The 569536-nt window shown below is 52.9% G+C and overlaps 1 protein-coding gene across 6 annotated transcripts; it reads left to right on the top strand.

The window, feature by feature from the left end:
* Positions 1-109796: 109796 nt before the first annotated feature.
* Positions 109797-358563, top strand: NTRK3 (neurotrophic receptor tyrosine kinase 3; the record flags this gene model as incomplete). Of its 6 annotated transcripts, none has more annotated exons than XM_084254003.1 (18): positions 109797-110044; positions 152323-152397; positions 152965-153036; positions 175433-175501; positions 180038-180195; positions 180748-180890; positions 181301-181442; positions 181819-182115; positions 187499-187522; positions 188823-188884; positions 189704-189806; positions 245774-245962; positions 310835-310965; positions 316543-316715; positions 319586-319829; positions 352708-352749; positions 357020-357178; positions 358056-358563. In XM_084254003.1, 18 exons carry the CDS (start codon positions 109797-109799, stop codon positions 358239-358241), a joined length of 2517 nt encoding a protein of 838 aa, XP_084110129.1. The 6 variants fall into 6 exon arrangements, with proteins under 6 accessions (XP_084110129.1, XP_084110128.1, XP_084110130.1 ...); XM_084254002.1 differs by lacking the exon at positions 352708-352749 and adding an exon at positions 336547-336621; XM_084254004.1 differs by lacking the exon at positions 187499-187522.
* Positions 358564-569536: the final 210973 nt, after the last annotated feature.

Below are 569536 nucleotides of genomic sequence, written 5' to 3'. Positions count from 1 at the left end.
ATTTGAAATGTTGTATTGCCAGCGTGCTGTGTTTTTACTTGTTTATGGAAGCTGAAGTTTATATTATGGATGAGTTCTCTAAAAGACAAGAACAGACTAAGGGAGGATTGATCAGGGAAGGTCTATGTGAGGAGGTGACATTGCCACTGATGTTGACAGGACCTCTCTGGTGGAAGGAACAGCATTTGCGAGGGCTCTGAGGCAGGAAATTACTTGGGGCATTGAAGGAACCAAAGGAGAGAAGCCTGGTGAGGCTGAGCCCCAAACCAGGGAACAAGTGGTATGAGATGAGGCTGGAGAGGTGGGCAGGAGCCTGGTCAGACTCATGGGCCATGTGAACTCTGGTATTTATCCCATGAAATCAGGACCCCCCTGAAGGGCTTTCATGGGTATTTTAAAGTGTCTTTTTAAAAAAGTGCTTAAGATGCTAGTTGAATGCATGAAGACACAGGTATGAGTTTCATTCTGCAGGGGTGCAGAAATCCCTTTCTTTCTTTCACTTCGGGGGTGTCCAGCACAGCCCCCAGGCCCTTCTCCCTCCACTTCAATGCACTGAGAGTTGGGAGACCAGCCTAATAGCCAGTAATTAGCTTTTAATTAGAAAATCATGGCTTTGCCTCCATGAAGGGACAAATGCCCTTAAAAATTGAATCACTTTAATTGAATGCCTCTTTTACCAGATAGTTCTGAAAATTCTAGACCTTTCATTAGGAGCCCCATCGAGCAAAACCATTTGAAAATGCTCTTTTAATACAGACGCCACGGGAGCATGTTTTGAATATAGTTTTATCCCGAATGTGGTCCGGTTCTTGTTCAGGGGGGCTCCTCGAGGTTCCACGGAGCAGCATGACTCCAGGCAGGGCTGGCCCAATGGTGTCAGCATCGCCTGGGAGCTGATGGGAATGCAGAGCCCCAGGCCCCAGACCTCCTGAGTCCAGCTTGTGGACTGGGTGGGAAATCTATGTTTTAGGGGGCTCTCCAGCTGCTTCCCAGGCACTCTCAGGTTGATATTCAGAACCCTCAAGGCAACTAGGAAGCTTTGTGCACCCCTACAGGCGCCTTGGCAGGCCGCCTCATGGAGATCTGCTAATGAAATGTCTGCGGACAATCATAGCAACAAGGCTGCACCAGGCACCCACTAGGGAGCATGATCCAGCTTCCCTTGGGGAGTCTGCCTTAGAGTCCTGCTTGCTTTCCAGTGTCGTGGACTTGATCAGGTCACAAGGCCGGGCGCTGCAGGAGTACATGGGCGCACCTGAGGCGGGTGGCTGTCGTCCTGTTCCCAGCACCAGCTCTCCCTTTCTGGGGGCAGTTTTTTATGCTTTGGGGGAACCACCTCCTTCTCACCCCCCACTTTTATGTTTCAGGCAAAGCAGAGCCCCCCCAGGCTCCAGTGGTTGATGCTCACGAGACAGGGGTTCATAGAGCTTGCTGGAGCCAGGACCAGCCCCGTCAGAGCCGGCAAAGGCAGGTGTGTGTGTGTGTGGGGGCGGCTTTCTGGGTGGGACTTCTCCCTGCTGCTACGCTGTGGCGGGTAGGAGGCCCAGAGCTTGCTGAATCAGTGGTGGAAGAGCATGGTACTGGAGGTTTAGTGCAAACAGCTTCCAGAAGGGACTGTAAGCAGTGGCAAGATACATGTTGACTGCTGTGTCATTCCTGTTCCTGGATGGGAACACAGTTTCTCAGAATTTCCCCTTCAGGTCTTTTACTGGCTGACTGGGAGAGGCTGAGAAAGGGCTGAGCCTTTAGGTCAGCATGGCCTGTCCCTTCTGGCCCCCTCTCCCTGTGAGCATCGAGGCTGGTGCTCCCTGGGCCATGGCCCAGGGCTTGCCAGTCCCTCATGTTCTGAGCTACCCTCTACCATCCATCTGGCACCGCCGCAAATGGGCCTGCACCATTTTCCATGCCACACCCCATGCCTGCCTGCTCTGCTCTGTTCCTCCTTTCTTCCCTCAATGTCATCTTGGACTCTCCCTCACCCTCCCAGCTCCCAGCGCCCAGGACCTCTACCTCGATGCAGCCTCCATGGCATTTACTCCACAGGCTCAGTTTGGCTCAGTGGGCAGGATGTGGAGGGAGCTGAGACTTTCTGTAGCATGACAGGCCTGGAATTTACCCAGGGCCTGGGCATGTGGAGGGACTGGGCATGTCCCCAGCCTAATCTGGGAAAGTCGATGTGCACTTTGGATAACAGAGTTGCTTCTGGAAGAGTTCTAGAGTGGACTCTGAGGACCCCAGGGATTCGTTCCAATGCACCCCTTTCCCAGATGGGAAAACTGAGGCTGAGTGTCTGCAAATTATTTTGTAAATGCATACAACTTGTTCCAAGAAAAACTGGAGTGAGGGTTCAAACAGAGTCCCCTTTTCTGTATTATTTTTTAATTGACACAGCATTGGTTTACAGCTGTGCATGATTCAGGGGTACAGGTTTCTGGGGGTTTCAGATGAACTAGATTCCCATTTTGAGTCTCAGTGCCTCATACTGCACGGGCGATTGAGTGTTGCTTGGAAATTAGCACTTTTGTTCTCTGGGGGAGTCATTTCCTAGAAATCAGTCCCAAGCAGAGGGACTGATGGAGAAAAGCATCAAATACGGCAAAGACAGGACGGCAAGGTCTTTCTGGGTGCTTTTACCACCACTTCCCGCAGGTCCTGCTGCTGACGTAGGAGGCGGGCCTGCACTTTCTAGAACTGCTTTAAAGGTGAAAAACCGAGGTTGAGAGGAGATGAGGGAGTCTCTGTGTGACCAGTCCCCAGGGACATTTCCAAGGTGTCTCATTTGCCTCTGAAGTCCAGGGTCTTCTGCTGACGCCACACTGTCCTTTACAGTGTGTGTGTGTGTGTGTGTGTGTGTGTGTGTGTGTAGGCTACACTTTCCCAGACACAGGCAAACATGTGGAACCCTTGCATGGAGCGGTGATGGCTGATAGCCCAGGGTTGCTACATGGAGGAGGAAGAAGAGGATGCTTGAAGTCCTGGAATGGTCGACTTCGTGATTCTCCCTATTGGAGGTGGTCCAGGCTGCTGTGCCAGGCACGAGCTGAAAGAACTGAGGCTGGCAGAGTGGCCACCCGCCCAGGGTGACAGGGGAAGCTGGGCCCTGGGAGGACTGACCCAAGTGTCAGGGAGGGTGCCTCCTGCCCCGAGGCGTTCCCATGACCGTCCAGGGTGACCGAGGCGACTAGAGAGCTCCGGGACCCTGGCTTTCTCCTGGCAGGGCCAGGTGGGTACTGTGGGTGGGAGTGTGTGTGTGTGTTTGCATGGGAGTTGACAGGAGCCATTTGACTGGCCCTCCCTCCCAGAGGGCCTCCGGTAGGAGCTCTAGATCTGGCCCTGAATAGGGTGCGCTCGCTGCGCGGAGACACTGACAAGATGGAGAGGAGCAGGCATCCATCCCAGGCCTTGTGCACGTGGCCGTGCTGGCGTGCACTGCCCTCAGAATTAATAGTTCATACATCCTATAATGATTTTGTGGATAACTCAATTATATTGCATTTAAAACACATGGCGCTAATTTGTTAAATGTAAACATTCAGAGCAGCTACAAATTTGGGGATTCGGTCGTAGTCATTCCTCATTCTTTACTATTCTGGAAGCCTCAAAACTGCAAGTGGCCTGGGCCTCTCGTGGCCCCGGAGTGTGTTGATGGCACTGTGATCTAGGATTGTGCATACATGCGTGCACGTGTGTGTGTGTGTGTGTGTGTGTGTGTGTGTGTGTGTGTGTGGGAGCGTGTTGTGGGCCTGGGAGGGTATACGAGCTCTGTATGAACATGGTGGTGGGGGGGGGCTGTCTCTGTAAGACTGTGTGTTTACAGGTTGCTGGGGACCAGGGCAGGGCCGTCCTTGCTTTGGGGACAGGGAGGGGGCTGTCAGAGCACTGCCAACCTACAACGTCAAGGGCATAACTAGATTTGATGATTTGGCCCGAGTTGCCCTCTCGAAATAGAAAAGCCACGGGCCCCGAGTGGAGGCAGCCTGTCTGGGCTTGGCTGGTAATGAGCGCTAACGAGGGTTGATGGAGGCCGGGAGCGATGGGCTGAGATGGCCCCGAGCTGCCTGGCACCCTGGGCCCTGCAGCCATCCAGGGCTGTCCAGCCTGGCCTAATGCTATCACCACAACGATCCTTGGTGATAAGGGCTGAGAGGGGCCCAAAGCAGCTTCGTGAGCCACCCAGGCAGCTGTCCAGGCCGGCAGGAAGCCACCCTGCTGGCTGGCAAAGCGGAGGCCCCCACATGGAGCTTCCTGCCGGCAGTCGGTCACTTCTCTTGGGATGGGGGGTCTTGCCCATCCTTTAAACACCTGTTACATGAATATGTGTTCATTTTAGGGAACTTGGAGGGGGAGAGGATCATAAGGAAAAAAAAAAAGGACTTCTCCCAGGGGTCACTGCTGTCCACAGTTTGTTGGGTCAGAGCTGACCACAGGGCTGGAGTCTGCAGTCACTCAGAAGGAGAAAAATCACCCTGGACGATGGCTCAGGAAGGTCAACAGTGGGCCGACAGCCTGTAGGACATCCACATTCTGGAAGACACAGGGGGATGGATATTCTAGCGGCCTGTGTCCCCCGCCATGAGCTGGGGAGGGCAGGCCAGAGCCCCTGATGGTTGAGCTCTCCTTTCTGTCTCTGACCCCTGAGCCCCCACCTCTGGGGTACACAGGGTTGATCTCAGAGAAGTTAAGGGCATAGGTGATATGGCTCCCCTTCTACCTTCCCCCCTTTGTCTCTGCCTGTGGACACACCTAGGTGATGGTTGATGACCGCGGGATCAGACTGTAGATGTGCTTTGCGTGTGAGTGCCTTCCGCTCTCCTCGCGTCACAGCGTTGCCCTGTGTCCTGACCAGCCGCCCAAGCGATGACATGACATCATCTGTGGAATTACGTCACTGGGCCCTATTCAGGGTGCTTATCTCAAACTTGTGTTATCTTAACAGTTGCTGCGCTAAGTTTCCACCCGTGGGACCTTTGCTTTTCTATCCAATTATTTTCCTAGAAGAAATGCTTCAGTGAGGAATTCCGGGGGCACAGCTGACTTGCTGGGGCCACTCGTGTCCAGGGGAAGGGAGGAGCCCAGACAGGCCTTACAGCAGCCTGAAGAGCTGGGTGGGTCCATCTGTGTGAAGGGCAGGGGCACTGACCCGGCTCCCCTGTTTGTCTTTCATCCCCTCGTGTCCCTGTTGATTGCCAGAGGGCTGAGCGGGGCTCCCCTTGCAGAGGAAAGGTGGGGTGCCCCACAGGTGTCCAAGCGGCTTTATGACAAGGCATAAAGCCTTTGTCTGGCTCCCCTTGGCGAAGAAGGGGATGGAGGCCCCGAAATGCCAGGGGAGAGTCCCAAGTTCACAGACATGAGTGCTAGTGCCAGCAGGAGAGACCAGCTGGGGGTCTTAGCAGGCAGGCGGAGCCTGTCCGCCCCTCCTAGGTGTGACTGAAGGGCAGAGCCGTGCTTCCTGTACCTGGGCATCTGCGGTCTCGCCTGCCCAGCATCCGCCCTTTCTAGGTGGTGGCACCTGGTTTGGGGGGCACCATCCTTCAGGGGGAGCTTGCAGGCTCAAGCGCACATCACCTTTTGGAGGCGACACCTGGGTGGTGGTTCCTGTGGCGCGTCCACTTTTGGGCCGTCCCTCTGCTCTGCAAGGCCAGTTGCTGGCTGGGTGGGGGTGGGGAGAAGTGCCTGCAGCAGGTGCACAGGAGAAGGCCCCCCCCCCCACTTCCTCTGTCCTGGCTCAGGGCGCCGCCTCCCCATGGCCGCTCATCCTGCAGCAATTGCTTGTGGGCCACTGGTTCAGCATCAAGCAGGGGCCTAGTCTGAGTCCATAAGATTCATTAATTTCAGGGATTTTAAAAATAATTATTGGAACAAGAAACTCTCTTCCCACTGGAGTGGAGCTGATGGGAGCCCTGGAGACGGGGAGAGCCTGCCCCAAGAACAAGTTCAACACAGAGTAGGACACAGCCATCCCCAGAGATGGACGTGAGCTAAGCAGTGCCTGGTGACCTCCCTTTATCATCTGGAAAGCCTGCAGATGTAATGGCCTGCTGCTCAACCCCCGCAGAGCATGCATGGCAGCCCCACTGCACCAGAACTTCTTCTTCTTTTTTTTTTTTAAAGATTTATTTTTATTTATTTATACAAGCACTGGGCACAGTCAGAATCGCGGGAGGGTGAGAGAATTTACCAGAGCCAGAGCGGGGAGCAGAGCAGGCAGAAGGACCCAAGCACACTGCTGAGGGGAGCAGCGGGCGGCAGGAGAGGTCTGTGCGCCATGTGGGACCCTCCTCTGGTGGCCGGGGAGCAGCCGGGGATCGAACCGGCGCTGCAGAAGCCGTGGGCAGCTTCTCAACCCAGCGCTCAACCGCTGCGCCACCGGGGAAGCCCTGCACCAGAACTTCTGTTGCAGCTCCTGCAAAACCTCCTATGAACTTGTACTTGCCTGGAACTTCACGGTTCTCATGATTAGCCTGTTCTCCTGCTTTTAAGGCCTTGTGGCAAGACATTTTAAAAGGGAGGCTTACTTAAAAGGGAGGCTGGGAAATGTAGTTTTGGGATGGCATCTTGGAAATGCGCCATTTACAAGGTGGAAGAGTTCAAATGTTACAGATGCCACCACAGTGCACCCCTTTGCTGCCTAGTATGAGTATGAGTGTCGTATGACACTAGTATGAGTGCCTGGTGTCGTACTTACATTTCAACTGTAATAGTAGCTGTAACCTGTGGCTGTTTCATACAACACAGCCACCACTGTGCCGTGGAAAATGCAGGTCCCCGAAGGAACAACCCAAGCCCATTCATGGCTGCATCAGACCTGAGTTCATGTTTCCTGGGTGATATCCATGTCTCCTCTTCATTATTGCCCCATATTAATGTTCCATGGCCAGTGGGCTAAGTGGTAAGGTCAGCTGCCACCCACACAGATTATGTAAGATGGTAGAGAAAGGGGGACGGAAGAAAAAGAAAATTCATTGAACACACAGAGATATGTACATGGCACAGCAAGCCAAGGCGATGTGGGCAGCTGCTGTAGAACTGATTTATGCAACAGGGCACACAGCTGTGCTGGGTATTCATAATGCCCTCTCGCCACTATCCATTCATGTGCCCTGGGCCTCAGCAAGAGTTAGCTGGCAGCCATTCTTTAGCTGGTGTGGTGACCCCACTTTGATTCCTGGGGAATCTGAACACCTCTGGCTCAGTCTGTAGGGGGTGAGAAGTTACCTTCTGTTTACTTTTGTTCCTGGGATTTCATAGGCGCCCCAGGGAATCCCTCGGTTTACAGAAATAGTCCTTTCTGCCCACCTGTGTGCTGGGGCTGCCTTTGATGGTCTGGACCAGCCCTTTGTACAGCACTGCACAGTGGGTCTCCACTTCAGTGATCCAGTACTGTGACCCCTGGTAGAAGCACCCTCCCTTCGGTTCAAAGACCTTTCAAACAGCAGAGCCCCGAGTCACAGAAACAAAATGCAGCCAGTGGTTTATTAGTAGCAGAGGGCAGCTTCTCCCACATGTCCCCGACTCGGGTGCGGTACGACCCACGTGTCCCCGACTCGGGAGCAGTACGGCCACGCCTCATGTGCTGTGTGTTCAACAAATTTGTTGAACTTCATAGACATTGCTTTTCCCCCCCAAGTTTGAGTTTTGTTTGATTGATCTGCATAGAGCAAGTCTATAGGCACCATTTCCCAACACCCTATATTCGCCTTTTGTCTCCGCGTCATGTTTTCAAAATTCTCCCCTAACCAGACTTTTTCATTATTCCTATATTTGTGATCAATAATCTTTGATGTTATTATTGTAATTGTCTTGGGGTGCCATGAGCCATGTCCGTGGAAGATGGTGACCTTAATTGGTGCAGTGGGCTTCCCTGCTCCACCCGCTGACTGTCCATGTCGCCCTCTCCTCCCTGCAACACAGGCCGGTTCCTCACCCTCCCAGGGCCTCAATGCATTTGGGTGAAAGGAAGTGTCGTGCGTCTCTCTGTTAAATCACAAGATGCCTCTCTTTTTGGTCTTTGAGCTAGAAAACTGAGGCCATTGACACCCCTGTGAGGAAGGCAAGCAGGCAGGGCAGGCAGGCAGGGAAGGACATAAAACAGGAGACAAAGAAAGAAAAACAGAGGACTCCCCAGCTTTCTGTGAGTCTCAGGGGCTCTTCTCATTCCTCGGGTGAGAACGAGGGATTCCTCATTGTGCTTCTTCTCTGCGCTTTCTGTGTCCAGGCAGGGTGAGCAGGAGGAAAAGCAGACACTGACCAGCACTTCAGTGGCACTTCTTGCTCTGTTCCAGTCCCCGTCTTCTACTTCATACTTCTCAGAGCCCTCAACTCCCTGCACTCTGATAGGTTTTCTAGGTGCGCTCCCTGGGAGACACACGTGTGCCTGCTCTGTCTCACCTGGAGCCAGAATTCTGTTCCGTATCTTTGATAAAAAAATGGCACCTGCCTTTCCTTCGGTGTGCTGTTTGTCTCCGCCGCCTGGTCTCCTGGGGACACTGCACTTGACACAGATCTGGAGGTGATGAGAGGGTCCTTGAGGTCACAGGAGGCCCCTCACAGCCTAACTCTCCTTGGTGAGCGCACAACAGGGTCTCTTACATGGATGAAGCACCTCACTATGTGGGGAACGAGGATGCTCAGCGAGTGTCAGGATTTAGAGCTCTTGGCGCCATCTGGATCTTCTAAAATGCCACTATTCCAGCTCAGGGCACCTTGTTCTACCTTAACCACTGCCCTTTCAAAAGACACGCTTGTACTTTGAGTTCAAGCTCCAGTGGAATTAAGCAAACTTCAGTTGACCTCGAGTCTGAGTTGTGTTACACTGGGCAAGGGAAGAACCAGAGACATGCTTCTGCTGGCCTAGAGGAGTGGCCTGGTGGCATGGCCCCGGGACTGGGATCCAAGCAGTCTCTGGACCTGGGAGTGGCCCCCGTTGCAAGTTAAGATAATAGGACCTTAATCACACAGCCATGAGGAAATCAGTTCTGTCAATAATTGAAAAGAACTCAGGGGTGAGTCTTTCCTCCTGAATTCCCTGGGGTCCTGAGCAGAGGACTTAGCTAGAATGTGCTGGGTTTTGGACTCTTGGATGCCGTGAGTTAATAAGTGTGCCACTAACTGGTACATTTTAGGTCACCAAATTTGTGGCAATGTGTTACACAGCAATAGAAACTGAATCTGGGATGCTTGCAAACTTACAGAATTTCTAGAAGGTTAAGGGCCCATGTCTGAAAGTCACAAAGCCAGATGGACACAGCCAGGAGACACATCCTTTCACGCCCTGAGACTGTGATGCTTCGACCCAGCCGCTTCTTCCATCCCAGGTGGGTGCAGCAGCTGGAAACACCATGAACAAGCCGTCCCCTGCCCAGGCTTCCACGCTGCTTGCTCATCTGTGAAATAGGAATAGGAATAGTACTTGCTCAATAAGGAGTTATAAGGATCAAGTGAAATGAACTTCGAAAGAATCTGAATCATGCAGGGCTCTGAGGGATCTACATGTCAGCTGTTATTAATTAGAATTGACTCACCCAAGGCCACAAAACTGGTAAGAAGCAGAGTGGAGACTTAACTCTGGGCCAGTCTCCTGCCAAAACCCTTTCTTCTGCTCTTCGTCCCTTCTTGACTTTAGCAGGAAGAGCGATCTGGGAACCCAGTTTTAAAAAGGCTTTGCCCGTTCCCATTCTTAGTCTCTCCTGGGAGAGAAAGATTCACTTCAAAGAGACAGAGGAAATCCTGCATAATGGAGCATGAATGTTTTATGAATTGGTCTTCACTGAGTAAATTAAAGAGTCATTAACATGCTCATTAACAAGTGCAGCACTTTATATGGAATTCTGGAAATGATCGGACAGTGCACAACCAAATGAGCTCAGGAGGATTTCTTGAAATTCCCCAGATCAGCTTTCTTGCTTTCACAAGATTCTGTCCTTCCAACTTCTGGCACTGGTGGAATGCACCATGTTCCAAAGATACTTCTCTTTTTCCTCCTTTACTTACTGTCTGGAATTCGTCTCTGCCTGTCACGGGGAGGAAAGGATATGGAAGTTTGGAACATTTGTCTTTACTGGCTATGGAAATTGTGTGTGTGGAGGGGCTACAACCAACGAAAGGAGGGGAAACACCTAAGGTGAGATCCTTGTGTGTCTTTTTTTCCCTGAAGGCGCTCCTCAGACTGCTCCATGCATGGGAAGAGAGTTCACACAACATTCCTAATGGACTGAGGAGACAGAAGGTGAGTTCACGATGGCCAGAATGGCAGAAAATTGAGGAAGGGAATATTCAGGAAAAAAAGGAGTCTTGTGAAAGGGAGCCCCCAAATCTGCACAGATCTCTCCTCCAGTCTGTATCCGACTCTTGTGCTATGAAGAGGCCAAGGTTCCAAGGAATCTCAGAAAAAATCTCTAGGGATCTTACTAAGCAGATATGACAGCAACTCCTCAGCACTGTGGACACACAATTTAGAATTCACATTCTGCCAAATTAAAGAAGTTTGGCATACACTTCAGGCTTTCTGTTCAAATGCCACAGTGTAGGGTCAAGGGGCAAGGACCAGGTACAGGGACTTGGGACTAAGAATATTTACCCTAACAAAGCTTAAGACAAAGCCTCTATAAGATCAAGTTTATCTGTTAGTAATTTAAATGCTTGTAGAGCCAAAACAAATACTTGTCTAAAGAAGATAACAGTATCCAGAAGGTGTATAAGATATCACTCACAATGTCTAGCTATATTCAAGATATTACTGGACTTAAGAAGAAACAGGGAATTAGGACCTACAGTCAAGAGAAAAACCAGTCAACAGAAAAAGACCTAGAGTTGATTCAGATGTTGGTTTTAGTAGACAAGGACTTTAAAATAATCGCAAGGAATAGGTTAGAATCTACAGGAAAAATTGTTGAGGCAACAAAGGATTCAGACTCCTTCAGGGCGAAAGTCTACATCATCCCACCAGAGTAGCAATCCAGACCAGTGAAAATGGATGCCAAGCGAGAGCAAAGATGCAGATCAGTCGTAGCAACTCCAGGTCGAGCTGCACTGGTAGAGAGGCAGCAAATTTGCTAACCTTTGATTCATGCAGGAGATTGCAACTTGCCATTACCTTGAAGAACTTTATTTTCATCTTGCCTTTTAGGGAAGAATTGAAGTTATTTTGTTCTGATATGAGACCCATATATTACAAGTGGGTCTGAGAAGATCAGAAAGGTGCAAGGGGTGGACTGTACTGGACTCCACTTTTATATCACCCCAAGTGCATGTGCCATCTCTTTCCTCTGCCTACAGCTTGTTCTCCAGATGAGCAACTTTAGCAAAGGCCAAACTTATTGCTCCCATAGCAGTAAAACCAGATCTCCAGCTTTGCCATCCCCACCTCTACAGATGGAGGAGGCTTGATGAGAATGCACTTGGCCCCAAGAAGCTCTGGCCTCTTTAGTGGCTGTTTGGGAGAGACCAGTTTAAGCATCTCAAAAGAGCAAGTAATGGAGTAAATGCCCCATTTACCCTTGGAGTAAATGGTCCCTAGGGTTGGCTTTGACCTATGGGAGATGCAGCCAGGAGAGAGGCAACAGATAAATTCTTTTCCCTGCTTCCCCACAAATGAATGATAGCGAGGTAAGGCAGGTGAACCACTAACATCCGAAGATGGTTGTAAGACTGAACAATCAGTTGCTTTTGTTATGAAACTGTGGCACGTCTCTTAAATATCTGATTGTACTTGCTCTTCCTATCTCCTCCCCTCAGCCTCCTTTTCCTGGTATTGCACTGTCTGTTAAAATGTTAGCTATAAGCTTCTCTCTAGACAGGCCTTCCTCTCCAGAGAGCATGAAGTTTAGACAGGTAAAAATAATGATGTTGTGTTGTTGAAGGGGAAGTTGATACGGTTGTGAAGACTGGCTGGAGGTGATGGAGATGGGGCTATGTGGGTGACGAGCTGGGGTTAGTGTGGTTGGCAATGACACATCCATTGTACAGATGATGGACCCCTGCGGAGCTCTGACTTATGGAGGATTGTAAGCTGTTCCTGTCAGGTGTGGCATCCTTCTCGTTAGCACTCTTCTCCAGATGATTATATGTCCCTGCCTTTTAATCTAAGCACGGTCATGTGACTTAGTAACAAAGCTATGAAAGCCAGCCCATGCTCCTGCAAGCTCAAGTTCCTTCTGCCATGATGACTGGCCATCTCCAGCAGAGGCTGCTCCTTCACATGGATTTTCGAGCAAAGCCATCGCTGACTTGTGAGGGACAAGCACCAGGAATGGGAAATAACCTTTGGTAATTGAGAGTCAATGAGATTTTAGGGAGTTTCTTGCCACAGCATAATTACTACCCTCTGACTTATAGGAGGGAAAGGAATTCTGTCTAAGAAATGTGCCTCTAGAATACAAGTGGTAAATAGGAAATACTATCACCTTAAAACATTATATTGTCTCTTGGGAAAACCTTCTGGCTAGATGTTTGGGGAGAATCATAATCCATTTTAATTTGACCAGAAGAGACATGAGAAAAGTGGTCTCCATGGGCTGAGCACCTGCTGGGTCAGCCCACACCCGCATGCCCTGTTTGGGGGGCTTCTTCGCTTGAAGCAGTGGATTCGGGGCTCACAGGCTTCCCTGGCCCTGGGGTGGGGAAGGTGGGGCTGTCAGGCTGGGAGTGTGTCAGGGAGTCTTCCGATGTCCTTGAATCCTCCGTGGCTAATGCAATCAGTTATGTGAGGCAGGAGCATCCGTGCTACTTCCGCCCCCAGCCCGTAGGGGGTTCCTGCTGATGATTAGTGCGGACTGACTCTCATTAATGCTCTTTATTTACAGGCAAATGAATCAATTATGGGGAGCACAGCTTTCTCTTCTCTGTCAGTTTTGTGCTCCACTTTCTATCTGTCGGTGTTCCAGGCCAGGAGTGTCGAACCCTGTCCTTCTCATGGTGGGTCTCATTGCGAGAGCACAGGAGGGCCTCAGTATACAGGCGGGAGTAGAAGGGGGTGGAGGGAGGGAAGCTGGGCTCCTTGGGAACTGTTAGAGGGTGGAGACTTGGTAATTGAGTTTGCATCCTCCTCCTTGTCCCCGCCTCACCCAGAAAATGCAAATCTTGATTGAAACCAAGAGCTGGGGGAACCGCGTTCTCTCCTCTAGAGGACTGTGTGCTCGCTTGCTACCAGGAATAAGCACAAGTCACGCTGGCTTCCAGAATGTGGGGCTGCCTAAAGGCATGTGCTCTGTGCTCCTTGACCTAATTTTCTTTGAGAAGGAGGCGTGTGTGTGTATGTGTGTGTGTGTGTGTGTGTGTGTGTGTGTGTGTGTGTGTGTTGGGGTGAGAGTGTAAATGAAAAGTGGCAAGTGTTGGGATATTTATGCAGTTAACATCCACTTCTGAGCATACTATGTTGTACACTATTAGCTAATGGAAACACCTAGAAAAAAGGCAGTTATGACCCTACTCCCTCTCGGGGCTCATACTCTGGCAAGAGAGAGCTTCCACAACCAAGAAGCACGGGCTCATCTAAGGCAGCTTTAACGGGGGAGCCAACCAGGCTTGGTTGGCAAGGGGGAAGTGATGTTTAAGAGGGGCCCGGAGAATGCGCAGCAGTCAGCGCTGGGAAAGGCCTGGATAAAGAGTGTGCCTTTGTGGGTACGTGTGGATGTCTGTGCACACGGGCACACGCATTCAAGAGCACACAGTAAGTAAAGCCCTGTGTAATGAGGTAAATGAATGAGTCCACAGAGGAAAATTTTCCAGATTGCCAAATTAATAATCCATTGAATACTCAGATGATTTTATTGCCAACAAAGTAGTTGTAGTTTTTTTTTTTTTTTTTTTTTTTTACGAAATTAATTTTCTATCTCTCTGCCCTCTTAAGCAGCCTTCGTATCACTTTCTCCTCATCTCAGGGACTTTGTATCTTTGTATCAAGTCTCTCCAGCTTGGAGACAATGCTGCCTCAGGATTTATTTAGGGGAATATAGTAAATTTATCCACTGCGATGGCTTCAGAATGCTCTGCTTTTTGAGTTCCCATGTCTGCTTTTTATAGTTTGCTGTCTCTTTCTTTGCTATCGGGCTGTCAACTGTCACTTCCTGCAGCTGTCAGAGCTGCTCCGGCAGGCCAGGATCTGCGGTCCCCAAGCCCACACAACCTGGATTCACATCAGGTAGTGCTCGAGAGTCACGTGACTCGGTTGGCCTGCGCTGTGAGGCAGTGCCCGGACCCTGGATCAGCAACATCAGGGGACCCGGTTCGAAATGCAAATTCTTGGGTCCCGCCCACCCCTGTCTGGCTAATCAGAACTCTGGGGGCGGGGCTAGTGATCGAGACTTAAGGCGCTTCCCCCCCATTGTCCCTGACATTTGATGGCCAGCGCTGTGAGAAATGGGTGTGCGCAAGGGCAGAAATGCTCTCTGCTGCACAAGGCACGCATTTTAGAGCACCCGCCACCATCTTCGCTGTGGTCAGACAGGGCGCTTGTATTTCTCCCTGGCTCTCTGCTAGTGCTCAGAGAGTGGCTTGTAAGAGGATGGCTGAGTCCTGGGATGGCGTGTGTGAGTGTGTGCATGGGCAGGCATGTGCACGCATGCACACACAAGCACGCCTGCCTGCAGACACACAGGGAAGGGCGGAATGGTGGGAACCACCACGGCCCAGAGAGGGAGGTCTCCCAAGTGCTCCCCTGCTCCCAGCTGCTCTAGTCCCCACATGTCCTGCTCACAGCTCTCCAGCCTGGGGTCCCAGGCTCCCTGGGGAGCAGAAGGGCTTCCTGGTCCTCCCTCTCTCCTACCAGGCGGAGTGTCGGGAACACTCGGAGGCACCAGCTGGCGGTGACTCTGCCAGAGACTCTCCACGCGGAGTTCTGGGGAAGGACAGCTGGGGTGTGAGTGGGAGCCTCTGAGATGCATGGATTCGGGTTTGTAAACACAGGCCTGTGAAACCCGGGGTGGGCCGTGGGCCTGGGAGCGCTCGTAGCATCTCTTGGCAGCTGCTGAGCATTTTGAGTGGTTTTGAAACATCACTCATACCTGATATAGTAGGAGGCTCCTTTTAGCACAGCTCGTCGTCAGGGGGAGGAGAAGGTGGGATTGGCCCTGGCTGCACGCCCACCACCCTCTGTGTGCCAGGCACCCTGTGGGAACTGTCTCGTTCTGCCCACACCGTCGCTGAAGGCCTAGGGCTTATTAGCTCTGCTTTCCAGCCTTCATTGTGGACTGAGAGTAACCCTTAGGGCTCACAGGTCCAGTGGTCCATCCACCTGCTGCAGAGACAAGGTCTTGCCAGAGGTCAGACCGACCAGTGTCTGTAGAGTGGCAAGGACACTGCCCACTGGGCGCACGGCCACCCTCCACTGCCGTTGGGAGCTAACCCCCCTCTGCCAGAGAGAGACGATGTGCTCCTGGTGTCCAGGCCCTTCTGGCCAATGCTGCTGGAAGTTGCCATGAAACTGCAGTTGACCTTGAGCAACACAGGACTGAACAGTGTGGATCTGCTTCTATGTGGGTTTCCCCAAGGACAGTTGCTCCCTCAACTGTGGGCTTGGCATTCACGGATCCGCCCAGCGACAGATGGCAGGCGTGGGTTGACTCTATGGACGTGGACCTGTGGATGCAGAACCCACAGATGGGGCTGGCTGCAGGGCTTGAACATCTGCAGATTCCCGAGTCTGAAGCAGGGAAGGGAGGTCCCTGTGGGTGCCAAGGGGTGACTAGAGTTCAGTTTCTGGGGAGTCAAAAGCTTTATGTGGGTTTTTGACTGCGTGGGGTGGATGCCCCAGCTCCTGTGTTGATGCCCCAGCCCCCCCCCCCCCCCCGTTCTCTGGGAGACCAGGAATCATGACAGATTTATCAGGTGGAGATCACCCAGAGAAGCTGAACCAGCAGGACAGATGATTGATTGCTAGACAGACAGACATTTATTGTAACGGACTGGTCTGGATTTTGGGGATGGCCAGGCAACCTGAAGCTTGAGGGGCAGGCCTGAGGAAGGCAGGCCGGGGCCACGGGTACAAGGTAAGTCCAAGGAGTTTCTTCTACAGGAAGCCTTAGCTCCACTCTGAAGGCCTTCGGACTGGTCCAGTCAGGTCCACCCAGAGGCTCCGGGATCCCCTCTCTGACTTAGAGGCAGCTGATAATGAATTTTAATGCCATCTATAAGAAGCCCACGCCGTAGCACCTCCTGGGCTTGGCTGGGTGATGGAGCACTTTGTTTAGACAAGTGGGCAGAGAAAGACTGGCCACGCGTGGACAGGCCTGCGTGCAGACGCTTCGGGTTCGTTGGGCTCCAAGCCGGTGAACAAGAGCCCCTTGCCCCTGTGCCCCACATTACACCATCAGAGCCATTTTGGAAAGCACTGCCCAAGCTCCTTGGCCACCTGGGGTGCCCGGTCAGGGGGTGTAGTTGGCTTCTTGGCGTGGCGCTCTGCGTGTGGGGCTGGACAGTCTTCCGGGGGCAGGCTGGATGTGGGCCCTGCCTCAGTCTGTTATTTTCAGCTCCTTCCATTGTGTCTTACTTGCGCCACAGCATCTGTCCTTCCAGAGTCTGGGTTCTGGGGAGGGTGCTTTACTGTCGTGAGTCTCGGCTTGCTCCTCTGCAAAATGGGACTCACGATGGCCCTTGCTCTGCCAGGTTATTAAGGGGATTCATTGGCATGGAGCCTGCAGGTGCCTGCATCTTGGCTGGAATTCCAGAAATGCTATTTCCTTATGCTCCCAAGAGTTTGGAAACTGAGTCTCTGAATCAACCTTCCTTTGGCATCCTAGAATAGTGGAGTTGGAAGGCTCTTAGCTGTCACCAGGGTCATTTCTAGGTTAAAGGATTAGTCTCGAACCTCCTGAGGACCCTGAAGTCCAGGCCAGGGATGGTCTTCAACAGGAGGTGTTCAGCTCTCTGGCCCTCCGGATAGAAAGGCTGGTGTCCTGCCCCACTCCTTCCTCATCTGTAGAGAGGCCCTTCAGGCGCGGGGGCCCTATGGACCCAGGAGGCTCAGGACACGCCCAGCTGCTTCCCCTCCTCTGTAGCTGCCCCAGCTGTCCTGTCCTGCGGGTCCTGGTGCAGGAGCCAGAGCCGCAGCCGCAGCCGCAGCCACAGCTACAGCCAAGTTTCAGGAGAGGCGCACCCTGGTGGCCGGGCCAGCCTCGTCAGAGGGTTATTGATGGACTTTCATCCTGCGCTATGGGTTTGCAGGCTCTGACTGTTCTGGTTCGCGGCCAGCTGTGGGGAGGCACAACCCTCGCAAAACCTCCCTCTGCACTGGGTGGCTGGAGCTCGGCGGGGCCACCTCTCCACTGCACCCTTTAGGGTCCCCCGTGGCAGAACCCCAGAGCCCCTCTCCTGTAGCACTGTCTCTGTCCATTGGGCTGTTTGCCTTGGAGGGAAGCATCTACTTTGTTGCCTTCATCCTCAGGGTGGGGGGGGGGGTATGGGGGCTCTGCCTCGGGCCTAGGGGTGGGCAGCTGAGTATCAGCCCTGGGTCAGCAGCTGCAGGCTCTGGGTGTTGCCGCTGACTGGATGATAATGGAGTGAGTGGTGATGCGCCTCTCAGACCCCCAGCTTCCTCACCTGTGGAGTGGCGGCAGTCATAGGGTGGCAGTGGGCTTCCACTGAGGCCAGCCAGAGGGGCCGGTGGGGCGTCCTGTTCCTGCCCCTGCCAGCACAGGCCTCCTGTTGGATGAGACCTCCTTGCATTGTGGGCTGGGAATCACACTGGGGCGCAGCCCCCAAGAGGGAGTTGGGACACAATCACCCCGTGAGCAGTGGCGTCAGAGGGGTCCTGCCTCCAACCCCCCTCGATCCTCGGGAGCCAGTCACCCCGGCACTGGGAAGGGCGGAGGAAGCAAGTTCCAGGTTGGTCAGTAAAGGACTGACTTGGAGCCCCCTCTTTCCCAAATGGGCAGGAAGGGCTGCTGGGCATCTCTGGAGGTGCTTGTCAGACCTGCAGGCTCTGGGGCCTCCAGACCTGTGAGGCACACTGGTCCCTGCGAAGGAGGAGAAACTGAGGGGTGCTGAGTCTTTGTGCAGGGCTTGGGGTCGGGGCTCCCTCTGCTCTCAGCATCCTGGGCTCCTGGGAGCCAGCACACAGGCCCCTGGGCATCTGCTTCCTGCAGCTTTGACTTAGGAGGCCCTCCTCGAGGCAGGCCCTGCTCTGCAGCCACTGTCTACTTCCCTCCTGACAACAATCGTGGCAGTGGGCCCGTCTTTCTTCACCATCCTCAGGACCCTGAGGTCACCCACGGGCCTCGTTCTGCAAAGAACCCCAACTCCCTGCTTGAGGGACCAAGCTCCCTGCTGGGTAGGCCCTCACCGCCCCCTGAGCTCTCCATCTTTCTGAATTTCCCCAGTCTCCTTCCTGCGTTCCCCGCAGCAGGCGCACCCCCTTCCTGCTCAGACTAAGCCCTGCTCAGCTTTGATCTCATCCCTCCCTGGCTCGGCGGGCTCGGTCTGTGGATGATATATCTCTCTTGCCTTCCCAGGCTTGTGTCCACTGGCGCTTTCCCCTTCCTCTTCTTGGTAGGAAGGTGGCTAATATTTAATGAGCTCCTATTATGTGCCAGCCGCTCGCTAGGTGATTGTGTATGCTGTTTCATTTGATTCCCACAAAAGCCCCGGGGGTGGGGGGTGGGGTAGTCAGGACTTTGGGTGGCTGATGAGAGAATCCAACTCAGACTCGCTTACATGAAATTTGTCAGCTCATCTCTTTGGGGAGTTCAAGGATGAGCGTCAGACATAGCTACGTCCAGAGCCTTAAGTAATGTCCTGAAGAATCTCTTCCTGTATTTCTCCGCTGTGTTTTTTTCCATGTGGGGTTATTCTCAGAGGGTAGACCCCATGGGGTATCAAAGGTGGTTATCTGCCCTGGGGAGCAATTCCCACGAGGCAGTGGCTGAGTGAGAATCCTGGGGCTGCCTGTCACTGGCCTGGCCTGGGTCACGTGGCCTTTCCTGAACCAATCATGGCGGCCAGGCCATTGCGGCTCTCCCACCGGCTAATCCCAGGCTGCCTGCCCGCTGTGGTGATGGGACCTAGGCCCCATCTACACCACGTGGACCAGGAGTGAGAAGGTTTCCTCAAAGGGAAGTCCTGGTGTTGACACCGGAAGAGGGGAGTATGGCTGCTGGGTAGGCAGAAATGGCAGTGGTCCCCCGGAGGCTTGGGAACGGGCCTGAGGAGGGTTGAGTGACCTGTGCTGTCCTGCACAGTTAAGACTCAGTGAGAGGTGATTCCAACCCCCTGGGACTCATTGCCCATTCTGCTCTGACCGCGAGACCTGCCAAAGGGCCGCAGGAAGCATCGACTTGCCAGAGGGCACAGGTAAGAGGGGAGGGCTGTAGGGCAGTGAGATGGTCTTCTGGAATGATCCATCAGAGGAGAGCAAGTGACTGGTAACCCTTGGGTGGACCTGGTGACTGGGACCTGGGGTCCTGAGGCAGACACGCACCCCTGAGAGACCAGCACCTTGCTCTTCCCAAGTGCCTAATGGTCTGTCCATCCAAAGCCTTTTCCGGTCCGGCTTGGTGACGCCGTTGTGTTTTACCTGTGGGCTGGCCCAGAGGGCCACACAGCGCTGGTGTTTCATAGGATCACCTCGGAGAGCAGGCCAGGCCTGTGGCCACTAGAGTGAACCCCCAAGTTGAGATAAGCTGGCAAATACCTCTCAGCCTGTAATTTCAGTTCTGTGTCCCCCTGGAACCTGACCAGGAAGAGGCCCGCTGTCCCCACCATGAGAGAGATGAACGTTGGCCTGGAGGACAATGTTTTCTGCTGGTCTTGAAGACACTGGGGTGGGCTGCTTTCTGGAAAGATTGGGGTAGCTTTGTTGGTGCCCAAATGTGGAAGGTGGGGAGACTTGCGTGTATGGGTGCACACACGTTGTTGGGGCACTTCTTGGGACTTCCAGACCATGATGTGGGGAAATGAAGGCTGCAGTCCGGACTCGAGTAGGGGGTGCTGGGAGTTAGGGGGTGGTGGAGAGCACAGGGGCTAAGGGGGATGGGAGTGTGCCACGCAAAGGAGGGAGCCGGGATCACTCTTCGTGGTCCTGCCACTGGTCCCTCCAAGAGGCAAAGATGATGCTAGAAGCGGCCGTGGGGAAGCCTGGGCAGAGCTGGAGGCCACTATAGAAAAGCGGATTGAGCACCTGGCCTTCCCGCATCCTGCGTCCGCTCAACTCTTCCAGCTTCCCGGCAGAGCGCCGTAGGCCGGGAGCAGTGGCTGAACGTTTCTCAGCACCTATGGGTGCCTCAGACATGGACTATCCTCCCCTTGTGAGAGGTGGCTCCATTGGGGGTCATCAGGGGCTCCATAATTAGAAAGGTCTCTTGTTCTATGTCACCCCACACCTGCCTGCCACAGAGCTCTCCATGAGGGCTGCGCTCCTGGCAGATCCACACCCCTTTCTGAGCTCTGGGTGGCCCAGGAAGTGTGGGTGGTACAGGCACCGCTCCCACGTGGGCAGGGCGCCTGGGCTGAGCCATGTGGGAGTGCTCCCACATGGGCGGGGCGCCTGAGCTGAGCAATGTGGGGGTGCTCCCATGTGGGTGGAGCACTCCAGCTGAGCGATGCGGGGGTGCCCCTACATGGGTGGGGCACCCGGGCTGAGCATTATGTGGTGCTCCCATGTGGGTGGGGTGCCCTGGCTGAGTGATGTGGGGGCTGCTCCCTCGTGGGGCACCTGGGCTCGGCGTGTGTGGGGCGCGAGGTGTATTGTGCGTTCAGGCAACCCAACTGGTGAGTAAACGGGCTATATTTATCTCTGCCTCCCAGGCCCAGGAGCTCCCGCGCTGTGCCAGCGATGGGAAAAACAAGCGCGCGGGGAGATCCTCACATTATTGTGACAAGTAATTAGGGGATGTGAGATGTTCAGAAATTACTTTATTAGACAAATGCTGCTTATAAACCCCACGCAACAAACACTCCCGGGGAGTGGCTTCTGGTCCTGGGACTCTGCTGCGGAAGGAAGCCCAGGCCCCAGCCTGAGGGGCTCCCTAGCCTCGGGGTGACCGTTGATCAGGAGACTTGGGGTGCTTGCTCATGTGTGCAGGGAAAGGTCCCCAGCTGAACTGCCCCAGCCTGAGGGGCTCCCTAGCCTCGGGGTGACCGTTGATCAGGAGACTTGGGGTGCTTGCTCATGTGTGCTGGGAAAGGTCCCTAGCTGAACTGCCCCAGCTACCCCCACCCCAGACCTGGCCACAGGACAATTTCTGGTCTGAGGGAGAAGGGATGCTGCTTTGCCCTCTGCTTCTAGAAGGTCTTCAGCAGACCCCACCCCTGCCAGGGCTGCAGGGTCAAAGGGAAGATGGAGTCATGCCAGCCCCCAGACATCAGGGCCTGCAGCGCTGAGTGTCCACGATGGCCATTGGGGACTAGCCCTCGGAAGAAGACAGGTGGCCCTGGAGCCGGGACTGAGTGTTTGGGCCAAGCTGCAGCCATGCAGAGGGGTCAGCTCTTCTGTCAGGCGAGGAGAGGAGAGGAGAGGAGAGGAAATGTTTTAGACCTAACAGCCGGCGGTCACTGGCCCCTGGTCAGCTCTGCCCTTGAACGCAGGCCTCCGGAGCCCGTGGGCCACCACGGGCTGCATGGCTGTGTTCTGGCGAGACTGTCTACGGACTTTGAAATGTGAGGTCACAGTCCGACACTGTTCTTTGACTTTTTCCCAACACTGAAGGATGCAGAGATCGTTCTCAGCTCAGTGCAGAGACGAGCAGAGAGCTGAGTGTTGTCGGCCAGCCACAGGGTTCTGGGGGCCGGGGCGGGATTGGGGGTGTAGGATTCCGAAGTGCAGGTCCTCAAGGGTCCGGCTACTCCCTTCCATGGGGCTCCCACAGGCTCTGCTGGGCACACACCCGCTACTGCTGGATGAGGCCAAGCTCCCGGGAGCACTGGGGGGCTCTGCTTGCAGGGCAGGGCCTGGAGCAGGTGAAGCCATTAGGAGCTGGGTCAACTTTGAAACGTCTGCTTCCAGTGTTAGTGGAGTGTCCCCAGGACGGTCCTAACCTGGAGGACGTGGGCTCTTCCCCAACACTGGTCATACTGGGCGCCACAGGGGTTTTCATGTGCTTGTAGCACCCCATTCTCAGAACAGCCCCACTCCATGGCCATCTTCACTCCACTTTACAGCTGAGGATGCTGAGCCTGAGTGTGGACTGTGCCTCGCTAGGCTCCTCCCCTGGCCTGTGGCTCACCGGGTGTCCAAGCGTGATAGATAAGCTTCAGTCAGAAGCTGGCTCTCACAGAGAATTTTATTCCTATATTGCTCACACACACACTTAAGCTCATAGAGGCAAGCCAACCCCAAGTTCCCAAAGTACCTTTGACTGAAGACAGTAGCCGCCATGTGTCTGAGCCGGGCCTTCCACCTAGGTGGAAGTCCTCAGGCCATGGAAGTCTCTAGGCTTGAGGGCCTGCAGTGCGGATGGTCGGGTTGTGCAGGTCGGTTCCTGATGGGCTGAACCCGGGTGTGGGGAGCGAAGAGCAGGGCGAGGAGAGGTTTCGGCTGGAGAGCCAGTCTGAGTCCAAAGGGAGGCAGCGAGCTGGACTCCGGAAGAGTAGCCTCCGGCAAGTCCTTTGCTCCGAGCCAGTTTTTAGGACTGCTCTGGGTCTGCTTCAGGTGTCCGCTCCTTTTATACCTTCTTAATCGGGCTTAGGCTGAGGCAACATCTGCTTTTCCAGTCTTTAACACTCAGTATGTGGCCTCAGCTACTTTCACTCACGGTGCTCGCAGGCCCCTTCATATTTTTCGTTTTACTTGTAAGCTTTGTGTGTTCGTTACCCTGGGGAAGCCCCCTTTGTGTTCCCTCTCCGAGTGGGCGGGTGCTGTGTTGACACATGTCAGGCAGGGCATTTGAACTCACTTTCTCTGAGGCGTCTCACAGCCAGCAAACTGCGTTCCACGCTCCTCCTCACACCTTGTGTTGTCCCTGTGCTGTGAGCGTGTGCGCCCGTGACCTGGGGAGAGACACATCCCTGAGGGCAGAGCCCCTTTGTGCCAGGGACTGGCACAGACAAGCCCTCAGTGGGCATTTGGTGGTCATCTCTCCCCGCCCACCCCAGGTCCCCCTGCTCTGCCTGTGTCCTCAGGAAGGAGGGCAGGACACAGTCCGTTTCTCTGCAATCCCCTTCCCACTGGAGTTTTTGGGGGGTTCCCATAGTTGACCTTGGCAACAGAGATCCAGTTCTTTCCAGCTGGAGCACTTACGCCCCCCGGCACTCACCCCACACCGTCTCCTTGTAGCAGTCTTGGGCGCTCGGGGGCTTAGCCTGTGGGACGATGGGGAGACAAGCCTCTGAATCCCTGGGGGCCACAGGGTCTTGGATGCTGCTTTCTCATCCTGGGTCCCCTCTCACTGCCCAAGGGGGACATTTGCTTTGGGGTTCATGCTCTCATCCCACTTGGGGCGCAGGAGGAGCTGGTCCTGCTCCCCATCCCCACACCCTCGCTCTGCTTTCTCTTTCTCCCGTCTAATGACCGGGCCTTGGCAGGCAGGGTGCTGCTGGGAGCTGGGGAGAACCCCCTTCCAAGTTCGCTCTCCTAGCAGGAGGCCTCTGTTTGCTAATAGGTGTTAAATGGTGGCATCAAATTTTAATCAGCTCCTTAATGGAGTCTGGGGCCTGGGGGAGTTCCGAGTCCCGCATTACTCCGCTTTCGGGAGCCAAGCTGGACGAGGTGAGGGGAGGGTGGGCCCGGCAGCTGCTGCCACAGCCTGAGTTACTGGGGACCGAGGTGGAGCTGGCCCAGGGCAGCACAGCTCTTGTGGTGGCATCACCCCGGTGGTGACCCTTGGGGCCCCAGCTGCACTGGCTTCCTCTGGGTGGGAGGAAGGCCCCACGGCCAAGGTGTCGAGGAGAGCAGACCGCATCAGCAGAGCCTGGTTCTCATCCGGGGCTTTCCAAACTGAGTGGCAACTGTGGACACATTCCTGGGGTGCTTGCTCCTGACAGTGACGCCCCGGGGATCATCCAGGTGAGACAGCACTGAGGTGGGACGACACCTGAAACCTGTGGAATGTCAACTAAACTTACGTCACTCAAAAATATTTTGTTCATTTGGGGCCATAACTGAACAATGGTTAATCATAAAAAATCGCATAGTGATGGCCAGCGGAGTGTCTCCGCTCCCCCTTTAAGACCAGCTGTGCCCGGTCCCGCCGTGTGGGCTGCTGGCTGGGCCAGGCTGGGCCTCAGCCCTGACTTCTCTCCTTCCCACCCTGGGAACACTGTCCTGAGTATCCTCAGAGGGAAGTGGACATTGAGGACAGGGTCAGGAGAAGTGAGCTGTCCGCTCTGTGCTGCACCATGGCTGGGCAGTTGAGCAAGGCCATGCCCACCTCCTGGCCCCAGAGAGCTGTCAGGGCAGCAGCTGGCGCTGGGCATGTGTGCATGGTGAGGCCACTGGTGGGCATGAGTTTGATCCTCCCCACCCCCCCCACTGTCTTCACCTCCATCCATTCTGTGCGGCCCAGTTGTCTGCCCAGACCTTGGATGGACATTAGCCCCGAGCCCACGCGCAGTGCTCGTGCCCCCAGCCCGTGCCCCCAGCCCATGCCCTGAACAACAGCCTGTATGTGTATGGATGGAAGTGATGAGGTGGCTCCGGCACGCCCCTTTTGCTAACCTCTCCTGCCTCCTCCAGGGTCTGCTGCTGGGACATCCTGTGATAATCATCCAAACCTACTCTTTGAGTTTTGGGTTGACCAATCCACCTTAGCCCAGGGGCCCCATAGGCCCTGGTATAGGCCAGTGCCCCTGGTCCTGCCTTGCTCTCTGTCTACGCCCTGCCTGACTTTCCCTTGTGGGGACCTTGGGGCATTCGGGTACCCCAGTGTAGACTCCTCTCACTCTCCAGGTCTGTTGTTAACCCTCTGCTCAGCGAATGCCCTGGGATTAAACAAAGTCACTGCACCTGCAGAAGGACTGCCCAGGCTGTAAGCCAGAGGGTGAGGAATGAGTTCCATTTCGGGGTGCTGAGTTTTAGGTCCGTATCAATAGCTGACTGAATTGCTTGGCTTTCTGAGCCTTGGATTCGCAGATGGACACAGGACGTCAGGGACATCAGGACAGGTCCCAGGACCTGTGAGCCTGCCTGGGACAGAGGGCCAGCTGGGGCTTGGGGTCAGAGTGGAGGTGTCTGCGCAGGTCGGGGTGGGAGCAGGCTCACCTCTGGTGGAGGTGGGATGGGGCTTGAGGAAGATATGCAAGACTTTGGGAGACAAACAGCAGGCTTGATGAATGACTGGGAGGAGCAGGAGGGTGAGTCAGACACCTGCAGGTTGCCAGGCTGGCAAGCGAGGAAACAGCGCTGCCCGAGGCGGGGGAGGAGCAGGTCTCCTTGAAGACATGCACGTTCAGCTGTGCCAGCTGGGAGTGAGGGTCCGAGCTCAGGAGTAGGCCTGGGCCAGAGTTGAATAGCAGGACTCTTTGGGGCTCAGGGATCCCCTCATGACCTCATCAGCCCACCCCCAGGATCTCACTTGCAAATACCTTTACCTTGGGGTGATGAATTTAGGGGTCACCCAAAAGGACACACTAGGGACATGGGCCATGACGGTCCAGATTGCCCTGGGGCTAAGTGGCTGTGCAGTGCCATCTGCATGGTCTTCTGGGGCCTTCAGCTCAGCAGATCCTCCACCGGGGAGGACGGTGAACCATCTGAGGGCTCGTGGATGCCCCAAGTGTGTAGCATTGTGCATGCACCGAGCTCCCCATCTCAATCTTGACTTGATTTCATCTTAAGAAGCCCACTCGGCCCGGAGATGCTCACGGTTGTGGCCTCAGGGGTGAGGTTCACAGCGAGTCCCCCTCCCTTCCACCTTAGCGCACATCCCACATGTTCTATGGCAAGTGTTCAGTGCTTTTTCTTGGCTGCCATAGTTTGAAAAGGAGCAAAAACCATTAAAGAACCAAAACAGGAAAGTTTAAGCCTGGAGGTTAAGTCTCATTCCTAGGTAATGGGGTGTGCGGGTGGTTCTCAAATGCTAGGGCCTCACAGATGAGTGAAACTTGGGGGAGCTATAGGGGGCTCTGGCACTCTCCCTGGAGCTAGAGACTGGCCTGACCTCACTGGTCTCCGGAGGAGGGATGGCGGCCACTAGCAGGGACAGCAACATGTTCAGCCCTGGGCCTTGGGGAGGTGGCGTGTTAGGAAGCTCTTGGGCCGGGCCATGGGGTTTGGGTCTCCAACCAAGGACTGTGTGACAGTCCAAGTGATGGGGTTCTCCAGGGACCACATCTGGGGGGAGAGTGCTTGGGGCAGTGGGAGTCCAGTGCTTTGCTCAGGGAGTCCTGAGATGCGGGCAGATGCGGAAGCTGACCTGTCCTGGTAGGGCAGCGGGGAGAAGGGTGCAGTGAGGAGGAATCCCCGCTAGCTGACCTGGAGCAGGCTGGGCGTGGTGACCTGGCTGTGGACACGGAGCTGAAGCTTTGCATCCCTTCTTGAGGGTCCTCGCTCACCTGAGTCCCGGCCTTCAGCCAGCGTGGGCAGCTGCTGTCATCTCTACCTGCTACTGAGTGATGGGGTCCCGATATCTCCCAGCCACGGTTCTCCCCACGCCAGGGAGGCTGGAGCCGAGCCAGCCCTCAGCCACTAGACCTGGACAGATGGACTGGCCAGGGAACCCAACCAGGAGGAAGGAGACTTGGAATAGACTTTGTCCAGAGGGGCTGCAATTCCTGCTTCCCTCGGTAGATGAGTTACCTCTAATAGGACTATCTGCTCAGCTCATTGTTCACAAGGGTCCTTTTTATTGCAGGGAGGGGAGCAATAGGATGAATGGGGGGTGGTAAGGTGAGATACAGGAGGTGAAACAACTTGCTGTAAGACAAATGGTTGTTGGGTATTCATGTGCCACCCCAAAAGGGCGGGGAGCCTGGACCTGCCACGCCCACTGTCCCGCCGGACCATCGCACGTCATGGTCATGGCTGTGGTGACAGCCGAGTTCTGTTGGCTGCTTCAGTGATGTCAAGCCCCTAAGCACGTTAGAGATACCACCTGCCTCAACTTCCCAACTGTCCCCACCTTACAGAGGAGCGGTCAGAGGTACAGGAGTTGACTGGCTCATAGTGCACACACATCTGGATGTTCCAGCGGCTGAGGCAGGTGGTCTGGTGGTCAGCGCCCACGCCCTTCTCCAGCCCCCATGCTGCACACAGTAGGCACTAATGAAATATCTGCTGCATTGAGTTCAAGCGAATCAGATTGCTATTTGCAAGAAAGCCAAAGATCATAAATTCTTTGGAACCCAGTTCTCTTGAAACACTACTTTTAGAATCTCAGTTACTAGGAAGACAAGGAAACGAGGGAGGGGGGAGTGGGGAGATCTTCAAGAGGGATCTTTGCTCCTCCTCCGCAGCAGCGGGCTTGGTGTCCAGGCCTTGCTCCCTGTCTTGCCCTCTAGGGGAGGGAGAGAGAATGGCGGCCCTCCCTGCAGGGCAGATGGGCTGGGGCAGAGCAGAGATCTCGCTCTCCTGCTGCTGGAGCCAGCGGGGTGGAGGCCAGCGGAGCTCAAACTGAATGTGATTTTTGTCAGAGTTCTCTTCCCGTCTGTGAATGCAAATCCTGAATTCCGAGCCATCCGGATGACAAGCTGACATTTTAGCTCCAAACACTCTCCTATAATTAGTAGAATCTAATGCAATACAGGGAATGGCTCCATTTTACACACACATTATCGTAATGCCTTTAAATAAGATAATTGATTATGCCTCTGCATAAGAAAGTGAAATATTCAGTGTAATTAAAACCAGCAGCCCAGCCCAGGCTCCTTGCAGGTGATCCACGTGCCACTTTGTAAACCTCTAAAGCAAGCTCATGCCCACATTCCAGTTTTCAAAGTTTGTCGGAAAAAACTTTGGAGACATTTTTTTCCCCCCTCGGCTTCCATTTTTGGGTCTGGAAACCTAAGTGGGGCAGCTACTGGCTTTTAGGGCGCTCCAGATCCCTCCTCAGCACCCCAGCGCTGTCTCACACTCCCTACTCGCTCATTCTTTCACAGATGGGGACATCGAGGCACGGGGAAATGGCAGTGATTCTGCGGCTGAGCCAGGCTGAGGGCACCGTAGTCTGTCTCCCAGCCCCTGCCATTACATTTGAATTTGAGTTCTTTTGCGGAAAGTCGAAAGAAACGTGGTTGGGGAGCAGAGTGTGGAGCCGCAATCAGAAAATCTGGGCCCTGGCCTTGACTTCGGCATCAGTTAACTTCTCTACATTTTAGTTTCTCTGCTTACTTCATTGATGAGCAAGGACAAAATCAGATCAGAGCAGTCAAGAGGGAATTCCTGATGTGGCTTCGGGGGCCCTGGGTGGGTGGGGAGATGGCATATTTGAGTCAGATGTGACTGAGGGAATCTCAGTGGCCTTGAGACCCAGGGGCTCCCCATACTGTCCTATTGTTCTTGACCCAATTCCAGCTTCAGGAAGTTGAAGGGTGGGTGGGAAGGAGATGGGAGTGGATGATTCTAGCAGGAGGGAGATGGGCATGGATGATTCTAGCAGGAAGACTAGTTGAGAACTGTGTGGCAGCTCTGCCTTGTTGGCCCTGGAGGCGATGCTTCAGACTTCTCCATGGCATTGATGCTGTCCTGCCTTAGCCACACCCGTTCAGTAACTTTCCAAAGTGGTCAGCCTGGGGTGAGCTTTTGTGGGGCTGCTAGTGAATGTTGGGTGAGAGCTCTGGGGTGCACAGTTCTGGTTTGGAAGCCATTCCAATTGGTTTTTCCTAACACGGCAAACTAGTTACTTCATCCTTGTTCTCATGAACCCCACAGCTCCATCCCCAAAGCTTTCCTAGGAAAAGCCTTTGGAGATGTCAAAGCTATTATGTTTTTCCAGGAAAAACTCCTTCTAGTAATTTCCTGGTCATGTTTGTGTTCACTGCCTATTGCTACAGCAACAAATTACTATAAATGTAGGGTCTTAAAACAATACAAATTTATTATCTTACAGAGCAAAGGTCAGAAGTCTGGAACGGCTCTCAATGGGCTAAAATCGGGTGTTGGTAAGGTCCTAGTCCTGGAGGTGCTAGGGGAGAATGTTTCCTTGCATTCTCCTACCTCTGGACGTTGCCTGCGTTCCTTGGCTCTGGGTCTCACCCCCCCACCTCTGAGTGAGTGGCGATCCCCAACCTTTTCACTATGCTGAATCTCGATTTTTGACTCTTCTGTTCTTCTCTTCCCCAAGCAAAAGCCTCTGTGATTGCGCCGATCTTACCAGGACAATTCAGAGTCATCTCCCCCCTAAACTCCTTACCACAGTCACATCTGCAGAGTTCATTTTGCTACTTAAAGTGACATAGTCATAGGTTCCTGGACTGGGATGTGGACATCTTTGGGGTTGTTATTCTGCTTGCCACTGTGCTCTAGCCCTGAGGATAATAGTATCAGTTAGCAACTCTTTTTAACAGCCCCAAATTTCATGGCTTAGACAGTGAACATTTACTGCTTCACAGCCTCTGCTTGTGAGGGGTCCAGGTTGTCCTGGCCGAGGGCTCCTGCAGGCTGTGTCTGTCACTGGGGTCATCATCATCTCCAGGGTCCATGGGGGAGGATCCACTTCCAGGCCCTGCCGCACAGCTGCTGGCAGCCCTCTGGTTGCTGGAAAGTGGCATGACTTCCTTGTCACAGGGCAGCTCACAACATGGCAGCTGAGTTTCTTCAGAGCGAGTGAGTGTGAGCATGAGAGAAGACCCCCAAGGTGGAAGCCACCGTCTTTGTACAGCCAGTATCGGGAGTGACACCCATCATTTCTGCTATCTTGTATTTGTTAGACACAGGTTGATGCTCCCGGTATGCACACGAAGGGAGGGATTAGCATAAGGGTGTGCGTCTCAGGAAGGGGGTGTCAAATGTGGAGCCACTTTAGAAGCTCCACCAATCACACACACCACTTCCTTTCAGAGGGCTGGCCCCGATGATCAGAGCTTCTCAGGCTTCCAAGATAGAAGGCAGGAACATCAGACTCCCGATGTGTAGGCGAGTGAGATGTTGGGCGTGTGGGTGGGTGACTGCAAAGCTTTCTTCCATCTAAGCCAGTGGCTCTCTAACTTGGGGGTATATTGGGATTATCTGGAAAGCAAGATTAAACTCCAAAGCCTGGGCCCCAAAGTTTAGTTGGACTGAGGCAGATCCCTGCAAAGACTTTTTTAAAATGAAAACTCCTGTAGTCATTCTGATTTGTATCAAAGCTTGAGAAGCTTTGATCGACAGAGTTCACTGGTGAGTAAAAGAAGAGATTTGGGACTCTGAAGTCAGTATCTTCCAAACGATGATCCTGATGGTGATAGAAGAGGAAAACAATAATTATGGGTTATTTGAGACTTGATATTTGGCAGGCGCTCTGCTCACTTCTGAGCCTCAGTCTCCTCATCTACAAAATGAAGACAGTAGCATCAATCCATCTGATCGAATGTAGAGTTTAGATAACAGGTGTAAAGCATCCAGGGCAATGCCTGGCCCTTGGTAAAGGCCCCCTTTACAACAGCGCCTTCCTATCCCAGCTGTCCCCTTGCTCCTTTTGGGTTGCAGAGTTTCCATCAGGAGCCCACACCCATCCCGATGCAGGAGTGCATTGGAACTGCCAGACAAGAATGGGTGAACTGAGAGGCTCCAACAAAGGACATGTGCAGTGACCACAGGCCTGCCGGCTGCCCAGGAGGTGATTACGCAGGCCTAGGCTGGGAGGAGGCTGGCTGTGTGGCACACTCAGGCCTGCTGTTTAGAGGCTTGGACCAGTAGCCTAAGCCAAGAGCAGTGACTCTGGGCTATTTTTACTTCCAAGTGCTGGAGCTGAATCTATTCCACTTCTTAGAGGATCTGTCTTTGCTGGTCACAGCTGTACCTCTAAATCCCAGGCTAATTCTTCTCACTGGTGACTGAGCTCTGGTGACATCCCCAGCCTTGTTGTCTCAGAAAAAGCCTTGCTTTTCCAGTGCTACCTGCTAGTACCACCTGGGACTAAGGCTGATGAGATCTTTGTGGATGGGACTCTGGGCCTCCCTTGCTTAGGCTTGCTCAGTTCTTTTGGAATGCTTGTACATGTCTCTCCCGTAGGTGTAAATAGGAAAGTAAAAAGAGCTGAGGATCTCTCATCTACTCTTTTCTTCTGATAGTAGGGAAACTGAGGTAGAGTATCAGGTTTCACCTGTTGATCGAAGTCATGAGCTTTTGACTATAATTGGGAAGTTCCAAGTCTCCTGGGAACATCTACTCAGTGGAGATACTCAAGACTTGACTCTTCATGTATTCTTTTCTGCTATGAGTTGAGATCCTGTGGACAAGGATAAAAGAAGTCCTGGAGTACTAGCTCAAAACAGCTGAAGTTCGAGATTCCAAATAGTTTTGCAATATTGAACTTGGGGTTAGAACATCCTTTAAATCTGGTTTGAATGTGACCTTGCTGTGTTGCTTAAGGCAAGTATGTTCACTTAAGCTATCTCAGCCTTGGTCTTGCAATCCGTGGCATGGTGTCTCCATCAGCGTAGACTCATGCAGCAGGAACAAATGCAAAGCAGAGCTGTCTTAGCACAGCAAAGCAAAGATGTCTTTCTGATTCACTTTCATGTCCATGTTGGGTCTCCCGAGGGATGTGTTACGTGTTGTCTTCATTCTAGGGCAGAGATTGACACAAGTAGTTACCATCAGAAATGGCCAATTTCTGTGGCAATGGGGATGGGAAGAGTGTGGGCAAATGCTGGTAGAGTGGCTCCTACTGCTTCTTCCTAGAAGGTTCACATTTCATTGGTGAGAGCAAGTCACATGGCCTCCTCCACTGCCCAGGGGACTGTCTTACCATGTGCCCAGCCAGGGGGAGATCAGAAATGCTTGGTGAGTGGCACTATGGTCCCATGGAGGGTTGCTCTATCACCTCCCCCATGGAGCTAATATACGCGTGAGGGGAGAAGATGGGCGAGTCCCCTTGCACAGAGCTGTGCAGCTCACATTTGGGAGACAGCCGTTGGGTGCCCTGCACTGTGCTAGATACTTGGTGACAGCAGTGCTCCCCAAATAGGATTCTGGAAGGGAGCAGCTTGCTTGGTTCCCTCCCTCTTGGCAATGCCTGTAGCATCATGGTTGGGAGGGTCTGCCTGCCTAGGTATGCCTGTGGAATGAGAGTTTTTCTTCAAATGGAGACTTCTGGAGCGGTCCAAAGTGTTTCTTGGGAAGGGCTCACGCCTAGGACCTGTGACCTTCAGCAGGGCCAGCACAGATTGTCCTGTTGCTGGTCTGCACATCCTCTCCAGGAAGGCTTGGAGAGCCCTTGAGCTCAGTGGGATGCGTCTGGCTGTGGTCTGGTCTGGATTCAGGTCTCAGTGTCCATCTGTCTTCCTGTCCCCATGGTCTGCTCTGTGCCGAGACGCCTGCTTCTTGCTTTGAGGCCCTAGGGGTGGGTGGTCTGTGGTGTCTGGGGAGGGTCCTGGGGTGTTGCTACTCTCCTAGGGGAATAAGGAAGCCCTTTGTGCTCTGCGGTGTTATGCTGTGGCTGTCCTCCCGGGCTCTCTGGCCATTGGGGCTTTAAGTCTCCCCTTCTTTTGGTGGGAAGAGTCCCTGCTTGAGACTCAAGAAGGAAAGAGACTCCCTAGGAGGTCCTCGGCCTTCTGAGCTGGCCAGCAGACAGGCTCCTGACAAGGGCAGCTCAGTGTGGCCACTCCCCGCTCAGTCATCACTTGCAAATGCCTTCTCATCACCATGAGGCTCACATACCCTCTCTGCACTGCCTGGGGTCCCGCAAGTACCGGTGGCCTGGATGTGAGCATAGTGCCCATCCCTTCTGCTCTTCATTCATCTACTCTCCTCCTGGGGCCAGCCCTCCACCTGCTTTGATGATGGGAGAACCTGACTAGCAGAATGTTAGAGCTGGAGCGGGTTTTAGAGGTGATCTGCCCCATCTCTCACTTGACAGCAGGAGCTGAACCCCCATGTGGCTGCCCTATGGCTTCAGAGAGTGTCCCTCTCACTCCTTTGCTTTTCCTACCACGTTCTAACCAGAATGAGAGGGGCTTTGCTTTATTTCTGTCAAGTCCCTGCCCCCTTTCTACAATATCTCATGCACATTTTGTGACACCACCTCCTAGAAGCCTCCCGGGATCATCTTTCCTCCCAGGTTAGGTTGGATGTCCACTCAGTGCACATAAAGCGCTAGAGCCTTCCAGACAGTAGGACACACAGATGATATTGTCAAAGCCAGTTTACTGGTGGTAGCAAGCACCCTCTCCTGGCCTCCACTATCCCTACAGTAACCCTCCCCTACTCACCGCATGCTCCCACGCATCCAGGGCTGGGGGCACATTTGTTTTGCTTGCTGCTCTGTTCTTGGGGTTGGCATTTTAAGCTGGTGCTCAGAAGATGTTCCCTGATGGAAGGAAAAGGGAAGGGCGGGAGGGGGGCGGGGGGGGGAGGGGGTACCCCTGGGTCAGGGAGCAAACTCACCTCCCTGCTGCTTTCTGGGGCCTGCTCCCGCCCTCAGAACTGCTCTGGCCCTCGCCAGCAGTCCCCGGAAGAGGGAGCTGAGCAAAGGGGAGGGGAGGAGATTGAGGGGGAGAGGGGAGAGGGGGCGCAATGCTCCAAGACAGGGGAAGAGCACTTAAAAATGTCACTTAGACTCCCTGAAAGAATAAGCTGTAAAAACAACCACACACTCGCTGCTGGGTGACGCAGTCAATGAGGAATTAGTCACTGGCTGAGGGGAGGAGGCGGAGGGGGCCGGGGCGCAGAGGGAGAAGGGCTGGCGAAGGGCTGGGGGCGGCCGCCGCCCTCACAGAGCTGCACCATCTGCTCGCAGACAGCCCCTGGCTGCCCGGGAGACGGGACTCCTTTCCTCTCGGCCCCTGGGCTGCCCGGAGCCCCTCCTGGCTTCTCTTTCTCTCCCACGAGGTGGCACCTTCCCCTTGCCAGCGAGGTCTTCTGCCAGAAAGGGGACGAGGAGCCCAGAGTCTCTAAGGGAGGAGGGGGCTGGGAGTCCAGGGCCCTGTTGGCATAAAGGGGAACTTGACCTGGGCCCGCCCGCTGGCCCCAGCTCCCCACTTCCCTGCCCGCTTTGGTCCAGAGAGAATGTTTCCTGTGTCCAGGACGTGGGGTGACGGGTGAGGGGGTGGTAACCCACACCCCCTCCCCCTCACCAAACACAGCGCCTCCCTGGGGCTCTCCTAGGCCGGGGCCAGCCCCCCTCCAACCCCCCCCCGCCCCCCCCGTGTTGGGGAGTGGGGTCCTGTGCCCTGGCAGCATCGGGGTCTCCATGAGTAGACAGTAGGGCCACCTTTCCTGACCCCCTTTGGAGGCCCAGAAAGGGAAAGTGCCTCAGAACTGGGGAGTGCTGACCCGGGGCCCTGTTTTCACACCCTTCCCAGCATCCTGAGGCCACAGAGCCACCCCACTGTGATCTTACCCCCAACTCCTCCCTCGTGCTCCCCCCTCCTCTTCCTGCTCCCTTCCTCTCCCGCCCTGTCTCTCCCCTCCCCTGCCTCCCCCTGGGGGGGGGGGGCTCTGGAGGCATCCTAGGCAGGTTGGGGTATAATAACACTTATCTCAGGGCTCTTTTGTGAGCAGACTTCTCGCCCAGCTCGGGATCCAGAGCCAGGGCCAGGCCGGAGGAGCCCATGCAGTGGACACATCTGTGACCAAAAAGAAGGCCCGGCTGAAGGCCGGGGCTCAGCACAGAGGGAAGCAGGGAGGACCCAGGTCCTTCGTGGATGGGGTCCCAGTGGCTGGGGTCTCCTGGGACCCCATCGGGAAGTGGGGAGCTGGACCCCCAGGAGGCTCTATAAGCTAGTTCCCCTGGGTGGGGAGGGAGCCGGGGCAGAGACCAGAGCCAGGAATTTGAGCCAGAGGCCCTGTCTGCCCAGGAGTTCTTGGGGACCCGATTGCAGCTTGTTCCAGGCAGAGGAACGGGCCCCTCTGGACAAAGTCCGCGCCAGAGAATGGCTTCTCCCTTGTCCGGCCTCCCACTTCTCCACAGAAACCCATCCCTTCCAGGCCCCCTAGTTTTTTTTATTTTATACATTTCTTTCTTTTAAATACTATTTCTTATGAGGCAACGTTGGTTTACAGCAATGTATGTGACTTGGGGCGCAGGCCACACCTTTTCAGATGCATGTGGCCGCAGCACCCCATCACCAAGGCCCCCCGCTGGTCCCCACACTCCCCCCCCTCCAGGCCTGCACCCTGCCCTGCCTCTCAGTTGTACAGTCAGACTCCTCGGGTCCTTTATCCAGCAGCAACATGGGGAGATCGTGCCGTTTGCAGCAACCTGGAGAGAACAGGAGGGGATGGTGCAACGGGATCTAAGGACAACTGCCAGGTGGGTTCCTCCTCGAGGAAGATAAAGAGACAAAACAAAGGGCCAGGCAAAGAAACCCATTCCTTTGGGAATAAATGTACCTCTGCCCTTCCCCCTTCCTCCCCCTCTGCTTTCTGTTTGCCTTCAGGCTCAGGTCAGCCCCTCTCTTGAGTGAGGCTCCTGTTGAATCCAGGACCCCCAAACGCTGCTTTGGCTGGGAGGGGGCATCAGCGGTGGGTGGGGAGGGGCTGGTGGGGTGCAGACAGAGACTCAGCAGAGGCCCACCCCTTGGGGGCATGGGGTGTGCGCCCTCTCTGGTCACAGGTGCCCCATGTTCCGTGGCTTGGGGTCTGCCAGGCACTGTGCCCACAGCTGGAGGGCCCCTGCTGCGGCGGGCCGGGTGGGCAGCCCCTTGCTGCTCTAAGATGAGGTGGCCCAGGCCCTGGTGGGCGGTCAGGGTCAGTCTGGCACCACATTGGCCCAGAAACCTCCCCGTGGAAAACACCTGACGTCTCTGGTATAAAAGCAAAGACATGCCCGAGGTCAAGTGCTGAGGCCCTTCCTGCCACAGATGCAAAGAAGAGGGCAGAGAGGTCTGTACCTCAAGAAACTCAACCCCCGCGGAAGAGGAAGAGGCAGGAAACAAGTGTCATCGTGGAAGGGGCCTGCAGAGCGCCTCAGCTGCCCTGCCCGCCTTAGTCTCTTTAACCTGCGTCCTATCTGAGTGTTAATTTTCACCAGTTGCAGTTGCCGCCAACCTCAAAGACACCTGCCAGGGATGATCAAAGCTCTGGGATTCGAGCCAAACAGTCTCTTGTATTTCTGGAGTCTACGGTGGTGCTCTCCCCTTCGGGCACCCCCCTGCAGCTCCGGGCCTTCAAGGAACACCCCTGACACCATGCCCAGGGAGGGGTGGGGATGGGGTCACCTGCGCGCAACCTTCGGGGAGCAGCTTCCAGATCAAGGCATCGCAGACCCATCTCCGTTTTGTTCCTTTTCCTTTTTTCTTTCTTTTGAAAAATTGAGCATCAGCTGCCACTCCCCGAGGGAGGAGGACCTCATGCTCGGGGCTGACCCTGGAGCCCTGGGGGCCATGGCCGTGCCCGTGCCCCTCCCACAGGGAGCGCTTCTCCTGTGGAGAGCACCGGACACACCTGCCCTGTTGCTACCAGTCTCCCCTGTCCTGCTAAGAGCTTTGGGGCTCAGCTTTATTACTAAGCTGGATCCTGTCGGTTCCTCGCTCTGTGATCTTGGGTAACTTATTTCACTTTTCTGAGCGTCTGTGACCCCCTGGAAGGAAGGCAGTTGAGCCTGGAAGCAGTCTTGGGGTTCGCATGCAGGCTCTCCACTGCCTGGCCTCAGGCAAGTAGCTCAGCCTGGGGACCGTGGTTGCTATATCCAAAAAATGGAAATAAATATACTTCATGACAGCGCTGTTCTAAAGATATGAAAAAACACATTTTCCAGCACAAAATGTCAGGTGGCCCAAATGTAATTTTCTTTAACCTTTCCTTTCATGTGAAATAAGACCAGCAGTAACTCCACCCCATCTCACAAGCGACTCTACCATCTCCCCAAAGGCTCTGGCCCAAATCTTCAGAGTCCCCCCAATTCATGTTTTGCATCACCCTCTTTCACACACAATTCAAGAGCCACCTCATTGGCTTGACGCCTGCGCCTGTCTCCTCCCACCGTCTGCTGCAGCCACGTTCGCCGCAGCCGCATCCTCTGCCTTAAGCAGTTTTAAAACACGGCCCCCAAATTCTCTGACACTTTGTCAAGAGGAGGACTGATGCTTGGTGGCTTCCCAGGACGGCTGTAAAGACCTCTCTCTGGCCCTCTTGGAGCACTCTCTCTGGCTGCCTCCTCTTGTCACCGAGAGCACACATGGCGTTGGTCCAGCTGACCATTCCCAGCGAGCCTAGCATTTGGGGTTCCGGCCAGTTGAGACCTCCCAGCTGAGGGTCAGGACACCTCGGGGCAGAGTTCAGCCGTCTCCACTGGGTGACCGCATGAATTCTTGACCCACAGAGTCCGGAGCCTCACAAAATGGTGATTGCTTTAATGCTGCTAAATTTGGATGTGCCAGGTATGCAGCAGTGATATGGACACCCCCCCCTTTGATGATGGCAGTGGCCCCCCAGCCTCCCCCAGCCTCTTTCCCTGCTTCCACTTGACCCACCTCTCCACAGGCAGGCCCAGGAATCTCTTGGAAACATACATCAGCTAATATCATACAGCCAAGGAAGCCCCTCCAAAGTCCCACTGTGACCCACTGGGCCCCTCCTGGCCCGAGCACAGCTCTCCTGGGGATGCGAGAGAGGGACACATCATTTTGCTACACGGAACCAGAGGCTCATGGCATGGGGTGCAAACACCTTGGCCACACACTTTCAGTTTCCCCACCTCAAGAATCAAGGCATCATCTCCTTACCCCTGGGCCTCTAGACCCCAGACCTTGATTCCTGGCCCTCTGTGCTTCCAGAACTCAGGCTTCCTGGATTCCTGGCGCTCTGACGTTCCCCGTTGTTTCTTTCAAGTGCAGCCACATCTTAAAAATAATATCAAGTGTTTATAGCTGGAAGGAGAAAGCTGCATCAACTCAATAGACCAAGTTGCAAGAACTCTTAAAACTCTCATTATTTGTGTATAATGTGATCGCCTACTTAACTCAAGAAATGAACTGAAAAATAGTTGGAAATTGGAGCATTTGGCAAAGTGGTCAGATGTAAGATCTGCAGACCCAGTTGATTTTTTGGTAAACTGGTGGCTGAAGCACACTCCTCTAAATTCACACTGCCCTGAAAGGCCACGAAAACTACCAGTAAAATATTCCCTCTGCATAAATCTATGGGGAGAATGAGCGTGGAGACAATGTCATCCAGCAGAGAGAAAGCAAATGGGCTCCTCCCAGGAGCCCCTCAAGCCCTTCATCAGCCACAGTGTAAGGGGGAGATTTTGACCAAGAAGTCACTCGCCCTCTTACCTTCGGGAATGAGGGCTTTTGCATCAGTGTTGGCGTGATGGCCCGTGTGTGTGTGTGTGTGTGTGTGTGTGTGTGTGTGTGTGTGACCTTGAGCTCCAGAGGGAAGCAGATGGCCTGGGTGCCTTGTGGCTGGCAGGGCTCAGCGCTGCTGGGGGCAGTGCTGCACGGAGAGAGGTGGAGTGGGAGGGGCGGAGTGCGTCTCATGTCAATGCCAAAACAAACCAAAGGGCATCAGTGGCAAAGCTCTATAGTGCCAGCCAGGTATGAACTCTGTGGCCTTGTGTCCATGGCCCTGGCAGTTCTCTCCTGGCTGGCTTTCTCAGCAACTGGCCAGCTTGCCTTGGCCTGTTTCTCTCTCTCCACCCACTTGCCCCCTCCAGTCTCCAGCCCTGCTGAGCCTCCTGTGGTTCTCCGACTTGGTCTGGTCTCAGGGGCTTTCCCTTGTTTGTCTTGTTTCTAGAATGTTCTTTCCTCAGTTCTTCACCTGACTGGGTTCTCCTCATTCTTAACTTGTAAGAGGATCTTATCATGTAGTGTTAACAGAAGAAACTCTGGAACCAGCCTGCCTGGGTTCAAATCCTAGCGTGGCCACCTGGGGCAAGACAACGGCTGTGTGCACGAGGGGATGGAAATGAGCCCTTGTCTGCAAAGCCTCAGGATACTGTCTGTCACATGAAGATTTGATTAAAAGTTAGGCATGATTATTAGTCAATAATACATGTCACCTCCTGCTAGAATAGTCCTCATTCTTTCAGAGATGTAGCTCACATCTGAGACCACACTATTACTTTCCTTGCTTGTGTGTTGCTGCTGTTTATACCCCTAGAACATAAGCTTCATGAGCACAGGACCATGGTCTTGTTCATGGCTGTGGGCTCAGTGTCTACATAGTGTCCAGCACGTAGTAGGTGTCTTATTTACGGCTGTGGGCTCAGTGTGTATGTGGTGTGCAGCACATAGTAGGTGCTCCAGAGATAAGAACTGAATGAAGTAATACAGTCCTTAATGAAGTTCTCAAAATCAAGAATTGTTGCTGGGGGGGCCACAAGTGGGTACAGTGCTTTGTAGCATAACGTAATGTGACTTCTTTTTTTTTTTTTTAAGATTTATTTATTTATACAAGAACTGGGGTATAGGCCAGAGGTGCAGGAGGGTGAGAGAATTCACCAGAGACAGAGTGGGGAGCAGAACAGGCAGAACGACTGAAAACACTGCTGAGGGGAGCAGCGGGAGAGACAGGAGAGGTCTGCTGCACCATGCAGGTATCTCCCTGGCCGGCCGGGAATTGAACCCACGCTTCAGAGGCTGCGGACAGCTTCACAGCGCTGCGCTCAACCCCCTGCGCCACCAGGGAGGCCCAATGTGACTTCTTGGTGACAGTTAATCCCATCCTGACATTTCCCTCTCCTCTCCTCAACTGTCACGGATGGCGCGTGTGTGGCAGGCGGCATGCCTGATCATTTTGTCTATTTGGACCCTGCCTTGTAGGGAATGAATCACAGCATATTTGTGCAACAATCGCTCTTTTTTCTGAGCATTTTCAATCTTTTATGATCTTTCAATTCCATCATAGTCCCACAGCTTTTATTTCAGGTACTTTAAAACTTCTGCTGCTTTTGCACTTGCTGGGGTGAGCCATGGCTTAATCATGCTTGCAGATCTCAGAAGTGAGTAGAACCCCCAGCAAGATTCTACTTATTAACAAAGAACTCTGTGGCCCAGGCAGGTGGGACCCTGCATAACTGAGATCGCCATCTGCTGGTGGGAGGCCCAGTGGCTGTGATCTTGTTTTGCACCTTTGTCTTGAGGAGTGTTTATAACTTGAAAATTCATAAGTAGACTTTTTTTTTAATCTGTGTTTGGTTGAATTTAATTATACTTAAGTTTAATCCAGACTATAATCTTTTAATCTCTTTCCATAGTGAGTTCAAACAGTCTCATTATTCTTTTGCGTTGAATCCCCAGTGTCTGGGGATAAAGAATTCTATTGAATATTGTTACAGTTCAGGTCGTTACAGATTAAGCTCTGGGGGGTAGCCATAGGTGTTCCCACCTAAAAAATGTGGTAACATTAATCTGGGACCCTTGTCTTACACTGGTAATATTCATTATCGTTTAAAAGTCTCTGCTTCACTGATGTGCTGTCACCCAAATGTCATCGTGCCCTGAAAGTCTTTTTTAGAAAACTCAGTGTTTCTCAAATGTGCTTGACCAAGACTTTCTCCTCATGTAACATCGTGTGTGCCAGCCCTTTCAGCACTTGTTGAGAGATGTGTTTGTCTGGTAGGTCATTAATGTTTCTCAGACTCGAGATTCTGGTGCAAAAAAGGTGCTAAAACCCATTTTCCTAGCAATCCTGCAGAATACTGCCCTGGATGGCTCATTTCAGGTACGGAGTGCACCCAGCGCAGTTAGAAAAGACAGAACCTGCGTGGCATTCTGGAAAAGGCCCTCCTACTGTCTAGTTCAGGGTGTGTATACTTTTTCCCGGCTGGTAATACAGCATCTCAGTGATCATTGCGTTTTGGGGAAGAGATACATGAGAAAATTCCAGTAGCTACTGGAAGGCTTGAAGCGCTTGCTTTGTTTTTTTCTGAGTGGGCTCCTCTTGGCTTGCCCACGTCTTCATCTGAGTGAGGCGAATATTATTCACTGTGTGGGTGTGGCAGCCCAGGAGGACACTGATAGAAGTTCTAGTTTCATATTTTTCTTTATTTGGTCTTACATCCTATGCATGAAAATGACATAAGATGTTCCAGTGTGTTTGTAGGAGTTCAAGTTGGGAAGACCCCAGGAATGGGGGGCATCCTGTAGGTACTACTCACCCCAGTGATTCCGCTGGAATGAGAAAGAGAGAGAGGGAAGAAGGGAGAGAGAGAGGGAGAGAGAGGAGCGAGAGAAGTGTGGGGGTGGCTATAAAACATGACACCATTCCTGGGCATTAGGGCTTTAAAATAGAAGAACCCAGATGCAGAAAACTTCCTGGGAATGCAGAGGTTAATGATATTTCTCCTCTCACCCTTGACCACTGTTGTCAGTAACCTTGGGCAAGGTCAGAGTCCTGCACTCAGTAAGCGCTGAGGGGAGCCCGCCTGCTGGCTGTGGACGCTCTTTCCTGCCTTATTCCCAATGCCCTCGAGCCGAGCCTCCCTTCCATCCACAGGTGCGCCAGGCATCAGTCCTGGGAATATCACTACCGCTGCTGGCTACAGATGACCGACCTAATGATTGGTTTGACTTGATGATGAGCCTTTATGCCTTTCTAGACTCATTTCTAAGGTTTGATTTCTGACTTTCAAGGGGACAGATGCAGTGGAGGCGTCCGGAGGAATGACCCTGGGCTGTGTGGAACTCCACAGAGAATACTCTCGTTCTGTCTGTTGACAACTTGGTCTTAGAGTGGTCCCACCGGCATGAACATCCTAGACTTGAATCCCCAGGGGTGCCATCCAGGTCCTTCCCCAGAGGCTCTGTGCTGCTGTTATAATAATCATTATCGGCGTCATTACCAGTCCTTACGATTGTAAAGCTGTTTTCATCAAGACACTTTGTGGCAACTGATAGCAACGACAACGCTACTCATGCTGGCTTGCACAGCCAGGCCCAGTGCGCATAATTGACTCAGGCAGCTCAAAAGACGGGGAGGGGGTGGGGGGGGGACTGAATGGAGTCTTTCTCCGTAAATAACACCTCCCCTCTGGCTTCATCCTCTCACCTGGCTTCAATTCCTCTTCACAGCCCTGCCCGCTACTTGGCACCGTTGGGTGTATCCACTCGGGTATTATTTCTTACATGAATTCCCCACTGGAATGCAAACTCTGGAGGGCAGGGTCTTCCTTTTGGTCATCAAATGACAAGCATCCAGAAATGGACTTGGGACTAGAGCCTCCATTCAAGCACTAGCTGAGGGCCTAACTCTTGTCTTGCCTGACTGATAAATTCATTACTGGTGGGCATGGAGGAACAATTGGAGTCTTGCCTCACCCATCCTTGACCTGATAAGGAGAAGGCGGTGGGTGAAGAAGAAATGGAAATGGGTAGTTTCTGGGGAGCCTCCAGGCTTTGTCAGAGTAGATGAAGATGGGCAAAAACAGATCCCCTAAACTCAGGGAGGCCGGAACCACTGGCCGGCTGGTCAGCCCAAGGCACAAGACTTAGACCATAAGATGGCTCAGGGGAGTTGGAAGATTGTCAAAAATAGCAATCTTTTGCATATTTTTCCCTGTTACAACAGCAATCCAAACTAATTGCAGAAAATGTAGAAAATAGAAATGAGCCAGAAGAAGAATAGCCGCTTGAAATTGTACTCCTCAGATAGAGCCACTAACAGCTTTTTGTTTATCCTATCAGTCTCTTTCCTATGCTTGTAGATACATTTAGGGCACATTTATACATTCGCAAGCCGGGCTCATGTGTAGAGACTGTTTTCTAATCTGTGTTTCTGTCTTAACAAGATTCCACAAACATTTCCCATGTAATTGGCTATTCCCCTTCCTTGTTATTTTAGGGTTGCATGCTAACCCATTACAGATGCCATTATAATTTATTTAATCAATTCCTATTTGGGGATTTACATGGCTTCTTCTTCTTTTTTTTTTTTTAAAGATTTATTTATTTATACAAGAGCTAGGGTACAGGCCAGAGGTGCGGAAGGGTGAGAGGATTCACCAGAGACAGAGTAAGTGTAGAATAGGCAGACGGACTGAAAGCAGTGCTGAGGGGAGCAGTGGGCGAGAAAGGAGAGGTCTGCTGCGCCATGTGGGAATCTCCCTGGCCATCCGGGAATCGAACCCGCTCTGCAGAGGCTGCGACAGCTTCACAGCGCTGCACTCAACCTGCTGCGCCACCGGGGAGGCCCCCCCGCTTTTTTTTTTTGTAATAAATAGTGTTTGATGAACAATCTTTGATTTTCTCTCAGCCACCAGGGCTGGGAATCAGGACTGAGCCCAACCTGCTCCGTGGTTGGAAAGGAGCATGATGGCCCTGTCTGTTCCCACCAGCAGTGGATGACAAGGGGGGTGTCCGAATGCCCTCCCCTGTGAGCCCTCGCCCGCTACCTGCCATAGCCTGGCTAATTAGCTGGAGCCTGATGGATTAAAATGTGTCTCCCCTCCTGCCTCCTGATGCTCAGAGGCCGACCATGGATGCCCATGGTCTTACTTGAATCTTCCTCAGCAACTTTAAGCTCAGGAAGATCATCCTGAAGCCACCCGTTCATCCCTTTCTCTTGCCTGCTCCTCATGAGCACTGTGCGCTGCCAAGGGGACGGTGCTTCGAACATGCCCCTCGCTCTCCACCTTCTGGGACCTGCTCAGACTCTCTCCTTTATCAGGAGAGATACAGGAGATGTACACATCTCCATGTACACATGTCCTCCCTGTTTTTTAGAGCCACCCAGATGTCCCTTCTCCAGGATGCCTTTTCTGGTTTCTTCATGTATCACTAGCACCTCCCTACTTATTTGTGGCAGCCAAAAAGTCTCCAGACATTGCCCAAAGCCCACTGTGGGAAGGAGAACCAGTTGCGCCAGGTTGAGAACCACTGCTTTGGAATAATGTTTGTGCGACACTCCCTTCTTCATGTCAGGATCTTCCAAGCCTCTGAGCTTTCGTTTATACTGTTCCCTCTCCATTCTGCTTTTCTCTGCACTCCTTACTCTGCTGATTTCCTCCTTAGCCTTCCAGGTCTGCATTGCAGGCCACTTCCTCTTGTGACTCTTCCCACCTGCCTGCTCTTGCCCAGACAGAGTGGCTGACTCTGATCCCTGAGTTTCCTGACACTTTGCACAAATCTCCATTACTGATCTCACCCGACCACATGCTGTGCTAGAAGGAAAATGATGTATTTGTCTCTCCAAGTAGAATGTGAGCTGTGGCAGGGACCCTGGCCTGCTGAGCCCTCCCCAGGTGTGCCAGGGCCCTCACAGACAGATCAGCAGCTTGTGGTGTTGCATGAGAGGGTGCATTTCTAGATGTTTGGGAACCATGGTGCCTGAGTCCAAGTCCCAGCGTAAGCAGTGAGTAGTTGCGTGATTATGGAGATTCACAAAATGTTTCTGGAATCTAAATTTCTCTCTCTGTAAGGCCGTCTTAATTAAAGTGTCTCTCTTACGGGGTTGTTTCAAGGATTTAGCAAATTAATAGACGGGAGATGCTTACTGATAGTAAGTGCTCAGTAAATCTTGTGGTGACTGATGAGTGAATGAATGATTGTGTGTTGATCTGCACTGTGCAGGGGAGGTGGGTCCCACAGGCTGGTAGACCCTCAGTGGCACCACTGCTGAGCCCTAGGAGCTGAGTCTGTGCTCTTCCCCTACCCCCCACCCCCAAGTACAGCTGTTCTTAACCCATGCACCCCAGCCTGGGCAGCAAATCTGGCTGCTGGGGAGAGAGGGCTGTGGGCTCATTCACGCTGAGGTGGCTAGGCTGGGCGGAACAAGGACAGACATTAAAAACCTATTTTCTCACTGGGCATAAGTAATTGGCAAAAAAGCTCTGAATCCATAGCTGTCAGGTGAAGTCATTTCCGAGAGAAAAGGATGGAGGGAGAGAGCTGGAGGGGAAGCTGGGGTGGGAGCCAGAGGGAGGGATGAAATGCAAAACAGGGCACTGGGGAGGCCTGGACAGAAACTGCCTTCCCTCTCCTGGGCCGGACCCACTCCCTTTAGTGAGCCACCTTCGGGTTTTTTTTTTTTTTTTTTTTTCCTTTTCTGGAAAAGAGATTTCTAAGGTGGTAAAAGAAGGAAAGTCCGCCCTGGAATTATTTAATGAGCCAGAATGAATTGCATTTGAAATCATTTCACTGGGATCTGGGAGCATTTAGCTGCAGCTTGGAATCTTAACTGGAGTGGGAAAGGATCTTTGTGCTAATTGCTGGCAAAGCTATTCCTATGGACAAGCAGAGATAGCAGGAGCAATTAGCAGACAAGGGGTAATTTGAGCCTGGGCTTCTCCTGCAGGGTGAGCACCTTGGCACTGCTACCTGGGGAGCCCACGTCCCTGAGCAGGGCAGGCAGCCAAGGCTCCTGTGGGGAGCGAGCGGAGGAGGCAGGGGGCGAAGAGTGTCTGGGAGAGCTGGGGCTTCCGGCCCGGAGGCAGGGTCAGAATCTGGCCGAAGGATGGGCAAGGGAACGGGGTCTGAAGAAGGGAGATAACAGATGGTGTTCTAGCCCCACCTTCCAGAACTCTAGCTCTGGGAAGGCAGCGGACTTTGCCCAGATGCCAGGTGAGATCCAGTGACCATTCATTTCAGTTCTTTCAGCTCCATCCCATGCACCTGACTAGAGCTTGCACCTGATTTTGTCATGGAGCTTCGGCTCCTGGTCCTTAGCTTTGGGATGGACAGATAACCCTGGGAAGGCATGGTGAGTCCCGTTCACAGATGAGGAAACGGCTGTTGATCGTGACCGAGCTGTGTGGGCAGCTGATGGGTGTCCGAGGGTAGCCGTGGCCCAGAGGTGAATGTCCCGAACATCCATCACCTGTCGGTCACTGTCACGTGTTTAGACCAATGTGAATGCTGTCGGCCTGTCCTCCGGGATGAGCTGACCGGGGTTTGCTGGGCTGATGAGCTTGAACCTCATGGAGCAGGCAGCAGGGAGCTATAGACGGTTTCTGATCTGGGGAGTGGCCGCGGTAGATCATTCTGGCAGTGGTGTGGGGGGAAGGCTCCCGGTGGAAAGAGGATGCCTGTCAGCCAAGAGAAGAGGTGGCGTGGAGAGCACACCTCTGCCCACCCATTGCTCTGCCCTCAGCTCCAGGCACTGCCCTGGCTGTGCTCTGAGTGCTTGGCCTGGACTGGAAACACAGGTGTGGACAATGCGTGATAAGAGGTAGGTGTGAGGTTGGTGCGGCCAGGTCATCTGGGCCTGCCCTTGCCCCGGCAGATGACAACAGGCCACCCAGCTCACCTCCCCTTGGGGGCTGGCACTTCATCATCCTGACAAAGCTGCGCAACTTGGGGCAGGAGGACTTTCTAACCCTGAGGTGTTGGCAGTGAGAAGTGTGGCCTCCTGGGGGTGTATCCACTCGGGCTGGAATTGGGCAAATAGCACCGACCCCGCCTTTTACTTAAGTGTGGGAGCAGGGGATTGGGCCTCTCCCCACCTCATCCCAAAATGTCCCTCTTGGTGCCGCACGCTCCTTTCATCCTATGCCCTGAGTTGTCTCCTCCAGGAAGACTTCCTTAACTCTCCAAGGCCTCTGGGGAGACTGGTCCGCAGATAGACTGTGCCTGCTTCGAGGGCAGGGCCTGTACTTGTACATTTTTCCTGCAAGACCAGCAGGAGGCATGCCAGAGAGAAATGTGTTATTAATAATGTATCTAGCTATTATTAACAATGCCAATAATAATGGTTGTTAAAGCTTCACGGCACTGACCATGTGCTGAGCATCTCAATCTGTTATTTCTAATTCTCAGACAACCCTGGGAGGGAGGTCGTTACCATCATTTTCAAATGAGGGACGGAGACCCAGAGGGGCCCGGTTTCCCGACCTCTGTTCTCCAGTTAGCGCAGGGAAGCACCAGGATCTGCTCCCAGGCTGGCGAGTGATGACCTGATCTCTCTCCCCTCGCGCCTTTGGTGGAATTGAATTAGCAGGATCATTCTATCCGTGGTTGGATAGACAGATAACAGCTAACCACGCTGAGTGTGCTGAGTTGGGTTCCTGTCCATCTGAAGGCCTGCTAAGGGCTTAGCCCACATGGGGAGGTTTGCTCTGTGCAGTGACTCCACAGCTCCAGGCACCAGGCAGGGGGTTAGGGGGCTGGAGCCCCATGCTTGGGTTCCAGTCCCAGCAGAGGCGGCTGGTGCTGTTGCTCTGGGGTCTTCCGGCCCATAGGTGGCGCTGTTGGACCCTGGGAGAGCCCAGGTTGGACCCTGTGGGTCAGTCCCAGCTCTGCGCCCTAGAAGGGCAGGCACACACTTTGTAGGACTGGACCCTGGAAACAACCTAAAGGACCCCCAAGATGGGCCAGAGTCAATAAATTATGACACACCCAATAAGGGACTGCCATGTAGCCATTAAAAATTAGGACACAGATTTATGCTGATTGATAGAGACAGCTCACAATGCATTTTGTTGAGCTCAAAGCCTGCCTCGGGACACGGGCTATATATAGCCCGTCCCTGGGAGCCGGGGAGGAGTTGGAGAGCGAGCAGGGCCCTCCCCAAGACTACAAATGGTGGACATCTTTTTAGTAGTAGATTTTAAATGTTTTTGCTTTATTTTTTTTTCCTACTCTAACCTCATCTGTCACGTGTGGCCACCCCTGAGGTCTTGCCCCCTGCGACTGCGTCCCTCACAGAGAGGGGACACATTTTGTCACTTTTTGTCAGTAACAGAGATGGCCTTTTCTGGGGTACTTGGACCCAGAGTGCAGTCTGGGGGCTCCCACCCCTGCGCCCTGACTCACCAGCCCCCCACTCCTCTCCCACGTCTTCATCTTCCTCCCTGAATATCAGTAGCTTTCATCTCCACAGATTCTATTCCGCAGCCAGTCCCTGAACTTTCTAATTGAGATCAGAGATAAATATAGTGGGGAAAGAAGGAGGGAGAGGGAGGAGGCCTAGTTTTAATTTGCAGCCTTTCCCATTAATAACAACTTCTAATTAAAAAGTCTCCATCTCCCAGCCCAAGTCCAAGGGAAAACTCTCCCCCGTCTGTCCAGCGGGGCCTTGAGTTCGAGCGCCTGTTGCTGCACCTGCAGAGTCCTCGGCCAGAAGCCATAATTAAGCTGGAAAAAAAAAAATTAGATGTTATCTTTCTAGAGGTTTCCTTCACAGCGGGCCTTGAAGGAGGCCAGACGCCTTCCCTGGACAGTGGAGGCTGCTGGGCCATCTCTCTGGGGGGCCAGGCCAGGGTGTGAGAGGCAGACGTGGGCAGATGGGGTGGGAGACATTTTTGGAGCTGGGGAGGGTACCTTCTCTGCCTGGATTTCCTTCTCTTCTCCCCGAATCTCCTCCACAGAGCCCCCTGCCTTGTGTGGTTGTGTGAGTGTGTGAGTGTGAGTGTGTGAGAGTGTGCAAGTGTGTACACATGCCGGTAGAGTTGCTGAGGCTGTTAATGGTCTGAGATGATACTCGTGCCATTTAGAACCCATCTAAATGCAAGAGCTAGTTTAGTTTTTCTCCAGAAACACTGAGGCTTGTGCAACTTGGCAAGCTGCAGTGGGCCCTCAGGAGACCACTGTGACTGTGTAAGGGCTGAACCCTGGTTGACCCCAGTCTCCACTTCCAGCTGGTCCCTCAGCACCCCCTTTGAGCCATCTAGGGGCATCCCAGAGATGTGTCTGAGCTTTGCTCGTGCTCCTCCTGCCGCGCCAGCCCCAGCACATCTCCTCCAGTCTCAGCTGAAGGCAGCACCACCCTTCCTGCAGCTCAGGCCAGAATCGCCGTGGCTCCTGGCCTTTCACGGTCACATTCTCTATCCTTGAGGAATTCCTGTTGTCTCGACCTTCAGGTCATACCCGGTTGCTCCCCTTTGTCTACTGTGTGGGCCCAGGCCTGAGCCACCCCCACCGTGGTGCCTGGGCTGCCCTGCCTGCCTCTACTCTGGCCCTGGGAGTCCAGTGTCATCCCAGCAGCTGGAGGTGTGGGGGGACTCCGAAAGCCCATCAGGTGACGTCCCTTCTCTGCTCAGCTCCCTCCCTGGCTTCTCTTCTCATTCAGAGTGAACCACAAAATCCTTACTGGAGCCTCCAGTCCTACGGCGTCTGGCCCTTCGCTGCCTCTCTCACTGTTGTAATCTGTGGGCTGCTGTAACAAATGCCATGGGCTGCGTGACTTAGGAGCTGCAGGCATTTATTCCTCACACTTCTGGAGCTGGAAGTCCAAGGTCAAGGCTGGAAGCTGCAGACTTGGTGGGCTTCCTGGCTCTGGGAGGCTGTCTTCTTGCCGTGTAGTCACACAATGGAGAGGGCAAGAGGCTCTCTGGGGCCTCTTTTATAAGGACACTAATCCCACTCACGAGGGCACCCCTTCCATGACCTAATCGCCTCCTAGGCGCTCCACCCCCCTTATACCAGCACACTGGTGAAGCCCCACTTTCTGGAAATATGGATATTCTGGTGGCCAGGGAACTTGAACTTGGCCCCAAGTGGTGCCTCAGTGACATACTCCTTGTTTTGCAACTTGGTGCGGATGGACATGATGACTTGGTCAGTGTGGACTCTAGCCACTGCCATGGGGCTCCCCAGAGGCACTCACACAAGATAGCATTGGAGTTGGTGTGGGGCCACACTTGGCTGTGGCACAGCTTTTGCCTGTGCTCCTTGGCACAGATGTGGGCAGCCCCCAGGGCATGGAGGACAGGTGATCATACGCATAGGGCACCTGTGGCCACAGAGTGGGAGCGCATCCACTTTTGCCTTCCGCCGCAGGTCAGAGATACAAATCTTGACATCAGGGACCAGTCAGCAGAAGTGAACTTTGGGTATAGCTTGTTCTTAGAACCCCAGTTACCCGGGTGAGGCAGCCGCCCGTGGCGGCACCAGGGTGTGTGCTGAAGGCAAAGACAGGGTAGAGATGTTGTTAAGAGAAGTTTGAGTGCAATGGAACCTGAGTCTGAAATTTAGCCTTCTCAATGGTGAATCAGTCCTTTTTTTGAGTCCCCAACTTCTTCATTTGTGAAATAGGAGGAATGACAGGATCCCCTTGGAAGGTGGTTGGTAGAAATGATCAAAACAATGATATAAAATAAATGCAAAGCCCTGGCCTGGTTTACGGCAAGTACTCGATAGACGTTAGCTGGGAATCATGGCGCCACTTTGTTGCCCACAGGGAAGGTCTTGTAAATCAGCAGCAAACACTGACCGTGGAGCCACACATACATTTTAGAAAGAGGAGCTCGCTATTGAGAAGAAACAAGAAGGAGGGTATTGCCCGGGCCCTGTGGGAGCACAGCTCTGGGATTGCTCTTTAAAAAGCAAAAGTTACTGTGTTAACGGGGGCTATCAAGGGGATCGTGATCAGCATCCCCTAGGCGGCCACCATACAGCACACTCATTCCCAATAAAGCCCCTCACTCCGTGTGTTGTCAACGTTTGCGTGCTTGACCCCCGTGACTCTAGATCACTCTACGGCAAGATACACTTTCACCTCTGCACTCAGAGGCTGGCACGGTGCTTGGCACATTCAAGTTGCTCATTAAGTGTCTTCCGAGTGCACAAGTGAGTGAATGAATGAATGAAGTAGTGGTTTCCAGATTGTTTCCTGGACCTCCAGTGCCACAAATGGACCAGCGTCTCCTGAATTGACACGGAGAAGATAATCAGAGCTGGAAATGATGAGTCTTCTCTCTCCTCTGGAAAAACATAAGTCAGCCTAGGACTGAGGTTCCTGAGTCACCGAAATGAACCCAAGGTGGGGCCAAGGGGCTGAGCTGGGGTTTGGGACCAGGCCAGGGAGGCCCAGTGGGCAGGACTCACAACCCAAGAGCCAAGCCCAGGCACCCCCAGCCCTCGGCGTGGTCCCCAGCAAACGCGCTGACACGGAGGGCCTGCTTGCCACTGGCTTCCCCACTGCGGCCTCTGTCCTAGCCCAGCAGCTGGAAGCACATCACCAGTTAATGGAACTCTGGAAGCGGGGCCCAGCCGGGGCCATCAGCACAGCTCCCCACCCACAGGCCTCCTGAACCAGCGATTTCAATTAAAGGACCATTACCATGAAACCCTATCCAGCCCGGCTCCCACCGGCCAGCAGGACGCCTTTCTTCTCCCCGGCCCAGGCCCTGCTCTGTGGTCACCGAGCAGCCCTCTTACCGGGGCCCACCGCCTTTGCTAGAACACAGCAGCTGCTGCTAATAAACAAACATATTGATCATACAGATATGGGATGTCAGGGACTTAATTCATGAATGAAGTGAGCTTTAAGAGTGCCCGGGGGGAGCTGGCTGCATTTAAAGGCCAGCAGCTGCCTGGGCGCCTCTGAGCTGGGCTCAGGCCAGGCTGGGGAGGGAGCCACTCTCTGCCCTGCTTTCCGTGGGACACGTCGACACGACATAGTCTCCTCCAGCGTGGGTACCACCTCGCCTGGTCCCCACCTCTGCCTCTGGAACCTTCTTCGCAACCTAGAGAGAGTTGGATGAGGCTGGAATGCCGTCACATGATCAGGACATGGGCCAGGGCCAGCATGCAGAGGATAAGGGGGGTGCCTGTCTGGGCTCCCTGCTTGGGCTCCAGGGCTCTTGCCCTGGTGCTGGTGATAATGGCCTCAGTCCTGGCACCTGGCCTCTGCTGGGCCTGCCATCTTGTTGGAACAGATGGTATAAGATCCCTGGGAACCTCAGTGAATGAAGGTTGGGCGGCCAGAAGTCCTAGACATTCTTTCATGCAATCATTTCCAGACCAGACAGAGCCCCCAGCCCCTTGTCAATTGTAGCAGAGAGTCGATGGTGAAGGCGAGACTTCCCGGCTTTGAATCCCAGCTCTGCCACCTGCAAGCTGTGTGTCCGCAGGCAAGCTCCCCCACTCATGCCTCTGCGCAAATGGAGGATGTGGGTACGGACATTCAGATTACCCAAGCCATGCCATGCCTGCAACAGCGTCTGGCCAGGGCAGTGTCCTGGGCAGCACTGCTTGGGCCTGTGGCTCCACTGTGCCTATCTCTGCTATCCTGTCCCCTCCTGCAGGGAAGTATAACATGCTACGGGACTCCCCCCATCCCCCCTGGGCCCAGGTGGGCTGCCCAGCCCTGGCCCAGCTGCTGGCTGGACACTCAGGGCAGCTCCCGCACCTGGACTTACTCCTGTCAGGCTGGAGCTTCTGGTGCCTTCCACCCATGGACTGCTGGCCGGACCGGCTGCTCCTTGCGCCTGTCCCCCTCTGCTTTGTCTGCAGTTGCACAGACCTAGTGTGGAAGCCACTGCTAGCCACACGTGGCTATTTAAATTGAAATGAACTGAGGTAAAATGAGACCTGACTTCTCCATTCCAGCCACGCAGCTCCACGAGGCTGTCACGCTGGACAGCACAGACAAAGATCATCTCCTCCTCTGCAGAAGGTTCTGGCAGTGCTGCCCTGAGGCTGGATGACTGGAGGGCACCCCTTCCTTGTCCTTGAAGCTTTGATCATCCATGCAAGTTTGGCCATGGCTTGACGGCGCCTGGAGGTTGGGGTCTGCCTCTAAGCCAGGTTCCCGGGGGCTGGTGTGCAGACTCGGGTGTGACCTGCCTGCTCGAAGCTGAATTTCTTTTGCTGTGGAAAATGGGGGGTGAGACGAGGAAGCCCCACAGATGCAGCTCCCGTCAACCTGAACAGGTGTCCAGGGGGACTGGGAATAGAGGCTGGACCTGGACCTGCCCGTCCCAGGATGAACGGGAGCAGGACCTGGCCAGCCTCACTTCCCCAGTACGGGGGCCTCCCTTTTGGAGTGCCCTGGGGCTGGATGCTTCATGGAGGCTTGGGGCCACCTGGTGTGCCCCACTGCTAGTAGGCAGGGCCGGGCGCTGGAAGGGCTGCAGCACACATGTGTCTGTTTCGGGACCAGAACTCCTTCCGGGCCAACAGCTCAGATACTCTCAGATGTTGTGGCTTAGATGCTCAGGGGGTCAAACTGAGCCCGGAGCAATGAGTAGGCCCTCAGGTCAAAGAAGACATTGTCACTCACCCACAGTCATGTGACGGATAAACAGGCACGTTCCTGTAGTGCACTGTGGCGGGCGGTGGGAGTGCTGCGCAGGCCGGGGAGCTGAGAGGTGCTTCGCCAGGAGGCAGAGAAGGGGCCAGGGAGGCCTCCTGAAGCCAGCTGCTCTGAGGGCCAGGGAAGGGGGAGCAGGGGCACAGGGGACGGCCTGCAGAGCAAAGGGACGGGGCTTAGCACTGAGCTGGGGGTGCCGGGGAGTTCGCACTGGCTGTGCTGGAGGATGAAGGAGAGGGCTGGTGGAGTGGAGGGGGTCGAGGCTGGAGATGGGGTTCAGACGCAGGGTCGTAGCTCTCATGCTAGGAACCAGCCAGCAGTGAAAGGGTTTTAGACAGGAATGACCAGACATACTGGTGAATTAAGAAGGTCACAGACACTGTGACATGGAGAGGAGCTGAAGCAGGGAGGTCTTCAGGGTTAGTTTAAGGAGAGAGGGTGCAGGCCGGGACACAGCTAAGAGGGGAGCGAGAAGGGAGAAAGCTTTAAGGACAGGGGGCCAAGCAGCGCCCTGGCACTATGGTCTTGCTCATTTTGAATTTGAAATCATTTTTTTTTAAAGGCCCGAGCTTAAGTTCAGAAATCTTTCTTTATAGAGGGTGTCAGCCCCCAAACCTGCCAGACACAGGGAAAGCTGTTTTCAGAGGAAAATTTATAGCCCAACTGCCTTTATTATTAGTGAAAAAAGAATCCCAGCTTCCAAAACATGAGGTGGAGTAGGTTATCCTCTGAAGAAAGTCAGAACAGGAACAATAGAAAAGGAACACTAGAATAAGTCCAGGGAATGGACATTAATAAAGATGAAAGCAGAAATTAATGGATAAAAACCAGAGTCTATTAGGGGGAATAAATAAAATCAGAAATGTATTCTTCAAAGAGACCAGTAAAACAGATGAATCTGTTTTGAGAGCCCATTGAAGGGGAGGAAGAGATTTAGTGAGAGAGAAAACAGAGATTATAGAAATTAATTACCTTGGCAAGATGGTTGGGAGGAGATTATAAATAGAGCATTGGAGATTCTGGAGCCCCAGCCGCTGCCCACACCTCTCAGCAGCGCCCATCCATGCCTCAGCTCCGTCCCGAAAGCCCGAGGCAATCGGGGTATTTCATCCTTATCATTCTCCTTCTGTCAGGAGGAATACGAGTGACTCACGTTACTGGGCCTCCCCATCTGCCAGACGCTGTGCTGCCTTCTCCCCCGGATTGCACTTTAACCCTTTACAGCAACTGACAGGGTGAACCAGGGCCCCAGGGGCTCCCATTTTACAGATAAGAAAATCATCTTAGCACAAGGGGTGGTTGCTGCCAGCTCCCCCATCTTGCAGGGGGTGCAGCTGCCTTTGTGTTGGGCAGCCTGGCTTCCGGCTGGCATCCTGCCCAGGCTTAACTCACACCCTGCCCCGCTACACACAGGGCGAGCAAGCTGGGAGCTGTTAGGCCTGCAGGAGTCCCTGGTGCCCAGCCAGCGATGCCCTGGTGTCTGGTCACGGTGTTGTTGCTTAGATGCTCAGCCTTGGGGAGTTGCTCGGCCTTTTGGGGGCTCAGCTGTTTTGTAATGTAAGGGAGTTGGATTGGTCACCCATGATTTTAAAATTCTTTTGTCTTTCTTTCGAAGCACAGCATTTACCCAGGGGTTGCGTGAGGGATTCGTGTGTTCTCATCCACTTCCAGGATGAGGGCCCAGGTGGGCCCCTAAATAAAGTGACCGGAACACACACCACTGTAGGGAGTGCCCAGGAGGCAGTAGAGACCTGACAACAGGCCACCCAGGCTCCGGCTCAACCTCACTAGGCCCCAAGGTCAAGGATGACACATGGACGGAAGCCACTCTCCTGATGAACTGACTTCCAGGGTTCATGCAGGCCTCTGCCCAGGTCTGGACCCACTGGTATGTACCCCCAGCTCCATGGGTACCCCGATGTGTTTTGGGACCCTGCTGGTCTTGAACTCCACAGACCCCTTGTGGGGCGAGAATGAGAAGGGGGAGGCCAGCGCAGGGGGCCTCCCCCCATCCCCGTGGTTAGGAAAGGAAGATTTAGTTGTATATTAAGAGTTCAGGCCCCACAAAAGACACACATGAATGTGGATGACAGGCGGCCAATGTGAGTGGCCTCAGGTCAAGTTCAGAGGGACACCAAGAGGCTGGACCTGTCTTAGCTTTCTGCTTGCTCTCTGGACCCTGACCCCAAGATGGCACAGCCATTCTGATGAGGACGTGGGGCGCCACAGAGGCAGGCCAGGGCCCACTTCTGCCACCGAACATCCATCAGCAAGTACTCATGGAACCCTTCCCCTGTGGGGTCACAACCCGGATGTCATCTAAAGCTGCCCCTGTATCTGGAGGTTGAGGAGACACCCAAGAAAAAGGCAGACCCCCCTCCCCCATCCGCAGGTGGCTGAATAACGAGGGGAACTTACTTAGAGGTTGTACCTTGTGCCAAAGACACATAGTTTTCTGCCACCACTCCCCCCTCCTTAAAAGTCTGTACGGAGCTGGCCACACGCCTGTGTCTGGCTCCCTCCTGGGGCACGGGGGGTAGGGGGTGCATGTGAAATGCACAAGGGGAGATGCCACTCGGCAACTGCATAGCTCCCAGGTGAAGGGGCAGTTCCGTCTTTTTGCCTGCCTATTGGCACCAGGACAGCGGGGTAGAGGCCCAGTCCCTGCTGGAGGAGTCTCCGCCTGGCGACATGGGGACCTGGACGGGAGAATGGCGCAGAAAAATATAGCTGCGGCCCTGAACCACCGAGGGAGCTGGGCCCCTGTCCTGCCTGGAAGTGTCCTGAGGAGGGGACAGCGGGCCGGCAGTCTCCAGGCAGGCAGAGGTCAGTCTGGCCGGAGGTGTCACGTGAGGAGGAGAGACAATGCTGGGAGGTGAGCGGGGCACCAAAAGTTGGGTTTTGGACCCGTTGACACTGAAATACCTAAAGCATAATGTATTTTAAACAATTTCAAACTGCAATAAGATTTGCAAGAAGATTACTAAGAACTCCTGCACCCCCTTCTTCCAGGCTCCCCAGTCTGCCAATTCTACTGCCCCTAAATATCCTCCCGACAAAGATGCTCCCCTTCATTCCCACCATAGAGCCCCAAAGCAGGAAAAAAACCACCCTGCAAATTGAACCCACCGTCTCAATGAGCTCTTTTGGCATTTTTGACTGCAACCCCTCCCTGGACGCTTTGTTTGGAGTTGCTGTCCTTTCCTGCCTCTCCAGTCTGGAACATTCTCTTTGTGCTTCCTTGACATGCATGGCAGATTGGAGAGCACGGGTCTTTCCTCTGCAGGATGAACCTTGATATCTGTGCCAGCTTCCTCTTGACAAGAGTCGGGCTTTTCCTGCCAGGTTTATTAGGGTTAAATTTACATTCACAATGCTCAGCTTCTAGTGCTTGATTCTGGGGTTGTGACAAATGCAGAGCCCTGTGTAACTGCCGCCTCCATAAGTAAGTAGAACATTCCCATCCTGGCCTGACGTCATGGCTGTGTGACCCGCGTCACCGCACAGGCCCCGGCTTCGAAGGACCCTGTGGTTTAATGCTGTCTGCGCATGCCATGACGTTCTTAATTCTTAACAGTTGTTACACTAGGGCCCTGCGTTTTCTTCTTGCACAGGTTTCTGCTGATTGTGTGGCTGGTCTTGTCACCCCAAAGAGTTTCCTCCTGTCCCTTTCCCAGGGGCTTGGTGACAACTGATCTGCTTTCTGTTCCGGTAGTTTCTTCTTTTCAAAACGGCCATCGAAGGGAATCCTAACGTGGCCTGTGAGCCTGCTTCTTTCACTTCGCACACTGCATCTGAAATCCACCCCCGTTTTTCCCTGTATGGATAGTTTGCTCCTTTTAATCGCTAAGTACTACTCTGTGAGCTGGATGTGCTGCCGTTGGCTTATTCATTCACCAGTTGGAGGACATTTGGGTGGTTTCCAGTATTTGGCAATAATAATTAAAACCGCAGTAAATACTCACAGGTTTCTGGGTAAACATATATTTTTGTATCTCTTGAATAAATAGTGAGTAGAGTGGTTTGCTGCGTTGAATAGTAGGTGCGTGTTCACTTTATGAGAAGCTGCCGAGCCATGTTGCGAAGTGGCTGTACCTTTCCGCAGTCCCACTAGCGACATGTGGGAACCTCCACCGCCCCACATCCTGGCCAGCCTGGGGTGTTGGCAATTTTTATTTTAGCCATTTCAGTAGGTGCATTTAGTATTGATTTTATTTTGCATTTCTTGAATGACTCATGAAGTTGAGCATCTTGTCATGTGCTTATTTGCCATCTGGGTATCTTCTTCAAGTGTCTGTTCAAATCTTTTGCCCATTTAAAAATTGGGTTTGTTTTCTTATCAACTTTTGAGAGTTTTAAAATCTATATTCTAAATACAAGTCCTGATCAGATGTGTGTTTCATCAATATTTTGTTCAGAAGGACATTTGAAACACTCAAGTGTGTCGACAGTGACACTGATTTCCGGGCTAGTTACAGCAGCTGGGTTACAGCTGGAGTGTTAGAGCAAACACATTTGGGGCTTTAGGACGGCAGTCTGGGGGATACAGACTCACAAGCACCTGCCAAGGTGCTCTGTGGGGAGCTGCTTATACAGGCAGGGGGCAGGGCAAGGTCTGCCTTATGCAAATGAGGTTTTCAGTCAGTGCAGTTCTGATTGGTGGAAAGTTTGTCAAATGGTGATTAGTCAAATTTTAATCCTTGGCGTTGCTTGCCTTATGGTTTCATTTCTTCTCATCTGTGGACGTGCCTGTACGTGCCTGTACTCGTGCCGATACTTCTGGGCACCTGCATGTGCCTGGGCCCCTCAACGTCTGGGGAGATGGTGTTACCCATATGGGTCCTTGCTGGTTTTTCTTACATATTTTTTTTAAAGATTTGTTTATTTATACAAGCACTGGGTACAGTCAGTAGCGCGGGAGGGTGAGAGAATTCACCAGAGTCAGAGCAGAGAGCACAGCAGGCAGATTGACAAAGTACACTGCTGAGGGGAGCAGTGGGCATGGCAAGAGAGGTCTGCGTGCCATGTGGGACCCTCACCCAGCGGCCAGGGATCGAACCGACACTGCAGAGGCTGCGGGCAGCTTCGCAACCCAGTGCTCAAGAACCAACAGCTTTTGCTGAGAGGAGAGTTCTAGATGGGTGATATAAAATGGAATGTCACTGGTGTGTAAATTGAGACTGAAGACATGGGCAGTGGGACAGTTACCAAGGGAGACAGGATAAAGTTGAAAGAGGAGATGACTTAAGACTGAGCTGTGAGGATTTACAAAATTTAATGGCCAGGTGGAATGGAACGTGCTAGAACAGGAGATTGCGAAAGAACTGCCCAGACTGTAGGAGAAACCCAGGAAGGGTGAGGCCAGGGAAGACGAGACAAAGGAGCTTTGATGAAGGGAATGGTGAGGAGTGTTAGACACCATCAAGAGACCAAGCTCAAGGAAGGACTGAAAAATATCCCCAGGGGGTTGAGCCATGTGGAAGTCACTCTTCACCATTGTGAGAGCTGTTCTGTGAAGTGATGGAGCAACGCTGGAGTCACAGCCTCCCTGAGGAGACACAGGCTGGTGGTTGAAACATCGAGTTACCTAAGATTGCTCCTCGGCTACCACCCCTGCCCACTGGCTCCTTCCCTGGCTCACCTGTGGACCTCCCCACGGTCCAGTAACTCCCAGCCAGCCTGGGGTCTCGAGGACCAGCCAAAACCCCATGGTTGGCGATGCGTTTCCAGGCCATATGGGTAACGAGGCATCTTGAGCACTACAGCTGGGTAGAAGCCGTGTTAAGAGGGATTGAGAAGTGAGTGGGACGTGACAAAGGTGGATAATGACAGTGAAGGCTTCCTTACAGATCTTTGCTTCTGAAGCGGGGGAAAGAGGAGATTGGCAGAAGCTGGAGGAAGATGTGAGGCCGGGGCGGTGGGACTGTTTTCTGTTCTTCTGCAGGTGAGGGAGTTGAGCATGTTTAAAGGTTGATGGGCAGGGTCTTAACCAGGGGAGAGGGGTCCAGACAGACCAGACTTGAGTCTGCACGACCTTTATGTTTACTTGTGTGTCAACAGGAACAAACAAGTGGGACTCCAGTGTGGAGAGCCAGCTGAGGAACTCAGCTGGTGTCAGTTGTCCACAGATGACACATCTGCTCCGAGTATATTAACCATCAACTTTCTGAGCCTCTCAGTTTGAACTCTGCTCAATTTTCTTGTGCAAAAGCTACTATGGGAGACCCGCTGACCCCCAGTTAAGGCATCATCCCAACCTACTGCTAGAGATCTGTTCCATCTCTGTAACCCGCCACCCGCCAAGTCTAGGCCAAGTAGGATCACTGCCCAATTTCCAGGGCAAACTGTAGTTGTTTCTGTGCGCCCTGGGGATGGCTGTGTGGAGGGCAGCATCGATCGGCTATTGAACCCAGCTCCCAGGGAGTTCACCTTGCAGAGGGAGAGGTGGGACAGTGTCAGCCACCTGGAGCTGATACAGCAAGGCCTCCAGGGTGGGGAGACAGGCTCCACTAGGGGCATCAGTGCTGGCACCCTAACTGGGCGTCCACCTCCCCACCCTGCAGCTCCTCTCCCAGGGTTCCCGCACCCTCATCCACACCCCAGGCCCAAGAAAAGTGTGTCCAGGGGGGACAGCCAGACTGTCCTTCCAACCTCACAGCTGCACAGATTCAGGCATGGGCCAGACTGGGTTCTAGGGCCAAGTCCCTTCCCTTTGACTCTCTTGAGACCCTCCAAACACAGAGTCTCCCCAGCAACTTCCCTCCAGAGCAAATGCTGCACCCACTGGACCACTGGGGTTTGCAGGTCTCCTAGGGCTGAACTGCCAGCCCCCCCCCACCTCCCCCAGCAGGTGTTCCCCACATTATTCACTAGAAAGAACAACAAACTCAGCTGAGTTCCCTCTGATACAGGGAATTTCTGCTTCCTTCAGGTGGGAGCCGCCTGGTTTTTTTTTTGAGTGAATTTTCTCCAGGTTTCCACGTCGCTCTTGTCTCACCCGGAGTCACACGTTCCAGAGACCTCCTCCCCCCGCAGATGAGCTGCCCTCGCTCTCCCCTGGCAAGGGCGGCATGGTGCTGGAGAGCACCCAAGGCCACGGCTGCTCTGCTGACTTTTACAAGCCCGTGTCCTTTGTGGTGGGCATCCGCCCTGAGCCAAGGACACCCAGGCACCATTGTGTACGCTGCCCGCCTGCAGGGGCTGCCTCCACAGGCCGCCACTGGGGGAGGCCATTCCGGCCTTGCGGTGTTTCACTTGCAAGGTTACAAAGTCAGGATAATGGGAAATAATGCCTCCTCATCATTTCTAACCTTTCTGAATAATGCCTCTGTGCATAAGCCAGAGGTTTTTATTTTAAAATCAATTGTGCTTATTGTGCTCTTTGGAAAAATAAATGAGAAGCTGGGAAGAAAGATGTGGGATCCAGGGTTTATTAACACACAGAGGGTGGAGTGGGGTGTGGGGATGCCGTCCTGCCTAGCCTGGCCTGCTATTGTCCTGGAGTGTGGGGTGAGCAGCTAAACCCCAATGGTTGCTAAGGGAGAAGGGAGCTTCTCACGCTACAAAAATGTACCAGACATATGTGGGCAAAGCAGCTGTCTTTTATTACCCTCGGGCGGCTGAGAGCCTCCGTCCCGGCCCAGGGAGCTTGGGGCCTGCAGCCTATGAAGAGCTTGTATGTCCCAAAGATCAGCTATCAGGGTGAAGTGCAGCCCGAGAGCTGTGTGGCAGGTGGCCCACTTGATGCCTCCTCTGTGGCGCAGAGGCAGCGCCACCTCCTTTGTGCAGTAGAGAGGACCACGGCGGACCCTGCGCCAGGGTGACTGGTGGCCTGTGTAGGGCGCGTGGTAGTGGGATTGCTTTGGTTGAGGGCTGGGAGCCCAAGAGAAAGCTTAGGAGATATATGACAACCAGCAGTTGCCTTGGCGTCATGGTGAATGCCGCCCTGCAGGCCTGGAGGTGTTTGTGCTTGGTTCTCTGTTGAGTGACACACACACGCCACATGCACACCATGCCGCTTGCCCTCAGGCCGCAGCACCGCACTCAGAACCTCACACTGCTTTCCCGCTCCATTCTACTTCAGGAGAAAGGCAGGGAGCTCAGTCTTCTGCAGGTGGGCATGGAGAGGTGGTCCGGGCTGGATTCTGTCTTGGGCTTGTTCTTTTTTCGAGTGCCACCACCAGACGCAGGGTGACGCAGGGCTGAGCGCTGGCCCAAGCAGGTGCTCCCAGGTCCGGCCAGCTCTCTGTGTCAAGCCCTTGGCCTCTTTTTATGGTTCCTACAGACTTTGCTAAGAGTAGGGAGGCTTTGCCAATCTGGGCCTCTGAGATGGCAAAGAGCTCTTACTGGAGAGGCCGCGCCCTCAGCTTCACCCCAAAGATGGGCATTTATCTGTCCCTGCTTATTTCTAGGGCTCTCTTATGTGACCTGTGTCCTAATGGGATCAAAGGCAGAGGGTGGAGTGAAGAAAGGATGTAAAAAAATAATAACTGTTTCTTCTTGCTGGCAGAGAGAAGTCATGAGGCTGAGCCGTTGGGCCCCAGTCATTTTCACTGGCTGCCTTATAGGGCTTGGGAGGTGGGGGCAGTTACTGGTGGCGAGCATTTGCTGGGAGAACTCAGGGGCTGGGCAGTGTTGGGGCTTCTGCTTGTTCTGGGACCAAGCCCTTCTCCTGAGGCTCATTGCCAGCTGGGGCATCTTCCCAGAACACTATAGCCATATGCTTTTTGGATGGCACCTCCGGAGCTGGGCAGCCTGGCAGCCTGACACTCGTCACCTACAAAGCTTCTACAAAGCTCCAGCTGCAGGGGCACCCCTCTGGGCTTGCCATCTCTAGGCTGGCTAGTTATAGCTGATGCCAGGAATGGCCTCCTTTGCCCCATATCAAAGCTTGCTCTCTAAAGTTATACAACCCTAGAACTCCAGACTCATCCAGACGCAATTTCACATGCCTAAAAACATGACTCCACTTACCCAGGTAAATGGCTACCTTCCTGTCTGGGGACAGACACTGCCAGTTGCCTTGCTAACTGACCTCTCTGCACCTTCCTGGATGGCAGAGCCAGGTGCCTACTAGAAGTGTTACTGTCATAGGCCCTCTTCTCTGGGCTCACTTGCATCAAGAATAGGGAGCATGGAAGTCATCATTCCAATGGGACCTAAGGGAGGATGTGCAGGATGTTTCTGATAAAAAGAGCCACAAGGGGAGAAAATGACCCCCTTTTTTTTTTTACATGAATGTAGTTGTATGAGGATCTGATGCCTGGAGCTATTGCAGTCATTCTGGGAGCTAGAGGAGCCAAGTCTGAAAAAATTGAGTAGAAGCAGAGAAAGCTGGTACTTCATGACATTGTTTAACTTTCATGTTTTTGTGGCTTGTTAGGGTGGAAACTAAATGCTTCTCTTAGTGATCTTTGTTCACTGTTCTCTTATATGCAGCCCAAAGTGCCTCAGCTGGTAAATACTCACCTCCCTCTACTGCCACGAGTATTGGGAGCTGAGTGGTGGTGTGTGGGGCAAGGACTGAGTTAGGTCTCCTGGTATTAGTCTCAGCTATTTTGCCACCTTCTCGCGGTGTGGCTGGAATTGGTGGGAAATAGCTTAGCAGGTCAGCCTGGACCGCAGTTTTTAAAAATTTGCTATTGAAGTAACTTTGGTTTGAAACACTATGTTGGCTCAGGTGCATGGCGTTATAACTTGACATCTGCATCTACCACATAAGGATTGCTACCAAAAGGACCCCAAGAGCTGGGGTTGGCTTGGGAATCAGCTACCAGGATACCAGGTACCCCCAGGGACCAGCTGTAAGTGTCCTTCCCCCAGAAGTGAAGCAGGGATCTGAGCAAGCTGGGGGCCTGCTCTGGGCTTAGGGTCTGGCCAGGAAAAGCCTGCAGATGGCAGGGTTCGGAGCCCCCCCAAGATGCGGTGGAGTCTGGAAAGGCTTAGTGGGGCTCAGACCATCGACTAAATTCTGCTCTTAACTCTGAATCTTTCATGCTGTCCCTGCCTTCCATCAAGCTGCCTAGGAAAAAGCTGCCCGTGTCATACTTTGTCCACTCAGATTCGAACGGCCCCGCTGCAAGGGAGAACCCTTCATGCCCCTCTGCTGATCGTGTCTTTGGCAGCCCCAGAACCCAAGAACTGAGGATGCCGAGGCACAAGCAGGGGTCAGCCATTCTCTGAGGTTATGGCCAGTGCGTGGAAAGCCTGGGGGGAGCCGTGTCCTGGGCCCAGGCATCGCCCACCCTGCCGGCAGGCCCTGCCTCATCCACGGGCTGTCCATGGGGCGAGATGGCAGCTCAGGGAAGCATGTCCATGAGAGCTGGGCCATGAGCCTCTTCCCCCTCAGCTCTCCATTACCTGCCAAGCCTGGGCTCACGTCACTGGGAGAAAGACCCTCTCAGAGCTTGGGGGTGCTTAGATGACCACACGAGGAGCCTTTGGGTTTTGGTAGATGTGTCTCTTCCAGAATTAATTTTCACAAGATGACAATGGTTCCAAGTTGGGATGGTTGGGGGACTAGTGGCCTTTGGTATTTTTGGAAAACTGGCCACCCCTCTTTGGCTTACCAGCGAAAGAAGCGTCTGTCTTGACCTTTGTTCTGGCAAGTTCCTGCTGCAGGAGTGACACGCCTGGAGCGGTCCCTGCTGAAGTGGTTTGCAGGTTTCTAGGTCAGGCAAAGCCAACCTAAGGACCAAGGAAGTGGGAGAGAGAGAGAGAAAAAGTGTGTGTGTGTGTGTGTGTGTGTGTGTGTGTGTGTGTGAGAAGAAGGCGTCAGGGGGACAGGCTGATGGAGGCGGGAACTCACTGTGCTTTGGACAGGGTTGCTGTGTCCAAACACCTGCAGTCCAGAGTTCCAGGACTCTGGGGCCCCGACCACAAGCCCCTAATGGCATCTGCACTGGCCCCCAACCCTGGACCCAGGTCCAGGTGATGGCCCGGAGCTCACCTCGTTCCTCTTCTGGGTCTCAGTGTCGCTGTCTGAGGAACAGGGATAACTCAGTCCCTCCAGCTTTCAGTGAAGAGAAAATGCAATCACTTGCAGAAAAAGCATCGCATACAGGAGGGGCTTTGGCAAATACCAATTTTCCATCTTCTTGCCTTTCTCCCATCTACCAGCTGCTGGGGGTGGGGGGGTATGGTTCTGCTCCTGGACAGTCAGCTATCACCAACCTCCCCGTTGTGTGTACAGGCCAGTGTGGGGACCTGGAGAAGGGAGGCTCTCCGGGCCTCTCTGTCCCTCAAGCAGATGCATCTGTTTCTGGCAAACAGCAACCAGATCGCTCTTTTCCCCAGAGGGAACCAGACTTCTGAGACCTTTTAGGCGTTGGGCATCAGGGCAATAGCGGTAACAGCTTCCGGCTCTGGTTCTGGCACAGGCAGGCATCGCGTTAAGTGCCTGGCTCTTTCTCATTGCGAGCCCAGCAAGGAGACAGGAAGGGGGCGGCCACCCAGGCCTGCCCAGGCCACGAGCTTGCCCAGCGTTAAGCAGCTACGAACTGAAGCCTGGAGGCAAGAGCCAAGCGCCCTTCCCTGAGTCGAGGGTCCCAGTACTGGCTTTGTGTCTGGTTGCCGCCTCCTGGCCAGGGCGCACACACAATTGCCGTTGCTGTCAGTCATGGTCGCCTCGTTGCTTATAATGCACTTTTAAATATTTCAGACTGTAGCTTAACTCAGATAGGCATTCGAGCGTGTTTGCCCGCCGCTGCTTGTTACAACGCATGTTTATAGAGTTGATAAGGCACTCAGAGGGTGGTCCTCACTTCACTGGGGTACCTTCTGTTAATGCTAATTCCCAGGCCCTGCCTCATATCTGCAGAATGCCACTGGCGGGGGGGTTGGGGGGACCAGGACCAGGTGTCTGCATTGTAACAAGTCCAGGTGGTCAGGTGTGGGAGAGGAAGAAGCGCTGGCAGGAGGTTTCTCTCAGCCCTGCAGGAAAATGGAGAATTCAAATCCCTCTTCCCCAAATGGCTGGTCCTCTGGTGGGGAGGCTCCTGCACGGGCTGCAGACCTCGCAGGGCCCCTGTGTGTGACCCCCGCAACAGCCTGCTGTTTGCCGAGGGCTGCCAATGGGCAGACCTGCTGCTGTCTTTGACCCCGACGCTCTGCACACCCCTTGCATCCTGCGACAATGGCTTCGAGCACGAGAGATTTAAATACTCAATTAATCAATGGAATATTCCATTAGTGGGATAATCAGTTGCCATTGCCCTGATCTATAGTTACATCTCAGCTGGGCCTCGCAAATTGATTCCTGATGAAGTTCTAATTGACTGGCCCATCTGATAAAGGGCCAGTGGAGTCTATTGAAAGACCTGGGGAGCAGTCCCTGGGGCCAGGACCTTCCTCCAGGGCGGCTAGGGGTGGGAGAGGGGCAGAGGAGCGTGATTTATGCCTGATTCTCCCTCCATCTTTTCTCCACACCGTGTTTATGGCTCCCGGTGAGGGAGGAGCACTCCCAGTGGGAGCACGAGGATGACAGCTCTCCCCACCCTGGCAGCAGGTGGCCAGAACGGGCTTTACCCACAAACCCTCAAGGGCAATGGTTCTCCAACTTGCAAGTACTTAAGAATGATCCGTACCGCGTCTTAGAAACATGGTCCTGGCCTCAGGTTTTCAGACTACAGGTCTGCAGTAGGAACGGGGAGTTTGCATTTTGTCAGACTTCTTGTTGCTTCTGCCACTTTGGTCTCCAGACCTCCTTTAAGAACTACTCCCTATGAGCTGGGGGCTCAGGGTCTGCTTCACTGGGGAGATTTGGGTGTCTTGGGCTTTGTTGGAGGCAAACGTGTGTTGTCATAGCCTCCCAACCTCTTTGTAGCCTAGCACCCTTTCATTTTTTTTTACTTGTTTTGGGTGATTTTCCTTCCAAATAACCCACATCTACTGCTAATAGGTTGCCTCCCGTTTGATTACTGAACGACACCATTATCTCAAGATGAAGGCTGCAGTGAAAAGCGTCCAGTCTCACACCTGCCTCGTTCATTCATTCTCTCCTTCCCCACCAGGCATCCTTTGGGGGTGCTTACGTGGCTGACCTTGAGGTTAGCCTTTTTTTATTTATTTAAAAATTTTGACGATATTTGCTTCCCCCCACCCCCTCAGATTGAGTCCCCATAGAATTTCCTTCCCCAAGGCACCCGTGCACCATCAACCTCAGTCCCCTGTGCGCCTCCCTCCCTCCCTCTGATCCCTCTCCCTCCTCCTCCCCTGCAGGATGTCTCTGGTTTATAATTGTCTGTTTTTGCTTTGTTGTGTTTTGTACTGTTATTATTATTTTTTTATACTGATGTCTTATTTGGTTCCCCTATATTCCTGTGATATTGAAACCATCAGATATTTTTCTTTTTCCTTCTGGCTTATTTCACTGAGCATCATTCCTTCTAGCTCCATCCACATTGCTGTGAATGGCATGAGTTTATATTTTTTGATTGCTACTAATCTTTGACAAAGGAGCAAAGAATATGCAGTGAAACACAGACAGTTTGTTCAATAAATGGTGCTGGGAAAACTGGATTTCCACATGCAAAAAAATGAAACTAGACCACTACCTCTCACCATGCGCAAAAATCAACTCAAAATGGATAAAAGAACTGGACATAAGACCTGGAACTATAAAATGTATAGAAGAAAATGTAGGTAAAACACTATAAGACATACATCTCAGAAACATCTTTAAAGACTCATCACCCAAAGGAGTGGTAGTGAAGGCAAAGATTAACACCTGGGATTATATCAAACTGAGGTTAGCCTTTTTAAAATGTGAAATCAGGCAAACACCTAGCTCCTGGGTACAAGGAGCTCTGGCCCCTTTGGAGACAGCCAAGGAAAGGAAATGTAGGGGTGAGGGCAGAAGCCCTCGGGGCCCGGGAGGCCCAGGCGGCTGCATTGCAGGATACAATAGCCATTGGGAGGTTCTTGAAATTTGAAAATAGTTCCCAGTCCCCCGTATCTTTGAGAATCCCTTCAGCCCCATGATGGCCTGGGTGAAATGAAGACCCACTCAGCTAAGGATGCCCCTGGCTCGGCCATGAGTGTGTGTGGCTGGTGGTCCTGGGGGCCTGGGCTTAGACAGAAAGTTCCAAAGCTTTGTGCCTCTAAAAAGGAGCTTGGACTTGGCCCTATTAGGAAGGGACACATCACCCCCTAGTTTCATGCCGGAGAGAGCCGCGATCAGATTTCAAGCTGTTTTTCTGTTTTCTTCTCATTGCTTATTCATTTCCTCTGTTCCATCTCTTCTTTCCCTCTCTCCTCATCCTCTTTCTCCCCCCCTTCTCTCTTAATACACTGTGTTTTTGTGTATATGCAGTTTTAATTTGTGTTTACATATAAATGTTCAATGTTCTTTCTCTGAAAATACATTCTGGTGTTTGGGATGACGTGGGATGGAGTGGAGAGCCTCAGAATGTCTTCAGCTGGCCCCCGGGGCGATGGACTGTTTTAATTCCTGTAGACGCGGCTCTGCAGGTCTCCGCAGGCGGGACCTTTAGTGTGGTTTCCCACGCTCATCCCAGTGCCTCTGTCATGGTGTTCTGCTCCTCGCAGAAACCACCAAGTAGGTCAGAGAATGTTCCGGGCCCTGCCTTCGCTCATTTGTCATTTATTAAGTGGCTTCTGTGTGTGAGACGCCATGGGAGATGCACCTGGCCCGTGGTCTAGGACAGTGGACCCTGTGTGGACGTGGACCTCACTGGTGGTCACTGGGTGGCTGGATATGGGTTTGAACACACAACGAAGAGCTGAATCATGCAGTGGGAAAGGTGTTCCCTTTTGAATCCTTTTACAATCCTGATGATTATTTTAAGGTGAAAGTCTCAGCAAAGCATCACTTCATTTTAACACCTCCCCAATACTTGCTAATCTCCCTCTTAAAGAGAGAAAAAATAGCAAGCCTCAGGCCCAGAGCCTAAGTCCGCCTCCAGATTCGAGCTGGACTTAAATAATCCTGCTGCTCTCCATTGTATTTCTAGTCTATTCGTGGCACGTGTGATGGCTAATTTTAGTTGTCAACTGGGCCGTGGGTGCGTGGACATTTGGTCAAATATTCTGTGTGTGTCTGTAAAACTCTTTCTGGATGAGATTTGAATTGACCAACTGGACGTCCTGTTGTCCACTATAGGTGGGTGTTTTCTAATCAGTTGAAGATCTGAATACAACAAAAAATCTGACCCTTCCTTCAGGAAATACGAATTTCCTCCTACCTGACTGCTTGAGCTGGAAGGTCAGTTTCTTTCCTGCTTTCAGACTCACTGAAACATTGGCCCTTAAGCCTGCGGGCCTTTGGAGAACTATCCCGTCAGCTGGCCCTTGGAGACCTGGGGATTGTCAGTCTCCCTGTCGTGGGAGTCGATTTCCTTCTCTCATGTCTCTCTCTCTCGTCTCTATCTCTGTGCACACACATATATGCATATACTCATGGGCACACGGATGCATGCACACGTGCACATGTTCTGTTTCTTGGAGAACCCTGATTAATATAGCAATGACACTAGTATTCCACGTAAGAAGTCATGTAAAGTATCATTATTCAATCTATTTATTTAAAGAAAGAAGGAAGCTGCGTAAGGACAGACAATACATCCATGAGATCACATGGACTTGACAAAAAGGCTGAATGGATTTGGGAAATGAGGGGAGAGGGGAAAGATGCAGAGCCCCGCCCCGGGCTGGGGTGAGGAGCGGTGGAGAAGAGAGACAGGGTTCCTGGCTGCTGCCCTCCTGAAGGGGCGCGGTATAGGGAGGCTGGGGAAGTGTCCACAGCATTTGGACAATTGGGGGGCTGGTGTGAGGGCCTAATTGCTGTCACAAACAATGTCACATCTCAGCAGCTTGAAGGTCATGTCTTGTTTATCAACATTAGTTCTTCCAGTGTGCAGCTGTAGAGGGGAGATTAAGGGGCAATGGATGCTTTGAGCCATTATTGGGGGGCAGACTTGGCTTACTGTGGGCACCATGGAGCAGCGCCATCTGAGACACACAGCTGAGGCCAAGGGGAGGATGGGCAGGGGCGGTCTGCAGGGCGGGGCAGGGGCGTGGAGCTTCAGGGTGTTGGCTGGTTTTTTTGGAGTGAGCTGAGGGGAAGTGTACCCATTCATTCACCTGTTCAGTCACTGATCCAATAGGCATGTTGCACGGAACAGATTTTGAAGCAGTCATTTCGACAGAGAAACATTTTGAGGCCCTGAAAAACCAAACCTTTAAATTGCCAGCTGTTTTATCACTAAGAAACGCAGACAGCAGACATCTCCAGTCCCTGCCCCCTCCCGCCAGGATAGGAGGCTCAGCAGGCATTCAGGGACTTTAAACTTGGATATGGCTCAGCCTTATCAGTTGCTTTGCAAAGCCTGAATCAAGCTGGCCCCATGGAAATGTCCTGCTTTTGCCAGGTGCCGGCCACGTGTGAGCAGTCTTGTGAAGGAGGGCCCCCTTGGCTCAGCTTGGAAGACCAAGTGGGGTTTGGAAGAGGTGCAGGGAAGGGTCTGGGCAGAGGATGCAGAAGGAGCAGACTCACAGGGACGGGGGACCAGTGGGCCAGAGGGGTGTGGTGGCCATAAGGCATGCAGGGGTGGAGCGGGTCGGCCTTGCACGCCAGGCTGACGGCATGCCCTTGATCCCAGGGTGACGGAGGGCCATTGAAGGTTTTTATCCAGGTGCTGGCATCACCATCCTCTGCAAAGTGTGCAGAGCTGGATGGGAGAGGCAAATGGTGTGAGATAGGAGGCTCCTGCAGTAGTGTGGAGGGGGGCCTCGTCCTGTGTGTGTGTGTGTGTGTGTGTGTGTGTGTGTGTGCGGGCGCGCATGCACCCATGTGTATGTCTGGGGAGGATGGGGGGTGGTTAGACATAAAAGACCCTAATGCGAGTGACTCTGTGTCAGTTCCAAGCTCGCCTGGACAAGCCCAGCCCTTGCTCTGAGGACGGGTCAGGAGGGCCCCATCACCCCGCGCCCCTGCTGTCCTTAGTATTGCCTGTGGCAGGAATGTGCTGCCTGCCTCGGGGCTGAGGGGTTCGTGTTGGTTTCTGCCAAGGGAGCTGCCACAGTCGGAGCGAGGGGGAAGATGGGGCCGGGGCTGCTACTGGCAGGGACAGCCACGACTCTGTCTTAGGGGATCAAGACAGGATGGGGATGAGGAGTTCTCTTGGCTCGGGGTGCCCGGGGAGGCACCCCTCCTCCTGAAATGGACACATAAACATCACGGAATTGGTTTTGCATCCTACTGCAGGGGCTGTGCTTTAAGAAGGGGGAAGTTGGTGCTCGCTCCCAAGTCTCCGACGGCAGCCAGTTCTCTTCACCAAGGCCGGCTGGGGACTGGGGAGAGAGATTTCTCCAGCACCAAAGGCTTTCAGTGTGGACGCCCAGGACAGCTTCTGCAGGCCCAGCAGGCGATGCCTGGAGGATGCAGGAGGCCGCCGTCCCTCAGTGTGTGTGCTCCTGCGGGCCGGGAAGCCCCCCACCCCCCAGGTAGTTCCCCCATCGAGGGCGTTCACAGCCGAAAGTCTTCAAGGTACTTGGTTTTCGCGGCTTTTGGATCCACTTCTTGTTTTCATTCTGGTTTTAATCTCAAATGGAACTGGCAAGCGAAGGTGGTGGGTTCTCTAGGCAAACTTTATCTCCTGCGCACTATGGCACAGAGAGAAAGCTGGGGAGGCCCTTGGCATGCCTGCTCCTCCCACGTGAGGGGCAGGTAAATGTGTGGGTTGGGCTGGAGCCGCCCAGGCACCCGCTCCTGGGTTTGCAAAGGACTCTGCCCGATGGTCCGAAGTGCTGGCAGCTCCGTCTGCCCCCAAGCCCGCGGGGACTGGCCCGGGCCTGGCGAGCTTTTCGAATACCCTGGACACCCACTTCTCAAGTACTGACCAGTCAGAAAGGCATGAAGCCTCATCAGCCACAGACACTGCCGTGAACCCCAGCTCTGTTCTGTCTGGTGCGCCGGGACCCTGTCTGTGCGAGCCCTTGACGGAACGGGGTGGGCACGGAGGGTTTGAGTCTTGGTTCTGGCCCCGATGCGCTGTGGGACTTGGAACGTGTTATTTCAGCTGTAGGAACTTAGTTTTTTTCCTCTAAATCATGGGAGTAATAATAGTACCCGCAGCATCGGGAGGTGGGAGGACTGAATTGATGTGCAAGAACAGGAGCAAACGCAGGGCGTGTGGTACGTGCAGGGGCCATTCTTAGAACTTGTGGCCAGTGGCTGGATGACCATCCAGCATCACTGTGACCTGCGTCCGGTCCCACCCAGACAGTTGGGACTGGGTGGGGAACACAGAGGAGGGTCTGACAATCCGGTGGGGAGCAGCATGGTAGTGGTGCCTGGGGGCTGTAGGACCACATGAAGGGGACTCACTGTCTCTGGACTCTGAGGTTAGAGAGGAGGGGTCTTTCCGGAACTGAGAGTTGCTGCCATCTGCCCAGAAGGTCTGGGGTCCGGGGCTGGGGACTGGTCAGCAGGGCTGATAGGAGGCTGCTCTGTAAGTGAGGTGTGAGTTAAGCAGCCAGAGCTTCTGAAAAGCTCACATCTGCCCCCGGGAGCATGCTTAGAGGCCTCAGTTCTCTTGGCCTGGCTCCCCACACAGGGACTTTCATAAGGAGAGGCCTGCCCAGGCCCTGCGGGTGTCCGGGTGAGGGAGCCAGGCACGATGGATAGAAGCCCACACCCGCTGCCCTGGGAAAGGTGGTTTGTAGCAGGCGTCTCTCCTCTGTAAGCTCCCCTAGACCTGCATCCCTGGCATCTCAGCATATGGATGGAGTCTGCAGGAGGCGGAGGGAGCGGGAGGGGTGTCCAGCCCCAAGCGTGTCACAGATGCCCACGGAGAGCTGGGGAGGATTAGAGCAAATCATTAATTGTCATTAATATGCTGGGGCTTGACAGCCGGGTTTATTTTTACACCAAAGCCCAGACGTGCCTTGCACGTGTCCCTGGCTCCAGGCTTTGGGAGAGAAGGGAGCACAGGCTGCACTTACCCTCTGCTAGCACTCTGGGAGTGGCCAGGGACCTGCCACCGGGCCCTGGTCTGGCAGAAGCCCTGGCCTCCAAGGGCCGGCCCTCCCCCACCTTCTGCAAGCTTCTCCCCTCGGTGCGTGCAGCAGGTCCTGGTTGTTCGATCTCACTGACCTGGCTTCCAGGCCCTGGGCGGAGGTGGTCACATCACCAGGAACCCTGCCTAGGGCATGGGGGTGAAGCTCCACCCAGAAGCAGCGAGTATATCAGGAGATGCCGGATGGAGGGCTTCCCTAGATGTGCGTTTATCTATAGCAGATGGAGCTCTTTCCTTCCAGATCATTCTAGAAACTGCAGGTTTGACTCAGATTGACCACATGGACTTTCTGACAGTGGGGTGCTTTGGCCCAAGGAGATGGTAGGTCTCTATGGAGACCTCACAGCCCCCCTCAGCACTCAGGCCTGGTTCCATGAGGAACCCAGTGGAGCCTTCCTTTTGGGGCAGCCCACGAGCTAAGCACCCTTGGCAATGAGTCCTGGAGGACATACTCCTTCAGGGGGCATGGGGCTGCTCCCCAGGGGGAGGGCCCCATTGGCCTCCCTCCTCCAGGCTGCCAGCTCTCCTTCAGGCCTCTGCCTCTCCCAGCTGTCCTCTGTCTCTATGTGTGCTATAGAGAAGAACCTGGTGACTAATCCCGACAACACAAACCCTCCATGTGGCAGCTGTGTTGCCCCTTGGGGTCTCTCCTGCTGTCACAACCCTGACTTCTTGTCTGCCTCCTTCTTCCCCACTGCGGAACTCTGTACCCCCATTTAAGGACCTCTATGACCCTCCACTTAAAGACTTCTGTGACCCTCGTGTGGGCCTCTGTGACACCTCCCCATTGAAGGGCCTCTGTGATTGTCTCCCCACTTTCAGGCCAGCTGATCAGCCAACTTAACGCCATCTGCAGTCTTAATTCCCCCTGCTTGGAACTTACTGTACTCCTAAGCTTCGGAGTTTAGGATGTGGGGAGCTTTGGGGGGCTGCTGTCTTGCAGACCATGGTGCAGAGCAGACCCAAAGCCATGGTGGGCAGCCTGGGCAGCCCCTCTCCACACATCTATGTCTGTGAGGTACAGAGTTCTGGCCAGGCAGAGGCAGCAGGAGCACGCTCAGCTTCTGTAGCAGGACCTGTGGGCTGGGCCAGGGCCTGGTGCCCTCGGCGACCCTGCCACTCTCAGGGCTGTGACATGAGACCCTGTGCTGGGGATTGCATGGTCCAAATTCTTATGTTGAAGTCCCTACCCCCACTGCAGTGGGGCCTTTAAAGAGGTAATTCAGGTTAAATGAGGCATTGAGGCTGGGGCCCTCACCTAGTCAGATGTGGTATCTGCAGAGAGAGGCACCAGGGAAGTGCAGGCACAGAGGAAGCCATGTGGGGACACAGAGGAGGTCATGCGGGGACACAGAAGGTGGCATCTGCTAGCAAGGGGAGTGGTCTTTCAGAAGCCCACCCTCCCAACCCCTGGATCTTGGCCTCCAGCCTCCAGCAGTCTCTGCTGCTTGAGCTGCCCAGTCTGCAGCATTTATAAGGCAGCCCCAGCACTGAGGCACCCGACGGGTCAGTCTTTGTCCTGGTGGATGCCACATCTTGCCTGGCTCAGTACCATGGAGAACATTTATTCCTGGAATGCCTCCTCCCCCAAACCCTAGTTTGCCTCTTGCTTTGTCCAAAGAGACCCTTCAGAAGCAGCCGCACTTTCCCGTCTGCATGCCTGCTGATGGTTTTTCTGGATTCTGGAAGGCTTATTATGATTCACTTGAGGTGGCCGTGATGAGGCCTTCTAGAATACTGGACATCTCTTGGACGTGGTGTATAGTGGAAAGAGTCGAGATACCTTTGTGAAGGTCACTTGAAATACTTGACCCAGTAGGGGGTTTTCTTGGATCTCACTTTTCTTACCTTGAAGCAAAGAGGCAAGATTACATCAGGGAGGGCAAAGATCGGGAGTGACCCGTTCCAGCCAGTTCCGAGGGGCTGCCAGGGAGCAGTAGGAAGGAAAGCTGGGACCAATCAGCTGTGTGCACCCAGGGCAGCTGGAGGGGACAGTAGCCTAGAGCAGGTGTCCATCTGCCCGCCAGCAGATCGGTTTGAAGGTCTCGTCTAGCCTCGTCTCTAAGACCCTCGCTCACAGCTTCGCGTGGGCCCCGCAGGCAGCTGTCCCAACAGTGTGGCCAGAGTCACGTCCCTGGCCCGCTGTCTGCCACCCACCCTTCGCCCTCCGCTTCCTCGTGGCGGCTTCACTGACCCCAGCGGCGCTGGTTACCAGCGCTCCTCTCCCTGCGAATGGAGGTGGATCTTTAAGTGCAGCGACTCCTTTTGCTCTTCGCCCCAGATTCCCACTGGGGCCTAGGCCCGGTTTAGGAAGACCTGATCGCGGCCAGCCTCCAGCCGAAGCCAACACCTGCCACGGAGGCCCCCTTGAGCCCCTTGCAAGTTCGTCTTCACCACGATCCGACTGGATGAACGGGAGGGGGTCGTTGGATTTTCTTTGTTTTTCCGGGAAACGTGGTGTATGCATGTGTACGTGTGGTTTTTTTTTCCAAAGAAAACATTTCAAATGCTCATTAGGCAGAAGTATCTCTTTTACATGCACTTTAATTGTTCTCCCTAAGATGAAATATATTATTTTTCTTGGGTAAAGCAGCAGGCAGTTTATTAGCAGAGCTCATTAACCCACAATCAGCAACGGGCTCACCTCTCCTCACAACCTGCCCGCGTTCTTCGCAGGCACCGAGGTGGTGGTGCCACAGCACCCTTATTTATAAATACGTGCAATGCAATATGAACTCTATTTGTGCGGACAACATCCATTTTTTTAGCCACCAAGTCTGACCTACCTAAGGCAGGCCCGCGAGCAGTGGGCAGAGCTGGCCGAGGCCCCTCTCTCCTGGCCAGTCTTTCCCTCCCAGCCTGCGAGGTGCTTTTTCTCCCATGCGCGCCCCTGGGGAGGGCTGGCTTGTGCTCTGGGCATCTCCTTGTGGCTGAGGCTCAGCCCCCTCCACACACCCCAGCAAGGAATGGGTGGCCTCGGTCAGGGTGGACTCGGCAGTGTCCTGGCCAGAGGCTGCATGAGGAAGGGGGGCAGGCCTCATGGACCTTGAGCAAAGGTCCAAGCTGAAGGGATTTGCTCAGCCAGGCAGAGGCTGCCCCCTTGGTGCAGGGGGCACATGGTGGGTTGGAATTTGGTGGTATCTGCCAGAGACCCAGGAAGCCTCTTACAGCGTCTCAAGGTGTAGAGAGGACTCTGTGTGGGCTCTACTGTAGTCACAGCAGGATGGGGAGACGGACGGCGAGGAACAGGAGTCTTTGCTGTTGGCTACCTGGGCTGAGCAGAGGGAGGCACTGCAGAGGGCAGCGGGTCCTGAGAGGGTTCCCTGCATGCACCGGAGGGACGGGAGCCCCAAATGTGGACACACAGCTTTTAAACACAGCGACTAGTTCCTGAGGCCAGTTACTGCTCTATGCCTAGACCGGCGGGTGTCCGGCTCTCCCTGGGATGTGGGGTGGGGGGGTGGCACTGAGGTGGGGGGTGCTGGGGGCTCTAATCAGGAACGATGAACTGCTTGAGGGAAGGGGGGGGTCCTGCTTGTCTGTCGGGCACTGGGCGGCCTCTCCCAGCCCTGTCACTGCCCCCTCAGCCCTCTGAGCAGGATGGGCCATCGGCAAATGGAGGGGGTTATGGCAAAGCACCCCTGAGAAAGCTGCCTTCTCCCGGGGTGGCCTTGTACCTGGCCTTTGTCGGGTATTCCCGTCGGTGGGACATGTCTGCTTCTCGGGTAATGAAACGCTTGATGTCTGCACCGACTATCTCCGCGTCCAGGGCAGCGCGCCTGTCACCTTGGCCGGGGTGCGTGTCCCCACAGATCTTCTTATGGCAAGCCTGGTCCCCCAGCTTCCACCCAGGGAGCGCTGGGCACTGTGTTAACTCCCTCACTGACAGGTGTCCCTGCCAGCTGGGCCTTAACTCCCTGGCAGGCCAAGGGCATTCTGTTGGGCGGGCTCTTACCTCGACTTGTGTGTGTCGGGGAGAAGAATAGGGGTGTCTGGCAGGAGGGTTGTGCCAGGATTTCCTGCTGGTCCCTGTGGACTGGGGTGCACTGGGGGACAATCAGCAATGCTGATTGGGGGACAATCAAGCTGATTGGGGGACAATCAGCAACGCTCCCCGATACCTGCGTGTGAGGCGGAACTGGGAGCAGCTGTGGTCCGAGGGTGGGTGGGGAGTGCTTGGGGTGGGAGGGCGGGTCCCTGCGAGCTATGCAGGGGGCCCTGAGTTCCGACTTGGGGAGCGTCTACAAAGCTCTGGGGCCTGAGACCTAGCGGAATCCACAGTAGTCCCAGCGCACTGAGAAGCCAGCAGTAGCCGGAGCAAGAGGAATGGTCCCCTGGGGGCCTCTCCCCAAGTTTGTGTGAATGTGAACGGGGCACACAAGGCTCATCATGGCCTGAAATGAACTTTGTGCCAACTAGCTCTTAAATTTGCAGAACAGTAATGGAAGTTTTTCCTCTAAACACACAACAAAGCAAAACTGTCTCATGATCCAGTTATGTGAAACCCCAGAGAGCTCGAAGGCTCCCTGTTGGGGTGACCTGTACCCAGCAGGGTGGGGTCAGCATCCCCCATGCAGCCAGCGGCAGCCCTTACAGGAAACTACTGTCCAACCAGTGGCCCCTTGGCAGCCCTGAGGGCACCTGGGGTGGGGGGCATCAGTGGTGCATCTGCCAGACGTGACACCCTCTTTGGGCCTCCTGAGTGCACCTGGAGTGTCTGGACAATGAAGATCCCTTGGTTGAAAGTGGGAGAAGCCAAACCTGGAGTGGCTGAAACCCTCACTGGAGTCTGAGCTTGTACAACTGACTGACCCGTCTGGCAGTGCTGGCCCCTGGGGCTGGAGTAGCAGCATCACCGTTCTCGTGTCTCCCTCCTGCCCACCTCCCCACGATGTCTCCACTGGCCTCCTTCCTCGGGCGGGTGCTCCCCACAGTGGCCCTTGCTGGCTGAGGCTGGCGCCTTGCTTTGGGTTAGTGGTCAGTTCAAGTTCCTTTTTCTTGACAAGGCTTCCTCTCAAGCCTATCCATGAGCCACTGATGTGGCCAAGGCCATGGGACGCCCTGGTTGGCCAGGCCAGGGCCACTTGCCTGCCTCTGAAGCCAGGGGCAGGGCCGGCACCCAAATGTGAGTGGAGCAGGAGGGAGACATCAGTCCCCATGGGAGAAGTGGACACCGTGACCGGGCAGGCGTGGAGATGGGTCAGGCAGTGGCCACAGCCGCACCTTTCAAAGCCCATCCTGACATGGGTGAGCGGACACACGCTGCCAGCCGGGTGCAGACTTTCTCCAAGCTCCCGGTCCCTCCTGCCCCTCGGCCGTCAGGTCTGCACACCCCCCCCCCCCTTTGGCTTTTCCCTTGGCCCCTGCTTTCTCTCTACTCTCTAGCCTGGAGTCCGTGACCCGTTTGGGACCATCCGGTCTGGTCTGTAAGGGCTTCCCTTGGCCTGAGCTTCCAGGCCGGGCCCCTGACCTGGGAGGGCTGCGGGGCGAGGCCTCCTTGGGGGAGCGCCCCACGGCAACTTCTTTCTCACCTCCCTTGCGCTGCCAAGGCTCCAGCCTTAAACGTGTTCTCCCTCCTTCCCAGTTATTTTCTCCTTTGTCAGGTCCCTGTTGTGCCCGGCGCTGGTTGCTGGGGGGTGTTGGTTTGTTATTTTCACTCTGCTACGGGCGCTGACACTTCCCGAAGGTGTGGGCACATTCTAAAATAATGATCTCCCCATGGTCGAGAGGGCCTGACCCCTTGTCCTCCCTGGTCTGGGGGAGAGGCCAGGCATCACTTGGGTGAATGGAAGGGCCCCTGGGAGGGGTGGGCAGGAGCCGGGGGACAGAAGACTGTCTGGTGGGGGTGAGAGAGCCGGCAGACTGGTGAGGGGAGGAGGGCAGAACGGACCGGGTCTAGGTGACTGGGCCACCCCATGGTGGTCACGGTCTCCAGCGCCCCTCAGGTATCACCTGGACACTGGACCCTGGATGACTAAATGCCCCAGGCTTGTCACCAGCATAGCGATGACTAAAAGGAAGGGCAGCCGCCCCAGAGCCAGGTGCCCGCAGGTGAGCCCCAGATCTGGGTGCCCACAGGTGAGCCTTGGATCTGGGTGCCCACAGGTGAGCCCTCCTGAGCGTCAGGCGCCTCCCTGTCTGTCATGGTGATTTGTCCTCCACTGATGGCAGTTCTCATTGTAAGTCCTCGTGTCCTTACACCAGGCGTTTCCATGGCTACTTCTGAAGGGCCTTCTCCGTGGGGAACCGCGCGTCTATCAGCCCGGACAGAGAAGGCCTTGGGGCTCTTTGAAGAGCCCGGGTTCTTCCTCCGCTCGGCAACTCTCCACAAGTCCTCCCTCCTCCGGCTGGTTCTGCCCACGGCATTCTCTCCATGTGCGGCTCCTCGGTGTCTCGCTGGTCACCTCCACTCCCCAGCAGAGTGGCTCCCCAGGGTGCTGCGCCCACTGTTCCCACAGACTCGTGGCCTGTGGCTGAAAGTCTCGCTTCTGGGACTTGAGCACAGGCTATGTGGCATCAGGGCCCTGCAGTGTGTACAGATGGGACACAGGCCTGGCCCTGCCCTCGAGCTGAGTGGCCTGCGCGGGTCCAGCTCCTGTCAGCTCCGGCTCCCCCATCGGCGAGCGGGGAGGCAGTGCCGCTGGTGGTCACCGGCCCGGCGGGCATTGCTGCTGCTTATGGTGGTGCCTGGGAATGGGTTCTGGTGGACATGAGGCGGGCCAGGGGTCCTCCAGGGGCAGCTCCTCCATGCAGGGCAGGGCCCTGTGGCATGAAGCTTGCCAGCCTGGCCATCAGAAGGGTTTCCACAGTTGTGAAAGTGGTTGGATTACAGGGCACCCCAGGGCCCCCAAACCTGCTTCCTCTACATGGGTTCTGCCATCTGCTGCATGAAGACAAACATACTCTGGTGCATAGACCTTCAGTGAGAAGAATCTTTAACACAGCCAGTGTGCAATAGCCAGTATGCCACAGAGAGGAGAGAAAGAATAGTGTTTCTAAATCAAGCACACAAAGCTACCCATCTCCTCGTGGGCAAATGCCAGCCAAACGTGGTTGGTCCAAAGCAGGGCAGCTGAGGCCCACAGGCTGGCCATAAGCCTAAGGTGCTTTCTGGTGGGGACCCACAGGAAAGGGGTGGAAGGGGCCAGGCGAGTCTGGAAGCAAAGGAACAAATCGAGATCAAGATAAAGGCTGCTACTGTCAGCCTCCCCAGGCGTCTCTTGTCCTTGGCTGTGTCAAGTGTCTCTGTCCACGTCCCCCAAGCCCCCAGTACAAGCCCAAGGCCGAGAAGCGAGTGCGGCCTCCTCCAGCTGTCTTCCTCCTCTTCGTCTCCCCACCTCTCCTGCTGCACCCCTCGGCCCCTTTCCCAGTCTTCCCAGCTTCCCCTCCCCGCGCTGCTCCTCCCTTCCCCAGGGTGGGGCTGGGAACTCACACTGCTACAGCTGGAGGCCCTGACGCCTGGCCACCCCGGGGGCTGGCCAGGACAGGGCCTGCGCTCGGGCCCACTCTCCAGCATGGCCAGCCAGAGGGCTGGTGTCCAGGACCCCCCAAGTCCGAGTCCTCAGCCTCTTCCTACAAGCTTTTGAGGTCCTGTACTTCAAACCAAAGCCAGACGTGCGATGCTGGGTGGTCCATCTGCCCGTGCTGGCAGCCCTTTTCCTCCCAGGATGCCAGTTAAGGTGGGCTCCCACTCGGTACTCTGGGGGTGTGCACTTGGGCACCCCCCACCTACACCCTGGCCCACACCGCCCAGGTCCTCTGTGGCCGTAGCACTGACCACGACCTCTTAGCTCAGCTGCGTGTGGCCCACTCTGGTGCTTTCCGTGTGGGGACGTGGAGCAGAGGCCTAGAGAGTGAAGCCTCCTTTGGGGTCCAGAGCAATGGGCAGGGTCTGGGTGGGATCCCCTCCTTGGGGCCTCTACAGGTGGCCAGGCAAGGCTGAGTTGGCATTACAACTCCCCCTCACCTGGGTGGCCCCACCTGGCAGGCCTCACTGGACTCTGGGCCACCCCCTCCTACCAGGAGGGGAACAGAGATCCTAAGGGGAGCGGAAGACATGGAGGAGATGGGCTTGGGGGGCAGCGGGCAGGGAGGGCCCTGCTGGCTTGGGAGAGGGTTTCCTGTTCTTCCAGGTGCCTCCCCAGGAGGCCACGGGCTACCCTCTGGCCCCAGTGCCTGGATCTTCCCTGGGATATAGGCTCCCCCCCCTGCCCTGCCTGTCTCGCTGCTGCTGCCAAGGCCAGAGATTCAATTTGCAAAGATTTTCCCTGGCCTGGGCCGTGACTCCCTTGCCTGCCTCTCCTTTCCCTCCCCTCCCCTGTCTCCTTTCAGATTTCTTGGATGAAATTGATTCTCTTTAAGCCTCTCACCCTGATGTGACTCAGAGCAGTGGGGCCAGGGAACCTTCTCTTCAGCAAACTGTTTTCCTGGTCTGATGAGCTGTGCCCATGAAACTCTCAGATTTGGGGCGTGTGTGTGTGTGTTTGTGTGTGTGTGTGTGTGTGAGAGAGAGAGAGAGAGAGATGTACATGGGGTGCGTCCCTCAAGGCTGCCACCAGAGCTTCGGGCAGGGCGGGGCCTGCGGTGCGTGACCTGTGAGAAGCAAGCCAGTTTGCTTGGCGTTAGCTTTTCTGAGCCTCAGCTTTCTCCTCGGGAAAATGGAAATCAAAGCACCTGCAGTACAGGATTAGCGAAAGGAAAACAGGAAACAAGATAAACGAAGGACAGAGGACAAGACTGGGCCACAGCAGAGGCCTGTGGGGCTCCTCCCCCGGGGAAATGCTGTCATTTCCCCACTGACAGCAGTACCCAGGCCCATTAGAGCTCGGGGTCCCCCATGCATAGTGCAGCACTTAATGTGAACTCCCACGTTGAGACGCTAACCCCCATGGATGATGTTCAGAGGCGGGGCTTGAGGAGGAGATCAGGGTGTGTCGGGGAGCCCCCACGGCAGGATTAGCATCAATATAAACACAGCTGAGAGCCCCCCTGTGAGGACACACGGGGAGACGTGGGCTGCACTCCCGGCCTCCATGGCGACCAGACAAAAGCCCCAGCCTATGGCGACTTGTCACAGACAGAGCCCGCATGGAGGAGGCGGCGGGTGCTGAATTCACATGGTTCGCAGCCCTGAGCAGCTCCCGCCTGCCTCCCGCGATGCCCTCCGCTGCTTCCTCTCTCTCCGCACCAGCCAGCCCAACTCTCGATGCCGCGAGCAGATTTCTCCATCCGGTACCATTGACAGGGGCAGGTGCAAGCACTTTGCTTGGGGCGAGGTGCCGTCCGAAGTAATGAAAGATGTTCAGTGGCATCCCTGGCCTCTCCCCACTGGATGCCAGGGATGTCTCCACGTTGTGATGGTCATGCGCGTCTGGCCACGGCCTGCTGACCCCTTGAGAGCAGAACCGTGCGAGTTGAGAACAAATGCTCAGAGCTTTGCTTCCTCTCGTGTCTTCATGCCTCTCATTGTGTAGCACGACTCCCCCAAGCACTCCCCAGCTCCTAATCACCCTTTGAAATGCAAGTCCGTTGTGAGATCCTGGGAGAAGCTCCCCAATCCATGCTGAACCCCACAGGAGCTGCAGCCCCCACGCTCCCCCATGCCATGCCGTGCACACCACCCTCATGGCACCTATTTTTGTGTCACTCTTATTTGTTGTACTTTGACTTCTCCAGAGCAGAATCTATGATTTGTTTACATTTTTATCTTCAGCACATGATACTGGGTGTGGAATATCGTAGACCGTCAAAACATACTGAGCGAAGGGATGGGAGAATTGATGAGAGGCTTGATGGACGGATGGGTGAATTGAGAGAGAAATTGTGGATAGATAGAGGGGACAGTGGCTGCATGGAAAGGTTAATTGGTATGTTACAGGATGATGGGGTTTCTAAATGAACGAACAAAGAGATGAATAAACAGGTGTGTGGCTTGATGAATGAATGGCAGGGTAGGAAGGTGAGCGGGTGAATGGAGAGATCGCCGGGTGGGGAGGTAAATGGGGGTGGGTAGAGGGATGAATGCATAAGGGGATGAATGGATGGATGAGTGAGTGGGTAGCAGTTGGGGGGAGGGGTGTGTAGGTGCGTGGATCTCCAGGTGGGCGGATGGATGAAATTTATGACGGAGTCAATGAATGGATGAGGGAGGGTGTGTGGTTTGACAAGTGGGTGGGGGTTTGGTAGAGAAATGAGTGAATGGATAGATGGATGAGCAGATAAATAGGTTTTTGGGCAGCTGGAGGGGCACACTGGTGAATGGAGGGGTGGGTAGGTGAGTTTTCAAGTGAATTAAAGGACAAAGGGCCGGAGGGTTGAGTGGATGGATGGACGCAGACAGGTGGAGGGGCGCAGGAATGGTTTGATGTGAAGAAGAGGGCATGCCCGCCTGTGACCGCCCCCTCAGGGCAACCTGGAAGGAGACACTTGGTCAGTGGGGACACCCTGAGGAACCAGAATTGTGAGGGACCCCAAAGTCCTTACATTCACAGACAGTCTTTCCAGGTAGAATCTCCTTTTCAGTGTCCACTCTTTAAAACCCCTTTTACGTTGGCTTGAGACAGACTTCGTTAAGAAGGGAAGATGGACCTTGAGCCACAAAGCAGGTCAAAGCCATCGGGTGTGGAGTCCACACATCCCAGGTACAATACCTGGGATCTTGTATTCCTCGGAAGAATCTGTCCTGCCTTGTGCCATTTGGGGTTTAGGATGGTTCAGCCAAGGGCTGGGAAAGCCTTTTATGTAGCATAGCAGAGAAGGGCCTAGAATAGCGGTAAGAGTACAGCTCTTGGTCAGGAGTCTGGTGTGACCACAGTGCACGATCCGCAGATGTATGAACCTGGTAGGAGCCTCAGTTTCCTTCTCTGTGAGCCCGGGGCAGTGCCGGTCCTCGGGGTGGACCCAGGGAGAATGACACCCAGCATGGTGCCCTAGACAACCTGCTCTCTGGGAAAGCGCGACCTTAGTGCTCACGTGACTAGCATCCTGGACGTGAGCATGTTGAATATCATCTGCTTGTGTAAAGGATTTGTGTCCCGACAGGGAATGATGGAACCTCGGGTACCATGGGGGGTCATCTGGACTAGCCCTTCCCATAATACAGACCCAGAGGGCTGGGGCCAAATGACCCCTAAGTCCATGCTGCCAGTTGGAGCCAAGAGTCGATGCTCGATCCCCTGCCCTTCTTTTCCCGCGCCCTACACTGCCTGTCCTGGGATTGGGGGGGGGGTCACTGGGTGGGAGTGAGGGGCTGCCCAGGCTCGGGGGCTGGACCAGTCTCCCCTCCTGGGGGCTTCTGCGGAGGTGTGGGTGGGGCCCCGCCTTGCTATCTCCAGATGCCCTCAGGTCTCCCCAGGCCCTCTTTCTTCCTGAGTGGAACGAGGGAGCAAAGGTGACTTCGGAGCCATGAGCTCCGCATCCTCACCTGTAAAGGGCGCAGCGGCGCTTCCTGCAAGCTGACGCCCGGCACACAAGCCCTGTCGCGCGCAGCTGGAGCCCTTCGATCTTCTGGGAGGCTGGGTCTGGGGGCTGCAACGGGAGCCCCACCCCAACCTCAGCCTGGGTCCAAAGGAAACGATAGCTTCAGGGCTCAAGACTGAGCCCGGACAGGGTGGGGTGGAGAGAGATCCTGGAGAAGTCAGCGGGGGCAAAGAGTTCAGCCCAGCGCCAGGAGCTGCGGGCGCGGGGGCCGTGGTGGCTGCAGGCAGGGAGGTGTTAATCTGCTCAAGTCAGCGGCTCAGGTCCATCCGCCAACTCGATGCTCCCAGGAACCAGGTGAGGAGGAGGCTTCCTAAATTAGAACCAGAGTGCAAAGCTGGGGTCACACCTCAGAGCAAGGGTCAAGCGGGAGGTGGCTTCAGTCCCCTCAGACAGGCAGCCGCCTTGGCCTCTATTTACAGAAAACAGAGGGAGACCTGTGGGCGGGGAGGGCAGCAAGGGCCTTCACTCAGCCTGGGGCCTCACCCCTGGCCTCTTGGCTTCTTGCAGAGCAGAGGGAAGGGGAGAAGCAGAGAGGGATGGTCTGGGGGACAGGCAATTAAGGCTGCCTGAATCCACGCTCTCCTCCCTGGCAGAGCGGCCCTTCATTAGCTGCCACGCTGTCTGTCTCCTGCACCTTTGGCAACCTCGGGAGGCGGGGATGCATGCCAGCCTCAGGTGGCATGGGAGCTGATTAGTAGAATCCCACAGACAAAGGCTGTGCCCGCTCTGTGTAGCTGGCTCTTCCAGACACCAGGGTCCCCCAGTGCTGTCCCTAAAGTCTCTGCATGCTCAGGCTGGGGAATGCGCTGGGCCCACCTGTGAGGGTCCTCTTCCCCCGTCCTTGGTGAGTCTCTAGGAGGACTCTGGACCCCTGTGAGTGGTTCAGGAATTTGAAAAAAGAAATGGGGTCCTCAAAGCTCTGGTTTTAACCCCGTGACAAAGGATGTCTGAGGGGTAGGGTTTGTTTGGGAATTGAAGATAATTTTGATTTATAGTCCTTCTCTCTATATGTATATTTTATGATTTATCTATTTATGCATACAAGAGCTGGGGTACAGGCCAGAGGTGCAGAGGGTGAGAGGATTCATCAGAGACAGAGCGGGGAGCAGAACAAGCAGACTGACCAAAGTATAATGCTGAGGGGAGCAGCGGGCGAGACAGGAGAGGTCTGCTGCACCACGTGGATAGCTCCCTGATAGGGGATCGAACTATTGCTGCAGTGGCTGCTGATAGCTTCATAGTGCTGTGACTTAACCCCTTGTGCCACCAGGGAGGCCCTTGTAGTCTGTACTTTTAAGAGCTGTTCAGGTTCCTCTTTGTGCACATGTATGCATATACACTTGACCTTTGAACAATGTGGGGTTTAGGGGCTCTGACCCCCACATGCCAACCCAAAGCAGCCAACAGGGCGCTTTACTCATAACCTAGTCGATGAGCACAGATTCTTTCTTCTGGTTGTTGTAGGCTGAACTCTATGGTCAAGTCAGCTATAGAAAAGGAAACATTAGTACAGAAATCACAGGACAAGCAGACACATTCACGGCACAGGCCGAGTCTGTGGAGTCCATCAGTCACGTCTTTAAGGATGGGTAGTCGGTCTCTCAGACCGACATTGACCTTGTCTTAGGTGGTGGGAAATGCTCTAGAGGTTGGACGTGCTGTATTTTTGGGGGGATGTCTGCGTCTACTTGGGCCCCTGCAGTTCAAGCCCTTATGGTTGTTCAAGGGGCAGCTGCGTTCTTATTTTGCAGACAAGCTCACAGGCTGTGAGCAGGGCCTTCTGCGGTGTCTCTGTTGCTGGTCCCAGAAGGTGGGCCGCCACCTTCCTCATTGCCCAAACGCTGAACCCAACACAGCGACGCTGGCTGACTCTGCCAGTGGTCACTTGAAGGGATAAAGAAAAACCTGGTGTGATCTGAGGGAGCAGGAATGTTCCAGCACAGGGCAGTGTTCTAGGGTGGGGGGGAGCTTGGACTGCAGTTTACAGGGCGGCATCACAGCTGTGAGGACAGTGGACCTGCAGAGGGCTCTGAAGATGGACGTGTGTCCCTCAGCTGCCCGGGCAGGGGTGTGAAAGGTGCTGTTTCGCTGCACTGGGCAGCGCATGAGGAACAGAACTTGGATTCTGCTTGGGGTGCAGAGAACCCCACCCCCGTCCTCTCTGTACTCTGGGGAAATGGACGCCTGGCGCAGAAGGACTAGTGACAACCTTGCGAGAGCCACGCGGACTGATCCTGGCACCTCTGGAGGAGCTGGGGACCCTGAAAACAGTGCAAACAGGAGCAAAGTGCACGTTTTCCAGGATGGTGCTGGGAGTCCTCTGAGCACTGGCCAAGCACTGGCTGCTAGAACTGGTCAGAAGCACCCACCTAATGGGGACGGCACAGTGGGGTTTTGTGAGCTCAGGCCCAGGGTGGGGTGGGAGGTGGCCGCAGAGAAGGGACAGGCCTCAGAAGGCAGTCCCATCTGCTGGGTGCCCCCCTTGACACCCCATCCTCTGCTCCCCCTACCCTCACCCTCCTGAAGAAATGCCGGGTGGGCTGAGCTGCCTTTGTGGCCAGACCAGAGCCCTTTTGTTAAGCAAACACGGCGGCCCTCCATTTAGCAGAAATAGCTCAGGAGCAGAGAGAGGGAGTGTGTCCACAAACCCATTTGCCGCTTAGGTGTCAGGAATAAATTTTACCACTGGAGTCGGTAGCATCTGATCAGTGAATTATTCAGTTGGGATATTGCGTTCCCTCTGACCTCATTAGTAACCTCGAGGTGAGAGGGATGCATTAGAGTAACCGCTAGACTGTCACGCAGGAGCAGAGCGGGGGCATTAGAGTGGATTAAAGTGCTTTACCAAGAACTACAGCACAACTCATAAAAACAGCGCATTGTTAAACCGGGCTCAGCAAATAAACAGGCAGACGCCACTGGGGTGGGGGGTGTGGGGGGGGGGCCCGCAGGGCGGTGGGGGCGGGGCGAGCTTAGTAGCACCTCACAGCATCCTTGGCCATCTGCCTGCCTCGTCGGTGGCGGTGGGGACGAATCTGGGAAATCAGCTGACTCCGTTGATTTTTGTGCTGGAAGGTGGGCAAAGTCCCGATAAACAGGACCTGTTCAGCGTCTGCCCTGTTCGGCTTCTAGGCGTTTCCCATTTCAGTGCAGCCTCCTGCCCGCCCTGGCTGATAAGCAGGGGCTGGGCGGCTGCTTATCCCCTCACTGCAGTGCAAGGCTCCCTATTACCCCAATACAGAAAGACCCAGGCCCGGCTTGTGGGTCAAAGGGGGAGCCCCATATGGGGGGTGGTGGGTGAGCCTAATCTTTTGTTCTTCCAGAGCAGTTTGCTCCCCCTTTATGGGCTCCGTGGGGCTGTGTGGGTTCCAAACCCCACGCTTAGCCCTCAACTCACATCAAGTGAGTCCAGTCGGCCAGCCCTTGGGGTCCAGACCTGCAGGAACATCGCAAGGACAGTCCCTCTCTTCTCTTCCACACCGAGGGCTCCCCACCCGCCGGGGGGTGGCACCTGTTGCACGGCCCTGAACCCGGGCTCTGCCTGCTCCGGCCAGGGAGGCCGCAGTGGGAGGGTGAGCTAGGAGGGTTTGATTCTGAGCCCGATCCCTAAAGAGCAGTTCTGAGGATGGCAGAGCCCAGCGCCTCCGCCGTGCTCATCCCGAGCATCGCCCTCCGGCCTGCAGAGCTGGGCTCTCCTCCTTGCCAAGCGCCGGATGCCCGCGAAGATGAGCTCGGGCCCTGCAAGGTGCCAGGGCTGAGGGGCTCCCGAGACTTCGGGGGGCTGCCGAGAGTGCCTCCTCTCTCCTTTGTTTGGGCATGGGGCTCCGGGCTGGAGTTCAGGGCCGTCCCAGGAGGCCCAGCCCCAGTTAGCGAGCCGGTGTGTTTGCAATTGTTTGTTCAGCGGCCGTCGCAAATGGATGCTAAAAGGCTTTGTGGTTCTTTGCTGGTCATGCTCCACTCCAGCCCATTCTTCATCCATTTCTTGGGTGAGCCACAAGCCCTTTCCTTGGCGCTGGGTCCTAAGCCCTGCCTGCTCACAGCCTATGCCAGCATCCTGAGCCGTGGGGCCCGGCCCTGGGTTTTGAAGACGTGGCCGAGGCCAGGGGTCTTGCTGACGTGCCCCTCAGCTCCTTGCCTTCGGTCTGGGCTCAGGGTGGGCGGACACACGGGGCCTCTGGTGGTCCGGAGAGGATTTAGTTTACAAGGCACTTAGTCACAGGGAAAGAGGACCGAGGAAGGGGGCTGGTGGACATTTGCCCCCAAAGTTGGGTCCAGGTGCCAATCCCACTGCCAGTCACAGGAGAAATTACTGTAGGTGAAAACGGGGTCTCGTGTTTTATCTTCTCCACCCTTCAGAACGAAGGTTGGGGAAGCTGGAAGGACGCCTCTGACTTGATGGTGACCGGTGATGTCAATCGGGGCGACTGTCACAATGGGGAGGAGCCCTGAAGACCTTGGACTAAGTGAAAGCAGCCGGTCACAGCAGACCACGTGGTGTCCGATTCCGTTTCTGTGAAGTGTCCAGAATGGGCACATCTGCGGAGGCAGAAGGATTAGTGGTTGCCAGGCGCCGGCGGGGCTGGGGTGACAGCTCAGGGACGCGGGGTTTCTTTCTGGAGTGAAAATATGTTCTAAAATTGACGGGGGGTGGGGGCTGCTTGGCTCTGCGGCAACACTCGAGTCACTGAATTGTACGCTTGGAGTGGGCCTCGTCGTTCTCTCCCATGGTGGCAAACAAGACAAGCCCGTGTGGCTTTTGTGCTCCAAAGACCTGAACTGCTTGGCAAAGAGATGAGTTGTGGAGGGGGTGGAGGGAAGGAGGCGGCTTGGGTGGACCCAAAGTGTGGGCAGAAGCGAGAGAGATGGTGGGGTGTGCTCTGGGGCTGGGAGTAGGCAGGCAGGAGCTTAGTAGGAAGGGTGCAAGGTTCAAGGCAGTGGACACGTGCCCTGCCCCCTGGCAGTGCCCCCGGGAGGAGGCAGATCCCAATAGGTGTTGGTGCCCACCCCACCCCGACAATGCACAGCAGGTCACTCTGGGCTTTGTGATGTGATCTTGTCACTGAACCCCAGACACTGGCCAGGAATGCAGAGGGAACGCCGGGCGCAAAGGAGGGCTCAGGTCTGCTCCGTCGTGTCCGGAAATGTGAAGGCCGGGCAGACCTGCTGGGCGGGGCTGGGAGCGGAAGTCTTGCCCGTCTGCCTGGAAGCTCACTGGCTGCGGGCGGGGTCTTGGCCAGAGGTGGGCCTCTGCCACGGGGGTCTCTGTGGCTGGTTGGGCTTCCTTAGAGCAGGAGGGTGAGGGGCCAAGGGCAAGCGTCCCCCAACCAGGCTGGGCTTCTCTGGAGGGTCCCATGTTGTCACTGTGCCACAACAGCAGACCCCGCGCGCTCGAGGTGGCCTTTTCAAGTCATATTGGAAAAACCGTGGGGTAGAAGGTGCTGCTGGGACTTCTCTGGGAAGCCACAGGCATCCAGGTGGGTCACGAGACAGCATCCTGTCTCCTGCACTCTGCAGGACCTGGAGGCCCCGTGGGAGTGTCATGGGCATTTCCTGGACTCTGCGAGGACAGAGGGGCACACCCTCCTACTGTCTCTTCTGTCGTCTTCTGGCCCTGGCAGAAGGCCCATAACTCTGACCTGATGCCCAGGGGGTCAGTGGGCTGAGAAGGCTCAGGAAGGACTAAGATCCCATCTCTCCCCACCAGGAAGGAGGGGCTCAAGGCTGCAACAAGGTGGAGTTGGCAATGAGTATTTGCCAACGTCCTGCTCGCTCCAGGTTTGCAGCGTGAGCTTCGTGGTCCCTTGGATTCACTCCTCATCCCCCGGTCTCCGTGCCCTCCTTGGGGTAGTGTCAAGGTCGTGCCCCAGCCTGGGAAGCTGCCCCACTTGCGTCTGTGTGGAGGGAGTCACCTTCTGGTCGCCAGAGCCTCAGAGCTTGTCATTGGAACAAGCCGTGGTCAGGACAGTGGTCCCCAGGGGGGTGATTTTGCCCCCAGGGGACACTTGTCAACATCTGGAAACCCTCCTGGCATCTCGCCGAGAGGGTGGTTCCAGGAGGCTGGAATGACCCTGAAATATACCGTTAGTTCCCACAACATGGATACGGCCGAAAGGTCGAGAGACCCCGTTCGAGGTTCTCAGCCAGAAACAGATCCTGCCCGAGCATCGCCCTTGCTCCTCCCCACAAGGTGGTGGCAGTTTTCTCTATTCCTGAGGAAGAGCAGCAAGGCCAGCTCCTGCGAGCACAGCTTTGAGTCAGTGGCTGGCTGATCTCTTTTTGTCTTTTGCGGTCCTTCTTAGGCTAAATATAATTTTTAATTGTGAAGCCGTCATGAAATATGTCTCTTTATAAACAAAGAGACTATCCAATCTACACTGAGTTTTATAGCAGGGAGAAGAGATGGGGGTCTGGGGTCCACCTTCCTACCTTAGGGCGGTGGGGGAATGAGTTTGGAGAAACCGAAGTGGCGGGAGCACCTGGGATTCCACGGCAGAGATCACCAGAGAGATCACGGCGAAGCGTGCGGCGGACACGGGTCCAGGAGGGCTGGAGGTGTTGTCTGTGCCCAAAGTCGAGATGGTCCCGGAGCTGCTGGGACCCCAGGTGGGGGGTAGGGTGGGGTGGGGGTGGGGCTCTGAGCAGCTCAGTCTAGATCTAGGACTTGAGAGTAGACTTGGCCTCAGGGACCAGGGGCATCAGGGAAGGGAGAAGAAAGCAAGCCGGAGGAGCAGGAGGCTGAGAGGGGAGAGAAGCAGAGAAGCAGAGAAGGAGGAGGTGCCAGCTCTGCCCGGCAGTGGAGAGGAAGCCCAGGGACCTGTGTGGGCTGTGAATGACCAGTCCCCTTCCTGCTGGCCAAGTCCTTTGTCCCAGACTGGCTGGCAGTGGTTGACCTGCTTGGCAGGGCCCTACAGCAGGAAGCAAAGGTCCAGGGTCAGGGGGAGAACATTTGGACAAGGGGTCCTAGCCCCCCGAAGTTGAGCGCAGCTAAGGATACAGCCTGGGGCCTCCTATGCCCCTCACCCCAGCCCCCGAGCTGGCTCCTTGGAGTCCCAGGGAGGAGCCCACTTCTCTCTGTGTGGCAAAGACACAGCGGCTGAACCCCTCAGGGGGAGCACCCTCACTCTCTGGGGGCCTCTGTCAGAGCCCCTGCCATCTCTGGAGAAGACTGGCAGCGGCGGGGGCGGCCGTGGGGCCGGGGCTTGCTCTCCTCCCTGGCACTTGCTATTTCGGACCCACCAAAAGTCTGTTCCTCCTGGTCCCCGCTGAAATGCGAGTGACAAGGCTCCTCGCAGTGATCTTGCTCCCGAGCCCCTGTGCTGGGCCATCTGTTCCCGCCAGGATGCATGCTTTTCCTCCGGGCCACGTCACGTTCCCGGGCTCCCCGCCTGGCGCCCGCCCCCATGAAGCTCGGCCCCGCGCGCCTGCCCAGTGGCAGGGACATGGGTGCGCACATCACAGTGGGGCAGGAGCTCCTGCGTCTCTCTCCAGACTCAGCGCCGCCCTCCACCCCGCTGCCTCCGCGCCGCACGGCCCCAGAGCGGCTGGGGCACCTTGACTGTTCACGTAATACCTGGATCCTTCTGGAGTCTTGGGAGGCTGCCTCCCCGCTCCCTCGGGGTTCTTTAGGCTCCCTGAAAGCCTCAACGTCCCCCCACGGGACACCCACCACCTCCCTCCTAGCCCTGGTCTCCCTGCCTGTTCCCGTCTTTCAGACACTGTCCATTACAGCGATAGCTAATGTGGGCTCCCGAGCCCCAAAATGTGGCCAGTGGGTCCGAGCAAAGGTATTTCTGATTTAATTTTATTTTAATGGACTTCACTGTAAACAGTTGGACATGCAGCGTCTCAGGCCCCCAGCCGCCTGGGGGCAGCAATCTGTGCTAACTGGCCCTGCAGGTGGGGCTTGTGCACCTGCAGTGGAGGAGCACCGGCTTAAGGCAGCTCCTTGGGGCACCCGAGATCATCTCTGGGCACCTGCCGCCCTCATCACCCAGCCCTTTGGAGAATAGGGTTCTGGCGGCAGCTCCGACTGCCCCTGGGGCCTCTGCCCTGGGATTGCTGCCCACACCTTAGCCAGCTGGTAGCCTCGGCTGTGGCTTCTCGCAGCCCCCGCGTGGCAGGAGCCCCTGCCTCCTGGAGCTGCTGCTGGCTCCGGGAAGCTCTGAGCACTGAGTGCAGCCCAGAGGGCCCTGGCTGGTTCCCGCCTCACCGCGCGTCTTCCCTCTGGGTGCAATGTCCTCTTGTCAGCACCCGGGAGCAGTCTTCCAGGGGGGGAAAGGCTCGCCCCCACCTTGCCTCCTGTGAGCGGCGGGGAGCCTGCAAGCTGGGCAGGGATGCACTCTGGGGCAGGTGCCCAGGCCTGATGTCTCCATTTCCAGCTGCTACGTATCGTACTTCTCTCCTGGTGCTGGCCAAACGGCCCTGCTCCGCGTGCTCCGCGGCGGCGTTGCTGTTCCTAGGGGGGACGCCCAGGGCCCAGAGCGGGTAAGTGAGGACTCGCCCAGGGCCAAGGTCTAGGGTCTCACCCGAGGCCCGTTGGCTCCTCCAGGGCCGGCAGGTCAGGGTGACCCTTTTGGAGTGGCCGGTGGTGGGGGTGGACCAGCAGGGGTGTCAGCGGCTCTCACCCGGATGCTCTCTTTAAGCAGAGATTCCTGAGCACGAGATTTTAAACCCAAGGAGGTTCAATCGCAATTTAAGCATACTCAGGGAACTTTCTATGTGATTCCCTTAACATCAGGTCCTGGTGAACCCCACCCCGCTCCTTCTCCCCTGGTTTCTTTCCAAGCTCCCTTATTCTCTCCCAACTCGAAGGAGTCAGGATGGCAGAACATCCAGAGGGGGGCTCCCCGACTTCGGCTGGGCCTGTGGGGCAGATTGGCGAAGCACAGACCCCCTGAGATGAGAGGCTGGAAGGATGATGGGGAGGTGTGGTTTCCAGAGCAGTGGCTTGTCTAAATGAGGGCTCCTCTTGGTCCCTGGCCCGCTGTGGCTGGAATGTGACCCCCTCCTGGGACCTCAGAATCCCCAGGCAGCTTAGTCCTTGGTTCTCCAGAAAGAGTCTAAATAACCCTCTTGCATGCTCCAGGCCTCCAGTGCTTGGCTCTGACCCTCTCTCTTGCCGGCCTGCTGCCCCTCTGCGTCCCCTTTGCCTGCTCTGCCATTGTTGTCACCCCCATGCTCTGGGCACAGGCTGCCCCTAGGTCTGACTGCTCGGACATGGCCTCCTGCCTCCTTCAGGGTGTCCCTGTCACCTCTGAGCGCTGCCTTTCAGCCTGGGGTGGAGGTCTGGGGTCAATGGGTGATGGGGTGGGCCAGCCGGGCCAGCCGGGCCTGCCAGAACCCCGGGGAGAGGTGGCAGCTCGGCCCCGCGCTTCCTCCTGTGGCCGGTAGGTGGCGCCCGATGCCAGCCGGGGCCGGCGGCCTCCGCAGCGCGCCGGGAAGCGGCTGTGGGCGCGGGTTCTGGACGCCCGGAGCCCGGCGGTCTCCCTCGAGGAGCGGGGCGCCTTGAAAGAGACGCTGCCTCCGAAACCCGGGCTGGGAATTGGCCTCCACCTCAGGCAAACAGCACCTCCCTCCTCGGGGGGCCTCGGGCTTTCCTTCACCCGGCGGGGCGCTGCCACGTGGCGTCGGCCGGTCCCCAGGACGGTCCCCCCTCCCGGGCTCAGGGGCCTCCCCTCCAGCCCCAGGGCCTCCCCTCCAGCCCCAGGGGCCTCCCCTCCAGCCCCAGGGGCCTCCCCTCCAGCCCCAGGGGCCTCCCCTCCAGCCCCAGGGGCCTCCCCTCCAGCCCCAGGGGCCTCCCCTCCAGCCCCGGGGCCTCCCCTCCAGCCCCAGGGGCCTCCCCTCCAGCCCCGGGGCCTCCCCTCCAGCCCCAGGGGCCTCCCCTCCAGCCCCAGGGGCCTCCCCTCCAGCCCCAGGGGCCTCCCCTCCAGCCCCAGGGCCTCCCCTCCAGCCCCAGGGGCCTCCCCTCCAGCCCCAGGGGCCTCCCCTCCAGCCCCAGGAGCCTCCCCTCCAGCCCCAGGGCCTCCCCTCCAGCCCCAGGGCCTCTCCTCCAGCCCCAGGGGCCTCCCCTCCAGCCCCAGGGGCCTCCCCTCCAGCCCCAGGGGCCTCCCCTCCAGCCCCAGGGGCCTCCCCTCCAGCCCCAGGAGCCTCCCCTCCAGCCCCAGGGCCTCCCCTCCAGCCCCAGGGCCTCCCCTCCAGCCCCAGGGGCCTCCCCTCCAGTCCCAGGGGCCTCCCCTCCACCCCTGGTGCACGCAGGAGGGAGAGTCCTGGAGAGTCGGACCCGGGCGCTCGCTCGCAAGGGGCCGGGGGCGGCCCCCTAAGCGGGGAAGGAGACCTCTGAGGGCCTGGCAGTCAGGGGCGGCCCCCTGCACCCCAGACGCCCCCCCCAGATGCCCCCCCACCCCTGCGCGCCTCTTCCCTTCATCTGAGGAACACTTAAGCCTGCCGTGCGCCAGGCACATCTCTGTCAGCAAAGGATCCTCCTCAAGCCTCCGAGGTCACCTCCCACTCCCAGACACAGGCTCTGGGGCCTTAGTCTGGTTTCAGCTCCCGGGTGCCGGCGCTTGGGGGGTGCCGCATTCCGGGGCGGCCAGTCAGCATATGGTTAGGGCCGCCCCGGCTGTGGACCCTCCTTGCATCGCCAGCGGCGCTGGTGGGAGGCTGGGAGTACCTCAGACTCCCCAGAATAGGCGCATTTCTTGAGGGCCTGGATGAAGCAAGCCAGACTTGCAGCTGCCATGCGGTGGTCAGGTGGGTAACCTGGATCCCAAAGATCTGGACAGACCAGCTGGAGGGATGGAGGGCCAGGTAGGCGGGACAGGGATTGAAGCAGCATCTGCCTCAGGAGCCAGTGCATGAAGCGCGAGGACCTCTGGGCTTCTCACGGATGGAGTTGGCAGGGACCAGGGACGGGAGAGCCGAGGTGAATTTGTGTTGGGGAAGGTTTGGGGTGGCCCCAGGCTCTGCGTGCTCTGCTGACCTCTCTCGGAATGTTCCAGCGAGTGCTAAGAACTTGGGATGTGACTCACGAGTGCCGGCTCCTGGGGAAGCCCTCAACCTGTTCCTTCTCCCTTTGTGACTTCTTAAATCTTTGCTGCTATCGCTCAACGAGCAGAGCCAGGCTGTCGCTGAGAAGACAAGATGTGCTGACTCAGAGACTAGGGGCGCGGAACCAGGGGCTCACAGCACCACGTGGGTCTCCCTGGAGGCACCCAGCCCTCCGCCGCGGAGATGGCCAGTTGGGGCAGGGGTTCAAAGAGCGGCCTGCTTGCATTGGGCCTGAGCAGGGGTGAGTTCCCGGGTTGAGGGTGAGGGCCCTGCCTTTCATTCTGGCCCTCTCCCTCCCTCTGTGCCCGGGGGCGTCCTCTGGGTCACTTAGTCACAGCTGGAGCAGCTGCAGGGTCAGTGGCCTCACATCCCGCCTCTCCCGCTGGCCCAAGGCTGGGCCTGGTATTTGCTGAGTCGGGAACGCTAATTGCAAGGAATTCCCCGGGGTCTCTGGGTGAGGACAAGGGCAGGCGCAGAGCCCCCGTGCTCTCGGGACTGAGGCAGGACGACGACTTGGAAAGCGAGGCGGCTGCTGCCCTTGCCTGCCCGGAGCCGAGGCTTAAATGCTAGCTCTGTGGGCTCGGGCCAGGGAGGCAGGGCCTCCTGAGCCTCGGGCGGGCACTTGCTGGGGGATGGCAGGCGCCCTGTGTGCTGGCCACCCTGAGGAGCCCCTCACCCCTCCAACTGTAGGGGCATCTGCTGGGCTGGAATTAGGCTGACCTGCCGCTGGTTTGGATGGGGGTCCTGGGAGGCAGGACTTTGAGTGCTAAACCCAGATGGTCCTGGGCAAGGCAAGACATGCCGTGGCCTTAGCGGGCATCCATCCACCTCCCTCTTCCCCTGGCACCTGGCCAGTCCTGCTGTCCCTACAACAGGGGGACAGCAGTTGGGGGGGGGTGTTGTGAACTGATGCTCAGGAGTCAAGGGCAGCATCTCACGGGTAGCCATTCACCCTCGCCCCCACGGCCCACCCTGGCAATGGGCAATGCCTGCGAGTGTCCACTGCTGACCACGGGTGCCCCATACCAGGAGGGCTTGCAGGAGACACCATGTTTGCCTCTTGTCACCACTGTAGATACTGGTGGCCATGGCCTCTGGGTACTGAGTCCTTCCTGTTCTTGCCAACACCCTCTTCTTTTTTAAAAAAGATTTATTTTATTTATTTAAAGGTACAAGATCTGGTGTGTGGGCCAGAGGTGAGGGGCTGTGAGAGGACTCCCCAGAGACAGAGTGGGGAGCAGAACAGGCGGATCCACTGAAACATACAGCTGAGGGGAGCAGCGGGGAGGCAGTAGAGGTCTGCTGTGCCACGTGGTAACTCCCTGGCTGGGGATGGAACTCGTGCTGCAGAGGCTGCGGACAGCTTCACAGTGCTGAGACTTAACCCCTTGCGCCTCCAGGGAGGTCCCTTGCCAACACCCTGTTCTTCCCGGAGGGGCAACGTTGGCATTGAGCTCAGCTCATGACTTTCCTTGAAGCTATTCGAGGTTGAGTTCTCAGTGACCGTGTGATTACGTCCTCCTTTCAAGCTGTCCAGTGGCCTGTGGGAACGTGAGGTCCCCGCATTGCGTGCAGCCCCCTTTTCTGGACGCAGAGCCTCTAGTCCATGGAGATGGACAGTGGAGCCAGCCCTACCCGCCTCCAGGGAACACTGTCCAAAAGGGCGCCCCGCTTGGCCTGCAGGGTTTGTCCCTGGGGCCCAGAGAGATTCTGCTGGATGGCGGGTGCTGGAAGGGGAGGTCAGGGAACACCGTGTCCTGGCATAGTTCAGCGTCTGCTGGATGGACGCAGGCCCTGAGCTCTGTAAATACAGCAGCAAGATCAGAACCTGCAGGCATGGAGCCGGGTCCTGTCCATGCGAGCATGGATGCGGAGCTGGCCCCTCTCGTCAGATGGGGACACCGAGGCTGGCGGGGGAGCTGGTGGCCGGCCGGAGGCAGGATGTCCAGGGCTTTGAGACTCGGTGGGCTTCGACAGGGGGAGGGCCTGTGAGGAGCAGGGAAACGAGACTGGAAGCAGCTAGAGCCTGGGCGGCTGGGGGCCAGGGCAGCCTGCTGGCTCTGGGACTGAGGGGCAATGAGGCCAGGCCCTGAGAGTGCTGGAAGCTGGGCGGTGGGGCCTGGCATGTGTCCTGCGGGCAGTGGGGATCCACGGGAGGTTTCAAAGCAGAAGAGAGTCAGAACCCAGCCCTCTTGGCCCGAAATGTCAGCCGCTGCTGTGACCTGCACGCCTTGCTGTCTTGCCCTTGTAATTCTTTGCGGAGGCCTGGGCCTCCCCTCCCCCTGCAGTGGAGCGCCCTTGACCTTTCTCCCTGTGCCTGGGCAGGGAGGCCTGGGCCACCCCTGGGGGACTCTGGCCATGTGCCTTGACCTTTCTCCCTGTGCCTGGGCAGGGAGGCCTGGGCCACCCCTGGGGGACTCTGGCCATGTGCCTTGACCTTTCTCCCCATGCCTGGGGAGTGAGGGCTTGGCCACCCCTGGGGGACTCTGGCCGTGGGCTCCACTCACTCTGAGAAAGGATGGGGGAGGGGGGCCGGTGCCTGCCACCTGGAGCAGGCAGGTCTCTCCTCCTGGTCACCTTGCTGTGCCTTTCTTCCTCCCCTCTCCCTCCTCACCCCTTTCTACGTCCCCAGATCCTGAGAGCACAGTCCTCCTCCCTCTCGCACCCCTCCTCCCTGGGGCCCCACGGCTCCCCAGCTGCCCAGGGCCTTTGAGGTCAGAGGGACCCCAGTTTGCCCTCAGTCTCCTCTCTGCGCCACCCCCTCTGTGCTGGTCTTCTGCGAGGGTTGGATAGTGAATGAGAGACCCCCATGCCCCGGCAGTCAGGAGTGCCCCCTCTCCTTCCTGCCCCCTTCAGGCTGAGCTGGGCCCTTTGGGAGGCAGGTCGCTTTGGCGGGGAACCAGCGGCAGCTCCAGGTGCTGTGGGGCTCCACACTGGGCATCCGGGGCAGCTCTGGCCCTCCAAGTTGCCGCCCTGTCTCCCCCACGGCTAACAAGGGCGTACGTCAGGGGCTGTCTGCGCCTGCTCCTGTCTTTCGGTGGACATTGCGTTGTTGGTGAGGCTCCAGGCCTGTCTGAGGAGGGCTGACTCCTCAAAGCTGGGGGGCCATGGGCAGGGGGCTGAGGGGTCCCACCAGCTCAGAGTCAGGCCCAGGGGCCACGGGGCAGGGAGAAAGAGCCTGTCTGGACTGGGCTCCCACACGTTGGTCCCAAGGCCCACATCAGCTCTGGGTCAGACCAGGGGCTGTCAGACAGGTGGAGACTTGAGCCTTCTCCCCAGAATGCCAGGCTGTGAGGGTGAGACCTAGGCTCAGAGGGGCAGGAAACTGACGAGCAGTGTGTGGGGGGGTCTCAGTGGGGGGAATCTCTGCTAGAGGCAGAGACCCCCGCTAGGGCAGCTGCCAGTCCCCACCTTCCAGGGGCCAAGAGGGGCAGTAGCAGGCCAGTCCTGAGGGTCGGCTCCTTAACAGTGGCACCTCCAGCACCCCAAAACCTGGGCAAGAGAGCCCTTGACTTAGGCCAGGACCCAGCCAGTGTGGGTGTTCTGTGGGATGAGTTTGTAAAATCTCCCAATTTCAGCCTCCCATTGGGGAGAGACCCCCGGATGGTCCTGCTGCTCCTTTTGTATTGTCACTGGGTCCATCTGAGGTGAGGAGGGCTGGGAGCAAGGGCTATTCCCATCCTGCTCCACAGCAGCCCAGGCATCAGCTGCAGAGAAGCAAGAGGCCTGTCTGCCCACTGGACCCCTGCACCGAGTCAGCAGACTGGCCATCCTTAGGAAAGGTCAGCTGAATCGGGCCCCCTGCAAGAAACATGCTTGTATTTTTAGAAGCTTTTCAAGCCTGTGCTCCTGAGCTCAGTGGGAGACATGAGAGCCTTTGCCCATCCAAGCCAGCTCAGCCCGGCTCGGCCCAGCTTGGCCCAGCCCTGTCCAGCCCAGACCCTCTCAGCCCAGCTCTGCCCAACGCTGCCCAGTCCCACCTGGCCCGGCCCTTCCAGTTACTGCACCCCCAGGTTCTCAACTGGGGCTGGCACTGGCGCACTCTGAGCAGAGCCTGATGTGATGCGCAGGGGCTGGTGGGGCCGTCTGCCCTCTGGGGCCTGGATGGTGGAGCCGGGGACCTGCCGCTTCACCGCCCCCATCCGTCATGTGACCTTGAGGACGTGGTGCCCCACGTCAGTCCCGTCTGCACAATGGCGAGGTCATCACTTTTACCTCCAGATCCATTTGGAAGAGAGGCAGGAGAAATAGGGATCCAAAAATCACCCCAAACTGCTGTGCTGTGCAGAGTTCTGGGAGCCGGCCGGGAGCCCTGAGTGAGGCGGTGTTGGGGAATTTTGTGTTCCTTGGAGGAAGCTGCTCAGGGAGACAGACGAGGCCATAAAGATCTGTCATAAAATGCTGAGAAGGTGGCTCCCCGCGTGGGGCCTGGAGGACGCCGTCCAAGGGTGTCCAGGGGCTCTGAGAGCCACCACCAGGCCTGGGGGGACTGTCTTGCTCTTTGGTCGGCAGGACAGATGCCAGGACTGAGGCACCGACTGTGGCCCTAGCTGGCCGCGTGGCTGTGGGGACATCAGTCATCTGGGCCTAAGTTTTGCACCGACGACACGGCAGGGAGAGAAGAGGGCTGTCGGGAGTGTGTGTCCCAGTGTGGGTACCCCCCGCACCAAGGTGGCTGGGGCTGGGGGGTTTGGGGCCGTGGACCTGCAGGCAGCTTCCCCTGGCCTCGTGGAGAGATTTTAAAGCCTCAGTTTATAGCAACACACCGGCCATATTGTGCAGTAGATGAGACACGTGTGAATTTTAAAATAAAAGGGGAACCGGAGGAGGGTCCCGCACGGCGCGCAGACCTCTCCTGCCGCCCGCTGCTCCCCTCAGCAGTGTCCTTCGGTCCTTCTGCCTGCTCTGCTCCCCGCTCTGGCTCTGGTGAATTCTCACCCTCCCGCGCTTCTGACTGTACCCAGTGCTTGTGTAAATAAATAAATAAATCTTTATAAAAAATAAATAAATAAAATAAAAGGGGAGACTTTGAAGTTTCTTACCTGCCCCTGTCCTTTCCCCTTCCCTCCCTCCCAACCCTGCTCCCACTTGGGGGGTTCATTCTCTGTGCTTGGGGGCTCCAGTTGGGCCAGTGTGAGAACCGCTGGCCCATTGCTGTGCAGGGCTCTACAGGATCGCACCCGCCGAGCTGGTGCCGGCATGACCTCGGGCGAGTGGGGGCGGGAGGTCAGGGTCACTGTAGACTGGCCTTGGGCAAGGCGACTGACCAAGGTCTTTCTTCTCCAAGAGCCCCAGGACTGTAAACTTCCAGTGGACTTGGAGGTTAAAGAGAAAATGGCCAGCAGGAAGTGAAGGGGGAAAAAAGTGGGAGGCAGGAAGTGGGGGTGATATTTAAAATGTTCTCTCTGGTAATCTTGCTATCAGAGTGCTCACAGTTAAAGCACGGGCTTCTCACTCAATCTGGCACTGGGGTGGGGGGAAGATCCTCCCAACACCCCTGAATCAGCAGCCTCATTTTCCCCTGGCCCCCAGCAGTGGCCTTCGGAGCACACAAAGACCCCCTTCCTCCCCGGCCCCCCAGGAAGCTCCCCCCCACCCGCCCCCCCATGCTCAGCTGCACACCCGGCCCCCCTAGGGGCTGCAGGCTCCTGCCACAGGTAGCACGTCCGCCTCACCCACCCCCGGGCTCCCCTCTCCACTGCCCACAGCCCCCAGTCCCCCATCGCATTGTTCACCTCGTGGTGTAGGATCAAAAATAAACCCTCCCTGGAAGCTGCTCAAAGGCTAATGTGCATCCTCTCTTAATTATCGATCTGGGTGTTACAGACTCCTAGCCCTCTCCCCGGGGCTGTGGGGCGGGGCCTGGCGAATCCCGCCCCAGGCAGGAGAAAGCAATGGGTGATCTCCCTGCAGGGGTTAGGTGGGGCCCGCCCTCAGGGCAGGTTGCAGGTTAACCAACCCCCCCCCCCCAGACCCCCCAGAGACCTCAGCCCTAGCCCCATCCACCAACCGCCACCCAGGCTTCCCTCCTGACTTCTCTGGCCAGGCCTGAGGAGAGGACCCTGGAAAAGGGCCCCTGGGCTGCCGAGGGGAGGCCGGCCCCCTCCCTGCCTCCGGCCTCGCGAGGCCACTTTGGTGTGACAGGTGGCTCTGTGCGGCCGGTGGGCTTGGGCTGAAGACCCGGCTCCTGCCAGGCCGGCTGGGGGACCTTGGGCGAGAGACCGGACCTCTCTGATTTGTCTCCTCACCTGGGAGGCGGTGTTGGTGGGGCCGGTGAAGCATGTAGGGAGTGGCCGAAGCCGGCGCCTGGGGCTGCCTGTCAAGGGCCAGCGCTGCGGCCACGCGACTCTTCATCCCGTCACCCCAGGGTGCTGGCCCGTGCTGCGGCCCAGGCTGAAGCTGCTCCTTAACTGGGGCTGTGGCCTCAGGGTGGCCCCTGCTCCACCTGCTACCCCTGGGTGCTGAGCCTGGGGCCCGCCAGCTCCCTGCAGGAGGACGCTCAGCCCCGGAGAGGCTCAGCCGGCACACCTGGGGGGGCGGGGGCGCGGGCTCGTCCCTGCATGGTAGAAAGGGCTGCTCTGGCCCCCTGAGCCCTGTGCGGGGGGCCGCTGGGAGAGTGTCGGCCAGCCGAAGCTCTTCTTGTTGTCCTGAGGATGCTTCTGGAACTGGATACCGTGAAGGGGCGCCCACGGGGAAGAACAGGCATCTCTCTCTTTGGAGGTTGTCTGGCTCCCGGCGGCAGCTGAACCGCATGTGTTCTAGGGAACCTCCGGGCCAGGTCTCCCTGCTCCACACCCTCACCCCATAGCTCTGGGGGTCTGCCTGGAGTCCAGCCGGGGGCCACCAGAGCTGGTTGCAACCTCCCCCGCGGCCACCTTCCTCCTGTCCCCCCGCATCCCGGAACTCCCTGGGCTGGGCTTTTGTTCCCTCGCTTCCCAGGCAGTGCAGCTGGTGCCGTGGGCTGGGGAGGGGGCGGAGGACGTGGCAGAAAGCCCGTGGGAGGGAGCTGTCTCTTAGTTCCAAAGGCGAGCAAGGCTCCTGGTGCCCCCTCCCCCCAGCAGAACACGTCCCCCAAATTCCCACACTGGTGTCTCAGCAAAGAAGACCTTTTTTTTATAAAATTTTCTACTCGCTCCTGATGCCTCCTTTGATGTGTGTGTGCCCGTGTGCGGCTCTGGCATCGCCAGGGTCACACCGAAGTGCATTCGACTTGGCTGTTGCTTGCTGGGGTTCCGGGTGTGGGGCCACCTCTTCCCCTCTCAGCCTGAGGACCTTAGGGTATCCACTCCCCAACCCTCTGCGTTGTTGGAGGTCTGTCCTGTCCAAGGAAATAGAAGCCCCGCAAGGTGGCAGGCAGAGCTGGCGAGTTCCCGAATAGGGAGGGCTGACCCATCAAGTAAGGGTGAGCCCCTGGGGACGAGTAGAAAGCATGACAAAGAAGACAAGGGATGGCTCCACTCGGCCCAGCGCTGGGTAGGCACACTGGGCACATTTGTGACTGCTCTCCCCAAACCACCTTGCTGGGGTAACATCCAAGAGCAGTTTCCGGGTGGTGGGGTATAGTGGGGGAGGCTCAGCCAGGTGATGTGATATGCAGAGGCTGGGACCCCAGCCTGACTTACCTGGGGCTGCACCTCTGAAGCCAGAAAGGCCTGCGTGCTGTGGGGGAGATGCCTCGGCCCAGTCCCCCCACTCTCAGGTCGCCCGGCCATCGGGTGTGTGTCAAGTGCAGAGACTGGTTGGCACAGTGGTGCCTTCATCTGTGATCCTTGGTCCCCTGTAGAGGAGCGAGCGGGGATGCAGGAAGCTTGTCCAGGGATACACTGCTTGGGGCATTTTTTTTCTGTTAAAAATTAAGGTAATGTGGCCTTCCTGGTAGAGCAGCGGGTTGAGCACAGTGCTATGAAGCTGTCCGCAGCATCTGCAGCACAGGTTTGATCCCCAGCCGGCCAGGGAGATCCCTACATGGCGCAGCAGACCTCTCCTGCCTTGCCCGCTGCTCCCTTCAGCAGTGTATTTCAGTCAGTCTGCCTGTTCTGCTCCCCGCTCTGTCTCTGGTGAATCCTCTCTCCCTCCCGCGCCTCTGGCCAGTATCCCAGTTCTTGTATAAATAAATAAATCTTAAAAAAATTAAGGTAATGATGATTTGCAACACTATATAATTCGGGGTATATAGGTTCATCCCCTCTGCAGGTATATGCACCACATCACACCCACTATCTAAGCACCCACATTCCTTTGCCACAGTCCATTGGGCCCCCCTCTTTGTTCAACTCCCCACATCCCCCTTCGTAGCCTCAATTCTGCAGTCAGATTTCTAAGTGTTTTTTTTGTTTAGTTTTGTCTATTTTGGGTTTGCTTTTGTCCTTGTTTCTCTGTATTCCCCCTTGAGTGAAATCACGTGGCATCTTTCTCTTTCTGACTTACTCTTCATATCATCTCCTCGAGTTCCATATATGATGTCGCAAATAGCGATGTCATCTTTTTCATAGCTAAGTAGTATTCCGTTGTGTACACACACTGCATCTTCTTATTCCACTCATCTGTTGTTGGACACTTAGGTTGTTTTCATAACTTGGCTATTGTAAATAGTGCTGTAAAGAGCACGGGACTGCATAAATTCCTTTGAATTAGTGTTTTTGCATTCTCCGGGTAGATAGGAGTGGAATTGCTAGGTCATATGGTAGATCTATTTTCAATATTTTGAGGACCCTCTATTCTGTTTTTCATAGGGTTGGCTCAGTCTACATCCCCACCAGCAGTGTACAGGGTTCCTTTTGCTCCACATCCTTGCCAACGCCTGTGTCTGGTCTCTTTGATGTGCCATTTAGCAAATGGGTGGGAAGCTGGGTCTGAAAGCCAAGGTTGTATGGGCAAGGGCAGGGGACAGTGTGATATGGGGTGCCTTGGTGGAAGCAGGAGAGAGAGAGGTTGGGCTAGGTGTGGAAGGCAGAACAGGAGGCTGGGAGCTGTGCAGGAGAGAGCTGGAGGGGGCAAGGACAGCAGGTTTGGTGGAGCCACAGGGTCAAGGGGCACCTGACCCAGAGAGGGTGTGGCTTTCTGCAGGATGGAAGCTGCAGTAAAATATAACTGGGCCTGGGTTCAGCCCCTGGCACCTTGGGCCCAGGTGGTCTGGCATTGTCCTGGGGGCTAAGACCAGGAGTTGCTGATTTCCCTGTTTCTGGAAGTCCCTTGATATCTGCCCTGCTGGGGACAAGTTTGTAGCAACAAATGTAAGTCCAGGGTGTGAAGAGGCAGTCAGCTCAAAGCACCCTGCTTCCGTCCCAAAGTCTCTGGAGGACACCCACGGGGTTTCAGGCATTAAAATGAGTCTCTAGGGCCTCCCTGGTGGCACAAGGGGTTAAGCACCACACTATGAAGCAATCCACAGCCTCTGCAGCACGAGTTGGATCCCTGACTGGCCAGGGAGCAACCCACATGGTGAGGCAGACCTCTCCTGTCTCACCCGCTGCTCCCCTCAGCAGTGTATTTCAGTCAGTCTGCCTGTTCTGTTCCCCACTCTGTCTCTGGTGGATCCTCTCACCCCCACATCTCTGGCCTGTACCCCAGCTCTTGTATGCATAAATAGATAAATCTTTAAAAAAAATAAAATGAGTCTCTAAATCACCTGCCCAATGTGTGATGTCCCCTCTGGGGCTGGCACTGAGGTGGCTCTTGGGAAATCCTAGTGACCAGCAGGTGTCCTAGGTCTGCGGTGATGGCTCATCCTCCCTGCGCCCCCAGCCCCTATTGGTGCTGATGCTTGAAGCGTTTGGGTTTTCACCACTCTGCCTCCCAGAAACCTGCTGATTTCACACTCTGATTTTATTCCCTGGCCCCGCCTGTCTGCCTTGGACCCTGCTCTGCTGCCGCCCCAGAGCCCCCATGTGTCACAGCCTTGGCTTCCTGGCCCAGCCCAGCTGCTCCAGCCAGTGCTGACTCAGCTGGGGCTGCCCCCCATGTTCCCCCTTGCAGGCGGCCCAGCCAGCCCCAGCAAGGAGGGAGAAGCTGGCAAGGGAACCGGGGAGGGCCTCGGGGTAGCTTCTAAGCTGAGACACAGGCCCTGCCTGCCCCTGTACCTGCTTCCCCTGGTACCCCAGACTCACCTATCCTCCTTGGCTGCTGGAATCTTCAGGTCTAAGAGGAGCAGAGTATCCTGGGATGGAGGAAGCTGTGTCCCACAGCCCCGAGGTCTGGCTGGGTGCTTGAGCTTGCCAGGGGCCCTGCCTTGTCTGAGTACTGTGAGCTTCATGGGGACAGCCCCTCTGGCTGCTGGCGGGCACTGTGGGGCTCTCCAAGGTGGATGGAGAGTTGTCTCTGGCAGTCTCAAAGCAGCACAGTGACGTTAACATGGTGGCTTCCTGGTGTCGGCACTGTTCAGAGTGCCCACAGCATCGTCTCAGAGCCACCTGGTGAGAGAGATGGGGAAACCGAGGCACAGGGTGACAAGTGCCTGCACAGACTCGGACTCTTAGGTCATGAATTCAGCTCCATGGGCCTGTTACACCACGCCCTCCAAGGTCAGCACTCCTGCAAGTTTGGAGGTGAATTTTGAAGGGGCGTTGGCAAACCCGGATGCCTGGCAGCTGCCCTGAGTGGGGAGAGAGGAGGAAGCTGTGCTTGGGAGGTGCGGGGAGGAAACGGAGGCTGTGCCCCTCGGAGAGGGGGTGGGAGCAGGCAGCCTCTGGACTGGCTGTGGGGAAGGGCCTAGACTTTCCCTGGGCACTGGGTGGCAGCATGGGTGCCAAGGGTGGGGCTTCATCATTTCAGGCTGAAGGCCATTCAAGAAATGAAGCCGTCTGATGACAGAGTGGGGCGCCCCTGGTGGGTTGAGCTCCCCATCCCTGAGGGTATTCAAGCAGGGCCCGACTGGACATCCAGGGATGCTGCTGAGGGGACTTCAGCCTCAAACAGGGGTGGTTGTGGGTCTTTGACCTTGGGAGTCCTTTCCAGCTCAGTCTATGAGTCTGTAGAAAAAGTGGGTTAATAGAAAAAAGTGGAGGCAGCATCACGAGATCAGTACCATGCGTGAGGACCCTGCAGCCCTGCCGTATGCCCCCGGGGCAGGACGCAGAAGCCGGGAATCTTCTTTAGCAGACGGACGGAAGCGAGGGGCCAGGCGCTGTTCCCAGGGCGGGCAGCTCCCACCTTCTGGGGACTTGAGTCAGGGTCCTGGGGTGGCTCTGCCCACTTGGTAGAGAGCTTGGTGCCTGCAGTCCCTCTCGCATCCTCCATGTGTGGCCACATTCCCTCCTTGGTGCCTTCTGAGGCCATCACAGCTCCTCCTGGCATCTTGAGCGCGCGCCCCAGGAAACAGACCTCTCTGTCGGACTCAAGCCCAGCTCGGCAGCTCTGGGGAGCTCTTCCAAATGGCAAGCTTTTCAGGGCCCAATTTCCCTCCATCCCCTCCTGCGGTCCCCCAGTGCCCAGCCGGTTTCCTGGCTCAGAGCATGGCTGCGGGGTTCCATTTTGGCTCAAACTAGAAAGCCCCACTTCCCCGCTCCTGGATTTGGGCCCACAGTGTCAGAGCAGGGTGCGGTGGGTGAACCCAAAGTGTCTGGGGTCTGGCCTGCACCCCAGTGATGTTGTACCTGGCTCTGCTGTGGCTTCCCTGGAAAAGGGTTTGGGAGGCGGCCATGTGAGCGGCAGTCAGCCGGGCCCTGCAGTGGGGTTGGGGGCCGGGAGGCCATGATGCCCAGGCTCCCTGGAGCCTCCGCCCCCTTGCTCCTGCCCTGGTGTCATGGAATTCGGGTTTTGGGGAGTCCTCATGGACCACAGTGAAAGGGGGATCTCAGGCGCCCACACGGTGGAACTGGCACCCTTGGTGTCGGGGTGGCCCACTGGGCCCACAGGCACCCCCGCTCGTGCCTGTCCAGTGGGAGACCTCACCCAAGCCTTGGGAACATCCCTGTTTTCTCCAGAGCCCTGGTGCGAGAGGCGTTTGCTCAGCTGTAAGGGTTTCTAGAGCTTCAGCTTCTGTTCACAACCATCACTCCCGCCTCTCCCAGATCAGCGAGGAGGCACTGGTGTTTCCTCCTTTCTGGGAGCAGAGGAGATGGGGTGGAGGGTGATCCCCACTGGCTGCTGGGCTGGGTCAAGGTCCCTCTGGGTTCTGGTGGTGGTGCCAGAGGGGGACAGTGATGCGGGGACGAGCGTGTCTCCCAGAACATTCTTACCATGAACACAAGCCGCCGTGCCGGACCCTGCTGGCCGAAAGGCAGGGTCTACACTGAGCCCACCCCTGCAGGGAGAGCGCTGGGCGCTGCAGTGGTTTCCCAGGGTCCCCCTAACCCAATCCCGAGGGTCCACAGCCCTGATCCCTCCTACTGACAGTCTCTCCAGGTCCCCATAGGAGGGGGTATTCCAGCTGGCAGGGCCTCCGGGGCCATCTGAGTACCCCCATATAGTAATGGGCCTCGAATCCCCTGGGGGCTGGGGAGGATGGACCTTCTGGCTCCGTGGGCTGGGTGGGGGTACGCAGCTGGCTTTAAGAGCAGGTGAGGTGGAGGCTCTGGGCCAGGGGACAATGAGGTCCTTCTGAGCTGTTTTACAGACGGGAAGGCTGAGGCCCAGAGGCGCTGGGCGGCTGGCCCCAGGTCCGAAGCAGCACTGCAGTTTTCTTCACTCCTGTTCAGCCTTGGCCTCAAAACCGGCCTTCCCTCCTGTAGGCTGCCGGGGCCTGCCCCGCGCGAAGCTCAGCGTAGGCCGGAAGCCCCGACTTCTTTCCCTTTTCCCGTTAGAATGAAAGACTCGTCCCCTCACGGCCCTTGGCCTCCCGGCCTGCATTTCACCACTGCCCTGTGGTTTGTAAAGTATTTTTATTGGTCCTCACTTAGGATGCTGCCCCTTCTCTGCTGGAAATGCTAAAAACACTTTCTCTTTCTATAAAAAAAAAAGGCGTGGGGTGTGTTGGAGACAGAGCCACAGGCCCAGTGGCCGCTGAGTCCTCTCGCTAGGCCCAGCCTGTCGGACTCTCCCGGGAGTCACCAGAAGGGCTCCCCGGGTTTCTCTGCCGCCACCTGCCACCTCCCCAGACAGGCCCCGCTGGCGCTTGGCCTGTGCCCGCTTCCCGCTCCCGGCCTCTCCAGCGCCAGGCCAGTCCCGGCATCGCGCTCCAAGTGGCAGGGAGATTCCCAGTGGACGGCGACAGCAGGGGCTGGCCTGGGGCCAGCAGAAACCGGTTTGGGAATCTAAGGCCAGTCCACTCTCTGTCCCCTCCTGTTGGTGGGAGGGCAAAATGCCAGTCTGGGGACAGGCCACGATGGCAACAGGGGGTCCGAGTGTCCCAGGCCAGGGGCAGCGGGCGGGCGTATGCGGGAGAGCGGAGACGGCCTTTTATAGACATGCGCCTTTGTTCTTTTTTTTCCTCCCAAGTTTACTCAGGGAGACGGTGCCACTCGCAGGCGCCCGGCCTGTCTGTGGCCGCGCCGGGGGCGGCCGTGGCACGGCAGCCCCCTGCCCCCATCTCGCCTGCGAGCCGAGCCGCGCGGCCTGCATCGGAATCCACAGGGGGCGGGGAGCCTCCATTCAGCTGCTGGCTGCAGTTGGAGCCGCGGATCTGCTTCCCCGCCTGCCCTCGGCCAAGCCCGGAGGCAGCCCGGCTTTCTTCTGCGTGTGAATGCCGTAGTGTGTCCCGGCTCCCGGCCCTAACCCTTTCTTCTCCTCCCGGCCGCGAGCGCGCGGCGTTCTCCGCACACCGCTCGCACTTGGCTTCTTGACGTTTTATTAAAAAAAAAAAATAAAATTCATACTGAGGCAAAAAGCGGGGACCCCCTCCTCTCCCGACGGGATCTGAGCTCGCGTCGAGGGCTGCACCTGCTTTGCGCCCCTACCAGGAAGGGGTGCTTGCGTGGGACGGAAGGAGGGAGGTGCTGCGCCCCCGGATCGGGAGAGAGCAGCCCGCCCGCCCCCTCCGCCGGCACCCAGCGCCTCGCACCCGCGAGCCGAGCCCGGGAAGCCGGCCCTGTGGGCGCTGGCCTGGCGCTTACCCCGGACGCCCCTTGCATCTCAATTTCCTCGCGCCGCTCGCGCGCCCGGCTCTCCTGCGCCGCGCCCGGGGCGCCGGGTCCTTCCTCCCCCGCCGGCCCCCGGCCCCGCTCGGACCCCGGCCCGCCAGGCGCGGGGCGCGGGGACCGCATCCCGGCCGTGCCCCGCGGGCCCCTCGCGGCCGAGCCCGGCGCGCGGACTCTCGCGCACGCCGAGCAGAGCCCTCCCGACCGGGGGCCCGCGGCCGCGGCCGCGATCCGGCTGGGGCGCCTCCGCGGGGTGCTCCCGTGCGCTCCCGCGCGCCGGCCCCGCGCGAGCCGGAGCCCCGCCGGGCTCCGAGCGCTCCCGGTCACCTCGGCCCGTTCGTCCCCCGCCTCCCGCGGTCCGGGTGGCAGCAGAACCGGGCAGCGCGAGGGCCAAAAAGTGGAGGGGCGCGCGCCGGCCGGCGCCCCCCGCCCAGCCCGACCCTCGCCATCCCGACCCAACTTTTCCCCTCGGCGGCGGCGCCCCGGGCTGCGGCGGGCGCGGGGCCGCGGGGCGGGGAGCGCGCGGCGGGGCTGCGGGTGGCGGCGCGGGCGGCGAGAGCGCAGCGGCGAGTGGGTGGGTGAGCGGGGCGGGCGGCGGGGGGGTGTGGGGAGGGGGGGCGCGCGCGGGCGGGCGGGCGGGGGAGATTCCGCTCTCCTGCCGCTCCCAGCCCGGGCGGGGGGCGGGGGGCGGGCGCGGGGGCGGAGGCGCCGGGCGGGGGCGCGGGGGAGGGAGCGGGAGCCGCTCCGGTGCCCCGTGCGTTCCGCGCGCCGGGCGCCTGTGCATTTCCGCGGGCGCGCGGCGAGCCGAGCCGTTCGCGCCGCTGCTGCAGCTCCGGCCGCGTCTCCTCCTCCTCCTCCCCCCGGGCCGGGCGTGTGTGTCTGCGTGAGTGTGTGCGCGTGTGAGTGCGCGTGTGCGTGTGCGCGCGCGCGCGTGTGTGTGTGTGTGTGTGTGTTTTGCAGGTGTGTCCGTTTTAATTCTGCCCAGTAGGTGGGACTTGGTGACTTTCGCACCATCCCCGCCCCCCCCCCCCCTATTTTGGCTGCTTCTCCTGCCTCCCCGCGCCCGCGGCAGCCCTGCAAAGTCTCGGAGTCGGGGAGCGCCGCTCGCTCGCTCCCGAGCCCGCCGCGGCCCGCGGGAGCCGAGCCGCCACCATGCCCGGCCGCCCGCGCCGCTAGGCGCGCCCCGCGGCTCCCACCGGCGGCCGCGATGGTTCCCGACGCCGAAGGATCTCGCGTCTGATCGCCCGGCGCTTCAAAGGCAGAGGCCCCCTCCCCCTCCCGGCGTCTTTGTCTCCTTCCCCCCCGCTCGCCCCGCTCCCCCCACCCCACCCCGCCTCTCCTCCTCCTCTCTTGTAGAAGCCGCGGTCGGAGATGGATGTCTCGCTCTGCCCGGCCAAGTGTAGTTTCTGGCGGATTTTCTTGCTGGGCAGCGTCTGGCTGGACTATGCGGGCTCGGCGCTGGCGTGCCCCGCCAACTGCGTCTGCAGCAAGACCGAGATCAGCTGCCGGCGGCCGGACGATGGGAACCTCTTCCCGCTCCTGGAAGGGCAGGATTCGGGGACCAGCAACGGGAACGCCAGCGTCAACATCACGGACATCTCGAGGAACATCACTTCCATGTAAGTCGGGCGGCCGCCCCCGGCCGCTGCCTCCCGCCGCGCCCGCGCCGCGCTCCCGCCGCCCGCGGCTCCCTCCGGCCCTCGGTGCCCGGCTCGCCGCTGCCCGCCCGCTGCCCGCCCGCCGCCCGCCCGCCGCCCGCCCGCTGCCCGCCGCCCGCGCGCGCCAGGCTCGCTCTGGCTCGGGAGATGCTCGCGGGCTGCACCTTCCAGGTGACTCCGGCCTGGCGAGGGGCGATCCGGGCGTGCCCGCGGGTGCCGCTCCCCGGGAGGACCCGGGCGGCCCAGGGCGCGCGGGGCCCTGCGCCCACCCCCGCCCCCACCGGCTGGGGCGCGTTCCCAGGGTGTGAATCGGGTTCTTTGACCCCCCGCTAAATAGCAACAGTTTGGCCACGCTCAAGTGGAATAAAGTAGACGAGGTTCGATTCCCTGGCAGCGCGGCCAGCGGCGGACGGTGACCACGGTGGCCGCGGCCGAGCTGAGCCGGGAGGGAAGGTGACAGGGTCGGCTCCCACCCGGCCGAGATGTTTAACTATTTCCTTTTGGAAACAGCGAAACACACGCTGACAAGTAAACAAGTTGGGAGCTGGCGCCTCCCGGGGAGACTTTGGACACCTCCAGGCCGCCATGGAAGACGGCCTCTCCCGGCTGCCTCCACCCCACCCTCTCCAACCCCATTTTGGGCATTTCTGAGACACCCCCTTTTCCCACCCCATCTGCATCTGGGTGCCCACAGATTCCTTCCCCTTTCGGGCTTTGAGAACTGCTCCGGCAATTCCCAGCCAGGGTGGCGAGAGCAGGCGAGGGGGCTGGAGTGTTGGGGGACCTGTTCTGTGATCCTGCGGACCCGTCTGTTTGGAAAATTGAACTCTGTGACTGGCGTTGGCTTGGCTCTGCCCGGTCGGAGCCCGACGAGGGCCTCCGCTTTTCTTCCTATTTCCCTGTGGTGGGGAGGGGGGGAGGGCAGGGACTTGGGGTCGGGAGGAGAAAGGAGAGCTCCGGGGCCAGGGCCGCTGTCCATCTCTTCTTCCACGGACCCAGGCCCGTGGGCACCGCTCCCCAGTCCTGCCCTCCGGGGAAGGGTGTGGATGGCACTGGATTGTTCAGGGGCGCTCTCCCTGCCTCTCTCCGTGGTGACCCCTGAAACGTGTAGGACGCCGAGAAGGGCTTGTGTGGACATCCTGCCTGGGGCTAAGGAAGGCATTTGGGGTGGCTCTTGGTCCTTTGGGTGGGCGTCCTCAGCAGGGGCCGAGGCTGCCATTGGTGTATCTCTCTGGGCCGTGGGGCTGCTGCACGACCGGGAGGAATTGCGGTCCTGCTTTCTCGAAAGCCCGCCAGCCCTCTTGGCTGATGGAGGTTCTGCTCCGGGTGCTTGCAGCTAACAATTGGAGGGGAATGTGTCGCCCAGGAGATGTCCCTGATTCCTGGCCCAGGGCATGAGATTGACCCATATATTGGCACCGACGTTTGCCCCCTTATCACCTTCACCCCGACGGGGCTGACTGGAGAGATGACGAGATAAATGGGGGGCTGGCGGTGGTGCAGGAACAGGATGGGCCTGACTCTGCCTCTCCCCCCCTGCAGGCCGTGCTTGCCAGCATCCCCTTGGATGCCGGGAGGAAGGTCCCAAGTGGGGTTGTCAGGGAAACTCTGCCCTGGCCGAACACTGCCGGGCTGGTGTGGGGGGCAGTACCTGGGCCCGGGCTCCCAGGAGGTGGGGCGGGCAGGGAAGGTGCCCAGTCGGAGCCGGGTCCGGGCTGTCTCCACTCCCTCCAAGGATGTGTGCGGCCGTAGCTGCTGGTGGCAGGCAGGGCCGGTCACAGCCACACCGGCTCTGAGCAGCCACAGGGAGGTGTTGCTCTCTGGAAAGGCTGCTCGGGACGGCAGTTTGATAGGGAAGAGCTGAGTGGGTCTTCCCAGGCAGAGGGTTGAAGATGGGGCTGCTGGAAAAGTCAGTGATGGGGGGGGCGCGTGGGGCAGCCTCTGCCCCTGCCACTGGAGACCCCAGAAGGGCACCTGGGGCGCAGGGAGCTGGGCATGGGCCGGAGCCCCTTAGTGCATGCCCATCCTTTCCTTAAATGCACCCCCACATCTGAGAGCCAGGGCTTTGGATGTCTATAGGACCTGAGCGGGGTGGCAGGAGGGGAGGTCAGAGGTCATGGTTGGCTGACCCTTCCTCACCCCATCTTCTCCCTAGTGCCCTGTTATGTCTAAGACGGGTATTGACTGACTCAGCGAAGGGCTGCCTTCCAGCCCGGGGGCAGAGGACCATGGAGGGGGGGTATTGTGTTCCCCCAGGAGGGAGAGGGCAGCTCCCCTGGGTCCCTAGGGGATGGAGGCTCAGGGTAGCCCAGTGACTTTCCCGGGGCACACAGCCCAGGTCGGCCAGGCTGAGACCTTTCTCTCCAATGGCAGGCTCCCCGTTTGCTCTGGGGGCTGCCCCTGGGGCAGGCTGGAGGGAGCAATTTGAGGGCCGAGAGGAGCCCTCCATCTGGGGGAGTAGCGTGGCCTGGGAAGGGGGTTCAGCCAGAGCCTGGGCTTTGCAGGAGCCGTGAGTGTTCTTCTGCCGTCTCGTGCTACCAGAGTCATGGGGGCCTTCATTCCTCCGTGCATCTGAAGCGCTTGGTGCTGGTGTCAGCTGAGGGGGGCAGCTTGGATGGACTCTGGGAGGTGGCAGTGGGGCGCAGACGCTGGATCCATCCGGCTGAGCTAAGGGAAGCTGGGGTGGTTCCCTCTGGGTTGCACTCCTGTTCTTGGGGCTGTGGAGTCTCAAGGTCTCTCCTCAGGTGCTGAACGAATTTATCTGAGTTTTCGGAGGGACACGCGGTTCCCTGGGGTTCTTTGAGTGGTGTGTGGAGAGGCTCCCGTGGACTCAAGGAGGCGCCTCTGACGGTGGGGGGGGGGGCTCCCTATCAGTGTCATGAGGAAATCAGGTGCAAGGCCTCAGGGCTGACATGTGGGTCTCACCTCCACCCCCCAGAGTCAAAGCGCCTCCAAAGGGCCCCCCCTTCTGGCCTCTTTCTGTTCAGGAGGCCAGTCCCTTTGCACCGACTTGCAGTGACCTTACCTGGAAGGGCCCGGCCGCGCCCAGCAGCCGCTGACGTCACAAAGGCGGCGGTGGGTGGGCAGGGCGCATCCTCGGCCTGCCAGGCCTTCAGAAGGGGGCCGGTGGCCTCGCTGGGCCGGGTGCTCCCGGGCTTGGCCACCCGAGCTTGGGACGCCCCAGCTGGGTCCCCAGTGTGTGTGTCTCTCTGGTCGCTGATTCCCCTGCCCTTCCTGCAGGCTGCCCCCTGGCAGGGATGGGGGGCTCTGGGGCTTTGCCTGCTGCTCCTGCTCCTTCCTGAGCATGCAGAGGTGAGGAGCTGCCCCGGGCAGTTCCCAGTGGGAGTTGGGATGCAGGCCGGGGCACCAGCCAGGCCCCAGCGCCTCGTGGGGCTTGACCAGGCGCCCCAGCAGGGGGGCCGAGGCTGGCGGAGGGAGGAAGGAGTGTCCGGACCTTTGCGGTCAGATTTGGAAGGGGGCGGTCAGCTGTTGGGGAAGAGGTCCTTCCGGGGTGGGAGGCGAGTGCTACCGAGGCCCTGGGTGGGCGCTGGTGGGTGGGCTTCCCGGAGGGCCCGTCCTGGGCCGGGGACCTCAGCCCGCACCCTAGGAGCAGCCCAGGGCCCAACTCTGCACTTCGGGGGCTGAGCACGGACCCTGGGGCCGTCCGACCTTAGCTCGAGCGTGCTTGCCTGCTGGCGCCTGGAGGCCGAGCCTGGAGCCCGAGAGGCGGCCCGGCCACCACCCTCCTGCCTGGCGTGTGCTGGGTGGGGAAGGAGCCCCCCGTGTGTCCACCCCTGACCTCTCCGTGCCGTCTCTGGAGAGGTGGGCCCGCCGCAGCGCAGCTGCTCGTGGGTGGGAGAAAGGGTAGCCTGTGGCCTCCCTGGGGATGTCCCGAGCCAGGGCCGGGGTACCCCGGCAGCCTCCTGGGCTCCCCATCACAAGTGCTTCATCGAGCGGCTGGTGCTGGGGTGGAGACATTGTCCCCAGCCTCCCCGGGGACCACCAGGAAGCCAGTGCAGGGTGGGGTTCTGGGAATGGGACAAGGGAGAGGACACTGAGCCCCACCCTGCTCTGCCCTTGGGCTGCTGGGAGCGAGGGAGGACTTTAAGTTCCACAGTGAAAGGAGGCCCCGGGCGGCGGTGTCCCTTCTGGCTCGGGCACGTGTCGCCCCGGGGCTGAGGACTGAGCTTGGAGGTTTCGAGGCGCCTCTGGGGGCCTCTCCTGTGCGGTTGCTGCTGGCCTGGGATGCCCCAGGAGGCGACTCCTCCAGGAGTAGGCCAGGGGGAGCTCCCTCACCCCCACTTTCCCTTCCTGTCTCTACAAAACTCTGGGCCACAGAAACTGCTACACAATTTAGAACCAACCGCCCAGGCCAGATGCCATCCTTAGCAAGGACTGGTGGGGACCGCGCATTCTCCTTAGAGTGAGGAGACCCCTAGCCTCCGGGCCCCCCACCTCCACCAGAGCTCTGGGCAGGAGAGGGCTCCCTCTTCCACCTCACTGGGTGAGAGAAGAAACTGCTAGAACTTCTGTTCCAAATTATTCTTGTCTAGAAAAGGGAATACTTAATGTATGAGTTGAGGATATATAAGCATAGAGTTTAATAATATGAGTGTTTGGGGGTTACCGGCTACATTTTTTATTGCTTCAGCCATACAGAACCAACAAAGCTCGGTGCCCACTCTTGTGGTAGGAAAGGTCGGGGTCTGAGCTTGAGGGCAAGGTGGGTGCCATTGGAGAGGCGTAGGTCTGTTCCAAGGAGGGGTAGTTGTTCGGGAGGGGGCATGTGACAGGGATCAGGCTCAGGAAAGGGGTCTCAGCTCTGGACCAGGATTCCCTAGCCTCCCTCATCTTCCTGGACCAGGCCAATTCTCAAAAGAAGGTCTCCTGGACCATCGGGATTCGACCTTGACAAGCCCCCTCATCTCCTTCTGTCCATGCTTCTGGTTTACACTTGCCCAATTAATTTTTGACTCAGCTGCTTGAAGAACATAACCAGGATTATTAGTCCCATTTCACTGATTAACCAACCACACAAAATAAACAGAACCTGAGTCCCTGATGGTGGAGTTGTCTGACTCACAAAATGAAAGATCTAGAATGTTCTTGTGGGTCCCCTGCGCCTTCGCCCACTCCCTCCTGTCTCCTGCCCTGACCCTTTGGCTGCACACCCTCTGGCTCTGGGAGAAGGCAGATGCCAACTCTGTTCATTCAGAATGTTCTTTTTTCTATTAGAGGCAGCGTTATGGTGCATCTCTGAGGGGCTTGTGGCGGGCAGCTGGGTGTGCTGACCACTGGGTCTAAGTGTGGCTCAAGTAGAGGCTGGGCTTGGCTGTGGCCAAGGAAGCATCAGCTCCAGCCATCTGTCACCCTGGAGTCTCGCTGCCTTCATTCTGGGGAACAAGGGTGGTCCTGGGGACCCAGTGGGTCAGCAGCCCCTCCTGATGGGTGGGGTCATCAAGACAGGACTCTGCTGAAGCCATAATGGAAGCCGGGTGCGAGGGGAATCCTTTGAGGATCCTCAAATTTCTGCCTCCTCTGAGTGCAAGACTCACCTGAATTCAGAGCTGGAAGGGGAGCTCAGGTTACCCATGGGGGTCTGCTGAGAGGCCAGTCAGGGGCAGGGGCTTCCCTGGGCTCCCCGTGGCTGGAAGGCCTGGCTTCTTGGGGGCAGGTGCCAGGCTGCCTGGACTCCGCCCCGGCCCCCCTTCTGGGCACTTTGTCAAAGCCAGAGCCTCGCCCACGACTGTGTCTCCTTCTGGGACGATGTTTCCAAATTCAGGGTCCCCAGAGGCAGCAACTGTGTGAGGCTGGAAGCCCCGGGGCTCCTGGCAGCCTGCAGCCCACGCCAATTAGCATCAGCTGGAGAAGGGCGGCTGCTGAGCTCTATTTACGGCGGGGCTGGGGAATCCGCAGGCTCCGCGGGCCGGGAGCCGTCCCTTCTCACGACTGGCCCCAGGCGCCCATCTGACTTTCCCACTACGGTGTCCCAGGTCTAGCTGGTGGGAGACTCAGGTCCCTCCCCAGATAGTAACACCCAGCCAGGAGCGGAAGCGGGCCTGTGGCTTTGCTCGGCTCCCGGTGGAGCTGAGCCTGGGCCCGGCCTCTCCCAAGTTTGCCCACCTCTGGGCCTCAACTTCTTACCTTAAGCTGAGGACAACAAAAACCACCTTTCTGCAGCCCTCTGCGGTCAGGGCCCTGAGTCATGTCCGGCGGTGTGGAAGCTGTCAATACAGGATAAGTCATAACTGCTAACTTTTATTGAGCACTTACTATATCCAGACACTGGTGCAAGTACTTTCTAGGTCATTCCTCGTTGTGACCTCATACCAACCGTCTGGGATAAATACTATTATTTGTCCCACCTTACACATGGGGAAACTGAGTCTGGAGGCAGACTCTGACCTGCTTACCTTCATGCATCCGGCAGGTGACACAGCAGCATGTCTCTCACATAGTGTGAACGTCACACTATGTTGCCTGTGCCGTCTGGCGTGCTGACGTGCACTGGTGTGTACACACATGGACATGTGACCTCATGAGAAATCAGTAATAAAAAAAGGGTAAATGTGAAGGCCCAGGGAGCCTTTCACCCCACTCCTGGCGAGAGCGGGTGGGGCGAGGGGAAGGCAGTGAGCCAGCGATGGTACGGAGCTGGCGGGCAGTGCTGGCCAGGCGGAGTGGACAGGTCGCTTCTCTGGTGAGGCCTTGGGCTCCTCCTGACCTGTTCCCGACAGCAGCCTCCCCGTGGGGCCGAGTGTCAGCCCGGCCTCTTCCCAGGCCTCCTTGACTGCCCCACATTGTCCTGGCCTCGGAGATCAGGTCAGCCCTCCCAGGAGGGCAGGTGCCAGCTGGGCTGGCAGGGGTTCAGGAATCTGGCGGCTGGGGCCAGGCCAGCTCCTCTCGGGGCTGAGGCCTGGTCAGCAGGACTGTGTTCCTGGCTGCCCAGGGCCAGAGAGAGCCTGGCTGGGGCAGCATGGGGCTGGGGGGCTTCTCCTAGGTTGAACTTTGGGGGTCCTGAGGCTGCTCTGTCTGAGTGGTGGAGGCTGACACCCACTTCTCCAACCCTCCCCCTGCACTGTCCCAAACCAGCAGTCTCATTCCCACCACGCTTCCTCTTGCCCCATCTCCCCCCACCTCCCCGATTCTGGACGCTCTGTCTTTTCAGAGAGTTGACCCTGAGGTTGGGGGTGTCTTTGGGCCCCCTTGGAGCCGGAGTCAGGCTAAGATTGGGGGGGGCAAGCCTTTGTGGCAGCCCCCGTTTTGCTGGTGCTTGGTGGACTATGGGACCTCTCTGGCCTCTGCATCCCCTCTGGGAGTTGGGGTTCTGGGGGACGGAGCCAGTGCGGCTCCCCAGGTCAGTGTCAGGCCAGTGTGATGTCATCCTAGGTGGGCTGGAAACAGTCAGCCCCTGGGTTATTTCACTTGTAGACTGGGGTGTTGTGTGGGGAAGACTTTGGCTAAACCAGCCCATCTGGAAAGGGGTTCGCAAATGGTGGGGCCAATCCCAGTTTGAGGAGCTCACCCGGCTGAGGCGGAAGGCCGAGGCCTGGAGCGGGTCACCTGTGAGTGGAGCCTCAGGGCCCCTGCAGGCGCCAGGCTCTCCACCGGTGCGGGTCTGGGGTCTCCGCCTGCTCCCTGGGGCGCAGGAGGCTGCTCCTCCAGAGGCTGGGAAAGGAGCCTTCGCTTCCTGCAAAGAGGGAGGGAATGACGGGGGAGCAGCCTGAGATTCGCAGTCCTAATCTGGGCTGCCTCCCACGGGAACCGGGGCTGCGTGCGCGCATCTGGGGGCGTCTGTGCACACGCACACGTGCTCGCTTCTGTGCTGGGTGCACAGCCTCCCGGGCTCCGTAAACAAGCCCCGAGCCTTGGCTTCCTGCCGGCCGCTCGGCTGCGCGAGGCCCCGGCGGCCGCCAGAGGGCGACGCTGCGCACGAGACGGGCTGCGGCCGGCCGGGCGCGGGAGCCGGGCAGGTGGCACATGCCCGGTGACATGTGCAGCCCAGTGGCTGCAGGAGGCTTTCCTGGGCCTGCGGTCCTTCTCCCGGGGCGGGGCCGCCCTCAGCGGAGCGAAGCCGGCCTCCATCAGGTCCTGCAGGCCAGGGCGGTGAGCCTCCCGCACCCGAGCTCGCAGGAGGCTGCTGGAGAGGCCCTGGCGGCGAGGTCTCCCCCAGCCCGCTGGTCTCAGCAGCAGCAGCTGCAGGAGGGCTCAGGGGATAGGGAGGAGAGGGAGGGGCCCCGCATCAGTCTGGGTGGGGTTTCAGGGAAGTGTGGGGTCAGGCTGTTTGTTAGGCTGCCTCGCTCCCTGCCCCACCCCATGCCTGGCGTGGGAACCGAGGGGCTGTGTGGTCAGCACCCGGCCCAGACAGGCACCAGACCCCAGAGCTGATGTCACGCCTGGTCTCAGTTCCCAGAGATCCCGCGCAGGTGACGGGTGGGGGGTGCCTGGCCCCACCCACACCAGCAGCCCCCTCCTGCCAGGCCCCTCTGTCCCGGGCACATTGACTGGGCCAAGACTCTGTCCTGGGGTCACCCCATGGGTGCCAGAGCCAGGGTGGCAGTGGGACCGTCTCTCTGGGCATTAGCCTATGCCCTGAAGAGCAGAGGTGGGGCTGGCACTCCCGGCTGGCTGGAGCCCGTCCGCATGTACCCCGTGCTAATGGGTGGTGCCTACTCTTGGGGTCAAGGTCACAGCACCTCCCGGCAGTGTGACCCTATGAGGACCCTCAGTTTCCTCATCTGAGGGCTGGAGATAAAGTGAATGCAGGCTGTTGGGGCTTCAGGGAGAACACACGTGTGTGTGAAACAGATGCCTTCCCTCTGGTCCTCCCCCGCGTCCCCTCACATGGCGGTGCTCTCTGCCCCTCATCCTGCTTCCAGGCGCTCCCCCACCACCAGCTCAGCCTTTCCGGCCAGGGCCTGTATGAGCAGCAACTGGGCCCAGTTTTGCGTGGCCTTTGCTTCTCAGCTTCAGCCTCAGTTACGTCCTGGCTCAGCCCTGTGTGAGCTCAGGCGCGTTGCTTCTCTGAGCCTCAGTTCTTTGTCTGAAGGCGGAGATCTGGACATCTCTCCAGAGTGGCTGTGAGGTGAGGCTGGTGCCGCACAGGTGGGTGCACAGCGCCCCGAGGGGGCATCTCACAGGCGCTGGGCTCTGGTGTCTGGGCCCTTGAGGAGCAGGGCTAGGGGAAGTTCTGTGAGCGGAGCTAGCAACCGGGCCAGAGCTCGGGGAGGCGGCACAAGGGCCAAGATGGTGTATGTTTGGACACGGTGACCAAGTGGCCGAGGCACCTGTCTGCCAAAGAACGGGGGACTGTGTGGTTCCCACGGGTGGACTCAGTTGAGAACCCCAGGAGCCAGAGTGTCCCAGGCAGAGGTTGCCCCCTGGGGGCCCCCAGAGGTGAGGTGCCAGGCATCTCCATGCAGGGTAACCCAGCAGCACCTAGCCCTTGTAGGTGCTGTCCCCCCGTCTTTTCTCCCAGGGAGCCCACTGTAGCTCCCTATCTCTCGCTGAACCCCTTCTGGCAACTGTATTGACTAAGCCCATCAGCGACTGGTGGGGATCCAGGAGCATCGCTGGGGCTAAGAACCTAGGAATCCAGGGGGAAAGGGGTGAGCTCTGGGCCCCCCTCTAGCCCACCCTCCAGTCTCTCTCAAGCATGTTCATCCCAGTTCCTTGTCCAGCCACAAGAGGGCACTAGACCGCGAGCTCAGCAGGAAGGAGGCGCCTTTCACCTGCCCCACTGGGGTTGCATCTTTGCTCAGAGTCCAGGCTCCCCGTGGTCCCCTGGCAGACGCAGGCCTGAGACCACAGCAAACCCGCTGGACTTAACCCGCGCCCACAGCCTGGAGTTTCATATTTCATGGGAGACCAGACTGGGTCATGGAAAGGTCATGACTTTGGCAGCATGTGGGGGGTCCAGCCTTGCCCCCTTCCTGGCTTGGGGTGTCACGTGATGAGGAAATCCCTGGGCTTTTCTGGGTCTCATTTCCTTCAGCTGCCAGGCCGGGTGTTAGTGGGAGGGGCTGCTGTGAGGACTCAGTTATCTCATGTACAGAAAGTGTCTGGAACGTGTGGCTACTCAGTGGCTGAACACCTGCCCCTTCCACATGAAGGACGGAGACAGGACGCACCCCAGGAGATGTTTGGGGGACCCCATATGACTTGGGAGGGGGTCACTCGCCAATGAAGGCTCCGTGGTTCCCATTCATGGGGGCAGCAGTGACCCCCAGTGGCTGGAATGCAGAACATCGGTGCCTTCCATGCTGAGGGCCGGGGCTGGGCAGTCGGTGGCCAGAGCTGGGGCAGGGGAACTTGGCGCCCTGTGTGTGTCTTAGGTGCTGATGACAGGACATGATTCTCTGAGGCGCTGGCGCGATGGTGACCACTGGGCCAGAGGTGAGAGGGCAACCCCAGAGCACACCCGTGCCACGTACGGACGCGCCGTGGCCAGCCTGCCTGGCGCCTGACCGCCGCTGCTCTCAGTGGTTCCTGGGGTGCCGCGCTCCATGGGGTGCTTTCATTCAGCCATGAGGCTCCAGCCTCTGAGACACACTTTGTTTATCTGAAAAAGGCAGGGGGTTGGGGGCTCTTCCGCTTGGATTTGAGCGTCAGACACGGGTGTGCGATGTGTGTGTGAGGGCGTGCGGGCTCACGTGGCAGGAGGGGGTGGTGAGCGCGGTCGAGCGTCAGGCTTGACTGGCGCAGAAGCTCCAGCTACGGGGAGGTGTCTCCCCCTCGGCGCGGGGGCCTCGAGGCTGGCATGGGGGGTCTCTGGCTCCTCAGCCCGTGTGGCTCCTTCTACCCACCTGAGCTGCAGGCGGGGGTCTTGGCAGACGTGCGGGCTCAGGGAGATAGTGAATATCAGCTTTGCTCCAGATTGTGTTTCTGACGCCTTGCCACCTCCTAAGTGGCAGTCATTTTAACAAATGTGGCGATAAGACAGCAAGTGGGAACTGACATGAGAAATGGGAGGGGGCGGGGCCTGGGGGAGGGGTGTCCTTTGATTCCCTCCTCAGAAACTGTGTTTTTGAAGCTCTGGGAGGAAGCGGAGGGAGCAGCTGGGCCCCCTAAGCCTGGCAGTGAGGGGCGGCCCAGGGTGGGGGGGGGCGGGAGTGCCCACTTCTGGGGCTCGTGGCCTTGGTTGGTGGCAGCTTCCCTCGTTCACGGGAGGGCTGCATGTCCCATGGGGGCCCCTGCTCCTGTCCCCGGGGCCACCTGGAATTGCGCCCTTGAAGGACTGTCTTTCGCATGTGGACACAGGCAGTGGCGCCTGGCAGTGGTGCCTCATGCCAGGGCCGAGGGGCTCCAGGTGTCTGCCCTGGAGCCAAGGCTCAGCCAATGTCCGGGCTTCTGGGGAAGGATGGTCAGCAGCCGTGGCTGGACCCGGACTGGAGGGCTGGCCCTGAGCCCTCCGTGCCGAGTCCCCCACTCAGTGCCCAGCTCCTGGGCGCGATGCTGTGCGGTCAGAGGCCTCGCTTGGAACTCAGCGCGGGGGCAGATCGTCAGCAGGGGCTCCGAGCCACAGGGGTGCCTCTGGAGGAACAGGCACAACATTTTAGAAAACGTGTCTCCCCAGAGTTTCAGGAGACACGTGTGCACAGGACGAGGTGGCTTCCCTGGGTGGAGGGGCTTGGAGGCCCCACACTCGCCCTCTTCGGGGCCACTAGCTTCGGTAGCCCAGTCTCATGGTCGTAGCCTTGGCTGTGAGCCGGGCCTTTGGCCTTGCCAGCATTCGCAAGGGCCTGTGCTATTTCAGGGGAGCCACTGAGTCACTTCCTGACAGTGCAAGGCAGAGGCCTGGGGGGAATAGTTTATTTGGAAGGTGACCCAGGCAGCAGGGAAGAGGCCAGCGCCGTCGCTGGCCAGTGAATGGCCCGTGTCCCTGTGTTCCTCTCACTCTGATTTGTCCTGATCCCTGGGGCCGGCCCCTTTGGTGAGAGCTGGGGATGCCCCCGGGACCCTGACACGCGAGGTCTCCATGCTCTGTAGAACGTCCATGTGTCGGCCGTGGATGGTCCGCCAGGGCCCTTCTGCCTCTCCTGCCACCTGACCCCGCTCTGGGAAGGTGTCTCGGGAGGAGGGAGGGGGCAGCCAGGTTCTCTCTGCCCCAGAACAGGTTTCTGGGAGAAGGTCCTTCCAGAGGTGATTTGGGGGCCACCTCCCCTCCCTGTGGGAGCGTGGGCCAGCTGGATACCTGGTTGGCCCTACGTGCTGGCTGCTGTCTGGACATTGCCATCTCCTGGCTCCCTGCGACCCTGCCTGCAGGCTGCTAGGCCTGTGCCATGCTGGCCAGGAAGCTGCCCGGCCTCCTCTCTCTCTGCTCGGCTCAGAGCGGGGCCCTGGGCCCCGGGGGCCGGCATGGCGGTGGGGGACTGGCCTGTGCTCCCTCACTGTCGTCCAGCCTCATTTCCAGGGTCATCTCCTGTCTCCACAGGACTCACTGGCCACTCAACCCTGCCTCCCCAGTCCTGTGCCCCACCCGGGTGGCTGGCCTGTCTACCTGGCCTGCCTAGACCGTGCGGACCTTGGGGCTGCACCCTGCAACCATCCCTGCGCCTGCCCACGCAGCCCAGCTGAGCCTCGGCGTCTGCCTCCAGTGCTGTGGGTGTGGAGGGCAGGGCATGGGTCCTGCGTGGCCCTCTGTCCTGGACGGGCACCAGTGGGTGCTGTGTGCCACCTAACAGGAGAGCTGGTGCGTCTATCCAGAAGGTCTCAGACTGGCAGCCGCCGACATGGTGTCAGGGCTCTGTGGGGGCGGGCACCTCATTCTCTGGTCCCCATGCTTGGGGTGCCTGGGCTTCCTGCTCAGCCAGCGGCCTGTTTGGGGGGTGGGCGGGTTGGGGGAGTCTCCCCTCGAGAAGTGTGTCAGAGGGAGGAGCCTGTCCATGGTCACTGGCTAGTGGGGTGCAGAGTTGGCATTTGAACTTGCAGGTGTGGCTGGAGCGTGGGCTCCAGGGCCCCGCACCACTTGTGCATACCCATCACTCAGGGGTCTGCCCCTCTGTCCCCCTGAGTTTGGAGTTTCTGATTCCCTTCTGTGGGAGGGCTGAGGACTTCTGGGCGGTACCTTTGCTGCTGCCCAGGGACCAAGCTCTGAGGCCAGCTGCTGGGCACCTGGCTTCAAGCAGGACTCCGGAGCCCACTCAGGGGAGTCCAGCATAAGATCCTTGTGAAGCTTCCCTGCTGCGAAATCACTGCCCCCCATTCTAGGAGGACACTAACCCACTCCCAGCTCATCCGAGGGGCCCTGGCTTTTCTCTCTGTTTCCCTTCTCTCTGCACCCCAAATACGGTACCTGGCCCTGGTCTGCCCTTGGCCCCACCCTCACCTCCCCGTGGGGCCGGACTTGGCCCGCATGTGCTGAGTCGGATCGGATGCCCAGTTGAGAAGTGAGGGCATGGTTACTTTTCTCAGATTGCCCTCCAGACCCCAGGGCACGTGTTGGGGGGACGCCGTGCTCCCGGGTGCGGTTCGTGTTCTGACCTTCCACTGCCCGCCAGGAGAGCCCGTGGCCTGGCCAGTCTCACCTGCTCTGTGTCCCTCCCCCAGACCTCCCACTCTTGGACTTGGGCTCCTGCCCGCGGGTTCTGGCCTTTGACCTGCTCACCGGGGCCCCTGTCAGCTTGTTCCCCTCCGGGGGGTGCTTTGGACTCCAGACCTGCATGTGTTGTCTGCTCCAGCTCGCCGGTCTTTGGAGCGCATAGAGACAGCAGCTGCTGCTTTTGTGCCCTTTCTGGGCGCCAGGCGGGTTATCGGGCACCGCGTTTAGCCTCCATGAGCATGAGCAGGCTGCTGTCACCCCGCAGAGGGAGAAATTGAGGCCGAAAGAGGGGAGCACGTGTCTCAGGCCACTGTGTGACTGGCTCGGTCTCCACCAGGCCCAGCGCCTGCACTCGCCTTCGCTGTGGCCGAGTGCGCAGAGGGGTCAGTGGGCAGCCGGCTCCAGGCTCCGGGAAGGCAGGGCTCCGCAGCCGGCGGGCAGGAGGGTCTTGGGAGTGGCCAGGAAGACCGGGTTCCGAGCGTGACTTGGCTATATTCGCGAGTGCGATGCCGACGGAAGACAGGAAAGGTGCGGCCGGTCGAACGTGCTGGACACAGAAACGAGAAGGACAAGACCATGGAGACCCGGTGGCCATTGGCTCTTGGACGGGGCCCCGGGGTTTTCTTCTCTCTTTCGGAATCCTAGCGCAGGACGCCGTGGTCGGATCTGTCAGCTGCAGGTGATGGGGAAACGGGCTGTTCTGTGCGGGATCCCTTGTTTTTTTCTCTGTTAAGACAAGACTTGAGAAGCTTGGAGACAATAAAAACACGGTCGTGCCTCCGGGTTGTGCCTGGAGGTGAAGACAGAGTGGTCGTCCCTGCCATTCGAGGCACCGCAGCCCCGCCGTTCTGGGCCCGGGAAGGCCAAGGCCCCGGGGTCGGCAGGCTGGGCCCCGAGACCTCGCTCCTCGGCTGCCTGGAGCCTGCCTGCACCCTGACCGCGGCGTCTCCCTCTCTGGGCGTGTCCTGACGTCTTCATTTCAGAAGGACGCCGGCCGTGATGGGTTCAGATCCCCCCAGTGGCTCCACTTTAAATGAATTACCTCTTTAAAGACCTCGTCTCCAAATACAGTAACACTTGGAGGCCCTGGGGGTTAGGACTTCCACCCGGGAGATGGTGGGGGCAGCGGGCTACAGTTGTAAGACAAAAAAGGGCACAGCCGCTGAAAGTCAGGCCTTTCTTAGCCTTCCCTGAGTGCAGAAACCTGCAGGAGTTATGCGAGCTGAGAGTTCTCCTGTTTGGGGTCCCTCTGCAGGTGCCCTAAGCAGATCTGCCAGGTCGGCCTTGCGAGCACAGGACACCATGGGAAAGGTTGCATGCTTGAAGGAGAAGCAGAGGTGGAAAGGGGGGGCTCCAGGAGTAAGGGTGAGGTGCCAAGGGCCCACCAAGACAGTTCTCTGGCCCTCTGTGTCCAGGGAATTGCAGGTGGGGTAACAGAACAACTCCAGATCAAATGCACGCTCTCTCCCATTAACCGACGAGCTGATTTATCAATGATTTCAGCAGCTACCAGCCCCCGCCTGCTCGCGTCAGCCACCACGTCAGGCAGCTATTGCCCCTCAAGTAACAGCGACTGGGGACACAGCAGTGCAGCTTTGGTTAGCACGAGGAAAGCTTGCCAAGTAGAATGGCCACCAAACAAGGCTATGGAAAGGCTTTCCTGGGGACGTGAACATAAATAGGACCCCTCCACCCCATCATTTTATTATGAAAACCTTCCAGCATGTGCCAGCTTGAGCACCGGACAGCAAAAGTCTGGTGGCTGCTGCCCGGAACCTGCAGGTCATATTTTATTCTACTTGCACTATCACGAAGTCGACCCACTGCTCTGTCCTGCTTCCCATCTCATCACTCCCATTTTTCTGATGCAGCTACGTAAGTTGTAGATGTGTGTACATGCTCCCCGAAATCTTAGTATGTCTAGTATTAAACCCGAAGGCCGAGGAGGCATTTGCCATCTGGCAGGGGTCAGGGGCTGCAATGGGGGGTTATTTCAGGTACAGGGGATGGAAAGCTCTGGAAGCAAGGGAGTTTATTCTGCCTGTCGAACTGGGAAGAGAATGACCATCCAGGCTGAGGTCCTTGAGAATTGGGGTTCAGTCTTGTTTGTCTTTGTCTTTCCAGTGCTTAGCATCTGTTTGGCAAAATAAACATATGGATGGATGGAAGGATGGATGGATGGGTAGATGGGTGGATGAATGGAGGATGGATGGAAGGATGGACGTATGAATGGATGGATGGACGGATGGATGGGTGGATGGGTGGATGGAAGGTGGACGTATGGATGGATGTATGGATGGATGAATGGGTGGATGGATGGATGGATGGAAATATAGATGGATGGATGGATGGATGGATGGATGGATGGATGGAAGGGTGGATGGCTGGACAAAGTGGTCGATGGATGGGAGAATGAATGAATGAATGATAGAGCTCATGCTGGGGACCTGAAGGTTGGGGGCCAGTTTGACAGTCAGGGAGACTGAGAGGGAGCCTCGGGTTCTCAGAGGGACAGATGTAGTTATGTGGGCCGGGCCCATGACTCGTTGACTGGAGTCTGGCTGCCCTAGTGGACAGCCTGGGGGTGGGGGTCAGCGATCCTGGGCCTCGTGCTGCCACGGCAGCGGCCCGGAGGGAGACCTGGTCCCCGCTGAAAGGCCCCAAGGTGCTTGGTGGCAGAGAGGAGCTGTGACTCAGGAATGCCACTTGCTAAAATATATTTGTTTATTCAGAGATTTAATTAACATGTTTAAATATTAAAGAGTAAACAACCTGTGTCTAGTGGGACTCAACATTTACCAACAGGAGTTCTGACTTATTTAATGATTTGTGCTTCCTGATCTTAGAGCCAGATTTCCGGCTGGATTCTAGGGAGACTCGTTCTTGCTGGAGGAGGAAGGAAGTGGGCCAAGGAGACAGGGAAGCCAGGAGGAGGAGCAGAGGCTGGGGAGGGAGGAGGAGGAGGAGCTGGAGAGAGAGAAGCAGGTGGAAAGGAGGAGGAGGAAGGAGTTTCCAAGGAGGTGGTCGGAAAAACCAAGCGGTTGTATTTGGTTTGCGTGGCGGGAAGAGGAGAGGAAAGGGGCTCTAGTGTGGGGGCAGCAGGAACGGGCTGCAGGTGAAGGCTGGTGACAACTAGCAAGTCTCTCTGGGAATTTCTACAGCGGGATCGGAGGGCTCAGGGTTTGCTTTTAGGGGATGCCTGTTTGACTTTGTGGGTGCAGGTTCTCACGGCCACGCCTGAAGCATCCCACATGGGCACAGCCACCGCGTGGCCTCGCGGGGGGCCAGGCCGGGAGGCCGGGCCACCGCTGGCTGGAACGCGGGGTCCTGAGGCGGGTTCTGAGCGACCTGCATTATAACATCTCTGCAGATGAAGCCGGGGACGCTGAGAGATTACACTGGGGTTATTTATTGGCCGTGCGCTCTATGGTTTTAATTTTTTCTTTTTGCTTATTCAGGCTTTAGCTCCAGAGGAAAATAGCCTGGGGTGGCTCTGAAATAGATTCTCTCTGCCCCATTAACTTATTCAGTGAGTTTAATGGCCCTTTTTCCCCTCAGCCTTGAAGCCATCATTAAAAGGCAGAGATTTATAAAAGCAAAGACACTGAGCTTTAGTCAAACTTTGGCTGTGGGCTGGGGGAGGGCAGGGCGGGGCCCCTGGCGCCCCCTTCGGCTGTGGCCCAGAGCAGGCCCGTCCTTAGGGTGGAAGCCCTGGCTGGACCGACTATGTCCTGGGAGCTTGGGGTGGTGGCAGCGCCCCATGGAAGCCTGTTAGGGGAACGCATTTTCCTAACTCTCCCAGGGCTGGGGGTTCTGGAGGTGTCCCCAAGTCCCCAACGGGCTCAGGTTGAGATCCCCTGGTGAGTGGGTCTCTGGACGTTTCTGGGTGTCTCCCCGCCCCTCCTGCTACTCCCCACCACTCTGGGTCAGTTTCTGGAAATGCAGAAGTCACTGCACGGAGGGGCCAGAGGGTCAGAGCCAGTTGCCTGAAAGCCCAAGTGACCTCGAGCCAAGGCTGATTTGCCCGCAGGCACCTCGGGTTTGCCAAAGGCTGAGTTTACCCAGTTTACCAGAACCAAGATGTAATTTCTTATGGGACCAGCCAAGATGTCTTTGTTCCGTTTGACCCCCTTCTGCACCTGCCAGGTGAGATCCTCACAGGGCTCCACACCACAGGCTGCGGGGGAGAGGGCAGTGGCCTCTGGCTTTGAAGGGATGGCACAGGGGACTGGCACATCGGCCCGGGAGCAACCCACATGGCGCAGCAGACCTCTCCTGTCTCGCCTGCTGCTCCCCTCAGCAGTGTGTTTCAGTCACTCTGCTCCCCATGCTGTCAGTTCTGCTCCCCACTCTGTCTCTGGTGAATCCTCTCACCCCCTGCACCTCTGGCTTATACCCCACTTCTTGTATGCATAAGCTGCTGGCAGGGTAGAGTTTTAAGTAAAGAATGTTCAAGTGTAACAAGTTGAAGTATGTTTGCTGGTGGAAACTTAGAAGTCGAGAGAAATAAAAGAGGAAGAAACCGTCTGCCCCAGCAGCGTGAGAGACACCCAGAGGCGCTGGTCCCGTCAAGTCTTAGTGGGGGAGTCGGGGTGCGGGCAGGCGGTGGCCTGAGACCTGCATCCACCCCCAGGGGCATGCGGGAGCTGCGACCAGGCCGGGAGCGGGTTCCTCTCCATCTTACTTGGGGGAGGTCCCCTCTGGAGTGAGGTGGGGGCAGCAGCACCAGCATTTTAAAAACAGTTGTCGTTTTTGTTCCTAGTCTTTCTGGGAGCACAGAGCTCACTTGGCACATGTAGTTCAAGTTACGAGTGAAATCACACCTTGTGTGTATGCGCGTGTGCGTGTGTGTATGTGTATTTACATGTCTCGGAGCAAGTGATTTTGATTTGTGTTTTAAGAAGCCTCATCTCAAGAGCCCCAGGGCCCAGGGGGAAGCAGGTCAGCTCTGAGAGAAGGCAGGAAGGATGGCGGGGCCGGTGGGTGATGTGGGCGGGAGGCCAGGGCTTGGGGAGCAAACATGTCAGAGACTGCAGGGATTTCAGCCTAGTCTGACGACCCTGGGGCGTGGGAGACGGGGAGAGACGGGGAGAGGCGTGGAAGGGCGGGGTCTCCAGAGCCCGGTGGGCGGGACCACGGCGCCTGGAGCAGCAGGTGGGAGGTGGGCTGGCGGCGTCCGTGTGGACCCCCGAGTGGGTGGTGCGGGGAAGGCTGGTGCGCAGGTGGGCGCAGCGGCGCCATGCGGAGGGGCCCTTCTCCAGAGTCTCTCCAGCCGAGGCGGCAGGGGGGCCTGTTGGAGCAGGGAGTGCCGGCCTTATTCCAGAGCCCTCGCTGCCACGGCCGTGCGCCCTTCCCTGGGAGTCCAGCCACGGGCACCCCTGTAGGGGCCGGCCTCTGGGTCCTGAGCTCTTTGCTGCATGTGGTAGCTCAAAACCAGCTTCGCGAGAGGCTCTCTCCGCCCGTCCCCTCCCCACCTCTGTGGGTGGGGTCGTTCAGCTCACCCCGGAGCAGCTGCTGCCAGGTCACGGCCGCAGTGGGCAGTTCTGGGCGGGCAGCAAGGAGATGGGCTGTTACGTGATCCTGGGTAATGGCCGCGGGGAGGCGAGAATGGTGATTATGCACCTGCACTCTCGGGGATCCGGAGGATAACTCCACATGCTCGGTGAGGAAGGCCGCCAGGTCTTCCTGTGCCCCCTTACAGAGCAGGCAGGCGATGCATGTACCCAAGGTGCATGTCAGTTGAGAAGGACCCTTCCTGATGCCAAGTATCATTGCATCGTATCCTCTGGCTCCAGATGACTCATGGGGTGTCCTCATGGGGCGCCAGGCCCCCACATGCGCTTCGTTTTCTAGATTTCCCAAGAAAGTCTTGCCTCCTCCTGGCTGAAGAAGTCCTCGCAGATGTTGGTGGTGCTGGTGACAGTAGCAGTAACAGCGCCGCCCAGCACTGAGCACTTCATTCAGCGCCTTTACCCTGCACAGCTGCCTGGGCTAGCGTTTCTTCCTGTCTTCGAGGTGTGTAAGCCGAGGCAATGACTCAGGCCCCTCTCCACTGTCACCTGACCCACAAGCAGCCCAGTGGGTTGGCGCTCAGGCCGACTTAGTCCGGGCTGCTCCTGCACCCGTGGGAAACAGTCTGGCCTCCCCACACCCAGAGTCGGCGGGGCCAGCCTGCTCCCCGCTCAGTACATCAGCTGCGTTATACCTCGGTCGGGACCTGTGCTGGAACAAGGCTCCGCGAGTCAGTTTAATGAGAAATGCAGCTCTGGGGCTCCGTGGATCCGTGGCCTGGACCCCCCTGTGCGGGGAACGGGGTAAAATACCTGCGCAGTCAACTGCTCCATTGTGAGCAGGAGGTGGGGGGAGCAGGTGCTGGTGGACAGGTGAGAGGCCGCTGCGTGGGGAGCGCCTGGGAGAGCTTGGGGCGCTGGTGTCGCCGGGGGGTGTGGCTTGGTCCTCAGCGGGTCCTTCCAGTAGACATTGACCAGGGCACCTCCTTTGGGAGCGAATGACCAGGGAACACAGCCTGGGTAGAAACTTCCGCATGTCTCCACCGGGCCCCCAGGAGAGGGTTTGGTAAGCGGGTAGCTTTTTCACTCGCTGCGTCCCTCAACAAGCCCAAAGCATGGCGAGGCAGGCTGGAAAGCCTGGCTCAGTGTACCCCGTAGGCCCCGGGGTGCTGAACAAATCAGCACCCTGAGCTCCATTCTCGTGTGAATCCCCACCCCACGGGGCGGCTGCCGGAGTCCAGGGGGATCGTGCATGTGACTTTGCGTTTTGGCTGGAGGTCACTGGGAATGGCTTTGTTTAAACAAAAGGGCTTAATTTCTCTGACATCAAGTTAGGCCACGGGAGGGCCTGGTCGTCCAGGAGCACAGTTATGTCAACGGCTGCCGCTCTGCGGTTCTCGCAGTTTCTCATGTGCCCGTTAGGTGTCTGTGGCCTCTGGGTGCTGTGGAAGGCAAGGTGAGGGGTGTGTCCCTCAGGAAGCGAGAGCGCCCCCCACCCAGGCTGGCACGTGCTCCAGGTGTGACTGCCCGTGGCCGCCAGTGGAGCTTCAGCCTCCATGGGGGGAGAGGAGAAGGGCAAGGTTCTGGGGAGCTCTGTGGACCATAGCTGGACACCCCAGTGACTTTGGGCTTTTAGCAGCCCCCACAGATCACTGTAAGCCCAACATCATGCGCTGTGGTTCCCCTGGGGACGGGCCGGCCCTCCGCGGGGAGCATGGATGGAGTGGACAGTGGGCACAGTGGGCACAGGGGGAGAGCAAGGGGTGGCGCAGGGACACACATTGGCAAAGCCCTCAGAGTCCCATGTAGGGGGTGCTTCTCCGGATGTGCTGGCGGCGGGGGTGGTGGGGAGACAGGATGGCATCTGTGTTTCTGGAAGTTGGGAGGCGGATTGGAAGCGGCAGGCCCCGGGCCGGGCAGCTCCATGGAGGTGAGGATGGATGGATGGACTCGAGGCGGGGGAGGACAGGGAGGTGAGCTGGAGGGGCCAGGGGAGATGGCTGTCAGGCCCAGGATCCGGGCAGCGATCGCCAGCAGATACAGGCAGATGGGGCTGGGCGGTGGAAGGAGATGGATGTGTCTGGGTTCTCGCATCTGCTTTGGGCCTGGCTTGGAAATCCAGAGGCATATGTCTGGCTGGCGGCTAAAGCTCAGGGCTGGTCTTGGGCAGGGAAGCCAGTCTGGAAATTTGTGAATTATGTGCCTCGAGGTAACTCCTGAAGCCAAGGGTGAGCCATGGGAAGGGTGAGGGCCTGAGCCCTGCCTTCAGGAGGGGGCAGGCGCGGGCCAGAGAGGGCGGAGCTATCACTGCCTCGGTGTCCCCTCCGGACCAGGCAGCCTCATCAAGTCGTGACCAAGTGGCGGTGGGGAGGTGGGGAGGCAGGGAGGTGGGCCGTGCCTGCTGGTTCCGACCACTGCTTCATGAATCAGGACTGTGGGTGACTTAAAGCAGAGGGCCCGGGGGTGGGAGACCCTGTGGGTGGAGGGGTGCAATCTGCTGTGGCTTCCTGCTGGTCCCCTAGTTCCATCTTGAGGTCCCCTCCCTCTGACTCTTCCTGGCTTCAGCTTCTGCCTCAGGAGTGTGCTCCCCTGAATACTCCCCCCGCCAACCCATCTTTCTTGCATCATCTTGGCACGGGTTGGTATTTAGATGAAAATGAGGGGAGATAATTATAGGAAAAAGCCAGCAATGTCAGGGGAGCTGCTGCCTAGGCAGGGGCTGCTCCCGGGCTGGTTTCTTCCTGGCAGGGGCGGGTACCTGGAGCGTGGGCTGGGCACCCCTGCCCACCCCCTGGACCAGGGTCACTGTATTGCGGGTCCCCAGGTGGGAACCGGCCCTGCCCCAGGGACAGCAGCGCATTCCTGTGGAGAAGAGTCTCATGGCCCCCGACCCAGGGGTCGTGAGGCCCTGGTGCCCTGGCTGCTGCTGGGTGGAAGAGCCACTTTTGCCCCTGGCCCCACAGGCCGGATGAGTACACTGAGGTCCAGAGGCTTGTGGGGATGTGCCCTGAGCCCCCAGGCTGGGAGGCAGAGGAGAGTGTTTGGGCCTGGTTCATGCAGGCAGTGCCGGCGAGGGGGCTGCTCTGTGACCCGCCCAGTGGGCTCTTTGTTTCTTGAAGGTTCCCAACTGGTTCTCAGATGCCCACTTTCCAGCCTGCCCGATGCCTCCCCCTCGGTTCTAGGGGCCTGGGGCAGGGGTGCCTACCATGCCGTAACCTCTAACCTGAACCTGGGGTCTCATTCCCCAGGATGCTCACATGGGACCATCCCCTCTGACCTGTCTTGGGGTACAGGCTGCTGAGGGCTGGAGCGTGACTTTCTGAGCCCATTTCTACATTAGTAGCGACAGTGACCACTTTTGTCAAGCACGCGTTTGCTCAGCACTCCGAGGGCAGTGTCCCGCCTGTCCTCCACGCAGTGGGAGGTCCTGTGTGTGTGATTTACATGTGAAGGGACCAGCAGTGACCGGAATGGTGGGACCTGGTCCGAGCGTGACCTCCTGGGACCTGCTTCTGGGCTTCGGGCACAGCCTTCCCTCACTGCCCCGGCCTTTGTTCTGTCGTCCTTGGGGCGACCCTCTGCCTGCAAGCTGCTCCTCTTGGGGAGCCCTTGGGCAGAGAGAGGATCAGGGAGGAAGGGACAGCCGGGCAGCTGGGAATAGCTGTGCCCAGATACCACCCCCATGCCTGCACTCATGCCTGGTGACACAGGCCCTGCAGTGCCCCGGGTGGCTCAGTGTGACACCGTGCCCTGGCCAGCTGGTCACGGACGTCCACTCGGCTAATTCCAGGGAAGGTCACTGCTGTCCTGGGGCCTGTGTGCAGGGGTGGGGGATCTGCCCTCTGCCTCTATCCCTGCTGGGCCTGCTGCTCTGACTGTAGGTGGAAGGGATGCCAATTGGTCTTACCCTGCACCCCACATCCTCCTGCCAGCTCCACAGCTTGGTGAGCCTGGTGAGCCAGGGGCCAGGGATCAGGCAGCCCTGTCTCCCCAGAGGATCCTGCTGGCCCCACGGTGACCCTCTAGTCTCCTGGACCTCAGTTTCCCTTTCTGTTAGGCATAGTGGCACTTACCCCTAGGACGGTTGTGAGCACTGCCAGGCTTGCAGCCTGCCCTTCCTGGTGACTGGTCACAGTTGCCCCCTCCCGGGGCACTAGGGTCTGCAGTGGCAACGATTTTGTGCAGCTTAGCCTACCCACCAGACAGTCTCAGAACAGGGGCCAATCCTGGGTCTCCATGTGCCTGCCTCAGTTTCCCCAGCACATGGAAGAAGTCACAGGGCAGCTCCTGGGGGACACTGGGAGGTCCGTGAATGTGTTCAGGAGTGAGGCAAGGGCACAGCTCTGTCATCGCTGCTGCATGATGCAAGGCGGTGTGGGGGGAAGGGCTGAGGGCCGGAGCCTGCCTGGGTTTGATCCCCGGGGCTGCCTGGCCTGTGGTGTACCCTTGGCCAGTCACTCCCCTCCAGCTGCCTGCATGTCCTGATCTGTGAAATGGGGGTAAAAGTGGTGCCAGCCCCGTGAGCCCGTGTCTCGTGCTGGCTGGGCGCAGGCGGGGGAGGGGGGAGGGCTGCGGAATCAAGCGCGGGCTCGAGCGTGGTCTGGGAGTGTTGCCGTTGCCTCCGTGCGGCAGAGAGCCTCTGCGCCCACACCCCTGCTCCCACCGGCCGGGGGCAGCCCCCCATGCTGCCCGCCCGGGGGGCACAGAGGAGCTCCCTGGCTCCGGCTTGGAGCCTGGCAGCCTCTGGGCCCGGGAGACTCCACCTGCACGCCAGGTGTGCGGGGAACTCCGCATCGCGCAGCGCCACCTGAGCTGTGTTGATAGATTAATCTAAACGCAGTGGGGACATGACAGGCCTGTGATTTCCATTGTGCGGCCAGATCAGACTCAACAACGGTGCCCTTAGTTTCTGTTTGTTTGTAGTCTCACGCCCTGGGCTGGCAGGCAGCCCCCTGCCTCCTGCACCCTCCCCTGGCGTCTGGCCTCAGCGCCTTCCCACTGGACACCCTGCAAGAGGTGGGTGTTTGGGCAGCCCCCCGGACTCCTGGGTCAGTCCCGGCCCTGCCCTTGGCATTCACTGGCTGTTTACCTGGGCGATTCGCCCTGTTGAAAACCTGTGTTTTTATCTTCACTGATATTTTCCTAATGAATTTGCAGCAATATTATAAAACACAGGAGAGCATCAGTGCAGGGAGGCTAGGATGCAGGCCCAGCCCCCTCCCCCGCCCCAGAAGGAGACAGCAGCACCCCAGGTCGAGGGCGCTTTTCCCTGGCGGACGCTATGCTCCCTGATACTCATTTTCTTGATTTTCTCCCTTTTTCTCCTTTCCACCGTGAGCCTGTTACTTTACAACCAGGAAATGAGTCACTGAGATGAATCAGCCTCGAGCCCACTGGTTGCGCATCCTCGCTGGTCAAGTGAAGGTGCTGGGGGAGATTCCCAGCCCTGGCAGGGACCCTGAGTCCCCGAGAGGGCGTCTGAAATGTCAGAGGGCCGTGTCCAGCCTGCAGGGTTGGGCCCAGGAACCAGCATTCTGCGAGGATTCCCTGCCCCAGGAGTTTCCGACGGGCATCGGGGCTAGATCTCCGGACAGCCGCCCTCGGACCCCTGCCACCACGGCCCTGCCCTCCTGGCGTGTTGGATTTAGACTCTGGGGTGGGAACGGGCATCCTGTGGCCACCAGTGTCTGGCGTGAGGACGGGCCCTGCGGGACGTTCCTGTTCCTACTGGGAAGAAGCCGCCGCCGTGGGTGGCTGTGCGCTAGAAATGGGTGGTCCAGAGGAGGCGTGGGCCCCGGGACCGCCCAGAGCGGGGCCTCGGGCCAGCTGGCCTTTCCTAGGAGCTCTGGGGGGTCGGACCTTCTCCTCCTGCTCAGCACACTTCGTCCTCAATGGTCCGGGCTGGGCCTTGTGTTCCCATTTCTCAGATCTGAGCTGAGGGCCAGCTCAGCATCACACAGCAACGCGGCAGGGCCTGGAAGGAACTGGCCGCCACCTGCACCCACACAGCCGCGGCATTGTCCCTTCCGGTGGGTGCCACGGGTGGGGGCGACTCCCAGGTCTCCACCTTGGCGGTCTCGGGGCTCCCTGTTGCCCCTCTGGGTGGGAAAGCTGGGCCTGTATGCGTCTCCCCTCTCCACCTCCAGCAGGAGCCCCATCAGGGGGTCCCCTGGAATGCTTGAGGAGCATTGCAGTGTCTGTGTGTGGCCACGTCACTGTCCCTGCTGCCGATTTTCTCATTTCTTTGCAATTTGGTCTTCTGGTGACATCTCATGCCTGGGCCTGTTCGGTAGGGGGTGGATTTACTTGGGGGCCTCTGATGGCCTTTGGAGACCCCTCTCGCGCTGGTGTACGGGGGGATGTCTTGGGCGGGTTGGCACACAGGGAGCTGTGACCCGGGCACGTCGCCTGTGGGCCTTGGCTTCCCCGTGGGGCGGTGGGGGCTTGGGCTTGTTGCTTGCGGCTGCCATCAGTGGCCCTGAGTCCAGACTTTAACTCAGCTCTCTCCTGGAAGCCGGGACAAGTCACCCTCCAGGAACTTGAGATTTCCAGGATCCTCCAGGAACTTGAGATTTCCCCCCCAGAACCAATGGCTTTGCAGTGGGTGTCCCCGAAGCTGGGCTGAAAGTCCTGGCCTCGGTCACCCTTGTCCTGCAGAATGACAGCTCGCTGCTCCAGGGCGTGGTTCCGTGTGAGGGAGGCAGGGCTGCCTTTAACTTCTAGGCTGCTGCTGGGCTCCGTAGTCACTGGTTGAAGCCAGGACCTCTGCCTTCCATCCAGGGAGTCCAGCTCTGAGTGATGGGGTGCTGGGGTTCCTGCACAAGTGCACTGGTCCAGCACCAGTCCAGGCTTCTCCTCCTGGACTCACCTCTGGGTGTCCGCGCTGCTGGCCAGAGAGGAGGAAACCTAATTTGCTGCAGGTCAAATGGGCCCCCCCAGTCCCTTTCCCGGTGAGGCGGAAAGGGGAAGTTGGACTCAGAGGACCGGCTTCCCTTGGTGCCCAGGCAGGTGCCTCCCGCCCGCTGTGTGTGGCTGGCCTCAGCAGCCTGGCTCCACACGTGGCTGCTGTTTGCATATTTCCTGTCGCCCTGTGTCTGAGAGCTTGTCTCCTGTCACCGTTGCTAGGGCTGTTGCCAAGGCATCTGTCATTGGGCAGTGTCAGAAGAAGCCCGGCGGGTGATCTCATGCCCTCTTCCGTGTGGACGCGGCTGTGGGCTGGGAAGGGCCTCCATGGGGACGCAGGCAGGGCTTGCGGACAGGCGGATCTGCACAAGAAGGAAGAATTTTGAGGCTGAGGGAGTCCGGGCACCTCCTGCTCCTCCTTTCCTGCAGAGGCTAATGTGAAATCGAAGCCCCTGTGAGGGGCACAGTCTTTGCCCGAGGGTCCAGATAGGGGCCCGGGAGCCCCACACTCACATGTGGTCTGGGGGCAACACCTTGTAGGCTCCCCAGACACTGTGGTGGGCTCTGAACCAGAGAGCAGGCGTGTGGGGCCCCAGATCACACACTAGTCAAAACTCAGGGCGACCATCCCGGTCACACACTGATTGAGTGTGCCGGGACCATCTCTAATCCTCAGGACCGGCTGTGGATGAGGCTCTTACCCCGTGTTACTGAGGAGATCTGAGTTCGGAGAGGTCCAGCGAGTCACCCAGGATCCAAGGCAGGGCTGGGAGCCAATCCAGGTCTCTTGGCTGCATAGTTGAGTTTCCACCAGAGACCACGGCTTTGCTTGTTCCCCTGGGACAGTTTTCTATGACGCCTTCTAGAAACATCCAAGAGAGGCCTAAGTTGGGGCACTGCTCCCACTGAAGGCAGATGCTTCGCCTCTGGTTTTCCGGCTGGGGTGTCATGTGACTTGCCTGGTGATGTGTGATGGGTCAGGATAGATTAGAAATAGTTCATTATAGCACAACTGTGTTCAGCTCAGGGGACCAGAGATGTTAGGGGGCTCTCTGTGGCCTTTGGAGAAGAGCTGAACTTCCTTCAGGGAGTCTTCCAAGATGGCAGTTGCTAGGCAGCCTGCAGAGTGGGTTCCAGAGTCCTGTTCGGTTTTCCTTTCCAGGTGTGGTAAGAAGCACATAACATTAAGTTTACTGTGGTCACCGTTCTTGAGTGGACAGCTCAGTGTGTTAAATATGTTCCCACTGATGTGCCACCAGCCTCCAGAACGCTGTCTTGCAGCACTGAAACTCTACCCTTTAAACACTGATTCCCCATTTCTGTCTCCCCTCAGCCTTGGTGACCAGCCTCTGCTTTCTGCCTCTATGCCCCTCTCAAGTGGCCCCTACCTTTTTGTTACCAGTTTATTTCACTTAGTATAATGTCTCCAGGTTTCATCCATCTTGTAGAATGTGTCAGCATGTCTTTCTTTTTCAAGGCTATATAATATTCCCTTTCATGCACTCCACACATTTTATTTATCCCTTGACAGACCCTTGGACTGGGTCTTTGACCTTTGGGCTCTCATAAATAATGGTGCAGTGAACGTGCTGGACAAACCTTTCCCAGCCCTGCTTTCAATTTTGTTTAGAGGTACTTGCTGGAGACTGGCTGGACTATGTGGTAATTGTATTTTTCACTTTTTGAAGATCTACCATGTGGTTTTCCGTGAGGCTACACCATTCTACATCCCCACTGACAGCGCCCAGGGCTCCGGTTTCTCCACAGCCTCGCCCACGTTTGCCATTTGCTGTAACACGTTTGCCTCATTTGCAGTGAGGCGGGACCTCTCTGAGGTGTTGATTTGCATTTCCTGACTGGTGAGTGACGAGGAGCATCTTTATGCGCTGCCGACCACAGGAGTCATTTTTCGAAGACTTGTTAGCCTTGAACTCCAAACTACTGAGCTTGCTTCATACCCTGGTACTTTGGGGTCATCACCGAATAGATTTCTTGCTCTGAAGGTATTTGTCGATAGAGGCAGGTGGTGCCTGAGGCGTGGCCGACAACTGTGGTAAGGCAGGGTGAGGTCGCACTCACCAGAGAGGCAGACTGTAGATCCGGAGGACTTGCAGGGGGAGGAGGACACACGTCTGAGATGAACCCCAGGGTTCATCTAAGGGTCCCCATCACCAGGGCCGGCCCAGGGAGACATGGTGTCCTGTTTTAGGGAAGGGGCGAGCTGTGGGGCCCATGTGGCCCCTGCTCTGGGGCTCGTGGCCAGCCCGAGGCTGTGCAGAGCTGCCTGCTCAGTAGGGCCGGGCGCTCAGGCTGGCTGGGTGACCCCGGGGAGAGCAGTTGGGGCGCATTTGATTCTGCAGTGAGCACACCAGGATGGCTTTTCTCTGTGCCAGAGACAAGGGCCCAGGGCCCCCAGGCCTGCTTCTCAATATGCAGCCCCGTGTGGTGTCATGCGATTCCAGGACGCAGTCCCCGTGCAAGCCAAACTTGGCAAACCAAACACCCCAAATACCCAGCAGTCAGTCCCTTGGCTGGGGGAATCCACACTCCATTCCTCCCTGTCCTAAGTCAGCCACCGCCCCGCGCCAGCCCTCCCCGGACCCTGGGTCAAGCTGGGGTTCTGTGGGCGGGGCCGTCAGCAACCTGGAGCTCTGGGCCAGCTTTGCCTGCACCATCTCCTCTTAGTCTCGAAGGAACCGAGTGAGGGTAGACTGGCTTCCTGCATTTCAGGGTGCACAGCTCAGATTGGGGGTGATGAGCCGGGGTCCTTTGCATGATGTCTGCATCCCCCCATTTTATTCCTTGCACGTGTCACTCACTGTGGTTCATATCCACAAACTACCATGCAGACTTGTCCCCAGCCCCTGAGCCCCTCCACCGAGGCCCCCTCAAGGAGCAGCCTGCCCTGCTTTCAGCTTGCGTGTTGCCTCAGTATTCCTGCTGTGGTCTGTTGCCGCACTGGAGCCTAAGTTCCCTGCGGTGGCTTGGCCTCACTGCTGAGAGCTGCCTTTGACCTGGATCTCTTTCCTGGCAGCTCCGACACCAGCATGGGAGGGGCACCGAGCCCCGAACAGCGGGGAGAGGCTGGGCCGGAAGCCGGCCTCATGCAGGGATGAAGGCGTGCACGCTGCGGGAGTCACTGCGTGAGGGAGGGGTGAGGAGGACCGGGCCAGGCCGCGTGGCCGGCTGCTGGGCCACCTCTGGGGACAGATGCTCTCCTGCGCCGACCCCAGGGTCACGCGCCGTTTGCATTTGGATTTGTCACGGAAGCTGTGAACAAACCGGGATGTTTTCCTTCTGATGAACCGCCGTCGCCGACCTCAGCGCAGCTTCCTGAGCCAAACGCTGGATGTGGAGGAACCGGGCAGCAGGGGGAACGAGAGGAGCCCCGGCAAGCTGTTTGCTCCCGCCCCGTGCCGGGCACCTGTTACCCCAGTGCTGCAGGCCCGGCCCACCCTGTGCCCATCCTTAGGGAGCCCCCTTCCCAGCGGGGGACACGCGATGGCTGGCACGCAGGCGGCCGCCCCGGTCAAGATGCAGAGTCCCCCGCGGGCCAAGTTTCTGCCCCGCGTCTCTGGTTTCATGTTCTCCCTTGTTTTCGTGGCTTAAGCGGGGCTGTCCTCGCGTTTTCCTCCTTCCGGACAGCGTGGCCTCGTGGCTGTGCTGGGCTGCACATGCCCCCTGAAGTCCACCTCCACCTGGACACTCAGAATGCGCCCTGATGTGGAGGGTCAGTGTCTCTATGAAGTCATGGGTTAAGACGGGGTCCTCCCAGATTTGGGGGGGGGGCAACACCCAGTGACTGTGTGAGACTCAGACATGTCCAGGTGGGGAGGTGGGGATTGGGGTGACGCGCCAGCACTCTGATTACAGCCACCGGAGCTGGAGAAGCACGGAAAGCGTCTCCCCCAAGCTGTCAGGGTCAAGCCCCGCCGACTCCTTCACGCGGGACTTCCAGCCCTGAACCCACCGTGAGCAGGAGACGGGGCTGCGGGGCTGCTCTGTGCATGGCACTGTGGCGGTCTTTGCGATGGCTGTGGGTGGCTGTGGCCCCCCACCTGGCCCTTGCACACTGGACAGGGCCCAAGAGACTGCAGGCCAGGCCGCATTGCCTCCCTTTACATGCTGGTTCCGCTGCGACCTGAGGCTGGTGACTTGGCCTCTCTGTGCCTCAGTCTCTTTCTTCTCTGTTAAGTGGGGTGCGGAGGCACTCCCCCAGGGCTGTGTGAGGTTAGTGGGCACAGTGTCTACACAGAACCTGGCACGGAGGCCCTGGGTGCGCTGTCCTCACCAGAGCCCCACACCTGTCTCTGAACCACACCCCAGAGGGGCCAGGCTGCCCATCTGTCTCTCTGTCTGTCTGGACTTTGCAGTCAACAGACTCTGCAGGGAAAGGTGGACATGGCCTTGTCCGGCCTGTGCATCCCACCCCTAGGATGGAGAGGAGGGGCTGCCTGAGCAGGCAGCTCCATCCTCTGGACCCCACTTAATGACAGTTGACTTCATGTTATGCAGATTTTATTTTACTGAGAGAAAATCTTGCATTAAAAAAATGAGTGGAGTAGAAAACCCCAAGTTTTGGGGATCTGTGGGGGGTGGCAGGAAGGGCACCCCCCTCATGCTCCTCGGGCTCCGTGCAGGGAAGATGGCGCCCGTCCCGGGCGCTGGGCGGTCACAGCACAGGCGTGGCTGTGTTCTTTGGCCATGATCTCAGGACGAGCTTCATGGTCCATTTGCAAATAAATAAATCAGAGAACTCGGTGCTGTTGGCTGCGGCGAGGGCAGGCGTGGGCTTTCTGCATGGACTTGATAGAGAAGAGTGTTGGGGGGTTTCCAAACCCCCCTCAGAACTCGTGGATCTGGTCTTTGGGCCTCCTGGGCTCGAGCAGGGCCCTGCAGCCACTGTCGGGGTTTCTGCTGCATCTGCCGTTTGTCGGGTCCCAGCCAGCACCGTGCAAAGCGTGGAGAGGAGCTTGGGTCTGCAGACAGCACGTGCCTGAGACGCAGAACATTCTGTGGCGTCCCCATTTCTGTTGAGACTGGAGGCTGGGCAGGGCTGGCCTGCACTGCAGAGTCCCCCCACCTGAGGAGTCCCCAAAGAAGACAGATTAGGTCATTCTCTGGTCTGGAACCAGCCGCCTCTCTGAGTTGCTTCTCTCTGCACTCCCGGGGGTCTGCTCCCCTAGCCGGGTCATTCCTGCTCAGGGGAGCAGGACCCTCTCGTCCAGGGCGTGGCCTCCCCTTGGCCCCTCTTCCTTAGCTTTTCCTAGAGCAGTGCTTCCCAAATCCTGGCACCACATCACCAGAGAAACTGGTGCTATTTGTGCAGTGCGTGTGGAGAGATGGGGCAGGGCAGGGCTGGGGGGGTTCTCTGCAGGGAGCTGCCCTCCCAGCACCCCCATTGGCCCACCAACCCCCGTGCTCCTGAACCCTGTGGTTTAGCACTTCTACCTTGGCTTCATTATCCAGGCACCGCTGCTGAAATCATTGGTCAGTGGTGATTACACTTGACCCTGCAGCCATGTGGGTGAGGAGCCTTGACCCCCGTGTCGTCAAGAATCCGATGATGGCTTTTGACTCCCCCCAAACTTAATTGTTAATTGTCTGCTATTGACCAGAAACTTGATGATAACATAAGCAGTTGGAGAAGGGGCATTTCGCATGTTCTATGTATTCTGGCCTGTATGCTTACAATAAATTAAACAAGAGAAAGGAAGTGTTACTACGGAGAAAGAGAAAACGCATTTGCGGTACTGGACCATAAGTTTATGTCGCCCGGTTACCAGAAAATGTGGGTCGAGCTGAACCTGGCAGCTCAGAGCCACGTGTTCCAGAGCCCTTTGCGATTCAGACTCTGCTCAGGTGGGGCTCAACATTCTGACCTTCTAGCCCTAAGGTCAGTGCCCCTGGGTCCCTGGCCCCCACCCCAGGCTTTCCAGAACCCAGCCCCTGTCATCTCGCTAACATACAAAAAGGCAGCTCCCTTTGTAGATTCCCAGGGGCAGAGGCCAGATAGATTTATCTCAATTTCCTTTTGAAGGGGGACAGCATATTCTGGAGTGGGTCTCTTACAAACTCTGGATTCATCTTTGCATGCCTCCATGAGGCTGGCATCAGCTCCCTATCTATTTTATAGATGAAGAAATTGGGGCGATTACCCAGAGGCAGGCTCAAGAATCAAGTCCAGTGCTGACTCCAAAGCCATTATTTTTTTTCTGCATCTCACTGTTTTCTGAAGTCTGTGGAAGGAAGGCTTGAGGAAGCTTGCCAGATGGCCTCTCTGTTGACATGAGCTCCCTGCCTTGAAGAGCTTGACTTCTTATTCTCTATGATGAAGGATGCATGGTGGCTGGGGTGACAGACATGATATTCCCAAGCACCACTCCCTTCAGCCCCTTCCCCTCAGCTTTGCTCTCCAATGACCCCAGGGAAGCACTTAGCAGTGGGGTGTGCTGGCCACAGGAATAGAAGAACTTGCTTCTCCAACTGGGTTGAGATCTCCCTGCAGGCTGATGGCTTCCTCACACAAGTTTTAGTTTGGTGTGAGAGCGTTTGCTAACCACTGGGGGGCTCGACCGGTGAGGGACATGTTCACGGTCGTCATCGAGAAAGTAGAGCCTGGAACAGGTCAGGATGCAGAGCCTGGAAGCTGACAGGTCTGCTAAGATAAGACATCATTTTATCTTTCTGGGTGAGTCTCTCTTAGATAAGGACTGTGGAAATAAAGAGATGAGGGAAGTTACTAGAAATATCAGGTCCTACCAGTCTTGAAATTAAGAGAGAATAAAAGGGTGTGTGTGTGTGTGTGTGTGTGTGTGTGTCAGAGAGAGAGAGAGAGAGAGAGAGAGAGAGAGAGAGAGGTCAAAAGCTTCCTGGATAGATGTGTAGCAGAGGGTACTTACATTGTGTCTTTATAGATCTTGTGCCCTTGCAGACATCACTAATCGACCACAGTTCTTTTTCCTGCCCAGCCACAGACTCTCTCTAAACACCGCAATCTGTGGGAACTCTTGCCAACCCACTATGTTGCACAAGGTTGAAATCTACTCACCATCTCTCCCCTAGTGTTTGAAGCCAGCTGAAGTAGTTGGGAGAGCTCAGATTGAGCTGTCCTGTCCATATTTGCTCCTGGGAGCCCAGAGGGTTGCATGGATGGGGGCAGGAACTGCAGGGCAGGGGAGGGGATAGGCACCAAAGGTGGAGCTGCAGAGCAGGATTCATCCCTAATTAGACTATAATTGAAGTCATGTGAATAGAGAGACTCCTTCCAAGAGAGCGAGTATTTGGGGATAAGAGCAGATGGTTTATTGCTGGAGGACGGGAAAGTGCTTACCACGCTGAAGCAAGAAGAGAAAAGTTAACAAGAGAAAGACCACACTTCCTCCACTGTGAGAGGAGGACCCCTCTCTCCAGGGCTCTGCATGGAATTCTTTGGAAACGTCTGGAATTCCAGGGCTGCTTTCCTTACAGATCACCAGGGCTACTATGATGAATGCCTTCCTCTTAGGCTTCAGTAACCCGGCAATTCCCCCAGAGCTGTGCCTGTGAGGGAGCCTCCCTCCCTGGGCCTCTGCTCCGCATCCTCTCGCGCCCCAGCCCAGCCCTTCCTCCTCTGTCCCGTGGATTCTCTCTTTTTCTCCATGGCTCCGTCGCAGTCCGCTTGCTGTGCAGAGCGCGTGCGGACACCACAAACGTGACCCGTCCCTGTGGTGCTTACCTTGACTCATCACATCCCCCCCGCCCCAAGCTCCAGGCCCTTTTATGCCCACCAGGTCAAGCACGCCTCTCCTCCCAGTGACCTGGAATTACCCTCCACCACTGCAAATGCCCTGAGCCTCCAGTAGCTTTTCCGCATCAGGTCTGAGGCCAGGGCAGTGCGGAAATGTACCCTTTTAATAGGGGAAAATATTACCCTCATAAGTCTTCATGCACTTGGGCTTAATGCTCACTTACCGATTCGCCTTTATAACTTCCATATTGAGTGAATTAAGTCCTCCATGCGGGTAGCTATTAAAGAGGTGATAAGTGCTGTATAATTCAGTAAAGGGAGGCTGGTCATTTCACATTTTCTTAGGGAAATCGGCCACCTGGAGGGCAGCACTCTGGGGACCCCTGGGGCCGGCTGGGCTGGGGCCCGGAGTTCCCATTCTTGGATTACTTTTGAGCCGGCTCCCCAGGCTGTACGAGGCCCTGCCAGCTTAGACTGGCCCCGCCAAGGACCCCAGGAGAAAGGGTCAAAGGCAGAGTGTCCCGGCCTCTGGCTCCTTTTGCTCTTCATCGAACCCGACTCCCTTCCCGTTCAGGGCTGAGAGGTCTCCAGGGACTGGAGATTGTGTGATCAAGGCGGTTTGACTCTCATCCGCGGATAAGAAAGGCTGCCTCCCACAGCCAGGCCTCTGATCCCCACCCAGCCCTGCAGCTCAGCCTGCTTCCTATCTCCCGTCTTTCCTAAGGGTTGGAGGCGCTGGCCCTGTTTGGATTCGGGAACTGTGGCCTTTCCTGCGAGGCCCAGGGTGGTGAGGAAGGACGGTTCCCTGTAATTGGCTCATCGGTGTTTCCTGCTGATACCGGACCTGGGCTGGGTGCAGTAGTGACGAAGGCGACAGCTTGCCTGCCCGCATGGAGCGTCCCTCTGTGAGGACTCGGGGACCGAGTGGCCATCCGCCATCATGTGGAACTCAGCACCAGGCACGGTCGATCCAGATTACAAAGGATGACTAAAGCCAGGAGGGCTTCTCTGAGGAGGTGACATGGAGAGGGAACCCAAGGGCTTTTAACAGTAAACTCAAATGCAAAACCCTTGCGAGGAGGGTGGGAGGGGCTGAGCGTGGTGTTTGGAGACCAGACAGGGACCAGTGAGACTACAGCCAAGCGAGCTGAGGACGGACATGTGGCCAGAGCGGAGTCGCTGTTGCAATCCCAGTGCAGGGGAAAGCACGGAGGCCTTCTCTGGGGGGAGGGGGGGACACCCTGGCTCTGTCACAGGTGCTTGCGGCTTCCCGGTGGAGGGCAGGTTTTAGTCGGGCCACGTGGAAGCACTGCCTGGTTTTGGACCCAGGAGTCTTTGTGGGGTGCTGGCCTTGGGCCAAGTTATGTGTGTGGAGGTGGGGAGTAAGAGGGGAGCCGTGGAGGTGGACTTGGATGGTGGAGATGCTGTGGGGTGGACCCCTGCTTTGGGCCGTCCAGAGGACCCGGCGGTGGGGGGGAACCGTGCAAGGCACATATGGGAATCCTCTGGCACGAGGTGGGGCCTCTAAGTGCCTCTTCGGCCCCAACCTGAGTGGCTCCCCAAGGCTGCCTGAGTCTGGGGTGACATCCCCATCTGATGCTCTGGAGGCGGATGGGACAGGCCATCCCTGGGCAGGGATGTGGAAACACTGGCCACAACCATGCCACCAAACCACAGCACTACACACAGTCATCAAGGTCCGCGAAGGGCACCGGGGAGCCGCGAGGGGCAGCTGGAGGGCAGGGGGCTGCTCGCAGAGGAGTCAGGATGGCTTCCCTGAGCAGGTGACCTTCGGGGGGACCTGTGGGGTCAGAGAAGCCAGGACGAGTGTTTTAATGGAAGTTCTGGCTGCACGTCAGCCTGGTGTGTCTCAGGCACGGAGGCCAGGCAGAAGTGGTGGGGGCCCAGAGAATTGGGGGGCGGTGCTGGGAGGACCCAGGGAAGCAGTTGGAAGATTTGGGGCCAGAGGATGGGATCGCTGTGGTGCGGAGACTGTTAAAGAAGAGTGAAAGCAGGGAGGCCAGTTAGGAGGTGGTGACTGTTGTGCCACAGTGAGCTGTGTGGGCTCACTGTGATGGCAGCCTGCACCCACCCAGGGGTGAGGGTGAAGACGGAGAGGAAAAAATCAGATTGGTGAGGTGTGGGTGATCTGGTCCAGCACAGCCTAGGCTCCCTGTGCACTGGCTGAGTCCCGGATGAAGTGGCACCTTTGATTGGCGGGGAGCAGAGGTGGGGTGCCCTTGACGCTCTCTCTGGGGAGACGCAGCAGCTCTGCACCTGAAGAGCACAGGTGTGCACACAAACCCGGCCCGCTCCTGGCGCAGCTCGGCAGCGCTCGGGAGGCCCACGCAGAGGCTGTTGTCGCCCATCTGTTCGCCGCCTGATCTGAATGTTCCTTTCTGCCATCCCCGGGGGTCCCAGAGGCAGGCTGGCTCACCGTGGTCCTTGGCGTGCAGCAGCTGGAGGGCGTGCCAGAGAGCTGGGTGCTGGGTGCCGGGGGGCGGGGATGTCCAAACAGGTTCCCCTGGCATTCGGGTCCAGCTCCCCAGAAATCTAGTCCCCCCACCTTGACAGCCATCACAGGGGAGCATGGGCGGCGGGGCAGGTGTGATCCACAGTGACTCCCCCTTAGCCCCCCGGTGCCCCAGCTCACGGAGCTGTTAGTCCAGATGGTTTGCTTATAACACTCAACATATCAGATAATTGAAAGCTAATGCTCCCGTCTGGGTCACCAGACATAATATGCCTGGATAACAAATCAATTTCCTCATTGCCCTACAAGGCTTCCAAGCAAAGGCATGGCACGTGCTTGTGTGCACGTGTGTGTGCATGTGTGTGTGCATGCGTGGGGCCTCTGTCTTAGCACAGGATGCAGGTGAGGAGATGATGGAGTCTAAGGTGGGGGAACATTCAGGAAAGAAGGACCCTCCATACTACCTTTGCCCTGAGGCATGTCCAGGGGTGGGCCTGATGCCAGTGGCCTCCGGAAGGAGCCTCAAAACTGAAAAAGAAAACAAGGCCTCTGATCCCCTACACGTGTGTGCGCTTTTCATATTTTCTTAGGTCCCTGTTCAGGTTCCGTCCGTGACTGCGCTCCCACTGTAGTCACCACCAGCCTCATGACACTGGGACTGGGCAGTGACACCAAATTGAGGATGGAGCCAGCTCCTGGATCTCCTCTGAGGAAGCGGGATGAGGGGCTGGAGTAACTGGCCAGGGGCATCCAGGCCTGATACCTGGGCTGGCCATCAAGTTCAGGGGGCTGCATAGTGGATGGGGGCAGGAAGGGCGTGGGACGGTGCCCCAGGCGAGATCCTCAGCCCCACAGCAAAGGGAGAGCCAGACCACATGGAGCAGGAGCGTGGTCTGGATCTCAGAGTCACATCCAGGGAGGCTGTTAGGAGGGGTGTGTCAACTTGGGGGCTGCAGCGGGGTGCTTGTGTCACTGCCGCCTCAGCAGACCAGTGGAGTTGGTTGGCATGATCCAGGCCCATCAAGAAGATGCAAGTCCTGTCCTGTCTAATCTGCTGCAAATGTCAAGGAGGCGTGGGGTGACTCTTAGGGGGAGAAAGAAACATCCAGTGAGGAGGTTGAACCTGCAGTGGTTTTGCACTTAAATTTAGTTGTCTGGAAACTTTGGTTATGAAGAACAGCTCATTAATAGCGGTGAGAAGTCACACTGAAAATAACAGCCATCTGACAGCAGGGAGGGGCGAGGAAAGGTAAGAAAGGGGCCACACTGGCCCAGAGTGCCTGAAGGGGGTGCGCAGCAATGCCTCCCCACCCCCACCCCGTCCCCTGTCTTCTTGAGACCCCAGGTGGAGGGACATCCTGGGGTGAGGGTGCCTTGCCTCTTCATGGGCTTCCCCAAGAACCTAGTCCCTGGTGTTAGATGGGGAAGGGCATCTCCATGTTCTGGAATGTTCCATGGATAGGACTTAAATATTGGAGGCATAAACAACTCTTAAATATATCCACATGACATGTTTTTAATTAAAATATGGGCCACACAGGCTGCACCATCCCGGCTTTGCATGCTTGGGATTGCCAATTCATTTCCATGTTGGCCCAAGCCAAGCAGAAGGAGGAAGAGCGTTCGGGCACAAAAGCACAATTGATTTATTCTAGCACGGCAGAGTTTTGTGTTCTCAATGGATGTGTTAATCCTCAACGGTGCCTTCCCTCACCCCCAAAGGGAGAGGCCGCTCTCGGTGGCTTGGGTGTCTCTGGCCAGGACTTGGTGCTGCGCATCCAAGGTGTTGTCACTTCTCAACGCTTTGCCCACACTCTGGCCCTCACGTCCCTGGCAGCTTGTTCTCTGACTGCACGAATGGCGGGACCTCGCGGAGGTGTGGGGGGGTCAAGCCCCATTCGTTCCCCTCTCTGGAAACACACTGCTCTTGGGCAGTGTGATTGGTGGCCAAGCGGGGCCGTGGGTGCAGGGGAGGGACTGGGCGCTGACCTGACTCTGGGGGTGGCTTTGTTCATCTGATGCAACGAAGAGTGAGGCCTTAGAGACGCGAGAGGGAGGGCCCTTGGCTGGGGACTCCAGCCGGGACTGCGTGAGGAGGCTCATTCCTGCTTGTGTGGTCGGTGGAGCCACGGACCAGGGGACCACGGAGGCCCTCATCTCCCGCAGCTGCGCCCTTGAACAGAGGGGCCCGGGGCCTGGCCGTGGGTGGTCTCCTCTCAGCTGGACCCAGCCGCCTGGACCGACGTTCGGGTTAGGGTCCGCGACGGAGCCCTAGCTTTCAGATCTGTTGTTCGAAGCTGGGAACTCTGTAACGGTGACCTTCGGGGGGCCCCCGAGCGGTACAACAAGGCTCCTGAGTGGTATTGGGGCAGTTCTTGGTCGCTGGGGACCGGGGGCGGCCTGTGCATTAGTGTAACCTTTAGGGGTATCCCTGGTCTCCACCTGTAGGTGCCAGGGCAACGTCCTTTCCCCCAGTTGCAAACGCCCAGAGTTCTCCAGGCATGGCAGTGTCCTCCGGGAGCCAGGTTGCCTCCTGCTGAGACTCACTGTCCTAAGGACCCCGGACCGGAAGTCACTCTTAAGGAGAAACGGGAGCTGGAGGCCCCCGACTTTGCCTCCCTCCGCCTCTGTCCCCGCCCCCACCTGATGCAAGAAGCTGCAGCCTCTGGACATGGCCTCCGTGCAGAGGGCCACTGTCCGCTGACCCGGTGCTGGCGTGGCTCTGAGTCCTCCCTCCCCCGAGGCAGGTCTGGTCCATGAGATGGCTCTGCAGGACCCTGGTCCTGGACAGGGTGACTCAGAACTGCCCTGCATGGGGTCAGGCACCCAGCTTCCCTTCAACAATGACTATTACTGATTTTTTTTTCAATTGACAAAATAAGCGCTGCATGAAGACCACTGGGCAGCCAGAAAAGCACAGAAGGGGGAGCCACGTGTCATCCCCTTGGCCCGGGACCTGCCATTTACCACCAACCAAGGCAAACCGACTGCCCGCGTCTTTACCTGCGTCATTCCCAGCACTCTGAGGGCCGCCTTCCCCCCTTGGCGCCGGCCCCGTGGCACGAAGCAGCTGGCAGCGCTGACCCTGCCCTGGGCTGGCCCCAAGCGTGGTCATGGGTAAGCCGGGCAGGTGCCCTGGCTTTGCGCCCCCTCGCCTGCTCCCCGGGGACCTGCCCCAGCTGCCGCCAAGCGCCCCGGCACCTGCATGCCCCCGCTTTGCCTGGAGGTCCTGAATGATGGGCTCGCCACCCCCTCCCTCTGCCACATGGAGTCTTTATCAATGATGGCTGAGAAATGACAACTTCCAGCAGCACCATTTTTAGCTTGAAAACTGAGAAAAACAACCTGCTCAGCCTCTGTAAGGCACAGGATGAAAATAACCCTCACGGCTGGCGCTTCCTGGGACGGACTGCAAACCCCGAGCTGCCCTCCGTCCTCGGAGGCACCTGCACCGCGGGGTCTGCCATGCCCACCGGCCGGGGCGGGGCGACCCTGGGGCACAGCAGGCCGGACCCGGCTGCTCACGTGTGGTATCGTCCAGGGCTGGCATCCTGGCGCACGGCTGGTCGGCGCCCGTAAACCCCCAGAAAGTCAGTTGCGGGGACTTCTCAGGCCCTGGGGTCCCTGACGGCACCCCGTATTTTGGCAGCTGCTGAGATGATAGTAAATTAACGCGCACGAACACGAAGACTTGAATCTCATAGCACTTTCGTCTCACGAAGTAGGATTCTACTTTCTATATTTTAAAAACTGTAGAAAATGATTCTTAGCTCCCAGGCTGCGTGGAGGCAGGGGGAAGCTGGATCTGGCCCGTGCTGTGGCTGTTGACAGTGCCTGGAACCCCAACCCAAGCTCCCTGCTGCTCTGTGCTTGTGACAACGCCACCCCCACCTAGGAGTCCCCCAAGGGGCCAGGTACCCTGACCAGAAAGTTCAGTCCTGGCCCTGCTGACCTCCGCCTCCCCTGCGTGCATCTGGACGGAGTCCGTCTGGGACATCAGGGCTTCAGGGTGGGAAGGGCAAAGTTTAAGAACACAGCAGTGATTGACAGCTCAACCATAATGCAGACATATTTGTGGAATTCTAATTTGGACGAAGAGGAATGATTTCATTTCTTTAAACACTTGGCTGACAGCTGCTGCTGGGAGCAGACCCCTGCCTGACGTGGGCCAGCGGGTGAACGGTGGTCTCTGGGAATCCACCGCCCCATGAATACTCTCCCGGGGTGGGGTGGGGCACGGGCACATGTCCCCTGCCCCTTCTGGCCTCTTCCTTTCCACCTGAAATGCAGCCAAGGTCCCTGCCCTGAGACAGACCCAGCCACCCGCCAGGGCTACGGGGTTGGAGGGAGAGGACTTTGGAGCTGGAATCCAGGACCGATCTGGCGTTTGGCTCATGTCCCCAGCAGATGCCGGCGTGTCTGGCTGCAGAGGCCCCGAGAGGATGTGATGCAGAAGGGGCTCTTGGCACACTTGTCACCATGGGCTCTGAAATGCTTCCAGGGGTCTGGCCACCCCGCCCCATGGCCTTCCTGGCTGTGGCCCCCCCACGGTACAGACAGCAGAGTCCTGTGTAGGGGTGCCAGGGAGGAGGTGTCTGGGGAAAGGGGCTGCCAGCTTTGTTTTGGGTAAGCTGCCACCTCTTTGGCTCCCTTGGGTGGGTGGGTGGTGGGGTGACGGGAGCTGGAGTGAGACGCCAAGGGTGGGGGCAATGGCAGAAGTCCCTGTCCTGACCCCTGACTCCCCGGAGCTCCTGGGGTGCACAATGCCCCACATGGCTAGAGCTGGAAGAGGATCTGGTGACCCAGCCTGGGCGGGGGGGGGGTGTTTGTCCCTGGCATTTAGTTAACATAAAAAAATGAACAGGGCCTCTCCTGGTGGCGCAGTGGTTGAGTGATGGGCTGCTAAGCTGCCTATAGCCTCTGTAGCGCTGGTTCGATCCCCGGCCACTGGCGAGGGCCCCACATGGTGTGACTCTCCTGCCGTGTCCGCTGCTCCCCTCAGCAGTGTACTTCATCAGTCTGCCTGTTCTGTTCCCTGCTCTGGCTCTGGTGAATTCTCTCACCCTCCCACGCTTCTGACTGTACCCAGTGCTTGTATAAATAAATAAATAAACAAACAAACAAACAAATAAATAAATAAATAAATAAGAAAAAATGAACAGAAATCAAAATACATGTGCGCCAAGCCCTCCCTTGCGAACAGAACTTTGAGTTCCTTTGCTCTGGGCTGGATTTATCCTCTGGTTTATGTTGTTGATAAAGGGTTCTGGTTAGCGATGATTTATATCTTTGATTACTGTTTCCAAGAAGATGAATTAATTGCTACTTAATACATGCAGGGTGCTTGCTCCATGCAGGCTTCCCTAAGCGTGAGTCGCTTGGGAGAAGCTTCTACAAGGAGATCCTGGTGATGGGGGGTGCTGCTGGCTGTGCACCCTTCTCCTTCCCAGAGAAGCCACCATTCTTGTTCAAGACCACTGGTCAATCAGAGCCGCAGGGCGAGCTGGGCCGGGCGCCTGGCCCTGCGGTCACTCCTCTCCATGGCATGTACTCCTTCAGCCGCCTCTTCCTGTGTGGAGTCGGTTCTGTCAGCTCAGGCCTTGGTTTCTGAGCTCCAGGGGGGTTGGGCTGTGGCCGCCGAGGCAGGGAGCGGTGGCGGGGCCCTGGGACCCCTGGACGGATGGATGTGCCGTCCTCCTGGGCTTTTCCCCTTGAGGACCGTGCCCACTGGCTGGCACCCAGCCCCTTTTGCAACCATAGTATTGTGCATCTTTATGGGCAGGGACTAAGCAAACAAGCTGGCTTTAGGAGATTCTAAAAGGGGAAGGGGAAAGGGAGAGAAAGCAGGTGGGGGCCACGCAGGGAGCCGGGTCTCTGGGGAGTGATCTTTCTGGAGGGGGGCGTTGATGCCGCCTGTGGGTCAGGCGTATTGGGGTGCACTGTGCCCCTGTGTGGCTGGGGGCACCACGCGGAGGACCCTGAGGCCTGGAGAAATTGGGTGGCTTAGTGGGGGGCTGGGCTGGCTTGTGGCCTGGTGGGCCGGGGCCCAGGCCACTCTGACTGACCAACCTCCTTCCTCTGCAGACACATCGAGAACTGGCGCGGCCTGCACACGCTCAATGCCGTGGACATGGAGCTCTACACCGGTCTCCAGAAGCTGTGAGTGCCTGGGTGGGTGGGCTGGGGCGGCCGAGGCCCGGGGGGCTGGTGCTGGCTGCCCCAGGCAGGTGTGGAAGAGTCGGCACGCTGCTGAGGCAGTCGGTCCTTCTCTGGCCTCACCTGCATTCTGAGAGGCAAGGGGTGGCGGGAAGTCTCTCCCTGTAGTTAGGGTATCAAGGGGGTACCTGGGCCCAGGTCATCCTGGCTGTTGTTCTGTCCCCGGCCACCCCCTCCTCTGACTCCACTGCTTGGCTGTAGGCCTTTGGGGGGTTAGAGGGGGATTTGGGGACTGTAGTTGCCCGAGCAGATCCTGGAGCAGGACGCACGGCTCACCCACTGGCCAGGGGTCAGCCTCAGCAGCGCCCACTCCTACCCCACACTCTGGTTCCGAGGGTGTGCTGCACCCACAGGGCCCCCCCTGGGCCCCTGTGATGGTTGGTGAGGAGGGGGCTTTCTGTTCAGCGGACGCTGTGGCAGGTCCAGCCTTGGCTGTCTCCCTGGAGCCCCCCAGGGCCGAGGTCCCGCCCTGTCCACCCTGCGGACGGACCCTCCCTTTCTCTTCCCCAGGACCATCAAGAACTCAGGACTTCGGAGCATCCAGCCCAGAGCCTTTGCCAAGAACCCTCACCTGCGCTATATGTGAGTGGGGCTGGGGTCGGGGCCGGGGTGGGAGGGGGCAGCCGGCAGGCCTGGCAGCGGTGCCGGAGGCCAGTGAGCAGGGTGGCCTTTGGGGCTCTGCGCCCCGGGACCAGTCCCTAAACTTCCCCTGCCTCACATTTGGCTTCTAAAATGAGGATTTGGGGTTTGATGGTGTCTGAGGGGCCTGTCAGAGGATAAAGCCTGAGCGCCGGGCCCAGAGGGAAAGTCCGGGCCTCCCAGGCCCTTCTCTCCCCCTTTAATGGTGACATTTGTGGTTTTGTGGGAATGCGAGTGACCAGAAGTGCCACTCAAGGGCTGTGGGCGCTGAGCGGCTGGACCATCCTCGGACCCACGGCCGTGGTGTGGGGTGGGGGCCTCGGCAGAGGTTCTGCTGGGGAGCCGCAGAGACGGGAAAGCGGGGCCTTTGTGCGCAGGGCCTCGCGGCTGTGTTGGGACAGGCTGGGCCCCGGCTCGGGCGGGACTCCTCCTCTGTGCCTGCCCTGGTGATGGCAGAGTCCCTCCCCGGGGATGGCTCCGGGACCCATGGGGGCAGAGTCGCCCAGCGTGGCGCATCCTCCCCCAGCCTCTCTCTGGGCTGAAGGCGCTGGGGCGCATGGGAGGAGCGCCATGTCCTGGGAAAGCTGGGCGGAGACCACTAGGGTGAGCGGTGTGGGTGCCCACCCCTCCCGTCCCCCAGGCATGCCCACGAGCACCTTCCCTAAGAGTGGGGATGCCCCAGGAGCCAGGTGATGGGAGTCTTTTGTATTTGGGGAGACAAGAGAGAAGGGAGGTGCTGATGAGTCTTTCTTTTGGTCCCTTTCTTTTGGTCCCTTTTTGGTACCCTGGAGGGTGCTCTTCACATTTGATAAGGGGGGGCCCCCTATGATGCAGCAGAGCAGTGGGAGGGGCGGTAGGGAAGAGAGGAACCTGGGGAATTCTGCAGGGGGCTGTACCCCATAGACATTCTTTTTCATCAGTTGCAGCCACCCCTGCTGGGTGCTGAACGCTCCTTCCTCCATCTGGGGAAAGCCCCTTGGGCGGCCGTTGCCAGGTCCTTGTCCCGGCTGTGGGGGGTGAGACCTCCTAGTCAACTGTCTGGTTGAGCCGGTGCCCTCGCCCTGTTGCCTCGGTGGGCGGGTTCCTCTGATGTGTGCTCTTTGCAGCTGGAGGCCAAGGCAGGGCCAGAGGGAGCCCCAGCCAGATGTTCCAGGTGTTTATTTTATTGGTAGTTTGCGTTTCCATGTTAGATGCCCGGGAGGAGAAGCTTTTGACCTCTGAGCGGTTTCCCTTTTCCTGCTGACTCACGCAGGGTCAGGAAGCTAAGTGCCTGGGGTGGCGGTGGGCAGGGGGCCAGTGGAGGCGGCCCCCTGGGGAGGGGCAGCCAGTAAGCAGTTCCATGTGGCCGTGGGGGCCCGTGCTGCTTTCTCAAGAACAGCTGGAAACAGCTCAGGTTTTGCATGCAGCCAACTGAAAGCAAGACCCGTCCCCCCACAAGCCAAACAGACCTGGCCCGTGGGTGGAGGGTGCCCACGGCCATGGTCACACCTGGGGAGGGCCCAGCTGCAAAAACCCCTGTCCCTGGGGAGGACGGTGGCCAGGGGCCTGGAGCTACAGGGCCTGTTTCCCCAAAGCTCTTGGGGACATCTGGAGGTCTTTGGGACCCATTACTTATCTAAGGGCCTCTGTAGGAGTTGGCAGAGGTGCCTCTGGGGTTACTCTGGAGGGGGGGCTCTAACCAGGGTGCTCCTGGGACATGTTTTTGCTTTGCCCTTGAGATCTCAGAAGGGGCTGTGACCCACTGTCTCTTGAGGGGTGATCTGGGTGGTGGCAGGGACAGGCTGGGGGTCTTTGAAGAATCCCGTCTCTGGGCGCAGGAGGCTCGGATGACGCCAAGGCTGCCCTTGAGCCGGGCCCTGACTTCTCCTGGCTGCTTGCCCGGCTCTCGCTGTCGGCTGCAGGAGGATGGACTCGCCGTCCGTCTGGGGCCTGCTGAGTCTGGGGGCACGGTGGGATCTCAGCTGGAGTGAGCAGTTTCAGGGCCTGGCCGAGGGGCTCCAGACACAGAGGAGGCGCCTGGGGGCAGGGGTCGCAGAGACAAGAGTCAAGAAGTCAGGACTGTTGCACTGGCCTCATCAACGGGCTTATTTAATAACTATGTCCACTTCTGAGGGCGCACCCCACACCCGACAGAGTGAATTTCCCGGCAGCTTCGGGACATTTTCTCCCGGCAAATGGGCCAGGTTTCTCTGCTCTCTCACATCTTCTATTTCTGTCCTCCAAATGCATTTACAAGTCTTCAGGCCCCAGCTGAGCAATCACAAGATGATCACTTACTCCAGCACTAATCGCCGAGTCTGGCTGGGCGGCTTCTGCTTTCTTTTTTTTTTTAGAGTGGTGGCTGAGAAGTCTTCTCTGTACAGAATAAGAAGCAGGAAGTGAAATCACTGTCCCGTGTACTGATGTCAAGTTTTCCAAATGGTTCTGATTGGCTCGGCTGCCCCCACCCCTGGGTGGCCTCCGTCATTGGAAGGTCAAGCTCCTGGCCACGAAGAAGACTGGGGATTAGGACAGTGGTGTCCTGCTCCGAGGTTCATGAGTGACTGACCGTCTCCCCTGGACGGTCTCTGTGTGTTATCAAAGTTCATAAAGGAAGCTTTGATTTGTATACATCAAGGGACTAGAATATTCTTGATCTTTATTTCCCACCCCGATCTTAAGAAAGAGTCCAGTGGTCTACACTGACCATTGGAATAGCTATTTGCTGATCTGTAAAAAGGGTTAGCTAATAGCATCCTCTTTGGGGTGGGGTGTGGGAAAGATTCATAGGGGGTGCCCCTGCCCAGTACACAGAGCTCAGGTAGGCAGTTGCAGAAAGAGTAATTGTTGCTGTTATGGGGGGTGGTCACAGTAGCCCCAGAGGTAGTATTAGGTGGCCTTGGTGGCGATTCTGATCAAGACTTCGCTCAGGAAAAGCTGCTTCCTGTCCTCCCACGCTGTCCTCTCTGAGATGCCTGCCCCCTTGCATGCTGACAGTCAGCCTGGAGGGCGCCTCTCTCCTTCCCACTTAGTCCCCCCATCTGATGGCCCCCCTCAATGCTGGGAGTCCCAGAGAGGCCCAGCAGCTGCACTTAACGGGCTCACACTTTCTTTATGTCCACCTGCCCTGAGACACTTTGGCCATTGCCGTGGAACTTGGATTGTTTGTGGGGTCTCCTTCCACCTCTACAGCTGGCTCATCTCTTCTTGGGGTTCAGACCTGACCGATCACAGAGGGATGGCGATGTCTCTCTCGGAACCACACCATGGGATGCTGCCTTCCTCCCCTCCAGAGCACTGTGTGGCTCCCAAGTGCTTCCTCCTGCATCTTCCACAGTATTCTCGTTGCCACCGTGGGGGCGAGTGGGAAGCAGTCTTGTTATGTGCCGCCCGGGAGCCAGGCCCAGACAGGGTCTGATTTCTAAGTCCAGAAGTAGGTTAGCTCCAAAGTCCTCTGATTCTCTTTCTAAGAATGTTTGCACTGGAGACCTCAGGCCAGAAGGGACATTGTTGTTCACTGGAGCAATAAAAAAAAAATCGACTGAGATGTTTAGAAAATTGCATTAAAAATGCTGGTTTTAGAAGAAAAGGGGGAAAGGCTGCTGTGATCGCGGACTTACTGCACGCCCTGGACTGTGCCTGGTGCTTTCGCAAATGCAGGCTCATGTTCACAGCTGCTGGAGTTAGACCCCACTCTTCCCAGTCATTGCTGGGAGTCTGAGGCTCAGAAGTCACAACCAAGGGCCCCAAGGTCGCCCAGAGGTCAGAGTTTGCTCTCTGGCCCCATGACTCTGCAGTCCACGTTCATTGGCCACCCGGGGCATGCTTGTCTCTCTCTAGTTTCCGCAGCAAGAATTCCTTCTGGGGGGCAGTGGGTGGTCTTCAAAGTTTTATTAGAGAGCTGCTCCCTGCCCTGGGGGATTTAGCACCATTGTCCTCAAACAGCTCTGTCGAGAAAACTCTGCTTAACAGCTGCTTCTCCTATTCAGGTCAAAGCATGTAACAACAGTTGCATCATAACCTGAATCTCTTTCTTATAAAAGATTTCTTAGCATTAGCCTCTGGCCCACTTATCGCCGAGAATACGTAACGTGAGATTCCAGCAACCCAGAGAATAGATCAGTTCCCTCTGAGTCATTGGGGGGATCTCACTTGGATTAAGGTGCTTTTCCCCCAAAGCTCTGGATGCTACCTGTGAGCTGCTCTTGGGGCCTGAGCATCAGCTGAGAGCTGACCCTGAGCTGACATGCGGGGCGTGACACTGGGCCAGGAAGAGCATCCCGGCTGGGGCACGGTCGTGCCAACTGTGCTGAGCCTGCAGGGAGAGGGAGCTGTGACACTGTGTGGGCAGGAGGAGAGGAGGCCAGGGTCGTGGACCTTTTAGGGGATGGTTGGGAAGGCCGTACGTTTCTCCTGAGATTACCGGGGTGCAAAAATGGTGAGACTGACTTGTTCTGTGTTGAGCTCCATGTTCTTTCTCCTTGAAATGCCCCAGGGCTGTCATAAAACAGTAGCTAGACAGTCCCTCAGTGTGCTTTGCCCTTGATGTTCCCGGGGTCTCCCTCATCCAGGGCCCCTCCAGTGAATGTGCACAGCAGGACAACAGTGCGGTCTCATTGACAGGGAGGGAAACAGTGGCCACTGCACAGGCAAAGGCGCGCTGTGATCACGCTGGCTCAGGACTTGGGGAAGCAGCGTAGAACCCGGCATCACAACAGAGACCCTGGGGGGAATGTCCCGGCAAGCGGCTCCTGCCTTTGCACCACTCTCCCGGCCCTCCCGCTCGCAGCCGCCATCCCACCGGGGCTGGAGTGAGGCGGCCGACCAAATGCCCCCAGCGCTTTGGGTATTTTGATGAGTAGTTAGGAACACGTGTTCTTGAGCCGCGCCGGCGAGCCTACATCCCGGCTCTATCGTGTTTATCTGTATGTCTTGGACAAGCGACTGCATATCTGTGCCTTAATCGCGTGCGGAAAAATGGGGATGATGTGGTTGTTAGCAAGATTAAATGGGCTGATGCCTGAGAAGCGCCGAGAAGAACGACCTGTGATCAGAGCAATCTTATCAGCTGCGGCTGCTGCTGCTGTTCGCCTTCAGGTAACAGCCAGGCAGGCAGGTCCGGTGCCCGCTGAGCAAACATGGGGCATGTTAGACCCTTGCCTGCCTCCCCCAGGTGCTGCAGGTCTGTGAGACGGACAAGTCAGACACAGGTACCCTCAGCGTCACGTGAGGGGTGCCTGTCCCCAAGCTTTGTCTGCTCGTCTAAAAGCCTCTTTGTGGTTCTGATACCACAACTGTGGCTCCTGATCTATTTTATTTTATTAAGAATGTGATTAAGACAGTGGGACCCCCACAAAGGCCCCTCTGTCTCTCTCACATTTGCGGGGATCTCAGACGCCCCTGGAGCTGGGCTCCAGCCCTGGCCACGGCATCCTGGCGTGTGGTCTGTCTGGGTGGAGCCATTAAAAATCTGCCATCCTAGACATGACTGAGGAGATGTGTGTCCCGGCCTGTCCACCCCAGGACTCCGACCTCACTGTGAGGAGGACAGTTGGGTTGCTCTGGGCACCGGCTTCTCTGGGTGGGGGGGTGGTGAACAGAATGTCCTGGACCTCATGGCGGGGCAGCTCAGCAAGTCCACCAAAAGCCACTGAACTGTGCATGTTCAGTGGGAGGGAGGGGTTGTAGGGGCTGTGACGGTTGCCATTGGTAAATGGGGTGGGTGCATGTGTGCACATGTGGGCTGGGGTGCCCGTGTCCCCCTTCTGACCCTCCCCGGCCAGGTGCCTCAGGGTGGGGCCTGCACCAGCAGTGTGAGAGCGAGACTTGCAGCCCCTGCTCCTGGGGTGCGGCCCTGCCCCTATGGGGTCTGCGTGCTCTCCGGGCCCTCGGGAACCGCTGAAGTGTTTCTTCTAGCCCCAGCGGCTTTGCCTCCTGCGAGCACAGCCTCTCAGGTGCTCTGGCCGCTGTGCTTTCCTGGGGATCAGACCCGGTGCCCATGTTCCCCGGCTGATTTTCTTTTCTCCCCTCCCCCCACCCCCCGCTTCATTAGTTCCCATTTGTCCACATCTCTTTTGTCCATTTTTCCTGGGAAGGACAGATTTAGAAAATGCGATTAGTCTCGTGGCTATTTTGGAGTCATCATTAATTTTTGTCCCGCTTGGTGTCTCGGCAGCCGCAGCCGCTGTCTCTCCCCTGATGGATTTGCCAGAATCTCTCGTATTCCCGAGTTAACCCTTTGTCTCTGGACTTGCCCTGGTCCCGAGGGAACCCTGTCCCTCCTGGGCGGCCTTTGAGGTGGGGCAGCCACGGGCAACGTTCTGGGGTGGCGGCCAGGTCGGGTCTGTGATGCACCTTTGGAAGGTCTCTCTCCCTGTGACCGTGAGCGCCTCGGGGCCATCGGAGCCCAGTGCTGCGTTGCCAGCCGTGTCTACAGCTTTGAGCTCTTGGCCCAGAACGTGAATGCCAGAACCCCTCTAGAACCCGGGAGATCAGCGGTACCTTGCAGGCTATTTTGTGAAGCACGGTCTTCATGCCTGCACACGTGGGCTTCCAGGCCTCTCGGAAGCGCCAGGTCCAGTCCTCCTGAGAGGCACTTGGGAGCAAGCCCCAGGCGGCACTCGGGGCTCTTGGGTATCCTGGCCCCATTGGTGGGGGCCCCCAGGAGCTCATGGGCTGAGGGTCCCAGAGCTCCGTGTGGAGGGAGGGACTGCGAGATGCCTTCTTTCCGGGTCCCACTGGGTCGGGCCCAAGCCCAAAGGCACCTAGCCTGGGGGGCGCAGTCACAGCACCAAGGAGAGTCAGCGTCTGCCTTGGGGACACTGAACAGCTCCCTGTGTTCACAGAGTTGGCTCCGCAGCCTGTCACTGCTGCCCAGACCCTGCGCCCCAGCAGCGCCTGCTCGGCAGGGGAAGGAGGGAGACACCCCACCCTCGTCCCAGTGTCTCCCTCCAAGAACGAGAGGGCAATCGATCCTCTTGTCCTTCTTCCCCTGGTGAGCCCAGCTGTGCCCGGCCGTGGGCTCTAGGCCCGTCCCGGCCGTGGCGGGGCTGTCTCCCAGGGGCCAGCCGTCCATCCGCAATCAGGATGCGGATTTTGTAAAGGGGTGTTTGCAAAGAGCAACCGTGTGCTCCTTATTTATTGTGTGGAAAAGAAAACAAATTAAGGCCTTGTAATTATACAGTCAGGCATGTTCTTAAATAAAGCTTAAGCGGTCGGACGCCATTTAGAATATTAATAATTGCATCCCCAGCTTGGATCCACAGCAGCTTTCTCTCTCTCTCTCTCATCTTTCCTGCTCCCGCCACCCCCTGTGACCCCCTCTGTCCCCCTGGCCGGCATAGGTCTCCCGTCGGGCCCTGGCAACTGGTAGAAAGTACAGTCAGGGCCGTGCGTTCTCACCACCAGCCACGTCTGTGACATTTCCTGGCCTTGGGGCTACACCCGCATTTTCTTGTCCTGCCCCTCATTTTGGTCAAATGTAGAGAAGGAGCAGATTGGTGGGTTGAGGGTGCAAGTGTGGGGCCCTTCGGCACTGGGCCGCTGCCCCGACTGCTGGCCAGCCCAAGACATGGCCCGCTGGCCCCTTTGAGCTGCCCCTTCCCTCCCTCCTGGGCTTGCCCGGGGACTTGCACGAGTGGATGCAGCACCCCGACGGCCAGTTCTTTGCAGATACCGGGTCTTTTCTCTCTTGTGGGTCCAGCGCCTCTCTGGATTTCATGGAGTTTCTTATTTCTGTGTTCCTGGACTCACACTTCCGTGGGTGTGCCTGGAACACTCCAAGAACCTAGTAGGTCTCCCCAAGAACCTGTGTGGGGGATGTGTCTTTGTGGGAGTCCAATGGGGAGCAGCGGGGGCTTCTCACATGGTGTGCCTGTTATGGGAGGCCCCCCACAAGCGAGGGTTTCCCCAAGTGTGCGCTCTGCTCACCCACGGGTCACGGGTGCTTTATCGGTGCGCCTCAGGAGAGCATCTCATTTAGTACATGGGGTGTGGTGAAGTCGAAGACAAAGACAGATACCGGGGTTCACTGTTCGTCTGTTCTTACGCAGATGAGTGGACAGAGAGCTGTGGTGGGCGTGCTGACCGGGCAGTGCGTTACAGACTAGTGGACACTGTAAATGAGGCCAGGAAGCCGGGGGCAAGGAGAGAGGCCCAGAGGGTGGTGGTGGGAGAAGATGAACATGTCACTTTGGCAAGGGAGCTGCGCGATAACAATGAAATTTCACTGCCCATCTATGCTTGGTAAAAAAAATTAAGGGGAAGTAGCAATTACTGTCACCCCCATTTTATTGCCAGAGAAATGGAGTGGCCCACAGCCTCGTGGCAGGATGTTCTTAGTGGCTGGGACTTGCTCAGACCCAGGGTCTTTGTCTCTTCCGCCCCCGCCTGTTGCCTGGTCCCTGCGACACCTGCCATCTGGCCTGGTGGCCGCTTGCTTGTCTCGACGCTGCACAGATACCTGCACCCTCAACCCCCATATTTTTCTTTCTTTGAGTTCTTTTGCTGTGACATGAGAGGCAGGTACCAGCAGTGGTTTTCCTGGTGACCTTCCTGTCCTGGGGTCATTGCCAGAAGCTGACCTGAAAGTAGCTTGAAAACACCACGCGTCGTTAGGTTCAGGATCATTGCTAGGGGCCAGTGGGTGATGCCAGGGTGGGCCTGTGTGTCAGGTAACAGGTGTCCCTGTGGAACTGTCTCCCTGTGGCCTTGTGACTTGGGGCCCCGGGGGGGGGGGTGAGGAGGAGTGGAGATGTGCAGGCAGGACTTGATCCAGGTGGAGCTGGGGGGGGTGTTCAGTCTAGTCAGGAAGAGAAAAGTAGTTTTTTTAGCCCAGAGATACCAATTTGCTAACATCTGCTGGGTGGTGCTGACTGTAGCAAGAGAGATGGCTGAGTGCCAGGGATGCTGGGGAAGGACCTGGGTCTTAAGTTTGTCCTTGAAGGAAGACACGCAGAATTGGATGGGAAAGAAGACTCATGGAGCATGTGTGCGTGTGTGTGTGTGCATGCGCGTGTGTGTGCTTGTGTGTGTGCATGAGTGTGTGCATGGGGCGAACAGGGAATGAAGACAAGAGAAAAAAGGAGAGAAGAAGTATGTGTGTGTTAATCTCTCTGCCAGGTGCTTCTCCAGCAGCCACCCTCTTCAAGGAAGTGATAGTCATCCTGTTTCACCAATGAGGACTCTGGGGCTCAGAGAGGTTGTGTAACTTGCCAAGGTCACACAGCTAAAGATAAGGGACTTCATAGCCACTTGTGTCTGCTCCAGAACTCATGTTCTTCCTGGCGTATCATGATACAAAGCTCAGATCACCTCTCTGGATGGGGCCATGGTCCCAACTTTCCCCAGAGGAATATTTAAAAATGAGTTCTTCTTGGCAGGGAAGACGAGCTCTCCCTACCACCTTTTGCTTACCCCGCTCAGCCTCCGCTCCCATCCCCTGGGGATTCAGCACCGTGGTCAGAGCCCGGGGCCTCTTGGGCACAGTGAGCAGTGAGCTGCTCCCCAGAGAGGGCCCCAGCCTGGGTTTTTCCTTGTCTTCTCTCTGCCCTCACTGCAGGGGCTGGTGGCTGTCTGGGTCCCTAAGAAAGTCACAGGTGCATTCAGAAAAAGCATAGCACGCATGGTGCCCAGGCGGCTGCTCACGGCCAGCCTGCGCTGTGGGACCCAGATATAAGGGAAGGAAAGTCAGAAAGATCCTCTCCTCCCACCCCTCTACCCCAGTCTGTGCCAGAGGGGATGAAGGTTGGGGTTTATGTCTTTGGTTGCCTTGAACTGGGACGTCATCTAGGATGCTGGGACTCCAGAGGGACTGGGCTGCAGCAGGGTTCTTTCTTCCAGGACAGAGCTCCCGGGTCTGTGGTCCAGGGCTACTGTCCTCATCCCTGTGCCTGCTGAATGGGGCCCAGCAAGTGGGCTTGTCACACTCTTTGTCATGGGGCTTGTCAGAGGGGGCCACGCTGTGGGAGAAGCACAGCAGAGCCAACAGGTCCCGGGGTATCCTCGGTGGTGACGCACCTTCTTCATTCTTGGACAGCAAGCATGAAATAGTCTCTGACAGGAGGTCAAGATAACTTCTGACTCATGCATGTGTATACACAGACACAGACACACACACACACAGAGGTACATGCTTAAGCAGTGTGTCAAGGAACTGGATTCTGGGCTTGGACACCACGGTCCAGACCTAATTTCAGCATCGCCGGCTTTGTGACCTTGTGAGAACAAGGCATAACATTTATTTGGACCCCAAGAGGTCCTGGGCACCATCCAGTGGACTCATCTTCAAAGCCTGAAACCCCGAACATTCAGTACATGTTACCCATTATGTCTGTCTCTCAGAAAATTATCTCTGTATACCAGTTTTCTTCATTCACCTGGCGATTGTTAAGGATTCCAGAAAAATCCCCGTAGCAGGGAAAATGATCAGTGAGCTAATAAATTCTTGGCACTTGTGTTCGACGCTCGAGGTTCTGCATGAAGCTCAGGTCAGCCATGGTGGTGCTGGGTTTGGCACCCGGTCGGTGGTGCTCGGTGACATGGGGGCCATGTGGTGAAACCCCCGCACGCTTTTATTGGACAGTGAGCCAAGTGTGAACTGTGCCTTCTGCATTGTGAAAACACCTGTGAGCGGAAATGCAGTTCACAGATCCTGAGGTGACGGTCACTCTGGGGAGCCTGTGACTGTCGCTGGCTCCTCCCCCATCTCCTTCACTGAGTCTCAACGCAAAGTCTTCACGGGCAATTCTGTCTCCGTGGCGGAGGCCTGACGGAGGACCGGTGAGGCCACAGAGCCCGGTGAGGGCACAGAGCCACTCCACAAGCCGGGTGCCGGGGCTGGAAGTCTCGTCTCGCCCTTTCTGGCCTGCGCCTCCGGGAACTTGGCTAGCCCCTGCAGGAGAGGGCCTGGGGCACTGGGCGCAGACACTGCTTTCCTCAACCGTGTGCAGAATTGGACCCAGAGGCCGAGAGCGTGCATGGTGTGACTCACAGACAGCAGTGGTGCGACAGCATTGTCGGGTGGATATGTTAAAGCCTCAGTCCTGGGGCCAGTCAGAGAGGGAGCAGAGCAGGGCCCAGAAAAGGAGAAAAGAGATGTTTTCAGCTGACGCTGGATTGAGACTGAGGTTGGGGAGGAGCTGGACAGGGCGGTGGCCCTGCAGGTCTCTCGACTGGAGCATGGCGGACACACCATGCTGGCCGTCAGGGAGGTGAGCAGGGCGCTGGCGCTGCTGGAGCCAGGAGGAGGGGGTGACTTGGAGTGCTTCTAGTGCCAGTGGGGGCGCGGCCTCAGGGGCAGCCGGAGCTGTGGGCTACTGCAGCCTTCAGAATGGGCTGGGCTGGGGGAGGCCTGTGGTGGACAGGTAGGAACCTGGGACAAAGGAGGGGTATCAGCAGTGGGGTCTCCCTGGAATTGTGGGGCTCCAAGCATTGCTCTACCTGGTATCTGCAGCTCTGGACTTCGGCAAATGCCCTCAACCTGCCCTTTCTAGAGATGAGAAATGGCGAGAGCTTGGAGAAGGGCGTGACCCTGGGCTGCTATGCTGGATGTAGGGCCGGGGCCTGGCTGACTGCACCCCACCACCTGCGGGGCCAGCAGGGGTTCACGACCATGGGGAAGGGTCACATTTGCGCCTCAAACCTTTCTGCCAGATCTCTTCCTTGGATCCTTCCAGAAATGTGCCCAGTGAACAATTTCCATTAAATTGTGTGTCCTCTGTGCCCCTGCACAGGGCCGGCGCTGCCTGAGGGGGTAGATCCAAGTCTTCAGGGCTTGAGCGGCCGAGGGAGTGGCGATGACCTTGGACAGGTGACAGCCACGTGCTGCTAGAGCTTTGTTAGAGACGGGGCCGCCTCCTGTCCCGCCCATGCCGCCAGCCACACTGGAAGAGCACACAGCTCACAGGAGCTCAGTAGGATCGTGTCCAACCTGGGCATTCTGAGAGGGACAGGGAGGTGACTGGATGGGACTGCAGGACAAAAGTGAGACGGGCCACTGGGCAAGCAGGCCATGTGCTCACCGCGTCTGCCCGAAGAGCCAACCCGCGTCCTTGCTGCGTCCGGAGGAGACGCGGATTTTGTGGGTCTTGCCCCTTCTGTCCGGTTCCTTCCATTACCCTTGAGCTTGGCCAGCAGGTGGTTTTGGGGTCACTCCCATGTGGTGGGGGCTTTGCTGGCAACAGGGCTGCAAAGTGAGAGGGAAAAGCCAGGCTGGTCAGATGCCAGGCTGTTGGCAGATTGTTTGGTGGCGTGACAAGTGCCGAAGGAAGGGGCTGGCCAGAGTGAGTGGGAGCAGGTGGGGGACACCAGAGTCTGGAGCTGGTGCAGGTAGGCCTCCCAGAGGAGGAGCCTTTTGGGGGAGTCATGGAGGACGATTAGGAATTCACCAGGCACTCTGGGGGAGCCGGGGCACCAAGGAGGTTGTCGGGCAGAGAGCTCATCCCAGGTGAACTCAGCAGCAACACGTGCCGGACATCGGGCCCAGCCAGCTGGGCCTCGCCCTCCGACTGTGGCCGGCCCAGGGGGATGATATCACATAGTCCACGGGGCTGGGGCGGGGGGACTGCCTTGGGAGAGGGGCGCCTGCCACACACGGGGGCATCCTGGGTGCTGACCCTGGCAGTGCACTCGTAGGGAGAGAAGTTTCCAGATACCTAAGTGGACTGTGAAGGGGATGCTTGATGTGGCCTGTGGGGAGTCCCCCTCTTGTTAATTGGGGTACCTTTCACCCTGTGCGACAGGGTGGCCCCAGCACTCAGCCAGGGAAGCAAATGCCCCGTGCAGTGGTGGGCGCCGGAAGTCCCCCGGGTGTGCCCGGAAGCCCCGGGAGGGAGAGGAGGGGTGGGCAGACGGGAAGTCAGAGAGGAGGAGGCCATCTGCCTCCCATCCAGAGCCCTTGAATGTAATATTAAAATGTTCCTCATTATTTTCCTTGGATGAGTTTGCAATCCTGATGATATTAATTATTCTTAAAGGTCAACAGCGTTCCTTTGGATCCCCTTCTGTTCTATCATGTAATCAGCTAATTAATAGGGATCCATTTAGCATCGTCTGCCGCGCGCCTTGTCGGGTGCGAGTCTGCTACTCCCGCGGGGGCCCCCTTCCGGAGCCCCTGTTCTTCCTGGGATTTGGGAACTTGAGCGCACCCCGCCCTTGCGTCCCCTCCCCTGGCGGAGCTCCCCACGTCCTCCAGGCACGTTGGAGGTGCTGTCTCGCTGCTGTTCCCCTTTGAGTCTCCGCTGGTAATCGCTGCCCATTTCCGCGTGGCTGTGGTGCTGGGCACAGTAGGGCCACCCATGGGCACCCGTGGGTGCTGCTTTATTCCACTCTCATCTTCTCATCGGTGGGATTCTGCTCCCATTTCAGAGGAGATCAGAGGGGGGCCCGGCGAGGGGGCCCGAGCTTCTGGAGTCATGCCCAGCAGGACCTGGAACCACGTGGCTTCTTTTCTCGTGTTTTACTACAACGCTGAGGATAAACAGTGCAGGCCTGGGGCCACTGTCCCCGGAGCAGAGCCGACGCCTTCTCCTGTGCTGCTGGGCTTTCTCCCGGGCTCTGGCTTCTCCCCATGTCCCAGATGTGTACAGTCGGGCTCACTGGCGTGTCCCGGGCATCCCGGTGGGTGTGGGTGCGTGGGTGCATGGTGCGCCCTGCGCCAGCGGAGGGCGTTCTGCAGGGGGCCCTGTCCTGTGCCCGGGGCTGCCCGGGGCGCGTCGGCCCGCGGGCCCCTGAACTAGAGTCAGCAGGTGGGAACTGAACGTGGGAATGGGCACAAATGGCTGTTAAGCATGAGGAGTGTTTTGAGTATAAGTTCGGGGATGGTTTTGTGACCAGAAATAGGCAGTCGCAACATACCTCTTGCTGATGTCCTTTAGCTGTGGGAAAATTGGTTTCCTGTTACCCCGTTTCACTGAAAGTTGTGGGTTTGCTTGAAGACCCTGTTGAGCACCTGGGCGAGGACCTCGTACTCTAAGGAGACGGTCTGGGTCTGGGGGCCAGGCCGGGAGGTGCATGTTGGGTGTGAAGCCACACCTGTCATTCTGTTTTGCTCGCTGTCTAGAGCCCAATGTGGGCAGAGGGCTCCACCCAGCAGCTCCATGCCGGCAGGTGCGTGGTCTCCACCTCACCTGCCCCCTGGGGGGCTCCAGGAGGCGCCAGCCCTGGGCTCTTATTTGTGTGTGATCCTCCCGGATATCTCTGGGTCGTCTGCAGCCAAAGGGGAGAAGCTTCCGTCCTGTGGCTCCGGAGCTGCCGTGCCTTCTGCAGGGGCTGGCGGGCCAGGATGCAGTGGGGACGGGTCTCCCTTCCTTCACCCAGCTCAGCTTCAGGCCCTCCCAGTGGGGGTGGGGAAGTTTCCCAAGCTGGCCTGAGAACAGTAGCACCCCGCCCGAGTGCTTGTGAAAGGGGTTCCCTGGGAGATGGAGAACGCACCCTGACCAGGCCTCCCGCGTCTGCTGCCACGAGGCCCAGTGCAGGCTCGGCTGCCAGACTGCAGGCGGCCGCCCACCCAGCCCAGGGTGTGGCCAGCCTCCTCGCTCCTGCTCCGCCCGTCCCCGAAATGAAGCGGGTGATGACCCTGGTTACACCAAACTCCTCCTGGGATTGCGGTTGAGTTCCCGAGCCCCTAGAGGCAGACCCTCGGGGAGGTGCCTGAGAGCACCCACTGTGTGTTAGCTGCTGATTTTTACCTCCCGCCACCCTGCAGCCAGGCGCTGAGGCCCTACTGTGTGCCAAGCTCAGCGTGGGTGCAGGACTTTGTCCCACCAAAACTGGATTCACTGAAGCTGGCGGCTGGCCTGGTCCAGACCATCGCTGCTCTCTTTCGTGGGGGCGCGTCTGAGCTGCCGTGGAGAAGGTTCTGTGGTCCTGTGAGTTCAAGGGGCTCACAGACCAGGACTTCCTGGGAGTCACACCTGTAGACACACCTGTTTGGGATGGTTTCAAGCCACTTTTCTCAAGGAATGTCGGTGTTTACCCTCTGCTGGGCCCAGACCCGGGATTCCCAGGAACGGGAGACCCCGGGGTGGCGGCTCAGAGCAGGGCCAAGCAGAAGAGCGTCCCAATGAGAGGTCAAGACACCAGCCACGTCACTTGCGATTTGATTAGAGAGCATTTGGCTTCATTAAAGTTCATGTAATGAACCATCCAGTGTAATTTCGTTGAATAAAAATGGCTCAAATGGCTTTAACCGCCCCCCTCCACCCATAGAGATTTAATTGAGGGAAAAGCAAATACGTCAATGATGTAGAACAATATGTCCTGGTCCTCGAAGGGGAAGTTGGGTGCAGCGCTGATCCTCCTTTTTGTGGGTGCTAGCTGGTGGGCCTCCTTGGTGGTGACGGCAGATGGGGGACTGGATTGCGTGGTGCTGCCCCCTTCCACGTTGGGGGGCTTGATAGGCCCCTCGCCCTCCTCACATGGGCTCTGGGGGTGGCACGTGCGGCCATCCATCCGGGAGCAGGGCCATGGCCCTGCTGGTGGGGGTGCTGTAGTGATGGCCGCCCCCAACCTCCTCCCAGCACACTCTGTGGCCTGGGCGCTGGCACCGCCTTGGGATGCTCCTCTCCTGGCTTCTCCAGATTCCCCTACATTCTCAAGAGGATTCTGGCCTGGGGGCGCTGGGCAGGGCCTTGGTTGTCTCCAGGGAGACTGAGGAGTCCATTTCTGGCTGGCGAGAGTGAGGCAAGGACAGCAGACGGCTGGGGGCCTTAGGAGGGAAGGATTTCACGATGCATGGATGGCAGGAGCGGGACATGCACCATGAGCCTGGGCTGCAAAGGGTGAGGGCCTGGGCCAGCTCCCGGGGGGCTGTCCTTACATGCTGAGCCCTGGGTGCTCACAGAAGCACCTTGAAAGTGCTGGAATGGAAGGCCTGTTGTGAGGGAGGTGGACTCCTGCCTCGGGCTCCTGGCCTCAGCCCCATCACCCACCAAGCCCCTCCCATCTCTAGCCCAAGACCCCCGGGGCCTTCTGTGCTCAGGATACATTTTTGGGTGGGCCTTAGCATGGCCCAAAGGACACAGAATTCATCTGCTTGGCCTCTCTTGCCACAGGGTCTGTCTTGAGGGACTCGTTGGGGCACAAAGGCTCCCTAGGTAGAGGGGACACCCTCGGGTCTGGGGCTCTGTCCTGCTGCCTTTCAGGAAGGTCCACACTAGGTACCATGCTGGGCTGTGGCCAAGGGGTCCCTTTTGCCCAGGCCTTAAAGAAGGAGGGGTCACTGCAGCCCTGACTCCTCGGGGTCCCAGAGCCTCAGTTGTGGGCACCGTCGCCCGTTCCTCTTGCTCCAGGGAGAGAGCCAAGGGCACAGGGAAATGGTGGGTCTGCTTGGGCATCTGGATGAGTCACACAGGGCCACCCTGTGGGTCTTGATTTGGGGAATGTGTCGGATGCGTCCCCTTGTAAGATCTTACTCACCAAATTAGTTCCAAAGTCAGGCGGCTCGGATGCTGGCCATCGACCCCAGCCAAAGTCAGAGACGGTGCGGATGGATATGCATGGGCAGAGGCTGCTGGGTGGCCTGAGGCTGGACTTGTCTGGTGGGCAGGGTAACCAGCTCGTCAATAACAGGACAGGTGAGCACAGGAGAGACACCAGCTGGCCGGACAGTCAGCGGCCGTGTGTTCTGAGTCCGGGGAGGGGGTCTATTAAAGCCCCGAGGCTCAGCCTCCCTCTTTGCACCAGGAACATTATAAATGCCAGTGGGGCAGGATGGCCAGAAGCCTGCCCGGCTTCTCTTGGGGTGACTCAAGTTTGCCTTCCTTGTCTTTTGTGTGTTTGTCTCTGGGCTGGATGCTTCTACTCCGTGTGTCTGGGAGTGGGGCCGTGGAGAGCTGCACAGGTTGTGCACACTGCACAGTGGCCTTGAGCGGATCAGTGGTCTTGTCTCTGTGGGTGTGTGCTGGGTTGCATGCGTGTGTGTGTACCTGGGAGTTTGCACGTCTGTGTGTGGATTGCAAATGTTCCTGGGCATGTTGCCTGCTGCCAAAGTCTTTGAGTTAAGGATGTTCGGGGATGTTCAGCTTTGGACAGCAGCCTTGGAGCCGCGGGATGGAGGCAGCAAGGCCACCTTGTGAGGCCATGAATGCAAATGTGCTTCACGCAGCATGGGGGCTCAGTGGGAGCTGGTGCAGGGGTGCAGGAGGGTGTGAGCAGGGGAGGGCTTCAGGGGGCGAGGGACGGCCCTTTCCCTCCAGCAAGAGAGGAAGGCGATCTGGGCCCCAGTAGCTGGCTGGTGAGGGGAGAGGGCAGTGTGGACAGAGCCCAGGGCTGCAGGGGAGGGTCCCCCGGGGTCCTTTCTCCTCCAGGAGGCGCTTGGTGGGTGGTGAGCTGAAGCCAGACACCTGGGGGCAGGAGCCCACCTCCCCCATCCCAGGTGTTCCAGCCCCGCCCCACTAACTTGTAATAAGGAGATAAAATGCTATTTCTTATTCTTTATTTGCCCAGAATGCCTGTTATTTTCTTTCTTCCAGAATCCAATTTTCCTTTGACATTTCTGCCTAATGTAGCAAGACATGACCTTTGGGAAAGGAGTTTGCTGGCAGCCTGCTCCCTGCCTCAGGCTCCCCCAGAGCGTGGGGCCACTCCCTGGGAGCTGAGCTGGGGTCCCCTTTGCCTGGACCCTGCCCAGTGCTCTGGTGTCTCCCAAGAGCAGGTTCCCAGGGCTCCTGAGGCGGGAATCCCAGCTGCTGACTCAGGTGCTCGCTGGGCTTTGGAGCGGCGGCTCGGGCTAGATCTGCTGCCGGCGGGAGCGGGCCGGGAAGCCGGCTCCTGCACTGGCTGACTTTCCCTGCAACGGTTGCTGTTGGGGGTGGACAGAAACAAAAAGCGAAGCAGAAGGCTTCTCCCGAGATGAGTCCTTCACACTTGGCGAAACATCACAAAGGCGAATAGCTTAGTACTGAACCCCCTGGACCCCGAGTTCTGAGCTCCAGGCAGACACCTGGTGTGAGGTCACCAGGCTGTGGGGCTTTGAGTCCGATCCCTGCTTCCCCTGCCTTCAGGGTCTGCGCCCCAGAGGGTGTCCTCAAGGGTCCCCAAAGGGGTGCCTTTCTTAGCACCCCTTTCCTTCTGACCTGGGAGGATGGATGAAGTTTGCAGGAATAAGAGGTGCCTTTCTTGAGGGCTCCATGGGCCTGAAGGTGGGTCACTGTTGATAGGCTTCTAGTGGAGCCTGCCCTGTCAGGCACGACAGGGCCTGCTGCCCTGCAGGGGGGAAGGGGCTAAGTGGGGGCTGGGGGCTCTCCTAGAGAGAGCTGAGGGGTCGAAGACTCTGGGTGCAGGGAGAGTGGGACAGTCACCTTGGGGACCCCTCCCCAGAGTCCCTTCCCTCTCCACCACCCTCAGCACCTTTACAAGCTGCCAGGACATTGGGCTGCCTCCAGGGAGAAGGGGCAGCCCTGTCTCTGAGGCTATCCTGGTGTGTGGGTGCTCCGGGGAGGAGCTGGGCCGGCCCCCCCGGCTGCTGGTTGCCGCCTGCCGCAGGCTGTTCCATCTCCTTCTGGATGTCTAACCGCATCGCTACTTAGAGCATGCGAGAGCATGCGAGGTGGAGGCTCTTGAGCCCCACCCCCAGCCCCCAAATGTGACCCTGTGCAGCCTTCCAGTCCCCAGACCAACTGTTGGTGCTCCCTCCAGCACTAGCTTCAAGGCACCCACCCTTGTCTCTGCCGGCTGCCCCCTGCTTCTGCAGCAGGCTCCCAGTGGTGCCCCGTCTTGGCATCTCCTGTTTTTAAAAGTGATAATTAGATGATGCCACGCCCACACTTAACCCCCCCACCCCGCCTTCCATCCTGCCTTCAAATAAAATCCAAACTCCTGCCTTTGACCGGCTCCCTCCCCTCTTGCTCAGACTGACCACTCTTGTTACTTCCTCCCATGGGCTCCTTGCTGGCTCCTGCTTCCTCTCCCATCCCACACTTGCTCTTTGCACCGCCTGGAACAGTCTTCTCTGAGCCCGGGGCTCTTCCCCACTCCCTCTGTCTCAGCTCCGACGGCCCCTTCTGGGAGGACACCTCTGCTTCCCAGGCACCTGGCCACAGGCGGGCTCCCTCTCCCACATCCGCCACTTCTCGCCTGGTTTATCCCTTTCCTCCTGCTTATCAGGAACTGACGTTCTCTTGCCTATTCTTTTGTAGTTTGAATTTAAGTTCCAGATGGTTCTTACCCGTCACCCATCCCCTTATTCCTCAATACAACTGATACCTGTCATGGCCGTCACCCAGGTGCAGGTGCGTGTGTGTGAGCTCACACGTGTGTTTTAGCCAGCGCTGCGTGTGCGGTGCCACCTACCTGCTTAGCATACGCACGCATGTGTGTGCGTGTGGATATTCCCCTAAGTGGGTCCTTACTGCCGCGTGCTCAGCGGTTGATGAGTACGTCGCTCCTGGGGTCCCACTTCAATTCCTGCAGGTCTCGCTGCTGCCTTTAAGGACTGTGAGCACATCACAAGTTGTTTGTTGCGCCTGGCAAAATAACAACATGGGCGCGCTGCTGCTTTTCTTCCGAAGATGGATGGCTACTCTTTCCCCTGAATATCCTAGTGACAGCAGTTAAATTGCCGTGAGGGGGGAGCCCAAGTGTGGGCAGGGGCTGGTGTCTTATGGGCGGTGGGTGTGTTTTCAGGGGGCAGGGCCAGGCTGCAGGCATTGGAGATCACCTGCAGGCTTCTTGCTCCTGGGTGGATGTTACAAAAGCTTGTTGGTGAGGGGAACACAGTCCCAGCTGTGCAAAATGAGTAAGACTTAGAGACCTTCAGTCCTGCCTGGTGCGGAGTTAGCAATTCTGTATTGATGCTCACACACTTGTGACCAGGGTAAATCTCATGCCAATTGTTCTTGCCAAAAAAAAAAAAAAAAAAGGGGAGGGGGGACACTTTTGGAAGTGAAGGCTAAGTTCATGGAGTTGTTTGTGGTCCTGGCTTCAAGGACACATACTTACCTTCAAATTCATCAAGATGTGTGTAGGGTAAATAAAATGTCAGGCTTTTCTGCCCTTCCGCCATCAGGATAGATGATGGATCCTTGCCCTGAATGCATGCCTGATGGCGGGCACCTGGAGTAGGATGTGGGCATAGGTAGATGGGATTCAGCTGAGCTAAGACTGTGCTTTTAAGGGCAGCGTCACCGGGACGCCAGCAGCAGCAGGAGCAGCAGTAGAAGCTGAAGCAGAAGCCGAAAGAGAAGCCGAGAAGCAGCAGAACGAACGCCAGAGAGCCCAGATAGAGTGAAGACTTGCTGGGGGCTGGGAGGCCTGCCAGCCTCCCAGCCCCCCAGCCAGCACCCCTGCCTGCCATATGCCTGGTGAACCCCAAATAAAAAACCTGCAAAACCACTGAGGACTCTGACTCCTCCTTTACCCGGTCTGCATGGGATCAGAAAACCTGCACTGTGGCCATTCCTGACTCTACAATTGGCGTAAGTCGGCAAGATCCATGTAGATGGGTATTGGAGCCCTCCAAAGACCTGGAGGGACTAAGGAGAACAGACTGTTTGCCCGTGATGATGCTGGAGGCGCCATGGTGGCACAGAAGGTGGACAACGTCCACGAGCTACAGGACGAGACCTGGCGTGAAGGACACGCCCGAGAGAACCAGACAACGACACCCGAAAGGACCGGCCAACGACCCCTGAGGCAGCAGAATTGTCGGAGAGGAGAGGACCACGATTCAGCACTTGCCAGTGCTGATGCAGGGAGAGGCCAACGGACTTCAACTGATGGACATGGACTGATAAACTTGGACTGACAATCCCGCCAGAAGGCGGAGGACCTTGGCAGGTTATGTTTTTTTTTTTTTTTTTTTTGAGAATCTGGGGGTGGCCAGTGGGCCTAGATGGCCAAAAGCAGCCTGTTATGCCCAGCAGCCAGGTGGAGGAGAAAAGCCAACTAAGAAGGCAAAAGCTGGTGCTGATGCTAAGTTGAGAAGCCCTAAGCGGCTGTTAAGCAGCCTGGATATGCTGAAGACCTGTGAGTCTCGTAGAATCACCTGTGGGTGATGCCCTGCTCGTTCTTGAGTGAGGGTGAGGAGCTGAGGAACTCGTCCTTGGGGGACGGGTGGGGAACGTGGCTTGGGGTGGAGCCCAAGCCGAATGCAGAGTTTGGATCCCCGACCCATGTGCTTGTGCAGTGGGTTGGCTTGAGTGCAGGGGTCTGTGAGTTGCATGGGTGGCCATGAAGGCCGAGTGTTGGAGCGACTGCAGACAGAAACCCTGAGGGCTGGCGATTACCCCCAACAGAATAAAATTGCCAGTCCCAGAGCAAGTGCATCCTGGGGGTGGATGCTGTGTGTGGCTTGTAGCCGAGACTACAGCCAGAGAAGGCCAGGAAGCCTGACGGCTCCTGGCGTGTTGCAATAGATGCCGTGAGTGATTCCCCTCCCTCGTATGAGCAGTGCCTTCGGCAGCAGATTTGGTGGCTCATCTGCTGGTTCCGATAATTGTCTTTTGCGCTAGGTTGGTGCCCTGCCTGGACTTATTTGTGTTCTGGTGTATTTTGTTATATTTGATGTATTTGCTTTTGTGGGCCATGGCTGCATTGTTTGTTTGCTTAGAAAATTGTATATATATGTATAGACTGTATGGCAGAAAACCCTGAGGGGGTGGACTGTAGGGTAAATAAAATGTCAGGCTTTTCTGCCCTCCCGCCATCAGGATAGATGATGGATCCTTGTCCTGAAAGCATGCCTGATGGCGGGCACCTGGAATAGGGTGTGGGCATAGGTAGATGGGATTCAGCTGAGCTAAGACTGTGCTTTTAAGGGCGGCGTCACGGGGACGCCAGCAGCAGCAGGAGCAGCAGTAGAAGCTGAAGCAGAAGCCGAAAGAGAAGCCGAGAAGCAGCAGAACGAACGCTAGAGAGCCCAGATAGAGTGAAGACTTGTGGGGGCTGGGAGGCCTGCCAGCCTCCCAGCCCCCCAGCCAGAACCCCTGCCTGCCATATGCCTGGTGAACCCCAATAAAAAACCTGCAAAACTACTGAGGACTCTGACTCCTCCTTTTCCTGGTCTGCATGGGATCAGAAAACCTGCACTGTGGCCATTCCTGACTCTACAGTGTGGAACTAAAGAAGTCTGGCTATTTTGTATGTTAATTGTATCCCGGTAACGATAATAAAGGATGCCTGTTGGTTTGTGTCCCTGACCGCCTTGGCCCTTCTGTCAGGAGCGGGTGGCTGCCCAAAGCCTCCCTTAGCTTTTAGTATGGCAAGAGGAAATGGGCCAGGAAATGGACCAGGAAAGCTTCATTGTTTTTTTAAAAAATTACTATTGATAAAACCTGACCCTCTGAGAGCACCCAGAATCCTCTCCAGAGGGCCCCTGGGCCAGGCCCATCCTTTGATTTCTCCTTTGTTGTCCATCTTGCAGAAACCTGTCGAGTAACCGGCTCACCACTCTCTCATGGCAGCTCTTCCAGACGCTGAGTCTCCGGGAACTGTAAGTAGGGTTTTGAAGACCCTTCCAGTGATGGACAGGTGTAGAGGTTGGGCGGGGAGACTTGTTCAGCAGGGTACCCCCTGAGACTGGGCGCACAGCTGAAGGGCTCCTGGGCTGGATGACATGCTGTGTGCCATGTGCAGCCAGAGCAGGCTGCCCCAGTGCTGGGTTCTGAGGCTCCTCCTGGCCCAGTGCCTTTCAGACAGTGAAACCCTTCTCTCTTAGCAGGGCCTCATGGTGTAATTTGTAGACCACCAGTAATAGTTGACATGTATCGCCGAAGTGTCTTGTCCATTTGTAATAGAAGCTTTCATGACGTAGCACTTCTACATGATTGGGTGTGATTTCATTACTACAGCCTTAGGTTTGTCATCACAAGTGTCATGGGAGGTCGGTATTATTACCCCCCACATAAAATGTCTCTCGACCCTTTAAGGTGAGGGGTCTGAACCCCAGAGCAGCAGCCAGAGGCACACTGCCAGAGACTGGCAGAACCAGGACTTGGACTTTGGATTACATGTTTGTTCACCACCTGTGAATTGCAGCCCCTGGGCTTGAGTATGGGCATTGGGTGGGGCCAGGCCATGTGTTTATTCATTCTGCCATGCACTGCCCAGCCTTGTGGGTCCCAAGGCCGATCAGTGCAATCCCCGCCCCGTTAGCATGTCGTGCAAGCACGGGTTGGATGGGTGAGTGAAACTGGTGACCGCTGCTGGAAAAAATAACCCGCTGATGTGTGAGTCATCAAGGTCATCTGTGTGCATGGAGGACAGCATATTATGTTGGGCAAATCAAGGAATAAATTGAAAAGGAATTGAGGCATGAAGTTAGGGAGTTGGGGTTCCAGAGGCGCTGCTCATGTGTTCTGTTTTACTTGAGACTCAGATCCAAGTGTGCTGAGTACAAATTGCTTAAGTGTTTTTATGAAGAGGCCATGGCCTGGGATCCCTGCCTGCCTGTGCTGTGGGCTTTTACCTGTCCCTCTTCACCTGGTAGGATCTGAGCTCACAGATCCCATTTGACCCAGCTGTCAGGGAGGGAAATAATCACATCCAGTGGCCCAATAGCCACCCACCCATGGCAGCCTGTGCACTCCACTCATCCCAGGGCACTTATGTGGCCAGCTAGGGGTGGGAAGTACAGATGGCCTCTTGGACAGAGTTGGGGGCGTCCAGGACAGACTGCTGTGGACCCTTGCCTTTCTGAGGATGTTGCCCATCCCTCCAGGCACCTCCTCTGGTTTGAATACAATTGGCTTAGCGATCAGAGTTCTTGAATCATAGGTGGCTGAGATCTAGATGAACACCAATAAAAACTCCTACCTGGGCTTGGAAAGGGTAGGTCCATACTTATTTGTTTATAAAGCACTAAAAACGCAACCATTGAGATGCCTGACCATCAGTTCCCGCCCACCTTTGCAGGTGCAAAGGCTGTAGAGGTACATTAACACGACCGCCAGGGTCACGCTGACCTCTGAGATCTTGCTCTGCCCGTGCGGTCTATCAGATCACCTGGGTTATTAATTGACTCCTGATCACAATTCTACACGGTAGGAATTACCCTGTCACTTCACCTTCCGGGACACGAGGCACTTAGCCAGGTGAAGTATCTTGGTCAAGGTCACCTTTAAGCGGCACCATGTGGAATCGGGCCTTGGCCACTCTGCTGTGCGCTCTCCCAGCTTCTTCAATATGTTTCCAGCCCAAGGATCTATAGTAATTTTCCAAGTGCCTGATTGCACTTCTTCCTCAGCTGTCCGAGGACGGTTCGGGGTCCTTGGAGCTTTGTGGGGCTGTTTTCCGGGTGTCTAGCCCTGCCTCTCCTGGAGCACCGGCTCCTTCCTCTGCGGGAGACAGGGCCAGTGTCTCCCCGAGGGACAGCTGGACCTGCTGTTGGCTGAATTATCGAGAAACCATTCAGGGCTCCTTCTGAAAAAAACCACTGGCTGCCAAATCAGTGGTGTGCTGCCCGGGTGACCTGTTTCAGGGAGTTTTAGAAACAGTTGTTCCGTGGATGTATATTTGAAGAGAATGTCAGATTTCTCCCAGAGGATCACGGGATCCTGCATTCATCTTTGCCCGGGATCAATATGTCGGTGAGCTCGACGTGACTTACGGCGAACCAAGGCCCCTTCCCGGGAGGCAGGGTGAGCGCCGCCTTGTCCACGTGGCATTTTATTTCTGTCACATTGTTCAAGAAGGGAAAATTATGTTGGGAAATAAAGACCCTCACGCCACCCCAGGAGCCACCGCCCTGTGAGGGGGGGGGTCTGTTTTTTTGAGGAAGCATTGACTGGTATGAGTGGAAAATTTATCTTTTGGCTGGAGAGGCCATGAGTTGGCCCCTCGCTGCGGCCATGATTAAAATCCAAACAATCGGCTCCTGGCACACGGAGAGGGCCAGCGTTCTCGTGTCCGACTTCTTGATTACTCCACACGGCGCCATCTGCCACGGGGCATCTAGGCTGCCAGCGCCTGCCTGCCGAGCCATGGCTGGGGCGTGGGGACAGGAGACTTCCAGGAAGACGGAGCTCTGGCCCTGGAGGAGGGAGGCTGGGGGAGATGGCCTTGGGCTTTGGCAGCCGGGATGGCGCAGCCAGGAGTGTGTGGCTTTGTGTGACCTTCTGTGGGAACGGGAGGGCAGGCGAGGACGCCAACTTCCTAGCTTCTCGGCACGTTTATTCCGCCATGAGGACATCCCTGACTGACCCTGCCAGCTCCTCCCTGCGAGGGGCCCTTGCTGTAAGGGTGTGTGCAGGTGGGATTCCCCAGGGGAAGGGCTGAGTCCCGTCTGCTTTTCCAGAAAAAGAAAGAAGACTGCGCAGTGCCTGCATGATGAGACTGTCGTGTCTGGGGACAATCCCGCCAGGAGGGTCTCATGACCGGTTTTGCAGATGAGGGTGGTGAGGCTCGGCCATGGCACAGAACCGGCCCAGGAACCCACGGCTGGGGAATGTGCCGCTGGCATCAGCACCGTGGTCATCAGTGCCGTGGCCGCATCCAGGCCTGTGTTTCTAAAGATGGGGGTTCGGGTCTGTCCCCAAGGACCCAGCAGCACACCCCGGGACGGTGAGCCTGGCCTGGGCCTCCCAGGAGTGCCCTTGAGCCGCTGGTCCCCAGAGTGAGTGCAGTCACGGGAACAAGGAACCCAGGGAGTGAAGGTCTCTGAGCCCTGTCCTGGGCCCTCCGGGGCTTTCGTGAGATGCAGGGTGTGGGCAGGGGTCCTGGCCCTGCCGGGATCACTTCACGTTGCTCTTCTGAGCCAACAGGAGGCAGCTTTCAAGACCTGCTTTGGAATAGCTGGCACTGCTCCAAGGACCTGGTTGGAGAGATTTTCCTTGGCATGGTTCAGTGCTCCAGAAGTTTCTGATTGTGGCAAGATGGTGTTTTTTCCCTGCAGAGAAGACTGGAACTGTCCGTCCAGAAATGAGAGGGATTGTCTTAGCGCTCAAGAATGAATTAGAGAGAAAAGCAGCTGAATTTTATTCCCAAGACTTGATTTAGGTGGAGGCGAGTGGCTCCAGAGGCACAGAAACCCCAGGAACACCCGAGGGCCGCCCTGGTAACCTGCGCTCGCCGAGCAGACGTGATTAAGACAGATTGGAATAGTTCAATTTCTTAAAAGCAAAGTGATAATTACCTCTGGTATAATTGGCAGATTTAAGCGACGTGGTAAAATATTAACTGGGTCTTGGGGCGGACGTGGGCTGCTCGGGGGCCCTCCCCGCTCCCTGTCTGGCTGTAACTGCTTGTCCACTGCCCTGAGACCGCCCTGGACAGTGTTTGTCACGGTGGTGTAGTAGTGATGATTTCTGGCCTCTCTGTGGCCCCCCGTGATGTGCAGAGCCCCCATTTCACAGATGTGGAAGCAAAGCCTTGGAGAAGTCCCTTCCTTGCTGCTTCCTTTCCCAGGGCTGCCTTCCCTAATCACCACAAACTTGGTGGCTTGAAACAATGGAAAAGAATCCTCTGGCTGTCTTGGGGACCGGAAGTCTAAGCTCAAGATGTCAGCAGGACTGTGCTCCCCTCCCCAAGAAAGTGGTCAGGGAAGGCCATGTGAGGGAGCCGACACGCGTGTTATGGGTGAGAACTCTGCAGACCTCTGGGACAGCGAGTGCAAAGGCCCTGAGGCAGAGCGTGCTGGTTATCCCAGTGAACCTGTGGCCGAGGAGGAGAGGACAGTGAGGTGGGATGTGAGCTCAGAGAGGTGACAGAGAGGGGTTCCCACCCCGTGGGCCTTTGGGATTGACTGTCAGTGAGTTGGGGAGTTGTTGAAGGGTTTCGATAACCCCAAGTGATGGATTCAAAAGGATCTCTGCTGTGAGTTAGCAGAGTGGATTTTTTTTTTTTTTTTTTTTTTACAAATGAGTTGATTTGTTGGAAAGCTAAATAAATTCATGGACACCTGAGTATTTTTTCTCCTTTCAAGACCTCGCTGAGCCCCTTCTGTCCTTCAGCCCTGAAGAGCAGGCGGCGTCTCAGCCCCGAGGGAGCCGTCGTCCGTTCAGGATCTCCCTTCCCTCCTTCTTGCCCACAGGAGATTGGAGCAGAACTTCTTCAACTGCAGCTGTGATATCCGCTGGATGCAGCTGTGGCAGGAACAAGGGGAGGCCAAGCTCAACAGCCAGAGCCTCTACTGCATCGGTGCCGACGGCGCCCAGCTCCCCCTGTTCCGCATGAACATCAGCCAGTGTGGTGAGTGCGGTGGCCGTGCGGCTCGGTTGCAGAGGGGCCCTCCCGGCCTTAACCTCTGCCTTGGGCCCAGATCTGACTCAGCCCCGGGAAGGCTGGTTCCGGGGATGCAGAGGGGTCTTGGTGCCCCTTCTCATCAGACCAGATTCCTCTCTGAGTTTCTTGCCAACGGGCCCCGCAGGGGTGTGTCTCAAGAGCGGTCTCTGGCCCTCCTGCATCCGAGCACCCACGGTCCTTTTAGAAAAGCAGATTCCTGTACCCAGCTTCATACAAGATGAGTGCCTACACAGGAGTCTACACCTCCAAGATGAGTGCCCAAAGGGGAAGCTGCCATGAGACTTCATGGCTAAAACTGCTTGCCTCCGGCATCCCACTCCCAGCCCTGGATGGGAGTCCAGCTGCAGGGCTGAGTTCTGAGTTGTGATGTCTGGGGAGGGGGTCATGTCCTGGGGCCGGGGTCTTCCAGAGCCCAGGCAGCTGTGTGGGATAGCAAGGAGGCCACCATCGGCCTCGTGTGCTGTGGTTATAAGTGTCTGTGCCCCATCCCCTCCCCAGACCTCCCCGAGATCAGCGTGAGCCATGTCAACCTGACCGTGCGGGAGGGGGACAACGCCGTCATCACCTGCAATGGCTCAGGGTCGCCTCTGCCAGATGTGGACTGGATGGTCTCCGGACTGCAGTCCATCAACACCCACCAGGTAGGCTGTGGCCCGGTCCCCTCCAGGGGGCCTCCCCCAGTCCTGTGAGCTAAATTGTGCCTGGAAGCAGGCACAGGGAGTCCGGCAGAGGCGGGGCAGGTGTGTGGTCATGTCCACAGGGCCAAGCACGCAGCCGTGGCTTCTGTCCAGCTGCAGTGCTTCTGACCCACCTGACCTTGAACACGCAGCTTGACCTCCCCACAGCCCCCTCCCCTGTGATGGGGCGTGCTGCTCCCATGCACAGGGTGACGCGGGGATCACCTGGGCTCTTGGCAATGGAGCACTCAGCTTGGGGGCAGCTGCACCCACCACTGGTCGGGCTGCTTGGCTTTTTGACTCCCGGAGGGGCGAGGGGGCCAGAGCAGGTGGTGCCGGGGAAGCTGAGTGCTGCCTTCCTACCGGGGCTGCAGACAAACCTGAACTGGACCAACGTGCACGCCATCAACCTGACACTGGTGAACGTGACAAGCGAGGACAACGGCTTCACGCTGACCTGCATCGCAGAGAACGTGGTGGGCATGAGCAACGCCAGTGTCGCCCTCACCGTCCACTGTGAGTGGGTGCCTGGCGCTGCATACCGGGCCTAGGCAGAAGGCCGGGGCAGCATGGTCTGGGGGGGCAGCAAGACTCCTGTGGGCAGGCTGAGGACATCACCCCAGAAAGGGTGTCTCTGTCCCGCAGAAGATGTTGGGGCTCTGACTCAGTGGTGCCTGTGGCATTCTCCTAAATTAGCCCCTGACCAGGTCTAGAGTGGGAACCTGGCAGTTGGGTGGGTGTGGGAAGTGTGGGTGAAGGCAGACCTTTCTTCCCCTCTTGTGGGGTGAAGGGGAAGATGCCCTCAGCCTTCTCAGAGCTGGGTGAGGAAGGACGGGGTCTCTGCTCCGGATGCTGCATCCCGTCCCTGGCCTCAGCCGCTGCCTCCCTGCAGACCCCCCGCGCGTGGTGAGCCTGGAGGAGCCGGAGGTGCGGCTGGAGCACTGCATCGAGTTTGTGGTGCGGGGCAACCCGCCGCCCACCCTGCACTGGCTGCACAATGGGCAGCCGCTGCGCGAGTCCAAGATCATCCACGTGGACTTCTACCAGGAGGGCGAAGTCTCCGAGGGCTGCCTGCTCTTTGACAAGCCCACGCACTACAACAACGGCAACTACACCCTCATCGCCAAGAACCCGCTGGGCTCAGCCAACCAGACCATCAACGGCCACTTTCTCAAGGAGCCCTTTCCAGGTGAGGCGCGGCACCCACTCGGGTGAGCTGGGCGAGGGTGAGACAGAAGCCGCGTCCATACCGGCACTTTGCCCGGAGCCGGATGGCCCGGAAACATCGCAGCCACCGCCAGCATTTTGAGTTTTTTAAGATTTATTTTATTTATTTATGCATGTAAGAACTAGGGTGCAGGCCAGAGGTGTGTGGGGGGGGTGAGAGGACTCTCCAGAGAGAGTGGGGAGCAGAATAGGCCGATCTACTGAGATACACTGCTGAGGGGAGCAGCGGGGAGACAGGAGAGGTCTGCTGTGCCGTGTGGGTAGTTCCCTGGCCGGAGATGGAACTCAGGCCACACTGGCTGCTGATAGCGTCACAGTGCTGAGACTTTACTCCCTGCCACCAGGGAGGCCCCACCACCAGCATTTTGTGCCAACTAGGTGCATCTCTGGGTTTTGGTCACTGTCACAGTGAAAATCAGGGCGCCCCCACCCCAGAAATGCATGGCCGTGCAGAGAAAGGCAGCTGGTGTGGCTGAGAGTGGGGTGAGGTGGGGGCTGGCATGTTGGGTGCTGACAACCTTGACTAGCCCTGCACCACACTGGCTGGGAGACACCTCAGCTGGCTCCGCAGGAGGCAGGATTGCGCTGTGCTGTGAAGTAAATTTGAGCGCTCAGGTCACCTGCTTGTGAGGGGGGTCACCATGCCTCATTGTGGACTTTGCACTTCCACAATGAGGCGTGGTGACCCCCCTCACAAGGGATTTGAGGTGGCTCCGGCTCAAGCCCACACTAAACCCACAGGAGAAGCCCCGCCGCCCCTGACCACTATGGCTTTGCAGCAGGACCCGGTGACTCTGACTCCCAGGTGTGAGGCTCCCGTCCCCTTGTTCCATGGGGAGTCACGTGGGGGCTAATGCCTTCAGCCTGGTGCTCACATCCAGTGGATGGGGGACGTCACTGAGTTATGCAAGAACTTGGATTGGGCGCTTGGAGGATGGTTCTGTGGTGGTCTGTCACGGCTAGAATGTTCGAATGCTCTCCTGCAGGGGAGGAGAAAGCACCAGAAGAACTGGGCAAAAAGGGTTGCTGTGTCTCTTGGCGGGTTGAGCAGAGGAACCCTTCTGTCCAAGAAGCTGTGTATGCTCGATCACCTTGGTGACCTGCTGGGAGGGCTGGCGGGCCTCCTGGTCTTCAGTCCCCAGAATCAGGAGCTCCAGCGAGATGAGTCTCACACATGCACACACACACACGCACACACAAGGGGAGGTGGTGCAGGCTAGCTCTGTGCCATCTCTGTACCATCACAGCCAACAGGTAACCCAGTGGGGTAGCAGCTCCGGGGCCTCATTTATCTTAGCGCAGGGAGAGTCAGCGGGAGGCCCTGAGAATGAAGTGGAGAGATGAGGCTGCCCGTGAAGCTGAAGTCTCCCTGCTGGCTCCCGACGATGGAGACGTGCCTTGGGGTGGGCTCAGATGTGCTCATGTTGGAGACCCTGCAGCCCCACCTCACCCACCCCTACCCCACCCACATGTCGGGGACTCTCCAGAAACCTCCCAGTGCTGGCCACCTCACACTTTTTTGGGAGCTAGAAAGAAATGGCCCTCCCTGCAGAGGTGTGGCCTGGGGGAGCCCCGGGCTGGGCTGGGGACATGTGCGTTGCTTGCACCCCTCCATGTGTGTTTGCATGATGCCGTGGCATCCTGGCTCATGGTATGCCCAGCCTGCCAGTGGGCTGGGGGATGAGGACGATTCTGGGGTGCCATCCTCTTCCAGTGTGAAGGTTTGATCCCACACTTACAACTTAGGGAGGATCCCGGAGTCTCCCCCCTGTCACGTGCCTGCTGGGCCTGTGACAGCTTCCAGGCTCCTTCCGGCAGAGCAGCTGAGTGCCACAAGCTGATGGGGAGTTTACAGATTCAGACTCGGCTGGAATGCAGGACTGACTTGAGAATATTGTCTAGTGCAGAGGAACCTTAGGGGACATATGCACATCAGGGTGGGTTCTAAATTGATCGGGCATCTACTTTTCTCAGTTCTGACGCCTAGATTAGAGCCCCTTATCTGCCTTGCGCCCCCCCACCCCGCCGCCATCATCCATTTGGTCACCCAGAGTGTAGGAGATGGTGGGGACATGAAGGGCTTGCTCAGGAATTTGGAGAAAGTGCTGTTGCTGTCCCCTAAACAATGTGAAATGGGGAACAGACAGGCCACGCACCAGCCTGTGCTCACTGTGGATAGACTTTCCTGAGACTCCTTCCCAGAAGCATCAGTCCCTGCAGGCGGTTAGAGAAGAGTGTTTGCTGGTTGATACTTAATGGAGCTGTGATGGACTTGAGCGAGGGCCGAGCCACGCCTGGCAAGACAGGACCCACGAGCACGGCTGGGTGCCGCGTCGCTCTTGCTGGACGGGGTGTGGCAGCCCCAGGCGCAGTCAAACGCCTGCCTTGGTTCTTAAGAAAACCAGTAGCATCAGCTGAAAACTTAGAAACAAAAATGCTGGAGATCCACCCCCAGGGCCTCGAATGAGAAACTCTGGGGTGAGGACAAAAGACTTTAGTTTCTTTAAAAAACTTCTAAAGATTTTCAAGTTTTCATTTTGCAGCTGAGATTTACTAAAATAGAGGTTTTTACTCTCTTTGGTCCCTTGTGCCTCCCCCCCAAGGTGAGAGATTTTGATGCTCTCAATTTACTGAAATTGAGCTTTCCTAAAAGATTTTTAACTTTTCATTTGAAATTTTGGCTTATTAAAAAAAGTGACAAAGTGGTACCAACATACCCCGTTCCCTTCACCCAGCCTCCTCGAATGCTAACATCTACAAAACCACAGTGATCGAAGTTGTTGGCTGTCGTTGCATCAAAATTGTTGGATGTTTGATCATGACCAAAGCCAGCATATTGAAGGGGAAATTGGGGGTATCCCCCCATGCCTTCTTTAGTTCCTTTGGCTGGTTCAATAATCAGTTGATGCAAGAAAGAGGAGCAAGAGAAATGACAAACTTAATTTCATGCATGGGGACCCGGGGGATGGGAGCCTGTGATGGGCTCATCTAGCTTTTAGAAAGAGGGTCATACATTTGGGAGGAAAGTACAAAAAATGAAACTATTTATAATTCAGAAAGAGCTTCGCAATGCGTATTTACATGGGAACAGACCTTGGAAACCCTAGTCTGGGAGGATGAGGCCTCTCCCTCCTCCTGCTGTAAAGCGGGAACATTTAGTCTCTGCTTTTAGGGAGACCTCACTGGGCAAAGCATCATTCTCGGAGCTGCAGTTTTTCAGTTGCCTTCAATTCAAAATGATCAGCGGCTCTGGCCTGTGGGGCTGTCTGTTCTCGGTTCCGATAGCATCAATGTGGGTTTAAGGCCATTACGGGACCCACAGACTTCTGGCGAGTCTTGTCGGTTTCTCTGCCATCTTTTCTGTGTCTAGGATTCACAGACCCAGAATTTCCCGGCCTTTAGTTGCACCGTCTCTTTATTCTCTTTAACTCTGGAGCAGCCCCTCCTGCCTGCTTGTCTTCTCCCACCCTGGTGTTTCGAGGAATACTCTCCAGTCAGCTCCTCGGCTGTCCCGAGCAGGGTTTGCAGGATGTTTTCTCAAGATTAAATGCCAGTCACGCATCGTTCTTGGCAAGAGGCCCAGGAAAGAGGCTCAGGTGCCCTCAGTGCACCATCGTGGGCACCTGGCACCTGTACGTTTTGTCCTCTGGCTGCTGGTGACATCCACCTCGTCCCTACTCATGATTGTGTCTGCCACGTTTCTCCACCCACAGTCACTGCTTTCCCTGGGCAGCTGATGAGTCGAGTATTTTGAAACGAATCAGTGTCTGTTTCCCATCACTCCCCCACATAGTAACTCAGGCATTCATTGATAGTTCTGGCCCCAAACAGCTATTACCTGTGCCTGTCAAACGGGGGGCTCTGTCCCCCCTAGTCCCCGTGCTCTGCTAACTGGGGTGCTGCTGTGAGCATGAGTTCCCTCTTTGTCCCCTTTCATTTACTCGCTTACTTGTTTCTGTTGCTGCTGGCTTTTGGATGTCTGTGTTGCCCTGTGGCTTCCCACCTGCCCACGTGTTAGTTCACATGTTAATCCGGGGTCGTCCTAAGAAAGCACAGATGGGGCAACTGAAAAACAAGAGATTTATCTTCTTGCAATTCTGGGGTGAGTGCTCTGCTGTCCAGGCATGGCCAGGGCTGGATCCCGAGGCCTCTCTGCTGGCTGGGGGTAGCTGTCCGGGCCCGGCGCTCACACGCCTGCATGCGCCTGTGTCTCTGTGCTCGCTCACCAGTCACACTGGCTCGGGAGTCCCTGACACCTCGTTTTAATTTACCTCCTTGAATATCCATCTCCAAAGAGAGTGTCGTGTTCTGAGGTGCTGGAGGTTAGGGCCTCCATATGCAAATCCATGAGCTGTCACTTAGTCCAAGGCAGTCAGCAGCCGTCACTCTTGGCTTGGCCTCCGGACCCCATCCACTCTTGGCTGGCTCCGTGTCCTTCCTCCATGTCCCATGTTGATGGTTGAGTGCTGTTTTCTCTCCAGCACTGCAGCATGACCCAGCCCTGGACGCACACTCTTCCCAAGTGTGTGCCTTGGGGCCTGGGGAGAGGTGGCAGCCACCCCGTGGGTGCTTCTGTGGTGCACTACAGTCTAGGATCCGTGCCAGTGACGAACAGCCCGGGCAGGTCTGAGTGCAGCGCTGCCCCGCCTGAGAATGAGTGTTGGCTCCTTAGTCTCTGCAGGGCTGATTCCTTACCTGCTGTCTGGGGTAAGGCTGCCCACCTCCTGGGGTGCTCATAGGATGCAGAGATCTATTGCAAATAGCATTTGAGCCTGGCCCCCGAATCATCACCAATGTCCAGTAGTTTTTAGCTTTCATTATTAGGTGAGTCGTTTCTCAAGGCCAAAGGTCAACGCATCTTCATCCGGGGGCAGGCAGATTTTAGGTCATTCCCAAGAACATCTCCCTGCCCTGCTTTTATAAACTCCGCACAGCCCTGGAGGAATTTTTTGTTTAGGTTATAGCTGGTGTTTTCAAGAGAGGCCCAGAGAATGCCCCCTGCGGTGTTTCTTCCTGGCCCGGATGTGCCACCACCACCCCAGCTGCCTGGTGCCTGAGACAGGCAGGGGGAGGTGGTGAAATGAGGAGCCTAGATAGTTGGGTTTCATTCCTGACTCTAGAAACTGGGCGCTTGATCTCTTAGTTCTTCTCCATTTGGAAACCCCCCTCCTGAGGAGGGCGCATGGATGGGGAGCAGAGAGGCAGCAGGGATCTTAGTTTCCAGTTGCTGGGGGATGCGGGGGATGCAGTGAGCGACGAGGTCCTAGCTGTGCGGGGGACCCCCTCGTGTCTGTCTCTTCTGGTCTCTATGGAGGTTGCTAATCATCTCTTTGTCTTTTTTGCAGAGAGCACGGAGAACTTCGTCTCTTGTAAGTCTGCTTTACTTTCGCTTGGGAACAGATTTAGTCCCATACTTTTGGTGACTGCTAAATCCAAATCACCCCTTCCCCATTTCACCGCCGTCCCCAGACCCAGGGCAGCTGAGCATCTGTGTAAACCATGAAAGGGAATTGGGGGTGAACTACTTCTCAGGCAGTTCCAAGCCCACCCTCCTGGGCAGCTGCCCTGTGCCTCAATTTCCCCCGGGGAGTTTCCCAGTGTCTGACAGCGTGTGGGTATCGACGCCCAGGTGGAGAGTGGTGGTGTCAGGAGGCCGCCCGGTAGAACTTGGGATCGTGTCAGTTACATTTCGGAGAGATGTGGGGAGACCTATTAGCATGTCTCCCCTGTTTGGAGAGTCTGGGGGGCCCAGGACCTCCTGGAGCGGGCTGCAGTGTGCAGGGTCTCTGCCGGTAGGTGCCTCCAATGAGGTTACTGAGGCCTGTGTGTAGGCGGTTTGGGCTTGGACTAGACAATCCCAAAGGGGTTCTGTGTCTGTTCATGGCTCTGGGGAGCACTAGATTCCTTTCCCTTCTCCCCGCGGGAGGCGGCCGCCCCGCTGCTTCCGCCTGGTTGGGGTGCACACCCACCTGGGTCGGGCACCCCTTACTCTTAGACCTGCATGCGGTGTCACCTGTGATTCCTTTATTGGCACTTGTCCTAAAGGACTTGGCATTTCACAGACTGTCCCTCCAGAGACTTCCTTCTGTATTTGGGGTGTCTCTTGCCGTGGGGTGACTGTAGGTAGGGGACACTCTGGGCTCCCACTGCGTCAGCTGGGAAAGGCAATGGATGTGCTGTTTCTCGTGAACTGCTCTGCCCCAGGGACTATCTCTGGATGTCCCTGAGGGTGGTGGTGGGGGGGAAGGAGCCAGAGACGGGACAGGGTGGCTGTGGCATGAGTAGTGAAGTGTTCCTGCAGCTGCCGTCACCGACTCCACTGTCCTGACCCTGACCGGGGCCCCAAACCACATATTTCTCTGTTTTCTTTCAAAACCTCCTGGCCCGTGTTGCCCAGGGTGCTTGATTCACTCTCACATGGGGGCGGCAGGCAGGGGATGTCGGGGGACAGAGTGAAGACCCGCATTCCTGATGGAGCCTCCCCGGGGTTCTCAGTGCCAGCCTGGTGGCTGGACACAGCCGTCCTGGGGGCCTCTGCAAAGCCGGGTGCTCGGGTGGGAGGCGTCTGCTTCCACATGAGATTTTCCAATGGGGCTGGGAAACTGGCGGGATGTGGGGGGCCTCCCTGGGCCACACAGCTAACCGCCTTCGCTTCTGCTTGGCTTCCAGTTTACGAAGTGAGCCCCACACCCATCACTGTGACCCTCAAACCGGAGGAAGATACTTTTGGGGTGAGTCACGTTTTGACCAGGAGGAAAGTGTTTCCCACCTAGTTGTTCCCACATTTCGGTTGAGTCGCAGCCTCCCCGGATGTCACCGTGCTTCCCCCCCCCCCGCCCCCCCCCCCCCCGGCAGGGAGCAGTCCTGGGCGCACCCTTGCGGGTAGTTGAAACCTCCCTGTCCCATGAGGTTCTCTTGAAACAGCATCCCATCAAAGATGCTGTTTCCATCTCCCTGGTCTCTGAGAAGAAGCCTTTTAGGACCTATTCCAAATTTCATGATCAGAGAACCCTTTGGAAACCCCTGCTCCAGCAGGAACCCTGATTTGGGGGTGTTGCCAAGAGCCGGGCTCTTTGCTAGTCAGTTGCCTAGAGCAGGACTCTGGGTGGGCCCCCCATACCATCCTGCATCCCACAGTCTGGATTTCTCTGGGGAGGAGAGGAAAAGGGACTATTCAGAGTCCAGATGACCTTGAATCTCCTGGATAAGAGTATCGTGTAAAGACGTTCTAGGTGAAGACGCTGAATTGCTCGCAAGTTCTCGCAGCCGCAGAGAGACAGCACTTGCCCGTGCGTGTCTCAGTGTGGTCCTGGTGAGAAAGCCTTGGGACTTTCTCTAATCAAGTAGGGAAACTGTTTTTTAAGGGACTTAGAGTCTCATAAATGTTTTCTTCTAAAGACTCTGTTCAGTGGCCCGGCTCCTGGCTCTGGGAGGGCGCACGGCTCTGGGGTACGAGTGTCCCTCCCCTACCCCGCCCCGGTCGCACTGGCCAGGTGGCCAGACTGGGGTCTTCGGCCACTGTCTTCATCTCTGGTGTTGGCTCCTGACAGGTGTCCATCGCTGTTGGACTTGCTGCTTTTGCCTGCGTCCTGCTGGTGGTTCTCTTTATCATGATCAACAAGTATGGCCGACGGTCCAAATTCGGAATGAAGGGTAAGGTGGGGTCTTCACTTGCAAGGGTCTCATGGGGGTGAGAGGATGTGGTGCCTTCTGATCAGAGATGCTATTTCCATCTCCCTGGTCTCTGAGAGCCTCTGGTGGAGGCTCCTGCCTATGCCGTTATTATCTGTGCTGGGGGGTTGAAGGCATTGGTGGGAACCAAGCTGCAGACCACCTGGCTTGGCCGTGACTGTGGCAAACGTGGCTTAGCTGGGCTGGTGCAGTGAGGAGCCTCTGGGAAGGGAATTGATTGGCGGCCAAATGGAGAGGACTTAGGTTTCTTTTCACAATGGGTGGGTAAAGGGACTCTTTGAGTAACTTGGTTCTCCTCTTGTCTTCTATCCTTGGAGTTATGATGAGAAGCCATTAGCATGGCTGGTGGAAGCTGGTGGACTCTGGCATTGAAAAGTTGCCCGTGAAATGGTTTCTCAGCACGTAGCTCTACATGGAGTTCCAGAATGGATGCCAAGAGCAACAGGGTTGCTAAATCTGCTGGCCAGCTTCCATCACACAGAGCACTCAACCTCACTGTGGCCGGGGTGGGTGTGGGATGTGGCTCTCCACCAAGGCTTGGGTAGGGAGACTGGTACAAAAGGGGTTAACATGGTGAATTAACTCCATCTGCCTGGTTCCTGGGATGGATCTGGCTGAAGAGCTCCAGGAGAGACTGGGGGGCCAGGTCTCAACCAGAACTGTGAATTGCAAGGTATACTTCTGGCTGGGGCTTCTGGCTCTGGCTGATTGCGTGTGGGGTGGGTAGGAAGGGAGGTGGAAGCTTAAACCAGCCATCAGTGGCTGAGCTGGGATTCAGGCTGGGGGTTTCTGGTGGGGTCCAGAAAGACGACTTTCTCTAGCTCCTTCCTATAAGCTGGTATCTGTGATAGAGGTTCTGACCTTGGGGCTCACGGATGGAAGGAGAGTGGTATTTTTTTTTTAAGATTTATTTATTTATTTATTTATACAAGAACCAGGGTATAGGCCAGATTCACAGGAGGGTGAGAGGATTCATCAGAGACAGAGCAGGGAACAGAACAGGCAGACTGACGAAATACACTGCCGAGGGGGCAGTGGGCACGACAGGAGAGGTCTGCTACGCCATGTGGAAATCTCCCTGGGTGGCTGGGAATCGAACCCGTGCTGCACAGGCTGTGGACAGCTTCACAGCGCTGCATTCAATTGCCTGGGCCACCAAGGGAAGCCCTGGCTTCTCATTATATTCCCAAAGATCCCATGGCTCCCCTACAAGTCTGGAAGGCAGACAAATCTTGAGAGACACCCAACGGGGCAGAGCACATGGTGCCACCACCTCTGTTCTTGATTAAGCTGAACGCGTCCCAGCCAGGCCAGCCAGGTTTTCCTTAGTCATGTGACACGTGTTGACCCAGAGATACAGGCAAATTATGGGAGCAGATAGAAGTTTGGCTCAAAGCCAGAGGCTCAAACAAGATCAGACCTTTGGGCGCCTGGATGGGGTCATTTTGTCGCTGACACCCCCACGTGCCGAAGGGGGCTTGGGTTTAGAGATGAAGCTGGTGAGCGAGTCGGTGCCTCAAAGCTGAGCATTGCCCCTGGGCTTCTGGCTTGAGGACCCACCGTCTCCCATGTGCTGTTCCCACTGAGGGTGGGTCCTTCCTAGCTCTTCCTCTATGCACCTGAGAAAACATCAGGACCTTGCCTGAGGGGGAGAATGGGCTGTTATTGCATCTTCTCCATCCCCCCCAGGAGGCGTGCCACCATTTGAGACCTTGGGACATGCTTGGCAGCTCTGGGAGAGCAGATTTTTCCTATTACTTGTCATCCGGTTTCTGGAACAGCCTGTCCACATGTCGGATGGATTAGGCAGCACCCAGGGCGGTGCCTGTGCCTCAGCTGTCCTCAGAGCCTCTCCCAGCCCCTGCTCCCTTCTCCCGGCTGAGCTGCCTCCCTGGGCCCTGGCTGGACCCTGGGGGGGCATGTCCATGCAGATGGAAGGGAAGTGACCCCTGTTCTAGAGCCAGGCAACAGAGGAAGTTAGGTTGTGTCTGAGTCATGAGGGATAGTGCAGGGGGCACTATGGGCTGGAGTTGAGGCTCCCTCCCTGGTTGTGGCAGAGCTCCAGCGTGCTGGGGCTCATCTCAAGACCAATATGCCACGGCCAGGCTGTGTACACATTTCATTGTCTGTGGCCAGTAGGAGGAGGTGAAGGGGTGGGTCCCAGAAGTCCCTGCCCTGACCCAGTGAACCTCCCTTGTGCATGCAGCCGGTCCAAGCCGGATGTTCCAACTGCCCAGAACCCTCTGCTCTCCGCCCAGCACCTAGTCTTGCAGGCTTGCTGCCTCCCCTGCGTGCCTGCGGGAGCCCAGTCCTGTGTGATTGGCACCCCAAGAGGCTCCCCTGTGGCAGATCCCTTCTTTTCTGCCTATAGAATCTCCCCCAGTCTCCCCTCAGTGTCCACAAGGGCTTCCCTCTGCTGTTCCGCCCATCCTGGTGTCTCCACATGCCTCAACTCACACGCCCTTGTCTGAGCCAGGGGCGACTTGTCAGAAACTCAGGGCACTCAGCCCAGCGGCCTGAAACATCACTTGGTGTTTGACGAGCACTTGTTGAACTTGGAAATGAATGACTTAATTTTTACTCATAAAGAAAGCGAAGCTTGGAGATCAGGGCTGGGCTAGTTGGGGCTAATTTGGAAATCTGAGGTGCTGGGCACTGGGGAGTGGGCTGATGGGGGAAACTCATGAATCAGTCCCCACCCGAGGGCTGGCACATAGTGCAGGTAAGGAGACCTTTTTAAGACGAACTCTAAGTCCTTGTCAGAGCTTTGAAGATACAGAAAAATACAAGATGAATGCAACAAGCACCTGTGCTCCCGCCATGCAGAAGCAGTGACGGATTCCGTTTTATATTTGCACGGAATATTTGTCCCTGTCACTGATAGAACCAAGTCTGCTGTCACGGCACCCCTGTCCTGTCCCTGCCCGTCGGTCCGAGCCCCTGGTGTGTGTGCGTCAGCTCGCTCGCTTTGTCTCTCCCGGCCCTCCAGTCCCTTCCTGTACTGTCGCTGCACCGTGGCTGGTTCCCAGTCAGACTCGTACCCTGGGGGACCAAGTGGGCAGCTGCCTCCTTCCCAGGACAGTGCCCATGGCCATGGTAGATAACTTTCACATTGATGTGTGCACGTGTGCATGTTTGCATATGTATGCACATACGCGTGCATGTGTGTGTTGGCGTTTGTACGTTCTGTTTGTTCTAGGTCACACATTGCATCGGCAGACCTCTAGAAAGTGCCTCCTCCCCATCTATAGGTCTTATGGATATGTTTTATCTGGACAAAGACAGTTTAGACGGCAATGATTAGGGGCCGCGCCCCCACAGTGTATGACAGAAGTTCCTGCCCGGGATGTGTGCACATCTGTGTGCACAGTGGGCTGTGCTCCCAAGGGCCTCCTTCAGTGGGTTTATATACATGCTGTTCTCATACTCATCCTGCGTCTCGCCATGTGCCCAGTCACGTATTGGCGATGGTTCCACGGGGGCCGTGCAGGCACTGCTCTGCACCTTTATTGTGGGAGATGTGTGTATCACCGTACGGTCCCACACATCTCTCTCCTCTTAGCTGCCATCTTTTTGGTCAAAATGTTGGCCTGGACGGGGGTCATTTAGGAGGTGAGTTCATCCTCCTTGAACCCTCTTGAACATGTGCAAAGTGAGGGTCCCCTGGGGCTTCCAGTGAAGCCCCGGGCTGTGGGGTGGTGGGGGTATGGCATGGTCACTGCCCAGGGCAGGCTACCCCATGTCAGGTGCTAAGTCTTTGATTGCTGGACCAAGGGGTGGCTGGGAGGCGGGTGCGGGGCGTGTAGGGCAGGGAGGTACAGGTAATCTTCCAGTATTTCCATGTCTTCTTATATTGAGCCAGTGTATCCTGGGCCTGGAGGTGGCATGGTTCAGAATTTCTACCAAGCTCATCCTTGCAAAACACACATTTTTTTTTGTTTTTGTTTTTATTTTTATATTAAACTGTTTGTGACATCATGTGGGTTTCAGGCGTACAGCTTATACCTCAGTATCTGTCACCACCAGGGTTCTAGTTTCCGTCGTCAACATACAGCACAGCCCTTTAATGCGGTTTACCCACCTCCTTCCCCATCCCGCCTGCTAACCACTATTTTGTTGGCATAGTCTAAAAAGCTTGTTTTTGTTTTGTTTCTTTGTCTACCGCATAAGCGGTATCGTATAGTGTCTGTCTTTCTCGTCTGGTTTTTCTCACTTCACATAATGCCCTCAGGTCCATCTATGGTGTTGCAAATGGCAGGACCCATCTTTTTGTTGCTGAGTAGTATTCCACTGTGCACACAGTCACGCACCATCAGTGTTTCAGTCAATGGCACATGCACAATGCAGTGCAACAGGCTCCACCCTCCAGCCCGGGTGTGTAGCAGGTTGTGCCACGGGGTTTGTGTAATCGCACGCTATTGCCATTCACACAACAGGACCCTAAGGATGCATTTCCCAGAGTGTCTCGCTGTCATCAAGCAGTGCACACCACATCTTTATCTTCTCAGCTGTCTGTGAATTAGACCCCCCAAGACCAATACCTGGTCGGCATCCAGCATTGGTATTTACAGGTGAAGACAGTGGGGCCCAGGAAAGGTGAGGGATTGTTCTGGTTTCAGTCTGTGAGGCCAGGTTTGGTCTAGAACTCCCTATTGCTCCTGCCCACCCACCTTTTATGGCTGCACAAGCCACCTGCATCCTCAGTCTCCACCGGGAACCTCACGGCACACCTGCCACCTGTGTTCCCCGAGGCCATCAGGACAGTGACCAGGTGTGGTGCCAGTGTCTGTAAATAATAAGCCGAGTCCTCCAGTTTGCCTGCAAGGTGGCTGCTGTTGCTTTTTAGTGGAGAAAGATGCAAATACATGGATTTTTTGTACCTGAGCAGAGTAGGGGTTCTCTGGCCTCCTTCCATGTGCTAACTTGTCTGTGTGTTTAAACACGTGTAGGTCAGAGTTGCTGTGGGAGTTTAACTTCTCACTTCTTGGCTTCCTCTTTCAGCCTCGGAGGAGAGGGAATAGGGCTCAGTAGAGCCGACTCCGGCCTAGGCTGCTTGGGCTAATGTGCCTGTTGCACATTTGAGGAAACGGAAGCCCAGGGGCCCTCCTGCAGGAAGGTGACACCGCAGGTCTGGGGAGCAGAGCGGGACTGTGACTGCGCCAGCCTAATTCTTCCAGTACTTTCCCTGATTGTCTCTGGTGCTCTCCTGTCTGACCAGGGCTTTCAACAATGCCACCTATGCAATAGCTTTGCTTGATCTGGCCCAGAAGAAAGGCGGGTGTGGGCCACCTTTGCTGCCTGACGTGCTGCAGGGAGAGGGGTGCAGGCAGTGGGGCTGAGGTTGGCAAGCTGGCGAGGAGTGAGCGGCTGTGTGGGTGCCGGTCACCCCTTACATGTTGCGTCGGCTGCCGCCGGCCCTTGGTCCTCGTGGTTGGTGTGTGCGGTGCCGCCAGACTGTTCCACCGCGAATTAGCCTCTGTTAATAAGCACTTGAAGTAAAGTGGTTGCCTGTTTGATTATGATTGGGGGTTATTAACATTTTTTCCATAAACAGATGGGAACTGTCCCCTGAGTGTTTGCAGCATCCTGCCCCTGTCTTGATTTGGAGGAACCGGCTCCTGCCAGAGGATCTCAGGGGCCGCTGCCTCGCGAGCATCCTCATTATTCCTCTGCTTGGCCACCTGGCTAAGGTGAATAATGGGATTTGGGGAGCAGTCCTTGCGCCCCGTCCTGACTTCAGGGCACAGCACTGAGAAGCTTCCTCCAGCTGGAGGGCGGGATTGCTGGGAGGGAACTCGGACTCCTAAGAGCTGAGATTCTAACTGGTGTTTCTTTCTCTGCCGGGGCGGGGCCGTGCGCCTGTGCCGGGATGGTAGAGACAGCGGCATGCTGAGGCTCTGGAGGGGCCCTGCGCCCTGGATGAGTCACTGCCGTTGTCACCCATAAAGACTTTTCCGTGACAAGTAGCTGTATCTGGCCTTTATTTAGCCGGGGACCAGAGATCCAGTGGGGTGAAGAACCGGGGTTTCCCGACTTCCCAAAATACCTGTTCTTGCCTGTCTTTCTCGACTGCTTTCTCTGTTCCTCCTCTGAACTCAGGGGTGCGAGGAGGAGGGTGTGGTGGCCATTGCAGGGAGCCTGGGCAGAAGAGGACTCTTTAGACCTAACTTCAAGGGGGGCTGCTGGATTCATTTCTCCTGTTGATCTCCGACAGGCCTTGTGTTCTCACAAACGTTCCCACGCCCCGTCCCCTTTTCAGACACGTTGCCAGATCCTCAGCCCCCAGGAACACTGCGCCTGTGTCCAAGTCTAAGTGGAGTAGGTTAGACCTGGCGCAATGTTAAGTGGAGCCCCTCCCTCCCATCCCTCACTCTCGGCTGAGGGGACCCCGCCGCTCTCCAGCCCGCTCTGCCGTGTGAGGTCCGTCCCTGGCAGCCGAGGAAGACGCCGTGGGCTCTCCACGTGACAGTTGTGCCTCCTGCGCAGCGGGGCTGGGGAGGTCGATCTGCCTGTTTCTTTGGCAGAGCGGTCGCCTCTGTGGTTCATCTGCTGTGGCTGCAGGGCAGCGTTCTCGCTAATCTGTGTTGTCAGAACTGGCTCCTGCAGGGTTAATAGTCCTTTGATACCTCCCTTTAGAGGTTCTCAGCCGGGGACCCCGCTGCGCACCTGACAGATGACAGCCAGGCCCCGCAGCCCTTGGCTCCTGGGAGCCTCATGCTGAGAGCAACATATCAGAATTCCGGGCAGCAAAAGGGATTTTTAAAACTGACAAAACGATCAAGTCCATAGTAATTTTCCCTCGTTGGACTTTACAGACTTTGGTATTTTATTATTCATCAAATGCTCTGGGACTCACTTCCTGCTGCTGTGTGCCCTGGGTGTGGGGGTGAAAGCACATGGGGCGGGAGCTGCCAACTTGACCTTCACGGAGTGCTTTTGTCCACGAGGGTTTTTGCCCCTGCAGAGTCGAGCTGCAGAAACAGCCCCAAGAAAACTCCCTCTCCCGCCCTGGCCCCTCGTCCTCTCCCTGCCCCCTCCCAGGGGGTCCTGAGGCTCTTCCCTGTGCAGAGGAGGCATGCCCGGGCTATGGCTAAGCAAGCCCTCCACTGCCAGGCGCTGCCCCCGCCCCGTGTGGACACGGCTTAGGAGGTCCTCAGCGCAGCCCTTGGACCCACAGGCACTTAAGCCGAGGGATTGGAATGACTTTTGATGTGGAAACACGTTCTTTGTGTGAGGAGAAAACCATGCACTGAAAACAATAACAAACCAGCCAACCACAGCAGATCCAGGCCCTGCTCCTCCTCACTCCACTGCCCTCCAAGATGCGCATTCATCCCGGGTGGGCGAGCTGCAGGAGGTGATGGGGAGGAGGGGGCACCCTGTGCAGCTCAGAGGCCAGCTACCTGCTCCTGAGCTTCCAGAGGGAGGGGGGAGCCCCAGAGGGAAGGAGGAGGAGCCTCTGGGGGGAAGGGGAGCCCCTGGAGGAAGGAGGAGGAGCCCTTTCCTCCCACCAAGAGCACCTGTAAGCCTGAGTTGATCCCAGCGCAGTGTGAGGTCAGCAGAGTTCCGGTGCCGCTGGACAGATGTTCTCTCCTCCATGCTTCTGTGACCTGTTGGTTCTTCCTCCTGCAGCTGATCTGGGAGGTTATGTTGACCTTGGGCCAGTGGAGGGGTGCTAAGGGGTACCCCATTGCCGGCCCCTCTGGAAAAGCAGGCAGAGCTTGGGCACTCCTATTGCTTATCTGTGGAAATGGCCCGAAAGCACCAACCCGGCCTGGGCTTGCTTTTCAGGGGAACGCTCCTGCCTGAGTGGGCGGTGTGTGGGGCTCTTGGCCTCTGCGGTGGGAAGTTTGATCAGAAGTCAGGGGCCGATCAGAGAACGGGGAACTGGGCACTCACGATGGCTGCTGCTGAACGTGTGCATGGGGCTCCTTCCGCAAGGTGGTTTGTGGATTTATCAAAAGATTCGAGTCATGGAAAGCCTGTGCTCCAGGCACGCCCTTCTGAGAACTCAGCTGCAGGCAGTAAAAACAGAGGCCCCTGGAAGTCCGAGTCTTGAGTGTCCCTCACGGTGACGTCCTAGTTGATAAATTCAGAGTCGCTTAAATATTCTAACAATCAACGGCTCGCTAAGCACGTTACGGTTCATAGAGACGATGTGATTCAAGGCAGACATTCAAAAGGGCAATTTTTAAAAGTAGTTCGTAGGCTTTCCGAAAGGATCCACTTGCCAATGGTAAGAAAGCCCAGTAGTATAAAAGGTAATGTAGTGAAAATGAAGACCTGATCTCTGCCTACTTTCCTGCTCTGGGGTGACGGCTATTTCGAGGTTCTTGCTGGGGGAGCCAGAGCTGCGAGCTCAGTCATTCCCCCTCCATTTAGACGAGCACCATCTTGCTGCCAGTCTCTCCTTGAGCATGTTCCCTTGTCGGTTCCCAGAGGTCCGGGCCCGTCTTCCAGCTGCGTTGGAACAGAATCGACAGTCAGCACCGTGTGAGTTTAGGGTGTCCCACCTGATGGTTTGAAGCATGTTCCCTGGCTACGTTTTTTTACAGTTGCATCTCAAGACTGATGTTTCAGAGCATTTATTGACCCGGGAAAATGTTAGCTATTTATTTCTGAGCAAGGAGAGACAAATGCTTCCCATTTGTTTTGTTGTTAAAATCAAAAGAAAGTATTTTCACACACACCCCTAGGAAGGGTCCCGTGGCTGTGCAGACCTGCCTGTGGTCAGAACACAGGCAGTAGTTATTGTCAGGTAGTGGGATTCCAGAGGCTTTTTATTTTCTCTGTTGTGAGCTTTGTTTTCTGGCTCTTCCAAGTTTTCTCCATTGAACCTTTAAACAGAACAACGGGGTGGGGGGAGCTGTGGGGGTTGGCAGACTGCACCCCCCCAGCAGACATGGTCAGCTTGTCCCCACCCAGGCTCCGTCTTCCCCTTCACAGGGACAGCTGGGCACTGGGGTCCCTTGGGATTGCCAGGGCACACGGCTCCCTAAATCTCCTGTCTCACGTCAACGGTGGCTGCCACCGTGGGGCCTGATTCCAGTGCAGACTCTGGGTCCTCCTCCTGCATAGCACTTGGTGCCCCACTCAGGACTTGCATTCTTGCTACACACCCAAGACAACTGCAGTGCACATGAACGTTTGAGAATCTTTGGTGTCGTCTGGAACATGGTAGATTGTCTCATAAAAAGCTAGGTCACATGTCCAAGTTTGCTGGTGTCAGTTGCAATGACAATTCAGCTGTGGAGCTGGAAAGCAGACTGTTGGAATGTGGACAGGCGTGGCTGTGTTCCAATAAAACTTTATTTACAAAGAAGGGGGGTGAGCCAGATTTGGTCAGTGGGCTGCAGTTTCAGATCCCTGGTGTCGAGTGGCCCAGAACCCTAAAAGTCAACCAGAAGATGGGGCAGCCTGCCAGGCTTGCTTCATATCTGAGCAGTGGGTCATAATCTAAATAGACACTGTGAATGGAGCACTGGACCTACAAACCACCCTGCCCAGTGGCCATGGTCTGGATTATCTGGCCCCGAAACTGAAATGACGACGTGAGTGGCCCAGCATCACGTGGGCAGTGGGGGTCTGCCCTGGAGAATCTGACTGCGATGTGACAGCCCTACGCTCAGCTTCTGGAAGTGACACTGGGACTGCGCTGGGGTCGCCCTGCCCTGCACAGACACTCCTCCAGGTGGAGCCAACTGGGGCTCGGCCAGGCCTTGCAGGCAATGCCCAGGCGGAGGTGGCTGAATTCTGCCCTTGGAGTAGCATGTGGACATTGTCCAGCCACCACGCTGGGCGAACCGAATCTAGCCCCAGAGCCCTTAGGCCCAGCTGCTGACGGGAGACTTCGTCCCGCCCCCACCCCCGGACCATGCCTTTCCCAGGTGACCACACTCACCCGGTCACCCTGCTTGGAGACAGCAGAGGCGCCGGGACCAAGCTCATCTGCCATGGGCCTGAAGAGAGGGACTGTGTGGTGGCTGCCAGACCACAGCCTTCCGTCGCCCGCCCGTGCTGCTGCATTTCAACCCTCCCCCAGCCTGCCCAGACCCCAGCCTCTCTGCAGACTGGGGGGAGGTGCCGTCCCTGGCCTGGAGCCAGCCTCCAAGGCTGGTGTTGTGCCAGGCAGCAGCACAGGCACCTGTGAAGTGATTCTTGGAGAAATACCTGTGGCTGCCGTTCAGCGAGAACCTCATCTGCCTGGAGACGCTGGTTCGTGGCTCTGGGTGAAGCCAGCAGGGAGCCTGGTGAAGCCAGCCCAGGAGCGGTGACCAGAGAGCCGCTGTTGTGTAACTGCCATGGCTGACGCCAGTCGTCCTCTGAGGTCGATGGTGTTGTCCCCTTGTTCACAAATGAGAACCCCAGGACTCGGGGAGCCTCAGGCAGGTCCTGAGGTCTAGAGGGGCTCCAAAGCCGCTTGCTCCCCCCACCCCCAAAGTGTTGGCTGTGCTGGCGTCTGCGAGCCTGCTGCTCGCTCCCAAGCCAGGGAGGCTCCGGGCTAATGGCTGCGGGTACTTTGCTCTTATCAGTTAATAATCCGCTTATCCTGCCACAGGAAGCTTGACTGCAGGTTAATGGGGTCTGTTGTCTCCCTGGTCCGGCCCTTTAACACACCCCCTTCTGTTCTTCTGTCTCCCTGAATACACAGGAACTCCCAGACACAGCTTAGACCTCAGGCCCCCCTGTCCTGATTCCCTCCAGGCTGGTGACTCCACGCTGCCTTGGGGGCTCCGTCCAGGCTCAGAGAGTTGACTGGGGCAGGCGGGACCAGTGGTTTCTCACCGAACTCGGGTGTCTCCCATTGGGGGTCTCCCCAGTTTTCATCTCGGTGACTGCCCTGGAAACCAGAGACGTAGGAGTCTTTTATTCTTGATGCCTTCCTCCCCTCATCAGTGCTCAGCCGGCCCCCTGTCCTGTCCCCCCAAGTACCCTGAAGCATGCCCTGTCTCGAGTGCCCCTCTGTTGTCTGCAGGGCTCCCGGCTCTGCTTGCTAACAGGCCCTTCCTGCCCCTCTGGTCCTGGCCTGTCCTGTGTTTTCTGCGCTGATCTCAAAGTATCCGAGTCGGGCTTCATAATGACCCTGGCTTGGGTCCCACTCCCCACACCCCCCAGGTTTCCACAGCTCTTGGGACACAAACTCACCGCCCTGACTTGGGGCCCGGGCCCCTGCCGCACCTTGTATGTGGTTTCCGCTGCTGCCCCTGGTCTCTCTGCTTCTCCAACATTCCTGCTCTCTCAGGCTGAAGCTCCTTTCCTGGCTTCTCCAAAGGGTCCCCTCTCCACAGCCTCAGGGGCTCCCAGTTCCCCCTCCTTCCATGTTTAGTTCTATCTTCACTCCCCCAAGCAGGCAGTGCCGGCCCCCCCAGAGCCAGGGCAGCCCCTGGGCCCAGACTTGGCAGCTTCTTCCTCCAGCAGCAGGCATTGAAAGGTGTTGCTGGGTGCTGCCCCTCCCACTGGGTGACCGTGCTGGGCTCTCCCCCTGTGTTGCTACTGATGGCGACTGCCTGAGCCAGGGGGTGCAGTTGTACCTCCGTCCACCCCAGGCTTTGCATCCCAAGTGGGGAATGTGGAACCCCCTCCCTGACCACTGGCACCTCCAGTTTTCTTTCTGCCAGATGGGGTACATGAGCTGGAGTACATCACCTTTGGCACCTGTTGACTGCCCGTATAGACAGGAGGCACCTGCTCTGCTGGTAGCTTTTCCCAACCACTGCCACCTCCCACCCCAGGGATGGGCCAGCAAAGCCCACCCTCAGCCCCTGCCCTCAGCCCTGCATCACTGGAGCTTGTCTGGCTCTTTCTCCCTCCCTGACTCTTGCTTTCCCCTCCACCTTGTGGGGACTCGGGCCATCTGCCTGCATTATGCCGCACCCATACCCCTAATATCCCCCCAACCCCTTGAGAGGCCGGGTAGAGTCCAGCTCTGCTGCATCTGCCAGGCCCTTCCCTGGGCCTCCGCCCCTCAGCTGACAGGCGAGAGGGGACCCTTCCTACACAGCTTTTTATTGGCATCCAGTGACACTGTCCATAGACAATTAGCTTAGTCCCTGGCCAGGTAATGATCACTCAGTTAACACGGGGGCGAGAAATAAGGAGGCCGTTTGCACCATCCTGATGAGCTGAGTGAGTGACCCACAGGCCCTTACTGCTGTCACCTTGGTCCAGTGTTAGACTTGTGGGGGGGCTTTAGGAAGGCCCAGCTGCTGCTCTGCTCCCTGACCAGTTATGTGGCACCACTGCGGACGGGGCCAGAGTCCTGACTGGCAGGTGATGGCTGTGGGCAGCCCAGGTGTGACCGCACTGGGCCTCCCGGCCCCTTCCCAGAGGTCACGAACACTTTGGGGTGAACGGAGATGGGTGGGCTGAGAGGAAGCCTGGCGGGGCAGCTCTCACCTGTCTGGTGCCTGGTCTGCGCCTGGCTCTGCGCTTGGCCCCAGCATCCCCTGGCTTCAGGATGGAACCTGGACACGAGGGTGGGGCCGGGCACGCACCCCCCCCCCAGCCCCCGTGCCCTTCCCTCCTCTCCTCAGGGTGCCAGCCCCGTGGCTCGCCCCCCTCCGTGTGGGTACCTGTCCTCCCGCCCCATCTGAGGCCCGGCTGCTCCTGCTGTGGGGCCCGGCCGGTGACCTCCTGCCTGTTCTTGCGAGCTCAAGAGCTCGGGGTGGGCTGTTTGTTTAGCAGAGATTTTAAGTGCCTGGAAAGACTTCCTGTGGGTGAGGGAAAAGCACTCGCTGAGGAGGAACAGCAGGACTATTGCTGTCAGCTTGGTTTTCATTGCCTTTAATCCAGGTGCTCCATGGGGCTGGGGGAGGGGCAGAAGCGGGGGAGGGGTGGCATGGAGAGGGGGGTCCTTCCCACCCACGTGCCGCTGGGTCACAGCCTTGCCAGAGCCTCAACCTTGGCCTGCATGCACAGCCCCAGGGTTCTCGTTAAAATGCAGGTTCTGATTCTCCCGGCCCGGGTTCGGGCCTGCGGCTTGTGTGCACGCGGGACTTAGCAACCTCTGGTTTCCAAGAAGGGTCGCGTCCATTTTCTGACGCCCGCTGTTTCACTTTGGCACGTGCTGGGGAGTGGCTTAGAGATCCGCTCTGGCCCCAGCCCGCCCTTCCTCTGCGGGGATCTTACAGCTTCCCTTTTTCTCCCCCGGAGCAGGAGCAGGGCGGGTCCCTCCAGCGGTGACATTCAAGGTCTGCCAGCTGGGTGAGGAGGGGTCAGCGCGGAGTGAGCAGGGTGGGGGCTCTGGGAGGCAGGGGTTGAGAGGAGCACTGCTGCCTTCATTGCTTAGTCCGCTGTGGTCACCGGCTGTGACTCGCGTCCGTCAGAGGCCGAGGGAGATGGCCAGTGAACTTGCTTTTGTGCCGTGAAGCTCGAGGACACGACACTGGCTTCCCGGCCAGCAGAGGCTCTGGACCCCAGGTACAGGGTCACCCTGGGAAGGCTCGTGCCTTTATTTTTATTCTGCTCTCTAGACAGTTACATGTTCTTCTATGTCCTGCATTGTATCAAAGGAGTCTGACTCCATTGTAGAAAATCTAGAAGATACTGAAGAAATGTCAGTGATCACCCCGTGCTTAGTGAGAGGCGCAAGAATGCACATTTCAGTGAAAATGGTCTTGAGCCATCCGTGGTTACTTGTCCTGTATGTTTTTTAACTTGATTTTCTTACATAGTTGTTCATTTTTGGACAGTGTTTGACTCCTCCCCTCAGGTGTAGACCCAGTAAATCTCCCGCACGTCACCCGTGAGCCATCACCACAGTCCCGGGGCTCGTCCCTCTCCTGTTTGGACCCCTCTCCCTCCACTGCCCCTGCTGTGGGCCTCAGGTCTATAGTTTGCTGCTAGTTTTGTTTTGTTTTTTTCCCCTGTATTTGCCTTATTTTTCAATCTAGCGTTTCTTAGGGAGCTTTCCAAGACTTTTACTAGACCCACCTCTGGTGTCTCCACTACTCGGCAAAGCTTATTTTTCTTTTTCGCCTCCGCCTCCTTTTATCTTTTCACGTTGCTTGTAAATGATAGCATTTCATCTGGCTAGTTCAGGTTGAAGTCCGCTTGCCCTGAGGCTGGAGGCAGAGAGGCAAAGGTACATTTATAAAATGGGAGGCACATCTGAAGGGCACCGGCTGTGCCTTCTCGGCTCCCTCGGTGAGGTTTTGGAGGGAGGGCTGAGGTCCTGGTATGAGAGTTCTGGCACAGCCTTTTCTCAGCTGAAGTCGATGGGAACGTCCGTCCTTGGGCAGAGCCAGGTCAGGGCCAGCGGGTGGCCCCTGGATCCAGTGAGGATGGCAGAGTGCCCCGGCCTGCGTGGTAGTTCAACCTGCAGAAGCAGGTCAGCTGAACCCAGACGTGGACAGGTCGCACCCGGCACGGTGATTCTTATAAAAAACACCAACAGCTTCGCACTCGAGAGACCACCTCTGTCTTGAATGGTGGTTCGCTGCATGAGCTTTTGGGGCCTGGCTGCCTTGTTGGGTTTGCCAAGATGTATGTGAGACGCAGCCCAGAGCCCAGAACCGGAGACCCGGGGCTGCTTTCCGAATGGCAGCTCCTGCCAAGTCACTGCTCTGCCCTCCGCTTGATGGTCTCAGCTTATAGGGCGGGGGATGGAGCGTGGACCCCTCGGATCCAGTTGGGTTCCTCACGGCTGCCACCCCAGGTGCCCTCGGATTCACTGCCCAGGCTGGGCGGGACAGGGAGGCCACGGAGATGCGGGGATGTGCGCGATGGGGCCGGCAGCGCCCAGGCACCGGGAACTGAGCAGACTCACGCACGGACACGGCTCGAAGCAACTGAATTTCCGTGCTGATAGCCGGGAGGGGGCATCAGCGTGAGACTGTCAAGGGCGAGTCGCAAAAGTCAAAACATGGTGCTGATGACAAAGCCAGGAGCCGGCGGCTGTCAGCGTCGTCCCCAGGAAAGCCTGACAGGGCAGGAGCGAGTGGCCAAACATTCATGGAGATGGCGCGGGGGAGAGAGAGCTCGCGCTGAGGAAGCTCACATCTTCATTAGAGACAGTACAATGGATTCCAAAGGCGCTTGAGAAATGTCTTTTATGCGAAAACAATTGCGGCCGGCTTCTGAGCCGGAGGGAATCTCAGGCCATGCTGCTGTGGACACCCCCGTGGCTCCAGAGTCGCCACCTTTCCCCGTTAGGATGGGCGTGCGCCCGGAGCGCCCCACGTGGGGAGAGCAGGTCACTGTGGAGTGGTGACCTGTGCTGGGCATCAGCTGTGCCATGTGGCCTGGCTTGTGAGGGGTCTGCGGAAGCAGGGCCATGGCAGAGTCGGGGTGATAGGCAGCATGGCTGCGGCTGTGGGTGCCCTGCAGGCTCACGCAGCACCCCAGCCCATGCCCGCAGGGTCTCCTGTACCCTGGCTCCAAGGCCATGGAGCCACTGGCGGGGTCTCTCTGGAGGGGGAGGAAGGGAAATGGTTGATGGATGTCTGCACATCTGCGCCCTGACCTGCTTTCAGGGGAGGCTGTGGCCTGGCTGCTGGGGTGCCCATGCCCCGTGATTTCAATGACATATCGGGAAGGGAATCCTGGGCTTTTGATGCGAGAAAGAGACTTCTGGTTTTGTGCAGTCTGATCTGCCACTCAGTGCCCTGGCAATTTAAAGCCACCCCATCTTTTCACCTTCGGTTAAACCAGAAAGGCTGTGCCCTGCACCCCTGCCTCCTCACCTCATGAGTGTGCGTGGACGCTGTGTATCTGTGTGTGTGTGCATTCCGTGTGTGTTTATTTTAAAGAATTCCTCGTGCAACAGTGGGGGCTGGTGGGCCTGTGCGTGGGGGGTATTCAGGCAGGGTCGGTGCTCGGTCTCCAGCAGGGTCCTCATCTCTGGGAAGTGCAGGTTTTCCTCCCACGGCCCGTCCTCACGCCTGGGACACCCCACCCAAGGGAGACTGATGCAGGTGTTGAGCACCTGTGAATAGCTTCACACACAAGCCATGAGGGCTCGGCCCACTCGGTGGGTGCAAGCACTGGAAGCAGGTGCTTTCCTGGCCTGGCAATGCCCTCAGGCAGGGCCCTCCACCACCTGCCCAGAGGCCACCGGAGCCGCCCTGGGCCTCGCAGCTCCTCACAGGTTCTGTTCTGCGATGACAGGGTTTCTACCTCCAGCACCTGCCATGTACTCCTTGCTGGCCACCCAGTGCCACCTTGTTTTCACACAACCCCCTTTCCTGTCTGTCAGGATCAAGTTGGAGTGAGAATTTGGGCACAGAATTTAGGAGGAGATCAAAATTCCACAAAAATCACACAATAATCAAAATTTAAAAAATTAATGGATATTTTGCATTAACGTTGATAGTTTCAGAATCTTACATTATGTGATTAGTTCTCTTGATTATTCAGTTTTTGGGCATCTCTTAATTTTGTGCTGGGGTGAGACACCCTCCCCTCGCCCTAGGCCCCCAGGATTTTCCCGCTTCAGCCCCCCCACCCCCAGGGGCCACTCTCCTGCTGTGCTCCTCTCCAGATCTGCTGTGCCAGTTGGGTCACCTCCCTAGCGTAGGGTCATGATGCATCCACAGGACATAATCCAATCATCATTGCCATATATATTTTTTAATTTTATTTTTTGCATAGAAGAACTGGGGTGCAGGCCAGAGGTGCACAGGGTGAGAGGGTTCACCAGAGACAGAGTGGGGAGCAGAACAGGCAGATCTACTGAAATATACTGTTGAGGGGAGCAGCGGGGACACAGGAGAGGTCTGCTGCGCCATGTGGGTCACTCCCTGGCCAGGAATCGAAATTAGGCCGTAGCGGAGGCAGCCTGAGACTCAACCCCTAGGCCACCAGGGAGGCCCCATCACCATGTTTTTAAGGCCTGCCTGCTTTCCAATCCAAGTCTGGCTTTTTGAACTTTGTTAATCTGCTTTGAGTGGTGCCTCAGGTGACAAAGACTGCTTCTTATATATGACAGGGAGGGGACAACTTGGGGCACATCATTTTCCTTAGTTAGGGTTAGTCCCCTTGAGCTAGATCCCCTATGCTGGAGCCCCCGTGTTAAGAGGGGGAGGGACAAGCTGCTAAAAGACTTCACAAGACAGTTGGATCTCGGCTCACTCTGGCATGCACCATCATTCTAGGAGCCCGCCCAGGAGGTATGTGACTAATCACACACCCCACCCCAGTCTGGTCCCCTCGTTTATCTCACGAAAGCATTGAGGTGGGGCCATAACACCGACCATGCCCAGCAATGTGATGGAAATAACTAGAAACTTGATGACCCCACATAGGTGATCTTGAGCATGGTGAAGTGAGGCAGGTGGAGGCACTTTAAGTTTGCCCTGGTCTAGCTGGGTACATGCGAGGTTCACCATCTCAGCCTGAGCTCTGGCTGCTTTCCGGGGGCTCTGTGGCGGTGCGGCCTTTGACCAAGTCAAGCCAGAAGGCGCTCTCCTACTCACATCTTTCTTGTAGGGTACAGACTTTTCTGTTCTCCATTCCTAAGTGCACAGTCACCTAAAGCTGCGGGGACCTACCGTGCACGAGCTCATGAGGGAGGCGACTCCAGGGAGCATTTGGAGTCAGGGGAGAGCAAGGGGAAGAGGGAAGGCGCGACAGTGAGCAGAGGCTTCTGCAGGCACCCAGAGCTTCGCTGGGACCAGCTGGGAAACTGGGGGGCATGCTCGTGCTGCTACGAGAGCAGAGGGGCTGCCTTTGCTGGCCCTTGGCCTCTTTCCACGTGTGTCCACTCCCGCAACTGGGTTCTGCCAGCCGGGGGCCAAGATGCAGGCCCCTGAGGGCTGGCAGTTGGGTGCCGGGCCGTGAGGACACTCGGTGGACAGAGCTGTGGGGTGGGGCCTCAGCACCGTGGGCCTCTGCACCCTGTCCAGGAACCTGCCATCCCAAATGGGCGTGGGCCGGCTGATTCTCAGTCCATGGGCACCATGGGCGATTCAGTCTGTGTTTACTGACAAGCGGCAGAAACCGATGCAGGCTGAGCAAACGGAGGAAGTTGGTGCAAGGTTGCTGAGGCTCAGCTGGGTGCTGGCAGGTTTGGGAGTGGGAGGAGCATGGCTTAGCTCTGTGATGGTCAGTGGGCAGCGAGGCCACGCGTGCCTGGAGTGGACGGTTCAGATGCGAGGTGGTCGTTGTTTGCTTTGGGTGGGGAGTGAGGAAGAAAGTCATCAGGGAGGTTTTCTGATCCATTCTGAACAGATCTCACTCTCCTCCAGTGAACGGTGTTCTAACCCCCCTGGCGAAGGCCGCATACATGGGCTGGTGCCCGCGGGCTCCTGGCACAGTTAGTGCCAGCTCGTCACAGCTCTTCTGTGACCCGTGGCTTCATGCTGCTCCAGCTTCAGCAGCAATGATTATCATCGTTATTGCTTTATTTTATGTTATTACTCTATTTTGTACTATTACGGTGATCTATATGCTGATATTTGGGGGGGTTTCCAATCAAAATTTTATGGATTTGCCATTCACTTACAAAAATACAGTGTTTGGGGAGTACAACCTCTCCCCACAGCACCCCCCACAGGGCTCCCATTCACTGAGCTCTCACATTCCCCCGCTGGGTCCTCCAAACCACCTCAGTCTTTAGAGTCTAAGATTATTATTTTTTGGTGTTTTGCCAGTTTGTTTTCTTTGATTGTTTATATTCCACAGATGAGAAACCGTTTAGTAAATGTCTCCCTTTATGACTTATTTCACTCAGTGTCATCATCTGGAGGTTTATCTAGTGTCACAAGTGCACTGTTTTGTCTTTTTTCAGAGCTGTGTGGTATTCCACCGAGTGTCTGTTCTGTGACTTCTTTGTCTGTCAGTGGACGTGGCTACTGTGACTCATTCAATGGACATTTGCAGAATGTTAGATATACCCACCTTTTATATATCACATTACTGTTACTACCTGCCCTTGCTGTTGCCACGTTATTACTATTGATACCACATCATTGCTTTCACCATGACCCGTGTGTCTTGTTCCCAGGCCGAGGGGGAAGGACAGATGAGGGCAGAGAGGAGGAACAGAAGCCAGGCAGGCCCCTAGGTGGCTGTCATCGCCTCACTGCCGTGGTCACTGTCCCGGCTGGACGCAGGAGTGTGTTTCCAGCCTCGGGGCTGAGAGCTGGGCTGACTTTCCCCACAGCCCTCATGGCCAAGTCAGGTGCTCTAGTCTAGGAGTTGTAGTTGAGGAAACTGAGGCCCAGAAAGTTTCCTGAGTTTTCCACATCTCAGAGCTCAGTGCTGATTTTTGTTATCAGTTTAACTGAGGCGTGACTTGTGGGCAGTGATTAGGGAGCTGCAAGAGGTTTTGCCCTTATCTGCATTCTGGACACCTTCATCCCGATCAAGACTGTGACCATTTCCTGAGTTCAGGTGGCACACAAACCACCTCCAGCAGGAGAGACTTGATGGGGACACATCCCCATCAAGGATGATGAGAGACCCTGAGAGCAGCCTCTCCCCAGACTCGGGGACCCCTCGCTCTTGGGGGCCGCCTTCCAAAGTGAGATCTCTCCGGGAGCAGAGGCAGGCACCTTCCGCTTCCCCGGGGCCACCTGCTTACTCTGCAGGGCTGATGCTCTCAGATGCATTTCATGACTCTCTGGGTGCACACTTAGCCCCTGGGGAACTGACTCTGTCCTGTTAATCATTCTATTATCTTCTCATCACCCTCAGTTAATATTCAGATGAACTGTGTGGCTGATGTGATTTTTTGCTGTATGAGTGCACACTTGTACACACATGTGTGCTGGTGGTGTGTGCTGTGTACTTGTGCACGCATGTCCCACTGGTGGTGTGTGCCTTTGTGCATCACTGTCAAGATCTGCGGTGACACCGCTGGATGACAGGAGGGCTGTCCTGGCCCGTGCATCTTTGCTAGAGCAACGGAACCACCTGGGGGGCTTGAAAATGCTGACGCCTGGGTGTCACCCTGAAACTTGGATTTAATTGGCCTGGGGGACAGCCTAAAACTGGCATCCTCATGTGCAGGCAGGTTTGGACTTAGAATCTCGCACGGCTCTGTCTGCTGCAAATATAATGAGACCACACATGCACTTTCAAACCACGTTGAAAAAAAGTAAAAGAAAGGGTCCTCTCTGGTGGCGCAGGCGGTTGGGCGCAGCATTATGAAGCCGTCTGCAGCCTCTGCAGTGCAGGTTCAATCCCAGCCGGCTGGGGAGATACCCACATGGTGCGGCAGACCTCTCCTGTGCTGCCCGCTGCTCCCCTCAGCAGTGTATTTCAGTAGATCTGCCTATTTTGTTCCCCACTCTGTCTCTGGTGAATCCTCTCACCCCCCCCCCACATCTGGCCTGTACCCCAGTTCTTGTATGCATAAATAAATCTTAAAAAAAAAAGAAAAAGTGAAAGGAAGGAGGTGAAACCAGTTCTGATGATTTAACCCTCTACATCCATAATGTTATCACATCAGCATGTTTCCAGTTGTAGACATTCATGAGATGTTTAAAACCGTTCATTATTTTGGTGCTAAGTCTTTGAAGTCAGTGCAAAGCTCAGTTCAGATTTGTAGCCACCTTTCAGGTGTCCACACCTGAGTGGCACAGTGCTGGTCTGGCTCACAGGTAGTGTTCTGGAATGTGGTTTGGACATGCGAATCAGTAGTGGGAGTGGCGATGCCCGTACCGGTGCAGGTGAAGCTGGCCAGCCCTGCAGATTAGAAAGTGTGGTTCATTGGCAGAGCTCTCTGCGGGGAGGTCTGCTCACTCTGCTCTCAGGATTCAAACATTAAACACGTCCCAGCCTCCAGTCCTCCTGACCCTTCTGTTGCGCTCCTGCCTTCACTGATTTCCCTCTCGGGTTGCAGAACTTCCCTGCCCTAGATTTGCTCTGTCACAGTCTGTGTCACTGCGTACTGTCCTCTTCCTCTCTGTGCATCTGTCACATGGCCCATAAGCTCCTTAAGGCCATGGACATGTCCTAATGAGCCTTTGCTCCGTAAAGGTGCAGTATTTCTTCAGGAGATGTTTCTGGAATGAAGTAACGGGTTCACAATAACATTGCAAGAAGAGTTGACAGCCTTGGAGATGGTTTTATGGACCAAGACCAGGCCAGGGCAGACAGTTCTGTTCTTTCAGCTCTTTCTCCTAGTCTGGCTCTTAGAGATTATCATCATGTGTCTGAGTCAGCTAGTGCTGCATGATGCTGGGTAACAAACACCCCCAACCTCAGCTGCTGCCAACCAGCATTTATTTCCTGTTTCCAGGCCTGGGGGTTGGCTGTTTGCAGCTGTGTTCAGCCGAGTTTTGCTCCAGGCTGTGGGGCAGGGCCTGTTCTGCTCCATATTTCCCCTTTGGGGCCCTGATTGAAGAGACAGAGAGTGTTTTTTGAAGAGGCAGGGGCATGTACGCTGAGCAGAACATTCTGCATGTCTCCTAAAGCCTTGAGTTGGGACTGTGCATGTCATTGTCCCAAGTACATCACCCCCCATGCTGAGTCAGTGGGGCAGGGAGGCGAGGAAGGTTAACTCTCCCAGCTACCTCACTGCAGTGTGCTTCCTTGGCCAGGGTGCTGGCGTGCCTGCCCCCCCCTTATCTGATGACATTAACTTGAGCCCTGTTTCTCAATGGGAGAAGAGGGGAGGTCTCCTGAGCTATAACTCCTTGGCTGTGCTGAAGTCGCCTCTGCTCTGTTTGACCTTGGCTCTCTTGATCGAGAGAGTCCTTTTGCTCCTGAATTGCTACATAGAATTCATGCCAAATGGGCTTCTAGCTCTCCAGGGAAGCATCAACGACTGTTGGCCCTTGTGCCCTGCCCAGTGGGCAGTCTGCGTGCATGCTGGGGCTCTGTGTCCACAGCCTGGACAGAGCTCCCAACAGCTCCCAGCACACAGTCTCAGACACTTGCCTGCATTCACCGCCTTTGCTGAGCTCGCAGGAAGCTGGCTCGTTTATTATGGTCTTGGAACCCCAGGTCTGCCAGGTCAGGGTCAGAGCGCAGAGGCATTTTTGTGGAGGTGCCACTGCAGTGGGGACTCAGCCAGGTGAGGGGTGCGCCAGGGAGGAAAGGGGGCCGAGCAGCTGGGTTCCCTTCCATCCATCTGCTCTGGCCCTTCCAAGTTCACTGCTATTCCAGGGACCTGGCCGAAGCCCATGGTTGAGCTCAGCCCAGAGGCCCCTGTCCTTTCAGAGGAACCTGTTTGTAGGATTCTGTTTTGAGTAAAGATGCTGCCTCTAACGAAGCAGAACGGAACTGCTGGCTGCCCTCCCTCCCCCCGTGGCCTGCAGGCCTCAGCATCCTGCGCAGCCTGGCTTGGCTGTGAACACAGCCGCTGGGCCCCGCGGAGCCCGGCCTGCTCTTGCTCCAGGCCTCTCCAGGTCTGATCTGGCTTCTCGTAGGATCTCTGCCTCCAGGGTGGCACAGAGGAGCCAGGGGTCAGTGGGACACCTTCTCACTGGGTGGGGGGTCTCTGGGGAAGCGCGAGCTCTGAACCGAGCCTGAACCTCTAAGGGTTCAAGTTCCTGCTCTCCTGGCACGGTACGATTTCCTGTTTCGAAGAAAAAACCCCGGGATATTAAGAGCTTTATAAAAAAAGGCACTTGGACACGAACTGTCTCTTACAAAATAACATGTTGATGAGTTAAGTATAAATGAATCAGAGACATATGGATTAAATTTCCCTTGCAATCCACAGGGGCTTCACAATTAGGGGAAGAGTGTTTGTTAAAATGTGTGTCTGTCTCCGCCAGGGCCCGGGACAGAGTTAGGCTGGAGGAGCTGCAGAACCGGGCCGCCTCCCCTTCCCACCGCCCGCCCTTCTGACCCCCTCGGCTCCCCCGGGGGGGGGGGGCTTCCAACCGAGGGGGTCACGGGCAAGTTGTAGCTCTGCCCTTATTCTCCTCAGGCCTGCATCTTGCTCTTAACTGAATCATTCCCCACGCCTCTCCCCTGGGTCTTCAAACCGGGGAGAGGTTCAAGGTCTAGCTCCTGCAAAGCCCTTGAACCCTTGGGGGAGGGAGATTGACGTGCACGCGCTGCTGTAGCTGCTGCCCCTCCACTCTGACCTCCCGCCCCGGCGGCTGTGGGGCAAGGCTGAGCCCGTGGCTGGGGTGGGGTGCGTCGGGCTGGGGTGCGCGTGCCGGGCGGCTTCTGTCTGGGGTGTCGATCTCCCAGAAGCTGTCCCTGCCGTCAGAAGCAGGGCTTCTGGTCTTGGGCTGGGGAGAGGGCCCCTGGGAGAGGTCAGCTTTTCTAACCACGTGCTCAGGTATTGCCAAGTGTGTTGACCTTGGTACCTTTGTCTAGTTTCTGTCTCAGTTTTTGACCAACAAGCAGAGCCGCGTGGTGTGTTTGCCGAGAGGCTGAGCAGCCTCGGTGAGCAGGGTGGTCTCTTGTTTTGCTCCAAAGCCCTTCAGCACACCCAGTCCCAGCGCACAACAGATGAAGAGAAAGCCCCCCCCCCCACCAAATAGCCAGAGGGTGCCCCCTTTATACCCTGTCGCCCTTCCTTCCCCTGCTCAGGGGGCCTGAAGGTCTTCTGGGGCTGAGTTGGGCAGCACCGAGCTGGATAAGAATCCCAACATTCTTTGGCTTGCTTTAGACCCGCAGCAAAGTTAATAAATGTCCCGGGGACAAGATGGGGAGTGAAGGCCGCCAGGCACGCGAGGGAACCGGCTCCGTTCCATTTACAGGAAGCTCAGAAATCTGCAAAGCCGGTCCCGGTGGGTGGGGGTCTGACTGGTCACTTCTGGTCACGGTGGGCAGGAGGCGTGAGGGGTTTTCTGGGGCTGTGCCCGTGTTTTCCAGGCTGACAGTGACGGGTGTACCCCTGCGTGGAAATTTCTCAAGCTGCACGTGCAGGAACCACACACTCGATCCTGTTCGTTGTAATTGCATGATTTGTCAGAAAAGCAGGAAAACTGTCATCACCCTCCTTCCCCCCAAAGTCTGGAGGCACCCCTGTCAGGTAGACCCCCAGGCAGTGATGAGAGTCTGGACTAGGAGATTGTTGATGTAAGGATGAGGGCAGAACCTGTGTGGGGCAGGGCATGGAGAAGGGCCCACTTTGGAAAGTGCTAGAAGGCTCTCCTTGTTAAAGGAGGGCTTTGGTGACAAAGAGAGCACCCCAGCGGGTTCTGTTTGAGTGTGATAAGGGTTCAGGCTTATCACAAAGAGCAAACTTGAGTGAGCGGTGCCTGGGGCCTCGGCAGGCCCTGAGGGGATTGCAGTATGGCGGCACAGCTGGCCTGGGAGGCAGCCCACCCCGGGCACTGCTTGCCACATGTAGCAGAGACCCCCTCACCCCCGTCTTCTTTTTGATATGAAGTAGACTCTGAGCGAAGGGGACACTCGTCTCACAGCCCTAAAACCCCCTTTCAGACTCAGAGGACTTGGTCTTCTAGAGAACTGTGAGGACACCCACAGCCACCCCACCAGGCTGCCGGGGAGGTCACTGGGGGGATGGGATGGAATGCCCCTGGTTGCCCGAAGGTGTGGGTGCCTCCCCACCCCCGAGTCCGGGCCCCATTGCTGGAGCCAGGCCCAGGCTTTCTGTCTTATTTCTAAGGTCCATATGTGGCGGCCCTGGCCTCTGCCAGGCCAGGCGCACTCATGGAGGAGGGAGAATTCAATTCCCTTCTGGAAAACGGTTTTCTTTCCAACCCAAGCAACTGCCTCCTGCCAATCAGTGTGAGCAGTGAACTATGTACAGCTCTGCTTTCAGATTCCCCTCCGGCTAATTCGTCCCAGCCCTTTCTGTTTCGTTCTGAGGCGAGGGGAACCCAAACACGGGACCTTCAGGCTTGAGCTGACACATGCTGACACTTTCATTCTCAAGCATATGTCACTCTCCACTGGACCGGTGGAGCCAGGGGTCCCAGTTGTAGCCACGTGCACCCCCTTTTGTTCCGATTGGAGATGTCCGTCATGTTGAACCCCCAGTGCATCTTGTCTCCCCGATCTCCTCCTCTCGTTCGCTGGTGAGCACCAGCCCTGATGGCCTCTGTCTTCTCAGCTCTGGTTCTGAGCTCCGCCAGACTGTGGTCCTGTGGCCGGGAGGCTGGGAGAGCCCAGGCCTGGTGGGGTGTAACCAAACCTCCTGGGACTGTCTGCAAGTGATGTTTGGTCCTCAAGCCCAGAGTGACTTTGGAAATTGCCTTTGGGTCTAATAGGCTTTTAAAAATTAGCATGAAAAAGATAAACAAAAGGCAGGAACAGGCAATTCCCAGAATTAAGAAAAAAAAAAAAACAACAGCAAGTAAATGGCTAATAAGCATATGGAAATTTGTTCAGCTTAAGTAGGGATCAAAGAACACTAATTAAATCAGTTACAAGATCCTGCTTTCCCCTATTTAATTGGCAAAAATCATAACACACACTGGCTTAGATGTGGAGAAATGGGGGCTCTCATTCCCTGCTATGGGGGTATAAATTGATCCCACCTTTCTGGAGGGCTTTCAAATACTTTTGAAAATATTTTTCAAAAAACCTTAAAAACGGTTATTCTCTTTGACTCAGCAGTTCCGTGTCTTGGCATTTCTCTTACCTTAAGGAAGTAATCAGGGATGTTCACAAGGTTCACATACATGCCGGGGTACCGAAGCTCTCTTTGTAATGATGGAAAATTGGAAATGTCCCATAATCTAGAGCATGTTCAATCAATCACGCTTCCTTCGGATGACGAAGCGCCACAAAGCCATGAAAATATGTCGCACATCACTAATGGCATAAAAAATATTTGCAATATTTTCTACCTAGAAAAAGTCAGGTTGTAAGGCAGTATCGTCAATAGGATCCCAACTGCATGTTTTTTTTCTAAAGATTTATTTATTTATACATATAAGAGCTGGGGTACAGGCCAGAGGCGTGTGGGGTGAGAGGATTCACCCGAGACAGCGGGGAGCAGAACAGGCAGCCTGACTGAAATACACTGCTGAGGGGGGCAGCGGGCGAGTCAGGTCTGATGCGCCATGTGGGTAGCTCCCTGGCTGGGGATCAAACTCGTGCTGCAGTGGCTGCAGACAGCCTCATAGGTTGTGTCTTAACCCCTTGTACCACCAGGGAGGCCCAGGATCCCAATTGCATGTTAACAAAAAAAATCATCTAGCTGGTAGGGAAGAGCTGGCTAGATGCTCGCCAGCAGTTCTGTCATGTTTGTTTCTAGGATGGCGAGGGCAGGCGGATGTCAGTTTTGACTTCATGGTTTTTGATTGTTTGTTTTCCATTTTCAAATTAGAGGCTTAATGCGTTCTTGCAGATCATGTTTGGGTCAACGGCCTTTACTCATACTTTTGTGCAAATTTCTGTAGTTCACAGAAGCAGAGTCTGGGGTCACATGGCTGCCCACGGATGGTGTGTGGCTCACGAGCTTACGAGCACAGTTGCATCTTGGAGGGCTTGTGCGGGAATTCTTTTGCCCTCGGTGATACCATGTCAGCAGCCCGTTGTCCCCGTCCGTTCTCCCTGAGCCCCTAGGCTGGGGCCTATGCCTGCCGGCCCTGCAGATGGGGTCCTGGTGGCGTGGCCTCTGCCTGCTCTCCCCAAGTCCCCAGGGTGGCACCCGTTAGCCTCAAAACATATGGACGGCTCAGGCCCTGTGACCGTCTGGAGAAGAGCGTAGCTCTCCGATGTCGGCTGCTCAAGGTCTTTTATTTGCACGTGGCTTTCCCTTTTTAGAGTCCCCTCAGGGGAGGAGACAGCTCTGGGGTGAGGGCTGGGTGGGCAGAGTGGAGAATGTCGCCTGTATCAGTTGCGGGAGAGATAGCATCTCAGGGGCATTTCCACAGCAGGCAGTTGGTGCGTGCGGGGCAGACATGGGGCGGGGTGAGGATGATGATGCCAGAAGGGGGGGCAAAAGGCAAGACCCGGGATCGGAGGCGGTGGGGGCCGGGACCAAAGGCCACGCTGGCAGAAACGTCCATCTGCCCAAACACACGTCCCTTCGCTGATTCCACCAACGTTTTGTGCATTGTGGTCTCAGCGGGGAACTCTGCTGCTTCTTGGCAGCTGATGTTTGGCTGCCCTGGGAGCCGAGACCCCCTTCCCATAGGAGTGCCCCTCCAGCTCGCGGAACCCGCGTCTCCCCGACTTACAGTCAGATCCGCCGCCTCCCCACCAGCGCTTCCATCTGTGTGTGGTCATGGGATGCTTGCTTGTGGAAATTTCCAGCCCCCTACGGAAGCTTCCTGGGTGTAGAGACCTGACCTTCTTGCATCCCCAGTAAGAAGAGGGCCCTTCTGAGCCTGTGGTTCCCATTCGACAGCTATTAACTGAATCAAGGAAATGATCAATGAAGTGAGGGAGGTTGCACGGTCCCAGGCCCTGATGGAGGGTGAGGAGGGGAGTCGGGAGAGGACTCCAGGGAGGGAACCCCCTCATGTGTGACACACCTGCTACAACAAAGCTGGACTCTGCTCTGCTCTGGACAGAGCTTGCCCCACACTCAGCTGAACCTCACAGACGCCATCTCCTACAAAATAGGTACAAACACCCTATGTGTCAGGTGAGGAAACTGGGGCCCGCGGCACTGGAATAATCTCCTCAGTGGCACATGGTTAGCAGCGAGACTGGGGTTCTCATGTGTCCCCCTGGATGTGTCCGGAGACTGTCCGCCAGGGTCAAGTTGCAGGTTACCCATCACACAGCATTGAAGCAAGAGGTGCCAGCTTGGGGAGGGACTTTGGGGCGCACAGATGTTCTTCTGGGGAGAGAGAGGCTCCCCGCTTTGGGGACTTTCCAGAAGGGCAGGCAGAGCAGGCAGGGTGGGCCCTCACTAGGGACAGTGAGGGGCTCAGGATTCTCCCAACTTCCTGTTAGGGCTTTTTCTCTCAGGACCATTAAACTGCTAATGGAAGGTGCCAGCGCTTGACATTTGTCATTAAGCCGTGCACTCACTGAATAGTAACTTTTTATTGACGATCACACTGGTAAAGGGAAAATTAATTTGATTTCGACATGTCCCGGCATGGACGCGGCTGGACAGGTGCCAGTGTCATGTGGCGGGCTGTCATGCTGAGGGTGGGGGTGGCCCCTCACGCCTGATGGAGCCTGTGTGGTCCAGCCCGTCACAGGGAGACCCTGCCAGGGTGTGGCTGCCGGGGCCTGGCTGCAGCGGCCACATCATTGCTGTGGATTCTGGACTCTGCTGAGTCTAGAAGGAGTTTGGGGAGATCCTGAGCAAGGCGTGATGTGATGTGCCTTGTAATCCATGAGTAGCCAGAGCACGAGCGTGTCGCCATGAGTAACCATGAGTAACCCAGGGCCGGGCTTCCAGGCCGCGAGGAATGGTGGAAGAGGGCGCAGGGGACAGACAGGGTGTCGTGCTCGTTTCATTCCAGGCACCTTCAAGGGTGGGGGCATTTCAGCCCCATTTTTACCTCTGGGGGAGCACAGGTTTTGGGGACCCAGTTGTCCATAAAGGACTAGGGTTGGTTTCTGAGTAGAACTGGCTGACTCTAATCCTGGGGAGCCTTGGTGTCGAGGTGGGTTTCTGTAGCCTCGTGGCAGACCAGGGACGCCCCAGGAAGGAGGTGACCCTGTCAAAGTCACAAGGAAGCCAGGCTACCAGGACCTGGACCTCCTTTGTCCCGGCCAGAGGGTGCCGGCGAGGGGCATGCAGCTGAGGTGTTTGCCGGAGAGGTGGTGCTGGAACAGGTTCCCAAGTGAGGCTGACGCTGCAGGTCCGGAGACCCCACTTTGAGGACTTCTGGTGTCTTTCTACGAAGGTCCGCCCTTGGACCTGCCAAGTGTGAGTTCAGAGCCCGTCTCGGCCACTCTGTGACCCTGGACGTGCCCACCTCCACCAGAAGGGGAAGCTGAGTTCCCTCTCTTTCCTTCCCATGTTTCTCTGCCCTTCTCGCCCCAGGGGATCCCGTGATGATCCTGTACATTCCAACCTGCCTGACACCCTAATGGGTGCTCACAGCTGCCTCAGTGCCCTCTCGGTGGGGCCAGGCCCTGCTCGCCCTTCCTCCTGGGCTCAGGCTGGTGCGTGGTCACGCAGGGGTCAGGAGGGACGGGGGGGAGGAGGTGTGTATCTGCAGCACACCTGGCCCGGGTAGGGCAGCCCAGAGCTGTAGGCTCCGGGAACTAGGAAGTTCCTGGTTCTCCTTTTAGACTTCCTCCTCCTGCTCCGGATTCTGCTTATGGAACAGCGTGTCCATGGAAGCGAGCTTTCTGGTGGATGTGCCTGGGGTGGGTCCTCATGACCCCATGGACGGCCCTGCATTGCCCGGCAGCACTGAGGGCTGAGGGGCGAGGAGAAGGCCAGGGCAGGAGAGGCTGCAGGGGAAGGGGCAGCAGACCGCCGCCGCCTGCCATGTACAGCAGTGAGCCTGGCTCTCGCCACCCGATTTTCCTGCGATGGCTCCGGCCGCTCACCGGTGGCCTTTGCATTCCAGCTGCCTGGGCGTCTGCTAGGGAGGAGGCACCTTGCTCTTCTGAATGTTTGGGCGCTGAGGTCCCTGGCCTCTTGGCCAAGCCAGCCTCCCTCGGTGAGCTCACAGATGCATCTGGACGTGCGCCTCGTGCTCTGCGAGCCGCCGGAGGGGAGGATGAGGAGAGGCAGATGGAAAGCCGTAGCTGGCATCTGGCAGTTTGGAAGCGAAATCCTGCATGTTCAGTGCCAGCTTCCTCCATGTCGTGGCCCCGTCTGTCTGCCAGCCCTGTTACCTTGGGCCGGGCAGCCCTGTAGCCTGTGTCCCCGGTCCTGCTTCTCGCTGGGCGTTACGCTGCAGGGGCACGCTTGGTGGCAGGAGCTGCTGCCTGGAGGCATCCAGGCTCCTTGTGCATCCCAACGACACCTTTGCACAGTTTCTGGGGCCCAGATGTCATGGGGCCACCTTGGGCCCCTATGGGGACGCTTGTGCTAAGCTGATTGTGAGTCATTTTATGGCAACAGCAGGACGTGCATGGACAGTGACAGATCATCAGGGAGCTCTCCTGAGGGCTCGAGGTGCCTCCGTCCTGATGAGGTCCTATTCTTGAGGTCGTCTTAGACTGAGCCATGTCCGGTGGGTTCTCCTGCAAGGTTATCTGAGGGCGCCATGCTGTCGACCTCGAGGGCAACATGCGATTCTGAGAGCTGATGCAATGCCAGTGACCTTGACGTGCCTCCTCACCATGCCGTTGACCTCTGCCCATCAGTGACCTGTGTTTTCTACTCCGTTCAGAGAGGCGGTGGCCACCCCTCTCCTTGGCTGGCCCTGGGACTTGGAATGTCCCTAAGATCCAGAGTGCTCTGCCTCTCTCCCTTCTGCTGGCCCTTCTCTACACCCCACCTTGACTCAAGTGTCTTGACTTCCTGTGACCTCGGGGTTCTCTTGGCACCTCTTATATCCCCATCCAGACCAAGCCCGTTGTTAGCCATTCAAGACATCCCCCAAGAACCCTCACATCCCTGCCCCCATGCTCTCCTTGCTCTGTCTGCCTGTACCACCTCTCTCCTGCTGATCCCGTCATGGGAGCGGGGAAGTCATGCTAAGACACCAGCAAGACCCTCCCTGCTTTTGGGCAGGTCCTTGATTCAGCTCCTGCTCACCCACAGCAGGTCTTGCAAACTCAGGTCTTGCCCAGCTCAGTTCTTTGAAGCTCAGTGGATGTCTTGCATATTTGTTGGCATCTGAGTTGGCCAGTGCTGGCCTTGCAGTGTCCCTCCTTCTCAGCCTCTGTGGCTCTGTATCCACACCGTCCCCTCCTGTATCACTTCGAGAGCCTGGGTAAGTATGTTCACACATTAAATACTTGTTTCTTATCCACTTTATTTCTGGCCTGAATCTGCATATCAATAAGCTTGCATGCGAAGTCAGTCACAGGCCGCGAGGTGTTCATGCTTGTAAAATCCGCCAGACCACGTACCATGACATAATGGGATTATCACAGCCGTGGTCAGGGCAGGAGTTTTCGAGTTTTCGAGTGCCTGGATCACACGCGGCATCAGGGTTTTTGTGTGTGGTTTTAATCCCAACTCCAGCCTGTGAGCTGGGATTCCAGGACTCTTGTTTCAGAGAAGGGAGAGCTGAGGCTGAGAACTGGGATAGGCGGCCAAGGGGGATTTGGCCCGAGTCCCCAGATGCCCGCCTTCCATCCACTCTCCTTCCTAAAGGTGGGCCCACGAGGGTGGGTCCTGCGTCCTGGCTGTGCTCTGGCCCCCCAGGCCTGTGCTTTCTGCTGACTGGCACCGCCTCCCTGACCCCCTGTGTTTAGCTGCTGAGCACGCGTTGCCTTGCTCCGAGCCTCTGCTGCGGGCGAGGCTGTCCCCCGGGAACTGTCCCAGTTTGAGGGTTACAAAAATGAGGCAGTCACGTTAAAATAGAGAGAAATACCATGGACAGTGGGCGACTTGAAACAGAACCAGGAGGGCTGGTAGAGTCGCTATCGAAACGACACGAGAGAGAAACACGCGGACACTGGAGATGACTGGTGGGAGCTGCGCTCCACGGAGGCTCTTTGGGGAAATGCATGGGTGGGACACAGGGTAATACCGGGGAAGTGGCATGAAAATGCCCGTGGAAGACCACAGCTTGGGAGCCCTCAGGACCCCATGTGCCAAGCAGTTGACCACAAGGGAGGGCTAAGACACCCAGGTGAACCGAAACTTCCAGAAGCCACGTGGCCCACTGGGCAAGTGCTGGGAATGGGGACTGCCTGTGGGGGCCGGTGGGAGTGAGGGCAGGTGGGAGAGTGTCGGGGAGGGGGTGAAGGGGTGAGCTGGGGAAGGGACTCAGGGCTCCAGCGCCCATGCCAAGAGGCTGCAGCCCATGACCATGCAGAGAAAGTCCCCCCGGGGCAGCACTGCTCCTGGGTGACGGTTGTGATATCAGTCCTGGGGAGAGAGTGGCCGGGGATCTGCCCACAGGTAGCCCAGGAAGGTTACGGGCACTTGGGCTGAACCAGAGACATGCCTGTGTCCTCCCCTGGTTTCTGTTTCTTCCTTTCCCTGTCCAGCCAGAACTTTGGAGTGCTGTAGGACTAATATTCTGGACTGTGCCATCAGCTGTAGAATTTTCTATTTATGAGCATATAAGATGAGCAGGTGGGGCTGATACCCAGGAAGGCAGGCGGTGTGCCCATGGCTGGGGGAGAAAGGTCTGCAGCCTTCAGGGTGGCCTTCTCTCTGGAGAGCTGCCCACCTCTGGATCCTGCTCCCCTTTCCAGGTGAAGGGGGTTTGTCCGTGGGCCAAGGAAGTCTGTGATGGCCAACGAGCCTTCATCTTCCATGCTCGTCTGGGGTGCTGGTGGGGTATTTTGCCTGTTCTAGGGGGGTCAGGAGCTCTGGAGAACAGGAACAGGAGGGTTTTCACTTGATACCAACATGTTCAGAAGACCACACTGCCCGATAGTCGTCTCTCTAACATCTGAGGACTCTGCCGTAGCACGTGGCTCGGCTGAGCTGTCTTATCTTGACTGTGCTTTCTGGGGGCAGCCCTGCCACTCAGCCATTTTGGCAACCCACCCCTCTGCCCTGATATCAGACTGTCTCTCTCTCTCTGTTGTCGGGGAAGTAGGTGGTGTGAGTCAGGGGAGCATGAGGAGGGGGTCAGGCAAGAGACCCACTAGAGAAATTCAACGCTTTCTGGAGGCATCTGATTAGAGAGTGTTAGATGGAGTCCAGTGGAGAGAACATGGGAAGCCTGGACGGCTATTGGGTGAAAGTCCCTGACCGGTCCACAGACCAGGGGAGGTTTGCGTAACTAAGAAGGGGAATGGCCCCCAGGAGAACTTTCCCAATGGGAATTTGTTTAATCGAGTCTCTAGCTGGCCTCGTCCCCCGAGGATTCCTGAGGATAAAGCTCGAGGACAGGCATCCAGATGGCGTCTGGGAGGGGCGTACATTCTGCTCCAGCGATAATCTGGGGTCTCTGCCCAGTCCTGGCCGCCTGGAACACCCCTTCCTCCAGCCAGGCCACAGGGCGTCCCAGTGAACGGGCCGCCATCTGCTCGCCAGCAGAGCCTCAGCCTCCTGACTCGGGCAGCGGCCATATGGGCTCCTCAAGGTTCCACCTTGTTTACCTTTGATTTTAAGGTTAAAATGCTCTGAACTGAAAACAGGACCAGGGCGGCAGCTCTCTGTGAGGGAGCCAGAGCTGCGATTATCTGGGATGTCCCTCCTGCGGAGACGGGGTGGGCAGCCCAGTGGCCTGGCCGTGCTCGAGGGCATGGAGGCAAGGGCTAGGATGCCCAGGCGGGCTGCGTGCTCGCAGGCCACCCGGCAGTGACGGGGGGCTGGTGACATCCCTCTTCTCTCCATAATGGGGAGAGGAACACAGGCAACACTGCAGCTGCAGAGTTCGCGGGCCCCACAGCCGCTGGTGCGGCAGCTCCCTCACTTTCTTAGCCCTTGATTCAACAAAAAACCTTTATCCAGCATGGTTCATGTGTCAGTGACTGCGCCAGAAGCTGGAGAGACAATAAATGAGCCGCGGTCCCTGTGCTTAAGGAGCCCTCACCTGAAAGACGCTGTCCTCATTTCCAGTGGCCCCTCTCCACCCTCGGGGTCCGTGGTCATGGTTAGGGGTGAAGGTCATTGAGTCCCAGAGTGAACGAGTCACGCGGAGTCAGGGATGGGACTCGGGGCTCAGCAGCCTGTTTGGAGCTGGGCTTGGGCCTTCGCGAGGGCTCCAGGTGCCGTTGGCTCCACCTCCCTGGGTCTAGACACTGAGTTGCTGCAGCGCAGGGGTGCTGGGGAGATGCCAGGTGGCAGTTCTGACCAGCAGGAGGACCCTGACACAGGGCACCGCTCTGTCAGACTGGCTTCCTCCTCTGGGATCCAGAGCTGACTGTGGACTCGCCCCAAGAGACTGTGTCTTGGACAAGCGCTATCTTTCCCGCCATCTGACAAAAAAAAGGCTGCAGAGCAGAGGGTGTGAGGTGGTGGGCGGGAAGCCTGTGCCGTGGTGTGCCTGTCTGCACAAACGTCCAACCACGGGGTTGGTTCTCACAGGTCTGCAGATCAGAGTCTGGAGTTGGGTGCTGGCAGGGCTGTGCCCCTCCACAGGCTTTGGGGGATAGCTCTCCCGGCTTCAGGCGGGCTCTGGGTCCTTGGTGTGTGGCTACATGGCTCCAACCTCGGGGTGGCTCCACGTGGCCTCTCCTGTGGCCCACGTGGCCTCTCTCTTACCAGGCGCCTGTCATTGGATTTAGGGCCCAGCCTCATCTAGTCTAACAACATTTTGTAATTACACCAACAAAGACTATAAGGCCACATTCTGAGGTGCCAGGTGGACAAGCTCTTTTTTTGGGGGTATGTGTGTTGGGGGGGGTGGTGCCCTACAGTGACCATGACAGAAGCACAGGCTGATCTTCCTCTTTTCATCCAGTGCAGTGGTTTCTGGGCTCTAGGGTTCTTGGACACTCATGGTCAGAGAAGGGCTGTTGGAGCACCTTCCCTCCGTCTGCCTGCCAGCAGGGGTGCTGACTCTCCATGTGCAAGCTGGGCTCTGCAGGAGAACAGAGTATGCTACGATAGCTGGGGCAGCCAGGGGCCAGGCCCAGTGCTCTGTGACGTACAGACATGAGGGACACGCCTGTCACCCTGCTCACTCCCCAAAAGTCTTTACGTGGAGAAAACAAGAAGTTCTGGATGCCTAGGAGTGGAGGTGAATGGGCGCCCAGGGAAAGAAGATTTCTTGCCCCTCTGACAAAAATAGTAGTGAGAGCATTGAGAACAATGGTAATAAGAATAAAATTAGTTTGGCTCTGAGTAGCAGAGATCCTACAAAAAAAAAATGACTTTTAAAGATGGATATTTCTCTCTTCTGGAAAAAAAAAGCCTTGAAATATGCCACCTAAGGATTTAATTTTGCTTCCATGATCATCAGGATTCCTCTTTTTGCTGCTCACTGTCTTTACTATGTTGCCTCATGGGCTAATTGGGCAGCTAGGGCTCCAGCCATCACGTCAGCATCTCAGGGGCAAGAGGAAGGAAGGGAAAGCTTGCCTGTTCCATGGTTCTGAAGGAGACTTCCCGGAAGTTGTTACCCAACACTTCTGCTCACCTCCCATTGGCCCAAATGGAGTCACATGGCCATACCTAGCTGCAGGGGGTGCTGGGAAATGTAGTCTTAGTGTCAGAGGCTGTGCCTGGCTCAAATCAAGACAAGGGCTGTAGGCTTTAGCCTGTGCCAAAAACTGTATCATGTAGGGCATAATTGCTGAGCAAAACATGTTCACCCTTACAGGACACTTTGGTGCAGGGTATTGTTATTGCACCCCCATTTGCTGGACGGGGGACGAGAATCTCAGCAAGGAAGCGGAGGACACAGGGCTAGGATGCCAGAGTTGAGTCTCAAATCAGTTCTGGGTGTCTCCAAAGACTGTGGCCTTCCCCACGTGCTCCGCTGTGCCCCATCCCACACCAGGAAGAGGTCTGGGCTTGCGCCTTGGTACCCTGGAGGCCCCTCAGCCTATGTGACGTCACTCTGGCTGGGACTCTCTCCTCACTTGCCACCACTGATCATGTAGGCATGAGAAGGACTGGCTTTGTGGGCCTGGTGCTGTGGGGCCTATGAGCTGGGGGGCTGCCTGCTCCTCCCAAGGGGCCCGGGGCAGCCGCGCCTGCTCAGGCCACTGCTGTTCATTAACATCATCCCATTGTGGGTGCTGAATGTGGGTTATTCAAGATGCTCTCGTGGGCCACACATGACCCCCTCACCCTGATACATCTTGGGGGGAAGCACCGGCATTTGGTGTCCCATTTGACCATGGGACTCAAGTAGAGGGGCCACCGGTGGAGGGAAGGGGCCTCGGGGGCTCTGTCTCAGGAGCTGGTGTCTCAACATTCAGGCCTGACTGCTCTGCGTTACTATTGCAAGTACAAATGACAGTCAGGTGAAAGTTAAAGGCACTCGTTTATTTAATCTTTATTAAGGACATCTCTAATGATTTATCGATTTTTTTTATTAGTGGGGGCTAAGGGAAGCTCACTTTCTTGGCAAGCCACTTACTACCTCATGCCAGGTTTCAAAGGCTCCTAAATGGGGGGTCTGCTTTTGAAATATTAAAAGCAATATTTCAACATAAAAGTCCATCAAGGTACATGAGAAAAGGGAAATGGATGAACAAATTAAAAACAACTCTTTTTTCCCCTCTAAATGAAGATCATTTTAAACATTTTTAAATAAAGAAAGGGCCTGTGGCCCCGTGGTGTGTTCGCAGAGGCACCCTTGGGCCACAGCGCTGCTGGCTTAGACCAGGGGATGTGCTGATGTCTCGTGGCTTGAGCCACATGCACCTGAGCTATAACACCGTCTCACATTTGCATTGTGCCTGCCCCGTCTCTACCTACTTGGAGCCTCAAGGGGCCTTGAGCCAGCTCCCAGGCGCTGCTTCTCCCCTGACCTGTGGTGTGCATGGTTGCAGCGGCCTGAGCCGTCCTGTGTAAGGGCCACCCAGTAGTGCTGTGCTCAGCCCCGGGCTTCCTGTCATAGACAGACCCGGGCACTCTTGTCCCCTTGGCCTCATCTTCCCACCAACCCCCAGCCTCTGTGCTGTTTCTGACCCCACTGGGCCAGTGTTTTCTTGGGGACTCTGCCCTGGGGCTTCCTTTGTGTCGACCCATCTCGACACAGCTCCTCCTTCCTGTGATTAGCTGTGTCCAAACCTCTGCTCTTGTGTGATTGGACAAAGGTCCACCTTAACGACCCCTCGTTGGGTTCACGACCTCGTTGAAGACCCCGTCGCAAATACAGTCACAGTCTGCAGTGCTGGGGCTCAGGGCTGCAGCACAGGCTTTAGTGGGGACACAGGCCAGCCCAAAACACCTCGCTTCCCTCTCCTCCCTCCTCCTAGTTCACATGGAGGCTGTTCCCACTGCAGACACAGCCGATGTTATGCATCATGGGTACGGACACCTGTGGGGTGCCTGTTTATTGGTGTTGGTTGAGGTTCTTGGTGAACTTGCCCTGGGGGCTGGGGCTGTGCAAAAGATGGAACATGTGTGAGGCATGTGCAGGTAGGGAGCGTGCAGGTGTGTGAGGCGTGTGCAGGTGGGAGCGTGCAGGTGTGTGAGGCATGAACAGATGTGGGTGTGCATGGGCATGTGTACATGTGCCTAGGAGAGCACACACTGAGTCCAACGTTTGTGCCTGTAACTTGGGGTTCACAGGTGAGTGAGAGAGAGGGGAGCAGCCAGGAAGGGAGCTCAGGACATTTGCACTGCCTGCCAAGCAGGCTCCCCCATCTCTCAGGGGTCAGCTTCCTTCTGGATTCTGGACTGGCCTCCCAGCAGAGCTGCCTCTGATCATTCTGAACTCCAGATGAACTGGCATTGGAGGGACTGCAGAATCCCTGACACGATGCTCTCTAATCCATTAAAGGGCTTTGATGCCATTGGCATCAGGCACTCGTCACATTCTTGGAATGGTACAGGCCCCTGTCCTGCCCTTCGACCTGTTGCTGCTGGGATATTTCAGCTTTTCCAGAAAGGCTTGAACAGGGCTCCACCAGAGGCGGCACACGGGGCCTGGAGGCCTCTTCTCTTCTGTAGGTGGCTTTGTCTTGTCGGTCACAGTCAGCTTGCTGCTCGGGATGGATACCTGAATGGTTGGGGAGAAGCCAGAGCCCCCCATTTCTCTCTGCTGACTCAGAGAATGAGGGGGGGCGGTGCTTGGCCAACACTAGACCCTCTGCTCATCCTCCACCCCTGTGTGACGACAGATTTCTGCAAGCCGACACGTGGTCCCTGACCCCGGCCATGTTGGAGGAGCCTGTGGTGGCAGCTGGAGACTGAGGGTGTAAAGACCTTCTTCCTGGGGGATGGACACTGGGCAGCGGTGGGGGTCCTGGGGGGAGGCTTACTCGCTTGCTTTGAGACAGAGTTTTGGGAAGAGATGTAGAGCATGGTGGTTCCAGGGAAGGAGAAGGCGCCGAGACAGAGCTTCTGCGGCCAAGGCTTGCTTTAACCTTTGACCTCTGGAAGAAAGCTCTTCCCTTCCACTTGTGATAATGACCCAACGCCTGCCAAACCCTTTCAGCTCTGAATTTCTTCCACCCTGACCGCAGCCCTGTGTGCTGGTTTATGGAGAAGAAAGCAGGAGGGACCTTCAGTAACTCCCTAAGGCCACGCGGCTGGGAAATGGAGAAACTGGGATTCGAACCCCAGGTCCGGCCGTTGTCCTGGAGCCCCCGCAAGGCTTTCCCCTCTGGCCGAAGCAGCCTGAGCTCCTGCAAACTGGCACCTGACCCCATTGGAGTCAAGGTGGCGTCTGTGCCATCTGCTCCCCTCCACGTGCCAGGAAGAGGGATGAGCCGGAGGACAGTGAGGTCTCATCCTGGGGAGCCGGCTCTGCCACCCCCGGCTGCTGGGCTGGGGCATCTGCTGGTCCTTCGTCCCTGGCCCTGCCTTTCCCTCTGCCATGATCCACGGTGTCGGGGGTGGGGGCTTGAGCCCCACGCTCCCCCAGCTTGTCATCAGAGTCAGGCAAAGAGTAGATGGAGAGGTCCCTGCTCTCCAGGAAGGATGTGGGAGCTTTTCTGAGTGGGTTGAGAAGGCGCGGGCAGCCCCCGGAGCTGTCCCAGGAGTGAGCAAGGGGCAGCCTGGGCTTACGGGGATGTGGGTCAGGCGGGCAGCGCGTTGGGCAGGGAGGCCCTGCTCCCGGCACAGCAGCTCGGATGCGCCTCTGCCCTGCCTGGAAAGTGGCCAGGTGCCCGCTGCATCCGCTGCGCCCGCCGTCCTGCACTGGCCAGCAGAGGACGAGGCTCCCGTCCCGGGGAGTGTGACTGTGGCCCCGGGGAGTCACCAGGAGGCTGTGGGAGGGGCCGAGGGCTTTTGCCCCGACTCCTAAACTCAGCTTCTCTCCGCTCGGGCGTGGGCTCCAGTGGGGCGGGAGCAGCACAGATTCATGAAAATGCTGTCCCTTTGCCATATTTGAAATTTCGGTGAGATTATTTTATTTCATGAAACAATTTTCTTCCCAGCTCCAAATTATGATCTCAGTGTCAAATTGAAGCCTTGTATCTGTTCCCGAGTGGCCCAGGGCCCTGAGGCAGATGATAAACTGTCTGAGTATTGCCAGCGATAGGGAGAATATTTACTCTATTTATTCTTCTAAATTTGGAATGCGAACAACAAAAAATGGGGAAAGTTTATCACCTCCCTTTATCTTCTTCAACCTAAGGCCTTAACAATTTACTTAGTATTAATTTTTAAGAGTTATCGCTCGTTATAAATCGCGGCCTATAAAAGGACATCAATTTTGCTCTAGTTCCACCTTCTACACTTATTAAGCTCTTCCACCTTCTACCGTAAGCTCGAGGCTCCACACTAAAAACATGTGCACGTGGGACAGTCTGTGCAGGGACGTCAGCTGCCCATCAGGGCCCCAGGACGAGGCCCTGGAGCCTCCATGCTCCGTCTTCCTCTCCCACCACTTTCTCTCCAGTTTGACGGTGAATGGCGTCCTACCCTGCATTCCACGCCTTCCTGCCGCCGGGGCGTTTCTTGGCCAGTTTCAGCTCCTCCAAGCTTGGTTGGCTCAGTTCTGCCCCCCGCCCCCCCGGGGAGCTAGCAGGAGCGCCGCCTGCAACCCTTGCCTCCCGTCCTCAGAGGCCGCCCAGAATCACGTCCATTCTGGATCTCACGGGGACAGTGTGACTTGGGGTCCACCAACTTTGGGGCTGCCCCCTTCAATGCCTCCCTCCCCATCCTGGGCATTTTTCAGGGTGAAACCAGCGTCAGTGGGACCCGGGTGAGAGCACAGGTCAGAGACCAGCTTTCTTGCTGCCTGGTGGGATGAGCCCTCCGGGGCAGCTTGTGGGATGTCGCTGGCCGGAAGGCAGGACTTCACCGCCTCGTCTCTGGCAGAGGGTGTTGGGAGCGGGAAGCATGTGAGCTGGTAAACTGGCCAGGCTTGGGGGCTCAGAGGACCTGGCAGCACCATGTGGATGAGGACGCTGTTGCTTTACTGTGTTTCCATTTCCAGGAAACAAGTTCTTTGGTCGCTCTTACGAAATTGCATTATTAGAACCGGAACTTGAGGCCCGTCCAAAAGTTGGAGGGCGCTTTCTGTCTCAGAGCGGCCACTGGTTCGGCAGGGGCACTGGTTGAATGTGGCACCAAGACGCCACTTGTCCCCCTCTGCCTACTCCTCCTGCTTTAATATTTTAAGTGGCTCAGATGGCCCTTAATCTCCTTCCTATAGAGAGGTGGGAGGGCTGAAAGGATTGCTGGCAGAGAGCCTTGAGTGTGTTGACAGAATTCCCAGGCTCTGCAGCTCCACCGAGGGGCCTGGGATTTGTGCTCATCCCCAGCAGCCACCACCCAGGCGTGGCCACACCCCAGGCCCGCTGCCCGCACAGAAGTATGCAGAGTGTGGGTCCAGCACCAGTCTCGAGGTTCTGGCCTGGTAACTTCATTCCGTGCCTCAGTTTCCTCATGTGCAGGAGGGACAATAGCAGTGCCTGCCTAGAACTGAGAGTCCAATGGGAGCAGGCATGCTGCAGCAGCTCTGTGCATCTCTCTCCTCTGCTGACCCAGGCTGTGTCCTGGGGTTGCCGCCATGATGCCAGGTACCGAGTCCTCTGCAGAAACCCCAGAACTCAATGAGAAGGCGCCCTTGCAATTTGCAGCCTCCGTTCATCCACTCACTGTCATGTGGTGGATGCCATGGACGTAGCTGTGTTGGGTCCCTGCTCTGGAGTGGCCTTCAGCAGATCGGCCACTAAGACCCCTGACCAGCTGCAGCACAAAGTGGGCCCTGCGCTGTGCTGAGGGTGGCGGCCAGGGAAGGGGGTGTCCAATGGCTGGTGGTGGGTGAACAATACCTCTGGGTCCTCAGAGCAGAACTCCCAGGAAGCCCAGCGACAGGAGACACCACCTCCTAGATCCTCCATAGATTCTCAACCAATGGTGGCCGTTAGTGTTATTATTTAAGGCTTGGTTCTCTCGGGCATTCAATACATCTTTGGGGTTGATGGGCTGCCGACCTGGCAGCACAACAAATGAGGCAGGTTTTATTATTCCCATTTCTTTTTGCTCAGAAGGGCCTCGGGTTTGTACTGAATGGACAAGCCCGTCATGGGGTAGGCCCAGGTTGAAGTCTCAGCCCACCTGTCCCTCCCGACAGCAGGAGGCAGGTCTGCGTTGGAATGGCCAAGCCAAGCCTCCCTTCTGCCCTTCCTGCGTGTCAGACAGGACAGTCAGTGCCCTTTGCCGAGCTCCGTCTTGGAGAACTCACATGAGCGTCCTGATCTTAAATCATCATTGAGGCGTTTTGTCCCAGCAAGGTCTTCACGCCCGTGTTCGCTCTTAGTAACTCTCCGACTAGCATTTATTTAGCCCAGCTGTGTGCCAGGCACAATGCTATGTATTTTCCAGATACTTCTTTTTTTTTTTTTTAAAGATGTATTTATTTATGCATACAAGAGCTGGGGTACAGGCCAGAGGTGGGGAGGGGGTGAGAGGATTCACCAGAGACAGAGTGGGGAACAGAACAGGCAGACTGACACAATACACTGCTGAGGGGAGCAGAGGGCGAGACAGGAGAGGTCTGCATTGCCATGTGGGTTGCTCCCTGGCTGGGGATCAAACTCATGCTGCAGAGGATGTAAATTGCTTCATAGTGCGGTACTTAACCCCTTGCGCCACCAGGGAGGCCCCAGGTATTTCTCTATGTAGCTCTTAGAGTCTCTGTGACACTCTTAGATTCTTGTTAGGCAGGAACTGTTCTCCCCATTACTTAGATGGAGAAACCGAGGCACAGACACGCGTCCCTTGCTCAGCTGATATCACCAAGAGCTTAATCTAGTGCTGGAGACCCTCCCACCATAGCCCTTACCCACAACCACAGTGACTTGTGGCATTGCTGGATGTTAGGGGGCAGACCCAAGGTCGGATTGCTGTTGTCAAACTCGGGGTGGGCGGTAGCCCTGGGGTGCAGGTGTTAAGAACCGTTCCTTTGGCCAGGACTGTGCATATCAGGCCCAGGGAGCTGCGAAGCCCTCCTCACTCCCCACTCCAGGGGCCACTGGGCTGAGGTCTCCTGCCTCTCCTGACCGTGGGCTGACCCCTGCGCCTGTGAGCCCCTACAGGGCTGGTGACCATCCTGTCCCCTTACCTGCTGCTCATCCCCTCCTGAGACAGCTCCTTGACATGGTGACTGAGCATCTTTATTTACTCACCCACAGTCCTCAGCCTCCTCCCCTGTAGCGCCCGCCCCACACAGCACGGCTGTGTCCTGCTCATGTCCCAGGACAGGGCCAGGCTATGCAGATGCTTCATAAATGTGGAATTGGGTGGATGGACAATCCTAGGAGGTAGATGCTGACCTAGCTTTGTGGGTGAGGAAATCAGCAAATGATCTGCAGACACAGCGACGAGCCACCACATTGATGGTTGAAGCCTGAGGCCCGGCTCTCGCCTGTTTTGGCTCCTTGCTGCTCAGGCACCCGGAGTGCAACTGCCCGGGCTTTGACACCTGAGCAGCCACACCTGTGGCCCCTGCCAGCATCCACTCTCCCCCTATGACCCAGCTCCACCCCATTATCCAGACACTCCTCTTTCCTCATCGATTTATTAGCATAAGCCGTTTTTAGCTCACTATTATAATCAATCTATTAATTCCTAGTGATTACAATCAGCACTAATTACGTTACCCTTACAGTGGTGCGTGGCTTCAGGGGGATGCAGCAGGTGGATGTGGTGTCCCCAAGGCTCCACAGCACAAGTCCCTGTGCCCCTTTGGAAGATGCCCATCGCCTTGGCTGGGTGGGGTCACGCGCAGCCACCTGCCGAGGCTGGGATGTCCTCTGACGTGGGCTCAAGGCAACTTCTCCTCTGTCTGGCGGCAAGTTCTCACCCCTCTCAGCCTCAGCTCCCTGTGTGCTCCTGTCATGGGGAGAGGACAGGCCGGCACCTGCAGGTGCCTCCTCCCGCCTTTCTCTGGGACGTGACATGGGAGGGCCCTGTGTCGGTGCCCCGGGCTTTCTGTCCTGGCCTTGGATCTGTTTTGCGTCAACACCTGGAAATACCCCTCACTTATTCTGTTCTTCCCTTTTATGTATGGAAATTAGGGGGCTGTGTCCATCGGGGGTGTCCATAGCTCTGCCTTTTAATTATTGAGGCCCTGAATTCCTGGTGAGGTGAAGGCCAGACTGATGCCTGTGGAAACTCAGAAGAGTTGCCAGCTGCCGCGCGGTTCTCCTTCCTCCCTCTAACCGAGCTGGCTTCTCTTTCCCACGCCGAGTGCAGTTGCTTTGCTCAGAAAGGAGAGACACTGTTGACTTGAACCCCCAGCCTGGAATGGAGACTTCAGAGATGCAGGCTCTGGGGGTCGCGGGCATGTTTAAAGACAAGGCTCTGACCTCAGTAATTAGCAGAGACTTGGACCATCACCAGCGAGCTTCTTGAGTTAGCGTGCCGCCATCTTGTTTACTTCATTAAAATTCTTATTTTACTAAGCCCTTCTACTGTGCCAAGTGCTTTACATAAATATTTTATTTGACCCTAATAATAGCCCGAGGAGGCAGTTACTATTCTTAACCCCACTTTATCGATGAGGAAATGGAACTTGGCGAGTTAAGTGAGCTGACCAACGGCACAGTGGTCAGCTGAGCAGCGGAGACAAGTCTGTGTGTTTGAGAACCTTGTTGCAGGGTTAAGAGCCTTCACTGCATCTCAGTCAAGGGGGATGAAAAGATGGTGCTGGAAGCAGCCTTCCCTGCTTTCGGTCTTACTTTTGGGTTGCTGAAGAGGGTCAGTAGAATGAGACGAGAAACGCGGCAAGAAGCCCTGGCCTTCAGTGCACCGCGTGGACTTAGAGAAGGGGCTGGTGGTGTGTGTGGGGGGAGAACAAAGAGGGAGAGGAAAGTTCTAGAAAGGGTTTAAGGCAGCGGTGCAGTTGCGTTCTCTCCTGAAGCGCAGGGCCTGATGGGTGGGCTGAGGTGTCAGGATGGGTCTGGGATCAGAGCAGGTGTGATAGGATAGAAATCAGATCGTGTTTTGGGGAGGCAGGAGCAAAGTGTTGCTCTGTGAATAGTAGGAGAGCTAATGACAGACTTTGAGCATTAAGACTAAAGTGTACGTGTTTGTGAATCAGGACACACCCAAATAAAATCAGAGCATGGATTTGATGGAAATTCTGCAGCAGACCCAAGGGAAACAGTAAATATGCTCTTGCACACTTCATATTATTTTTTAGGTTTTCTTAAAATTGAAGTTTGTGGCAGACAGGCTAGCTCAAGGTATGGTGATAGCGGCCTAGACCTGGGCCAAGCTTGGACTGGAATCGCAGCTTCACCCTTTCCCAGCTGAGGGAGGTGGAAGGGGTTGATGAAACTGCTGAGCCTGCTTCTCTTACCTGTGAAGTGGGCATAACTATTGCAGGGTGGTGAAGGATTCCTGAGTCAACATTCATCAATTATTGGGCCACAGTAGGTGCTCATCCAACTGTAGTTTGATTAAATTAGAAAATGCAGGAAAGTATAGCCCGGTGTCTGGCGTCTAGCGGGTTCTCCATAAATAGGTGTAGTTCCTGTGTGTGTGTGTGTGTCTGCAGGCATGTCAACATGTCGTCACTGTGGTCACAGTCTGCCTAGACAGACTTTGGAAAGACACACGTATATTCCACAGCAGTTGAGAGCGTTTCACATTAAGGCCCTCTGAGAACCAGGTCAAGGTGGGAACAGTACTGGTCTTTTAGGTGTTACCCTTAAAAACTAACTGCTGTTTATTGGCGTGAGGATGACGGTGTGTTGACTGGGAGAGGTGTCACGTTGGGCGCCACCCCCCCACCCCGCCCCAGACCACTCAACACGAGGTCATGCTGATGATGGTGACGGTCCTCAAACAGATCCCTGACCCCACTGGCCGGCGCATCCTTCAGAGTTCTCCCATTTACATGCCTAGCACTTAAGTGCATTTAAAAAATTTTTAGTGAGCAAATTGTTGATGTAATGAAGACCTTCTACTTCGAATACAGACGCCAGGATGAGAAAATAGTGCCCACGACTCGGGCTTCCCAGAGAATGTTTCCTAGTTGTGGAGGGTGAGGACCGCTCCCTCTGGTCGTGCGCACAGCTGGGCACTGCCTGTGTTGTGTGCACAGAGCTTGCTGCTGTCCGGCCGTCCTCTGCTTTCCTCCTGCAATTCCAGAGCTGCCCGTCGCTGGTTCTGCACCGTCATCGGTTGGCGGGAACTTCCAACTCTTCAGTTTCTTTGCTCCCGACCTCCCTTTTAGTCATCAATTCTCTTCAAATGCCCTCACTACACTACGGAGCTGCTGTTTCAGGTGCCTGGGGAGGAGCCCCCCTGTTCCCACATTTGCATGCCAGGTCATACTGAGCATGCTGGGCAGTCAGCAGTTCCAGATACTATTGACAACAGCCTCTTGGCCGAGCTGACGTTATCCAGCGAGGCCTCGCTCCACCCTGCTCTTTCCATCTGTCACTGCTTTGCCGAAACTGCTTAGGTCAATGTCAAGATCCACTCATTAATACTGGCGTTAGCTAACCCCAGAAACACACCCACGTTCTGAAAGGGACACTTTAAAACTGGATGGATTTTCAAGTCCGTTACAAAACACTGGGGTTTTTAATAGAACGCTAACAAACAATACTGTTGCGCAAGGAAAAAATAATAAAGCAAACCTGCCTCAATAGCTGTAACTTCATAAGCTCAGAATTTTGCCTGCTGCTCTGGGGATAGAAGCTCATGAGAACGAGGGGAAGAAACTGCGAAGCTATAGAATAAGCCCAGCATCAGATGGACGTAGGCGGCGGTCCTGGCGGTCCCTCGCGAGGGCTGCCCGCAGGGCACGGCAGGCTTGTTTCCTCCTCACCACCCCACGTCCTCAGTGGCAGCATCACCTCGTGCATTTTCTGTTCAGCACAAGATAAATGTGAGTCCTGCACTCCTGGCCAGGTCTCAAAGAACTTCCTCTGAGTCCCCCGTTGCCCTCGGCGCTGCTGGCCTCGCCTGCCCTGCAGCGCCCTGGCCAGAGCTGCGGCTGAGCGTGCAGAGGCGCGCGGCCTTCCCCGGGCAATGCAAGGAGCTTCCTGACTGCACGCGCTCCGGCCCCAGCAGCGCCGGCTGAGAACCTGGATTAGAACTCGGGGCCCTCGTGGCTCCATCTGTTGCTCCTGTCTTCCATGACAAATCTCCTCTCCTGCTAGGATGGTTTGACATTTACAGGGTCTTGATTTCCATTTTAATAATCTCAAGCCTTCCCTCGGCTCTGCGAAGGAATTAAATTTAAATACGTAGCCTACATTTTATCTTGACATTTTCTTTAGAAGGCAGGAAAAAGAAAGAGGAGGAGGGGGGCCAGACAGGCGTGTTCCCGTCCAGAGCAGAGCCCTTCCCGTTGGTGGAGGCCTTTGTTCCGCTCATCTTGGGAGCCCATAGGGCCGCGGCTGCCCGGCCAGCTCCAGGCTCTCCGGTTACCCCCAAGACACCAGGCAGCTCTGCCTTCCACCTTCCAGGTCCCCGTGGGCAGTGCGCCGGTGTCAGCATTAAGCGATGGGGCTTAAAGATAGTCTTGTCAGTCTAATTGATCTTGAGTCATTGCCGTTCCTGTCAGAGCTGTCTGTCTCCTTACCCATAATCCTCGTCACTTTGATCGCCCGTCAGGAATACGGGACTTGGCCCGGCCTCGCCTTCATCCAATAACATTATGAAATTGAGACTGACACTTCCATTGGCACTAATTTCTCTAAGAGATTGGAGCCAGAGGACAAGTGGTTTAGCTTCATGGCAGTTAAGCTTTCCAAGTAGATCAAGATGGCCTAAGATTGATTGACCTGTACCCTGGGGGAGGGGAGGGTGGTTAGGAGTTGGGGGGGGGGGATGCGGAATCAATGGCCCCGTTGTCATCACCATCAAGGGATATTTATTGACTGCCCAAGATGGACAATGTCCCATATAGATATTTACAGGCCAGGCCCCCCAGAGAGAGCTTCAAAGGGAGTTCAGAACATTCCAGCATGTAGGCTAGAGTGGCTCACTGCCACCCCCCCCCCCATGACACTGCCCCCCTGCGTCTGGAATCCAAACCAACAATGGATTCTACCTTGACTATCTTTTTACCACCCACCCCTTGCACACGCATGAAACCCAGGTTACTTTTTATTTGGGTGACTACCTCATTTCTATCCAAGCCAAAAAGGGGGGCTATTAATTATGTTGGAACAGCAGGTATAAACAAGGATTGGCCTGGGAAAATCAGGGGGTACGGCCACCTTCCTTTAGGTAGAATGGAGGGTGGAGATACCCCCTCTTTGGCGGGGCAGAATTCTGTACCTGAGCCTCCTTTGTGTTAATGGATTTGTGTGGACACAGGCTTCTGATGAGGAGGCCCATGAAAGTGAGAGATAGATAATTGATTGATAGATAATTGTGAATTGATAGATAATATTCCGGGATCTGGAAGGCAGCCTGAGACTAGCTCCGTGGAAGGGATCGTAGGAACTCACGGTATTGAAGAAAAATGCGCATTTTCAGATGAGATAGTTAAATCTTTCCCCTCTCATTTGTACCAGTCTGGCCCATGTGTGTATCTTCAGAAAAATAAAACCGCTCACCCGCTACTACCAGAACCTTCCTCTGTCTCCTTTTTGGGGAATATTCAGTTTGCGTGTTCAGTATCTTGACATCGTACATGTCAGTGTATGGTGGCTCTTACCCATGGAGACGTGCTGTCGGGTGAGGAGAAGGAGAGGTGACTCCTACAGAAATGCCGTCTCCTTGCACACCTGTAAGCACGTGACTTCTCGCATGGGTTCCTACGTGTTCTGGCCCAGGAGCCTGCCACTGTGCAGCCAGGGTCCCAGCACGGCCGCAGGGTCTGGGGGGAGCGTGAGCGAGACATCCCGGCTCACCCTGCCATGCCCTCCGGGCACCGGCCCTGCCAGTGGAGCCCTGCAGGGACCGGGGCAGGTGGATGAACAGAAACAGGTGCCACGGTGTATAAAGCATCCACACGAGGCAAGAGATCACAGAGCTGAGACTGTGTTATTTCGATTGATTTTGGTGTCGTGTTTATACCTTCACATGCTGGAAATCAATTGTTCCTCTGCTCCCGCCTGTCCCTGCCGCAGTGCTGTGTGATGAAATGCTTCTGTCACTTTTACTGTGTGCCCGTGAAAGGGATGAGTGGCTCACGAGTGAGTAGGGGCTCGCCGAGCTGCCGTGCCGGTGCATGGAGGAGAGGCGGCAGCCATGGTTCAAGGTGCCTCCGAGGTGATGGCCGCTGAGTAAGCAGACAGGACCTGTGGGCACAGGAGGGCAAGTCCCCTGGGGTGGAGGGTAGGGCTGTCTGCAGGGAGGAAGGGTGATGGGCGTCTGGGCTGGGGTTCGCTGAGCTCCAGTCCTCCTGAGCCTGCTTTCCTCCTGCCTGTCCCTGGGCGTTGTCGCTGGCGTGCTGCCCCCGACGGCCTGCCCCACGGTCCTCATCACACACACTTCCGTGTACTCTGCCTCCCACTTGGGCCTCTTCATGGCCTGGGCCCCTTCGTGACTGGGTGCGTCTTCCCCTCTCCCCAGGGTCTCGTTCGCAGCCTGCACAGTAGGCGGCATGCAGACAGCTGGGTGAGGAGAGCCGGCTAGAGGTTGGTGTGTCGGGAGCTAACATTTGAAGCTTCTAGAATGGGCTTAGTCCTGGGACATAGCTGCTTCTGGGAGGGTCAGCATCGCAGAGGGTAGCCCCACTCAGCCGAAAGCCATAGTCCCCTGTCAACATCCTTCCAGTGCCGTCTCATCTGCTACGCCGCCTGTGGCTGCTGGAACCGGTGCTGAGGGGGGACAGATGGGAGGCTTGGTGTTGTGGCTTGAATCGTGTCCTTCAAAACCTGTGTTAAAGTTGTGACCCATGGAGAGGGGTCAGAGGGAGGGAGGAGGAACATAAGGGACTGAGGTGATGGTGCATGGGTGCCTTGACATGGAGACAGACACACAGAGAGGTGCGTCCACATGACACAGAAGAGGGTGTACCTAAGGTGGAGGAGGATCCAAGGACGACCAGCCACCAGCAGATGCTCGGACTAGGCCAGGAAGGGTCTTCCTGGAGACTCAGAGGGCCCCTGGCCCTGCTGACTCCTGACCTCGGTCTCCAGCCTCCATGTGGTTGAATCAGCCGCCCAGTCTGTGGTCTTTTCTTCCAGACAACTCGGGGACCTAGTATGCGCAGAGGCTGCCAGACCGTGTCCAGACCAGCACCCCCATGGCTCATGTCCTCTGTATTAAGGACCCTTTCCGAGAAGCTCAGAGAAACTTGGATAGAGAGAGTCCTTGACCTGAAGGGACTGATGATGTAGCAACTTCATGGGCAATTGAGGAACTTGAGTTGGGATGAACCCCAGGAGCTGGGCCAGGGTGGACCCCAAGACAATCCAACAATAGGATGTTTCAGGTGTGGGGGTGACATATAAATGTGACCCCCCCTGGTTTTCTAAGGATGCGGTGCTTCTGATGAAAATCATCCTATAAGCCTCTGGCAGAATTTTAAGTTCCGAAGTGGAATTCCATAGGACCGTGCCCTGACTCTCCCTGGAGATATCTCCATGGGGGCCCGGGGCACAGGGCCTCTGTGAGCTGGCCAGACCTGGGGCCAGTTCTGTTGGGGAAAACGCTACACCTTGACAACTAGCCAGGTCTGGGAAGTGTGCCAGCCAGGAGAAGCGGTGCCAAGACCTGGTTCGGCGACAGTAGGTGAGCAGCCAGGAGGCACCTGCTGTGCTGTGCCAGGACAGTGAGGGCTAAGGCATGTGGCAGGACCCAGCTCCTTTGGGCCTGCCAACCTCTGCAGGTGTCACAGAGGACTGAGCTCCTGGCCTGGAGACCACAGGGACCTGGGCAGGGATCACCACCAATACAGAAAGTATCCTTGGAGAGGCAAGGGCTAACTTTGACCTCATGCTGCCTTTTTTCAGGCTCACCTGGGCCCAGGTGCACTTTTCAAGGGCATGGGCCTGTGGTTCATGTCCCTCCTTGTGAGTGTGTAATCCTAGGTGAAGATTCATAGCCAAGCTCCTAAAATCTCCAGGCAACATCCATGGATGTTCACTTGATGGGGCCGCCTTGTGGCTCCTGGAAATGCCACGTTGGATTTTACTTCCAGAAGCTTTGGTGCTCGAGATCCATGGCCACCTCATGGTTTCTAGGACGTCTGATGGGACTGACAGGAAGAACCTTGGAAGAACCCTGGGCTGGTCATCATCAGAGGAGGTCAAGTCGCTGCTCCCCTCAACTACGTGGCCATCCGCTTTAACAACTCAGTGCTCTGTTTCCTCATCAGTGAGGAAACATATCCCTGTCCACTGGGTGTCTGTGATGATTGAGTTCCTGGATGAGGGAGTGCCTTGTGGGGAATAATGTGCCTGGCAGCTCCATCTCTGTTAGATGAGGGTTTAATGTGCCATCTCCAGGGCCCTGATTCCACAAGGCTCCCTGAAGGCCCCCTACCTTCTCAGTGAGCATTTTCTAATAAAGGGGACGGTATCTTTTTGTCTAACATAAGTGACATGGTCTGTGCCAAGCCCAAGAATCTCCCGAGCTTGGGAACAGGTTTGCAATCTCAGAAGGATCTGGAAGAAGCCATTGGGCATCCATGCTTTGTCCCTAGCTATTCATTCAGACCCCATTTCAGCCTCTTAGATTTAAGGATATTGCAGTTCAGAGGGGTTTTCATTCTAGACCCATAGATTTGGGGCATATGAATATGGGCCTTGAGGTAAGGAGGGGAGTGGTCAGGACGGTGAGCTCTGGAGCAGTGTCCAGTGGCCAGCGAGGCCCAGCAGGCATCAGCTGTTACTGTGGCACTTGGTCTGAGTGAGTGAGGCCATGTCCCTGGAGAGTCTGGGGTTTCTGCAGGTGGCAGTGTCCCATGGCCTTGCTCCGATGTGCTCACACACGGAGAGGATTCCCTCCAGACACAGCTCGGGAAAGCACCTGCTTGAAAGCAGTGCCTGAGACCCGTGAACCCGTGGGGACCCCACATCATTCAGTCCCACTGGCCTCAAGTTTCTCCTGAATCTTCTTCTTCACATTAGTTGCCCGTGTCTTCCTATCTAGTCCTGCCTCCCTTTAATTTAATGGACCTCACTGGAGCCGTCCACAGGTGACCCAGCAGCGACTTAGACACCGCGTTTCCCACTGGTGAACGAGGGAAGTCATAGCCACTGGGCCTAGCCCACATGGATTTGGGCTCTCGCTGCCCTGGTGACACTGGATTATACAGATTACGTGATGCAGCTTAGTTAGTGCAGAGATGTCAGTGACTCAACGTGGTGGCACCCAGGACAGCAGCTCCAACTGTTTCCCTCCAGTCACAGATGCCCCTGAAAGGGTAGTGGGGAGCTGTGGTTAATCTTTTCAGAAGGAATAAATGCATCTAGTGGGGGGTAACACTGGCTGGCCAATGCGCAGTAGCCAAGGCTGACGCGAGAGAGGTGGAGGCCTGAGCTGTCACCTTTTTATGGGCCCTTGAACAAGAACAGCAGATTCTGTGCTCCAGAATTGTAGAAGGTTCCCCTGCTATTCCCAAGGAGGGCATGTCTATAAACCCTATAAATCCTTTCATAAGCTGAATGGCATCAAGTGAAGAAGCCATTACCATTAATTTATGTGGAGAAAATTTTGAGAATTCCTAGACTCAAAAATAGCCTACCAAATCATACCAAGTAATACATAAAACCTAAAATCCCACTAGTACCACATAAGAACAGGAAGGCTGGCGTGAATACACACCCTGTGAAGTGTAGTTCCCAGGGTGGGAGCTTGGTGAGTGCTTGATGGGCAACGGCTGCTGCAAAACCAGCACTGAACGTTACATTTGCCTTCTTTTTTTTTTTTAAAGATTTATTTATTTATTTATACAAGCACTGGGTACAGTCAGAAGCGCGGGAGAGTGAGAGGATTCACCAGAGCCAGAGCGGGGAGCAGAGCAGGCAGAAGGACTGAAGTACACTGCTGAGGGGAGCAGCGGGCGGCAGGAGAGGTCTGCGCGCCATGTGGGACCCTCCTCCGGTGGCCTTTGACCTTTTAGAGTTAAAATGAAAATCCTCTTAGGGTATCTCTGTTTTTTAACATTTTATTTATTTTTTCCCACCATCTACTTCTTGGACACTTTGTCCTGCTGGCCTCCCACTTGACGTTAGTTATCGATGTTTGCTAGTTTGTGATTATTCTGCTTTCTCAGTACATACACTGACTCCTTGTTTTACTCATCTGTATGAAATTGTGCAATGCTGGTCTTTATCTTTCTAGCTTGTTTTATGACACACTGTTCTCTTAAGCTTCTTCCATCAGGACAATTTGTCTTTGCTTATGGCTGCTTAGGGATTTGAACGTGCCATGTCGTCTCTGGCGGTGGTAACTTAGGTTGCTTCTTGTTAGCAAAGACAGGTCCTAATGTAGGTGTTTCCTAAAAGGGAAGTGGCTTAGCATGTACTTTTGAAAAGAAGGGAGAACTTGTAGATGCAATTGGGAGGTAATTGCTTGCTTCCTGTTGATGCCTGGGATGTTCTGAAATACAGTCTGGAAGAAGCGTCATTGCAGAAAGCTGATGACATTTGCTTTCCCTCCAGCTTGCGTGTTTCTATATCTGCCGGCCCTTCGCTGCTGGCCATTCTTCTGCCCAGAATGTGCCCCTTCCAGCCACAACCTGGTGCACCAGTTGTAAGCCTCAAGTTCCCCAGAAATGTCATGAACTCCACTCCCAAATGAAGCCAGTTCTCTTGAGAATGAGTCTCAAGGGACTTAAGATTGGGAGTGTGATGGAGATTGTGGATCGATCCATTTTAACTCGTCCCGGTGTCAGAAAAACAACGCCGGAGCTTTGGCCGGCTCGGTGCCAGAAATGAGCGCAGACGTGGAATCAGTAGACGCGGGTCTGTCTGCTGCTTATTAACTGTGTGACCTTGGGCAAATGATGCGACTTTGAGCTTCAGTTTCCTCAACTGCGTGAACTGAAATAACAGGATCTCCCCCCGGGGTTGTCCTGATGATTAACTGAGATACGGGAAAACAAGTGTTCAGAGCACGGTCCACCGTCCCTTTCCTTAAATGTGCGTTTTAGGGCTGGTTGATCAGCGGCATCATTTTCAATCACTGAACTATCCCTCCAAGTGATGAATGCCACGAGGCATGAACAGAGCCTTTGGTTTCTGGAAGAGGCTGGGAGGGAATTTGAGCCCGAGAATAAAGCTTATCTTTTGGGAAATGACTCAGGGAGAGGAGCGGAGAAGCGAGGAGGGCATGCCTTGTTGTGCAGCCTGCAGGACCAGTGGGAGCTGGTCCCCAAGACCACAGCAGCAAAGTCCATCTAGAAGCTGGAGGAGCCTGGAGGGAGAGTCCAGAGGAGCTGGCCCGGGGATGAAGACTCAGTCCCTGGGTACTCTCGGGGGCACAGCCATGTTCACTTGGCTTCTATCCCATATCTGCCAATAAAAATTAAGAAATTGATTTTCTTTTGTTGGCCTCTGAGGACTGGGCTCTTTTTATGAGACAGTAAATGGAATCCCTCTCTGAGCATGGCTGGATTTTTAATTGTGTTTGTTGTGCTTTCACTTATTCCGTTTTATGAGTTCCTGCTCCCAGATTTGTTGATGCGAAGCGCTCACTCACCAGGGACACGTCAATGTTTGATTTGTATCAGTAGGAAAAGGTTGAGGTTTTGGAAAAATCATTTTCTTATTCTGAGGGTTGGCTTGCTTGCTTCATTCTGACACATTAAAAACCTGGAGGTTCCCCCCAGGTTTCCTTTCCTTTACTTCCCCACTCGGATGGGGTGAGGAGTGGGGAGTCTTTTCAACAATGCAGGTCATGGTCTGGCTCTTTGTGGAACTGGATTAGATTAGACAGGATTAGAACTCCATTTGGGCGTGGGGCATTGGGAGGAGGCATTTGAGATGAATCCCTGTCATCGAGGATGCCAAGAGCCTCCTTGCATAAGGCACTTTTGTAAGGCTTTGCTGAAGAGGGTGTTTAGTGGGCACAGCATTGAAGGAAATGATGAACGTAGCATTGTTCGATGGGAGGTGGTTTCTCTCCTGAATTAGTCGGCATGAACCAGGTTCTGCTGTGAGAACAAACAGCACCTCTGCCAATCGCCATGACTTTAGACAACTAAGCTGCATTTCCCACTGCTCCGCATGTGCACCACTTCCAAAAGTTCACTTTGGTTATTGATGTTCGATAGTTTGTAATTGTTTTGCTCTGTGAGTTCATCCTCATTGATTCCTTATTTTATTCAGATTTGCAAATATTGTCCAGTATTTGCCTTTGTCTTTCTGACTTGCTTTACTGCACAGAATTCCCTCAAGAGCTCCTTCTATTTTGCCGTAAACGGTAACCTTTCATCTTGCACTGAATAGAATTCTATTGTGTGCCTGCACGACCTCCTCTTGATCCAGGCCTCTCTCGGTGGGCACGTAGCTTGCGTCCAGGTTCTGGCTATTGTAAATAATCCTGCAATAAACACTGTGGAGCATGTAATTTTGTGAGTTGGTGGTTTTGTATTTTTTGAATGGATGCCCAAGAGTGGGATCAGTAGGTCATATAGTATTTCCATTTTTAGTTTTTTAGAGTAGGTCTAGACCGCTTTCCAGAATGACTGCAGCGGTTCACATTCCCGACAACAGCGTAACAGCTCCCTGCTCTCCATGTTGTCTCCAGCGCTTGTTTTTGGGGCCTCTGCATTCTCACGAGTGTGAGATGCTGTCTGTGTGGTCTAACTTGGCAGATCCGCTATTAAGATTGATGACGAGCTTATATCCTTACATCTGTTCATCTTCTGGATTCCCTCTCTGGTAAATTTTCTTTTCATATCTGCTGCCCACTTTTTAATTGGGGTCCTTGTTTTTTTGTTGTCAAGTTGGGGGTGCTCAGCTCTTTTAGTGGAGATCACTCTGAAGTTTTTCTGCATGTTTGCAAGGTGTTTTCAGGAACTGCTTTCTCTCTGCAAGGTGAGTGGTGCTCACTGGTGTGGGCGGCCCGGTGTCCCTCTCCCCCTGACCCCACCCCCAGGCGGGCATTCCACATGGCTTGGAATAGGCCTGTCTGTGATGATGGAATGGAATTCAGGTCCTCGGTTTGCATTTACGCTTAGTTCTGTCTTGTTGGCGCTATTCGCTATTTGATGGGAAATACTCTCTCCATAAACTTCAGTAGGAGGTGACTGTCTCTGCGATGGAAGCGCTGTGCAGGCCGCGAGGCCAAATGGAGCAGGTGCTTCATCTTGGGACCACGGATTGGGAGGGGCTGGCACAGCCATGGCTGCTCACTCTGGGGAAGTCACTGGTGTGTGGGGGAACATCGCACCACCCAGCAGAATCGCTGCTTTAGCAGGATCGTGGCATTTATCATCATGGTGAACTAGTGTTTCATAATCACCTTCTTACTGGGTTTCTCCTCTGGGTTGGAAAATGGCGGGTTGGGGTTGATGAGGACACAAATGGTGTTCTTGGAAGCCATTGGGCAGTTTGGAACTTTCTAGAGTGGGGCAGCTGCTGGTGGGCTCAGGAGGTGCAGCCTGGTGACTGTCTTATGAGAGCAGGCCTTGCTGTCCACGGGGCCTGGAGGGTGCTGGCCGAGTCCAGTGGAAGAGGCCTGGGGTTCCTGTAGGAATCTATGGCTACTCTGGAAGGCACTCTGTCTCCAGGGCCTCATCAGAGGCTCCAGAGCCAGCTGCACGTGGGGCTCAGAGGCATCTGAATCCCAATGCCGAGTCAGCCGTTGGGGTGGGATTTGACCTCCATGGCTTCTCTGGCAGATGGACACACACAAGCTGTAAGATTATTTTAAAAATCCCATTCTTGCCTCATAACCCAGGACAATTTAAACTTTTTATTCTGTCGAACTAGTTGTGATTTTCGGGCCGTGAAAAAAATTCATTTTGATTCACCTATTTTGGTGCTGCTTATACGGGGTGATGTTTCTCTCGAAGAGAATGAAGGGGGTGGTTCTCTGCATTTGGGGGTACTGCACCCTGTGGTGAGCTTCGCTCTGATGGAACGGATGGCAGAGAGTACAGGTGTCTGGGGCAGGGCTGGCTGAAGCCTTACCATGTGTGTCTTTCCCGGCCGTGCAGGTCCCGTGGCAGTTATCAGTGGCGAAGAGGACTCAGCCAGCCCGCTGCACCACATCAACCATGGCATCACCACGCCCTCGTCACTGGACGCCGGGCCGGACACAGTGGTCATCGGCATGACCCGAATCCCGGTCATTGAGAACCCCCAGTACTTCCGCCAGGGACACAACTGCCACAAGCCGGACACGTGTGAGTACTGGGGTAGAATGCTGGCCCTTCTGGGAGGGGAGGGTGGCGTGGCCAGAGCCCACATAGCTGGGGTTCTGGAACCTTCTGGGGTGACCTACCTCCTGCTAAGCTTCCCACTCTCTAAGAGACCCTCCCCTTTTGTCTCCAAACTTGAAAAGTCACCTGGGCAGGGGGCTTCACTAGGGCAGCATCTGGGGTAGAGAGATCTGAGGGCAGGAGAGGTGGCCCAGTGAGACAGAGGCCTTGGCAGGCTGGTCATCTTGTCAACCCGGCCTTTGTCTTAGGAAGCAGAACCCGACTCTGTGGAGACAGCAGCCCCTGAGCTTGTCCACCACAGGGGGAGGGGGTGGGGGACAGTGAGGCCAGTGAGTCCCGCTAGCCGCCCCCCTCCTGCAGTGTCCCCGGAGGTGCTCTTTCTATAAATCAGACCTCGACCCCACTGCAAATCCATGTCTCCCTCCCAGCAGGGGGCGCAGACACACCTGCTTCCTTCTGTCCCCCACTCTGGTGCCCACCCCCGTATTCCGTAGCTCTGTGAGGGCCCCTCTCAGCTCCCAGAGCCTCCATGGCTTGACCCTCCAACCATCGGGCATTCCCCATGCTGCGTACCCAGGTTCAATCCAGGCCACCCCAGTGCACATACCTCCCTCCACTGCTCCTGCACCCCCAAAGTAGTCAGCAAATGGTCAGCTACCCCTGGAGACAGAAGCCCCTGGAGACTGCCTTAGGGTGAAGGGACAGAAGGGACGGGCTAAGGTTTGGCCTCATCTCATAGACAGGAAAACCGAGGTTCTGGGGGGCTGTGAGCTCCCCTCCCCTGCCCCCAGTCTTCTGCCAGTCGGTTCTCTTCTTCTCTCCCTGGTCCCGGGGTCCCGAGGAGGGAGGACCTGCAGTCCCCCCGGCTGAGCTCTCGGTACTCGGCCACACTCTTTGCGGTTCACGGGACTCTTGCTCCCGCTGGCTCACCTCACGGCAGAGCGGGCATCTGCTCCCACTTCCGCCTTCGCTTAGGTTCCTCTGGCTCTCATGTGTAGCGCGAGGCTGGCACGGTGGGCGGGCTGGGCTGGGGTCAGAGCAGGCTTCCACTTGCTGTCAACCTTGGGCGTTCTCCAGACCGTCTCAGTGTTTATCAGATGCCCTGACAGGGTCCGTGAGAGGGAGGCGAGCTGCCCAGGGCCCTGCCAAAAAGCAAGGATGCCATTCCATCCTGGCCTGGCCAGCGTGCGGCTGGGAGGAGAGCCCTCTGGGGCGTGGGTCCTGGCCTGTCCAGGGTGACGTGGTGCTTGAGCAGAGGCTTGGGGTTTGCGTGTTGATGCTCGTGGTACATGACGTAGTTACAGCCATAAGGTCACGTGAATGCTGCTGGGGTGCTGCAGGGCCAGCTTCCTGTGGCCTCTGTGACTGCGTTTTTGCCAAGTTACCAGTATGTAGCCTGCATACAGATGTTCTACTTAATGCGTATTGTTGATTCATGAACATTGAGCTCGGGGCTAGCAGCTCTGCAACTTGTTCGTGAAGGCACAGCACAGCCTACTTGTGCTTGAAAGTGAAATCACCCCAAATAGCACAAATAAGTGAAATATGGCACTAAATGCACCACCACAAATGCACTCATTTACAGTGTGAGGACAGAACAGTTACAGAGTGAGGAAAGATACTTTGTATTATGAGAAAAGATACTTCATAGTATGAGGAAAGATTTTGCAATGTGAGGAAAGGTAATTTACAGTGTGATAAAAGATACTTTACAATGTGAATAAAGATTCTTTACAGCATGCGAAAAGATACTTTGCAGTATGAGAAAAGATACTTTGCTGTGTGAGAAAAGTACTTTGCAGTGTGAGAAAAGGTACTTTGCAGAGTGAGAAAATATACTTGGCAGTGTGAGAAAAGATACTTTACAGTGTAAGAAAAGTACTTTGCAGTATGAGAAAAGATACTTTGCAGTGTGAGAAAAGATACTTAGCAGTGTGAGAAAAGGTACTTTGCAGAGTGAGAAAATACACTTGGCAGTGTGAAAAGATATTTTGCAGCATGAGAAAAGTTACTTTGCAGTGTGAGAAAAGATACTGAGCAGTGTGAGAAAGGTACTTTGCAGAGTGAGAAAATATACTTGGCAGTGTGAGAAAACATACTTTGCAGCAAGAGAAAAGATACTTGGCAGCATGAGAAAAGATACTTTGCAGTGTGAGAAAAGTACTCTGCAGCATGAGAAAAGGTACTCGGCGGTGTGAGAACAGGTACTTTACCTTGTGAGGAAAGATACTTTACGTGGGACAGATACTTGGCGGTGTGAGGGAAGGGAGTTCACGGTGTGGGAGTGGGAGACGCCAGAGCATGGTGTGGCTCTGCTTCAGCTGGGAGCATAGCGTGTGTGGTGGGTGACTCAGTTTTCTCCGCCCTCAAGTGTTCGTGAAGACCTGAGACGGCGGCAAGTGTTGGTGGCGGGATGGACACATTCTAGTGGGTGGGCGAGAGTCTGGGATACAGAGTCTGGGAGTCATGGGGGCAGACTGCAGGCCCTGAAGCCTGCTGGGTGCCGTCTCTGGGCCCTGGCCGTGGCAGCCTCCTCTGGCGTCCCTGTGGAGACCTGGGCCCAGGGGGACAGAGCTGGGCAGCGAGTCCCTTGGTGTGAGCCGGGGCTGGCTCACAGGACATGCGTGGAGGGGCCTTCCTGCCCCAGCTCTTGCTTCATGTGTCCAGGCAGGACTTCCTGTGCCAGGAGACAGGTATGTTGACAGGTGTGAAGGAGGCACCACAGCCCCCATCACCGGGCAGCCTGAGCCGCCAGCTCAGGCCGCAGCAGGGAGCGTCCTTCTGGGAACATGTCTGTCCCCCCATAGACAGGCTCTTGGTTGCTCTCAGAGGACCTGGTGGCCAGCATGGACGTCTTGGCATCGGGCTCATCCTCCCCCTGCAGTTCAGGCCGCAGCTCTCCCGGCAGGAGCCTGGCCGCCCCTTGGTGGTACCCCCGGGCCTCACACCACACGTGATCAAAGCCACCCAGCCTGCGTAGACGAGCAGGCGAGAACATTTGTGGCATTGCGGGAAGCCCGGTCACTCCCTGGGCGAGGACGGCAGGAAGGGGGATGCAGAGAGGAGACAGGCTCAGGTGGGGTGGGGCCTTCCCATCTGAGCCCCTTCCTCGCGGCCTGCAGGGATGTGGATGTGGGGCGAGATTTCGGGGAGTAGAGCCTGGGCAGGTCCCCACACCCGGGTCAGGCCGAGCCGGCGGGTTTCTCTCTAACCCGCGCGTGAGTCAGTTGCAGGGACCCGGCGGGCGGTGAGGACGCAGCCCCCGTGCGTGTCCGTCTTCCCTCCGGCTCCTGGTGGTGATCACAGCATGTCGGGGCGTGAGGATATTTAGGACCGTCCGGAACCTCCCTCCGCAGGGCCCGGTCCTGGCCAGCGCTCTGTCTGGGGCCCTTGTTTTGAGTGGACTCAGTTCCCGGGGACAGGAAGCGCCGAGTCCAAAGCCTGCTGGGGCCTCTCGTTACTTGCTTGAAGCCCCCAGTTCTCGAAAGCATCAGACACGCAGGGGCCCGTGTGGTGGAGAAGCTCCTGGTCCAGGAGAGGTGGACAGGGACCACGCTTTCCCTCCCGTGGCAGCGCTGTGGCCCAGCTACCGGGACACCATCCTTCTGGACCCGTCGCCACGGAGCTTGCTTTGCTGGGAAATGAGCTGCCAAGGCCTGTTCCCCGGCGGCGGCGGCGCAGGGAGAGGAGCTGTGTGTGATGCGGTGTTAATAGTGCGCCGGCGTGATCTAGATTTCTGACACCTTCTATACTAACAAACATCACTCAGCGCAGGGTCATGATGGTGTTTATTTCCAGCTACTTTGCTCAGCATAATGGACTTGCAGATGAAATATGGAAAATGGGCATCTTTGCCTGCCAGCCCCGGGCCCCTCTGGAGCTGAGAGCAGGGGACGGGCATGCAGCAGAGCGAGCCTTCCAGGTTCTTCTCCAGCTGGAGTGCTGCCAGCCTGCCTGGGGGAAGGGGATTCTGCTTCCAGGCTGGGGCCCTCCCCTGGGAGTGCTGCCCACTGTCACTGGCTCCCTGGTCATTCAGGAGACTGGTTCTGCCAGATGTGACCCGGGAGAGAAAGCACTAGTCGGCATGGGCATCTGCTCTTGTCCTGCTGGTTGTGTCTAGTCCGTTCTCATTGAGGGGACTTTACGTTGCCCTGGCGAAGGTCAGTGGTGCCCTTTGCCTGAGCCTTCTCCCCTTGAGGTTCTCCCCAGCGACTGTGCCCCGCTGGCCAGGCCATCTTTCACAGAACATTGTACATGGGCATAAATTAGGGTTGCTCCCCCATGCTGCCTCCTCTTCGCTCCTATTGTCAGATTCCCCCAGAATCCTGTGATGCTAGTTTTTGTGAGCCCAGGGTCTCAGACACACCAGTTTCCTTCCCATCTAGAAAGAACTAGATGGTGCCAGGATGGGATATTTTGGGAGTCAAGGCTGTAAGTCCTGGGCCACATGATGAGCTTGTCTTCAGCTTCTCAGTCCCTCGGGATTGGCCTCAGCTGGGTGCGGACTCCCAAGTCCCTGTGACATTCCGTCATTTCCTCCCATCTCAGGAAGAACAAAACCAAGTCCTGCCATGTCCCCTAAATGATCTGGGACCCCTAGACCTTCCTGGGCATGCTGTTTGGAGATGTGGCCCCCTGGCCCAGCGGGGCGACTTCAGCCTCTCCCCAGGCGGGACAGCCTGCCTTCCGTGGAGCTTCCTGGCCCCGGTTCCGGTTCCGAGCGTCACTGCCATCATCATAGTCAAAGTCAGTGGCTGCAGGCAGTCATGCTAATTAAGTAATTAGGCATAATTATGCTCACTGTAAATACATGGTAATTGGCTTTAAAAAAGTACTTGGGGGAGAAGCATGTGCTTCCTGGTGAAGGAGGTGAGGGGCGACAGGACACCCGGCCCCGGGAGCAGTGGGGTTGGATGTGGGACGTGGGCCCAGGCGGCTCGCACCCAGCAGCTGAAGCGAGTGTGCTGAATGCCCTTCCCGCTCGGCGCTCGAGGCAGAAGGCTGCTCGTGGTGGGTCCAGTCGGTCTTCAGGCAGCGAGAGGAGTAACTCTCCTGAGCGCCTCTCTGACTCAGGGTTTCCCGGAGATGGCCTCAGTCTTCTGCCTTCGGCTGACGCGGCTTCCGGGGTGTGTTGGGAATTTTAAGGGCAGTAATTCTGAGCCGGGTGACACACACACACTGCGGCCTGCTAGGATGAAAACATGGCGTTTGGCTGCCCAAGAGGATCGTTTGCTTCTCCAGGCACAGTGGGCTTCTTGATGCCTCTCCGGGGCTCGAACTCACGAGGCCAATGGGGAGCTGGTCTGCAGTCCGTCCAGTCGTGGGGCTTCCTCCCGGCGGGGTCCCCTGGACTAGTTGCCTGTCGGGGAGTCTCCCTCCCTGCGTGCATCCTGCCAGGAGAGAAGCAGGATGGTGGCTGGCAGGTGCCACCATCCCTCAGGACAGTCCTGCTACCCCGGAGGAGCGGGCGACAGGGCTGGGGACTCACTGGGGCTACCTTCCGATCAACAAGGGGATAGAAATTCCTGCTTATGGGCAGAGACGAGGAGACAGGGAAGGAAGGGGGCCCCCTGGTCAGGGGCGGCCTGTTAGTATTCTCTTTCCAGAACCTCTTTCCTGGATGAAGGGTCACCCTCTCCATTTCCTCTGAAGGCGCCCCTGAGTCGTGCTCTCCCTGGGGGACGCACCCAAGGTTGCCTCTTGGTCCCATCATGGTCCCTTCTGAATGGTCAGCAGCTAGAACCCCATAGCACCCCCTGCCTCCCAGTGCAGGAGCCCGAGGCCCCTGCCTACTGTCTTCCTCAGCCTGGCACGCAAGTTCCCCATTGGGGCTCCTTGGGGTGGTCGACCCTGTGGCTCCCAAGCTGGTGTTCCATGGTCAGCAAACTTGGGGAAACTGGGCTTGAGCATTTCCCTGCTGTGGGGTCCTGAGAGCCTCTCAGGCAGCGTCCCTAGCGGGGTCAGCGGCGCACCCTGATTTTCGGGAGCTGCTCGGTCCAGTTTTGGGGCCTGTTTGCTTCTCTGTGGACACAGACACTCAGGCCTCACATTCTGTTGGTTCTGGGGGGTCGGGACTATTCCTGCCTCCCCGGCAGATGGGGGAGCTCAGCTGACAGAGGCCCCAGGTGGGCCTGAGCCCGCTTGGCACGTGCTTGCCACATTTCTTCCCACAGCCCTGGGCGGGCAGGACAGGGCCGGGCTCTGTGGGAAAGTACTCCTCGGGATTTCCGGCAGGGCGCCGAGCGCCTTCCTGCAAATGGGCCCAGGTCTCTGTCCGTTGTTCTCTGCCTCGAAGCTCTTGCAGGTGCTTCTAAAGCTTTCCAAGGCCCCTGATCCCTGGATCCGATCGTGGCCAAGTGTTCTCCGCATTCCTGTTTCCAGGCCGCGCTGCCACTCAGCTCACAGGAGAGGGAGGGTGCTCCCAAGGCAGGCCAGAGTGACAGGGCGCGTCTCTCCTGTCACTCCTGGTGCCCAGCGGGCCCAGCAAGCAGGAGCGAGGGCTGACTGCTGGCTCTAGGGATGCCTCTCCTCTAGGGGAGAGAGTGGCAGCCGTGTGGGTGGCCTCATCCCTGCTCCAGCCTGCCAGGCCAGTGATGGCGCAGCTGTGGGCAGCGTCTCTGTCCTCGCTGAGCTCGGGAGGAGTATGTGTGACTGCCCCACTGGTATTTCCTGAGACGACGGTACATGAGGAACTGCGAGGGCTATCGGCTTCCCCAAGCCTCCTGCCTGAAATCCCGGGGCGTTCTGGCCTGGACGACAAAGTTTTTTGCCACTGTCACTACATTCCTGGTTTAGATGAGCTGTGCGGGGGACACCAACTCGCTGGTGCCCAAAATAGAGGTTTTCAAAACTTGAAGTGATTTCCGAAAAGAGAAGCCTCCTTGCCTGCAACGACGTCTTTCCCCAGGGGGAAGGGACAGGACAGCATTTTATCACCCAGGCCACAGTCACAGGATGCTCTGTGGGTCGGGGCTGCAATATGCTGGTTGTCAGGACGTGATGGATGTCGACGAGCCGAGCGCTCAGGCCCATTTCCTTTTGGGTTAATGAGACCGAAAAGCTGTGGGCTCAGCCGGGGGGCGGCGGGGAGAGTCATGGCGGAATCTTTTTTGTTTGTGTTCTGTTCTCTCGTTCACTCTCCCGCTTGTCCACACACAGTATTTTGCGAAGGCTGCAGTGCCCTGTGCCCCTGCCCCCAGCCACCTCAAACCAGGGCGCTGCTATCTGAGCCCACGTGGTACGCACCCCGCTGAGGGTTTCAAGATGCAAATGTACATGTCCATGGGTCTTGTTCCTATCTGTGCCATGTCTCATGTTTGGGATACTTATCTATCAGTTGAGATCCATTTTGGATGAAAGTAGACGATCCTGAACCACTGGGCTTAAAAAAGGGAACTGAGTATCAGATAACAAGTAAATAGTGAGGAAGGGTTCCCGGGGCGGGGGGTGGGTGTATATTAGGATTCTTGTTCTGCTTTCCTGCGATTGCCTTGCCTCTATTGCTCTATGTTTTCCTTTACCACCAGACTGGCACCCCTCATGGTTACAAAATGGTTGCTGCAGCTCCAGGCATCACAACCAAATACATGGACCCGGGGAACCACAGAGAGGTCTCTTCTTGTGGGTTAATGGAAATTGAGAAGACATTTTCCTAAAGCCTCTGGAAGTCTTTCCTTCTTGTCTTATCCGTCAAAATGATGCCATATGTTTACTTCTAAGCCAGTCACCCACAAAGAGATGGGATTACCACAGGCAGCTTAGTCTTGTCCAGATTCTCTCCTGGGCTTGGAAATGGAACTCACTTTGCCTGATGCACGCAGTCACCTGGAGGGAAGCGAATAGCCCCACAGAGTCAGGTCTCTGTTAGCAAGGAAGAGAGGGGACTGACTGTTAGAAACGAGACGTCCAGACACCCAAGTTCTCCTCTTAGGTTAATGCACATGCTCACTGGGTCATCAGGCCTCATGAATTGCTGTCGGCCTACCCTCCAGGGTCGGCAGAGGCTCTGGGTGGGGGTGGCAGAGGAAAACGAGAACCTTGACCCCATGTGGGTATTTTTAGTCCTTGTTTTTGTCTTCCTAACAAGCTGGTAATTTGTGGTTCGGATCTGATGAACTTCCTGTTAATTTTCAAAGCTGTCTATGAGCCCCAGCAAAGAGACATTTCTTCAGGTGGTTTTGTCTGGATTGGGTGGTCTTGGTTGAGCAAGCAGTGAAAGTTCCCAGGAGCTGCTGTGAGATCCTTTGGGAGTGTAGATGCTGGAGAGTGGGAGGGAATGGGGGGTGGTGAGGAGAAGAGAACACATCGCCACTCCTCAATACCTTTGAAGGGCCAGGCTCTGGACTCGAAATACTTTAAAACAGAACAGCATCTTACACTGCACATTCCTACTGTGTGTTGGGTGCTGAAAACAATTTTAAGACAGAGTGTTGATTCATCTGTATAAAAGAGATATGGGGTGTCACTTTCCCACTTGGTAGATGAGGAAACTGAGGCCCAGAAAAGCAAAGACCCATTGCCTGGAGCCTCACAGCTAAGAAATGACAGAGCTGTGATATGGCAGACCTGCCGCCCTCTCTTTTTCTCTTAGCTCTCTCTGCCAAACTCACCTGCCGTTGTTCCCACCTTACAGATGAGGACATTGAGACCCAGGGAACTTCAAATACTCCCTGAAGGTGTCAGATTGGTCAGTGGAGGAGCCAGGGTTTAAACTCAGGGTTCGGGAGAGTGCCTCCTGCCCTGGCTCTTAGCTGACCTCTGCCTTGCCTGCACCCACACTTTCTGGGAGACAGAGGGTGGCAATTTTCAGATAGACACTAGTGTGGGTGACCCAGGGAAGGCAGCCCCTCGCTGGCACTGCTGTAGCTCTGATCAGGCAGCCCTGTCCTCACTGGCACCATGGGGTCGTTGAGAACTTCAGAGCTATAAGCCCTGTCACCCCACGCGGGGCCAGCCAGCCACAGGCATTGGAGGTCATGTGGAGCTGCTCTGGAAGGAAGCGGAAGGAAGTCCTCACCACGCCTCCTGTGACCCTGTCCCTGGTGGCTGTGTAGCTTAATTTGTCGCCCAGATGGTGGCCAGCCGGGCCCCTCACTGGGCACTGTATTAGCTTCCGTCCCGGACCTCAAATTGCTGGTGATGCAGCAACTCTTCGCATTGGATTCTGCTGAGTCGGGCAGCCCGAATGCCACTGGTGATGAAGAAGTGTTGGGACTGAACTCCTAATGGCTCATTGATTGGTTGAATTATGCTCAGTGTAATTCTGAAAATAGATTTTAAATATGTGCTTAGGGATTTGTGGGGATTTGTTACTTAGGAGCTTTAACTCGATCGTGGCTGGTTGGACAAACACACCAATGTCAGGAGCTCACCGGGCCCTGTTCTTCTCAGGCGACCCCTCCCTCCCCCTGGAGCAGGACAGCCTATTGGAGCCAGCAGGGGCAGGTGAGCAAGTGCCCTTTCCCTTCATATACCCCCTGGTGGGGGTCTTGAGTAGGTCTTCTAGGGTTCCCCAACCAACAAACCCCCCCATGTTCCAAAGGTAGGATGGAGAAGCACAACAGTTTCTAGTGTCTCCCTTTTACTTCCTTTGAAATCAGGGAGTGTACAAGGTCATCCCAAGGTTTTGCTTTTCCTGGAGTTGCCTCGCAGGGGAAGAAACCAGGGAGGCCTTCCTGGAGGAGACTCAGCTCCTCTGTTCCAGCCCTGTGGGGTGGATTTGGTGTCATTGACCCCGAGGCCTCCAGGGGGCACTATCGAAGGGCCCCTGGCCTGGGACTGGGCTTCAGACACCTGTGCTGCCCATGGGGAAGGAAAAGTTAGTTTGAGATGAGGAAAATGCTCGTGAAGGTCTGTCTGTGCACAAGCCACCGGGCAGCAGGTGGCACAGAGACTTTAATACGTGCCTATAATGACCCATCGCAAATACTTCTTTCCCTCTGGCTGACCCAGCCCCTGAAACGCCCTCTGTGCCCGGCGGAGGGTGGGGTGACGCTAGTGAAGAATGTCACGACGAACCTCTGGGAGGCAGCGTGTCAAAGGTCAGGCCACAGGTGCGAGGGGACATGGTCAGTGGTCATTTTTCCAGAACCTTTTTTCTCTTCCTTCATTTTTACCTCTGTCAAAGGCTAAAATTCCCTGCACCCTTCCCCGGCATAATTTACATCCCGTCAATCACTGGGAAAAACAGTATCCTCAGGGAAGGGAGGAAGTGAAAACAAAACCTGGAAGAAAAGGAAAAAATTACACTCTAATAAAGAAATTACTGACGTTCTGCATTATGAACTGTATTAATTTTTAATGGCTGAGAAAGGAGTTGATTTATAATGCATCCTTCTCTGCTGCAGCGCCTGTCCCCAGCTAATAAATAAATGACAGGTCTCTCGTATTAAAAGTATCCGTCATTTTACACTGCTGGAATGTAAATGGTGAGAGGCGCTGGGGGGCCGGAGGAGTGGGCCTGCCCAGCTGGACCCTGCTGGAGAGGGGCTGGCCAGGATCGCTGTTCCAGCTCTGAACCTGGAGCGAAGCTCTTGTTCTCAGCCAAGCGACCCAAATAGCTCCACCTCCTGTGGCTGGGGAGTAAGTGTGTAGGAAGGTGTGATGGGCCGCTTAGGGACATTAGGATGCAGATCTAAATCTCCAGTCCTCGAACAACAGCATCCCTGCGACACCATTCCTGGTTTTACCCCACATTCCTGACCGAGCCCCGGGAGCTCCCCATCCAGTAGTTGACCCTTTGCAGATGCTGGTCTGTGACTCCGAACTCTAATTCTCTCCTCTGTCCCTCTTAAGAAAAAAAAAAAATAAGTTTAAAAAGCCTACTTTGGTTCCAAAGTAATTATGCTCATATTTTGGGGCAAATCCAGAAATGAACAAAGTAGGAATGGCCCCCCAAATTGTGCCTGGTGATGGATGCTATGAATTCTTTGGGGTTTCACCTTCCAGTCTTATTCATCTTTGCATGGACACTCAAACAAACAAGTGCGCACACATGCACATACACGTGCAAATATGCACACACACAGAGCACCTGCCAGCACACGCACGTCTAACGTGCAAAGCTGGGACCGTGTTCTGCATCCGGTTTCACAAAATTGCACTCATCACTTAGCAATATTCTGTTGCCCTTTGTTTCCCATTGTTAGAAGCCGTGCAGCTATTTTTAGTGGCTCCACATGCGTGGCCGGGGCGGATTCACTTGGGGTCCGTGGTGAGTGGATGATGAGTCAGTCAGGACCGCCCTGTCCTCTACCGCCAGCCCCAGAGTACCAGGGCGTGGGAGGAAGATGAGGACTAAGATGGCCTTTGCACAGAGCTCTTAACCAGGGGCAGCCTCTGAGCCTCAGGTGGATGTGATGAGGTTGTGCGGGCAGCGAGTGGCTCCTTGGTAGCTCAGGTGACGGAGTTCATCGAGGAGAAAGACAGGTCGACATGACCCCAGCATATGCGTGTGGCAGGGGTGCTCCCCAGCGGTTGAGGTAGGGGTGCACACAGAGCCTGCATGTTCAGATTAGCAAAGGTTCAGGTGAAGACTCCACCGAGGGAGTTTTCTGGAAAGCCAGGGAGGTTTAGATGGACAGAGAAGGAAGGGAAGGACCTTCACGGCCATAGCAGGAGTAGCTGGGAGCAGAACGGGGGCTTGATAGGGGGACTAGGGAAGAACCCTGGGCAGCCAGGCGCGGTCCCGTTCTGTGTTGGTGGTGTGGTTGCGTGAGGCAGTCAGGGCTTCACGGCACTGGCACTTAAATGGTTGCACTCTGCGTGCTCACTCTGGCTGTAGAAGCTCACTCAGCTTCTCCAAGAGCAGGTAATGACCGGAGAGGTAAAGGGGCATCACGTTGTAATGTAACAGGTGAAGCAGAGCAGGCAACTCTCTCTGAAGCTGGGGACAGTAGTTCCCAGCAGACAAAGAAAGACCCCTTTTCCAGAGGAGCGAGATGAACTCTCGCTGAGCACTCCCTTCCGCACAGGAATGGCGCGGAGAAAATGAGAGTGGTTTCTAAAGGTCGCTGCTGCCGCCAGGCTGGGCTCCGTCTGATTTATTCATATTGTCTTCAGAGGCTTATAAAAATGGAAGTTTGCTTGGATGGAGAGACTAGCATTCCTGTCCTTCCACGTATGAATTTATTTCTTGATTTCTTGTGTGCATTTCTAAACATAGAGAGACTGATGCCTTTTGCTTCTGAAAAAAAAAAGAATGTCTGGAGCTGGTAAGAAGAGGAATGAGGGCTGAGTTCTTGGCGTCCATCTCGGAAGGACCCAGAAGAGCAGCTTGATAGCACGTTGGGACGTGGCTGCCCATGACCAGGTCTTAGCTGGCCTAGACTTGATGGCCAGTTGCAATTGCGAAATGATTCTCCCCATTTTGCCTTCAAATCTTGGGCCAGAAATTATTCTGTTGATAGGACTTGGCTGAAAGCAGAGACCTTTTTTCTTTTCTGCTCTTTAATTCTCTTTCACTTAACTTCCTTATAGCCCATAAAGATGTTTTTAATTTGAAAAAGACTCGAGAGACCCATTAAGACCAGCATCTGCACACTATAGATGAGGAAACTGAGGCCAGACCCATAATTCAGTGCCATCAGCCACGTAATTATTTGGCGGCGCCTGTATGACTAGGCCCGATGGCAATTGTCTCTCGATATTTCTCACTGAACCTGTAAGTGGGATGCGATCTTTTCCCCCAAAGAAGTTGATTTTGTCTGGGCCATTTAATAGGGAGCATCTGACAGAAGTGAACTGTCTGACTCAGGTGCAGTAATTGCTACAGAAATTGGTTTTAGTGTCTTTGGGGAATTCCACAGTTGAACCCAGAAGGCATCTTATCAGGTACAGTTTGTTCCGACACTTCCACGGATGTCAAGAACTTCAAATGTCGCTGTTGCTTGTGGGAGTGATTCTTTGCTGTTTTAGTTAGCATGCAGGGGCCGCCACCCTGCCCGGTGCATTCCGGGAGGTACACGCTCGGCTTCCAGGATGTGGCCTGCCCAGGCTCCCTGCCCTGCTCCTTGGGCAGGACCTCAAGTCACTGGTGCGCACCAGAGCTTTTTGAAGAGCGTCTGAGTTCCTAATGGCGTCAGAAAGATGCAGACTGGGGGCCGGGCCTCTCTCCCGGACCCAGACAGCTGAGACCCAACGTGCCCCCAGCTCATACAGGGAGCTCCTACAGAGGCTCTCCCCAGCTCATACAGAGGTTCTCCTCCTCCGCCACGTCTGTGACTTGACGTCACTTCCAGCTAACAAACAGCACCTGAGATTCACTTCACTGGTTTTTCGAAAGTGGGTTCTTTTCCAGGAGCATGAGCTAGGCTCCCCATCTCCAGGCTCTGCAGGCGCGCCCTCGGGGATGGCTCCCTGCAGGCATCCACCCAGGCTCATCCCACCTCCTCTGCTTAAATTCTGACCCAGAAGAAGATGGAGCGGGTGGTTTTCGAGAGTCCAGCTGCCACACACTCTGGGCTCCTGACAGTGGCATTGGGGGGGGGGGTAGGGGTGGGGGGGTGGGGGGGCGTTGGGGAAAGCATTGTTCTTATGAAACAGTGGTTTTCAAAGTGTCCCCCAGAGCAGCTCATCTGGAAACTTTAGAAATGCAGATTTCCCTACCCCCAGTCCTCTGCATCAGACCCCCTGGGGTGAGTCTTAGCCCATCTGTGCTGTGAGAAGCCCCTCCAGGAGGTCCTGAGATGCAGCAGTGTGAGAAGCCCTTGTAAGAATCAGTGGTGGTTTCCCCCAGTGTAAACATTCTGAAGCAGTTGAGATGTGTTCTGATGTAATTTTTGGTAGGATTTCAAAATTTGTATCATTCAGTAGACATTACTGAGCATCTGCTGAGTTCGAGGTACCATACTGGATGCTGGGAGCACAGGCAAATGAACAGGTCACTTGGAGGTTTTGATGTGGCTACGTATGAATGTTTTTGGGGGTGACAACAATATAGACGGGGTCTGTCCTCCCTTATCCTCATGCTCCTGTGACCTCTGCTTCTCTAGATGGGGAACTTTGGGAAGCTTATGGGGAGACTGTTGTGAGAGAGCGATGGGTGGGGTGAGGTGTGGGACCGGCTCTGTGTGGGGCGAGGGTGCCGGCTCCGTGTGTTACGTGGGATACCACGGTACAAGTGTCACGCGTTAAAAGCTGCATTAATACTCTTCCCTGCTAGCAAAGCCACCATGTCCTAGTAGCCCTGACAGAATGGCTGCTGTGGGTTGGCCCAGCCCATCTGGCAGCCCAGGCTTTTGTGGGTTTGTATGGGGCCTAGGCAGGGTAACGTCGAGTAAACTGGCTGAATGTGGGGTTTTGCAAAGAGCAGTGGGTGCTTTCTCCTTCAACAGTGCGTGAGCTGCCTGACACGTCAGCCTCTGACATCTGCTGGGTCACCCTGTAGGTCCCCATGTGTCTATTGCAAATTGGGAGCCATGAAAGGATCCATCTGTATGGGTTTTTCTGTGCATTCGCGGGAGGCATGCAGGTGAGGGGCTGCCTTGGGACGCGACGGGTAAAGCCCTTGAGTGCAGCCTGCCTGCCCGAGACGCCACAAGGGGAATTCGAGTGTCGTGACAGCACTTCTGCCCTAGCAGGTGAGGGGAGGTCATTTGGCAGGTTGGGTTTGACATCACTGCCGGTCACACTTTCCCCTGGTAGTGTTATGTGCTGAGAAATGTGTCCCCACGTGGAGGCCAGTGTCACACCTCGCTGACGTTCTTCAGGGGCTGACTCGCCTGCTTGCAGACTCACCTGCATGTCGTCAGCCCTGGCATCTCGGAGTTAATCCAGTCCCCAAACTTCACATCATGCCAATGCCCAGGGGGGCGGGGAGGGGTTCACAGAATGCATCGGATTAGCAAGAATTTAATGATGACTTTCCAAAGGTTCTGAAAATGTATGAATGCAGCAAATACTCCTTAGTGGAGTGCTTTAGACATCTGACCTCTTCTTGTTCAATATGGAAATGTCCACGTTTCGTAAGTCCTTCCTAGAATTAGCAGGAGAGCCACATTTTAACTAGATCCCAACAGCTTTCTCAAATTCCATTCTATTTTGATTTTTTACAAGTGAGCTGGAGACTGTTACCAATGAGTAGGATCTCAGGTGCCAGAGTTGAGGCTGGCCTGGCAGAGGGCACAGCTCATGTGGAGGCGAGGGGTCGAGGGAATTAGGCGGGGTCAGTGCTGCCATTGAGCTGTGTGGCAGAAGCCAGGGTAGAACCAAGCTTGTTCTTCACACACCATTTGAGGCTAACGGCACGTATAAGCTGTGAGTCCTATGGTCAGTCCTGGAGTCAGTCATTTCTCTGTAAACTTGCTTCTTGTAGGGTTGGCTTGCAAGCCAGTACTTGGGCTCGTGTGGACCAAGCAGAGGTTATAATTTTTTTTCTCGCTTGGTTACTAACAACTAAAACTTGGGAACGTGCCCATAGAATTCTGAATTTCCAATTTCTGGAAACACAGGGGCCTCGGCAACACCTCCGTGGAGACTGAGCTGTTGTACCTACAGACAGAACATGTTCTCTCCCCTTTACCAAAGTTCCCTCACTCCCTATAGTCTCACTCCCGACTCCCCCCCGACATGTACATTGCTCACATGACTTTTGGGACCATGGTCATTTATGACCCCCCTTTTTTTTTAATGGAAACTATTTAGTGAGGTAAAATCATGACTGTGAATGTTTCTAAAATAAACACGCCCCTGTGCCATCTGGTGGCCCTTCCAGCCATCCCCACCCCTCCCAGGGGAACTGATTGTGTGCTTGTGATCAGCGTGCATTGGTTTTGCTCAGTTTCAACCTTGTGCAGATGGAATCGTTCAAAATCTATTCCCGCGTCTAGTTTCCTGAACTCTCTCTTCCTTTGTGAGATCCATCTACAGTGTCGCGTGAGGCTGGAGTTGGTTCATTCTGATGGCTGTGTGGGGTTCCATGTGTGAATACACAGTGGTTTGTTTGTGCAACCTACTGTGGGTTGGCATTTGGACCTGCCACTTTCATTTTTTTCCAAGATTTATTTTATTATTTATGCATACAAGAACTGGGGTGCAGGCCAGAGGTGCAGGGGTGAGAAGACTCACCAGAGACAGAGTGGGGAGCAGAACAGGCAGATCTACTGAAATACACTGCTGAGGGGAGCAGCGGGGAGACAGAAGAGGTCTGCTGCACCATGTGGGACAGCTCAATGGCCAGGGATCAAACTTGTGCTGCAGAGGCTGCAGATAGCTTGATAGCGCTCTGTCTTTAACCTCTGTGCCACCAAGGAGGCCCTGGCACTTTCACTTGTATCTAAACCTTGGTGGACCACATGGAAGACTTGGGTCCAGTGGGCAATGCAGGCAGCTGGGTGTGTAACAGGCTGGGCCATGCGGGTGTGCGTGATCACACTCCATGACGTTCACTTGATGGAGGGAACCCCGCGTGTTTCGGAGCTCATCCCCGTCATTAACAGCACGTGGCTTGCATGTACGTGTGTCTGGGTACGTACCCGTTTCTGTTGGAGATGGGCTTGTGGTTGAAACGGCTGTGCTTACGTGTACGTTTAGGGTAATTTTTTAATAAAGGAGTAAAGAGATTGTATTCAGAGTTGATCCACAGTAATGGTTCCATAAGTGAAATGTTAGCTAAATCGTCACCATCATCACCATCATCATTCATCTGCTGGTTTTGACCACATCGAGAATAAAACTGGAAAGGTCCCTGGGCTTTGTCCCACCTCCGTGTCAGGAATGCCTCAGAAGTGTGTGGGCGAGGCCAGCTCTTCCCGGGAGAGGGAGCTCCTCTCCCCCGACCCCTGCGCCCTGGAGGCCGACAGGGGGCACAGCCAGAAGTCGGTCCTCCAGCACACAGGGAGGCACCCCTCCCCTTCTGCCCTACAGTGTTTCTTCTCTGCACCCAAAAAGGGGGCTGCTCTGTGAAGTCTGGGCTATCTGAGCTGTTGCTAATGGAAAGCGAAGCTTCCAGAGGGATAGCAAAGGGAGGTGATGCTCACGGAGGTGGATCTTACTTATTCCATTTCCCGGTAGTGGCCCAGATAGGATTTCGGTAATTGATATGATCTCATGAATAATGGAGAGCAGAGCCGCGATGGTGGCAGCTGTTTAACATGAAGAATCGCTGGGGACGGAGCCTGGGCTACTCCTCATAGGGCCCCTACCACCACGAGAGCCTTGCGAGCCAGGAGCCTGGGCTTGGGGACCGAACAGAGACTCTCTTGCTGGAGTCAGAGCGTTGGAAATGTGAAGGTCACCAAGTTCAGCGACTCCAAATATGTGTCTGAGGCGTCTGCTTTGGAATCACCAGGGGCTTTTAAAAACCGCCATGTCCTGGACCCGGCCTGAGATCCCGGCTCGTGGCCTGCGTGTGGCCCTGCAGCGCCTGATCCCTCCAGTCTTGTGCTCGACACTCAGGAGACGGCTCTGAGTGGTTGAGAGGCCAAGTGTCTGTAGGGCACTGTGACTCGGCGGCTTGGGCAGACCAGGCGCCGGCTTCCGGCACTCCCCCTACACCACCTCTTCCTCCCTCGGGCTCCGAAAGTACACTCGCTCCGGTTCATCCCCGCGCCCGCCCTTTTGCTCCCAGATATGTCCAAGCACATGATTTAACATCTTTCTTCTGGGGGGCATTTCCCTTCTGGATGGGGCGACGTTTCTTTCACGAAAGTCTCTCCCCACGGGCTCGGGGAGGGGCTGAGCCTGGCCGGGGGGTGCACAGCAGAGCTGCCTCCATCGCTCACCTGAAAGCACTTTGCGTTCAGGACACCTGAGACGTAGCTGCTGAGGTTTCATCCCCATGTATTTAAATCCTCTCTGGACATACATGCATAGGAGAGAGGGGTAGAAATGCCTCGAATCGTTATCAGAGACGATGGGGAAAATTTTGGCTGTGTGAAAGGTTCTCGTGTAATCGCCGTTCCACCCGCTCGATTGGGTGAGGGGCTTGTCGATGATCCATCTGGATTCAGGGGCCGCCGTCACAGGTGCTGCCGGCACGGCGTGTCCTGTGCTCACTGGTCCTCAGAATGCTCTGGAAGGGAGTCTCTCTATCAGCAGGTTGGGTGTACCGAGGTCCTCCCCGCGCCCCAGGCTGGTCCTCAGCTTCGGCCCTTCCCAGACAAACCTGTGCTGCCCCCTGACCCGGAGCCCTCCCAGCTGTCACTGCCTCCAGAGGGCTTGTTAGCGAAGCTCAGCAGTGGGTGTCTCAGTTGAACAGGATCTTCTGGAGACTGAGGCAGATGCTTACCATGTCCGGTTCACACCAGTGAGAGGTTCCCGGCTGGTTTCTTTCTCTGGTGCCCTGTCTGGCTGCTGGGTTGTGGACAATACAGATGTCAGTTACCCAGGATTTAGAGAATGACAAGGCCCCTTTGGACTTGAAGCATTGAGTAGAATTGGGGTGATGCTTTTATGGTTAAAGGGGGTTTCCCCCATTATAGTGGAAGACCCCATACAGGGGTACAATCAGGTGACTTTTTGAGGAATCCAGGTAGACCTGTGTGATTTTAGGGCAGGTAAACGTTAGGCCTTTTGCCAAACCCATTGACAGAGTCACTGATGGCTGTTTGGGGTCATCGACAAGGGGAGCCTGACCCACGAAACCTTTGCCTTAGCACAGTCAGGGGTCTGTGTGGCCCATCAGTCATCTGTGACCTGGAGGCAGACTCCTAAGGGGACTGGCTGCATCTCAGGGAGACATGGCAGCCTCACCTGGCAGCGCTTAGTCGGCAGTGGGGACGGGATGCCCTAGGAGCCTTCTGAGTTGAGCAAGGGTAGTTCAGATCCCAGCTCAGCTGCCATATCCTTTGCACGAATTGCTTAAACTTGCTGGGCCTCCTTTTCCCATCTGTAAGATGGGAGTACTAGACCCTGGGGCAGTAGCACATGCCACTTCATCCATGGAGCATGCTTGTGCTGTGATAAGCCCGCCCTTCCTTCTGCTGGCTCTGATCAAGGCGGATTGAGTGGTGGTGAGATTGTCATTCATTCAAGTCAATGTTTGACCTACTTCCGCAATTGTGATATTGTTCTCACCCTGTATTTCAAGGCTTTCAAGTTTGGCCTTTCACGCTCTATACACCTGCTAACTTGTAAGTGTTTCCTCTTTTCCAGCACCTTCCCTAGCCTTCCCACATCTTTCTTGCCTTTAGAGGGTAGGGGTGACATGCTTGTCCACGTGCAAAAGTGCCTTGGTTTGCCAAGGGTAGGACAATGGTTTGTCATTGTTTTTTTTCCCCATCAGTTGTTCTGACAGTGGTTGGCAGGGAGTTGGTATTTTTGGCCAAAGCAGCACATATTGAGCCCACATCCCCAGGGAAGACTTTTTAGTCTTCCCTAAAGTTTCTTTTCTGAGTTGCATAGTTTGAATTTTCTATTGATGAAAAGCACCCCCTTTTCTTGCTACAGAAATATTGTCTGCCCATTTTCTGGCCTATCCCCCTCTTGTTGCCTAAGGCACATATAAAAGTCTCTTAATATTTTCTTTGTACTTGATGCCTTTGGTTTTAGCATTTGATTACCTGCAAGATCTTAGGACTGCCTACACATCAGAGGTCATCTGGTGTGAAGATCAAGATGCCAAGGGGTACCTGAGGATGTAGTAAACAGGTAAAGAGTTCAGGAATTTACGATGGATTAAGATTAGGGCATCAGACCAGGTGTGGAACAGATGCGCAGAGACAAAAGAGATAAGGTAAAGCCCAGGTCAAGTCCGGGACATAGCAAAAGAAGCACCTGAAGGGACCAGATGGGCTAAAAAGACAATTGTTACCTTAGCTCTCCTTTCTGTGAGTGTGTGGCCCTGAAGCAAGAGATTCTGCTCCCCACTGGAGAAGGATTTGCAAGACCGGTCTTCCATCCATGGTAATATATCCCCTCAATTACCATGGAGACTTCCATTTTAAAAATAGGCATTGTGTGGAATCTCAGTGCAAAAAAAAATTTCCAAATTTATCATAGCAGTTGGCTTCCCACACTCTTGTGCCTATTTACTCCCTTGAGGATTCGCATCAGGCTTGACTTTTCCTTATGGAGAAAGTGTTTATTTCTCCATATGTCATGTTGGCTTAAGCAACGTGTGAGTCCCTGGTTGAAAATGTGCCACATGGCCCTCTTGCTTCTCAGAGAGCAGAGTAGTGGGTTAATGGCTGCGAGAGGCGTTGCTCCTGAGTTCCCGTTTCAGCTCTGGCTCCTAGGAATTGTGCAACTTTGGGAAAGCTACCCTACTTCTCTCCATGCCTCATTTTTCCCATTGGTAGACTTAGACCAATATGGCACCTGCATGATAGAATTATGGGGCTTAAAGGGAGTAAGCTTGGCAGGTGCTCAGAAGAGCGCCTGGCACACAGTAAATCCTCCCAAGGTGCCACTGGAGTTTTCTCTAGGGAGCTCTGGAGGACGCTGGCATCTGTTTCCATAAAGGCATGTGAAGGGGGAAGAGCCAACAGCTCTCCATGTCATGATGTCCCTTTAGAGCTCAGAGGTAGCTGATGTCAGACCTCCCAGTTCATCTGTATCTAGTTGTCAGTTACATCCAGAACATTCTGTATGTGTTCTACATCTGTCTGCTTCACCCGTCAAGGGAGTGGCTACCTCTTGATGGTCTCAGCAAAGAATTAGGCAAATCTGTGATTTTTCTCTCCTTTGCCCCCTTCTCTACCTGAGGCATCCATTTTGCCCTGTGACTGTTGTGCTGGGTATCACATTCCCTTTGGCAGATTGAGAGTCTTCCCCTTGGCCTTGGAGGGTTTTGCAAAATGCCACTTGGGTGTTTGGGGCTCACTGCATGTCTGATTTGGGTAGCATGCCTGGCTCCTGGGACATCCCTCTCCCTCCTCTTCTCTTTGCTGGGGGAGTCTGCCTTTCAATTTGTTTTTTGATGCACCCCAGTTGTTGGGAGATGCTGAGATTCACCTTTTTAACCATACTTGTTTTAGTTTCTTCTTGAGTTGAAGGACCTGGGTATTTTGATTCTTAAGAGTCTTGTTTTCCTTGCACTTACAGTGATTTTTTTATTGTTTTAACATAACCTCTCAGGTTTTCTGTTGAGTCCTAGTTTTTTAAAACTGTTTCCAATTCAACATGAGGTTCAGAGTGGAATTGTACTCCTATTTATCTACTGCTTTTACTTTGTTACTCCAGGATAAAATAATATAGAGATTACAGCAGAGATCCCAAAGATCCCCTAGCTGGTAGTTTCTAGTTTGATTGGAGATGGGGATAGTCACTGGGGTAGGAATCTCCCTCTTCCTGTAATTGGTGGTAACCTCAATCATCAGGGATGAGGGCTGGGGCAGACACACTGTCAACACATTTACCATTTCCTTGAGGGCAGAGTCAAGTTGCTGGTGGAAATGCCTAGAATAAGGTCCTCCATTATCCATCTTTGACAGAACTTATGTATGTCCTTTGAGATTTTATGGCAGTATGGTTTTCCTATGTGACCCTGAGTGCTTTGTAGCATGAGGAATGGAGAAATAAAAATAGGCCAGCTCTTAGATTTTCACTTTGAAAGGAACAATATCCTTTGCAGAGAGGAAATCTCTTTTATATTACAACCTGGGCGAATTATCAACCTTCTCTTAGCATCTGTCCAACAATGGGGAGCTCATAACCTCATGGGCCAGTCTTCTATCAATGCATAAATATATATATATATATTTCTAATTTTATTTTTATTTAATAATGGGTACACTTTTATGCATTGGTAGGATTAATATAATTTAAATGCCAGTAATCCTCAAATTGATCTACAGATTCAATGCCATCTCCAGTGGAAATCCAAGCTCCCTATTTCTGGAGAAATTAACATGCTGATTCTAAAATACAGAAAAATAAGGACTCAGAATAGCTGAACAGTCTTACAAAAGAAGAAGTTGGAGTACCTAACCTTCTCTATTTCCAAATTTGTTATAAAGCTACAGTCATTGAGACAGTATGGCAGTGGCATAGGACAGATGTAGAGATCAGTACAGTAGAATTGAGAGTCCTGAGAGAAACCCCATTTATGTTCAGCTGATTTTTAACAAGGTTACCAAGATGATTCAATGGGGAAAGAATAGTCCCTTCACAAATGGTGCTTGGCAAACTAGATAGTCACATGCAGGAGAATGGAGTTGATCCCCTACTACACACCATATACATGGATTAACTCAAAATGGGTTCAAGACATAAATATAAGACTTGAAACTATTAAATCTTTAGGAAAAGACACAGGGGCTAATCTCTGTAGCTTTGGATGAGGGAATGGTTTCTTAGGTATGGCGCCACAAGCATGTACAACAAAAGAAAAAACATATGCATGGAACTTTATCAGATGAAAGACTTACATGTTTCAAAGGACAACATCAAGAAAGTAGAAAGACAACCCATGATCTAGGAGGAAATACTTGTAAAACAACAGTCTTATCAAGGAGTTATGTCTAGGTTGTAAGGAAAAGACAGGTGACCGAACTGAAAAATAGGCAAATGAATAGATAATTTTCTAAAGATGATACACAAATAGTCAATAAGAACAAGGAAAGAGCTCCACATCACCAGCCATGAGGGAAATGCAGAACCGTATTGAGAGCTCACTCCGCACCCTCTGGGATACCTGTAGCCAATGAGCTGGATGACAGCAAGTGCTGGCAAGGAGGTGGGAAGCTGAATCTTCATATATTGCTGGAGGGAGGTACAGGGGGGCAGTTGCTTTGGGAATCATGGGGCATTTCCTCAAAGCATTCAACTTAGAGTTTCCACTTGACCACCAATTCCACTTCGAGGTCTAGGCTCAGGAAAATGGAAAGTAGGTGTTTACACAAAATCTTGGACGTTAATGTTCATAGCAGAGTGATTCATAATAGCCAGAAAGTGGAAGGAACATAAATGTCCACCAGTGGAAACGTAGCTTAAACAAGTGGTCTGTCTGTACAGTGGAATATTATTGAATCATGAAGTAAATGGCCTACTGAGACACCACCTTGTGGGTGGACCTTGCTAACGTGATGTTCAGTGAAGGAAGCCAGGCCCCCAAACCTGTCTATTTGATGACTCTGTGGCTATGGCTGGTCCAGAGCAGACAAGTCAGGTGATAGGAAGCAGATTAATGGTGGTCTGAGGTGTGAGGAGAGAGGGCTGGGCAGTCACTGCTAATGGGCGTGGATTGTTCTTGCTTTGTTTTTTCGTGGGAGGAGGATGAGAATGTTCGGGAATCTCAAAAGATTCTGAAAAAACCAAACCCACAGGAACAATGCCCAGTTCCCCCAGCCCTTGCATGGGGCCCAGGCGGAGCTTCCCAGGCAGGGCTGGGCATGGACTCAGCGGCGCTGACTGCCTGGGGAGTCGGGGCAGTGGCTGGTTACCCACTTCGGTGGACACACTTCTGTATTTTAACGATGAGTGTGAACACATCAGTGCTTTCCCACTGACTGCTAGAGCTTCCCTCGCCTGAGTCCCATGGCTTCCCCTCGGGGCTCCTGGATCCCCTGCTGGGCGGCCAGATCACAGATGGCCACATGCCATCCCCACAAGTTTCAGTTCTGCACACTCAGATGCCCAAGTCTGGGTCGGGAGCTGAGAAAAATCAGCATCTTGGTCAGTGATTTTGAGGGGGAACGGGCAGAGGGTGGTGGGACGCCGTCTGTCCTGCTGGTGCGTCTGAGTGCGGTGGCCCATGCGTCACATCGACAGGTCATTTGTCCAGTGTGGTCCCAGCTCGTGGCCAGAGGTGTCCAGGTGGCTTGCAGCCACATACCCAGGCTGTGCAGCGATGCCGGAATGAGGGCCAGTCTCTGGAAATAGGGGCGGGGTGTGAGGGTGTAAGAGGAAGCCGGGAGAAGCGTGCGGGCCTGTAGAGGGGCGTTCCCACCTGGCTCTGGCGTCCTCGCTGCCTGGGGACAGAGGTAAACAGCGCAGGCACAGACGGCTGTTCAGAGGAGGAATTACTTTTCCAAACATGCTGGCCTAACAGAAGCTTCTCCTCCCCTCATAAAGAGCAGCATGGCATGTGGGATGCAGAATGACACTCACCAGCTTCCTGAAAATAGATCCAGGGCGCACCTCTTGGGAGTGCTGGTGAAAATAGCCTTTGATGCGAGTCAGGGACTGCATGTCCAAACCCACTCCACCAAGTGGGTGGGCAGAGGTGGGGGAGAGAAGCTTCCAGAAGCACCACCAGGGCCTTGTCTTACTCTGTGGAGACTCAGGCAGTGGCTGGAAGCGAGGAGCTTCTGAGGAGCTCCCTGTGGAGAGCTGACGGTGGCCCCCTCCTGGCCCATCCAGGTGGCCCCTGGCAGGTCAGTGTTGCAGCTGGCGCCTTCCTGTCCACCACAAGGGTGGGTGCTGCCCCGGGCTTCCTTCCCACACATATCAGAACCCGATCGTGCGAGGCAATAAATCATTGACGTCCAGGACAAATTCCCTTTGACATTTTTATCTGTACTCTTCTGGGGGCCTTTAATTAGCATGATTGCTGCACGGGAAATGACGGATGGCACCGGCCTGGCCCTGGGCTGGCCTGGGGGCCGTGGAGGGCCCTCCAGTTTCTGTTTCTGGTCATCTAGGAAAGACTCTGATTAAAAGTGATTAAACCCCTTAATTACTAGTTCTTCTGCTGCTCTTAATATGGTATAATAAGGGGTTGCTGGCAGTGAGTCTACTTGGCTTAAAAATATGCCTCTGAACATGAGCTCATGCAGTCGTGAGAAACTCATTCCCAGTGCGGGTTATTTGCTGCCCTGGCTCCTATGCCCACCACCCTCGGCCCACCACCCACGGCCCACCACACACTGCCTACCACCATCCACCACCCTCGGCCCACCACCATCCACCACCCTTAGCCACCACCACTGCCCACCACCACCGCCACTCTGTGGCACCTGCTTTGTCCTTAGGTCATCAGCCCGCATGTCCTTGACCACAGTGTCCACATCCATGGGGTCCACAGCCACAGTCATCAGCCATAAAGTTCCCAGCCCTTGTTCATGGCCCATGGACTTGTGGTGCATCAGAAAATGTAGTGGTTGAAGAAAGAACTCTAGTTAGCATGAAGGGTGCTGGTTCCCCCCAGTTCCTGACATGCAGTTTGCCTTGAAAACCCCCTACTATTGCAGTGAGATCTTGACAGCCCTTCTCAGCTGGGGTGACTCTGTCCTCCAGGGGTATTTGGAAGTGTCCAGAGACATTTTTCTTGTCCTCAGTGGGGTGGAGGGTGTTTCGGCGGCTGGTAGGAAGAGAGGCATCCTGCAATGCCCAGGACAGCCCCCCCAATCAAGAATGCTTGGACCCCAATGTCAGTGATGCTGCAGCTGCCAGGGGCGACAGCATGGCCTGTGGTGCCACAGTGGCTTGAAAACAAGCTTAGAGAGGTCACGCCCCCATCCCGCAGGGCCAGGCCACCGATGGCTCACCCCAACGGTCATCCTCCTGCCACTCCCACACCTTGTGTGTGACGTGTGAGTGAGCTTTGCAGTCTCTAGTGTCCAACAGGGGTACAGGTCTTCCCTAAGTGCTTATGTCATGTCTTGGAGGGAAGTTTCCTCCACTCTGCCCCTGCCCCCTGGACGGCGGAGAACATACCCATCAGAAGTGCTGTGGTTGGGGGTCTTGATCGCGGTGGTTCTCGGGAGGACTAAGGATTTGCAGGGGCCAGAAGCCTGGTTATTTGCAGTCTGGAGCCGGTTCGCACATTCAAATGATTTGGAGCCTTGGAGGTCCCCTAATGTAGGAGGTGGCCGGTGGGGACCATAAGGAGCAGTGGTGTTTTGAGGTTGAAAGCACACAGTATTCCCAAAGGCATTCCTACAAAAAGGAGAGCCACACGCCCCTATCTGTCAGGTGCGCATTCGCAGGTGGGGTACCTTCCCGAACCGGTGACGTGAGGTCCCCAGGAGGCACACGCAGGAGCTCAGAGCACTCTGCATTCGCACCCTCATTGTCTGGGGATCTTGAGGGGTCTGTCGTGTTAGGGAGTCTGCCGGAGCACGTCCCTGCCACTGCCCCTCTCCCTCAGCCACGGTGGCTCTGTGGCTGCACGGTGCCCTGGTCATGGCGCCACCCGCCTGCACACATGCCCATGACCCCCTGGAACTCGTGGGGCGTCAACATCACACGGTGCAGACTCAGGGAGACGTGTCACTTCTCCGTGACGCAGCCGGGGGACCAGCAGAACCGGCACTGGCTGGCTCTCCACGCGGCACGGCCCCGTGCTCTCCCTGCGCCCCAGTCAAGAAAGACACCCTGTCCTCGCTTGCAGAAGAGGAGGCAGCACCCCCGAGGCCCGCGGAGAGTTGACTCTGGTTCTAGTCGGGACTAGACATCCCTATCGTACGCCCTTCCCCTCTCGGCCTCATGTCCACGTGGTATCATAGGGGCGTGTGCATCTGGGTGCCCTCTCCTCCTCCTTCCTACGGGCACAGTCATGTGGGGCTAACAACCGCGTCTTAACTTGACCTTTAGCAAAGATCTTGTTTCCAAGGAAAGTCCCCTTGTGATGTGCTCAGGGGCAGACCAACCGCTGACAGTCTCCCATGTCCACGCTGTTCCCATCACCTGCAATGCGCCCCCATGATTTCTGCCTTGGGGCCATCTCCCCGTCTTCCCTCTCCACCCCGTGTGGGGCCACCCCTTAGTGGACCCCAGAGCTCCATGTGGTGCTTCTTCCTTGACACCCACTAGAGTCTCTCATGTTATCACCATTTGCTTTTCTTCTTAATCCCCCCTCTTTTTTGGCCCCTGGAAGATTAGTGCCCCGGTAAGCTTAGCAGGTATGTGCCTCAGGTTCTCGGCCCTGGAGTTCCAGTTTCTCTAGGGTGGGATTTGGGTCTCGCTCATTTCGGCTCTGCCGCTCCCTCTCCAGCTCTGGACACAGTGTCTGGGTGCATGGGAGGCCCTTGGCACAGCCTGCAGCAGGAGGTGGGGGCACAATGGGTGCACAGCAGGGTCCGGGTCCGAGCTGCTGGTGTGCACACACCTATCATCACCAGGTGCCGGTGCTCCCGACCTGGGCAGACCTGCGCCTCTGGCTCTTCAGGGAGATCTTGCACCCCCTTGCCCCAAAGGTGTAATCTTTCCATGTGTCCGTGTGTGTATGCACGCTTTCTCCAAGGAAAGAGGCCAGGGAAAGGCTAAGGGGTGTTGCTCTAAGGGGTGTTGTTTTTGTGGGGGAGCACCTCCTCTCTGTCTCCTTGTTCCCCTTCCTCACCTTCTTTGGTATCTTCATCATCATCCCTACTAAGCGACTCATTGGTTTATATTATTTAATTTTTCAGCTCAGGCTTCTAGAATGTGGCAGCTATCTGATCTTATTAGCCATACCCTGCTCCAAGATAATCTGCTTAAAATTGATACCACCCAGGGATTTGACTTCCCTGATTACATTTCCTGCTGACTCCAGCCCTTGCCTTTTGCTCATCAGAACCTAAACAGCGTGACCCAGAGGACAGCCACCACCCTGGTGTGGCAGGGCGCTTGAGGACTTAAGCTCTGGAGGGCCTCAGTTGCGGTGGGAGGCACAGAGGTTGAGAGAGCGAGTCTTCCCTTACCTCGTGGAGTTATTTTGAGACGAACATAATCATTATTTAACATTTTTGGAAGAAGAAAGGCTTTGCAAATGCCAAGATGCTATAGTAGAACCTCAAAATAATGTGGCATATTGTTATACAGATTCACACACCCGTGAGTCACATCACAGGGTTTTGGAAAACAGCTTTCAATTGTCTCAAGTGCAGTGGATGGGGGGTGTATGGAGAAGCCTTTGAATGTGCTCCTGACCAGTCACGGTGGTGCCCAGGGGCTAAGTGCAGGACTTGGAATGAGAAGCCTGGATTTAACATGGTGCAGCATCTTATTACCAGGGCAAGTCGGCACGAGTGACTGAGTACACCACCCTTGGCTTCCTTGGCACAAGCTAGGTGGTCTTCACCTCCGAGGGGTGTGCGATGGGGATGCTGTCAATGAGGAGCCCTGTGTTCTCTCCTTAGCCCATTGCCTGAGTGTGTATCATTGCTACGGGTGCTGGCTGCTGGGCTTGTTTTATAATGATCTAATTGAGAAATGAAAAATAGCTCCATGAAAAGTTTCACTGTACTGTATGTATTTAAAATAGTTCCAGATAACAGAAGAAAAAAAAATACCATATAGCAATTCGTAATTAACTGCCAACAAGCTTTTACAGACAGTGAGGTTTGAGCTGGTAATTGAAGAATTAATGGGAAGCGAATGCGATAAATAAGCCATGAGATAAGCATTCAGGACAGAGGAACAATGGAAGAGGGAACAGAAGCTAAAACACGGAAGGCATGGTCAGCCTAGCGTTTATCTGCATGGGGCTGTGGACAGGAGGGTGGGTGACAAGGCCAGACGGTTGTCTGGCAAGAAGAAGATGTCAGCCGAGTGTCTTGTCACCGGGCAGAGCTCTCTCGTGTCACTGGAGACCCAGAGCAGAGTGTGGACTGGGGAACGGGGCATGTCCATGACATAGCTTGATAGTGGTGTGTCAGGTAGATTTATCTAGAATCAGGGACTATATGAAGAAGCCTTGAAGCAGTGGCCCCAAATGGGAGTAGGGGTGAGGAATTCGATCCAGCCTTTGTTCATCATCTGATGTATGTCACACACCAGGTGCTAACCTGACCCTTTTATAAAAATCCCAGTAGCACCGAGGAGGTACATAATGATATCTACATTTTACAGGAGGGGAAACTGAGGCTTTGAGAGGTTAAGTAATTTGTTTAAGGTCACACCCAGCTGGTAGGTGGTAGGAGAGGGGTTTGAAAGCCAGCAGTCTGTCTCCAGATCTTTCTGCCATGCTGTACTGAAGTGGGGGCCTAGTAAAAGGTTGTGTACATGAGATACCACAAAACACGTAATTGAGACCTGGTGTTTGATCAGGTGTGGGGCATTAGGAAGGTTTTGGCAAGAAGGGAGCACAACTCTAAGAGTTTACGCCTGAGTAACTAGAAGCCTAGGAGTGTTTTAAAGACTTGGCCTCTCAGAAAGGGAAAAACTTTGGGAGGGGAATTACAGAAAGTTTGAGTTTGTGGTTGAGATGTTCAATAATGAAAATGCCATACTGCTACTGTGAAAATAAAAATTTGGTAAAGATTTTGTAGCTGGAGATGAAGGTCTGAGTTGGCCTCCTAGAGTTGGATGTCCAGGGTGAGTGTCCAAGGAGGTTCAGAGAAAGGTAGAAGGTGGTCAGAGAAGTCCTGCTCACCCCCTGAGAGAGGATGAAACCGAGTACAAAATGTTGGTACTTGAAGAACCAAGGATGTGGCTGTTGGCACAGGACACAGCAGAGGGCAGGGGCTGCTTCGTCATCTGCTAGCTGAGGAACAGGGAGTGTGGACACATGGGGAGTTGGTATTTGTGCAGATACCAGGAGATGGAATGTGGCCACATGCAGAAAAGGAAAACCAGAAAAAACCCTTTCTACGCAAAATGAACTATAATCCAAAATTATGAAGTACTTAGAAAAGAAAAACCTAATGAATTGATTCAATATTCTGGCAATCCTAGCCAATGCAATAAGACAAGAAATACAAGACTTGAAAGGATAGGTGACTGTCTAATGGTGAAAGTTAGGATCACCCCACAGATTGTTGAGGGGTCTTAGAAGCAACTGTAGAGCCAATTAGAAAATTTAGCAAAATAGCTAACTAAAACAAGGCCAATAAACAAAAATCAGCATGTTCCCTAAACACCATTAGAAAATTTAACAGAAAGCAAATGACATTTACAAGATCAAAAATGAAATAAAACAAAAATATGAGTGAAAAAGGACAATCCTCATGAAGGATATGCAAGACGTTTTGGGAAAACACAAAACATTATTGAGCATATGAAAGAGAAGTGAGTAAATGGAGTGGATAAGTTATTTTGAATAGAGAGAACTTTGATAACGGTGTTGAGTTCATTCTCTCCGAAGTCCACAAATTAAATACAGTCCCATTAAAATCCCAGCAGGTGTTTTGAAGGTAGTTGCTTGATAAGCTTATTTTATAATTGAAATCAAAGAATGAAAGACAAATAATAGCAAAGGTATTTCTTAAAGAGAAGATAAAGATGAGGAGACTTGCCTGGTAGACTTAGAAAAATACAGTAACTTAGATAGGGGAGACAAATGACCCAAAATGTAATATGTTTTACTATTTAGAGAACATGTGTGTGTGCCTGTAGTTATTGTTGGTAGACAGACAGACAGACAGACAGATGTGTGTATTTTTGAGATGTCATTGCAAGTCAGTATGAAAGGGAGAAACAATTCAATAAAATCACAAAATAAGTCAAAAATTAGGGGCGAAAGTTGTAAGCAGAAACTTTTTGTTTTAAATAAGGTTGGGTATTTTGAAATGATCTTAGATACACAAAAAGTTTCAATGGAAGTCTGCTGTGTGGTCCTCCTGAATCACGATGAGGCGCTCACGCCCGCTGGGAAACCAGAAATGGTGTTATTGTCAAGACACAATACTTGATTTTGACTTTGCTCGCTCCCTTAGCCCCCATGCTCTGCAAACACTCTTTTCTGCTGCAGGATCTGACCCAGCAGGACAGGTGTGCTTCGTGGCTGATCGGGTCTGTGGTGTCCCAGCCTCTCCTGGACCTGGGTCGCCTTCGCAGCCTTGAAAGCACTGGTCAGACTCTGCAGAATGTCTCCTAACTCAGGCTTGACAATCGGGTCATGGGTTTGGGAGGAGGACCACAGAAGGGAGTGCTCCTTCGCTGACGGTGCCCCGAGTGGGTCTCCTGTGTGGTATGGCTGACAGCCGCCCCTTGCCCACTACGGCAGTGTTGGCAGGATTGCCAGGGCAGAACAGCGTCTCCCACGTGAGCTGTCCTGGGGAAGGATGCTGATGAGCAACAGCCCCTCCACGCCAGGAGTTAAGCCTCGGCTCCTTGAGGAGGAGGCTCTATACAGATCATTCGGAATTCTTCTCTAAGGGGGCTTGGTAATCGTACTTTCAAAGGAACAGAGAATATCATGTGACTTTGAGGAGGCAAAATCTAAAGACACAGAGTGCAAATCACATAAAGGGGGAGTTGAATGCATTGGACTCTGTTAATCTAAGAACACATCTATATAGGCCATGGCACAGGACTTTACTCCATAGACTGAGAGAGCTTAATTCCAATGCATGTCTGCAGCAGAGTTTGCAGACCAAGAGCAGACGCTCCCCACGTAAAAGAGACCAATGACCTACATATACACTATATACGTATGTGTCTACGTCACGTATAATATAACCCATCCTCCACACACCATGAGGACAGGAGATGGAGAGAAAGTTCAGAGAACAGACTCCCATAGAGATGAAGGGTCACCTCAGATGACCAGGAAGTCACACCTTAAAGCTCCAAGGCCCTGACAGTTGCTCACCTCAGGTACCAGGCCTGACTCAGCAGACAGGAGACAGAGGACGGAGCCCATCTGCTGAGTGACCACACAGGTGTGAGCGAGCCCTGTCACCTTGGGGAGATGCTTAGCAACATGGTTAAAGATTTGGGTCCATGAAATCAGAGAGGCAGCCTCCAAGGCTTCTCCCACATTTTAAACTTATTAAAATGTGGCCACGGACACAGTGGAGTCTGAGACCCTGTGTCCCTGGACTCCCAGCGGACGTGGCCCTGTGCTCTCCATGCCCAGCTTGGAGCAGAAGCCTCCAGGATGGAGGTCAGCGAGCAGCGGCCCCTGGCCCAGGGTCAGCTCTGGCCCCGGGCCACTTTCGAAAATGGAGTTGAATCGGCGCTCGTCCACCCGCTGGGTGTTGTCTGTGGCTGCTTTCCGGCGATGGTGGCAGGGTTTCCTAGTGCAACAGACTCTAGGATTGTAAAGCCTAAAATATTCATTATCTGGGCCCTTTACAGGAAGGTTGTCACTGCTGCTGTAGAGGGTGTGAAAATATTTACTGCAACTTGCGTGAAAATATTTATTGCAACTTTTGGGTGGGGTAATGAGTGAATGGAAGTGTCAGTGGGGAGACCAGGTATAGAGTTAACTTGTAGTCTCCTTACAGAGTGGAGTACAGCATGGGATGAGTGAAGGAGAATGACGTGGGTCGACATGGATAAATCTAGAAAACATCCCTGTTTTCAGCTCAGACTCAGGCAGCCTAACACTATCAGTTGCTCACGGCTAGGTGCCCAGGGGGCGCAGTGACTACAAGCTGCCGGGAAAGGATGCCCTCCCATCAGGGCAGGGTCACCCCCCCCACCCCCCCGTCGGAGGGTCGGGCAGGGGTGATGGCTCTCAGCCACAGCCGTCACGGTGTCTCCCCAAATTTGGAAAGATGATAACAAAAAATTATAAATTGTTAGTTGGGTGGTGCACACATAGTTTTGATATTCTCTGCGGTTTTCTGATATTTTGGATATTTCAAAATTTTGAAAAGCAGCTATGGAATTAGGGACGGCGGACGTGCTGCGTATAGGAAGGCCTTCTGGGGAGCAGGGTGGGGAGTGAGGATGGAGACTGGGCTCACACCCAGGCGCTCTCGCCTGTCCATGAGCAGGAGGTGACGTGCGGCTGTGACACACTGTCCCTTGTGGAGTTACAGCTGGAGACTGGGAAGGGGGTTTTGCTGTGTGGCTGCTTTTACCCCCTGACTTATGGGCCATTTTGATCCTAAGAGGTCATGTCATCGTGTCGTCGGGCTAAGCTCTCTCTCCCTAAGTCAGGCTCAGCTGTCACTGCATGGTCTTAGTGGTGAAGCCCCATTGTGCGTCCTCTTGAAACCCCTGTCGGGGAAGAGGCCTCTGATCCTCAAGGGCCCTTCAGAGTTGGACCCGTGGCTGTTATCTAGCCTCTTGGTGGTTCATGTTCTCTCGTGTCACCCAGGGCGGTGCCCTCCCAGGGTGCCCTGAGCTAAACCTCCTTTGGGCTCTAAATCCCTGCATGCTGCTTGGCCTGTGGCCCTTGGGGCCTCATTGTTTTCCCAGGGTGCTGAGGCCACTTGCAGGAAGACATGCTATTCACCTAAGCGGGGGGGTCTTGGTTCAGGATGCATGTGTCGGTGGGTGCATTCGTGTCATGGAGTGTCCTGTGCTATCTCCCCAAGGCCTCCTCAGCAATCTAGTGAAGCCTCTGTCGGGCTGGGAATTTAGAGATGTGGGCACACTTGGGGTCAGATTGTGCCCCCTGGGTACAGCAGGTGTGGCTGGCACCTGACCGCCTTGGTCAGACGCCCACAGCCACTGAAGCTACAGTGTCGCTCTCTTCCTGCGCATCCGCCTGGCATGCGGCCTGCAGCAGGTTTTCTTGTTGGGAACCCGGTTTCCAGACTCCCTGCCTCTGGCCCGCACAGCTCAGTTTCTGCACTATCTCCCCTTTTTTGTGCGCGAGGTCTGTTCCCCTGGTGTGGGATCCCAGCACTTCTTTCTCATGGTGCCCCAGCACCCGGAGGAGGGTGAGTTTGATCACTGTGGTGGGCAAGGCTGGCTGAGGCGGCCGACCTCCGTCTTTCAGGCACAGCACATAACCTGCTGGCTTCATTCTTACTATATTATGTGTCTGGCAAAGTTTCAAATGCTAAGAGAAACCATGCAGATATTGTGAGCTACTCAAGGGGCCAGGGGATAGACAATAGGGAGTGGTGGGGTAGATGGCAAACTGGCAAACACATAGACTATCTCAATCGAACAGCACCACTATTGATTATTGTTGGCCCAGCACTGCCAGATCTCTTGGACTTTCAAAGGAAGCTAGAAATGGGGATATATAACATGTGAATATCCCTGGTGTTGAACGCCAGCAAATAAGTCGATTTTTTTTTAATGCATCAAAAAGACACCTCCTAGAGCCACATGCAACCTATAGGTGAGGTGCAACCTCAGACAAACAGAGACGATCTAACAATTTCAAACAAGCTAGTTTGTGGGCAACAAGCCTGGCCTTAGGGTCCCGTCTACCAGCCTTCTCCACAAGGAGAAGAAAGACCTTAGATTGCAAACCCTCTTGTCCCACCAGGTAGCAGAGGTGCAGGCAAAGCAGCCTCAGGCATCTCACAGGGACTGGGCAACCCCAGGAAACAAAGCCAGAGCCATTGATGGGGGGCTTCTCTTTACCACCATGTGCTTTTCCTGCCCTCCCTGTCCCCACAGAGCCCGAGGAGAGGGTGCTGGGAGACAGCTCCACTGGGCACCTTGCCTGGCTTCCCAGGAGAATTCTCGGACTTTCCACACTTGCTCTGGGTGTGACTGTGTTCTGAGTAATTGCTCTTTTCTCCAAACCCATTTTCATCTGTCTTCACAAGGTTTATTTTTCATCCTTCCTGAGCTGAACTCCCCAAAATAACATCAAGATGAAGGATTCGATGTCCAGATGGAGTTTGGGGTTGCCTGCGTGGGCACCCTGATAGACGCAGTGTGCCGTGGGAGGGGCAGGTGTGGCGGCTGGTGGGGGCAGAGACGGAGCAGCCTGGGAGAGGGGTGAGCGGGGGTCTGCTGGAGTGTGGCAGGCAGGCCGTGGGGGGCTCGCCCCCAGGGAGGGGAGCTCTGGCCCTCCATCTAGTCTGGAGAAGGACCCAGACACGTCCCCACCAAGGCTGCCCCCTCTTGCTGGATCTGAGCTTGAGCAACTGAGAGCTGCATGCAGGCAGTCACTTAGCAGGCCGGTGGGTTATGGATGACCAGGATCAGCGGTCACAGCACCACAGTCAGCTTGGTTTTCTTGTTGATAGTGGAGCGTCCGTTCCCGCACCCCCACCCCATGTACACAGTCAGTATTGGCATCTCCCCAAGCCCTGCGAGGTCCTGCGTTAAGCAGGCTCACTCCACGGGTCTGTGACCTGCAGGTGGTCAGTAATATGTCTGGTGTCCAGGCTGGGCAGCTGGGCATTGCTTGGGGGCCCCTCTTTAGCCTGTGCCCGAGGCTAGAACCAAGCAAAGATGGGGTGGCAGCGGGAGGACGGCCCGGATGGGATGGGTGCTCAGCAGGCACACACACCTGGCCTCTCTCCCGTCCTGCTCTTGGCATCTGGGCCTCCAGTGCCCCATGAGTCAGTCCCCCACGACCTCAGCACCAGGATCCGCTCTTGTGTAGAAAACACCTCTCGCCACCCCGCCGTGTAGAGCTGAGCTTTACTGCGACGCGGCAGCTGGAAGAGGACAGCCAGAAACCGTCCAGGAGGGAGTGTTTGAAAATGTCGTGCAGGAGAGTTCCGCTGGGTAGTGGTGTTTGTAGCAGGGCCCCACGCCCTCGTGGAGTTAGGTAATGAGGCTGTGCTGTCAGGTAACCGGAGGAAGAAGCCGGGCAGAGGGAGGCCTTGAGGATGCCGAGTGGGGTATGTGCACAGACGGGGGTGCCGGGGAGGCCTTCTCACCGGCAGGTGCTGCAGGTGGGCGCCTGGACTTGAGGCTGGGCCAGGAGTAGGGCGGGGAGAGGGCAGAATGTGAGACCGTCGAAGACAGAGGCCTCAGGCCTCAGCCACCCTGCGTCGCCGCCGTAGCAGCCGCCCTGGCCTGCCTTGCTGCAGGTCGGAGAACTCACCTGCTTTCGGCTCAGTGAGCTCGGCCCTGGGACCTCCAGACCCTCTCACCCGATCCTGCGGGTGCTCGGCGCCCCTTCCCCGGCCTCTTGCTTTACTTCTCCCCTCCCTTCCCTAAAATGATCCCGGAGTCCTGGCTGGCTTCTCGCGAAACCTATACCTAGGCGGTCCCCGAAGACCCAGCTCTGTTCTGAATTACAGAGGCCTCCGAGGGACCGCGCTGGATGGCGCAGGCCTGCTGTGGACAGACGGGGGGAGGGCTGGACGTGGGGCCCGGGGGGACGAGGCCTTCTGCAGGGGGGTGTCCGCCCCTCTTTGTGGCCCCCCCATCTGTCCCTTTCCCAGTGTCCATGGTAGTCCTGGTCTCCTCACCCCCCACCCCCCCGGACAGGCCTCTCCTTCCTGCTCCAGGGCTGTTCTGAGCAGGAGGGGCGGACGGCAGGGTTTTGGAGCTGTGCCTCTTCTACTATCAGGCTTCAGCATTTAGAATCTTGGAACGGCCCCACCTGGGAAAGAGTTCCAGAGAAAACAAACTTCAGATCCCAGCTCATATGGGAAAAGGCTCATGTTCACGGAGGCAGCTTTGGGGACCTGGCAGAGGCTCAGGCAGGCGTGGGCCCCTCTTTTAATGGACCAGACATGGCGCCTCCCAGGGCCGCGCGGCCTCTGCAGGACGCCCTCTTGGAAGCGGCGAGGCTGTCCCTTTCACAGCGGGGGGCTGGTCCTGGGTCTTCAGCGGACCGACGGCTTTTGTTCTGAGGGAGGCAAGACAGATTTCAGGGGGCTGACCCTTCCCTTGCGTCTGCTCCCCGTGTCCTCTTGTGGAGCTGTTCCCCTCCTGGAGATGGGCTGGGTTGCTTCGATGGGAAAGAAGGAACCAGGATTATCACCTGAGTCGTAATAATTCCCCTTCCAGACCTGGGACTAGTGCCCTGAGCGGCAGTGATGGGCCCAAATTCGGGGTGCCCTGGACCAAGGAGAAAGGGGGCGGGGCCAGCACGCTGGAGAGACGCTTGGACAGAGTTGGTGCTGGGGGGCAGCCTGGCCTCCCTGACTCCCCGTGCGGTCCCCTGATGCCAGAGGGTGGCAGAACCAGATTTGATGGTCAAAGGAGGCCGGTCAAACTGTGCCAGTGCGGGAGCTGGGGACACCTGGACTTCTGTGCCCAAAGAAACGCTCTTCCCCATGTTTTTGCTCTTGGGGCTCAATACTGACCATTAACCCCGTGTCTGCCTCTTCTGCCAGGGGTCTTTTCAAACATAGACAATCATGGGATATTAAACTTGAAGGACAATAGAGATCATCTAGTCCCATCAACTCACTATATATATGAGGAGCCTGAGGTCCAGAGTGGGGAAGTGACTTACCCAAGGTCACATGGTGAGTTCCCTCCTTCCTGTCTCTGTGTGCAGTGCAGACCCTCCCCCACCACTTCTGACTCTTAAAATCTTAAGACCTCATTAAATCTCCATGTGTCGCAGAGGACTGGGGGATGAAGGTGCCCTTAGCTTGGAGGAGTGTCCCGCGGGAGGCTGCCTCCCAGGGCCTGGGGGAGGCGTGTGAGAGAGAGACGTCTCCACTGGCAGCCCAGAGCAGCCACCTGCTCCCTTCCACCTCCAGCCCAGGTCGGCCCTGCCCCAGCTTGACCGAGTGGCGCTACCCCAGAAATGGCTGCCCTTGAAACTGATCTCCCACTAGCAATGGTGCCATAGATAGAGAAGGTCCCGCCAGCTTCTCCAATGTGATACGCTCCCTGCAGAGGGAGGGGTCCCAACATCCAAGGTAACTATGTCTTTGCCAGGTTGAAGGCCCCAGGCAGCCAACTCAGCCCCTCCTGGAGAGCCCCAGCCCCAGCAGCCGTCATGCCCTTCACAGAGTGATGGGGGTGGCTGGCCCCCCTCTTGCCCGCACTCAGTTCAGGAACACACACTCTACAGAAATTGAGGTACAGACATGTTTGGTTTTAACCCGGGGCTGGTGGAGCGCCCACCCGGAGGCTCGGTCAGGGACCCTCCTCCGGGGCGTGGCGGTGTGTCCACGCGGGAGCTGAGCAGGAAGGCCTCCTGCTGGAGGCTGCCGTGGCTCTGGGGTCACCCGTGTTAGTCCTTCAGGGTATTTCCATCTCCTCCAAGACTTTGGCTTGGAAGAGCTTAGAGATCAGCCCTCAGCCCCTCAGCCGTCCACGGACCTGATGAAATGAGAAAGAAGGCCAAGGACACGGCCTTGTAGACTCCGAGTCCGGCGGCCCTAGGCTAGGTGTGCTCAGAGGGGCCCTTGGCCCTCAGCTCCCGACGAGGCATGGCCCTTCTGCTCAGCGCAGCGCCTTCCCTAGCACTCAGTTAGCTCTGAGGAGCATTTCCCTCCCGCCCCAGGGCCCAAGCCCTCCCCTGCTCCGCTGGCTCATCATCAGGGCCTCCACCCCCTCCAGGTGAAGCTGCTCCAGTCTCCATGGCAACCCGAGACCCAGCCCCAGATAGTTTGCTCATGTCCCTCCCTGGGTTGAGTGGAGGCTGCAGCAAAATGGAGGAGGCTTTCCGGTCTCTCTGACCTCCTTGGTTTTCAGTTAGCGCCTCCCCAGCCCGCCCCCTCCCCGCCCCTCCTGACGCCCCGTGTCTGCTCCCCGTAGCTCTGTCTCCCCAGCTCCAGCTCTCACCCCCTTTCAGACTCCCTCTCTGTCTCCCCTCCTAGTTTCGTTCTTCTTTGGGGATTTTGGTTTTTACTTTATTTTGCTTTTTTCTGTTTTTCTGTTTTTGTTTTTTGTTTTTTGTTTTTTATAGGTTTCAGAGAAATTATGTTGAATCCAATAAGCCTTCCCGGACATTCCAAGCCTCTTAACCATGGCATCTATGTTGAGGATGTCAATGTTTATTTCAGCAAAGGACGTCATGGCTTTTAAAAAACTCCTTTTAAGCCTCCCTGTTCTGATGTCACCTGGGTAGGCTGGGCTCTCGCAGAGGTTGGCAGCTCTAGGCCTTGTTCTCTTTGGATCCGGGGATGCTAAGTAGAAACTGCATGAGCCGCCGGTGCCCCTGCACCCCTTCAGACCACCACGCCGGGTGTCTGCCCCCACCCGCCACTGGCAGGGTTGCCCCCCCTCCAATCATCACTGTGCTCCTCTTTCCGGCCTCCGAGGCAGCTCCTGCACCGTCTTTAGAGTCACTATAAAGAGAATTAGCACCTGGCGCCAGGAAACACCTACACACACTAGCCCTCCTCTCGTTTCTCAAACAACCCAGCCGCCACGAGAAAGCCTGCTGAAGCCAGCGGAAGCGCGGGGCTCCCCGTTCTCCCCCGGACCGGGCTGTGCCCTTAGTGACCTCCACCCTGCGACCTTCAGCGGGGAGCGGCTCCGCAGAGGGACGGCGCGGTGAGGAGGGAGCCGCCCGGGCGCTGGCACCAGATTAGGTCCCAGAGGAAAGAATGGAAACCAGTCATTTTCTCTCTCTTTTTTTGGTGTTTTTATTTTATTTTTATGATTATTATTATTTTTTTTTTGGTGGAGAAAAACCATACCTTTTTTTGGACACACTCCCCCCACTTCCTCTTCTTTCTGGAACGGCTCACAGTGAGTGTGATGTTAGAAAGTCCCTGGGACAGGAGGACCGCTCCAGGGCGCCCCCCGGCCCAGCTCTGCAGCGCCCCGGCTCTGGCTGCACCCTGGCTGGCCTCTGGGACCGCAGGGACCGAGGGGGCTCAGGGACCGAGGCCCTGCCTGCTGGCCCGTGACCCGGGACTGGCTTCCTCCCCCACTGTCATTTACTCTTGACTCTGAGAACTCTCGGAACCCAGTGGAATCACCATGTCAAGGCCAAGATGAACTGAAGGGCAAGAGAAGTGCCCTTGGCTCCTCCAGCCCCTCCTGTGGCACCCGTGGGAGCCCCGCGGCGCCCACTACCGTGGCCCCTTTGCTTGCTTTGACTCATGCCTTACTCCATGGCTACCCTCTCCCGAGAGGGGTGTGTCTCCCCCAGGGCCCACCTGATCTGCTGGGGAGCGGGGCGGGAGGCTCTGATAGGAAAGGCGCAGGGGCCAGGCCCGAGTCTCCCAGGCTGGCCGCCCTGGTGGCTGCTGCACTTGGGAGGGGCCCAGCTCTCCCGCCCACGGTGCCTCCATCCGGGGAGTCAGCGGGCGGTCAGGAACATGGGGCCTTCCAATGGGGGCTCTTAGGAAAAAGTGGTGATGGTTGCAACCCACTAAGTTTTGGGGTGCTGATGCACAGCGATTGGTGACAGATCCTCTGCCTTTGGCCAGCTTCCCTGGGAGTTAAGATTCCCACTTGGGGTTCTCCCTCCTGGGTCCCGCGGGGCTGGGGCTTCAGGTCAGATGCCCAGCGGGGTTCTGCAGCTGCCTCCCTGGGGGTTAACAACTTCAAGTTCTTGTCCTGGATCTGCCTCCCGGGCACCAGAGTGTCTGGGGCAGCGCAAGGGGGGTTCAGGGTCTCCCCAGGCCTCCAGGCGCGTGTGTATCCAGCCCTCCCAGCTCCCCACCATCCTGCCCCCCACTGCTTCAGGCTTCCCCATCATGCCCTGCCAGCTCTTTGGGCCAGGGCGTCTCCTGAGTGTGGCTTTAAGGAGTAAGCTTGAGGACGATGTTTTTTAATTATTGTAAATCATTACCTCATTTCCAGCCTGCCAGGCTCCATCCACCCAGCGTCTTCCACCCGCCATGTCCTCACCTTGTGCTATGACAACGGGGCGTTGTGTTTCCACAGAGACCTATAGGCGTGTTCAGTGTATAGTTTCTTAATAAACACTTTATTTTCTAATGAAAAGACTGGATCAGACCTCTTATTTGGCAATTTTGCAAAGAAAATGCAAGAGCTGGAGACCCTGGGCTCCCTGGCTTTCCCCCTAGCTTACTCTCGTTTTACAGTTTCTCAACCCAGTCCTGTTTGCAAAGCTGTTGATACCCCGGTCCCGTGGTCGCGCTCACTGAGACCCCTTCCAATCAGTCAGGTCCGTGCAGCCAGGTGCTTTCTTACCTTATGGAGAAGGAATTAGAGGCACAGAGAGGTTGGTGGTTCACCCAGCGCCTCCCGGCACAGGAGCGGAGCACGGCGCAAGCCTGACTCCCCCAGACACCACCCGGCTGCTGACACTCTGGGCTGGGGGCGACCTGTTGCCCCAGCAGCCAAGCCTTGCAGAGACCCTCTCTTCAGTGCTGATGTTTGAGGGGTCTGGGAGTGGGGCTGGGGACACTGTCTTGGACACTGTGGGGTCCTCCCTTGGGGGAGTACTTTTGTGTCTTTCTGGGGGGTCTTGGGAAGTGACTTTGCCCAGAGGAGACGGGGTTGTGGGCTTACAGGCCAACCTGCAGACAGTTGGGAGGCCCCCGCACCCCCGCGGACTTGTGCATGCTTGGGGCCACGCTGCTCTCATGACTGATCTCTCGGGGGCGGCTAGAGGGGTCAGGCGAGAGTCTGGGGGAACCCCGACGCAGAATGTGGCCATGAGCTGACACGTCACCTGCCCTCGGTGCCCAGCCCTGCCGTGGTGGGAGGGACAAGCTTCTGTAACTCACTGCCTTCCCCTTAGGACGAGGGGATCTGGGTGCAGGAGATGGGGAGCAAGAGTGGAGGGTGTGACTGGGTGGCTCCTGGGGTGGATTCGGAAGTCACTCGCCGCGGTGGGCTTGGTTGGCGCTCGCTGACTTGGGGTGTGAGGGCAAGACCATGCATTGGGCTGGGCGAGCGCAACAGGAAGCTGCCCGACTGGCCAGGTGTCTCTGCCTCCCCTGCTGGCTACACCTCCTTAGTCTAGTTGCTTTGGGTCCCCTGCCCCACCCCATCCGCAGTGGAAGTTTCTCTCCCGAGCGGCCTGAGGCGGGCGTGGCCCCAGCTCTGCAACTGCTGTTCTCGATGGATGGAAGGTTCAAGTGGGGATGCCTGGGCTCCAGGGAGAACATGGTGAGCGGCGGGCGCGGGGGTGGTGCTTCCTTTGGTCCGATGCACAGGCCTGTCCGTGCAGGGGGGGGGCGAGATGGTGGATAGAGGGGCCCCGGGAGGTGAAGGGGAAGCTCCGTGCCTGGGAGGGGGCGGCCTCAGCCCCGGCAGGGAGAGCTTTTCCCCTCCAGTGGGAGGCATCAGGGGAGATGAGGGCCATGGCTGCGCTTAGAGGTTTGGGGAACGTGGAAATGAGCAAGTTCTTGTCTGGTGGCTGGTGTTTTGCCCACAGGGTGTAAGGCCAGGCCCGACGCTGCGAGTGAGTGAGGAGACCTGTTTGGAGTGTCTGGAGTCTGACACAGGCTGGCGGGTGACAGGGAAGCAGGGAAAGGTGGCCGGACCGGGAGGCGAGAGCGGGCTGCGACTGGAGAACATGTCAGTGCCCAGACTCAGTTTCCCAGCTGGGCTCTGCTGCCCAAGGCATTTCCTCCCGCTGTCGAGTCTCTAGGACCGTCAGCCCAGGGCAGACCGGGGGGCAGAGCTCAGCCGGAGAAGCTGCCCCTGCCCTGGCTGGTGCAGGAGGCTCTGGGGCCCAGCGGGACCTGCAGCTCCCCGGCCGGGGCTCTGGCGTCTTACCCACAGGACTTCTCCGTTGTCTTCTCCGACTTAGTGAACATGTTGGTCCTGGGGGATGTGGTGACAGATCCGCAGCAGACCCAGCCACGAGCCCAGCTTGGCTGCCCGGGGCTCCCCAGCTCCTCCTTTTGGAGGGGTGGCTGAGGGGCACTGGCTCTGACCCTCATTCCCTGAAGCTTGAACAGTGGGGATCTCACTGTGCCTTTGAGGTGGTGCAGGGCAGTGAGACCCAGCGCGGGCCGTGCAGGGACATTCTCTGGAGAGGGTGACGTGGCCAGATCTTGGCACTGGGTGCCGGGCGCCAGGCATGGGCTTCCCTCGGGTTGTCCGTCAAACGCGGGGAGCACCCGCACGATCAGACGCATGTAGCAGCGAGGAGCCCAGGCTCGGCTCAACCACTAGCCCAGAGTTTGCACCACGGATGTGGGGTGACCAGGCTTGGCGGGAGCTGCTCGACCTCAGGGCGCTTTTGGCTGCTCAGCCACCCTGCTGAGCTGTGTACCTTCTGCTCTGGGAAGGCTGGGAACTCGGGGAGACCCCAGTCGTGGCCCCTGTGGCCCCCGCTCCATGGTGAAGGGGGCTTTCAGGGTGTTTAGGTGTGGGAGCCACCTTTGAACGGGAGTGTGTGGTGCGGCGGGGGCCTAAGACTGCTCAGACCAGAGGCCTGTGGGTTCCTCACTCACTCTGGCCTTCTGGGGCCGGATGCCTACAGGGAGGCTGGTTTGGGCTTCAGCTGGGGGGATGTCCCAGCAGTCGTGTTGGGGAGGGCAGCTATGTGGCCCTCGGGATGGCATCAGAACCTGCCCACGTCCCGCCTGTAGTGAGAGCAGCTGCAGACAGGAAGGTGGCATTGCCTGGTCCCTCCACCAGGACCGCCTGGTGTGCTCTGCCGCGCGCGCCCCCGAGAGCACAGCAGGTGCTAAGCATGTCCGGCTTGGAGGCCAGAAGCGGCCTCTGGACTGCCGGCCCGTCCCCTCGCGTGTGGGAATTCATTCTGCCACGTCCTCGCCTCCACCTCCAGCCACGGGTGTGGCCTTGGCGCCGAGCGGTGGCTCCTCTGGCTGGGTCCTGGGCAGGCACGAGCAGGGGCTCGCGGGGCTGGCAGCGGTGACTGCAGCTCCAGCTGGACTCTCACTCTGCTGCCTGAGAGTCCCCAGGAGGAGACAAAATGAGGGTCCTGGGAGGTGGCGGGGAGGGTGGTCGAGGGTGGAGGGCGCTGAAGGCCCCAGAGCAGGACACAGGGGTGCGAAGGAGGAGTTGGGGGGCTGATTTGCCTCCCGCCCACCACATCCCCACTCATGCTGCCTGATGTGGCTGAAGCTGCCCACAGCCCCTGCTTTCCTGCCTGGCATTTGTCTTAAGAAATCCTGTTACTGCGCCCGTACCTCCCGCCTCCGAGAAAGCCTCGGCTCTGACGGCTTTCCCAGAGCCAGCAGCGGCCCCTCCGGCCCCACGTGGGGGTGGGATGCTGAGGCCCAGCTGGGTGGGCTTTGCCTTGCAATTCCTCCTCCCTCTCCCCGGACTGGGCTCTGCTTGCTTGGGGGCTTGCATCCAGGAGTGGGCCAGGTCATCTCTGCCCTCTGCCTGGCCCCTTGGGCTTCCTTTCTCACTACCCTGGTGCTCACAGCTCAGGTGGGGGGCGGGAAGCGGGGGGCTGAGGAGGGTCCGGCTCACCCCCGAGGAGAGCCTCTGGGCCCTGCAGATGCACATGGCAGGCGGGACACAGAGGAGGTGGGGCGATGACTCAGGTTCCTCAGAAGCGTCCAGCCCAAAGCAGGACCAGGTCTGAGGGTCTCGAGAAGGGATTTGGAACACTGGGGGTACAGGCAGAGGAGATGACCTAGTTCCCCCAGAGCAGCTCAAGCTGCGGAGAAATGCTGGCGAAGCCTGGGGCCTCAAGCCGAGAAACGGGCGCTTCCTCCAGGCCCCGGCAGCCCCGGGCCCCTCGGTGCTGGTGCACCTGACTTAGCGGCTGAGGGCGCAGCGTGGGCTTGTGAGCGAGTCCAGAAAGGCCTCGGCTTTTCTGAGAGAGACACTGAGCAGCAAACCCACCCCCAAGAGCAACGTCGTCAAGTGCTGAGCGGGCTCTGGAGGGTGGATCCGAGCTCCCCACTCAGCCATGGGAGGGTTTGAAGACCAAGGTCTGAGGCTGCCGGAAGGTGTGAGTGGTGGGGTCGTGGTCCCCGACGCGTGGCCTGACCCGTGTTTGGGGACAGAGCGCCATGTCCTTGCAGAAAGCCCCTCGCCGCCTGGCTTTGGTAAGTGACACCGGGGGCCTCGGTGGGTGACGGTGCCCGGCTTGTCACTGGCGCTTTCCCCTGGGTTTCCCTGCCACGTGCTGTTACCATGGCTGCAAAAGGGAGCCTGGCTCAGCCTTGGGGGACCTTCCTGGCACAGAGGACACAGGCTTCCCGCTCCCTGTCCCCCACTTCTTTCTGCGAGGCAAGGGCCTCCTTGCTGTCCCATTGACACTTTGGGAACAGGACTCGGAACGCAACCCGCTTCCTTGCCCTGAAGGTCTCAACAGCTTCGGTCTGATTTCGTCCTTGTAATGGTTCCTTTTCAATTGCTTTGCAACGTGCTTTCCTCCGCACGGCCGCAGCAGATTGTGGCCCAAGGTCATGGACTCCTGAGCCCCAAATGGACTTCACAGGAAAGAGGGTGTGGGGCTGGCAGGGGTCGAGGGTGCTCGCAGAGAAATGGCCTCTGTCCACAGTGTGTGTGACCCCGGCCGAGGGGACAACTTCTCCACGCAGCCAGGTTCTGAGGGTGTTGGGGTGCATGGCATGGAGCCCCCTGGCGTTTGAGGCTGAGAAGGCTTAGTCTTAGACTGCAAGAATCGGGGGGCCCCTGCCTCTACCCGAGCCAGCTAGTGCACATGCCCCCTCCAGGTCCTCCTGTGCACACTTGTAGGGAGAAGGAAGCATCCAGAACCAGGCTGGCTGCTAAGCCCGCCATGTCCTGCACACACACGGAAGAGCTGGCTCTCCCTTGATGATGTTCTGAGAGAAAACCCTCATGGCAGAGCCTGAGAGGGAATTTCAGAAGCTGTATCTGTCATAAGGGTCAGTCTCACCTGGCCAAAAGGGCCTGGCCAAGACCCAGGAAGCTGTGAGACCCTCCCCCACCCTGAGGGCCCAAGCTCTGGAGCAACGTCTTTCAGTCAGAGGGAGGCAGAGACCGAGAGGCCGGGGTGGGGGTTGCTGGCATCTGTTGCCCACAGTTGCTGGGCAGAGGAGGCACCATGGATATGTCAGCTGTACCCCGAGGACGTCCTTCCCGGGGGATAAGCTCTGAGTCCACGCTGGAGGACTCACGGGATCCCTCCATGGTGGTGACTGCTGTGGGCGGGCCTCGCTACTGTTGCAGGTGATGGCTGCCAGGACAGCTCATGCCATGTGGCCATGACGACCCCTGTGCCCTCCGGACGGACCTGGGCTGTTCTGGTCATCGGAGCGGGTCAGCCACTTGGCAACGGTGGTCCCTCAGGGATTGATGAGTTTTCTGGGCAAAGATTCTGTTTCTGTTCTCCCTGTATCTGAAATGCCTGAGCACAGAGAAGCCTCTTCTCCTCCAGGCTTGGGTGGATGACGTGGCGAGAATCAAGTGCTGTCCTGGCCATTAGTGTGGCCAGGCTTCCCCTGGGTGGCATGGGGTACTCAGAGCCGTCCAGCCACTTGGGGGGTGCCACTGGCCGAGTCCCACCTCGAGATGCTCGTGCCCGATCCGGTGTCAGCAGCTGGTGTCCCCACATCTAACTGACCCCGAGTGCTGTCCATTTTATAGAGACTGAAGAGCTCACCCACGCTTGGCATGAGTTCTGGGGTGGTCATGAGCTTTTGCAAGAAGAGCCCATCAGGGTGCATTGATCCACCACCCGCCTCCTAGATCTAGGCCCTTTGCTGTCTCAAAAGAAAATGGTAAGTCGTTTCACACGAGAGCTCGAGACGCCAGCGCGAACATGACCCCTGACCGCCTGGGGGTGTGGGGCAGCGTCTCTGACAGTCTCAGAAATGACGACGGGAGCCCGGTGCCAGCACCACCACGGCTCAGGACGCGGGTAAGTTCCTCGGCCTTGTTCCTTGTTTACCTCTGAGCCGGCTGAGCCTCAGGCAGATGACCCGACCTGCGCGGCACCCACTGTGTGTCCAGGAGTCACCAGGGCCCCTCGCCACGGCTTCTCAGGCGTCCCTCAGCTAAAGGCCTTGGTGTACCCCTGGGAAGAGTGACCTCTGCCCCCACGGAAGTGCTGGGAGGGCCTCAGGCACGGGGCGGGGGGGTAAAGAAGCCAGAGGCCGCCCCCGCCGTGAGGGCCGCCAGATTTCGCTCGGTGAAGAAGGACGCAGTTGCCTGGGGGTTAACAGACCCTCTGTCACAGCTGGACGGGGCCACGCGGGAGTTCTCGGCAGGATTTTCCGACTTTGATCTCAAGAAGGCAGCTCTGCCTAGCAAATAGTCTGAAATGTCAAAGAATAAATGTTAAAGCTTGAGGGGTCGCTCTCCTGGGAGTTGCTGGGGCTGGCGAGGGAGGGGGCGGAGGGGGGAGGGACACAGCAGAAGCCTTCACAGAAAGATTCCGCCTTGGTTTTGTGATATTTAAGAGAAAAGAAAACTCTGAATTATTTATAGCTCGGAAGATGGGAGCAGGCTGGAGAGAGGTGGCCGGTTGGAGGCGGTCGCTGACGAGGTCTGTCATTTAGCTGCCCAGCCTTGCCTGGAGGACTCCTCCCGTTGGGGACCTGCTCGCACCTCTCCCGGAGACTTGTGTTGGCATTGCTGCTCTTATTATTTGATTAAGAAACTCCGTGTTCTTTGATAGGGGCATTGGGGGGAGGCGATTTCTAGGGGCGACTGTCCAAGAGGCAGGAGGGAGCTCTGAGTCCCTGGCATGGCCACACCCACCCCCCTGCACCCCCTGGCTCCCAGCTGTGCCTCCTCCAGCAAGGAAGACCCCTGCTCCAGAGTGGGGGGGCTCAGCTTCCCACAGCAGCAGGCCTCAAAATGTGGTCCTGAGCCCCGGGGCCCACGTGCCAGGCTCTGCTCCAGTGACAAGGACCCCACGACCCAGTTTGGCCTGGTCCCCCTGCCATGTGGAGCTGGGAGGTGACGTTCATTCTCCGCTGCTCCATCAGAGACCCGAGATGACTGTCGCCCGCCCTTGGGGGTGTGCTGGCCAGCGAGTGCGGCCATGTGCTTAAAACACCTCCGTACCTGGAGCTGGGGGGGCGGCATCTTGTGGGGTGAAGGAGAAATAAAAGGAAGTAATATATTTTTAAAAGGGAAAATCAGAAATAATGGAAGGGTTGTGGGGGCTGATTTTGGTCAGGGATGTTCTTTAGATGTTGTAAAAAATGCTGCTGGTAGATAATCACATCTGAGCCTCTCACATGGGTAATTGGGATCCACTGATAATCTTAAAATTGCACTTAAATTTCAGATGACGAGCTTCGGCTGTTCCCCCTTCTCTTCCCACAAATGAGGCGAACACGCTCTGGGGCACCCTTCACGCCCTCCCCTCGGCCCTCTCGGGAATGCGATCCAGAGGAGGCCGTCTGGGGACAGTTTGGGGGTGTCGAGGAGGGCTCAGCCCAAGTGCAGCGCGCTCAGGGTGGACCCCCCAGGAGCGCGGCTGCGTGTAGGATGTTGCCGGCGGCACGAGGATGTGTTTTTTCCGCACTTGTTTTTTTCCACCTCGAAGAGCCCAGAGAACATTTTGCAGTTAAAATGTCACGGTGACACTCCTGTTATGAAACTCTGAGGATGCGCTTCTGTGACGCGAGGCCCGGTCCCCCCGCTCAGCCGGGGCTTCCCGGGCGCCCTCCCTCTGCGCCCCTGACACGCGCGCGCTTGCTGCGGGCAGCGGGTCTCAAACATTTTGGTCTTGGGGGCCCTGCACGCTCTTAAAATAGAAAGACTCCAAACAGCATTTTTATGGGTTCTGTCTATTTCCATTTACTGCATTTGAAATGAAAACCCAGAAAAGTTTAGGGCCTCCCCGGTGGCGCAGCGGTTGAGCGCTGGGTTGCGAAGCTGCCCGCAGCCTCTGCATTGCCAGTTCATTCCCTGGCTGCTCCCCGGCCACCGGAGGAGGGTCCCACATGGCGCGCAGACCTCTCCTGCCGCCCGCTGCTCCCCTCAGCAGTGTACTTCGGTCCTTCTGCCTGTTCTGCTCCCCGCTCTGGCTCTGGTGAATTCTCTCACCCTCCCGCGCTTCTGACTGTACCCAGTGCTTGTATGCATGTATGTATAAATCAATCAATCAATCAAAATAAATAAATAAATAAATTAAAAAAAAAAAACCCAGAAAAGTTTAAAAACACGCGCCACCTCATCATCCGAGCGATGACGTCACCGTGGCAGGACGTCACGGCGGCACTCCCGGGCGCGGATGGGAGCAAAAGTGCACAGCTGTCTTCCTGGGAACGTCATTTTCACAGCTGAAAATGTGAAATCATCGTGATAGGGCCTCAGGGCCTCTCTCGCCCACAGGGTGAGACCTGGTGCGCTAAGGGAAACTGAGGCAGATCCTGACACCAAGTCTGGGGCTCCCGAGTGCCAGTGAATGGTGCCAGGCACGCACTTGGCCACCCCTCGCGAGCCCACCCAACCCCACGGGCCGACAGGGCATAAGCTGTCCTGTCCTCTCGGCGTGCTCGGTGGCCCGGAGCAAGGGCGTGTACCCAGCACCTGCCTGCTAGGAAGAAGGCTGACGGGGACTCCCTGGCTCTGGAGAAGGGGCCCGCACGGCCGTAGCAGTCGTCGTTACTGGCTGATTGAAGAGGCTCAGCAGGAGCGAGTTTTATAAAATTCTGACAGTGAGAATAAGCGGCGTGACCAGCAGGGGCATGAAGGAATTTGCAAGCTGCATCTCGCGGGTGAGGGCTGCATGCTCCCCATGATCTGTGGGGTCCTCCCTGTGCAGTGAGTTTGGATTTGCAAGCGGCGGTAGGGCGAGGTAGTGTTTTATCCCCGCGTCCCTCCCCTCATCCTAACCTGGGCAGCTTCAGCACAGGCAGGTTGGGCTAATGCGTGCTGCGGGGTGCAGGGCGCCTACTCCGCTGACCACGCCGGCCCACGGAGCTGTCCAGGCCTGGGGTGCCAGGGTGCGGCCCTGTCCTTGCGCCAGTCACTTTCACCTTTACCCCTAGGGCACTATTTGTATTCTTGGGAGCAAGAATTGCTCTCAGTGCTTTTTGAGGCGCTCTTCGAGGGGCTCTTCGTTCCCAGTATTTCATGGCCCCCCAGGAGACTAGGTCTGTAGGGGTCGCTTTGAAATTATGGGCAGATGGCGGCTGTGGTTCTACGCCAGGCACTGGGTCCTGGAGTGAAGCAGCCACACCTTCGCGGCCAGACCAGTGGTTCCCAACTGGGGTGACTTGTCCCCCAGGGGACATGCATTTTGGGTTGGCGCAACTAAAGTTACATAGTAGTGATGACCCCACAACAACGAACTATCCACCAAGGTGGAGAAGCACAGTCTAGGGGAAGTGCAGAGTGGTACCCCGAGTCTTGGGCAAGAGGGACCCCACATTTTCAGGGACCTTTTTCCATTGCCAGGAATCACAGAGCTCTAGGAACTGACCACCCAGGACCTGCCCCCCATCCTAGCTCATGTCTCAGTTGCTGCTATGAGAATCCTGCACAGGATCGGCTCTTAGCCCAGCTCCAGGACAGTACAGGCTGCTCTGGGGGGCTGCTCCCCTCCGGCGCTTGCCAGGAGAGCCCAAGGCTTGGCCAAGGCACAGCTGTTAGGGGTCAGGGGAGTGTGAGCGAGAGTGGCTCAGGGGTGGGTGCCTGGGTGCACACGTGAAGCCCCTTTTGCAGTGGATGAAGAAGGGGAGCGGGGCAGTTGGGGCCAGTACTGCGGGTCCCAACTCACCCTTCCAAGGAGCTGGGTCATCCAGAGGCAAACCTGGCCCTTCCGGTTCTGAAGCCACGTGGAACAGGGTGGGGAGAGAGGCCACGCCTTATCGGCCCGCGGTGAGCTTGATTTATAATCCCTACGTCTTCAGACGTGTGAGATGTGGCCTCCCAACCGTTCTCTTGTCCAGGCCCTGCGATCGGAAGGGACAAACCTGGGGTGGCAAGTGAGTGGCAGTGAAGCGATGTGATGAAACTGGGCAGGAGGGGGGCACGGGGAGCGCGTGAGCTCTTTGACATGCTTCTTGGAAGCACTGAGTCATGACATCCGTTTGCAGCTACGCAAATAGCAATGGCTTCTAAACTCCCCCCCGATCAGGGTGCCAGCGAGGACCTTGAGCCTTCCCGCCTCTCCCCGCCTGCCGGGACCTGACCCACCGCCCCATAGCTGAACCCCACGGTCCTCGGGCCAGTGGGCTGCCGGGCGGAGGCTCTTCCTGCTGGGCCAGCTCTGTGCTGGGGGCAGTCCTCGGTCATGCCCTTGTCAGGTTGCCATGGAGACCGATCTCCAGGTCTCCAAAATTGATTGGTATTATTGGGGAGCTGCAGCTTTCTTGATGCCGTGGGTGGGGTGAGGGCAGGAGAGAGGGAAGCAGGAGAGAGGCAGGAGATGGGGAGCAGGGAGAAGGGGAGGAGAGACGGACTGAGGACTGCACCCCTCTCCCCGTTTGTGGACTCTTGGGGGGAATCTTGCTGAAAAGAGAGTAAAGAGGTAAAGGCCCTGGAGAAACTGAATCGGAGGATTTTATTTCTCTTCTAGTAACCTTGTGTTCTGTCTTGATTATAAAAGTAATTTGTATTCACAGTAGAAAATTCGTTGAAACAGACAAGCACACAGATGCATAAATTATCCACCATCCCCTCACCAAAGACAACACTGTTAACACTTCCGCTTTCTGCTTTCTGATCTTTTACTTACTTTACTTAATCTTGCACTTATTTCATTATTTAACAGAGCACGTCACTCCATGTCAAGTGTATGCACCCGTTGCTACTTATTTGATTATCTAACCCCATCACCCTGCTCCCTGGCACCACAGGGTTCTTCACTGCCCTGTTTGTGGGGTCGCTGGGGGCGCCACCTGACTAGTCTTTGCAACATTAAGCATTTTGTGGAGGTGATATGTTCACATGGTTCCAAGTGCACACACACCCGTGCATGCAGCATACACAGACACACAGACACAGACACACAGACGAGCGCATGCATGTTTCAAACTAGCCAAACAGTGGAAACACCCCGAATGTCTGTCAAGGGATGAATGCCAGCATGAGGGGGAGTCAGGGGGTGACATGAACGGACCTCAAAGAGAACCAGCTTTCGCAGCGAGGCCCTGAGAAGCCCTGTGTGAAGCCATGTTCACCTGAAGTACCCGGAACAGGCAAATCTAGACAGAGGGAAAGTGGATTCCTGGCCAACCAGGCCTGGGGCTGGCAATGGGGAGCCCCTGTCCCTGTCCACGGACCCTAGAATCTTACTGGGGTGATGGAGATGTTCTAAAACTGGATTGCATGATGGTTGCACTGTTAGGTAAATATACTAAAAATTACTGAGTTTTACATTAAAATCGGTGAGTTTGCTGCTATGTAAATAATACCTCTGTAAAGTTTATACAGCCATAAAATATAAAGTTTATAGGAAAAATATAAAATAGATACATACACATATAATGGTGCAAAATAAAGGTCCTCTATAAACTCTGTTGAGGTGTAGCCTCCATATCATTACTCAATATCATCACTTCCGCAGCTTCTTCCCGCCACCACCTCCGTCACCGCCCAGGGGTGCTGTTGATGCTCGACCCTGTAGATTCTCTGTAGAGATACTGTCTACATCCGGGCAAGTCATATAAAAGCGAAAAGGAACTTGTTCTGACTTTTCTTGCATTTTGCATAGATGCAACCCTCTCTGGCTTGTTACGCTGGATCCTTTGTTTCTCCCCCACAGTCCCCAGTTTCTTCTGCTCTTAGACAATTTGTTCATTTTTAGAGCAATACCCACGAGTCCATTACTTGGCATGTCCCATTTCCTTACAGTACTTTGTTCTTATAAATTACTGCAATGGAGTCTACGTAAATATATTGATCCTAAATAAATATGGTCAACCTAGGGATAGTAGCAATAGCAACCCAGGGCCTGGTCGTTCACATGGGCCACTGGACACGCCTCTTTCGCTCATGTGAACCCTGTGGTTTTGTACCAAAGGGGACCCGCGATAGTAATGTGAGAGAAAGCGGTTCCCCACAGGGGGTTACAGCCCAATTTTTACAGGCTGGGTCATGTTCCACTGAGTGCTTACACCACTTATCTGTCTTTAGTCCCCTCTTTGGAAACTTGGGTTATTTCCTAGTTCCTTGTTTTTTAATTCTTCGGAAGAGCAGAGCGGGTACTTCAGCCCTTTGGGCAGCTCAGCTGGATGAGGGAGACGCCCAGGCGGTGCCCACAGAGATGCCGTCACCATTTCACTGCCTGAGGCCCATGGCAGACACCCTGGGTAGGCAGGGATGGTCAGCAGGCGGGGCTCCTTGTGGGCAGAGTCCCCTCGTAGCAGAGAGCTGGCTTGAGGCAAGCCTCCTCCTTCGGGCATGCGATGGCTCCCGGGGCCAGGCTGCAAAGTCGGGGAGACCGGGGTCCTTAGCTTTTCCAGTCTGACTTCAAAGGGCTGCCAACGCGCTCATAATGTCGCGCTCCCAAGGCTCTTCCGCTGGAGCTGTGCCAGGCTTTAGGGCTGGGGATTCTCAGTGGCGCGGTCCAGAAATGTTAATGGGATTCCGAGTGAGGCCTCTAATCTCCTGTGTGGCACAGATGGTCAACCAAGCGTGGTGCCTGGACCTTCTCAAGGTCGGGGTGAGCCTTGGGAGCGGCGCCCATGTTCCCTGACCTCGCCGACCCCCCTGGCCTTTGTGCAGGTGGCCTCGGGGGTGCAGCAGTAGAGATGGGAGAAGGCAGTGCAGTGCAGCCAGCCGGCAGTCAGGCAGTCAGGGAGAGCCGCCTCTAGCCAGCCACCGACGCGGCACCAGGAGGAGGAGGGTCCAAACCGAGAGGCGCCAACCGGCTGGAGCGAATTCAAAAAAGAGCAACAGGAGAAGTGGGGGCAGCCAGAGGGCAGGGGGTCCCCCAAGGGGCTGAGCGGGCAAAGTAGACTCCTGGCCAACCCGGCCTGGGGCTGGCAATGGAAGAAAGCTCTGGAAGAACAGCTAAGCCCGTGCTGGCTTCCAGGGGCCTTCTCTTTTGCTGACGGAGCCCCTAGTATTCCCCTGGGGTGAACGTGGGGCAGAATCTGGCCTGCGGGAGAGACTCGCCCTCCCCTTTGCGCCCCTGCCTGCCCAACACCAGGCTCCCGGGAAGGGAAAGGCCGCGCGCGCACAGCAGATGGTGCGGAGAGAACCCAAACAAACGCAGCCGCGCAGACAAGCTCGAGCTGTGATATTAAGGACCCAGATCAGGTGGCAACAGGGGAGGGAGACAAACACGGGGCTTGGGAGGAGCATTGAAGTTGAAACCACCGAGTGCAATTAGGTTGGTGTCGCCTCCTACCTCCCCAGCAAGCTGCTCCTTGGTCAGCTGTCGCCGGGGGCTGCCAAGGTGCCGCGTGCGTGCCAGATCCCTGCGCGCTGGTCCTTCATCTGCCAGGCTGAGGGAGGGACAATGGACGCCAGCCCTGGCTGCCTGGGCGCCCATGAGGTCTGGCATCTCCCTGGAAGCCCAGGTAACGGGAGGGATTTTCGAGGATGGGCAGAAACTCTGACAGCGCCCTTTTCCCTTCTTGCAGTAAGATGGCACAGGGCAGTGCAGACGTGGAGGCGGGAGTCAGCTGCTGACGCTGGACAAAGGGCACTGGTGCCTCACAGCCCGCCAGCGCTGTCCATGGCCTCTTCCAGGAGCTGTGTCCTGGCAGCACCCGCCCAGCTCCAGAAGTGGGGTCTTGGGGGCACAGGGCAACCCCCCTCAGGCTCCACCCCCGCCCCGCCCCAGCCTCAGGCTCCTGCTGCAGCTGGCTAGGGCTGTCCTTGTCCTCAGAGCTGCTGCAACAGTGCCAGGTGCTGCACAGCAGGGGCTTGATAAATAGATGTTCATTTTTCAGAAGTTATTAACTAAGACTTTAATTAAATGCTCCTTTCCTTTCAAAGATCTCCCAGGAAAGAGTGCTCCCGGTTCTCTGGAGGTTCCCCCCAACACCCGGCTGGGGTCGTCCCTGCCTCAGTGGCACATGGTGACAGCAGGGACTTCATGTGCGTCCGAGCTGCACGCCAGGGCTTTGCACCAAGGCTGCCCGGCACTTGAGCCTGGTGGCTGCTGTGTACACATGCGAGGGCACAGGCTCACACACCCCGTTTTCAGTCTCTTTATGTTCTGGGCTTCCTGGCACTTCAGATCTTGATTGAACCTGTTTGATGAGAGACATCAGCCTGGTCATGTGACAGAGAGGAGGCGCAGCCCCCCAATACTCAGATGGATACACTGAGGTGAGGGCCCTCTCCGTACCCTAGTTCCCATCACTGTCAAAATGTCAGTTTTAGGGGAACTGACCTCTTCACCCCACGCAGGCAGCCGGGCTGGGCCTATGGCTGCACCTGCCAGCCGGGTTTGCAGCTGAGCTAACCTCCAGGCCCTGCGTGGGTGGCCTTCCCCAGCTCTCGTGCCCCCGGTGGCCGGGGCCCTGGCACAGCCCCTCGGCAGCCCACGCACGAGGAGGCCACACCTGCCACACAGGCCACCGGGAGACTCCTGCCTGCGGTGAGCTCTTCACGTGTGGCCGCTGCCTGCCAGCGCCCCATGCCCTGCTGTGCCTCCCGAGCGTCTGCAGGGGCCAGCAGGGGTAAACAGCCCCCAGTAGTCTAGCGGAGGGCCCTGGTGAGGGCCGCGGCCGGGAGCATCTGTGCTCTCAGTTGTGGTGGCCATCAGGCTCCTGTGCGGGTGGACAGGCAGGCAGCTCCGTCTCACGGCAGGGAGGCCCTTCTGCTTGTCCATGGCCCGAGGAGCGTGCCAGGAGGCAGACCCCGGCAGGAGAGCAGACGTGACTCTTAGCCCCCACCGCAGACGCCGGCCGCTGGGCTGACTTCACACACTGATATTCTTAAGCTTGCAAACTTAAAGCATCGGAGGGGGATCCCCCTGATTGGGAGAGATGTCATCCCAGAGAGGCTGGGGCAGCGTCACCCAGCTGGGAGGCTGCACTGCCGGGTGCCCAGGTCAAGCACAGAGGCCCCTGGGCCTCTCTGCCCTCCATTCCGCCCACCCCTCTGCAACAGAAACCTGCCACCGTCCTGAAGTTCATGCCTCCCTCCCTCCTCCTGGGAAATCTAAAGCCAAGGAATCGCGCATGAAAAATGAAAGAGCTTATAAAAAAGCCAACCCCCTTGAGATCACTAAGGCTGTCAGGGAACTTACGGATGCTCTTATAGGTGGTTTTATTTATTCATCGGTTTATTTCTAACATCCAGTAAAGGAAAACAGAGCAGGCAGCACCCAGGTGGACAGCCTGGCATGGCCTCCCAGGCGTGTTAAGTTAGTGTTCACACTAACTTAACTCACACTAACCAGTTAGTGTTCACACTAACTTAACCACTCACCAGAGCCGAGCGGCTCCAAACTCTGCTGGCGTCTCCACAGTCCGTGAGACGTTTATCAGCTAACATTTTTTTTTTTTTTTTTTTGCCTTCACTAGTCTTCAACCCAAATATTTAATTCCTTCCTGGTTTTGAACTTGGATTTCCTAAATCGTTCTGCCTAAGTCAGGACCCAGAGTAACTGCAAGTGCTTGTGTGCTGGGTCCCGAGCTCTCAGAGACAAGGGGCGTTCACGCGGGCTGATGTCCTTGCACGACTGGCCCAGACACACTTGCAGGAGGGAGCATGGCTGCCTGTTGATGCACTTCTGTGCTTCTTGTGTTGAACATGGGGAAATGGGTGAGTTCCCAGTGAGGAGACTGGCAGGAAGGGCCAGCGTATGGGGTCAAAAAGCTGGTACCGGACATGGCTTATCTCGACCGTTCCTTTGTCCTTTGGCTGTGATCACGCGACCAGGGTGGCCTTTCAGAGGCAGCCCCACTCAGGGCCTGGCCCCGGGGGGTTGGCAGGAGCGGCAACACCCTGGGGTCTTGCCTGGGCCTTGTACGTGGAGGTGCCTGGGAGCTGCAATCAAGCCCTGCTCCAGAGAGAAAGAAACTGTGCATGTGCACACGCCACACACAGACAAGCGCAGACCCCGCGCGGGGAAGGTCGGGCAGGAGCGCAGCAGCTGCGGGAGCAGGGAGGAGCAGGCCGGCGGCAAGGCTCACTCGCCGGGGAGAAGGGACAGGTGGCCGGGGGAGGGAGAGCTCATTCTGGTGGGGGCGGTTAAGATCCGACGAAGGGGTGGGTGAGGATGGATGAGAGGGAAAGTGGCTCAGTCTGCAGTAAAGGTGACCCCGGTAGACGGGCCGTGCCGGTGCCACCACATCAAGCAACGTTCTCTTCTGCGAGACGAGAGGGGCACGTCCCCAAGGCTGGGAGGACAGGGGTTGGGCTCCTCCTGCAGGGCCGAGAAGGGCGGTTCTGGTTGGCCCCTGAGGGTGTCTCCTGTGGATTCTTGAGGCTGAGGCCCCAGAGGCCCCATCTTGGCTTGGGGTCACCTGGCAGGTGTCCAGGCCTCACAACGAGAGGTGGCCACTTTTCCAGTGATGTCTGGTACAACTTCTCTCCTTTCTCCTTTTCCACCAACATTAGTCCCGACAGTCACTCGACCCCCCCATCTTCCAGCATCTTCCAAGGGACTGGTAAGAGCAAAATGATACTGATGACGTTCAAAGCCCAAACTTCTGTGTGGATCCATTTCTTTGGGCATCAGGGCAACTGGACAGAAGGATCGCTTGAGCCAAGGCACCGACTAAGGGTTTGCTCACGCGTTCAGCTGGTGCCCGAGGGGAGCAAACTTGGAACCGGTGAACTTGAACAGACCCAGAAGGAGATGCCAGGCCTGCAGGGGGCAGGTGAGGGCACCTTGGACTCACCAGTTGCAACCTTTTCTTTGTTTTTTGCTTATGGGTTTTTTTTTTTTTTTCTGGTCGAGTGAGGGTAGGGGGAGGTTCAGGACACAGGCCAGGAAACCAGGGGCCAGGGCGTCTAACATCTGGTGTGGGGGAACTCTTGGAAGTCGGCTCAGAGGATGTGGTGGGAACACCTGGCAGACACACGGGCTTTGACGGGAGGCCGGGTCCGGGATCGCGGCGGCCGTGCGGAACGAATCTGCTGGCTACGCCCAGCTCGGGCTGCCCACGCTGAGGACCTGGGAGGCCTGGGCCTCTGACCTTGAACTCCACCAGATACAGGACTGAAAAAAATAGGGACCAGAGCAGGGGGATTAGTCGGGGCGGGGGGCGGGGGAGGCTGGCTTGATGCCTTAACTTTGGGAGTGGGACTTGAAAATGGGAACATCCCCTTGGAAGGCCTCAGCCCTGGACGCTCCAGCCTCTCTCTGCGGTGCGTGGTGTGGGCTTTGGGAGCTTCCAGTGGTCTGGTCAAGGGAGCGTGCAAACCCCCAGGGCAGATGAAGGGAGACCTGGCCCCGAGCAATGGCGGGGCAGGCGGGGCGCTGGCGGGCAGGCGTTGTATGTGATGGGCTGTGCAAGAAGGAACAGGTGTGAGCTGAGCCAGCGGGAGGAGCGAGGAGGCCCGGGCCCTGGGGTGGAGAGGATGTGGGATTATCAGGTGGGCTGAGGCTGCCCCCGTCCTGCAGGAGCAGCTGGAAAGGCAGGACTCTTGGTTGATGAGGGGTCCCTCCCCGGGGCGGGCGTGCACCAGCTAGGAGGACTTACCCTTGACCTAGAAGCTTCCTGGCTTAAGCCCCGCTAGTGTGGAGAAGAGGAAAGATGGGTCTTTCTTTCCTTTTTTTTTAAAGATTTATTTATTTATTTATACAAGCACTGGGTACAGTCAGAAGCACGGGAGGGTGAGAGGATTCACCAGAGCCAGAGCGGGGAGCAGAACAGGCAGACTGACGAAGTACCTGCTGAGGGGAGCAGCGGGCAAGACAGGAGAGGTCTGTTGCGCCATGTGGGACTCTTGCTGGCTGGCCGGGATCAAACCGGCGCTGCAGAGGCTGCGGGCAGCTTTGCAACCCAGCGCTCAATCGCTGTGCCACCCGGGAGGCCCAAGACGGGGTCTTTCTGAAGAAAGACCGAAGGTCAGGGCCCATGGGGGCATAGTTGTCCAGAGTCCCCTCACAGGTACGGCCTCCCCTTTCCGTGCAGCCTCAGCTGGCCGTCCTGCTGAGCCTGCATTCTGCTCCTGCTCGGGAGACTCTCGTGAGAGGCCTCCAGGCTCCCAGAGGGACTCAGGCCCCTGGTGACCCATTCTCTTTCATGGACTCTCTGGGCCGTAGCTGAGACCTTCCCTGCGTGACGTCCACTGCTGGGAAGGACCGGCCAGCAGATCTTCAGACCCTGGGATGGCAGCCCCCTGCTGTGCAATCATGTTTTTCTGGAATCTAGTGAATGTGGAGAGTGAAGGGCTGGGCCTGGGCCCACCCATAGGCCAGTGCCTCAGGGGGCCTGTGCTGAGCACCTCATGCAGGCCTAGTCGGTGCTGTTTGGGGAGGCTCAGGACGCCTGGAGCTTGCTTTCTCAGAGCTGCTCACGGTGCGTTGAGTTTGCGTGCTGGGAGTTTGCATGCTGGCGTAAGCAGGGTTAGGTTCCTCCTGCTTTTGCATCAGGAGGGGAGACAGGGAGCTTTGTGAAGACTGTGGAAGGGTCTCTGGGGCTAGGGCCAGAGGCGGTCTCAGGACAGCAGCGCTGGAAGCAGGCCCTCTGGGGCAGCCGTGTGGGGCAGGGTGCAGGGAGCCCAGGGTGCTGCCCAGCATCGGAGGGCCCACCCTGTGCGTTATGTAGGGGTTCCACGAAGTCGCAGCACAGGGGACTGGGCGGGTGACCAAGGTCTCAAATATCAGAACCAAGACCTGAAGCCTCGGAACTAGATGAAAGACCAAGAGCAAAGACTCCCCAGAAGGCCTCGCTGGCTGACACAGTGACCACCCACCACGCACCCTGCCTGGTGCTAAGCACGTGGCCACCCTTGTTGAAAAAGAGACCACAGCTCCATGGAACAGGCACTTCTTAAAATCACCTCCATCTACAATTCAGGAAATTGAGGCTCCGAGCGATCCCGCAGTCTGGGACGACCACCAAAGGTGGGGCTGGCCAGTGAGAGGAAAGGCCTGGCTTGCTCTCCCTCAGTCCTCGGGGCCCTCAGCACCTCCTGCGCTGCACCCACACTGTCGCTTCATGGGCATGTAGTCAGATGGGAGCTTTCATGTCACTCATGAAAGCACCAAGGCTGGAGACGGGCTTGTAACTCGGCACCTGCTGCCTCCCCAGATGTGCCCTTGAAACTGGTCGCTGCTGAGTCATGGGGGGACTTGGGTCCTCACCTGGTCAGAGGCCAGCGAGGTGAGGCCAGGTGTGTCCCAGGGCCGCCGGGGAGATGGAGGAGGTGCCCCTGGCTGGGCACTGTGCGTGGCACTGGTCACCGTCATGAGGGACAGGGCATGTCCGGCAGCAGGAGTGAGGCAGCGGGCCCGGACGTTGGTTTGGAGCGACGTCCCCGGTTAGGCCTGAGCTTCATCTTTCAGCACCTAGCTTCTCGATTCCAGATGCTCTCCGCGGGGACTGCTCTCGCTCTGCGCTCTTGGCTCTGGCCCGCCGTGCTGATGCGAGCCGAGGGGCGCTCACCGCGGCAGAGCGGGCGGCACGGAGGCAGGAGCGGGCAGAAGGGGCAGGTCTGCCCAGGGCAGCCCCCGCCGGGAGCAGCGGGCAGCACACTCTGAGCTCACGGGACTCAGCTCCAGGGCAGCACCCGGGGCAGGGCCCCCCTGAACTTTAGCCTGACTCTCTGAACTTCACGTTGTCAGGAGACGTGAGCTGGAAATCACCCCAGAACAGACAGTCCTCTGCTGGTCCTCTCTCCGCTGCGTCCAGAAACAGCAGGGTGTCGTGTTTATTTATTCAACTCGGTGGGAACACGGTGTCTCGGTGTGCTGACCGCTGCCTCCAGCCGGGGCGCACGCATGCCCCTGGGGGGACCTGGGCTTGGCGGAGCCTCGTCAGGCGCAGGCCTCAGAGCTCAGCGGCTCTTTGTTTGGAAGCTCAGGGGCCTGAGACTTGCGCTGGGCTGGGGGTCTCGGGACCTCGCTGTTCCTGGTGGTGCTGGTGCCGGGGCCGGCCTAGGAGCCAGGGGTGAAATAAAGCTGCTGTTTGGAGCTGCCTGGAACTCACTCTTCCTCCTGTTCTTCCTGCGGCTTCCTCAGCTCTCTTCTCCCTTGTGGTTGTGTTCTCCCTGCAGAAGCCTCCAGCAGGGCTTTGCACAGAGTCGTAATTCATTTATTCATTCATCAAACATTTAGTGCGGATCTCTGTGAGACCCCGGCAAGGCCCAGGGCACAAACTCGGTAACACAGGACACTACCCTTGTGCTTGGCCAGCGGCCAGCACTCTCCGGAACCCCGCTGCAAGCGTTCAGACTCCACAAGGAAGGTGAGGTGGGGAGCCCCACTCAGCGCGGGGCCCTGGGGCAGGGGGCCTGGTCCCCACAGAAACACAGGGTCTTGGACGAACAACCGAGCCTGCCTCGTCCGAGGGCAGAGCCAGCCGTGGACAACCCTGTTGTCCCTTCCACCCGCGACCGTTTCACGCGCCACCCCGAGGGACATGTTGTCAAGCCCTGGGCCTCCCAGAGTCGTCTTGTTGGCTCCGGAAGCTTTCACGTGTCTTCTCTCCCGTGGTCCTTGACGGGAGCCCAGAGGCCCCTCTCCTCGTCTGCGAATCGTCCACCGGCTGCTCTAAGAGCAGTTATTGGGACAGTCCAGCTCGGGGGCCGAGGTTCGGGGTCAGCCGCAGCCCTCCACGGGGCAGCTGCCCAGCGGCTGGGCCTGCTCAGACAGCGGGCCCCGGGGGAGGGCGGGCAGGCCTCTGCTGGGGCAGGAATTCCTACCACTGTCGAAAGCCGGGTCCTGCCCTCCCGGCGGGCCAGGATTCCGCTGGCCCCGGCCCTCCTGCCACTTCAGAACCCCTCAGCTGGAGCTCCGGGATTGTTATTCTTTCCCATTTAAGGACATTCCATTTCATGTGTAATTAAATGTGTGGTATTGAATTAATGTTTTCTTCTGAGCATTTTTGGCAGCCTGAGACCCTCGGGTCTGGCCAGTGCAAAGAAAACACACACACTCCTCCGGGCGCCTCCGAGCGCCTCCTTTCCTTCCCCCTCCCTCTCCCCCCACTTCCTGCGAGAACCTCCCTCTCCTTCCCGCTCACTGTCAACCCCAGGACTCACCTCCTCATGCCAGTACCCTGAGTCTGCAGACCCCCTCTGTTCTTCTGGGGGGTTGGGGTCTTGGATTCTGCCCCCTGGCGCCCTGTCGTCTGCGGAAGGTGCCTTGTGGCTCCGCAGTGAGGGCCAGGGTGGTGAGCGGGGGCGCCCTGGGGCCTTGCGGATGGAGGGTTTTGCACAGCCATGGCGGCCAGTGTCCCTGGGGAGCAGGGCTTACAAGACCTGGGGAGAGTCACGCTGAGGGACCGCAGGGACACAGCCCCCCCAACAGCTGGTGATCGTGGTTAAGTCACAACAGAGACATGTTCTGGGACACAGGACCTCTGGGTCTTGTGGGGAGCACGGCAGAGTGACTGCCCGCACCCGGGTGGACAGGCCCACTGCCCGAGGTGTCCGCAGGACCACCGTCCCACGCCTGCTCTGCCCTTGACTGAACGTCACTGTTAAGTGGCTTGACGCCCTTGAACTTCATCTTCCTCCTCACCGGCGCGGTAGGTGGCTGTGGAGTCCATTGTTGGAAAGGGCATGGGGCTACGGGGGGTACTGACAAGCCAAGAGGAGGCATCAGGAGGTACTTGATGGCGGCAGGATCCCTGGGTCTCAGCAAGAAGACCGGGGCCCAGTAAGGAAGCGGGCGCTGCCGTGGCCAGGGGAGCAGCGAAGGCAGGGAGGTGGGAGAGGCAGCAGGGGCAGAGGCCGGGAGGGCGGCTCGGAGACCCGTCGGGCAGCCTGCAGGGAGGGGCCCACTCAGGGCTGCCCACCGGACGGCCTCCCGGGACAGTCATCAGCCGGACCACCCCGGAATCAGCGAATGTCTGTCAGCGCAGTCTGGGTCTCACTGAGGGCGCTCTGGCTTGGGGGGCGGGGCGGGGCTGGCTTTGCTGCCTGACATACATATTCAGCACCGCCGGGCCTGGGAAATCTGTCTCCTTGGCCGAGGCCGATCAATAGCTGTCCTGAGTAGATGGCCGTCTCTGCCTCTGATGTCTTCATTCCTCATCTGACCGGCCTCCCCTGCACGCTGTTTTGGGTTCTGGGGGAGAAGGCTGGGCATCCCGGTGGCTTGGACGGGGCCGCTGGCTCCCCAGCAGCCGCGCGCTGTTCTATTTCAGAAGCAAAGCGCCCTCCTCCTCCAGCTTCTCCCCCAGCCGCTGTTGTTTGCAGGTAGACTGGGCTCAGGTAAGACGAACAGCTGGTAGGACGGAAGGAGGTGGACTTTCCTTACATGTCCATTATGGTTCAGGTATTTCCTGGGATCTCCATTATCTGACAATGTTGGGTGAGCCAGGCCACGCCCAGGCCAAGCCACTTCGCCAGTCCAGGAGCCAGAGCCGGGCCGGGAGGGCCCCCGAGCGGCAGGGTCGGTGCGCACAGACTTGGGCTTCTCCGAGTCCTCGCTCTTCTGGCAACACCGTATTTTGTGTGGTTCATGCTTTCCCTTCATCCCCGGTCAGAGGCCCCCGCTCTCCCGGCACAGGGAGGGAAGCCGACAGGTGTCACTGTGTCCCCGGCCACGCCGTCTGTCCGTGCTGGTCCCAGAAGCCTTTGTTTCTAGGATGAGGCAACTGGGAACTGGGGTCAGACGAGGAGGCCGCCTGCCCGCTGACCACTGGGGGCTCTCGCTCTCCGCAGCCCCCTGGAGGAGGGGTTCGGCTCCGGGTCAGGCCTGATCCCACCGACTTCTGAGCCCAGAAGTAACCCCACACGCCTAGATCCGCTCTCTGGGCCCCAGCTGGGAGGACCCCTCCCAGGCAGTCACCGCCATGTCCTCGGCCCCTGTGTCCGATGCGCTTGCCCGGGGGACGCAGCTCTCCAGATTGCTGCCCGGTGGGACCAACCAGGGGGCTCTCCCCCAAGCAGGAGCTGGGCAGAGCCCGGCTGCAGGGGGCAGGAGTCTTTGATTCCCAGAGACGCTCCGCCCGCGCAGGGCCCTGTCTCCCGGCGCCCCTGCCTCCCTGGGCCGGGCGCTCCCACGCCGGTGTGCACGCCGCCTCCTGCCCGCTCCCGGTGTCGGAGCCGGTGACCCGGGCTCTGCCGGGCCAGCCAGGCAGGCAGTAAATGAGATGGATGCCCTCCCCTTCTGGGGAATCCATCACTCGCTGGCGTGTGGGTCAGACGGCCTCACCAGAGCCCGCCCTGAGCAGCCTGTGGGAGCTAAAAATAAGCACAAGCAGGGCCCGATGGACGCGAGGCTCGGCGTTTCCCAGGCCTGAGCAGGCCCTTCTCCTACTGCCCCAGAGCCCGGGGTGGGGTCCTCCCTTCCTCGGGCCCCAGCACGAGCAGGGCAGCAGAGAGGAGGGGCTGAGTGGGGGGTGTCTCTGGCCTGGGCCTCGGTGGCCACCCACTCGGGGGGGCGCGTGGGGACGGCAGCCTCCTGCCTCCTGTCGTGGAAGGAGCCGTAGGCCACGAGAGATGCTGAGGCCTCCCTTGGCATCTTTTAGCTCTGTGACCTTGGGGGGGCTGGCCTGCCTCGGGGTGCTCCCCCACCTCTTGGGTGCTTGGAATGGGATGTGGAGTCACCAGGAGGCCGAGGCACCCCGACTCCCTTCACCTGCTTCTTTCCAACTGGAGGCAGCAGGTCAGGAGTGTGCTGGGTCTTCGGGGGGACCCCGAGGAAGCCTGTGGCTAGATCCAGCCCCTTCTTGCAGAAGCTGCCTGTTCCCTTGGGGAGCGACCTGGCTGGGGGGAGCTGTCTCCTGGGGCGGTGCTGGGGGAGGTGTCTGCTTCGTCTCCCTGTGCTCCCCTCACCATCTTGGTCAGTTGGCTTCAGCCTGTCGCTGACCTTGTGGCTCTCGGGCTCCTCTGGAGGGGCCAGGCCGGCCAACGGGCACAGGACAACCCGCGGGAGATGGTGGCTGCGCGTGGCTCTCGGGGTCTCCTTGCATTCTCTCTCTGAGGAGAGGGACCTCTCAGGTAGATGGTCCCCAAACATTTTTAGCTGCCCTTTAGTGCATAATCCCTGTCACAAGCCGACACTGTGCCAGGGTCAGAGGCCATCTACTGGGACAGAGCCCGCGTGTGTGTGTGAGTGTGAGTGTGTGTGTGTGTGCGTGTGTGTGCGCGCGCGTGTGCATTGTGATTTCCTTGTGTGTCTTTTTGGTTTGTCCCCAGCCCTGGGCCGTGCTTTTCATAGGAATGACCTCCTTTGTCTCCACCAGAGCGCAGCTAGTCAGGGGTTGTGGTTGCTCCTATTTTGCAGACGAGGACACGGAGGGCCTGGGGTGCAAGAACTCTCTGAAACTCAAAAACTAGCAAGGAGGTGGAGCTGGGATTCAAGCCCCACCTTGAGAACTGAGAAGCCTCGCTCTGTGCGAGGACCGTAGCCTGGGGACAGGGGCTCCTCACGCCCATGGTGGCATCTGCGCTCAGCCCCGGTCCCCGGGGCCGGGCACGGTGACTGCCGAGCCCGGGCCCTCCCAGCGTCCCGGAAGCTGCGCTGTCACTGCCGCGGACCCCGCGCTCAGGCCGGGAAGCCCGTGTGGACGGGCAGGCCAGGGGGGCAGAGCAGAGGTCCGGCTTCCCCCCTGGTCAGACTCTCACGCCCAGCGCGGGCCCCGGCTCTCCCTGCTGTGGCCTCGGGCAGAACTCCCGCCGAGACCCCGGGCTCTCCGCCGCGAGGCCCGGCGTGGGCTGACCTGGCCGCCCCCTGTCTGCCCGCAGATGTGCAACACATCAAGAGGAGGGACATCGTGCTGAAGCGAGAGCTGGGCGAGGGCGCCTTCGGGAAGGTCTTCCTGGCTGAGTGCTACAACCTCAGCCCCACCAAGGACAAGATGCTTGTGGCTGTGAAGGTAACTCCGGGCCCGGTGGCCCCAGAGGGGTGGCTGGGGCTGGATAGAGGGAGGGACAGGCTGCTCCCTGGGGAGATGGTGCCTACTGGCTTTGTCAGCTGCCGCTGGGCCCTGGCTCTGAGGTCGAAGACGTGTCCCCCGGACCACAACCGTTTCCCCTGGCTTCTGAGGTGGAGAGCTGCAGCACCTCAGGGTGCCTGGGGGTAGCTGCAGGAGCAGGTTAAGCTTGTAAAAAGAGCCCAGTTTATTCTGGAGGCCCCAGCAGGCCTGCCCCGCTCCTCAATGACTTTGGGGTCCTGTGGTCCCTTCCTGGGAAGTCACTAGATCATTTTCCAACAGCAGAGGTGGTGGGGGGGGGTTACTTATGGGCTGTAGATATCACTACGAAGAGAAGGGAGCGGGTGGGCAGCTCCGAGCACAGGGAGAGCCGTGGATGAACTTGGAAGAAATTCTCAAAGCCCCCTCCAGCCCGGCGATCCAGGTTCTGACCCTCAGGGGCAGCATGCCCAGGACCACTGCTGGCAGCTGCGTGCCCGGCCACTGACCACAGATCTTGGTGCGGCTGGGCCAGCTGTGCAGCTTTGCAGCTGGGCTGACCTGCCTGGGGAAGGCACTTGGCCCCCGCGGTCACCTCCCACCCCCTCGGGCCGGCCGTGAGGGTATATCACAGTGGGCGAATCTCGGAATGTGACTGGCATGAACAAGTCAAAAGAAGTCAGGACACCTCCCGAGAACCCCTGGGGGCTAGGGAGCCCTGGCCTGGAGGGCGGCGGGGTGAGGTCTCCGTGGGTGATTCTCTCCTTCTGAGGTGTGCTGGGCAGCGAGCACTCTCTCGGCTTCCAGTGTACACTGATGACCCCATGTTTGTGCCTTCTGCGAGTGTGAGTTCTCTACCATGTCCTGGAGACCCTGCTCCCCAAGAGGACTCTCCCCCGGACCCCGAAAAGTCCCATCTTTCACACTGAGGGCTCTAACCAAACTGCCCCTGCTACAGCACTTTGGGGGACCTTGTATTCATAGCATGGTGTGTCTGCAACTGTGGGAGGCCATAGAGGCCAGGGGACCCCCAGGCGTCCCAGCAGTGCTGTGTGGGCCCCGGGCATCGTGGGGAACCAAAGCCTGGGTGGCTGTCCTCGACCCTCCGCTGGTTAGCTGTGTGGCCTTGAGCAAGATGCTTAACCTCTCTGGGCCTCAGTTTCCTTCCGTGTAATAGGAATTCTAATAGGCCCTCTTTAGAGTCCTGGTGATTACATCACATAACATGTGAAGCCCCGTGTGTGCTGGTTGGGACATAGTAAGTGCTCAGTGCAGAGTCAGTCCTTGCTCTTTGTCTTCTATCATCATCATCATCTCGATGTCCATGTGATTGAACGTGGTTACACACAGCACGCTTGACCTCTGGCACTGACCGCCTAGAACAGAGATGGCTGCACTCACCAAAGGGCCAGAGGATAAACATTTGTGCTTTGGGGGGCACTGGTTCTCCATGAGAACCCCTGAACTCTGCCTGGGTAGTGGGAAAGCAACATACACAGCTCGTAAACTAATGAGGGTGACTACTTTCCTTTTTTTTTTTTTAATAAAAATAACCATTGACTGCTGACCTCTACTCTTGAAAATAAATAAGGAACTCAATCACTGCCCCATAAAAGGCTAACGATCCTGACAGCTGCTAATAAACTAACTCGTGTGTGTCCACAGTAGCCGATGGTCGGAGGAGTGAAGTGGCACTAAACAGTCAGGACCAGGGATGTGGAAAGGTTTCTAATTTTGTCTAAACCCAGACTTGGCCCTTCCCTGAAACATAATTTACAGGATGACACTGATCCTCTGGGGGGGGGGGGGAGCAGGTTCCAGCACCCTTGGGGGCTGGGGGATGGGCCAAAACTCTGGGAGATGCCCCCACTGCATGGTCTGGTGGTGAGGGCCCCTTCCAGAGTGGATAATGCAAAACATGTTTTCTGTGGGCTTGCAGACAACCCATTCAAGTGTAACCCACAATTAGGGCTTCCCAAAATTGTGACTTTAAATTAATTGCCAAGAATTTTTTGATCACCAGTTGTTATGAAAAACAAAAAGCAGAAATGACAGCCTTGGTTTTGAAGACACTTGTATTCCGTTGGGGAGACAAGAGGAGGCCCATGAAAGAAACAAGAGCAGGACAGGTTGTGTGTGTGTAAGGGTGACGCTAAAATCATGTCATTCGTGGTATTTTTAAATAGACAAAGCCACATTTAAATAGTCATTTAACAAATGATACATTTACTTAAAAGAATTCAAAAGTCTCCTTGATACCCAAATAGCTAATAAGGGTATGAAGCAAGTGTCCAATCTACTCCATCATCAGAAAAATGCATATTGAGTCATCATGAAATGCCACCACACGCAGGCTCATGGGCCTCATAGTAATGACAATACCAAGTGCTGACAAAGATATGGGGCAACTTGCAACATGCCTGCATCAGTGGAAACATAAGGAGTATAATTTCTTTAAAAACATTTTGGTATTGTAGTACGTTGTTGTAAGGGTCAGCATGCCTATCTCTAGGTCTGTACCCAACAGGTAGTTACCTACCTGCGCATCCATCCATCCATCTCTCCATTTATTTTCCATCCATCCATCCATCCATCCATCCATCCATCTAGCCATCATTAATCTATGACCTATTTATCATCCATCCATCTATAATCTGTCTATCTATGCATGTATCTATCTATATATGTATCTGTCTACCTACAATATGGTATGGCTAAGGATATTCACAGAGCATTACTTACAACAGCCAAATGTCCATTAGTAGCAATCCCAATATCCATCCGATGAGTAAGCATGATATATTCACACAACGGCAAACTATTCAACAAGGAAAATGAATGCCACAATGCGCAAGAATCTCAGCAATAAGATGTTGATGTAGATATATATGCATACTTATATCTATAATACATACATGTTTCTACTTATTCACAGTTCAAAAATAGAAGAAAAACTAAACTAGTATTTAGGAATTCATATTTAGGTAGTAAAATTATCAATGGCCAGAACACAAATTTCCTTATAATTTTAATTATTGGGGTTTAATGAGGTATTTCTTCCAACACGTCCAAACGGCTCCTTTTGATCTGGAGGGTGGTTTTTGTTTTTTGTTTTTGTATATGGGGAGTTTGTGATTTCTAGTTTCAACTGCTTCAAATTGAGCAGCAACTTCTGATATCAGTGAAACAATCTGGGTGGAGAATCTCAGATTTTTACTATTTTCCCAAGTTTTTAAAGTAAAATTTCCTCCCACTTGTAACACTTTTTAGCCTCAGACTTTCCGCAGGCCCTTCTAGAGTGTTCCTCCCAAGTCCCATAAAACAGCCCTCTCTCTGTGCTCATTTGGTTTCCAGACTTTTCATCCTATTAAATGATGACATTGACTGGCCTCTATGTCATCAATGAGTTGGGGGTCATTCCAGCTAATATGCTCCTCTGTGGGGCAGACATATTCCTCTGAGAATCCAACCAGCAGTGAGTGATCCGGGTATAAAGGGCTGGTCAGTATCATCCATAGGGATAAAGGACCGGCCTGCTAATCTGGGCTGTCATGTGGCTAAGACTCAATTGAGTTTTTCTGCCTGAAAGGGCAGCATATGCAAAAGTCCTGAGGCAGACAGAGTCTTGGAGGGGACAAAGGACAGGAAGACCTGGACTCGGAAGTGTAGTGAACAGGGTAGGGATGGAGAGGCGGTAGGAAGAGGTGGGACAGCCTAGAGTTAGTGCCTGGGACTGAGTTAAGGATTTTACCCTGAAAATAGTTGGAACAGGGTCTCCCTGGTGGCACAGGCAATTGAGCGCCACTTTTTGAAGCTGTCTGCAGCCTCTGCAGCGTGGGTTCCATCTCGGCCAGCGGGCGAGAATCCCACATGGCGCAGCAGACCTCTCCTGTCTCGCCCGCTGCTCCCCTCAGCAGTGTATTTCGTCAGTCTGCCTGTTCTGTTCCCCGCTCTCTCTCTGGTGAATCCTCTCACCCTCCTGCGCATCTGGCCTGTACCCTGGTTCTTGTATAAATAAATAAAAAAAACTTTAAAAAATAGTGGGAACAGAAGCTAGTTTGAAGCTAGGAAGACAGATGAGGAAGGACTCCTGTGTGTGTGATAACGATCCACCTTCCTCCCTGATAAAATCGTTCAGGAATCTCAACAAGGAGAAGCGACAGTGGATCTTGAGAGACAAAGAGAAAGGTGGTTTCATATCTTCATTTCAAAGGGTTGACTGGTGTGCGTGTGTGTGCGTGTGTACGCACACGTGTGTTTAGATCCCAGGGAATCTAAACAGTAGGAATGTGAGTGTTTACAAATGTGTGTGTCCCTGCTCATATAATAAAACAGGGTTCAATTATGTTAATGGATCTGAAATTGGTCACCCCCAAAAGTAGTGGGCAGCAGAAGCCCTAGGTTGGGCAAGATGAGGGGTTCAGTGGCTCTGTGGAGTGGGGAGCTGTTGAGAAAGCTGTGTCCTCACCTCCCATCCCACTAAGTAACCCCAGGAAACCCATTCCCCATGCAGAGGGGGGCAGGGAGACCAGAAGCACAATGCTCTCAAAGTTTGGAGGTACAGAGACAACAGGGACAGCATCTAGCTCCCTCTCAGTTCTGTGCCTACCACCTTGAGTCTCCAGAGGCCCCTTGGCCAGACCTCTGCTCACCTTCCAGCCACTGAGGGTGGCTGTGCTGACGTTTCCTGAGAGGGGCCAGGGAGCCTCAGAGCTGACCTTCCCCTCATTGTTCTCCGGCATCTCAGCCCCAGGTGCACCATCCCTGGCACAGCTGCTCACAGGTGAACCCAGTGCCACCTCCAACCATTTGCCAATTACCTAGGAACTTTGGGTGGGACCAGGAGCTGGAGAACCCATGTGACAGCCGCGGGAGAAGGCAGGAGCAGCTGCATGGGGAACCCCAGGGCCTGCAGTGGCCCGTGCCCCCCACAAGGATCTCAGTCTGCCTGGTGTGTGGGCACCGGGAGTGGGCACACTGACTGGCAGTTGGAGAGCTGAGAACGGAAATATCCTGCGGCGGCCGCTGGCACCCGCGATGGGCAGGAGTGATTTACAGAGATGGGGAGAGGCCAGTTGGCTGGCCCCAAATTTGATCTACTTTTCCCTCTCATAAATCCAGCACTCACATAAATCTCTGTGTTCTCCCGTCCCACCCATGCGGGTTCCTTTTCTTCCCCTGCTTGTTTTTCACGACAATAAATAAATCTCTGACTGTCCCGCTACCCCCGCCCAGCAGCTCAGGGCTGGGCCGCCGTGGGGCTGCCTCCCCACCCTAGCAGGCGCCTCCCACACCCCTTTGCAGGGGTGTTGGTCCCAGAAGGTGGGCGCATGGGGCTGCAGACCATTGGTGGCTGCAGTGCCATTGGTGGGTGGCTTCCTGGGGAGCGTGATTGCACCCTGGGGTCTTTAAGCCCCAGATAAAAGCTTATTCATTGGGAGCCAGCCGCGCCTTCATCCCGGGAACAGCCTTCTTGCCAGGAGGGGAGCGCACGGCCCCTCCCCAGCGCCGCTAAAACCCAGTGTCCTGTGTTGCTCCCAGGCCCTGAAGGACCCCACCCTGGCCGCCCGGAAGGATTTCCAGAGGGAGGCTGAGCTGCTCACCAACCTGCAGCACGAGCACATCGTCAAGTTCTACGGGGTGTGCGGCGATGGGGACCCCCTCATCATGGTGTTCGAGTACATGAAGCACGGAGACCTGAACAAGTTCCTCAGGTAAGCGGGGACCGTCATCGGCACCCCACTCCCCACCTTGCCCTGCTGCCTCGCCCTGAGGTTCTCACTGGAGCCAGAAACACGATGCCTCTGGGCCCTGCGGTTCAGGGAAGCAAGCTTTGTTCTTCCCCATCACACCCTGAGCGGCTGGACGCAGGCCTTTGCTGCTGGTTCTGTGGGGGACGTGGCGATGGTGGTGGAGTAACCTGTGCTCTTCTTCCTGAGGCCGAGGTGGGCTGAGAGCAGGAGCAGGGCCTGGGCGGGGTCCAAGCGGGAGCCCAGGGGCCCTGCCAACCCATCTTGTCCACCTCTAAGGTTCGGGTCCAGCCCGCCTGGCGGTGGCAACTAGCTGGGTGCCTTGGGCTCTCAGTGCTGGGAAGCGAGTCTGGTACCTTGCATCCTCCCACGGGCCTTGCCAGAGACTTTTTAATGATGAATAAAATGTCTCAAGGCTGTAAATTCATCAGAGGCAGAGATGGATAAAAAGAAACGGGCAGATTTCCCTCAGGTAAATTTGAATCATGCTGTCCGGTACAGTAGTTGCGTGTGGCTACTTGAATTTTAATGGACAGGAATTAAAAATGTAAAAGCTCAGTCCTTGATTGCAGAGGGCTCCGTAGCCATGTGCGGCGAGTGGCCACCCTGAGGCAGTGAAGGATTGAACATTCCTGTCCATAGAAAGTTCTAGTGGATAGCACTGCTCTAGCGTGGTGGGGTGCACTTGCAAGGACTCCCCTAAGCCTGGAGCCCGAGCGCCTGGAGTTTGAGAGGCTCTCGTGGAAGTGGCAGGAGACTGCAGGATTGACTCCCCATAGGAGACCCCATCTCATCCGAGAGTGGTGCCTGGATGTGGCGGGGCAGCCACGCCCCCAGGCTGTGGGCTTGAGCATCCAGGGAGCACGTTGGGCTCTGGGGCCCCGCATGCTAGTGGTGTGGTCTCTCCAACCCCCTCTCCTGAATCCCACTGAATTCCACAGCTAAGAGAGTCCTAGAATTCATATGTAGTCATGGAAGACCCTCACCTCTGCCCCCAAACTGGCGAGGGTCCCCCTGAAGATGGGGCCTTCAGTAGAGGTCTGAGGTTTAGAGGGGGTCGGAAGGGCTGGTGGGAGACACGGGTCAGAAGCATCTTTGAGTTACGCCTGTGAGCTGGGCAGTGAAAAATGGCCCGAGAGGAATCAAATGAATCTCTAGCATGTTCTGAGCCTCGTGACCTTGGCCTCACATGCCCTTCCTGCCTTGCCTGTAGACTGGCCCTTATCATAGGACAGACTTGAGCTCAGCTCTTTGTCATGTCTTAGTGATACCCCTGGAGCAAGGTCTTTGACTTCAGTTTTGTCTCCCCCAAAACAATAACCTCACTCAGGGCTTCACCGGCTGTTCTGAGTACGACGTGACGATATTCACACCTAGGTGAGTTCCACGTAGCTGGGCGCTCAGTCAGCGGTGATGCGCATTATTGCAGGTGTCACTTATTTTATCCGGAGCAGGGAAGCAGATAGTTTCTAATTCAGGCGACACCCTTCTCAGTGACCAGGCTGTTCCTCTCCCTGGTTTTTGCTCCTCTGGGGTCAGAGGGACACACTCCCTCTCCCATCACACCCCCATGGACCAAGCGGGCCTTCGATCCCAGTGGCACCAACAGGACTAAACCGGTGTCTGCCTGTGCTGCTATCAGGCCCGGTATCGCGCCAGGCCACGTCCACCCGACGTCCCTTGGCTGGCGATTTCAGGGGTGGGCTGCAGTGACTTTCCTGGTGGACAGGAGCGAGACCGGCCCACTGCCCCGCTTCCTTGCCTGCTGAGGCAGTCACTCTCCTTCGGGCACGGAGGGCAGAGCCCACAGGAGATAATAAAATGAACGTGTCCGTATTTAACGGTGCCTTTCAGTGGAAATTGGAGAAGCAGTAAAACAGGCCAGGCCTTGCTGCACACCAGGTCTCTGAGACTGGCCGAGACTTCATAAATAAGAGCCCTGGGCGTGGCTCTGGCTCACTGGGCCTTTTGCAGGAAAGAGGGGATGCCATAAGTGCCGGATATGACCGGCACAGTGTTAGGGTAACAAATCTGAGCTGGGTTTGGAGGGAGGGGGAACTGGGTCTCCCCAGGATGCTGCCTTAGGGTCACATCTGGCCCTGCCCCCAACAGAAGCCACTCACCCTCAGTGGTGTGCAGGGGCGCTTAGGAGGGTGCCCTCTGGCCCAGGTCGGAGGTTCAGGGCCAGGAGGCATCAGAAAGGCCGTGACCCAGCCCTCCCCGCCAATCAGAAGCCTGGGGCCGGGGACTCCGGGCCTGTGTGCCCAGCACTCTCCATGTGCCTTCAAGTTCAAAGCTCTCTCCAGCCACATGTCTTTCAGCTTCCTCCTAAATCACCCAGTGGCCACTCTGGGACCTCTGGGACTTTGGCCATTATGTGCCTCAGTTTCCTCATCTGAAAATTGGGAAGGTGGGGGAGGCCTAAGTGAATTAACACATTTCAGACACTCAGAAACATATTTACATATTATTAACATATTGACATATTTCAGACACTCATTCTTGGAGCACATGAGAGCCATGTTGGGTTGCTGCTCATGAATTATTCTGTGGTGGACATCGGGGATCTAGGAACCCACTGGAGAGCAGTAAAACATTAAAAAGAGTAGGTTTACCCATGATCCTTTGGAGCACACCTGGATTTACACCTCTGCTTTCCCTGGGAACCGAGGCATCACCTGCACCCACACTCGCAGGTGACAGAGCTAGGCCAGGTGGGTGAGAAGGGAGGCTGTGTTCCTTTCTGCGGTGCATTCCCGAGGCCACACACCCCGAACAGCCTCTCCTGGTCCCCTGAGTCGTCTCTGCCCCCTCTCTCCTCCCCGCCCCCGCAGGGCCCACGGGCCGGACGCCATGATCCTCGTGGACGGGCAGCCACGCCAGGCGAAAGGCGAGCTGGGGCTCTCCCAAATGCTCCACATCGCCAGCCAGATTGCCTCGGGCATGGTGTACCTGGCCTCTCAGCACTTCGTGCACCGAGACCTGGCCACTAGGAACTGCCTGGTGGGGGCCAACCTGCTGGTGAAGATCGGGGACTTCGGCATGTCCAGGGACGTCTACAGCACCGACTACTACAGGGTAAGGGGCTGTGCAGGCGGCAGGACTCGAGGCAGAGCTAACCCTGCTCACGTGTCTTTGTCATTGTCCATGAGCCCTGTCACCCTGGAGCACACGCACATGCCCATGGCCACACGCACACCCAATGGCCTTGCTGGCCACTTGCACCTTGGCACACCTGTCTATTAATCTCTGCTTCACTCCACTCTGCCCTTTGGACATCTGACTGAGCCGTAGCCTCACATGGCAGTAACAGGACGCACTGGGTCCTGCTTGTACCAACGCCCATTCTTCATGCAAACGCGTGTCCGCGTGTGTGTGTGTGTGTGTGTGCATATGTGTGTGTGTGTGTGCGCCCAAATGCACACCAACAAGCTCAACTTGGTGCTGGACTTCCCCCTCTTCCAACTCAGTGCCCAGTCCAGCCCCACCCCCCATATACGCTATTCTCTGAAATGATCTGGTGTCCCTGCAGGATTGTCTTGTCTTCAGAGGTAGACCCGGATGAGAAACCCGAAGTAGCAAAACACAGTTACTATATTGTCGAGAGGAGGGAAGCGAGCGTATCCTCCCTGTCACGGTGGGACACAGGTGCAGGGGCTCTAGGAGAAGCCGAGAGGTCGTCAGGGGAGACAGGATGTCCAGGCGGAGGTGGCTCGGTCAAGTTTCCTTCTATCTGGTCGTCCACTCAACAGGTGTCTGATTTTGCTCCCAGAATTGATTTTGCCCTCAGTCACTGAGAACCCCTTTCCTGTGGGTCTTGGAGCGGTTCTGAGAGTGTCGTGATCAGAGACGGGATGACAGCCATTTATCCCCCAAGGGGGAAGTCTGGTGTGACCTCAGGTGCCGAGACGGGCTAACTTCTGCCAGCTTACCGGGAGGCAGCTGCCTCAGAGAGATGGAAGGTGGACTTTGGAATGTGGAATCGAGAGGTGGAGGGGTGGGGGAGCGTATTCTGGAGACTGAGGGGCATGTGGCCTTGTCCTCACCTTCTTTGTAGGAAACAAGTGATCAAGGGCCGGGCATGGCCGTCCTACTGGCCTGAGCACAGTGGACCCAGAGGCAGGGGCTGGGCTGGGCCCCTGCGGGTCGGTTCTGTCCGGCTGCTCCTGTTGGCTTCACTGGAGGAGGCATCAACTGGCCACTCTAGACCCTTCATTCTCGAGAACAATGGAGTGGTGGAGAAATGCCCTGTGTGGCTCGAAAGCAACTTACTCATGGTATCACCCAAAGACAGTGGATGATAAGTTATCAGGAGGGCAGATGAGGCAAATAGACCAGGCCAGTGGGGTGTGCTGGGAGGGCATCTGCATGAGGTGGGCGCTTTCTCTAGCCTCTGCCTGTCCAGGTCCCCAGAGATGAGAAAGGAGCACAAGGCAGCAGTAGGCACGGCCAGGTGACCAGGACAGACCTGCCAGGGAGAACAAAGTGCGGTGGGCTTAGCATCTAGATCCACATTTCCAGGCCCGTCCACGAGCGTCTCGCGTGGCTGCTGGGGCTGCGGGGATTCTAGCCGGAGCAGCCCCGTGTGATTCCTCTGACACCACGTGGCGGGTTCGCTGGGCCGTGCGCCGAGCTCAGGCGCGTGCTGACTACAGCAAGGACCGCTGCTCCTCCCAGGGGCGGACACAGATGGTGCCGCGTCTCCACCGACCCGCCTGGGTCTTGGGAAACAGCGTCTGGCCAGAGTGTGTGCGGCCTCAGCTGGCAAACTCGCTTTGAGGGGGGCACTTAATAGCTCTGGCTTCCGGTTGTGCCATCGCTGTAAGCACTGTGCGCTGCGGCTCTGCACTCCGGGGAGCTCCGAGGAGCCTCATTTCTGCAGACGCCGGGGCAGCTGGAGTTTAAGGAGGGCAGGGTGAGGCAGGGGGTGCACACTCTGGGTGGCCCCAGTTGCATTTTCATGAATTCCAAGCCAGGTAGAAGCGGAGACCATGCGGCTTGACATGCATGTCTTTGATCCCAAGGGAGTTTCCATAAAGAAGGGGACCTATGGAGCAAAAGCACAAGCCCTGGGGACGTGTCGCCTGTGGGTGGTGGGTACTCCAGTCTCCATGTTCAAAGGGCAGCTTCCCTGTCTTCAGTGCCCTAAGGCACACCCTGTTTCTCCTCCCCACTCTTTGTAAAACAAAAGGAAAAGCAGATTTGCCTGAAACTTGAGGTCTTGTTTTTTGTTTGGGAAGAAGCAGGGGACAGTCCCAGAGCTGGAGGTAACCTCTCCAAGCACTCAGCTCACATCCTAACACTGGTGGCCGGGGCACCCCAGCACCCAGTCCCTAGCTCTACTCAATTTTCCCATTTTTTTTTAAGATTTATTTTTATTTATGCATACAAGAGCTGGGGTACAGGCCAGAGGTGTGGGGGGTGAGAGGATTCACCAGAGACAGAGTGGGGAGCAGAACAGGCAGACTGAATGAAATACACTGCTGAGGGGAGCAGTGGGCAGACAGGAGAGGTCTGCTGCGCCATGTGGGCATCTCCCTGGCGGGTGATTGAACTCAGGCCGCAGTGGCTGGCGATCGCTTGATAGCGCTGTGCCTTTAACCCCTGCGCCATCAGGGAGGCCCGATTTTCCCATTTTTAAAGGGAGAATGACTATAGTCACCCAACAGAGTTACTTTGGTGTAAAACGAGTGAATTTGTAGCAAGAACCTGAAGACACTACTTATGAGAAAAACTATCACTTCTATTGTCTTGTGTGGGCCCCTCCCAAGGCAAGAAAACTCAATAATCTTATGTCCACGTAATGTAATTCTTGGGTGGGCGAGAGGGTTTGCTGACACTGGACAGTTACCTGGAATCCTGCAGCTGCCCCAAAAGGGGCAAGCCTCTGAGTTGGCCACCTCTGGAAATTTCATTCCCGAAGTTTCAACTTCAAAATACGAGGGCTTGGTCCTCGCCTATTCTTCAGGCCTGTGTTCATCTGGACCTGCCTGTGTATCTTAGAGTGAGGTCTCTGTTCGGGTGATTTATGGAAGGTGTCTGTGTGTGCATGCATGTGTGTGTGTGTGTGTGTGTGTGTGTGTGTTTGCTAAATGCCAGCTGAGGCCCTGGGGGAATGCAGTGATTTATCAGGTAGCAAGAATATTGAAGGAGTCTCCCTGCAACTGATACCCCAAGATAGGCTGCCCCCCTGTGCTCCATGGCTTACTGAAATCTGCTGGGCCTAGGAGTGTGCCGGCTTCTTGTGCCTGATGCAGTGAAATGCAGATAATTGGGGCGTGTGTGTGTGTGTGTGTTCACCCGCTCAGCGCTGATTCCAAAGTGTGCATGCAAGGGCAGGGGAGGAAGTGGAGATAAGCTCCTGCTTATATAGTCTTTCTGTTTCATTTTTAATTTCTTGGAACAAAGAGGCACCATCTGGCTTCCGCAGAGTGGTATGCAAACGATTTACAAAGGTGAACCGCCTAATTTCCTGTTACCTATTTAGAGAGAGAAAACAAACATGTCTGCACTGGAGGGCCAGAGTCATTCGTTGTCTCTGCTTGAGACAATGCCAGTGACAGGCGCCTTTCTTTTCTCCTTATGCGTCATTGACTGGACCCTCTTGCCAGCGCCCGCACGCCCGCCCGCCTTGACAAGGGGGTAGCGCAGGTGCCATCGCTGGGACCATTATCCTTTTCTCAGAACATCACACGACACTAAGATACACTAGAGGTCAAGTCTAGAATTTTTTAGAAAGTGTCGTGGTTCCTACAGAGGAGGAGGTTGGGGTTCCAGAATAGAAATGCCTTCATGTGTTTTGACTTGGAGGGGAGCTGGTGTGTGGGGATTCCGGACGGATGGGGTTGGGAGGGGAGACGTCTGATCCTGTGCTCTCAGAGGCTCGGGAGCCTGCCTGCCTCCTCGCCCCGCTGCCCCTGCTCCCCGACAGTGCCCGGACTTGGTGGGCACCCAGTAAAAAAAGAAAAAGAATGAACAATGAGTGAAGTCAGCATGGGGATTCACAGGGAAGCAGGAAGCGGATCAGACCAGATCAGGGGGATCCTGGCCAGGCGACCACTCTGGTTGCAAGGGGAGGGGCAGAGGATGTGAGGGATCCGCTGTCTGAGGAAGTAGAAGCTGAATCTGGGGACACCGTCTAGGGGGGCAGAAGTGAACAGATGCGCTTCAAGCAGGGGCGATCTCCGGTGGGAGATGAGCCGAGTGTCCAGGAGATGGGGAGGAAAAGCACCCCCAAATCCAGAAGGACCCACATATGGGGGAAATTAGGCAGATCTGGCAGCTGAGAGCAAGGCCCAGATGTCTGGAGCCCCCCTGGAAAGCACGATAGCAGTGCCCCTTGGGGGTGTGGGAGTCATTTAGAAAACATCCATCCGGAGGGTAGAATATTTGATTTTATGGATGTCACGGTGCCCCCCACGGCAGTGACGAGAAGCTCAGGCTCTTGGACCGGTGTTGCTTGGGTTCTAATCTCAGCGTCTGTGATTCTGAATCCGGCCTTGGGCGAGTTACTTAACCTTTCTTTGCCCCAACTAGAATGTGGGGTTAACAGCCCCTGTCGAATGCATTTGCTATGAGGATTAAGAGTTACTAAGTACGAAGCTTTGAAGACGGTGAATGCTAACGACGTGTTACTGCTACTCTTACTGAAGCTCCCAGGGCAAGAGCAGCTTATTTCCAGGCCGCCGAACAGTGTGAGCAGGTGAGCTGGTGGTGCAGCCACCCGCCTGCCCGTGGCCATCACCCAGGTAGAGGCCGCCCCTTCCTCGTGTGATGTCCCTGGTACCCTATGGAGGAACGCGTGTGGCTGATAGGCCTGGCCTGCGGGGGGCCCATCATGTCACGTCACTATGTGTAAGGGAGGCTGAGCAGTGGCGGGGTGCAGCGCCCCTAGTAGAAGAGAAGAGAGCAGATTCAAATGGGCAGCTGGCGATTCCTGCCAGGGGGTGAAGGAGACCCCTCCCTCTTCTAACGTTGTTGTCCAGCAGCATGCCACCCCAGGTCTGATGGTCTGTCGGGAAAGTTAGCACAAGACAACCTGAAACAGCCTGACCTTCTACTGCTACCCCCTCCTGAACAGAGATGGTGACCCTGAGACACCCCCTTTAATTTTCCCTTGCAGTCCCATGAGCTTTGTAATGGGGGTGCTTGGCTCCACCTGCCATCTTGGTGCTTTGGTTTATCCCTCCGGAAAGCAGGACGGTCACACTCATGAGAAATACCTCCCATGGGTTGGGCTGGGAGAAGGGGGTGTTCTAAGTGAAAAGGGGTGGTGAAGGGGAAACCGGGATATATTCCAAGTCCTGGCTGACGTCCTCCGGGGCTGTGGCGAGCAGGGCAAGCTCCCTGATGAAAAGCCCAGTCCTCAGCCAGCAGACTCTGCAACTCCAAGACATCCTGAAGTTTTATGAGCAATGTAGCATGTTGGGTGCTGTATTCTGGTTTGGGTTTTGGGCTCAGAGCATTCGAGACAATCCCAAAAGTGTTTATGGCCCAATGGCTTACGAGAAGTGTGTTTTCTAGCATCTCAATCTCACGAGAATATGTTAGAGATCCAAGGTCTGGGGGTGCGGAGGGGGAGCCCCCTGATTAGCTGAGTCAGATCCCGAGGCTCATGCAAAGCAATCTGACCACTGGGCTCTAAGGCTACTCCTAGTTTTGGGATCAGAAGAATATAGATTGGTTGTGGGGTCATATGGGCTGACAGCCTGTGTGGCTCCACAAAGTCTTATTAATTAATTAATTAGTCCTTGACCTCAAGGGGAGAGAGGCCCTTTGGGGGACACCAAGTAGGTAGCAGAGCGCTGGGAAAAGTTGGTGGTCTACGGAATAACATGGAATTTACTTTTACCTTTTAAAGGTGGGGATATAATGTAAGCCAGTTGGCTTTCAGGATGACAAGGTGCACCAAGGCCCTGGCTTCTTGTTGGGGCTGGGGAAGCCACCCAAGCACTACACCCCATCCCTCTTCTCTGCCCTGTCCATATTCTGTGTTCAGAGCCCCAGACAGAGAAAGCAGGCAGGTGGAGCTCTGCGTGTGCTTGGATGTGCTGGAGCCACATAGATGGTAGCCATGCTGCACAGCTCACTGAACACCCAGATTTGACTTTGCAGGCCAGCCATGGGGAGACTGCACCCCTCAAAGGTGGAATTCTTGTTGCTCATTTCAGCTGTCATCAGGCAGAGGCCCTGCAGAGGCATGCAGGCTTGTGACATGCGTGTGGCCCCAGTGTGCAGGCAGACGACTGGGTGGGGCTCTCTGTCCGCACCACCAGGAGAGGCGGCCACGGGGCCAGCCTCCAGGCAAGCTCCGTGCTACCCTGCTTGAGCGTCTGCTGTAAGACGGGGTGCCACGGTGCACACATCTTGAGTGAATTTTAAAAAGCAACTTAAATGCTAAGACCCATTAAGCTGCACAGAGCTGCGGAGGGAATGAACGCGGAGGAAGGGGTGTTGGATAGATTTATGCTAATTATAGGTATTACAACCTTGTTTCCTTGATTAAAGCCAAAGGATTTGCACACTAATTATCTACAAAATATCAGGCATTTTGGAATGTCAAGTCTGTTGAGGGAAAGGACTGCTGTTCAGGACGCCTTGGTCTCAGGGCGACCGTGCTGCCAATTAGAGGCCTCCCTTTCCCTGTGAAAGGGAGGTGGGAGTCGTGACTGTGGTGTGACGCTCTCTTTTAAGTTTTACCTTTAGTGGGGAGAAGTTCTGTGTGTGATGCAAAGAAGTGGGAGGCTTGATTGAGGATGGAGGGGGTCAGAGCCAAGGTACACGACCAATGCCAAGGTCATGTCAAGCACCTCTGCCCCCGATCAGAGCTGTTCGATACTCCAGCCGATTTTTTCCCTCCGCAGAAAACAAGGGAACAGCCTCTAGTTTTGAAATGAGCTCTTCCCACTCACCTGGCTCCAGCTTAGTGGCTGAAGTCTGCTTTCCTCCCTCGCCTCCTTTGAGGTCTTCCACCTGATGGGCAGAAGAATTCCTGGGCAGGTGTTACCGATGTTCTTTTAAGATGAGAATTACCTGGATTTTTCCGGGCATCTTGGCACCTGTAGACCTCTGACCTCTGACCTTCTGGGCCCAATCTCTCTTTATTTGAGGGCAGTGGCTGTGCTAGGGCAGCTGCATAAAACTCGGGCATCTCGTAACTGCAAAAGTGAATGTAGTGCAGGTATTGGTGTCCTGAGCCCGCTTAGCTCATATGCACAGTTTTTATTGGTAAAATCAGTAAAATTATTGATGTCATGGAGAGAGTTGACATGGTTGAGATAGGCGGCGCCTTGACAGCCAGGTCAGGTTGGAACACCTCTCCAGTCGTCAGCCGAGGGCTCCAGCTGTCCACGTGTTGAACCTGGTCATGCGGGTGAACTTCCCCTTGAACCCCATCCGCTAGCATGATGAGGTCTGTGTGTTGGGAATAGGATTCACTTCCCCTCCCGACTGTGGGCAAGATGAACAGAACATAAGCTGCACTCCTAGGAAATGAAAATCTCAGGGAATATAAAACAGGATGGAAATGCATAGCTTCGCCCTAAGCCAGAGGAAGGCAAATCTTACTGAAGGGTCACGCGTTTCAATAGTCCATCTTATTAGACCAACAGCTTGGGTCCTGAGGGCTGGGTTGGCAGGAGTGGCTGAATTTTCGGGGGTGTTCTTGTTTGGGGTTCTATGAACCAAGTCACGGAGGCAGACAAACTGGAGGCGTGATCTAGAACAGCATGTCACTCCATTAGCCAAAGCTGAAGAGGCAGAGATGCATGGAAGGACGCATCTGCACAGGAAAGGGGTGGTCCTCGAAGGGCCACCTGCTGGATGTGGGTCACTGACGGACGGCCATGGAGGACTCGCCTGCTGTTCTTGTGCAAACGAGACTGTATGTGAAGGCACCATCAGGCAGTGGCGAGGAATCAAACCACCCATGACGACGACCCAGGGCAGAGGCCACAAGTCCGTGCTGGGTGCTTAGCACAGGAGTATGGGAGAGAATTCTTCAGAATCGGTGGCGTCTGGGAAGGTGACCTGAAGGCCCCTGGCCTGGGCTCTCCGAATCTCTCCAAGACCTTTCTGTGTCCCTCGAGTATTGGAGGCCAATGGACAAATGCCAGATTATTCCAATTTAAAGAAACTGGAAGCTGAGGAGAGCCTTGAACCCATCTCTCCACCACCCCTGGGGGTCCAAAGACTAGCCCAGGTCATCTGTACAGATGTTTTGCCATCCTCTTCAGTGCATCTGCCAGGATTCTGGGCTTCCACAGGTGCCCCCTAGTCCTTCCAGCTGTTGTCAGCAGAGATTTCTGTTTGTCTCTATCCTTTGTCACATCCTTTGGAAGTGGGAAGTTCTCAGTTCTGTCTAGGCAGAGCCCTACCTGTTCCAGCTAAGTCTGCTTCATCCTGAGTCTGGATGAACTGGAACTGGTAACTCCAGCCAGTGGACAGAAACGTGGTTTGTAATAAACGTGGTCTCCTCAGTGGACATAAACTTGGTTTGTATTATAACACCCAGGAAACGCTAACGAAGCTCGGGGCCACCAGAGGGGCTTGCGCTTTTTGTTGGCAATTGGGGAGTCAACGGCATATAAATAGGCCCCTGCCCTTGTCCTGCCAAAAGTGAAGATCCTTTCCCCAAGTGTTATCCTGTGGTCTCCGAAACTTGGTCTGCAATCCCTATAATTTCAAAATCTCATTGTTCTCTTCTGCCAGTGACAGTGGCGGGCTTGATGGAAGTGATCACAGTCACCCTTGTCTCCACAGGGGCAGGTATTGGGGCGAAAAAGACTAGAAGGTGGCCCATCAGACAGATTCAGGTCCTGAGGCAGCAGTCCCAGGAGGCCATGGAATCAGGGTTGATTCTGTGCATCCCGGCGCCTGTGGAGGGCTGGGGTGGCACTGCCTGATCACCTGACAGTGGCACCAGTGGCTTGTACTGTGACAGATCCTGTTTGGGCTCCTCAAGTGTGAAAGACCTTTTTTCTGCAGGCAGACTGAATATATAACATATAAAGATACATAAATTTCCATACAAATATCTTCTTTACCAGCTGTAATTAAGATATTTGCATGCAAAGAGAACATTCTGTTCCCTTGACTTGCTCCTGGTAGGGAATTGTATTTCTCTCATAATCCTCAAAGCCCAAGACTTTGTGATCTGTCTGTGTCTAAACAGGAGGAGGAGGAGGCTGAGGACTGGGTCAATAGAGTATCTGAAATTCAGAATTTCAAACACTGATTTGACTCCTGGTTGCTTATTTTTCTTTTCAGGCGTAGGTAATCCCACAATTAGCTAGGGTGGGACAGGACAGAGGTGGGGTGGGAAGCCAGAAATGCAAGAGAAAGTGGGCAAAGCACTCACTAATTCCCGAGTCAGGTAGATACACCTTCCAGTAGCTGCTCCTTCTATTAATAAGCTACGTGAGCTTAAGAAATTTTTCAAAATTCTCTAAGCTGTAGATCCTTATCTGTAAAAAAAAAAGAGAGAGAGAACAATTTCTTCTTTTGTGTGGATTAAATAAGATAATGTATGCAAATTGCCTGGTACCTATTAGGCTCTCAATACATGGTAATTACCATTCTGTGTAAGTGAATAAGGTAGAAATTATATATGAGAAATTTAAAATAATTTTAATTTACAAGCCAAGGTATTTTCAATGATGGTCTTTGGTGCTGGAGACTGAAATTGAAGGGGAGAAGAATCTACCAGAAGAACTCAGGAAGATTTAAAACAAAGCCACTCGTTTCTCCAGGACTGGTTTAGACATTCACGTTGGTCTGTTGGAAGGCCAGGAGGAACAAGAAAGTTCTTCTGTTTGGTCAAAGGAAGAGCTTTCCCTTTGTGGAACTGGTAACTCCAGCCAGGAGCAAACTTTTTGATCATTGTCGGCCATGAATTCTGCAGTAGACAAAGCCACGCCCTAGGCCTCCCAAGCGTGTGTTGTCCAAGAGGAAAATTTCAGGGTCACGTGCCCAAGAGCCTTGGGGACAGAGACAAAGCTGGTTTCAGTCCTGTCCCCTCTCCTTTCTCTCTAGTCATCTATGACACGAGGGTCCTGGCTTGTTGTGTGTAACATAAGCTAATGGACGTGAGAGAGAGTGGCGAACTGTTAGCTTGGGAGCTCTTGGTCCCGCCACCACCATGGCCACCAGGATAGTCTCCTAGTGAGTGACATGCACACTCTGGAAAAATGAGTCAAGTCCATCAACATCCTTAAGTTGATTGGCAGCTGGTCAGTACCTCACATCTCCCCCTCTGCCAATTACCTTGACAACCTCGGCCTCCTGGCCTCCGTGGTCTCGTGCTCTCTGCCTCTACAGCCAGGAAGGACCTTTGACTCAAATCTCAGTTTGTTCTTGATTTGGCTGTTTCCTTACCCAACGAGTCAGTCCTCAACTTCCCTGCAGTCTGGGTATGTGTGTATTCATGCCCTCGAGTTGCTCAGGTACTATGACTCAACACAATCTCTCTTAAAAACAAAGGGACCTGGGGCCTCTCTGGTGGCATAAGGGGTTAAGATGCAACCTATGAAACTGTCCGCAGACACTGCAGCACAAGTTCGATCCCCAGTCAGGGAGCTACCCACATGGCGCAGCAGACCTCTCCTGTCTCACCCACTGCTTCCCTCAGCAGTGGATTTCAGTAGATCCACCTGTTCTCTCCCCACTCTGTCTCTGGTGAATCCTCTCACCCTCCCACAGCTCTGGCCTGTACTCCAGTTCTTGTATGCATAAATAAGTAAATCTTAAAAAAAACAAAGGGACCCACTCCCCATTTTTAGTACAAAAAGTACTTAAAAAATGCTTGGTATTTGCCCAAAGGACACAGAAACAATAATTCAAAAGGGCACCTGCACCCCTATGTTTATAGCAGCACTATTTATAATAATTAAGCTATGGAAACAACCCAAATGCCCAAAAATAGATGACTGGATCAAGAAGATGTGGTACATATACACCATGGAATATTACTCAGCGATCAAAAAAGATAAACACATGCCATTTGCAGCAACATGGATGGAGCTGGAAGGGATCATGCTCGGTGGAAATAAGCCAGAAAGAAAAATACCGGATGGTCTCACTCATAGCAGGAATCTAGAAAACCTAAATAAGGGACCAGGAAAAAGAAAAACTATAAGAAAGAAAAAAGTCAAAATCAACAAGCAACTATAGACCAGAGACACACTACAGTGGGGGGCAGGGGGAGGAGAAGAGGGATTAGGGTCAGAAAAAGGGGGGGTGGGAATTGTATGGGGAATAGAACCAAGACGAAAATGCACATATTGTGCAAAAATGAAAAATGATGTAAGAAAATAAAATAATTCATAAAAAAATAAAAAATAAAAATATATATTCCTATGTCAGATGCTTGGCATGTAAGGAAAGACGCCCTCACTGGCCTCAGCACTTTTAAATAGATCCTCACGGTTCCCCGGCTGCAGACCCTCATGGTGAGATTGTCGGCTCACGGGGAAGATGCGATGGTGTCAGCGAAGGGAGAGCCAGCTGGATCTGATGCCTCATCAAGACCAGGCATCTGCTTATCAGTGGAGAGGTCTGAGTAAATGTCTCACGATAATTAAAATGCCCATGAGACAAGTTAGCGCCAGAAGGACAGTTTATTAACGCACTCAGGGGACCAGATTATTCGAAGGCTGTATCGCCGCAGCATCCACAGCCAGTAAGCCGACCTGTGTGGGAAGCCTGGTCACGCTCAGAAGGTCGCTTCAAGAACAGACACCAACAGGAGGGGTCCCCTGACTCCAGTGGTCATGGCATACAGCTACGACGAAGCCGACATTCCCGGGACAGCTTGGCCTCCCGGGAGGTCCAGAACGCCTAAGTGCTCCTCTCTCCTTGACCAAGGGGAGGCGCGTGGCCACATCCAGGTCCACGATGACTGTGATTGGCCATAATCTCCCACCAGCGTGGCCCTCTTTCTTCACCTGCCGATTAGGGCACGACTGAGCGAGCTACGAGAGCCTGCAAGTCACGATTTTCAGGCAACCTCGGATATACATCTCTACCCCCAGGCCTTGCTGGCTTATCTTAAAGAGACCTACTGTGTTTCCTCCACTTCCGATGACTTGGGCGAAGCCACTTCATAGGCAGACGCCGGCGCTTCCCGCGCCACCGAGCTGCCTTTCCGCCCACAGCTCGGGTCCTTCCTGCCGCTTGCATATTGAGTCAGCAAGCAGCGAGTGCCCCGGGGCAGCAGGGAGAGCTCGGGAATAGTTCTGGCTGGCAGTGGATGTCCACAGGCGTGTGACCAGAGGGCCTTGGGGTCTGCATCTGAGATCAGTGGACCACGTGGGACCCGCTGCTGACGACCTCAGCGAGGGGAGAGCCGGGGTTCCGGGTGAGTGCTGGGCTGTGCCAGTCCTGGCCACCCCGGTCAGCGCTCCCGCACCAGGGCCTCTGCTGCGCCCGTCCCTCTGGCCGTGGAAGGACTTATTGTGGCTTGGGTGTGAGCTGACCGAATGCACCGCACCGGGCGGTCTGCGCCCTCGAGCAGTTTTTGTTGTTTCAGAACTTACAGCAAAATGCCTGTTCTTGGTAGCTCCGGTCGCCTGTTCCGTACGCCTAGGCCTTCTGTGGTCTGGTTACGCGCCTCCCTTCCCTCTGTGCACCGCCTGCGACTTTCATCCGTACCCCACAAGGACGGGTGTGTTGTTAGTTTTTTGGAAAGGTGAATGGCCCAAGACTTGGGCTGGGAGCTAGCGTCCTGCCCCCCCCCCTCCCCGGCTGATGTCCGTCCAGAGACCAGCCATCGTTGAGTGCAGTTTTCCAAGGTCATGCCTCGGCCCGCGGGATTCTTATCCTGCACACAGCAACGTCTCTTGTCAGAGGCCTTTCCAGAACCCGTGATAAATGGCTGGATGAGTTCGGGTGAGCTTGGATGCTGGCAAACCTGTGCCTCCTGGCTAGCCATGAACTTGGAGGTGGTGTGAAGCCCACCGTGGAGCACGTGGAGTGGCCCAGGTTTTTTCCGCCTTCCCGTCATCAGCCTCTATGGCCACCACCTGTGGCCCTACTCACTGCCCTTTTGTGATATCGTGTTGGTGCAAGAGGCACTTGGGAGCACAAGCATTGGGCACGCGCAGACACCTGGGCCAAGAGGCGTAAGCGCGGGGCCTGCATGCACCTGTCATGTGGGCCTGGGCTAAAGCGCCTGTGAGCATGGGGCGTGCAGGCCTGTAAGAGTGGACGCCGGGAGAGATGATCCGAGGTGAGGTGTGAGAGCAAGAGAGGCTGCTGGAGATGAGGAAGAGAGCAAAGATCCTCTGCCCCCCTCCCCCCCAGATCCCTGGTCCCCCACTCTGCCTGCCTGCCTGCCTCTGGCTCCCCTGCCTGGCCCATCCTGTGCCTGGCTCGCCCCCACACACACTTAATCGGAGGATGAGGACGCCACACGAGAGACAGAGCGAGCAAGCGAGAGACCGTGCGTGCGCAGGGGCTTCTGAGTCCAGCATCCGGTTAGTGTTGAGTCGCGGCAGGAGCCTGGTCCCTCGCGGGCCGGTGCTTCCTGTCCTCCAGGTGCGCACACCTGGGCTGCTCTCCCCAGTCTCAGACAAGGGGCGGAGCCCAGCAGCATGAGCTGCTGCTCCTCATGGCACAAACAAGGTGGGCGGAGCTGGCCTCGTTTGGTGATCCCACTGCCCTCAGCCTGCTCTGGTTCCGGGTGTGTTTGCGCAGGAAGAGGCCCCTCGGGGTGAGCCCTTAGGCAGCCCCAGCACAGGGCGGCTCCCAGAGGGAGGCAGGGCAGGGGTGGCAAGGGTGAGCCTGCAGGCCGTCAGCTCTGTGGCTGCTTCTTGCGGGGCTTGGCGGAAAGGAGAGTCCAGGAAAAGGAGACGAGCAACTGGGGTGACTCCAGGCTGATCACTCTAGCGAGCCAGACCTTAACTCAGAGGGTTTTCGGGGTCTCTGGGATGGAGGTAAAATGAGCAGCAGCCCGGTGATTTGAGTCGTGTCGTCCCCACACGTAACCCAGACTCAGAAACTGAAGAGTAAGTGGGGGTGTCAGAGCAGGGCGGTGGCCACGGAGCCAGGGGTGCCCTCGCTCCTCTGAAGGAATCGTGGGGAGCGGCTCCTTTCACGAGCTCCCCGAGAACATGTTTCCTTGAGAGCATCAGTCGGCACTCATTTGTTCCCGTGGCCGGGGTTTCTGGGGGCAGCAGCCGGTCTCCCTCCGCCCGTCACAATGCCCTGTCCCCACGCTGTGTCTGGGGTGTGCCAGTGCCCTGTCCAGCGCCTGCACCAAACGGGGCCCGGGAGGGCCAGCACCGGCTCTTGGGATGGTCGGAAATCACCCTCCAGTTCTCTTCCCGCCCAGTGCCATGCCCAGGGACCGGTCTCCGTCCTATGGGGACCGGCTCCGCCCTCCGGACCCGGTGCAGGCTCTGGGACGCGGGCCCCGCTGGCAGGCCTGGCAGGGGTAGCAGGCACTGGGGCCGCGTGCAGCGTCCGGGCCGCCCTGGAAGTGAGCGGGTTCTCCACGCTCGTGATTCTCCAGAAGACCCAGATCGCCATGTTTGGGGGGTGTTATCGACACGCGTGTGTGGGACATGAAGTTGCGGCAGGCAAGCTCGGGACTCTGCCCTTTCCAATTCCGAGTCCACCCTGTAAGGGGCGTTGCCTGGGCGGGCACAGGCCGTGGCCGAGGGCGCTGTCTTGTCTGTTTCTGTGAAATTCGAGGCCAGATTCACACAGCTGCTCCCCCCACCTGGGCCCCGCCACCTCTGTGGCGACGTCGTCACCCCCTGCCGTCTAGAAGCCTTTCTCCGTCCGTCCGCTCTTCTCTAAGACCCACCACCACCTCTTGGACATGAGAGGAACATCTTCGTGTTTGACCCTCTCCCCTTTGCAGCTCCCAGTTGTCTCCCCAACTATTGAAATCGCTCTTTCTCATCTTCTCTCTTAACTTGGGGCCTTCTGATCTTACCACTTCATCGACTCTGCATTTTTAGGGTCACTAATTATCTCATCGTGGCCAAATTCAAGGGCCTTTCCTCGCGTCTAGTACCGTCTTGAAGGGTCTCTTGAAGGACATCGTGCGTGGCCTCTCTGTCCCGCCCCCCCCCGCCCCACTGTTCAGCACCCCCACCTGAGCCTCGGGCACCCCATGCTGCCGCCGGCCCTCCAGCCACCCTGTCTCTCCCTGGCTTCCTCTCCTTCCTCTCGCTCACGGCTCCCTCAGAAGCCTCTCCCAGCCACATCGCTAGAGCCCCGTCTTTTATGCAGAAGCTGTTTGAATTTACATTTTTAGCTTCCACCTCTTCCCTCTTTGATTGCTTAATCTGGAAGCCTCCCCTGGAGATTTCACCCGCAATGGAAACTTGGCCTGTGGGGAAGAAAATTCGCCACGGCCCCCTCCCGCTTCGCACGCTGTCTCTGCGGCCCTCAGCATCCGCAAAACCCGCTTGGGAGGCCCCCAAAGGGGAGTCACCTTGACCCTGTCTCTTCGCCACTTATTCCCGGCTCCTCCCCACGGCCTGGGCACCTCTCCTTGCAGCCCCTCGGAGCCCGTGTTCTGTGGGTGTCGGTGCAGCACCCCCGCCGCAGCCCCTCAGACCTGCGTGCATGCGGGTCTCCAGGCCTTCCTGCCCGCGTGTCCCAGCCTCCCACGCCCCGCTGTGGGCGGACACCTCCTGCGGGCCTTCATTTCTCCAGAGCATGATCCTCCCCCGCCCCAGGCCTGGTCTCCCCTCCACACTGCGCCCCTTTCCACACGGCACTTGCCCTGCTCGTGCATCTGCTGGGGCCGCCCCGTCGAGGTCCCATGCCTGGGTTGGCCCAAGCAGCTTCTATTCTCTGGGGTCTGGGCTGGAGCTCCAAGGCCGAGGTGGCGCAGAGCCAGCCTCTCCCCGGCTGGGGACATCACCTGCTCCCTGTCTCCCCACCTGGTCGCTTCTCTGTGTCTGTGTCCAGCTCTCCTGTTCTGTGAAGGACCCTGGTCAGGCTGGGTGAGGACCCCAGGGGACCCCACTCCCAGGCTGTCTCCACCTGCGGCCACACACTGAGGTGCTGGTCAGGATGGGACCCACCCGGCCCGATGTCTCTCCTGACCCCCCGTCTGTCCTCCCTCGGCCCCTCTCTGCTCTCTCCGTCTGTCCTCGCTGCCGTCCAAGCCCGTGGTCCCGCCTCCCGGTCTCCATCTTTGGGCGACCCCGCGCTGTGTGGCTGCATGCGTGTCCTTCTCGCATTGTCCCGCGCCTGCCTCGGCTTTGAAGCTCTCGTCTGCCCCTCGCTCTGTCCTGGCAAGCGCCTGAGATGGACCCTTCTCTCAGGCAGCCTGTCACACCCTCCCCAGCTTCCCCAGGGGGTCCCCACGTGGCCACGGGGCGCAGAGGCGCTGACTCTGTGGGCGGCAGGGTGGGGGCGAGGCTGCACTCTGTGGTCTGGGCTAGCTCACCCCCTTCCCACGTCAGAGGGCAGGACAGCACCGGGGGGCCTGAGAGCGGTGGTCGGTTCAGTGATTTTCTTGCTGAAGGAGCAAGGACACGTACCCCCTGCTGCCCTGTGCGGCTGGAATTCTAGACCAAAGTCGCTTCCTCGGAGCATGGTGCCGGGGCTGGTGTGGCCGTGTCCGCCGAGCCTGTGGCGTCCCTGGCGGACTCCTGGGTGAGGCCCGGGGTGGGCCGCCACGGCCACCCTCCCCGAGGGAGGGGATCGCGCTGGAGGCCCCGTGGGTGGGCTGCGCCGTCCACCTCAGCCGCCGCTGTGCTCCCTCCCCTGGCCTTCCTGCTGCCACCCCCCTTCACCCCTTTCTTCTCTCCCCACTCTCTCCGTTGGCTGCCAGGAAGGGCGGTGCCGGAAGGGCTCCTGCAGCGTGTCGTGGCAGCGGCAGCGGCTGGCAGCACCCGCAGCTTCCACAGTGAGTCTGGGCCTGGGGGCTGGGCAGGGCAGTCCCCCGGCTTTGCAGAGGAACTTCCATGGGCTCGAGCTGCCTCCTCCTGCATTCCCTCCCCGTCTCGCCCCGAGGATGTCATTGAACTTCCATGGAAGTTTCTGCCAAAGCCATGGATGTGCTTGTTGGTGTCTCTTGGAGGACGCATGGTGGGGCTGGGGCCGGATGGGCTGAAGCCAGGCCCACACCGGGGGCTCTCCTGGTGCTGAGGCTTCTGCGCGGCCTGTGTGTGTGCAGGCTGGAGGCTCTGCATGGACGTGTTTGGCTGCTTTCTTGCCTTTCAGGGAGTGCAACCTTGACCTTGAGTTCGAAGTGGGGCACTGCCTACACTCCATCAGAGACCCCTTAGGGCACCGCCGTGCCATGTGGGCTAAAGGGCACGAGGCCCAGGTGTCCTGTTGCCTTCAGGTGGACCTTGGTCTGAGAGAGTTGGCGTGTGAGCCATCGTCACAGAGCCCAGTGCTGAGTCAGCTTCTGGGGCACGCAGGCGCCCCTTCTCGTGTAATTTCTATGGTAATTTCTAGCTAAGAGGTGGGTAGGCGTGGACTCAGGCCAAGCTCATCTGTCTTGCTTGATCATCAGACTGGACTGGACAGCTTCCTTCCACTTCTTGCCTCGGGGTGTTCCCCTCAGCTTGGGAACCGGTCCACAGGGGAAAGGAAACCACAGCAATTACCTGCCCGGCCTTGATGTCTCCCCAGACCAGGGAGACACCCGTCCTGTTGGCCACTCTGGGTGATTTCCCACGGGCCGCTGCTGGGGCCTTCCCCATGCTGACCCAGTGAATTGTTGCTCATTCTGAGGTGAGAGAGCTGGGTTCCCACACGCAGCGTCTCCTGAAGCTGCAGTCTGTGGCAGGCATGCGGGGTCGCCCTTAAATTCCATTTGTTCCTCTCATCATTTGCTCAGGTTGCAAATTAAGCAGAGCCTCCCAGGCGCTCTCCTGGCCTCATCTTCATTTTCTCCTGTCGGCACTGTTCCGAATAACAGTGTTACAGCTTAGGCCTCCTCACCGCCAACAGCTGTCGAGCTAGTGTTTATCACGACCAACGTGCTGTGTAGCCTTGAGAGAATCCTGGAAGCAGGACCAGCCTGCCAGATTAATTCATCTCACCTCTGGCTTTCAAAGCACCCTCTGTATTGCAGTCTCGCCAGGTAGAACTTCTGGTTTTGGGAGCCAATGGATTTAATTAAAATATCAAAACGGTCAGATTTATTAGGGAACTTTAACAAATATTTATTGTTAATCAGCAGGGTACATTTGCTTGACTGAACGTGGACATCTCTGAGTGAAAAGGGACGCTATTGCGGCTTTAGTGATCACAGGTGTGAATTGGGACTGACCGTAGTAGGCGGGACATAGGCCACCGTGAACCGTCCTGGATGCTAGGTCTGTAGTTGCAACTAAAACCAGCAGAGGCCTCCGCCCTCTGAAGAAACTAGAAGATAAAGTATGTAGTATGTTCCAAATTAACACTCCTTTGAAGACAAATACGCAGAGAAGAGAAAAAGAAGTGTTTGGTGGTGTCAACATGTGTGCAAGTATGTGTGTGTGTGTTTTGTCATGGAGGTTGAAACAGTTGCCTGAAGAATATGAGATATTTTGGTTTATTTTAGTCAAGGAGGGCTTTGATGGCTTGGCTAAGACTTTTCAGAAACAAGGCAGCAATTCTGGAAATTCTGAGTCCAAAGCAAGACATACTCAAAACTCTGGCATAAGGAGACCAGCGGTGGGAGGACCAGGCGGCCGTGACGTTGGAAGCTGACCCTGTCTGCTGGGCCGCAGGCCTCTTGGCACCTGCCGACGTAGGGACGACACCAGGAAGCAAATATGGCTGTGGGTCCATCCACCTGGGAGTGTCTCTGTAGACACAGCCTTCATGTTGGCCGTGCTGGTCAATTGGGACTAGAAGGCCTTTCCTTCTTCCATGCGGTGCACTTGGGGGCAAATTAAATTTGCCGAGTATCTATCCCCAAGAACGCGCTTTGCTGGGGACTTTAAGTCCTCTCCTGTCCCCATGAAGAAGGTGTTCTAGCCCTGCTGTAGGGAGGAAAACACTGGCGTTTACCCAGAACTGGAGAGGCATGGAGTCAGGCTTTATCCCAAGGTCGAGCTAAGTCGGAAGTATCAGTGAGTCTCAGGATCCACCCACAGACACCAGTTGGCAGGAAACAGGAGAAAGAAGCGAGGAGGTCCTGCAAGTGGGCTGACCGCATGGCTGGGGCTGGGACAGCACCTGTGTCGTGGGCGGTGGCCGGCGTCTGTGTTGACAGTGCATGAGGGGCAGGACCCCGCTGCTTCCCGTGCGCTGGCACCGCTGGGAGGGGGAGGCCTGGGGAACCGGGGGCATGAAGGGGAGCCTTCCTTCGTGGCGTGCGTCCTGGGCAGTGGTGGAACGAGACTCCCGCGTGTCTGTTCCTAGGTCACCGCACGTTGGCAGGGCGGGGCCGGTGCATGGTGTGGGTGCAGGGCTGGGGTCGGGGGACGCATGCAGAGGCCTGAGACTGTACAAAGGGTCTTTGACAAGGGCTTTGAGTAAAGACATAAGTTGGAAGAGACGCTTCAGTTTCCTGCCGCCTGGGTGAGTGGAACCCACAGGCCAGCCTCATCCGGCCTCGGGCCGCCGTTAGCAAGAAGCAGGACCTGGTGTCTCAGGACCACATCTCGTTACGGTCAGACTTCATGTCAGCACCCCCGTGTGACCTTGGCCTTCTCTATATGTACTTATGTACAACACTTCCCGGGAGGAAATCAGACAGGTGGCATCTTCTTTCATCCATGAGACGGGCTCCGAGTGAGGGTACGGGCAGGCCCGCTGCTGAGCACACACCCCAGAGAGTGGTCGGAGCAAGAGAAGAAATGTCTGGGGTGTCAGTAACCCGCCCCAGTTTCCCTCTGTGCTAAAGGACGTGCTCTCCACCCGCATGCTGCTGCTTTCTTGGCCTCTCTACCGCGTTTATCCAGAGTCTCAAGCAGTGGCACTTTGTGTACCCTGTGGAGCACGAGAAGCTGTTCCTCGGACTTTGCCCGAGGAAGCTCCTCACCACGCAGGGTCAGTGTCCCGTAGGAACCTCCGGGCACCGGTGGCCTTCTGACGTGCATCGTGGCCACCCCGCAGGGTCTGTTCTCCACAGCTGTGGCCTCTTGTCCACTTTCCCTTCGTCACCTCGAAGCCAGGGCCAAGGGGGCAAACGCCACTCACCCTCCTCCACGCGGGACTTGCCTCTGCCTCTTCTTCTGAAGCCCGGACTTGCCTCCGCACCCCCGGCTTCTCCCTTCTGCGTCCTTGTGCTCTCTGTGTGCCGCTGGGCAGGGCGGAGACTGGCGACGGCTGGTGCTATTTCAGGCTGACAAGGATGTTCTTACTTTCCTTGGTCCTTCTCGGTGGTTTAGCGCAGCTGGGAGGACAACTCACCTCGTCACCAGAGTGTCCCCTCAGGGCCACACTCAGGGCCCCAATCCTGGGCCTGGCCTTGACATCAGTGTGCTGGGACTCAGGGATGTGGCCCCATCCACATGGGGGGATTTTTAAGAAAACTGGGACGTGTGTCTGTCCCTGCATGCTTGAGCCCAGAAGGAGCGTGGAGCATGAGATTTCTTCACTCCTGTCTGCTAGTTAGCGCTCTCCCGTGCGGCCGCAGGGCGGGTGGGCCTGCATGAGCTCAGAAGTATCCTAAAACGCACCAGGACTTTGCTGGGGTCAAAACCCAGCATGGTCTAACAGCCCCGAAATTGCTAGCCAAGCTCCTGCAATTCAAGATAGTGAAGACCCGTCTTTGGTGGGGAACCTGATACAGCTCCCGGGGGAGCTGCCCCTTAATTACATGGTCTCTTATGTTCTTGTAGGTCCCGGGTAACCTGCTGTGCTCCTGCGGGTTCCCACCTAGAGACTTGTCCAGAGATAGGAACCCTGCCCATGAAGTGGTGATTAATCTTCAGCCTCCTCGTTCTTTTAGCACTTTGCTCTCTCATGTTCTAGCTCAGCACAAATTCCTGGAGCAAGTTGGTGAGAGTTGGAGTGGGTGGGACTCAGGCTTCACAGCGGGCGCAGGAGCCCGGGGAAGGTGCCAGAGTGGGCGGGGCTGCGGCCCTGGGCGGTGATGGGTCCTGTACTCCGTGCTCTGGATCTGATCTTCAAGCGTGGTCAAGTCCATTGTTTTTACAATTTTCGGGGGACAAGAGACTCACAAGGATTCTGTGTGTCTGGAAGAACCGAGCCAGTCCTGTCTGGGGGTGCGGATGGGGTCACCTAGATTCTGTACCTCTTTTACCCGGTCTGCTGGGCTCCCTGGAGCTTCAAGTAGCTCCCCGACTCACTCAGCGCCTTCCCCACCCTGGCCTGTAGCTAACCCTCCAGGAAAGGCGTTCCACGGCGCCATCTGCAGGGTGCCGGCTGGAGGAGCCTGGCCCGGGGGTGCAGCCCGAGCAGGGGCCTTTCAGGACATGAACAGCCTCAGAGGGAGACGGGGCGGCTGAGTCCCCAGGTGCTTTGTGGTGGGTGAAGCCCTGCGTGTGGGGCACCGTGTAGAGTGGGAACGAAGAAGGTTCGTTTCTAGAAATAGGCATTTTCTACCTAGAAATGGAGACCAGCTTGGGAGTTGAATTTTCCAGAGTTCTATCGAGATTCTTTCAGCTGCAAGAGACAGAAAACCTAACCCCATCTGCCTTAAGCAAGAAGGCAGGATACTGTCTTCAGCATCAACACATCCAGATTTATTCCTGCTGTGACGTCATGCTCAGGTGCAAAGAAGGCACCAGCGTGGCTTACGCTGCTTTCTGTGCCCTCCTCCTTCTCATCCGCGCTCCCCTGTCTGTCTCCGCCTTCCTTTTCCTGCCTGGGACAAGGGTCTTAGAGGCAGAGGCGTTAGAGGGAAGTAGATCCCCAACCAATCAGGGCTGATGAATTTTGAAAATGATGATGCTAAAGGCTGCAGCGGCTCAGCAGATTATCTGGGGCTGCGCTGCTGGTACCGAAGGGCAGCCTTCCCTGCAGAAGCCGTGCCATCGAGGCCCCGGCTGTCCGGGTGCGGCAGCCAGAGTTGCTTCTCCAGGAGCCGTGTCGGGACCAAGCAGGAAGCGCCCAAAGGAGAGGCTGCGCTGGGGAGGCTGCCGTTCCCGTCTGCCTGTGGGGACCGTGGAATGTCTTCTGGTGGGTCCGCGCCTGCTCTCGGCTTCATTGCCTTTGCAGACTTAGAGATTTCTCAGTGGAAATCTCTCATCAATTTTTATGGATGTTTTGCAGAGAAATCAAATTTTTGGATTTTTAATCACATTATCCACAATCTGCCACACTCACCCATCCACTTACGTGCCTCCAAAAGCCTTTACTGTTGAGTTGTCCTTCGACTTGAAAATGCAGAACTGGAACTTGGCGGTGCAAAAGAGCCCTGGGTCTGGAGCCAGATACTTGAGCTGTGAAGCATGGCTCTGTCAGGCTTGAGCCTTTTGAACTCCTATCAGCTGCTTAACTGCTTCCTTCCTCTTCCCCTGCCCCCCTTCTTAATGCCTTCATCGGTGCGGTGTGTTCAGTGCTTTTGCTGTCACTTCCAGCACCAAGGCCGCTGGGAGGAGTGGATGAAGCCGCACATTTTCATTCCCTCAGAGTAGGTTCTGCCACAGTGTAAACACTTGACGAGTCCTTGTTCGGTCTCCCCATTCCATGGATACCCCTTCCTCCTGCAGCCCCAACCTTGGAATGCAGGAAGCACCTCTTCCTACCTAGTTAGAGTGAAGAGCAGAATTTAAATAAGTTAAGATGAGGGATTACCTATGCCTGACTTAACTTGGCTTCCCTTCTTTGGGGCCCATTGTGTGAACCCGAGAAAGACACTTCCTCCGGGTTTCATGAGCCCGGAAACAAGAAGGCTCTTGCTCTGAGCTTCCTTCTATGCTTTTGGGAGCATGAGTGTGCAGCAGAGTAGGAATGCCTTTGAAAGAGCCGTCCCGCTGTGATTACTGGCTTAGCATTTAAGACTTTCTCCTGGTTCACCCTCAGAGTAGTCTTCCCCCGTCTCTTGACCTTGAAGGGGAAGCCAAGAGGTAGGGCTTGTTGCTACAGGGAGAAGGAGCAGCACACAGCTGCAGGCTTCAGAGGATGCTGGGGGATGCCAGATGCGGTGGCTCCTCCAGCCCTTTCATCTGCGGTTCCCCTTGGCTCGCACCCTGGCTGCAGAGAGGCCCCTGGGACCTGGCTGTGGAGCGGTGGGCTGGGTGGAGCTCCTGGGTCACAGTGCTCCAAGCTCCTTGCAGAGCTGGGAGGGACACGCAAAGGTTATCCAGTCTCTGCTTCACCAAATTGTCGTGTTTTGGAACGAGGTGATACTGACTCCTCGACGGACCTGACCACTTCTCCACCTACCGACTTTGTCGATGAGGACACTGGGCCCAGGGATGAGGCAGGTGGAATTATGTAAACCTAAGGCAGGGCCCTGGCGCTCCCGAATTCTGAACCTTTTCTTGGCCTTCCTGCAGCACACACATAACACACACACACACACAGAGGAACATCAGCCTGCCAATGTTGGAAGGACCTTGAGATGAGTTCTTTTTTTTTTTTTTTAAAGGAAACAGGTTTTTTTTTTTTAGATTTATTTGTTTATTCATACAAGCACTGGGTACAGTCAGAAGCGCGGGAGGGTGAGAGAGTTCACCAGAGCCAGAGCGGGGAGCGGAGCAGGCAGAAGGACCGAAGGACACTGCTGAGGGGAGCAGCGGGCGGCAGGAGAGGTCTGCGCGCCATGTGGGACCCTCCTCTGGTGGCCGGGGAGTAGCCGGAGATCGAACCGGCGCTGCAGAGGCTGCGGGCAGCTTTGCAACCCAGCGCTCAACCGCTGCGCCACCGGGGAGGCCCCTGAGATGAGTTCTTAATATGTCAGTTCAGATGAGAACACTTTTTTTGGGACAATCTCAAGCAATTTTCAAGTGGAGAAGAATCTTAGCATGCCTCTGGCCCACTTGGGTCGTTATTTATTTTTTAAAGTATTATTTATTTATGCATACAAGAACTGGGGTGCAGGCCAGAGGTGTGGGGGGGTGAGTGGATTCACCAGAGACAGAGTGGGGAGCAGAACAGGTGGATCCACTGAAATACACTGCTGAGGGGAGCAGCGGGGAGGCAGGAGAGGTCTGCTGTGCCATGTGGGTCAGCTCCCTGGCTGGGGATTGAACTCCTGCTGCAGTGGCTGGTGATAGCTTGATAGTGCTGAGGCCTTAACCCCTGTGCCATCAGGGAGGCCTCCATGGGTCATTATTTAAAATATGAACATTGGGACCAAAGGAAGGCAGATTCCAAAGCCACAGGTGGCGTGCGGGTGCAAGTGGGGCCAGCACTCGCAGACCCCAGTCCAACCCAGGCTCTTCCTCTGGTGTCCCGCTGCCTCCCTCCTGGGGCGCTGGGGGTGCCCCAGGCCCCTGGAGTTTCTCCAGGAATGGGCCGACCAGGCACCCAGGATGCATAAACACGGTGGTGGAACTGCGTTGACTCATCACTGCAGTTCAGAGGCTGCTCAGCAGCTGTTATCAGCCATCCGCAGGCTTCCTTGAGAATTTAACCCTGTTATGTATTCTAAGTGAAACCCCCACTTTGAAATGAGGATTGAGGTCTTGATCCGCTGCCTCACGTTTGTGGTGTTGCCAGAAACCCAGCAAGTGGCCTGCAGGCCCTTTTCCTTCAGGCACTGAGCAGCCTTCCTTGAGAAGGACGGTCTTGTTTCTCGGCTCCGAGAAGAAGCTTTCCATGGGCAAACAGGAGCAGGTGCACACACTTCCCGAGACACTTTGGGCGATTGGGGAGGCGCCTGCCCGCCCTGCCCCTGCCCTCGGCGCGGCTGCTCCAGGTGTGGGTCAGGGGGGCAACAGGGGGCTCACGCAGCTCAGGGGAGCTGGATAAGGCAGCCTTTAGTCCAAGGAGGAGTTGCGTGATTTGTGGCATTTCCCGTGATGCTTTTCCTGTTTCTCTCTGCCTGGGGATGTAGCCATGGAGGGCAGGCTTCAGCTGGGGTATGTATTGTTGACTGAAGTAATTAAAATATGCAAAGTGTTCCCTGGCCCCCATTTTGCGCCTCTTCCCCAGCTACTTCTGGCATTTTCAGTTGGCAGTTAATAAAACAAAAGGGGGGCCCAAAGGCCCGCGTCTCCCTCCAGCTAGAATGATTAATTTGGAGTGGTTTGGAAGTGACAGATTTTACCTCTAGCGACAGCCATGCCTTTCTGGCTGATCTGCCCGCAGCCTGCGCTGAGCGCGGTCACCAGGGACAGGGCACGTTCCGCGCAGGGCCCAGGGCAAGTCGAGGTGGGGGAGAGCCAGGTTGGGGTCTGCTCAGCTCACTGTTGCAGCGCAAAACCAGAACAGACACCCCGCCCAGCGTAGCCCGACACCGAAGAGCTATAGCCAAGGACACTTGAAATTCACGGCCTAATCCACCAGCATCTCCACCACCCCAGACACTGCCGTCCCCCTGCACACGCAGAAGTGCAGACCCCCTCCCTCATGTCGTCTAAATCCTCGAGCATGCATCTTGCGAACAGTTATGAGAGAACAATGACACCACGGGTGCCACAGTTCTTGCCACCAAGCTTGCAGAGTCACTGGCTCATGTGCAGCGAAGCCACACTCCGGGGCTGTGCAGAATGCCTCCCTCCGTGGTTGTTTATTCAATCCTCATGGTGATCTGGGGCGGGAAAAGCCTTCCTGCCTGGGGAAACAGACTCAGGGAAGCTACGTGATTTCTTGAGGTCAAGTGGTTATGAGTTGTGCCCGTGGTCTGCTTCTGTGATATGTTACCCTGTCTCCACCATCAATTCAGGGGACGGGGGAGCCACCTTCAGGGTCATGGGGGTCCTCCTTCTGGGGACCTGCTTCTACACCCATAGCTTTTCTGTGGAAGATTGTGCCAAGCGTGTGCTAGGTGTGGGTTGGCCAGAGGCTGGCGACTAAGCCGGTCCTGGGGACCCCTAGAGGGGATCCCAGTGGGATCCTGTGCCCCCACAGAGAGGAGGAGGGAGCTGGGCAGTCGGTGCACCTCTGGCTTGGCCTCTACTGACCACAGATCTCCGGGTCAACCCCCAGCCTCTTTCCTGGCCTGTCCATCGGGAATGGGCCTCCTTGCTGTGAAGGTCGATGGGCAGAAAGTCCACGTCCCTGGAAAAAAATGGGAATGTGGGGCGAGAAACAGAACTGGAGAAGTGCACGTTTTCTAGGAAAGATCCAGATCCGAGCCACGGGTGCCTGGAAACCTGCCTTGGAGTCCCCCCATCCCACGCCAGGGGCCTCTACCAGAGCTTAAGTGAACCCCCTAAGGCTGCTTAGCTGGAAAAAGGCGTTGCCTGATGTCCACATCGTCCTGGTTCCTTCTGAGCCTGTTTCCTCACGCTGTCTGCACATTTATCCTACTTTTCAGATCTTTCAGCGCCTGAATGTTTGGCAAAGTCAATCTCCTTCGAAAGGGATCATCTTGGTTTTGGCTGAATCGGTCAGACTCTAAACCAACAGTTCCCCTGCCAGGGCTTGAGCCGTCAGGGCGAATTAGAAGTCTGGGCCTATCACAGGGGTCTCAGCCCTTCTTTCCCCAGTGACATTCGCCAAGGTCATGGCGTCCGGGGAGGCCAGTCTGGACCCGGCATGACCCGGGGCTGAGCCGAGACTCCTGCTCTGTGCCAGGCTGTTCTCTTTCACAATGTCTTCAAGTTTGTTTCCATGAGGAGATTTGAAGGCAGCCTGGAGGCTCCCGGTCTAAGTATTTGGAGAAGAAAACAAAGGCCAAGTTATTTCTCAGTCCACATCTTTGGTCTTATAACTGTCTACTCTCCATAAGAAAAAGCACATCTACTGCCCCAGGGCGGCAGAGGACAGCAGCACCATCTCAGAATAAGCCGCAGTGAGACAGGCTGGGGGGAGGACAAGGAAAGTTGTAGGACTGGCGCCTGGAGCTGCCAGTGGTCACAGCCCCAGGCAAGCAGGCGGGAGCTTCACAAGGGCTGCAGTGCCCTCTGGGCCCTCGCGGAGCTGGCTCTACACTTGTATTCTGGAAGTCTCCACGGTCTTTCTTCTTGCTGGGGTGGAGGCTCAGCCTACAACCCCCCCCCCCCCCGCAAGTGGGGAGGGGCATGGAGGGGCAGAGCTCCCAAGGGCAGACAGCGGTTTCCAAGGCGGGGCACCCTCCCACGCACATGAGGAGGGAGCAAAGAGAGGACCTGGCAGTGGGAGGGGCTGCAGGGTCAGCTCCAGCATGGAGTGCGAGGCCATTCTGGCAGGTTCTGTAGCTGGTAGTAAAGCTCATCAACTGGTTTAGAGCAAAACCACTTATATCTGCTTTTGGGGGGACAGGGCCCACAAGAAGAAGGCTTGGGGTCTTCTCCCCTATATTCAGCCTGTTGATTTCAGGGTGTGTCCACAGGCGAGCTGACCCCTGCGTGTGACAGCTGTGCTGGGCAGGCTTGTGCGTGTATCTGTGACTGTGCTTTGACACACCTGTGTCCAGGTCAATGGCCTCCCTCCAGATGTGTGGCTGTGGGCATCTATTAGACGTGTCTGTACTGGTGGACCTAATACCCACATGCATCCCCTGTTCATCTGAGAAAATAGTTAAGTTTTATTTTCTTAAGATTTATTTGTATTTCTTTATGCATGCAAGAACTGGAGTGTAGGCCAGAGGTGTGGGGAGGGTGTGTGAGAGGATTTACCAGAGACAGAGTAGGAACAGAACAGGTGGATCCATTGAAATCCACTGCTGAGGGGAGCAGCGGGGAGACAGGAGAGGTCTGCTGTGCCCTGTGGGTAGCTCCCTGGCTGGGGATCGAGCTCAGGCTCCAGTGGCTGCTGATAGCTTGATAGTGCTGAGACTTAACCCCTGCGCCACCAGGGAAGTCCCCATTAATGGTTTTAAAGATGACAGTGGGGGCTCCTGGGATGGCTGTTGGGGCCAAGGTCACAGTGAACCCCTGGTGGCTACAGAGCAGGGGCCAGGGGGCAGAGCTGCTGGGCGTGTGGGAGGCCAGGCGGCCCTTCACAGACGAAGGCTTAGCAGGGGTCCACCTCTGCTGGGTCTGCTTCTCCATCTGGAATATGTGGGTCACTTTGTTTCCCTACCCTTTATCAGAGTTGCATGAGGACAGATGCTCTGGAGTTCTGGGAGAGAAGTAGCTTCTGTGGGGGAACCCTCCAGCCACTTCCTCTTCTGTGTAATTAAACATAGAGGCCTAAGAACTTTCTAGAAATCACCTGGGTTTCTCTTTAACACTGAGCAGTGCGTTTGCTCTGATGGAGGGCAAGTTGGCGTCGCTCTAGGGAAATGCACAAGACAGGTGCTAGTTCAGGGAAGGCTGGCTCAGGAGACAGGGGATGGCTGGGGTGGGTGGGGAGGAGGGAGCCCCCATGCTTCCATCCTGTGCAGCACCTCTCAGGGGGTCCTGGATCCTGAGAGCTTGCCCGAGTGCACAGCACAGGCATCCTGCTGACTCCTGCCCTGGGACAAAGCTGGGGGTGAAGGCTTGGACTTGGATGAAAGCAATGAGAATTGGGTATTTGGGGTAGGCACCCTGGCTGGAGGGGGCTCCTGCTTCCTTTCGTGTGTGGCATTCTCTCCTCCTTAAGCCTCTGCTGGCCTGGGGTGGGAGGGGGTTCAGTCTTCAGGAAAGATGGTAGGTTGACAGAGGTGAGTCTCCAAACTTTGCAACTCCAGGTCTCTGGACCCGAGACCTTCCAACTTTCCTTTTCCTAAAAGAATCTGAAAACTCAGGCTGGCCCCCTGCACATTTTAATTTGCCGTTTAAATCTTCAACACAATTTTAAATAGTTGCAAATGTTGCCATTTCTAGAATATTGTAAATATTGACACTAAAGAAACACATGACTCCTTTAATGTATCTAATGAACTTCAAATACCAGAGCAATTTGATGCCTCATCCATTAAAGCCCAGACCAGGCCTTCAGCTCTTGGCATTGTGAGGATTCCTTTCTTCTTGGATTTATGCTTTTATTCCAGTTACCCCACCTAATTTTACTCTTGTGCATATTCTTATGCATGAAAGTCGGTTACTGGGCACTCTGTCATCATTTAGCATGACAAAAAAAATATGTTTGAAGATTCAACTTTAATTTTTAATGTCCAATGACCCTAAGTTTCTAGACATTAAGAGTTTTTTGATTGAGTTATTATTGCAATTATCACTGACACACAGAAATAGGAGCTTGATCAAAATAATGTATATGTGCTACAACTTTGGATACACATATACAAGATGAGAAGAATAATGTTTTTGGAAATGCAGGTCATATTTCAATGTAATCATTACAGAGCATGACTGATTGCTGAAATAAGCAAGCCTCAGGGTCCAAGCTGTTCCTGTTTCTCATTTTTATAAGGATGAGACCTCAGAAACATTGTTCATAACACACAGGGAGGAGTTTGTTGCTGTGTCTTGACCCCCTTCTTGGAACCATTGTTCTTCGAATTATTGCTATTTGCCCGACATCACCTGCTGGTCTCTTATCAACAATTCTTTTTAATCTCCTTTCCATGGGTAATTCTTTTAGGTCTGCCCCCTTCAGTTGTTTGAAAAGAACTGGAAACTATTAAATTTGTAAAACGTTTTATTTCCCAACCACAAGAGGTGTTTGTTTTCAGCACCTGTACCAGCGTTTCCCAGAGTTTATTCATTTGTGCTCAGTAGTTTTTCTCCCTTGAGATTTAGAATCAATGAGAGATTTGTGTTTCCTTTGAGAGTGGCAGGGGTGTGTGTGAGTGTGTGTGTGTGTGTGTGTGTGTGTGTGTGTGTGTACGTTTATGCACGTGTGTTGTGGCAACACTCAGGGAAGGGTATTGCTGGACCAAAGGGGAGGGGTTCTCAGTTCAATTAAAAAAAATCATAGGTTGCAAATAAAAATACAGATTTAAATTTGGATTACAGACAAACAAGTCATTCTTTAGTATAAGTTTGATCCATGCAATACTTAGGACATGCCTATACTAAAAAATTAATCATTATTTTTCTGAATTCAAATTGCCTGGAATCCTGTATTTTGTCTGGCAGCCCTGATGACATAGGAAGCAATAGCAAAAATGTTCAGCGAAATAATGGTCAACAAGAAGTCAAGGGCAGCCCTGGCTAGTGAGCTGCTCAGACAGGAGGTCCAGAGCAGCCGGTATGGTAGACTTTGAGACAATCTCCTACAGCTGAGTTGATTAGGTCCTCTGGATTCCTGCATGGAATCTGGAATCCTTCAGAAGCCATCTGACCCATGAGTATAAAGGGAATTTTGTGGAGATGAAGACATCCAATAGGGACACCTGTATATACCTGTCACTCCTGTATATACCAGGAGTGACAGTTTGTAATGCTAACTGGATTGCATTCTTGCTTCTGCACCACCAAGTCCAAGAAGCCAAGACCTCAAGGAATCCAGGCTCCGTCTGGGAACAAAGGCAAAAGGGAATTGTGCTCCACCATCTCCTGATTCCCTAATTTCTCCAAGCCGACATCTGGACAACCCAGCCTTCCTGACAGCCCCCTTGGATCCCCCATATTGACAAATGACCCTGACATACTTCCAAACTCCATGGTTCTTCCAACTCCCAACCTCTTTTTCTAGGGGTGTGAAAAAGGCAACATTGGGAGGTGTCAGCGTAGGTAGAGGGATCCAAAGCTCTCCAAGTACCTGTGTTACTTCTGGAATCATCTCTTAGATTAGTTGGTGGGCCTTATGACCATATGTTTATTGATTGCTTCTATTCCTTACCGTATCTCATTAAGAGTATGGGTCATTAGCTAGTATTTCTCATACTATGTGTAGGCAAATCACCCAATCTTCATCTGTGAAATGCAAAGAATAGGGTACCCAACATATGGAATTCTAGGGAGGGCTCAATGAGTGGGTGACATCCAGAGGCTGGAGTTAGTCTGCCTCCATTAGTTTTTTTTTTTTTAAGATTTATTTATTTATACAAGAACCGGGGTACAGGCCAGATGCATAGGAGGGTGAGAGGATTCACCAGAGACAGAGTGGGGAACAGAACAGGCAGGCTGACAAAATACACTGTTGAGGGGAGCAGTGGGTGAGACAGGAGAGGTCTGCCGTGCCATGTGGGACCCTCGCCGGCTGGCCAGGATAGAACCGGCACTGCAGAGGCTGCAGACAGCTTCCCAACGTGGTGCTCAACTGCCTGCACCACCAGGGGAGGCCCCTCCATTAGTGTAACTCGTATTAAGATTTTCATTTCAACCCATCCCTTGCTTAGGTTTTACCACGGAGATGGTTGTATATATATATATATATATACACACACACACCACATTCCCAGGCTGGATCTCTCCAAGGTGGTTGAAGGATGTAGGTTACCTGGGGAGACCATCAGTCTAGCCTGAGTAAATCTTTATGGGGAATAGGAAAAATATAGGAGCTCGGTCTGCTTTCCCGCCCACTAGCAAGTCGGCAGGCAGGTGTGTCACAGTGTGCATATGCATGGGCTTTGAGTAATGCTTAGTGGGATTTCACATCCTCACCTACTAGAGCTGTTGCTTAGCTTCCATGCTGAAGAGGAGGAAATTCGAACTCGAAGATATTAAGCACTTGTTGAAGTTCACATTAGAACCCAGGACCTCTGCCTTCCAATTTATGATTTTGTGTTACGTCACTGACTTCTTGGAATATTTTAGTCTACTTCTGGAGGGATGTTGCATAAGCCACCCACATTAGCGGTGCCACCCAGCAAGAATCTTGATAAGATTCTTCATAGTGGGGCCCCTCTAGCCATTAATACCCTTCGAATACTTTTCTGTCCATATACTTAAGCTCACAAGTTTACACCAGCACATTTGAATTTCTTGCTCTATAAATGTGGGGATTGCAATCTGGAACACCCCTTCTGGTCTATGTCAAAAATCATCAAGTGAGGCAAACACCAGCACTGATTGGAAGAATCCATCATTTAAAAGTTTTCACCATGAGAAATGTTCCTATGTCCCTCACATTTATGTTTTTTTGAACCAAGAAATCAGGTACAATAAACCATTCTACCAAATTCTATCACAAACATGTTTTCCTTGAAAAAAACACCATCTCTTTCTAGAGAATGAAACACATTCAGTCCACTGGTTTCCCTTAACGCATGTCTTTTTTTCCCCCTTTTATTGTTTTTAATTTTTCAAATGCATGTCATGTTCCCCTCATTTCACTCTCCCGAGCAACCATTGGTGTGATGGCCAGATTGCTGGAATTTTCTTTATGCCATCACAGAGTTATCCTTACTGCCCTGTAATATAGTTGCTTACGTCTACACATCTGTACGTGAATGAAAATGCTGCCATAGATATATTAGTATCTTGTTTTTTGACTTAGTATTTCCCAGACATATTTGCAGGCAGATAACTCTGCCTTCTCCCTTTCTTTGCTGAATATACGTCCAATGACAACACCTCGTTGCCCTAAAAACAACAAAATAGACATCTTCAACCAAGTATTTTTGCTTACATGAGCTGGTATTTTCTAAGTCCCCTAGAAGCGAAATTGCTGGATTGAGGCACTTAAGTGAGGACGGATTCTGCCCCGCCGCCCTCAGCAAGGCAGTCTCCACGGAGGCGGTGCCTTGAGATGAACGAGTCCCCCACTCTCCCACACACCAGAGAGCCTCCGTCTTCTCAATGTCTCTCACATGACATTCAGAGTGTGTCTCTTTGTTGCTTGAGTTGGCACCTCTCATGTGTCCATGGCCTTTGTGACGCCCAAGAACCACCTGCCCCCATCCTCCATCATTTCCCCATTGAGTTGCTTTTTAAAAACTGATTGATTGAAAGGAGCACTTCATAATATTTGGGTTTTAATTCTCTGTTCTATGTGTTACAGATATTTTCTTTGTCATTTGTCTTTGAACTATGCTTATTTTGTAAAGTGTCATGCAAAATTGTTTGCTTTTTATAAGTTGTATCCTTTAATTCAGTTCTTTATGGCATCCTGAACATATGTCTTATTGAGGAAGGTTTTCCTCTCCTGAGGTTATGCAAATACCTTTTCTAAGTTTTTTTTCTAATATTATTATTGTTTTGTTTTTTATGTTTAGCTCTTTAATCCATCTGGAAATGATTTTTGTATATGGTGTGAGGTAGGTATCCAAGTGTACTTTTTAAATGAATAATAGTTCATTGTCCCAACACTTTGATTACTAACCCATCATTTCATATATTAAATTCCAATATTTTAATTGGGTCTGCTTCTGGACTCTTTGTTCCATTGATCAACAAAATTTGTCTATTCCTCTGTTAATAACACAATGTGTTCATGACTATAGTTTGATAATGTGCTTTGCTAGCTGACAGAGAAAATTTAATTTGTTCTATTTCAAGTATATCCTGTTATCGAATATGTATCCCTCTCAATGAATTTTGATATCACTTTGTCAGTTTCCATACATCATGCCATTGGGGTTTTCATTTAAATGGTGTTGAATGTTTAGGTTAATTTGTGGGAGAATGAGAGATTTATGATAATGAGTCTTTCTATGCAAGGAAACAAGAGATCTTTCCATATATTTTGGATCTTCTTTTATGCTTTTCAACATTTTTCTTTAAATAGACCTTGTACATTTTCTGCTAAGATTTATGCCTGGAATTTTAAACATTTCTTGTTGCTATCATACAATATTATTTCCATTGAATTTTTAAGGGATTGCTACTGGTATATGAGAATAGTTTGATTTCTGCATGTTGATTTCATATCTAAGCAGCTCACTAACTCACATAATGGTTCCAATTGTTTTTTAGATAATTATCTTGAATGGTCATATCACTGGCAGACAATGGACATTTTCACTATTTCGACCTTGTTTTTATTGATGTTTTATTATATTGGCTAGGATAGTCTGAACAGGGTTATATAAAATCAGTGATAGACGCTATCCTCTATGCTTTCAGTGTTTTATTAGTACAAATGTTACTGAGTGTGCTAAATAAAGAAAGTTCCTTCTATTATGAATGAATTAGGACTGTTTATCAGGAGAAGTGTACTGGAATACTTTGGTATCTTGAAAAGATTTCTTCTTTTATCCTTTGTGTAAAACAGTGGCTTTCTTAAAGCTTAGATATTCTTGCACTTATATTTCAAAACCTTATTAAGTTATAAAATGAATTTTTATAATACTTTGCTGATTTAATACAACATTTTTTCAGATTTGGAGACTATATTGCAGATAACTTTATACATACATAGAGAAAGTATTCTTATCTGTATTTATCTATTTAATGTTACATTTGACTGATTTTTTCATCTGGACTTTTAGTCACAGAGGGTGATTTGGTCATGTTTATTATTATTTTTCTTTAGAAAAGTATAAATAGGAGAGAGTATTTTAACTGAACTCATCCATAAAACCAACTAGAACTTGTGCTTTTTTAATGCATTGATTTTTTTTTTACTATAATTTTAATTACATTTGTGTTCAAGTTTTCTGCTTTTAACTTTTTCATTAATATTTTCTGGTAAATCAATCATGACATTTTATTTCTTAATTTATTGGTTTAACATTCTTAACATTTCTTATGTGTTTTCTCTATGTCCTTTTTAGCCTTGACATTGGCTTATATTATTTTATTAATAATATAGATTGCTTTTATTCCCACTTTGGTTGGTTGTTTTGCTTTGCTTTGTTTTATACAGATTCTTCACTTTGTTTTTATTATTTATTTCCTCTTGCTTCATATAAATTTGTCTTGTAGATCTTTACTGCCTTTTTGTTGAGTCCTTATTTAACCTAACTGCAAAGTGCTTAAGTGCTACACATTTTTCCCCACAATATTGTTAGCTATTTTCCATAGGTTTCAATAAATACAACTTTAATTATTACTATAATAAAAAGTTTAAATTTACTTTTTATTTTTTTTATCAGATTGTTTTTTTAACTGCCTAAGGAGAACCTTTTAAAGATTATCTTTTTGTTGTTAACTTCTATTTTATATTATTGGGTACTGAAAATTTTTATTTTTTATTTTGCTGTCTTCTCTTGGTATTTCAGCATTTCTTTGAAGTCTAATATGTGATTGGCTTTTATGAATTTTTTTTAGATAACTGATAATAATGTCCAACAGTCTAGTGAGCCCGAAAGACCCATGATCACAATAGATATCCCTCAACTGAAATTTATTATTTGTATTTTTAAAAATGTGTCTTCATTTAAGTTGTCTTCTTGAGCTGTCACTTTGTGAAAGAAGTGTTTTCATTTTCTATTATAATTGTAGCTTTGTGAGTTTCCTTTTATTTATTACCTGTGTTTACTCTTTTTATATTTTTGTTCTGATGTTAAGTTAGTTGGAGCATAAAAATTCATGATTAATCATAGTGGTGAATTTTGCCATCTTCAAATATGATTTAAACCACTTTATCTGTTATGTTATTGACATTATCTCTCTCTCTCTCCTTCCCCCCATACACACACACGAACACACACATGCACGCATGCGTGTGCGTGCATGCACACATGTAATTTTTATCATTTGTTGTGTTTGTTATGTTTTGCATCTTTTATTTTCAATATTCTCTGCCATTTGCCTTTAGATAACTTTTCAAAATAACATGTATTTTGATTTTTCAAAATTGATCTTTCCTTGTTTAAGAGGTAACGTTTTCACTTAACCATATGTGGTGATGTTATTTAAGCTTCTTTTGTCATTTTGTACTTTCTGTACCATTATCTCATTCTTTTTATGGTCTTTTTGATATTGGTCAGAAATTTTTGGTTCTTGTTTTTCTAAAACTGACTTGGAAGCTACATGCACTATTGCTATTCTTCTGGAAACTCCTACAATTTTAGTAAGCACATTTACATTCAATCTGTTCAAATCACCAATTGCTGACTGTTTGTATACTCCAGCTCCATGTCTTCTAAATGACAAACCTTCATCAAACTTTCAATTTTTTTCTCTATCAACTCTTCTACACTTTATGGTGAGAATTATCTGGAAGTTTCATTTCAGATAAGTATCCTTAATAACGGTAGTGGTGGAACTATTAGCATTATTAGTATCATTATATGCTTTATGTCTCTATTTTAGAGGGAGACTTTACTAGTAATTGTATTACATTTTATTACCAAATTAGCAACCATTATTTAGATTTTTGTCGCTTATTTGCTCTACACTGTTTGTTGTGTTCCAAATTATTGTATATTTTAGATTCTTTTTTTTTTCCTGGAGTATATCCTTAATTACTATTTTGTTTCTCAATTTTCTGGAAGGCTGAGAGTGGTAAACTTCCTGAGTCTTTGCTTGTCTGAAAGAAAGATCTTCACTTGTCCTTATGCTTGCTACAGAGCTATCTGGGTTATAAAACTCCAGGTTGAGGACAATTTCTGCAAAGACCTATCATCACACATCTTCTAAAATACCTCAGTGCAGAAAGCAAACATGATTTCCCTTTTTCCAAGCAAGATAGTCTGTCTCCCAACAAATCATTCTTTTGTGTTTATTGTTATTCTTCCAACAGCCACAGTAACAGTGAGATTGTCTGATTAGTGGTTCATCAGGACATTTATAAGCAGATTTTCTCATCAATGGTGAGCAGTTTTCTAGCAATCTGCAGGATTAACCAAGAGCTCCTATTTTCAAGGCTCTGCTTACTCGTGGTGTGTCAGTCCTGGACCCCAGACTCCCTCTGTGTCTTCTCTGCGCAGGCCCTGGGGGGCCCGGCCCTTCTCTCAGGGAAGGTGAAGGGTGCTCAGATGTCAGCCTCCTTTTGCCCTGGGCTCTCAGCTCTGGAACCAGGGCCTCCTGGCTGACCTTATGCTCAGGCTGCTGACTTTCCTATTGGCCTTTGAGATCGTAGGAAGAACCATCGTGAATACTTCTCTCAGCCGCCCTGGTTTCTTTTTGGCATGGGCTCCTCATGCTTTGGGGACTGCCTCTCCCCTTCCCTGAAGCAGTCATAAGTTATGGTGGAAAGTTCCTAATTGCCGGGTGGAGGCTAAAGTCACAGTCCACAGACTAGAAGCTCAGGGCCGTATCTGCCGTCTCCCCTTGGCCAAGGAATCTCAGCTGACGTGACAAATACTCGACCCTTGAGCGACTCTCTGGCTTCCTTCCTGCAGTCTTCCTTTCAAGGTCAGATTTCCCTGTAATGCCAGGTTCTGAGTCCTTGCACCCACCTCACGTCATCATGCATCTTTCCTTACGCTCCCTGGAAGGACGCTGCCCTTGGGGTGACCTCTAGCTGCCCCTGGCTGTCTGCAGCACAGGTAGGTCTGGTGCCGGCGCCCGCTGGCCCTCTGACCCCGTAGCTGTCACAGAACAGGGGGCACCAAAGTGCATCCGTGTAGGGAGAGAGCAATGGACAGGATGCATCCCGGCCGCCTGGTCACTGGGTGCCTGTGTCTCGACCCCTTGCAGGTGGGAGGACACACCATGCTCCCCATCCGTTGGATGCCCCCCGAAAGCATCATGTACCGGAAGTTCACGACGGAGAGTGACGTGTGGAGCTTCGGGGTGATCCTTTGGGAGATCTTCACCTATGGGAAACAGCCATGGTTCCAGCTCTCAAACACAGAGGTACTGAGCCCTGGGGAGGGGGTTAGGGAAGAGGCATCAGGCCAGGACCTCGGCGGTCAGCACAGCGGTCAGCACAGCGGCTGTGGCATCAGCAGGACGGGAGAGCACCCCAGCAGGAGAAGAAGGTGTCGTTGAAAGAGATGTGGTGTAGGTGTCAAGAGAGCTTGTAGGTGTCAAGAGAACATCACCCATGTTTCATTAAGACAGAAAAGGAATATGCAGAACAACTCTGAGCCATCTTGTGGAAACACCTCCTTAGATGCCAAGTAATCTGGGTCCCCAGAAGCTTTAGGCTCGCCGGCCCAGGCACGGGCCGATGGGAACTGGGAGGAGAGTCCATGTCATTGGTGGAGCTGGGAGTGGCCTCCAGGGATCACTGGTAACAGTGAATGTAATAGAAACAGGCCCCTTATCTACTTTTATGGTTTTGATTTATAATAATAGAAAAACTTTGGGTAATCTCATTTCAGTCATGGCTCCCCCTGCCACGTCCTTCTCTGAGCGCAGTAGGAACATAGCAGTGCTTTTCACACCTGTTGGGGTGCAGCCTCATGGTGGGGGGCTGCCTGGGGTTAGGGGAGAGAAGCCCAGGGCGGGGGGTACGGAGCGTCTGCAAGGAGGCATCAGCGTCATGGTGCTCATCGAGGGGGCGGGCAGGGTGAGCGCAGCCCCATTACTGTCGTCCGGATGAGGCTGGGGGCTGGTGGGCAGGCACAAGAGGCGGACAGCCAGGCTGCCATTGCCTGGAACCCCCCAGCCACAGGGTCCAGCCTGGACGCAGAAGCTTCCCCCACGAAGGTGCGGCCTGCTGCTGGGCCCGAGTCACAGGTCACGTCCTGACCTTGAATGTAACAACCCGCTCTCCTCACTCTTTCAGGTCATCGAGTGCATCACCCAGGGTCGGGTCTTGGAGCGGCCCCGCGTCTGCCCCAAGGAGGTGTATGACGTCATGCTGGGGTGCTGGCAGAGGGAGCCCCAGCAGCGGCTGAACATCAAGGAGATCTACAAAATCCTCCACGCTCTGGGGAAAGCCACCCCCATCTACCTGGACATCCTCGGCTAGGGCCAGGCCCGCGCTCATACTCAGTTGCCTCCTCTCTCCTGGTCTCCCCTCCGCCCCCCTACCTCGCATCTCCTTCCTCCATCCTTGACCGAAGCAACATCTTCATATAAACTCAAGTGCCTGCTACACATACAACACTGAAAAAAAAAAAAGAAAGAAAAAACCCTGTAAGGCAGTTTGGCATATATATATATATACATATATATATATATTTATATATCTAACTATCTATCTATCTATATCTCCGGAGAGTTGCTTCTCTGATACAGAGAGAAGCTGCTGAGACAGAAACCACAAAACCGCAACGCTCAGAAAACCCTAACTATGGTGAACACACATGAAAATTCTCGATGACTTACGCCTGGCGCATGCTTCTTCGGCTCTGGCTTTTTGGAGCAGAAGACCTGGACGATGCAGAGAGACAATCTTCGTGCTGAGACGGGAAGAGCTGGGGTGGATGCGCATCATCATCGCCGTGCAGGTTATCGCCTGCCCCGGTGTGCATCACCTGCCAGGTGTGTTACGCCCAAGCTCTCAATGGCGCACGGGCAGGTGACAAGGACTGCGCTCAGCAAGGACACGACCCTGCACCAGGGGCCCTGGCATGCCTCCTGACCCCCCAACATTGCCATCACGCCTTCCTACTCTTTTCCCCTGTGAGACTGTCTTCTGAGATGTTCATTCTAGAAGGTGGTCTTGAGGCTTTGGGGAGTCAAGGTAAACCCTGAACAAGCCACAACCACAAACAAAGCTGTGCCGACGGGAAGGCCACGCCTTCCCGTGTGCACCGCGCTCAAATTCCTTGCTAGGTCGGCAAGGCCTGTGTCATCTCCTCTGATCTTCAAGAACTGGACTTTCTGGACTGAAAGAACCACAGAAGAACCTTGTCAGGGTGCTTGCATCGTCGGGAAGACTCCTGGCCTCGCCTCCCAAATTCAGGCTTTTGGGGAGCGCTGGGGTGGGGAGGTGCCTGGGTTGTCTGCTTGTGGGGACCCAGAGGGTTCCAAAGCCAGAGCCTCGGTTCCCCTAGGGCACCATGAGGTGTGCCCCTGAGGTGGTCTTTCTTGCCCTGACCCCCCTCCCTGCCACCCCCTTCCTGGACTCTGCCAGACCCAGGTGAACTACCCGCTAGGCAGTGAGCCAGGTCTGGTGAGAGGCAGCGCTGGTGTCAGGGAGCTGGCGGTGGAGTGGGCAGGGGCCAGCAGGGGGATTCTCTTGGCACCTGCACCAGCCCTTGGCATTCTCCTCACGTCCCAGCCCCTTGAAGGATTGATGCATCTGCCTTTGGGCTGCTGAGAAAATGCAGGGCTGAGAGATGGCTTTTGTGGGCTGGGTGGGGGGAGGGCCTGAGCATCTCTGGGCCACGGCCAACATGTGGCCACTGCTCGGCATCTTAATGAGGACAGAGCCCTGGCCGGAGAGAGAGGACGCGCCTGGGCCCAGCCAGCGCCCTGGCCACACCAGGGGAATCACTGCCTTCGGCTGCTTGTCAAGGAAGCGCCAGGGGCTGCTCTCTGGGCCTCCCGGATGCTGCTGGAGCCGACAGCCGGGCCCCGCGGTACCCTCCTGCCAGGAGGAGCGGACATGTCCCTCCCAGGCCGCCGAGTCCCGCCTCGCGCCAAGCACAGAGCTGCCGACTGACCAGCCCCCCTCCTGCTGGCATCTCGGGGATGGGGGGCTGACCTGCTCTCTCTTTGCAGAAGGGCTGCCAGCAGCCTGGGCTGCCTGGCTCAGGTGTGGGGGGCATCCCCTGCAGGGTCCAGGCCTGAATTTGTGGTTTTGCTTCTTTTTTAGACCAACACATGTTTTTATCAAACAGAAAAGAGCTGTGCTCGGACAGTGGGTCCCGGTTTGTATTCAGGGACCGGTGGGCTGCTCAGCTGGACTGGGGTGGGGGTGGTGAGCTGTGCTTTGGACTGGCTGGGGGGGGGGTCTTCTCACTGGGCTGGGGGACATTGGAGGAGTTCCGTGGACGGACCACCTGGAGAGCATCCTGTTCCACCCTGCGGCCTCTTCCCCTTTCTTGTCTCTGCACCTCAAGCCCTCTGGCCACCATGTGGCCGAGTGCTGGACGGCCTCGTGGCCTGATCACAGGCTGGGAAACTGGAGGGACGTGTCTGGGGGGTGACTGAGGGTCCTGGAGAAGTGCCTTCTGGTCTGCCGTTCTGTCATGTCCCCCCAAACAAACAAGGTGTGGCTTCCTTCTCCTTGGGTGTGTGTTTCTAGAAACTTAGAGCCCCTGACAGGCTGGGAAGTAGGGAGAGCGCCTGGGGGCCAATGGACAATGAGGAATGTGGCTCAGCTCAGGGAACTTCGTGCTGATGGCTGGATGACAGGCTGCTCCTTCGAGGGCGAGGAAGAACGGAAGGACCTGAGGTTGTTCAGGGCCTCTGTCTCAGCCCCGGGGCCTCCATGCTGCCGGGGGTCCTGTCTTCCTTGCGTCCTTTGCAAGCAGCTGCCTGTTGCGTGACCGTAGGGTAGAGGGGACTGAGCAAGGAGGGCGCCTGCCTCTCGCCTTCCCCCTGCGGGCTGTGGGGTCTGCTGGTGGACTCGCTGGTCTTACAGGTGAGATGCTGAGAAGCGGGTGGGGGAGTGAAGGAGCACAGGGCGGGGCTGTGGGGCTGCTCCGGGGCTCCGGGGTCAGCAGAGGCTGTGCTTTCTGCTGTGCTAGGGCTGCACAGGGCTGACGAGACTCACTGGACCTCGTCTCACTTTCCCCATTTGCAAAATGAGGCATGTGCCTGCTAACTCTGGCCCTCCGGGCTCTGAAACTCTCAGATTCTGACAACAACTGGGTCCCTCGACTTGTGTTCTCTGGCGTGCCGGGACCACCCTCACCAGGCCTGGACCCTGACCACCCTGACCCTGGCCGTGCCACCACGGCCCAGGTCACACTAGGCCCTGAGGGAGCAACCTCGCCTTCCTGCACCCCAGGACGTGCGGGTGGAGGTTGAAGGGGTGATTTTCAAAGTGGTTTAGTGAGTCTGGAAATGACATCCCCGTGCCGACACAGCCGCTGTGCCCACCCCGCCCTCCTCATCCCTCCCACCCAAGTCCACATTTCAAAACAGCACGTCCCCGTGGCTACTTCAGCCGCCCGAAGCTGGCTCCGCAGTACCCACTGGAGGGGGTGCCCGGCTGCTCTCCCACTGGGCGCCTTCCCTGCTCCCCTGCTGGATGCAGCTGACGTCCACCTCGGAGTGGGCGCCATGTCCAGCAAACCCCCCCCCACACACACACACTACTTTGGAGCAAGTCTAGTGCTGCCCTTGAATTAGATCCCCGACCCCTGAGTGGACCTGAGAGCCACTGAGCCTCCTCTTGCCCCCAGACAGAGGATGGGGTGCTGCCTCCACCCAGCAGGCCCCCCACTGCCTCCCTGGAGAAAGGCTTCCCGGAGAAAGCCTGGGCCTGCTGGGTTGGGGCTGAACCGCGCTGTTCCCCAGACACTGACTTCGCGGGACACACTAGTGCAAGTATTTCTGGTGCTAAATACTACAGAAACCAACACCAACAGGAGAGCTGGGGCTGGTGGCTGAGGCCATTGGAGACTCAAGGCAGGAGTTCGTCACGGGGGAGAGTGTGGGCGCGTGGCACGTCAGGCGGGGAGATCCGCCTTGGCCTGGCTCTGCTGAGCTCAGACGCTCAGATTTCTCATCGAGACACTGAAGGCTTTGGAGCAGACATCCTGGAGGCCTCTTTCGGTCTAAAACAAAACAAGACAACCAACCTGTAGCCTGGCCTCACCTTTTATTTATTTATTTTTTAGCTGGTTTGTTAGAAATAAATGTAAAGGGAAGAGAGGCAAGGCAAGGGTGCAGAGAAGTGGCCAGTGGCCAGACACTGATGCTGGAAGGTGCGCGACCAGATTCAGTGACTGTTAGGTTGAAGGGATATTGTGGGGGGACTGGTCAGAGTCCCCATTTTCACCGGCTGGCCCCTCGGCTAACCTTGCCCTGTCTCTCCTCCTCAACTAGCTAGATACCCTATTTCTCACCAACATACCCAACGTTGTCAGAAACTACTCCAAGAAAGAGGAACACTCCCCAGACTTCGTGCTGGCCACTGGCAGTCGGAACTTGGATCAGAAACCAAGAGAATTTAACTGCTAATTATAGGGAACTCAGATGGATTCTAGAAGGATGTTGGAAAAAGGCAGTATTTTCAGTTGCAGGCTTTTCACCAAAGTCCTTTCCGGCCAGGCTTCTTTGCTCTCCTTTTGCAAACCAGACAGCAGTGCATTTGCTTGACGTGAGGGGCAGTCATTGCAACGATGGTCTTGACCTTGGCATCTTCTCTTTGTTTTGCTCAGAGTCTGGAGCAAAGAAACCTCTCCAGATGGTTGTTGAATGAATCCTTGTGCCCACAGTCCTGACACCGGCCCTCCAGTGCCCCTGAGATGTCCATTGTCAGCTTTGCTTGGAAGCCGACTCCCTGGGATACCCCATGCCATTTGCCTTGGAACAAAAACAAAATGGCGTCGTTGGCCCAAGACTTGGTGCTGGAGTCACTGTGTGTTTGGTGCCGGGAGTGCCAACCTCTTTGACACCAAATAAAAAAAAATTTTGACTCATGTTGAATTGGCTTTAATGAAAAATTCCAAATTTTGTCCTCATTGTTGAGATAGAAGCACAGGTTTCAGAAAACGTGTTGGGAGTGCTTAGCCTCACAGGGAACATTGGCTTAAGGAAAGGACAGACCTTTGTGCACTTGGCACTTGTATCTGTGTATTTCATCGAAATGGCTTCAGGGAAGGTGAGCTTGGAGCCAAAAAAATGGATCCAAGATGCCTGGTCTATTGGAGACTTGTATCTTTGGGAGGTGAGAGATCTGAGAAATAAGAGAGGGATCCAGAGAGATGAGAGGTTCCGTCAGGAAGGTGCTGATTGGGCCTCCCTGCACTACTTTGTCTGATGACAACATGCTGAGCAGTGAAAGTCACTCTTCCTGGTTGTTGGTAGATTGCCAGGCAGGAGCCATTTCTGCCATCCCTTTTGGGGGTTGCTGTGGAATTCACCTGCATAGCAGGTGAGAGCAGCCCCAGCCAGGATGGGACAGAGAAGGAGATGTTGCCAATAGCTTGCTCCTTCCACAATGCTTTGCTGGCCGTGGTAGAAGTGGTGTTTCGTGTGACTGCACTGGGCATCAGGGCTTCTGCGTGGGCATTGGCTCTTCCGCCCTACGACCTGACCCTTGGCTTCTGACACCTCTGCTCGTGATGCAGTCTTCCCAAGCGTGGTCCTGCTGATGCCTAAACAACTTGCTTTCCAGCAAGAGATGCCTCTGGCTCAGGCTTCTGCGTGCCGACACAGACCCTTTTCTATTTTGCAAGGAGATAGAGGAAGCAGGGGAGTGACCTTTAAGTACCTGACGTTCTTGATCATAGTAATAAAATCATTTTCTCTTTCCTCTTTGGCTAAGTTCCAAATTCACACCCAGATCTGGTTCGTATTTGCAGTCAGGACAAATCTAAACGAGTGTGCGGGACTGTCTCTGTCACACCGAGGCAGGACAGAAAGCCAGGGAGTGCTGGTAATGTCTCCTAATCCCCAAGGTGAACCTGGCTTTGTGGCTGGGCCACGGCCCATGCTCTCAGCTTGCAAGAGACCCTGATGGCCAATATGTTGGACGTTTCCAGAGACACCCCAAGGGAAGTCCCCTGCTGCTGGCAAGGGCCTCGGCACTGGGCTCTGGCATTTCAACCTGACACATCATGAGAAGACATGGCTCTTCTCAACTGAGCGCATGAAGAATTTAGACGTCCTTCCCGAAAGCCCAAAGGGGGGCGGAGAGCCGACGTCCTTTCAGATGTAGCACCCCTAAAGCCCAATGAGACATGAGAATGCTTGAGCGTCAGTCAGGTGCTTGCTCCTTCCTTCGTGAGGATGCTGGGAATACGTGAGCTGGCGGGACCCGCGTGGGCAGCCTCCGTAAGGGTTTTGTGTCTGGCAGGGCTGCCCATGACCCTGTCCACTTAGCAGCTGGCACGCTGGTCCTCTGCGTGCATGAATGGGCACTTCAGCCCGGTGCAGGTGACTTAGCTCTGCGATCTGTGGTCGAGAAGTAAATCTCAGTGCAGAAACTTTTCTTTCATTTTTGGCCTTCCCACGTTTTCTTTCGGCTCCTCCTCCTCCTGTTTCCTAGGGACTGACAATCCGGCTCCTCCAAACTCTGAGAAAGTCTTAATAGGAGGTGAGTCTCAAGACCACAAACAGTTTGGACTTCAAACAGTGAGAAAATTGGTGCTGAATGATCCGGCACACAAAGCAGAAAACTTTCATTTCCTGCAGGCAGGATGGAATTGACTGTTATATTAAGACTTCTGAGGGGCCCGGCCCTGGAGTAATTCCAGTGCTGCCAGGCAACCCTGACATCTAGATTAACCTCCGTGCAGCCACCGACTGCAGCAGGCCCACCGACACGCACCCCGCATCTCGCCCACCCCTCCCGGAGCCCTCGGGGCAGCCTCGTCTCCCTTCTCACCCCCTGCAGTCTCCCTCCATGGATGCTTAGCCTCCAGGAGCAGAGGCGCCAGGGCTGGCCTCAGACCCCACGGAGGAGTTCTGCCCTCTCTGTGAGCGCAGTGCTGAGCCAGGCTTTCTGCTCGTTGCAGTGACAGTGTTGTCATCATCTGGGTTGTCTCCTGGGGGCCCGCAAGAGCCACTCTGCCGATGACGACGGGTGGGCGGCCGGCCCAGCTGCACAAAGGGAACTGGCTCAGGACAAGAGCAAAGGCCCAGTGCCGGAGCAGCCCAGGGCTCTGCGCTTCCAGTCCAGATGCGGCGGCTGTGAGTGCAGCCCGGGCTTCTGAGGGACACAGGGCTCGGCCCGTCTCTGCAGGTGTTTCCCGAGTTCTGATCAGAGAGGCAGCCCAGCGCCTTTCCCTCCTGGTCGGGCCAGAGGGTGTCGCTGACCTCCGAGTGCCAGCTTGTCCGCTTTCACTGGGTGGTAGCTGCAGAAGGCCGGGTACCCTTTCTAGTGCACGATGGGGGAGTCGCTTTGAGGCCAGCAGAAATCCCAAACTTGAAAAGAATGATTTCTACAAATTCAGGTGCTTCACTGTATCGGAAGTCTTGAGAAAAGGTCTGTAGGTAGATGGAGCTCTGTGAGTGTGCCTGTAGATGGACGCGGAGCAGAGGCCTGCCAGGAAGAGGGCCTGTCTGCGCTTCTCCACATCAGCACGGATGTCTTGGGGCACTCACCTCAGGATCTTAGATCCCAAAGTCTGAAGAACAAACGTCCCTGGGGTTTTACTCATTCTGAATCTCTTGGCAATTTTTTCCCCCACTTTGCTCTTGTCCTGACTCTAGTAAGAGAATCCCCATTCTAGTCTTAGGTTTCTTTAGGAGAAATAAAAGTTCCCAGCCTCAGACATCATGTGTGGGGACTGAGAAGAGAGATTTCTGGGCCAAGCAGTGGAAGGATCCTGAGGACAAAGACCTGCTGCCTTTACTCAAAAGCAGCGAGCAGTGTCAGGGTCGTTCTAGACGCCCAGGCTCACGTGGGCCCACTGCATTGTGTCTTTGCTGTAACATCCAACGCGTGTTCACATGCACACGAGACCTCCACGGTGCTGGTGGCTCACCACGGTCCAACATTTGTCCCCCCCAGGCCCGTGTGAACATGTGTGCCCCAGGCGTGGCTCCTTGAACTCAGGCACCGCTCCCTCTCGTCTCTGCTGTAGCTCCGCAGCTTGGGTGCTCTTGGCTTTAGGGCATTTTCAAGGGAGATCAAGTCCCAATTTCCATCCAGTGTCTTTAAAGGCTGGGCTACTTTCCTTCAAGAATCCCAAAACCAAATGGAAACTTGATGCAGATTTGATTTCATTAATTTCCCAGGGCTGTGGAGAAGCACTGAATTTGGGCCCAAGTAATAAATCTTCAGCCCAAATATTAATGGGAACTGGTTCAAGCAGTTTGCTGAGACTGTCTTTGGGCTGAACCCGTTGGTTATAAAACCCAACATTCAAATTGGATTGGAACATGAACTGAAAGAAGTTAACGTGGGACCCCAGAAGCGTGCTGGGCTGGAAAGGGTCGGCTGACCTGGAGTGACTGGGGGGCTGCAAAGTCCCCTCAGTTCTCAGGGCTAAGGTGGAAGTGTCCTTAGTATAAAGCGGGGAGCGGGTCCCTGGTCTCAAGCCTGTGCCCCTTCTCTGCCTCCAGGGGTGGCGCAAGGCCACCCATTTGTCTCCATCACTCAGATCGGTTGCCATTCAAGTACCTCTTCTCCAGGTCTTGCCTGGAACAGCTTTGCAAATATCCCACCTGGAAAAGTCAGTGCGCATTTGTCTTGCGTTCAGCTCCTCTCCTTGGGAATGCTGAACACTTAAGGGCCATCTGCTGGCCCTGAGCCCACCTTCATGGCGGGATTCCATCCCTGGGAAGTCCCACTGGCCCACCTCCCTCTCCCCTTGCCTGAGCATCAGCCACACTTGTATTTTGGCCTGGATTTCTGGAGAAGAAAGCAGTGTGCTCACATCACCCTCCACCATCCCTCAGTCTCTTTCCAGCTCTGTGGACCAAGTGATTAGCAGCTCATTAGTGCCTCATCAGTTGCCTTTGCTCTAGAGGCCCTGGGACAACCAGCCCATTGCAGTGCTGTGGACTGTCTTTTTGAAGTCTTCCCTGTCTCCTGGCTTAGTTAGGAAACGCCCGTCTGACTAGAACAGCCTTTCTTCCAATTTATCTGGTGTTTTTGCTGGCCATTAGACACACTGATAAATGGCGAAGTTGGGTTTTCTTTTTCCCCGGATGCCCCACCAGCGGGGGTGTGCCCTGCCCCTACAAACGGGGCCAGCACATGGCAGCAAAGTGACCATTTATCTAGTGCAGAGGTGAAGGGATTGACACAGATTTGCTACATCCAAATCTTGAGGGGCTTCAGTCCTTTTCAGTCAAATGGAGGTTTTTACTGATTGTGTGATCACTGAGTGACGGCGCCCGGCTTATGCATTAGAACAGAATTGAACCTGAGGACAGCGAAGGGGAACAGCGAGGTGGAAGAAATTGTCTGGGAGCTGGGAGATCAGACCCTCTGGCCCACAAGTCATCCTGTGTCAACAGATGCTGTGATTCTGTCCCTTAGGTGCTCTGAAAAAAATCCCAGCACAAGCGATGGCCAACCCTCCGTGTTTGCCACTAAAATTTGGTTGTGTTTAACCCAACCTCCACTTAAAAAAATATTTTTTTCCTCTTAACTCAGGATCGTCCATTACTGCTTTTTTTTCTTCGTTCCCTCTATTGTTTTCAGTGATATTTCTGGATGTTTGCGTTCCATTTCATTGGAAAAGACAGGGTTCCATTTCAAGTGCTGTCTGTGCATCAGATGGCGAGAGCTCAGAGCAGGATGGGGGGCAGGTAATGAGGCTAGGAGGCAGAGGATTTCTGAACCCCATTTTCTGCTGAGTTACCTGGGAGAAATCATTAAGTCTTCAGTTTCTCAACCTATGAAAGAGATGCTGGCAATGCCCCTGCTGCCACAGAGGTCACAGTGAGCTGCAGCAGTCAGAAGGCTTTGTGGGCACCCCTGGACCCTCGAATAAAGTCATGTACCCCCTCTGGGCCATGAGCATGGCATGTACCCCCTGAGGTTGCACTGTGTTTTGGGGTGTGCCTCCTTGAATCCCTCTGGCAGTCCTGGTTCCTAGATTTTCTCACTGCATTTTCTTCCTGAGTGATCATTGCACTTTGCCATGGAAAAGATATTGTTGGTAGATTTTGCTTTCAGGCCTGGAACCCTGGGTATTTTTGCAGCAAAACAGCAGGTCCCGCCTATTTAACTTTGTTTCTCACCCCTCCTTGATTTTGTTGAGCTTCTGTAGATTGGCGTGGAATCTTTCTTAGGTTAAGACTCTCCGAGGTGGTGAAACTAAAATTGCAAGAACCATCCAAAGTGACGATGACCCCAAAGCGGGATTTTGTGCACAGGAAGCAACCCTAAGATGGGAAGACTTGCTCCAGTGAGGACCAAGTGCTCAGCCATGCTGCTAATAACTAGAGCCCTGGCAAACAGGTGTGAGAGGGATTCCCACCGAGAAACACATCTGATTGAATAGAAGCCCCGGCAGTATATCCTGAGGCCAGATTGCCAAGGTTACAGCAGTGATGTCATTTACAGCCCTGGGAAAAAAGTCCCAGGTGTTTTGAGCCACCGGCCACTATTTTACACCCTCACGCTGGTGAGTACCTGGCTAGCAGAGTGGTTAGGATGTAATTTCCTTCAGGGTTCCCGGCAACAATCAGGTGTGATGAACTGACTGGAGGCTGTGCGTGGTTTTTTTTTTTTTTTTTTTTTTTTTAATAATTTTAACCAATCCCGAGAGAAATCAGAATAAAAGCAAGTACCTGAAATCCTAAGAGATTCACAACGTTTTGGTCAAGTTCAGACTATCTTGGCTCACTTCTTCTCTTTTTTCCTTGGGCTTAGTGGCTCAGTCTTCATGTGTCTTATACAGAAAAGCAACACCTCTGTTCTGCACCTCTGTTTGGTTGATTTCTCCCTGTAACTGCCCTGTGGGCAAAAGCCTCCCCTCTTTCTTTGAAATGAGAGCCCGTTGAGTTAGGACTAGGATCTGATGTTTTTGGTGTCAAGTTGGGGAAGGCAGCGTGGTCCAGGCCAACAGCCGTGACGCGTGTCTGTGCTCAGAGGGGACGGTGCTCGCCCTCTGGTCTGCGAGGGCCTGGGGACGGTCAGCTTGTGATGTCAAGACCAGATGCTTATTCAGGGTCTCAGTGATGTCCCTGGGGAAATAACTCACTGGAAATGGAAATTTGCTTCTAATATCTAATGGAATGACAAGAAGTTATTTTAATGCTTTTTTCTTTCCTCTGTGGGAGCTGAGCTTTGCCTGCGGGTCACTGGGTTAGGTCTCTTTCAAGGCCGGAAAGGACAGGACATCTCCCCACTGAGAAGGAAAGGCCCCTCTAAGCCCCTGGGCATTGGAGGCCACCAGAAATGAGCCATGTTAACGCTCTGTTACCCCACAGAATCAAAGCCCCTTCTTGACTGTGTGTGAAGCCATGGAGGGTGAGCTCAAGGGCGCTGTCAACATAAAATGAAAAGAAAGCAAGTTTGGACAAGAAAATTCTCACTTTGAATGTGAGAGAAAACAGCACTTCTGTTCTCTCTGGTGAAAATTCGCCGGGGAAGAATCATGTTCTTTCTCAACTAGTCTTTACCTTGTGACACCGCATTTGTGTGTGCGTGTCTGTGTGTGTGTCTGTGTGTGTGTGTGAGTGTGTGTGTGTGTACTGGCTGGGGATGATGACTGGGACAGATGGGAAGTGGTTTCTGAGTTCTGACTTTCTCTTGAGCCTGCAAAAGTACTGGTGTGTTTCTCAGAATGTGACAATACAATCAAGGATGGGGAGGAATCAGAGGCCTGTGTGTCAGTGTGTGTTCGAGTTTTGCCCAAATATGACGTTACTGCATCATTGAGTCACAGCAAGGCAAATCGATGTTATGTCTGTGGTTGGTATCAGATAAAAGAAACAAGTAGGGGTTTGCGCTGACCCTGATGCTGCATCCACTTATGGCTTCTGTTCTCAGGGTTGAAGGTTCTTGGGTGCCCTAATGGCCCATGAGGGTGGGGGGCAGTTGGATGAGCTTCCCCATCAACCTGGCAAGATAGTAACTCCATCCCACAGGAAAACCAGGGTCGCGTCAGGGCTGCTTTCCCTTGAAATGGCACAAAAAGAAGCTTTTGAAGCATGTTTTGAAGCCTGTCACTAAAGTCAGTCTCTGCTGAGTTTTGAGTCTGGCAGGCAGGGTCTCTGCGTCTCTTATTAATCAGTGAATCGTGGGTGTTTTCAGCACCAGGGACAGCACATACCACTTTCTCCAGAACCAAAGCCTGCTGTCCTGCTTGACCTTCCAGAAAGGAGAATGCGTTTTCCCTTTATTTTCTATCCAAAGGGGGCTCCACCTGGAAGGCTTTAGAGTTCAGTTCAGGTGCTTACTTTATTTATTTCTAAACCCAGTGGTTTAGCTGTTTTTGTCACATTCTCCAGCTGCTAACAAATGGTGAGGATGGACATACACACCCCGGCCTCTTGGCCCAGAGGAGTGAAAGCAGGGGCACTTAGCCATTAGTGGGGGGCACACATGGCATCTCCTGGATCATGTCATCACGGGCACCCCTGACCCGCCAAGCGGGGCACCGCCTATTGGCAATCATTTCCTTTCAGCATTTCTGCTCATGTCCCACTCTGCCTGAGTCTGTGCTTCACTCCGTGTGCATTTGAGGTAATATTTCACCAAGAATTGAGCAGAAGCTGTGGACTTTGGGGCCAGAAGGGCCCAGTGATGCTGTTGAAGGCATTCAGGGGACTCTGGGTAGGACCCGCACTGGATGTCAGCAGCCACCCTCCCCTCCTGGGTGCTGGTCAGCAGCTAACTTGCCTTAAGCAATCCTAAGATGAATGCAAATGGTTCCACGGCTGCCTTCAGGCCAGACTGAGGGGTCACTGAGACCCTGAGTGTAGCAGAAGCACATGCTCTCCCTTTGCTCTGTGACTGGCCGGTGGCCACACAGCACAATAAGGCACAGATGCCGTCTTAGAGGCAACCTTGTTTCTTCCTAACTCATCAGGAGCATCCTCTCTGCACTTTCCAGGATGGCTCCTTGCGGATTTTATCTTCAACACAGTCTTCTGTTTTACGGCTGTTAAGTAATGTCTACTTCAGCTGCCCCCGGACCATCCAAGACTCTGAACGCTCCCCCTGGGCCATGCCTTCTCCTCCTCTTTCTCCCACCCCTTCCGTATCCTTAACATAATTTGTAACGTTTAGTGGTGTAAGCCCCTAAGGAATAAAATGAGGTGGTAGCAGCGGGCTAGAGCCAGGTCTCAGAGGAGTAAGCTGAATGGAACTGTGATCTGGGCCTTGGAGAGGGTCTGAGGGAAGCCCTCGTGCCCCTCTGTTGTGTGGTTTTCCTGAGGGCATCCTTCTACATGCGGACATGTGCCTGGTGAAAAGGCGAGAGTCTCTCTAGCTTGTGTGCGTGAGGAGTGGAGCAGGGCAGGGGGATCACAACTTCTATTTGGAGTCCTTCAGAACAGAGGAGCTTTTGTTTGATGTCAAAATCAAGGAACGATCTTTGTTTAGAAAGAACAGGTACATGGAGGACCGGCAGCTCTAGGAGAAACAATTAAGAGAAATGCCTTTCCCTCAGAACGGAGGAGGCAGACTTGCAGGCTGGCAGGGAACAAAGGAGCCACGGGCCGGAGAGAAAGGTGGGCTGAGGCTGAAGGCACAGGAGCGGGCACCTTTAGGAGGAAAGGTGATGCCAGTAGAAGCCGCTGAAGGGAACGGACCAGAGGATAAAATCCGACTGTGGTTCTCAGTACTTTTTCTGCAAAATTCCTAACATTTTCAAGGGCACCCGAGCCCTCTGCCTCCGTAGAGGCGAGCTCAGATTTACTTCTGGGCTCTTCAGGCAGGTGCCCGACCAACACCAAAGTCTTGTATTTCCTGCTTTCAGCCAGTAGCGGCTGTTCGGAGTGGGAGTCTCTCCCTTCCCTATGTGAAAGGGACTTGTTTTCAGGAGAAGTGTCCTTTATAAACATCCAGCTAAAACTGGAGGTAATTTTTTGCATGAATGGCTTTTTACAGCTAGGTATAAAGCAGAACAAAACTTGTATTAAACTAAGTGCTACTTTACATATCTTATTTCAAGGGAAATGAAGGATTTATTGCTGTGTAAATGATGTACACTGATTGGTTTCCTGCTGGACATTACATGTCCCTTTATCTTTAGGCTGATGTTGTGCAGCAAACTTTCAATATCTGGAAAATCAGCTGGTACCTGCTTCAGTGCGCTGGGAGGATATTATGTTCTCAGAGAGGAATTTTGCAAATGAAGTTCAGGTGCTGTCGTCACTGATTTCCACCCCCTTCCCTGAGCTTTCCGTACTAAATATATGTCAAGTGATTCTATCTCGTCTGACCTCGCGTGTTTGTGTGTGTTTCCCGATGTCTGTGTAAGTCTATCCGCCATCCGAAGGGACAGCCGGTCATGCCAACTGCTGAACCACGGTGTGTGGCATGCAGACAGGAGCGTCTGCGCACATGTGTTCTGAGGCCAAGTCCACCTTCCAGAGTTAGAGAAACAGTGCCATGTGGCGTGGCCTGGGGAAAGCTGACTGTCGGCTCTAGGATCGCCGAGCCACGGTTCGCTGGAGAGGCCTTGGCGGCACCAGAGTTGAGGAGGGCTCAACTGGATTTTATGTCACTTAATTTCATCTCAACAGATCATGCCTCAGTTCTATTTATGACTTAGAACCACCCTTCCATGATGCTTGTGTTTTTCTTCCCTCAGCCACTGAAAAGGACTGGTCATGCTTCCGTCCCCTCGTTGAACCCCAAAGTTGCTCACTTAGAATGGGTGACCGGGGTTTTCCCCAGAGTGCCCCTTCCTTGAGGTCCTATTTCTTCCATGCTTTTTCTTTATGACGAATAAATCCATTGACTAAGCTAAATTTACTGGTACCCTGGTGCGTCTCAGAGAATCGATTTCGTGGAAATGATGACTGTCTTTGCCTGTGGAGAAGAGGCTCAAGGTTTAAGGAAAATCCTTATTTAAAGGTGTCCTTTGTGCTAAGAGAGAAACGGATTCTAACTCGGTAGGCCGGCCTCAGGTAGGGGATGTGTTCTCGGATGACACTGAGGGATCGCACTGCAGAGGCAAGTGCCCTCCTTTTCTCTACTCCCCACCTTACCCTTCCTTCCTCCCCGACCTCAAAAGAAAACAGAAAATTATTTTTTTAAATTGTATTAATAATTTATGTTTAATACAAAAGGCTGATTTAATGGTATCACCAAAGGTCATTTCTCCCATCGTGCATGTCCTTCACCCTCGGCCCCACGCCCATCACCCCATCCTTCGCCCTCAGGCTTCCATCGCGAGGCAAATGTGTGTCTTCATCGGACTCTATCGGTGTTGGGGTTCAATGTGGGGGTGGAGATTTAACACCATGACGCTAATCAAACCAACCATTCTTCACGTTCACATGCTCAATGACTACACGAAGGCAAACTCTGTCCTTGGTTTCTGCTTAAAACATTTTATACATATATATGTATATATGTGTGTGTATGTATGGACCTATGTATGTATATGCACATGTACATGTATATATGTATATATCCATCCCCAGTATAAATATATCATATGTGAGAGTTGTAAATACTCCTTGGTCACATGTCTGTCTTCCTCATGGTATCATATCTCCAATGTTATGTTAACGACTCCATTTATCGATTGATGAGATCGTGTGTAGAACTGTATACTCCTGACATAGTTTATGTAGGGTCTCTTCTCAAATAAAGTATAAAACATCAATGCCCTTGTTTTCTCTGGATTCATTATTTAATAGAGAAGTGTGTTGAGTTTACAGGTAGGTTAAGACTGGGGGACGCCCAAGTGTGTGCAAAGATTGTAGGACGGAGGGTCCACTTGTGAGCTGGGCCCCTGGTTTGTTGGGGATTAAAGTAACTCACACAGTGTGTACAATAGCCCTTTGGTTGCATGTTGGGTGAATCTGAGAAATGTAAATACATGTATGATTTGAGGCAGGGCCCAGGGAAGGCTTGGCTGCCTTCAGCTGTCATGTCTCACTGCCGTCCTGTCACTGCACACATGTTCTTATCTCAGATACGGTCACCTTGGCTAAGCTCCCGAGGTCGCATAAAGTATGTCTGTCGAATGTCCTTTTACACCAAATGCTTTAGGATTCTTCAGCACAATGATTTTAAGTCTCTTTCTCTTCTTTCCAGCTTCTCCCCATTTCTCTACATGCTTCTTTCTTTTTCACTGCATGAGATGTGTTTCTGCTAACAGATTTCAAGATTTACTTCAAAAACATTGTTTGTCATCACCCATGAGAGTTCAGCAGAGATGTAGGAAGGGCGGAGGCCTGTTATTCCACCTTGCATGACTGATGTTTTGGACCAGAGAATTCTTTGTTGTGTGCATTGTATGACTTATTAGAGAGCTTCACCCCTGCTCCCCACACCAGGTGCATGACCTAAACTACCTCTAGGTGCTGTGGAATGTCCCTTGGGGGTACAAAGTTCCCTTGGTGGAGAACCACTGATGTAAGGTTTTAAATCTTACCACAAAGCCTCCAAAGAGGAAGTGCAAGGGCCGCGTCCATGTGCCAGGTCTGTGTAGACCAGTTGCGTGGCTGTCCGCACCCTTTTCTCTGGTGTCTCCCTTCAAAGCCTGCTGCTGAGGATCAGGTTCCAATGCCCAGCATGGGCGTCTTAGACAGCAACAGTCAGAGCTTCATCTTTTCCATCCATCACCACGTCTTCACCCCCCAGAATCCCCGCACAGAACACCTTTTACACAAAGTGTAGTCAGTGTGGCTCTGAGTGGGGAGAAACCAATGAGCTTTCCAAAAGTGAGATCCTTGTGAAAGAAGCTGGCATGCCTAAAGGGCTGGAACTTGTGTCCTTAAATTGTTCCTTTTAACCTTTAAAAAAATCACAGGTTTCACCTGACCCTTGTCACATGGTCACATCAATTACAAGGTCGTAATTCAACCCCTTGTCAATCTGGGACAAAAGTCCCTGGTGTATCAGCTCCTTTGATGAGTAAGAGGAACTTGCCTTAAGCCTCTGCAGGCCGGGGTGGGTGAGTTCTGCACCCTGGTGTGTGTGCAGGATGCACTTACCTGCTTCTGCCATGCTGGGCTGGACTCCCACTCTCTATGACCTGGGTCAGCTGCACACTATGCGGAGGGCAGCTGTCACACCCCCTGAACCTCCTCTGGGAAAGTGCTCTGAGGTCCACAATTCAGAACTACCTGCCAAGTCAAGTCGCATGGAAATATCTCCCTCCTCCCACCCTGGCCCGAACATAGCTGCCTTCATGCCAGTGACTTCCTGTGACAGAGTCCATGGCAGATCTAGGCTGTTCACAAGAAAAGCAGACGTCTCTCAAGGCAGGGTTCTGAATGCTCTCTGACATCTAGGCGGGGTTCTGGCCTTTCCGTTGCCAGTGAGGGACCGTTGGGGTGCAGTGGGAGCAGGGAGCTGCCCCCTGCATCCTTAAAGCCCTCAGCCTCATGCTTCTCCAGGGAGTCCTTCCTCCGCCACCAAAGGCCCTGGGCCCAGGGGCTCACCTCTGGCCTTCAGAACATCTCTCACCCTTCTGACTCATTCTTTGGCATTTATTTTAGAAGGAGAAGCAAAGGACTGGACAAGGTTTGGACTCCTAGGTCTGGAAGGTCCTAGATGGATAAAGTCTTTCAATTACTTGCCTGCAGCCAGGATTCTCAGGTAAACAAAAACTGGAACAAGCTCCAAAATTCGAGCATCATCTACTGCCAGAGGGGGCTGCCGATACTGTTTCTTGGGAGGACAGAGGGGTTCTAAAACATCCTGGTCCCACTGATGGAACAGAGTAGCCGTGGTCTAGCAGAGAAACTTCAGAAATGGCAACAGACCATCGCTGAGTGGCCAGCAGGCTGCCCACAATGACCCCAAGAGCAGAAGTGTCCACAAGGCACTCAGGCGATGCCAGGTAGACCTACAGAATGATCAAAGCTGATGTACTTTTTCACATGGGTCTTGGGCAAATGCAAGTGTGAGTTCCCGGGGATACAGCTTGGGCCTCTCAGAATACATTTCTGCAACAGCTCAAGGCTCAGTGGGCCTCCTCGGGCCAGACCCTGGCCTAGTCCTGCTCTTCTTAGGCTGCTGAGGTTACTTAGCTATTAACCAGGGAGATGTTCTATTTTGGCCTCTCTCTCCCCCCATCAGCAGGGTTAGCAATGTTCTCAATTATTCAAATAGCCAGTGCAGGGCTCAGCAGAGGGTCTAATTAGTGCCTGCTTGCCACTTGCTGATGAGCTGCAAGGGGCAGGGAGTGCCTTTAAAGCAGTTAAGCAGAGAGGCCAGCTTCTCTGGAAAGTTCTCTGGGACTTGCAGTCTCACTAGGGATGCTGGGTGGTGCAGCCTAGGGCAGGTTTGCAGGCTAAGGCTTCTTTGATGGCGAACCTTTGCCGTGCCCAGGAGGGAGCAGCCCCAGATCCAATCACAAGTGTCTGTGAACAGTGCCCCGGTCATGACCCTTTCCTCCTCAGGACTTGGGGACATCCAGCGGCCCCTTGTGTCGCCCAAGCTCCTACAGTATAGCTGGCACACGCCAGGCTGTGACAAAGGAGCCCAGGAAGAGGGAAGGGCCCCGTGAGTGGCCCTGGGATTTGCATTTCAGCACCTTCCCTGGCTTCCAAGCAAGCGCTCTGCCGAGGGCTCTAAGTGAGTCCGTTCTCCCGGGGCTGGTGTTAGTACTTCCGTTGTATAGACGTGCTCACGCCTCCCCAGTTTAGATATGTGTCAAGGCTGCCCAGTTCCTTGAGGCAGAGGCAGCCTGCCCCAGAGTGGGTCTAACACACCTGCCCTTGTGCCCACACCACGCTGGCCATCCCGTGAACAGGCGTGCCCCCGGAGGCCGCGGTGGAGGGTGCTGAGCCAAGGGCAGCGAGGGGGGCCAGTTGGGAAGACAGTTCTTTTAGGACAATCTTCCTTTCACTCATTCACGTAGCAGATGGACAAGATATCGAGGAGCAATTTTATGTTAGAGCCACTGTGATGGGCTGCAGCTTGCAGCACCTCGCCCTCTGGAGCCCCCTTGAAGAGAAGGCCGTCTTCATGGCCAAGAGCCAGGGCACAGGAGATGCAGAGAAGGGCAGAGGAGATGCAGAGGGGGGCAGAGGAGGGCACAAGGAGATGCAGAGGGGGGCAGAGCTTCAGTGCGTGACTTGGATGGTGGCTATGAGACAAGTTTGGCCTCGTTCTTTTCCCAGAACAGCCAATGACTCCCTTTGCACTTGCGTGTGCCGGGTCCAGGGCGTGGACACACCTGGCCAGAATTCAGCGGGTGACTCGCGCTCCTCCGGGATTTCACACCAGGTGGGAAGTCAAGCCCCCTCCTCGAGGCCTCCCACGGACAGTGACCAGAGAGCGGGCAATGCCTCAGCCAGAGTCAGGCCATCATTTCCCATCTCTGTGAGGCACGACCAGCCCCCGCCCCGCCACCCGAGGGGAAGCCCCGCTACAGGGACGTGCCCCGGGGCTCTGCATAAATGTGATTTATGAGGTTAGTTCATTTACTGCCTCTGATGCCGGCCCCGGCTGCCAAGAGTTTGACTGACAATTTCTGTTTATCTATTTCTCACTACATACTATCTGACTTCACTTATAAGTTCTTCTGATTGGAATTTCATGGCATCTGCTCCAGGGTTTATTGATGGCATGTCCATCAAGGACTCTTGTCTCTCTCTCTCTCTTTTTTTTTTTTGAGGTGAGCTGGGCTCTGAACCCCTGGTTCTGCCTGTGTGCCTTGTGACAGACTCCAGCCCGTGGCCTGGCGATGCAGTGGCCTCTGGTGATTCAGAATCAGTGGGAATTCATGCCACAGACTAATGCAAAGTGGTGTCTGACGATCTGAGAGGGGCCGAGTCTGGGGGAGCGGGGCACCCCAGGTCCTGTCTGGATGCCTGCTGTGTCTGTCTCTCGCCCACAGTGGGGGGACCGAGTGCCCACTGGTCTTCTTGAGTGGGGTATGGGTTCATGCACAGAGAGGAGAGTTGATGCTCTGACCATTTACGCGCCCGTGCAGAAGCCTAATGCAAGGAGTGGCTCCAGGAAGCGACTGAAATGTACACAGCGGTCCTCACACCAAGTCAGGAGACGTGAGGGTTCCTGGGGGGTATGATGCTGTTTTCTATCACCCTATAAATGTGGAGGTTTCCCATCTAGAAATAACCAATCAGCACACTGACTTAGACAATTGGTATTTTTTTAAAGGCAAAATAAAACATGGCTGTTCTCTCGCTTGGGAACTTTTTCTGATTGCTTCGTCATCTAGATGAAGGAAAGGAAAAATCTCTCTCCTCCTTCATTCACCAACTAGGAACCCTGAGCAAGTCCTTCAACTTCTCTGGGTCTCAGCTTCTCAAATGTGAAAGACGCAGTCACATCTGTGTTGGGTTGTTATAGTATGGGGTCATGTGAGTCCACCACAAAGTGCTTAGTGCAGGAGCTTGCACACAAGGCACCCTAAATAAGTGGTAGAAACAGATTTCATCATCATCATCGATCTTCACCTTCTTCATCATCACCATTATCATCACTATCTCGACCACAGCCACCACCTAGTTTCCTCGCCTGAGAATGTTCTCCATCACCCACTTCTCTAAAAGCTGACTTGTCCCTGACTGCTCTCGGGAGACTCTCTCTCTGTGGAGCTGAACAGGTAGTACCCTGACATTACATTATTGATTTGTGCCTCCCAAGGCCAAGTCCTTTTGAGATTCATTAAATCAAACAATACAAGAAACCCAGCTTCCACACTTTTCCAAGCATTGACAAAATTCAATCTATCTCTCCTCCGCCTGGCCATGGCCATTTGCCTCTGACTGTCACACAAGGAGAAGGTCACTGGCAGCCATTAATGGATCCAGGAATAATAACGGCTCCCAGAGCTTCAAAAGACTGGAATGTATTTTACAAAAGTAAAAATTGTCCTGTTGTCAAAAGCTGAGTAATAGAAAGGGACAAGGAAAGGTGGAAACTACCATTTAAGGTTCATCTGATGGTTGCTTCGGTGGACCTTGTTATTCCCATTTTCTAAATGAGAAAATGAATTTCAAAGAACTTAACTGACTCACCTAATGTCACCTGGCTACTCCATGATGGAAGCAGAAGTTGAACCGAGATCCACCTGACTTGAAGCCAGTGGTATTTCTGCAGCCTTTATTTACATTTATGAACTCACAGGGACTTGTAGATACATATATCTGCACATGATTGGGTATACATCACAGCGTTCCCCAAAGGATCCTGTGGGTGGGCAGGCCAGGGCTGGTTACATGGACTTGCAAGGCCAGAGAGTCCAAGGCCAGGATCAGCCTTCCCCTTCCATGTGTTACTTTATGGCACAGGGAGGGCATGGCTTTGAATCTAGCCTTGAGAACTTGAGAGAAAGAAGAAGAATCTGGAAAGTGTGACTGCCTCGAAGACATCTCAGAATATATCTTCATACGTAGTTATAATATAAAGATACATTTATCACATACCTATATGTGTATGTATATGTGTATATAGAGACATATAGGTTATATATATTTATGTGTGTGTCTATATATGTTATATATATATGTATATATCAGTTGAAAAGAAAACAACATTCAAAACACATTCAGAGAACCAAGTCTACAGAAGGAAAAAAGAGAAGAAAATTCCCTAAGAGTTCTTGGAATTACATAATAAGATAATTATATAAATTTAATTAAAAGAGTTTTATAATTAGGTAGTACAAAGCAGATTGAAAGAGGACAAATGTGACCTTAGGAAAGTAAGGAAACAAACTGAAGACCAACAATATAATTCAAGATTGATAAATAAATCAATTCCAGCAAGAAGCAAGAGGTGATGTTGAAAGTGAAGTTACTGACACAGAGAAGAAGTTTGAGGAAATCACTCGCATGCCAGGACAAGGAGTTTAAACATGCTAGAGACACGAGAACACATTTGTATCTTAAAGGTGATTCAATTCAGGTTATTTAATATTTTCTAATATTTTTGAATGGAATGGCAATCACATTTTTATATGGCATAATATATAACAAAAGATACAATAAAAGAAAACTGTTCTCAAATTTAGGATGTAATGAATTTGCATTTTGAAAAGTCAAACAGGAGAACACAGAGATATTTCCTGCCTAAATTATTAAATTTCATAAATGAAGAAAGAAGTTTGTGGCAGCCAGAAATGAGAAGACAAAACTCCTTTAAGGAGTGCAAATGAGTCTGGTTTCATATTTTTTCCACAGCCAAATCTATGCTTCGACGCCCTGAGACGGTGCCTCTGAGGGCCAGCGGAAAGCGCCAGTCAAGGTATTTTAGGTGTCTTTGCTTTTCTTCAGATTAGGGCCACTCCCAGGGAGACTAGTAGATTCCACTTAAACACAAAACAACTGAAAAGATGACACTCCTTGAGGGTGAAATCTATCCACAAAATTAAACAGAGAACCACTATTGTAAAAGGAAATACCAGTGAGATCCTCCGCTCGGATGACTGTGCAGCAATTGCCACAAGATTTATCAAGGAGCAGATCCCTAAGGCTTCAGACGCCCAGGAGAGTTTCCACTCAGGTAGAAAGTGAAAGGACAGTGAGGGTCACTGTGATGCCACCCCCTTCTCCCTCTGCTTCCCCCCCCCCCCGCCCAGCAAAATCAGGGGGACAATTTCAGAAAGGAGAGCCTACGGGAACAGTATGAAATCTAATCTGTTACAGTTATTTCAATTATTGTAGAAGTGATTTGAAAATCATGATATAAAACTTTACAATATAAACTCATGTTGTATGTTATCAAAAATTGATGGGGGCAGATGTAAGATTTTCTTCCTTCCTTCTGGTAGGGTGCCAGAATGGTCTGAAGTGAAACAAGTAATTTAAAAATCAGCTACAGAATTTTAATGGTTTTCATGATTTTTACATCCACTGGAATAATTTTTAGTAACTATTGTTTCTATGCTGAATAAACACTAATGGGGAGAGAGGGAGGAAAGAAGGACAGGAAAGAAAATGAAGAGAAAACGAGAGTAGGGGAGGTAAGAGAGGCATAGTGGAGCTAATGCAGATGGGGAGACGCCAGAGCAAGATTGTATATTTGTTTGGATTGGAGCAGGTGATAAGGTGAAATAAAGTTGAAAGTCCAGGTTGGTTAGGGGTTTTGGAATTTTACAGACCTGGGTATATCTTGCATCAGATGCCTTAAATGGAGTTTCACTAGACAAATTCTTCATCAAGTTAAAGTCTGAAGTTTCCTTGTCTACAAAAAGAGAATAGTCAAACCTGTTTATAAGGTGTGCTTTGAATTTGGGATGCATGTATGCCCAGAACAGGGCCTATCATTGGATACTTTCTTTTCTTTTTAAGATTTATTTATTTATGCATATAAGAGCTGGGGTACAGGCCAGAAGTGTGTGTGGGGGGGTGAGAGGATTCACCAGAGACAGAGCGGGGAACAGAACAGGCAGAATGGCTGAAACACACTGCTGAGGGGAGCAGCGGGCGAGACAGGAGAGGTCTGCTATGCCATATGGGTTGTTCCCTGGCCGGCAGGGGCTGGGAATCGAACTCGTGCTGCAGAGGCTGCGGACAGCTTCATAGGTTGTGTCTTAACCCCTTGCTCCACCAAGGAGGCCCATTGGATACTTTCTTAACAGATGTCAGCTTCCTTTCAAATTGCCTGTGAGGTCCCTTCACATTTCACCAATCCATCCATCCATCCATCCGTCCGTCCATCCATTCATGCATCCATCCATCTATCCATCCATCCTTCATCCATCCTCCATCCATCCATCCATCCATCCATCCATGAAGCTTTATTGGACAGGTGTTTACTTATGGCTAGTAAACCATCAGCATAAAAAAAAAAAATCAGTCCCTGCCCTTGGGAGAGCCAGCAGGCCAAACAGGATGAAACGAGAGCGCTCTTGGGCCTTCAGGGCCAGAGAATGCAGGTGCTTCTTCAGAGAGCTCAGGGGATGTTCATTACCATTTGCTTCAGAGGACTCCCCTGCGGGCTTGCTGGGCTCTCGGGATGGCATTGTTCTGGGCTCGCAGGAGCCAGTGGGAGAATGTGTCATTTTAATTTTGCTTCCACTGCCTCTTCTGCCTCTGTTCTGACTCCCACTGTTAAGTGCTCTGGCTCTTTATCATGGCTTTGAAATCGAGAGAGACACTTTGGAATTCAATTAGCCACACAGTTGCCACAGCAACGAAAACATATAAACTTAAATGATTTATACGCACAGACGATGCTTCAGAAAGGAATAAATTTAATCCCGCAGCTAGGAATGAAATGGATTGTACAATAAGAAAATTGTGTTCTTCTCTCCCCCAAGAGCCTGTGGGTCTTACGGCGATCTCTCAGCCAGGCTGAGGGAGGAAGGCGGCCGATGACAGTGGAGGTCAGCGTGGCTCGGAGGCGTCACCCAGGCCAGCAAGGCAGGCGGGGCGTGGAGTGCACCTTATCCCATGCACCATGGGCGCATCCCCACAAGGGCTTTTGCCTCTCGTATTAGCGCTTCCCGTAGGTTTGCACAAATCTGCACCCACAGACCCTGAGATCAGCTTCGCGTTAAAGCGAAAGCCTTCATGGAACCACAGAATGAAAGGGGCTGTGCTTAAAATCCAGGCAGAATAAACCAGCCCCCGGCATGAAAACCAGCCCGCAGAGCAGGGGTTGGCAACGACTTCTGCCTGAGTCCTGCTCTGCTCTCCTATCCAGAGGCCATCCTGGGGGCCGCGGCCTAGGGGCACCTACTTCCCAAGGGATGAACATTTCCCTGGGGGTGTCAGGAGTGACCCCCCCTTATTTTTGCCATAGGACAATGTCTCGTCTCCAAGGGCAATGTGCGCAGAAGAGGGAAGGCAAGATCTAGAGACAGTTATCTTCTTCATTTCTTTTCCACCTTCTACATTTATTGACCCCTTGGGATCACCTAGAACAGGGTTTCTGAATTTTCCTGTATTGTATACGTCTATCCATTGAACAGATGACGTGTATTTACTTACGTAAAAACACGACAGTTGAGTCATATATTTTTTCAAAGCTATATCCATCTGCCCATCAATCCAAAGCCAATAAAATTTTTTAAATTAAAAGCACATTGAAGTCTTAACATTTTCCTTCCTCTTTCCTCTACTGTACGATCCTCTATCAGTTTGTACCCCACTTTGAGTTGGGGGCATCTACATTTCTTCGAGAAGAATTAGGCGGTTAAAATTGGAGGCACAGAGAAAAATAACTTTGTCTTAAAAGTCCAACATACGATCTTGAGGAGCAAAGTGGAAGGCCCCAGGGGACAGGCATGGGTGTGACGTGACACTGGACTGGAGGGGAACAGAGGTGGTGCCGACCTGGGTGTGTGCCACCCTCCCAGGGGCCGGCGGGCAGGAGCAGGAGAGGAGAGTCCTGTGCATGCTTGACTGCAGGGAGCCTCCTGCACACCAAGCCAATTTCTCCTCTACTTTCCGCCAATCTGCACTCACTATGGCACCTGGGTGGACAGCTAAGTCACTGCCCCGTGAGGATGCAAAACCTTTGCACACAGATGTAAAGAGCTTAAATGCACCTTCACAAATACGTGGAAACTTACAGGTGCGAACAGTCTGTCAACAGCCACAGCAGGTGGTCACTGGGTGACCCAGCACCCAAGACTTCACTTAACCCCGCCCAGCTGCCCAGTGCCATCTTCCAGGGTCAGGACACCCCCTACTCTCCCTGTGAGGACAGTGTAGGGGACCCTGTCACTCGGGGGCTGACGGTGGCCGCCTAAAGGACAAACCAGGCACTGGTCCTCGTGAGAACAGACAGTGATGAAATCTGCACCCCCCCAGCTCCTGTTATACTTTACCCAAATCCTACTCATTGGTCTCCACTCATCAGCGTTGTTGATATCCCACCATGGGCTAAAGACTACATTTTTTTTTTCTTTGCAAACAATTTCTTTTCCAGTAGTGAACAATTACGGTGTAAATCAGCATGCTGAACAAATTGCGAAGAAAATCTTAGCGTGTAATTTGTAGGTGATACATAACATCTCGGGACTCCGATTAGGAAATATTTTATTTGCCAGTTTTTGTTAATGTATTTCAGTTAAAAAAAAAAAGAAGAAGCTACAGTAATAGATTCAGAGTTTATAAACCAGGAGCTTCTGTTTCAGATGGTTCTTCCTGGGGTGTGCGTGGACACTGAAGCTGGAGAAGGGATTGGGTCCCAAGTCAGTCTCTTGATGGGTACAATGGGGGATAAAATGCCCCCTGCTGAGTCCTTGTAAAGTGTCTGTGCCAGGGCCCCTGCCAGCACCTGGGGACCCTGCAGGTGCAGCAGCTTTTCTGGTGACTGGTGTGAGCGCCCCAGGTTCCCTCTGCCTCCACCTGCCTCCCACTCACACCTGCAAGTTTCCACGTATTTGTGAAAGTGCGTTTAAGCTCTTTACATCTGTGTGCAAAGGTGTTGCATCCTCAGAGACCTTGACCACGCCCTGTGTGTTGGGTTGAGTTATTCTAGCCCTGCAGGTGCAGCTCGAGCGAGGTTACCCATACAGGGACACCCAGAACTGCTGCTCCCCCCGGCTGCCTGCTGCCAGCGAGGTAAACACAGAACACATTTTCGCGTTTTTTACTGTAATGAAGCACACACAACACTGGTCATGGGGGCCATTTTAAAGTGTCCAATTCAGCAATGTTTCCAGAACCTTTTCAGAAACCTCAGGCCCGTGACGTACTGGCTCCCTGTTCCTCCTGCCCCCTGTCTTTGGCCACCCCTGTCTTTAGAGATGCAGCCATCCTGCACTTCTCCCTTAGGTGGACTCTGGCGCGGCGTGGCATCGGTGGCTCCTGTCACTCAGCGTCACCGAGGTTTGTTTCCTGGCGGGAGCCAGTACCTCCTCCGCTCAGGCTCATCACCCCGGTGTGAAGGCCCATGTGCCTGTGCTGGCTCCCTCAGCTCGGATGGTGGCATGACCTTAGGCAGTGGTGGGCACAGGACACTCACCTCCTGGGTTAGCTCCAGCTGGGCACGCAGGTAGCAGTGACCGTAGAGTTCGAGGGACGAGTGAGTGAGGGGCCAGAATGTGAACGCACAGCCTCACAGGAGGGTCCTAATGCACTTGTTTCTTTAATTTGCTAAATGTTCCTGATAAACCAACCATGGAGAGAGCACTGACAGGGATAGGGGGTGGGGTCACGCCCCTGGACCAGGCTCCCCCTGGCCCCTGGAAGCCCAGGGACTGCCAACTCTGTCAATTTAACAGACCACACTTGCTCTTTCTTTCTCTCTCTCTCCCTCTCCATTCTACTTCTAGAAGCTACCTGAAGCTCCCATGTGCCACGCCACAGTGCCTGGAAGCTGGCAAGAGTGGGGCAGTGGCCCAGCCTGGGGCCTCTAGCACGGGCAATGCCTGCCATGCCCACACAGGTCTCAGGACACCGCCTGGGCCCTGGCCCTGCTTCTCTTGCTCGCCGAGTCTGTGGACGCCCCACCCTTTCCAGGGGTCACTTCGAGCACTCTGCTGATTCAGGGGATGCTACCATGAGGTGCAAATTCGGCCGCTCAGCCTGACCTCGAGCAGAGGCTGGCACTGGACCATGCCACTCAGACAGGACCGTGGCTGGGCGGGGTCCCATAGGCCTACTGCATGTCCAGAGCCTGCACTCAGTCACCACGTAGCATCAGGGACTGGAAACACTTGGCAACCTCCAGCACCCAGCCTGCCCTTTTGCTGTCCCCCAGCGCACAACGCCAACCCTTCAAGCTGCCCTGACATGACAGGTTCCTCTTCAGCAGGAGAGTCACGGGCTTCAGAGGTGCCATTGCAGACCCGTCCCGGGTGGGCAGGCGCTCAGCCCCTCTGCCCGCTGTCCTGGCCCTCCCGTGACAAGGCGGGACCGGCGCGAGCCTCATTGGACCTTCTTCGTGGTAGGTAGGGGCTTAACCCGGTTGTTGAATTCATGGGGATGAACGCCCCCCAAAGCGCCGGAGTCCATGACATTGCTGGCTCGGTGACCACGGCTGACCACGGCTGCCAGTAGAGGGGTCAAGTGGCTGTGCAGGGATGCCAGGTGGCGGGGGTGAGAGAACAACTAGGGCAGCATAGAAAGCAGAAAAGGCAGATGCGTTGATTCCCCTGCTGGAGAAGGGGTGCCTGGGCAGTGCCTGCAGTCAGGGAAGTTCGAGGCACTTTTGTTCTCTGGACCAATGGGCTTGTGAGAGTCAGGACACAGCCCTGCCCCGCCGTCCTGATGAGTCCTGGTATTTGGAATTCACATCAGCCTTTAAGGGCCCCAGGTGGGTGTTAAGGCTGTTCATTAACAATCACTTGGTTCCCTGTCTGGCCAAGGTCGCTGGCCGGTTCCCATGGTAACTCCTCAGTTCCCCTTATCTGTCCAAAACCTCCCATCCCTGTCTGCAAGGAGGCTCTTGACCTTATGACCCCAGCAATAGCTGAGGTGCTTCATGAGCTCCTAGGGAGGTGGGAGCTTGAAGGGGAGAAAGGGTTTTCGGGAGGAATGGACTCCCTGGGGCCCCTCCATAGCCGATTGGGAGAGGGTTTCCTCTTAGCCCTGGGCAAAGGCAAAGCCCAGAAGCCGGGCAGGGCTGGAGCCACTTGCAGCTGACTCTGGAGGACTCCTTGCCTCCCTGTCTGCCTCCGTGCTGCCAGCCACGGGGACAGTGGGTGGGCGGGGCTCGGGCAGAGCAAGGTCAGAGGAATCTTGGGAGCTGGGCAGGGCCTGGCAGCTGTGCCATTGTCAGAAGGCAGAAGAGGATGGAGAGAGAATCTTGATGGAAGAGGGGAGCCTTGCTGTGTCAGCAAGAGCTGCTTAAATAGATGTTCTGGCTGGCAGGGTGCTAATGAGGTGCTAATACAGGGGAGGGAGCAGGCGGGGCTCTCTGCAGGAAGAGCAGCTCCCGGGAGCCTTCAAAGGAGTTGAGTCAGGAGCCAAGGAGGCGGCCCTGCCTACCTGCCTGAGTAGAGCCGGGCAGCAGGAGCCTGGAGCGCCTCCACCTCTGGCCTCTCAGGCCACCACCTGAGCCCTACCGTCCTCCCAGTTTGCATTACCTGCATGTTGCTTGCACGTGATAGTGTGTTAGTGCAAAATATGCTGCAGAGTACGAGCACGGGGCACAAACACCTATGATTATGGGCAAATGGGCCAGGGAGCAAGCGATAAAAGGGGATCCTCTTTGGCTCTGGCATTCCCAGGGCACCATCACTCTGAGGCTGGGGGCTCAGTCGCTGCCTCCCTGCCTGCTGGTCTGCTTGGGAGTCCTGTCCCCTGATTCATATACCAGAGACTCCAAAATTCTTTTTGCCTGCTGGAATCAATAATGAAGCTGCCCGGCCGGGGATGTTTGCACAGCAGAGAGTGAGAAGGCAGGGTCTGCTCCGACTAGTTCTCTGACTCCTGGGTTTAAATCCTCAGTTGCTGAGCTATGTTCTGGGCCAAAAACCATCCCAGAGGGTCTGAGCCAGTGGTGGGGGAGGGGAGTGGCAGATGCACTTTCTCCTAGCAGGTCTCCACTTATGGGGTTCCCATTCCTTCCTTGCCAGGGTTGGCTGAAAAGGACATGCACTTTGTGGCACTTTCCAGCTTGAGGCAGACATTGAGAAAAATGATTGTTAAATTTCTCGTCTAGGAGACGAACAAGATGCCTTTGTTTATGTGCCTCCATTTTAAGGGCAGGAAAAAAAAAAAAAAAGACAAAGCATCTATTAGCCCCAACAAGATGAACCTTCTGTCCTTGCAGGTCAGAACAACTTGATAGAGGCAGAGTTCCACAGTTGAGGGGAAGAGGTCTGTCTGGAGCTGGGTCCTCACTTCCCAGAGCCCTCCAGATGGGTGTGCAGGCACTGGTTAGAGAAATCAGGTTTTAGGCGGCAGGGAGGGGACTTGCAAGTTGGGAAAAAGTACTAATCACACTGCAGGACTAGAGGTTACAGTAACAGAGCTCAAGTTTATTGAGCAATTACTACATTCCACAATTAGAGCCTCTCACGTAAGAACTCTTCTTATTCCCATAGCCTCCTCGAGATAGCTATTGGAGGCCCTAGGTCACCAGGAAAACAAGTCAGCCTTCCAAGATCACTTGAGACACAGAACTGTGACCCAGGCAGAGGCTTCCCGCTGAGCCACCTCAGTCTGTAAAGGAGAAGATCCCCTCCCTACTGTGTGCCCAGGCAGGTGTGGGGTGCAGTGAAGAGCACACCCTTGGGGGCTTAGGAAGACTTGGATGTGTTGGGTCTGAATCTGAGACCCACTTTTATAATTGCGTGGCCTATTCAGGTTTGTTGAGTGACTACGTGTGAAGTAGAGATTGGAAAGGTTTAAATGGGGTGAGGGGGGATGTGGAAAAATGTTATGAGTTAACAATGAGGAGGAAAAATGGAAAAGGAAATGTGAAGGAGTGAGAGAGAAGATGCAAGAGAGATGTGGTTGGGGATCCTTCAAATAAAAGGAGCACTATGGGGAAGCCCTTCCCGTCTCACCCCTGTGTGAGTCTCCTGGGGCTGTTTAGCAAGTGACTACAAACGAGGTGGCTAAAAATAGGAGGAAGGTTTGAAATCCAGGTGTCTGCAGGGTCTGAAGGCTTTCTGGAATCTCCCCTGCTTGCCTCGTCCAGCTTCTGGGGCTGCAGCTCCCCGGGGACCCCTGGTTTGTGGCTGCCTCACTCCACTCTCGCCTCTACCTCCTTGTGGCCATCCTCCCTCTGTGTCTGTGTTTCTGTCCTGAATTCCCTCTTCTTACAAGGACACCAGTCACTGGGCTACAGCCCAGCCCAACTCAGCACCATCTTTTTGACTTTGACTATCTGTAAAGCTCCTATTTCCAAACAAGCCCACAATCACTGCTTCTAGGAAGACATCAACTCCAGCTTGGTGTTCATTCATTCATTCAGCAAACATTTACTGAGCACCTATATACCAGGCACCTTGTTAGATGCTGGGGACATATGCTGAGTAAGTGTGGGTCATTCTTAAGAGGGTCTCACCCCCTCGTTGAAGCTGTGTCTGCAAGAAAAGTCAACAGATGTTCATGGAGGACCCTGCTCACCAGGTCTGGGGGAAGATGTCAAGTTGGGAGGTTTTGTAGGGGAGGTGGTGTCTGCGTGCTGCTCCCTGGGTCACCAAAGGAGTCTGCAGGGCATCCTGTAACATCATGGGAGCCTGGCCTGCCTGCTAGAGAAATAAAGGCAGGACAAGAGGGAACAGAGGAGGCTCCTTGTAGGGTAAATAAAATGTCAGGCTTTTCTGCTCTCCCGCCATCAGGATAGATGATGGATCCTTGTCCTGAATGCATGCCTGATGGCGGGCACCTGGAATAGGGTGTGTGCATAGGTAGATGAGATTCACCTGGGCTAAGACTGCTTTTAAGGGCGGCGTCACGGGGACGCCAGCAGCAGCAGCAGCAGAAGCCAAAAGAGAAGCTGAGAAGCAGCAGTACGAATGCCAGAGAGCCCAGATAGAGTGAAGACTTGCTGGGGGCTGGGAGGCCTGCCAGCCCCCCAGCCAGCACCCCTCCCTGCCATATGCCTGGTGAACCCCAAAAAAGACCTGCAAAAAACCACTGAGGACTCTGACTCCTCCTTTACCCCGTCTGCATGGGATCAGGAAACCTGCACTGTGGCCAGTCCAGGCCTTTACACTCCTGCATACTCGCTTGACCATCTCCCTCTCCCCCATTTTACAGTTTGCCAGCTGCAGGCACAGGCAAAGAAAAGCAAAAACACGGCAGAAAGTCAACCCTCAAGATCAAATTCACCCAATGGATTCTTCCACGTGTCTGCTCTGCCTCCCAAGGAAGCCGGATAGAAGAAAACTCCCCAGTTCCCAAACAGGCCAATTAAAAGACAATGATTTGTATTACATAACAAATCTGGGCTAACTCCAGGGCGTGCCACAGAATGATGTTTAAATAGCAACCACCTACTAACAGCCTCACCCCGACTGCTTCACCCCTGGGTGTTTAAATGTGCTCTGATAGCTCACACGCTGCTTATTTTAGGGAAAGAGCATAGAAAAGCAAAAAGCCAACGTGGTAAAAGCCACCACCAGTTACAGATCAATCAGAAACAAAAAGACATAAATACTTCTTGGGAATGATAATGGAAGTCAAAGGAAAAATGTAGTTTCACCGTGAAGAATCCTGTTCCTGTTAACTGGGGATGCCTCACCCGCACCTGACCCGTGGCTCCCCGGGGAGGGGCTGAAAGCAGACCTGGACCCTGAGTGGTTACAGAGCAAGCTTTCACCGGGCCCACTTTGCCCCCAGAGGCACCTGGGGCACCCCAGGCTGTCCTGGGGGCCGGGGACTGTCCCAGCAGCTAAACAGCAGCTTCTCTCCTTAAGGACGTGAGCTCTTAGCCGTGACTTGCGGGCGGGTGGGGTTATCCCCAGCACAGTCAACAGCCAAAAGACCACCAGCACCTTAAGATCCTTTGGTACATGTGCATTTTCTAGGTCCAGGGCCCCATCTTCTACTGGAGAGAAACTGAGGTGTCCAGGGATAAAATGGGTTGGTCATCACGTGACCAGTGTAAGTTGGTCCGACCCAGGGCCGGCCTCTCCGCCGGCGCTCAGGCCCCAGGTGCCGGGAGTTAGGCCTCTGGCCCACCTGGGCTGGGTATCCTGGAAGCTCCGGCAAATGGGTGGAGGCAAGTTTCCCAGCCACGGCTCTATTCGGCAGGTAATTGTCAACGTTTTTTTAGGAATATTTTAGGAATATTGGGGTTAAGTTGGAGGCATTTCCTGTGCGGGGTCGGCTAGTCTCGTGAGTTGGCTCCTCCCCGGGCCAGCCTGGTCTACTGGCGCCTGAGGGGCAGCTGGGAGCCGGCTGTGGGTGCTGCTTTAGTCAGATGGCCTGAGGGGCTCGTGGTCAGCCGGGTGGGTAGCGCTTTGGTGTAGACACAGAAGCCACAGCCAGAATGAAATGGCAAAAGCGTGGATTTGGAAGGCAGATGTGACTGGAACATGGACCCTGCTGGCCAGCACGGCACCCTGTGCGCTTGCCCACTCGAGTTTAGTTTCCTGGTGTTGAGGCTGATGTCTGGGCGTGCTTGGAGGCCCGGAGCTGTTGACTCAGTAAATAGTTGCTCCTGGTACCATTATTGCTATAGTTGATGACTATGTTGGAAATAGTAAAATTAGCATTCCCCCAGCTCAAAAGCTTTTCGGGGTGTGTTAATGATGTCCTTATATATAAAAGACGCGCCCCAGGAGCGGGCTGAGGGCGCTGCCTGGAACCTCGGGAGCCAGCTACCTGGGCTGGACGGTCCGGGACGGTGAACTCCGAGCCACACCGTGGACAGAGTGAGCAGGGGTGCGTCAGGGGCTCTCAGGCCCACTCCAGGGCTGGGTGTCCTGTCCTGTGGCCCCTGTCATGAGCTTCAGATCCGGTCTCATGGGGATCCCTTCACAAAGACTTTCATCTCCCAGGAGTGACTGCTCAGCCAGGAGCAGTAATAGATGGTGCGGAGATGAACTCTGGCTGTCCGTGTCCTTCTGATATTTTTTTAACGACTGTGGGTTATTACTTCTGAAAACTAGAATTTGCCAGTTCTGTCGGAGCTCCCGATGTGTCAGGCTCCGACTTCTCCCGTGTTGTTGACAGAGAGGCGTTTGTCAAATTCCAAATACGTTTGTCTCCCTGCTTCTCTCCACTCCCACCCTTATGAACTTGAAGACATGAATGAATGTTTAAACATTGGAGGAGACCAGTAGAGTCTAATTCATTTTACAAAGGAAAAGGGCTTTGAAAAGGAAGAGACGTTGTGTCTTAACTTACAGAAGCTTTGGGGGCTGGCTCCTTTTGTAGAGAGAATTAGGAGGTGGGGGCTGCTTCTAGAGCCCCTCCAGGATCCAAGCTTCAAGCATTTCATTGTGAAATATTCCAAACATCTAGCAAACTTTACAGATTTTTACAGTGCCTATCCATATCTACCAACCACCTTCTACAGCTAACATTTTTACTCTATTTACTCGTTCAGATAGCTACCTACTTAGCTATCTTTCGGCTCATGCATTAATTTATCTCATTTTGGGTGCATTTCAAAATAAATTGCAATATCATTTACACTCCTCTCAGCACGTTAGTCATCAACTATAGTTAAGTCTGCTTACAGGGATTTTCCTTTTGAAATAAAATTTATATACAATGAAATACACAAGTCTTAAATCTATATAACTTTTGAAAAATGCACATGCCTGTGTAGGCCAAATTCTTATGAAGATACTGGACTGAAACATGATTCTGGAAGGTTCCCACGCCAGGTCCATCATGGCCCCGCCATTCAGAGACAACGATTCTTCTAGAGGTTCCAGTTATTTCCTACCATGGATTCATTTTGCCTCTTCTTGGGTTTCACATAAATGGAGCTCACAGTAGGAGCTTTTATTAAGATTTCTGCCACTCAGAATAAGGTCTTCAAGATGCACCCTGATACTGTGGGTGTCAGTAACCCATCCCTCCTGACCCCCAGTTTCTCCGTTGTGTGACCATACCCCACATACTCATTTGCTTTCCTTCCATGGATGAACCCCTGGATTTCCTCCAGCTTGGGGTTCTTACGAATAAAGCTACTATGAAAGTTATTATACAAGTCTTGCTGTGTACAAATATTCTCCTGTCTCTTGGTAAATACCTAGTAGTAGAATTCAAAGCTCATAGAACAGGCATATGTTTATAGGAAACTGGCAGACCCTTCCCCAAAGTGATTGTAGTATTTTATCATCCCGCTAATACTTTATGAAAATTTCCATTCTCCCAAAATCTTGCCAATATTTAGTGTTGTCAGTCATTTAAAATGCTGGCATGTAGGTAGAGTTATCTAATTGAGGTTTTAATTTGCATTTTTCAGATGCCTAATGATCTTAAACGCGTTTTCATCTGCCTTTGGTGATACATATGTCTTCTCTTTAAAGTATCTATTCAAATCTTTTGCCAATGTTTTAATGAGTTGTTTACCTTTTTATTATAAGTTGCAAAGGTGGTTTGTTTTCAGGATGCCACCAGTTTTCTGTCAGATATGCGATTTAGGAATATTTTTTCCCAGTGTGTAGCTTACCTCATTCTGTCCACAATGACATGATAAGAAGTCTTTGAATTTTTTGAAATACAATTTATTATTTTTTCTTTTATGACAGTTTCTTTTTTTTTTTCTGTGAATTAGGAAACTTCTGCCTACTCTGAAGTCTTTCATATTTTCCCCTAAAAGTTTTGTAGTTTTACCTTTTACATTGACTATGATCAATTCTGAATTAATTTCTGTGCCGGGTGTGAGGTGGGGTCTAGATCATTTCCCCATATGAATATCTAGTTATTCTGGAATCATTTGGAAAAAAAGACTTTTCTATCCCTAGCGAATTGCTTTGACATCTTTGTCAAAATTCAAATGATTATAAAAGGTGGGTCTATTTCTGGGCTCTCTATTCTGGGCTCCCCATTGATGAGGTATGAATTGAGGTTAATTTTTTGCACATACATATTCAAGTGTTCCAATACCATTTGTTGAACAAACCGCTTTTCATTGAATAGCTTTTGTGTGTTTATTGAACATCAATGCCCTGTGTATGTGTAGGTCTATTTCTGGGTGTTCCATTCTAATCATTTGATATAAATGTACATCTTTCACCAGTGTCACTCTGCTTTATTACTAAAGGTGTATAGGAAATTGATATGTAATGTGTTTCAATGTTTTTATCCCAAAATGGCTTTGGATATTGTAGGTCTTTTGTGTTTGTATTTCCCCTTAAGTGTTGGCGTTAGCTTCTTAATTTCTAAAAATAGAAAAAAAAAAGCTTTCTTGGATTTTTATCGGTATTATTTTTATAGATCAATTTGGCTCTTTTTTCTTATTTATTTTATTATTTTTTTTTTTGGTAATCTGCCCTGCTGGTAATTGCTTGGTAATCTGCCCTCAAATCCTTTTTTGTCTTTTAACTTTAAGCTTTAGAATATTTTAATATTGGGTAGTCAAATTTATCAATCTTAATTTTTTATGACTTGCCAGGTTTGTATCCTGTTTCAAAAGAAATTTTGTTCTTCTGAGGCTAAAAATGAATAACAGAGTCTAAGGTAGAAAATCTGTGTTGTGGTCAAATAAGTGTGAGAGGATAATCTGTCACTTTGACTGCAATTGTTAGTCAGCAAGAAAGATCAAATGCTGATAAGTAAAGTTTCTCACTCAGGATGCTTGGAAGAGAATGTCAAAGTGTCAAGAAACCTGCCTCCCCTGTGGGGTAATAACTTACTAAAAAAAAAGACAAATGATAGAAAAGCAGATTTAGTCAATAAAACCTAAAGCTCTTAAAAAAAAACAACAATAAAATAGAGATATCTTTGGCAAGTCACTTGATGAAAGAAGCAACATAACAATAATTAATTCAAAAAGAGAAAAAGTTACAGATGAAATGGAAATCATAAGTGATGAAAAGATTAAAAAAACTCAAAAAAATGATTCCTGCAGATGAACACACTAATAATCAAAAGGAAAATTATCTGTTTATCCCAATTCATGTAAAAAAAAAGTGTATTTTATAGCTCAACATTCATACATAACCAACAAAAGACCCAATAATCAAAATAATCCTCTTACAAAAGCAGGACTAGAAGAGCGGTTCTCTTTAGGAATAAAGGTATCTGCTGAGACAGCAGCACTATATTTGGAACCCAATTTCATGAAGTAATATAAGAAAAATAAAAAATTTAGAAAGATCAGAAAAGCAGAAACAAAATAAATTTTATGCTATGAACAATATACTTTTCTACTGAGACTTCTCGCAACTATCAGAACAATAAGAACATTTAGTGATTCAAGACAACACACCAAAAAAGGTCATTTAGAAAGCAGGTAAGAGCACATCACACTTTGTGACAAATGCAAGGCCTCAGGGCCTCTAAATTTATTTATTGAAGGAACAAACAGGAGCTCCTCAGGAACAGGCAGAGAGAACTCCCTCTTGGGAATAGTTAGTACTAGGAGTACAAGGGTAGTAGCCAAACTTAACTAGAGTTTCAACACCCATAAAAACCTAACGGGCTTTTTCCTGGAACTTGTCAAACTGACTCTCAATTTCATAGCAAAGGCTACTTTGAAGTGGATAGTGCCCTACTTGCAGAAATTAATTTGTCCCAAAGCAATGAAGTTTCATCCTCACAATCCGTCATTCCTGGCTCCATCAAGACCCTCTCTGAGCTTCCTGCTGACAGGATGGTGTGTTTCTGTGAAGACTGCCAAATTAGAATTTCCTAACTACATACCTTTTTCTGGTCTATCTTCCTTTGATTCACACTTCAACATGTCCAGTGGCATTGGAGCATCTTGGTTGGAGACTCTCAATATATGGGCACTGTTTTGCAATAAGCAAACTTCCACAAGAGACTGTACCCCCCAAATTTACACTGATCTCAAACTCAGTCCAAACCCCATGCTCACTGCTAAAACTTTGCAATATGGCGACACTGATACACTCAGGACTCATAAATTCATCTTGAAGAGACAAACTGTAAAGCAAATGAAATGCAAGATTTATTTGTAAAGTTGATAAAGCTTGAATATACTCTTAACTCTCATGTGGAAAGAAGCTTTGAAACATTTTAATACAATACTGAGAAACTATGGACTTCTGATTTGGAGGGATAATAAAGGGTAAATTCTTTTGTCATCTCTAAATTTATTTATTGAAGGGTAGAGAAGGAAGTCAGAGGAAAACAAAAAGCAGAAAACAAGCTATAAAGATGAGTTAAAAAATTCACAGGAAGGGCCTCCTTGGTGGCACAGGCAGTTGAGTGCAATGCTGTGAAGCTGTCTGTAGCCTCTGCAGTGCTGGTTCAATTCCCACCGGCCGTAGAGATACCCACATGGCGCAGCAGACCTCTCCTGTCTCGCCTGCTGGTCCCCTCAGCAGTGGATTTCAGTCCCTCTGCCTGTTCTGTTCCTCACTCTGTCTCTGGTGAATCCTCTCACCCTCCCGCACATCTGGCCTGTACCCCGGTTTTTGTATAAATAAATTTAAAAAATCTAAAAAAAATTCACAGAAATTTTGCAGATGCTGAGAAGAAAAGACTCACAAAGAAATTGCCAAGTTATGTCAAGAGTCATGATTATCCAGAGAAAGAGATGTGTCATAAATAGAAGTTATGAATAAGCTCATGGATTGTTTGATAATCTAAGCAATTAACATGAAGAATCACAGGAACACACTGGAAAATATTTACATTTATTGCTGAATGGACACAAAATGTCAATATCAACAAAATAACTTAAATTTGCAATTAGCCTCTACAAGAAGAAGAGTGGAATGCTTGGGAGCTTCCACTCCAGGCAGGATCGAACTAGCCAGGGTTTTTGCTAGAATTTGACAAAAATCTTTAAACTTTTTCTGTCATCACCAGGCACCAGCTGTTAGGCTGAAAGAAATGCTTTGAGGTTATTGATAATCAGACACCAAATGGTAATCAACTGTGTTAGAGTTAAGCTTTAATAGCTTTTGTTGTTATTTTTTTAAAAAGATTTATTTATTTATGCATACAATGACTGGGGTATAGAGGCTTAGGTGTGGGGGGTGAGAAGATTCACTAGAGACAGAGTGGGGAACGGAGCAGGCAGATCTGAAATCCACTGCTGAGGGGAGCAGCAGGGAGACAGGGGAGGTCTGCTGCGCCATGTGGGCAGCCCCCTGGCCAGGGAGCAAACTCATGCCACAGTGGCTGGCAATAGCTTAATAGCACTGAGACTAAACCCTTTCGCCACCAGGGAAGCCCCTAAGCTTTAAAAGCTTTGTATCCTTCCTGTAGAAGATGTTACAAAATTGTGGTCCTGTGAGGAAGGTGAGAAAGAATATCTGGCCCCCAAAATCAAACAAAAATGTAATCTCAGAGGTGTGTCTGCTAATTAATGTAGACACATGGGAACGTTGTGATGTTTGTACTATTTGAGAACTTCTTGAAAAATATAAATTTTTGTGATCTTGTTCTCACTCTTGATAAAGTCACCCAGTTTCTCATTGTAATTTGTTATTCTTTTATAAATTATAGAATTATTAGGCCCCATGAAACACGGACCCTGTCCCGCCTGGGAAAGATCACAACATATTATAAAGCGAGAGCCTCTTAAACAATACTCTGTTGGTTTAGGAACAGGCCGGGAGGAGCAAACATTTTCTGTGAATATAGTAAATATTTTCAGCTTGAGGAGTCCTAAGTCAGCTACTCAGCTCTGCTGTGGGGGAGGATCCAGGCAAGACCCACATGATGAAGGTGTTTGGGCGCCAATAAACCTTCATTTATAGATGTTACAATTTTAACTTCACATTTTTTTTCATATAGCAAGAAAATACCTTCTTTTGATTATGCCTTTAGACAAATAAAAAATGTAAAACTGTTCTTAGCTCGTGGACCCAAAAACAGGCTTGCACCCCATTTCACCGGCGGCTCTAATTTGCCAGCTATTTGCCAGGAGAGATAAATAAATCAGCAGAATAAAATAGTAAATCCTCTCATAGCCTACGTGGGTATTCCTTGTGTGATCAAGTGAGCATGTTTGAAATTACTGAGAACAGGATGGAGACAACTGGCTGTCCGTTCTGCAGCCACGGTCCCCCGTGAAGACACTTGTCAGGTTACTAAAAATTTAACAAGCAGCAGAGTTGAGAGAAGAGAGAAAGCAATGCACGTGGGCAGGCCATCCCTCTACTGCGTGATTCCCTCTTTGGTCTTCCCTTAGCCAATCTGAGCATAAACTTGTTTTGACAGAAGAAAAGGGCTGCTGTAAAAGCAGTTACAAACAACAACAGGACAGCGGAGTGTGAACAGATCGAGTTGAAACGTCAGGCCACAGATTTCAGCGTTTCTGTTGCCAACAAGAGACTTAGTGATCAGATCCGGGATCTTGGAACCAGCTAGTCAGGCGGAGTCGGTGATAGGGCCGGGGGGGCCTCCAGAGCCAGCAGCCAGGTAGAGCTGCCCCCCGGCCTGGAGAGGAGGCTGGGGCCTCGGAGAACAGGAGGGATGCCAGCACCCAGGGCTCCAGGGATGCCAGCCCAGCCTGTCCAGCGCAGATGCCAGAGCCCCACCCTCTCCTGACTGTAACCCTGGACGCCCTGGTGCCGAGTCCTGACCCATGGCCCTCCACCACCCATCAGCCACACGCGGAAAAATCGCTTCTAAGAGGCAAGGGCACCAGAAAGGAACCCCTGACGGTGGCGGGGTGGGCCCGACGGGGCGAAGATCGGAGGAGCCTGTGCAAGAGGCTCTCGTGCTGAGAATGGCTGTGCTGAGAAGCCCCAGCTCCCGGGACAGGGACCCTGCTCCTGAGAAAGTGTCTCCAAAATCCGACTCAGCCCAACAGGAAAGACTGCGTGCAGGGGACGGAGCGGGCTGCCCCACTGCACCTCCCAGTCAAGTCCGTCAGATACTGGAGAGCCTCCAGGCCTCCCTGCCTCCCAGGGGCTACCCCCCGACACCCCTCAACACCCCCACTCCCCTGCAGTGTTTCATTCTCTCATCCCCAGAGAAGGTGCCTGGGCCCTGTGTGTCTGCTCACACCTGCGGTGGCCAGAGCAGGGCCGGTTCTCTCTCACCAGCCCTCTCGGTCCCTGTGCGTGGACACAGGGCAGTGAGCCGTCCAGAGAGGTCAGCCGGCCTGGACACTTGGGGCAGGAAGATAAGCTGCAGCTCGGCCAGGTCCTGGGCCAGGCTCTTGGTGAGCAGCTGCTTTGTTTCAGGTGAACTTGACTGGGCCTGTTTACTGGGAATCTGTGAAATCATAAATGGTCTATTGTGTTCGGTGGCCGGATGCCCAGAGAGTTTCTCCTGAACGTTTGTATCACCAGACTCCAAGATTCCGCTTCACCTCCTGCTGTCCATACTCCAGTCTGCACACGCAGATACACACACACACACACACACACACACACACACACACACACACACACACACACACACACACACGAGCTTGGCACTATAGACTCACACAAGCTCTCAGTCCCAATCAGCAACCAGCATCCCCCATCTGTCATACAAACACACACCCAGATTCTCCCCAACCTACCACACCCCAGCACACACCCACGTTCACATGTACCCAGCAGCACACACCTCAGCTCTGGCATGTCAGCCACCCAGGGGCTCACCGTTTCTTCCTGCTGTAACCTGAACTCCACAGCCCCCTTAGAATTCCTTTAGAGGGTCCCTAGTTTGGAAAACGCTTTGCCCCACCCCACCCCGGGCAAAGAAATCCCAACAGTGGGCGACTTCATGGGAGCACCTCCTTAGTCACAGCGGACATGGAACCTCGGGCCACGTGTGGGGCAGTTCATGAGCAATTAGACCTGGGGTTCCAGTTTCTTCACCAGCGAGGCCCGTCTCCTGCTCTTCCCCGCTCAGCACCCGAGCCTTGAAATGTTTTGTCTAATGAGCAGAATGCACGTGTAACTAATGGGCTGCCTCCTTGCTGGTTCAGCAAAGGCACACATGCCTTCCGATTCCAATTTCAGATCAACACCTGATAGCTAAAGCTACACTTGAGCTGATAGGATACGGCCCCAGAGCTCAGCGACTTGACATTCTAGTTAGCCTCGCGGCCTTGTCGCAGGTAATATGCAAGCGTTGGCAGGCTTCTGGAAATATTGAAAATAGCTCAGCCACCTCCGCCCTTCCCTTCATGGACCCCCTGCGGGTGCGGAGACCCGGGCTGGGAGCTGCTAAACTAACATTTGACTCTGCCGAGGAAGCTAACAGTGTAAACCAGGAACGGGGCACAATAGAAGGATGTGATTAATTGTAGACTCTATGCAGCTTCTGGGAGGTCGTTACGCTGCCTGAAAACCAATGGTGGATGCTGTCCCCGGCCACCTTGGTGCTGGGGGCTTGTCCACCAGGCTCTGCCTGATTCTGGGCTTGTGAATCTTGTCCACTTCTAGCTAGAGGGCGAAGAGGCAACCTGACCTGTGAGCAGACCAGGGTGGTCAGGGGCCTAGCTGGGCCTTCCTACAGAACTGTCCCATTATTGATAATTAAGACCTTGAGGCCCAGTCCAGGGCTTGTGGGGAGGGTAAGGGCTGTTGACCCCCCCAAGGCTGAGCTGAGATTCTTCCATTTGGAACCCTGGCCTGCTTGGCCTGGGAGCAACGGAGAGACCAATTAGTCAAGCTATTTCGCTTTGTGTGAGAGGCAATGGCTGGAGTAACTTGTCCAAAGATGCAACAGCTAGGAGTCATGCCAGCGAATATGCTCGAACCCAGCTCCATGAATGCCTTGATTCTTGGAAAACCCCCACAAAGGGAGATGGGGCAGGAATTTGGTATCCACTGCTAGACTTTGTATGGATTATTTTAAATTTTTTAAATTTATTTTTATTGAGATAACATTGGTTTGCAGTGCTGGGTATTATTCAGGGCAATAAGTTCACACCTCTTCGGATGGATGTCACCCTCCAACCCTACCACCAAAGCACCCAGAATTCCCCACCACAGGCACTGGGCTCCCCTCCTTTGCTCCCACCCCCACCCACACCCTCTAGTAGCCTCAATTCTACAGTCATCCTTGCAGGTTTTGTTTTTGTTTAGTGTTATCTAATCCTTTGTTTTGTTTCTCTGTATTACACCTATGAGCAAAATCATCCAGTATTTGTCTCTCCTTCTGACTTATTTCACTTAACAGCAACCCCTCCAGTTCCATCATGTTGCTGAGTCATCAAGAGTTCATCTTTTTGCAGCTGTGTAGTATTCCACAGTGTGTATGAAAGTCTCCCTGCGCAGCACGGTTCTGTCCTGAGTTTCAGACGTCACAGGCTTTGCAGATTTGGCACTAGGTCCGCATCACTCACATTCCTGGAGCTGAAGTTCACATAGATTGAAAGTGCTCAGGTGGGCCCTGGAGACACAACAGTCATTCCTTCAACCTACCCTGAACCAGAACTGAAAGTCACCAGCTCTCGGGCAAAAGCCAGCAGCCGCAGAAACTAGAGGGAGACTCTTCAGAAAGGGGCTGGGTGCTCATCAAATCTCCAGAAACAGAAGCCCCTCGCCTCCTTGCTATGCTCTCATCACTTCCCAGCGTGGGGCCAGATTCAGAATGCCAACGTCTCCTGATGAGGACAGATGCTATTTATCAGATTTTTTTGCAGCTAAAGAGACTTTAGGATGCAACGGGGCCATGAAACTCATTTTACAGATAGGAAAAATGAGACTGAGGAGGCTTTGCTGTCCCCAAAGACCTGGGGCTCCAGAGCAGAGACCCCTTTCTGCAGCGACCATCCTTGGGGAGTCCAGGGGGCGCGACGAGCGAAGGTGTTCAGTTTGCTCCCCCTCCTCCTGTGCATCAGGTGTCTGCGACCTCAGAGGCCCAGCATTTGTGGGCCTTTAAGACTCTGAACTTTCTTGAAAGATAAGGGAAGAAAGACACACACCGTATGGTCTACACGGGGGCAGGTGGGGCACGGAAGGGACAGCTACTCACTTCTATCCTTGCAACTCTGAATGATTCACTTGGTTACAAGAAAGATGTGCATTTATTGTAGAATTTTAAATTAAAAATTATTATTTCCAGGGGAGATTCCTGTGCTGGAGTTGATCACTTATTTAGCAGCACAATTGGGCCAGTTTTTAATCTAGCTGAACCTTGATTTTCTCCTTTAAAAACTGGAGCAATAATACCCCCCTCCCAAAGCTCAATAGCTGTTTTGAAGATCAAATAGGAACCTGAGACATTATAGACAATAAATCAAATATCACCACTATGGGGAAGGACCAAAAATGATAGAATTGTCAGGGCCATGATTGCATTGTCTCGGCCTCTTTTTTCTCATCCCTTTAATCATCTTTGCCATTTTTCTCTAGCCAGAGGGCTGTTTTCATTGATTCCACAAAGATTTATATGTTTTATCTGGAAGGTTCTATGGAAGATTAGAATGGAAAGAGGTCACCCATATACCCTTATGTTACATTCATTCTGACTGGAAAGACCTAGACAAAAGGAAAACAATTTAAGATAAAATAGCAATTACTCTGAAGGAGCCTTCAAACAGACTGGCTTACCCAACGGAAAGTGTTCCCAACTAATTTGTCGTTTTTGGGCAAAATTTGCTTGGTGAAATGAAGTGGTCATTTCTGTTGGGGGAAACAAGATAAGAAAAAGACATAACCACACTGAATGCATGTGGGGAGGGGTAACCCAATCACGCTGGAATTCCACGATTTGGCTTCACAGAAAGGACTGTAAACAAACACTGAACTGCGCTTAGTAGGTCTGTTTATACAGACCTTGGGTGAGCAGCTCAGAAAGTGAAGTGTACTTAATGTTAACAATAAGTGAAATATACCGTGGACTATGGGAACCAGGGTTCTCAATGCCCAAGGAGGGTGTTACAGAGACAGACGGTGGAGATTTGAACAAATTCTGTGATGTTGGGTTGGAATTGGAGGTGTCAGTGTGCGCTCGTGACTTTTAACATTAGATGGATGGATGGATGGATGTGTGTGTGTGTGTGTGTGCGCGCGCGTAAACATATAGCAGATATAGATATCTACTTATTTATCTATCCTAACTACCTACCTACCTACCTATTATCTCTTTTCCATTGGGAAGGCCCTAAAGCCATGAACTTATCAGCTGACCAGATTTTTGGCTCTGAAGATTATTCTCCAATAAAAGAAAGAAGAGCCCCACCCCCACATTCCAGGCAGCACGGGTCAGGAAAGGACAGGTTGAACCTATAACTTTTCATGCCAGAAAGATGGAAATGTCCCCCAAATAATAGGGACTGGGTCAAAAGCACATGGGGTCAGCTGAAAAGGATTCCACTGCCCACAAGTTGATAAGTTGGACATGTTGAGTGTCAAAGTCGATATTGTAACAGATTATGGTCTGAAGAATAAAATAGGATGCCCCATGTCCATCCTGAGTGTGGAGAACAGAAAAAATGGCCCTCACAGATATCCACCTCCTGATCCCGAGAGCTGTGACTATCACCTTAAAATGCCAAATGCCTAAAGAGACTGTGCTGCTGGCACTAAGTTAAGGATTTTGAGTTCGGAAGATGATCCTGGGTTATCCAGACAGACAACATAATCACAAGGTCCTCATACAGCCAAGAGGGAGGCAGGAGAGGCAGAAGGTGGGGGGTCTGATTGCTGGCAAGGAGACAGAAGCTGAGGAATCTGGGTGACCTCCGGAGCCGGAGACCAGGAGGAAGGTGGCTGACACCTTGATTTTGGTCCTGTTAGATCTTTTCTGACCCCCAGGACTTTAGGATGATACATTTGTACTGTTTTGAGTCACTAAGTTTGCATTAATTTGTGACAGCAGCAACAGAAAATGAATGCATTGACACACACCTGGCACACACATCTGGCGCAGTGCATACACACACCTGCACACCTACTGATGTGATAGAAGGGGGACTCTTTGTCGTAGGCTCAGCTGATGAACGAAGAGAGAGAATGAGATTCAAAGCTAAGGTGGTGATGTTTTCGGGCAAGCGTTATCAATGGTGGTTAAATTTAATGAGTGAAATTTGGGTGAGAAACAGGACACCTTCATCGTCGTCACAAAGCTTAGACGTCACCCAGGAAAAGCCGGACCTCACGCCTGGCGGACCCTGACACAGCCATGTGGTCAGCGTTCAGTGCTGATTCTGGGACCCATGGATGTCCAGTGCCTTCTGGAGGGCAGTTTCTTCCATGGGGTCCCTCAGTCCTCAGAAGGCCATGGCCCTTCTCCTGAACACCAGACCCCTGTGGTCCTGGCGCAGGGGAGGTGTCCTCCTGAGGGCGGTCGCTCGATCTCACCTGCCACCTGGGAATGACAGGTACCAGCACTAGTTACTGAATTTTGAATTTTAAACTCAAAATATCTAAAGGAGAAGCATCCAGAGGCTCGATGGGAGAACACTGAGGAGAGGTTCTGGAAGTGTCACACGGCTAGGTCAAAAGATCACTGGAGAACTAAAGGAGAGAGGAAAGCAGGCACCCAGACTTGCTTACTCAGAAAACTGCCTGAAATAGAGCCGCTTAATTCCAAGTCAAATATTCCCCCAGCAGCTATTGATTGCTCGAGGCTGGCCAACCAGCCATTCCACCTCGTTGTGCAGACACAGTGGGGGCGTGTGGAGGGGGGGTGCCATACAGTCCTAAGTTTCCACAGCCAGCCAGAGCCTGAACGGGGATCCACAGAGCAGGGTCCAGCACCGACTCCAGCCTGAGGGCCGCCTCTTCAGGCTGCAGGCCTCTGGACACCAGCCCGATGCCCGTGCTTCTGTTAGCCGGACACACCTGCCGGCAGACAGTGTCAGGCCTCGTCAAGAGCAGCCTCCCGGGACCGCCTCACATCCTCGCCTGTGTGAGCCGGGGCTGTTCCTGCCGTCTATACCAGAGGTTTCCAGAGCCTACAGCAGCTCACAGAACTCAGAGAAACAGTTTACTTACTGGATCCCAGGTTACTGTAAAACGACATCATTCCGGAGCAGCTGATGGCGGAGACCCAGGGAAGGTGTAGGAAGAGGGCGTGGAGCCCCCACCCCCTTTCCAGGGCAATGTGGCTCCAAATCTCCGCCCATTCACCAACCCAGAAGCTCTCGAACCCCATCCTTTTTTAAGGGGCTGCATGACATGGTCATGATGATGAGCTCCTTGGCGCTGGGGATTGAGCTCCGCCCCCAGCCTCTGTTCGGGATGCCAGGAGGAGCAGACAATGGAAGTTCATCCAGAGTCACAGGGTTGGGATCACAGGGTTGGTTCCCCTGGCAACCAGCCCCATCCTTAGATGCTCCCCAAAGTGACCTGATTCACATCACAAGAGACACCTTAATCGCTTTCAAACTTCGGAAAAATTTCAAGACTATTGGAGCTGTGAGCCAGGAACTATAAATGCAAATCAAAGGCATATGAGAACCATATATTTTTCTTATAACTATATATTTCTTAGAAATATTTACTTATAAGTCTATATAAATACATAGACATTTGCATTATATTGTAAATATATATAAAATATAAATAAATGCTTATAAAATATTTCTTATTGATATTTTTATAAAGAGAAAGTATAAATATATATTTTCCTTATGAATTGCAACATCACACCAATGGATCACTGCCCCTCAGAGCCTTTCAGCCTCCCGTCCTTCACCGTAATCAACTCCCTCTTCAGCGCACAGAGCACTGACTGTGTGCCCAGCACCCTGGGCAGGGGGCGGGCATGCTGGGGACCATGACCGTGTGTTGCAGAGGGGCAGATGCCGTGACAGTGACCCTTGTGGCGAGGAGTCGGGCTTCGAGGTGGCTTTGCTCTAAGGCCGTGTAGCATCATCCAACATCTGGGGCCGAGCCCCAGCTGTGCCACTTTCCTAGCGAAGCAGCCTTGGGCACCACCTTTAATTCCCCGAAACTTGGTGCCTTCCGTAAAGAGGGCCTCCTCGGGCCGCGGTCTGGATTAAACAAGCTAATATTTGAGAAGCACGCCGAACATTGCCTGGCCCACTGTAAGCGCTGTATAAATATGTGTTTAATTAATTTAGGAAATAAACGTGTCATTCCTTGCAAGGGTTGGGAAACAAATTTATGTCTATGATTTCATGGTGAAGCCGTTGAATGTGGGATTAGGCCGTCGTCAGTGATGTCATGCAGGGAGAGGGCGACAAATTAAGAAAGAATGACTCATCAGCCCCGGTGCCACCCGCCGGGCACCGAGCAGCCGTGCGGGGAAGGCGCGAGGCAGCGGGCAGATGCTGCCCAGAGGATGCGACAAGACTCCTGTCGCCACTCTCGGCAGGGCCGGGGACGTCGCCCCTGCCTTTGCAGCCCCCTCCTGCTCGCCTGACCTTCCGCGTGCACAAGCCCCAGCTGGGCACCGGCTGGGGTCCAGCAGGGTGGAGTACGGCCTTGGAGATGTCCGGGTCTCGTTTGTGTGCAGTGGCGTCCATGCTCAAGGGCAGATGGGGGTCACACGCCCCTCACCAGCCAAGTGCCAAGGTGGGGGCGCCATTCTCCCCCTGCCGCAGACGGGAGCTGTGCCCACACTGTGAGGCCGGGAGACCCCCCGGGCGGCAGAGGCAGAGGAGCCCACGCGTCTGCCCCAACCCGGGGACCTGGACTGTCCTGGATGCCCACGCAGGCCCCTGGAGGTGGGGCTCCCCGTCTGCAGGATCACCTTCGAATCCCATGCTCCTCCTGCCCCGCAGCCCGCTGCTCACACAGACACCGGAGCTTCAAGGAAGTCAAGTAGCTTCAGGTTCACGACGAGGTTTCTGGGCAACAACTGCTTTTTTCTATGGAAAACACCAGCTCCAGCCACGCCAAACGCCACACTTTCCAAACTGAGGTTTGGTTGTTGTTTTGGGCCGGCCCACACGAGGCCCAGGAGAAACGCACCGAATACACACTCTGGCCCCCGGGGGCTCTGCTGCGCCGGCTCATAGGGGCAGGATCTGTGCCGTTAAGGCTCTCAGTGACCCAGCTGGGCAGGCAGGTGGACCGTGCGGCCAGAGCCCGGCCATCCCAGTCTTGCCGGTCTCCCCAAGCTCCTACAGACCCGCAGGAGGGGCCGCCTGCCCAATGGTCCCCACTCTGCATCTCCACCCCTAAGAGGGAGTAGGGAGAAGAGAAGGGGAGCCCTGGAGCCGGAGCAGAGAGCAGAGGAGGTGAGCACAAGACCCCCACTTCCCTAGGAACATGTGTTCTCAGCTTTTGTGGCCAGACAGGGATTGGGGGGCTGGGGAGGCTGGGCTCAGATGGAGTGTGCTGGGAGGGTGGGCAGGGGCCTGGTGTGAGACGCCAAGGTGACCTTCACCTTCCCTGGGTGGCTGAAAGGGCCATCCTGGTGCCTGCCCCCTCTGGGCCTCGGTGTCCAGCGCTGAAGAGCGAAGGGTGCCCCTACGACCCCCCCCCCCCACCCCGGTCTGTGATCCCCAGCAACTCTGCCAGCGTGTCTGTCTGTCCCTCGCCTGCTCAGACTCTGGGGAGATGGGGAGAGAGAAGTCAGATGAGGGAAATAGACAGCCGCTGGGTCCCCGAGCGAGCCCCGTGTCTCCTGGGCACATCTGTGCCGGGGGAGCGGCAGGGAGGGGGCCGGGGTGATGAGAGATCACCCAGATGATGTTTCTCTGGCGACAGAACTCTTCAGAGCTAAAGGAAAGTAATTGGACTTAATGTCCAAGGACAAAATGAGTCCATAAATCCAGGTGCTGTCTGTTGGAAATTTCAGAAGGCCCCTGTTTCCCTTCATCTTATCTCTGCCAGACAGCGCGAGTTCCTCATGTGATTAGAGAGATAAGGCAACGCCAGACCCTGCTTCTCTCACGAAATCGCCACTGTTGCCTTCAATGACAAGGTTATCATTCTATCAAAGGCCTTTTATTTTGATTTCTCTCTGCATTGTGGATGGGTGTTTTCCAGATGGGGCACTTATCTCTCCGGAGAAGTCACCAGACACTACACGTGAGGCCTGCTTCACTCGCTGCACTGAGTCAAGTGTCCATGTCCCCAGGGGTCATGGACCCCCTAAGGATTTTCAGAACTCACATTTGGTGCAGAGCTGGGAGATTCCCCTGCCCTTCGGAATGCTCCTGGCAAGGGACAGGGCGGCCGCGGCTCCCAGTGTCTCTATGAGGAGGACCAGGCTGGACCCTGCATCCGTGAGGCAGCTGTCCAGGTGGACACGCCCACAGGTGATTTCTGACTTTGCACTTGGACTCACGGAACCCAGAGGGCAGTGGTCCCAGACAGGGAGGCGTGGAGATGGACGACGCAAGCATATTTCGTTTGAAACCAAGAAGCCACTCTGAGTCCAAGGAGAAACTCAAACCATCTTTGGAGACTCGAAGAGCCCAAGGCGCAGAACTGGGTCCAATTTGCACTTCTCTGCAGAGCCCCTCTGGCGGTCCCTGCCTTCCTCCAGATGAGCTGAGGGGGACGAGCTGCAGGCCGACCTTGCCTGCTCTGTGCAGAGTGAACTTTCCATTCAAAGTGAAATCCAATGCAGAAAGGCGACGTGTAATCATTCGCAGACATCCCTGTGCTGTGTGCACTGGGTGGGGCCGAAGCGTCCGGAGCGGGAGTGGTGGTGACTCTGAGGAGGATGGGAGCCTCGGCGACCGTGGTGGGGGGAGGAGGAAAAGGCGGGGTGTTATTTGGCTCACTTCTCAAAAAGAGGGGTGAGCGGGCTCAGTCTGCCTCCTTGAAGCTTTCCCCAGGAGATGCAGCCTTTTCTCCCACTTCAGCCTTGAACCAGGGATGGAGAAGTCCCCCAGAGTGTCCTTGAGGATGAACCTTCTCCGCTGTAACTCAACAGGGAAAAACCAGAAAGATGACTCATGCTTCCTCTTACACCTGTGTCAGCTGAGGATCCTTGTTCCATATGTAAAACAGGACTCCGGGAACTCACCAGGGACGCAAGGCCTGACTGCTAATAGTCTGTGCCATTTATTCAGCCAGACAGTGCCAAGTAGGTCTCCTGTCAGTTCATGCCGTTCTCACGCAGCCAGCTGCGGTGGTTATGGTCATTACCCCCATGTTCTTTCTGGAGAAACCAAGGTTCAAAGAGGTTAGATCCTGAACCCACATCACCCAGCTAGTTTGTGACAAAGCAGGGGCGTGAACTCTGTCTCACTCCCAAGGTCATATGGCCTTTTGGGCATTATATCCAGGCAGCCTCTGCTTTTTATAAAGAAGGCTTCTAGAATTTGAAAGTTTCCAGATTTTTACCCTTCAACATCATTTTCCAAAGCTTCTTGCATTTAGTTTTGAGATGCACAAATTGTCACCTTGTCCAGACTGGAGCTTTGTGGGGGAATTCAGGGGTGTGGCTGTGATAGGATGTGCCCTTGTGATTTTCATCCCTGGCACCTACATAAACCCTTTCCAATGCCATCCTGGAGAAATCAAGGTTCAAAGCCTATGCCCTTTCCATGTTCTCCTGCCTGATCAACCCCCATTCTCTCTCAGACTTCAGCTGGGACCTCCGTCACCTGTGCTGGGGCTGGTCCCATGATGTCCTTTTCTTTGCTCCGAGAACCACCTTCTTTCAAAGGCAACCTCTTGAGGAATGGGGCTGGCTCTCAAATCAACTCAGATCTCACTCTTTGCTTCTTCCCCTCTGTGTGCTATTTCTGTGTCATTTTAGACAAACTGTGTCTCTTTTGCCTACAAATTTATGGACAAACCACCTTATCTTAAAAAAAAAAATCCATTTGAAAGGCAATAAAAAATGAAAAAATCTATTTGATTTCTCAAAATGTAATCAAGAAGACAAAGAAAAATCTGAACTGAACAATAGCCATTAAAGATTGTCAAGGAAGGATAATCTTTATATCCTCATCATATGCAAATTTCTCCAGAGGGAAAAGAAATAGGAAGTTCCCAAATAAATTTTCAAATTTCAGAGAATGAAAGTCAGACAGGGATTGTATAAGAAAATTATGGCCTAATCTTATTCAAAAACCAGAAGTAGACAATCCTAAAGACATTCACAAATAAGTATGAAAATGAAAAACAACAAAATAAAACAAAACAAATATGAAGTATACCCAAGAGCCCAAGTTGGCTCAGCATTAGAAATTCTACGCATCTAATTCACTGTATTATATTAAATCTTAAATATCATACAATCATCTGAAGAAAGGCTGAAAAAAGTTTTTGAAAAGTTTGAAAATCTGTTGATGACTAAAAAAATATCAAGCAAATTAAGAAGAGATCTTCTTTAAAATGACAGTACCTGCCAAAAGCATATTTGCTACTAGTACAAGAGAGTCCGTTAATAGCAGAGACAACTCCAGGATATTTCTTCTTCATTATTACTATCTAATGCTCAAAGACAAAATAAAGAAACAGGGTTAAAAAGACAGAAAAGTTTATTATTTGCAGATGTGTGAATGATTATCCACATAAAAATATAAAGGGATTTTCTAAAAAATCAGGATAGATATAAAAATGAGCCATAGACAAAAGCTATTAGATTTTACACTCTACCAATTAGATAATAAACTTTATTTTAAAAAAATCAAAATAGAGCTTCCCTGGTGGCGCAGCGGTTGAGCGCTGGGTTGCGAAGCTGCCCGCAGCCTCTGCAGCACGGGTTGGATTCCCGGCCAGCCAGGGAGATTCCCACATGGCACCGCAGACCTCTCCTGCCTCACCTGCTGCTCCCCTCAGCAGTGTCTTTGGTCCATCTGCCTGTTCTGCTCCCTGTTCTGTCTCTGTCTCTTACCCTCCTACGCCTCTAACCTGTACCCCAGTTCTTGTATAAATAAATAAATCTTTAAAAAAATATGAAGAAAATGACAAAACTTTATTAAAGGGCACAAAAACCTGAGAAACCCAGAAATATACCACGGTTATGAATAGGAAGGCACAATATCATAAAAATGTGAGATTTTCACATAATAATCTATGTATTCCATAAAATTCTAGATAAAACTCACATAGAAATTTTCTTAGAACATTGTAAATCAATTTAAAAAATTTATTTTGAAGGATGTATGCTTAAGGTAGCCAAGCCAATTTTGGAGGGTAATCAGGAAGGGGATTTGTAAGAGGATTTTCCCCAGCTAATGTCAACACTTAGAAGGCCCTAGTAATTATTTAAGTGTATAATAAGAGCAGAGTCGAGCAAAGTGACTGATGTTATAGACCAGCCCTGTGGAATTTTCTGTGATGGTGGGGGGAGGGGGTATACAATCTCTTAAGTTGTCCAGTATTGTAGTCACGGTTACACGTGTCTATCCAGCACTTGAAATAGGACTTGTGAAACTAAGAGAGGCAATCCTTAATAGCATTTCATTTCAATTGATTTATATTTAAATAGCCATGAGTGGCCCATAGCCGCCATATTTATAGCACGGGCTACATGGGGAAGGCCTGCAGCTCTCAGAAACAAATATGGCGGCGCTGCACCAGATGGAAGCATCATCCCAGATCAGTGGGGAAAGGGAATTGACTGCGCATAAGGAAAAATGTTCTATGCACACAAATTTGCGTCCCTATTGCACCCCATCTGTACAAATAAATTCCAGATGCATTTAAGACCTAACTCTCAAAATCAAAACCTCAGTAAAACTTTTGGAGACAATACAGGAGGATACCTTCTAGATCATGACTGAGGAAAACTTTTCTTAAGCAGGACCCCATAATACAACTCATAAAGAATGTTGTGATCCATGAATGTAACAATATCAATGTTAAAATAATTTCATAAAATACAAGGAATGACAGAAGAATATATTTGCCACATTTATAACCAACCAAAGATAATGACCCAGGATATGCAATTTATATCAATATGAAATAGCAAATGACTCTGAAATATATGGACAAAGTGTATAAAGCATCATTCCCAAAAGAGCAATCTTAAAAGACTGATACGAATATGAAAAAGATGCCCAAGCTCCTGAGAAGTAAGGACTTGCAGTCAACCAACAACACGTGACTTTCCACACTCAGCAGCGTGTCAGCGCAATGGCTATCCGTCCATCCTGTCCATCCAGATTCTTCTTGTGTTTGGGGAAGTTCCCCATTTTTGGAGTTAAAGTCATTCTACCCCTGAAGGTTGGAAATGCCCATGTTAGCCATGCCAGCCCCCCTGCATCGCTGGCACAGGCACCTGCTGTGGCTCCACCAAGCAGACCTTGACTCCTTCCAGGGAGTGATGGAGGGAGCCACTGGTGAGGAGGTCTCCAGCAGCCAGGTTACGACTAGAGCCTCTTGCCAGCAGTGATGGCATCTCATAGTGGTATCCTCACTGGACAGGATTTGGGGTGTTGAACTGATCTGGGGAGCTCTGTAACCTGGTTCATTTCTACTGAATGCAACAGCTCCTAATGTGGGGACACATGATCTGCCAGACCTTGCTGGGGTGGCGCATTTGTTACAGCCTCTCTGTAAAGGCAGGCGGTGCAGAGTGTAGGAGGAGCTTCACCTGACCCACGCTCCCAACTGTACCTCCCAGGAACAGGCCAGACGGAAAGATCCCGTTTTACTGCAGGGGGTGTGTTAAGCATTATCATTGCAGCGATATGTTCAATAGTTTATAACTAGAAACAACCCTCTTAAGTGGGGAAATGCATAAAGGGTGCTGTATTCAGAGAACATGTTTAACAGTGATTATAATAAATGAAATTGTTGCTATGTCTGCATATGGATGAATTTCACAGATACATCGATTCAGAAGAAAGTGGCAGTATGATTCCTAGGACGTAATATTGTTTACGTGCATTCTAAAAGCATACAGTACAACATTCCAGGTAGTTTTGCTTAAGTCCATACGTATAGAAATATCTGTAGCAAGAACCAAGAGGATGGGAATTATTTCAGTAATGCGACTGTCTCTGGGAAAGGAAGAAGTATGAAAAATCTGAATTGTATCCATTTTTAATGAAAAACTAGCTGGAGCAAAAATGACAAAACTTTGATATTTTAAAATCTGAGTTGTGAGTATATAGATGTGCTTTATATTCCTTTTTTTCACTTTACTGTATATTTGAATTATTAAAGAAAACCCCAAAGCTTTCAGAGTAAAAAATTTAAAAGCCTTTTATTTCATTTCACTCTGTTCACTGTCCATGAATTAATGATCATCTATTTGTTGGGAGCTCAGCATTTGTTAGGCTCTGTACTGATTGTTCTGTCTCCCTGTTCTGTCCCTGTTCAGTCTTAGCGGGTGGCCCAGTGACTCATTGCCAGCTCAGGAAATATTAAAAGTCTGATGCCTCCACCACACTCCCAGAGATTGTCTGACCCGGCCTGGGAATTGGGAGATTTTGAAATTCTCCCTGTGACTCTAATATTCAGTGGGGGTTAAGAACTCCAGAAATAGTTTATAGATGTGTTTCCCAAACTCTACCTAATTATAAGACACACAGGGGGTCAGTACAGGTATAGATTCTCAGGTCCTACCCCAAGCGCATCCCTCGAATGCACAGCTCTAGGGAAGATGCTGGAACACTAGCATTTGTATCGAGTGCTTGGCCAATCCTGGTGATCAGCCAGTTTGGGAATCCTAGATACCTGCTTTGCACACCCTGGAAGGCCCTTTGGCTCCCCTCCTGGAGATTCTGATTCTGAAGGTCTCAAGGGAGACCCAGAAAACTACTTTGTTTAGCAAACTTCCCAGGTGAAATGACCTGCCATCTTGTGACCCTGCCATCTTGTCACCCGTCTTGTGCAATCACGTTCTGATTACAGGTGAGAAAGCAGAGTCATCATGATGACCACTAGTGTCCAAAGTCATCCCTCTGGGACGGCTGCCTTGATGCCCTATGCCGTGTCAGCCCTCAGATTCTTGTTTTTGGGGAGGGATTCATTCCCACCCCAGGAGTCAGGAGTCTGTGTGTCCTCCATGACCCCTGGCTGGCCACTTAGAACATTCCAGCTCTCTGGGCCAGGCATCTCAGTTCTGGGACGTCTCTGGATCTATGGTGACAGTAAAGTTCCCTTCTTTCTGGGGCTGCTGGTTAGAATAAGATTGTGTGTTTGACCTGCCAGGGGCACTAGGGATAGAAAGCTTTCCTGCAGGTGAATCCAACAAAGGAGAAAAATGGAGCTTAGAAGTGAGGAAAGGATGAGGCTAGAAGATGACAACACTGTTTAAGCCCCTAGATGCATCTGTGCCTGAAGCTAGCACTTGTTTTGAAATGTTCAAAGGCAGCGCCCAATGACTGGCACCATTGTCTTTGCTTCAGCTGGATGTGGTGAGTTGCTCTCCCTGTGGTCTGTATCCACAGGACCTCCCTCCATATCTTCCACCTCCCCCTGCCTGAGGTGTGGCTCAGGTGGCGCCTCCTGATACCATCTGCCTTGCATTATAATCTCTGGCCTCCTGTCTAATTTTGCCCACTAGAGCCTGGACTCTAGGTTCATGGATGTTATTTTATTTATCCCTGCCCCCCCACAGGAATGGGGTTCAGAAAGTGAGTCAAGAAGAAGGCCCTCCATTTGGATTATCCAAAGCCTCATCTTCCAGGGTTCATTAGGAAGGCAGCACCTTCTTAATTAGAGCTGTTAGCACCCATGAGAGTGTTTGCAGAGGCTGTCTCCCGGGGTAATGCAAGGCTACGAAGCCAGGGCCTTGTTAACAGCTCTTGTGAAGTAGTTACCTAACTTCCAACATGGGCCTCCGTAATAAACGAGCAAGAGGAAGAGGAACACAATTCGGGACCCTGCTAATTGTGGCTGCCTCGCTGGCTTAGACGCTCGTCTGCACGTGCCCAAAGGTTGATGGAATGAAACAGTCCCACAAGATAGCTAATAGAAAGTCAATTACTTTGGCCCTTTAAATTGCTTTTGGAAGTGATGGTTGCAAGGCCTTCTGGGAACCTTCTGGCATTCTTCTCCGGTGGGTGTATGAAGGCCCTAGAAATCACTTTGGGGCATCCTCTCATTCTTTTCGTGGGTGCCCCCCCATCTAGCACCATAAATAGCCACATCAGCTCCCGGGCTGGGACGCCCTGGCACCCAGCACTTTGTCCTTCCATCAACAGATGACTTGTATGTTTTGCAGCCAGATTTTTCCTGTAGCCAAGATGGCCAGAAGATTGTCCTCGGTCTTCCAGACATGGGCAGGGCTCATCCATCCAGGACAGCCTGCCAGGCAGGCCCCCTGGCAAAAGGTAGGGTGTCTCAGCCCCGCCCTGGAGGAGGGGGCTCCAAGTCCCGGTCACAGGCAAGAGAGCCCAGAGCTGCGTCCCCTAGGCCTTCAGCTGAGTGGACACCCATCTTTGGTGGTCGGGCGAAAATGCAGCGAAGCCATTTGGAAACAGACTTTCAGCCTTTGCAGACAGTCGTTACCTAACCAGAGGAAAAAGAGGGGGTGTCTTGAGGGTGGAAGAGGGGTGCTCAGCAGTGGCTGGGATTGCTCCAGAGGCTGCCACTTTGTATTCGGAGGAGCTGCTCTCTTGGGGGGCAGAATATTCAGTTACTGTTCAGTCCAGCTGCAAACACCCCAACATCACATCTGTGCTTCTGTTCTCACTCATAGAATTTTACTCACTTTGAGCCAATTTGGGTAATTTATTTTCTTTTTGGCTTTGGGGAAGAATTAACTGTGAGGGCTCTTGGGAAACTCAGAGAAGCTGGAAGTACATAGATGCTGTTTTCCAGCTGTGACAATCTCGGTTATGGGAGGCAGGAATTTGGGGTACAGCTCCACTCCAGGCTTTTTGTGGAGACCTGGGGGTTGTTCTTACCTTACCCACCTGCAGATCCTCCTGACCCGCCAGTTCCCTTCCCAAGGAAAGCAGGCAGCAGAGCTGCCTAGACACTTGTGGGTCATTTGGGTCAGGGTGGGCACCCCCCTTCTGATCACCTGAGAAGGTGGGGCACCCCAAGAAAGGGAGTTCTTCATTCCTTCCCTGTGACTTTCCCCACCACCATGCCTCCTACCCCAAGCCTCACTTATTTATCAGTGACCACTAGTTTGGCTTTGTCAGATTGTCCCGTGGAAGTGTCCACTATCTGTCCTGGGTGTTCGGACTTGCTCTGCTACGCCCCCTCCCTAGGACTCTTCATGTTGCAGTATTTCGTCTCTCCTTACGGCTCTGCAGCCTCCCGATCAAGGCTGCTATTGAAGGGCATCTCCTTCTAATTTGATATTGCATTTGACTGCTTCTTCATTGTTGCCACCCGCCTTCACCACTGTGTGTGCACAGGAGTGTGTGTGTGTGTGTGTGCGGGTGTGTGCGGGCGTGTGCGATGGACACTGAAAAGTGGTTCTGGGTGAGGATACTTTGGTCCCAACCTCATGGACCTGGTTCTGGCTTCCCTATCCACCCCTCCTGCCCCAGGCTTAGAGCAGCAAAGATTTTGGGGGGCAGACTGCACTCTCAGTAATTTGGTAAATGTTCCGTCCCTTGTTTGCTCCCTCACAGAAAGTGGGGAGGTCAGGGGGTTCTCCCCTCACTGGGGCTATGAGCAGTCATTTTCTCCCAGGTCCCAGGAACAGCAGTTGGCAGTGACTGTGGTGCAGCCATCAAGGGTAGAGAAAAAGAAGCAGAATTTGAAGCTCTGGTCTCTCCTCTCTATCTTGGGGTGAGGTCCGAGGTTAAACTAGATTTGAAGTCCACTCAGTGGAAATTATGAGGCTCTGGCTCTTGCCTGGAACCCCCCATGTCTGCTTCTAGAACCCAGGACCGACGGGGCCCCAGAGCCAGAATTCCACGAGGCTGTGAGAGAAAACGCGCAAGACTTCAGGGCTGTGCACGCCAAGCCAGGGCCTTTGAGAAATATGCCACATGGTTTATGTCACTCTTCCCGCCAGTGTGTAAATTTCCTGAAAGTTTGACCTAAATGAGTTCTCACCAAGATCTGATAGGCCAGGACAATGGAATAATCCTTTTTAATAGGATTATAGGCGCTATTGAAAGAGACAGGCGGCTTTGGGCTTGGCCTGTGATTCCTGCTCTAAGGAAGCTCTGGGAGCAGAGACAGGCAGGATGCGGGCTTGTTTTGGAGTCCCCAGCTCATGGCATCCTGGGCCGGCCACACCTGCCACATCTGGAGTCTTCTCCTGCGCTGTCCTGAGTCCTCAGGCCCCAGGGCCTTGGGGAAAGGAGAGCTTGACCCTCCAGGACCGCAGTAGTCCCCTGGGGCTGATTTCACAGGTTTTGCATCCCATGGCCCCTTCCTGCCTTCATTGTTTCAGATTCTCTGTTCCCTGCTTTGGGGACAACACTGCCAACCCAGCCCCGGCATTGTCCGGATGAGGTGTGCGGTGGATGGGGCTTGGTGTGGACACACATGCCACCTGCAGAACTCAACTGTGGAGCGCACTGCCTTTGGGGAAGGGGTGTGTGAAGGGTTTCCCTGCCTCAAAGCAGCCCCCTTGATGCTTCCCCTGAGTTTAGAGAGGGAGAGCAGGCAGACAGGAGAACATGCTCTGAATATTAAAGGCGATTCTGTCTAGAATAACAGTGGCAAGGCCAATCAAGGAGAGAAAAATTAAATTCCATTCCCGCAAAGGCAGGTAAGGCCTGCGTCAGATCAGCAGCAAATGTTAATTAAGAAAATATTCTGCAGGGGAGGCTAGCCATGTGATAAAATGCCTTAAGTCAGCACGCGAAAGGCAATAAAGCTAATTTGAAAAAATCTTCATTGAGTCATAATGAGTGAATGAAAAAAATATTTTGTCAACATTTCATTCAATTAAAGACACACAAAGAGGCTATTTTATTAAGCACCTGCTTCAATGTTCCATATATCAACTCTGCATGTGCCTTCAGGAAATGTTTGATCCTGTCAAGCATCTCAGGTGTCTATCACGTCTCAAGATGCAATTGACTTGTTTAAAGACTTTTTGTGCATATGGACCTGGCTTCATCCGGGACTGTCTTGTTCACTGCTGGCTGGGTTTGCACTTTGGGTTTTCCTTGCTTGTCCTGCATGCCCATGCTGCCCTCCGAGGCTCAAGACCAAAGGTGGATGTTTGGAAGGAGACTGAGGTTATAAGTGGGAAGTGAGATCAGGGTGGGCAGAGTCAGGGTCAGATTCTACCAATGATCCCAGAAGTTTTGATTTAGCTGTGTATAGCCCCTTGGGGTGGGGGGCAGGAGAAGCCTAAGGGTGCCAGCATCCCCCCCTCAACTGGCTTTCAGATGAATAAGTTAGCAAGTAGAAGATCCATCCCTGGAGGGCAGGATCACGCCTGTCTGGCCACCTCTGTGTGCCCATTGGCCTGAGTAACACGTGATGCTAAACAGCTGTCGTCTGAATGATGCGATAAAGGGGGTTCACAAAATCCCCTGGGTGGGCGCAGCAGCCAGAGCACACAGTTGAAAGCCCCGAGCATGCCTGCCTATGTCTGGAGTCAGGCGTTTCCCTTCTCCTCAGGCACACGGCCTCCCCTGCCCTTTTCTGCTTCCCAAGTCCATCAGTGTTTCAAAGTTCCGGTGGCCTTTTCTCCAAGTTCTCTTCCTTGATCTTGAAGCCCAAAGATACGGAGGTGCAGATCTCGTTCAGCAGGGCCTCGCCATTCCGTGCTCTATTATTTACACTTGACCTAGAATTGCAGTGACTTGCAGTGTGAAGATGCGGAGGCGCGGCGCCCTTCCAGACCCAGCCGTGTGCTGTGGGCCGGCCCCCAGACTCTGAGAGCTCCAGCCTCTCCATCAGCACAACAAGGGGACGTTCAGATCAGATGATCTAGAAGGACAGATCAGATGATCTAGAAGGGCAGATCAGATGCTCTAGAAGGGAGCGGCCGCTACAACAAGCACTGTCCATTACTCACTGACTCCATTTCACCAATGGTTTTTACTCCCAACCTGGTCTTAGCAGATTTTCTCAGGAAACTAGAACCGCAGGCAGGAGATGAGTCCTCCTGGTGTGGGCTGGGGGAGCCCTGACTCGTAGCTCAGCAGAAGGGCTTTGACAGGAGCCCAGAACTGATGGCTGCGGGGTTCGCGCCACCTGGGGCGGCCAGGGCTCAGGGAGAGGTGGCTGCCTCACAGCACAAGATGCAGGGGCTCCTGGGGGCAGATGGGTGGACAGGGAGGGACACACTGGTGATGGCTGGACCCACAGGGGGTGTAGTTACCTCCACGGGTGCCCCCCAGGGTGGAAGGAACAAGAGAGGCAGGAGTGGCCTGGTTGAGCAGCCCCCCTCCTGCCAGCAGGTCTTAGATGTGAAGGGAGCCCGAAGATGGGGTGGGGGGGGACTGAGGTGTCACTTACTGTCTGCAGGGACGCCTGCCCTACAGAGTGGGCAAAGTTGGTCAGGGGCAGGTGGACCAGCTGGCCAGCAGCTGTGGGGCACAGTGGGTCTTAGGTGCCCTCCTCCCCAGACTGGTTCTTTCTGGTGCCTGGTGGCCTGAGGTGGTCTGATGGAGAGACCCTCTCTTGACCTTTCCAAGGCCCCCATCACTTTCTGGAAGACTGAAAGGTCGAAGCTTCCAGATCCTAGTCACTGCAAGGGGCAAGGTTTCCAGCCAGGAACTGCCATTTCCAGCTACCTGCTCTGTGCTAAGGGGCTGTCTACAAATTCTCTGATCCTCTGAGGAGTTGCTCATCTTTTATGGAACAAAAACCAGGTCAGTGCGCTGGGGAGGAGGAGGGACATTGCCACAGGGTGCAGCTGGCTGGGCAGGAAGCAGGCCGGGGCCCCGAGGACCTCCCCCAGCAGGCCAGGTTGGCTCAGCTCACCGTCCCCTTAGGGCTGGAAGTGGGAGCTGTGGATGCCAGGAGGCAGCAATGCCCAGGTGGGGAGGAACTTCCAGGCCTCAGGCTTTCCACAACAGCCCCCGGGGGGCAGCAACCACCACCCCCTACCCCATCCTGTTCTGGGGCTTCAGGCTTCTCCTTCTTCCAGCAGTTTGTCACTTACTGGGCCCTATAGCCAGAGTCCTTGATTTACAAGTGGCTCCTGGCTGGTCAAGTGCAACCTGGGATTGTAGATGCTGCTGGGGAGAGGCTGCTGAGGATGGGCTTTAAGGCACGAGGAAGAGCAAGGCAGGAGGTGAGTGGATGAGAAAGAAGGTGCTGGCGGACAGGGAAGGCCCAGCGGGACGGCACCAGGCCCGGTGGGTCCCACAGCTGACGGCTGGGAGGCAAAGGCGGGGGCTCAGGCACAGCTGCCTGGGGTCAGACACTCCCTGGGCTCCGGCCCCAAGTCTGTAACACTGTTGTTGGGATGAGGATGAGGGGATGGACATTAGGGCTGGCCTGGAGGAAGCACCAGGAATGTTCCGGAATACTGGGAAGCATTGGAGTAGGGTGCCCAGACAGGCCATCTCCTCTCCCTGATTTATTTTATTTTTTTTTTTTAATTTTTTTTCTTTTTATTTATTTATGCAAGCACTGGGTACAGTCAGAAGTGCGGGAGGGTGAGAGGATTCACCGGAGCCAGAGCAGGGAGCAGAACAGGCAGACTGACGAAGTACACTGCTGAGGGGAGCAGCGGGTGTGGCAGGAGAGGTCTGCACACCATGTGGGACCCTCGCCGACAGGCAGGTATCGAACTGGCGCTGCAGAGACTGCGGGCAGCTTCGCAGCCCAGCGCTAAACTGCTGCGCCACCGGGGAGGCCCTCCCTGATTTATTTTTAATTGCTTAATGGTGTTAAGAGTATTTATCTCCCAGAACCGATGTGAAGGTCAAGTGCAGGAGCTGAGCCAAAGCTGCTTTGCTAATTGGTAAAACCTGCAGAGGCCACCTTGCCACAATCACTTCTTGGTGGTGTCCTGAGGTGGGAGGTGACACCCCATCATCCCAGGCCGGTCACATCAGACTGGCCAGTCAGAGGGCGTGGGCAGGACCACACACAGAGGGGGCTGCACCCAGAGCTGCTGCGGGCCAAGGGACCGAGGGCAGCAGGGTGACGTGGGCCTGGGGGAGAGCTGGGCTGGGTTGACCGATTCTGTGCAGTGCATGAGGCAAGGCTGGGACGGACGGCGTCATCCTTTGGAAGACTTACTGCTCATCCAAGGGTCCTGGAAGGGCTGCCCAGCTTGGCTATGAGGATGTGCAAGCACAGGCTGTGTGCTAAGGAGGGATTATTGTCTCTGGGACAGACAGACACCCTCCCAAGCGCTCCCAACCCACACTCAAGGCCGTGCTTTTTACTGGCTTTGCCTAAACAGGAATTTTCTTGGCTGTATGTTGGCGAATCCATCTCTTCCTTCACAAAGAAGCTTTAAGAAGGTGTCATTGGAATAGCATTGAATCTGTATATTGCTTTTGGAAGGATGGCCATTTTAATAATGTTTATTCTTCCAATCCATGAGCAGGGGATGTCTCTCCATTTCTTTGTGTCTTCTTCTATTTCTTTTAACAGTGTTTTATAGTTTTCTTTGTATAGGTCCTTTACCTCTTTTGTTAGATTTATTCCCAAATATTTGATTTTTTTTGTTTCAATAACAAAAGGGATGGTCTTTTTGATTTCTTCTTCTTCAGATTTATTGTTTGTGTATAGGAAGATTAATTTTGAGTATTTGAATTTGTTGCCAAGGACAATAGAAATAGGGAGGTCATTTATTTTTTTTTTCCTAGCAATGTTTTGGGGGCAATTTGCAATGAGCGAGCATTTTATTCAAAAAGGGAGCAGTTACTTTTCTCTCATCCGCAAACTCTGCATAGGTAGCAAAAAGTAACTCCAGGCCAATGTGCAAACGCTGCAGATAACTTGCTCTGGAATTCCACACACATCACACATATCTCAGGAAATTTCTTTACCAGCTCTGAAAGAAAGAAGAGAGAGGACCCCAAACTGGCTTCTGGACCCCATCCAAGCTATTTCAAATATTTGATATGACATAATATGAGTGGAGTGTCTTATTCCCCCAGGGCTTGGAGGAGGAAAATTCCTGACCATGTAATGCTATTCTGACCTCCTGAAATTTACCCTGCTCTTGCGCTTTTGCATGGGCAATGCTATTGTTCCCCTCCTGGCTGGAGCTCTGTGCTGGGTGGAAGAGACAGTGAGTTTCTCGCTTTGTCCACCTACCCCTGGAATGTTCTGCACTAACAGTGCCTGTCTTCTCCAGCCTGCCAGATTTAGGGCCTCCTCCCTGTCTGATGTGAGGTGGACTGTGAACTTAACAAATTGAAATGGAGCAAAGTAACAACACGGTGGTGATAGAAAAGCAGCCTTGCATGCCTGAAACACACACTGCGGTCAGGACCCGTATGTACACGTCACCAGCACGACCTGTTCCATTCCTGTTTCCCTGGACTGGAAAGAGAGGGTGGGACTCTGCTGAAGGAAGTTAGCAGACTTGCCTTTGACTGAATACAGCTTGTTCTTAAAATACCTGTGCAGTGGCCTTTGAATTGTGTGTATTTTTGATTTTGTTTACATGGGTGGGTTTCTTTTCAAGCAGTGCTTTCAAAGGATAATTTCTACCTGAGATCTCATCCTTAACGAAACTGGCTAATCACCCACTTAAAACAAACATTTCAAAAGTAGGTAAAGTGAAAAATAGGTTGTTTTCTTTATTCCCTTGGATTTTTCTGTAACACCTGTGATCTTCTGAAGAGGAACTTCCTTGCTGCAGGTGGGTGAGATGCCCCAGAAACAGAGCAAGGGGCAACGCTTCAGCACCAGGAGGATTTTGCTTTTATGCTTGTAATGTGCTTTTATGCTTGTCATGTTTTAAGGAGAAAGTTGTATTGATGGGTGGATTCTCTTGCAGACCTTCTCTTTCTTCTCCAATCAGATTCCCCTCAATAAAGGTGACCTCTAGGTTGTATTAAATACTATCCTTCCAGACTTTTGAAAAGATATATATATATATATCAAATCTGTTGCAATTTTGTCTGTATTATTACACACTTGCTCTTTCCATTTAATGATCTACGTGAAAGTTCTTTGCAGGGCAAACCATGTAAGTCGTATCGCCTTTAAGAAATAGGATCTTGGGGGCCTCCCTGGTGGTGCAAGAGTTAAGACACCATCTATGAAGCTATCTGCAGCCACTGCAGAAAGAGTTCGATTCCTGGCCGGGGAGGAACCCACATGGCGCAGCAGACCTCTCCTGACTCACCCGCTGCTCCCCTCAGCTGTGTACTTTGGTCAGTCTGCCTGTTCTGCTCCCCACTCTGTCTCTGGTGAATCCTCTCACCCCCTGTGCTTCTGGCCTGTACCCCAGCTCTTGTATGCATAAATAAATAAATCTTAAAAAAAAAAGAAACAGGACCTTAAGAATTGAGTCCCATGGTCTATATAGCACACAGCTCATCCAGTCATTTTCTTGTTGCTGGGTGGACAATGGTGTTTTAAACTTTTTCCTACTATGAAATGAAAATCCTTGTCTGTGCCATTTTGCTTTTATGACAAGTATTTTTTTTTCTAGGGTAGAAACCTAGAAGTGAAATTTCTGGGTTGAAGGATCTGCATATTTTAAAGTTTTAATAGAACCTGCCAACCTTCTATCTAAAAATGTTGTATCAATTTACAGTCCCCCATCAACATTATTTGTGGACCTGTTTCCGCACACCTGAGCCAACGCTTACCATTATGACTATTTTAATATTTTATAAAGCATTGAGTGGAAGGGATATGTCCTTGTTCTTTTAATTTGGTTACTAATGAGATGGACAACTTTGCATTTACTATGATCTCTTCAAACACAATGTTTTAAATTATATTTTATTTTAATGGATGAGTGCATGTCCATAGCATAAAAAGCCAAATAGTTCTAAAAGGGTTATAATAAAAAGGAACTACCAGCCTTATGGTTCCCTCTTTATTCTGTTCTTTTTTTCTCCCCAAAGAGAAAACCTTTCCCATTTTATCATTGTTTTTGGTTCCACATCTATAAATAATGTGTATGCATTACTAGCTTTTGATTCTTCGTCTTTCTGTGTTATCAAAGATTTCAGAGGGAAAAACTACAAGTTTGCTAGACTAAATTCTCTCTCCCTTTCTCGCTTAGCAACAGACCCACAGGGAGCAGGGAATAATGTTTCCAGCTAATGAATAGCATTTTCCTGCCTCCCTTATAGAGCTGGTGGTTGATTTGCATGTGGAAAGGAAAATCTCTTGAAGGAACTGACTCATTTGGCATGTAGATGAATTTGGCCTTTTGCCCTTTTTTTTTTTTTCTTCCTACTTGGAAAACAGATGTAATGGCTGGTGCTCCAGTAGCTATCATGAGGGGAAAAGGAAGTAGTATGAATGGTCATACTAAAGATGATGGAGTAGGAACACTCTAGAAGTTTGGGTTTTTGCTGTCCATGGAACTTCTCTGTCCACTAAGCTTCTTTCCACTCTGCTCATAATTTCTTATTTTTCCAAAGCACTGGATTTCATATGCTGTCTCTATATTTAAGGATGTCCCCTCGTTTCATGGAAAATGAACATTTTGGCCCTGTTTTATTCTTCATGTGGTTATTTTTGAGAGATAAAAAGGTAAGATGCTTTTACTGTGCTAGTTTAAAGCTAGAATTTTGTTCTATTTTTAATGCTTAAACACTTTGTAAATGACTTCTACAAAGGTTAGATCCCTTCATGCTCCCAGCAACTGTACATCAATATGTCTGTCTTAACTAGTGCTGACATTAAATATTACCATTAAAAATATCTGCATGTTGGGCCTCCCCGGTGGCGCAGTGGTTGAGCACTGGGTTGCGAAGCTGACCGCAGCCTCTGCAGCACCAGTTCGATCTCCGGCCACCAGGTGAGGGTCTCACATGGCACGCAGACCTCTCCTGCCACCCGCTGCTCCCCTCAGCAGTGTACCTCATCATTCTGCCTGCTCTGTTCCCCGCTCTGGCTCTGGTGAATTCTCTCACCCTCCTGAGCTTCTGACTGTACCCAGTGCTTATATAAATAAATAAATAAATCTTTAAAAAAATAAATAAAAAAAGCAACTGTTTAAAAAAATCTGTATATTAGACTAAAAGATCTTTTAAAAATATTATTAGTGATAACAAAATTTAAATCTTATTATTAATTTTATATTTCTTCATTTGTGAATTTTATTGACATCTCATTTGCTTTCTATTTTACTTTCCATTTTTATCATCAATGTTTTCTTGTTTTTTTTTTAAGGGCTCTCTATATGAGTGTCATTAGTTTTTCAGTTTTTTACAAATATGTCTCCATTTTTTCACTTGACAAAATAACTTGATTTTGTCTATTATCATTTCTTGTGTATGCAAATTTACATTTCATATAATTACACCTACTAGTATATCCTCTGTCTTCTTCTAATCTCTTTTTGTTTAAAAGATATTTTATTCATTCAGAGAACCTTAAGATATTTATCTGTTCTTTTGGCTGTCTTTAAATTGTGTTCATTAATTCCTGAAATTTATGTGGATGTGTGTCTATACTAATATTTCATATACACTAACATTTCATTCATTTTTCACATAATTAAACAATTTTGCTATATCTTTTATTGTCTGAACAGCCCACAATGTTGTCTTTCAGTGTCTTTTAACAATCAATAACTTCTACTTATTTTTGGACCATTAATTCTGTTTCACTGGACTTTCTTGTGGTTGTTTGGCCAGGGTCAAAGTCATTGAATCACCACTGTGGTATAGACAATGTTAGTGTCCGTTTGGGCAAAGGAAACTCCATTACTCTAGTTTCAATTATAGTTATTTCTTTCCTGTTTGCTTCTAAAAAAACTTAAAAACATTTTGGCAATATTCAAAATATCTAAGTGAGATTTTTATTTAGATTGTATTAATCTTATTACTTACTTTTAGGAAATGTTAACATTGGAAAAATTCTGTCTTTCCATCCAGGAACATTATTTATTCAAATTTTTCTCCAATTTTATAGTTACCCTCATATAGGTCTTGCATGTCTTTTTAGTTTTTTTTTTTGTGTGTGTGTGGATAGTTAATATTTTTTGCTTCTGTAAATATAATTTTACTTCCATTTTATCTTTAAACATTATTGTTGGCATATAGGGAAATCTGTTTTTTTTTTCCCCCACATTTCCCACATTTTTACTTAACACATGGCTACTTACAGAACTCTAATAAATTCTAAGAGGTTTTAAATTGATTTTCTAGTGTTTGCTGGGATATAATTGGATTTCAAATCTGACTCTCTTTTCGTTTATAATGGTTTTATTAATCGCTCCTGAGCTATATATCTACTCTCCTCCCTATTGCCATACTAGAGTGAAGGGCGGGGTCAGGGAGGCTCTCTCAATGAATCCCTTAGCAGGAGGGAGACACCAGAGGTGAGTCTTGAAGAAAGAGTGAAATGCTGTCAAAATGAACAGGCTGAGACCGTTCCAGGCAGAGCAAACAGCATGTGCAAAGACAGGAAGGCATGGGAAGGCCAGAGATGTTAAGGAGATTGTCAGGCATCTGGCATAACTAGTTAGAAGCTGTGTGAATCTAGTCTGGTGCGCTTTTATCCATCCTGACTCTGCCTCCCTTTCTATTCCTCTCCCGCCACATCTCTGCATAGAGTCTACACTGGTCACTCCATGCTGCCTGCTGTTCAGACTGCCTTTCCTGCCCATATTCATGTCACAAACTCCCACTCAACCTTTAATGTCCTGCTCTATAGTTTTCTGATCCCCTCATGCTAAGCAAAACAATGGTTAGCGCCGTGATAATAATTTCAACATTTTCAGCAGCTCTCTCCCTTCCTAACCAGTGTGCAAAGACTATGTCTGACCTATCTTTCTAGCTTCCAACATCTGGCATATCTGGCACATACAAGGCAGAATTAAATAGAATTTGCACTTTTATAATTAGGAAAGATTTGCCTGTTCCAGGCACACGATCTTTCCTTTTAATTATCTTGATTAAAACCTGACATTTTATATTACTTTTTGTTATTTTTCTAGCTGTCTTATCAGATGCCTGTTGTTTATAGCATTCTCCATTTTTCAGGTACTGGCTCCTGAAATGTTGGTTGTAGCCAGAAAAACTTCTTATTACATTTCCAAACAGGAGAGAGATAAGGCTCACACATTAGGAAGGCCAGAGAGGAAAAGTGAGTGAAATGTCAGCTCCCAGCAGGGAGGGCAGCTCATCAGAGCACTGGGAAAAACCAAAGGGCTTTGTCTTTTCTTTTTAACATTTTTGCCTGCAGAAAGGGTTCAGCTTTGTTCACATAACCGAAGTGAAGAAGGCCACATGTGAATTAAACAGGTGTATTTTATCGAAGATTTCTTTAGGAAGAGAAATTTCTAATCATCTATTCCTGACTCACACCCTTGAAATCCGGCATTGCCTTATCTTTACATTTTTGGGAAAATGGGTTGAGAGTCTTAGCTCTGAGCCAAGGGCATCATGCAGGCTCTCTCCTCTCTCTGCCTCTCTCCGTCTCTCTAAAATACAATACTTGACATTATAGGTGTAGCTAAACGGGGCAATGCAGATTGGGTCAAATTAGACAAATTAAATGATTGTCAAGTGCCAGTAACACGAGGACTGGGGATTGCATTGAACTTGACATCTGTTTTGGAGTTTACCCACAAGGAAGCGACTTGACCCTGATGCTAGTTATTTCTCCCTTCCGGGAGGCAGGGCAGGCTGGAGAAGGCGCTGGCTCCATGGTGACTTGGGGTGACCAGATGCAGATGGAACCACAGAGGCTGAGCTGCTTCACATCCAGGGTGGGGTGCTGAGGGGTAAACCAGATAAAGTAGGTCAGGCCTTGTCCGCAGTCAGACCCAAGGCTCAGGTCAGATGAGGTGAGGGGGTACCTCGATGCAACACAGGGGCCAGGGCTGCTCGTGGGACCAGACCCCCCCATCCCTGATGACCACAGGCTGTGTGGGAAGAGATTGGCTTGGTGTAGGGTAAGGAAAAATGTCAGGCTTTTCTGCCCTCCCTCCATCAGGACCGATGATGGATCCTTGCGGTCCTGAATGCATGCCTGATGGCGGGCATCTGGAGTAGGGTGTGGGCATAGGTAGATGGGATTCACCTGGGCTAAGACTGTGCTTCTAAGGTCAGCGTCACGGGGACGCCAGCAGAAGCCTAAAGAGAAGCCGAGAGAGAAGCAAAGAAGCAGAAGCGGAGATCACCGGAGGGCCCAGATAGAGTGAGGACTTGTTGGGGGCTGGGAGGCCTGCCAGCCTCCCGGTCCCCCAGCACCCCTGCCTGCTGTGTACCGGGTAAATCCCAATAAAAACCTGCAAAACCACTGAGGACTCTGACTCCTCCATTACCCGGTCTGCTGGATCAGAAAACCTGCACAGTGTCCTGTTCCTGACTCTACACTTGGGGTAGCTCCTCGTTCTTCGCCAGGCCCTCGATGAAAACACTAAATCAGCTTGGCCTGAGGGAGCCAGCTGGAGGGGCAGGATGCTATTTTTAAACTAGACGCCGGCACTCCAGTTCCTGTACTTCAGGTGAGTGTTTATGCAGCTGCTTAGCATTAAATTAAGTATCAAAATTAAAGATGGCAAGAAGGGACGCAGGTGGCCTCCATTCCTGACCCATTACACCCAGAGCTGTCAAACGTGCTCAACTGGGTTCTCCAGTCAAGGGCTCTAGAGAAACAAAGCAAACAGACCAAACCAATAATCCACCCCTGACTTCTGACTTCAAAGCAGAGGCAACCAGCTTAGGAGGTGGTGGGAGGGAGGGGCCCCATGGGCCATGGAGGAGCATTCTGGGGGTGCTGCTGGTGGGCATGAGGTGACAACGTACATTCGTAGAGATTTGAACTTGTAACCCCTAAAACAGATGCAACGATATAAACCCGCTTGACCTCAGTGATCATAATTAGGGGAAAAGGGCGGGTTCTGAGCCATGCGTTGGAAAGCTGGGCTGTTCTGTGACCAGCGTGGATGTGTGTGAGGTAGCCCGGGAGGAGAGAGGAGCTGTCAAGGGAAGACTGTCCCCAGGAAGCCCCGTAAGTTGGGGAGAAGTGACAGCTTTCAATCAAAAGGCTCTGATGAGCGCTTGGTGACCTACGCTCCTTTATCACGACCATGAGACCTGAGATCAGCCCTTGGCTGCTTATCCGCATCAGCCACTTTCCTGATTAATGGAAGACAGAACTGAGCAGAACTCAGAGCAGAAGAGACACCGCTGTTGAGGTAAGTGTGGTCAAGGGAGGCTTATCTGAGTAGATGACTTTTGGCCCCAAACTTGGACAGAATGAGGTAGCAAGTCTCAGGCCGGTGTAAAAGTGTGTTCCAGCAGGGGTGGAAGTGTGTTCCAGCCCCCCAAAGCCCCCAAAGCCACCCCAACACTTCATGTGTCATTTCACCTCCGATCTGGCCCCGTGGTGTGCCATTTTGCTTTTGTTTATTTTGCAAAATGTGCACCAGGCTTTAGCAAGATTCCCTTAGAAAGAGCATAAGAAAATGACAATTCTCCATGAGATGCAACCTTTTGTTTTTCAGAAAATTCAGGTAAAGAAATAGGTGCACTGTTGACAGGCATTCGGGGGTAAGAAATGTCACATCTTTCCCTTTAGAAATGAAGACACCACGTCTTTCCTCGTGCTCCATGTGGCACTCCTGCTCGCTGCCCAGAAGTTCTGGAACTTGCTGAAGCCTCTGGGGACCTGGACACCCCCTGACTCAGGTCTCTTGGGAGTCAGCTTCTTCTGGGACCCACTCTGTCTGCCCAGTCTCCCCCATCTGCCTGACACAGCACCTTTGCAGAGCTGACCTGGTACAGATAATCTTCTCAGTCAGTCCCTCATTGTTCAGTTTTGTCTATTCTCATCATTGCTTCGCACACGCCATAGACTTGGGCACCCTAAAATCGACTGTCCTTCCGTGGTTGGCCTCAGCCTTTAACCATCTACTTCCAAAATTACAGAAATAACCACCTCTTGGTGATATAGGAGTTTTTTTTTTTTCCCTAGATATAGGAGTTTTATTACAATTAACATTTTCATTTATTTATGGCTAATGTTGACAGATGATACCAGACAGGGTCTCATTTTACTTCCTTTTATTTTCAATAAAACCCCACAGGATGTGTTGAAGTTCCATCAGGACAAATGCAAAGACATAAATTTTAATTTTGTTGCACAGCCTCCTGGTCAGAAAGGCCAAACTCAGAATACAATCTTGTGAAAGGAGACCACATGTTGCGGGGATTTATGTTGAAGGAACTGAAGGTCTTTTCAAGGAAATAATGCTGGAGTGATCTAGTAACAGGACACAGATAGTTTTGCTTCTTGTGAAAACAATGCAGTAAAATCAGGAGCACTGAGCTGAGAGACCATCAGTGACAAGTAACAGGAGATGATTTTCCTTGACTCGCCTTGGTCCCTGGAAACATTTAAGGCCCCCAATCTATGCAAACTTAATGAGGTGCTCGTAATCTTTTTTAAAGCACTTTTTGATATTACACAGGGTTAGAGATTATTTTATGTGCTTGACCCTATATCCAAATTTTCAAAATATTTTCTCTTTTATTTAAAAAGCATTTCATTTATTTTTGTAGATGATGTAATACACATTCCACTGAGAACACTATGGACTACAAACCCTGGGAAATTAAAAAAAACGCTTTAAACTACCACCATTTGGAGATAGTTCACATTACTTGTCTTGGTTCATGTCCTTCTACTCTTTTTTTCCATGACCATATATTCACATTCAGTTTTACCAAACCGTGATTATTTTTATATACTGTTTGGTCGTCTGTTATTTAAACTGACTCAATAATATTTTGTCATCTTTCCATGTTATTAGGTATTGTTTTACTGTATATATTTCAATACATCTTTATTTAATATTGTAGGAGGGCTTGTGACTTTTATATACTCAGACTGTAACACTAATGTATAAAGAGTACACAGAATTAAAATCACATATACTCGAGTTTTTTATAATGAGAATTCACAGTAGGGAAGGAATATTACAATAATGGGAATTAGTAGATACTAAGTACATGAAGAAACATTGCTAACCCCTGAGCACTTTCTGTTGAAAGAATTATCTGGTGGATCCTTCTTCCACCAGTTGAAAGGGGGTGTGTTTGTAAACAAGTTACCACTTAAGAACACGAAGCCAGGGCCTCCCCTATGGCACAGCAGTTGAGCACTGGGTTGCGAAGCTGCCCGCAGCCTCTGCAGCGCCGGCGAGGGTCCCACCATGGCACAACAGACCTCTCCTGTGTGCCCGCTGCTCCGCTCAGCAGTGTATTTCGTCAGTCTGCCTGTTCTGTTCCCTGCTCTGGCTCTGGTGAATCCTCTCACCCTCCCGCGCTTCTGACTGTAACCAGTGCTTGTATAAATAAATAAATCTTAAAAAAAAAAAAACAAAACAACCCACGAAGCCAGTTCTGGCCAGACTTTTATAAAGAAAACAAGGGAAAGAAGCATATAAGTCATTTAGGAGTTAAAATAGAAATCATTTGATACTGAAAATAGAATCCCTTGGAGAAAGTTTACTTGTTTTATAGACAGAAGACAGGGAAGATTTTGGAATTCCAAAAAGGCTTGTATTTCACCTAATTGTGTGATAAAGTGAAAAAAAATAACTTCTGTTATAGCAAGAGAGTTCAATTAAGTGTAAGGAGAAAGTTCTGAATCATTAAGTTGCTAGAATGTAGCACGCAGGGTCTTAACTGGAAGTTTTAAAAATCGGAATCCCTACCAATAGGAATTGTTCCATTTCAGTTCTCTAATTGTTTGAGTCAAGAGCCAGACAGCAACCAGTTGAAATTCCTCTCAGTTACAAAATGTACACATTTAATTCAGAAAATTTGGAAAAGTGCAGACAATTTGAATATGATGAAGTGAAGTTTCCACAGACCTCGCTCAAGCAGCACACAGACCCTCCTGCATGACTGCCTGCATCTCCTCATCTGTGTAACTTAATAGCATGCCAGGAACTCCCTTGATCTTTAAAGGTTTTAGAGATTTGGGTTGGAGGAGTGTTGCGCTCTGCCCGCTTATTTAGCCAGTCCTCAAACCTGCCACCCACACCTGCGGGTGGGAGGGTGACACTGGGAGCTTGAAAAGGTGCTGGTATTGGGTTTTGGGAAGACCACCTGCCTTTACCTGGACCCTGCCCTTCGACCCTCCCATGGGCAGTGTCCACAGAGAGTGCCCTCGACAAGTTTCCTCGTCTCCACACACATATTTATATTCCTTTTGAAAAGCCATTACAGATTTTAGCAAAGAATATTGCTTTTGGACATTCTATGCACTTCCAATTGCCAAGAATTGGCCTCATAGAGACTGAGGGGACTTTGGGAACCCGAATGGGACTGGACTTCGGGCTTCAAAGTCAGTTTCCTCTGGACCATGGCCTCTCCAGACAGGCATTCTTTCCACATTTTCTCAGACTCTGGTCTCCAAAGTCACTTGTTTGCCTTCACTATCTTGGCATTTTTGAGAATTTCCATATTCGGGTTTCTCATCAATCAGCCACTTTCTGAACAAGGCGTGCTATTCCCAGGGTAAAAGGAGAAGGGAATAAAGTGTGGTTGGCTGAGAAGCCCTTGAGTAAGTCTCCACAGGCCCAGATCCCAAATCCCTGTGGGATTTGAGGGTGTCACGTGTGGAGTCCTGTGACAGGGCAGCGGGTGACACGAGACACAACCCTGCATGTTCTGAGGTCCCATGGAGAATGTGGGTATCTTCTGCTTATTAAGACCCACACCTCACTCTACAGGACCAGAAAAACATGTCTTGTATCCAGCTTCATACTTCTTGACCCCTTGGTGTCCAAAGGACTCGGGTACCTCATTCAGTTTGTAAATGAGGATTTCACATGACTTTTTTCAGAGTGGTGACCCTGGAGGGCAGTGGAAGTTATACCCACAGCTAAGAAAGCAGCCTGGTCCCACACGATTCCTGCAGAGACTGACATATATGGGCAAGGCACTTGGAATTGCTTTTGGACATTATATGCATTTCCAGTTGCCCAGAATTGAAACAATGACCAGAAATGGAAAAAATAGTTGAAGAAATTACTCTAACCATAAACAATGGCTGACCCAGGACCTGTGGGATTTAATAGGAGTTGATGTATTCCTAGAGCTTGCATATTGCCTAACACCAAGTGACATCATGTATATTGATTTTAGTTGAATCCCAGTGTGTGAATCAGTATTCAAAAAGCGAAAGTTTTAGGGCTGCCCGACCTCAAGATTGCCTGATCTCTTTCTGGAGCTCACCTCTCCCCATTTCATCCACACAGGGAGAAAAGTAAGGCTAACCTGAGTGCAAGTCACATCTTACTGCTGGTTTTTCTGCTGTCTCAAGTAGCTTTAGGATCTTTCTCAGCCCCGAGCACCAGGAAGCAGCTACCCCTCAGCAGGTGGGTCACTCTTCACGTGAACTTCCCGGCTCCAGGCTGGACCAGCTCAATGGCTCTGCTGTCACTGCCGAGGCTCTGTCATCTGGGATTATAATCCCTGTTTCCTGTTTGTCAGTTTTCTAAATATTGGGGTGTAAAATGATTCCTTCAGTGCCAAGGCTGTGAATTCTGGCCTCAGACTCATCCTGGAGAGACCAGCAGACTGTGCACTCCTTGCTCACCATTCACCCTGGCCTTTGTGCCTTTGTAAGGGTCTGACTCGGGATAGTTCCATCTGCTACGTGAGGATCATGGGTCTCAAACCCTACCCACGTGTGTCTGGAGGTGGGAGCAAGGCTCCTCATGGAACCCGAAATAATCCCAAGTGCTTTCTAAGTGGAAGAAATGAATTGCAAGTGTTTCCTCCGTCATTCAGTGATGTCTGTGTTCACGCAAAGGGCTGGCACTCTCCTAGGTATGTGGGATATACTCCCAAAGGTGGGGTCTCTGTGACTCAACCTTTTTTGTACAATAATCCAAAAATTGGCAAAAAAAAAAAAAAAGGGTTCAATAGGTTTTCATACTTCCTGGAGAAGGCGGAACCCGACCCTGCTTAGGGAGGCAGAAGACCCGTGTGCGCCAGGCCTGGTGAGCTAGGCTTCTCGGCCTCACTTGCCGGCCCAGGGGACAAGCACCTCCAGGGACCCAGCCTTTTACCTTTACCTTCACTGCAGGCTGGACCCACTTCTGCAAGGACCCACAGCAGATAAGCAAGGATTCACCCACCCCCTTCTTCCTTCTGCTGAAGCCAGGAAGTGAACGTGGCAGAAGTTGGCTTCGGAATTTTCTCTCTCAGGCATCCAAGCAGCTCCCAGAATGCGACCCTAATCATTTCACATTGGCCAAGTTTCCCATTTCAGAGTTGGTCAACGAGGCAAGGTAGGGAAGCCACACCTGAAGGGTGCCCTCTGCAGGAAGGGGGTGAGGCTGTGGTGTGCAGCCCTTCCTCCCTGGGGGGTCCTGCCTGCGCCCAGCTGGTGTTTTCACAGCTGTGCTCTGTGAGGCGGCTGCTCCCCGGGGTTCTTGTACACAGTTGGCCCGAGACCCAGCAGCTGTGCACCCCAGGTGACCCCAGTCCCCATGGGAGTGGGGGAGCCCTGGGCTAGCATGCCCAGATCAGAACTGACCAGCCCAGCTAGGGCCCACTCTGCCTCCTTGCTTCTGACCCACTTGGTTAATGTGGCCATTAAGTGGTTCTCACATGGCTTCCCCGGCCTTCTATTAACTCCCCAGGCAGCAGTGACAGCCTTATTAACTGCAAATGACTTCTTGTGGCAGTGTTCCATTTCTAATATTAATAATCAGCGTTTAATAAAAACAAAGAGGGAGAAAATACAGGCAGAGAAAACAGACTGCTGCACCCCTTTCTCGCGTATCTCCCTGGAGGGAGGCCAGGAAGGTACCAGCAGCCTCGGCAGAGTGGTTAGCGACAGGCATGGCTAAAGACACAGGCGTGTGCCCAGTCACACGTGCACACACGTGCACACACACCTGTTCTAGAAGCATCCTTCAGCCCACGTCAGGCTGAGACCCTGTCTTTCCTCCCCCATCATCCCCCTGCGACCCCATCTTGCCGCCTGTGGTGAGTGGCCCAGAAGCGCATGACCCACTGGTGTCTTTGGACAGAGCTCAGGGTAGGGGGCGGGAGCTGGTTCCGAGTTATCACCCCCTTTTCCTTCCCTCTGTTCATCAGACCCCTCGTCTGCAAGACAAATGGCTCCCTCCTGCCAAGACTGAGGAGAGTGGAGTTAAAAACGTAGCTAATTAAATTTACTCAAAAAGATCAGCTCTCATGATTAGGATTGGGTTTATCGCCACTAAAAATAAACAGGGCTGAGGCGGACAGGATGGACGAGGCGGGGGCTGGGGGGCCTGGCTGGGGTGAAGAGGGACGTGGCTTTGGATCCTTGGATGCTAGGCTGATATTTCAAGACCTTTCACGTTGTGAAAGGTCTCTGGTACAGCTGACATCTCCTGGGGGGCCTGGGGAGGCTTCTCTGAAAACAAACAACCCTCCGCGGAGGCCGAGGGACTGTTCTTTTTCTGGGCAGAGACAGTGGGAAAGGCGCTTTGTTTGCGGTGAGGCCTGTGGGTCTTCCTTTCCCTGCTTGGCCCCCAGCGAGCACCCCATCCATCCTCTCGCTCTCGGCCTCCTCCTCTTCCTTCCCTTGTTTGTAGTTCACACTATAAACCTAAAGCCTGGCCGAGGCTGAATTGGCCAGCGGCTGTCCGGGGATGGGGTCCCAACCTGCTGCTGACCGGACCCCACATTGCAGGGCGCCTCAAGCCTCTGTGGGGAGGCGAGAGAATCTCCAGATTGGGGCCTTTGGTGAAGGGCGTGGAGGCTGCCTTTAATGACTCACTCAACCAGGCCCACCGAGTTGAAGTCCCGAGCCCGAGGGGCCCCCAGAGGCACCCTCACCCAGGAACCCACGACGGGGAACCTGCTGTCTCACTCGCCCTTGACCTCGCACGGGCAGTTCGCCCACCCGTGACTCAGATTCCCCGTTCAAAGCCCGACAGGGGCCCCGAACCCTCTGGCCTTCTGCCTGCTGCCCCATGAAAGCCCCATGTCCTCTGCTGGTTCAGCGCCGGTGCTTCTGTGGCCTCTGCCTCTCACCCAGGGCCTCCTGAGCTGGGACCAGCAGAGTGACAGGGCCACCGGCTTCTTACCTGCTGCTCCCAGCTCCTGGTTTGGGCTGCCATGGGGACCTGGGTCTGGACAGAGACCCTGAGGGGAGAGGGCCGCAGCCCTGGGGGCAAATGGAATATCCATTCTGGGGTCCTCCTGGTGTGCCTGAGGCCAAGAAGCCAAGTGAGAGCACCCGAGTGTCGGGGGGATGAGGGCCGAGCCCTGACTGCGGAGAGCTGGTCACTCCCGCGTCGTGTGTGTCCACTGGGAACGTGGGGAAAATAAAGCCAGTGTTTATGGTCAACCCTGATGAACTTACTCATCACGATGTCCTTCTGCAAAAGCTGCCGGGCTCCCCCACCCGCCCGTGCCCCTCCCTGAAGCAGGGCCTCACCTGCCGCAGGTGAGCACACGGGAGGCTGCAGGTGCCGGCTCAGGCCCCTGAGCCAGACAGGACCCCCCGGGGCCAGAGCTCAGGCTTCAGGACGAGCTGCCTCAGGAGGATGTTTGTCACGCAGATTCCCCTCGGGGGAGGCTGGGAGAGAAAAGAAGGCAGAACAGTAAACTCTGCCAGTGAGAAAGAAGGAAAAAAAAGTCCAAAAAAACAGTCCACATCAAAGTTTTCTTTTTCTTCAAGAGATAGACTAAGCGCCAAAGCCATCAGCTCCCAGGACATTAATTTCGTTACTCTTTAATTTATCATATTTAACATCCAAGGAGAATGACAGTGTAATAAAGCTGCAGGCTGGCCAGGGGTGCCAGGTGGGGGCAGGAGGGCGGGCCCACAGTCACACAGTCTCGCAGCTCCATCCCTGCCCCCCCCCGAACCCCCACAGGGCAGCATCTCCTCAGTCCCTTGTCAGCTGTTCTGCAGAAATTAAAAAAAAATGTTAGAACCAATCTCACCTCCTGCCCCAGTTCCGGGCTAGTTCCTCCTGTTCCTGGGAGGAGCGGGGGGCAATTGGGATACGGGGACTTTGGGGGAGCTGGCTGGCTTCTCGGAGGAAGCACTGTGCAGGCCACCCCTGGAGGACACCCACACATCTGTCCGGCCCCCCGGCCCCCTGCCTCGGCTCAGCCCACCATGGCCTCCGGCGCTGCTAACCCTGGCCTGGGTGTGCCTGTGTGTGTGTGTGTGTGGAGTGTGCAAAGGACATAATGGGCTTTAGGGAACCCTGGAAGAGGAAGCGGTAATCAATATACCTGTCTAAACAATTAGAAAGAGATGTTTCCGAGTCTCCTAAATCTATTTGGCATGAGTTAGAGGCCTGCTGTCAGGCTGGCTTCTAAATAATGCAAAGACAATCAGATGTACAAATAAGCAATTCAATTTGGGTGATTGATTATTGGAATAATCGTGCTCCTGCACCCCGGGCGTGACATTCCCAGGCACGTCTCCATCGCAGCTCGCAGGCGGGGACGGTCTTGCTGCCTCTGCCGGCGGAAAACCACCCTTGGCTGGAGGATCCAGGCCTGGATGTGGACTCTTGGGCCCTCTGACAGGCCGTGCATCTTGCGCAAATGTTGCCGGGACACATGAGGCAGTGTGTGTCCTGTTTCGTCTGTGCCGTGCGGGAGCGCCCCAGCGCAGGGCGAGGAGAGTCCCAGGCAGAGACAGAGCGTGGCAACCTCAGCAGACGCGGCTCCTGCTCCCTGTCCCTCTGAGTCCAGCAGCGTTTACAGCTCCTGGAAAAGGTCGAGTGAGCTCTCCACCCGGCCTCGCGAGCCTCACTCTTTGTAGATTTATTTCGAAAGTCCGGGGGGCTCCGGAGGATTAGCTTTAAATCTGAGGTGGTCGTCAACACGCCGGCGTCTCTGCGGAGGGCAGGCCCCCACTTTGAGCTTGGGAGCCCCGGCACCTGGCCCTGCCTGCGGTGGGCGGCGTTGCTGGTGGCTGAAGAGACTTCTTTTGTGAACTTCATCCTGGATGGGCACAGCCTTTTGGAAAATGCTCTGGAGAGGCCCCTCGTAGGCCGGGAGGGTGGTGGTTGGCGTGAACTCAGGGGCCCCTGGCTCAGGGGGTCACCATTAGCCAGCGGCTGCCCTACGCCTGGCCCTGGGTCCCCTGTCCACAGGGACAGGATTCTGGAGTAGGTCAGCTGAGGGCTGAGCTCCCCGCCTGGCCAAGGGATGCGTGTCAAAGTCAGCACACCCTGCTCAGTGTGTCCCGGCACGTCTAGCTGCACCTTAAAGTCATGGACCTGAGTTTCATGAGGTCACCAGGGGACCCAGAGTCCGTGAAGCTTCTAGACGTGCTGCTCTAAAGCCAGTGAGAAGCGTGGCGGCAAAAGCACCTCCTGGCCTGCAGACGCCTGGGGACAGCGGAGTTGTTTCCGCTTCTTCTGAGACGTGATGGACATCAGCCGTTCGTGATGGACTGAGCGAGCAAGGTCTCACCCTCACGCCATCCACCATCGATTTATTTTCCAATGCAAACCCAATTTAGATGAATAAAATATACTTACTGTTTTAAAAGCATTATTGAGTCCACGGGGACTCTGTCCTCATGTGTGGATCGGCCTTTTACAGCATGAGCTGGCCTGGCATGTGTACAATACCTTGAACTTAAAATACAGCCGATCAAGTGCATCAACTTCTAGAATGTATCATTGACCCGGCGAGCACTGTGCCTTCACCTCTCTGCTTCCTTTCCTCCAGATGCTCTGAAGGTGCATCTCCCCGCCGCCCTGGGGGTGAGTGCCAGCAGGTGTGAGCTGCGAGAGCAGGTGTGTGTCCTTACGTCATCTCTGTCACCAGCTCCCAAGGCTGGCAGCAAAGAACTCAGTCATAGCATTGCAATTTGGAAGGAACTGGGGTCTGGGAGCCCCAAGTCAACCTTGGAGGAGGTGAGCCACCGGGCACACAGGCTGATCAGGTCTGCCCTGGGCAGAGAACAAAGGAGAAACAGCTTTTTTTGTTGTATCCAACGCCCAGGACCTTGCTGCCACCCTCTACCCTGACCGAGGCTGAGGAGCACTGTCCTTCAATCACTTGTCCCTGTGACCCAGGCGCACACACAGGCTCATCATGGGAGCAGCACTGTGACATGGAGACTGAGACTAGTCCCCAGATGTCTGTCACAGAAGGCTGATGGGGCCAGAACTACACATTTATGCTGTGAAATGTGACCCTGCCATGATGAGGGCGTGTCAGGCTCAGAAGAGCTGGCCTGGTCTTGGCCATTGTATGCAGAAGGGATATCCCTATACAGAAGGGACACACCTATACAGAAGGGACAATCTAATGCAGAAAGGATATACTTATGCGAAGGGATATGCTTATACAGAAGGGCTATATTTATACAGAAGGGTTATACTTATGCAGAAGGGATATACTTATGCAGCAGCAGCTGCCATCTAAGGGGTTGTGCCACCCAGAAGACTAAAACCTTGCATTATTCACTTGATCCTCACAAGAGCTCACGAAGGTGAGGGACAGTATTGTCCCCTGCTTCACCAACCATCCAAAGGAAGCAACAAGAGGGGGAGGAAGGAGCTGCAGTGACCTCAGGAGGGCCTGGTAGACTTCAGTAGCACCAGGCTTAGAGCTCACACTTACCATCTCAGAATCCACATACACGGGCAGCCCGTGGGACTCTTTGGGAGGAAACAAGAATCTGGCAAGAACAGGAGTGTCTGGGCAGGGAATTGAAGAGATGAGCAGTGGGGACCATCTGGGAGAAAGATTGGATTTCCAGGTATGCCCCTCTGCAGCGCCTGATTTCCTCTCTGACCATCTGCAGATAGCAACTAGGAAACCAAGGCAATAGTAAATCATCTGGGTTTTGACATCACCTCTCTTGTCTTCAGAACCGGTTGGCTGCAGATCCAAAGGAAAAATCAAAGTGACTTCCAGACTGGCAGAGGACAGCAGTGACGCGGCCCTGTCCCCGTCCCTACCTCCCGCCTCCCCGGAGGCAGAGAGGAACATGCACCCCTGTCTGCCGATCCAGCCCCTGTTCAACGGGAAGGTTTCATGCACACAGATTTTTGCCTTTTGCAATTATATCATTAAAAGCACCGAAGTTCAGACCTTAACTCCAGAAAGGAGCTGCCCTGTTAGCTTTCTGGCTTTATGTGATCGATGGTTTTGAATCATATTAAGAATTGCAAAAGGGACCCGTGCCAGGGCCCGGGAAGCCACACAGATACACACCTGCTGTCCCCCCTGAGGCCTTCATAAGGTCTCTCCCCCTGTGGTGGAGCAGGCGGCGCTGGCTTCGGGATCAGAGGATCTTAAGCTGAGTCAAGGGAAGACTGTGGGGTTGTGACTGCATCTCCTGACCCCTCCTTTGGGCACATGTTAGCTGATGTAGTAATATTTCTGTCCTGCAACGCTGTCTCCCCTGCACCCTTCTACCCTCTCCCCCTCTCTGACCTCCCTCTCTCCTCCCCCCTTGCCGTCTCTCTCCCCTTCCCTTGCCTTCTCTTCTGACCCAGCAGGCCCCGGAGTCTCACTAAGTATTTAGGAGAGTGGATGGACCCAGAGGAGGGGTGTTGGACCCCGTGGTGGTAGCTTCTGCTCCCGGCTCTGCCACTTGCCACACTTGTGTGTCTGAGCCGGTACCTTTACCCTTGGCGCCCTGTTTGGTGCACCTGCGAACTGAGGCTGACAGTCATGTCTGTCCCTAGACTGGTGCGGACGACACAGCACACAGAAATCAGGAATGTGCCCGGGTGCTTGCATGTCATCAGCAAGTCATCACCCAAGTCTTCATCCAAGCTATTCTAAGAGGCTGGAACAACCATGACCCACTTTTAGGGAACAGTCTGCTGCTGAACATGCAAGGGGTTTCACTGAACCCCCTCAACCATGATGAAAGCTAATTAAGGTTAATGCCCTCCACTTGAAAGCTCACATCAGCCCCTTCAACAGGACTCAAACAAGGTGAACAGGAGGGGAAGAAGGGCTGAGCTTTGGATGGAGGTTTGTTGGTTGGGGGCAGGTGGGTGGTGGAGGTGAGCTCGGACTGAGCTGGACACTCCGCTGTGCCATCTGGAAGTGGTCACTGTCAACATCCCTCCCTCTCTCGGCTCAGTTTCCCCGTCAGCGCCATGTGGACCAAGCGCTGTGCTGGAGTGTGGTGGATGAAGAAATGACATGATGCCTGTAGGTCTTCACGCAGCAATGGCCTCACGGAGAACTTTCAGCAAATGCAGGCTCCGGCGTGGAAGACAGAACAATGGCAAACCCATTGCTCGAGTCCCCTAGACGTGGGCAAGCGATTATTTAAGAGAAAGGCCGGGCTCCACCTGGACCAGGCCTTGGCTATAAATCCAGCCCTCGGTTGACTTCCTTGACCTCCACCTGCGATGCCTGCACTGGCGAGGGGATGTCTGCAGTTGGCACCCTCCACCTTTGGGCACGAGACTCTAAGTCTCCCTCCCCACCTCTGCTCTAGTCCCAGGTGAGGGGCCTGTGGCTGAGGGTGAGCAGGGGTGCGGTAGGGCGCTGGAACAGGCATGCCAGTGGGAGCGGCTGAGCCTCTGGTCTGTCTCAGGCCGGGGCCAGCCCGGGGGCGCTGGGGTCCTCACCCAGGCCCAGAAGCTTGTGGGAACTCTGACCCTGTGACTTAGCATCTCTCCTCCAGCCACAGCTTCCTCAACTGCAAAACTAGAAAAGCAGCAGTGCTTTCCGCAGAGATCAGCTGTTACAGAGCTGTGTCCGGAGAGTAATTGCGCAGCGAGTGGGCAATTTTTGGTGTAACCTGGAATGGTGGGTCCTCAGAACAGACAGTGGAAGATTCAGGTGAGTTGGGCCTGGGGAAAAAAAGGTTCCATCATTTTCAGTCTGTGGTTTCGAGTGCAATTTCTCCTCTCTGAAATCACTGCCGGGGGTGTTGGCCTTCCAGATACTGTGAGGATAGTTCAGAAAAGCTCCTGCAGGGAGGCCCAGGATGCGGGCTTGGGAGGGAGGGGCTGTGCTGGGTCCGCCCAGCTCCCTGCAGGCTCAGCCCACTGTGCCACGGACCTTCCTTCTGCCAAATGTGCCCAAGCCAACAGCGGGTCAGTCCTTGCCTTGGATGCATTCTCTGCCTTTGCATCTCATTTTGTAAAGTGACTTAAGCTGGGACGTGTCAGGTCCCTGCAGCAAGGATAGATGGATGCAGGCGCTCTGTCTGCAAGGCCCTGCAGTCACCCGCTCAAGGAAGACAAAAGCTCCTGAACCTTGCCGCTCTGAGATGTGCTCCTACTTCTATTTCGGAAAACTTGATTCATTTTCAGAGTCCCTGGGAGCAGAATAGCAACTCACAGATTATTAGAGCAGAAAGCAACCTCAGGATCATCTCTAGAGATGACAAACCTGTAGCCCATGGCTACTTCGACCCACAATCGTATTTTGTTTTGTCCACACAGATTTTCTTTTTAATGAGTGGGTGCCAAATTCACAACCTGGGAGTTTCTCCAGGCTGTGCAGTCATAAGTCTAGCAGTGTTGGCTGGCATTTCAATAGGGCAGCGATGGCATGGGCAGGGTGGTGACTGCCCCCTTGGCATTGTGCCTGGTGCTTCTACTCACCCCAGTCCCCACCACTCCCTATTGCCTCTTTGTTTCATTTCCTTATCTGTAGTGCCCAAATGCGTTTGACTTTGCCACTTCTAGTTTAATTAACCTCTTCATTGTAGTGACGGGAAACTGAGACTGTAGAGTAGAGATGGGTGATAAGAAGTGACTTGGCTAAGGTGACAAATGTCAGGAGTGGGATTTGAGCCTGGCCCCTTCAGGTCAAGACTGTCTTCCTGGAAGCGCCCTGGGTTGACATCCAGCCAGCATTGTGGCATATGCCCGGGACTTGCTGCTCTCTGATGAGCCTGGGGCCTTGTGCACCCCACCTCTCTCTGCCCTCACCCTCATAAGTCACAGGTTTGGGTTGCGGGGAGAATTGTTTAGAACTGGACTCCCTGGTTTCTTCTGGTTCTTTCTCCAGATGGACAGAATGAGACAAAAAAGCCCGGAGAGAAATCTTCCTTCCTATGGAAGGTTTTGCTTTCCTCCTGTGTCTTCTTTCCTCTTGTCCGCTATTATCCCTATTAGATAAGGCTGGTCGACAGCTCTCAGTTCCTCACATGCCCTGTAGTCCAGCAAGGCGATGGAGGTGCAGGATTCCCACGGCCCTGAGCTGGCCCCCTGCTTCCCCTTTCCTGTTGACAAATGAGGGCCTCAGGCCTGCATGATTAGAGCTACCTCCAGCCTGGTCCTTCCATCTCTCAGCCCCCCTGGGAGCATCAAATGTGCCACAAATGGCAGGGCTGACTTGGACAGGCTGCAGGAGGCTGATACAGCCTTGTCCCCCGCCTCCCTGTGACTTCACTGCTCTTCCAAGACTGTGCCAACAGGTGGAGGCTGAGGGGTGACATCTCAGTGCATGGCTGATCTTGTGCATTCATGTGGGTGCACAGACACCCTGGGGCCAGCGGGGAGTGTGGGAGTCAGTGGGGGCCAGTGGGGGCCAGTAGGGGCCGGTGGGGGCTGGCGGGGTGGGGCCTATGTTTCTCTTCTCTTCAGTCAGCTGCAAATCCCTGTCTCTGAAAATGAAATTAAAAAGAGCAGCTGGGAGATAATACCTACAGGAGATCCAAATGGAAAATGCCTCCCTGTCCCCCGATAAGGCTGCTCCCAGGACAAGCAACAGGGATACCCATAATCGTATTATACAGTGTCTGTCAAGGGCACAGAAGGGGTCACTTCTCTGTGTGTGGTATCCCCCGCCCCCCCTTCTCTAAGCTGCCACCCCCGCCAGAGCCAGGCTCATCCTCCAGGACAAGGACAGTGTAGGGTAAAGAAAATGTCAGGCTTTTCTGCCCTTCCGCCATCAGGATAGATGATGGATCCTTGCCCTGAATGCATGCCTGATGGCGGGCACCTGGAATAGGGTGTGGGCATAGGTAGATGGGATTCAGCTGAGCTAAGACTGCTTTTTAAGGGCGGCGTCACGGGGACGCCAGCAGCAGCCGAGAAGCAGCAGTAGAAGCCGAAGCCAAAGCCGAAAGAGAAGCCGAGAAGAAGCAGAAATAACGCCAGAGAGCCCAGACAGAGTGAAGACTTGCTGAGGTCTGCCAGCCTCCCAGCCCCCCAGCCAGCACCCCTGCCTGCCATATGCCTGGTGAACCCCAAAAAAGACCTGCAAAAAACCACTGAGGACTCTGACTCCTCCTTTACCCGGTCTGCATGGGATCAGAAAACCTGCACCGCGTCCATTCCTGGCCTTATAGACAGTCACACGGCACCTGGGCATCTTCCCGGAGGCTCTGGCTGACCCCCAGTCAGGGTTCAGCTGCTGCCCCCACCTCAAGGGCACCCCCACCTCATGGACACCCCCAGCAGAGCTGCTTGCGGGTGGATTCTCTCCCGTGTCAGCGAGGGCTGCAGAGGGTGAGCAAGCACCTCATGACCAGCTCAGCCAGCTGGTCCAACAGCAGGTCCAACCAGACTGGTCCTCGCCAGGCTATGCCCTGGTCCAGCCCCTCCTGGCCCCCGCCCATTGTCTGAGATCAAGTTTCCGTCTGATTCGCCGCTGATATTCTTCCAACAAACTGCGTTCATGCTCAAATTTGACAAAAGCCCCTCCTGTTGCTTGCCACTAAAACCCCCGATGGAAACCCCAGAGACGCAACTTTGCATTTCCCCTTCATCGTTTAGTTCTCAGTCTGCAGCTGCAACAGCTCCTCTTCCCAGCCGACAGTCATAGATGGCCGGCACCCTCCCGAGGCCGCCCTCGTGGGGTCCTCGCTTCCCTGGGAAGCTTCACCCTGAGCCTACAGCTGAGTCATGCGGGAGGTTGGCACCCTGGGTGCCTTCGCTCATCCAGTTATTGGTTCACATAGTCATTTATTCCACCCACGTGTGCCGGCGCCTACTCGGCAATCCGCAGGACCCAGGGTTACCCTGAGGACGGGAGGTCAAAGGCGCTGGGTCGAAGTGGAGGACAGACATCCATTCACACGATGAATTATGTAACTGTACTGTCTTATAATGGAGAACTTTCTGGGCTGTTTTGACCAGAAATAGCAGGGAGACCCCCCCCCCCCAACCTGTGAGGAAAGTCTTGCCAAAGGGGTAGCACGTGCGTTGTGAGCTCCCGGGTGAGTAGACCTGACCCAGGTGCAGCAGGGGAAGACGTGGAGAGAACAGTGGGTGTGAGGCCTGAGCAGGCAGGACCATCCTACCCTTAGGGAGCGAAAGGAAATGAAGGACTTGGAGGTGAGCTGAGGAAGGGAGGCATCTCGTTGGCAAAGATGAAGGGCATTTTATCTCCAGAACGATTGGGAGCCGTTGGCGTTGAGTCCAACAAGTTAAATGATGGGTTTTCCACTTTTTGAGAACTGTTTTGACTGCTGGGTAAAGAATGGAGGGGCAGGCTCCAGAGTGCGCTGAGAGGGCAGCAAGGAGGCTGTGTCAGTGCCGCTGGCTGTAACCCAGGGCAGGGTGGTGGCGCCGGAAGGCAGAGAAATGATTCCAGAGAAGCGTGAGGGGCGGAAGGCAGCGTTCCCGGCCTGGCTGGAGAAGGGCTTCCTTTATGAACTCAGAGTGGGGAGAGGGGACGTTGGCTGGGCCGGGGGTTCTGCAGGAGGAGTACTGTGATGAGGGTAAGGGTTGTGTTGAGATTCTTTTGCTGCCTGTTGGGTCCCACAGACCCCATGGGGTCTGAATGAAAGGAACCATCTTAAATGGTTCTGTTAAGTTTCTTGGACTTAACAGACTTATTGGACTTAATTCGTGGGTTTATTGGACTCTTGGCCTTGCTCATTGGGCAAGACTGGCCCCCAAGCTATGATCAACAGGCTTGAAAATAGTCTAAAAATTCATTTTACTGTCCACCCATATTTCTGGCTTTTTCCTGTTCTTGCTCTTGAGGGCACTGTTTTGGACGATCCAACGCTTGTGGCCCCACAACTGGAAACAAAGGAAAGCCATGACGCCTCCAGCAGGCAACTGCTGTCAAGATTGCATGGGGACAAGTGTTCAGTGGGACCCATTTCTCTGTCCTCTCTTGCTCTTCCTCATTATCTGTGCATAATTGGGGCAAGCTGTCATGATGGAGCCATTGATAATGATTGCCAAGCCTTCAGAAAATGTCTAATCCCAGATATGATAATAAATTCCATTCAGGAAGATACTGAGGATAGACCCAAGCTTGACTCTGTACTCTGAACATAACTTTGGAAAAACCCTACACGTGTGCCAGGTGAAGAGCCACATTCTCCCCAGCCCTGCTTGGGACACACAGCGGATGACCTTTCATTTCATGGCATTTTCCAGGTTCCCCTTTATTGGGATGGATATTATGTGGCATAAAAAGAAAAAAAAAATCATCAGAAGGCAAAATATACCCCGCGGGCAGAGGAGGGACGGAACAAGCAAGTGCATTAAAATATTAGTGAAAGTCCAGAGGAGCAAGGCAAAATCCCTCCGGCTCAGCAGTCCTGGATTATTTCACTACATGACACTAAAAATGAACAACATACTAACCAATTAGCTTTCTTTTTTCCACATGTCTCTTAGTTAGAATGGGAACATCTGGAGTTTGGAATCAATTGTCCAGAACTTTCTGCTGTGCTAATTAATATTCACTCAAATAGTGTCTCACAAGGTGTCCCTTCCTGCCTCTTTGTTCCCCACTTTCTCATAAACTTTCTCCATCTTAGAGGAACCCAGGTTGGCCAGAACAAGGAGGGGGAGCAGATGAGGGCAATTAAAGAGCCTTCAGCAGGTCCTTTGTCTGAGACAATGAATCCCCCACTGGGCGAAGCACTGGGAGATAACTCAGGAGAAGGACCAGCCAGTTCTGTGGTGTGAACAGGGGTCCTATTGGCAGGACTGTGCACCCCTCTCTGGCCCCCAGCGCCCAGCACAGATAAGGGTGAGTCTCAGGACAATTACATGGTGATGTCTTTTCAAATGAGGGAAGAGGCCAGAATTACGAGCCCTTTCTTGGGCTGTAGAATATTGACCACTATTTCTCTTTTTCGTGACGAATTAATAGAGTTGCTAGAAATGTCTGGGAAATGTCATTACCGACAAGAGTCAATTAGAATTCTGAATCCAGCTCAGCTGCTTCTCGGCGTAGTTGGTAATAGTCTCTTCTTCAATTCCACTTCACAGCGCATAACTTAAAAAGAGATTGGGGCAGATATTAACACCCCAATGGACCACTTCGTTCAACTCACTGGCTGGTTGGGAATTTGCTCTGCAGACTTGCCCCGGCCGGCGTGGACGCCAAGTGACGTGTGACTTGTCTGAATGGAGACGTGCTAAGCGCAAAATGTAAATGGATTTCAGATTCTGAAAAAGCAAAAATCTCTTGGATAATTTAAGTGGTTACATTCAGAAAGTGAACATTCTGTATATATTAGATTATGTAAAATAGATCATTAAAATTAGTCATCTGTTTCTTTTTACCTTCTGCATGTGACTACTAGGAAGCCATCCTGTGTGTGGCTGCTTCCATGACCTGCACTCTATTTCTTTCTGCCAGGCAGCCCTGGGGCAGAGCCTGGCATCCTGTTTGCTGGGCCTGTGCTCAGCTCCCTCTCATAAAGCAGCTGGCATGGAGCACCCACCACGGCCCACCCCTCTGCTAGATACTTCTTCTTTCTCCTTAATATGACAGCTCTGCAAACTGGCAATGGCCAAGCTCATTTTGCAGATGAGAAACCGGAGCTAAGAGCCAACACGGGATTTGTAGGGTTGATGTGGTTCAAGTGAACAGCATGGCTGAACACCACCCCTGATTCTGCCTGCGCCAGGCAGGGGAGGTCCCGAATTTAGGGACCACCGACCACGACTGACCTGATTGAGACCAAGATCCTTTACCCAATACTTGGAGCCCCCGGTAGCTTTTCAGTGTGAGAAAGTGACTTTTCAGTCATTTTCATCATTTTTCTGCCTGTCTTTATGGGGACGGGATCTGAGGACAAGGCAATGGATAGACTCAGACTCCAACCAGGGACAGAGCACTGCACCCCCTGCCAAGCAAAGCCTTTTTAGCACAAACCGGTTGTGCCAGTGACCAGCAGTGTATTAATCATCCCTGGCTGGATGCAGGCGCACAGTCACTCTGAAGGGCCAGGCAGGCTGGACTATGCATTGTGGGGAAGAGGGTGCCTCTGGGGGTCTGGACAGGAGGGAGTGTGTGGAGGATGTGCAGACGGAAAGGGGGTGCAGGCATCCGCAGGGTCTGAGGCTAGATGGGGTGAGAGGTGCACCCAGGCTCTTGGGAGGCTCCTGTGATTGGTTCACCGGGGGTGGCAGAGGTGAGGCAGCCCAGCACGCAGGGAGGGAGCGGGCGGGACGGTGTGTGGGGTGGCAGAGGACAGGTCTGGAAAGCTGATGGGACACGCTGCCTCTGACTCAGGAGAAGGCAAACTCGTGCACGTGTAGCTTGCACTGGAGGTGAGCTTGGGCCTGGGGCAGCCGCGGCCGGGTGTCAGCTCTTGCTGAGTGCAGCGGGGTGGGGCTGGGGAGGTGCAGCAGGGGCTGTGAGAGCAGCTTTGTAGTTCCTTGGAAAGAGAAGTAATTTATTCCTAGGAGAACTCTAAGAGGCAGGTGCAACTTTTCTCAGCTCCCCATGTCACAGGTGAGGATATGGAGGTGCAGGAGATTGAGGTGACTTTTTAATAGGCAATTGGTGAGTGATAGACCCGGATTTCCTTCCAGATGGTAAACCAGTTCTCTGCTGCTGGAGATCGAATTACCACCCTACAGCAGCTTGAAATAGCACAGCATTATCTCAGTTTCGTGGTGGGCATGTTTGGGCCTGGCACTGCCCCCCCTCAGGGTGCTGCAGTCAAGGTGAAGGCTGGCCGCATTCTGGAGACTGGCCGGGGAAGCGTCCCTCTCCAAGTTCATTTTTGTTGGGACAATTTCTTAGCTGTGGCTGTTTGGGGGAGACCCCAGTCTCCTTAGTGGCTGTTGACCAGTGGCAGCTCCTACAGCTGGTTCTCAGGCCCTTGCCTCGCTGTCCTCTCCATAGCCCAGCTCAGCAGGGCGGCCTCTTCTCGAGACAGCAGGAGAACCCCCCTAACCCCCCCCAGTCTGCTGAGATGGAGTCAGGTAGTGTAAGGAGGTCATGGGAATGATTGTCCACGGCCTTTGCCATAGTCCCCGTGGTAGAAGCAGTCACAGGTCCTCCTGCGCTCAAGGGGAGGGACTGAGACAAGGAGGTTTCCGTGCGGGGCACCTAAGAGTCCTACCTGCCTGGGTGTGTGCCGGTCACAGACAAGAGAGCGAAATCCGAGTGTGTCGCTGCAGAGAACCAGGCCACGCCCTTCCTGCTCTCCTGGCCCATCCCTGTCTGCTCTGTCTACTAAATCCTCAGGTCACAGAAGCAGCTCAGCTCTGCTGAGCCCTGAGCCTGATGGCACCTGCTGTTCAGAGTTGCCCTCACAGCGGATGGAGCTCAGAGCCTCTTACTTCGACGTGCCGCACAGCATGCAGGCCCCAGCTAACCCGCAGCTCGTAGATGCCATTCATTTCTCCACGTGCCACTAAAGATTCCACACCAGGAGCTGCGTGTGCAAAGACCCCTCTCCCTTGGTACAACAGACTCCCTCTTCCAGCTGTTAGATGACATCCTACTGCTTCATCCCAGAAGATGCTGGAATTCTAGGACCAGCACCCAGAGGCCCCTGTGCTCTGCCCATGCCCAACGTAACTTGTGGGTCCCGCCAGGGTCAGCATGGTCTCTGCTGCTTCCCACTGTTGCCCGTGGTCTTCAGAAGCAGACATGGCTGGGTCAGTCCAGGCCTGGCTTGCTGCTCCTTTTTCCCATTTCACCTCTTGGCAGTGGTTGGAATTCTAGGTTGCCCCCCCCAATCAGGGCCCAGGAGATCACAACACCCTTTCATGCACTTGCCCCAAAGGTTACTCTACTGAGTTTGGTTCACTTACATCTAGTGAGTATCTTTATACTAAATCCTGATTGTGTTGTGTTAAAATAGTCTTTGCCCTTCTGGGGTTAATGAGAACATAGCACGATTAAGCACTATCAATACAGCTAGAGTCCACAGCACTGTTAGAAAGCAAGAGTGTGTGACCACATGTTGATAGGGGTTAATTGTCCCTCTCAGCTTCCCAATGGGGGGCCAGGAAAAAAGCCTATGCCCAAACTCCCTGTCTCCCCCAGAGAATTCAGCTGCAAAATCAGCCCAAAAGAAGGAGGTCCCAGCTAGGACAGGATGCACAGGGCTCTGTCCTTGCCTTGATGTTCAAAACGTTGGCTATTGTGCTGTTAGGAGAGAGTCATGTCTGGTTTACTTGCAGGATATCTGAACCTGGTACAGCTGCTGAAATGAAGGAATACATAAATGAGCAAGTGAATGAATCATTTCATCCATCAATCATTGAAAAATTATCAGGTGAGTCTCTTTGTCCCACTTATTTCTCCCCAGTTTTGCCAACTGCTGAGAGTCTGGACTTAATCTTTCCTTCCTGGACCCATGGGCTTGGTTTGCCTTGACATATAAGTGACCATCTGGCCTTAATTCCAGACTTGGATCATCTAATAAATCTCTTCCACCCTCATCGATCCTACACTATCCTTATTCCTTCTGTCCCCTACCCCCATGCCAACTTGTAATAATCTTCCAGGGCTCGTCTTTAAACCAGAGACCTGCGATGGGAACATGGACATGTTAAAGCAACAGCTGTTTGCATACAAAAAAGCAGACTCTTTCTCTGGTATGGTTCTTGTGTTTCTTACATCACCAGTATCGATGCTTTCCAGTAGATGTTTGGGATGGGGAAGTGGTGGTCCAGAAACACATTCTTGAGAGCTCTGTAAGTTCTCCATCATGGCATTAAAAATTCACGATCTTATTGCACATTATCAACATTTTCTAGAACCCGTCCATCACATGACCATCCTTTAAGTAAATACTGTCACCATTTTAGTGATAACCTTTGCAGTTTGTTTAAAATGACATCAAAGCCAACGAATACTTTCTAGTTGTTTGGGCAAAGGAGGATGGACAGAGGCCGATCAGAGCATAGAAGATTCTTTATGCAACTTCTTTATGCAAGTGACGTCACTGCATCCTGAATCAGAGATGGAATTAAAGTCGTCTGTGAGGAGGAAAAGCAATATGAAAATTGAGTCGCCACTGAGACCATGTTAGTATTAGCAAGCTCAATTCAAAATAATTTATTCTACAGCAGTCAGTATCAGATTCACATTGTGAGCTGAAATTTAGTTTTAGCCAAAGAACCATATCCATCACACTAAATTAATGTTGTTAATTTTACTATTATTGGCTTTGCTTGTATTTGATTTGTGACTTTGTTTTGATTTTATAGTTGTGGAAGAGCTATAAGAATGAGGAATAGATACTTCCTATTATGTGTCCACATGTTTCAGGGTGTTAGGAAGCCAAGAGTAAAGTGTAAATACCCACTGAATCTCCCTGCCCAACGTCCCACTTCAACGCCACCGACCATCCAGTCTCCCTGAAGCTGTGTCTCCCGGTTCCTGAGGGGCAGTGGAGCTGTTCTGGGTCAGGAGAGTCCCTCATCTGGACCACTGGGTGGGTCCAGTTTTGGACAAGACCCACACTCTGCAGGACACAGGGGTCACGGATTACCTGGGGTGGAATCCACTCCCCATGAGCAGATCGATGGGAACCTTGGTTAAGACTGAGCTCCTGCATCTTCCCAGAGACTTCACCCCTTCGGAGAAACTCTACCCCAAAGTGCAGCTGAAACTAGGGCATGCTGATGAAGACCTGCGTTGGGGTCAAAAGCACGTGGCTGAGTCACTTGACCCTCTCAAGCTACCCCAAGGGCGGGAGTTGGCAGTGGTTTTGGGGAGATGCCACTTTCTGGATTTCCAGCCCTGCTCTCTGCATACTCCAGTCTCTGGGGCCACAGGATGGTCCCTCCTGCAACGTGGCTCATGGGAAGCCTTCGTGAGCCCTGTGCCTGGTCATTTCCACGAACTTTGTCATGTGCAAAGAAGAAAAGTAGAGGAAAAACCTGCTCCTGGACTTGCCCCTGTGGGGTTCAGAGCTTCAGGGGAGCCTCGGAAGGAAGGCGGCAGGAGAACAAGGGCCAAGGAAACAGCGTCAGACCAGTGCCTAGAGGGCTCCCCTCCTCTTGGCAGCTCCTCTCAGAGGTCACCCCAGCCCACACAGTCCCGAGCGCTGCTCTTCTTCCTCACTTCACTTGAGGCGTCCGAGCCTGGTCTTGAGCCTCGCAGGACCTCTGTGACTGGGGTTCTGAGACCGGCATCCAGTTGTCCGTTGAGCAAGTACCATCTGGCCCCCAAAGCCAGTGGCATCCTCTCTCCAAACATTGCCAGACATTGGCCCCCGTCACCTGGGTGGGTTGACAGTCACTGATGAAGTGGAGATGCTTGCGTGTCTGCCCTGTGAGGCTGTAAAGGGGCCTCTGCCCTCGGCCTGCTTCTCCTTCTGATAGTGACCCCTCTGCCACGGCTCCCCGCAGGTCAGGTTCATAAAGCAGTGCTGATTTTACCCCAGATCTCGACAGGAGCAGTAAGGAGCAGGGTCCACTAAATCAGGCTTCTGGAAAGTCAGCATCAGAGCCAGAAAGCCCCATGTTCACTGAGTACCTTTTAAGTGCATTCACTGTGCTATTTCCAAATCCTTCATCTCCCCCAGAGGACAGGAGTCATCCACCCCGATTTACAGGTGAGAAATCTGAAGCTCAGGGAAGTTCATTTTGGAGAGGGAACTAGGATTTCATCACAGATGGGGTTTACTCCAGAGTTCATGTCCGCTCCTTGTTCCTGTGACTCCTCCCAACCCCAGCCCTGGTGTTCCTGGTGAGGTCCTGCCCTGGGTGGCTCTAGAGCAGCATAACACAGGGTCCTGTCTTTAGGAAAGCCACACAACAGTGCCCCACACAGGCAGGCTTTCAGCCAGCTGTCAGCCAAGCACCCGGGGGTCCCCACCCCTCCAGGCTGACCCTGATGCTGTTGGCATTCCCAGGAAACCAGTGCCTCTTTTAAGGTTTTACCATCTCTGGACATTGGTCAAACCTCCTTCAGTTGCCGTATTTGGCTGTGATGAAGTCTTCAGGGAACAAGGTGGCCTGGTCTGAGCTCAGGGTTCTCGTGCATTCCATGGAGCTGTGCCCTCAAGACTCTTGTCATTTCAATTCCACGGACCAACTTGCCTTCTCCAGAGTCCCCAGATCTTTGGCGGTCATATTGCTAATGTAAACTTACAGCAATTCCCTATAAAATTCCAAACAAAAGTTTCACTGGCCTACTTTCAAAAGTCCCCAAAGGTATATATATTTAAAAGTCCAAACATGGGCCTCCTCTGGTGGCGCAGCAGTTGAGCCCTGGGCTGCAAAGCTGCCTGCAGCCTCTGCAGCGCCAGTTTGATCCCCGGCCACCAGCGAGGGTCCCGCATGGCGCGCAGACCTCTCCTGCTGCGCCCGCTGCTCCCCTCAGCGTGCATTTCGTCAGTCTGCCTGTTCTGTTCCCCGCTCTGGCTCTGGTGAATTCTCTCACCCTCCCGCGCTTCTGACTGCACCCAGTGCTTGTATAAATAAATAAATCTTTAAAAAAAATAATAAAAGTCCCAACATGAATATAGATGACCAAAAAAAAAAAAAAAGCCAAAACAAAACCAAAAATCTATAACGATAAAAGCAGAAGTAGAATCTCTGGCGAGTGTGAAGATTCCAAGGATGATGTATATTTGCCTCTCGTTTTCCTTTGTACTTGAGGCTGAATTCTCTTTGCTCCCAACGATGACATGAAGCTGACATACAGCTACGAGAAATCCTGGCAACTGACTTGGGCCACGGCCCCTTTAACACGTCGTGGCTTCTGACCACTTTTACTCGCCACCACCTCTCTCCCCTGCCTCCGGCGAGCTTCCCGATTCTCCATGGTTTTTTAATAATTTGTAACTCCCCTCCCTATAAGTGGTTCAGCATGTTAGCCAGGCCCCTCGGTGCTGCGGGAGCCCTGGCTTCAGTCCACTGATTTGCAGACAATCGTACTTCCCGAAGCTTTTTCTTATCTAGTTTTTGACAATAGCAGTTTGGGTCAGGATTTCATTACTTCCTCATTGTCCCTCCTTCTTTCTTTCTTTCCTTTATTTCCTCTCATTAAAGACAAATTTAGGAAATGGGTTTCCATCTCAACTGTTCAGTCTTGCCCTTCGCCTTTATCTAGGGTCTCTTCCACCCACTCACTTCCTCTTGAAGGTCAGGGCAGCTCAGTTCTGCTTTTCAGCTCTCATTTTTCTAATGAGTTTGGGACACAGAGCATTTTCCCCCCCAAACCTTCTGCACAGACCCCCCTATTTTGTTCATCTGTGTGTAGACCCTTCTCTTCTGTCCACGCATTAGTTTGATGCTCAGCAGGCAGAGCTTATTGGAGAGCTGAAGTCCAAAGACATCACAAATATGACGCTGTGTATACTTCAGAGCCGGGTTCCACATTAATCTTGTTTTCAATTCCATTTAATTTTTTTTTTTCAGTTTCCATTCGACACCAGTTCAAAGCAAACTACTGAAAGTGAACCTTCCATGAACTCCAGGCTTCTCTACTGTGCAGAGCAGTGTTAACAATGGAGCAGGTCGGAGCTATTCCCTCAGCCCTGGGTGGAGAGCGCCGGTAACACAGGGAGCAGCTTCAGCAGCTCCTCGGAAGTGGCAGCTGCAGTAGCTGAATGAAAACGGTCTCCAGGTGAAAAACCAGTGATCTCCTGCAGTTCTTGCCTTCACCCTGAGTGTGTGTGTGTGTGTGTGTGTGTGTGTGTCTGTGCACAGACGCCACCTGATGCCCACATCTGCATGAAATCAGCAATCGCTTCAGCCAATTCAACCAGCAAGTTCCAGACATCTGGAGGCTTCAAACTTGTGACCGGAACTTCTGGAGCCGGCATTGCTGTTTTTCCTTCTGGTTTTTCTCCCTGGGATTGGCGTCGGTGTAGACACCGCCTTGGTGGCTCCTCTTGTAAACTGAGCCTTGCAGTGCAGACGTGTTACCGAGTTCAGCCTGGGAAACAGCCCCTGGGCAGCCCAGACTGTTATGAAACAGCCTGTGTTTCCAGGGCGGGGCGCTTGCTGAATGAGCTGAGTTATGCGGCTGCCAAGAGAAGGACAGAAAGAAAACCACCTGCATTTCTGGGACAGTCACTGCTTGGGCCTCGTGAATGCGTTATTAGGGAGGGTGACATCTCCCTGGTGGGGATCTGGTGAGAAATCCCACCTGGGCAGGCTGTGTCAGCCTTGGGGCTGAGCTCTGTCTCTTGGGCTGGAATAGAAGGAGCCAGGGGTTCATCACATTGACAGCCAGACCTGGGGCTGCGGACCCCCATTTTCCCAGCCACAGCATTGCCGCCTTTTCTTCCCTGCTGAACTCTTGCCTGGATGCGCCACCTCTCTCCTTGCCTCAAAGTCCCTCTCATGCCCCTTGGAACCTGGTCTCTGCAGCTGGCATCACACTCTACCTTTCTCGAGTCTCCTCGGTCAAACCTTGATGCTTGATCCATGATTCTATGACCCAAGAACATTTTCACGTTAGCTTCTTCTTAAGCCCAATCTGTGATTTCAACGTGGCTTCAATTTCCAACATGGCTGCCACATAAGCCATAACTGAGCAAATTCCCAAGGCCCCTGACTTCACCCAGTCCTCACGTCAGCCTAGACTGGGGGTAAGGCTGGGCTCTCACACCTCGAATCCCGCCTTTCAAGCCTGTCTCCATTGACCCCAAACACAGACCTGATTGCAACACCTTGAAGCCCAAATATGATGCCTGGTCACCACCCTCGCCAGTAAAGGCTCATGGGGAGATCCTGCTCCCCTATGGACTTTTGGTCATGTCTGTGGACAGTTGTGGTCTTCACAGCCGAGGAAGGAAGGCTTCATAGGGAATCTAGTGTGTGAAGGGGCTGCTCCCCACCCACAGTGCGCTAACAGCGAGCACAGCAAGGGCGTAGCCAGTCCCGTCTTGACAGCTCCAAAGCTGAGAGACCCTGACCTGGAGCAGGAGCAGGCAGGAGACCCAGGCCTTTGGCCTGGGGCAGGCACAACTTTGTCCCCACCCTCAACAAACTTCCTGTCCACGTAGCCAACATCCAGCAATGGTGAGACCGAGGGCGGTGGACCTAGTTGTTTCTCTAACTCACTTGCTCTCGGCCCCCCAAGTCAGACTGCTCTGTTGCACCAGTTTCCAGGCTAAGGAATTTCCTTGAACTACACGCACAATATATGTGTGCACACACATGTGCAATACACACATGCATGCACAGACACATGCATACTCATACACGTGGGCTTACACACAAACACATGCACGTATGTACATGTATACATACTCTCACACATGCTTACACTATGCACACATACACACATGCACACTTGCACACTTGCACACTTGCATGTGTGTATCAGTCCAGGAAATATTTCCTGAGAACCTGCCAAGAATAGGTCCAAGCTCTGGGGCCTAGTGCTCACAGCAGGGGTCTGGCTGGGCTGGGCCCAGTGTTGACAGGCATTTTTTTCAGTTCCTGAGTTCTCCAGACCTGAATTGAGGCTTCCTCTCCCTCCCTCTGCTGCCTGCCTGTGTGGGGCTTGGGCAAGTTCGTCCTGTGTGCCCTGCACCTCCTGGGCCCTGGGAGGACATGTTTGCTCTCCCTCCTCTGTCTCTTTGCTCCTCCTCTTCTCAAGGGCTTGCTTCTCCGGAGAGGTGTTCTCCCTCCTTGCCAAAGCCGAACCTCCTCTTAAGCTCTGGTTTCTTTGCTCTCCTAGTCGCCTTTCCTTCTCTCTTGTCTGTTTCACTTCCAAGTCTCCTCACCACAAACAGAGGCAGGAAGGACCCACCTCCCCAGCATGGGGAGCTCTGGAGATTTCTGCTTGGTGGCTCCGTTTCCCGTGACCTTCATATGTCTCAAAAGGGCAGTGAGTTCAGTGTCCCATGTCAACACTGCCCACTTGCTCATTAACCCCTTTCTGCTGGTGCCCTTCTGTAACAGGGGGGTCCCCAGGAAAGGGGGGGGGTTCCAGGTTTCCTGCCCCATCCAAGGGAGGGTGGAGCTGAGCAGGGAGAGAAGAGGCTGCAGAGGAGACTGAGGAAGGAAGGAAGCAGGATGGAGCCAGAAGGAGACCTGGAGGAGGCGCATGGAGCCTAGAGACACGTGAAGAAACTGCGCTTGCCTTGTGGTCGTGGACTGGGTGACACAGATGTGGGTGAGACCCGTGGGGAGGTGACAGTGGCGGTTTTTGTCTTGATTTTGATTTTGCTCTTTTTCTTCCAGACTCGTCTGGTTGTTTCTGACGCTTTTCTGTGGGTCCCCACTGGAAGGTGCTTTAGACTTGGGGCAGGCTTTGGGGCCTTGCTCTGGGCCCACTGCTTGGGTGGACTTTTACCGATGAGGGGACGGGTACCTTTGGGTGCTTGATTTAGAAACTGGATTCCTTGTCTTTCCTGTATTGTTTTGTGTTGATGCAGCAGATGGCAGAACCTATTTAGAGCAGGCAGATTTGCAGGGTCTGGGCTGCCCCTCTCCCTGCCCTGTAACACTTCCTCTATCTATACCCGCTCTCCGGGGGACCCTGCACTCCTGGGACAACATTCACATCCAGCACTTTCCGTGCTGACAAGCTCTTGCTAGATGATACAATAATCGCCCAACTAATGACTGGGATTCATTGAACCCTGTGCTCTACACCCATGCTTTCATGTAGGTGATTGCATGTATTCCTCATAAATCATCCTTTTAAGGCAAAGAGTATAAATCTTATAGGTGACGATATGGATTCTGTGAATGGACAGATGACAAGGTACCAGGGAAGCAGCATTAGCTCAGCTCCATGGAGCCCAAGTCTTCCTCCCCTTACCCTACCTTCCCTGGCCCTCCCCTGTGGCCCTCCCCCTGTACCCCTATCCCCTGCCCTTCCTACTCTCCCCTCCCCCTGCCATGCCCCTCCAGCAATTGCTCTACTGTGGGTCTCTGACTGTGACTGCAACTTCTTTGCTTGGATGTCTTCTTCCCCCTTGGGGTGCGGGTTTTGTTCTTTAACTGTTCTCTCTGGATGGGCTCGTCAGTTTCCATAGCTGCAGGTATTGCCTTTGAGATGAACTTTTAGATCTCTGCTCTACCATTCTTGTCTTTGGACCTGTTATTTCCCCTCTGTGGATTTCAGATGCTTGGTCTGAAATATAAGAGCATTAGGTGGTTGATACATGCTTTTCTCTACAGCTCCAACTTCAAATAAGATGAGTGTTAAAGCGATTTTTAAACAAAAATCAATATGAAAGTATGAGATCCAGCTCAGCAAGGTTACAGAATGGAGACAGATATATGAAAAGCCAATTGTATTTCTATCTTTTAACAATGAACAATCCAAAATGAAATTAAGAAAACAATCCCATTTACAATATCATCAAAAATAAAAATATGCTTTGGAATAAATTTAACAAATAAATCCAAAACTTATACACTGGAATACAAAGCACTGTGAAAAAAATTAATGAAAATCTAAAAGCACGGAGGGATCTCCTAGGCTCATGGATCAGAAAATGTGAAATCAACACGGCACTGCCCCTCAAGATGATCTAGAAATTGAACAATCCTTGTCAATCACAACTCATTTTTTTTTTTTTTGCAGAAATTGATAAACTGATTCTAAAATTCAAATGGAACTGCACAGGATCTGGAAGAGCCAAAACAACCTGGAAAAGAAAAAAAGAAACCTGAAGGACCCACGTTTCCTGATTTCAAAACTTATTACAGGCATCAAAGCAGTGAGATCATGACATAAAGAGAGACAGATCAATGGACTAGGATTGATAGTGGAGAATAAACCCCACATCCACAGACATTGATTTTCTACCAGGCTTCCAAGACAATTGAATCGGGGAGAGAACAGTCTTTTCAATAAATGGTGTTAAAACTACTGGCTGTAGCGCAGAAAAATGGACTTGGACCTCAAGTCACACACAGAAATGAACGAAAATGTGCTCAAAATGTAAGAGCTACAACCATACAACTGTTGGGGTGGGGGGGAAACACATATATTTTAGTGACCTTGACAATGGACAGGGTAGACCATGGCTTCTTAGATGCAACAGCCAAAATACAAATAACCAAAGAGAACAATAGATAGATTGGAGGATTAGAATCAAAAACTTTTGTATATTAAACAACACTGGGAAGAATGAAAACATAAACCCACAGAATGGGACAAAATGTTTGTAAACTACATATGTGATAAGAGGCTTAAATCCAGAAAGTAAGTGTCTATATCTATATCCAGATAGATAGATAGATAGATAGATAGATAGATAGACACATACATACATACATACATATATACATAGATCTTACCATTCAACAATAAAAGACAATCATTAAAAATGAGAAAAAGGTCTGAATAGGTATTTTTCACAGGCAGGTATGCAAATGGCCAGGAAGCACATCAAAAGATACCTTGATCACGAGGGCAATGCCAGCCAAAACCACAAGGAAAGCTCCTTTCACGTGCACTAGGCTGACTGTGATAAAAAGGCCAGACTAGAGCAAGTGTGGATGAGGCCGTGGAGAAGTTGGTTTGATCCCCAGCCTGCCAGGGAGCTACCCACAGGGCGCAGCAGACCTCTCCTGTCTCCCCGCTGCTCCCCTCAGCAGTGCATTTCAGTGGATCCGCCTGTTCTGTTCCCCACTCTGTCTCTGGTGAATCCTCTCACACCCCCACCTCTGGCCTGTACCCCAGCTCTTGTATGCATAAAAAAGTAAATGTTTAAAAAAAAAGTAGGGATTGAATATTCCCCCAGCCTCTTTTTCTGTGAGTGACTGTTGAAAAATAGTCTAAAGCACTCTGACCTGTTTGGAGAGAAAACCTCAAATGAAAACAAGGTTTCATTAGCACCATAATTGTTTCCCACTCCTAATTTCTGTAATTCGGTGGTACCGTATAATTACAGTATAAAGACATAATTATTTAGGCCTTGCCTGGTAAGTCACGTGACCACTCCGCTTGGATAGAAGCACTATCATTGCATCACAACCCGCAGAAATCTGCATGTAATTGCTGTGGCTGACGTGCCTCTCCTCGCCATCCTTGACTCAGCTGTTCTCAGCGGCGGGGACCACTTCTCAGTCCCCGGGCTCATCAACCCGGTGCCAATGGCCACGCCCCTGCGGTGGGAAGAGCTGGCACAGCCCCGCGGACTATGGGAGATGACTCTGCCCCTGGATCTGAGCTTCTGCCTCCTGCAAAGCTTCCCCATATGCATGTGAGGCTTCTTCAGGTGTTAGGCCTGTTCCATCCACGCGCTGGGGATGCATCCTTGAACCAAATGTCAGAAATCCCCTTTCTTACCTATGTCTGTGGGGGTGGGAAGGGCTGATAATGGGAGTCAGGCAGGACACCTAGCAGTAGATAGGATACTCAGTGCACCGGATGGCAAGGAGGGGTACAGGGGAAAATAAAGGGGGGGTAGGAAAAGGTCACTGAAGAAGGGGAGGTTGTAGCTCACGAGAAACTTGACCAAAGATCCTGGCAGGCAGAGGACCTAAAAGGGAGGGGCTCTGGGCTGGGATATTTGATGGCCATCGGCTGCACTGGGGTGAGGGGACAGTGGTAGCAGAAGAGGTCATGAGGTCGTGTGGCTGGGACTGAGGTTTTTATAGTGTAGGAGCTGATCTCTATGGACTGCTGGCCAAATTTGGCCACCACTTGTTTGTATAAATAAGGTTTTCTTGGAGCCACCTGTTTGCTGACATACAGTGTGTGGCTACTTGGTGCTACTGTGCGGCTACTTGGAGCTCAGCAGCAGCAGAGGCTGCGCGCCCCGCCAAGCCTACAATATTTGCTGTGTCACCCTTTTCAGAAATGGTTTGCTGGCACCTGGAAGAAGCCTTGCAGATGTTATTTCCTATCTCCTCCATCTGGATATAGAATTTCTGGTTGACGTTTAAAAAGAATGTGCAGTGCTTTAAATGTTATTCCACTGCTTTCTGGTCTCCATGGATTCATGCGAGAAATCAGATGTTTATCTTATTGAGGACAAGGCTGTCTGTGTGGCTTTCAAGCTTCTGTCTCCTTCGTTTGTCTTTTTGTTCAGACCGTTTGTTTTGATGTATGTCCATGTGGTTCTCCTTGGGCTTCTACATGGACTTACCTGAGCTTCTCAGGTAGGTAGATTCACGTTTCTTATCACACTGGGGGGACTCAGCCATTATTTGTTCAAATACCCTTTCTCCCATGTCTCTTTCCTCTCCGTCCAGGATACACATAACTCATGTTTTGCTTTCCAGAGCTCTCTGCATCACTGTAAATTTTCTTCATTTCTTTGTCCTTTCTGCCCTTCATGGATAATCTCGATTCTTTCTTCTGCCAGCTCAAATATGCTGTGGAAAACCCTGGCGTATTTTTTTTTATCTCAGTATTACACACTTTTCAAGTCCAGAATTTCTGTTTGTTTCCTTTTTAAATCGCTTCTTTTTATTGATGATCTCTACTGAATAAGATATTGTTCCTATACTTTTGTATCGTTCTTTAGACTTGGTTTCTTTTTTACTCTTTAAAGATTTAAAAGAACTGATTTACAGTTTTTAGTAAATTCAATGTCTGCATCTCTTCAGGGAAAGTTTCTATACATCACTCCCTTCAATCCGCTCCCATGTTATCTCTGTTCTTGTTTGGCCTCTCTCTCTCTCTCTCTCTCTCTCTCTCTCTCTCTCTCTAATCTATCTATCTATCTGTCTGTCTGTCTGTCCATCCATGCGTGCATGTGTCCATCCGTCCATCCATCCATCCATCCTTCCATCCATCCATCCATCCATCCATCCATCCATCCATCCATCCATCCATCCATCCATCTATCTATCTATCTATCTATCTATCTATCTATCTATCTATCTATCTATCTATGCCTCCCTCCTCAATTTCATTGAAAACTAGACACTATAAATAATATGATGCAGCAACTCTGAAGATCAGATTGCCCCACTCCAAAGGTTTGCTGTTGTTGCTGCCTTTTGTGGATGTTATTGCATCTTGGTTTTGTGACTTTTCTGATCAAATGCTGCAAAATCTGTATTCTTCGGCATGTGTGGACTCTGAACTCTGCTTGCTTTTGCAAAGTGCTTGGCTAAGGATAGGACAGAAATGTCCTTAAATGCCTGGAACCAATAAGTCCCCCAACTTCGCCTAGGGGCTCGATGTCCCTGGGCGGGGGTGCCTCCAACTCTCAACCAGGCAGGGAAGGAGGTACTGACCCTCCCATGCGCACCTTCACTCCCTGCTCAGGTAGGCTCACATTCAGCTAAGGCAAGAGCCGGGGGTGCTCTGGGGTCTCTCCTGTGCGTGTGTGCAGCCCTGGGCACGCAGGTGGCCTGCTAGACTCCCTGGACCGTGTCAGGCCTTTTCAAAATCTCACTTCCAGCTTTTCCTTTTAAGCTTTTTGGTTCATCTATTGTTAGCCCCAACTCTATCTGTTGCCTAAGGCAGTTTCAAAGTTAATCACAAGTTTGTAATTATTTTTTATAAGCCTCCCCTGGGGAAGGGATTTTCACAACTAGAGATCTCTGAATCGTGTCCAATACAGACATCCTTGTCCAGGAGGTTTTTCAAGGAAGCACAATTTAAGTCCCGTAATGACCGTACTTTGGGCACTGAGCTTTGAAAGAGCTACTGACCCCTCACTGCCTCGTGCTGCCCCCTCAGTGGCTTCTAGACTCTTTGCTTCCCTTGAATTTGGTCAGTTATTTTTAAGGCACATGCAGAGCTGGAGAGTGGGCAGCAGGACTAAGGGAGTCGAAGACAATGAAACTCACTGTTGTTAATGGGATTCTGCTTCTCTCTTTTTTCTCTCTCTCTCATTTTGGCCTAAATGCTCCCCAGATTGCTTCAAACCTTTGATCAATTTCCAGAGGTCAGGGAAATTGGAGAGTCCCTCTAATTTTTTGCCACTTTTCTCATCGCTTTTATGGAGGAGGGAATTTTCAGAGGACAGTACTCCTCAATTTTTCTGCTGATGTTCCCAACTTTCTTGAATATACTATGGCAGGAAAACAGGGACATAGCATGGAGATCTCATGGTCTGGTTGTTGAGAAAAAGCCCATGTGCAAGGGTTATAGAACAATGGAGAATGTTTTAGTGTCTTGCTACTAAAATTTTGTCCAAGGATCTATTATTATGAAAGGCTTGTAAGGAGTGTGGAATCTCAGTTCCTTCCACAGATTTGCTGAGTTTAACTTAACAAGTTCCCCAGGAGATTTCTCTTCACGTTGAAGTCCGGTCAGTGCCAATATCATGGCCATCTTCTTAGGCCAGGCCGTGCTGGCTGCTGTCCTCACAGCCCTCTACCATCTTAGAGGGTCACACAGCACTTTAATTTCTCTCCCACACTCTGTCTGTTGAGGTGAGGGAAGGCAACCCCCCCAGCTGGTTTTCCCAGGGATCCAGGTTCTCTCCACTCAGTGACAGTATCTTCAAAACATGTGGCTTTCCAGTTTCCACCCAAATGCAGAGAGACAGGGGAGCAGGCATGCACCCTGCTCTTCAATGCTCAGCCAAGAAGTGGCACAAAAATCTTCTGCTCGCAGTCTGTTGGCTGAAGCGTTTGCGAGCTCAATCTGGGGAGCTCCACTCCCCAGGTGGGCTGGGGAGTGCTCAGTAGGGGCAGCTGGGGGTACTTTCAGAGCACTGTCTCTGCCTCGCTCCTTCAGAGACGTTCACAAGCTCCACCAGGAGGAGGGAAGCCCACGTAGAGGAACCAGCGAGAGGTGACAAGGCAAGTTTATTTCTGTTTTGGGGTTTAGAACATGGGCTGGGTCGGAAAGCCAAGAGAGCAGAGGGAGGTAGATATGAGGAAGAAAGGAAAACTCTGGTTGTTTAATGCCCGCAGAAGCAGCACTGGGGATCTACACTTATTCAGAGGGAAAGATACGCTGCAGATATTTTATGAACTCATCTGCCTTCCTTATGAATTTGAGTAAAACTTGTGCAGCAAGTTTTGTTGAGTTTGATTTTGGTAGATTCAATGGGTGGAGATTTGGAATTCTGATCGTCCTCCATGTTCCAGGCCCATGTCGTGATATGAGTGGACAGACACCCCTCGCCTCCTGCCGGGAAGGGCCCGGGGTGCGGTCAGAAATGAAGCTGGACGTTCGGAGGGTTCGTTTTAATCTCGACTCTGTTGGGCACTCGCGGTGTAGTTTGGGGTCTGACTTCCAACATGGCTGAGGCTCACGGGAGGGCAGACAGAAACCTGTGGCTGGTGGCCTGGCTTCTCAATCCTCTGAAACTGCCAGAAAATACTGGCAAGTTAAACACTCTGTGGGCATGGGGATGAGACCCCCGGGTAAAAGCTGAATTAAGTGAATTAAGAGCCCCTGGCCTGTGCCGGCTGTCCTCACACCGCCGTGTGCTTAGGGTTCATGTGGTGATATTGTTAACAAGCTGACTGGCTCAGCAGGTCTGGGGTGTGACCTGTGCAGGCGATGCTGCTGCCACCACAGGGTCCCCTCAGGCCTGGAAAATGTTGCATAATTCATCCATTTCAAAAGACTATTTTCCCCAACTTAACCAAATTGGCCAGTGATTGCAGCATTGTCTAAAAAGCAGGCTGGGCGGGTTCAGACAGAAGCCTCTGGAGGGAGAAGGAAATGTTTGTACTCAAAAGCTAATCCATGGCCGACTTGGGGGCATCAGCAAGATGAGTGAGTGGGCCCCGCTCATCTCTCTTGTCAACACCCCCCTTCCAGGAGGGCGGGCGGCGCTGCCACCGGGGATGCCAGCCAGACTGATAAAGGATCCGAAGGAGGCCGAGCGAGGTCATGAATCAGCACCTGCTGTGCCTGCCACGGCAAAGGAGGAAGGGGCTGTCGCTGAGGCAGCACCCGGAGGAGCCCTGCCGGTCCCTTCCCCTGCATGACGCCATTTGTTCTTTATGAAAAGCCTCCGTGGCTGGTGTTATTAACCTCGCTTGCTAGATCAGAAGATTGTGACTCGTAGAGGGTAAATCGCTTGTCAGCCAGGACAGCACCTGCGTGACACCCAGATCCACCTGCTTTTCATTCCTGTTCACTGCCTGCCTTGTACTTTCGGTCAAGTTGATGGTGGGTGGGGAGCTGGAGTGACGTGTCCTCCATTATCCAGTCAGGTTATCGTGGCCGAGGTGATGAGATTGTCCATCTCATATCCACGGTAGCATTTTCCATCTTTTGTGGCTTATCTGAAGATAAGAAGACAAGAAGGAGCTCTCTATAAATGGAAGCGGTGGACGGGCGGCCATGATAGGCCAAGCAGTGCTGAGAATTATTTTCCCGGCTCTTCCCCGACTCTGCAGTCTGCTGTTATCAAGGCCAGAAAAAGGAAAAACCTACAACGCGATGACTGTTATACAATGTGTGTTTTCTCTTATTCCCTGGTCCCCTCCACTCTGACTAGACTGTGCTGGCTGGGAAAGTTTCCAGAGAGCATAAGCCAAGTATGTTCCCTCCAGCAAGCCTATGTCTTCCTCTTCCCATCTTTCAGTCTTTGCCACCTTCCCAAAGAAACTGAGTCTCCCCATGCCAGCTACTCCATCATTCTCAATACCCCAACCATGCTTGACTTTATAGGGTTCGGAGCTACTTGATATTTTATGTGATGTTTTATCTGTTTACTGATTCATCTATTAGAACAGTACTTGCAAACTTCCCCCCAAAATCCAGATACATATTTTAGCCTCTATTGGCCTCATGATCTGTCACATTCCTCAGTTCTCTCAGTGTGGCCACTATAGACTATTTATATTCTTTTGCACAGTCCTTATGAATGAAGCGCAGCCATGTATGTTGCCATCAACTCAGAGCCTTAGGTGTGAGATCAAAGATGGTTGAGGGGTGAACAACCAGACTGCAAAGAACATGCTGCCTCCCAGGAGAGAAGAAGTAAGACCAGTCTGGGGTCACTGGGAAGATGAAACAAGGGGAAGGACCCATGGCAGCAGCAGACCATTCTAGTCCATTTGGAGACAGACATTATCCCTCTGGGGACTGGAAAATGGGCATAGTAATAAAATCAGGCGTTGCAATGATGCTCTTTTCTTGAGGCTTTATAGTCCCAGGTCTCAGGTATTCAAAGCTATATAATAATTTAGCCACTAACAATTCTGGGGTACCCAGCAGCCTAAGAAGTCTTTCTATTCTAGTAGGTTCCTCTTCTCTGTAGGAGTACTTACTGGGGGACTTCCTTCAGAGCTTTTGATTCTGCACGTTAGAATGTTGATGGCAGTAGGGCGATAGCTTTGGGCATTTAGGAGAGGGCATCTTGGAAAGTAATGATGTTTCTCTAAGTCAAGGAAGTGCATGGACCTGTAATGCCTTCCAGGAACCCACCAAGAAGCAAGGCAGGTGGGTAGCATGTGTCACAGGCTACTGCCCACCTTGGCCTCTGCAAATTAATTCACTCTTAGCAGAATTGTTGTAGTTTTCTCAAGACCGTGCTTGGTAGGGGGTGCCTTGGGTCTATCAGATTTCTATCCTCGTATTCCTTTGTAGTACTCAATTCCATCATTTTCAAAACAATGTCACACGACAGAAACTCTACGAGGAAAGTGATAAAAGGAGACAAAGGCACCGAATCTCCTCCTTAAGATCTTAGAGTTAATCTCTGATGGTGTTGGCGAGATGACGTACGTGTACATGTTCCATGCACAGGAGGAATACAGTGTCTGAAGTTGGGCTACCTGAGCTCATGCCCCAATTCTATAGCTGTCTTAAACTCTCTGTGCCTCAGTTTCCTTGTGTGTAAAAGAGGTCATCTTACAGAGTTGTGATGAGGAGAAATGAATTAACGTTCACAAAGTGTTTAGAACAGTGCTTGTAATTTGTAAGTTCTTTCAAGGTAACTTATTTTTTCACTAAACTCTCTTCCCTCTGGAGTAGATTACTAATTTTATTTTTTATGTATTCCAAGCATTTGATGTAGTATGTAGCATACAACAAGTGCTTAATAAATATTTGTTGAATGAACAAACCATTATACAACAGATTAGTTATAAAAAGAAAAGATTTTAATTCACACATTTCTTCCAAGGCAGGGAATTCACTATTCGTTCCCTGAAGACATTCAGCTTCGACAGCCATGCATGAAACCACATTAAGCCTGGAGAATTTTCCATCCACTCTGGTGGCTGCTATTGATTTTACCTACTGAGATATTTGGCTCCTTCATGAAATGAAAAATTATTCACAAACAAAACAGGAAAACAGTCTTTAAATGCTTATATCTGCAATTCACTTGTGATTTAACATTTTTCCTTTTGGAAAGGAATGAAAAATCTTTCTCTGTTTTGGATGAGAGCAAAAAAATGGCCCCAAATCAATTGGTTATTTCATCTATAGTCATCTCAGAAGATGTATAGGAAACAGAAAATAATTTTGTAAACTGATTTTGCTTGGAAACAGCAGATCACATTTCCTCCCTGGTTCAGGTAGAAACTGAGATTTTATTTCTTGGATTTTGTTGTGACGTAATTTGCTAGTTAACTGGGTTAAAAATGTAGCTTGAGTCCTCTTTCTACTCCGCTTAATGGTTTCTTGTGTAAACTGACAGATCTGTGTGCTTTTTTGGAATAGGGTGTATGATGAGAGCAAAGCCATGCGTTGAAGGGTGCTAAAGCCCTCTGCCTTTGTACTTGATCGTTTATACCTTTGGGGACCAAAGTCTTTGGATGATGCAGTTAAGACTGTCACTGGTCCAAGTCTTCCCCAAAGTTTCCTCACTGCCCAATCTGAGACGCACTATAGGCTCATTGTTCTCTCTTCCTTGATTAATATCCTAATCATGGTACCAGCTAAATCGTGCTCTTCACATGTCAGGTCCTTTACATGGGTAATCTCCCTATTCCCCACAAGGAACAGTGCACATACCAGTCTGTGACTGTCTCAGTGGCTTATCATGCTATGTTCCCATTCATGTCACAGTCCAGGCAAGTGGTCCCAGGGTGGCCTTCCACACTGTGACTCAGGGATCCAGTCTCCTTCTATCTCGTCACTCAAGGACATTAGAAGGCTACACAGGGACCTCCCCATCTACTGGGAGACCAGAAGAGAGTGTAAAGGGTAGAATTGTGTTCTTCAACAAGTCTTGTTCAAGTCCCCACCCCTTGTACCTGTGAATGTGGCCTTATTTGGAAATAGGATTTTTGCAGATATAATGACAATCTAAGTTGAGGTCCTACTGACGTAAGCTGGGTTCTAAACCCAATGACTAGTGCTTTTATGAACACAGGAAGATTTGAAGACAGTAGGGCCACCCAGGGAAGAAGCCTCTTTGATGATGGAGGGAGAGATTGGAGTGATGAATTTGCAGGTGAGGGGAGGCCCAGGGAAGCTGGCAATCTCCAGCAGGAGAGGGACAGGAGTAGATGTCCCTCAGTGCCTCCCGAGGAAGCACCCCACTGACAACTTGATTCAAATTTTCCTCCTCCAGAACTGAAATAGATTAAGCGACTCACATTGTGACAAATTTTATAGTAGCCTTAGGAAACTGACATGAAGTAGGGGAGGAAGGAAAAGACTTACTCCCTGTGTATTCTCTTAGCAGTCTCTCAGTTTTCTTGCTGTTTCTGATGAGAAATCATCTATTTCCCCTACTTTTGTTCTTTTGTGTGTAACATCACTTTCCCTGGCTGCTTTTAAGATTTTCCTTTGTTGTAGATTAACCAACCAAACAGGTTTGGGCCTATTTGGGGGCTTACAATTCTATTTTATTGGTTTGTAGTTCTGTTATTGTTCTAGTACCATACTGTTTTGATTATTATAGCTTTGTGGGATAGCTGGTATCTGTGGGGTGAGAAACTGCCATTCTTCCTATTTTTTGTCAGGATTGATTTGACTATTCAAATGTCTTTTGTCATTCTATATGAATTTCAGTTATTTTTATTCTATTTCTAAGACCATTGAAATGTTGGTGGGGATTCCAGTCAACCCATATATTGCTTTTAGGTAGGATGGCAATTTTGACCATGTTAATTCTTCCAGTCCAAGAAGAGGGCATAACTTTCCATTTCTTTTGACTTATATTTCTTTTAAGAATGTCTCAGTTTTCTCTGGATAGGTTCTTTACCTCCTTTGTTAAATTTACTCCTAGGCATTTGATAATGGATGTAATTTTTTTTTTCTATTCTAGATCATTGTTTGAATATAGGAGGGAGGGCAACTGATTTTTGTGTATTGATTTTATATTGTGGCACTTTGCTGAACTGATTTATTGTTTATAATTGTTATAGTAGAATCTTTAGAGTTATCTATGTGCATTATCCATCTGCAAATAATGATAACTTTGCTTCTCTTTTCCAATTTGGATTCCTTTTATATCCTTCTCTTGCCTAATTACCCTAGCTAGGATTTCCAATATTATGTTAAATAGTAGTGGTGAAAGTAAGCATCCTTGTCTTGTACCAGCTCTTAGAGGGAAAACTTTCAGTTTTTCACCATTGAGAATGTCAGCTGTGGTTTTGTCATATATGGCCTTTATTATATTGAGGTTTGTCCGTTCTAGCCCCAGTTTTTTGAGGGTTTTTATTATAAATGGATGTTGAATCTTATCAACTGCTTTCTCATATGATATGATCATATGGTTTTTATCTTTCCTTTTATTGCTGTAGTGAATTGCATTGATTGATTTTCAGATGTTGAACCATCCTTGTGTCCCTGGTATAAATCCTGCTTGGTCATGGTGTACAAAACTTTTAATTCATTATTGATTCAGTTTGTTGGGCTGGTAGAATACAGCAGATGGGACCCTGTGTGGTTTTTGAGTCTAGGCTTTCAGAGACTGATGTCTTCCTTTTCTGCCTCTTAGAACACTTGCTCTGGGATCCTGTCTCCATGGTAAAAGGAGACATCACTCTATCACCCTATGTAGAAACTTACATGGAGAGAAACAGAGGTACTGTTTCATTCACATCAGCTATGTGAATGAGTACACTTGGAAGTGGATCCTCTATCCTCTGTCAAGCTGTCCCAACAGATGCCACACGGAAAGAGACAAGCTGTCCCTTAGCCCTGTCCAAATTTCAGATCCATCAGCAGAGTAAATGATGACTATTATTTAAAGTTGCTTGGTTTGGCGTAGCTTTTTACATAGTAATAGATTCCTGGAATACCCCTTCTTAGCAGGTGAGAGTTCTTCATTGGCACACTAGTTGGTAGGAAGCTGGGAAGTGTGATTTAACCATGTGTTCTGGAGAAAAGAACCCAGATTTGTGGAGTAGAGATAGATATAGTCTCCCAACCCTATAGGAAAGTCAAGACTCAGCAGGGTTAAACAGTGGTGTGTTCAAGGTTGGTAAGTGCAAAGGTCAAAATTCTGACTCCAGCTTCTCTGACCCATAAACCTGAACTACTCTCTTCCACATATTCCATATAGTCTTTATCCACCTGAGCAGTTAGAACCCTGCCAATTCCAATCCTTCCTTCAATACATGTGTTACTTTGTTTGAACCTCTCTCCTTTCTTAGAGGAGCTTTGGCCAATCAGTGGAGCTGGACGACAAAAGTCAGGGCTGAAGGAAGGAAACCATGAAATACAATGAAGTGGGCTCACAAATTGGCATACATGTGATACTGAGAGTCATGTGGGGGAGTAGGTACCCAAATCTATCAGAAGAGCCTGAATGTGCCACTGGAATAGTAGGGACTCAGTTCCAGGGTGGTCTGGGCAGTAGCCTGGATCAGCGTGACTGGTGCTTGGCTGGATTTGCTAGCGCAGGGGCTGGGACTGATGTTTGCTGTGATGTGAGGGGACACCCTGGGTGCTGGGGAGATCTTGATTGTGCTGGCTAGTTTTGCGGCTCATGGTGGCTAGTTTTGTGGATCAGCCTGGCCAAGTTCTGGCATCCAGTTATCCAACCAAACCCTGATCTGGTGTTGCAGTGACAATATTTCTTAAAGGTGGTTAATAGCTACTCATTTGATTTATATAAAGGACATTATCCTTGATAATATGGGTGGGCCTCATCCAATCAGTTGAAAGACAGCAAGAGCAAATCCAAGAGACAAGGAAATTCTGCCTCAAGACTACAGCATTACATCCTGTCTGAAAGTTTCGAGCTTTGCAGCTGCCCTATGGCTTTTAGGCCTGCCAGTTCCCACAACAGTGTAAGCCAAGTCCTAGAAATAAATTTTCTCTCTCTCTCTCTCTCACACACACACACACACACACACACACTCCTACCCCTTAGTGGTTCTGCTTCTCTGGAGAACCCAAACTGATACACACTCCACGTGGGGAATGCAGACCCCGATATACAGACAAATCACCATCCTGGTGACACACTTGAGTTCTCTGACAAAACATCGGAAAAAAGTCATTAACATTAAGATGTTGTGTAGATATACAGAGAGGACCAAGTGTTATCACCAACGTGTCCGATCCTGGTGGCATCAATGATGGGGACACCCTGGAAAGACAAGAGCTTGCATTTCCAGGCTCATGGCCTCATGGCCCAGTCCCTGCCCTGTGGAAGGCTGACCACGCCCCTTGACATCCAGGAGCTTCTCAGGGGGCAGTGTGGCCTCTCGTAGCAAACACTTACCCTCAAACGAGTTCAAGTGCTCTGGGCACCAGAGGCTGCTTCAAGGAATTTTTCTGACAGGCAATTATCTGTATTGCATGCCAGGGCTAGCCAATGCTCATAAAAGACAGCAATTTAAACTCTATGCACACACCGGTGGCCTCTGACTTAACTGCAATGTCTGAGTTAAAAAGAGAAAGAGGTTAAAAAAAAAAAAAAGAGCCATTTGCAGGCTGTGTCATCACACAGCTCAGCTCAGTGCAGACATCTGCCGCCTGCCAGTGGGGCCAGGCTGGGATAAGACACAGGTGTGTTCAGGGGCAGCACAAGGAGATGTGGGATATTATTACTCAGTGCTTGAAATCAGCGGTGCACCCTCACTTGAGTTGCGGGGCCAAAGCCAGCTGTCTTATCTCAATGAGGATGTAAGTGAAAGGGTGAGAGGCCAGCGCAGGGCAGTGGCTCTGATCAGAGGCCTGTGGACGAGTTGGGCGCCGAGGAGAGAAGCTGAGCGAATGTGGCTGATTAGAGCGCAGCTTTCCAGAGACTGGGGCGGGTGAGAAATAAGGCAGAGGGAAACGCAGTGATGAAGGGCTCCCCAAAGGCCAAGTGGGGGTTCCTATTTATGCTGCCTGGTGAAATTAAATGGCCACAGATTAGAAGTGGATGAAAGGACATCTCTCTGAAAGCGTAAGGTGCCTGGGTTTTCAACTGAGAGTCTCAGAGCAGCTTGGCACGTGAAATGGTGGAGGGAGTCCCGGCAGGGAGCGAGGAAGTGCCATCTCTCTCATTAGGTGGGAGTGTTTGACTCACTTGCTTCTCCTGTTTCAGCCTCAGGACCTGCCTCTGTGCCACAAAGTGGTCAGAACACAATTTTTGCAGCCATTCCACGATCCTCATTCTCTGCATGTAGGTGGTGTGGGCTCTGCAAAGCCCCCTGAAAACCCTTAAACTCACCTTTCCTCCTCACTCCCCCTACCGGCGAGGACAAGAAAGGCAGGCCTGGAGAGGGGTGGCCGGACAGCAGAGCTTCTGGGGGTTTGAATGTGTTTGATTGCAGAGACCTGGACTCTCATGGGCTGGAATTGAGTTTCTAGATATCAATTAAAAGCTCCCGGAGATCAGTGAATGTCTCTTTGTTGATCCGAAGGTTATCCTACCTTCTACTCACTTTTTGACTTAAGTAACTTCTGAAACGTCTTAATCTTCCCTGGACCTCAGGTTCTTTCTCTTTCCAAGGGTGATATTGTGGTCATTTGTTTTGAAGATAATGCATGAAAGGGCCTTAACTTCACGGGCAGTGTTTAATAAATAAACACTTTTCTTAAAATGATTGGCTCAAACCCATGCATCATTTGGCAAATTAGTGGCTGGTTCGAGTTGAAAGGCCAGTCCATCTTCCCTCGGACGTGATGACATATGCCTCTCCCACTGGGCCCCCCTGCTTTTAGCAGAGGGCAAAGGCTACTGAGCCCAAAGCAGGTTTGATTAATATCATGAGGCAGACAAAATGTCCCATGAGGGTCAGGGAAGGGGAAAGCAACTAGAAGGGGCTGTGGGTGGTCCTGGAAAGCTTCCTGGAGGAGGTGTCATTTGAATGGGGTCTTAGTGAAGTGGAGACCAAGGGTCCTTCCCAGCAGGAGAAAGCATACAAGCCATTCAGAGAAGCCAGCTCCAGCTCAGGAAGCCCCTGCTTTTGGAACTGAGAGCACCAACAGGGCCGATGGTGATGTCGATGGAAGAGGACAGATTGCAGAGCGCTTGGAGGTGGGCTCATTTTCAACTTTTTCCTAAAGAAAGTGAGACGCGTCCCTAGAGTTGTGAGTGAAAAAATGCAAGTACCATGTTCCCCAAATCCACAGCAGTGTGTCTGGGAAGATGAATCTAGTGTGTTCAGGGGCAAGGAAAGAGACTGCATCCAGGACCGTTGGAGAGCGAAGCAGCCACAAACTAGGCAGGCCAAGGACCGGGACAGTGGAGACGCAAGTGGCCCCGAATAAATATCACATAGCAGCACAAACCCACCTGTGTTTGTGTTGGGGGGCGTCTCTTCCAGGATCCAGTGGATCCCCAACAGCACCGAGGCTGCCCTTGGGAACAGACAGACTACGAGAGCCCCTGGGCCAGTCACCACACCTCACCCCAAATCCCCGTGTCTCCTCTTTAAACAGAATAACACTCTCCATCCTACAAGTTATTTTGAGGGTTAAAGATGGGTCTGAGGAGCCCCTCACAGTGGGAGCTCGTCTTGCAGAAAGCAGGCTCGGGGATGCTGCTGCTGTGATGTTTGTTTTTAAAGGCCAGTGCAGAGGATCCCTGGGCCTGGCTGTGAAGGGGTGGCATGAAGTGCAGAGGGTCAGCGACGGGCCGAGCCTTCCAGGGTCAGAGCCTGAGAAAGCGCGGGTGGCGCTGATGGAAGGGAGAGCGTGCCTTTGGAGGGAAATGTGATCGGCTCGGTTAATTTCCAGGCGATGGCCAGGCCCCCAAGCAGAAGAGTTTGACAGGTCATTGGAAGCAGAAAGTCAGATAGCGGGCAAGACACCAACATTCTACAAGAAAATTGAGCAATTTATCAAGTGTCTAAATATCTTGCCCACAAAATGACAAACATCCAGATTTCTGAGCCCTTTGGAAATGGATTTAAGTTTCGACTTTGTCTCCCGATTCAGGTCATGCTGACTTGCAGACAAAGCCCTTTTGTTTTTCTCTGGATGGAGAATCCACTCTTCATTTTGCCAAGATCCAGACGCCCAAATCACCACCCCTTCCTCTGCCCCTTGGCAGAAAACGACAAAAGGGTTAAACAAGAAGTTTGCTTCTTTTTCAGCTCCTGGCCCTTGGTTTCTTTATTATTCACACCTCGCCAAATCTTATTTCATTACATTTTTGAAATGGCAATATAATTTTGGTGATTAACTTTAAATTGGGGATAATACACTGACAGGCATTAACATAATGTCAAAACATTTTCTTACAATTATTCCTTAACCTCCATCAAATCACTCTTTCCCCGCGGACCTTTATTAATATAATATGGACAACACCCGAGAACTCAGAGGCGTGCGAACGAAGAGTGGCTCCCGAGAGCACTTCTCAGAAACGATCCAGGTTTCTTCAAGACACCAGCGAGGCACGTGGCTGACCCGCACTTGCCTGCCCCGGCGCAGACATGGGGAGACAGTTCTGGAAGCCGCCTTGGGATGTTTGGGTTAGAGCGTGGCTGGAGGAGGTCTGTTCCCATTGTCACATCTGTTCCCATTACCCGAATGGAACGTGCATGCTGGGGAAAAACGAAAACAGCTTGGCGGGCCAAAAATAGTAGCTGAGTCCCGTGAGGCGGCTAGAAGCAGCCAGCACCCGCCACCAGCAGGAGAGCAGGCAGGCTGTGGGGGGAGAGGGCGTCTTGGGGGTTTCCAGAACATCATCACGGGGATCACTGACTTGACACTCCCAGTGCTTTGCAGAAGCCAGCCAGGTCGGGGCGGATGGACTGGTTTTATGGGAAATCCGGGGTCCGAGCCACTGGCCCGGGCCAGGCTGCCAGTGCAGCCGGGCAGAACCGGTCCAGAGGCGCCTGCTTCCCCACTTTGGCGGAAAAGCAACTTAATCTCTCAGGTTTCACTTTCCTCATTAGTGACTTGACGATAATAGGGCAGTCAGCCCTCACTGAGCTTTGATAGGTTCTTGGAAACGGCCCCTTGACATGAAATGGCCTGTCAAGTAGCGGGAACTCGGGTACGGCTGTTTCGTTCCCTGTCAGCTGGGAGTGTGTGTTTTTTCCTTATGGACGTTATAACCAAACTCCGTTAAATGCACTGACCTCATTCAAGGGCCTGCGGTAGTATGTCCCTCCTGGCGTGAAATTCACACCCAAGGTTCCCATTAATTGGTAGGTATTAGTAGTGGAATATGAGAGACCTGGAACTAGAACTTTCCATCCATCTGTGCAAGGGAGTGGGCATGGGTCAGAGCATGGAGGAAAAGCCTGGCCCCTGTAGCCACAGCCACAGGCTTGGCATCACCATTGCCCTGTGGACATGGACCCCCCCAGGCCTCCGTGCCAGCGCGCCCTCTGGTTTTAGTGGTTCTCTGTACAACTTTCATCCCTGACTGAGCACCCCCAACCCAGCTCAACAAAATGTGCCATGTCCCCCTCATGCCTCTCCACCCCCCATGGCATTCCTGGCAGGGGCTCCAGCTCTTAATGAACAGGCCTGTTTCAGCGCTAGCTTCTGTGCCCAGCCCTGGGGCTCTGGGAGGGTACCTCTGTCCCCCAGTTTTGGGTGGGAAACTGTCCCCCAGTTTCCTCCAGTCCAGCCTCCAAGCTGCCTCACCCTACCCCATTGGCTTCAAGCTCTTCCATCATCCATAAGTATAACCAACTCCTGGTTGGATCCAGATTGAAACCTTCTTAGTGTTTAGTACTTTGCCTGCTTCCGACAAGTCTCATAAATGTTTGCAGATGGAGTAGAGCTTGTTGCTGTGACTTATCCAGGTGTTCAGTCACCACCACAGAAATCAAAATGATTGCTGTGACGTAATTAAAGTGTCAGGTGGGGCCTGTGATGCGTTGTAGAGAGCACAGGACAGGAAGTGGGAGCATTATTGTGCATCCATGGCAGAGCTCTGCACGCCCCCTGCCCCGTCACTATCAACATTTGCCCAGAAAGTTTGCACGGGAATCAAAGAGGACTCAAGATGTCTCACTAGTGCCTAAAGCACAGGAGAGCTTATTTTATAAACGTGTTTCTGTTTGGAACCTTCTACTGTTCGGAAAGCCCCCAGGAACAAGGCAGACAGCAGTCTTATTAATATTTGGGGGAATTTCATGACATTTTCTTTCTGGCCTTAGCTGGCTCTCCGCCAGCCAATACCTTACATCCTAGAGGCTGCAGAGTCTGCTTCAGTGCATGCACATCTGCTCAGAGGCCCCAGATCACCCTAGAACCTGGTCCTGAACAGCTAGTCACCCCACCAGGGTTAAGAAGATCTGATGGGGAGCTGGTAGGAGCTGGTCCCTGCATGCCAGCACCTGTTACCCATCTCCTGGAGGGGAAACAATTGTGTTCTACTCCTGGGTCCATTCCAGAAGCCCAGCCACTGGCGACACTACAAATTCTGTTCCAGGGCAAATCTCACTTTGTCCCTGACCCAACTCAAGACAGAGGCTGGGCTGTGAGGCCCTGGATGCTGATCCAGGCACTTCCATTCCAGGACTGTGAATGGATTCGGAAACTGTCCATTGACACAGAGAGTGTAGCCCTGGTCACTGTGGTGTTGGCGGGTCTCTGCGGCTGATGGTTTTTTCCTTCCCGAGAGAAGTTAATTCTGCTTATTTTTCATTGAGGGAGATCCAGCCTTATCAGCTCCCTTTTCCCGCTGAGAGGACAGTGAGAGCTATAAGCCCAAAGAGAAGCGATAAGAAGAATCCTCAGCTGGGGGATGGGGGAGCGGTGCAGGGATGGATTAAAGGGTCCTTGTGATGATCCTGCTTCCTGCACCAGATGGTTTGGCTTCTGCTGGTGAGCGCAGGCGCTTGACTGGAAGGGGGTACAAAGACTCAGAAGCTAGGTAGGTGAGAGCAGAGTGGGTGCCACATGTTGTGAGGGAGAGCCGATGTGAAGACGCAGGTGTCCTGGTGGATTCTAAGGCTTGTCCTGAGAGATGGGTCATCTAGGATCTGTTATTTATTGGCCTCTCATGCTCACCACTGCAACTCGCTGCCGTCCGCTCCGTGCAGAGCTGTCTCCTGTCTGTCATGACCACCTTCACTTCATGTCACCCGTGTTCTAGCTCCTCCTTCCATAGATTCCTCTATGCTGATGCCTCTTCTGACAAATGTGGCAACGCACCATGTTCTGTGGTTCCTGTGTGGCCCCTCCAGGGTGCGTGCCAGGCTAATTGGTGCAGCGGGCTATTTTCTCTAGCTGCTGTCTTCCCTCCTGAGTGCCTCCCGCGCTGGAGGGAGTCGCGGCGTTGAGATGTTGAGATACCCGGCTGCCTCTCAGTCCGTTTATATGACAAGATTTATAGGTTAGGGACCAGCATGGCCCTGACTAGGGAAACTGGGTTGTAACCCACAGGATGGAGACAGGAGCCTCCTTTACAGGGCCAGCTGCTGCAGACCAGGAGGAGACCAGTCACTGGCCGTTCCATTCAGAACGTGCGTGGCCATTCGAGCAGCTTTGCTTTGCTTTGCTTTGCTGTCTCGTGGTTATTTCACAGGCCCTGACTGAAACCTCAGGCAGCCATGGACAGGCTGGTCTCCGGGCAGCATTCCATGCCACACACCGACGCAAGCTTGTGGACGGCGCCTCTGAGGCCATGGTCCCGGGGTCATTCAAACCCCTGTGGGGAGGGGAGCCAGGCTGGTTACTGCATTTTGAAAAACCACATCCTCTTGGGGACAGTTCAGGACACTCTCTTGCCTTATCAGAGGGCAAATGCGCGCTTGAAAGGTTGAAGGGACATGTTAGTGCCTTGGGCGTGATGGAAAACAAGGCCCTTTGTTAGACGCATTTTATTTTTCTCTTGAACGTTTTGTTTGGAAACTGTTCAGGCTAACTTAAAAGTGCAGTGAACCTTAATTTCCCCACCAGCAATGATTAGGATTTTGCCATTCTTTTTTTTTCCCCTGGAAAAATTTGAGTCCAATATCAAAGACCCCACAATTTTGCACGCAAATATTTCCGAGCGAATGTGCTTATGAGATGCCCTGAGATTATTCTCTGTCCTGCGATAAAGGGGAAATGAAGTGGAGCCCGAATTTTTCTCCTCTTAGTATGTTTATCTCATTTAAAAAAACGAACCTATGATTTATTTTAATCGAACATAAACAGCATAATTCAACACACATTGGTTGGAATTTACTCTCCAGGAACTGTGGGTAATTAGGAAATAAATATCAGTAATTGATTGCCCTTGTCCTCAATGCTGCAGCTAAGAAGCTGGAGAGATAGGTCTGTAGAAGTATCTTTTAAGCCCAGCGGATCCTGGTCCTGCCTCCAGCTCTCCCAGCACTGTGGTCCATCGCTTGACCTCTCCAGGCCCATGTAGCTCAGATCTAGAAGGAGCTGTTGTGGCCATAACCTACTGCAGCAGAACAAACCACCCCCGACTCAGAGGCTTCAAGCAATACCCAGTGATTTTGTTCCCAGCTTTGCGGGAGTTCAGCCTTGGCCAGATTTCTTTCCTGTTCTCTGGTTTGAGTTACTCTGTCGGGGCATCTGCTGGCGAGGGACTCATCTAGAGTGTCTCAGCTCAGACGACCGTGACACATCAGCTCTGCTCCAAGCACGTCTGGCGAACACGTCAGGGGAGGCAGGCCGTGAGCAGAAGCACCAGTCTCTCCCTGTGTCCCACCTGCTGGCACATGTTCCACGCGCTAGTCCTGGCCGATCGCAGGCCTGAGATGAGATGGCGCCCTGCCTGCTGGGAGGGCTCTGGGGCCACCCGGCAAAGGGTGCAGATCCAGGAAAGGGTGGGGAACGGGTGCCATTCTGGTGATGGACACCTGACGGGGGGCTTCTAGGAGTGTAGATGGGGTCTGTGTGGGGTGGATTATTTTTGGGAGGGTTGAATTCTTTTTAAAAAATTTAATTTAGTTTAATTTTTTTATTAATTTTTTATTTTTTTTAAATAATATTTGCTTCCCCCACCCCCTCAGATTGAGTCCCATTAGAATTTCCTTCCCCGAGGCACCGGTGCACCATCACCTCAGTCCCCTGTGCTGCTCCCTCCCTCCCTCTGATCCCTCTCCCTCTCCCTCCCCTGCAGGATGTCTCTGGTTTATAATTGTCTGTTTTTGCTTTGTTGGGTTCTCTACTTTTATTATTTTTTTACACTGATGTCTTATTGGGTTCCCCTATATTCCTGCTATAAATGAAACCATCCGATATTTTTCCTTTTCCTTCTGGCTTATTCACTGAGCATCATTCCTTCTAGCTCCATCCACGTTGCTGCAAATGGCATGTGCTTATCTTTTTTGAATGCTGAGTAATATTCCATGGTGTATATGCACCACATCTTCTTGATCCGGTCATCTATTTTTGGGCATTTGGGTTGTTGGGGGGTGGATTTAAGTGGCTCATGCAAAGGACTTAGCGCCGTGCCCCCTAGAAGTCAGTTGTTAATGGTTATCATTGTGATTACTGCTAGGTTATTAATGCTAACTTTCCCAGCTAAAGGAAAACACAGTGTTGCATAGAAAAGGAGAGACTCACGGGGCTGTGGGAGGAGGAGGGAGGAGGAGAGAGGGCGAACCCACAGGAGCATCAGGTGTGGAGGGTTTTAGACTCAAACAAAACAAAGAAGCCCGGAAATTGTGTCAGGGCCAGACTAGCCCGGAGTCTCACCATCATGGTAACTTCATGGAGCCCCCAACCCCTTGGTGTCCCTTCTTCTGCCTTGTCACCTGGGTATGAGCCCTCCTGGCAGAATAACCTCCGGCCTGTGACAGCGCCGTCATCCAAGGCATCCAAGCTGCCCAGTGGTCCTGGTAGCCTTGGGGCAAATGGGTCCCGACAGCCATGGGGAGGAGCCAGGGCAGATGGGGGCTGGTCTGGACCTCCTGGGTCAGCCCAGCAGCCCCCATGCTGTGAACTCCCACCTGGGTGGGAGACGGGAGGGTTCTGGGTAAACAGCCATCTTGGACCAGGTGTCTTCGAAGCAGACCCTGAGATTGGTGTGGGACCAGTTTATTTAGTGGGTGATGCAGGAAATGCAGGCATGGAGTGAGGCAGGGCAGGGAGGGGTCGCTGAGTCACAGGGTCTCAGAGGTTGCCTCAGACCCGTCCGCCCCAGTCCAGGACAGTGGGGAAACTTTTCCTCTTCACCAGTCAGGGCAGTTCTCACGTCCAAGAATAATCCAGTGCAGAGGGGAGGAAGGACAGGTGTGTGCAGCGGGACCCCTCTGAGGGAGCCGGGACCCCTGCCTTGAAGGGGTCGTGGCAGAGGCCACACAGGTGGGGCCAGGGGTGGCCCCGCACCAGCCCCCTTCCTGTCTGCACCCTTTCCCGTAAGCTGCATCTTCGCTTCCAGAGCTAGAAGACTCGGCGTCGGGGAAGCACGCTCTCCTTATGCTTTTGAAAGTAGATGCTAAACATTTCCTGTCATCTGGTGTGGCGGACGAGGGAGGGGGATGTGAGCCCAGACAGGGGGAGGTGAGAACATGACAGTAAACTACCAGGGCTTGTTTTTTTTTTCCCCCACACTGAAGTTTTTGATTATGACTGAAAGGCATAAGTAGGTGTGAAGAGTAAGCGGAAACTGTTCAAAAATAATCAGTCCTCTTTAAATAAACTCGCGTTCTTGTGATCTCCATTTTTATTGGTTGTAGATTTACTCTACAACATAAATTGTAGAGCTCTATCAAGTGGATCAATCTCTTTATTTACAGAATATTTAGGGACAGCACGTGTGGCAAGGAGGTGTGGGGAGAGGAAGCGAGGGCGTGGGGCACTGTCCGATGAGGTGCTCTGGGTTCTCGTAAGATACAGCTGCGCGAGGGGCCTCCCCGGCGGCGCAGCGGGTTAAGTGCCGTGCTGTGAAGCTTTCTGCAGCCTCTGCAGTGCAGGTTCAATCCCGGACATGGTGTGGCAGACCTCTTCTGGCTCACCCGCTGCTCCCCTCAGCAGTGTATTTAGTCAGCCTGCCTGTTCTGCTCCCCACTCTGTCTCTGGTGAATCCTCTCACCCCCCGCACCTCTGGCCTGCACCCCAGCTCTTGTATAAAAATAAATAAATCTTAAAAAAAAAAAAAAAGATACAGCTGCGTGAGAGACAATGGCGAGAAATGGCCTGCAGACATGGTTGTGTATGAAATCAAGGGCCTGGTGGGACAAAGCTTGAGCTTCCCTGAGACAGGCCAGAGCTGTGGAGAACAGTCTGAAAGTCTCTCTTGGAAAATCCTATTTTCTCCTGCTTCCCCGCCCTCTGTCTCAGGCTGGGGGCTCTTCCTAGGGAGACTCATCAGGCAGGCACAGCTGGGAGATGGTCCAGGCAAGGACCAGGCCCTGTCACCGTGTCTCCACCTTCGTTCTTTACCGTGTCTCGTCCGCGGTTGTGAATTTGCGACAAGCGTCATAGTCTTAGGATGGGGCAGCGGGTGAGATTTTGTGGAGGAAGCAATCGTTTAACAGCACACAGCCAGCCAGAGGCAGAGCCAGTCGAGGGCAGGGAGCCAGGCAGGGCTCTGTGTCAGGGCCCAGGCAGTACCAGGCCTCTGCCCACGAAGCTGCTCCCTCCCCTGGGGACTCACGGCGGGCATGTCAGACCGGCTGCGGGTGGCCTGTTCTGGCTGTCCAGGGAGCAGTTCCTCCTTTCCCTCATGGGCCTCCGACACTGCAGCGAGCCAGTGTCCATGGCAGGGCGACCCCATCTGATGTCCTGTCCTGCCAGGGCAAGGAGTGAGACTGACCAGCCCCCTTCCTCACCTGCTGCACGGGGTGATCCTTCACTCTGTCTCCGAGCAGGTGTGGGGTTGGGAGACAACGGGCCCGTGGGTGGGGGCTGGAAGGCAGGGGCCTGGGTGCTCCGAAGTCCCCGAGGGAAGGTGGCTTGAGTGGCCGATCTCAACTGACAGCAGCCGCCCACTGCCCCCTGAGGCTTAAGGAGGTGGCTGAGCCCGAGGAGGGAGGGGGAGACAGGGGTGAGGCCAGGACTCACTCTTTGAAGAGATTTACTAGGTGAGACTGGTCGGAACTGGGCTCGGGCTCTGGGGCTCCCACCTTGGTGCAGTGACAGGGAGGAGAGAGCAGGCTGCAGAATTACCAGGCGGGGAAGAGTCCCAGCACAGGAATCAGCCGTCAAATTTTATAATTTAGGGTCACTTTTCCACAAGGGAAATCTGGGTCAAATACTAAATCAAGTCTGTGGGGTTCCCGGGCGGGGAGAGGCCACGGGCACCTGGCCTTACGTGGAACCAGGCCGGAGGCGGAGGACTCGCCCCACTGCTGGAACCGCTGCCCCGAACTGTGGAGACTGAGGCTCAGAGAGATGATGGCGTTGTCCTGGGGACACTGAGCGGCAGGGAGGGTTCGAGGATCCTTCTGTCAAGTGACCATTAGACCAGCTGCTCGATGAAGGCAGTGAGTTCCCAGAAGGGGCTGCCACTGGCAACCCTGGGCGGTGTGGAGGGTCAAGGCCATGTGTAATCCAGGTGGTGCGGGGGTGGGGGCTGGCTCATGTCAGGGGCCCTAAGCACCGGCACCCCCTGGCCCCAGACCAGGTGTCAACAAAACCGCACACACATCTGTGACCCCTTACCAGTGACTCAGAATGCAAGGGGGGGCAGATGAGGGCGCGTCCCGTTCAGCCCTGCCGGGTGGGTGTGGCAGGAGGTGGAGGAGTTGGGGCACCCTTTGCTGCAAGATGGGAAGGAGGAGGGTGAGGAACAAGTGTGGAGGGTGCCACAGACGGGGTGGAAGACTGTGGGTCAGGGTGTGGGGAGACACTCTCTGAAGGTGGTTTCCTGCGCCTCTGCATCCTAGCCAGCCTGTCCACCAATGTTCCCTCAGAAAGAATAGAATTAAAAATAAATAGCTATTATTTATGCCTTCTTCCCCAAAGAGAACACCCTACATGGTCAACCTTGGAGGAGAGCTGAGCAAGATTTCACTGTCTATAATAAACGGGTCACCTACTGAAATACTGGCTGCCGAGGGTATCTTATTTTTAATAATGCAAGAAAATGCACACGGCATGGCCTGGAGGGAAACTAGAAGTCTGACTTCTCATGGGCGGTAGGAGGCACGGGGCAGGATCCTGATCAAGCACCTGGAATAGGTGTTCTCATACCTCCCACCCCCGAATCCCCGCGAAAACACTGTGCCCCCCTTCTCATCGCTCAGGATGATGTAATAAGAGATGAGAGCTGGGTCAGTGTGTAATTAGCAACAGACGACACGTAGCAGAATCAGAAAAGAGAAGCATGGCTTGCTCTGACACTATGCCGGGACTGTTATTAGTTATACAAGTATATGTAAATAAAGCAGTAATGATAATTACTTAAAATAGATAATTAAATAGGGAATACTATCTGTGCACACACTGCAACGGTAACTACTAAATAATACTAAGTAATATTAAATACATCACCAGATACATAAGCGATTGCTAAAATATTACCAGTCGTGCCTCGTTTGTAGAATGTTCCAGAAATTGTGAAGTGATTTCGCCTCTATCATTTTCACCTGCTCTGTTGGCTTGTTTTATCTCCCATCACACACTTGATAAATTTTTTTCCAAAGGTATCTTCTTTTCGGCTGGTTTTAGAGTAAGATGAATAGACTCTATAATAGGAAAAGAGTCTCTAATGATTAATCCATTCTGGATATTTTTCAATTTATATCCAGAAAATTAAATGAAAGAGACACACACACCTTGGGGACCCTGCTGGGAGCTGATGGAAGCCGCGAAGCCCGAGATGATAAGGCCCCTCCAGGGCCCCAGAGGCCTCTGCGTGGGAGACGAACATGAGCTGTTGGAAAGAAAAATCATCATACATGGTTTGGGGGTAGTTCAGGGCTGGTCTAGGGGAGCTGTCTCGAGGGGGGTCGCCAGATTGATGGACGGCGCTGTGCAGGCCAGGGAGGGCCGGGGTGGGGCCGCCGTGTGGAAAGTCAGGGCCCCCTGATGTCCCGGCACAGATGGCAGAAAAGCCCCTTTGCTGGATTCTCACAAGTTCAAGTCCGCGCTTCCTCATGGAACGATGAGGGATGCTGCCTTCACCTCTGCAGGCCTCGCCTGCCTGTCTGTTAAATGGCCTTGAAGCCACCTCTGAGGGAGCCCCTCACTCCACGCTGAGGTCCTTGGTGTGTGGGACCCTGACCCTAAATCACACACAGAGATGTCGACCAGTGTTACCCTCATGAAAAGACCAAGAAGTCCTTCCTGGCAGTCCTCTCTCCTCTGCTCAGCCTGGTGGGCAGGGGTGAGGTGAAGCCACGCAGCTGCTGGGAGGCGTCCTATGTAGCTGTTTGGGCTGAAGATTCTATCTGGGCTTCTGTTTTCTGAAACTTGAGAAGGTCCTGAAGGGAGCATGGGACGGGGCTACCTCTTGGCCTGTGCTGGCCTCCCGCCTGCTTGAGGACCTTTGTTCACCGAGGGAGGAACCCCTGGGCCTCCTGGTTCCTCCCCAAGCCCAGGTCCATGGCAGGTGTCAGTGCCTCCTGCTGGGGGTGCAGGCAGTGACCACTGTGCGGTTTAGGGGAGTCTGTGAACCATGAGGATGGCGGGGCAGGGGCTCTGCTGCCCAGGAGCCCTTGTGTCGCCTGGCAGGACAAACACAAGGCCCATCTCCACTTTGCAATGAGGCAGGTGCTGGGCTCCTGGGGCACCATGGGGGAGCTTTCTGGGGTGCAGAGGACCGTGGATCAGCATTTCTACTACTGTGGCTCCATCCAACCCCATAGTAGATGCTGGGTGGGCACCGTCAGATGAATAGACCTCAGGGGCACAAGTAAGGGCGCTGCCCTCCCTCCTGGTGTGCCCCACCCCAGTGCAGGTGCATGGCCTGGTCAGGCCTCCCCCCGGGCCATGTGTGCAAAGGAGCCCCTGTGCTGAGTTCCAGCCACATGGGTGTGGAAAAAAGCCACATTCTTGGTCCCGGAAAGGGAATGGCCACCAAGCTCCGTTTTTTTTCTTTTTTTTTTTTTTTTAAATAAAAATATAGTGACCTCAGTTGAGGGACGTGGGTGTAACTCTAAAGGTGATAAAAACTGGCATCTTTCTTTCCTTTTATTTTTTTTTTTTTTGTTTTTTTTTTTTTTTTTTTTTTTTTTTTTTTTTAATAAATTTTATTGTTATATTCCCCATACAATTGCAGCCCCCCATTCTGACCCCAATCCCTCCCCTCCCGCCCCCGCCCCCCTAAAAGTGTCTCTGGTTCATAGTTTTTTGTTGATTTTGATTTTCACTTTCTTATAGTTATTCATTTTCCTGGTCCATTATTTAAGTTTTCTAGATTCCTGCTATGAGTGAGACCATCCGGTATTTTTCTTTTTCTTTTTGGCTTATTTCGCTGAGCATGATCCCTTCCAGCGCCATCCATGTTGCAGCAAATTGCATGTGTTTATCTTTTTTGAATGCTGAGTAATATTCCATGGTATATATGTACCACATCTTCTTGATCCAGTCATCTATTTTTGGGCATTTGGGTTGTTTCCAAAGCTTAGCTATTGTAAACAGTGCTGCTATAAACATAGGGGTGCAGGTGTTCTTTGGAATTGATGTTTCTGTGTCCTTTGGGTACATACCTAGGAGTGGAATTGCTGGGTCATATGGAAGCTCTATGTTTAGTAGGTCCAGAAATCTCCACACAGCTTTCCACAGTGGTTGGACCAGTTTGCACTCCCACCAACAGTGCAGAAGAGTTCCTTTTTCTCCACATCCTCGCCAACATTTGTTGTTGCTAGTTTTTTTAATATGTGCCATTCTCACTGGTGTAAGATGGTATCTCATGGTAGTTTTGATTTGCATTTCCCTGATGACAAGTGATGTTGAACATTTTTTCATATGCCTGTTGGCCATTTGCATTTCCTCTTCAGAGAAGTTTCTTTTAAGCTCTTCTGCCCATTTTTTGACTGGATTATTTTCTTTGTTGTTGTTGAGTCTCATCAGCTCTTTGCAGATTTTTGTGATCAGTCCTTTATCATTAGTGTTGGGTGCAAAAATGTTCTCCCAGTTGGTGGGGTTTCTCTTTGTTTTTGTTATTGTCTCTTTTGCTGTGCAAAAGCTCTTTAATTTGATATAGTCCCAGCTGTTTATCTTTGCCTTCACTATCACTGCTTTGGGTGATGTGTCTGTAAAGATGTCTTTGATGTGCAAATCATGTAGTGTTTTGCCTATATTTCCTTCTATATATTTTATGGTTTCAGGTCTTATGTCTAGTTCTTTAATCCATTTTGAGTTGATTTTTGTGTATGGTGTGAGGTGATGGTCAAGCTTCATTCTTTTGCATGTAGCGACCCAGTTTTCCCAGCACCATTTATTGAACAAACTTTCTTTGCTCCAATGCATAGTCTTTGCTCCTTTGTCAAAGATTAGTTGACCATAAATCTGTGGGTTTATTTCTGGATTTTCTATTCGATTCCATTGGTCTGTATGTCTGTTCTTGTTCCAATACCATGCAGTTTTGATGATTATGGCTTTGTAGTATAGTTTGAAGTCTGGGAGTGTGATGCCTCCATTCCCTTCTTTTTTTTTCAGGAGAGCTTTGGCTATTCGGGGTTTTTTGTGATTCCATATGAATTTCATCAATAATTGTTCTATTTCTTTGAAGAATGACATTGAAATTTTGATTGGAATAGCATTGAATCTGTATATTGCTTTTGGAAGGATGGCCATTTTAATAATGTTTATTCTTCCAATCCATGAGCAGGGGATGTCTCTCCATTTCTTTGTGTCTTCTTCTATTTCTTTTAACAGTGTTTTATAGTTTTCTTTGTATAGGTCCTTTACCTCTTTTGTTAGATTTATTCCCAAATATTTGATTTTTTTTGTTTCAATAACAAAAGGGATGGTCTTTTTGATTTCTTCTTCTTCAGATTTATTGTTTGTGTATAGGAAGGCTACTGACTTTTGCGTGTTGATTTTGTATCCTGCCACTTTACTGAACTGATTGATGAGTTGAATTAGCTTTTCTGTGGAGTTTTTGGGGTTCTCTATGTATAATATCATATCGTCTGCAAATAGTGATAGTTTGACTTCTTCTTTTCCTATTTGGATTCCTTGGATGTCTTTCTCTTGTCTTATTGCCCTGGCTAGGACTTCCAGTATTATATTGAAAAGCAATGGTGAGAGTGGACATCCTTGTCTTGTTCCAGATCTTAATGGAATAGCTTTCAGCTTTTCACCATTGAGAATGATACTGGCTGTTGGCTTGTCATAGATGGCCTTTATGATGTTGAGGTATGTTCCTTGTATCCCAAGAACTTCAAGGGCTTTTATCATGAATGGGTGTTGCACTTTGTCGAAAGCTTTCTCAGCATCTATTGATATTATCATATGGTTTTTATATTTCTTTTTGTTGATGTGTTGGATAACGTTGATTGATTTTCGGATGTTAAACCATCCTTGTGCCCCTGGAATGAATCCAACTTGGTCGTGGTGAATTATCTTATGGATACATTGTTGGATTCTGATAGCTAAAATTTTATTGAGGATTTTTGCATCAGTGTTCATTAGGGAGATTGGCCTGTAGTTTTCCTTTTTGTGTTGTCCTTGTTCGGTTTTGGTATTAGTGTAATGTTGGCTTCATAGAACGTGTTTGGTATTGTCCCTTCCTTCTCAATTTTTTGGAAGAGTTTGTGAAGGATAGGCACTAATTCGTCTCTGAATGTTTGGTAGAATTCATTTGTAAATCCATCAGGTCCTGGGCTTTTGTTTTTGGGGAGGTTTTTGATTACCATTTCAATTTCGCTAATTGTAATTGGTCTGTTTAGGTGTTCTATTTCTTCTTTATCTAGCTTTGGGTGATTGTAGAGTTGTAGGAATTTGTCCATCTCCTCTAGATTGTTAAACTTGTTTCCATATAACTGTTCATAGTAGTTACTGATTATTCTTTTGATTTCTGCTGTGTCCGTTGTGATTTCTCCTCTTTCATTGATGATCCTGTTTATTTGTGCTTTCTCCCTTTTTTCCTTTGTGAGCCTGGCTAGGGGTTTGTCTATTTTATTTATTTTTTCAAAGAACCAGCTCTTGGTTTCATTGATCTTTTGGATTGTTTTTTTAGTTTCAATTTCATTTATTTCTGCTTTGGTTTTTATTATTTCTTTTCTTCTACTGGTTTTGGGGTTTTCTTGTTGTTCTTTTTCTAGATCTTTGAGCTTCGAGATTAGGTTGTTTCTTTGCGTTCTTTCTTGTTTCTTGATGTGAGCTTCTATTGCTATATATTTTCCTCTTATTACTGCTTTTGCTGCATCCCATACATTTAGGATATTGGTGTCCTCCTTGTCGTTCAATTCAAAAAATTTTTTAATTTCTTCTTTGATCTCCTCATTAGTCCAATGGTCTTCCAGTAGTGTGGTTTTTAATCTCCATGAGGTAGGAAAGTTCCTTGCCTTCTTTTTATGGTTTATTTCTAGTTTGATGCCTTCATGGTCAGAAAAGATGGTTGATATGATTTCAATCTTGGTGTATCTGTTGATGTTTGTCTTGTGCCCCAGTATGTGATCGATCCTGGAGAATGATCCGTGTGCGCTTGAGAAAAATGTGTACTCCGTTTTTTTGGGGTTTAGTGTTCTATAGATGTCTGTTAAGCCCAATTGCTCTAGGTCTTTATTTAGAGCTTTGGTTTCTTTACTTATTTTTTGTCTTGTTGATCTATCCATTGTTGATAGTGGTGTGTTGAAGTCTCCCACTACGTATGTGTTTTCTCTGATGTCTGTTTTCAGAGAGGACAACAGTTGTCTGATATATTTTGGTGCTCCTTCGTTTGGTGAGTATATGTTAATGAGTGTTATTTCTTCTTGAAGTATTGTCCCCTTGATCATAATGTAGTGACCATTGGGGTCTCTTTTTATCTTTTTGAGTTTGAAATCTGTTTTATCTGATATAAGTATAGCTGTTCCTGCTTTCTTTTTTGGCCCATTTGCTTGTAGGATTGTTTTCCATCCTTTGACTTTGAGCCTATTTTTATCTTTTGTAGCTAAATGTGTTTCCTGGAGACAGCAAAAGGTTGGGTTTTGTTTCTTAATCCAGGCTGCAACTCTGTGTCTTTTTATTGAAGAGTTTAGTCCATTTACATTTAGAGTTAATATTGATATGTTAACATCTGTATTTGCCATTGTGTTTGTCTTTCCTTTGATTTTATTTATTTATTCTTTTAATAACTTTTTTTTTTTTTTTTGGCCTTCTTTCATTGTTATTCGTCGCTCTGAGGTTCTGGCTTTAGGACTCCTTGTAGTATTTTTTGGAGTGGGGGTTTAGTTGCAATGAAATTCCGGAGTTTCTGTTTGTCTGGGAAGGTCCATATTCTTTCTTCAAAGAGGAAGGAGAGCTTTGCGGGATAGAGTATTCTTGGTTGGCATCTGTTTTCTTGGAGTCTGTTGACTATGTCCCTCCACTCTCTCCTTGCCCGTAGTGTTTCTTCGGAGAAGTCTGATGTCAGCCTGATTGGTTTTCCTTTGAATGTTATCTGTTTCTTCCCTCTTGCCAGCTTCATTATTTTTTCCTTGTCCTGGATTCTTGGGAGCTTTACTATTATGTGTCTTGCTGTATTTTTCCTTTCGTCGTGGAAGTTTGGTGTTCTTCTTGCTTCTTGTATATCAATTTTCAGCTCCTTCTTCATATTTGGGAAGTTCTCTTCAATTATCTCTTTGAATATTTTCTCTGTTCCTACATCTCTCTCCTCTCCTTCTGGTATTCCTATAACTCTTATATTTCCTTTCCTCATGGAGTCAGATAGTTCCCGAAGTCTTTCTTCGTTCTTTTTCCTTCGTACTTCTCTTTCCTTCTCTGTTTTGGTTCTTTTTATTTCTGTGTCTTCAAGATTACTTATTCGTTCTTCCATTTCATCTATTCTGCTTTCATTGCTTTTCCCAGAATTCTTTAGTTCTTCCATTAATTCTTTGATCTCCTGCATTTCTTTTACTTCCCTCTTTAGGGACTCAATTTCTTTCTTCTGACCATTGTTTTCCCTCTCTAGGGACTCAATTGCATTCTTCTGATCGTTGATTATTTTTCCCTTATCATTGTTTTCCTTTATGACTTCTGTCAGTTTTTTAATCACGGCAATTTTAAATTCTCTTTCTGGAAGGCTCAGAAATTCTTCCAAGTTATTGTCGTTGCAATCTGGGGGCTGGCTTTCTTTTTGTGGTGTGCTTTTTCTCTGGAGAGTTGCTAGGTTGCGTGTGGTTCTTCTCCTCCCTACTGTCTGTTTTCTAATTTGCCGTATGCGTTGGGACACTGTGTTGTTGGGACTTGCCGGCATCTTGGGTGGGCTTCTCTGTTCCCCTCTGGTTCTTCCAGGAGTCATCTGTCAGTTTCAAGCAGCCTTTACTGGAGAAAGGTCCCTGTTCTAAAATGCCGATGTGGGGACACACTCCCCTGTGCGCCTGGTCTGCCCCGGCGGTGGGTTCCTGCTCCCCTCTGGGCTTGGACTGCAGGCCAGAGGGGGTCTGGCGTGGGCGAACTTCCCCCGCTCACCTCTGGCTCCTGGGGAAGCCTTCTGCAGGTAGTCTTTACTGAAGAAATGTCCCTGTTCTAAATTGGTGATGTGGGACACACTCCCTGCGCTTCTGGTCTCAGGCACACTATTCTGCGCGCCTGGTCTGCCCCGGCTGTGGGTGCTCGCTCTCCCTGTGGGCTTAGACTACTTGTTCAGAAGGGGCCCGGTGTGGGCTAACTCCCCAGCTGGCCACTAGCTCCTTCAGTAGCCTGTGCTGGGGTCAAGTCGCTAGGTGGCACCAGAGATCTCTCCTAGAGCCCTTGGGGAGCTGATTTTCCACCCCGTGGGACAGGGAGCAGAGCGGGGATGGTAGGGCACACCTCAACGGCTTTGGGGTGCTGTGTCTGCCTTGTGCCCCACCGTCTTGGGGAACCCACGCCCCTAATTTCGTGCCCCGGGTCTCAGTTCCAAAGCCCTCAGTTCCAGGACGCGGGCTGTAGCCCAGATCAGTGGCGCGGGAATGGCGCCTTTTGAATCCCGCTCCCCTGCCTGGGCGCCTTGTTCCTGCTCACTCAGGGAGGGCCTCCGCTGTCTCCCCGCAAGCCTAGGTCGCAGGCGCAGGGCCCTGGGCAGCTGCAATCCGAGCGCCGCTTTCGTGCAAGCTTACCGGGCGGCCGGGGCTGTGTGCTGGTGCTGGTCTCCTCCTGGGGGGCGGGGCTCTTTAATGGCGGCTGGAGCTCACCTCCGCGGCGGGTCCTGCAGGGTTCGCCTCAGCTCCCGTTCACGGGGTGTGGTGGCTGAAATAGTTCCTTTCCACTCACAGTCCCGCTTGCTGCATCCGTTTTTCTTGTTGGGCGTTTTGGTTTGTTGTTTCCCTTGTCTCTGCTGGTCGGAGAGTGCCGCCTCTGTGGGCGGGGGAGGGGAGCAGGGTTCTGCGCTTCCCTCCCTTCTCGTCCTCTTTTATGGCAACTTTCTTCTTCGGGCAGTTTGCTGGAGTCGTCCGTTTATCTTCCGTGTCCCAGTTCTCACTGGGACCTGCCGCTTTTCCTCCCTATTAACTTTTTTTAATGGGGGATCTTACTCGCAGCGTCTCCTCGCCGCCATGTTGCTCCTCTTTCCTTTTATTTACATTTTCTCACATGTTTTCTTATGGGTAAAAATAATGCTTGCTTATAATGTCATGTAATTGAAAAGCATAAAACAAGTCATATAATTATAATTGAAAAGTACAGAAATGACGGGATAGTCATCCTAACCCCCAGAGCGGATTTGGTGCAAGCCCCCCTCATGTCTGTGTAAGTAGAGTTTTACACGATGACATCATATTGTTGCAGAATTTGCTCTCGCCCCCACCCGCCAACATTCCAATGCTGAAAGACTATTTTCCCAGGTCATCAGTATAAATCCACATCATTTTAATGGAAGCTTATTATTCCACTTTATATTGACACACTATAATTTATTTAATCAATCTTCTTATGAAACATTTAGTCAGCCTTATAAAATTTTCAGAATAATGGGCAGAGATGAGAGGGCCACCCTTGGGCAAACATCTTTGGCGCTGGTTTGGTTCTTGTCATGTTCTCGTCCTCAGAACAGGGCTGCTGAGTCATTCAGTCCTTGGAGACATGGCCCTGGCTTCAGTCTGGCCCCAGAGCTTCCAAAGGGGACCTGGAGGCCCTAGGGGACAGTAACAGGGGAGGGGAAGGGCCACAGCTCCTGTCCCTCCACCGTGCTCCCCAGAGGAACTCCAGCTTGACCAGTTCTGTAGACTGAGCTCCATGTTTGATGCTGCTTGAAGAAATAGCATCTTGATTTAAAAACATATTTATAAGGTTTGAAAATCACATGGAAAGTGTTATTACCAGTGATTGCAACTTGGTGACACAAGTTGGCTGAGCAAAAGAAAGACATGCTTGCTTCACTGGGTGTGGTTTACGTGGGTGTCCTCAACTGGGTGTCCTCAGCTGGTGTCCTTCAACTGGTGTGCTGCTGTCTTTCCAGTGACTCGGATGGTCTTAATTACCATAATGATAATAACTGGAGTTGAGGCTATGAGACCCAGATTGGATGCTCTTTAATCAAGAGCTGAGGAAATCCCTATAAGGCAAGGATTGGAAGAATGTTCAAGAATAAGATTGGAGGGCCTCTCTGGTGGCGCAGGTGGTTGAGCGCCGCACCGTAAAGCTGTCCGCAGGCTCTGCAGCACAGGTTCGATCCCAGCCGGCCGGGGGGATACCCACATGGTGCTGCAGACCTCTCCTGTCTTGCCTGCTGCTCCCCTCAGCAGTGTATTTCGTCAGTCTGCCTATTCTGTTCCCCACTCCTTCTCTGATGAATCTTCTCACCCTCCTACACATCTTTCCTGTACCCTGGTTCTTGTATAAAAATAAATAAATCTTTAAAAAAAAAAAGATTGGAAATTCCAAGATTTCCACCCAACGGGTAACATCCTGTTCCTACCCGTGGGATCAAGGGATCCTACTTCCCTGTCCTACTTCCCTGTCCCCCTTCTCTTTGCTCCCTCGGTCCATCCCCACACACGCAGACACACAAGCACACACACTTTCACACGCGAAGCCATGGCTATTTCTCAAGGCCCGTGGCCAACAGCATTGAGGACCTGCCCACCTTCTGACCACTGGAGAAATCAGAGCATTGGGGACCCCAGGGAGATCACCAGGCCTGCAACCCTGGGAGGAGGAAAGACTTTCAGGTCCTTAGTCAAAGTGGGAGAACAAGCGTTTTGCCTAACTAGTCAATTTTCCTAATGAGCTTGTAGGAACTGTTTGTGTGTGCTGAGCAGTCTGCCCTCATTATAACTGTGCTTCCAGAAGCCAAGCTCTCTCCGCCCAGGGTAATGTGAAACAGTTTTAATGAGTTACAGTGTGGCTGTGACGTGGGAAACTTGCATTGCAGAGTTAGGCTTGGGCCGCTGGATCCACTTACAGCCAGGGAGTGACCCACTGGAGGTGACCACTCTTACCGGCCGAACTGGAAGCAGCCGGGCACTTCATCACCCTGAACCATCATACAGGGGCGTGGAGGAGCCATCTGGGAGGGCCTCCGGGAGCAAAAAAAAAAAAAAAAAAAGGAAAATTCATTGTGACCTTGAGAAATTCATTGTGACCTTGAGAGACAGATCAAAGGGTTCCGGTTTGTAGACGTGGCAGCCTTTACATACAATCTGCCAGTGCCAGGAGTGAGGACAAGCACAACCCCCAGCCAGGGACTCACCAGCAGGCCCAGCCAGTGAGTGCGAGTCGGAGGGAGTGAGGGGCTTGTGGGGGCTGGCGGGGACTGTTGGGGCTAGTGGGGGCTGGTGGGGAGCTGGTGGGGTGTGGTGCTGGCTTACACCAACCAGGGAAAACTGAAATTTTAAGGAATTTGGCAAAGTTGCTATTGGAAAGTCATTATTAAAATTTAAATGATATAAAGTGACAATTAAATGCATATTATAAACAAAGTTAATAAAAACTCAGAGCTCATCACTTCTTAATCATTTTATTACACTTTGCTACTAACTGTTCCCTTTAGGTCATTTTGTCGGTTCTGTTTGTAAGGTTGAAATGCAGACGTGTAGAAATGCACCCTGTGGTGCTGCTGCTCCTCTCATTCGGCTCGCTGTTCAGGCCTGTCACGTGGCTGGTTTGAGGCTGGATGGAGACAGGGGTAGCGACACCATGGAGGTCAGTGCCCAGCAGGGTTTCATGGCTGGCTCTGAGGGTTGTCTCTGTAGAAAGGAGTAGAAATGTCCATGATGCAGCTTAAACTTGAAAGCATGCCCCATCTTCAGCCATGACGTGTGAATAGTGCACACAACTTAAGGAACATTCTTCTATTACTGAAACCAACAATCAGATTCAGCAAAGATGTCGGTCAGTCATTGATGGACAAAGGAAATTCCCACATGTCTTTGCTGGTTCATTGTCATCCCACTCATTGATAGAAAGTATCTGCTAATTCTCATGCTTGAACTACACTCATTTGATATCAATTGTGACCACACATTGACTCTCTGTAAGTGTGTATATATGCACATATGCTCAGCAAAAGTCAATGCAAGCATTCTCTAAGAATCAGTTAGCTACAGAGAAATTTAAATAGAGTTATGTATAATGCGTTATATGTATGTTACATGTTCTTTATATCATAAAATCTATAATAAAGGCATGAGAAGTTCATATGCACACACTCAAATCTCACAAATACACATATATACATCAGTCTATCATCTACCTGTCTGTCTGTCTTCTTTAGGTTATTTATCTCTATCATATCTGTAAGATACAAAGTATGTCCTAACTTCAGATATGAAAGTAAATGACCCTAAAGAAGACCCCAGGCCCCAGCTGTCAGGTCCCTCTGAGCTTTTGATCTGCCTGGGGGTGGCCATATGTGGTGGACAGATGCACAGGGACAAGCCCTCCCTGGTGTCCTTTCCAAATGACTGGCCTCCCAAATGCGAGCACATAATCAGATGACTGCCCTATGCATGCGGTTGAGATGGCTTGTTACTCAGTGGTAGTTAATAGAATCAAAATTATTGTCGTATACATTTTACAGTCAAGAAAATTGAGGTTGGGGGAGAGTAATTATCTCGCACCATCGCACAGCTGGTCGCTGGCACATTTGAGGTTCACACTCAGCTTCCCGGTGGCGGGTCTCTGCATGCTCTTTAGAGGATGCTAGTTTCTGCCCATCGTAGAGGTGAGGACGGCTGCTCTGCTGACTAGATACAAGGGGGGAGGCAGGAGAGAGGGGGAGGAACTAGAGTCCTGAGGGTGACCTGGCTCCCCTTACAAGCAGTGGGGTTGGGCTGGGCTGGGAAAGAGGAACTGACCATTTGGATAGCAGGGGAGGGGGCTTGGAGCAGGCTCTGAGAGCTGTTCTATTCCTTTTTAGGAAATAGCCACCCCAAACTGGTGTTTGGGTGTTTGCAGGGAAGGGTGAGCGCAGCGCGGCTCCCCCTGGGGTCTGAACTGAGGGCAGTATTTGACCACATCTCCTGGGGCTATATAACTCCACCAGGTCTAGATGCCCAACAGCGCCCCCACGCCCACATTCCAACCCCGCTGCCCTGTAGCAGGAGCTACCCGAGACCCCTGTCTCTCTTGGAAGCTTCTGGGGCTCAGGGGACTGTGGAACAGGTGCCTCCAATCCTGGAATGCAGCTGCCCACACCTGTCTGGGACTGCCTCTCGGGACTCCCTAGACAGCATCTGAGAGCACAAATGTTGTTTCTGCCACTAGGTTAGGATGGTCTGTTAGAGAGATCGCGTGAGAACCAGAGTTATTACCACCATCCACACTTCTGCAGTCGAGAAAACGGAGGCTCAGAGAGGGTGATTATCTTGTACTGATCACACAGCTAGTCACTGGTACGTTTGAAATTCACACCCAGGGCTTCCCCGGCTCTTCAGAAGATACCACACTTCCCTGCTCATGGGGGCTGGGGGGTGTGAGCTGCTGCTGTGCTAACTGAGGGATCCCGTGTGTGTGTGTGTGGCGGGGTAATGTCCATGGAATTCTTGGCAGCTGAAATAATGCCATGTTGTAAGCACATCTCCAGAAGTTACTCTTCTGGCATAACCAAAGCCTTCTAGACCATTGAACTTCCTTTTGACTACAAGAAGTTCTTAAACTCTTTGAACTTTGATTTTTTTATCTGCAAAATGGGAGCAGTACTCTTTGACCCAAGAACCAAGGAAAGATGGAATAATCATGCAGCTATGTGCAAGGCCACCAGCCCGCTGCTCCCTGGCTTGCAGGAGCCCCCGGGGGTGAGGGTGCCCTGAGGGCAGGCCCAGGCCCAGGCCATGACTTGCATGCTGCTTTTCCCCCTGCTGCTGCTCCTGCCCTGGGAACAATGTAGACGCCCCAGTTTGACCCTTTTGCAAGCCGCGCGGCTGCTCATAGGACCGTTCATTCACACGGAAACATTTTTGAGCAGACCTTGACAGCTCCCTCCCCCCAAAATAAACCCACTGTGGTGGCCAGGATGGGCACAGGGCAGGATATCTATGATTGGGCAGACAGATTAAGGAGGAGTCCTGGAGCCCTCGGTGGCTATTGCAGGCTTTTATTAGGATTTACCAGGTACAAGGCAGGCAGGGGTGCTCCGGTAAAGGAGGGGGTTGGTGGGGGAGTGGGCTGTGAGGCTGGCAGGCTTCCCAGCCCCAATCAAGTCTTCGCTCTTTCTGGGCTCTGCTGCCTTCTCCTGTGGCCTTGTTCTCTGCTCCTTTCTCTCTGCTGTTCCCTTCTCTCTCTCGTTCTGCCGGGGTCCTTGTGACAACACCTTTATAAGCCCAGTCTCAGCCCAGGTGAATCCCATCTACCTATGCCCACACCCCACTCCAGGTGCCCGCCATGGGGCATGCATTCTGGACCACAGGGTTCTCTCATCAACCCTAATGGCGGGAGGGCAGAAAAGCCTCATGCTTTTTTACCTCACCCTACGCCCACCAACGCAGGAGACCTCAAATCACGCAAACACACAAGACAAGGGGGGGCCGCTATGAGAACACAGGCCTGGGGACACAGTTGGGGTGCGGAGAGACCCCCGGGCTGTCTGCAGCTCAGCCTGGGCAGCAGCCGTAAAGCACACGGCCACTGGCGCGTTTCCGCCTGTGTCGTAAAAGCGGCCGTCCTCAGTGGGTTCCTTTCCCATGACAAGGCCTGCGCAAGGCTGGGCTCTCCTGCAGCAAAGCAGCCAGAAGGCGGCCTTGTAAGTAACGGGGGTCACCTGCAGTTCCTTGAAGCCTGGGTGGTGACGGTGCCAGCCCCCCCGGGAGGGCTGTGACCAGGAATGGGGGCGCTGAGCCTAAGGATTTCAGGACAGGCCTGGCAGCGAGCATGGTAGTGTTCGCCCAGCTAGCACTCCTCCTCCTGGAGGCTCATGCCACTTGGGGCGATGCCTCCTCTAAACTCTTGGGGCCCAGGGTCCCTGAATCCAGGACTGTTACCGACGACAGCCCGGCGAAGGGTCACATTCAGTCCCGAGGAGTCCAGACCAGTCACTGTTCCAAGAACGGCAAGATGGGCTTGCAGCCCCTGCAGTCCAGGCTGGACCTGGTCTTCATCCTCTGCAAGGACCATCTGCCTGAAAGTGGAGCCAGCCCAGTGCAAAGCAGGCCCGGAAGGAGACAAACAGTCCGGCTCCTGGGACGCCTGGACCAGCCTCGCCTTGCAGGTGCCTGAGAGTATCACTTCCCAGTCGCCTTGTGGCAGGAACCCAGGTCTACCAGGTCTCGCCGTGCAGCCTTGGGTGAGTTCCTCCACCTTTCTGTTCCTGGCCCCTTGACACTTCAGGGAGTTGATAGCAGCTTCTCCTTCATGCAGCTGTAGCAAAGGGTGCAGGAGGCAGCGTGGGTAAGGTGGGTGCACGGTGCCTGCACCGGTACCTGCTCCATAAACACTGACTGTTATTGTGACCACTGAGCCGGCAGCTGTATAAAGCAATAGATGCAGCCTCTTTGGGGCCCAAATTGGTTTAAGTGCGTGTCCATCTCTTGATACCAAAATAATTCTCACTAATGAAAATGCATTTGACGTCTATCCGAGTTCTAGAATGACTGCGTTGTCTCTCTGGGGAGCAAAGAGGGCTGTTTGGCAAGCATAAATCAGGCTGACGATTGGTGAAAAAGACATTTGAATGAGAGTTCATGGCTGAAAGCTTTAGTTCTCAAACTTGACTGTGGACCAGGAGGCCTTGTAAACACACCCTTCCCCCTCCCCAGTATTTTTGGCTTATTTGGACCCAGGCCTCAAGAATTTGCATCTGTAACAAGTTTTCTAGGTGCTGCTCAGTCTCCTGGTCTTCAGATTGCACTTTGAGAACCAGCAGGCTTGGTGAAAAGCCAAGTAGTCACATTCATTCAGATTTATTAATGAAGTCTCGTGTCATGCCTGCTTCCCAGGAAACAGTTTCACGTGCTTTATAAATGCTAAATTTTTAAAAACTTTTTATTGAATTCATCTTGGTTTTAAATACTAGACAGGTTTCTGATGTACAGACTTATCATTTGATTGCAGAATATATTCCATTGTGTTTTCCCTTAAGAGTCTAATTCCCATCCACCACCTAACAAGTCATCCCTTCACCCAACTTGCCCACCTCCTTCTCCTCTTCCCTCCAGTAACCACCTTTCTGTTGTCAGAATCTGGGAATTCCTTTTTTTTTTTTTAATTTCTTAGCTTGTTTTGTTTATAACCTTCCACAGCTGAGTAAAATTATATGGTGTTGGTCTTTCTCCATCTGATGTTTTTCACTTGGTATAAGATCTCCTAGGCCCATCCATGTTGTCCTAAATGGTAGGGGCTCATCTTTTTCATGGCTGAATAGTACTCCACTGCATATGTATACCACATCTGCTTTATCCATTGTTCCTCCTTTGGCACTTTGGTTGTTTCCTTAGCTTGGCTATTGAAAATAATTCATAGCTTTTTTTTGTGTGTGTGTGTGTAGTCCCTGTTATTATTTTGCAAATGAGGAAACTGAGGTACAGAAGGATGAAGTGACATGTCTAAGTTTTGTGGTGGAGAGCTGGGAAACACACCCATGTGTTCTGGGGTGTTTCTAGCCTGGATTTCAGGTTGCCTCTCACTATTTTATGAAAAATGAAAGGATTTGAAAAATACAGCTGTGTGACCCCTCCTTCAAATTGTGGTTATGGGGGTTCTTTAGGGTTGGGAAGGGGAGATCTTGAAGAGGAGATCTTGGCAGCTCTGTCAACTTTAAAAAGGTCCTTGCCAGACTCTGAGCCATGCCCGGGCCTCTCTGGCATGCTGTACCCTCAGACGGGCCTCTCTGGGCAGATCTGCTGAGAGGGAAGCTCTTCCCCACTGCAGGTGACGGGACTGCTGGGGAGCAGCCCCCAGGACGGAAATGCCGCCTCTCTCTTCCCTGGTTACTCCTTCCCCAGAGGAGGCCTGTTTAGCAGGTGAGGGGCGCTCAGGCCAACCCCAAGAAGCGGCTGGGGAGTGTCCCCCCCCAGGATGGCACCTCCCTACCACAGTATCTATACCCCACAGCACTGCCCCCCCCACACATACACATAGCGTCTCCCCACCCAGTCAGAGCCTCTCTGGGGCCTCCTTAGGCTGGTTGATTTGTTCTCCCTATGCCAGAGCTAGACAGGCATATAGAGACAGGCATATCATCTCACCTATAGAGATGATCCAGTTGTTGAGGGAAATAGAAACCTCTGATAGTTAGACCGTTTAGTAGACAATCAGAGTGAGGACTAGAATGCGGGAAGCCGTGGGACAGATTCAAAGCTGTTCCACATTTGAGTTCAATTTATGTAGAGCGGAACAGTGAATTATTGTCATTAAAAAAAAGTGATTATTCTTGGTGGGGAAGGCCGTTTTCTGGAACTTATAGTTTTCCATTCCTAAGTTAGCTTGACCTGAAGATAGACAAGTAGATGCTGGGGTTTGACTGCCTCTCTGATTTCTAGAGAATGCCCTGGGGAGACAGAGGCGGCCACCCATCCTTGCACCGCCTTTATCCCCTCCCTTTGGTCATCAGAGGGGTTGAAAGGCTCGTTTCCCGGCAGGCAGCAGGCAGCAGGCAGCAGGCAGCAGGCAGCAGGCAGCAGGCAGCAGGCAGCAGGCAGCAGGCAGCAGGCAGCAGGCAGCAGGCAGCAGGTTCCTGCCAGCCGCTTCCCGCCTTCACGTCTCTGCAGGTGGCTCTGCTCCCTTGCCAGCCAGGCCAAGGGGGGTGTCCAGAGCTTTCACAGAATGTTCACTGAATCCTATCTCGTCCCTCATCCTCCTCGGTTACCCTGGCCTCTGTCTCCATGCCACCTGCTAAATAGGGCACCGTGGAGCCGGGGAGGTGACCTCTGGAGGCCATGGAGACCGGGTTCACATCAGGAGGAAATGCTTTTAACAAATGAGAATGCAAAGGTCAGGCTTTGCCAGTGCCTGGGATTGGAGCCAAGCTCGTATTACCTGTTTCAGGTTAGCCCAGAAGTAGCTCTGACCTTTATGGAGGGCGGTTCCCCCCTGAGGGGTATTACAAAGCCATTTGGTCATCTGGACCTAGAGACAGAAATAACTCAGGGTGGGTCTTGGCCTTTGTTTTGACTTTGCTTTTATTTTGGTTTAAAATACCACAATTTTGATGCTCGGGAAACAGTTCTGACAAATTTGAAATAGTAAAGGAATTTGTTCGTTCATGCAATGCAATCTCCCCTCTTTATTTACTGTCGGTCTGTTGAATGAGACCTTCTCAGTCTGGAGAGGAAGCACGGGGGTGGGGTGAGGTGGGGGGTGCACAGCACTACCTTTGTGCTTACCAGCGTCCAGGCAGGACAACCTCAGGGAATCATACGTTCTGCCTCAGGCCTGGGGTTGGAATCGGCGTGGATGATGTCCACGACTGTGCTGGGTGCTTTGTAGCTTAGGTGTCTGTGTTGGTGCAGTGTCTGCTCTGCTGTGACTCGCCAGCCACCAGGGGCACGAGGCAGCAGGTAGATATTAATGCACCTGCCAGCTCGGCGAGGGTGTCACGACGCAGCCCTACAAGAAGCATGTTAGCAGGATCAGCAGTGAGGTGAGCCTTTCAGGTGTGGGAAACAGATGTGGCAGAGACAGGAAGGCACGCAGTGAGTGTGTGGGACTCTGTCCTGATGTTGCCTGGAAGCCGGGGTTGTCCAGGAAAATAGTGGGGAGCGGGGGTTAAAGGACATCTGTGGCCAAATAACAGAAAGTGTCAGAGGCTAAGCTCTGGGCTGTGGCTGTTGGGTGCTGATGGATGGCCTTCTGTCCCAATTTCACGCAAGGCCCAGTGGCACTCACTGCAACATGGGCCCCCCAGTCCCCCGGGAATTGCTTCAGACTGCGAACATTGCCCCAATTTTTGTGGGCTGATGTCAGCAGCAGCACATGCTGTTCGTCATTCCATTTCAGTCATAATAAGCATCAATCTGGGAAGAAAATGCAAACAGTCTTCCAACTGCCTCCCTGTCCCCACTTTGATGTAATCTGACCCCAGGGACACCCCGCCCGCGCCCCAAACTGAGTACCCCTTAGACGGTTGTGAGAACCAGGCTGCTCCCAACAACAGGCTTTCTGGACATCCAGCCTCTTCTGACTGTTGGGCTTGTCTCCTCCGCCTCCTCTGCCCAGAGCTCCGTGTGGTCTCCTGGAGAGCCCTCCCCTGCTCTGTCTGCTCGCAAAGCGCCAGTGCCAGCCCAGGCCCCCCCACTGCTCTGCCACCGCATGATGTTGTAGAGCAACCCCGATACAAAACGGGGTGCCTGACTGTGGGTCCTCACCCGCGCGCTTAAAAGGACTTATCAATGCTCTACCATTTCCCCCTAACAATGAGGGGTGCATGCCCTGATGTCAGGGCACCCAGACCTGCGGGGTCGGTCCCTGCAGCTCACTCAGGGGTGTTCTCTGCAGTGAATTCTCTGGAAAGCAGAGGGGCTAGAGACAGACCATGTGGTGTACCCCACCTGGCTGCACGGTTCACCCCTTCACATCTCAGGTTGGCTACTGTGGTTTTACAGCACACACAGGTAAGCCTCCCATGGGCAGGGAAGAGAACAGGCTGTCCTGGCGTCCGGGCTGCTGGCTCTGAGCTTCATGCTGCCACAGGTGCCTTCCCTACCTTCTGCTCACTGCAGCTCTAGCTCCTCAGGACTGGGGCCTGGGCTTGCCATTCCCCACTCTGTGTCTTGTCACCCAGCCCATTTCAGTCACACCTGTGTGAGGGTTCAGCTCTGGTTCAGAGTCAGCTTAGTTCAACGCCCAGGTCTACATAGGCCAGCTGGATGTTTCCTGGGGGGTCAGGTTCAATTAAAAAACAAACCCAGGGCCTTCCTGGTGGCTCAGGGGTTAAGTCCCAGTGCCATTAATCTATAGCCAGACACTGCGGCATGAGTTCGATACCCAGCCAGGGAGCTGACCCACAGGGTGCAGCAGACCTCTCCTGTCTCCCCACTGCTCCCTTCAGCAGCATATTTCAGTAGATCTGCCTGTTCTGCCCCCACTCTGTCTATGGTGAATCCTCTTACCCTCCATACCTCTGGTCTATACCCCAGTTCTTATATGCATAAATATGTAAAATGAATCTTTAAAAAACAAACCCATATTCTCTGCTCTTTGAACCTCATCCCTTATTGATTGCTCTGCCATCTGTCCAGTTAAACAGTGGACAGTGTCCTAAACATTGGCTATGTCCAAACACCTGTCTCCAACTCCCATGTCCAGTTCACCAAAGACAAATTTGGTTTTCACTTCTTTTTTTTTTTTTTTTTTTTTTTTATTTTTTTTTTAAAGAGGCATGTATTTTTATTTATGTATTTATTTATTTATTTGTTTGTTTGTTTGTTTATACATGCATTGGGTACAGTCAGAAGCGCGGGAGGGTGAGAGAATTCACCAGAGCCAGAGCGGGGAGCAGAGCAGGCAGAAGGACCGAAGTACACTGCTGAGGGGAGCAGCGGGCGGCAGGAGAGGTCTGCGCGCCATGTGGGACCCTCCTCTGGTGGCTGGGGAGCAGCCAGGGATCGAACCGGCGCCGCAGAGGCCGTGGGCAGCTTCGCAACCCAGCGCTCAACCGCTGCGCCACCGGGGAGGCCCCTGGTTTTCACTTCTAAGATCTCTCAGATTCATCCAGCACTGTCCACTGCCATCAAGGCCATAGCAGTTTAAGCTACAGTTTCTGGCCTAGACTATTATTGCAACAAGACAAATGTGTTCCCCCCATGCTTCTGCTAATATCACATTAATTGAAACTTGCCAGTTGAGAGCAAGGGGATGCTGTAAAACATAGAAGCAATAGGGTGGATTAGAGGTCATAGAAGTTTCTCCCAGCATAGAACTGCACATACCTGATAAATAATGCATGGCTGAGAAAAAGAAGGATGTTCTTTAGAGACAAGGATGAAATAAGGGTGAGGCTGAGCATGGCATGGTGCCTGCAGGGGGTCTTATGGGGGGCTGCAGTGATCCGGTGTCCCAGATCAGTCGAAGGTGGTCCCGAAGGGACAGAAAGAGCAGACCCCTGGCCCAGAACTGTGGCTTACACGGGGCGACAGCCTAGGATTGGAAAAGTACCTCCTGCTGAGGGATCTAGGTGAGGTCTTAGGTCTTTCATCAAGGACATGGGCGGGGGTGGGGGTGTGGATAGCTTTCAAGATGACTATTTACAAGTCTTTATTCTGGAGTTGCTGTGACCTGGAGGAACAAAATCCAAGGTTAAATATACCTATTTAAAAGAGTGAAGGTTATCCCTTCCCCGGGTGGCTGACAAAAGCAAACCAAATCCTGTCCAGAGGAACACAAGTCCGCGTTCAAAGACTTCCCACAAATACAAAGAGCAGAACTTACAGAGAATGCATTAATTAGAGGCAAAGTCAAGAGGAGCAAGATTAAACAAAACAAAGCAAAGCCACGAATAGATCCGTAAAGACTGCAAATATTAGAATTGAGAATATTGAAGGGATGTTTAAGAAATATGAAGAAAGAACAGAGGACAGAAGTATGACGGGAGAGGGGTTCTGGGGAGATTGATGTGGCACACAGGAAAAAGAAAAGGGAACACTGTAGGTAAAACATACCCAAATGTGAAATAAATTTTCATTTAGACACGGAGAGATAGAGAATGAATCTAGTGGCGAACTCAAGAGAATGAATGAACCACGATCTAAAAAACCTAAGTCACTCAGGATACAGACGGACGTGCAGAGAGAGGGAGGACCTCCAGAGTAGAAGCGGGGGGTGAGGAGAGCAGCCCACAGGACTCACACACCCATGCTTTGGAGAAATTTGGGGGAGCTGCTGGCTATTATATCCCCTTCCCCTCTCTCCTGTCCTTCTAGGGCCCTTGTAACACACTTGATAGCATTGCAAAATCCTTGCCTTTTTTCTTTATTCTTCTTTTATTCTTTTTGTGTCACTTTTCTTTTTTAATTGTACTAACATTGTTTTACACACTGTATGTGATTTCGGGGAGCAGGGGCACACTTTTCAGGTGGGTGTCACCACACCCCTCCCTCCACCAAAGCCCCACCAGCCTCCACCACGGTCCAGTGGGGCCTTCCCTCCCAGCGGCGCTCCCCACCTCAGCCTCCCCTGCTAGCAGCCTCAATTCCACAGTCACATTTCTATGGTTTATTTGGGTCTAGTCTGATCCGTTCCCACATGAGTGAAATCATCTGGCATTTGTCTTTTTTGTCTTTCTCCTTCTTTTTTTTTTATTCTTTCTCGGGTTGGATAATCTCAATGCACCTATCATCAAGTCTTCTGCTTCTTTCTTCCACCAGCTCAAATCTGCTATTAACCCCCCTATAAATTTTGCCTTTAATGATTATACTTTTCAACCCCAGAGTTTCTGTAAAAAAAAATGTGCATCTCTTCATTGATATTCTCTTATTCGTGAGACATGATTCTTTACTGTCCTCTAGTTCTTTAAACATGGTTTCCTTTGTACATATTTAAGTAGCTGATTTATCGTCTTTTCCTAGTAAATCCGATGTCTGGACTTTCTCAGGGGCAATTTCTGTTGATTTATTATTCCCTGCGTAGGGGTTGTACTTACTCATTTCTTTCGTGGCATCCATTTTTTGTTGTTGTTGTTGAAAACTGGCATTTTCGATAATATAATGTGGTCACCTTGGAAAATCACTGTGTCCCTTTGCCTGGGTTTGTTGTTCCTGGTGGAGGCTGGTGGTCGCCAGCCCCTTGGGCTCTGAGGATGACACTGAGACAAGGAGCGAGCCCGGGGCACATGACCCCTGCAGATCCTGGGGTTTCCAAGTCCCTGTCCCGTCTGCCTGCTGATGTTTAGAGCGATGAGTGTTGTATCTATAGAAACTATTTCCCTGGTACCTTAATAATGTAAAATAATCATCGTTTAGAGTCAGATGGGTAGAGGGTTAATGCAATGGAGGAAACTAGACAACGAATGTTCTGTGATTTAAAAAACAGAAATTATCCAGAATACAGACACGAGGGCAGAGAGATGGAAAATATCCACGCTATGCTACACGCTGGGATGTGTTTCTATGTTGAACAGACAGAACGAAGGCAGGTTCATGGGCTCCATTCCCCACAAGCAGATGTCACCTTTCATCCCTTTCTTCATCATTATGGGAGACGCGGCTCTGGGCTTTCTGAGTGATTATTCGGCTTGTCTCTCCTACTCAGTAGTTAGCGCCATGAAGGCAGGAGCAGCCTGGACCAGTTGCCATGGTTTCCTGGTGCTTGGCACAAATTAGGGCCTCAATCAATATAAACTCGGTGGCCCTGCCCAAGGGCACTAGAACTCTGAAGAGGGTGACATGTGCACGGGCGTAGATTGTGTACTGGCTAGCTCAGAATTGCTGGATGGAGAGCTCCCAGGCTCCCCCAGGTGCAGGGGTCCCCCCATATCCCACAGGGGACACCCCAATGGTAGGAGTCATATAGCTGTGGAGCCTGTGCTACCCCTACCCCCCAGGCTCTCTCTGGGGTAGCTTAATACAAATAGGGAGATGGGACCCTTGCAAATTTCAATAGCTCAAATATTTTACAAGAAAAGAAACTGGGTTCTGTGAGTAGACGGTTCTGGCCTGCTCACCACCTTGTGACCTTGGGTCACTCAGTGTCTCTGCCCTAGTCCTCATGGCTACACTGGAGATCACAGCCACAGAGGCTTTAGTCACCAAGTCCAGGGCTATGGCCTCAGGCTCTTGGCCCAGTGACTGGCTGAGGAGGAGGGAGAGGGAGGACCGTGGTGGCAGGAGCAGGACGTTGGTTCCTTGGTGTCTTTAGCACCGGGAAGCGTGCTAGTTGTGCAGACCCCCTCCCCAGAGGGCTCCTGATGGTAGGTGTGGATGCAACTATGGTTGTGCAGGCAGCGGCCCTGCAGACAGGACGATGCAGGGGCTGAATGGATGGCCTGAGCTTGCCAGGAGGAGGCTGAGTCCTCTGATCAGCTTCAAAGTCATGCATTTCAGATACCTTAGGAGTGGACGCTCCTGCAAGGGCCTGTCCATTTGTGGGACTGATGGATGAGCGGATCTTGGGAGCTGACCACCACACGAGGCCCAGGAGAAGTTGTTGTCCCTGATTGAGCTCCTCACTGCCCTTGTGGCCGGGTTTCATCTCTTGCTAGAAGTGCCGTTCCATGTGGCTCTCTCAGCAAAACCCCTGCCACCCTGGCGACCCTCCCCTCTCCCTCACTTGTGATTTAGCTGCCCTAAAACTTTCAGCAAAAGTTGCAGGCGTTGGAGTAAGGGCTGTCTGTCCCCAGGAACTAAATAACCACGTCCACGTTTAGAACATCTGGCAAGACATCTGGCAGCTAGCTCGCTGCAGGCAGCATGCAAATCCTAGAGAAATGTGACAAAGGGGGTGGCGGTGACCGAGCTCCTCCCGGTGGACATGGAAGGCAGGACGGAGGCGCTTCAGGCCACCCTTCCCTGACCCAGGCTCTGCCAGAGTGCCCCCAGGCGGCAGGGCTGCTGGGCGCCATCCTCTGGGGAAGCACAGAAAACATAGCATGGCCAGAGGCCAAGAGCAACAGGACATCTGCCCAGTGCGGGCCGCCCGCCTGAATGGGGGTCTGTCCCAGGGGACTGCAGTGTGTGTGGGATCCCTGCTTGCTGAGCTGAGAGACCCCTCCACGCACGCTCCTTTGGTGTCCATTTGGGACAGTCGGGCCTTCTCTTCCCCAGCCCAGCAGCCACGATCCTTGGCGTCTCTGGCCCGAGTGTCCCCAGCACGGCCTTCTGTGTGACGGCGAGACTTCAGTCCCGGACTCCGACTCCCAAGGGTGGGTTGAGGCAGCTGGCCCTGCACCTGCAGCAGGGAACTGTCCGGGTTTCCCTGTCATGGCCTCCTCGTCACCCCATCACCCAGCCACACCACCCACCACCCTCTCCCCCCCTCCAGTGCCACCTGGGCTTTTGGCAGGTGACACATGAGCTCCCGGGCATCAGTGACTCAGTCCGGGCTGCCATGAGCGCTGCGTGTCAGTCACCTGTCGTTTCTGTCAAACCCCTTTGTTCTTGACAATCTGCCTCCTGAGCTGCCTCGGACAGACCAAGGTGGGTTGGGACCCACAAGGGCTCCCTTTCCTGCCTTTCATTTGGGACTTGTGGGCCACGGTGCACCCTCCTGACCCGCCTTGGTGCGGTCACCAGAGGCAAAGCTGCTGAGCAGATGTGGGCCCGCTTTGCGCCAGTACCGGAACCAGCGCCTCTCCCAGTGAGTGGTGAGGGCCGCCCCATCCATCGCGGGACGCTGCTTTGGGCTGCGAGCCCTGGGGTCCGCAGTGGCCCCTGTGTCACTCACCCCTGCTGGGCTCCCTCTCTTACCCTCCCTCCTGGGATCATGTCCCCAGTAAACCACCCTCCTATGTATCTCTGTGTGGGGGTGGGGGTGGCAGGGAGCAGCGGTGGAGCCCTGACCCAGGCGTTCTTGCTCCAGGTAAAAATGATGAAAAACAATAACCAAGAGCCTGTATTTCCCCAGCCCTTAACATGTGCCAGTCAGCCCCGAGCGCTCCGCCTGTCCTGCCAGTCACTGCAGGCCTGGGCTCTGCGGCGAGGAGGGGCCGACCCCTGAGGGTCCTCGCCACGACGTGACCCTGAGGGCGAGCCCCTGGCTGGATGGGGTACCCGTGTGGGGGGCAGACGGTTTCTGTCTCAAGTGCTGAGGCCCCTTTGGTGCAAGCAGGGTGGGGGTGTCATCTCCTGTCCAATTAGGTTGGTCAAAGTTGAATTGCTGAGGCCTTTTTTGGAGAAGGGACACCCAACCCTGGTGTGGAAACCTCCGTGGTAAGGTCCCCAGGATCAGAGTGCATCACCCCCTCCACACGGGGCTGGGTGCAGGTCAGTGGCCAGCAGCCTCAGTTGTGTCTTGTGTCAAAATCTCTCTCTCTCTCTCTCTCTCTTTCATATAACGTTACAAATGGGAATGAGTTCCACATTCCAGCCTAGGTCTTAGAAGGGCTGACGGGCTCCAAATCGCCTCTGTAAACAATGAACCCCCTCTCCAGGGTATCAGCACCAGCCTCGCCCCCTCCGGCCCCAAGACTCAGCCCCGGCCTGGACACACTGCGTGGCTTCCACGAGCGTCTGCCGAGACCTTCACGCCTCACAGCCTCCCGACTGCGTCATGGGCAGGGCCCACAGCCCCCCAGATTGTCTCGCACCTCCTCTCAGAAATAGCAGCTGGCCATGCCCCTGGCCGGTTTATGATACAATAGCTCCCTCCGAGCGTGCTTATAAATATTTATAGGCCGGGTGAGCGGTAATGGGCTGCTATTCAACACACCTGCTGGGGAAGAAAGAAATAAAGAAGAAAAGGAAAAAACACACACCCCCCCACACATATTTATGCTCGCTCTAAGAAGGTCATTTAGGCATTTAGACCTAGAAAGCATCTCAACAGAACTATGAAAATAATTGCTGCTTCCCCAGGTCTGTGGTCCGGCCTGCAGTGTCCTGGATGAGGAGCGGGGCTGGGGCTCACCTGGATCTAAATGGCAACCCCACCCCTAGCCCTACCGCCCAGTGCATGTGTTTCCTGAACTAACTTTGGAAAATGCAGAACGGCACAGAGGCTAAGAAAATATTACCCCCAGTCTTACCTGCCCAAGGTGATGCATTTTGGGATTTTTCTTTCCATGCTCTAAGCAGTAAACATCTAGTATGTTCTCTTGCCCCTGCTTTGTTAGCCTTAAGTCTACAGTATCTTTAAACAGCTTAAAAATCTTTTCTAATTTGACAGTTGAAAATAGTATTTGTTGTTCCAGTTTGCGTTGATGTGGTTACTGAGGACTGCTCACTCAGCCAGTCGGTAAAGGTGCTTTCCCATATAGTAAGGATAAATACCCTTGGTGGGGTGCTGGGATGTGAAGGCACTGAGCAAACACCCCCCACCCCAAAGGCTGACCCTCGCTCGGGTGGCCTAGAACAGGCTCTTCTCTCCACTCTAGAGCAGTGTCTGATTGGGAATGAGAGCATCGTTAGGACTCTTCCGTGGCCTAGTGTTTGATGCTTTGGTGCTTTTGTCTAATGAGGTAGGCAACAGGTAGTGACGAGATGATTTCCTTCTGTCTGTCCTCCCGCCACGCCAGCTTTCACAACACAGAATGGCCTTTATAATATTGCTTAAGAGATCTCCTTTTAAGAATTTGGAAAATGCTGCCTCCAGAGGCCCTGGGAGCAGCTTCACCAGCAGCCCGACCATGGGCTAGAAGGGCTTCAGCTCAGACCAAAGGAAATGGAGAGTAAGCGTGACGACGGATCGCAATTCCGTGTACTTAAGCTTATGTGTTTATATCCATGTCTGTGTGTCAGTCGTCTATGGATCTGCCTCCATCCTCCATCCATCCATCCATTTATTTGTTTCTTGTGTATCTACCCACCTGCCTCTCTATTTCGTGCCATCTGACACCTTCACAGTTCTCAGAAATGGCCATTAGTAATGTAATTAGTGGGTTTACTTGTCTTTTCTTGAATTTGTCTGTGGCCTTCCACACGCCTGCCATCCTGTCTTCTGCGTTGCATGGTGGAGAGTTATGGCATCAAGGGTGGGCCTCCCTGGGTTCCCACTGAGTGTCAGACCCAAACCCGAGTCTGAGGAAGGGCAGAATGGAAGAGACGTGCTGCTTTGCCCGTGGAGCTGCCTCCTGGCCACCCAGGGACTGCACAGGGTCCCTCTAGCTGGGGCTGCCGGGGTGTCCTCAAGACAAGGCCACCCACCCAGTTGAGTGTGGTGGGCAGCCTGTGGGGAGCAGAGACTTGGTGTGCCTGTGCAGCTCTCACCGGCTTGCTCCTCCATTGGGCGTATTCATCCTCACACTGGAAAGAGCTGGTAATCAGGGTGATCAGGCCCAGCACCCCTTGGGTAGGTCAACCAGCCGTCACGTGCCTTCCGTTATAGTAGGAAGTGAAATCAAGCATGCTGTGAACTTGTCTTACTTAAATATTGAATCTGAAGTGAAGGAAGCCTTTAACTCTGTACTCCAGATCACTGCAAACTCAGGCACGAGGTAAACAAGTTAAACAGCAGATGAGAAGACAGATCCAGAATGCGGGCTATTTGTAAATATTCGAGACTAAAGAAAATAACTAGATTTAAATGTAACGTTTGCTCCTTGATTAGAGCCTGATTTTTTAAAATCCCTAAACTCTATTGACATTGTGGGAGAAATTTGAATGTCATCTGGTTGTTAGATATTAAATAGTCATTGATGATTTAACTAGATGTGAAAATGGTTATGTAGGTCTGGAGAAGACTATCCTTTTTTGGGAGATGGATGATGAACTGTTTAAAGATAAAGTATAATGATGGTTTATTAAGATAGCGACAGAGAGAGTGAAAGAGAGAGAGAGAGAGAGAATGATATAGGTAGGTTATGGGTATATGAATGATAGATGTATAAATGGATGGACAGATGATATGGATAGATAGAGCTTATATATATATAATATATGCTAGGTGGATGATGGATGCAAAGGTGGATATAGAAAGACTAATAGATAAATAGATAGCTATATAGATAGATAAATGATAGATGTTTGATAGGTAGGTATAAAGACAGCAAGATAAGACAGATGAAGCAAGTGTGGCAAAAATATTAAATATGTTGAATCCTGGCAGATACATGAATAATCCCTATTACCTTAATTTTTACTTTATATATATTTACAAATGTTCCTAATACAAAGATTTTTAAAAATTTTGTCTCTGTCAGGAGACCTCAGAACCCCAGGGAAGTGAGAAAGAAAATTTCATTGCTATTAAATTTCTTTTATGTCAAAACGGAAGCAGAGAGAGTTAATTCAGGTCACCCATTCAGAGATTTAGAAGCCAGATGTGGTTATGGATTTTCTGGGGTATCACAAGAGGCCTAGCTTTGGGATGAAATTTTACAGTTTTTATGACAGTTCCCTTCTCTGTTTTTTCCTCCCCAATATTTCACTGTTTGTGTTTCCTTAGCAGTGTGTGGAAATAGGTAGAATTGTGGGTTTGAATTCAAGGCAGCTGTTGCTAGCCACTGGCCCTGGCATGGCTGACTTAAAACTCTTCTTTTTTAGCCCATTTAATTAAGTGATGATTCAATGACAGTAGGTAGAAAAAGTTAGGAATCTGAGCACTCCACTATCCCTGAAGCAGAAAGATGGGCTATTGAGTTTTAATATTAGGCCCCGCACAGCTCTGAACCATTCTAACTTTACCCCTTCTGCCCTGTTTCTGGCTCCTGTTTCATCTGGGGAGACCACACGGTTAGCCTCACGGAAGATTAATGGACACATTGCACTGCTTTCAGGCCAATGGAGGAAATTTTAGATGTCAAAAAAATTGAAGATTAAACATCAAAATCAAGGTTTTTCCCCAAACAGCCAATAGGTTTCTTGTTTTGATTTCTTTGCCTGTTTTGCTGCTTCAGTGATTATTGCCAGTAAATTATTAACTTTCAGTTTGAAAGTCAGGAAAGTCAGGACAAGCCTGCTCACCTCCCTTGCAGGTGCAGGACCTGGTGCCTTCTTCCTGCCTCATACTCACAGACTTAGAAGCAGCTGGCTGTCACGGGGCCCACTGGAGCACTGGCACCACTGGACTGACATGGGATGACCTATCTGCTTCCTCTTTGCTTTCTTAAACCACAAGTTTTGAATGTTAAAGTTATGCATGTCACAGAAAGATGGTGCAGCAAGAAGAGGGTTTCGGGGTCCAGGTCTGTGTGGTGGACCCCGATTCTGGCACTGAAGACTTGAGCCCAAGACCTGCATGATGTGCAGAAACTGGGACCCAGGAGATAGTTAAATAAACTGCCAGTTCATTTATGGCAGTTATGGTAACAGTAACTAAAGACATTAAGATCCCAAATCAGGTCTGAAGGGTGATGTTAGCAAGCCTGTCCTTTTAGTAAATGACAGGGAACCTTGACGGCCTCGCCTCTTGCTCCTCCCTGCTGTCCTGATGACCTGCTTGGAGACTTTTTTTTTAAGGTATGTTTTATTTATGCATACAAGAACTGGGGTACAGGCCAGAGGTATGGGGGGAGAGAGGATAGGAGAGGTCTGCCGTGCCGTGTGGGTCAGCTCCATGGCCGGGGATCGAACTGGTGCTTCAGAGGTTGCCAATAGCTTGATAGTGCCGTCTTTAACCCCTGTGCCACCAGGGAGGCCCCTGCTTGGAAGACTTAGCCTCCCTATGTCTTGCTGGGCCTCCATTTATCACTAGCAATGCTCCTACTATCTTGTCTGTCTCTCAGCTCCCCTCACCAACAACCCACTGCACACACATGACACAGAAACACACACATGTTCATGCACACACACATGCAGCCACACTGTTGGGGGCCCTGCCGGCTGGTGTGCTCACGTGATAACGCTGTCTGCAAACAGCCCGCGGATGGCCTGTGACCCAGGCTGCGTTTCCTTAGACCTGCCCCCAATTCACCCTCAAATAGAACCTCCCCGGTTCTCCTCTGTAACAAACTAGGAAATATTATTTGCCTTTTCAACCCCTGCCGCTGGGTGCTTCATTTGTTGTTGGAATTTAATAAATATGAAGTCGTTTGAATAAATGACCCCGCCTCACTGTTCCTCAGGAATGGCTTCCCCCAACTTTCCCTCTTCCCTGGTAGGAAGGACGTGCCACTCGGGGCTGACAGATACTCTTAGCAACGAAAGCGTTGTCCCTGGAGATGACAGACGCTTCCAGAAGCTCCAGCCCTCACATGCCAGCTCCCCCCTTGGTGAGAGTAGAGAAGAATAGAGAAGCAGCCCATCAATTCAGCAGTAATATATTCCATTTGCAGCATCCTTGGTTTTTATTTCGCTGTGATCCTTCAAAATCACAGCTAAAGGGATGTCTGCAATGGGTTACCGCCGGCCAAGTGAAGCAGGGGATGTTATTTTACTCTGCCTCCCCTTTTGTTCACTTTGACCCTCATGGACACCCAGTCCCCCACTGGGGTTCCTCTTTACCAGCCTGGCCTGCAGGGTGTGCCTGAGGGGTCAGCGTGGCTGCCGTTCGACTACACACGTCGCCAGCTGTCACTCTCCGTGACTCAGTGAGCCGGGGCAGGAGTCACACCGTGGCTGTCATCATCACCATCCTCACTTTTATGAGGATGCTCAATCATTTTACAATTATGAAAGCAAAGACCAAGGTAATTTCAATGAATTAAACATAATGCAAATTCAGACGTCGTGATCTATTTCCTTGGTCATGGATGCTGGAGGTTGGATGGCAAACACACGGCGCTCTTGTCGCCACGGTCCGCTGTGGCGCCCTCCATGAGTGTCCTGGATTCTTGCTCCTTCTTTGAACCTTGAAAGGCTTGGGAACACTTGGACTGACTAGCGCTCTGGGCAATCACTACCCACTCAACAGGGCTGGCAAGCAAATCTCCACATGATTTCCATTCTTGGCTAAGGCAGTCACTTCCCAAGTGGGGCTGGAAGAGAAGAATCCTGCATAGCAGAGGCCTTTGATATTTCATGGAATGACTCTTTGTTGGAGGCGTTTCAGAGGCAAATGCAAGGGAACTAATTTTAGTGTGCATCTGTGATTTGCCAGACATTGCATTAATCCCCGTGACTGATCGTAGAGGTTTGCAGTATTATTTCTCCTTTTCAGTGGAAGAAACTGAGTCTCGGCATTGAAGTCGCTTTCCCAAACACAGAATTGTGCAGGATCAGACTCAGGCTCGGAGCCAGAAGTTTTGCCCTCACGTGCCCTCTTCCCCGCCCCTGCCCTGAACGCCTTTGCATCTGGCTGTGATAGCGTGCGTCTCAGCATGGAAAGAGGCAGGCTTTATAAAAGGTAAGGGGTGGAGAAAGGAGGTCTGCACGGGCACGGTGCAAAGCTTCGCGGCGTGTGATCTGGTATATAAAGTTATGAATCGGCGGGAAGTGAGTTCTTTCACTCATTGTGTCCGCTGGAGTGTTATCCTGCACAAGGATGTAAAGTTTAAAGCCCGTGTCTCCATTCTCTTTCCATTTCCTTGAAGACAGCCACGTGTATGTGTAGGCAACGATTTTCCTCTTTGCTGCTTTGCAGTCAGCAGGGCGGGATCCATGGCGGTGACAGAAGGAGGAGGCGCGGAGAAGACCATCAAAGCCCTCGCTGCTGGCCCGTATCGATCGCCCACTTCCTAAGAGCATCTTCATTGTTCTAGGCTCTGCAGGGACCAACGAGAGTGTAAGCAGGCTCTCTCCCTCTGAGATGTAATTGGCTTACTTTCAAAGACCTTAATGTGTAATAGCAAGAAATCACACCTGCCTTGGGAGAATTAATGGAATCACAAGGAGTTGGGGTCCAGAGGGACCTTACCTTGCTGGCGACCCTCTCTGATGGTGAAGCAGATGGACTTGTACTTCCGCAGTCTCACCAACAGGTGACTCACGGCCTGGGGGGCATCTTTTCTCAAGATCTGCCCTGGGAACCAGCCAGAAAAATCATTCCCTCCTTCTCCCAAGAGCTCTTGATACAGGGCGGGCAGGTATCACCTCTTCCCAGGTACTTGTTTTCCCATTGAAACCTCCTCTCTTCCTTCCACCATCCCTGAGCCCTCAGCATCCCTCTGGTGAGCCAGAGTCCTCTGTCAGCATGATTGGCAGAAACAGACCCGGCTCCCCAGAGGAGGCTGAGCTGGGCAGGGGAGAGGCCCTGCCGTTAATCTCCAGCCCTGGACACTGTACCCCTTTCAGTGCAGACCAAGTTTGCCTCACTATTTTAACACATGCTTCCTAAGCTTCATCAAATTATTTTCTTAGGGATGGAAGCCAAGTGAAAGGCACTCTAGGGCCATTTTAAGTATTTTAAAGGAGTTAGTCGTGAGACTAATGAGGGAGTCTGAATCTACCACTGCTTGGCTGTGAATCCTTGGGGAAGTCCTTACCATTTGCTGGGCTTCAAGGTAATGTCCCTGTCCAATGGAGCACTTGAACAAGGTGATTTTTCAAGTTCCTTATACCACTAAATTTCTGGGATGTTCCATCTTCTAGGAAAGAAATTGCTTTTTGAACTTATGTGCAAAATTTCACGTTTATCCCAGTGACATTGTCCCATTTATTCGGGTATGATTTGGCCCAGAGTTCTAGGCTTTTAAGGTCTTTTTGAATAACATTCTCATAACTCAGTGCATTAGCATTGGTGCATTACAATATTTTATTGGTAACAGATCAGGCATTTAATAAGCTCTTTTAGAATGTTACCAGACCAACTCCCTTCCTGACCTTGGTCCTGCTCAGCCTTGATGCCTCAATTCAGCCCATTTTTGCTACTGACACTCCCAAGTGCATTAGCTAACCGGCTCAGAATCTGTCCTTTGCTGCTTTGGGGAAAGTAGGAATAAAATGATGTTTTCGGTCTGCAGGCATGGTTCTCCTTTGTCTCTCAGAGGCTGCAATCACATCTGCAAATTCTTTTAGCGTGTGCGATCGATATTTTGCCATTTAATTTTTGTCTCTCAAACACCCCAGCCCTTTCTTATTTTGGGGGAATACTCCCACTGCACACACTGCTGGTAAAGTGTAGGAACACATCTCTCACAATGGAAGCCGAAGAAGAGCGTTCTCTGTCCTCTCAGCTCCATCTAACAGCAGCCAGGGTAAGGCGCGTGAGCCAGGCTCGGCTGATCAGATATTTCTGTCCAGGGCTTTGTGATTGGAGGAGAGGACCCACAGGTGAAGGCATTGTTGAGAGGGACTTCAGTGTCTGTCCCTAGGGTGTCTCCAATTTGAGGGTGAATGTGCCCAGTGGTTCCTCCTATAACAAGGAAGTTTTGATTTTTGGCAACTGACCCTCAAGAGTGATTAGGCCTGGCCATTTTTCAGGCCTAGTCCTTCTTCCTCTTTTCGGTTTTATGAAACTCCTTATATTTGCTTCCTAAGCTTCATCAAATTATTTTCTTAGGGATGGAAGCCAAGTGAAAGGCACACTAGGGCCATCTTAAGTATTTTAAAGGAGTTAGTCGTGAGACTAATGAGGGAGTCTGAATCTACCAGTGCTTGGCTGTGAATCCTTGGGGAAGTCCTTACCATTTGCTGGGCTTCAAGGTAACGTCCCTGTCCAATGGAGCACTTGAACAAGGTGATTTTTCAAGTTCCTTATACCACTAAAATTTGCTCACATTGTTGTTCATTCTTGTACAATATTTGATTTCTCCCCTCAGGTGGAGGCCCCATGAATCTCCCACCACATCACCCTGTGAACCATCACCATGGTCCCCTGGCACTTCCTGCCTCTGTTTTGTCCCTCCCTACCCCTCCCCTGCTGTATGTTTCGGATCTATAATTTGCCTACTAGTTTTACCTTTTTTTTCTGACCCTTTGTTCGGTTTTCCTATATTCCTCCTATAAGTGAAACCATCTGATATTGTTCTTTTTAACTTCTGACTTATCTCACTGTGCATTGTGCCTTCCAGTTCCATCCATGTTGCCCAAATGGCATGAGCTCATCTTTTTTGATCACTGAGTAGTATTCCATTGTGTATATAGACTGCAGCGGGTAGAGTGCAGCACTGTGAAGCTGTCCGCAGCCTCTGCAATGCGGGTTCAATTCCCAACCGGCCAGGGAGAAACCCACATGGCACAGCGGACCTCTCCTGTCCTCTCCTCTCCTGCTCCCCTTAGCAATGTCTTTGGTCAGCCTGCCTGTTCTGCTCCCCAACTCTATCTCTAGTGAATTTTCTCACCCTCCTGTGCCTCTGGCCTATACCCCAGCTCTTGTATAAATAAAAGAAATCTTAAAAAAAATATTTTAAAACCATGGGACCAGCACATAAATAGCACAAAAGACCAATATGGTAGAAGACAAAACCCAGAAGCAGACAGTGTAGTGTGTGGTGTGCCGTTCATACTATGAAATCAGCTCCTTAGGTCAATGAAACAAAACAGAGGGCTGCAGGGAACAGAGAGAAGTAGATGTCTCTGCTTTAGTTGGTAAATGACATTAGAACTAATGATTTTCTACATAATTAAAGAATAAAACCAAATGAAAATGATCATAGAACAATCCCTAAACTTGAAAAGTAAAAGAAAACTAATAAAACGCTGCACACTGGAATTATTTCAAATGGATTTAAAACAAATAATTTGAGTGCTACTTTTGGGTAGACCCCCAAAGTATGAGATAAAACTGCAAGAAAAAAAATCTTAAACTGCTTTCAGGAACCACTGTTACTAGAAAAAAAATATTGTTTTATTATTTTAAAATAAATACATGTACTTTTATTCCTAGAGCAAAATGATGAGTTTGGAACAGCTCATTGTATCAGAGCCAGAAAGCTCTCCAAGGTTGCTAGGATAATGTTAAGAGGAGACAAGTGCCAACCTGAGGATGTTCTTTTTAACAGAATAATGGACATTTCAGAAGCAAAAGGAATAATCACACTTCTGCCCCTAGGAATGCATACAGATGTACCTTCCCTGTTCCTTCTGCTAAATGCAGCTAATCCCCCGGGACATTATATATAAAACAAATATATATCAAATACATGACATGTATGAAATGATTCAAATATATGATATTTATCTGATATCTGACATATATGACATTATAAATGAAACCAATATATAAACATTATATATGAAAGACCTTTCCCCTCTGATAAGTGGAGAGAAGATGGTAGACTAGATGGTAGACCTCAAAGCCAAAACAGCACTGGGGTACACTCCATGGGGTCTCTTTTTTCCTTGTATCTCCCTATCCCAGATTTGGTGCCAAAGAAGCTAGTAACTTGAAAAATGTCTGTGGGGGCAGGCAAAACAAAATAGACTTTCCCTAAGGCCTTTCCTCTCCAGTCAAAGGACAGGAAAGGAGCAGCCTGGAAATACAGAAAATTTTTAGACAATAACCATTTTACTATGGCCAGATAACACAGGGAACTGTGGTTCTGTCCTCACACCAGCAAAGGCAGGGGGGCCCTACTCATCCACTCTTGGCAGCTGCCCACTGGGATGGTGACAGAGAAGGCCAGTCAAAGAAGTGGGATGTTGGTTCGTAGTAGGGGAGGATGAACCCTCCCCCTTGTGCCAAGAGAGCAGAAGGACACTCAGACCTGGACTTGCACCCCCAGCTGTGCATAACAGGCCCTCCCTTGCTCTGCTCGCTGAGGAGGTTTCAGTAGAGGTTGATCCGAAGCCAAGACTCTCACCCCGGTGCAGTGGTAATGTAGTCGGTCTTATTCCCAAACCATCAGGCTAGCGGGGCCTCCTGGGGAGCATTCCTCTCCCACTACGTATCAGTGGGGGCCTCTTATGACCCCAGACCCCCCACATCTTTCCAGAAGTAATGAGAAGCCATTCTCAAGTCAGCAGAGGCAGAGTGGGGACTTGGGCATCTGTCCCACATGGCAGTAATAGGAAACAAGAAAGAGAAAATAGAATAGTTTCAGAGTCCTGTGAGACTATTACAAAAGATAATGTTCAACTCACTGCTGTCTCAGAAGGAAAGGAGAAGAAAGATGGAATTGAAGAAACTGAAAACTTTTCATATTTGTCAAGAGATTCCAGAAATTCCACATTCCAGAAATTGGGTGGATCCCCACATGCTGAAACCAAGGAAATACACACCAAGATGCACCCTGGTCAGAATTTTGAAAACTAAAGACAATGTCTTGAAAGCAACTGCAGAGAAGTAATATCTTGTCTGTAAAGGAAAAAACAATTTAAATGGCAGCAGATTTTTTATCAGAAGCCTTGGAGGCCTGAAGGAAATGGCACACTATTTTTCATATGCTGAAGAAATAAACTATCAGTTCTGAGTTCCAAAGCCAGCACAAATATCCTTCAAGAATGAGGGGAAATGAAGACATTGTCAGATGAGCAAAAGGTGAGAGACGATTCGCCAGCATATATACCTTTAAAGAATGGGCAGAGCAGGCTCTTGAAAAGAAACAGTGAAAGAAGGAGGAAAGATACAACAGAGGAAAGAACAAACATGGGTAAATAAAAAACCTTTCTCTTTTTCTTTTGACATTTCTAAATTATGTTTTATAGTAGAAGCAAAAATGATAAAACTGTCTGGTGTGTTTCTAATTATATCTAGAAGAAACATTTAAAATGATTATAACATGGCAAGGTAAAGGATATGAATAGAGATAATCTTTCTATATTTCTCCAAAGCTGGGGAACTGTCAACACAAGAAACAGTGGTTACACACACACACACACACACACACACACACACACACAACACACAGTGTGTATATCTAAATATATCTGCCTTACTTGAAGCAACCACTAACACAACAATGAACGGAGATATACTTAAAAGACTAGGACAATCAAAGCAGAATTTAGAAATGTTTAAGCATCCATAGGAAGGCAAGACAAAGAAGCAGAGATGTGAAAAGAGAAAAGGAATAGAAAATAAAATGGAAGAGGTAAGCCTAACAAACCCATATTACACTAAATGGAAGTGGTTTAAATAAACCAATTAAAATACAGAGATTGGCAGAGGAAAAAAATCATATGACCATATGAACTGGTGTAGAAAAAGTAGGTGACACAATCCAATGCCTATTCATTATTAGAAACTAAGAGTGCATCTGGAAAAAGAAACAAACAAACAAAAAAAACTAAGCTATGGTGATGCTTAATAGTGAAAGACTGAATAGTTTCTCCTAACTTCAGAGCTGGCAATGATGTCCACTATCATGCTTCTCACTCATTGTAGTGCTGAGAGCTGTAGCCAACTAAATAGATAAGAAAATATAGTAAAATCACACAGATTGGACAGAAAGCAGATGAATGCTTGTCTACCTAGAAAATCCCAAAGAATGTAAAAAGAAACTCCTGGAATTAATAATTCATCAAGTTTACAAAATATAAGATGAACATATAAAATTCAGCTATGTTTCTGCATACTAACAAAGAACACATAGGCCCCCAAATTAAAAATGCTCAAAAGAAGATACACTTAAATGTGAATTTATCAAAATATATGCTAGTAATAGATGCTGAAAAATAGAAAGTACTATAAGAATGAAAGAACATAAGAAATGAAAGAAGAAATAAAGGAAAATACAGCAAAAGAAAATAAAGAACATAGGAAAAAAATTAAGAGACACTGTGTTCATGGATTGGGCAATTAACTTAAAGTGTAAAGATGACAGTCTTCCCTCGATTGATGTACAAGTTACATTTAATTGCTATTAAAATTCCAGAAAGTTTTTTTTTGTACTATAGATAATTTTATTCTAGAAAGTTATATGAAAAACCAAAAAGAGGGCCTCCCTGGTGGCGCAAGGAGTTAAGCATCACGCTATGAAGCAATCCGCAGTCTCTGCAGCACAAGTTCAATTCCCGGTTGGCCAGAGAGCAACCCACATGGCGCAGAAGACCTCTCCTGCCTCGCCCACTACACCTCTCAGCAGTGTACTTCAGTCAGTCTGCCTGTTCTGTTCCCCATTCTGTCTCTGGTGAATCCTCTTACCCCCTGCATCTCTGGCCTGTACCCCAGCTCTTGTGTGCATAAATAAATCTTAAAAAAAAAGCCAAATGAAATAGCTGGAATAACTTTATAAAATAAAGTGAAAAGAATGAAAAGAATCTGTATACCTAATCTCAAAATTCATTCTATAACCACAGTAATTAATACTGTGTGATATTGGTGGAAGAACAGACCCACAGATGAATAAGACAGAATAGAAAGTATAAATATCTCCACACAAAAAGTCCCAACTGATTTTTGGTGATGGCACAAAAGCAGCCCCATCATGGGAGACTGATTTCTTCAACAAATGCGCTAAGACAAGTTAGACACATAGAGGCAGAAACTAAGCCCCTCTCCCCACTTCCTCCCCACCAAATAAAAACAAATCAATAACTCAACCTAGATCTCACACTTACACAAAAATTAACTAAAATAGAAAATGGTACTAAAGGCAAAATCTTTCAAATTTAGAGAAAAAAGAAGAAAACGCAAATTTAAACCACACTGAGATATTAGCACACATGCATCAGAAGTGCTAAAATGAAAGTTAAGGGCAACTGCAAATGCTGGTGATGATGCAGACAAACCGGAACACCTGCCCATTGCCGGGAGTGATGGAAAATGACGCAGCCACTTTGAAAAGAGTTTGGCCACTTGTTAGACAGTGAACAGGCACTGCCTTCTCCAAGAGCAGTTGTACTCCTGGACAATTCTCCCAGAGAAATGCAAGTCAGGTCACCAAAACCCTGTCCGGAAATGTGGATTGAAGCTCTGTTACTGTCCTGAACTGCAACTAACCCAGAAGTCCTTCCAAGGGCGAATGGCTTTGGTGCAACCGGCTGTGGCCCTCTGAGAGCAGGACAAGCCACTGGCAGGCTGGGTGTCCTGGATGCTTTTCCAGAGTACTGTAATGAGTGAGAAAAGCCACATGTGGTGGGATCCCATTCATATCATCTTCTTGCAATGACAAGATTATGGAAAAGACTGGAAGGAGGAGGAGGCTCTGTGTGTTGTCTGCATCAAAGTCAAGATTCTGACCGAGATAGTTTTCTGCAGAGAAAGAAGGTGTTTGTGTGGAAGAAAAGTGACTGAACGGTGCCCCGTGTTATTTCTTACAACTGTGTGTGAATTTACAATGATCTGAAAAGAGGTTTAATTAAAAAAGAATAATTATGGTAATGTATTGAAATAGCTCAAACATTTAAAACCGATGAGTGCTTCTGAGACAAAAACAAAAATCACATCGGTCACTTTTGAAGGAAACTTCGAGAACAACTCATTATTCTAAATACTGGTAAAATAAGACACAAAAGCATCCATCTCCTTTTATTCAAATTATATTCCAAGTTAATCAAACCTTTGATGAAGTTTTTCACTTTTAGAATTTTATAACAAAAGAGCAAATGAGAAATAATAATATAAAATATCTCTATTTAGAAGCGTGGATGAAATGATGGGTCAGTTGTGCTTCTGCCACCTGCTAGGAACAGCAAATGCAAAACTAAGGGGATTCACTCCTCAATCTCAGTATCACAAAAGAGGGGGGAAGCCAGACATTTAAGTGCCTCCCCATGAAAATACACCTCACTCTCTATGAATTATTCTTGCCAGAAAATAAAAAAAATAAAATCAAACAGAACCTGAAGAAGGCTCTAAACCTAGTTGTCAGTTTATGAGATATTTCGATGACACCCAAGTAACCAGAGGATGCATATGGGAACTCCAGAGGATGCATAAGTAACCCAGAGGATGTATATGGGAACTCCAGAGTGCTAACAACCTGGCCCCTTCGAAAATAAACTTTGAGAAAGTAAGAAAGGTCAAGGGAAGTTGTCAAGGTCAAACACCTTAGGAGAAAATCAGGCACAGCATGCATCTTGTCTGCAGATTCCCCAGGGAAAATTCTAAGGGGACATTAGAGTACATTTAACTGCTGATTAGATATTTGGTGCTGTTAGGGAATTTTTGTCAGTTTTTCAGCTGTAAAAATGGCCATGGGGTTATGCATTTGTTTTTGTTTTTTTTTTTTAGATTTATTTACTTATGCATACAAGAACTGGGGAACAGGCCAGAGGTGCAGAGGGTAAGAGGATTCACCAGAGACAGAGTGGGGAACAGGTGGGTTGACTGAAATACACTTCTGAGGGGAGCAGCGGGGAGATAGGTGAGGTCTGCTGCACCATGTGGGTAGCTCCCTGGCTGGGGATCGAACTTGTGCTGCAGTGGCTGTGGATAGCTTCACAGTGCTGCGACTTAACCCCTTGTGCCACCAGGGAGGCCCCCATGGGTTTATGTTTTCAATGAGAGTTTCTTAGAACTACCTGCTGCATTATTTATGGAATAGTATTTGCTTCTTGGTAGTCAGTGGGAGCAGGGAGAAAAGGGTGGAGGGAACACAAGCTGAGCCTGGACTGGAAGCTGAAGTGTTCTGATGAGTCCGCGTGCACTTTTCTGTTCTTGCTGTTTTGGGGTCTATTTCACGATAAATACAAAAACAGCGCAGGAGCCTGACTTCTCACTTCCTCTGCAGACAACCTCCTGGTCCGCTCTGCTACCATTTCTGATTTGGAGGCTTGCAGTGTTTCTTAACTGATCCCCTGACCGTCCTCTTGCCATCTCTTTCCAGCCCACCAGCTATGAGAATCCTCTTAAGACACAAGAGACCCTGCAGAGGAAGTGTGTCCAGACTTCTGCCAGGGCCCCTCTGGTTAGCGCTGCACCATCTCCAGCCAGGCAGGTTCCCGGGCCTCCTGGTCAACAGCCCACAACACACAAAGCTTAAAAATTTCTCTTCCTTCTTTGCATTGTTTTTGAGTCTCTCAGTTTGTGACAGTGTCCTGGGGGTTGCTCCCGACCTGATCCATGTTTCTCAGGGCTCACCTGCCCTCCTGGCCATGTTTCCACCCCAGACCTTTTGCAATCCGAGCTTGTCAGGCCATTCCCTACAAAAGCAAACATTTTTCTTTAGCCACATCTCCTCCCTCAGTGGGACTGTAGGTGATCGAAGTGCCGTGTTATCACATTTCTGAACCTCCACTTCCCCATCTGATCCAACCATGTGCTCTGCTGCGTTCTCCGACTAGCATTTCCTGATGTTTCAAAGCCAAGCAAAAGAATTCTGTATTTTCCTAGAATCTACTCTTTGTCATGTCATTTCACTCAACTCTGCTAATGGTGTTGCATTCAGTTTACCTCCCTTACAAATAAGGAAAACCAAGTGTAGAGAATCAGCAAGTGTTTGAAGATCACATAGAGACCATCTGGGGAATCAGAATGTAAATGCAAACCTTGTCTGCAAGATACAAACACTAAGTGGTGCATTTGGGAATCTGTTTTGTTTCTGTTAAAAATAATATGATTCCATGACCACTTTTTTTCTTGGATTTTTTACATTGTCAAGTAGATCTTCCCATGAGTCTGTCAAGAGTAATATTTCCTCCATTTTCCATCCCTGCTGTCTTATTTCTCTGAGAATATGTCCGTGATCAGTGACACCTGACAGAGAGTTACAAGACATCTGTCTTCTCCCAGCTTTGGGCTTCCCAAGGCTCTTGGGTGGTTGAAATCCCCACCTTCTTTCTATATGCTTGTTTGTTAATTATGTTAAGGAGGGATCAGACATACCTTTAGGTGAGTGTAGGGTAATTTCATGGTGTTAAATCCGTACTGCCTTCTTTAACCATAGATTCTAAGCCTCCCTACCCCAGGTCCCCACTGGACATCCATCTCTGCTCCAAGAATATCTTCTCTGTACCAATATCCTCTCTGTACCATACCCTATTCTCATCACCTTTTAGCTGAGAGTAGATGTAGGTCCACATTCCCACTTGATTCAAATAGCTATCTGAAGTGTGAAGTCCTTAGAATTATGGAGTAGAAAGAGCAGGACTCAACCACCGAGGTCAACGATCATTGCTAGTGTTTATTGAGCACCTACTACATGTGTCAGGCTCATCTGTAAGTACTTTTTGTCATTATTTTCTCTGAACCACACAACAGCCTAAGACACCATTATTTAGGGGGTACGTGGTGTTCCCTGTGTTGCAGAGATAAGGTAAAGCTGAGACTCAGATCCCTGTGGTCTGAAGCTGAAAGCCAAGCTCGAACCACTGCTCCACTCTCGAGTGCAGCTCAGTCATTCCCAGCCTGAGCTGTGGGGAAGTGACTTAAAGTCCTGATACTCTATACCTAGAGATCATGGCAGTGGCCTCACCAGCAGTGAACACAGAAGCTGCCCACATGCTGACAGTCCTTTAGAAGCGCAATAGATTTCCACTGCATGGACTCAGTGGTGCCGTAACAATATTTATTTGAGCTACGCTTTGTCCCACCATTATCCTTAACATTTCTTATCTCATCTTATCAATTCATAAACCTTAAGGAGAAGATATGATTATTCTTACAATTTTAGAGATAAGAAAATAACGCAAAAAAATATAGTAAAAAGTAACAACCACATTGTAATATGGCATGGCATGCAATGTATAAATGTCTGCTGAAATACACGAATTAGTGTTCTGGATGGCATATTCCTGGGCATACCGAGACCTCCTTGTGCAAACAAACGGTGTTGGCTCTTTGGGCATGCCTGGGTGATGCTGCCTGCTCATCATGCATTTTTTCCAAGAGCATCACAGCAGCAGGAGTGATGGGAGCCCCCCCCCCCAACTGTGCCCGCCGCCAACCCCCAGGCTCTGCAGGCCCACACGCAGCCGTCTCTTAAGAGTCGGAGGCACCCCTGTCATCTCTCCGGGAGGTGTTCCAGCCATTATCAGCATTCACTTTCGGTGACAAGACATAATGGACTTAGGGTTTCAGGCAGGGACAGAGTGCTCTGAAAATCGTGCAGACTTTATTTGCGGAGAGAGATCTCAGACAGGAGGTAGGATTTACTTGGTCGATGGAACAGATTAGAGAGCTCCGGAGTCCACGCTGCATCTTTCCCCTTCCCCCCTGTCGCCTGCAGCGGTGCCCCCATGGCCTCAGCATTACAGTATGGGAGGGTAAACAGGAAGGGGTAGGAGGGGTCCTGCTCGGAGCTCAGTTCAATAAGAGGCTTTCTGGTCCCCCCAGAAAGGGGTCTCTCAGAGTCAGAAGTAGGGTAGTTAAAAGGCACCTTCTCCCTGGCTTCCCAAAGTACCCATGGACAAGAGACAGTTTTCTGGTGAGGTCTTGTCATCCCTGTCCAATCCTCTTGAAGGCAAGAAGCTGGCTTTTCCTGGAATGTTTTGTGTCTGTGCCTGTTGGGGGCTCTGGCTGGGGAGTCTACACCCCCATCTGGGGTGCAGGAGAGGCAGTCATGTGGCCCGGGGTCACTTCCCCGATGCTCTCTAGTCCTCCACACTTGGGCATCTCCTGTCCTCTCTGCTGTCAGGCCAAGCTTGTCGGCCGTTACCAGGGAGGAAGTGGGCCAGGGAGCGACTTCGTGTTTTCAGATGTCCATCCCTGTGCCCATCAGTGGCTCAGCCTTTCAAGCCACAGCAGGCAGTGTGAGCAAAGAGATCAGCCCAGTTTCCTCTGCTTCTGGTTCTGCTCCAGTTCCGTCCATGCAGGATGCTGGCATCCCGAGAGGAGGTGCCTCCTGGAGGCCAGGCGTGCGTCCTGCTCACCTCAGATTCCCCTCGTCTGGCACTGGGCTTGAAGACCCAAAGCAAAGCTTTCAAGCGAATGAAAGCAAAGCTCCTCTAGCCGAACTGGAGAAGGCAGCTCCAAGGATGTATTTCCCGTCCAGAATCTAGACTGATTCAACCGTGGCTGCTCCCTGGTATCGGTGCCTGTGCCCCATAGGGGTACCCTGCTGCCTCACGTTTCTTCCCCCCTACAGGTCCCCAGCCCTGCAATAACTCAGCAGGGTACCCCCGGCTTCCCTGCCTCCTGGTCCTTACCCGCCGAGGCCCTAGGGCTGCGTCTGATGCCAGAGGTTGTGCAAGGCCCATGGTAATGTGCTGGCAGGGTCCTCTCTATGGTGTCACAGTTGACAGTGGGCATTCTAAGGGAGCTGCCTTACCAGGGGCTGAGCAGAGGACTGACAACCAGAGACAGCGACAGGCAGAGACGGGCTGATGGGAGCCAGCGGCAGGTGGAGGAGGAGCAGGCAGCTGGGGAGGGCACTGTGGCCTCCTGCCCCATCGTGCCTTTGGCACTTGCCTGCTCTGGGCTGCGTCTACCCTTCTCAGCATGCAAAATCCTGACTACTCAGGAATAAAACATCAAAACCCGAAATGTAATTAATGTAGCAAATATGGTCGGGATGCCAGGCACACCCCGGGGTGCCCATGTGCACGGAGGGAGCTGCTGCTGCAGCGGAGGCGGCTGCTGGCTCGCCGACCACGGGGCCTGGGGCAGTGTTCACCCCGTTACTGGTTGTGTCTGTAAAATGACTATTTGCTATTAAACAGGTAAGGCTGGGGGTGGGGGATGGAAGCCAAAGAAGGCCTGTTTCAGCGGGTAATGTGACAATAGATTTAATAAAAAGGGCTGTCAGAGGCACACAGGCCCCTGCTGGTAGTGTCCTCTCCATGTCCCGCTGCTCCCTGCAACCCCATGTCTAGGCCACCGCTTGTTACTATTCTCCGCACGGTTCTCCAGACCCCAGGCTGGGCCTCGCGACTGCACCACACTCTATATATTTTATGTGCCACCAACTTAAACTGTTCATGGGCGAAGCCTATTTGAAGCACCCAGTTTGCTCCGCAGCACCAGCCCGGGCCGGCACGCCGCGGACTCAGTGAGTTTGGGCAGGGCCTGAGCGGACGGGAGGGCCTGAGCAGGTGGCAGGGCCTGGCTCTCGTAGTCCTACCTCCTGTCTCTGTGTCTCTGTTTCCATCCCGCGCCAGCTCAGCCTGCCTCCTTCTGTGGGTCCCTGCATTTCCGTGAGGATGGCGGCAGGAAATTAAAGCCTGCCGGCAGCCGCTGCAGCTTGTGCTGTGTGTGCCTGGGCAAACGCCAGCCCCGGCTCACGGCTTCACTAGGCAACAGCGGTAAGGCGTCCACCTGGCATTGGGGCGCCGCTGAGACATTCTGGGAGGGTGAGATGCCCAAAGTCAGAGCCGCCAGCAGGTCTAGGCCCTAAAACTTCGCCAGAGGGAACACCCTGCTTACCTGCCCGGCTCGCTGTGGTTGCAGTGAGGCTCAGCTCCCTTTCAAAACAGCAATAGTACAAGTACGATTATTTTAATTACTGGTAGTTTAGATAAATGTGATGAACAAAATGTTTGTGCCCCCCCCCCAAATTCATTTTGAAACTGTGCAGGTCTAAAAACCTGTCACCCCAAAATATGTCTTTTTGATAAGAGGTTGATTTCCATGGGACATGCTCTGAAGACTGGGTGGGGGCTGCTTCTGCAAAGATTCACATGCAAACCCGGGCAAACCTCACCTCCTTGCCTCTTACCTTGCGTCCACTGTGCCTTCCCAGGTAACCTCCCTACCTGACCTTCCCTCCCATCCCTCCTGCTCCCCACGCCCTGTCTGTCTTAGCTGAGGTATTTGAGATGGTCTCTAAAGCTCTAAAGCCACACGGATGAGTGACTCACTTGGGCTGGGTCTGTCCTTGTCAATATTAAACATCCCTTTGACTTGCTCGCATCAATATGTCCAATGCTTGCTTGATAATTCACCAGCCTAGAAGTAGCCAGAAGGGTGGAGGACAGTTTCCTTTGTGCTGCAAGAAGACCCTTCCCACTCCTGTGCATACATATACACATCTGTAGTCATATACACTCATGCCTTATAGACACACATACACACACACATGCACACACGTACATACAATCTGTCCTGTGCCGAGTAGAATAAACTACTTACTAGATGATGCGGAACAAGTGCAGAGCCCAGTACCCCCTGAGAACTTGACAATGACTTGTGGAAGTGAGTGAACCCAGACGGTGTTGGCAGGACACCTGCTGACATCGAAACCCGCCGTATTTGGGATCCATGAGATGCCGCCATGATGCGCCAGGCCTCTAGGCCAGCGGATTAAAGTGGTTGTGATGTTTTGTCTTGATGGAAAATTGGCAACTGCAATGAATAATTCCTTCGTGGATGTTTTCGAATTCACATAGCTGGCTTAATAGTCTTGTGATCTGTTTCTGAGAGCTGTATTTTTCCTGTCTGTCAGCTTCAGTGGGTATATCCCAGCCCACTCTCCCCTTCATGTGGCGGCTGTGAGGAGCTCAGAACCAGAAACAGGTACCTGGAAATGGGGGTATGTGAGACAAAACAAAGGAAGAAGATAAGTGTGCACATGATCCTTTCTCATCAGGTTGCTGGTTGCTCATGGCAGCATACTTTTATGGATGGAGCTCTGAGACGCGGAGAAGATAATCTTCCCCAAGTCACACAACTAGTTGTGTGTCAAGTCAGGAATTGGAAATACCTGTTCTTCTCTGCCCTGACATCCAGACTTTGCTGTTACCTGGCTTACCTACAGACAGGCAGTTTAGGAATCCCAGAGGCAGCATCGTGCCCTGGTCCTCCATGCTCCATGTGGGTTTGGGGCAGTGTGGTGAATGTGCTCCTGGGACATCTCCTAGAATTGCTAGCTCCTTGGAGGCAGGGATTCTGGCAGGGGGACCCTCCATGGTTTCCCTCTGCTCCATGACTTCCCTCTGTCCCGCCGTCCTCTGGTAGCTGGTACAGGTACCAAATGTCATTTGAATGAAAGAAGGGCTCATTCAGTCATTGGGGAGGAGTTTGTGAAATATAATGAATACAGTTCCATAAATTGGTTGAGAAAGTGGATTATTTTCATAGGAATCACAACTTCTACTACAAATCTGGCAAAGAGGGCCTCCCCTGGTGGTGCAGGCAGTTGAGCACAGCGCTGTGAAGCTGTCTGCAGCCTCTGCAGCGCCAATTTGATCCCGGCCAGCCGGCGAGGGTCCCACATGGCGCGGGAGACCTCTCCTGTCGCGCCCGCTGCTCCCCTCAGCAGTGTATTTCGTCAGTCTGCCTGTTCTGTTCCCCGCTCTATCTCTGGTGAATCATCTCATTTTCTTGCAAATCTGGCCTGTACCCCGGTTCTTGTATAAATAAATAAATAAATCTTAAACAAACAAACAAACAAACAAACAAACAAACGAATCTGGCACAGAGGAGCATAGGTTCTTGGAAGGAGGTAGGATCTAGGGGAGGCTAGGATTTGGCTTGCTGATGGGGTTAGGGATGGGCTTCAAAGTAGAAATGTGATCTTATATAAAGGTGGCAATTAGACACTCTGCTCTCTCCACTTGGGGAGCATGTGGGCACTGTCACCCTCCCTTTGTCTCCAAAATGGAGACATGTGCCTTCAACACTGCTGTTGGGGACACTATGGACAAGTGGCATATGAGGTCCCTTCACTGTTCTGAGAACGTTGAGGAGGACCAGGGGGGAGTATATGATGATCATTATTACGAAACATTCTGCTAACAATTAGCTTCAGCAAAATTGCCCCAGCGGTATCTCCTTGAATTCAGAGAGTTCATAGCAAAGGAGGCTGTGGCATGTCTGTCCTGTGTGCACATGACAAGTGTCCCTCAGCGAGAAACCTCAAATGCAGCGGCCACCCCTGGTGTTAGAGCCTGGTGCTGAGTGATAGCTGGAGAAGAACAACATAACTAGATGGCCCGGCATCTGGATACAACTTATCAAGGAGTGATACTAAATACAAAGTCATATATAAATTTGGGCTTTCAAAGAATCTCACTGGATTGCAAGCTTGCCATAGCGGGGATTCATTGTTCTCTATATTGCTTTGAATAATTGTTGTTAGTGATCGGAATTTTCCTTTTCCTGAACAGAGATTTTTGAGATTTGGGTTTCTTTTTTTTCTTTTTTTTTTTGAAGGCTGTTTTATTGATTTCACGTGGCTTTGTAACATCTAAGTTCCAAGTGTGCACCATTGTAAATCAATGTGTGCATATATGACGTTCATGTGACCACTAAAATAAAACAAAAATTGACTTGTGGAAATTAAGACCAAATGGCTGTTGGCCATGGAAGGGAAAATGGGTTGAGTCAGCCTGGCAGAAGAGGTCAGTCCTATGGCGAAGGACAGAATTGGTCTTTTAATGGTGAGAATTTTCTTATGACAGTTGCTGTAACAGGATGTATCTGCACAACAAATGGAAAGGGCACGCATTATTAGAAGCAACAATTTACAAGTATCTGGCACCTGTGCCCTACCGACCTGGCAGATCCTCATCAGTGTGTGTCTCTAAGTCATCCCAATAGGGGGTCTCATCCTGATGGGGAGGGTCTCATTCTGATGAGGGGTGTCTTATCCTGATGGGGGGGTCTTATCCTGATTGGGGAGGGTCTCATGGAAAAATGCATCCTGGAAAGCTGCTATGTGCATCGAAGTCCAGCAGCCAGAACGGGAAGGAGCCAGAGTGAAAACACAGGCACGTCCACTCCTGAACCTGCTCTGCTGCTTGGTGTGGTGTTGACGGCCCGAGGCCCTGGCAGGTGGGAGCACTGCGATCTGTGTCTGCAGGGGCTCTGGGCCTCGCAGGATGATGAAGCAGGTGGGTGGTGACAAATCAAATGGCTCTGACACGTGACACACACCTTGGAGCAGAGGGGAAGGGTTTGCAGGCACCTCTGGTGGGTGGGAAGGGCCCCAGGGCTGGGGATGCAGCCTGTGCCTGGAATAGAAATGCAAAAGCATGGCGGAGGGGCCAGCCTGGGGGGGCTGCGGGCCAGGGGAGGGAGGAAAGGGGAGATGCAGGTGAGGGGCCTGGGACAGGAGACTGGGGAGGAGAAAGGATGCCTGAGCATTCAGAGAAGCAGCCTGACCTCCTGTGGGTGGGGGGGCGGGAGGGTGCAGAAAGAACGTGGCTCTTTGTCCTCACACCTCCATCCTCTGGTTGCAAATTTGTATCGCCAAACAGCTGTTCTTTTTCAGGTTCTCTTACTGGGGTGGGATAACTAAAAAGAAGGCTCGTATCAAGAAGGAGCCAATTGACCTGGGAGCACACGCCGTCTGCCAGGGCCAGGGCAGCAGGCCTTTCCCCTGCCAGCCACACACCTCCTCCAAAAGCTGTCTGCTGACAGCTCTGTAGCCCCTCGGTGCCCCCCACAGCCTCCCCAGCCAAGGAGTGAGCAACGAGAGGACCCCACCCGAGGCAGAAGCACACACACACACACACCCTGGGAAGGTAAATGGTGGAGACCAGGACATTTATCTCTGCGGTTGTTCCCCCGGCAAAACCAATTACTGGCCTTTTTCTTGCCAACGTGCCTTGAGTGTCAACTCACTGGGGACGGGAGTGAAAAGACCCTCGATGCAGCTTTGTGATATTCATGAGTCGGCCGAGCAGAGAATTGAGTGTTTCCGGGCTCCTGCAGGTGGGGACAACGCGGAGCGCATTTCAGAAGAGCTCTGAGGAGCTGGTGTTGACACGGCACTTTCACCACTGTGCGCCCAGGAGTGGCAGGGAGGTTGGATCGCAGGGAGAGGAGTGGAGCTGAGCACCTGACCCACGGCAGGAGAAACCTGGGAAAGGGAGAATTCCCTGTCCTCTGGAGGGAACTAAGGGCTCTCTGCCCAGAACAGGTGGGGGATGGCACCTACCTAGTGTCCCCAAATAAATGGGGAAGCACGCATGGTTGGATGCCCCGGGGAGATGCACCCAGGACCCACCTCCAGCTCCACCAGGAAAAATGTTACCGAAAACTGCGCTCACGGCAAGTTGCCCCAGAGTAGTTCTCAACAAGCAACTGACGTTGATCCATACGCTGCGGTCATACCCAGGGTGGCCCAGTTTATAAATCCCCAGGTGCCTTCTGGTAGCCAATGCATAAACAAAATAGTAGAAGCAAATTAAAGCAACTTTAAAAAAAGCAAAACAAAGAAAGGGGAAAGATGAAACTTGCATTGACTGAGGACCTAATGTGCAGGAGACACTCAGTAGGCACCTCGCTGATTTTTTTTTCAATTGTCAATTCCCAAATAACCTTGCAGAGCTAAGAGCTGGACAGCCTTCTCTCTTCTCCCTGAGGTCACTCGAATCCGTTTCCCTCTCTCAAGCATATTTGTAATATTTAGGCAAAAGACCAGCCTCTTCCTTCGCCTGGGAGGAGAGTGGTATCCTGACTCACGATCCCCTTATCTTATGTCTCGCTGTGGCATTGGCAAAGATTCCCTCACGATATCTGCTCTGAGATAATTATACAAGATTATTGCATGATCTGCATATATTTTATTCTATAACTGGCTGAATTTAAGAGTAGCAAAACCTCTAACACTTTTTATTAAAAGTGCAAAATGCACTGCGACTCAGGCCTACCTGAGGACAAACAGAACAAGCAAATCCAATTTGTACCAAGGAATTTAGGTTAATGAAAAGAAAACCGCCTCCCTTGACCTCTAATCCAATGGCTGATGATGAGGATAATGTCAGCACTTTATTTGCTCCCATCACCTTGCCTGGTGAGAAGAGACCGCATGCTGAACTTCTGAGTGTTAGAGAGGTCATTCACAATTAACTGAGGAATTTTCCTTGTGAATGTCACATGCCTCCAGTGTCACTGACCTACTCCCCCGATGTCTGCATGCCCCAAAGAACACAATGGTGCAGCCACAGAGAGGACACCATGGGGCTTTCCACTGTGGCCTCCCTGGCCGTGGGGCACACAGTATGAGATGCGTAGTGGCTCCCAACACTGGGCCTTTGTGCTGTGCTTGGGGCCACTCTTGGATTCAGAGGTCACTCCTCACTGCCACTGGGACCTCTTTCCAAATTCAAGAACTTACAAACAACCCATGTCACTCACATGTCTACAAAAGAGCTGGCATCCGGAATCTGCATTCTCATTCCAGTGCTGACTCCAACTGCAGATTTTCTTTCTTGCTGGATAGTTCTACTGACACTTTCTTGTGTTTCTGAGTGTGAACTTGAGAAATCCTTAAAACTTTAGTGCTGTAAGTGGCATTGGAAATTGCCTAGTCCAAATTCCCCATCCTGAGAAAAGAGAGCTTTCATTTTCTTTATTAACTCAAGGCAAGAGTGGAAAATCCTGTCCCACCATCACGACATGCAGGGTGACCCTAAAACAAATCACAAATAATATTTGACAGCTGTGCTTTGGGAGAGCAGTTTAGCAGCAACAGTCAATATAGGGAAAGATACATACGCAGTCTCAGTAATTAAGCTTGGAGAAATTTTCCTGCACTTTATGTCATTTTTCATCACTGTGAACAATGTCCCCCGCCCCAAACTTGACAGCAATCCTAATGTCCATTGTCAGGAGTGTTTGATTCAATATGGCGCATCCTTATACCAGAGTAGTCTGTAGTCCTGAACGGGATAAAGCAGCTATGGGAGAAAATATGTATGTATAAAAAAATGTTAGTAGAGGGTTTTGGGGAGAGAGAATGAAGGTATGGAAGGGCGGGTAGGGAAGTTTTCACTTTTTATACTGTTTTGCTTTCCTTGCACGGTGAAGGCTTCCCTTCCAAAATCTCAGCAAGGATGATGTAGCAGAGATAAGGGTAATGTTTCCATTTTCTACCCTTATGTGTTTTTTAAAAAAACTAGTAAAGATGTTATTTTTATAAATTGAAACATACAATACATTTAGGAGCTTTTGAAAAAAGAGACTCCCAATTCTACCGCCCACTGCTTCCACTGTGTCATAAGTCTGTTCAACCTTTTCATGATGCATAATTTCATATATTCAAATATCAGGCAATTTTTTTCCCAAAGAAAATATGATCACATTGCAAATACCTCTCTACAACTTAAAAGATCAACTTTCCTTGACATTCAATAATCTTTTACATTATAATTTTAATGATTTCAGGGTATCTGATTTTCTAGCTAATTTATCAGGACAGATCTTCATTGTTTCATTCTTAAATTGCTTTCAGGATTTTTTGTGTTTATTTTGTTTTTGCCTTGTTATAAATGCATATTCACAATTTTTGACGATTGGATAAAAATCTTAGAAGTGGGTGTGCTGGCCAAAGTATCGGCATCTTTTTCTGTTAAATATTGTTGACAAATTCTGAAGATCTCTATGTCCTTCTGGGTCACACACCAGCAGCGAATGTGAAATTCCACCCCCTTGTCCACACTGCCCAGCATAATGGGTGCTTTTGAGAATCTCGGGAATCCTTAAAAGTACAGGGGTTTGTATTTTAGAATATGAGTATTGGCTCCTTGCTGCCCTTCCACATTAGAAAATTCTGGAAAAGACAAGCAGGCAGAGTTAGGAAAAAACCTTTTCAATCATTCATAGTATTTATTGAGTGTTGGGCTCTCTTTTAGCAACTGGGACTATTAGCAAGGGACAAGAAGGCTACTAAACAAATGGGGTATGTTAGAGAACAGTGGGGGCTATGTGAAATAGAGCAAGGGGACTGGATAGGAGGACAGGAGTGCCCCATCAGGGAGGGACGCTTTGGGGAAATGAGAATGGAGCAGGCAGGCAAAGACCTGGGGAGTGGCCCCCCCCCTGCCCCCACAAGAGCGGCTGGGTCCCCGGGAAGCTCTGCATCTGGGTGGATCAGGAAAAGGTCACTGTGTCCACAGCAAGGTGAGAGAGTCAGTGACTGGAGGTGGGGGCGGGCTGGGCAGGGAGACTCACTTTGGGGACCGCAGACTTGTTTGCATGTACGGGGAAGCTGGGGAAGGATCCTGACAGGGCAGTGTTGCATTGTTCCTTGTCAGAGAGGATGCAGAAAAGCAAATGGATTCAAGACACATCTTGCAGACCAGTGTGGCAGGCCTGGGGATATGTAGAATGTGGAAAGTGGGAAAAAAGGAAAAATTGGGCAGGACTCTGGGGTTTTACCTTCTAATCTGGTTTAATGAAGTAGCTACTAACCCGGAATGAGAACATTGAGGGTGGGCAGGCTGGACAGTGGATTTGGGAAGCCAGAATTCTTGCTTGGGATATAATAAATTTGATTATTTTTCTGGGGCATATAACGTCACATGTCAGGTTGGCAGCAGACACACGCCCTGGAGTTCGGGAGCCACACAAGAAAGAGATGGTGATCAGGGAGCGGAAAGAGGAAATTACAAGCCATGGATCTAAATGAGATCATCAAAGGGAGAGGGTGAGAAGCTACCAGAAGAGGAGGAGAGGGGCAGGGGAGGGGAGAAGGAGGATGGGGCGAGGAGGGAAGGGGCACAGGACTGAGTCTGGAGCCCAGGGAGAGGTGCAGGAGAGGGTGAGGATCAGCGGCCATGGACACAGGGGGCGGGGGGCATGGGGGTCACCACCACGGGTGTCAGGAGGAGGAGTTTCCAGAAGGAGCGACTGCCGGTTGCCTCTGATGCTGCTCTCAGTGCCACTTACTGGAGCAAGGGGCTGTTGGCAAGTGCCAGGGACACTGTGGCCAGCAGAGAAGGGTCGGGCAGCTGAGTGGCCAGCCGGCTCAATTACCAAGCAGAGTCTGGAAGGAGCAAGAATCTCGTACCATGGGCTGGGATTTTGCCAGTTTGCATTGCGTTTCACATGAGCGTTTTATGGCAAGCTGTAACACACATGTGCAGAGAAGGACAGGAAAAGGCTGTGTATATAGTTAAACCAGTTATTGTCAAATGAACCCCTGACAAACACCCACACGTACAAGACTGGGGATCCCTCCAGGACCCTCAGCTTCTCCCTTCCACCCTGGGGAATCACCCTCCCCACTCTGAGAAGCTGGAGTCCTTGCTGCCTTTACAGTCGCAGCACGGTGTGTGTGTCCCCAGACAATGCCGTCCGGGGCTGCCGGATTTGGGTGCTGCGTGAAGGGTTTACTTTGCACGTGCTCTGCGGTCTTGTTTCTTTGCTGCCAGAGCCCACCAGGGACACTCATCCTCCGTGGGTAGTGGCAGCTGAATGGACTCCCATGTTGCATGGCTGGTGTTCAGATGGGGGAGCCATGTTTTCTCCCCAGTTAAGGGTGATCCCAGCCCAAGGGGGGGTGAGCAGGGCCCCCGGGGCCTGCAGCAGTGGGAGCTGGGGCAGACTGTTTCCCGAGGAGTTTCCTCACTGACGTGCCCACTGTGTGGTGTGAGGATTTGTCTTGCTCCACATCATTAGGAATGGATTATTGATGTTCTTAATGGATTGTTATTAATGGACTGCTAATTCCCTGCCATCAGATGGCTGTGCAAAGCGATTTTATGGTGGCGTTATTTTTCATTTCTAATCTCTAATGATTCTTTTTTGGTATTTTGGTTTTTCTACTTTGGAGAGAGTCTCACTCCAGCCTTTGCCGGCTTTTCTGAGTTTTCTTGCTGTTGCGTTTTGTCTCTTCTGTACCTGGTCTGGCTACCAATCCTTTGTTGATTACAGTGTCGCAAAGTATTTCATACTTTCACTCTTTCTATGGCGGCTTATAATGAAAGAAAGGTTTAAAATACACATTTTTCGATAAAATTGCTCTAACTAGCGGGATGGGTGGGGATGGCTGGGGAGGACCCTCTGAGTCCTAAGAAGACTTGGGCCTTTGGAGATGACCCTGCTGTGAGAAAAGGGGGACCTTTGAGGATGCCCCATGAAGGGGAAGCGCCTTTGCTAGGTCTGGAGCCCCCTGCTAGTGAGGTCACCCCTGATGATGTCAAATGGGAAAAGCTCGTCACCCTTTGCTCCTGACAAGCGCTTAGAAAACAAGACAGAGGGGAAAAAAGATGCCAAGGCCGTTACCTTAGCACAAAAGGTCTAAGGGTCCCTTTTTCTTTCTTTGCAAAGAACCCTTGAAGATGCAGGAGGGAGGACAGGACCCCAGCTTCTGACATGCCAGCAGCAGTCACCAGACCTGCTGGGAGGAAGTGGGGGTTCCCCGCGGCTTACCCTCTGGGCTGCCCTCACACCTGTTTGCTTGTGAGTCGGGACTCCCTCCCCCACGGTCTGTTTGACCAAATCCAAGCTTATTTCCCCCACTTCCAAATCGTGCCTGCCGTTCACACCCGTGGAGCAGCCTCCGGCTGGCATTTGGTTCTGAATTAGTCCATGTTAGTGGGTGGCGATGCATTCCTGGCAGTGCATATATTTACCTGAAATACAATTTTCCATCGAATACATTTTATTCACATCACTGCATGGTAACTGCATCCAGAATAATATCTTCAGTGATTATTCATTACTGAAATTATACATCGGCGCCAAACAGCAGCTTTTAAGTGGCGTCAGATTTTTTTCTTTAAATTGAACATGTTATTATAACACAGATAGAATAATCCCATTATCCTCTCGAAGCGTGGATGACAGTCTTCCAGACGGTTTCACAGAGCCTCCTCGGGTGGGGTCCAGTCCAGGGCCGGTCTCTGGTGGAGGTGGGGAGCTGGTTTCAGATGTAATTGCAGGTGCCAGGGCATTGGGGGTGCAGGTGTGCCCAGAGCAGTGGGCAAGACGATGTGTCTCAAAGCAAAACACATGTGCTGGCGGAAACCAAATGCGAGTTTCCTGAAAGCTGTGAGTGTGTGTGGGGGGGAGTGAATAGGGAACGGGAGGGAGGGAGGTAAATGAAAGCCAGGGGCCCTGGGATGGCGGCGTGATGTAGCAAAACACCATACTCGTGTGCAAACTCCAGGGGAAGCATCAGGCCCTGTTGAAAGCCGCAGCTCAGCACACACACCGCCAAGCAGGAAACATGTATTGTGTTTGTCCCACTTCTGTTTCTCCAGAGTGGTGTTATTGTCCCTTCTCGCTGACTGGGAAACAGGCTCAGAGAGAGTCCATTGAGTCAGCCACAGGACGACACTTGCTCTCACTAGAGCTTTGTCTTACTGAGGATGCCGCTCAGTGTGGTCGCATAGAATTCAGAATCCCCTCTCGCGCGCTGGCTTCTTGCATCCTCGCTGTCACTCCAGTCACACCTGTACCCCCGCTTCTGTTTGCTCATGAGCCAAAGGGCCTGTTGTTGACAATTATGAACAGAGTTGCTGCAAATCTTTACATGCAAGCTAAGTGTGAACATAAAATTTCATTTTCTAGGGTCACCTGGGAAGCGCATTGAACTTGAGAAGCAGACCCCAGCTTTCCTGGGCGGCTCGACCTCTCCGCAGTCAGACCAGCCAGGTAGGAGAGTCGGGCGTGCTTCCTGCAGCTTGGCCCGTCGGCGTGTGGGGTCGCCGTTCTGATGGGCGTGCCGGGGTGGGGGGTCTCGGCGTGTTGCAACTGGCATTTTCTTAATGGCTGAAAACATTCAAAGTCTGTCCATGCTGGTCATGATGGAAGAAACTTTGGTGACGTCTCTGTCAAATCTTTTGAACATGTTTTAAATTTACTTGGTGTACTTGCTACTGAATTTTGAGATTCTCTGTATATTCTAGGAAAAAATCCACTGGTCAGTGATTTGAAAATGTTTTCTCCTGGGCTGTGGCTCCTGTTATTTTGAAAAAGGCCAATTTATCTGTTTTTCTTGTATGAATTATGTTTTCGGCGGCTTATCTACAGATGTTTTGGCCTGTATAGAAGCCACGAAGGTTGCCCCCCTCCGCGATTTCAGACCTTCGTACCTTATATTCTACATTAGCTCTAAGATGCATTCAAGGTGAGAGGTTTACATCAAAGTTCCTTTCAAAATTGGGTTTGCATATGATGTTCAGTCCTCATCTCATTGTTCAAGAGCTTGTCCTTTCTCCGCTGGCAAGTGTTGGCACCTGTGTGAGAAGCCAGCTGACTGTTGTTAGGGCTGATTCCTGGACCCTATGTCCCTCATTGGCGTACGGGTCTCTCTCCCTTCACTGGTTAACACTTTCGATTACTGCAGCTTCACAGGAAGTATTAACATTGGATAATGTGACTTTTCCGAATTTATTCTTTTTTTATCAAATTTGTTTGAGCTGTTTTAGTGTCTTTGCCTCTCCACATGAATGTGCAAGTGAGCTCCCGCATAGCTATAAAAGAATCTTCCTGGGTTTTTATCTCGAATTGCATGAACTCTATAAATAAATGTGGGGGGATTAATATCTTTACTACTTTGAGTCTTTTACCCATTGAACGTGACATGTTTCTCTGTTTATTTAGATCTGTGATTTCGTTCACCAGTATTTTGTAATGTTTTTGTCTGCGTATATGCATATGTTTTGTTTCATTTTTAGAAGCTTTTTGAATAGCATTTTGGAGAAATTTTGTCTTGTAGTTTTAAATCGGCGATGAACTGAATCATAGCTGGTGTTGTGTGTGACATGTATCCTGTGATCTTGCTGGGCTCACTTATTAGCTCTAAGATTAAATTTTTTTTTCAGTAGATTTCTTGGCATTTGCTAAATAAACAATCATATTGAAGTCAGATAGGGACAGTTTATTTCTTATTTTCTCATCTGTTGATGCTTCATTTTTTTTCTCATAACTACAAATTCCAGTACTATGATGAGTGAGAGCCATGGATTGGAAATTCTCTTTTTCTCAATTAGTCTGTCAACAATAAGTGTAATGACAGTTATAGATTTTTTGGTGATAAATAATATTAGGTTGAGGATGTTACAGTCTATTCCCAATCTGGCTAGCGTGTTTTCTTTTTATCATAAAATAATATTATATTTTATCAATTTATTTTGCTCTTTCTTCGATTCTGTGGTTTATTTTCTTTAGATTGTTTATAGTAAACAGTGAATTACTTTGGTAGTTGTGAGAATGTTGATCTGGCCTTGTCTTCCCAGGATAAACATTATGTGCTTATGACATGCTCTCCGTATATTTACTGGGTTATTTATATTTTGTTGACAATTTTTCATGTCTATGTTGATTAGGGAAATTGATATTTTTATTTTTGACACTGTTGTGGGGTTTGTCTCAAAATCATCCTTGCCCTATAAAATAAAATGTAAACTCGCCCTTCTTCTATATTCTGGAATAAAAATATAGAGAAATGGTGTTACATAATTTTAAATGTTTAGTAGAATTTTCCAGTAACTAGACCTTTTTTTTTTTTTTCTTCTTCTTTTGGAAGACTTTTAACTATTTTCACATTACATAATTGTTACAGAAAAATTCAGTTTGTTTCATCTTGGATGTCGGTACCTCATACATTTTGAGAAATCGGCCTGTTTTATCTTAGTTCTCAAATTTATGTAAATAGAATTGATCATAGTTATGATCGTCTTATTAGTTATTTTTTTAAAGTCTGCGGTATCTATAGTGATATTTGTTCTCCAGTCCCGAGATTAATAATCTGTGTCTCTTCTCTTTTGCTTTGTAAATCTTGCCAGCATTTTATCAATTCTATTGGCCTTTTAAGGAAACCGGCTTTAAGTTTCATTTATATTCTCTCTTTCTTTCACATTTAATTTTGCTAGGTTTTTCTTTTGTCTTTATTATTTTCTTCTTTTCTGCTGGCTTGGGCTTCATTTTCTCTTCCTTTTCTAGTCCTGTAGTGTAAAGCTTAGGCCACTGACTCTAGACCATTCTTTTCAACATTAATACCTCCTGCCCTGACTTCCCCGCCAGCACCGCGTGAGTCACAGACTATGCCACGTTTTCGGTTTCCTTCTCCTCTGTGAACTTCACAACCTGTTCCCACGGGCTTACATCACTTTGAGATCCCAGGGTCCGTGATGGAGTGTGAAGCTGGGATTTTGCCAGTGGACGTGACATTGCCATTGACCACTATGGGCAGTTTGTGACAGGCCCTTGGTTCTCCCGGTGGGTGTTCCTGCGTTGATTAAGTGTGATCCAGGCATCACACAACACTGAAGGGGCCACGAGGGGCTGTGCTCTCATGCATCTTAGCGGGAAGTTATAAGCAAAGACACAATTCCAGGAGGTCAGCATATGCCACTGAAACCTGTTAAATTTCATCATCCCTCTTGGTGGATGTGTTGTTTGCGTAAGAGAGATTGGGAAAGACTCTAGGAAGCCATCCTTGAAAAGTAGACCTGGAGGCAGCAAGGGAGCTGCTTACTCTGATGTGGGGAAAAGAACGCAGTTGGTGCAAAGGCCCTGGGGCAGGTATAAGAAATGAACAAAAGACTAGTAGAGAGTAGACAGCAGAAGGGTGGGGAGATCTGGCAGTAGTTAGCGAGTATATTTCTGAGTTATTTGGTCCCAGCACCAGCAGCCAGTCCACCCACTCTAATCCAAGGGGACCCTTAGATAGTGCGTTAAAAGTCACCGAGCAGAGCTCTATCCCTAGTAACTCTGGCTCAGGCAGGAGTAGCTGGGATGGGGGTCATCTGAATTTCAATCAAGCACACAAGGAGGGGCTGGTGCAGTTTCATCCCTGGACCCCACTAGGCACGCTCCAGTGTCTCACCTTCACGCGATCCTGGGATCCTCCACAGCCACAGACATGAGTCCAAGAGATCCTGCAAGGCTGAGCCACCTTGGGGTGCAGCTAGCGCCCAGCCCCAGCATTGCCAGGAGAATGGCATAGTCTCGGGGTGGAGCCTGACACCCCCTGATGCTGGCCACAGTCTGAAGCCTCGCTTGTTGGAATCTCAGGATCTTATCTGAAAGAAAAGAAATGTATCTTTTGGAAGAGAAGTAAAAACAAACAAATGAATAAACAGACAAGTACAGATTGTAATTAGTTAGTAGCAAAACAATTAGTGACAACACTGCCTGGGGGCAGGAGCTGGATTGAACCTCTTCATTCCTGTGGTGAGGCGCTGACCCCACTAAATGCTTATTATTCATCATTTTCCAGGAGCCTCATTGATACAGTACTGCCAAGACCTCGGGGACAGCGATAGCTATTTCCCCACAATTTACAGGGAGAACGGAGCCCAGTTGCTTGGGAGATTAATTAACTTGTCAAACAATTAAGCAGACAGGCTGTAATCGAGGTTTCCATTTCATAATTGATTTATCACTTTGTAGCTTCTTGAGTCCCAGGGCTCAGGATGGAGGGACTGCTGTGCAGGGGAGGCGGGTGGCGAGGGGAGGGCAGGGGATGCGTTCTGCTGGCCCTGCACATGCCCCGTCCTCGAGCCTGGCTGCTGACTGGCCTTCAGACACGGGAGGACCTTATTGTCTTCCTTCCTGCAGCTCTGGCAGGTGACATGGCCTTGGAACCTTGCGTGGTCCTGTATTTGGAGATACAGGGAATGTATCTTGGGAATGTCCTGCAGGAACAGCTACCATTCCAGGGTTCCAGGGCTGCCCTGCTCTGTGGTGAAAGCCACTGCAGAAATGTCACACATTATTAATTCAAACTGAGGCTGCCACCTGAGTCCGTCTTCACTGCGTCTTCAGTGAGATATCACGGGTACTTCCTGGGATGTCACACCCCATAGTTGCAGCTCTAGGTTCTGGTGTGCTAGGAGTGCTGGCTCTGTCCCAGCCCCAGCCCGAGCATGAGTCAGCAGATTGGATGCTCATCAGGCTAGCTGGGTCCAGCCCCACCCCAAAGATGTGGCCCTACAGGTCTGGGTTGTGTCTGCAGAGTCCCCAGGCCTCCCCATGGTAGGAGATCCAAGGAGCTAGTGCTTAGAGCAGAGGGAGTCCCACACACAGGTATGACAGGTTCTGCACTGGGTGTGCTGCAGCTGGGGCCAGGGGCCCTCAGCATTTGTTTTCATAGCTCCCAGAGCCCTTTACCCTGCATTGCACCCAGCATGGGGCCTTCCTTTACTGATAGCATCACTTCTAGGATGCTACTGCCCTGCCTCCACCCAGCCTGCAAAGGCCAACTCAAGGCCAGTCCTCATTTGAATCATGACGCTGTCTGCACCTGAGGAGCCTGTGTTACAGACACTTACAGAAACCGAACAATTGGTGTGTTTGGATCTCTGAGCTTTTTTATCAGCATGATGATTCTCTTCCCTCCCTGTCACCCTGTTTCTAGCTGTGGCTTCGAGCATCTCTGGAGGTCACACAGCCCATCTTGTGCAGGGAAGTTTGGCCAGCCAGACTCACCTGGCCTCCTTGTTCCACAGAGTTAACTAACAACATCCAGATGTGGAGCTGGGTGATATCCAGTGGGTCACTGATCTGCTGTTAGAAGACAGGCCTGGGTTGCAGCTTGGCTGAGCTTTGAGGATGCCGGTGCTGGGCTGAGGGCCATGGAGCTTGCCCACGTCACTGAAGCCAGAAAAGTGGGTGTCACTAAGATGCGGCCCAGCAGACTGTCCCCTCATAAGCCTCCTGAGACTGTCCTGGCTTCCCTAAGAGGAAAATTAGAACTTCTCATTGTCATTACGGCACTAGCTAGATACAAAACTGTCTGTCTCCATGGAGAGATGAGGCTTCCTGGCCCTGCTCCCCAAAGAAATGGACTCAGAATCTCTACCTGGGTCTGGCAACCTGCATCATTCGCCACTTCCCCCCAAGGTTGCAGACCTTCCTAGCATAGAATCACCTGGAGGGCTGTGAAAGCTCAGGAGAGACCTGCTGTCTGGCCGGGAGACCTGCAGTGGGGCTGGAGATGCTGTTGACCCCAGCGTGCACTTTGAGCACCGCTGGCCTGAGATTCTTGTGGGCAGTGGCATTGGAAGGCGACTTCATTAAGTCATTATTTGCTTTTGATTGTGCCATCCAGAAGATAAACAAAGAAGAAAAAAAAGGCAGCGATGAGAAAGAAGCGAGTAGGAGTGACAACGGATCCAAGAGCCTAATAAGTTCGCAGATGATCCTGACTGCACCATCCTTGGGTTTCACTGGCAAGGAAGAAACACTTGTATGGCCTCTAGAATCATCGCCTGTGGCTGGGAGGCCTCCAGGACACAAGAGCAAGTTGTCAGTGACACAAGCGCAGAGACACGCCAGAGCCTGCCAGTCAGCCGGGAAGAGCAATTCCAGCGCCAGCACCGGTGCTGTTGTCACAGGTGATTGTCACAGGGCTGGGCCAGGGGCACCCCGGAGCCAGAGAGCGGGTCAGTGGAATCCCACGCATGAGTGTGGCCCCACAAGGCTCCGGCCTTCCTAACTCATCAGGCCTTGGAGAGGACATCTCATCCTGAGCTTCAGCGCCGGGGTGAGTGGAGGCAGCTGGTGTCATTGCAGACACCCCTTTTCTAAATCACCCCGTTAGACCTGGAAGGAATCAGAGACTACCCTGCAGGTGGAGATGCAGAAATAGAGGAGAATAATTCTTTCAGGTTTGAGGGAGAATCTATAAATCCCTGGTGGTTGGAAAGAGACTGGGGTGGGGAGAGCAGGCTTGGCGGGAGGCTGAAGACAGTCCAGCAGAAGCTGCGGGAAGTGCAACGCGCCTCAGTGCCGCCCGGGCTGCTGAGCTGCGATCTGCTGCTCCTGCATGCTTCGTGCTTTTATAGTCAGCCAGGCAGCAGCTCCAGTGCCCCCCAAGCTGAGCGTTCTCAGACAACTTCCATGGCTCCCAAGTTCCTTCCAACAGCCGACTGTTGGCACCTCCTTGCGACATCCTCATCCTCATTCGGTTCATTCAACTACCTGCTGCTCTTCGCCCATGGAGTGGGCACTAGGGACATCCAGGGCCGCTGAGACAGGCTGGCAGGACACACAGCTGCCATCACGCTGCATGATCTGATGAGGGGACCTCCGTTTGCTTCCCTGCACGTCCCAGCCTCGCCATCTCTTGTCATCGGTAACTGTCCTCCCGTCTGCCGGAGTCGGTTAAACTTTCCAGTGTCAGCCACCAAGCCTCCCGCCCTCATCCCTCTGACTGTCACTTTGGTGTCACGGGCAGATGGAGTACAAGAGGATCCTGTCTGTGGGCGCGGGATGAGGCGCGGGGAAGGGGAGGGGCCCCGAAACCGGGGTCTGTTGGACAAGCGATGTGACAGCAAACACGGTGAGGGTGACAGCTGGAAAATAGCTAATCGTCCCTGCCCAGCCTGTGCTCAGGGAGACGGCATGCTGAGAGCCTCCTCCAGCTCGGCGCTCCCGAGGCAGGGCCGGGACGTCCTCCTGGGGTGCACCCTCGTGGCAGTGATCAGGCCTACCCTTGCGGACTGGACTCAGCCCAGGAAGGTCCTCGCCCATGAATGCACTGGGCGGCACCTGCAGAGACGGCCCTCGGGCCTGGTATCTGCTTAGCCCTGGCTCTGGTAATAAACCTTTGACAGAAATGAATCCCAAGGACTGGGGCGTGGGTGAGGCTCCCCACGGCCCCTGGCCTGCCACGCTGTTACTCCTGCAGATAATTATAAAGATAACACTGGTAAAAATATCTAATGTTTTATTCAATATTTCGGTGAGTTTCAATTACTCCCAATTATAATTCAACAGCTTTTCTATTTAAAACAATTATTGCCCTCTGCAATGAGCTTTGAAGCAAATAAATTGTTTGCCATGATTAGTCACTGCTTGTGCCAGAGGTTGCGCTCTCCACTCCTCCTCAATCTGCGGCTGCCTACCGTCAGCTCGTGCTTAACCCTTTGTCGATGGGCAGATGAGCAGAAAAAGTTATAAACTGGGGGAAGAAAAAAAGAACTCGAGTTGCCCTGGAGACAATTATACTCATTATATATCAGCGGGGCCCAATTACTAGCCACAAGACACCGGCTCCCTCTGAGTCCGATGAACGCAGTCTCTGGCCAGTGACAGAAGCTCATCCCGGGGACCTGACAGTGGGTCAGGAAGGAGACCCTTGGACAGCCTCTGAGGTGGCCTTCAAAGCCGGTCTCTGGTCATTGTCGTCACCTCCTGTCTGCTGTGTGGCTTCTTCCAATGCTGAGTGTAAATTGAGAGCCAGGGAGACGGCGCGGGAGGTGAGCCTCCTCAGCTAGGGTAGTAACAGAAAAGGAGTCAAGCCTGCAGAGTGGGTGGTCATCCCCGAAAAGGAAGCACAGGCTGGAGAAGGTGAGCAGAGGCCCGCGTTGGAGACAGGGAGGGCCTGCTTCCCCCACCACCGGCCACTGCCCCCCAGGACCCCTCGTGATCCACATCACGTGTCTGGGAACTTGCATGCAAATTACCATTTGGGGCTTCCTTATGCTCGCCAAATCCACTTATTTGGTTAACGGTGGATTATAGAGATGTTGTTTATTTCATCTGAGGCTAACAGAGCTGGAGGCTGTCACCAGTACTAGTAGCCATCGGTCCACTTAGCACCCCTGATCCTGGGTCAGGCCTCAGGTACACTGATTACCATGGAATTAGAGCACAGGCTTCAAGAAAATGCAATTCAATGTAAACTTCATTTTCCAGGAACTATTTTCTAAGTGAAATAGTCTTGTTGTTTACACCGACGCCCCCTCCTCCATGCTTCCCTGAGTCTACTCAACAGGATAGCAGCATTTTGGGGGGATAATTTATTTTTAATGTTTCCAGTTTTATTGTGATCTAATTGACAGACAGCATTGTATAAATTTAAGGTGTGCCATGTGATATTTGAACACAAATTGTGTTGTGAAATGCTCATCACACTGAGGTTAATTAACACTATTAATCATGTAATCGTAATGTGTGTGTGTGATGAGAATGTTTCAGATTTACTCTCTTCATTTTATTTTCTTTACTTAGTGTTTATAGAAGTGGATAGAAAGAGCAGTCTTGCTGGTAGATTAGCAGCTGTAGAGCATAAGCCAAATGGAGGGCTCATGAGTCAATGCTTGATTTCAGAATTGAGACACTTGATGGGGAAGATTTGGAGAAAAATATATCTGGGTAAAAATTCTGGTGTTCGGGTATGTTCACATTAACCTGGGGTACCTGTTCAGCATCTATGCAGATAATAAAGATGCAACTGGGCGTGTTAAGTCTTGGAGCTTCATTGGAGAATTTATACCTGAGATATAAATTTGGGAATTACAATATTACAGACACAGGAGATGGTCGTCTTGACAGAAAGTATACATGGAGCAGCTGCGGGCTTTGGACCAAGCTCAGGGCAGTGCCACATGATGGATCCCAGTACACATGGCGAGCAGAGGAACCCAGCGAGACAGAACAGTCCAGAAAAGTAAGAGCTGAGACAGGACCTTTTCCTTTTATAACATGAGGGTTTCCGTGAGGTGGTTGAGAGAAAGGGATAGAAACCATTCTTGTACTCTACTCTAGTGACTAGAGCAGACTTTGTGTGAATGGGCACAAGAAATATGAGTATAAAGGATCTGGAGTTAAAAGTTTTTTTTTATTATTATTATTCTGTTTTGTTGTGGTTTAAGATCATGGGTGTTTGCTCAGGAGGTGCCCCACTAAAAATACAAAAATGGAGGCTGTTGAAGATATTATCTAATGCATTAGCAAATCCCCTGTGAAGAAATGTAGAGTTAGGCCCTAGAACACAAGTGGGGAATTCAGCAGACTCGTGGCTGTGCAGATGAGGAGCTCTTGGGATGTGGGAGCTGACAAAGGCATTCGAGGGCATCTAGTGCAATCATTCATTTGCTGGTTCATCCTGTCAAGTAATACGTTTTGGAGTTCTCCTATGCAGCAAGTGTGATTGAAATAGAACCCGTGCCCTCAACACACAAGGATATCTTCCTTTTTAAATGAGAAAAATGAGACTGAGAGGGTGAGTTTCTTGCATGAAGTCATGTCTTTTTCTGCCTGGAGCACAGTTGAAAATCCATGACTATTGTCAACATATTCTTTTTAAAGAATTTTAAGGGCAGTTTTTGCTCACAGAATAATTAGAGGAAATTAGGGAGAGTTTCTATAAGCCCTCAGCCCCCTTCAAAATGCACAGCCCCCCTTTATACATGTCCCGGATCAGAGTGGTGTATTTATTACAGCCGATGCGCCCACACTGACACATCATCACTGCTCAGCTGTGGTTTACCCTGTGATTCATTCTGGGTGTTGTGCATCTTAGGAGTTTGGAAAAATGTGTAATGACATGTTTCCATTATTATACTACAATAGAGTATTCTCACTGCCCTAGAAATTGTCTGTACTCTACCTATTCATTCTTCCTCTGCCTTGTCTCTTGGCAACTCCTGATCTTTATAACGACTCCATAGCTTTGCCTTTTCTAGAATGTCACACAGTTGGATGCAGTATGTGACCTTTTCAGTTGGCTTCTTTCACTTGCTAATATTCATCTGCGTTCCTCTTTGCCTTCCGACAGTCACTGTTCTTTTTAGTTTACTCTCTGACCACTTAACTCAGAGTCTCAGTTCCTCTTTTATCACATGGATATGCAGCACAGTGAAAACTGATTGAGCAAGCCCTATGTTGCAAAACACAAGTAAGACCCCATATACACACATTTTTATGGGGAAGATATTATGCATGCATCAAATATTTTAGCGAAGATTGTTTAAGAAATAGTATGTGATATGTCCTGCGAACAAGACTGCCACACAAGCATAATTTATGCTGTGTTACATTTATAAGGACATAGGAGGTCAGGCCAAATGGTGGGGATTCTACAGAGTTCACCTTGGTCTTCCTTAAGCCCAAAAGGAAAAAATAAAACCTTTTTATTATAATTATTTATAAAATGGGTAGAATGTAACAACTGGAAAGGTAAAATGCCTAAATAAAAGCAGCAGGTAGAAACGTTAAAAGTTTGTTCTTTGAAAATATCAACTAATTGGCAAATTTTAACTAGATTGACTGAGAGAAAGAGAGATGACTTAAATTACTAAATAAAAATGTGTGAATGTCACTACTGACATAAACAATGTAAGTCAACAAATTGGATAGCCTAGCTGGGAAGGAACAGAAAATCTGAACGGGTGTAAAGCAGAGAAAGAAAGAAAGAATCAAAGTTTTTCACAAAGAAAAGCTTAGGTCAAGATGTTTTTATTGGGGACTTCTACCAGACTTTAAAAAGAAAAAAATTAATATGAATCCTTTGCAAACTATTCCAGAAGATAGAGGAGAAGAAAACACTTCCAGCTTGTTCTATGATACTAGTGCTAGCAGCACACCAAAACCAGATAAAACATCACGACAGCGGTCCACTAGATCATCGTGAGTGAGGCTACGGATTCTGATCATAGGGCCAGCTGAGCGCACCTGGCAACAGCTAAGGAGTCTGCATCGTGACCAAGTAGAATTTATCCCAGGAATGCAAAGTTGATTCAACAACAAAAAGTGGATCTCTGTGATAACTGTGTATTCGTAGAAGAACAAAATCCTGTACATGAGCATCTCAATAGAGACAGCATTTGGCAAAATACCAGACGTTCTCCAATGAGAGTATTGGCTGAACTAGGAATAGAAGGGAACTTCCTGGACCTGAGAAAGTGCATCTATGCAAAACTCATGGACTGAATCATACTTAATACTAAAAGGCTGAGAACTTAACCCTAAGAGCAGGGAAAAAAAAAAAAAAAGATAACTTCTCTTCATACTTCTTTTTAACAGTGTACTGAACGTTTCAGCCTACGCCATTTGGATTCTAAAGAAATAAAATGCATACAGATTTGAAAGGAAGAAATAAAATGATCTCTGGCTGCAAATTGTATAATATTGTAGGTAAAAGTGCTAAGGAACACACATGCATAAACTATTTGAGCTAATAAATGACTTCAGCAATGTTGCAGGAGAGAGTATCAATATAGAAAAATAAATTACGTTTCTATACACTATTAATGAACCATACTAAAATGAAATTAAGAAAACAATTCCATTCAAAATACCATCAATATAATAAAATATTTAGGGATAGATGTAATAAAAGAAGTGCAAGATTTATACTCTGAGAAGTATGAAACACCATTGAAAGAAATTAAATAAGACTTAAATGGAGATACATTCTGTGTTCAGGGTTCAGAAGACCTAGTGTGATGAAGAAGGCAGTTCTCCGCAAATTGGTCCACATATTTAATGAAATCCCTACCGAGATTGCAGTTGCCTTTTTGTGACATATTCAAAAACTATAATAAATTCCCGTGGAAATACAAGCTTCTCAGAAGCTTGTATAATAAATTCCCATGGAAATACAAGCTTCTCAGAACAGCAAAAGCAATCTTGAAGAAGAAAGTTGGAAGACTTGTCCTTCCCCATTTTGTAACTTACGGCAAAGCTACAGTAAATGAAGTGTATAGTCCTTGCATAAAGATAGACACATCTTGGTCAACGGAGCAGAACTGAGTCCACAAACATACCCATATTTTTATGTTCAATTAATGTTTCATATGATTCCCAGGACAATTCAGTAGGGGAAGGAATAGTCTTTTTTTTTTAAGATTTTTTAATTTTTATTTATTTATGCATACAAGAACTGGGGTGCAGCCCAGAAGTTGCAGGGGTTGAGAGGATTCACCAGAGACAGAGTGGGCAGCAGATCAGGCAGAACTACTGAAATTCACTGCTGAGGGGAGCAGTTAATGGAGGGATAAACAAATGTGAAGTAGTTACTAGGTGGAATATTACTGAGCCATTAAAAAGGAATTGATTGACGGTATGTGAATTATGTCTCAATAAAAAAAAAGTTGTAACACCTGAGGTGGGGTTGTCTAGGCTCCCAAAATGTGAACAGTGTAAGCCAGCACGCCTCAATTAAAAAATACATATTGTAATGGAAATATTGTAGTGGACCCACACTGATTTGAGGCCAAAAGAATTGGAGATGATTTGAGCTCACAAATTCCCTTTACATGGTTAAGAATAGGGGGTTTGGGCCTCCCCGGTGGCACAGTGGTTGAGAGCTGGACTGCAAAGCTGCCCGCAGCCTCTGCGGTGCCGGTTCGATCCCTGACCGCCGGCGAGGGTCCCACATGGTGCGCAGACCTCTCCTGCCACTCCCATGGCTCCCCTCTGCAGTGTACTTCGGTCCTTCTGCCTGCTCTGCTCCCCGCTCTGGCTCTGGTGAATTCTCTCACCCTCCCGCGCTTCTGACTGTACCCAGTGCTTGTATAAATAAATGAATCTTAAAAAAAAAAAAGAAGAAGAAGAAGAATAGGGGGTTTTCCTGAGAGGGTTTTACAGTGAATACGGTAGTATGTATTTTTTTTTTTTTTCCAAGACTTTCAGCTACCTGAATGAACAGAGTTGGTAATAATTAGAACCTGAGCAACTGGGGTTTGGGACAAAAGATAGCATTAAAGCAGATGGCAGGTAGGAGGGAGAGATACCTGCAGTGCTTGCAGTCTTGGGAAAGAGAACGAAATGGCATTCCAGGCTGATGGGGAAGAGGGACTTGAAATGCTGGTAAAAAAGAAAAAAAGGCTAATGGCGCTGATTCAGTGTGCTCTATTATACTTTGGCATGAAATTATTACAGGCTGTTTAATCCTCGATCTAAATTGGGAAGGGCGTTGGAAAATCCCAGTGAGGACTGATGGAGAATTTCCTTTTATCCCGGCCAAATTAAATAAACCAGTGATCTCCAGAGGAGAAGCTGAAGTTGAGATACGTGTGTCAAGAGGAAGCTTGCTTCTTTTTTTTTTTTTTCAATTAGAATTCTGGATATTCTGGGGATATTGGCACTTTAAAAGATTCCAATAAAAATATCAATTGGTAGAATAAATAACTCCATTTGGGAAATAATACCCCCAGGTAATAATGCCTGCTTAAGCCTTTTGCTCCTTAGGGATAGGGAGAGTGTTAAAGTGATTTCTTAATGTTAGCAGCATCACAGTTTATATTGGATGGGAGGAGCCTGGAAACAATCCAAATTTTCCCCCAAAGGGAACCAGCTAAGCAAGCAGTCTCACAAATAATGGCTCCTTTAAACATACTAAAATGGTAATACGTGGCAATTTCAATATATGAAAAGCTCTAAATCATGAAACAAATGAACAAAACACAAAATTATATGTCAACTGATTGACGCATTGTATATATTTAAAAATCCTACATGTATTTGGATTATGGAAAAATAAAAGACTAGGGTGCAAAAGAACAGACACACTCGCCAGACTCGCTGTCAGTCATTTTCCTACCACCCCAGGACAGGGCCTGAGTGCACCGTGATGTGAGCCCTATTTATGGACAGACTGTGGATGCAGAGCAGTTCGCATCACTCAGCCAGGGATGCCCAGCTGATAAAAGCATAGACAAGATTCAAACCCATTTCTTTTGACTCCCAAAGCCATTGATCCACAGCCCAGTGAAATGGTATGTACTAGATTTTCTATTTTTTCCCTTGGGTTATCAAGTCACTGGAGTCTGAGCAGAGTAACATGCCAAGAAGAGACAGTTTTCTTTTTTCCTGACCCCCTCTTATGCTGAATCTCCCTTTCCCATCTGTCAGTGATGACATATCCCCTAGGTATCTGTCACTTGTCACCATTAGAAGATCCCCGCTAATCCATTTTCATCTAGTTGAAAACCCCAGCCTCACGCCCTCATTAAATGTTCATCATCTCTCTGTTCTCTGATGTCCGCACAAGGGTTGTGTGGCCCAAGAGAGGTCATGAGTGGCGTGTGGAACATTTCTACACTCTTCTGTCTTCCGGAGCCAGCTCTTGCATGTAAGCTTAGGGAGCGGGAACATAAGGGAGAGAAAGAGGGGGTCTCCTATAACCCGCACCCTGTTGTTGGTCCCATTTGGGCTCTTTGGCTTCTTAGCCAAATCCTAACATCTCTGGGAGTCTGTGTGAATCCTCCAGAAGGCCCTAGAGACATCCCTCTGTTCAGATTCTCTAATTGGGTGGCCTGCCACAGCTTCACCCCATCTTTATCCCTGGACCCCACAATTTCTTCCTTGGGGTCCCACCTCGTAGCCCCTGGCCGCTGAGCTCCTTTGCCGGGGTTCTGGTGTCTTGGCTGGAGCACCAGCAGCCAGCCCAGGTCAGTCTCTCCCTCCCAGGCCCTTCACTCGGCTCATTCTCTGCAAACGCAGACCTCTTTGGCATCTCAAAGAGTGGGAGCACAGGCTGCGCTGGCACCCGCCCCTCTTCTGCCCTCCTTGTGTTTCCTTTGCGCTTCTGCTCAGACAGGTTGAGAAGTGAATTAGCGGGCCCCCACATAAGCAGATATCCTAGTAAGTAAGGTGAAAGTCCTTCTTCCCTGCAGACTGACCTCTTAATCTTTGCAAATTGTTTTCCTGGAGACCCACTTGCTTTCCTTGGCCAGGGTGAAAGTAGCATCCGCTCGCCCTACGGTGGGGAAGCAAGTGTGCACTCAGGTTAATCACTCACACCCGACAGTTCTTCCTGCCCACCCCCATCCTAGACTTAATCCACAAAGACTTGGGTGGTGGTGGTTAATTTGTATTGGCTTAGCAGAGTGATTTGCTCCTCCATCCCCAATACACACACACACACACACACACACACACACACACACTCCACCCCCCAGGAGAGGATTCCTATCACCTAATTGTTTGAGTGTTATTTTAGAGTCTTGAGCACTTCGCTTGTGTATGTCCTAACTTGTGCCCTGGTTCAGGGGAGCGGAGAGTCCCCCTCACATTCTGGGTCGCCAGTGTGCACACTGCTCTGGAAAGATGGGCCCCGTCTAGCCGGAGGGTGTGTTACAAGTGGAGGACTCTGTCCACACCCCAGTGCCTGGAGGCAAATGAGAAAAATAGGGGAGAGCTAGTAAATCAAAGGAATATGACTCATTAAAAAGTATGTCTCTGGAACCAATGAGCAGAAAACAGGGAAAAATACAACTGCCTGTAGATGATGCAGTTAAACGGGAGCGTGGACAGAGATGGCCGGTGCCGGGTCCAGTCCCCTCCCCAGGCGAGCAGGAGCAGCACTGCCCTCAGCCAGGGGTACCGAGGGGCTTTGGGGTCTTGTTGTAGAAGTTAGGCGGGCATCCTTCATCCTCTGGATTCAAAATACTTTAAATCCTTGCCGTCAACCCTGCGTGTTTCTCGGTGTAACTTATTCTTACCATTCATTGGGGGCAAACTAGCTTCCTACAAAATTTTAGTTCATTATGCCCCTTTTAGAATATTCCAGCTAAGAAGGGATCGATCATGCTCAGTGAAATAAGCCAGAAAGAAAAAGAAAACTACATGATGGTTCCGTTTATAGGAGGAATGTAGAGGATCCAAATAAGGAATCGGGGAAAAAAATAACTATAATAAAGCAAAAATCAAAATCAACAGACAACTATAAAACAGAGACATTCTGCCGGGGGGAGAAGGAAGTAGGATCAACACAGGGGTGGGAAGAGCACAAGGGACCATGGTGATGGTACCCGGGTGAATGGGTGGTGAGAATTTCACAGAGAATATAACGGAGATGAGAAAGAATACCTTGTAAAAAAAAATGAAGAATGATGTAAAAAATATAAAAAAATATTTTAAAAAATAGAATATTCTAGCTAACTGGTGCACTTACCGTCCTTGTGTATGTTTGGACATTCCCAGCCTGTCTACTTGATAGCGGGAAGCTCTCCCTGCCTGTGCCCTACGCACTACTGGATCCTGTGAAGAGCAGCAAATAACTGCTACCTTCATGTCTTTATCCAGGCAAGTGTCCTGTGCGATAATGTGTGGGCACCAGGATTGCACTGAGAATCCTGGGCAGGGATGAAGTAAGTAGGTAGCAGTTTATGATAAGTGAAAGCCAAGCAAGCTCCGAGGTGCTAGGGGGAGCATGGCTTTCCCAGAAAGAGTAAGTGGGACCCGAGTGGCTGGGAGACTTGGGGTGGGGCAGGAAGCAGACATGGGTTTCAACACCAGCCATCACGCTCAGTTAGTATTGTTGTTTCAGTGCTTGTGGGTTTTGAATTTTGTTTGAATTTAATTGTTAAGTTTGGGTTGAGTTTACAGATTTGTAAGTGCAGTTAGCAGGTATTTGTACATAATTTTTGTACATAATTTTAGGTTTGCTCCAATTTAATCACCACATATTACAGCCTAACCACATCTTATGTCAGTGCTGCAGCTCTGACAGTTGCTTAAAGAAATGGATGTGGAATTCTACTTGCTTTTGAAAAGCTGTGGCTCAGCCCTGAATATCCATCATTGATTCACAGAAATAGAAATTTTGTTTTTTTCTCCCAGCCCTGGTGTCAGTTCTTTGGGACCAGAGATGCTCTGTTTCCCATCTCCACAGGCTGAGTGTTCAGCGCCAGCCCAGCCCAGTTAAGTCCACCAAGGGTCTCTTAGACGTGGCTTCTGGAAAGCCTGGTCTCTCCGACCTTCATTTCCTTTGTAACGTGAAATCAGTCCATTAATACATGGCTGTTATGTGTGCTGCCTGCTCTAAATTCTAAACAGTGTGCAAGAAAATCAGATTACACACACAGGCTAAGTCTGGTTGTGGAAAGCACTTTATACAAAGTGACTGAGTACCTGGTGCGGTGCTGTCAGGGGAAGCGTGGCCCCATCTTTTGTTGTATAAAGAGGTGGGGGGGGCACTCTCCGACCGGCAGAGAGGAGGAAAACAACAAACCAAAACGGCCATCAAGAACAAACGACCCAGCAAACAAAGCGGGACTGTGAGTGGAAAGGAACTATTGCAGCCACCACACCCCTTGAACGGGAGCTGAGGCGAACCCTGCAGGATTCGCCGCGGCGGTGAGCGAACGGCTCCGGGCGCCATTAGAGAAGAACAAAGACCCCGGGAGACGCGCGCACACAGCCCGGGCTGCCGGTAAGCTTGCGCGCATAGCGGCGCGCTCAGCGCGCTTGAAAAGCAAGTGCAGACCAGGATCGCGGCTGCCCAGGTCCCCGCGCCTTCGACCTAGGCTTGGGAGACGACCTAGGCTTGCGGGGAGACGCGCGGAGGTCCTCACTGAGGTGAAGGTCCCTCCCTGAGTAAGCAGGAACCAGGCGCCCAGGCACGGGAGCGGTGCAAAAGGCGCCATTCCCGCGCCACTGAACTGGGCTACAGCCCGCGTCCTGGAACTGAGGGCTTTGGAACTGAGACCCGGGGCACGAAATTAGGGGCATGGGTTCCCCACGACGGTGGGGCACAAGGCAGACACAGCACCCCAAAGCCGTTGAGGTGTACCCTACCATCCCCGCTTTACTCCCTGTCCCACGGGGTGGAAAATCAGCTCCCCAAGGGCTCTAGGAGAGATCTTTGGTGCCACCTAGCGACTTGTAGCCAGCACAGGCTCCTGAAGGAGCTAGCGGCCAGCTGGGGAGTTAGCCCACACCCGGCCCCTTCCGAACAAGTAGTCTGAGCCCACAGGGAGAGCGAGCACCCACAGCCAGGGCAGACCAGGCACGCAGAAGAGTGTGCCTGACACCGGACGCGCAGGGAGTGTGTCCCACATCACCATTTTAGAACAGGGACATTTCTTCAGTAAAGACTACCTGCAGAAGGCTTCCTCAGGAGCCAGAGGTGAGCGGGGGAAGTTCGCCCACGCCAGACCTCCTCTGACCTGCAGTCCAAGCCCAGAGGGGGAGCAGGAACCCACCGCCGGGGCAGACCAGGCGCACAGGGGAGTGTGTCCCCACATCGACATTTTAGGACAGGGACCTTTCTCCAATAAAGACTGCTTGAAACTGACAGATGACTCCTGGAGGAACCAGAGGGGAGAAGAGAAGCCCACCCAAGATGCCGGCCAGTCCCAACAACACAGTGTCCCAACGCATACGGCAAATTAGAAAACAGACAGTAGGGAGGAGAAGAACCACACGCAACCTAGCAACTCTCCAGAGAAAAAGCACACCACAAAAAGAAAACCAGCCCCCAGATTGCAACGACAGTAACTTGGAAGAACTTCTGAGCCTTCCAGAAAGAGAATTTAAAATTGCCGTGATTAAAAAACTGACAGAAGTCATAAAGGAAAACAATGATAAGGGAAAAATAATCAACGATCAGAAGAATGAAATTGAGTCCCTAAAGAGGGAAGTAAAAGAAATGCAGGAGATCAAAGAATTAGTGGAAGAACTAAAGAATTCTGGGAAAAGCAATGAAAGCAGAATTGATGAAATGGAAGAATGAATAAGTGCTCTTGAAGACACAGAAATAAAAAGAATCAAAACAGAAAAGGAAAGAGAAGTACGAAGGAAAAAGAATGCAGAAAGACTTCGGGAACTATCTGACTCCATGAGGAAAGGAAATATAAGAGTTATAGGAATACCAGAAGGAGAGGAGAGAGAAGTAGGAACAGAGAAAATATTCAAAGAGATAATTGAAGAGAACTTCCCATATGTGAAGAAGGAGCTGAAAATTGATATACAAGAAGCAAGAAGAACACCAAACTTCCACGACGAAATTAAAAATACAGCAAGACACATAATAGTAAAGCTCCCAAGAATCCAGGACAAGGAAAAAATAATGAAGCTGGCAAGAGGGAAGAAACAGATAACATTCAAAGGAAAGCCAATCAGGCTGACATCAGACTTCTCCGAAGAAACACTACGGGAAAGGAGAGAGTGGAGGGACATAGTCAACAGACTCCAAGAAAACAGATGCCAACCAAAAATACTCTATCCCACAAGCTCTCCTTCCTCTTTGAAGAAAGAATATGGACCTTCCCAGACAAACAGAAACTCCGGAATTTCATTGCAACTAAACCCCCACTCCAAAAAATACTACAAGGAGTCCTAAAGCCAGAACCTCAGAGGGACGAATAACAATGAAAGAAGGCCAAAAAAAAAAAGTTATTAAAAGAATAAATAAAATCAAAGGAAAGACAAACACAATGGCAAATACAGATGTTAACATATCAATATTAACTCTAAATGTAAATGGACTAAACTCTTCAATAAAAAGACACAGAGTTGCAGCCTGGATTAAGAAACAAAACCCAACCTTTTGCTGTCTCCAGGAAACACATTTAGCTACAAAAGATAAAAATAGGCTCAAAGTTAAAGGATGGAAAACAATCCTACAAGCAAATGGACCAAAAAAGAAAGCAGGAACAGCTATACTTATATCAGATAAAACAGATTTCAAACTCAAAAAGATAAAAAGAGACCCCAATGGTCACTACATTATGATCAAGGGGACAATACTTCAAGAAGAAATAACACTCATTAACATATACTCACCAAACGAAGGAGCACCAAAATATATCAGACAACTGTTGTCCTCTCTGAAAACAGACATCAGAGAAAACACATACGTAGTGGGAGACTTCAACACACCACTTTCAACAATGGATAGATCAACAAGACAAAAAATAAGTAAAGAAACCAAAGCTCTAAATAAGGACCTAGAGCAATTGGGCTTAACAGACATCTATAGAACACTAAACCCCAAAAAAACGGAGTACACATTTTTCTCAAGCGCACACGGATCATTCTCCAGGATCGATCACATACTGGGGCACAAGACAAACATCAACAGATATACCAAGATTGAAATCATATCAACCATCTTTTCTGATCATGAAGGCATCAAACTAGAAATAAACCATAAAAAGAAGGCAAGGAACTTTCCTACCTCATGGAGATTAAAAACCACACTACTAGAAGACCACTGGACTAATGAGGAGATCAAAGAAGAAATTAAAAAAATTTTTGAATTGAACGACAAGGAGGACACCAATATCCTAAATGTATGGGATGCAGCAAAAGCAGTAATAAGAGGAAAATATATAGCAATAGAAGCTCACATCAAGAAACAAGAAAGAACTCAAAGAAACAACCTAATTTCGAAGCTCAAAGATCTAGAAAAAGAACAACAAAAAAACCCCAAAACCAGTAGAAGAAAAGAAATAATAAAAACCAAAGCAGAAATAAATGAAATTGAAACTAAAAAAACAATCCAAAAGATCAATGAAACCAAGAGCTGGTTCTTTGAAAAAATCAATAAAATAGACAAACCCCTAGCCAGGCTCACAAAGGAAAAAAGGGAGAAAGCACAAATAAACAGGATCATCAATGAAAGAGGAGAAATCACAACGGATACAGCAGAAATCAAAAGAATAATCAGTAACTACTATGAACAGTTATATGGAAACAAGTTTAATAATCTAGAGGAGATGGACAAATTCCTACAACTCTACAATCACCCAAAGCTAGATAAAGAAGAAATAGAACACCTAAACAGACCAATTACAATTAGCGAAATTGAAATGGTAATCAAAAACCTCCCCAAAAACAAAAGCCCAGGACCTGATGGATTTACAAATGAATTCTACCAAACATTCAGAGACGAATTAGTGCCTATCCTTCACAAACTCTTCCAAAAAATTGAGAAGGAAGGGACAATACCAAACACGTTCTATGAAGCCAACATTACACTAATACCAAAACCGAACAAGGACAACACAAAAAAGGAAAACTACAGGCCAATCTCCCTAATGAACACTGATGCAAAAATCCTCAATAAAATTTTAGCCATCAGAATCCAACAATGTATCCATAAGATAATTCACCACGACCAAGTAGGAGTCATTCCAGGGGCACAAGGATGGTTTAACATCCGAAAATCAATCAACGTTATCCAACACATCAACAAAAAGAAATATAAAAACCATATGATAATATCAATAGATGCTGAGAAAGCTTTCGACAAAGTGCAACACCCATTCATGATAAAAGCCCTTGAAATTCTTGGGATACAAGGAACATACCTCAACATCATAAAGGCCATCTATGAGAAGCCAACAGCCAGTATCATTCTCAATGGTGAAAAGCTGAAAGCAATTCCATTAAGATCTGGAACAAGACAAGGATGTCCACTCTCACCACTGCTTTTCAATATAATACTGGAAGTCCTAGCCAGGGCAATAAGACAAGAGAAAGACATCCAAGGAATCCAAATAGGAAAAGAAAAAGTCAAGCTATCACTATTTGCAGATGATATGATAATATACATAGAGAACCCCAAAAACTCCACAGAAAAACTAATTCAACTCATCAATCAGTTCAGTAAAGTGGCAGGATACAAAATCAACACGCAAAAGTCAGTAGCCTTCCTATACACAAACAATAAATCTGAAGAAGAAAAAATTAAAATAACCATCCCTTTTTTATTGAAACAAAAAAAATCAAATATTTGGGAATAAATCTAACAAAAGAGGTAAAGGACCTATACAAAGAAAACTATAAAACACTGTTAAAAGAAATAGAAGAAGACACAAAGAAATGGAGAGACATCCCCTGCTCGTGGATTGGAAGAATAAACATTATTAAAATGGCCATCCTTCCAAAAGCAATATACAGATTCAATGCTATTCCAATCAAAATTTCAATGTCATTCTTCAAAGAAATAGAACAATTATTGATGAAATTCATACGGAATCACAAAAAACCCCGAATAGCCAAAGCTCTCCTGAAAAAAAAAGAAGGGAATGGAGGCATTACACTCCCAGACTTCAAACTATACTACAAAGCCATAATCATCAAAACTGCATGGTATTGGAACAAGAACAGACATACAGACCAATGGAATCGAATAGAAAATCCAGAAATAAATCCACAGATTTATGGTCAACTAATCTTTGACAAAGGAGCAAAGACTATGCATTGGAGCAAAGAAAGTTTGTTCAATAAATGGTGCTGGGAAAACTGGGTCGCTACATGCAAAAGAATGAAACTTGACCACTACCTCACACCATACACAAAAATCAACTCAAAATGGATTAAAGAACTAGACATAAGACCTGAAACCATAAAATATATAGAAGGAAATATAGGCGAAACACTACGTGATCTGCACATCAAAGACATCTTTACAGACACATCACCCAAAGCAGTGATAGTGAAGGCAAAGATAAACAGCTGGGACTACATCAAATTAAAGAGCTTCTGCACAGCAAAAGAGACAATAACAAAAACAAAGAGAAACCCCACCAACTGGGAGAACATTTTTGCACCCAACACTAATGATAAAGGACTGATCACAAAAATCTGCAAAGAGCTGATGAGACTCAACAACAACAAAGAAAATAATCCAGTCAAAAAATGGGCAGAAGAGCTAAAAAGAAACTTCTCTGAAGAGGAAATGCAAATGGCCAACAGGCATATGAAAAAATGTTCAACATCACTTGCCATCAGGGAAATGCAAATCAAAACTACCATGAGATACCATCTTACACCAGTGAGAATGGCACATATTAAAAAAACTAGCAACAACAAATGCTGGCGAGGGTGTGGAGAAAAAGGAACTCTCCTGCACTGTTGGTGGGAGTGCAAACTGGTCCAACCACTGTGGAGAGCTGTGTGGAGATTTCTGGACCTACTAAACATAGAGCTTCCATATGACCCAGCAATTCCACTCCTAAGTATTTACCCAAAGGACACAGAAACATCAATTCCAAAGAACACCTGCACCCCTATGTTTATAGCAGCACTGTTTACAATAGCTAAGCTTTGGAAACAACCCAAATGCCCAAAAATAGATGACTGGATCAAGAAGATGTGGTACATATACACCATGGAATATTACTCAGCATTCAAAAAAGATAAACACATGCAATTTGCAGCAACATGGATGGCGCTGGAAGGGATCATGCTCAGCGAAATAAGCCAGAAAGAAAAAGAAAAATACCGGACGGTCTCACTCATAGCAGGAATCTAGAAAACTTAAATAAGGGACCAGGAAAATGAATAACTATAAGAAAGTGAAAATCAAAATCAACAAAAAACTATGAACCAGAGACACTTTTAGGGGGGCGGGGGCGGGAGGGGGGGGATTGGGGTCAGAATGGGGGGGCTGCAATTGTATGGGGAATATAACAATAAAATTTATTAAAAAAAATAAATAAATAAATAAATAAAATAAAGAGGTGAGGGGGTCCACGATGGCGCAAGGCGTTAAGCATAGCACTATGAAGCAATCCGCAGCCTCTGCAGCATGAGTTCGATCCCCAGCCAGGGAGCAACACGCATGGCGCAGCAGACCTCTCCTGACTCGCCCGCTGCTCCCTCAGCAGTGTCTTTCAGTCAGTCTGCCTGTTCTGCTCCTCACTCTGTCTCTGGTGAATCCACGTAACCCCCCATATCTCTGGCCTGTACCCCAGCTCTTGTATGCATAAATAAATAAATCTTTAAAAAATGAAATAAAATAAAGAGGGGGGCAGATGAGTCTCCATGCAGAAGTGGGGGTGGTGCATGAATTTATTCAGTGGGCGTAAGTCGTGGGCTCCATGCTGCTGATGACGAGGTAGGGCAGCCTCACTGCAATTTCTCACGCGCCTTTTTCTTTGTTGAAGGGAATGAGGCATTCTTTACTCTTGGTGATAGGCAGAGCGGAAAAGTGTTCAATTTTCTTTGCTCCCAGCAAGTTTCCTGAAGGAACCAATTGTCAGACCAATCAAGAAAGCAAACAAAACCTGCCGTTTATAATGTAGTTGGGAAGATAAGATTCATCTCAGCCTAGAAGGACGTTCTGAGTATGCAAAACACACAGAACTACACAGTGCAGCGCCGTTGGGGAGCTGCCTCACCGCCATCTTACCTACCCTACCACACGATGGTTGGCTTTTGTAATACTACGATTCTTGGCCAAAGTACTTAAAATTCCTGACTTAAGAATGTTCAAACCAATTAACCCAAATGGTTATTGTTTCTTGCCTGTGGATTTTAATGCCAGAGGTCTGAGTGAGGGTCACAGGCCGCAGACCATGAGTGTGCCCTGGAGAATTCCTCACCCTCACTCAGGATCTGTTTCCTCATCTGTAAGACGAGACAATGTCCATCAGCTTTCAGACGGATGAGGACTGTCAGAGTCCATCTGTAAAGCCCCTAACCTTGGTTTTATGACCCAAAACATCTTATTTTTATTTTTGCACTTCCTTTTTTTTTTTTTTTAAAGATTTATTTATTTATGCATACAAGCACTGAGGTACAGACCAGAGATGCGGGGGGTGAGAGGATTCACCAGAGACAGAGTGGGGAACAGAATAGGCAGACAATGGAAATATGGTGCTGAGGGGAGCAGTGGGCGAGACAGGAGAGGTCTGCCGTGCCATGTGGGTTTCTCCCTGGCCGAGCATCAAACTCGTGTTTTAGAGGCTACATATTGCATTGCTTCATAGGTTACATCTTAACTCCTTGCGCCACCAGAGAGGCCCTTTTGCTGTTCCTTCTTAAGATCTGCTCCCTGAGCCCCGAGGGGGGCTCAGTTCTGGTAAATCACCCACATTGTCACAGGAAATCTGAGGCGCAACTCATACTAGGTTTCATCATGACAATGGATCTGAGGTGAAGTCCAGGAGTTCAGACTTCCAAAAGTCACCTGTCTGGTTCAAGAAGCACTACCCGGTGAGTTCACTCACATGTGGAAAATAGGGAAACAGAGCAAAAGAACAGAAGAAATAAACAAGGCCTTGAAATATGACAGTAGAACTGAAGCTCCCAGCAGGAGGGATGGGGATGGAAAGCAAGGGGCCGATTATGGTGGGTGTGGTGTGGTACATATGACTGAAGAGGTGTGAATCTGTACCCCTAGAACAAATACAGTGTCATAACCAACCCGTACCTCAATAAAAAATCTGGTTTAGAAATTCATCAAAAGAAAATAAGCATGATCCCAGGGAGCAAGGTCAATGTATTTCGTAGGTTTTGTGTTTGTATTCTCAGGAAAGGGTGTGGCTCAGATAGTGCACAGTGAAAAACCATCAGGTATATTCTAAGGAAATCTCCATCACTTGTGGGTGATGATTAATTCTGGTATTACTCCCTCAGAAGATATATTATTGGGATAACTATTTCTGGACAAATTGGTGAAAAGCTGCGTTATCAGTGCCTTAAAGTACATTGATTTGATTTATTATGTAACATGGTACAAAGTAATGGTTTTTCCTTAAGACATGAAAGCCTTGCCTAAGCGTCTTTCTCACCTTTGGTTCCATAAGAGACCTACTATGTGCTGCACAGCAGCTCCTGTAGCTGCGGGGAGCAGCACTGCTAGGCCTTTGCCCACATGGAGTGGAAAGTATTGCGTGGGACCTGGCATTGATCACGTGAAGTAAAGTTCCTATCCTTCCTTCCATTTCTTCTCACTTTGCATGGTGCCAACAAGCCTTGGACAGTGGAAGTAGTTGTAGTTTGTGTTCATTTGTAGGCTGCTGTTCACAATGGCCTGGTTTAACAGTTCAAGCCCTGCCGAAATACCTCAGAAGCCACCCAGCAACCAGTTTACCTTTCCTTCTGAGTAATTTAGGTATTCCAACCAAAGCTTTGTCCTTGTGGAAAGTGAGGAATTTAAAAATAAAAACTGGAAAAGCAGGGAAAATAGAAATTAGTATTTATCATCTCTCTAGAGGAGACTTTTTAGCTTTCAAGCATAGAATGATTCACAAAGACATGACTATAAAGAGATAGGCAAATAGGGCCTCCCCTGGTGGTGCAGGAGGTTAAGCGCTGCGCTGTGAAGCTGTCCACAGCCTCTGCAGTGCCGGTTTGGTCCCCGCCGGCTGGCCGGCGAGGGTCCCACATGGTGTGGCAGACCTCTCCCGTCTTGCCTGCTGCTCCCCTCAGCAGTGTATTTCATCAGTCTGCCTGTTCTGTTCCTCACTCTGTCTCTGGTGAATCCTCTCACCCTCCCGCAAATCTGACCTGTACAATGGTTCTTGTATAAATAAATAAATCTCTAAAAAAAAAAAAAAAAGAGATAAGCAAACAAGTCTTAAAAGGATTAAAAACAAATATGGAAGATAGTCACAGAACATATTGCAAAAATAGTGAATACTTTAAATATAAAATCTATAAATTATAGATAAACATAGGCAAAAGATAGTATTATTTAATTTAGAAAAGAAAATTCAACCTGTCAGCATACATGAAATGCAAAAATTCAGTTTGTAAGCAAAACATGCAAATTAAAAATAAGATTCCGTATAAATTTTTCCTATCAAATTAACAAAATTTGACATAAAAAAATGACAATACCTTCTGAAAGGGGAACAAAAAAAAAGACTCCATAATACCTAGGGGAGAATAAATTTACACAAGTCTTTCATAAAAAGAAATTTGGAAGTTTTCATCTAGCAATGTAAAAATGACCAGAGCTACTAACTTACTAATTCTATGTCTGAGAAATGATCATAATGAAAGAAAGAGGTGGGCGGGGAAGCAGAGATAAAAACAAGCAATACATCTTAGCTTTGAGAGAGAAGAAATATTCACTGCAATATGATTTGTGCCATAAAATTTGAAAATAAGCTAATGTCTAAAAATAGATAATGTTAATTGTGATTTTTTAATCCAGTGACATATGAGTATTAAATATATGTAGATAAGTAACTTATAATAATAGTAATCACTATGTTGTCATATTACAGGAAACAGAACACAAAATCATATACAGAATGATCATAATTATGAATAGACTTAGTCCTCTAACCCCCCAGAACATAGTAAAGAAAGACAAGCATCTTTTGGTACAATTACATCAATATGGTATCTCAGTGTTGACTTGCAATTGGACATAGTTTTTCTGATATCTCTCTCTGTGTTATTCACATTTCTCATAATTATCATGTATAATGAGAAAAATAGTAAGCTACTAAAAAAAATTAACACTTACTAATTCTGTGGTAGGACTCTATCCATCTACTCCAAGAGGTTGAGGGCTGCCAGGTGGATAGTCACTCCCTGCATGGAAAGCGTCAGACAGCCAAACAAGCCTTAGAAGACATTCAGTCTCATCTTCATGGCAAAGGAAAAACTAAATTTATTAGGTTGAGAACAAATGATTATAGTGACATTGGCTAAGGAAAAAAATAGGAGATTAGAGAAATGATTATTTATCAGTTCTCTAAGAGAAATTCAGCTCTCAAGCAGTGGAAAAAAGGAAAAAAAAAAGATCTGGTAATAAAAATAATTTGAAAGGCTACATGTAAGCACATTCAGCCAAAATTAAAAGGTAAAGGACAAATGGAAAAATATTACAGTGAATGTATGTGAGTTGCTTTAATGTTTCGGGTTTCTAAAACTATTTAAACTCACTTGCTTTGGATAGAATTCTTCTGGCAGAGATTGGAATATGGCCTGGCTTTGGTTTATCTTCTCAGAGAAACAGCAGAAATCATACCTATTGTCCTCGCGTATAAATCCTAGTGTGTTTGCCCAGATGATAGATGAGGTGCCTATTTTCCTCAAAGCCAAACCTTCAGATTGTCCCCTGGTAGGAAATCATTTATTCATTGCATGATTATGGAAGTGTGCATTTTCCAAATACAATATTAATGTTATATATCCATGAAGTTAATTGGAATTCAGTTTACGTAACACTCGTGAAACACTTTTGAGATCACTTATGGCACTAGGCCCCTAATATTCCTTTGCATTTGATCTCTAAAATGGAGTAATAATGTCCCAAAATAAGAGAGATGGAGGGACATTAGAGATTATAATTACTTTAACAGCTGCATTTTGCAAGTTGGGAAACAGGTTATGACAGATGACTCATACAAACACAAGAACACAAAGACACAGCTACTTTCAGATGAGGCATCTCTGAACTCCCAGATCTGTGCTCTTTGCTTTGTTGCTTTTCCTGAAGATAAAAGAAGATAATAAATACAGGTGACTACATTTTTATTCATGCTTCCACACCCAGATGTGTATCTGTTGCCAAGATACCCAAGTCAAAAGTTGCTGAGGACCATAAGGCACATTTTGGGAAAGGAATTAACAAGCATTTAATAATGATCAACCCCTATCTTAGAAAATGCCAAAAAATGTGGATAAAAAACATTTCAACAGTTAATAACTTGTCATTTATTTGTTTATTTATTGGGCTTATATTTCCTAAGCTCTGTAAACCTGTCCTAGACACTACAGGATTCTTGGGAATGTAGTGCTGACACAAATCCTGAGCCTCTTCTTAAATATTTTGTTTACATAGTATATTCAAACAGTATTACTCAGGCTATGACTAGAGAACCCTACTGTGTAGGATCATTTCAAGTGGCTGTTTCTAATTTTTATAGTAATACATTTATTTTATTAGGTATGAAATTATAATGAGCCCATCAAACCTTATCTTGTGGGTAGTATTGCTTAGGATATAAAGAAATATTTCAAATAATTTGCATTACAAGTGGTATTATAAACATGACAAAAAATGGAAAATGGTACAAGAATGACTTAAGTTCTGGAAATGATTTTAGAAATTCCATCACTGAAGGAATCATAATTTACAGAGGGTAGGGGAGCATTTTTAGAAAGACTACTTAGAGGATTAGAATTTAATTATAGGCCAGCGTCCGGCAACATATTGATTAAATAGTCTTTGAAGCATTGGTCATCTCAATGACCAGAGTAAAATAACCCTTGACTCAGTTCTTGCACGTTAGGGAAGTGAGTAGAGCCAAAATGTCCTTCCTGTTGGATCGATGGGACTTGCCATAGCAACAGAGCAAATCCTCTCATGATTCACTCCTTCAATGGACACATTTTTTTCTGTTTGTTGTAGACATTTTGAGTGTTGAATTACAATACACAAATAAGCCACAATATTTTAGCATTTCAAAATTTGCATTACCTTCCTTTGCTCTCAGATATCTCAAATTGTTTTACAGCAATTATCCCATTAAACTTTCTGGACTAGCAACTCCTGGAAAGGTGGGCAGGTGTATCTGTTACTCAGACCCTGGCAAGAATTCTAGAGGAACTCTTGAAACTTCTCCCAATTAGATCATGGGTAGAGAGGAGAGAGGCAACACTCAGGTTTTCCCATTGGCCCTGCATATTTGGGTCATGATGGTCAGGCCACCACAGAAGTTGAGGGTGAGGGATTGGTCAAAGATACAGCCAGTCCTCCTCATTTGCTGCTTTATTCTACAGTTGAAAGATGTCCTTTGGCGGAGCACTGTGACCCAATGATGAGAGAATGTTAATTATTGTCACACGAGGTCTTTAGTTATTTAGATAACTAAACAAAGGCCAAGCAGAGTCTTAAACATTGAGTGGACTAAACATTTTTTTAAAGATTTATTTATTTATGCATGCAAGAACTGGAGTACAGGCCAGAGGTGTGGGGGGTGAGAGGATTCACCAGAGACAGAGTGGGGAACAGAACAGGCAGACTGACTGAAATCCACTGCTGAGGGGAGCAGCAGGCAAGACAGGAGAGGTCTGCTGCGCCATGTGGGTAGCTCCCTGGCTGGCCGGGGATCGAACTCGTGCTGCTGAGACTGTGGACAGCTTCATAGGTGGCGTCTTAACCCCTTGCACCACCAGGGAGGCCTGGACTGAACATTTTTAAGCAGTATGATTAAAAGTTAATTTTTTTAAGTTTCACGTTGTCATACATACATATAAGTGGTGAAGGGTAAATAGAATTCTAAAGTAGTTAATACTTCATACAATGTGGCATTCCTTCCAGAAATATTTATTCAGAATTTTCTTTTGCCTTACAACCCACTATGCTGCTTTTTGTGTGTGTGTATGTGTTTTGTTTTTTTTTGTCAAGACTATGTCCTTGTATTTATACTTAATGTTAAATAGATACAACATAGAGTTAGTCAGGTACCTTGTTTGGGAGATTCATTTACTACCTCTATTTAATTTCTTTATCTACAGATTATAATGCCTTACATTCATTGGTAGATATTAAAGGAAATTGCAAGCGAACAGCCTGAATTCAGCTTATGAACAAAAAATGTTCTACTTTTTTAACTGCATTGAAATCAATTCTTTTATTTCTGGCTAGTTTAAGTAAAATTTAAAAATAATGACTATTTTTTACTATTTTTTAACCTTTGCCACTCATTTTCTCATAGTAATAATTCCATAATTACTTCATGAAATAAAGTAACAAATCAAAATTTAGGTATTTTAATAGAGAGGATTTTCATCTTCAATCTATCCCAGTCAGACTAAAAGAATTCTTTTAGGAGAGCCAGACTGCTTTTACTTCTTCTTCTTCTTCTTCTTTTTTTTGGTTATGTTATATTATTGAAGTAATTGATTTACATCATAGTATATGTCTTATATGTACATTATTTCACCCCCCCACCACCAAAGTCTCAGTGATCCTCCATTGACTCCCCCTCCCCTTTGCTCTTGACCTCAGAGCCATACAACCTAGAGTCCACTGAGTAACTGCCTCCCACACCTGACCCGTCACGACCACCCATTATGGCCTCCCAGGTCAATGTAATTCCCACTTATATCCATTAAGTTCATGATGAAAAAGAAGCCTTGTTAGATTTCCTGTTGGGACCAGAGTCTGGGAAATACCTTAAGGACATAATCCTTACTTTCAAAGAGCCTGCAGTTTATCAGACTAGATATTCACTCACTCACTACCGCGCTCAGTATGCGCCTGTGCTGAGAAGTATTTAAAATTTTTCTATTGGCTTTTGTCAAGTCATGATTCTTCTTTTCCCCTCATCTCTAGGCCTAAACCTCAGGAAAGTAAGACGTGCATACCCATCACTAAATGATGAGGACTATCTAGATAAATACTAAGGAAGAGGTCGAATATGACATTCCAGGGAACAGAAGGATGATTTCTAGTGTAGGAAGAACAAATTCTTTAAGCATGATTCCTTTTGAGCTAGGTCTTGAAAGATGGAGAGGACATTTAAAGCAAAAGTTGAGGCAGGGGTAGAGGAAAGGCAGGCTAAGGTCTTGAAAGTCTCATTATTCCCCAGTATGTGACCTTTGGAAGACACAGATGACAAAGATCACTGTCATCAGTGAAATGGCTTTATTTTTTCTTTTCTCCTCTTTCCTCCTTCACTGGCCATAGTTCACTTACGTTAAAATGCAGTCAAGAAATAGGAGCTGCCTGCGATTCTGAGTCTATGATGGGGACACATTGGTATGGTTGTTCTTGAGAAAGCTGTTCCCAGCTAAGCTTGTGACAGAGGTGATATGACTCAAGTATTAGCAGCCGCAGAATCTCACCACCCTGCCCTTGACTGTCAAAAGCA

This window comes from Talpa europaea (assembly GCF_964194135.1).
Source record: "Talpa europaea genome assembly, chromosome: 14".
Classification (NCBI taxonomy): domain Eukaryota; kingdom Metazoa; phylum Chordata; class Mammalia; order Eulipotyphla; family Talpidae; genus Talpa; species Talpa europaea.
This window is presented reverse-complemented; position numbering and strand designations above follow the sequence as displayed.